General features: G+C 40.4%; 2 protein-coding genes and 1 long non-coding RNA gene across 6 annotated transcripts; 1 reads left to right on the top strand and 2 right to left on the bottom strand.

Annotated features, from left to right (window-relative positions):
• Window positions 1–4661: 4661 nt before the first annotated feature.
• On the bottom strand, window positions 4662–45986 carry fam133b (family with sequence similarity 133 member B). The gene is made up of 11 exons (XM_087987045.1): window positions 45858–45986; window positions 41596–41693; window positions 28352–28430; window positions 27284–27358; window positions 23858–23887; window positions 23653–23721; window positions 18234–18332; window positions 18096–18149; window positions 17490–17564; window positions 9907–9954; window positions 4662–5367 (listed from the first exon to the last, which is right to left on the bottom strand). Exons 1-11 carry the CDS (start codon window positions 45879–45881, stop codon window positions 5275–5277), a joined length of 744 nt encoding a protein of 247 aa, XP_087843171.1. The 5' UTR covers window positions 45882–45986; the 3' UTR covers window positions 4662–5274.
• Window positions 45987–46063: 77 nt separating this feature from the next.
• Window positions 46064–143652, top strand: LOC122549750 (uncharacterized). The gene is made up of 3 exons (XR_006311653.2): window positions 46064–46147; window positions 132652–132748; window positions 143546–143652. It is a non-coding gene; the product is annotated as an uncharacterized LOC122549750 (long non-coding RNA).
• Window positions 59751–300620, bottom strand: cdk6 (cyclin dependent kinase 6). 4 transcript variants are annotated; one of them, XM_043689700.2, is made up of 9 exons: window positions 300540–300620; window positions 298065–298378; window positions 265078–265107; window positions 236575–236710; window positions 180252–180419; window positions 91423–91532; window positions 69040–69090; window positions 62042–62177; window positions 59751–61714 (listed from the first exon to the last, which is right to left on the bottom strand). In XM_043689700.2, the coding sequence occupies exons 2-9, from the start codon at window positions 298331–298333 to the stop codon at window positions 61568–61570; spliced, it is 1047 nt and encodes a 348-aa protein (XP_043545635.2). In that variant the 5' UTR covers window positions 298334–298378; window positions 300540–300620; the 3' UTR covers window positions 59751–61567. The 4 variants fall into 4 exon arrangements, with proteins under 4 accessions (XP_043545635.2, XP_043545632.2, XP_043545634.2 ...); XM_043689697.2 differs by lacking the exon at window positions 300540–300620 and adding an exon at window positions 299493–299602; XM_043689699.2 differs by lacking the exon at window positions 300540–300620 and adding an exon at window positions 298638–298918.
• Window positions 300621–487587: the final 186967 nt, after the last annotated feature.

Below are 487587 nucleotides of genomic sequence, written 5' to 3'. Positions count from 1 at the left end.
TGGCCCCCAATGACATTCTATCAAGTCTTGAAGATGGTTCCAGCATAGCTACATGACAATACAACACAAAAAGAGCAGGACAAATCCAACTTGGATAATTACCACTCATCAACATACTTATGATCATCAGTGATCTCAGTTCCAGGGCACCACTCAGGAATTCCACAGAGTAGTGTCTGAGGTTCAAACATCTTCAGGTGCTTCATTAATGACCTTACCTCCATCATTAGGTCAGATGTGGTGATGGTCACTGATAATTGCACAATGTTTAGCACCTTCTGTGACCCCTCAGATCCTGAAGTAACCTATGTTTAAATGCATCAAGACCTGGACACTATCTGGGTTTGGGTTGAAAAATGGCAAACAACACTTGTGTCACACAAATGCCAGATAATAGACATTTCCAATGTAGATAATGGACATCTCCAATAAGAGACAATCATTATCATCCCTTGACATTCAATGTCAGTTTTGCCATCATTGAATCCCCACAAACAACATTCTGGGGGGGGGGGGGGGGTTACTATTAACCAGAGATTCAACTGGACTAGGCACATAAATGAAGTGGCCACAATATCAGGGTAGAGGTTGGAATACTGCAGTGAGTAACAAACCTCCCAAAGCCTGTCCACCACCTACAAGCAGGAGTGTGATGGAATACTCCCACTCGCATGGATGAGTGCAGCTCCACTACAATACACAAGATGATTGACACAAACCAGGGCAATGATATGCACTTGATTTTGCATCACATTCCACAGGCAACCACTCCCTCCACCACCGATGCTCAGTAGCAACAGTGTATCCATGTAGAAATTTAGCAAGTCTTCCTGGCTATTACCTTTCAATCCCATCCAAAAGGATAATAGCAGCAGATACATGAAGTTACCCTTCAAGCAAGTCTCCATCCTGACCGAGATATTGTGGTCCTTACTGGGTCAAAATTCTGAAACTCCCTTACTAACAGCATGGAGAGTATACCCACACCAAATGGGTGGAAGCAATTCAAGGAGTGCAGCTCACAATCACCTGCTCAATGGCAATAAGGGATCAGCATTAAATACTAATTCAGCTAATGTCACCCCATCCCATAAACAAATTTTAAAAATGTCCTTGAATTGAGTGGCTTACTTAGCCATTTCTGAAAGTAGTTAGGAGTCAATTAAATCGCTGTCTGGAACCATGTGGGCTGGAATGGACGAGGATGGCAGATTTGATTCCTTAGAGGACATTAACCAACCAGTTTTTATGACAGTGTTCACCATTAAGATAGCTTTTTAATCCAGATTATTATTGAACTCAAATTTCACTACCTTTCCATGGTGAGATTCAAACGGATGTCCTCAGAACATTAGCCTGTGGCTGTAGATTAATGGAGGTTACCATTACACCACCACCTTCCCCTAGCATCATTCAGCAGTGTGATTACTACTTCTTCATTCCTCAATTCAACCCATATATCTTCATTTGATGCTCACAGGAACATAGGTGCAGGTGGTGGTCATTCTGCCCCTCAGGCTTATTTTGTCATTCTAAATCATGGCTGATTGCCTACATCAAACCATTTTCTCCAAAGTATTGGAACATGACTGACTAGGACAGTATTAGAGTCATGCAGCACAGAAACAGACCCTTCAGTCTAAGCAAACCATAATCCCAAACTAAACTAGTCCAACTATCTGGTTTAGGTCCATACCCTTCAAACATTTCATTCATGTACTTACCTCTGTTTTTTAAACTGTAACTGTACCTGCATTCAACAACTCCTCTGGAAGTTCATTCCATACATTAACCCTGTGTAAACAAAATTGCCCGTGTCTTTTTTAAATCTGCTCCTCTCTCCATAAAAATATGCCCTCTAGTCTTGAAATCCTCCATCCCAGAGAATTAACACATCATTCACCTCACCTATGCTCATAATTTTATAAACCTCTAAAGGTCACCTCTCAGCTTCCTACATTCCAGTGAAAAAAGTCCCAGCTTATCCAGCCTCTTCTTGTAACTCAAACCCTCCATTTCTGACAATATCCTAGTAAATCTCTTCGGAACCCTCTCCAACTTAATAATATTCTTCATATAACAGGGAGACCAGAACTGGACAGTACTGAAGAACAGACCTCACCAACAGCCTGTACAACCTCAACATGGCATCTCAACTCCTATGTTCAAAGGTCTGAGCAACAAAGATGAGCATGCCTTCTTAACCACCCAACTTGTAAGTGATGCAAACTTCAAAGTATTATGCAGCTGAATCCTATAGCCTTTGTTCTACAACACTATCCACGGCCCTACTTTTAATTGTATAGGTCCTGCCTTTGCTTGCTTTACCAAAATGCAGTAGCTCGCATTTATCCAAATTAAACTCCATCTGCCACTCTTCAGCCCATTGATCCAATTATCAACATCTCTTTGTAATTTTAGGTAACCTTCTTCATTGATCACTATACCACCAATCTTGCTGTCATCTGGGAAGTTACTAACCATGCTTTCTATATTCTCACCTGAACCAGTTATATAAATGGTAAACAAAAGTGGATCAAGCACCAATCTCTGTGGAACATTACTGGTCACAACCATCCACTATCACTGTTGCCTTATGTTAAGCCAATTTTGTATCCAATTGGCAAGCTCACCCTGAATCCTACATGATCTAAATATAAAATAGTTTATCATGCAGAACCTTATCAAAAGCTTTACTAAAGTCCAAGTAAACAATGTCTAGCGCTCTGCCCTCAATCTTTCTGGTTACTTCTTCAAAAACACTTAAATCAAATTTGAGGCACATAATTTCACTTGCACAAAACCAAGTTGAGTATCCCTAATCATTCCTTACCTCTTCAAATGCTTACAAATCCTATCTTTCAGAAGCATTTCCAACAAGGTACTCACCACTGAAGTAGCAGATAGTGAAGGGGACTGTCAGAATACAGCAGAATATAGATAGATTGGAAAGTTGGGCAAAGAAATGGAAGATGGAATTCAATCTGGACAAATGCAAAGTGATGCATTTTGGAAGATCCAATTCAAGAGTGAACTATACAGTAAATGGAAAAGTCTTGGACAAAATTGATGGAGAGAGATTTGGGTGTTCAGGTTCATTGTTCCCCGAAGGTGGCAATGCAGGTCAGTAGAGTGGTCAAGAAGGCATATGACAGGCTTTCCTTCAACAGATGGGTATTGAGTACAACAGCTGGCAGGTCATGTTAGTTCTGAGACTTTGGTTCGGCCATATGTGGAATACTGCGTATAGTTCTGGTCACCACATTATCAAAAGGATGTGGATGCTTTGGAGAGGGTGTAGAGGAGGTTCACCAGGATGTTGTCTGGTATGGAGAGTGCTAGCTATGAGAAGAGGTTGAGTAGATTAGGATTATTTTCATTGGAAAGAAGGTGGTTGAGGTGGGACCCAAATGAGGCCTACAAAACCATGAGGTGTAGACAGGGTGGATAGCAAGAAACTTTTTCCCAGAGTTGGGAACTCAATTACTAGGGTCACAAGTTCAAAGTGAAAGGAGAGAAGTTTATAGGAAATAGGAGTGGAAAGTTCTTTACCCAGAGGGTGGTGGGTGCCTGGAATGCATTGCCAGCAGAGGTGGTAGGGGCAGGAACAACAACATAATTTAAGATGTATCTAAACAATACATGAATGGGCAAGGAGCAAGGGATACTGATCCTTAGAAAATAGGCAGATTTAGATAGAGAATATAGATCAGCACAAGCTTGGAGGGCTGAAGGGCCTGTTCCTGTGCTGTAATGTTCTTTGTTCACTGAAGTCAGACTCTCAGGTCTATATTTTGCAGACTTCTCCTCACATCTCTTCTTAACAAAGGCACAGCATGAGCCACTCGCCAGTCATTTGCATTTACGTATGATACAAAATATTTCTGCAAGGTGCCTGATACATGCCTCGTTAATTTCCCACAAAGTCCTGGAATATGCTAGATCAGGTCCCAGCGATTTATCCACCTTTATATTTTCTAAGACCTCCAAGCACTTCCTCTCCTGTAATGTGAATTGTATACAAACAAGTATTTATTTCCCCAAGTTCTCTAGCCTCCACTTCTTTCTCCACAGTAAAAACTGATGCAAAATATTAATTTAATATCTCTCCCATCTGCTGAGGTTTAACACAATGACCTCGTTGATCTTTAAGGGGGCCTAATCACACTCTAGTTGCTCTCGCTCTTAATGTATTTGCAGAATCTCCCTGAATTATCCTTAAGCTTATTTGCAAAGGTTATCTTATGTCTGCTGTTTGCCCTCTTAAGTAGGCCCCTACACTCTTTTCTTCAAGAGATTTATTTGAACCCAGTTGTTTAAATCTAATATATGATTATTTTTTATCCTTGACTAGAATCTCAATATCTTTATTCATCCATTGTTCTGAAATCCTACCAGGATCACCTTTTCCTCTATCATTTTTATAAGCATATAAAAGGTGTCCATGTTTCTACATGTTTTGAAAGGATAATTTAAGGTAAACTAAAAAAAACTAACCAGCAATAGTACAATATTTGTAGTCTGCAAACAGTTTAGTCAAGACAAATGAAGTTTCAAATTACCACCTTTAGGAATGCCACTATTATTACTATTAAAAGATGTCAATTATATCAATAGTGACTGATACTTTAAATATACACTGACCACTATGACAAACAGCAGACAATAGGACAGATATTTTATGACTGAATTTATATATTTTACAAAGTTATAAAACACAGGTCAATACTTTATTAGGAATGATACTATTTCCTGTTCAGAAACAAATTGCAAACTAAAACAACTGAAAATTTAGATACATTGAGCTGAAGGATCAAGAAATTATAGAAAAATAGCTTTCTAGTGTAGGCCAGACGGCAGCAAGCTAACAGGCATCACTTTCTGTAGAGTTAACCAGTAACACAGTAATAACGAACTGCTTAAATTTTCCAACTTAGCAGTCCTGTTTAGATTCATATGATATAGACAGATACAGTTGGATCATCTCACATTTAAACAAGTTATCAAGGGACTATGTTACTTATCAAAAATGTTCACAGTTGGTATACTTAAACCCTACAAAAAAGAAATCACAGAGGCTTATTTGTTGTTCATCACTTCAGATAAATAAAAGCAACTTGTGAAGTTACAAGTGTTTGCAAATGCAAGCAGAGTTCGGAAAATCATGCGTTTAGTGTTCAAGTCCTTTTCCATCTCAACTCTTCAGGTCTTTGCCATGCAGCTTGCAGAGTTCAATGAAGAACCTAAAGATGCACTTTTAAAAAATAATTTTATTCATTCTTTTTCATGCTGAATCAAAATCTGAACTATTGACCTTTTTTTCTTTTTTCCATGTTTCTTATGCTTCTTTTTCTTCTTCAATTTCTCCTGAGCAACATTTAAAAGAATTAGTATAAATACAGTATCAAGAGATCACAAAATGCAAATGGACGCCTTATTCTATAATACCATTTCAAATGGCCTGGGGGAAAAAAAAAAGAAAATTTGATCAAACTAAGCAATATGAAATAAGTTTACTTGTTCTGTTTGGCAGACAGAAATAATTATGTACTGGGACTCAGAACTCCTGAATTAGACTAAATTTTAAAAAGGATAAACACAGAAAATAGGAGTACGAGACCATTCGGTGCTTTGAGTCTGATCCACCATTCAATGTGATTGTGGCTGATCATCCAACTTGGTATCTTGTTCCTGCTTTCTCCCCTTACCCTTTGATCCCTTTAATCCTATGAATTATGTCAACTCCTACTTGAAAAGATTTATTCTTTTGGTCTGAACCCACTTTCTGTGGCAGAGAATCTCACTTTATACTCAGCGAGCCATGCATTTGCCCACTCACTCAACATCCAGATCACATTGAAGCATCTCTACATCCTCAGTACAGGTCACCCTTCCACCCAGCTTTGTGTCATCTACAAGCATTACAGTTCCATCATTAAATTATTAATATATATTGTGAATAGGTGGGGTCCAGCACTGATCCCTGAAGTATTCTACTAGTCACAGGATGCCACTAAGAAAAAGACCTATTTATTCCATTGTTTTGTGCCTGTTACAACCCTTCACAACTCTACTACTCAAATCCTTGAAAAATGCCAGTACATTTGTTAACTAGGATTCCCTATTTGTAAATCTAGGCTGACTCGGCCCGATCCTGTTAGCCAACAAATAGCCATTTAATTTGATGAAAAGGAAAGCTATTTTTCATTTTGGATAATATGCTGTACTAACTATTTAGAATCCCATTTTCCAAATTACGTATTATACAAAGAAATAATCCTGAAGAAGCTGGAGGAATGTGTCCGCTTTTTGGGAAAATGTTTGCTGAACTTTGGTAGACTATTTGCACATCATTCATAACAGAACTTTTCCTGATATTTGTTTCAGCTACATTTTAAAAATTACACTTTCAAAAAAAAATTACAGAAAATTATAGGGGCCCTGCAGTCATAACATCTTTCAGCCAGGATGAAGTCTTGGAGAGTTGGATTGCTGCCCATCACTGGAGCTGGCAGGACCAGAACTCTATAGTAAGGACTGCCAGGGCTGCAGGCAGGCCCATGGAGGAGGTTTGATAGACCAGAGTGAAGCAAGTCAGTGTACTCGCAAGTATTGACTGCCTAGGTGCGTCAATGACGCAAAACTAATTAAACATTTCATAAAATCATAGAAGTGTGGAAGTAGGCCGTTCAGCCTGTCAAGTCACACTGACCTTCTGAAGAGCATCCCACCTAGACCCACTCCCCCACAATATCCCTGTAACTGTGCATTTCCCATGACTAATCCACCTAACCTGCACATATCTGGACACTATTGGCAATTTAACATGGCCAATCCACCGAACCTGCACACCTCTGGACTATGGGAAGAAACTGGAACACCCAGCAGAAACCCAAACACGGGGAAAACAGTTGCCTGAGAGTGGAACTGAACCCGGGACCTGGAGCTATGAGGCAGCAGTGCTAACCACTGGGCCACTGTACTGCATTTGTAAAAATGGCATCCTAATCATCATGATTAGATATCTGTTAGTTAGAGATGAACAGCATGTTTATATGACCATGAGTTTTGGCGGATATAACATTTCCATGATTCAAAAAGTCTGGTTACTTATAAATGACTCGTCAATTTCAAATTTGAGTTTGAACTTAAACAGGCAACTGAACATAAAACACAGTGAGCAATACTTAGAGTCATGGAGAAGAACAATAAAGCAAAAAAATGTTAGGTGCAAGTTGTTCAGAAGAATCTTCTGAATGTTGAATGACGTGAACAAGTTTAGACTAGAGGAGTTATTTGAAGCAATTCAGTTGTTTTCTTGTCCTGCTGTCAGCAGCATTCACTAATTTGGGGCATAGGAGAAATTGTGATTGCAGGAAAGAAAGCTGTCTAGCAAAGCTGACAGATGGACAGTAAAATGCATGTGTTAAGTAATAATCAAGGCTAGAGAATGGAAATAAACTTTAGAAAGCAGCGTTTTAAATAGGAGTAAAGCTAGAGGGAATGCAGGCTCAAATACATGCACTGTTAAGCATGAGAATACAAAGATAGAAGGCCATAAAACTTGCAAACAAGATCCTTGTGTCCTATATATCCAAATGCAGACCAAGAGCAACTGGGCAGTAATGAACTTGCAGAAAAATTTAACCAGAAGACAGCTGAAAAGATTGCTCTGTGCACATTATTAGTCAGATATAAAAGGGATAGAAAGACGCAGTGAAATTTAGTAAGCTATTACGAGGATATTACTAAGATGAAGTGTTATGGGTTAAGTATAGAGAATTCATAAATTAGGGAATTTTCACCAGAGTTGACGAGGTTAAGATGACTCTGATGGAGGTCTTTAGGGTTAAGAGAAAATTAATTAATCAGACTATTTTCACTGGTCCACAAAGCATTAATGAAAGAAAAATTCTAAAATAAAAACAAGTAGTTAAGCAAAATTAGCAATAGCCTTTGTATGGAGATAGAATGAGCAATTCCTGCCAGAGTATGACTGAAGCAGACTTTACCTTTTAAGATAGTAATGAAAGAGCTGCCAACACAAATGTAATATTTAAGAATAAGGTACTAAGTTTAAATTAATCAACTTCCAAATTTTACAGAAACACTGGCCTCAACCAACTTATGTACATTCTTGACTCAGTGCATTACAAGTAATTTCCAAATATTTTCAAACTTTATTCCAAATATTCTTCATTGATTATCTAGTTCACTGAAATTTTAATCAAAATTCAGTACATTAAGATCAATTCCCAGAAATTTGCCACAGAGCCTAACAATACATGAATAATATTGCAGATAAAGGAGTAAGAGAATCTGTTCGTGTGTTAGTATTCAATCATAATCTTTATCTAATGCTTGCTGTTTAATATTTGTTCTCTATTAATTATTAGAAGTTACATAATTTCTCTAATATATCTTGAGAGCGGCACAAGTGGATAACTTGTTGCTTGCTTTCTGCATTTGCTGTCATAGAGTCAGAGAGATGTACAGCACAGAAACAGACCCTTCGGTCCAACTCATCCACGGCAACCAGATATCCCAAGCTAACCTGGTGCCACTTGCCAGCACCCAGCCCATATCCCTCCAAACCCTTCCTATATATATACTATCCAGGTGCCTTTTAAATTTGCATTTGTAGTAGCCTCCACCACTTCCTCTGACAGCTCATTCCATACATTCACCATCCTCTGCGTGAAAACATTGTCCTCTTTTATATCTTTCTCCTCTCACCCTAAACCCATGCCTGCTAGTTCCGCACTTACCCACCCCAGGAAAAAGATCTTGTCAATTTACCCTATTCATTCCTCTCATGCTTTTATAAACCTCTATAAGATCACCCCTCAGACTCTAGCGCTCCAGGGAAAACAGCCTATTCAATCTCTCCCTGTAGCTCAAATCCTTCAACCCTGGCAACATTCTTGTAAATCTTTTTCTGAACCTTTTCAAGTTTCATAACATCCTTCCGATAGGAAGGAGACCAGAACTGCACATAATATTCTCTTATTTTGGAACAAAATATATCACTTCCATGAAAGCATGAGATTTAATCATGTGCAGAGCTAGGTACCTGTGGTATTAACTGATGGAATGTTTGTACTGTTGAGTTTAGGACAGACAGATAAGACAGACCAGGGACCACTTGTTCAGTATTGGCTTCTGTTCAGAAGAATCAGGAATGCAGTTCGGACTTGCAAAAAGATCAAGTTCGCAGCTAACCCTCCGAAAAGAAATGTGTTGAGTTTCTAAAGTCTCTATGCTAAGTGTATTTATGTAGCAGTTTTCAAGCTGTCAGAAATGACAAGAGGCTCAAGCCATCAGAATGCAAAGGAGATTCTTGCTGGCAGATTGGAAAGAAGTAGTAAAACTGTGTCAGCAGTTCAAGACAAATGACTAGAAAAAGTCAGACAGGAAGGAAACTAAAGAGTTTAGACTGGAGTGATATTTCTCTGCATTTGAAGAATGACATTGCTGGGAAACAGGCCGAAACTTTGTTTTGTTGTTTATGTCTAGATCTTTCTGTGAAAATGTTTATGATTCACCAAGGTAACTAATGTAAAATTTATGATCTATCAAGTCAAGTTTCACTCCAGGATCTGAATTGTCCAGCAGAACATTTGTGCTTTTCCTTAATAGCACCAGAGTAAGATTTCAGGCATGTTCAACTGCCAAGTCCTTATAAGAAATAACTATATTCTGTGGGAAATGTAATCATACTCATGAGGTGTTTGAACGCAACTGTGCTTTATTCCTGTTCTTGGCATCGCCATAAATACATTTGCATGGTGGGGGGGGGGAAGAGAAGAGGTGAAGACAGCTATCATGAGCAATAAATCAAAGATTTGTAATAAAGAGTAATTTGCACTGTCAAATTTATTGCATTATAAGACTTTTAGCACTTACTGCAGTTTTCTCTCTCTCTTCATTACTTTTCTTTTTCCTTGACTGTACCTTGAAAACAAATTGTTGATTAATGAAATACAGTGGACAACCAATAAGAAATATAAACATGAAATCTGCACACTTCAAATGCAGGTCCTATTATCTCCCACAGCCTTAAAGCTTTAATTTTTAAAATTATTTACATACCTTGAATCATTTTTCAACTTCACATTTACTATAGCTATGGTTTAGACACTTGATAGTAAACGGGACAAGGAATAGGATGTCGTGAAGTTCAGTGCCATTTGGGTGATTCTTCTTTTTAAAGGAAGTTTGTGCTTTTACATCAACTTTTAAAGGACAAAACAATTTGCTAGGATTGAAATCAAAGTCCCGTCTGCCAGAAGATAAAATTCCATTTTTCTATGAATACTAGACCTGTAGTTTACTCTGTGCTTTTGTTTAGAGATGAAAACTCTAGGAGGTTGAAGGATAACCTTGAGATTATTAAAATCATGAGGGGCATCAATAAGGTGAATGACAAGGGTTTGTTTTTCCCCCCTAGAGTCGGGAGTTCAAAACTAGGGGCCATATTTTTAAGGTGAGAGAAGAAAGATTTTAAAAGGACATGAAGGGCAATGGTTTTATACAGAGTAGTTAGTGTTGTGGAATAAACTGCCAGAGAAAATGGTGAATGCAGGTACAGTTCCAATAAAAGACATTTGGATAAGTTCATGAACAGGAAAGGTTTGGAGGGATATGGGCCAAGCATTGTCAGGTGGGACTAGTTTAGTTTTGGAATATGGATGGCATGGTCTAGTTGGACCAAAGGGTCTGTTTCCATGCTGCATGACTGTCTCACAAATATTGAGTATACAATGTCATCTTTCACTCCTTGTGTAGTTAGTGGTCTATCCATCTGCTAAACATGCTCATTATCAAGTAACTTGAAAAAAGCAATCATCTTCAATCACAAGTCTGTGCATCTCTCGTATGAATCTTTGAAGCTAGGCCTGTGACTACTGGTGTGCCACAAGGATCGGTGCTGGGTCCACTGCTTTTTGTCATTTATATAAATGATTTGGATGTGAACATAGGAGGTATAGTTAATAAGTTTGCAGGTGACACCAAAATTGGTGGTGTAGTGGACAGCGAAGAAGGGTACCTCAGATTACACCAGGTACTCTGATCAGATGGGCCAATGGGCTGAGGAGTGGCAGAAGGAGTTTAATTGATATTAATGAGAGGTGTTGCATTTTTGGAAAAGCAAATCAGAGCAGGACTTATACACTTAATGGCAAGGTCCTGGGGAGTGTTGCTTGGAGTGCAGGTTCATAGTTCCTTGAAAGTAGAGTCACAGGTAGATAGGATAGTGAAGAAGGCTTTCCTTTATTGGTCAGAGCATTGTGTATTGGTGTTGGGAGGTCATGTTGCAGCTATACAGGACACTGGTTAGGCCACTTTTGGAATATTGCGTGCAATTCCTGTCTCCTTCCTATTGGAAGGAGATGAAACTTGAAAGGGTTCAGAAAAAGATTTACAAGGATGTTGCCAGGGTTTGAGGATTTGAGCTATGGGGAGAGGTTGAATAGGCTGGGGCTTTTTTCCCAGAGGAACAGAGGCTGAGGGGTGAACTTATAGAGGCTTATAAAATCATGAGGGACATGGATAGGATAAACAGACAAAGTCCTTACCCTGGGGTAGAGGAAGTCGAGAACTAGAAGACACTGGTTTAGGGCGAGAGGAGAAAGATATAAAAGGGATCTAACAGGCAACCTTTTCACACAGATGGTGGCGCATGTGTGGAATGAGCTGCCAGAGAAAGTGGTGGAGACTGGTACAATTACAACCTTTAAAAGCTGGGTATATGAATAGGAAGGGTTTAGAGGGATTTGGGCCAAGTGCTGGCAGATTGGACTAGATTTGGTTGGGATAACTGGTCGACATGGACTGGTTGGACCCAAGTGTCTGTATCCATGCTGTACATCTCTATGACTATTCCTATTATTTTTCTGTGTCACAGATTGGTCTATTTACCAAAGTGTCATCAACTTCTGGGTCATGGATTGATTTGGTCTTAACAAATCCATCAAGTCTTTGGTCTCTGGGTATCAACCTTAAGGCTTCAGGCTTTTGATTTATTATAAATAATTAGTACCTTGGTAGCTTTTAAGCTCGTAAATATGCAATTGAATGCAATACATGTAAATATAAAAATATGAAACATCTTATCCTAGTGCACATTTTGTAATACAATATCATGAAAAGACTTCCTAAAAAAAAGTCTGAAAGAAATTAGATCAACAGCACACTTCATACAGCAGGATATTAGAGCATAAAATAAGTTTTAAAGTCAGATATCAAACGCTAATATAAATACATCAACAGTAATCAAAGTGTATCACAGCAAGTAATTATGCTAGGAAAAAAAGCCTCAGTTCACATCTAATCTGGATTACATCGACGAATGCAAGCTTGTTTGTTTACTCCTTTTGCCCTTAATTATATGACTTTGATTTTTCTTTGTCCTCAATCAGAAATATCCAGTTCTGGACATTTCACAAGTACATCTGAGATATAGAAGTAAATGGTCACAAACTGCAGCAAAAAGTGGTTTTGCTTCAGGCTTTGAACTAAATTAACAGCTTGAAGGATTCTTCAACAGCCCAGAAATCTAGGGTAGATTAGTCCTGCCATCTTGCATTCCTCCTCTTGATGGGAGCCAACTTACCCTCTTTACAAATAGTAAAAAAACCTAAACCACCTCCTGCAAGCCAAGAACATTTATCCCAGAGTTTCCTGACACAGGTATTTACTTCTCCCCAGCACTCCACAACGCTGGAACAATCCTATCCCTCTATTTGGTACTCCCAGATCCCTGCCTCATTTTGCTCAAGGGAACCCCTTGTGGGGAATGTTGAACTCAGCTTAACAATTTTAGGTCTACTATTCAAGACTGATTTCTTTTTTCTTGAGTTAATCTGCAGAATTCTTATCCCCAGAAATCAGTGGAGGCTGAGTCATTGAATAAATTCAATGCTGAATTAGAAAGATGTTTGGTTGACAGAGCAGTCACGAGTTATGGGACATGCACAGGAATTAGGAGTTGAGAAGAGTCTGACTTGAAATCTATGAAACTGCCCAAGAAGCAATTTACTCTGAATGACTGTCAGTCAACTGCAAGATCCAGTATTAAATGGTCACCCAGGAAGCTTCTCTCAGTAACTGTGAATAAAAAAAAAACACATAAAAAGTGAAACTGACCAGTTCGAGCTATCACAAGCTCAACTGCTGCCTCTTCCCCCAATCAAAATTTGTGGTTGATACCTGGAGAAGTAAACCCCTCAGAGGAACAAGATCCTCAAAATGCATTATTTACTTTCTGTTCCCTCAAGACTCTAGATCAAACAAAAAGTTAACGTTCTATATGTTTGAAGTGGTCTAGATGCATATGCATCTGTAATAAGACTCAGGACACTAACTTTTTAGACCTTTTCAGTCTTTGGTCATGCTCATCCCTAACAGGGCATGCAATTATCAATCCTTCATAGACATTGCATAAAATTTTGGAATTTCCTTTTTAACATTATGGGACTTTTACTGTCGCAGGAATTAAAGCAGTTCGGAAAGACAATCTGTCAATAGGTTAGAGCAATGGAGAAGAAAAATTAAATGTAGTCATAACCCAAGCATAAATCTCCCTACATCCCCTACCAACAAATACAAGTAATTAGACAGATTATGATGCAAGATCTACAAATTGATTATAAGTAAAAAAAAAACTGGTAAAGCAGGGTGCACTTGAGAGTTACAGATCCCTATGAATGGCTAAACGTTGGTACTAAAGTCAGGCATGGGTTGGTGGAAAGCAGAGCCAGCTGACAGCATTTGATAGAAATGAATACTTTAAATTATGATGTTTTAAAAACCTACTGAAATAGACCAGAGCATGTTCGCTCAAATTAAGAGCGAACATGCTCTGGGGACCAAGACTAAGAGTGCAACACAATATTTAATGTCAATCTCCTCAGTTCAGCTCTTTTACTTTGAATTAATCAAAATTAAAAAGTGTGACAAGTTTAAAGAAAAACACTAAACTCAAGGTCAAAAATTTCAATAAAGGATCAGCTGTCCACTGTAGGTCAGAGGATTAATGCATTGCTTAACTTTGTGTGTTGCACTTTTGCTCATTTCCTTTTAATTTCTCTGGTTTCTTTAAATTTTTTTTGGGAAGTAACTGATGTAATCTGATTTATGAACGAGGTCACTGAGGTTGATAGCATTTCTTTAAAGAGGTAAATGTGAGGCAAGATGTGGACTAATGTGCTTGTTCTCTTTGTATAGTCTAACCTAGTTCAGGATGGTGCTATACTGCTCTGTATGCTTTTGTATTTGAGCTACGGATATTTCTGTCTTTGCTGAATGGCATGTGACAAAATGCTGCAGCTGTTAAAGCCATTTCCTCTTTATTGGCTGCCGCTCTTTTTGCTTTGAAAACATTTGTATATTTTGTCCTGCCCATCTTGCTACTTGTTGGCCAAAGCATATTTGACTTCATATATTAACTTTTTGTCTTCTCATCTGGTTCTTTGTTTAATCTCCATTTTCACCGTGCTATTCAAAGCTGTTTCCTCCCCCGGCAAGTTTTTTGTTTTAATGAAGAGAGAAGTCAGAGCTAATCTGGGGAGGCCTTAACTGTAGGATCTCTTGTTTCAATGCCACATCAGATCACCCGTTTCTCAATGTTAAGCTAAAAGGAGGCAACAGAATGACTGTGGGCAACAGAAAGTCTGGGAGATGGAAGGCTCTCATTACATTTGTGGGGTCTGAAGCATTAGTCGGTGAAGTTACAGAAAGGAAAGCTTCTGTCTCCCCACCTATTCTTGGAAAATGGGTGACAATATCAAACCTGTGTTTATGCTCCAGCCGCAAAAAGAGCGAGAAAACTGTTGGAGGTGGTGGGTTGGTTGGAGGTTAGGGGGACACATGAAGCAGTGGATGAGGATGTCAGAAGGCACTAGCAATCAATCATGTACTGTAGGACTCAAGTCATACTGTGACTGGAAAATTTTCTTTCAAGATGAGAAAAATTTGTTTCAACAATGTTATCACTGCTTGATAAATTTTCTGTGCTAGTCCACAAATGAGCAGACTTACTGAATTCATCTCCATAATTTGTCAGGCAAGGTGAAAAACAGGCAGCTGGTGGTTGCTAGTTCAGTGCCAGGACTATAATCTTATTATACTCTTGTTCAAATAATGAACCAGTATAAATAGAAGAATTTTAATATTCCATACATAATTATGTTTAATAATAATTAACTTCTGAATAGCCTCTCACGTCAATGTAAAATTGTTACTGTCTTTGAACTCAAAAACAGGGCCTGCTGTTTCTAATTCTGGCAGTGCCGAGATTGTCCACTCAAGTGCATTGTATGCATGCAACATTAATAAATGATTTCCGATAGCAATCTTTTGAGTTTCCTTGGGCAGAATAAAAAAAGTAGGGAAGGAAGAGGTAAATTTTGAAGTTTTTAGGATACGTTGCTGAAATGTCTTTAGTTTAAAATTATTCTGGAGAAAATACTGTTTTCTTCTTCTCAGATCTATTTTTAAAATTGTAAGAGATTTGCTACACACAAGCAAGCGTTGTAATTGGGCATCTGCATGTGCAACATATAATACCAGAGTGTTAAAACTAAAACATTACCTTAATTGCACTTGTCAGCTATGCCAACTCTATTTTATCACTCACAGGATGTGGGTGTCATTGGCTAGGTTAGCATTTGCTGGCCATCGGTAATTGCCCAGAGGCAAAAGAAAAACTGATCAAATTCATAAAATGCAAAACTGGTTCAGTGTAATTTGGAATGAAAAGATTGCATGTTCATAAGCAAAGCATATAGGGAGTCGGTTAGTTCAGTTGGCTAATACGTGATACTAAAGCATGGGTTGAATTCCTGTACTGACTGAGATTACTATGAATGTTTCTCCACTTAAATCCTTCACCTTACCTGGGCATGGTGACCCTCAGCCTAAACCACTACTGTCACCTCTCTCATGACAGCGCTGGCCTCTGGTCTGACGACAACTTTGCTTATTAAATATTGACAATAAAAAAAGTCCCAAAATAGATAAAGGAAACCAACAGACAGAAATATTTTCTGGAAGAGATATTTTGTTGGAAAGGTTTATTAATAATATTAGAAAAGGTATTGAATGGAGTTAAGAGAGAGCGCTGCCAGGAATGTCAAAAATGGTGAAGACCACCTCAGTAATCAAGAGGAACAAGAAAAAGCCATTTGTGAACTCTGCTGAATGTTTCTTATGCTACCCGAGGAATCTCTCAATTTTCCACAATGTAGTATACAGCAGTGTTAATCTCTTTGTGTTTACTGCGGTCATAGCTCATTATCCATTCGTATCCAATTGGTGACCTTGCTCTAAAGGAAACTCGAAGTAAACTTACCTGATAGCTTTTGCACTATTCTGATTCAAGAGGAGGAGGTGCCATGATGAAATTACCAGAGAACCTCAGCAATATTGATGAAATCTGTATAGAACTCATCACATAGGAAAAATAAAGTGCGCACATCAGATTAGTTGAAAATGTTATACGCGTGATAGTGGAGCACTGCCTTGGTGCTGCATTAGAAATTCAACTGAAATTATGGTCCTGGATTGGGGCTTGAAAATATAAATTTCTTACTCAGAATGCAAGAGATAGTAGAAATGAACCATATCTTTATCATTCAGATGAAAAATTTTTAAATGTCATTTAGATGCACCAGAAAATTTAGTATTCCAAATAAGTCCAAACCAATGTTCAATAAATAGCAACAAGTCATAGAGTCATGGAGATGTACAGCATGGAAACAAACCCTTCGGTCCAACTTGTCTGTGCTGACCAGATATCCCAACCTAATCTAGCACCACCTACCAACACCCAGCCCATATCCCTCCAAACCCTTCCTATTCGTTCCATATATTTACCACGTTCTGTGTGAAAACATTACCCCATAGGTCTCTTTTATATCTTTTCCCTCTTACCCTAAACCTAAGCCCTCTAGTTCTGGACTCCCCCATCCCAGGGAAAAGACCTCGTCTATTCACCCTATCTGTGCCCCTCATGATTTTATAAACCTCTAAGGTCACCCCTCAGCCTATGATGCTCCAGGGAAAACAGCCCCAGCCTATTTAACTTCTTCCTTTTGCTCAAATCTTCCAGCAAATCTTATATAGCATAATCAGTATCCAGATACTCTCGCATGTCAACAACCTTATAATTAAGATGCTTTATTAATTGTTAAACAGAATCTCTCTTCTCAGTTAGAGAAAAAACAATTACAAATAAAATGCTGTTATACTTTGGGTGAAAACAATGATTAGAGCTGAAAATGTGTTGCTGGAAAAGCGCAGCAGGTCAGGTAGCATCCAAGGAACAGGAGAATCGACGTTTCGGGCATAAGCCCTTCTTCAAGAATGAGGAAAGTGTGCCCAGCAGGCTAAGATAAAAGGTAGGGAGGAGGGACTTGGGGGAGGGGCGTTGAAAATGCGATAGGAAACAATGATTAGCCATGTAAATAAAACACCTCTCCACAAACCTTATTTTCTTCAGCTGAGTCAGATTTTTCCTCTGAGGACCTTCTCTGTGCATGATCACGCTTCTTCTTCTTATCCTAATTGAATGGGTAATTTAAAAATACAATGAACCCACATTGTTTAGTCAGCTGCCTGGCAATAAACGTTAAGTAATACTTGGAGGCACATGCTAAGTTCAGTTAAAGTTCACTTTCAGAGCTGCTTTGTTCCCACCCCCTAAACTGCTGATAACTTTTGGTTTTAAATGTTGACTTCTAACATTGTTGTAAGTGTTCATATGAAAGAATTATTGGAATGCTGAGGGACAAGGTTGAGAACTGGAATGACATCTTTAGCAGCTGTATCTGGAATGCAAATCCTGACCTGACGCCATGTCAATATAAGTTGCAATTTAAAACAAAAAGATAAGCAGCTGAGTGATTTTATTTTCATCCCATCCATTTGAATGAATATACAATCTAAGGCTCTCAAAGTCTATATACAGAAATGTGATTATGATGTCAGAGTTCTTGGCTTGGGAATCATAAGCTATTTCCATGGATAGTCTGTGCAACACAAAGTCTAATCAGGCAATTTTTCAATTGTGTTACAATTGAACGATTACTCACCTGTTCTTTTTCAGTTTCTTCCTTGATTTTTCTCTTTTTATTTTTTGTACTTTCCTTAAAACAAATATACCAATGCTTTTAAATTAATTTTAATAAACTGATGTTTATTAAAATAAAGCATATGGTTAATTGCTCTACCTTAGTATTCATGTCACAATCAACTTGAGAATCATCTGAGGACTTTCTCACAGTACTATGCTTTCTCTTGCGTTTCTTCTTAACATGTTTCTTTTCATCCTGTAATACACACATTAATTTCTGTGTTTTATTAACAGATCCATTTATTTAAAAATATTTACTTGTAATGATAATTGCACTATGCAACATTAGTGTTGATCCAAAAGCTTTAGTTAGTATAGTTCGAACATGAACTAATTGCACAAAATTGTTAAATTGATATCCAAAAAAACTATATTTCAGTTCAAAGTCAATAATGCTCTGTTATTTTATTTCAAAAGCCATTTGGAAATTAGATCTGACCATTTATAAAAATCATTATCTATTTTGTTCTGAAAATGATCCATGTAATGGACTGAAGTTTCCCTGAAAATAGTTTGGTTACGGCATCAGAAAAAAATCCAAGTGTCTCTTAACAGTCAAATTCAATAGTGAAATTTTCACAGAAACATTAATTCAAATATTTTTAAAAATCTTAATATAAATTAAGGAATGTATTCAAGGTTCAGCTAAGTGTTCAGCTGATGGAAATTTGCTCTTCACACCACAACCCCTCTAATGAAGCTTTTGGTTCTTTCCCAGATATCTATTTAGGAACTGCACTTCATCAGTTTATCTGTATCAATTATACAAAGTAAAAAGCAGCTTCAGTAGTAAACAGCAGTTTTTGTTTTAAATAGAAGAAACCCTAAGCACTGAAATTCACACTGCTTGTAACTAGATCTGTGTCAATTTCATTCCAATCACAGAAAAATGTATATAAATCATTACAGAGATCACTTTATCCCATGGTAAACAAAAACCACTCTGACTCAACAGCAAAACAGAACAAGAACTCACTATAGATGGAATTACTACTGCAAACTGCAGTTCACAAACTGATAACCATATGCATGCATTGCAACAACACCAAACTTCGAAAAGTTGAGTAATGTAAATACAAGATCCAAACCAACTCCAAAACAATGTTTTTTAAAAATCATTCATGGGATGTGGGATTCACAACTGGGTCAGTATTTATTGCCCTTTCCTAATTCCCCTTGAGAAGGTGATGGTGAACTGCCTTATGAACTGGAGTCCATTTGTTATAGATGGATCCACACTGCTGTTAGGGAGGGAGGATTTTGACCAAGTGACACTGAAGGAATGACGATACATTTTCAAATCAGGGTGGGATTGGCATTAAGGGGACGTTTGGTGGTGGTGTTTCCATGTACTGCTGCCCTTATCCTTCCTGATGAGGGGGGTCCTGGTTATCCAAGGTACTATCTAAGGAGCCTTAGCGAATTCTACAATACATCTTGTAGAAGGTACACATAGCTGCTACTGGGTGAGGTGTTGAGGGTGTAAATTCTTGTGACTATGGTACCAATTAAGCTGATTGTCCTATCCTGGATGGTGTCAAGCTTGGAGCTGCAATCACCTAGGCAAGAGGATAATATTTAATCACACTTCTGATTTGTGCGCTGCAGATGGGAGTCAAGAGGGATTATTCACTATAGGATTTCAAACCACTTGTAGTCATTGCATTTATATGGCTAGACCAGTTTAATTTCTGGTTAATTGTAACACTCAGGATATTGATAGTGAGATATTCAGTGTTGGTAAGATGTTGAATGTCAAGGGGCGATGATTAGATTCTCTCTTAAGATGGTCATTGACTGGGTGTAATGTAGCAAAATACTGCTTCAGTGTCTGAGCAGTCACTGAATGATGCTAATCATTGTGCAATCGTAGTGAACACCCCCAATTCAGATCTTCTGAAGCAGCTGAACATGCTCCAGCTTAAGACTATCCTTAAGGAACCCCTGCAGAGTTGGCCTGGAGCTGAGAGAGTCACAGATCTGTATGGTATGGGAACAGATCCTTTGGTTCAACTCGTCCATGCCAACCAGATATCCTAACCTAATCTAGTCCCATTTGCCAGCATTTTGCCAATATCCTTCTAAACCCTTCTTATTCATATACCCATCCAGATGCCTTTCAAATGTTGTAATTGTACCAGCTGCCGCCACCTCCTCTGACAGCACATCCCATACATGCACCATCTTCTGCAGGAAAACGTTGCCCCTTAGGTCCCTTTTAAATCTTTCCCCTCTCACCTTAAACCTATACCCTCTCCCACTGTGGGCAAAAGACCTTAGCTATTCAACCTATCCATGCCCCTCATGATTTTATAAACTTCAATAAGGTCACCCCTCAGCCTCTGATGCTCCAGGGAAAACAGCCCCAGCCGATTCAGCCTCTCTTAATAGCTCAAATCCTCCAACTCTGGCATAATCCTTGTAAACCTTTTCTGAACTCTTTAAAGTTTCACAACATCTTTCCGATAGGAAGGAGACCAGAATTGCACGCAATATTTCAAAAGAGGCCAATCCAATGTCGTGTATAGCCGTAACATGCCCTCCCAACTCTATACTAATGCACTAACCAATAAAGGAAAGCATACCAAACACCTTCTTCACTATCTTGTCTATCTGGGACTCCACCTTCAAGTAAATATGAACCTGCACTCCAAGGTCTCTTTGTTCAGTTACATTCCCCAGGACCTTACAATTAAGTGTATAAGTCCTGCTCTGATTTACTTTTCCAAAGTGCAACACCTCACATTTATCTAAATTAAACTCCATCTGCCACTCCTCGGCCCTTTGGCCTATCTGATCAAGGTCCCATTGTGTGCTGAGGTAACCTTCTTTGCTGTCCACGACATCTCCAGTTTTGGTGTCATTTACAAACTTACTAATTATATCTCTGATGTTCATATCCAAATCATTTATATAAATGACAAAAAGCAGTGGATGCACTGCTGAGTCATAGGCCTCCAGTCTGATTCCCATTGACTGTAGATTTGCTAGAGTTCCTTAATTTCACACACAGTCTGATGCAGCCTTGATGTCCAGGTCAATCACTACCACCCCCCCCAACCCCACCGAAAGTCAGCTCTTTTGTTGATGTTTGAACCAAAGCTGTAATGAGGCCAGTAGCTGAGTGGCCCTGGCAGAGCCCAAACTGAGCATCAGGGAGCAGGGGCTGTTTGGTAGCACTGTTGATGACACCTTCCATCACTTTACTGACGACTAAGAGTAGGCTGATGGCTGGGTTGGATTTGTCCTGCTTTTTTGTGCATAGGACATGCCTGGACAAGTTGCTACATTGTTGGGAGATGTCCATGTTGTAGTTGTACTGGAACAGCTTGGCTGGGAGCTCTGCAAGTTCTGGATCTCTCACCTTCAGCACCACTGATGTGTTCAGCTACATCATCCTTGAAGATGAAGACATTAGTGGAGCTTTCTCCCCCAGTCAGTTTTTTTAATGGTTCACCACCATTCACAAATGCACGTGGCCTGACTGCAAAGCTTAAATCTGATCTGTTCTTTGTGGAATTAATTAGCCCTGTTTATTTCTTGCTGCTTATGCAGTTTGGCACATAAATAATCCTATTTTGTAGTTTCACGAAGGTGATAACTTCATTTTTAAGGTATGTCTAATGCTATTCCTGGCATGCCTTTCTGAACTCTTCATTGAGCGAGTGTTGGTCCCTTGGCTTGATTGTGATAACAGAGTGGTAGATATGCTGGGCCTTAAGGTTGCACATTGCGTTGAATACAATTCTGCTGTTGTCGATGGCCAACAGGGCTTTGTGAATGCCCAGTTCTGAGTCGTTAGATTTGAGATTTCAAAATGGCCAAGCACCAGCAAGTGTCAAGGGGTGAAGTAAATGTGTGGAATGTTGCATCTACACCTGGCAGAACATGAATTCCACTGCTTCTTACTCATTATTAATTAAATCTGAAACAAAACAATAATCAAATTAACTCTGCCAGAGAGTTTCACATTACTTCATTCCAGGCTTAGGTATTCAAATCTGGATTCACGCTGCATTCAACAACCATGGTGCAGAACCCTATTGCTTCACCCTATTAGCGAATGCAGCAGGGTAAATTCAAAGTTTAAGCTAAGACTAGAATAACTTATTAAAAAAAACCCTTAAATATCATTTTATATGATGACTTATTTCCATGAAAGTAATCTTGCAGAGATCAAAAATTGAACGAAAAAGGTAGTGGTGCTGTAATTTAATAAAAATTGCAAGGGTCAATTAATTATTGTTCAAAACACTGCAATGGGAATAAAATTTAAACTAAACCACTCAATTAATTTTATATTCAATCCCCTAAACATTAAAGTTCTATTATCTCTAAAGTATTTTTAAAATGGTTAGCACATAAATGCAACTGCTATTTGTGGAGGATTAAAAGAGCTGTGCTGTTTAAGATGGAATATTTACCCAATTTTATTCAGAAAGCAACTATACACTAAAAATTTGAGCCCGATTTTTTTTTAAATGAAAAGGCATCAGGTACTGAGTCTTCCATGATACTCACTGGAATGTAGTATAGTGGTAATCATGACAATAGGCTCAAAAGCTGGTGGCAACCTAACCTGGCAGATTTTGGAACCTTTAAATGCTTTTTCTGGCTGTGCTGCAACTAATTATCAGTTCTCAGGGCCCCTACCCCCTAGAAAACACGAGACCCTGTATTAAAGAGCTAGCAGTCAAATGGAGGACCAACAGCTCAGCAGCGCTACAATGAACGGTGGTTACTATTGGTACTGCACCTAACAGAGAGGATGATATGGGAGTAGGTCACCCAATCTGGTGCGATTGGCAGAGCCAGAAAATGTTATGAGAGGTATAAAGATTGCAAAGGATGAAGGGGCAGTGGAGCATTGTCACAAGGGTGTCATAATGTAGACGAAAGAATGGTCCATTAAGAGGGACACTCCCCGCCCCTCCCTTGAAGCCTAAAGTCAGACTATCAATGGTTCACTAAATGTTTCCCTAAAAGTAAAATATCAGCTGTGATGTGAAGAGTTCTTTCATTTGATTGGACTCTGGCCAGGAAGGCTGTTCTCCACCTTTCCTGTTATTCGTAAAATAGCATGATAGCGTGAAGGCATAATCATTATACATGTCCATTCTTCTGTTCTACTACCATCCTCCATTTCTCCCAAACTATCTTTGGGTGGCTGATAAAATCCAGCCTTGGTTCCTGAAGTGATATCAAGTGCAGATAGCTTTCCTATGCTTTTAAGGATACCTTTACAGTTAACAGAAAAACTATTTATATCAGCTCACTGCAGGATGTTTGGAAACTACACCTCAGCCAAAGTAGTTCCAGAGTTTTAATCCTATTTTCGTGTCCCCGCCAATAAAAATACAAATGCAATTCCCAACTCAAATTTCAACAAAACAACCTGGGCACATGCAAGTTTAAAACAAAGAGTTCAATAAAATCAAATAGAATTATCTTAAGTGTTCTTATTAAATTTTAGGCTTAAATTTAATGAACGTGTTGCGGCAGATTCATATACTCACCTTACTGTCAGTGTCCGAAGAGCTGCTGGAAGAATCAGAGCTTGATGATGAGGAGGAAGATGAAGACGGCTTGACCAAACACAACAAAAGTACAGCTTGAGAGATTTATCATCCATTTTGTAACTTAGCAATTAAAAGCAAACTGAAATGAATTAAATCAAATGATAAGAATTTGAAGAAAAACTTTCTTTGAAAATTTGCTCACCCTACTTTTCTTCTTTTCTTTTCGTTTTTTCTAAGTAGGAATAACAACAAAGAATTATCGATTGTGGTCTAAAAGATTACCTGTATTGAAGGACTGTACACTCATTTCTTATTTAAACAAAAATGAAAATTCAGCAAGAAACAGAAGCACAGGTCTATGCTTCTACATGTCATGCCTAATTCACCGCACAATAACCCAGCAGCATCCTGTTCATTCCCAGGATGAAAGAAATGCCTATGATCCAAGATTAAATTGATTGGAGTTCAGAAGAACAAGTTATGATCTCATAGAAAGAGGATGGGTGGAATTCTCTCCATCAATGAGGTGGCAAGGGAAAACAATTAGGTAAGTTGACAGAGGTGAGATACTTGTCCCATTTCTTGTGACGTCATCAATTAAGTTTTGGGTGAGAAAGTCCATTGGAAATTTCCTTGACTGATCACCAATTAAAGTGGCTACTTTAAAGGTTTCAGATCACCACCTCTCCAATTACCTACCTGCAAGGCTGTGGGGTTGGGCAACTGCCCAACATCCATGCCTCTGGCTGGGAGGAAGGGTGGTCTCAAAGCTCCCCTGCCACCAATCCCCTTTCCCCATAAATCCTGCCCCACAAGAAAACACACACCGTTTTTTGCTACTGGATCTACAAAAAATGTGTCTCGGAACCCAGAAGCTGCTGACCTTTGATTCATTTGCAGCTTCTGGTGACCTGGTGTGCCAGGATCAATGTCTGCAATATGCCGAGAAAGTTGTGTGAACTCTGCCCGTCAGCACGAAATGGGCTGATTGGTGCCCGATAAATTGAGTTACCGCCACAGTAGGGGTGGTTTGTTAGTCACCAAACATATCTATCCCCATACTCGGTCAGAGAAAATGGAAACTGCGCCTGATGCTTCCTTTGGCTTGGTGTGGTGGGGCTGGGCAAGGTGTTCGAGAAGGGATTCAAAATAAAGGGACTAAGAAATGAAGTAATTTCTTCACTAAGACAATGGTGAATCTTGGAAGTCCTCTGCCCTAAAGGATTACGCAGATACTCAGTGACTGAATCTTCAAGACTGAGTTTGATAGGTATCTACATTAGAAAAAGAATCAAAGAATATGGAAATGGTGCTGAAAGGGAATGTTTAAGTAGACATGGGTAAGAGGGGAAAGTTTAAAGGAGATGTGTAAAGCAAGTTTTTTTTTTACACAGATGGTGGTAGGTGCCTGGAACGCACTCCGGGGGAGGTGGTAGAAGCAGAAGTGTCAGTAAAGTTTATCAGTAAAGTTTATCCCTACAGGATATTTGGTCAGGAAGTCCATACCAACCCTATGAAGAGTAACCCACTCAGTCCCATTCCCCATTACTCTATGTGCACCCCTAAACTGATGTACCTAACCTACACATCCCTGAACACAATGGGCAATTTAGCATGGCCTGCACATCTTTGGATTGTGGGAGGAAACTACAGCACCCAGAGGAAACCCACACAGACATGGGGAGAATGTGCAAACTCCACACAATCGAACCCAGATCCCTGGTGCTGTGAGGCAGCATTGTAACTAGAGCTACCGTGCCACCTTAAGCAGCATTTAGACAGACACATCAGTAGGCAGAGAACAGAGGGATACAGACCACATCCAGGCGACGGGATTAGCTTAGAATAGCATCGTGGTTGGCACAGACATGGTGTGTTTAAAGGCTTGCTCCTGTGCTGTACTGTTCTATGACAAATAAGCACTCAAACTCATTAACATCTGCGGACTTGTGCAAAAGTTGGACAGCTATCCCACACACTATTCATGATATAGCTAGATCATCACACTCAATCATTTCTATCAACCAGTATATGAGCTAATAAGTAACAAATAACTTATCTCTGCTTGATATTCAATGACATTACCATCACTGAATCCTCACCACAAGAATTCTGGGAGGTATATAATTTACTAGAAACGTAACTGAGCCAGCCATATACAGAGAAACCTCCATTATCTGGCATTCGATTATCTGGATCTTGGATTATCCAGCAAGATCGCAAGGACACAATGCTTGGCTAAACTGTTATGCGGCATTCGATTAACTGATCGAAATACTCCCCGCCCATGTCCTTTGGATAATCAAGGTTCCTCTGTAAATACTGCTGCTGCAACAGGACCTCAGAGGGAAATACTCACCTTCTGACTCACTGACATTTGTCTACCAAAGACTAATTGAAGGGTGTGACGGAATACTTCCCACGTGCCTTGACGTGTGTAGCTGCAGCAACACTCGAAAAAGTTCAACACCATTCAAGACAAAATAGCTTGGTCGAGTTTGCACCCCAACCACCTTGGCTTGCACTGATGCATAGTGGCAACAGTGTGTACCAAAGTGCATTGCATTAACTCAGCACGACCCCTCCAACAGCACCTTCCAAACTTTCGACTGCTGCCCTTTCCTTTTAGGTATCACAGGAAGTCAACACCTGGAAGTTCCCCTTCAAGACACACACACCATGACAATTTGGAACTGTATCATTATTCCTGCAATGTTCCGAGTGAAAATCATGGGACTCCCCTCTAACAACATCGTGGATATACCTACATCAAGTGGACTTCAGCCATTCAAGATGAAAATTTATCGCCATCTTAAGGATAGGCAAGAAATGATGGCCTTGTAGTAATGTTCACAATCTAAAAATATCTGTAGAAAATACCCAAAAGGAAGGATAATTCTACTCAAGAAAATAACAGGAAGATAGCTAGACTTCTGGTAGAGTCCAGCAATATCCCTGCACACCTTCAAAGTTCTCTCATTTTAATTGTCAACCTGTCAAAGTTGCTAGGAGGGCAAAGAATATGCATGCTCCATCAATAAGAAATTTTAGTTATTCAGAAATCTGCTTAAGTAAGTTGAAAAATCTAAACCAGCTAATTGGACTCTGTATATTATGTAACTGGTACAGACAAAAAAAAAGATGACTTTGGCTTGATGTGGAGAGCATGGAAGCAGAAGAAAGCACCCAGAACAAAATGAATTCTGATGGGCAACTCTGAAGAAAACTTGTGGTAAGCAGATTTAAGGCACTGTCTAATGCAGAGAAGTTCAACAACCTAACATCTTCAAGTTGAATATAACATGATAAGTCTCATTGTAAAGTTTTAAAGCATCTTAATTATGCACCTCAGCCCAACTTTGAAAGAAATCTCACTATCAAATAATCACTAAGAACAGTTATTCTTACGCAGAAGCTCTTTCTTCACTCACTCTCAGTTTAGTCCTTCCTTTTGAACGGTTGGTAATAAGCAAATATGCCATTTAGGAATTTAATTGAGATTGTAGATTCATTTTCATTAGAACCTTGCAGAAGACAGAATTTAATTCTCAGCTTTGAATGCAAGCACAAAGCATAATGACTAAGCCCACCCATTATTTAGATATTTACAGATTTAAGTAAGCTTTACCTCTCTCTTTTTAGATGAACTTTCACTTCCACCAAGCTTCTTTTCTCTGTTTTTCTCAAGCTCTCTCCTCCATTTCTGAAGATAGTAAAACAAATAATTAGGTCAAAAAATTAGACAACTGTCACATTCTATTAAAATATAAACTATTATTCAGAACTGCTATATTACCAACAATTTTAATAGATCTCTGACAGTATTTGCATTACCTACCTATTGCACTGACATCACTGCCATGACTTTATTTTAGATTTACGGTATTGAAAGTGTGGGCACCTGCTGCAACTATTTGAACACAAATAGCATAAATTTTTCAAACAACATATTTTAATTGTAATTCATTGAGATCTGTGCTCTTATATTTTTATTATCTTATTGAAGCAGTATGCATGGTGATGAAAATCACACAAAGTTGAATTTCTCATAATAATGGAGCAATACATTAAGGCAGAAACTGTACATGTTAATGCCTGCTTTTGAAGCGATTAGAGCTCACTAATTTAAAAAGTAAATCAGTTGACAGCTTCTGGTGACTCCAAACGTGGAACTTAGGAAGCTGATGTTAGAGCTATCCTGCTGCTCCTGAAGCTTCATTTTAACCGTATCTTGCTGAGGGACTGGGCACTGAACATAATATTGAAATGAGACTAAAGTAAAAGGTCCTTACACGACACATCTATGACATTAGTTAGAAAAATTAGGATTTATCTTTTCTAGTAGTCAAGCTTTTTTTAAATTGTGCGGACAAACTTAATTTCTGATAAACAATTTTTTTGGCATTGAAAATTAACAACATTCAACTACCACCAAACAAAATCTAAGCAACATGTTGAAGCTACTTAGGAGAAATGAACTGCATCACCAAGAATCATTCTTACTCTACACAACACATTTGATTTATTCAGAATAATAAATTCTCTACAACATTACTTGTCAGGGAAAGTAAAACTTGTGATAATCTGAAATTAGAAAAAATGAATGCATTTAAAATTTTGCAAACAAAACTGCTTAATTACCAACAAGCTAGTTGATGGTATTTTTCATATAGTCATGCTATAAAGTGTAACAAACCTCATTCATTTTCTCTTCAAAATCTGCAAGAGCTTTTGAACCTTTCTTTTTTTTCTCAAGCTGCTCTTTTAATTCTTCCCTGGAAGGATACAAAACAGATACTTTCAAAAGCAATGCTAACAAATATTTATATTAAATAATGAGAATCAGAGCACTCTCTTTAGATTTAACATCTTCTTTGAAAGCAGGCCACATTATGCACTGGTTTATTGAAATCCAAATGGAGAACCAGAAGTACAACTATCCTAACTAAAGCACGCAAACTCCAATTATTGCCACCCCAGGAATATGTTGGGTAAGTTTATAATTTGAGGAGAAAGTGAGGTCTGCAGATGCTGGAGATCAGAGATGGAAATGTGTTGCAGGTTCCTGAAGAAGGGCTAATGCCCGAAACGTCGATTCTCCTGTTCCCTAGATGCTGCCTGACCTGCTGCGCTTTTCCAGCAACACATTTCCATCTAAGTTTATAATTTGACTGCAATAAACATGAAAATTGTTATACAATTTATTTTATCCAATTCTGCAGCAATACAGCTACTCAGTACTCGATAAAAGAGCACATCTGAATTAGGTATTTTCTACACAAATACCAAAGATTAACCAACAATTGAACACATGAATTAGGCATAGATCCTTGAAGTTACTTTGCCATTTAATAGGATTACAGCGGATCTGAATACTCTACATTCCCACCCACCCTGACAGTCTCTCATTCCTGTTTATCAAGAATTTAAGTTTGCCTTAGAAATGTTCAAAGATTCTGCTGTTACTGCCTTTTGTGTTCTAAAGACTGAGAGAAAAAAAAATCATGTCTTAAATGGGCAACCCTTTAATTTAAAACAGTGATCCTAGCCTTAGGTTTTCCCACAAGAGGAAACATCTTTTCCAATCCACCCTATCACAGGACAGAAGATATAAAAGCTTATATAGAATCAATAAAATATGGAGCTGGAAAAAGCACAGCAGGCCAAGCAGCAGAGGAGCAGGAGAGTCGACGTTTCGGGCAAGACCTTTTAACAGGAGCCTGCTTAACCTGCTGTGCTTTTTCTAGCTCCACATTTTATCGACACTGACTTTCCTGCATCTGCCGTCCTCAATATTTCCATAGAAGTTTGCATACACATACAAACAGATTCAAGAACAGCTTCTTCCTCGCTGTTATCATACTTTTGAATGGATCTCTTTAATGTTAATGTTGATACCTCTGCACCTTCTTGGCAGTTGTAACATTGTATCCTGCACTCTGTTGTTACCCTGGTGCACTTGCATAGTACGATCTGCCTGTAAAGCACAGAAGACCACTTTTCACTGTACCTCAGTACACATTTCATTGGAGGCAGTTCTGTGTAGGTAAATGAGGATGATTCCTGGTAATGGAGGGATTGTCTTATGAACAAAGGTGTGACTCTACTCACTGGAGTTTAGAAGATAGAGAGACAATTTTATTGAAACATATAGGATTCTTAAGGTGCTTGACAGGGTCAATGCTGAGAGGATGCTTCCTCTCATTGGAGTTTCTAGGACGAGAGAGCATAGTCTCAGAACGAAGAGGTGCCAATTTAAGACCGAGACAGAGTCACAGAGTCATACAGCACAGAAACAGACCCTTTAGTCCAATTCATCCATGCTGACCAAGTTTTCCAAAGTAAATGAAGCTTCTCTGATATAGACTCAGTGGGCCGAATGGCCTACTCCTGCTCATGCTCGTATTTTCAATTTTCCTAAGTGTTCTTACATAGAAAGACCGCTCCTGAGCAAATCCAACATTGAACTTATTCGAGGTCACTTACTTGTAATCAAGGGAAATAATCTAAAATATATCTTCCCACTACCCAAAATAAAACTAAGAGAAGGAAGGAACAGAAACAGGCTACAACAGTGGGTCTGCCAGGGTGGTCCTGTTTATGGATTTTAGCAAGGATGTGGAATCGGGCTGTGCAATTAGGGGATTATGATGTGGGAAGCTGTAGAGGGGCCACCAAATCTCTTTAGACACCAGCACTTCCCCACCCTCTCACCATTCAAGAAACATTACATATTTCAGATTTTTCTATTGAGAACGATATCCTCAGCGTTATTCATATTACATTCCATCTACCATGTTCTTGTCTGGCCACTTAGCCTGTCCTAAATCACTTGAAGTCTCCTTGCACTCTCCTAATTCACATTCCAACCTTGCTTTGCATCATCAGCAAAGTTGAAAATAATATATTTAGGAAACATATTACTTCATTGGAGACAGCATGGGTCCCTGGCGCTGTGAGGCAGCAGTACTAACCACTGAGCCACTATGCTACCCATGAATTCTTAAGGGCTAAACAGGGCCAGTGCTGAGAGGATGTTCCCCCTCATGGGAATTTCTAGGACCAGAGATCATAGTCTCAGAATGAAGAGGTGCCAATTTAAGACTGAGAGGAAGTGCAATTTCTTCTCTCTGAGGGCGGAGTATCTTTGGAACTCTTTACCTCAGACAGCTGCAGAGGCAGAGTCTGTGTGTAAATCTGAAGCTGACATAGATAGATTTTTGATCAAAAGGGAAATCAAGAGATATGGGGAAAGGGCAGGAAAGTGGATGCATGCAATGTCTGATAAACCATGATGCTTTTGAATAGTGGAGCAGGATGGAGGGGCCTAATGGCCTATTTCTGTACCCATTTCTTACAGTCTTTACCACAAGCGCGCGCAGGTGCCCACATCCAAATAATTTCTATAGATTATGGAACAGCTGTGGCCAAGCACTGACCCTTGCACTAGTAACAGTCTACCATCCAAATAATGATTCATTTACTTCTACTCTCAATCCACCATATCTATATCCTCTCCCATCCCACACACTCTAATTTTATTTACTAACCTCCTGTTTGGGACCTCATTGAGCGCCTTCTGAAATCCAGTTACATCAAAGGCATTGGTTCTCCTTTATCTAAGCTACAAGTAGCACCTTCAAGTGCAACAGGTTTGCCAAACATGATTTCTCTTCCGAAAATCCATAATGACTCTCCCCAAACATACTTTTTTTTGTCCATTTACATTTTTTTTACAATAGATACCAAAGTTTCACATCAAAAGATTGGAAAATTAACAGATTTTTAGTTCTGTTTAGTTTCGGTATCACTTCTTAAAAAGTGGGGGATGTATTTGCTATTTTCCAATCTGCAGGAACATTTGTAGAATCTAAAGAGACTTGAATACTGTGGACTACCAATGCATCCACTATCCCTACAGCCACCTCATTCAATTCTCTGAGATATAGCTCAACTGTTCAAGAAATTTAACAACATTCATGTAATTAATTTTGAGTACTTCCTCTTAAATTATACTAATTTCTTTCAAATTCTCATTTTCACATCATTGCTGATTAGTTTGGTTAGAAAACAGATTGAATTAGAATTTTCTGTGCCAACTGAAAAACACAGTTTCTGGATATGTAAATAAAAGCAAAGTACTGCACACTCTGAAGATCTGAAATAATAAAGTAGTGGAGAAACTTCGCGGTATGGCAGTGTATGTGGAGAGAGAAACAAAGTGAAAGCTCCAAATCCAATATGACTCTTGTTTGGAACCCTGGGAACTTTGTGTTCCAAAGAAGTCATTTTCGACTCAAAATGTTAAAGCAAATCTCTCTCCACAGACAGTGCCATACCTGCCGTGTTCCTCCAACGCTTTGTTTTTTATGTTGGATGTGCACACATGGGAGCAAAGTCATGCTAATCTAAGAGATGGCAAATGCCAAAATTATCTGCAAATTAAAAACGCTTTCAGTTCATTAAATGAAGGTTCAACAAGGCAGCTCACTACCACCTTCTCAAGAGCAACGAGGGTCAGGTAATAAATTACAGCCATTTAGCGATTCCCATATCCCTTGGGTGATTAAAAAATTGCCTGAAATCTGAAAAACAGGAAGTGTCATTTATAATTGCAGTGTAGGTGACACAAGGCAATGACATATCAGAGCACAGTGACTATTCCTGTTGGCACACGAATATTTCTTCAGAGTTAATATTCCAAAATTGACTTCATTGTATCATAAAAACAATGCTTTGCTGATGGCTTAGCAATTTCAAGAATTGAATAACCTAGGCACAGAGACAGGAAGCCTTCTTGTCTAAATCAGCTGATAACTGATAGGTGTATTAAAGTTGGCTTGCGTGCTCAAAAAGAGGGTGAACAAAATAGTCAGAATCCTGATTGTTATCCAGTTATCCCTACAGAAGGAGCATGCCATAAGGCCAGCTGTTGATGTGGTTGGCATGTATCTCTTGCAGTCTAGATTAGAGTGGTGCTAGAAAAGCACAGCAGGTCAGACAGCATCCGAGGAACAGGAAAATCGATGCTTCGGGCAAAAGCCCTTCATCAGGAATAGAGCTCTATTTTCCTGCTCCTCGGATGCTGCCTGACCTGCTGTGCTTTTCCAGCACCACTCTAATCTAGACTCTAGTTTCCAGCATCTGCAGTCCTTGTTTTTATCATGTATCTCTTGCATATCTTGATACATAATGTTAAGAATCCAAAATAAAAAATAAGGTGCTTGAGGGGAAAAGTTGCAGGGAAATACTCTATAAAGACAAAATTAAAAGCACTAAAATTGCATGCTCGTGGAAGTGGAGAAATAAATCTTGTGGCATAGATGCAGATCAATTTTAGGTGGGCTAATTTAGAAAGCGGTGATTTGAAAACAATGAACAAAATCAGGAGTCACAATGCGTAACTGTTCAATATAGCAAGCCTGAATAAGAACATTAGAACTAGGATAAGTGATTCAGCCCTTTGAGACTACTCTGCCATTTGATACGATCATGACTGATCTCACCTTGGCCTCACCTCCAATTTCCTGCCCAATCCCCACAACCCTTTAACAAATAACTAATTAAACATCTCTCCACCCGCCCTTGGAGCACTGGGGAACAGACAATACTGGATTTACTGTTGTACAATGAGGCAGACCTAATAAGGGAACTTAAGGTGAAGGAATCCTTAGGAGGTGGTGATCACAATATGCTTGCAGAGTAAATTCAATTTGAGAGTGAGAAGATAGAATCAGAGGTAATGGTATTACAGCTGAATAAAGGCATGAGGGAGGAGCTGGGTAAAATTGACGGAGAGAAGCCTAGCAGGAGTTTCTGGAAGTAATTCAGGTGATATAGCAGAGATTCATCCCAAGAAAATTTAACATGGTACAGGGACGATGAGACAATCATAGCTGACGAGGGAAGTCAGGGATAGCAAAAAGCAAAAGCATATAATGTGGCAAAGGGCAGTGGGAAACCAGAGGATTGGGAAGCTTACAAAGACCAACAGAGGACAACAAAAAAAGGAGGAAGATTAAATATGAGGGTAAACTATATCCAGTAATATAAAGGAAGACTGTAAGAGTTTCTTTAGATATATAAAGGGCAAAGAGAAAGGCAAAAGTGGACATTGGGCCACTGGAAAATGACACTGGATAGATAGTAATGGGAACAAGGAAATGACTGAGAGACTGAATAATTACTTTACGTCAATCTTCACAGTGGAAGACATGAGTAATATCCTAAAAATTCAAGAGCAATGAGGCAGAGCCAAGTATGGTGGTCATCACCAAGGCAAAGGTGCTAGAAAAACTGAATGGCCTGAAGGTGGATAAATCACCCGGACCAGATGGACCACACCCCAGTGTTCTAAGGGAGATAGCTGAAGAGATAGTAGAGGCATTAGTGGTGAACTTTCAGGAATTGCTAGAATTAGGGAGGGTCCCAGAAGACTGGAAAATTGCTAACGTGACACCCCTGTATAAAAAGGGAACAAGGCAAAAGATGAAAAATTATAGACCAATTAGCCTAACCTCGGTCATGGGTAAGATCCTGGAATCCATTCTGAAGGATGAGATTTCTGAATACTTGCAAGTGTATGATAAAATAGGGCAAAGGCAGCATGGTTTCATCAAGGGGAGGTCATGCCTGACGAATCTGATAGAATTCTTTGAGGAAGTAACAAGCAGGTTAGGGGGATCCAAGATGGCGGCGACCCAGTAAGTCCAAGTTTATAGTGCTCCTCGCAAGACTTGGGCAAAGTGAGCCTCCACCACACTACCAAATCATTTAAAATAGTTTTTAATTAACGTAATTAGTTGCTCAGTACTGAATTTAAACAATCTAATCTCCTGTAAAAATGACTAAAGGGAAGGGAGCCCGCAGTTCTCAGCAGGCAGGAACCCCTCCCGCACCCTCCCCAGCTGCAGCAGAGGCATCCTCAGCCACCTCTATGATGGCGAGTCTCATGGAAATAATTTCCAAACTTGAAGCGAAGATCGACGCCTTCATCGAAGAGTCCCGGAGCAGATGGAATTCGCTCTCGGCCACGCTACAAAAGCATGACCGAGACGTCGAGGAAATCAAACACCGAGTCGGAGCTAAAGGCCACGATCTCAGAGACTATAGCAGAATCAGACCAGGAAGGGGTGGAATGGGCCTACTGGGTTGCAAAACATGGGCCCGGCTCGAACCAGCACCCCTGCCCGGTCCTGTTCCGGCTGCAGAGCTACAAGGAGACGCAGATACTCCTTGTAGCCAAGGAATTTTTGGACTCTCTTAGATAAATTGTAAAAGTTAATTGATGTTGTTTTGCCCTCCCCCCACCCCCCTTTTTTTAAATTATGAATTCCTTTCATTACCTTACTGTTTAATATTATCTCCGGGGGGTGGGGAGAGGTGTTTATTTGTTCTCTACTTAGCGATTTTCTCCTCCCCCCTCCGTTTTTTTTATATATATAGGCCGGGGGGGGGGGGCTAGTTAGTGTTGGTGGGGGGATGTGGTTACCTTATGCTATTTTATCTCTGGCTTTAGGAGTGGGGTTGTTTTCCCATTATTTTATATTATATATTTAATTATTACTTGTTGAGACTGTAATTTTATAGTTATACATGTTTATACATGGTATTAACATTCCCAAATATATGCAGGTGTTGGTGTGGGGGGGGGGGGGGGTGTAGGGTGCTCACTGTTAACTCTAGCTCTGTAGTATATTTGAATTTTCTTCATCCTATCATGGGGTGCCTGAGTCAAGGGTGGGACACTGGTTGGGAGAGGATATGATGGGCTTTTGGAAAGGAAGTGATGCCCCCTGGGAACAAGGGGGAAAATCTCCATTTGAATACATTTTATATTTTTTTATTTAGAAATAGTTTTTTATTATATTGATGTGAGTGTATTAAAGAGCCTTTATTTTTGTGAATTTATTATGCACTGTGCTCCGGATGTTTTGGATAGGGTTTCTTCTCCCGAGGGGTCTCGGACTTACCCGGACAATTATGGTTAATTAGTCGGTTAAATGGTGCACCTGGAACGTCAAGGGGAGTAATTCACCAGTCAAAAGGAAGAAAATATTATCAAACCTCAAGAAAGGGTTGATATAGCTCTCCTACAGGAGACAGACTTATTGGATAAAGAACACTTGAAATTATGACAGGGTGGATTTGATCAGGCCTTCTTTTCTTCCTTCAGCTCAAAAAGTAGGGGAGTTGTTATCCTTATTCGGAAGAATCTCCCTTTCAAAATCCTAAATCAGATAAAAGATGAATCTGGATGATATATTCTGATTAAAGCCCTTATAAATGGAGAGGAATATGGGATCTTAAATCTGTATTGTCCCCTGGCACATCCTTTTAAATTTATAACAGAAGCCTTCTCAAAATTGATGGCTCTCGGTGCTCGTCATACAATTATAGGGGGAGATTTTAATTGTATTATGGATCCGGAAATACATAGGATTCCCAAGAGTACTGCAGGAGTATTCCCCAGATCCAGACAATTGGTGGATTTGAACAAAGAATTAGGACTAGATGATGTATGGAGATGCCTTCACCCATAGGGCAGAAATTTTTCTTTTCACTCCAATCCACATAAATGTCATACCAGAATTGATATGTATTTTGCCTCCTCGATTTTTAAATATTCTATATCATCCTGTAAAATAGGCAGTATAACAATTTCTGATCATGCTGCTGTATATATGGAAATCAAGGCGAGGAACAATGAGACATCCCTCCCGCATTGGCGTATGGATCCCTTCCTGATGAAAAAGATAGTAAATTTGTAAAGCACTTCTTTCAAGAATTTAAAACTTTTTTAGAAATTAATTCAGGTACGGCGAGCAACCCATCAATGATGTGGGAGACCTTCAAAGCTTACGCGCAAGGTTTGATCATTTCATACGCAGCGACCCAGAAAAAATTAAAGGGAGAACAACAGCGTCAGCTCGAAGCTCGCTTAAAAGCGGCTGAAACAGCACACGCTGACAGACCTTCAATTATCAAATTACAAAGGATTACGGCCCTTAGGGCAGCTTTAAAACACCATGCTTACCCAAACAGCTGAGGGGGAAATATTATTTGCAAAACAAAGGTTATATGAATTCAGGGCCCCCCTGAACTTTCGAATTGGCACAGAATAATCATGGAATTCCTTACAAATATGGTGCACCAAAAAACCGAATTATTCCTTAAAATATGGCAGCCCTTCTTGAATTATACAAACACAGATATTTTGGCCATCTTAACAAGGGCTTTTATTTAATTGAGATGGCGAACCTGGCTGGTCCGGGGCCCTTTGGGAGAGGAATCCCGTATGAATATGGGTTTTGTTATGATTTGATGTTAACACATTCCGAGCATGTATCTCACTACTCAATTTCTGTGTTATCCGTCGGTTTTTTTTCCCTGAATAATTTAAGAGATTTAATCATACACTCTGGTTAGTTGTAGGTTAGATTAGTAGTTAGTTGAGTTTTGTTTTTTTTCTCTCGGTATCTCTTTTTTTCTGTTTGATAGATTTTGGTTTTTAGTTATTTAAGATTTAATTGTATATCAATGTTTATACTTGGATTTTTTTTTTATTTGCAAACTTGCAAAAATATGTTAAATTTTCAATAAAAATATCTATAAAAAAAAAGCAGGTTAGACCAAGGAGACCCAGTGGATGTTATCTTCAAGAAGGCCTTTGACAAGGTCCCACATAGAAGCTAATGAGTAAGATAAGGGCCCATAGTGCCAGAGGCAACGTGGATAGAAGCTTGACTGTCTGACAGAAAGCAGAGAATGGGGATAAAAGGGTCCTTCTCAGGACACAGCCGGTGACAAGTGGTGTTCTGCAAGGCTCAGTGTTGGGACCACAACTTTTCGCCTTATACATTAACGATCTAACTAACATTACACGTGGGGACATCACCCACCATGTATGTGGCAGGTACTCATGTGACTCGGCCAACATTGTCTATCTCATATGCTGCAGGCAAGAATGCTCTGAGGCATAATAGCTTCTGCTTGGTCTCGCCAAGGTATGACAAAGAATGAATGGACTCCACACAATAATTGCCAGAGAGGAATGTTCCCTCCTAGTCAGGGGACACTTCAGTGATCAGGGACATTTGGCCTTGGATCTTCAGGTGACCATTCTCCAAGGTGGACTTTGGGATACGCCACAACGCAGAGTGGCCGAGCAGAGGTTGTTAGCCAAGTTCAATACCCATGATGATGGCCTCAACCAGGACCTTGGGTTCATGTCATACTACAGGTGACCCCACTACATCATACACACATGCATACACTCTTACACACACACACACAAAGTCTATGGGGTGAATTTGCATTTGCAGATTTGTAATTGCGGATACATTCTATTTTGTTCAAAAAGCACACAATCTGTAGGCAGTCAATCCATGTAACATTTTATAAATTCCTACTCTGGAAACAGAACCTGTCTGACTCAAAATTGGGAAAAGACAGACTCTAACCTCACATCTTTAATGCATTGTCTGATCTGCTACGTGACTTTTTTTATGTAAAACCTTAAGTTATCTCAAAAGTGTGATTTGAAAGAAGTTCTTGGTTTTACATATTAATAAAGTGAAACCTGCAACCCATTGTAAAAGATGAAAGATTTAACAGCAATCTAGGCTTGTTCAACATATCGTATCAGCTGCATGCATGACACTGTCATCATTTGCTATAAGTTGTGTCTTATGATCCTGCTCTATAGCTACCTTAAGGAGCAGTGCCCAAATAAACCTGTTGGGAGTATAACCTGGTGTTGTGTGATTTTTAACCTTGATATAGATGAAGGTAATGAAGGCAATAAAGGCATTCTGTATCATCTGCAGACTTAGCCAAAGATTGCTACTTATCCCTTTACCTTTGAGGCGGTGGGGAGGCTACAGAATGATTTGCACAGCTTAGGAGAGTGGGCAAAGAAGTGATAGATGGAGTACAATTTGGGAAAGAGTGAGGTCATGCACTTTGATAGGAAAGAGACATGGGCTATTTTCTATATGGGGATAAAATTCAGAAGCCTGAAGTGCAAAGAGACTTGGGAGTTCTAGTCCAGGATTCTCTCAAGGTAAACTTGCAGGTTGTGTCAGTAGTTAAGAAGACAAATGCAATGATGGTATTTAGTTTGAGAGGAGTTGAATATAAAAGTAGGCATGTGCTTCTGATTCTCCATAAGGCTCTAGTCAGATCACATTTGGAGTACAGCACACAGTTTTGGGGCCCATATCTCAGGAAGGATGTATTGGCCCTGGAGCATGTTCAGAGATGGTTCACAAGAATGGTCCCAGGAATGAAACACTTAACATATGAGAAACGTTACTGATCTCATAGTTTATGCTCAATGGAGTTTAAAAGTATGAGGGAGGATCTAATTGAAACATACAGAATACTGAATGGCCTGGACAGAGTTGGTGTTGGGAAGAGGTTTCCATTGGTAGGAGAGACTAGGACCCAAGGGCTTAGCCTTAGAGTAAAAGGAAGGCCTTTTAGAACGAAGATAAGGAGAAACTTCAGCCAGACAAGTTATGGTGAATCTATGGAATTCATTTCCACAGAAGGCTGGGGAGGCCAGGTCATTGAGTATGTTTAAGACTGAGATAGATAGGTTCTTGAATATCAAGGGGATCAAAGGTTACAGGAAGAAAGTGGGGTTGAGAAACTTATCAGCCATGATTGAATGGCGGAGCAGACTCAATGGGCGGAATAGCCAAATTTCTGCTCCTATGTCTTATGATCTTAAGTTTATTCTTTATTCCTGCATCTACTACACTCTGGGGCAGCAAATTCCACTGATTCACAATCCTTCAAGAATGTGATTCCTCCCCATCGGTTTTAAATCTGCCGTCCTTTAGCCTAAAATAAATGGAATCTCATTCAAGATTGCCCCACAAGGGGAAACATCTATGTTACATCTACCTTGTCAATTCCCTTGAGCATCTTGCATACCTCAATTAGATTTCCTTTCATCTTTTGAAAGACAAGTATAAGCCTAAACTACTCAATCTCACCTCATAAGATACGCCTCTCATCGTGAATTAATCTTGCAAATTTTCTCTGAATGGTGTCCAAAGCAATTACATCCTTAGTCAAGTAAGGGGATCAAAACTGCAAGTTGCACTCCAGGTGCAATCTCGCCATTGCCTTGTACAAATGAAAGACATATCTCACATGGTGAGATCGAGTAGTTTAGGTATATATTTGAAGAGTATAAATTGCTATTAGAAAAAAAAAGTCTACATCATTATTTAAAATATTGCATCTCTTTACAGATGATGCAATGCTGATGATACTTTTAAAAAAGTTAAAGAATGGGATCCTTTCCAGCACAAAGACCCTGAAAGGACTCAGTCTCTGCACAGTACTAAGCCCTGATAGTTATGGCGAGATGGTTTTTGCACTCCAAGGGCTAAATTACAAAGCATGATTACACAAATTCTGGTTGTATTCCCTGGAAGTTAGAAGGTGAAGAAATAATATGAGTGAAGGTTTCAAGATAATAAAAGAAACAGGTCAAGATAGAGAAACTACATTGTTGGAGTAATGTAGTTACTATACATTATAAACTAAAAAATAAAGATAGAAATTTCAAGAGTGGAATCAGGGAACATTTTTCCACACTGTATAATAAAACGTTGGAACTATCTTCTATAAACAGCAATTGATATCAAAAAAATCCAAGATCAATTGTGTAGTTGAATAAACACATTAAGGGATGTGGGGAAGAGATGACAGAGCTGGGTCTCAGGACAGGTGTGATCACTTTGAATGGCTTGAGGGATTGAATGGTTTGTTTTGTCCTTGTGCTGTAAATCTTTCCCTTCTCAGTCAGTTCCACAGCAAATGAATATGATAAATTCATTTTCAGACCATCAAGAACTGTTAAACCTGGGAATCAGGACACAAGAAAGTTTGCAGTTGCAAATATTATAAAAAATGTATAACCTAGTTGTAAATAGCCCATTATATTTTTCAGATCAACCTCTGCTTTCAATAAAGGATGCACTTTGAATAAAGTGTCATTTGGATTTTAATTCTGGACGACAAACATTTCACAATCTTTCACAGATTGGATAAAAAAAACTTGTTAAAATGTTGGTGGGTATGATGACTAGACAAGAAATCATGGAATTCAAACTTGACACCTCCCTCAACTCTCCAATTTATAATGCTATCTTTATGCCTCATTCTTTGACTGTCTTCAGGATTTGGCATGGATCCTGGTAAGAGTCTTCATGCTACATGCACTCTCCACCAATGAAGACATATCACAATCGTTATCCCAAATAAAAACCCAATTATTAGCCCCAATTCTTTCCTCTCTGCACTGTAGCAGGTACATCAGCTAAATGACAATACACATCACTGCCTTTAAAACCAAGGATGCTTACCAAAAAATGAATATGGTTCATTGAAACAGCAAATGGCTGATGTAAATCAGTTAATGTTTTCACATATTTAACAACACAAGTTGTAATGGAACAAATGAACAATTCTAGCAGCAGATCTGAATGTGCACAGTGTTCCCATGTGGTATGACGTGGAATTCAAATTGAAATGGCTTAGCATTACTAGATGAAAGTCAATGCACTCAGCTGTAAAGACCAAGTATCCATTTTAGAAAGTCAGAACAACTGCAAGAAAGGTTAAGCCAGAATCAATTTTGTTTTCTTATTGCAAATAATTAATGAATCAAAAATAATTTAAAACTTTTAGGACTATATTTCAAGTCAGTTGGTAAGTTACAATATAATCTTTAGTAATAAAAAGTACATTCTAAACTAACAGTTTGTCATGTTTTTGGACAAATTGCTATGATTTTATTATTTGCATTGATATTCATTTGATATTGAAGCATCACAATCTCATCACTCCTCACAACAACAAAGAAATGTAAGACATCAAATTCAAATAAGGAAAAAGTGGAATAATTCCTATCCTTCTTACCAAGTAGGTCTTGGTCGACTCAAGTAATCTTGTATAGAAGGTCCTGAAGAAGGTGCAGGGCCTCGAGCTCTTGCAAGAGCCACTGGATTAATAAAGGCCTAAAAATGTGAGGAAGACTTAGACAACTGCACCAGGAATTTGTAAATACTAAACAGTAAAACAAAGCTATTGCCAAGCCATTTGGTTATGCAAAGCAAGATGCCTCTACCACTAATAACTTATGCCGATGACTTAGTATTTAGAAAGACTTTTTTATAATTCACTTACCTTTTAAGTTTGCCTCTCATAGTAAAAATGTTATCGAAGCAAGATTCAACAAAGATGACAAATTTCATTGGAAACATTAAAACCTTTGGAAGAGGTTTACCCATCTTGTCTGATGGATGACAGTCACCAGTGCTAGTAATAGCTCTGGGATACATCGGCAGCTAGAATGGCAAGATTCACAAGTACCTGCTTGGCTTTAAATTTGTTTCTTGCAATTTCAGAAAAAAATGTATTCTCGTGATCTCAATTACAACTAACTTCTGTTACTCATCTTTCCTGCAATATTAATGCAGCAGTGAGCTGTAGGGCATCCTTTACTCCATAGCTGTGGACCAAAATTTGACATTTGTTACTATAATGTGGTGGGATCATTAGTGGTGTATATATCTCTGTAATATACAACATGTAATATACAACATAAGAACATTAGGATGAATAAAGCTGCTGTATAAAAATGAGCAGCAGATGCAATAGTTGAAAGAAGAGCCAAATCACCAAAGGATGGTTACTGGTATATGTCTTTGGATGCAGTCAGCAACCACAAATTTGTTCCTGGTTGCCACAGTTGTTTTCCATGTCCACAGCACATCAGATTTGCAGTGGTTGGCCACAACGGTCCACTTACATGATGTACCAGTAAATAAAGGAGAAATTAAAGATTTGTAGAGATGAGTGAGTGTTGAAGATAAGGGATAATGATGCAGTCAGATACTGTCACAGGCCAGCATTCAGGTCATTCAGAATACAAGTTATTCAATAATGGACATGAAACAGGAATATTGCCTTTTCTTTATTTTTTTTCTTTGGATAGAGGGTGCTGGCAGGACCAGCATTTACTGACCATTCTTAAATTACCCTCGAGAAGGTGGTAATGGCTTACAGAATTGCTAGATGTGATGTGAAGAGGGATACCACGAGGTGGTCCACGATCTTGACCCAAAAACAATGAACGAACAATAGTTTCAAGTCAGGGTAATGTGAATTGGGTAATTGGAGGGGGGGGGGGGGGGGGGGGGGTAATCTTGGTTCCCATCTACCTGTAGCCTTTGTTAAAATGGGTGAGGGGCTTTGGGTTAAGAAAATACTGTTGAAAGAAGTTTCCCAAGTTGTTTTATATTAGGGTGTACACATTGCTGCCACGAGATGCTGGTGAAAGAAATGAATGCTCATTTGGCGAATAGGATATTAATCAAGGACATATTGAGACACCAAAACACTCATATTAGTTAATTTTATACAGTCAGTGATTAAGAAGCCTCTTCTGGAGTTTTATGTCTAGCTCTGGTTGCCTTGTTACAGGAAGGATATTATTAAGCTATAGAGGGTTCAGAAAGAATTTATCAGGATGTTGCTGAGAATGGACGGCTTGAGTTATAAAGTAGAGGATGGATAGGCTGGGACTTTTTTTTTACTGAAGTGCAAGATGTTGAGGGGTGACCTTATAGATGTTTATAAATTCATGAAGGGCATAAGGAGGTGAATGACAGGTGCCTTTTCCTCCAGCGAGGGGGTATTTTGAGGCTAGAGGGCATATTTTAAGGTGACAGGAGAAAGACTTTAAAAAGACATGGGGGCAATTTTTTTGTTTATTACACAGAGTGATTTGTATGTGGAAAGAACTTCCAGAGGAAGCGATGGAGGAGAGTACAGTTACAACTTTTAAAAGATATTTAGATAAGTATCTGAATAAGAAATGTTTGGGGGATAAGGATCATGCGGAGGCAAGTGGGACTAGTTTAGTTTGGGATTATGGTTGACTGTATGACTATGTCTTAGATATGGTAAAGAACTCAGCCAGGAAAGCAGAAAGTACAATAAACTCTCATATCAGGCACACATAGGGAGGTTGACTGCGTCAGCTCTGGCCAGGACTGCTCGTAATTACTATCAGCAAGGTTTGATCCAAAGGTGGTGGTGATGCTGGGGTGGAGGTGGTGGTGTCAGTGGCATGGGGGTGGTGGGGGCAGCAAGACAGACAGAGGCACTCCGGGTCAATATCTGGCTGCATGAGAATTGCGGTTAGCAAACTACTGGTTAATAGTTACTATAATCCTTCACACACCTGAATTATATCTTGAAGATGTGGCATTTGCTCTGGGGAGTCAGAAGTGAGTAACTTTCTACAGGATTATCTTCAGACCTTCTGTTGGACCCAGAACATTAATGAGTGGGTGCCTCTGTTAGGATTATGGCCAGTGGTAATCCCCAGAATATCAAAGGTTGGGTAATTCAGCAATGGCAACATTTTTGAATCTCGAACAGAGATGATTAGCAATGTTTGAGAAGAATTGTAGCTCAGGTTGAGGTTCAGGTTGTAAGTTTGCTTTCACACATTTTGTCACCATGCTAGGTAACATCATCAGTGAGCCTCCAGTGAAGTAACACCAGCACTTCATCAGAGGCTCACTGATTACATTACGTAGCATGGTGATTAAATGTCTGTAAGCAAACCTTCCACCTCAGCAATCAAATGTGCAAACTAGAGATGATTAGATTCTCTCGGTGAGCATAGTTGCTATCTAGCACTTGAGGCACATTAATGTCATTCACCACTTACCAATCCAAGCCTGAATGACCTAATCGGTTTTATAACAGCATAATTCCCCTGCTTTTGTACTTAATATCTCTATTTATGAAGGCCAAGGTACCATATTCTTTGCCAACTATTCTCACAAAGTAGTTCTACTATTATGCAATATTTATGTTCTTGTGTGACCCTGTGTAATACAAAAACCACACAATACAAATACACAGTGTTGGTGATGTAATGGCATTACATGCAACACACACTTTAGAAGTTCGCGTTTTAGAAAAAGGTCTCCTTATTCACCCAATTGTGTTACAGTCAATTCACATTAGTGAAAGATGCGTTATAACTGAACTGCCTGTATGGCCCGCTATCTTCAAAGATCCTCCCATCCTGCACACCACTTAGAACTATGCCATTAGGTATATATTTCCTCTCCATATGTTGTTACTACTTCACTTTTCAAATTCCACCGGCCACTTATCTGCCTATTTGAGAAGCTAGCTCTGCTTTGCTTCAGTCAATTGTCACACCTCCGTTTACTAACATTGGATAAATTTTAGAATATTACTATGTACTTCACTGCATGCGATTTATTTATATATAAAAATATATCAAAGTCATCACGGGTCATAGCATTGAGTCTTGAGATATACCACGTTCATATCTTTCGCTAGACCAAAAAACAATTTACTACAATATTACAGTTCTGAGGAAGGGTCACCAGAAACAAAATCCTTAACTCTAATTTCTCTCCAAAGACGCTGCCAAACCTGAACTTTTCCAGCAATTTGTTTTTGTTTGTAATTTACTGCTTCTGTACTAATATCCAGATTAGCGCTATTATTAGGCGAATCTGAGTATCATCGATCAGTTCATTTTATCCAGTCCTTTGTCAAACATATTCTTCAAGTCCATACTGACAACATCTAATTCTTCTCTTTCAAACTTTTCTGTTAACCAGAAAATTCGATTCAATCAAAATATGACTTTTATAAGCTCGTGCTGGCTCTTCTAAATTAACAAAATCTCTCTAAGTACCTGTTGATTTTTAATTCTCTTAATTATGATGTCAAAAAACTTCACCACCACCTGGTGTCAAACTGACAAGCAATATATGACCAGCAATATATTTAGGTCTCTTATTGGGTAAAGCTATCACAATTGCCATTTTCCAGGTTTCCGACATCTCCAACCACCCTCCTCCCACTGACTCCCCTATTCTGGGGGAAGATTATGGAAAGCCCTTCCGTTATCAACACCCTCACTTCCTTTAGCAACCTGGGATGTGGATCAGAGAGCAGCTCACCAGCCCCCAGCTCATCATTTCCTGCGCTGCGTTACAAACATCAGCCGCCGAATGTGCTTAAAGGGCCCCTATCTCCCATGGAGGGGCGTCAGGGGCTGTCACGGAGCCGGATAGCTGGAGACCCGGAAACAAGTTTAGGCCGCAGAGCTAACCACTCACCACTCGGTTATCCCGCTTGCCCATGTTTCCCGGACCACGGTCCGCAAATGCACAAGCCGAGCCCGACACCGTTCTCAACTGAAACCGGCAGCTGTCACGCCTGCGCAGCGCGGCCCAAGGACGCCGGAAGTGATGGCGACGGGAAACAGGACATGCACAGTGCAGGGCCGGCCGTTGGTATCGCCACTTCCGGTTTCTCAACGGTCCTTTTCGGCTCGTGCCGGGCTCGGAACGAAACTCCTTAATCCGTGTTAACGAACTTAAATAGTCTTTTTGGTGCTTGGATTCGGGTAAAAAAAACAATAACTGTTCTGAATAATTAGCGGTCGTTTGTTGTTTTGTTATAAAATTCACTCAAAGTATAGCTTGAACAAATACTTTCGGAGTGTGATGCTGCTGTTCCTCCAAATGAACTTGTAGCATCCCATGTCCGAACAAACGCTTGATACCCATTGGATTGCTTTTGAAATACTGTAAATCTTCATGTAATTCCAAGTTTCAAAAAAAAAGTTATTGGATAAGTGGCCGGAGAAGGTTCAATGAGACGTGAAGGTTCAATTGGGGCGATTGAGAGTTATAGGGTAGCCAGGAAGGACCTGAAGAGAGAGCTAAAAGCAGCAAGGAGGGGACATGAAAGGTCCTTAGTAGATAGGATTAGGGAAAACCCTAAGGCTTTCTATAGGTATGTTAGGAATAAAAGAATGACTAGGGTAGGAATAGGTCCAGTCAAGGATAGTAGGGGGAAGTTGCGTGTGGAGGCGGAAGAGATTGGGGAGACACTGAATGAATACTTTTCTTCAGTATTCACTCAGGAACAGGGCATTGTTGTCGATGAGAATACTGAGGCACAAATAAGTAGAATGGATGGCTTTGAGGTATGTAGAGAAGAGGTGTTGGAAATCCTGGAAAAGGTGAAAATAGATAAGTCCCCTGGGCCTGATGGCATTTATCCTAGGATTCTCTGGGAAGCAAGGGAGGAGATTGCAGAGCCATTGGCCTTGATTTTTATGTCCTCTTTGTCTACAGGAGTAGTCCCAGAAGACTGGAGGATAGCAAATGTGGTTCCCTTGTTCAAAAAGGGGAGTAGGGATAGCCCTAGTAACTATAGGCCGGTGAGTCTCACTTCTGTTGTGGGCAAAGTCTTAGAGAGAATTGTAAGGGATAGGATTTATGCACATCTAGATAGGAATAATGTGATCAAGGATAGTCAGCATGGTTTTGTGAAGGGCAAGTCGTGCCTCACAAACCTTATTGAATTCTTTGAAAAGGTGACGAAGGAGGTTGATGAGGGGAAAGCGGTAGATGTGGTATATATGGATTTTAGTAAGGCGTTTGATAAGGTTCCCCATGGTAGGCTACTGCAGAAAATACGGAGATATGGCATTGAGGGTGAGTTAGAGGTTTGGATTAGGAATTGGCTGGATGGAAGAAGACAGAGGGTAGTAGTTGATGGCAAAGTTTCTTCATGGAGTGCTGTCACTAGCGGTGTTCCGCAAGGATCTGTTTTGGGACCATTGCTGTTTGTCATTTTTATAAATGACCTGGAAGAGGGGTTAGAAGGTTGGGTGAGCAAGTTTGCGGATGATACGAAAGTCGGAGGAGTTGTTGACAGTGAGGAAGCATGTGGCAGGTTACAGCAGGATATAGAGAAGCTGCAGAGCTGGGCAGAAAGGTGGCAGATGGAATTCAATGTAGCTAAGTGCGAGGTGATTCACTTTGGGAAGAATAACAAAAAGATGGGGTACTGGGCTAATGGTTGGATACTTGGTAGTGTGGATGAGCAGAGGGATCTTGGTGTCTATGTACACAGATCTCTGAAAGTTGCCACCCAGGTAAATAGTGCGGTGAGGAAGGCATATGGCGTACTGGCTTTTATTGGTAGAGGAATTGAGTTCCGGAGTCCTGAGGTCATGATGCAGTTGTATAAGACTCTGGTACGGCCGCATCTGGAATATTGTGTGCAGTTTTGGTCGCCATACTATAGGAAGGATGTGGAGGCATTGGAACGGGTGCAGAGGAGGTTTACCAGGATGTTGCCTGGTATGGAAGGAAAATCGTATGAGGAAAGACTGAGGCACTTGGGGCTGTTTTCACTAGAGAAAAGAAGGTTTAGGGGTGACTTGATTGAGGTGTACAAGATGATTAGGGGGTTAGATAGGGTCGACAGTATGAACCTTTTCCCGCGTATTGAGTCGGGTATTACAAGGGGGCATAGCTTTAAATTAAGGGGGGGTAGATATAGGACTGATGTTAGGGGTAGGTTCTTCACTCAGCGAGTCGTTAGTTCATGGAATGCCCTGCCAGTAACAGTGGTGGACTCTCCCTCTTTATGGGCATTTAAGAGGGCATTGGATAGGTATATGGAGGATAGTGGGTTAGTGTAGTTTAGGTGGGCTTGGATCGGCGCAACATCGAGGGCCCAAGGGCCTGTACTGCGCTGTATTCTTCTATGTTCTATGTTCTATGTAGAATGCATCATTTTGATGCTGATGCTGTGTTTGATGGCGGCCAAGACGTTAAACTCACTTTAAACTATTGTGCCCGTGGATGTTTAGTGTCCATCTCCAGGCAATACAAGGTCGGTTTAGATTGTGCGCCGAGTGTTACTGAATCTACCACCAGTGCACAAATTTCACGTGATAAAACGCAAATGATGAAAACATTCAGGTCTGTTTTGGTTCATTCGTCCAGAATGAAGACTGTAACTGTCTTAATTGGAGCATCTGATGTTTAACAATTCCAGCATTTGAGTCACCAGTTTGTTTACTTTAGAGATGCTCAGTTACTTTGAAATTTTCAGTGAATGTGTGTTAGTCTATAAACCAAAACCAAACTGATAAAGGTGTTCAACGTGATTGAGTGCTTAGATATCCAGGCACCATCTAATTGAAACAAAAGCTATCTGGAAAGACCATAATTAACAGTACTGTTCAAAATGATAGAGTAAGTTAACATTCTGTCTATTACATTAGAAAACACCTTAATGTTTATTCTCATCTGCAAAATATGATCCAAACTGTTGTATGAGACAAACTTATCACCTAAACTGTCACTATACTAATATTTGTTGCTCATAGACAAAATGCATTGTTGCAAAACAATTTTATGCTCCATCTGCATTTACACTATTGTGGGATCTATCTTTTCTTATTCTTTCTATGGATAGTAGTATTATTGAATGGGCAAGGATTTATTACCCATCACTAACTGCAACGTGAGGTGGTGGTCTTCTCATGTTGAACTGCAGCATTTATGTACTAGTACACACAGTCTGTTAGGATTACCAGGATTTTAAGCCACAGATATAATTCCATTTCAGGATGGTGTGTAGATTGAAGGGGAACTTGCACATGTTGTTATCATGCATCTGCTAAATTTCTTCTTTAGGTACTGAAGTCCGAGGTTGCTTCAGAGCATTTTATCTCACTGTGCATCTACTGTTGAGGGAGTGAATGACCAAAGTGGCAGATGTGGTGCCAAAAAAGCAAGCCGCTTCTTGGATGCTGTCAAACTTTTTAGTCTTAGAGCTGCAATTAGCATGGTGTGGAGTTTCCCCAATTGCCTTCACTCATCTGTGACTCAAAGTTGCTCTTTGATCCTGGGCTTTCAGTTGGTGCAGTGCCACCAGTAGCTGGCAGCAATGATGAACATAACATCATGGCTGATCTTTTAGTGCACTCCACTTACTGCCTAGGAGAAAGTGAGGACTTCAGATCAAAGTCAAAATGTGTGGCACTGGAAAAGCTCAGGCAGCATTCAAGGAGCAAGAGAGTTGACCTTTTGAGCATAAGCTCTTCAGAAATGTCGACTCTTCTCCTCTGATGCTGCCTGACTGGCTATGTGTTTCCAGTGCTACACCTTTTGACTCCACTTGCCTGTCTGCTCATCATAACCCTTAATTCCCTTTACTGTTCAAAAATCTATTATCTTTGCCTTCAAAACATTCAGTGAGATATCCTCAACAGCTATTCATTGGGCAGGGAATTCCACAGATTCACAACCCTTTGGATGAAGAAGTTTGTCCTCAACTCAGCTCCTGTTTATTTTGAGGCACTGCCCCTTAGTTCTAGTTTCACCCACCAATGGAAACTGCTTCTATCTTGTCTATTCCCTCCATAGCTTTATGTTTCTAAGATCCCCTCTCATTCTTCCAAATTTCAATAAATATTGTCCCAGACTACTCAATCTCTCCTCATAAACCAACCATCTCAACTTTAGAATCGACCCTAGTGAACCTCCTCTACACCCTTTTTCAGTGCTAGTGCATCCTCTCTCAATAAGGAGACAAAAACTATACACATTTCTGTAGGTGTGCCCTCACCAGCATGCTGTACAATTGCAGTATAACCTCCCTATTTTTAAACTCCATCCCTGTACCAATCAAGGACAATATTCCATGTGCCTTCATAATTGCCTGCTGCAGCTACAAGTCAACTTGTTGTGATTCACCACAAAGACACTCGGGTCCCTATGCACAGCAGCATGCTGTAATTTTTCATCACTTAAAAAATTGTCCATTTTGTGGTTATTCCTACTAACATTTACCAACATTGTACTCCATCTGTCATACCCTTGCCCACTCACTCAACCTATCTATATCCCTCTGCAGATTTTCAGTTTCCTCTGCACTTTGCTTTACCACTCCTCTAGTCTAAATCATTTATGTAAGTTGTAAACAATTGCGGTTCAAACACTATTAACCGTTGATCGCCAACCAGAAAAACACCTTTGCTTTCTGTTAGGTAACCAATCTTCTATCTATGCTAATACATTATCTGTAACAATGTTTACCTTTATGTGGCAGCCTTTTGTGTGGCACCTTGTCAAATGTCTTCTGGAAAGCCAGATACACCACATCCCCTCGTTCTCTGTTGTCCACTGTGCTTGTAATGTCCTCGAAGAATTTCAGTAAATTAGTTAAACATGACCTGTCTTTCATGAACTTATGCTGCTTTTGCCTGATGGGACAATTTATATCCAGATGTCTTGGTATTTCTTCCTTGATTATAGATTCAAGCATTTTCCCCACTACAGAAATTAAGCTAATAGACCTATAGTTACCCACTTTTTGTCTATCTCCTTTTTTAAACTGGTGTCACATTTGCTGTTTTCCAATCTGCCAGAACCATCCCAGAGTCCAGCGAATTTTGGTAAACTACCACAAGCACATTTGCTATTCTTCACCATCTCTTTAGTACCCTGGGATGCATTCCATCAGGGCCATGAGACTTGTCTATCTTTAGCCCCATTAGCTTGCCCAACACTACCTCTTTTGTGATGATGATCATTTCTAGATCATTAACTCCTTGTCATCAAATGCTGCTATGTCATTTGTGTCATCCACTGTGAAGACTGACACTAAATACCTGTTTAACACCTCAGCCATTTCTTCATCTGCAATTATTAAATCTCCCTTGTCGTCCTCTAAAGGACCAATGTTTACTTTAAATTTTTTCGTTTTATATATTTGTAGAAGCTTTTGTTATCTGTTCTGTTCTGAGCTAGTTTACTCTCATAATCCATTTTACCTTTCTTTATAGCTTTTATTGTGAGTGTTGACCTTTAAAGATTTCCCAATCCCTTAGTTTCCCCAATAATCATTGCCACTTTGTATGCATTAGCTTTCAATTTGATATCCTAACTTCCTTAGTTATCCATAGCTGATTAATCACTTTTTTTTAAAAACAGTCCTTCCTTTTCACTGGTATATACTTTTGCTGAGCACTGAAAACGCACTTTGAAAGTCCTCCACTATTCTTTGCTTCCAGTGTACCTTAGACATCTCCCTCATCCCCAAGTATGAGATCATTAATACTTTGTTTTGTTGCATAGGACCAGATCTAGGATAGCTTGCTCCCTTGTGGGTTCCTAAACATACTGTTTGAGAAAAACTATCACAGATACATTCTATGAACTTCCCCCTCAAGACTTCCTTGACTGACTTGATTTTTGACCAATCAATATGGAGATTAACATCCCCAATGGTAATTACCATACTGTTTTTACATTCATCGATTTCTTCTTTGTTTATTGTCCACTCTACTGCGCTATTATTTGATGGCTTACAGACTATACCTATCAGTACCTTTTTCACCTTACCATTTCAAATTTCCACTGACATTAATTCAACCTTTTCCATCATAGAAATATAATTTCTCACTACTACCCTGATGTCATCCTTAAATATCAGAGCTACAACATTTTCCTTTCCTTTTTGTCTGTCTAGCTGATGAGCAGCTAACGTCTAATTTGCAGTTCTGAGCAGGCCAGAATTCCACCACTGGAAGTCTCAGTTGTAGAGAAGGTGTGTGGATAACCAATTCATTGTCTCAAGAACACAAGTTTTTCTCGTGCATTTCCTATGGAGCTGATGGGAAGTACTCAGTTAGTTCTCTGATCAGCGGTAAAACCATTGGCAACGTGACAAAATTCTGGCCTCTGTGTCTGCTACCAAAATAGTAAATTTTTGAAATGTATTTAGCTGATTCTACATTTTAAAGAAGATGGGCTATCACTTTCCTTTGACTACCGCTGCCAATTCCAAACCCCAACCCTCATTTACCACCTGGATTGAGAAATGTGGTATTCCCATGGCATTCTGCCATTGAAATGGCATATTATTAATATCCCATTTACAGAATTATAAAAAGATTCTTTTGAAGTCAAACACATTTCCACAGTATAGTACACACTACAATATTTATTTATTTCCAAAATATGATTTAGCAGCTAAGAACAGTTCAAGCTAAAGTAAAACATAAAATAGAGACAGCAAAAGTCCACCAAACACAAGCAGCATTAACATTGGTGTATTTTGCAAATGCAATCTTGTTCCCTATTTAACACATTCTAAATTGTAGACCCAGGCAAGGCATAAATTTAGCAGCAAACATGAATCAGGAATGCTCTAAGTACAAAGCTATTACAAAAAAACCTATAAATATTTAATCATATTTGTTCCATTATACATATTTGGTGTCCATACTAATCTAACCACCTGCTTTGCAAGCTTGACCAGTCATACAAGATACTTGAACATATAAATATAATTTGATTCAACACAAGATTGTTTAATCAAAAATAAGTTTTACAAAGTAATTCAATTTAACTTGTAGGTTGAAGATTTATCTGTCATGTAAGTCTATACAGACAAGGTCCTTGCTAAAGGGCATAGGAAAGTGACAAAATTACCAATGTTATGAACATCCATACATTGGTAAAATACCTTTTGGACTCAAAGGGAACACGGTCTAGAAAGTATGTTTGAAATATCACAGATATTTTGCTAGTCTCCTGCCATAACTCCAGGAAGAACCAGGGAATTGGTGGAGATCAAATTGGTAGATCTTCACTGTTCCCCAGAATAAGGGGTGGAACTTCTATCTGTTCTGGATGAGACAAATAGCAGTGGGAACGAATATGTTAAGCTACAAGTATGTACTCATTATGGAATTGTTCCAACTGGCAATCAGCATTTATGTGGTGTGCAGTATTTTGAATGAAGGCATATTCGCCTCCATATGAACCCTGAAAATTCAAGGCATTTTTGAAAAATACTCCTATTTTCACAGGGCTGACAGGAATGTCAGGCAGATCAAGGATACAAAGAATGTGGGAGTTTCTGTGGGCATGTAGAAAAGAGAGTTAAGGGATGAATTTTACTGAAACAAGGTGTTCTCCCATTAACCCTGCAAAGTTTTCAGGTTTTATGGCTGGTGGGATCTATTGGATGTGATCCAACCACACCTACTGGAATTATATCTGTGGGAATGTCGAGGCATCAGAACATAAAAATGTGTTGGTGTGGCTAAGTAATTAAATGCGAGCAACTTGTTTTAGGGATTGACAGAGTAGGTGTAAAAAATGTTTTCTCATGTGAGTTAATCTAGAACAAGAGGTCATAGCTTTAGGATAAAGGGAGCAGGTAAAAAATGGAGGAGGAGAAATTACCTCTCTCAAGTGCCATAGATCTGGAATTTACTACTCATTCTAGGACATTGAGTAAATTTAAGATAGATGGGCAGATTTTAAATTAGTAAAAAGTTGAGCGGTTATGGAGAGCAGGCAGAGAAGTGGAATTAAGTCAGAGATGAGTACAGTCATAATCATATGAAATAGCAGAACAGGCTCAAGGGGCTGAATTGCCAGCCCACTCCTTGTTCTTACATTTATAAAGCATTTTAGAAATCAAAATTTAGTTATATCAAATATGTATTGGAATTCATTTTTGCAAAGTCAACTTGAGGAAATTGAGTGCACACAAGCTAGTTTATTTCTTTTTCTGTAAAACACTGGAATTCTGACTTAATTCAGTGTAAAACAGAAAAAAAACTTAAATGACATTTGATAAGCAATATTGATCGTAGCCGATGGGACATCTTAAAATGTATTTATGCTAAAATACACGAATATGCATTAATTAGCAAAGTGGTTCACTCACTAAGTTGCAAATTAAACTCGCAGTATGATGTGAATTTTGTTAATACCTGATGTCCATAGTAAATTATGGTGTTTTAATTGAAAATAGATCAGCTTCTGATTTAGACATTGGATACCTTCAATTATACTTCAGATATAAAACATATATCATCGTCTTAAGTGTCAGCTCACAGAAGTAACAGCCTATCTGCTGCAATATATCAATGCTGAATGCATGGTAAACTGTAGAGTATAATACAATTCATAATCTTATGACTGATACAGGCACAGCCAAAAGTATAAAGTGCCATGATGTGTTGAATCAAATAAGCGTTTGTTACAACTGCAGCTTAAATTCACAAATAAAGATTGCAGTGTGTCTTATGTGTTTTGCAACATTTCACTTTGTAGCAGTTTTATGATGACACAGTCAATATTCTAAACTGACCAGATATTGTTCAAATGTCAAATATTCTAAGTATAATTTAGCTTTAAGGATTAAAACCACTGTTCATTGTAAAATGAATTTCTGATTTAAACAATATTGCTGCTTTATGTGACATATATTCTTGAATAAATAACAAAAAATGCAATTTAGAAGTATTTTGTCAAGATTGTGCTTTGTTGAACTTTTTTATTACTTTGACATGATGTATTATATACAGGAGTACAGTACCAGCAGAACTCTATCTTTAATATTGTGTTGAAGAGAGTTTCTCCTTTGGGCACAATTAGGAAATAAGCTTCAGACTGCACAGGTTAGGTTACAGTTCAAGTTTTGTCTAAAAAGTGAATTTGCATAATAAAACTTAAAATCATCCCATGAATCAGTGCCATTAGTCAGCATAACAGAATACAACTGTTGACTTTTTTTCTTTTGCATTTAAAAGACACTAACTGACATACTTAGCAGCTACAAATGGGTGCAAGGTAAAATTATCACCCTTGGTATTTCAATCTGGGGTCTCAGCCAGTTTTGTGGACCGGACAGGTTTGGAAAAAATATTTTCAGATGAGCTTTAATGATTGTGGAATTTCAATATATGCAAAGTTTAATTTATTCTTGATTTTCTGGACTGATATTGGAAACTTTTTCCCATCATTTAGTTTTAAATATTAGTGACATCTCTTTAGGAGTTATTTTATTCCTTAAAGCTGCTTCTTGGAAAATGCCATTTCTGTGTTACTGTTTTTTTTAATAATTGAGGATTCATTTATTCTCCCTCTCATGAAGATGTGAGGTTTTACCTTTGTAACTATAGCTACACTGGAAAAAAATGTATTTTTAGCAATAGGACAACATATAAAGGTAAAATCTGACAGAATGCATGCCCCATCACCATACTTAAAAACCAAAATGAAATTGCAGGACAAGTGCCATTTTTCCATTCAATTTTTGGCTAAAATTAGAATGTTCTGAAATCCCAATCTTTGGATGTAAGATCTGTGGAAGAAACGTCTGATGGAACTGCCAACCTTCAATGTGAATACTATATGCTTTCATCACAAAACACAGTACTGTTTCACCTGCCAATCACAGACTAACATTTCGTTTTAGAGTTGTTGGATATTGGTCAGAAATAGGAACCTCGGTTGATTTTCTCTTTGCTAACCATGGATACTCAACGTAAATGTAGTGTCTCATACTTCTACCCAGTTGTGATTGTACACAGTGGAAATTGAATTTGGGGCCTTCCTTGTCCAGCTTTTCATTATACTAAAACTATTCAGCATATCTAACAATTTAAAAATTGTTTTAAAATTGCATATATACCATAAGAACAATTAATGCATAATGTTGAAATCGTACATAGTCCACAACTGTCCAAACTAAAGCAGCACTTTGTACCAAACCTCCTCCATGATTTTACACTGCAGCCTACTTAACATTGCAAACCTTTTAAACTCTGACAGCAATCAGTTACATGCAGAGCCATAGTGCTCTACTGAAAAGCAAGGTCACATTATTAACCCACTATTACATGGTCATGCTCTCTGGTGTGACATATTTCTCAATAAGACACTTTTGTTCTATATTTTTTTCTATTCACTAACAATGAGCCTGTTTAACACCATACAAATGCTTATTACATTCATATCAAATTTCTCATTTCTATTTTAATTTTGAGATATTACGCCCATTCTGTGAAAGGGTATAATACTTGCCTAATGTTTTCTGTTTTTTATAATTCTATTGTTGGCAGTTATCAGTGCTTAGACCATTGGGTAATGAATGTGCCAATCATTTTTCTGAAACACCTTAACCTCTGTGGTTCCTGCAATGTTATTTACTTTAACTTATTTGTTTCCAATTGTTATCCACTCCCAAAATTCCTTTACCTTTCCAATGCTCACTCAATACTTGTTTAACACCCATTCTCAATTCTCTTTTATCACATTCTTTGTCTGTCTTCCTCTCAATACAAAATAATGACTATGGAGGAGGAGTATACAGTATTTCTGGAACATTGATTAATTTGAAAATTGGATAACTGATAATACATTACATATTTAACATGATTATCTTGCTCATTGTTACAAAAGTTACAAGAAAACAAACTGACATTTCTAGCTGTAATCAAAAGCTTCAACAGTTTATTCCTCATCTTGAAGAGTCTGGATGACTACATTTGTTTTACTGAGCAATAGCTGCTTGACTAAATCTTCTTTGCTATATTTTTCCCAGAACTCCATTAAAACACAATGTTTGATACAGAAATACTTCGAAAGTTATTATTTTAAATGGTTATATTGGATTGAGATCATTAGTGGAAATGCGCTTTCTGACTGCAGTATTTTCATTAAAAATGTGAATATACTGACTGTCATTTATGTGCTATTTCTTGCTGTTGAAACATTAGAAATATCATCACAGCCACAAATGGAAAAAAATATCACCAACAGTCTATTAGCATTTATATCAATATTAGCAACTAGCTATGGCTAATGTTTCAGTGAACTCAACAGCCTAATTAAAAACTGCACATCATATTAGTGTTGTGAAATTAGTTGAGACATTTGACAGCCACTATTTTGCTCTATATACAAGTAAACTTTCACTAATTAGATGCAAGTATTATAAATCAATGGTTAAAGAATCATAATTTCCATGAAAAGTTGTTTTTAAAATTCTTTGACAATGGTTAATGAAATCAAATCAATGCAAATTTGCATTGCTAAACCTTTTCATTTAGGACAAGTTTCTTTAATTTTTTTTTAGAAATGAAATTGTAAGGAACTGTATCATTATTAGATATATTTCATTGTAGCTGTGGCAACACCTCTTGGTTTGCAGTTTTATTTGCTATGTACAGCACAGTGCTTAGTACATTACTTGGAATGGTTTTAACTGAAATATCAATCTAATCCACTGATTAAGCTAGAGTTTGAAGTCAGTACAGAAAACTTCCATGTTGATGGATGCTACAGCCACAGGTGCATCACATAGTTTTACCTGTTCTTAATGAGGATGCAACATACAATAGTCTCAAGGCAGACAATTAATATGTAAATTATTATTATACACTATAATGATAGTCATTGGTTTATAGCCTGAACTATGGCTGATTGACAATAGAGTCATGGGATATTGAAAATCATATCTGGGTTACCTAGATTCTGTAGTGATATTCACCAGGTACATAAACTTCACTGGCTTTGTTTAATCCATGAAATCAACTAGGACTGCAGATGTTGGACATCAGATTTGAGATGAAAATGTGTTGCTGGAAAAGCGCAGCAGGTCAGGCAGCATCCAAGGGACGGGAGAATCGACGTTTCGGGCATAAGCCCTCTCCTGTTCCTTGGATGCTGCCTGACCTGCTGTGCTTTTCCAGCACCACACTCGACAGCAATCCATGAAATCCCTAACTGAACATTTTGCACAGAAACTTGGGAATTTGAAATATATATGAACCTGTGTACAGAAGTAAAGCTTTATTTTTAATACATACTGCAAAAAGAAACAAGGTTTTCTGATTTTATGAGCTATGAAATGTGGGAGCTCCAATGCTATCAGTTTCTTTGCAATTTATTTGGAAATACAACAGGCTACATTCTAATTATTAAGCAAATGGTTAAACTATATAATATACCTATTGCTTACGATTTTATTTTCAATTTAAGACTTAAAGTTTACTATGTAGAATAGAACTTGAGGCAGCCTCTTTAAAACTCTGTTCCATGGCTTGTAGGAAACCAAACAGCACTGTAAATGGCATGTGCATTGGACTGTTTCATTATTGTTTATTTCTTAAAATTAAAACAAAACTGACATCCAACTGTCCACTAATGGCATTAAGATTTTTTTTCCACAACTGGGACTTTGATAATATGCTGAGAGTAGGGCAGGAATGAGACATGGTAGTGAGAATCACAGTTTGGAGGATGGGACAATGGCATTGCAATATCTGAAAGAACGTATAGCAACCTATAAAACATGTTTTGTTTTGCAATACTGTATGTCACTTATTGCCCTGAAATAAAAAAGGTGCTGTTAAAATAACTCAGATTTAGGTTATCAGGATGGTTCTGCCTTCTCAAACTCTCTCCTTGCCTGAGGCATGGTAACCCCCAGGTTAAATGTACCACCTGTCATCTCTTTCTATGACAGAGCAGCCCTCTGGTCACCTCGGACAATGGTGACATTATCTTTACTTCATACATAAACTAAACTGCAATGATTGTTCCTTAAACAGGAAATGTTTCCTATACTATTTACTGTTTCTTTTGCATTTTACTTTTTTCCTCTTTGCTGACCCATTCATCTACTTCTGCTTTTCATGGCCATTTTTGTTGGAGACAGTGGTCTAATACTACAATGGCAGTATGTTTAACAATGATTATGATTTCAACTGAAGACAAAAGAAACACTTTATTACAATAGGATGGAAGATGTTTGCTACAAATCCACCTCACCTATTTTAGAAAGTGCAGCCCTAGAGCTCTCCTGAAAGATAAAAATATTATCTAGAAGCACCATAGTCAAATTAGTTGCTGAATGTTGGTATCATGTAGATACATTTCAAAAATACTATTAATTCCCCTGAAATTGACATGTTAGAAAGTTTATAGCTTCAGTTTAATATAAATGTCTTGTTAAAATATACGTTAAAATTATCCCCTTTATTTTATGCCTTTTAAACAATATTTACAAATCATGTTGATGCATAAGATTCATCTGTACTGACATTAGGCTGAACACATGCATTTCCTAGTTGTCGAGATCAAAGATATACCTCATCAACACCAAAGTCTATTGTAATCAATATTTTGTTTGCTTTTCATCAGTCACTGAAACAAAGACTGGTTGCACAACTTGTTATATGTAAAGTTAAAAATCACAACACCAGGTTATAGTCCAACAGGTTTAATTGGAAACACACTAGCTTTCGGAGCGACGCTCCTTCATCACAATCACCTGATGAAGGAGTGTCACTCCGAAAGCTAGTGTGTTTCCAATTAAACCTGTTGGACTATAACCTGGTGTTGTGTGATTTTTAACTTTGTACACCCCAGTCCAACACCGGCATCTCCAAATCATGTTATATATAAAAGTCCCTTGCAATATTATGCTACTTTAACATGTTAAACCCTCTTTATTCATAGTCCATCAAAGTAAATATGCCTTTCTCACTCACCATGCTTTAATTTTTGTAAACTGCAGTTTTTTAATACGTGATTGATGTACTTACTTGTTTTCACCTTTACACATACAGTCCTAAAAGCCATCCAGCAATGATTTCTTACCAAAGCAAGTCTATCTCAAAGAAAAAATATAAATATTAGCTATTATATGAAGCAAATTGTTTCTTGAGGCTGATTTAACATTAATCCAGATTTATATGTTAAATACAAGCACTTTATGATTACCAATCTGTATTGTCAGAGTTATTTGAAGCTGATGGCTTTCTACTTGAACACAACTGATACAGTGCAGTTTATAAGATAGATACTAATATGCATTGGATTCGATCATAGTCAGTGCTGTATTGCACTACAATGATTTAACTACCATGGGATACATATCCATTCATCTGTAACATTGCAGTTTGACTGGGATGCCATCCATCCAGTTTGCCTCAGCCAGTCTGCTTTATCTGGCAATTTCCAAAACGTAAACTTGTGACAAGTCATTTTTTTAAACACAGAAACTTAATTTTTAATATATTTCTGTATTTTTATCTGCACGGATCAGTTATTGATCCTATACCATGTCCCTAAGATGTGACTATCCAGTTTTAAGTTCAGCAAATGGTGACAACCCCAAGTTGAACATACATTACCTCTTCATAACATTCTGTAAGTACTAGGCATGGAGGAGTGTTTCTGTGAAATTTGAAGATCATCATAAATTGAAAATGTAAATGATTCATTCACTAGCTTTTTCATTTTGCATTTAAACATACTGATATGTGTTAAGCATCTTAAGATAAAGATATATTTTTCCAAATTCACTGCTTTGTCTCTTGTTACAGTATATATAAAAATACCATCTAAAACAAGCATCTTGTATAAATGCAAAAAAGTAGTCATGATTTTTTTAAAAACAATGTTCCTTCATATTGGCAAAATATGAAGCAGTTCTTTAAAATCCAACTGTTCTGTTAAAATCTTTTGTTCCAGCTAATGCCACAGCAATCACTTCTGAAATGTTTTCAATATTTGTTGATATAAAACACTGTTGATACCCAAATGTTCACAGCACCTTGGGCAATGGTTGAAGAAAAATGTTTCACTTTTAATGGTTTATTATTCAAAGATCATTTAAAAAATTACATTCTTTCTTCAGTGAGGACATTTAGTATGTCTTTTCTTTTAACGTAACAAATTGTGGCCTTAGCAGCTGGAGAACAAACTCTGGCAGGATTGGCAGTGACTGTACTTGGTAGTTTGGCAGTGACTTTATCCCATTTTTCCAAATACTTCACATTTGCAGCACGCCACATTCAGGTAACAGGATTTTGCAGCATTTGTGAATAGACAGCAGCTAATTGAGTCCAGAAATTTCCTGGGGCAGGATGGATAGGGAGGAGATGGCGGAGGAGCCGCAACAGTTTTTGCATTGTTTCATTATATAACCGATTGGTGGTTTACTGTTAATCAAGAAAGCACAAATAAGAGACATATTTTAAAAGCAGCATACTGATAAGATTGTGTCATACTGTAAAATATTTGAGTTGTCAAGTAATCTTTGCAAGAGTATAATGTCTGACCAAAAATTCAATGCTCGACAAATGAAATCGTACTACGAAATCAGCACATCTTGCGGCTTTGTATACTTCGGGTGGATGTTAAGCTGTGTTCCCCTCTGAAGAAGACTGGTTTGAAGATAGACACAAGTTCTGATTCTCAGTGTATTTCTCATGGTCCTTAAAATATTGATGGGACAGTGCACTGAAAGCAGATATTCTCTTCTCTGGGTTAAAGGTTAGAAATTTCTGTTTTTTAAAAAAGAAACAAACAGAATAAAAATAAAATACTGAGTTACAATTAGCACAAGATTAGCCAAAAGCATATTTTTGTCAAAGCTCGATTAATAGCAGCAAAACAATAATAGCTCTGGAGAAATTCCTAGTCATGATCTTTCAACAAAGGAGTGCAGAGTTTAAGTAAAATCTATAAATTCATAGATATCCACTATTTGAGAAAAATCATATAAGTTGGTAAATTTTCATGTTGATTTGCCAGTTTTCAATAATAAAAATTGCATTTGCTCACAAAAATTAATTGTACTGTTAATGAATAATGTATGAACACAAGCATACCAGCAGCAGGTCTTTCCCTGGTTCATTTATCTCTGGTACTAAGTCCTGTATTGGTTGTGGAGATCTTGTTGAAAATGCATCTCTTGGTAGTGCCACATCTAGAGGCCAGTCATCCTCACTTGGAAGACCAAGTACACTGTATGAATAGACAATACTTTAACTTGTGTGCAAAAGCAATTTAAGAACAAAATCACATTCACAACAATTAATTGGTTTGAAGTTATATTTTATAATGGAACATATTTAACTCTAATTTCTCCATTTTGTTTTTTTCCCCTCACGTAACATTTAATTTCACCTCAAAGAGTGGACAGGCTGCTTTATGTCAAATATGAATCAATATTATCCTATAGTTATCTTTCAGAGAAACCTTAAGTTGATTGAGCAAGTTTTTTGAACTTCTCTCCCTTGCTGAGAGAAGTGACCAGTCATTCTTTAATCTGTCAGGTAACAGATGAGAAATTCCTCTTTATGAAAAGCTGTATTTTTCTCTGTTACTATCAACCTGCTTTAAAAAATTCAGTTTCAGGAATCACAGGTTTCACATCTGGTTTTTGTGACTGTAGCTATTTGAATATAAGACCATAAGACATAGGAATGGCCCATCGAGTCCTCTCTGCCATTTAATCATGGCTGATGGGCATTCCAACTGATTTCTCAAATGTTAATTTTGATCTCTCTGTACTTTCTCTGCAGCTCTAAGACCGTATTCTGCATTGTGTTCTATTACCTTGATGTACTTTGTATAGTACAATCTGCCTGTACAGCATACTGAACAGCACCATTCACTGTATTTTGGTACCATGCGACAACAGTAAATCAATCACCCCATATTGATGGATACGATTATTAATGTTCAAATAACCATATTGTTGCAACTTTAAAATTTTTTGATACTTTTCTCAAGGTCAGTGGGATCTGAAACACCCCTCTTCCTTTACTGTGGAAGGCAACTTTACTGGCATTGTGCAATTATTGTTTTGACAGTTAAATGTTAGAGTTATAAATGTTTATTGTTATAAATGATGTGGAGGAGCCAGTGTTGGACTGAGGTAGACAAAGTTAAAATTCCCATAACACCAGGTTACAGTCCAACGGGTTTATTCGGAAGTACTAGCTTTCGGATCACTGCTATCTGAAGCAGCAGCACTCTGAAAGCTAGTGCTTCTAAATAAACCTGTTCAACTATAACCTGGTGTTGTGTGATTTTTTTAAGCTATTGTTACAAAATAATACCTGACAGCAAGGTTATATTGGCAACATGAGTAAACTTGACATTTTCACTTGTTACCCTGAACCCTCAGAGTTGTCTCTGACAAAATGTTGTACGTGTATTATTAGTGAGAATTTGGAGGAACGGTCAAGTCTAACAGAATTATATTTAGTTACTTAAATGTGCCACCGGAGGGCAGTGTTTACCCCATTTGCTAAACTATACGAACAGGAACATATTTGTCAATGCCATTGGAAAAGTAACACATCTGTCACTCCCTTAGCTAAAATCAAATATGCTGTAGAAATGACCTTAAATATTTTAATAAATTGATGTTACTGTAATGAGAATAAATACATGAAACGTGTGTATTTGTGCCAAGAATCAGTCATTATAATAAGACCATTAGATATAGGAACAGAACCTTGAGGCAGCTCTGCCTTTCAACAGGATCATGGCTGATCCAACACTCCTCATATCCTCTAACAGAACAAAACATTTAAATAATTTTATTATCCTGTTTGAAAGAATAAGAAACAATTAGTGAATGTTTGCCTGGCAATTCTTTTGATCTGGAAATATGGTTTCAGGATGTTCTGGTGAGTGGTGGAGGAATTAGCGGCAAATATTGGATATGTTTTGTGTCTATCTGAAATTCCAGTGAAAACCTCTCTGTTTTCACATTTCAACTGCTTCCCCCACTCTTGCCCCCTCCATGCCAGCCTTTAATGTCTTCAAAGCTAAAAATGTCCGTCATGTCAGCATACATAACATGATAGGTTCCGATCCAAATACAACTGGTGTTTGCAGGTTTTAAAATATACTTTTTGTTCAGAGACTTATAGTGGGTACAGTGCCCTTTCCTGTGTTCCCATGTTAGTGACCATGACACCTTGGACAGATTCAGGGTGCATTTGCCAATTAAGGAATAAGTTCCACTTCAAATCTGATCTGCCTGCAGAATGTCGCTCCAACAATTTACACCTTGTTTTTTACTCCGATCCAATATTTGTACTGTCAATGTTGGGGAAGATCTATGCTGCCTGTTCTTATGCACTCACTGGCACATTAGTGCCATAATGTGTGGCAGGACAGATAGGCAAAGTAATGATATATCGACCATATGCATGTCAGTGAGGTGGAGTAAAGTGGCTGGTAGAACTTTTTGAGCAGTGCTCCCAAGTATCCACATCATTTGCTGGCCTCCTATATCACTAGTCTATTATCTCTGGACTGAGAATTGTGGATGGTAAACCCTCTCATTTTGAACTGATAGAAACAGGAACAGGAGTAGACCATTCAAGCCCTTCAAATTTGCTCCACCATTCAATATGATTATGGCTCATCATCCAACTCAGTACTCTGTCCCCAATTTCATCCCATAGCCTTTGATCTATTTTGGCTGTACAAACTATATCTAACTCCTCCTTGAATATATTAAATGCTTTGCGCCTCAACTGCTGTCTGTGACAAAGAATTCCACAGACTCACCACTCTTTGGGTGAAGAATTTTCTCCGCATCTTAGTCCTAAATAGCATACCCTATATCCTTGAACTGTGAACCCTGGTTCTGGACTCCCCAGTCATTGGGAAGGTCCTTCCTGCATTTATCCGTCTCGTCCTATTACAATTTTAAAGGTTTTTTTTAAAGGAGATCTCCTTCGCTAAATGAGTAGATGATTCGATCCTGTAATGTCATTCTACTTCTTTCTCGAGACTGAGCTCAAACAGAGAATTATAGGTTAGTAATCATCCGCCGGCATTTCCACCGCCTCCAAACGGACCCCACCACCAGGGATATATTTCCCTCCCCACCCCTTTCCACCTTCTGCAAAGACCGTTCCCTCCGTGACTACCTGGTCAGGTCCACGCCCCCCCCAACAACCCACCCTCCTGTCCTGGCACCTTCCCCTACCACCGCAGGAATTGCAAAACCTGCACCCACACCTCCTCCCTCATCTCCATCCAAGGCACTAAAGGAGCCTTCCACATCCAAAGTTTTACCTGCACATCCACAAATATCATTTATTGTATCCGTTGCTCCCGATGCGGTGGTCTCTACATTGGGGAGACTGGACGCCTCCTAGCAGAGCGCTTTAGGGAACATCACTGGCACACCCGCACCAATCAAGCACACTGCCCTATGGCCAAACATTTCAACTCCCCCTCCCACTCAGCCGAGGACATGGAGGTCCTGGGCCTCCTTCACCGCAGCTCCCTCACCACCCGACACCTGGAGGAAGAACGCCTCATCTTCCACCTCAGAACACTACAACCCCAGGGCATCAATGTGGACCAACAGTTTCCTCATTTCCCCTTCCCCTACCTCACCCCAGTACCAAACTTCCCAGCTTAGCACTGTCCCCATGACTTGTTCCTACCTGCCTATCATCTTTTCCAACTATCCACTCCACCCTCCTTCCTGACCTATCACCTTCATCCCCACCCCCATTCACCTATTGTATTCTATGCTACTTTCTCCCCACCCCCACCCTCCTCTCACTTATCTCTCCACCCTTCAGGCACTCTGCTCTATTCTTGATGAAGGGCTTTTGCCCGAAACGTCGATTTTTCTGCTCCTCGGATGCTGCCTGAACTGCTGTGCTTTTCCAGCACCACTCTAATCCAGAATTATGTTGTGGTACATCAAACACTAACTAATGACCATAAGAACTTAACAGTTTATGAATTTGCACTTTCCACAAAACTTAATGTAAGGTATATGTGGCATGACTCCTTGACCACTGCATTTGAAGTTGCAACAGAGAGAGTCAGGTCTGCACACTGTTTAAAGGACTGAGATTTATTGCTGCATTTCCTAAAGAAGTCTTCAGTTTATGACAGCACTGAAACAGAAAGTCAGTTTATCTCTCCAGAAATGCTGCATGTACACTGATTATTTCCAGAACTTTCTGCTTTCAGTTCAGACATCCAGAATCTGCAGTTATTTTGCCTCTACAAATCATGTTGCCCAAAATCTTCCATTTTGAATTTTTTTACCTAATTTTACCTATCCTTCACAAAGTATTTCTTTAGGAATTAAATCAGAGATTTCATCACATTCTATGAAGATGTGTTATTTGATATATTAATATTTATCATTGGCTGGAGATACATATAACTTGAAAACTTTAGGAAAAAAAAACTTCAAACAAAGGACACTAGTTACAATAGCAGAGGTCTTGCATTTGCATAGAACACAAGCTGTTTACAACACTGGAAGGCAATCAATTCAGTCTGTGGGTGCAAAACATATTGGTTTTGAACAGATGGCCAGAGAAAACTTGTTGCAGGAGAAACAGCCTTTGCCCTCTCTCTTTATCTGATACCATTTCCATCAAAGCTTGACAGCTGAAAATCCATTGGAAGATCTAATCATTGTTGAACGAGAAGGCTGAACATTCAAAACACTTTCTCTAAGAAAAGTAAATTCAATCAGCCATAACTGATCTAGAAAGAAACCCATTCCAGTGCTAACAATTTGTGGGAAGTGACAGTGGATGCAAATAAGGATTTGTAATTATTTGTGAATAATTAATTTTTCTGAAGTTAACTTACTTGTCCAAAGTACTTGCAAGATTACACTACTCAGTTTTATATTTTTCTCCAGGCTTTAAAAGAGGAAGTGTGTGTTATTTTTAAAGAACAGTAGCTTGACACATCTATACAATTTAAACATTTGTTAATAACTTTTGCATCTTGGCTTCAGTAGGTGTTTTGTAAAATACTTGTTCTTTATTTGTCAATTGAAGGAATTTGACTTACTTGCTTCCGAGCTGAGCTCGAGTCAATTTAATATATATAACTGACTAACACCATCCTCCCTTTCAAAATTCAAGGTTTGTTGAAGCCAGTAGCAGAGTCATACAAGGAATGGAATCCATTCACCCATCTTAACTTATTCCAACTTCATTTTGTGGCTGCATTCTTATGTATTAATCTTATATTAATTATAGTATTCATCATTATGATTTAGTAATAACATCTAGTAGACTGGAAGTCTTCGCTTATCAAACAAGATCTGAACTCGGACATGTGAAACGCAATAATAGATTCGACATTAATAGAACAAACATAGAAAGGACAGGTAGAATTAAGAGAGAAATAAAGAAGGCAAAGAAAAATGAAGCTTTTTCAAATTTTAAATCTTGACCAATAATTAAAATATTGAAGAAATAAAACTTTACAATGGCCTCTTCAACAAGCAGTGACATTCAAAAGGATCACAGTTGATTTGATTTTGGCCTCAACTCCACTTCCCTGCTTGTTTTCCATTATCATTAACTCCACTACAGTTCAATAATCTGTCTAGCTCAACTTGCATACATAAGTCAGCCTCCAAAGTGGTGGGATAGAAAATTTCACAGAATCATAAATAGGTGACCCTTTATTAGAAACTATACTTTTTTGTTCTAGGTTTTTCATCAATGGGAAACAACCTCTCAGCATCAACTCAGTCTAGTCCTCTAAAATCCCATACATTTCAATAAAATCAACTCTCATTTTTCCAAACAGTATTGGGCAAACCATTCTTCATCCTAGTGCAACCTAGTGATTCTCTGACCTGCTTCCTCACATAAGAACAAAGTTATATGCTAGACGTGGCTTTCCAATGTCCCGGAGAGTTGTAGCAAGATTTCCCAAATATTATGCTCTGTCGCTCTTACAAAAATGGTCACAATATCAAGACCTTTATCCAAATGAACACCAAGATGCTATTGCAAGGTTTCTGGAGCAGCAAGCCAACTTGTACAGCAACTTCCTGATTTCAGTGTTGAGCTGAGCATATTCAGTTAGCAAAATTATGTCCAATTCACCCCTTAATATTGGTGAGCACTGATGTCTTCACTCTTTTTATTACAAATTCTCAGCCAAAGAGTAATGGCATAAATTACACTGGAATTGTACTTCACACAACATTGCTCCTCTGACTTGTGCAGGAGCATCACAGAACATACACAAACCATCACAGACAGAAAATTTGAAATAGTGCATCACAACTAACATGGAATGAGGAAATACAAATAAATATTCAAGATAAGTATTTATTAATGTTAAATTAGTGGTCCCATCTTAAGCATTTTGTGCATTGCTGAAAAAGGATATGTGCACTCATCAGCACAGTTCACAAGAAATACTGTAAAAAGGGTTGTCGGTTTGTTTATTTATTTTATGGCAAGGACTGTCACTCTCACCTCAGTTCTTGAGTTCATCTCTTTTGTCCATGTATGGACCAGGCTACAATGAGGTCAGGAACTGAGCAGCCCTTGCAGAATCCAAACACAGAGTGTTAGTGAGGAAGTTATTGCTAATCAAGTTCAAGGTAATTGAGAGAAATAAGCATTGCTTTGTCAGAGGGATATTATGATTAATTTGTTACACTTCTCTGGAGCAGTAACTTGCACTTTGAATAAAGGAAAGATTGTACACATAATATACTTGGGATTTATAGAAGACATTTGATGAGATGAGACATGTCTGTTGGTGTAATTACTCTAAGGAGGACTAGGGGAAGAATAATCTAAAAAAAATGGAAAAGCACTTGGTAGATTCACTGTGGCTGTGAAACCTGGCAGCTCTTTAAGAAAGCTGGTAACCATAACCTGTTAATGCCAGGTCACTTTTAAAGTATGACTTTGTTTGCACAATTAAAGAAATGCAGCTGGCCAAAGCCAAGCAAAATATTTTGATAAACAGTAAAGCAGTTAAATCCCATTTCACCTTAATTCCATTAATTTAATCTACAATCACTACATAACCACAATGTAAAAGTCAGATAACTTACTCAAAAATTTTTCCTAATTGATCAACATCTGAATTACCACGGAAAAGGGCACTGGAAAAAAAAGAAACAAATTATTAGTCAAAATATTAATTTAGTCATTGATGTAATGATGTGCACTCAAACAGTTGATTGAATTTCTCAATAATTTAGTTCTGAGTGATGAAACAGCTTGCCAAGTCAACCTTCTTTGTAGTTCTGTATTGGCTCGTGTCCCTATGCAAATTCAAGATCCGTATGAACTAAATATATACAGTCTGATGACCCTAACCTGGTAGAAATACAGAGAGAGAAAAAAAATCAGAGATTGTGGCTTCATCCAATGACCAAAAACCCCCTCTTAAATCTGTTTGTAGTTTCACAATAGATTTTTTACATAGTGCTTATTTTATGATATCTTGAAGTAAAACAAGTTGCATCAAGCTAAAGATGGACTTAGAAGGCTGACTGCAAATGTAACTGACCCCACAGCTGAAGAGTAAAAACAAATGATGAAAGATTTAACTATGACCATTAGGTATAAACGGAGCAGCAGTGGCCTGAAGATCATCTCTGGACACTTCCCATTCTGTTTCCGCTGGTATCCTAGCCATCACTATTCAGGTAAAGGTCTTTAGGTGAACAGGTTGACTGGTGCAGGCATGAGGGCATTTTTGATGAGTTTTCGAGTATGTTTGCTGTACTCTGCAACCACGTAGGTTAGGTGTTGAGCTGCCTGATTTCTTATTAGTTTTAATTTGTTTTTTTAAAGGCACTGTTGGAGGCTACTCAAAGAACAACACACAATATTTTCATTTTTATTTTTGTGATGCTCAAAGGAGAAAGTGAGGACTGCAGATGCTGGAGCCCCAAGACAAGAGTGTAGTGCTGGAGAAGCACAGCAGGTCAGGCAGCATCCAAGAAGCAGGAGAATAGACATTTCGGGCATAAGCCCTTCACCAGGAATTCTGTTGAAGGGCTTATGCCTGAAACGTCGATTCTCTTGCTCCTCGAATGCTGTCTGACCTGCTGTGCTTTTCCAGCACTGCACTCGATGACGATGCTCAGAGGAATACAAGTAAAAATCCCTCCCCTTCTTACTCTGGAAGTATTATTTGCTGGGCATGAATATGGCATATGCTTGCACCATGTAACTCCAGCTCTAAATAGGCGAAATTCTCCCTCACAACATTACAAACCCATACGCTTCCAACTTACAATTTGGATACAGCAAAAGTTCTGGGCCCGACAACATCCCAGCTTGGGTGGTGAAGAGATGTGCTCCAGAACTAGACAAGATACAAGCCAAGCTGTTCCAGAATAGCTACAATACTGGCATCAGCCTGACAAGGTCAGAAAGAAAGGATTCCAGATGATTGCACAATATTCAGGTTCCATTCGTGTCCCTTCAGATACTGAAGGTGTCTAAAGCCTTCAGTAACTTTGAGAACGGATAGTAAAATTCGTGCCACACAAGTACCTGGCCCACCTGAAGGAAGAGAGAATCTAACCATCTTCCCTTGATATGAAGTTGCATTCAGTTTCTCACTATTAACATCCTGGAACTCATGACTGACCAGTACTTAATTGAGCCAGCTACAAAAACACTGACTACACCTGCAGGTTACAGGTTGAAAATTCCAAGGTGAATACATCGCCTTATAATTCCCTAAATATATTCAAGCCATGAGTCAGGTGTGTGCTGCTTCAACAGCATTCAAACAGTTTGACACTATTCAGAAAAATGCAACACGTTTAACTTGCTGCATGCAAGTTAATAGTCAGCTTGCTGCATACTTGCATATTAGGACCCAAAAAATATGTAGGCATAATACAACACGTTTCTTAATTCTTTTAAAGGGTATAAGATAGGTTTTACAAACACTTGCACAACTGATGAAGCTTGTAGAATTTAAATCCTAAGCTACCTATGCATTCATATTCACAGTTCTTTTGGAATTTTCTCGACTCATCAAAATGAGGAATTAACTTTTTATAAAACTTTATAGACAACCTATATCAGCTTTGAGTAAGCTTACTTTAGATAAAGATGTACAGCAAAGCTCACTTCACTCTGCTCCAATATTATGCTTTAGTCCAAGTTAATATGAGCACCTGTTACTATATTTTTTTAATTTTATATACCAGTTGTTTTTTTTTGAGTAATAAAATGTAAAACTAGTCAGCAGCAAAACAGGGACAATATAAATCCATGGACTACGTCTCTAGCTTTTTGCTGGCAGTGTGCACTAAACTGCCTATAAACTGTTCTCATGCTAACCCATGGAGCAGAACTGTATCTCATTTTCTGTGATGGATTATGATTTGATTGTTACTGCAATTTTGTTGTGGTGTTTGGTAGAATGATACAGAACACAATAATGCAATTTAGTTCATCATAGTTATACAGGCTCCTTTAAAGAGCTAACCAATTGTCACATTTTCCTGCTCTTAATGACAGCTCAGCAAAAGTTTCTTTTTGTGAGTACACACCAAATTTCTTTTTTAACATTACTCAATGTATACAACTCAACATTTAAAAAAACTTCTACACCTTTTCCAATCATTTTTACTATGGTAATTTTAGTTAGCTAGTGGGCTATAAGACTCAAAGTTGTAGAAAGTTACATTATTTTCCTGTGGCCTCGCAGCAACAGTGCAAAACTACCCAGGGCTTCATTCAATCTGTGCAATGGCGGAAGCTCCATTGTAAACATAGTAGCAAACTCTGAAGGAAATCCAGGAATTAGTGTATCCTGGTGCTGGCTTAGATTGTGGCTCAGATATAATAAGAATGAGGTGAGAAATCCATACAAAATGTTCAGGATGAATTGAATATTGTGCAAATATACTGATGCACCTTTTCGTGCTTGTTTCAGGTACTGTATCAAATGTAGAATTTCAAGTGACATCTTGAAAGAAATTCTCATATTTCTCAATGATCAATTAACTCAAAGTAATAAAGAAGTAAAAATAAGAGGTACATGTGTAAACCATGATGAAAAGGCATGATGTGACAAAGAATATTTATATAATTGGCTTATCAGATAAAACTGAACAAGTGTCCAAGGAACTGAATCGTGGCCAGAAATAGAAAGTGATAACAAATAGGACAACTGTAGACTTCAACGGTCCTACACACATGCCAATATCAAGGGAAAAACAGTTTATTCTTAACTAAGTACAATGTTGGAGATTCTGAAGGAATTTTCCCACCACTGCTATGTAGATTTCAAATAGGAACTTGCTTCGAATTATATTATTACAGTGCAAAACCAAACTATAATTATCCACTGTATTCTGTCAAAACCAAATAACTACATGATGACTACATAATTTAATCCTTACAAAATCAATCCGCAGTGCGTGTTGCTTATGAAGTTCAGTTTGTTGTGTGCATGACCTACGATTATAGTTTGCATGGATGAAGAAGATGGGCCATAGTAATCCAAAGTATTTTGGCCAGGACAAATTAAAAATGCGTAAGAATGCATTGCTTGTGATCTCTCATTACATAACGTTACAAATCTTATTGCCTTTTGCCTTTAGGAACGTTGGCTGTTTTGAATTAACATGTTGCTGTTTAATGGACAGAACCAGTAGTGTTACAAAATGTCAAAGAAAGGTTCACCATTACCAGGATTCACAAAGACCTGGCACTGGTAACTGTTAATAATAAATATGCTCAGAATTCCTTAAGCATATTATTCTGACTTCACATACACAGTGAAGCAGCTTACAGCCAAATCTCTTCAAAACCTTTGCATTTAGTTATGCTCATCTGGCGTAAAATATTGTATTCAGTTTCTTCACATACAAACACAGAGATCATTGTGGTATTTTCCCAGATAACCATGACTGGTAGCTTAAAGCAGCGGGAGAGTAGGCTTGTCCACTCCAACTGCTTTTCTTCTTTGTCGTCTTTTCTCATTTTTCTTTTTTTCAGTTTTAGCTTGTGTGTTGCTTTTCTACTTACTGACCTTCCAGCGAGAGCTCGGTGATGGAGGCAGTGGCGGTGACACATTGTGTCTTCTTTAGTTCCAATGCATGGTAGCATCTGGTGGCCCGGGAGCAGCATTTTGACAGCTGGAGATTGAACCCATCGCAGGAAGAGCAAGCCTAACGGGGTGGTGTGGGAGGTTCCCTTGGCAACTGCGGCAGCGGCATCAGCAGACAGCCTGCAGTCTCCTGGACTACAGGCCAAAATGGAAGAGATCGAGCCCTCGTAGGAGTGTGAGCCTAGCATAGCTGAGCACTTAAAAAAAAACTGTTAAACTTGTAACTTTATTTCTTTCTTTTCTACTTTATACTAAAAAGGACTTGTTAGCTAAATTTTTAACATTTTATTTTTCTTCATAGTTACAAAGATACTTAGATACAAGATTTTCTAAGATGGTGCTGGGAATGGTGACATTGTACACTTTTCACTATACTGTACTTGAGTACACGTGACAATAAAATCTAATTCTATTGTCGTTACCATCTTGATCAATCAGGAAAAGTTACAGGCGTTTAAGGATAGACTCAGTAGTTATCTACAATTTTGCAAAAAGATTTATAAAGGATGCAACCCAACAGCTTTATTTAAGCTGCCTTGGGCAGAAGAAGATGCTTTGTGTTTTAGACCATGAAAGGCAGGAAAATGTTCCTTTTAGCAGGAAAATTCCATCTTGGTAGCAAATTGATTAAGCAGTATAGAAACACAGAAGCAGACCTAAAAATTTTGAACTCAGTAGATCACCAAGGAACAACAGGTAGATATAATTTACAAGACTATAATTAAAGCAAAGCAGAGTTTAAAAATCTAAATGACACATATGTGGCATAGACTCTGGCAAGCTCTACAGACATTCAGTTTAAAATAGCATGAGTTAGTACAAAGTGAAATACAAAGTGAAAGAACAGATGTAAAGCAATATTGAAACTTCACAGATTTAGAATATCTTTACAAGATCAATCAGCACTTTGAGAAGAAATGGAAAACAATATAAAACTTCCTAAAAGATTCAAGGTCAGAGAAAGACAATGCAGAATATAGCATTGGACTTAATGGACTTGACAATTCTTAAGATAAGCCTCAATATTAAACTTCAAGAGTGATGTGAGCAAGTGAACAGACTGTAATATTCAGTGTCCCTAACTGCAGATGATATTATTTAACAAAAAAATGCTGAGGTTGTCCAAAATGCTTTCAATAATTACTTCAATGTAAGAAATAGAATTCCTGAATATGCAGGAATTAACAGAACAGTTCTGTTTCTAGAGGAGTGGTTATATAATTTCATTAATAACCTCTCCAGATTAATGGGAAACTGTCAATAGGGCACTTTGAAATTAAAATTCAAAAGAGACAGAATTGTTTTTGGAATTCCTTATGAAATTTTGTCAGATTCCTTGGAGTCCAAAGAATATTCAACTTTGGAAAAAGTGATTCAAATTGTCCTGGAAGCAGAAACCTTAAAGATTCAGAAAAATCCTGAAGCAGAACACAAACACTACCTCAAGAGGGCAACACAGTCTATTAATTTTATAAGTTGTGGACAGTCTAGAGAGGCATGTAACAAGTCCACACAGCCTGTAATAAGCCCAACAACTGATACTAAAAACCAGTGTTAATGCTGCTGGGCAACAATCACTGGCGCAGACAATGTCAAGCCAGCACTAAGGATACTACATTTAAACAATAGGTCAGTTCCAGACTAGCAGCTATGTTCTTTCAGACTGTGACCAGTTTGTTTAGTAATGATGCTGTCAAGGCACTCTTGGTGATGGACATCAAAGTTCTACATCCAGAGTACATTCTATACACCTTCACGGATTCCTCCAGTTCCTCCAAATTCCTTTCAGACTATTCAGCAGTTTGAGGCAAGTGAGGGCTTGCCAGGCCACTTCAGAAATTAAGATTCAATCACGTTGCTGTGGTTTTGGACTTACACTGGGCAAGGACAGTAGACTACCTTCCCTAAAAGATATTAGTGTACCAGAAGGGTTTTATAACTATTGACAATGATTTAATTGCTTCTTTTGATTTTTAGTTTCCCAATATAAGCATTGGAGAGCTATTTAATGTAGTCAATGTAGAAAGAACCAAAGATTTCACTGGACTGGTAAACATGTTCAATCCTTAGTCTTCCAAAATAGATCAGGTAATGCTAGGAACAGAGATAGTGAGCAGGAATCTTTCAGTGACATGACTAACCCTGAAAGAGTTTACTTCACCAGTTAAACAATGGGTCAATGAAGAGATCCAACCTGAGCAATGACTCCAGGGAGATAATTTGCACATGACTCCATGTGAGCCAGACGAACGATCACAAATGCAGGACATGGTCAAGAAGATTACAATACAAGAAATAAAATACCGATTTCAATAGAGCAGCTGTCTTTCAGGAAAGAAATTTAGGAGTGCTCCAGATATGTTAATGGGTGAACACCACCTGCATAGGATATGTGAGAAATAAGAGGTCCTCTAGTAGAGAAATTATCTACAGATTGGAACCAGGGTTAACAGACCACAAGTGAAAGACATACAATTCCTCAAAGTTCAAACAAGTGTGCATTCTGAGAGAATTGAGAAACATGCAGGTCATCTGAATTTGTAAAGTTAAAGAATTGGGAAGACATGAGTATTGGTAAATGAGATATAGATATAGACATAATCTTATAATGATTAACTGTAGGAAAAATACTTGGTGGGTAGATGCTGTATAAAGTATGATTCTAAAGAAGGTTGGTGTCCATTTTTTGTTGGCTCCATCCATTCAAATGATTTTACCAGTTCCCTAGTAACTATGCCTGACCAAATGCAACTATTTATTGGTATCGTTGCAGCAAACGTTATGAAAAACAGTTCCTCTTTTATAGATACTTTATGGCGATGTATTCTCTACCATTAATCACTAGATTGGCCAAAGACAAAGCAGGATTAGTGGAAGCCAACTGCTTCAAATAACTCTTACCCTGTACCGCATAATGGCAGAGGTGGCAAATACTACAAGATAGCAGCAGTGGTCATCTGAGAAATGACCAAGTGAGGTTAACCTGGCTGGAAGGTCAGCTAAGAGGTAGTACTGAGGCCCACTGCAGTCCAAGGAGGCCCTTTATAATACACTGTGAATGTGTCTGGGAGTTTCTTAGTCAGCTCTCTTGTGAAAGAAAGATCCATCATTTTAGCTGCAGTTCCTCCTGGTAGTGGGTTATTAATGGGGCCACTCGTGACTGTAATTTATACCAGGTGATACATTTCCTATCGTCTTCTTTAGGCTGTTGCACAGATTGTGCCCATTGTGTAAACACCCATCTGTGTTATAAAAATGAGGCAATGTTCATCAGATCCTGGGTACAATGGTTGATTTGACCATAGAGGTCACTATTGTTTACTGCATAGTGTTTTAGAAATGGAAAGGACATACATATTTCTACAGTGATTAGTGAAGCAATGCAGCAAAGCATTCTCTGCTCTTTGACATATTTAACATACCACTTAATGGCTCTATAGAAATCGTAGATGCACGAGTCACATTCAGTCAGTTTTTTGTAGGTGCTCAATGCAAACGTGTCCAAGGTTGAAGTGGTCAGTCTCTGTATCTAAGGGCTACAAATTATTTCTGCATTGGATCAGAACTGCAGAGACAATTACTTTTACATTAAAGCTTTTATGACTTCCGTCTGGAAGGTCATTTATGGTTTGCAATTTTTGGGTTTTGATCATTGCCTAGATGGTAAGTGGGGTTAAACATGACAAAGTCCTTTGTGTTATTGTAAAGGTTCTAATTAGGCAGTGTGCTACTAGTTATCACTGGGTGTATGGACAAGCCCTCGTCAAGGGGGGAGGGGTGGAGGAGGGTTCCCAATAGACAGAATCTGTCGAGGATCTTCCAAGATAATTTCTCTCACGTCCATCTAACTCAGGGCAGCATGTGTGATTTATGAAGGAGATACTCATAACTGTCCTATGTGCAGTTTCAGAACAGGGCAAAGATTGTGTAGCCAGTGGCTGTGAGGTTGGCTCTAGAGTCCTGAATTTCTTTGCCTCAGACTCTATCTAGAGCAAGCAACCTAGTGAGCATCTGTGTGTTTAAGATCACTGCTCTTTATGCCATGAGATGGGAGTTCATCACATTCTATCCAACGAAAAGGAAGCAGCTGGAGCATGCATGGGATTTCACTAGGATAACAAGCTGTGCATGCACATGGTGTTGGGGGTGTTGTGTCTAAACACAGAGATACAAAACAGTGCAAGATAACAAATGCAGAATAGGCAATTAGTAACTGATCACAATCAAAACATCATACTTACGAACATTCACTGGACTGGCAGCCACCATGATACTTTTGTTCTTCTAGAGTCTGCTGTTTCTCAGCCTCCATGCGAAAACAGTGAGGCGCCACAATACTGACTGCACTATCTGTGGCTCATGAAGAGGAGAGCCATACCACTATACAATCTAATAATAGAGAAGATTGTTGGGGTAATGAAACAATTGTTCAGTTATCTGGACCACTGTGGAAGAGCCCTGCACTATTCCTCCAAACGCTTGTATTGATTTCTTGTGAAATGTTTGATTGTCTACAACTGAGTCACAGCTTTTGGCTCTAAGGATACAGTGGTCAGCTGAGGAGAAGGGACTCTGTCTATAACTACCTCATTTGACTATGGTTCCCATTATTGCAATCCCAAAGCCCATTTAATAACAGTCTCATATTATTCTAATGAGACCCATCATACATCTCCCTTCGTCACAATGTTTAAATCAACACTACACTAAACAGTCATTTTGAACCATATTTATCCATGAGAAAAAAAACATTGCTTGCAAAATAGAATGAAATGACCCTTATACATTCCCTTAGTAGCTGTCTTATGTGTGTCCTTGCTAAACCTAGCATTTGATACAGTGCTACCTTAGTGGCTGCAGCACACAGACCTTCGATGGGGGAGACTGGCCTAAGCTATGGCCGTAACAGGCCTGGCTTTAGACTGCACCACCTCAGTACTGGCAAAACTGGGTCTGGCTGGCTAATAGGCAATAGCAGGTGTACTAGAAAAGTGGCTGTATTGGGGCACAAATGCTGTCATCCAGAGAGAGGGGGGGAAAGAGAGATCAACAGGTTCATAATCCACAGGGCACTCTGACCACAAACCGGGTTGATATCTCTGCAATACTATAAGCTGCTGCAGCACAAATTGTCAGGACTGCTGCGAGTTCCCAAAAGCTCCTCTGAGCACTGTTATATGTAGCCATAATACCAGCAGTCCGTGTCAACTTGGCAACAAACTGAGATTTCATGCTTCCCATTTGAACCTCCCGCTCCAACTCTTGGATGGTGAATGGTTTCCGCTCATGCTGCAATGGAAGGTGAGTCATCGGTCATCAGGTACATGCCATGGTTGGGTCCACAAGTGATCTCAATGTTACTGATCATTTGAAGGCTGCAAAAACACACTCTAAACTCTGTATAATGCCTTGTGCCAGGTTTCAACAGGACCTCTCCATTCTCCTGGACAATGACACAAGCTTTGTACTTTTCTGCAGCTTTGTATCCTCACCTCATTGATGGCATGGGCCATCATCTCCCACCACCTTATTAGTGCCAGTCTGTTTGAGTGACAATTTAATGATGAGACAATGCAGTGGCAGAGAAGGTAGGAAAAAGAAGTAACATCTACATTCTGGATCCCACGTGTTTGTGGGAATCCTGTTCTATGTGCTCAAAGATTTGTGGGCTGAGAATCAACTTGTTTGTTCACTGAAAGATTCATGGTAGAAACTCAACCCTGAGTAAATGTCATCACCGAGCTGAAGAATATTTAGCACTTGTGCTGCCAATGTCTGAGTGGACAGCCTCATGGTCATTAACGGAGAAAGTACTCTCTCCTCCTGCCCATTTCCTGACAGATTGCAGAACCTTGAGGTAAGCTCTTTCACCTATCACACTTCATACAATCTTCCAGAACCTGCTCCAGCCAGAATGAATCCCACCGTAAAACTAGGGTGGCTTTAAATAATAAAGGCAAATTTTAAACAGTGCTAACCTCGTATATAACTGGACCCTTGTGAAGGTTTATAAATATTCAGAACTGCACTTGAATTGTGCTGCACACTTCTACCACTATAATTAACAGACAGAAAAATTATTTTGTTCTGCCTACATTGCTTTGAATCAGTGCAGATTAATTATATCCCAATTCCAGACTTTGTCGGGGACAATTTATTTTTAACAAACTTAGTTGATGTTTCAGTGGAGCCACTGTTTTGTGAGGTGCTGAAAATATATTAAGTAACATACATGTGTAGATGTAAATCAGAAGTAGGATATTTAGCTATCACACACTAGACCTGATTGTAACTTCAAATCCACATGTCCAGCTACCCTGGATAACCTTTCAACCTCCTTCCTTAACAAGAATCTACCTAACTCTGCCTTAAAAATATTTAAGGACTCCACTTCCACCATCTTTTCAGGAAGAGAATTCCAATGACTTATGATCTTCTGAGAAAAGAAACCTTGTTACATCAAAAACAGTGATCTTAATTCTAGATTTTCCTGGAAGAGGAAGCATTCTGTCAAAAACTCTCAATATGTAATATGTTTCAATCAAATCACCTCTTACAATTCTAAACTCCAGTGGATACAAGCCTAGCCTTTCTTCATAAGGCAACCTGCCATTTCAGTTATTAGTCAAGTACACCTTCTCTCAACTGCCTTGAATGCATTTATATCCTTCGATAAAAGGGCGGTTTGGGACAAGTGAAATGTAGGCTTGCAAAGCAAGATGATATGGCAGTATTACAGGACTGCTATTTGGATAACAATACAGTATATTCAGTACACTTTCCTACAACAATGTGTTGTGGATCCAAACTGTTTTGAATTAGGCTATTTTGGATCTGATGTGTGATGAGGCAGGTCTAATAAATGATGTCTGAGTAAATGAACCCCTGGAAACACTGACCACAACATGGTAGAATTTAGCATTCAGCTTAACAGGACAGCTCCACAAGCTCGTAGGAGAATTACTCATTACTTTTCATCTGCCTGGAAAGAGTAATACATTCTTTCCACATACTGGGCACAGTCTTTGACATGAGGATCAAATGAGTCAAGGTTCCAAATAATGGTATGATACCAGAAATGGTTACCTCAGCTCAAAGACGAATGTCGTGTGTGACTTTCTTTAGGAGTGTGCTTCTCTCTTGTTGCCAATGAAATAATTCCAGAGGCCAGTATCCTATCACCAAGTCACCATTTATTTACATATGGAGATTTGTTGACACTGATTCAGCATCTCAAAGGCAGCTTTGAGTGTCAGGATATCTGACACTCCTGTTTTTATTTGTCCAATCAGGGAACTCATGATCTAGGAAGTCCTCCTGGCTGACCTTGCTACAATCATTACAAGCATATCTGAAAATCTTCCACATTGTTGATGAAATGCTGGTATTGTAGCTGTGAACAGCTTGGCTTGAGGCACAACTACTGAGTATAGGCATTCTGCACTACAACCAGGATATCATTGATACATGCAGTCTCTTATGTCTAGCGCACTCAATAACTTCTTGATAGTGCACAGATTGTATCAAATTGGAGTGTACTTTAGTCACTGGCATACTGGAATGTCCAATGCAATTATACATTGTCTGAATGGTTGAGGAATCTGCAGAAAATGGCTCATCTTTAAATGTTGATAAATTAAGAGAAATAAATTACTGAACTAAAACATCGAAACATATTTGTAGCCACAGCAGCTCTTCTGTTTCTCGATTCTTGGAATTATTAGATGGCAAGAAATTTCAGACTTGGTGTTATTTCTAGGTTTGTCAATTTAAATAAATCAAGACATCAACAATGTAGGTGAATTAGCAATTCCTTTTATTACACTAACAAACTGAATTAACTGGCAGCCAATATATTTAAGATCAAGCAAGTTGTATAAGGTGGATTAAAATTTGATTGACATATTGGCAGTTATGTTAAACTGTAAACTAAAAGTGTAAACATCTACACAGTGAAGACTTCTTCTCAACTTTTCTTTATATGCCAACAGATGTGACTTTGTTCTATAGGGAGCAGAAAAGTTTAAGGTTCGAGTCCAGGGGTTAAAATTTGTTTTCTGCAACATGAACTAAGGCTGGTTCTGTTTACAGATCCTGAAGTACCACGGAAACTCTGCCTAGATATGGAGAAGTCAATGAGTTCCTTGTACTTGAACTCTTCTTCCTGCATTCTGAAAGATTTGAGGCAATTTTGTAGGTAACAAGAACAACAGTCTTCCAGATTATAGTTTTAAGCTTTCATAGTTGCCAAACCACAATTGTAAGAATTGAACAAAAGGCTTAAATTTCCTCTAACATTCTGTCTGTACAAAAATAATATGTTTAAGTGCCAGCAGGAGCTAATACTAAAGGACAGGAATAAATCAAAGATTCAAACTGGGGCTCTCTGGTTAGCCTGGGCAGTAAATAGGTCATGTTAGGTTACAGATCGGAATATTGTTATGTTCTATTCGGTGTCAAATGTGTTGCAGTAAAACGTTTCATAATCCAACAGAGATTATCTAAACAGTGCATCCCAACGTTTTTCTGCTCTAACCCCGTTTTAAGGAGTGTCTGTGTATCTGTCTGTGGGTGTGTGTATGCTGCTTTTTTTTTTACAGCTGCAAGTGGCCTCAAAGAACAGTCCATGCCCACCAACAGAGAAAAGGGTTGAGCATTTAAAGGGACTATGCAGCAATCAGCCCATACTCCACAGTATCTTCTGTGGCCTCAGCATTCATGACCACAAAATCCTGTCTTGTGATCCCACTGGTGGATGCAACCAACAACCTGGGGGGCACCGCTTCAAATACTTTGCTAAACCAAGTGTAATCCATGAACTCTGTTGCTTGTAATATATCAATTTTCCATTCAAAACTATGGTGGACATTAGTAGAAAATTGCAAGAGAATAAATCTGATAGTAGGCCAGTAATGTCCTATTTCCCTGGATTTTATGTGTGGCCATATTCATGCATTTACTCTCAAAGTCTATTGAATCCTAGACAAAAGTGAGGACTGCAGAAATCAGAGTCCAGATTAGCGTGGTGCTGGAAAAACACAGCAGCCAGGCAGCATTTGAGGAGCAGGAAAATCGATGTTTCAGGCAAAAACCCTTCATCACGAATGAAGGCAGGGAGCCTCCGGGGTGGAGAGATAAATGGGAGGGGGTGTGTGTGTGGTTAGGGTGGGGCTGGGGAGAAGATAGCAATGAGTACAATAGGTGGATGGAGGTGGGGATGAAGGTGATAGGTCAGAGAGGAGGGTGGAGTGGACAGATGGGAAGGAAGATTGGCAGGTAGGACAGGTCATGAGGATGGTGCTGAGCTGGAAGGTTGGAACTGGGGTGAGGTGGGGGGGAGGGGAAATGAGGAAACTGGTGAAGTCCACGTTGATGTCCTGGCATTGATGTGTTCCGAGGCGGAAGATGAGGCGTTCTTCCTCCAGGTGTCGGGTGGTGAGGTAGTGGTGGTGAAGGAGGCCCAGAACCTCCATGTCCTCGGCAGAGTGGGAGAGGGAGTTGAAATGTTTGGCCACAGGGCGGTGTGGGTGTCCCGGAGGTGTTCCCTAAAGTGCTCTGCGAGAAGGCGTCCAGTCTCCCCAATGTAGAGGAGACCGCATCAGGAGCAACGGATACAATAAATGATATTGGTGGATGTGCAGGTAAAACTTTGATGGATGTGGAAGGCTCATATGGGGCCTTGGATGCAGATGAGGGGAGAGGTGTGGGCGCAGGTTTTGCAATTCCCGCAGTGGTAGGGGAAGGTGCCAGGAGGGGAGGGTGGGTTGTTGGGGGGCATGGCCCTGACCAGGTAGTCACGGAGGGAACGGTCTTTGCAGAAAGCGGAAAGGGGTGGGGAGGGAAATATATCCCTGGTGGTGGGGTCCATTTGGAGGTGGCGGAACTGACATTTTTTTTTTTTACAAACCCACCGACTCCCAGAGCTACCTGGATTACACCTCTTCCCACCCCACCTCCTACAAAATTGCAATCCCTTTTTCCCAATTCCTCCGGTTCCGCTGTATTTCCTCCCTGGAGGACCAGTTCCACCACAGAACACACCAGATGGCCTCCTTCTTTAGGGACCGCAATTTCCCCTCCCACATGGTCGAAGATGCCCTCCAACGCATCTCATCCACATCCCGCACCTCTACTCTCAAACCCCACCCCTCCAACAATAACAAGGACAGAACCGTTCCCCCCCCCCCCCCCCCCACCCTACCAACCTTCGCATAAACCACATCATCCACCGACATTTCCGCCACCTCCAATCGGACCCCACCACCAGGGATATATTTCCTTACCCACCCCTTTCCGCTTTCTGCAAAGACCGTTCCCTCCGTGGCTACCTGGTCAGGTCCACGCCCCCCAACAACCCACTCTCCCCTCCTGACAGTTTCGTCATTTCCCCTCCCCGCACCTTACCCCAGTTCCAACCTTCCAGCTCAGCACCATCCTCATGACCTGTCCTACCTGCTAATCTTCCTTCCCACCTATTCGCTCCACTCTCCTCTCTGACCTATCACCTTCATCCCTAACCTCATCCAACTATTGTACTCTTTGCTACCTTCTCCCCAGCCTCTCCCATTTATCTCTCCACCCGAGGCTCCCTGTCTTCATTCCCGATGAAGGGTTTGTGCCCGAAATGTCAATTTTCCTGCTCCTCTGCTGCTGCCTGACCTGCTGCACTTTTCCAGCACCACGCTAATCTAGTCTATTGAATCCTGTCCAGGCTATATAGGACATTTGAAAGGACACGAGGTGCTGGAGATGCAGGGCAGAATTAACAATGGAAATTCTACCTGATTCACTTTGTGAAAGAGGGTGTTCACTCAAGTGAAACACTGGTAATGTTAACAATTTTCATATAATAATCACCCTTTCAAAGCAAAATGATACTAGAGATCGTTTAAAACAGGGTTCTTCTGAAAATATATCACGAGAAAGCAAAATGTCTTCAGCTATCAACAGACAATATAATTAAGCTGTAAGAGACAAAATGCTGAAAGGTCGCGAGTTGGATACCGGTGGTAGACAGACGATACCCTTAAGTGGCCACTTAAGAGCCTCAAATGGCCTCCAGACAGGAAGACAATTGAAGAGAGGCAGCAAGACAATGGAATCTCCACCCTCCTGCCTAATCAGACTGTGCTCCTTGCAACCCCCAACCTCCAGATAGTGAAGGAGGGTGGACATGTGGATTGTAATCAAAATTGGGATTAGCCTGAAAAGCAGAATATGGACAAAAATAGCATCTGATTATTAATATTTCCCAAGCCATCAAACATTTTATAGTGAGCTGTAGTCCCTGTCATCATGTAAATATCTTGAGCATTTACATATTCCTTTAGTTAACTTTAGTCATCAGAAATTATCGGTCTCATAATTCTTTTTTCTTTGAAAGGCTGGAGAAGAACCCATTAATGATCCTAAAAACTTTGTGTAAGAAGAGTTTGTAAACAATGTTAAAATCACCACTAACATCTTTTGCTGGAAAGGAGTTTATGATGGGACCTGATGGGCATACTGATCGTTCTTGGCCCGTCTGACAGAGATCCATCTGTATGGCAGGGCCTAGAGATACAGATGCAGCAGCCTCTGAGAATGACCCCAAGTTCACATGCAACATGAGGATGACCATCAAAAGCATCTCAGTCCAAGAGCCCCAGTTGTAAGCAGGCAACCTTTGCATTCTCTGAAGACTGCCTAGGAGTGGACAAGCACAGAGGCCACAGTGCCATACAAACTGCCAAATGGGTCAGTGGTGTGTTTTCATGCTGTCAAGGTTTATGGTTTTCTTTTCTTTGCATTGTACAAATAGCACTGGAAAAGGACCATGAGGTAATGAAGGAGATTATGCATATCTCCCTCACGAGGACAAAACCCTGGGCATACATGCATCCTTCATCCTCGGTGATAAGAACTTAAAGGCTCAGTGCATAACTTTGATAGATGTGTTCGCACTAAATTCTCAGATTGAATTCCTTGTCATGACCTTTCCTGACCCTAGGTTAGAGTCATAGCCATAGAGTCAAACAGCACCGAAATAGACTGTTTGGTCCAAACAGTCCATGCTGAACTTAATCCCAAACTAAACTATTCCACCTGCCTACTCCTGGCCTATATCCCTCCAAACTTTTCCTATTCATATACTTATCTAAGTTATATTTAAAATCAAAATGATCCCTGCTATGAAATGATATTCATGGCTTCCTGAACAATAGATGTTTTAGGGAGGTGGCAGCATTAGATATATTGCCTCTGCACTTATCTCTCCATGAGGCATCAAGAAAGAAGTTAGTATTTCTTCAAGAGATATCCCTTGACGATCATTCCACAGACATGGTGAGTTGAAATGAACTGCTGAGGCAGTCAGAAAGATGAAGAGTGTTGGCAGCTGTTCAGAGGACATACTTGCAAGAATCGCTTGTGGTTCTCGACTAGTTGAATGCTGATGGACTGAAAACCATTCTTACTGAGTAACCACAGAGGGCCATCTCTGGGCACCTTGATGTCAGTATAAGTACAATTGGTGATGTCCTGCAACAGGGTAAATCCAGCAGTGGCAGTGAACTCCACTTCCCTCTGTCCCTCGGGGACTGGGTCTATAATGAAATGAACGTGCTGTCTAGCTCTGGCAAAGACAGCATCAGCAACTTGCATGAAGTGCAGCTGTTGAGAGTTAACTGTTATGGTTAGAAAATTCAGAACTGTTCCTTGGAAGAAGCCAGAGCAAAGGGACTTCAGCCCATGTTGATTCTACAACTAGCAAGGCATGGCATGCAAAGGTCCAACATGTGAGACCTTTGTGTTAAGGGCACAGATGTTAGTCACTATCTACTTGGAAAATTACAGTCTTCTGTGACACTGGACTTGTAGGTTTGTCATCGGTGGTTGAGGCTTTTTTTGAGGCTTTGACCTTCTTTGCCTTCCTATCCTTGTCTTCTTTGTCCTGCTGCTTGGGTTTTTACCCCTCCTGCGGGGGTATCATCATTGGTGCTAAAATTGGACAGTCCTGCTCCCATTGCTAATTGCACCCCTAGCATGGTTGTCCCATTCTCTATGATCACATTGTTTCCCCAGATCCTTCCATCTCCGTGATTCCTGGAAGCTGATGATTCTCTGCACCGGTTGTATCCTTGCTGCGCCATCTGTGCAGCACAAGGGGCAGGTGTGTACCAAAGATGACGCCTCCCTTTGCACAATTAATCCTTGTATGGGATTCTCCACTCTATGTCCATCTGTCTTCAGGAGGTTAGCTCCAGACAATGCACGCTCAAGTAGCCTTGTGCAAACTTCAAGAGAATGTCTGCTAACATTTATAGTACACTGGCACTATCCCTGATGTCATTCTGTCCCATTCATTCATATTTATTGCGTTTATTTGGGTGTCACTACGCTTTTTACTGGAAGGGCATGAAAGTGCACAATCTTCTGCATGCACAATGAGACCCTTTTGGGAGTGTCAGGAGACACAATGAGATTTCAACAACCCCTTAACAAAGGCTTGCAACTCCTACAACTTACCCGATTCATACAGCAGGCAGAATTGCTGTCCCAGTCTCCCCTTGCTGAGAATGAACATTGCCAGTGTAACGATTAGCATTGCAAAACTAGCACACTGGCCAGGACCCCAGCCTTTGGATTTTTATGTCAAATTATAATTGGCACTTGCCATTTCTTTTAAAATGAAAACTCCAGTAACTTACTATTTAAAAGAAATTCTTGGAGAAAAATGCAAGAGTTAAGAGGTGCATGCTAAGGAATTGTTCTTGTGGCTTTATCAGGATGACTTCATGGTTCAGACAACAGAAGTACAGGCAAAGATAACATAAGGGAAAACCACAGAACTATAAATCATTCAAAATCTTAACATTCTAATATTAGAGTTTAACCACAGGTAACGAAGATAACGGTCTTAACTACCTTCTCTTCAGTAACACACAGCTGAGGAACCATCTCAGCCAAACGAATTATATCTATTACCACCTGGGGAAGCAGATGTGGAGAGAACTATTCCTGGTTTCTTGACTTTGAGAAGAGGGAGAGTAATACTGAAACATTATTGTAATGATTAAGCATTAAATTTCTGGATGGCACAGTGGCTAGCACTTCTGCCTCACAGCGCCAGGGACCTGGGCTCAATTCCAGTCCCGGGTGACTGTGTGTGGAGTTTACACATTCTCCCCATCTCTGTGTGGGTTTTCTCTATATAGTCTGGTTTCCTCCCACAGTCGATTGGCCATGCTAAATTGCTCATATTGTCCAGGGGTGTGCAGGTTAGGTGAATTAGCCATGGGAAATGCAGGGTTACAGGAATAGGGTGGGTCTGGGTGGATGTGATGGTTCAAATGGCCTGTTTCCACACTGTAGGGATTTTATGACTTCAAAATCAATTGCTTACTATGGTACTTAACTGTGTGAGAGCGCTAGAAGATTGAGAATAATTCAGGATCCTGGATGATTTAGTGATTATACCTAATTATTACTATGTTTCAGTATTATTCTCCCTCTTCTCAAAAACATGAAGTCCTCTGGGTAAGCCTAGAAATAGACAGCATCTTTAGCATTGCTTTTAGTAGTATTACCAATCCAGTTGCTGCTGAGGGAAAATAGTTATGTAGAGCAGAAATTGGATGTATTTCAGGATTATAATCGGACATGTAATACAACATCCAGTAATCATAAAAATGCGTACTACAAAAACTGGGAAACTATAAGTGCAGGATACAATTTAAATAAATGATGTTTAAAGTGTAGAATGACCAGTTGGCACTGAGTTGCAGGCAGAAGGTCATTGGTCCATCTTGTTGTCCAGTCCACAATATGTGGGCAGCACGGTGGCACGTGGTTAGCACAGCTGCCTCACAGCGCCGGAGACCGGGGTTCAATTCCCGCCTCAGGCAACTGACTGTGTGGAGTTTGCACGTTCTCCCCGTGTCTGCGTGGGTTTCCTCCGGGTGCTCCGGTTTCCTCCCACAGTCCAAAGGTGAATTGGCCATGCTAAATTGCCCGTAGTGTTAGGTAAGGGGAATATGTAGGGGTATGGGTGGGTTGCGCTTCGGCGGGTCGGTGTGGACTTGTTGGGCTGAAGGGCCTGTTTCCACACTGTAATGTAATGTAATGTAATCTAATCTAATCCCCTTGGTGCATTTCTAATAACACTGAATTTCACTTGTTGATTACACCCTAGCACTTTCTCAAACAATTTGATTTCTTATTTCACTATCCATGCTAGTAATCCAATCCAATTAACACTGTTAAGTAAGGTACCTTTGTACCTTGGGTCACAGCGATCCTCATTGAAAAGGAACTCTGGAAAACTATACAACCAAAAACCAATAATACCCTGGTTTACTGTTTGGCTCATAATGGTTAAACAATCAGACCGTTACTTCCGAAGAATTGTGTATTAGTATTACGTGTTGCTCTATTTGTAGCTTTGAATAAAGCTTACAATTCCAGGCTTGATGAAGAATTGTGTGCACAAGGGAAAGATGAAAGTCTGGAAAGCAGTGCACTTGAGTAGCATTAAGAAATAGTATTTTGGAAACTTTCATGTTAACCAGAGATGGAAAACAGGGAAATAACAGTAGCTCTGACAGTGTATTGTACTGTAGTAAGGCTATCAGTCTGGACTTTGTGCACAAGTCATTGGACCAGTGCAACTGATCAATTCTCCACACTTGTGTTTCTGCACTGTTGCCCTTCAAGTGTTCAACGATGTCTGTATTTAAATTGTTCATCTTGATGTTATCCAATGCTTAAAATACTTTATTCATTTCTCATTTTTAACAATACAAGGGGTAATTCCTTAAATCTAAATGGGGCAAATTTGGAATTTGCATGATAAGTGTTGACCAGATGACTGTGAATCAGCAACGCATATTACATCTCACCCATTTTTAATTTCCACTATAATGACTTACCCTCAATATATTTAAGGCTTAATCTGAATAGGTGGAGAAATGTCCAGCCTGGGGCACTCCCAGCTTAATTTGCTTGGGCAACTACAGCTGAAGAGTGAGAGATTGTGCTTACTTTGGAAATCTCTATAATTTCCAGCTGATATTTCTGATCATCAGCCTTCACGTTTTCTGTTTATGAGAAATGAATTCTGGTGTGGAGATGAAGGATAATCAGGTTTGCTCTCACAGGCTGAAAATTCCAGCACCAATACCTGCATGAGGTTGCATCAGTCAACGTGTCTCAGCAGTTTGGTTGCCACTATGAACGACATGTTTAATTCATCGCACATTCAAAATTCTGCAGCATTTAATTTGTAAATTATTTCAAGAACCTCAAAGTGCTGTATGCTTTTCAGTTTTAAACAAATGATTGTTCACATTCAAGTTGAAAAGCAAACATAGAAGTTTTCACCAAAGTTTTAGGAGCTCCCAGTGCTTTAGAATTATCATCCTCAACAGATGACAAAGATTCCAAGTTCTGCAAAAAAAATTCCTTCTTTCAGGTTTACTTCATGCAGATATGCATGACAATGCTTTACTGTATAACAGCTGATAACAATACATTTGATATGTTTCAGCAACTGGCCTGTGATAAAGAGCTGGGCAGTGTGTAGGTTGCTTCACAGTGTGTAGGTGTGGCACAAAGTGAAGATATCCTCAAGAACTGCAGCAGGATTCTTAGAAAACTTAATGAAGTCACACACAGAAAGCTGATGATTAACCTTAAAGTTGGATAAGTTGGAAAAGAGATCGAACCAGAGATTCAGACCTGTCATTTTTGGGTGTATGGGGTAGGGTGATGAGTATGTTTCCTGTGGATGAATAATGAGGCTGAAGACTCCCCAGTGCAAAATTGAGCTGCTGCTGTGCACTCATGGCTATTTCTAAACACATCTGGGGACGGCATTGAGTAAATGATATTTTGTCCTTATCTACATTAGCAGACAGTGACGTACGGTCAGAAATGTTGTGCACTTTTCGTCTGCTGTATTGAGACTTTAGTTGACAGAGTGGGCACAGGCTCAACCAATTTCTAGGCCATTTTCTCTTTATTGCTATTACCTTCACCACTCCTAATGCAATTAATATGTTGGACAGAGGGAAACCAAACCATAGCATTAAAACTATTATTAGGTGTTAGGTAATTATTAGGTAACAATAATTATCAGGAACAAATCAGAAGTCTGTGTCAGAAAGCAAACCAAAAAGAATGCTTACATTCGCTAGCAAGTTAGGGATATAAGAGGAAGCCATTTTACCCCTCAAATATACTCAAGCATCCGAGTAGACCATAGTTGATCTATACCTCAATTCAATATCCTTTGATACCTTTATCCAAAAAAATTTAACCATGTCAATCTTGAAAGTGCTTTCGGACACAATAACCAGATCTTTTTTGGGAGTGAGTTCTAGATTTCCATTATCATTGTACACTAAAACTTTTTTGTTTTTTGATGAATAAATCAGCTCGAACTCTACTGCTACACCTGCTTGTTCGTGAATCTTTCACTTAGCATAATGTTTCTCCAGATGTACTCAACCAAATCCTTTTAACATTTTAAGCACCTCAAACAGAACTCAAACTTGCATGCTCAGTTATTTGATATTATACACAGAATTGCACAAACCCTTAAATCAATGATATAGGTTCATCATTAATAACAAGGTTTGCTAGTATGAACAGAATTGGAAGCTCTTTCCAAATGAATTACTAGTTTCAGTAGAAATAGTGAAGAGAGCATGGCGGAATCTAAGTCCATCTGTTTTACTGAATTGGGACCATAGCAGAATTAAATCAAGATGGTTGACTTACAGTTCCATTCCTGTTTCACTGTTATTTCAGCACTGGCCTTCTATTAGTTGGCCCTAAATAACTGGGTCTCAGATTAATCCATGCAGATCAGTCTTAAGTTAAGAATATTGGACCCTGAAGTAGTTTTGAGGGCACACTGAGCAAACTGTGCTCAGTTTTCTCTGAGCAGGCTTTTCTATCTCCAATGTTAAGAGGATAATAATAGTCATACATGACAAATAGGAGTAAGTGTTTGCTTCTGAGCTTTACAAGAGTAGTGCAGACTGCAGCATCCTCAGCCTTCCCACCCTAGGACTATTCTCCAGCCAGATCGCCTGTTCCACAGTTCGGCCAGCCTCTGGGCCGCACAATCTAGCAGGAATCTAAAGTCAGTGGGATATGGCAGGACATCCATTCAGAGCACAGATCTGACAAGCAGCTTGTTCGTCAGACCCCATTGTCAAACAGAACTGACCCAGTAGCCACTTAGCTTAAAAAAAGTCCTAAAGTATTCACATAATACTATTATAGATAGAGCTTAGAGGAATACTTACCCCATCCTGATTTCCTTAAATAATTGTAATATACTTGCACCAATAAAGAGCTTTACCTTCGACGGAACATTTCTGCAAATATGCAGCCAACACTCCATAGGTCAACAGGTGTTGCATAACTAGACTGCAGCAGAACTTCTGGTGCCCGGTACCACAAAGTGACAACCTGCAAAGTAAAGATGTCTGATTTAGTCCTCATCGCATTTCAAATGGCACATATTAATCTGTAGTTTTTGTGACATGTACTGACAGAATAGCTTTATGTACAAAAAGTCAGCACTGCATGCCTTCTCTGACTATTTAAATGGCATATGGTAATAATGCAGTGACAAAAGTACGCTACAAATTTTTAAGAGAAGTACTTTCCACCCCTTCAATTCCCAAATAAGAATATCAGAGGGGTATGGTGGCTCTCTGGAATATATTCACTTGAAGAAAAATGTTTCTGTGTCACAAAGATTCCAGCCCTATTTATGTAACCATCTATTCAAGAGAGGACTTTTTAATGCTAGAATGGTCACAATAAACCGGACAGTTCCCTGAATCCACATTCAGGTTTATGTGACATTGTATTTAAGTACTCAATATTTCAAACTTGACATCCCATTGCTTCAAACCTTAGGATTCCCCACCTCGTACCTCAAATTAAACAACCATTTTTGTAGCTATTAATCCCTATAGCATGCCAAGATTTACAAAGTATGTTGTAACAAGCTGCCCTCTGTTGCCTTTCTTTTGTTGATGGTTGCTTTCAGAGAGTCAACGTGAGAGAACCTTATCTCAATGCAATACACAACAGAAAAAAAAGTGACGTAGAGGGGATGGATTATCTTTTTAAATTTCCTTTTGAGAAATTAAGGACTGAAAACAATTACTGCACACTTTCTGGAACACCCAACGTTGACTATGAATAAGTATAAGTAGTTCAAAAGATTGGCTAGATGCAGATGGCATATTCATGAACAACTCATTGAGTCAACATGGTATGCAATTGGATGAAAAAGAAATCAGGTAATTTTGGGGAAATTGAACCCCAGCAAAGAACACTGGTGCCATTAAGGTGAGAGACATTTTGGCAAAAGCCTCTAAAATAGAAGACGGGGATAAGGCAAGTGTTTTTCTTATCGTGGGAGGCTCATAGTCTAACCACTGTTTCCCATAACAGACCAAACTTATGAATGATGCTGAAGTTAATTAAATTCTGGACTCTTATTATAGCACGATTAAGAATGAAATTACACTGAGTTATATTCTGTCAAAGGTAATAGTTACTTAGTGATATTGGGGTAGTGTACTGACAAGGTAGAGACTTGATTAGCAGAAAAGATTTAAAAAAAGTAGAAATAAATGGAACTTCTTCCAAGTGGTTGCCAGTGCTTAGTGGGGCACAGGAGTCAGTGCTTCGACTTCAGCTACTCACAACACATGTTAACAGTTTGGATGAGGGAATTAATGTAACATCTCCATGTTTGCAGATGACAAAAAGCTGGGTAGGAGGGTGAGGTGGGAGGAGGATGCAGAGATGCTTCAGTCAGTTTTGGCCAAATTCAGTGAATGGGTAAATGCATAACCTCACATTTATCCACCTACTTCATCTGTTATCCACTTTGGTAGCAAAAACAGAAAGGCACGTTATTATCTGAATGGTGATAGATAGGAAAATGGGGAGGTTGAATGAGGTCTAGTTGTCCTTATACATTAGTCTGTGAAGGTAAGAATTCAAGTACCGCACATAATGAAGGCAGCAAAGGGTATGCTGGCCCTCATTATTAGACTATTTGAGTACAGGGCAGGGTTATCTTGCTGTAGTGATACAGAGTGTTTGTGAGACCACACTTGGAGTATTGTGTATAGTTGTGGTTTCCTGATCTGAGGAAAGATGTTCTGGCTATAGAAGTAATGCAACAAAGGTTTATCAGACTGTTTTCTGGGATGACAGGAATTTAGCAGAATGAGAAACCTATAAAATTCTCAAAGGACTAGACAATGTAAATACAGGAGCCATGTTTCCAATGTCCAGGGAGTCTAGAAGCAGGGGTCACTGTCTAAGGGTATAGAGTCAGCCATTTAGGACTGAGATGAGGAGAAATTTCTTCACCCAGAGGGTGGTGAGCCTGTGGAATTCTCTGACACACAGAGGAATCGAGAATAAAACGTTGTGTTTTCATGAAAGAATTAGATCTAGTTCTTAAGGCTAAAGGGACCAAATGGTATAAGGAGAAAGCAGAAACAAGGTACTGAGTTGGATGTTAGATTTGAATGGCAGAGCAGGCTCGAAAGGCTGAATGGCTTACACTTGCTTGCAGTTTCTGTGAAACTGTTGCAGATTACAGTTGGTTCTGATATAACAACAGTTCCGTTCTTGTGCGATCTTGTGTTATAAGAAAATTGTGCAATAACTGCACCATTTAAACCAATGGGACTAGAATCGTGTTATAGCCAATACAGGTAAGGAAAGTTCACATTCTACAAATAGCAGTCTAAATTCTTCAAATGCGTTAAAGCCATTTTGAGTTGAAGAAACATGCATTATAGCAGAACCAACTGTCCATTCTTGAGTTTAAAAAAAATCTCACCATTGTGAATGTAGAGAATACAAATAAATCTTTTTGTAGGAAGCCTACAGAACAATAATATCCAGGTCAGACTTTTGGCTATAGTAAATAAACTGTTATTGAGGAGGCCTGTAATGGGGCCACATCCATGTAAATGGAAGAAAGAGAAAGGAAAACTTGTATTAGGAAACTAAGGCAGCAGAGGAAGTTCACTGGATTTCAGTGAGGTCGACAGTAGCCATGTTCAGAGTCTCAGAGACAGAAATTTAGACATTACCATTGCCACAGTAGCCATTACCTATCTAAATTGCCCTATTTCCATTCAAAGTGTTATACCTGTTATTTTATGAAAAACATGAAACAGATGTTACCAAACAAAATCAAGAGTTGCACTCCGTTAAAAACAGGTAAAACAATAAATGGGAGGTGAGAGTACTATAGCTGAGAATATAAATTCAACAACTCACAGTAGAAAGGAAAGTCAGAGATTCAGAATTCGTTCTCATCACTGAGACAGCTCCACCAGTATCTGCTCTAGAAGGAGAGTACAAGAAATTCCTAAGTCACATTCCCCTCTGCACAAACTGACTTGTTGTTCCAATAACAGTATTATAGAGTTATTGAGTCAAACAGCATGGAAACAGCCCTTCAGCCCAACTTGTCCATGCTGACCAGGTTTCCTAAACTGAACTAGTCCCAGTTGCCTGCGTTTGGCCCATATCCCCCTTAACCTTTCCTGTCCATGAACCTGTTCAAGTGTATTTTAAACGTCGTAATTGTACCCGCCTCCACCACTTCCTCTATTCCACCACTTGTCAAATTAGTGATAGGGTAGAATATGTTCTTTTGTTTGCCCATTGGTCATAGACTCCTGATAGGAAAGAATTAGTGTATGAAACTTCATTAAAATCATACAGGCATGCCCACATCAAAGTTGCAGTAAAAAGTTATTTTTGCATTCTATTAGAGACAGGGATATTGAAGAATGAGTGAAAACCCGTGAAGTGTGTTTTGATGAGAAATTATCTCCCAAAAATTCCTTTAATTCCATGGTTAACATACAGACCAATGTGAATGAGTACCTGTTGATTTCTATGAAGTGGAATGGCTATGAACCCATAGCCAACTCCACAAATGCTAAAATAAATTAGGTTTTGATAAGTTAGTTCACAATTCGTAAGTTGTCAGAGGTGTTGCCAGACAATGGTCTGTAGCTTATGTCAGAATTGCTTGAAATATTTTGGAGTAACAATTAAATCAAACACACTTCTGCACCACTACATCACCCAACATTGAATAGTGATACTTGTGCACAGGTTATGAAATGATCTTCGAGATGACACTGTGTGTGTGTGTGTGTGTGTTTGAGCAGAAGTATATTATATATATTTTGTGTTCGTGGATATGTGCATGGATGTAGTGTGTATCTTTGTGTGTGGATGTATTTGTGTGCTGTTTGCATTCATGTGGATGCATGTCATGTGTGGATACATGATGTGTGCACATCTGAATGTACATGTGGCAATGCGTTTGTGTGCATGTTTCTGCATCATGCGAGTGCATGCACATGGTCTGTGCACGTCATGCATGGTGCATGTGTGCTACATGTGTGGATGACTTCATATGTATATGCATATACATGCGCACAATGTGTTTGTGTGTTGTGAGAAAGAATAGGATGATTATATGAGAGCGCACAGATGTCTGGTGTCACTGACTGGCCACCATTTATTGCCTGACCCTAGTTGCCCCTCAGAAGGTGGTGGCGAGCTGCCTTCTTGAACTGTCCACCTGCTGCAGGTTGACCCTCAATGCTCTTTGGGTCAAAATCCAGAATTCCCTCCCTATGACAATGAAGGAACAATGAGATATTTCCAAGTCTGGATGGCGAGAGGCTGGAGGGGAACTTGTAGATGGTGGCGTTCCCATGTATCAGCTACCCTTGTCCTTCTTGATAGGAGTGGTTGGGGTTTGGAAGGTGCTGTCTGAGGGTCTTTGGTGAATTCCTGCAGTGCATCTTGTAGATAGTACATACTGCTGCTACTGAACATTGGTGGTGGAGGAAGTGGATGTTTGTTCATGTGGTGCCAATCAAGCGAGCCGCTTTATCCTGGATAATGTCAAGCTTCTTGAGTGTTGTTGGAGCGGCGTCCATTCAGGCAAGTGGGACTTGTCTCTTGTAGATCATGACAGGATTTGGGGTGAGGGGAGTTTCTTGCCACAGTATTAGATTAGATTAGATTACTTACAGTGTGGAAACAGGCCCTTCGGCCCAACAAGTCCACACCGACTTGCCGAAGCGCAACCCACCCAGACCCATTTCCCTACATTTAGTCCTTCCCTTAACACTACGGGCAATTTAGCATGGCCACTTCATCTAACTTGCACATTTTTTGGATTTTAGGAGGAAACCAGAGCACCCGGAGGAAACCCAAGCAGACACAGGGAGAATGTGCAAACTCCACTCAGAGTCGCCTGAGGCAGGAATTGAACCCAGGTCTCTGGCGCTGAGGCAGTAGTGCTAGCCACTGTGCCACCGTGCCGCCCACTAATCTCTAGCCTCTGACCTGCTCTTGTAGCCACTACGTTTATGTGGTGAGTTGAGTTGAGTTTCTGGTCAGTGATAACTCCCATGATGTTGATAGTGGGGGATTCAGTGATGGTAACACCATTGAATGTCAAGGGCAGTGGTTAGATTGTGTCTTATTGGAGATTGTCATAGACTGGCATTTGTCTGGTGCGAATGTTATTTGTCACTTGTCAACACAAGCCTGATATTGTCCAGATAATGTTGCATTTGAACATGAACTGCTTCCATATCTGAAGAGCCGTAAATGGTGCTAAACAGTGTGCAGTTAGCGAACATCCCCATTTCTGACCTTACGATGGAGGGAAGGTACTTGGTGAAGCAGCTGAAGATGGTTGGGCCTGGGACACTATCCTGAGGAACTCCTGCAGAGATGTCCTGGAGCTGAGATGAGTGACCTCCAACAACCACAACCATCTTCCTATGTACAAGGTATGACTCTAACCAGTGGAGCGTTTGCCCCAATACCCATTGATTCCAGTTCGCCGGGGTTCTTTGATGCAGTTAAGTGCAGCCTTGATGTCAAGTGCTGTCACTCTCACTTCACCTCTGGAATTCAGCTCTTTTGTCCACATTTGAACCAAGGCTGTAATGAGGTCAGGAGCTAAGTGGCATCAGTGAGCAGGGTATTGCTGAGTAGGTGCTGCTTGATAACTCTGTAGATGACACTTTGAATCATGCTACTAATGACCAAGAGTTGACTGATGGGTGAGTGTCTGTGAGAGAAAGAGTGAGGTGTGATTTGTATGTGTGGATAATATGAGTGACAGTGTGTATATGTGTGTGTGAGAGAGAGAGGGAGAGGGGGAGGTCATGTAATTTCTCAGAATGAGGTTGATGCTTGCTTATAGTGACAGCCTGCACGTAAAGTCTTTTACCATGCGTGGACGCAGCTATTAGAGTGTTCAGGATGACCAGGAGTTGGTTCCATTTTATTGCCATAACTATTTGGAGGAATTTATATATTGGCAGCAGTACAACACACTTTTCATGACTATCAAGTTTTGAAGTGGAACTGTTGATCTAGAAGTAGAAATGTTAACACTTTGCAACAAAATCTCCTTGCAAAAGTATTTGCTTGTGTAACTTGTTTCTTTTCGACACAAGCTAAACAATTTTCTGTTCTCTTCAGGAGTAATACCAGAGTCTAACTGATTAGGTGTGAAGCCTGTTACTCTATTTAAACATTAACTGAGAACAAGCCTTAGTTTGCTTAGGATTGATGTCAGTAGCAAAGTTGGGAACAGTAAGGCTTAGGGAAAATTATTACTGATACAGCAGGGATGAAACTCAAGTTCAGTACTGGTCAGAAGGCCATGATGGGAAAAAAAACACCAATAAAGATTTTTTTTTCTTTCATGAAATGTGAGCATCACTGGAAAGGCCAGCATTTGTCGCCTGTTCCTAACTGCCTTAGAGCTGAGTAGCTTGCTAAGGAATTTCAGAGGGAGTAAAGAATCAGCTACAGTGTTGTGCGTTTTGAGTTACATGTGGGTCAGACCAATAAGGTTGGCAATTTCCTTGTATGATTGGAGTGGTTTTACAGAGATCAGGATTCACAAATCTAGTGAATACTGGAGCTAGACTTGATTGGCATGAGCTAGATCATTTGATTGAAAGAGGAAATCAGATAAAAGAAGCGTATGATAAATTTCTTAGAAACCAACCACCTTATAGTTTAAAGTGAAAGCCAGAAAGAAAGCGAAAATAACAAAGATACTGAAAGTTTTCAGGTATCACAATGCAAATTGAGTTAGGGTCGATTCATGTCTCAGTCCCAAACATCGAATGGAATAGGTAGTCAAAGTAAAAATGTCGAAACAAAATAATGGAAGTGAAAGATATCCAGACAAATAAAAAAGGTGGGTTATTTGATGGGGAGTAGCAAGAAAGAGAAAATCATTGTTCTTTATTTATCAAATTATATATTTTTTTACCATGGTCTAGTTTTAAAGGAAACCTTTTATGATAAGTGTTATTGTAAATATCAGTCATGTGGGTTTTGATTGCGATTTCACTAACAATAAGAAACCAAACAAATATTGTTATTATTTTAGTTATATTGCATTCTGAGAAATTATATTTTAAATGTAGAAATAATTATTTTTTGAGTGCCAGAGGAGTGTAATATATTTTAAGAGCTGCCCGCTCTGTTGGGGAGGTGTAATTAATTCAACTTAGCTGTTTGCAGTGAGTGCAGATGATGAAAGTCTTTGCTCAGTTTAGTTGTTGACAAAAAAGACACATTTATTTCTTTGCCTAATTTTCAATAGAGTGTTCCAAAATAAATGTTTTTAAGAGCTATCATTTAGGTGCTGACAGCAGGTGACATTCTTCTGTACTCACGCTTAGCTAAAGCTACTTGAAAAGACAAAGAGTTAATGTAACAGCAGTGACGTGACTAGTTTTAGAGTGTTACCTAAAACGTCTGATTGTGGGCATCTTTCTCATTTCATGGAAATGCTTTCAAGCATTAACCACATAAACCAAAATAACCCTAGCTTCCTCATTTGAGAGTTTCCTCTTCATTTCTGGTTATCCAGGATGAGGCAAGTTTTTTTTCCACATTCTTTTATACTTTTGTTTTGCTTCACTACTTATTTTTGAATAAGAACTCAGCAAGACGACAGACTAGAAACAAACAAAAGTGATTCATGTAATACATGAAACCAACAAATTTAAAATTGTATCAGCAGTATTTCTTTGATTAGTGGGTATTATTATGATGCTGGACGAGACAGTCAAATTTGTTACAATGTGGTTAGAACCATTTGACATTTTCTGTGAAGTAGATAAAATGGGAGATTTTGAGACTTAGTAAGAGAATAAAGACCCAAGGTTCCATTGATTTGACGAAACAGCAATAAACTTGGCTTTTCCACTTTAGAATAGTTACACAATCTACCACATATAACTTATTTCTGATATCCATACTTTTTTTCATAGTCATACAGCACGGAAGCAGACATTTTAGTCCAATAGTCCATACTGAACATAATTCCAAACTAAACTAGTCCCACCTGCCTGCTCCTGGCCCATTTCCCTCCAAACTTTTCCTAGTCATATACTTATCTAAGTGTCTTTTAAATGTTGTAACTGTGCCCATGTCCACCACTTCCTCAGGAAGTTCATTCCACATGAGAACCACTTTCTGTGTACAAAAGAAAATTTGCCCTCCATGTCTCTATTAAATCTTGCCTCACTTACTATTGTCATGAACTCACATTTTGCTAAGACTGCTACAGCACCTCCTCTCTTTCTTTCTGCATAGTCCTCCTATTTGCCAAATATTAATTTTGATCATTCTGTAGCCATACCTCTGTAATGGCAAACAAATCATACCCATTTCACTCAATTTGTGTATCCAGATTATCAACCATTCTGCAAAAGATGTGAACTCAGGCTGAATGCCTTGAATTCTATTTTTAAAATATTATTTCCAATTTTGATACTATTTCACGCTCATTGGTGATTGCTCTGCCTTCTATTTTTGCCATCTACTCTTCAACTTCCTTTTCTTAGTTCCTGTTTCCTGGAATCTATGCTCCTTCTCACTTTCCCATTTCCCTGCCAATCTAGTTTAACTCCTTCACAACAGTACTAGTGCAGTCTCCCTGATAGGATGTTAATCCTGGTCCTGCTCATACCCATTGTTTTGAGGTCCCTTCTACCCCAGAAGTGCCTCAGAGATCTGATGCCTTTCCTCCTACACACGTTCTCTAGTCATATGTTCAATCACGTAATTCTCCGATTACTAAGCTCATTACCTCACAATTGGAAGTAATCCTGAGGTTACCATTTTAAACATCTTTCTTGACAACCTCCTTTCGTGTTTTCTTAAATATGCAGGGCTTAATTCCCATGCTTACCTAGGTAATTGGTATAAACATGGACAACAACCTCAGTGTTCTAAACCTAAATAAAAGAAACTACACACGTATGATATGTCTGCCATACATTGGTAAAATCATTAAAAGGTATGATTTGGAGATTTGCAGTGCTCCGAAGGCTAGTGCTTCCAAATAAACCTGTTGGATTATAACCTGGTGTTGTGATTTTTAACATTAAAAGGCATGATAGTGGCTATGTAATGGTTAATATTAAAGGAATTGGAGAAAGGCCAATTTTGACAGTATTAGGCAAGAACTTTCGAAAGCTGATTGGAGGCAGATGTTCGCAGCTAAAGGAACGGCTGGAAAATGGGAAGCCTTCAAAAATGAGAACGAGAATCCAGAGAAAGTATATTCCTGTCAGGATGAAAGGGAAGGCTGGTAGGTATAGGGAATGCTGGATGACTAAAGAAATTGAGGGTTTGGTTAAGAAAAAGAAGGAAGCATATGTCAGGTATAGACAGGATAGATCGTGTGAATCCTTAGAAGAGCATAAAGGAAGTAGGAGTATACTTAAGAGGGAAATCAGGGACATGAGATAGCTTTGGCAAATAGAATTAAGGAGAATCCAAAGGGCTTTTACAAATATATTAAGGACAAAAGGGTAACTAGGGAGAGAATAGGGCCCCTCAAAGATCAGCAAGACGGCCTTTGTGTGGAGCCACAGAAAATGGGGGAGAAACTCTGTGGGAAGCGAGAGAAGTGATTGCTGGGCCTCTTGCTGAGATATTTGTATCATCGATAGTCACAGGTGAGGTGCCGGAAGACTGGAGGTTGGCAAACATGGTGCCACTGTTTAAGAAGGGCGGTAAAGACAAGCCAGGGAACTATAGACTGTTGAGCCTGACCTCAGTGGTGGGCTCAGTGGAGGGAATCCTGAGGGACAGGATATACATGTATTTGGAAAGGCAAGGACTGATTCGGGAAAGGCAAGGACTGATTTGGGATAGTCAACATGGCTTTGTGCGTGGGAAATCATGTCTCACAAAGTTGATTGAGTTTTTGAAGAAGTAACAAAGAAGATTGATGAGGGCAGAGCAGTAGATGTGACCTATATGGATTTCAGTAAGGTGTTTGACAAGGTTCCCCATGGGAGATTGATTAGCAAGGTTAGATCTCGCGGAATACATGGAGAACTAGCCATTTGGATACAGAACTGGCTCAAGGGTAGAAGACAGAGGGTGGTGGTGGAGGGTTGTTTTTCAGACTGGAGGCCTGTGACCAGTGGAGTGCTACCAAGATCGGTGCTGGGCCCTCTACTTTTTGTCATTTATATAAATGATTTGGATGCGAGCATAAGTGGTACAGTTAGTAAGTTTGCAAATGACACCAAAATTGGAGGTGTAGTGGGCAGTGAAGAGGGTTACCTCAGATTACAACAGGATCTTGACCAGATGGGTCAATGGGCTGAGAAGTGGCAGATGGAGTTTAATTCAGATAAATACGACGTACTGCATTTTGGGAAAGCAAATCTTAGCAGGATTTATAGACTTAATGGTAAGGTCGTAGGGAGTGTTGCTGAACAAAGAGACCTTGGAGTGCAGGTTCATAGCTCCTTGAAAGTGGAGTCGCAGGTAGATCGGATAGTGAAAAAGGCGTTTGGTATGCTTTCCTTTATTGGTCAGAGTACTGAGTACAGGAGTTGGGAGGTCATGTTGCGGCTGTATAGGACATTGGTTAGGCCACTGTTGGAATATTGCGTGCAATTCTGGTCTCCTTCCTGCTGGAAAGATGATGTGAAACTTGAAAGAGTTCAGAAAAGACTTACAAGGTTGTTGCCAGGGTTGGAGGATTTGAGCTAGAGGGAGAGGCTGAACAGGCTGGGGCTGTTTTCCCTGGAGCGTTGGAGGCTGAGGGGTGACCTTATAGAGGTTTACAAAATTATGAGGGGCATGGATAGGATAAATAGACAAAGTCTTTTCCCTGGGGTCGGGGAGTCCAGAACTAGAGGGCATAGGTTTAGGGTGAGAGGGGAAAGACTTAAGAGATCTAAGGGGCAACTTTTTCACACAGAGGGTGGTACGTGTATGGAATGAGCTGCCAGAGGAAGTGGTGGAGGCTAGTACAATTGCAACTTTTAAGAGGCATTTGAATGGGTATATGAATAGGAAGGATTCGGAGGGATACGGGCCAGGTGCTGGCAGATGGGACTAGATTGGGTTGGGATATCTGGTCGGCATGGACAGGTTGGACCAAAGGGTCTGTTTCCATGCTGTACATTTCTATGAGTCTAAGTTGAAAGTGTTTCCCCTGGCAGTGGAATTGATGACTGGAGGTCATAGATTTAAGAGAAAAATCTACTTTTATATAGATTACTGGTATGATCTAGAAGTTATTGTTTGAAAGGAGGTTGAAAATAAATTCCATATGAACTTTCAAAAATACAAGTTAACATGTGTGATGAGAATTAATTTGTAGAATTATGGGGGGGATGAAAAGGCTGAGGTGCATTACCCTTCATTGGACTAGAACACTGGAAATCAACTCCCACTATTCCCAGTATTATCACAAAAGTTAAAGATTTTGAAAAGTACACAGTATTTCCCAATTTACTTGTTTTTTTTAAATCCAGATTGACAGAAAGCATAGATCAAGTTTATATATTAAATATGAAATGCTATTAATTGTAAATAAATAGACTCTTGCTACAAGTAAGCATTACAAAATGTTGGCATAGAATTTGAACCCCATATAAATTTCTCCTCTACACACACATGCATACATTCACAACAAAGAATAAAAGGATGAGTGGAGGGAAAGACTGGGAAGACAGTACAGTTGTTTCTGTCTGTAAGGATTGTTGAGTTGATCCTTTCACTTGATCTTCCTTCTCCAGATACATTCACTTGTTGACATGAGGCACAGGGTGACAGGTACACACTCGTAAAGGTATTCGACTTAACAATCAAACTCTCAGTTTACAGCAACTGTACAAGGGGAAGCAAACTGGCTATCTTCAGGCTCGCACAAAAAACTCGTTCACCTCCAGAGGTGCGATGGTTTCTTCTGAAACATTCAAAACTATAAGCTGTTCAGCTACCTGAGAGTTAATCACATTGTTGTTGATAGGCAAGAGGTCTTTGTCAATGATGAGTAGTTACCAGCCATTGATGAGTAGTTACTAGCCCACAGCCAAAACCTAAATTTGTACACGACTACTGGCTTTAGTTTGTTTACAAACTCGGCTTCCCCTGCTGCTTAAACAAGTAGCTGTGTGAATAGCACTTAGCATGCATGTCAGGTTAGATCTCAGGTTACTCACAGTCATCAAATCATAGAGCTGTACAGTATGGAAACAGACTCTTTGGTCCAACTTGTCCATGCTGACCAGATTAATCTATTCCCATTTGCCAGCATTTGGCCATATCCCTCTATACCCTTCCTATTCATATACCCATCCAAATGCCTTTCAAAAAGTTCTAATTGTACAAGCCTCTACCATTTCCTCTGGCAGCTCGTTCCACACACGCACCACCCTCTGTCCTTAGATCGCTTTTAAATCTTTCCCTCTCGCTCTATGCCCTCTAGTTCTGGTCTACCCCACCCAGGGAAAAAGACCTTGTCCATTTACCTATCCATGCCCTCATGATTTTATAAACCTCTATTAGGTCACCCCTCAGCAGCCAATGCTCCAGAGAAAATAGCCTCAACCTATACAGCCTCCCCCCTGTAGCTCAAATCCTCTGACCCTGGCAACATCCTTGTAAATCTTTTCTGAACCCTTCGGCTTTTAAAACAGTACAGCAAGCCTTCAACAATCTTTGGACTGTAAAACTGTTCTTTTCCCATTTCAGTTTACAATCAAAAACACAAAGATAAAAAGATACAATCTTTACAGGTATTGCACTTCCAAAAAGCCAGCATGGATTTGAGGATTTAAATGACCTCCTGTGTTCTGAGGTTTTATAATTCCTGAACTGTGATATTACATTCATATGCCTATCAAGTCAAATCAGGAGAATCTATTTCCTCTAAATTGATTCGAAGTAAAATGTGAAGAGAGAATTAATAACCATTTTTCGCAAAACACATTTTTCATTATTATACATGATTCCAAAGTAGAGATGTTACTTAAGCATTTGGGGATTTCTTTAACACAAAGACTCTGCTCACGTTATAACATCTGTCTAGATACATGGCAATTTTCCTTCTAACTTTCTTGCTGCTGTAGGTTCTACCTTCTACTTTTACAGCAAGATAGTCAGCTGTGTAAGCTGCTCCCATAATAATAACAAAGACTGGTAAGAGGGGAGTTTCATTGAAGCTGAGGGAAGTACAAAACTGATAAGTGCCTTTCAAGCAGGTAGCAATCAGCAGTGAAGCAGTAACAGCATTCTGATGGGCTTTAGTCAACAGTCTGGAAATGGTCAGGGCTTGAGCTCTTCAAAATAACTTTTCAAGTTTTGGTGAGTTGCTAACAGTTCTGAACACGGTTAAAAGGCTGGGAAATGGAAAATGAGTAGCTTCACCTTCAATCCCACCCTGTAGAAACTTGGGAGAGGGCAGGGTAGATGTGGAATTAGATTTTCAGAAGACATTCAATCACACAAGAGGCTGTTATGCAAGATTAGGGTTCATGTGATTGGCACTAATCTTCAGCATGAAATGAGGACTGATTAAAGAACAAAAAAAAAGTTAAGAATAAAAGGGGCAATTCCAAGATAGCTGGGTGTACCTAGAGATATTTCATGATGATTAGTATTTCAGCCTCAGCTATTTATTTTTTATTTCAATAAGGTAAATGTAGTATATACACGAATGTTGACAATATAAAGCTAGATGGAAAAGTAAACTGTAAGGAGGATTCACAGATGCTACAATGGGACATGGATAGTTCAGTTTGTGGGCAAGTGGTGACACTTTGGGTTAAATGCGAGGAAGTGTAAAGTTATTCATTCTGGTATGAAGAATGGAGAAGCAGACGTTTTTAAAATAAGTGAGATAGCAGTGAATGCTTGTATTCCGAAGTATTAGGTGAGCTTGTAAACTCATCACATAAAATTAACAAAAACCGAAAGAACTCCCGATACTAGAAATTCAAGACCAAGTTTGATATAAAATTCCTGGGTAGTAAATTAATCAAGGGATGTGGCCTTCTGTGAATATATGATGTTATGTAGTAGATAAGCCACAATCTTGCTGAATATTTCTGCTCTGATTTCTTATGTTCTTAAGACACTCTGGGTGAGATGGTCATGATTCATGAGAAAGCTGTGTTTAATCCTGTGGAACCAGGTAGTTTGCAAACTTTACTTTGCTTTGCTTCTTCAGTTGAATATGACAACATGTAGTCCAATACCAAACCAGGTGGCTGCCTGTTATGTTCAACAGGGATCAAACAGCATGCACAGTTAGCAAGTTTCACTCTGCCTATATGTTTTAAGAGCTGTCTTCACCTCCCAATTGGAGTTTCACTCATTTGCATAATCACAGCAGATTCTGCACATGTTGCTACAAAGAAAAACCCATCAAACAGAACACCAGGAGAAAGGGCTCCCAGGTTTTGATACATAGGAGGTAGAAATGAAGAGGGAAGCAATGTTCTCCAGGGGGCCAGGAAGCCCTCATGATGCTTCCTGGGCAAAAATGGAAGTTGGTCAGGGAGACCAATCCTCCAAATCTGGCATTAAAGACATCACTGCTGTGCTGAGAAATGTTCAATGGCCTCACGTGGATGGTCAAGATCAGTGAACATATCTTCAAAAGATATACTGTACCTATTAAACACAAACCTCTTGTGTCACTCAAAGCACTTCACCTGTAACGTACATTCATCAGCATATAGAACTTCGACCTAACATTTAAGTACTGTACCTCATCTTCACAAATCCTTCCATGCTGCCAGCCTCACCACCTCCATTTTGCAGGTGGCAGTTGAGACGCTGGATGTGCTAAAAATTGATTAAGAGGAAGTTTTCGATTGGCTGTCTGTACTTCAAGTTAATAATTCACAAGAATGAGAAATGCATCCAAAAATACAATGTGTTGGGTGGAAATTCCATAATCTTTTAATCCTCCTCAGATACAGGGGTGGCGCCAGAGGACTGCAGAAATGTAAGTGCTACACATCTGTTTCTGAAAATCAAGTAGCCGCAAGTGAAATTGTGTGCAAGAACTTTTGGAAATGATATTTCACGATGAAATTAGCAGCCATTGAGAAAAATATAGATTAACTAAGGAAAGTCAGTACAAATTGAAGAACAACATTTGTTAGGTTGATTGAGTTTTTTTAAAAATGAGATAGCGGAGAGGATGATGAACGTAATGCTGATGATATGGAATGCATAGTCTTCCAAAAATCATTTAATGAAGAATAAAAAAAAAAAAAAAATCGACTGGCCAACAAACCTATAACCTTTAGAATAAATAGGACAACAGCACGATAGGTGAGAAATTGGCTGAATGACAGGAAAGAGTGGTGATGAATTGTTGCTTTTTTCACTGGATTAGGGTATAGTGTGAGGTGTTTCTAAGTGTCGACATTCAGATGCAGTTTCTCTTAATACCTATTTGCAGATGACAAAACTTAGTTAAGGCAGAGAAGTATGAAATGATTTATTTTACTTGGAAAACCAAGGAAAACCAATTCAAAATAAAGGCTATAATTCTTAAGGAGTGGAGGAACAGAACATTTGGGGGTATATGTGCATGATTTATTGTCGGTGACAGTGCAGGTGAATAAGGCACATGGCATTCTGGGCTTTATAAATAGACATGAAGTGGAGGAGCTGGTGTTGGACTGGGGTGGGCAAAGCGAAAAATCATAACTCGAGGTTACAGTCCAACAGGTTTATTTAGAAGCACTGGCTTTCTGAGCACTGCTCCTTCATCAGGTAGTTGTGAAGTAGGAATACAAGACAGAATTTAGAGCAAAAGATTACATAGTTATGAAACTGAAATGATATGTTAAACAAACTTTGATTGTTGTTAAGTCTTTCATCTTTTAGGATGGGATGCAGGTTTCAGTTCATTAATATGTAAATCCCAGAACTTCTTTTAAGACACATTCTCAAGATAACTTAAAGTTTTATATATAAAAAAGTGACAGCTCAGCTCAGACTGCATTAAAGGTGTGATGTTACAGTATGTTTGTATCCCAATCTTGAATCAGACTGGTTCTATTTCCAAAGTGGAATTTCAAAATATCACATGGATTCACTGCCTGCAGGGTGTGCATTTTTTCAGCAAAATAGAATGTATCTGCAAATACAAATTCACCCCACGGACTTATTTGTGCGCGTGTTGGGGGGGGTGGGGAGTGGGATGTGTGTGTGTGTGTGTGTGTGTGGGAGAGTACATGCGCATGTATGTGTGGCCATCTGTAGTGTGACATGAATCCAAATTCCGGTTGAGACCATCCTCTTGAGTATTGAATATGGCTATGCTCTCTCTAACCACCTGATGAAGCAGCAGCGCTTCAAAAACTAGTGCTTCCAAAAGGAAGTTATAGTGAACTTGTATAAAATATTGGTTCAGCCTCAGCTGGGTACTATTTCCATTTCTGGTCATTATACCGTAGGAAGGATGTGAATTAGCACGGAAACAAGCCTTTTGGTCCAACTCATCCAAGCTGACCACGTTTTCCAAACTAAACTAGTGCCACTTGCCTTTCTTTAGCCACTTCACCTGACAAAGGAGCAGCACTTTGAAAACTAGTGATTACAAATAAACCTGTTGGACTATAACCGGATATTACATGACTTCTGACTTTGTCCACCCTAGTCCAACACTGGCACTTCCACATCATGACTTTTCTTTAGCAAAGGTGCAGAAAAGATTCATGAGAATGTTTCAGAGAAAAATAAACTTTAGCTCCATGAGTACACTGGATAAAATGGTGCTGTTCTCCTCAAAGAAGAGAAAATTAATAGGAGATTTGATGGAGATATTCAAAATTATGAAGGACCTGGATAGATTAGGTAGGGAGAATCTGTTCACTTTGGCAGAAGGAAAGAAAACGTGAGGTTACTAATTTAAGGTGATTGGCAAAATAAACACCAATAGAGTTGAGAACACCTTTTTTTTTAGAAAGTGGTGAGTGATTAGGATTTGGAATGCAATGCCTGAGAGTACATCAAGGTCTTCAAAAGAGAATGTAATAATTACTTGCACAGAAAATATTTACAGTACAGGTGTATGGGCAGGAAACGGGCAAGTGGGAATGTGTGAATTACTTTCTCAGACAGCTTGTGTGGATATGATGAGTTGATGGGTTTCCTTCTGTGATTCTATGCATCTAAATACTGATTATTTTTGGTGGGAAAGGCTTTCTGCTCAGAATCCATGTCTTTCTTGTATGCACATGATGTTCCCTCTGCAACCTGTGTTCTATACCTTTGTCATGTTGCGGTTCAAGGATTGCAACTAAAGTCTCCACAACTCGACAGACCCTCGACTATCATGGCTTCTCAATTACATCCTCCTCGGTATTCTGCAACATTCCCTTCAAAATCTGGCAGATCACCAAAACCCCTTTGGAGAACAACCACCTTACCACTACACATTTTTCAAAATCAAAGTTGAATCAAAAGCAATTCACTTGTAGGTTTGCTGGCTGTCCATTCAACTAATACTAGTGGGGTTGGAGACGTTCAACCATGACTGATTTTGAGAAGGCATTAACCATGGCCCCAGAATATACACCAAGTCAGCCTTAAAGGCAGTTTGACATTACAACTGCCATCTCTGTGTGCTGCCCAGTACATGCAAAGCAAGGTTGTACCACCACCCATGTATCTGCCACTTTCAGTTTTTTGGAAACTGGTGATGTGGTGTTGCATTTTCAGCTATTATCTACATCAATAAAGAGAAAGTAGCCACAGCAGCAGTTCTTTATGTTCTGTTCAACAATGACATATGGATTCCCCTACATTGTTAATCTAAAGCAACAACATGCATTGATGCGACAGTATTGTTTAGTTTCAATGCTGATGCAAAGATCTGCCAAACTGTTTTAGATGAAGAAATCGGCTCTTTAATACTTTCTTGGATAGCAAAATTTTATACCTCTGTTAAATTATTTAACATAATTATGAAGCTGAAGGAACTCGATTCAAAATAATAAATCAAGCCTCAAAATCAAGAGGGAATTTTTCATTAAATGCAGCTCTGTGCTTCTCAAATGAACTGTATGGAATCTAATAAATTGCTAAGAATCATAGAGTCATTAGCCCCTAAAGCAAAAAGACAGGCCCTTTAGCCCAATCAAAATGTCAGTCCACACTAACACCATTTCCCTGCACTTAGCCCATATTCTTCTAATTATTTCCTAGCTATGTAGTTGCTCTAATGTCTAAGATCCCTCTGTTCCACTACACTCCTTAAAGTCCTACCATTAACCATGAAACTGCTGCCTTGATTTTACTTTTCAGAATGCAAGACCTCACACTTGTCTATATTAAATACCATTTGCCATTTCTTGACCCACTTCACAGCTGATCAAGGTGCTGCTGCAATTTCTGATAACCTTCCTCACTGTCCATGATACTGATTATCATGTCATCTGCAAACTTACTGATCATGCCTTGTACATTCTCATCCAAATCATCGATACAAATAATAAACAGTAATGGGCCCAGCAACAACCTCTCAGACACTCCACTAGTCACAGGCCTCCAATCGGAGGAGCATCCTTCCACTATTACCCTGTTTCTTACCATCAAGCCAATTTTGTATCCAATTTGCTAACTCACCCTGGATTCCTTGCGACTTAACTTTCCAGAGCAGCCTATGTGGAACTTTACTGAAATCCATATAGAATAGGTCTACCACCCTACCCTTGTCAATCATCCTAGTCACCTCAAAGAAATCTAACAACTTTTTAAGGCATGATCTCCCATTCTCAAAGCCATGCTGACTACTCCTAATCAACCCTGCCTTTCCAAATGCATGCATGTCTTACCCCTCAGAATCTTCTCAAGTAACTTACCCACCACAGTGGTTAAGCTTACTGGTCTATAGTTCCCAGGCTTTTCTTTGCAGCCCTTCTTGAATAATGGCACAACATTCACTACTCTCCAGTGTTCAAGGATCTCACTCTTGGCTAACAATGATACAAAAATATCAATTAGGGTCCCCACAATTTTTTTCTCGAGCCTCTTGCAAAGTTCTTGGACATATCTGGTCAGGACCAGGAGGTTTATCCACCTTCATACATTCTAATACATTCAACACCTCCTCTACTGTGATATGGTCTATCCACAAGATATCACCATTAACTTCCCCAAGTCTTCATGTCTCTCTCCATGCTAAACACAGAGGAGAAATATTAATTGGGAACCTTACCCATCTCCTGCGGTTCTACACATACATGTCGACTTTGAGAAGTCCTATTCTCTCTCTAGTTATTCTTTGGTCCTTGAAATATACTTAAAGAACCGCTTTGTATTCACCCTAATCTTCTCAGCCAAGGCAAACTCATGCCTCCTTTTCGCCCTCTTGATGTCCTTCTTCAGTAAACTTCTGTATCCACTATATACCTTCAGGGATTCCCTTAATCCCAGCTGCTCCTACATGAGCCGCGCCTCCTTTTTTCTGATCAAAGTCTCAATATCTCTTGTCATCCAGGGTTTCCTATTCCTGCCACCAACACAGATTCTTCAGTCCAACTCGTCAAGGCCAACCAGATATCCTAACCTAATTTAATCCAATTTGCCAGCACTTGGCCCATATCTCTCTCAACCCTTCTTATTCAATGTACCCATCCAGATGCCTTTTAAATGTTGTAATTGTATCAGCCTTCACCACTTCCTCGGGCAGCTCATTCCATAGACATACCACCCTCTGTGTGAAAATGTTGCCCCTTAAGTCCCTTTTAAATGTTTCCCCTCTCACTCTAACTCTATGCCCTCTAGTTCTGGATTCCCCCACCCCAGGGAAAATATCTTGTCTATTTATCCTATTCATGCTTATCATGATTTTATAAACCTCTATAAGGTCACCCCTCAGCCTCAGATCCTCCAGGGAAACAGCCCCAGCCTGTTCAGCCTTTCCCTGTAGCTCAAATCCTCCAACTCTGGCAACATCCTTGTAAATCTTTTCTGAACGCTTTCAAGTTCACAGCATCCTTCCTAGAGGAGGGAGACCAGAATTGCACACAATATTCCAAAAGCAGCCTAACCAATATCTTGTACAACTGCAACATGACCTCCCAACTCCTGTACTCAATGTTCATACTAATAAAGGAAAGTATACCAAACACCTTCTTCACTATCTTATCTACTTGAGACTCCACTTTCAAAGAGGTATGAACCTGCACTCCAAAGTTTCTTTGTTCAGCAAGTCTCAATTTCTCAGCATAATTGTTCCTCTAATTCCTGTTGACTATTTAGGGCCCTATAATCTAACCCTGATTACGTCACCATCCCCTTATTTCTTAGCTCCACTCACAAAGCCTCACTGGATGATCCTCCAGTTATTTCATCTCTGACTACTGCTGAGATACTCAACTTATTCAAAAATGCAACTCCCCCACCCCTCCTTCCACCACCTCTGTGTCACTTAAAGCACCTGTATCGTGTCCCTCCCTTAGCCGTGTTTCTGTAATGGTTATAATATCCCAGTTTCACATAGCAATCCATGCTCTGAGTTCATTAATCTTACCAGTCAGTCCTCTTACATCGAACTAAATGCAATGTAATCCAATAGACATTCCTCATTCCCCGTCATGTTCCAGCCTGACCGGTCTCTTCAACTTCCTATTTCTGACTATTGTATCTCCTTTGAGCCTTGTTTCCCTGCTGTTGAGGATCCCACGCCCCCTCCGGCCAATCTAGTTTAAACCCTCCCTTAACTTCTTCTACGACTTTAAAGTCTGACAGTATTATGTAAACAATAGAACACAAATTTAATATTCACCAGTGATGTCACCACAAACAGGCTTAACAAAGAAAACAAAATATAATATAATTAGGTAAGTATACAAAATGAAATATATGGCAATACATGCTTCAGCTGAATGTTTGTCATGAATAGGAACACAATTATAAACAAAACTACACTCATAGTTAAAATCATGCATTTATATTTGGCCTCCTCAGGCCTTTCAATTAAGTATTTACTGTCAACTTCATTTCTAGGTAGAACCACATATTGAAATAGGCCAACTATGCTGTGCTTCTAGGTACATCCGTTGCCTATGTATAAAAACCACTGGAAGCCACCACAAATATAAAGATAGAGGTGGCAACTTCACAACATCTGTGATTCAATGTTTCTTCATAAAATTACAGCTCTTCACCACTTAAAAGGAAAGGGAGTGTCTTTTTGTGTCAAATACATTTGACATTTTTCTGCCTCACAGCGCCAGAGACCTGGGTTCAATTCCCGCCTCAGGTGACTGTGTGGAGTTTGCACGTTCTCCCCGTGTCTGCGTGGGTTTCCTCTGGGTGCTCCGGTTTCCTCCTACAGTCCAAAAATGTGCAGGTCAGGTGAATTGGCCATGCTAAATTGCCCGTAGTATTAGGTAAGGGGTAAATGGGTGGGTTACGCTTCGGTGGGTCGGTGTGGACTTGTTGGGCCGAAGGGCCTGTTTCCACACTGTAATGTAATCTAAATCTAATCTAAAAATCTAATCTAATCTAAAAAGATTAAATTTTATGTAGACAACTGTTCTTACAACTTAGCAGTTTGTTCTTTGCATCAGTCTCTGCAACATACATTGTGAATAGTCTTTAAATCATGCCAGTCTCTTAAGGGTATGAGTACACATAGTCATTGGCCATTCATCTGGATGATGTTTATTCTCCAGGGAGTGCTGTTTCCATGTCAGTTGTTGTTACTATGTAAACTATCGTTGCTCAATTTACATTATTGGGATGTTGAGAGTCTCTGATACTGATAGTTGATCTGCAATCTGTGCAGACGGTGAGTTCGTATCATCCTGACTGGTTGCCTACCTGCCATGAAGGAACGGCTTCTCTGCTTGTACAGTTGTTTTGATAAACCTGGTCATTCACTTCCAAACTGTACTACCAAGGTGACAACTGCTCTTCTCAGATCATACAAACATACCAAATAGGAGCACATACAGAAAGTCTGCTCCTTGAGCATCTCGGATCATGGCTGACCAATTTCTGCTTCAAATTCCACATTTTTATCCAACTCTGAATTCCCATAGTTCCTTTCCAAAAAAAAATTTATCCACGTCTGTCTTTTAAAAAAAAATTGACCTTGCCTCCACTGTCTCCTGAGGCAGAGAATTCCATACTTGTCCAAGAATTTTCATCTCTGTCCTGAAAAGGTGACCCATAATTTTAAAACAGTGCTCCCTAATTCTGGGCAAAATTAGGGAGTTTAGATCAGAGTGGTGCTGGAAAAGCACAGCAGGTCAGGCAGCATCCGAGGAGCAGGAAAATCGCCATTTCGGGCAACAGCTCTTCATCAGAAATTCCAGAAATTCAGTGGAAACAAGGCCATCCTTTCCAAGCACCCAAACGAAATACTGTGCTCAGTTCAGATATCAATCTAGTGAACCTACTCTGAACCGCCTCCAATGCAGTTACATTCTTGTATTAATGAGGAGACCAAAACTAAAAACAGTATTTAAAATGTTGTCTCTCAAATGCCCTGTATAACTAAAACATAACTTTATTTTATTTTTAATTCCTTTCAAAGAATAGCATCTCATTAACCTTCTTCATTTTGTGCTGTACCCACATACCAATTGTTTCTGGCTCATGCTCCAGAATATACAAAATTAGTCTGCATTTCAGAATACTACAGACATTCTCCATTTCAGTAATACTCTCCATTTTTATTCTTCCTGCCAAAGGGAATAACTGCAAGTTTTCCCACATTGGACGCTATCTGCCAGACTTTCTGCCTACTCACAGTACCTACCTATATCCGTCTGAAATCTCCTATGAGTTCTTCTCAACATACTTCCCCACCTATCTTCGTATCACATGTGAACTTAGGCCTCATGCCTTCACTTTTCTCTAAATCATTGATGTAAATTGTAATATGTTGAGGCCCCACCATAGATTCCTGCAGACTCCATTCATCACTTCCTGCTAATCAAATAAAGACCCATTTATGGATACCATCTGTTTTCTGCCAGCCTTCTATCCATGCTAACATGTTGCCCTGTCACCATGAGATTTATTTTCCACAGTAACCTGAGATGTGACACCTTATTAAGTGCCTTCTGGAAATCTAAGCATTATATATCTACTAGATCATCTTCATCCACATTGCTCGTTAGATCTCCAGTTGCCACTTGAATTGGCTCTTGTTGATTGAATGTTTAAGTCTTGCGATAGTTTGCAGTTTTATCAAAAAAAAAGTTTTACTTCCTGCTGTTGGTTTTGTCACACATGCTTGTTTCTGGTTTGAGTGACTTTTCTGCTACAGAAAGATCAGAGTGTGGACTGGACTTCTTTCCATGCCTTCAATAGGTGTGTTTTGCAACTTGAGGATTGCCTTGCATACATCTGTGTAGTACTTTCTTGATTTTCTTTGGTGTTTTTCACTGCTAGCTCAGTCTTTCCATTTTGTTAGGGATAGCGTGATGCTGCTGTACGGTGTCAAGTTTACCAATCTGTTATGAAGAGCTGACTTCTTTACTCACAAACGGAGGACAGTCACTCTTCATCATAATGTCAGGAACTGAAGTGTGCTCTCAGGCATTCAAGAATTTCAATCATTCAATGTACTTGCAGTTGACAGAACAGTAATCTAGTGTGACAAGATAATCAACTGTGAGAATGAAGAGGTCTACTCCCAGTTTCATCCATGGTCTGAAATGCCATGTGTTATTAGCCTCTCATTAGCTTGTTTAGCTTGGTACACATTACACACTGTGCATTGGCTAATATGGTACTTGATTCCATTGGTAATGTTTGGCCAGTATCTCTTGCCTTCCTCAAACTCAACTCAATTCCCTGGTGGCTTGCATAGATCTACTATAGTACTTCTGCTTAGGGATAATGCCTTTATTTTCTGTGCCAACATGCTACCTTGGACTGTCAATTCATTTTTGTTTGCACGATATGTTCTTGTGACTCTTTTAGGTGATCCTTTTGTCGCTATTTCTTGCCACATGGAGTTGTACCTTGTTGAAGAGTTTGGTTGAATTCAGCAAGGTGCTTGTCTGTCAGATTCAAACTTTCTGTAAGGTTTATGATTTCCAGAGCACATTGAACTGCAGCTTCATATGGGACTAGGAAGATTTCACATTCAGATGCAGCATGTTACAGGGAGGAGTTGTTTTTGTCAGGAGGTCAGCAATGTACACCTATGTCTCTTAAGTTCACTTGGGATTCAAAATGTGACTTTGAGGCACTGTAAAATTTCTGCTGTCCATTATTTTATTCTTGGGTAATTTAGAATGGAATAGACCTTCAAACAATCTCTTCTTAACAATGATAAGAGTTGGTCTGGGTTGTTAAATAGGTCTGTTGTTATTTTGCCATTTAACAAAAATTGCCACATGTCACCTTTCATTTTGACCAGCGCTGGGACTAGAAAAATTTGCAACCATTGTGGTGACCCACCTCAGTGCTTCAAGTGCAGTCTGCTTCTTTGTTTCTTTTCTTTAAAATTGCTTTTATGGCTGTTAGGCACTAAACACTTCGGTGTTCCTCTTTAAGTAGACATACTGTGCTTATATGCAGTTCTTCATAACTCATTCTCAGTCCACTCCTGACACAATTTTGCAAATTCAATGGAGTACGGTGGTGTCTGCTCCCTGTCATTATTGAACTGATTGGAAGATAGATCCAGCAGTGAATATATTGATCACATCAGACCAGGAGACACATGAGTACAACATTGTACTTCTACCTCAAACAAAAATTTCCAATAATTGTTTTTAAAGGCCCAGATATGTAATTGATTTGCAAGATTTTATTGTTTGGTAAATTAGAACTATGCCCAAAATATTATTTCATTATTGAGGACTTTGGAATTGAGTGCTAAGTTTTTGAAGAATACAAAATAATCTGCCTCGCATTAAGAGAGCTATATGTCTTTCTATTTTTCTATTAACTGGATGCTTGAGACTCAAATTTCTGGGCTGAATTCTTAAGAACAAGAAGCAGGAACAGGTGATTTAGCCGCTTGAGCATATGATCACAGCTAATCTTATCTTGACCTGAACTCCACTTTCCTGCCCATTCCCCATAATCCTTTAACCCATTAAAAATTTCAGGAAGAGAAATTTCAAACCCAGTCTGTGGTGGGTCCTATGAAAGCAAATAGCTGGTCTTGCCTTGGGTAGGCCCAAGGTGCAACACCTCAACCAATATTTCAGAGTTTCAATTTAAATATGTGAATATTTGACAGAGGTACTGGCCAAACCCAGACCATCTTTGGCACAGAGGTACGGGAAGTCCATAAAATATAAAAAAAGGTAAAAAGCCTGTCAATGTAATTTGTTATATGCATTTAATTTACATGAGATCATATGAAACCAAACCATCAATTCCAAATTTATCACTGTATTTTGTTCCCAGACGTTAAGTTACAAATATATAATAGAGGCAGGAAAATTTGCTTTCTTAAAACATTTATATAGGAACATCAGCTGTTCAACCACTGACCTCAACCTTGACTGATCTGAATTTTAGTTCAATTTTGATACCGTATATACTAGTGTATAGGCTGAATTTTGAAGATTTTTTTTAAAGCTGAAATTAAGGGGTGGACTAATACATGAGGTATTGTTTTCGAGAGGATGAAATTCATGCTTGGCATGAGTCAAGAAATGGACAAACAAGAGCCAAATCTTTACATAAAATAATAAACAACAAAAGGAAAAAGAATTATGGCCATTATTGAATATTTATCTATAAAATAACTGTCGCCATTCTGCCTGCTATGGTAGAATGGTACAGTAGATCCCCCCTTACCTGTGGGGGATATGTTCCAAGACCTACCGTAGAAGCCCGAAATTGCAGATAGGTGCGAACCCATTCACTTAAATGGGAAATTTACCTGCCTGGCAGCCCCCTGGTCCTGGAATGTTCCCTGTAATATGTTTGGGCTGCAGTAAAATGCAGGTAACTGAAATCACGGAAACAGACTCCATGGATACAGCAGTCACCCTGTACTGTCGCACCATTACAGTAGTTCTGAAAACCTGGAGTGGACAGTGATGGCTGGCGGACCGGAAAACCCAGAATGGAGTTGTATGGCTAGCATTGTAAATGTTGATCTATAACTGTAAAGAACTAGGGTCGATTTATACACGAGATAGATGGAAAATTCAAGATTTGTTGGCTGGAAATAAGGAGTTTCTTATACATGCGATCAACTTATACATAAGTAAATACGGTACATTATGAATTATTCGTCTAAACCTGCAGCTAACAAAAATCTATCAATCTCAGTTTTAAAAACCTTTGGCAAGTATGAGTTGCAGTTTCCAGAAACCTTTGGTGAGAAAATGTTTCTTTATTTGAATCCCTTATGGGCTATATCTATATATCCTATATCTGCTTTTCTTACCTGAGGATATAATTTTGAGTTATCAATCCTATTCAATCTATTACTTAATCCATATTGATTAGATCTTACCTCAACTATCTAACAGTGAAGGAGTGCCTCCTTGCTATTGCTGCAAACTCCCATCAGGTTCAAATAATCTTGAATTCTGCAGTTTGTTCCTATTCAAATTATCCCTCACACTTATCTTCTACAAGTTCCACAAATCGTGCACCATTAGGGTAGGGTTCAAATTCTCTCCTTTTCTTTTCACATCATTTATTTTAACGACTTTAGCCATTTTAATTGTCAAACACTGGACTTTACAACTTTGGCTCTCTTCATTCCAAATTTGATTTGACCATGTGATCTTTGGAATTCATTACCAAGGCATTTCTGCCCCACCCACCCCTCTGTTTTTTTTTAAGAACACTCTTCTTTGACCGTACCTTTGGCTTCCCACAATATCATGTTTATTCCCTCCTTCAGATGTTGAGTCTGATTTGCCTTGTTGCACATTCCCATTCCAACAGTCCAAATAAGACTGGGAGTTCTGAAATTAATCTGTGGTCTCATTAAAAATCTGTATGTGATTTAATTGAAAATTATTTGAATTATGGAAATCTAATATCACTGCCATTCAAACTGTTGTCGCATAGAATCTACCAAAAAAAAGTCATTAAAGAACGTTTTACTCGGTTCAATCATGATTATAATTCAACTGCTTGCGTAAATGTACCTTATATTTTTTTTTACATTTGAATTCCTTATTTTCATGTAAATATCATGAGAGAAATGGTATCTTTTGTAGATTGAGATATATAATAAAGGAAGATAGATTTTCATTTGTATCCTTTCATTACCCAAAAGTCCCTAAGTACTCTACATCCAAAGTAGTATCTTTTGAAGCATTATCACTGTTGTAATGGAAAAAATGCTACAGCTACAGGACAGCAGCAATGTGCTTTAGGTGAGGGATATACATTCACCAGGATACTAGAAAGAATTCCCACACTCTTATTTAAAATAGGTTATGGGGTGTTTTCCATATGAGAGGGAAGATGAAAGCTCAGATTAAAATCTCATCAGAAAGATATATCACTCTCAATACTGCACTGGAGGATCAGCCTTAACTGTTCAGCTTGACTTCTGAAGTGAGATTTGAACTCTCAGCCTCCTTCATTCGTGTGTACAGGATGAGTTGTGTACAGAAAATGCTTACGTGCACATATTTTTGGCTACACCATCAGCAGGGGGTGCAAAAATGTAACTTATTGTACTAAGTAAAGTTTAATGTGGTTTAAACAGGTGCTAGAATCATTCAGGATATGACTGAACTGAGAAACAATGGGAGTGGCAAAGCACTGGACAGAGTTTTCTCCAAGGTGTTTTGGAAGTTGCACTGAAGGAGATGTACAGGAAGAACATCTGTATTTGCAGACAGGAGACACTCTGGATACACACAGTCAAAAGCAGCTGGAGAATACAGCTCTGACAATCAATGCTAGAAACCAGAGTTCATCCATATGTTGAATGAGGCAGTGAATGACTTTCACAGATTTACAAGCGATTTCATGTATATTTATCATTTAGCACAAATACAAATTTCTACCCTTTCTTGTTCAGAAACTAAATCCCTGTTGGGGAAGAACACAGCTTTTTAAAAATTCTATCACTTCTGTTACTATATACATCGTTTGCTTTAATCAACCCATTCAGCCATGCTATGACATACATCTGGGGTAGGTGAACCAAGATCTATTGGCCCAGAGGTAGGGACACTACCACTTCAAACTCAGCTCTTAAATTATTTTTTGACCAAATTACTCACTCTACTGCTTAAATAAAAGTCTGACCCCTCTTCAACAACACGTCATAACAACTTCGGACGAAAAGATGGTGACGACAAGGGAGGGAACAAACTCGGCACTTTTTATCTTTTATTTTTAAAGACAACCAATTAACTAATAAAACAAAAAACAATTGTCAAGCTCTCAATCAACTCTTGGAGCTATTTTGTTTGAGGAACATTAATGAAAGCTGTAGTTTCAGCAGTTAATATGCTATCAACACTCTTCCAATCTATTTCCTCCTATGCCAAGGGTTACTTTATTCATTTTCTTCCGCAAGGAATATCACAAATCCTCCTGTACTGAAAAAATTCATTTTCAATATTTGTATCAAAAGCTGAGAACTTCAGAGTACACTTTTTTTTAAGAAGTCATATATTTGCTTTTAAGATGCCCTCCACTTTGGATTTTTCATTCCTAAACTTAGCTCCACCACGTCAAAACTTCCATTTAGTCTGGTCTGAGTCTAATAGGTTGAGTTGCCTGATGAGGCTCCCCAGCTGTTCCATCTCACCCTTGCAGCTGGCTCGCCTTCCTGCCTGTATCTGGTATGACTGACTGCACTAAGACTGACCTTTTCCAAAGACTCAGAGTCAGACTACACAGCATAGAAACATGCCCTTCAGTCCAACTCATCTCTACCAACCATACGTCCTAAACTGACCTAGTCCAGTTTGTCACCATTTGGCCCATTTGAACCCTTCCTATTCCTATACCTATCCAGATGATCTTTAAATGTTCTAATTGTACCCACCTCCTCCGGCAGTTTGTTCCATACACACACCACTCTTTGCATGAAAAAGTTACTCCTCAGGTCCTTTTTAAACCTTTTCCCTCTCACCTTAAATTGTGCCCTCTAGATTTGGACACCCCCACCCTAGGTAAAATACCTTGGCCATTCACCTATTCATGCCCCTCATGACTTTATAAACCTCTATAAGGTAGCCCTTAGCTTCTAATGCTGCACAGAAAAAAGCCCCAGCCTATTCCACTGCTCCTTATAACTCAAATCCTCCAGTCTTGCAGCATCCTTGTAAATCTACTCTGCACTCTCTCAACACGATGTCCCAACTCCTATACTCAATATTCTGACAATTGACGGCGAGTGTGTCAAACGCCTTCTTCACTATCCTATCTGTCTGCGACTCTACTTTCAAGGAGCTATGAACCTGCACTCCAAGGTCTCTTTGTTCAGCAACACTCCCTAGGACCTTACCATTAAGAGTGTAAGTGATGCCCAGATTTGCTTTCCCAAAATGCAGCACCTCACATTTATCTGAATTAAACTCCATCTGCCACTTCTCAGCCCATTGACCCATCTGATCAAGATTCCATTGTACTCACTGCACCTCCAATTTTGGTGTCATCTGCAAACTTGTGAACCATACACCCAAATCATTTATATAAATGATGAAAAGCAATGCACTCAGCACTGATCTTTGACCATCCTGCTTAATTTCCAAGCCCACATATTTTAAAGCTGTAATAACATGACTTCCAATTTTGAATTCCTTCCTAATTGGAATTATAATATTTTATTATTGGTGTTCCTCACAAAAATTAACATGCATTATAAAGATTCTTAATGGTTTTTATTATTATGCCAGTTGTTCTGCCTTCAGTTGTGAACACCCTGATGTTAACAGAACTGTGTAACTGAAAAAAATACCACACCTGAGAAGCATACTTTAACTGGAACACATTTGTGCAATTTCCAGAGTTTCCTCACAATTTCTGGTGCTTCCTTTGGGGCTGTGAGAATACTTCCCTTTCCAGCAGTTGAAGAAATGCTGCTTTGATATTCACACAGTTACACTTCTCATAAAAGCTGGTCAAAATAGCTAGTAAGATTTTCAAAACTATCGTCCCATTGTAGAATAGTTTACCCTAATTTGCTTTTCCCCCAAACATTCCTCAAAGCTCTAGCTATCTACCTAGCCTTGGTCTTAATAATTCCCAAGTAGTCCATTCAGATTCATCTATGTGATAAAGCAGGATGACATCTGTCCTCAACTTCTGAATATTATTCAAATTCTTTCCAGTTCCGTAGCACACTTACTTTAGCCGTTTCTATTACTCTATCTTCCATCCAATTAGTAGCCACAAATAACTCCTGATCATGGGGATTTCTACTTTTGTCCATGGTTCGAGAAGATACCTTATCTATTACCCATGCTATCTTTTTGCCATATCTGGTTGCGGCTCTTTTGCACAGATTGAACTACTCCCATCAGGATGTCTGCTAAAAATCCTCTCCATTCTACATAACATTTACTTCCTAAATCTATCTTCTGACTCAGTATTGTAATGGTGTTTTCTAGTTGTCCACTCTCGTACTCCCTGCTGCCAACGATGGCCTTCACGTCTTGTTCCTTATCTTAAATGTTTAGCTCGTGATATATTTTTCCCATTGACTTGACTGCACATGCCATTACTATATCCCTACTCCAGTCATCTGAAGCCGCTGTCTGGTAAACTATCCATGAATTATTTTGAGTAAACAATCCTGCTAGATTATGTTTTCAGGTTCTGTGTGTTTTGTATATGTATCGGCATGTATTTCCTGAGCTCTAACTCCTGTCTCTCTGGTTCCGAATTGTAGAACTCATGGGTATGCAAAGGACCCGGTGCTTCATCATCACACCTTCTCCCACATTCTCTGGGTTCAAAAATGCATAGCTCATCCCAGTTTCTTTCAGGAATATGTCTTTACTGTCTGATTCCTATGTTGTATTATGTAATTTTTCCTGTCATTTCCAATAACTTTTGCTGCCCCTTTCAAATCCTTCTGTCGTTTCTTATGGTAGATCTGAACTCTCTCGTGGACAGTGTCAAGCGATGTTTCAATGCTGTGCTAATTTTTGCTGATGTCTCAGCTTTAATGAAGGTTATTCTTCTGTAATTTAGATGTATGCAAGATAGTGTTCCTTCTAGCACTGAGGACTGTCATGTAGCACTGAACGCAACTTTGGAGCTCCAATTTTATACTAATTGTTATGGGCTATACCACCAAAGCATCTTCAAAGAATTTTTTGCATCTCTTGCCCATGTCTGTGCCACTTGTGGCTTACAGCTGATCGGTCAATATTTTTCGTAACATCTCATTGATTGTTGCATGGCTTCTTTTACACAAACCATTGCTGAATGGACTTTCTACTGCAGTATTCTTTACTAGAGTTGAAGTTCTCAAATGTGTTCCAAAATATATGTCATTTGCAATTTGTTCAGAATTTTGTTGGTGAACCAAGGCCTGTGCCAATTCACTCTTCTACGGTTTTGTCTGTTCTTACTGTTCATCACTGTGGGTGTATTAAGCCCAGTCACCATGTCTACAAAATGTAATTGATAGACTTTCCGATTCTCATCCCCTACCTTTAAATTTACAGCTATTATTTCATTAAAATTCCTAGGCTAAATGAAGATTATATCGAGCATTGGTAGGACTGTACGTGGATTAGTGTACACAATATTGGTCACTGTATATATGCAAAGATAGAGATGCAGATCAGAGAAGGTTTACTAAACTAATACCTGCAATGAGCAGAGCCTTGTGAGAAAAAGTTACACAGGTTACTAGAACTGTATCGTCTTGAATTTTGAAGAGTTGGAGGCTCGACAGTGATCTATTGATTGTGAAGCAAGCTTAAAGGGCCAAATAGCCTACTCTTGTTCCTTTGTATGTTTGTGCTTGCAAACAGTCTTTCCAATGTTTAATATATACGCAACGTGATCTGTTCTTGAAGGAATTTGTATTTTTCAAAGCCAGCTCTTCCATCATTAACAGATTTAATTTCTTTTATCAGGAGGGAGGAACAATGGGTTTATGCAATTTTCCTCTTCCTTGCTGATAAACTTCTATATGCAGAGGTCGATTACACTTCTTGGACCACTTGACAAGAAACTCCTGGTTTCCTTAATTGAATAACAATAATATCCAGATCTTGAGAATTGCAAGTTCACTGCTTTACAAACGCTTTCTCTTTCTGTGTCCAAACGCAGTTTCTTCTTTTCTCATTGAAGGATTACTTAGCTATAATGGTATGCCATTTTAAATTATATTATTGCTTCTGAATTGACTCAGTCCTGTAATTTCACAGCTGAGAATTGCTCTCTTTGAAGATGGCAATGAATTACCATGAATTGAAAGATACAGTTTTCATATTGTTTGATTTTATTTTTGTCTGCCTTGTCCAGGGTCTCCAAATAATAGTTCAGCCAATCAATGCCACACACTGTTGAAGAACAGCTGCTATCTCAAATGGCACAACTGAATGAATCAGCAACTAAGATACTAATGGGTTGACTCAAGTCTTCAGCTGCTAATCCTTGTCATATTCGCCCTCAAGACCATCTGTTTCATGAGTTGCTTCAAATACTTGACTTCAGATTCTTGGACAGTTGCTGACATGGCAAAATTTAGAGTCACATTGTAAATATCAATCAGTTATTTCCAGTGGATTTCTGAAGTTAATTTGTTGCCAGCTGTCACTGTAATCTTACATTCTCCTTTGATTCATAAATCTATTTCAGGTATGACTCTCTAAAACATCCTTCAACAATACCATTCTTATACATGCACCTGAAACTGGGCCCCTTCAACCTTGAGTTCAGTAATCATTGTGTTCCATTCTCTGCACCAGCACAGAATTTCCAATTTGTCCTGAGATGATATACAAAGAACAAAGCAGCTGCCACTTATTCAAAAAGAGAGACATTATCACAAAACTGAAACCTCGTCAAGTCCAAAAGTTTACCCCTGTACAATATTTGTGCGCAATCTAATAATTTACAATACAGACTCAAATTTCGAGATTGAATTTCTTTACTCTTTTATACAAGCTCTCAAACTCCATGATCTGATTTTCCATGGACTGATTGTTCATTATCAGATATTGACCACAATCTGTAGGCTTCTTACAAGTTATTTTTAAATAAATGTTGTCCACAAATCGTATTAGAATCTCTGTGTTATCCAGGTCTGTTACATCCAGTTCTGAAAATGCTTCAACTATATTTTACTACTTTCCGGTAAGGAGAAAGCCAAAGCAAAATACTTTGCTGCTTCTTGGTGAGAAAAGTGATCAGAGTCAATATTAGCATTTCATTCTCTGACTGTTCTTATGGCTCCAATTCTAAAAACATTGGTGGATAATCATAACTCATGATTCTGCAGCGTGAATCAACTATTTCCCTGAGAACTTTGCTTTTGTCAGAAACAGGGATTCCCGGCTTTTGTTATCTTCCCACTTGTTTTCAGTTAATACGGGGCTTATACAGTTAATGGTCAGACCCTGGGTATTGTTGCAGAACAGAGAGATCTAGGGGTTCAGGTACATATTATGCATCACAGGTAGACAGGGTGGTTGAGAAGGTGTTTAGCATACTTGTCTTCATTGCTCAGACCTTTGAGTGTAGGAGTTGGGACATCGTGTTGAGATTGTACAAGAAGTTGGCAAGGCCTCTTCTGGAGTATTCTGTGCAGTTCTGGTCGTCCTGTTATTAGAAAGATATTATTAAACTGGAGAGGGTTCAGAAAAGATTTACCAGGATGTTGCTTGGAATAGAGGGTTTGAGTTGTAATTGGCTGGATAAACTGCAACTTTTTTCACCAGAGAGTGTTAGAAGGTTGAGGGCTGACTTTATAGAGATTTATAAAATCATGAGAAGCATAGATTAGGTGAATAGCAAAGACCTTTTCCTTAAGGTGGATGAGTTCAAAACTAGGGGGCATATTTTAAAAGGTGAGAGGAAAAAGACATAAGTGGTAACATTTTTAGACAGAGTGGTTAGTGTGGGAATGAACTGCCAGAGGAAGTAGTGGATACCGATATAGTTACATCGTTTAAAAGACATTTGGCTAAGTACACAAATAAGAAAGATTTGGATGGATATGGACCAAACACAGGCAGGTGGGACTAACTTTGTTTAAGAACATGGTAATCATTGACTGGTTGGACCGAAGGGTCTGTGTCCATGCTGTATGACTCTGCAGCTGCATTTCTTAACACTCAGACTCTAGTGGCACAATGGTAGTGTCTCTGCCTCGAAGACAGAATGCCCGAGTGTCAAGTCCCACCTGCTCCACAGACGTTCACAACATCACTAAATAGGTTGATGAGAAAATTCATTTCTAACACTTTGTAGTACTGTCCCACCTGTTCTAGAGGTTTTAATAATAGTTTTTAAACATTGACCATCAAGCCCTGAGGACCTGCATGCAATGCCACAATTAGTTTGATGGTTCCATACATTTGGTTAAGAGCTATGAATGCTGTCTTCAGAGGTGATATTTTCCAAGTTCACCATGAGCTTCTGCCACAGCTAAATCACCACACCTCCATTACTCACCTACCAACAGTCTCTATTAAACAGGATATGTATCTAATATTCCATGTTTCACCTTAGCCTCATAAAACAGCTACCCATGTGTCACAAAATATATACACGGTCATCTTTCAACCATGACAAGCACATTTGCCAAACACAATGAATGACTCACTGGCAAAGAAGAGACCCACCTTAGCCTACCAAGTCCAGGCCATTCTCTCTACAACAACCTGATCAGTCACATTTACCTGCTATATGCCCAAGTTTAAATTTACCCTGCAAGTTTATTTCTCTTAAATGCCTATCCAATTTTCTTTTGCATATTCATATCGTTGCTCCCACTACCCCTTGGAGGTGATAAATTTTAGGCTCTTATTATTGCTTGCCTTTAAAAAGATCATCTTCGAATCCTCCATGATTTTTTTATACAAAAGCCTTAAATTCATGTTCCATTGTTCTTGCATCATTAACTTATCTAAACATGTTAAAATCTTATACTCTATCAGATCTCCCCTTACTCTTTGTTCCCAGTAGCATTATTACAGCCTTTTCAACCTAATCTAGTAGTTAAAATCCTTACATTTAGAACCATTTTGGTAAATCTCTTATAATCCTCCCATAGAATCATAAAACCCTTACAGTGCAAAAGAGGCATTCGGCCAAGGGGTCCACACCGATCCTCCAAACAGCATCCCACTCATACCGCAGAGCCAACCTCCCACCCTATCCAGGTAACCCCACATTTAGCACTGCCAATCCACATAACTTGCACATCGTTGGATTGTGGTAGGAAACCACAGCACCTGGAGGAAACCCACGCAGATACGGGGAGAATGTGCAAACTCCACACAGTCACCTAAGACTGGAATCGAGCCCAAATCCCTGGCACTGTGAAGCAGCAGTGCTAACCACTGAACCATGTTGCCCTCTCTTGGTGCTCACATGTTTGCTAAAGTGTGGTGACAAGAACTCGTCACAATACTTCAGTTGTGGTCTAACTAAAGCTTTAAATGTTCAACACAAACTTCCCTTGTACACAATTATTCAAGTAGCCCAAGATCTAAAATGCTTTGTCATTTGCTCAATATGACCTGCCACAATAAAAGGTATATGCGCATGAATGCCAAAGTCATTATCACTCTCCAGAACTGTGTATATAGTCTACATTGTCTCCCTCTAAGGCTTCTGCCAAAATCATTGCACTTTTCAGTCACAGCTGACAATGTCAGACTTTTGATGCAAGTAGTTCCGGTCCTGGCAAAACTGAAACAGCTGGTGGTAATGGGGGAAATCGAGCAGCTGTCACAACCATAAATGAAACGTTTTTTGGACCCGAAGAGAGACCAGATCACAGTAGGACACGGCATAATATTATGGGGAGCAAGAGTGATTGTTCAAACAAAGGTTGCTGCCAGATATTGGCTGAACTCCACCAGGATCATCCAGAGTTTTCAAAATGAAGATGTTGGTGAGAAGTTATGTCTGGTAGCCAGGAATGGATGCAGATTGGTGCATAGCCACATTGGTGGCGCAGTGCCCAGAATGTCAACAAGGACAAAAATTATCACCAGTAGCTCCCACACATTTGTGGAATGGCTGATTAAACCCTGGACGCAGTTACACATTGAGTATACAGGTCATTTCATGGGAGCAATGTTTTTCATCATTGTGGTCACCCACGCAAAATGGCTGGACGTGCATAGAGTTCATTTGTCAAATCACAGGGATGATGATAGAAAAACTGTATGCATCGTTGCAATAAATGGATTCCAAGAAGTGTTGATCACGGATAATGGGCCATCATTTACGAGCAGGGAATTTGAGTTTTCCCTAAAGTTGAATGGTATTCGTCATATAAAGACAGCTCCATATCATCTAATGGTTTGGCAGAAGGAGCAGGTGAAAAGACACAGCCTACAACTTGACTAAATGCCAAAGTGTCCTAGTTCCTACTTCATTATAGGACTGCCCTTTATGCAATTACAGGGATAGCACCAGCAGAGTTGCTGATGGGGAGAAGACTCCGCATGAGGTTAAATCTAATCTTCCTGGGCCTGCTGGGGTGGTGGGCAGGGGTTGAAGTGTGTGAAACGGCATCAGGAACGACAATGCCAGACACAAGACACTGCTAAGCGACAGACAGTGTACTTCAGGGAACGAAGTTTCATATAGGAACTATGAGAATGGCCCTGCATGGGTAACTGGCATGGTCAACGCATGATCAGGTCCAGTCAAAAATAAAATTAAGGTAGGTGCAACAGTCCTGAACAAGCACATGGACCACATGAAAGCCGCAAACTCGAAAACTGTGCAGGAACAAAACATGCCTGGCTTGTTGATAGCCTTCTGGAATGTTCCAGAACCCATGGGTTTTCTCTTTGTCAAGCATTGAAGATTCCTCAGAATCGGAGATGGATATGGTGGATGTCATGCCTTGATGCTTTTGCAGCTTGAAGAGGAAAATGAATTTCTTCTGAGCCGCTCTGGGCACAAGAGGAAAGCTACTGCATGTTACGCATTGCCCTTATCAGAGGCAAAGTTGGAGGAACCTAACCCAGTGCTAAAGCGCCCCAGGAAAAGCTACCACAACAAAGAAAGAACTGGCCTGTGTCCTTTGACTCTGGGGGGATGTAATAATTGTAACGGGGTCACTCAGATGGACCTCAGGATATGAGTTTTCTGATTGGGACCGTTAATCTGGTCCAATGAGGGAGCCCTGGCAGACAGATAAGAACAAGAGGGTCAGACATCCTGTGCACTCAGAGCTGGCTCTGATAGAGCTGGATCAGTGCCAAGGATTGTCCACAGGTAAATAAAATGGTGATTTGGTGATGGGATCATGGCCTCTGAGGAGTTATTTCAGGTCCTTGACAGGAATCTGTAGCTCCCATACTGCAGATGCTGCACAACCCAATTTTGCAACTAAGGACTCATTCTGCTTGTTAGACTTTCAAACTTACTTGGAAGGAAAAACTAACCCTAACCCAATAGTGTACAAACAACTCACACATCTTTTATCATTTCTACTTTATAGTTTATGATTCAGCTTATCAGCCTATTTAAAATTTACAAGCTGCATCTTCTTTTAAAAACAAAAGGTGCAATCTGTTCATTCAAAGGTGAGCTGATAACATTTCAGGAAACCCAGGGTGGCAAAGCACTAAATACGCTATTTTTTTCCTGCCAAAATTAGTACCTTTGTGCATTGCTTTGCCTAAAGGTTTTAAATATTGACATTTGAAACCCTGAGAAAATGCTTCCTGTATCCAAGACCATTGTGTAACTATTGAAAGTAATTAACTCCATGAGAACATGCGATCTTCTAGCTGCCAGAACTTATAGAGTAGCCTGGGAAAATCCCACAGGGAATGGAAAGCTGCAAATTTTCTAAGAATTATATTTATATCCCTTAACAACATGTCCTAAAAGTATTCCATTTTTTACATAACCTCTTTTATGCACACCATATTTGTTCAAGCCATTCATCACCTATGACTTTTTTTTGCTTGCCTGTGTTTTTACGTAGTTCTGTTATAGTGTGTGTTTTTTTAAAATTCCACAATCTGGGCTTGCTGACATGTATTGCTCATTCCTAGTTGTCCTTGACTGGAGCCAATAACAATCCAATGAAAATGAAAAAACAAAAGGAAATAAATTATCTCACAGTGGCGAACAGCCTCCGTTTCAATTCACCTGACTAATGAGCAAACTTTTCCGACTAATGAGCAAACTTTGACTTGATCCTGGTGTGCCATGGGTGTCTTTCTGTAAAATTGTGAATACATTGCCTATGCTTTTTATCCCATTGAAATCAATGAAGAATAATTACTGGGGGAGAAAAACGCATATGATTTTGTTCTAACGTGTGTGTGTGTGGCACCCTGTTAATAGCAGAGAGACTCAAAAGGCTCTGCCTAACTTGGCTATATAAGACTAGTGACAGACTTTAAGTCTGTGCTTCTGCTGATAGCAGAAGTGTTGCTTTTTGTTCATACCTCTGGTTTCTGGGAACTTTGAGTGCAAGGGCCAACCCAAATAAACAAAGTAACATTCTTAAGCTGCAGAAAGAAGTTCAGCATGGATTGGCCACTCCTGATCTTATGGACTTAGTATTGAGAGATAAACACCTGCACCTCAGATACACTTTGCATATTGAACAAGTGAATAGTGGCATTCCAGTGCACGACACAGAAAAAGACAGTGACTGTGAACACTGCAATACATTTTCCATGATCGAAGGATGAAACAACAAACACACGGAAGTCACTGTTAATAATGTCACCACCCAAATGATTAAGGTTTCATTTACAGTACATTAATATAAACTTGAATTTGATAACTGTTGGTGTCTATTATATGGAAACAGAATACAGTTCATTGCATGGACACACAACTACCATGACATTTCCCCATTTCAAGAACTGATGGCAAAGAGGAATTTTTCAAATTAATGCGACAGCCTACTGGCTTGATCCAAAGCACTGCCACAGGGTAACTTGAAAGACAAAATAACTTAATGGTGGAGAGAGTGGTAATTCTGATGACACACCAAACATCATGTTAATCCAAAAAAGTAAGATTAGATTAGATTGGATTACTTAGAGTGGAAACAGGCTCTTTGGCCCAACAAGTCCACACCGACCCTCCAAAGTGCAACCCACCCAGACCCATTCCCCTACATTTACCCCTTCACCTAACACTACGGGCAATTTAGCATGGCCAATTCACCTGACCTGCACATTTTTGGATTGTGGGGGGAAACCGGAGCACCCGAAGGAAACCCACGCAGACATGGGGAGAATGTGCAAACTCTACACGGAACACTTATGAAGTTCACTCTTTCATGTTTTTCTTTTTGGTTAATTATAAGACCAGGTTAAACAATACAATACAAATATGCAAATATTGCTTAGCAATAACAGGGTCTTTTCACTTTATAAGTTCCCATGTCTGAAGGCAGTGAAGCAGCTTGAATGACAGACAGATAAGAACAATAATGCTGGCCAGTAATGAATGGCAGATAAAAGAGCCCAAGTTGGATATGATTAAATGACAACATTTTACACATTCTTTTCTGGTGAGAAAGTTGTCCCATTAGCTCAAGACAGGCAGCTACAGTACAGCAGACATTTAGTACCATAGAGAATGCAAAGTTTTGCACGCTGAACTACTGACTGGAGACCTCAAATGCACTTTTATCAATACAATGTTTCCTCCTCTCCCACTCCACGCGCTATAAAAATAAATGTATGTTTTATGCTCTTCAGTTTTCCTTAATTAAAAACAGGAGAGTGGTGTTCAATGCACATAAAGCTTCTGCAGGACTCTCAGCAATGTGCCAATGTTTACAATCCCCCCCGGGTGGGAAATACAGGGTGAAAGGCCTTTGATGGCATGCCTTTGAATTCTCAATTGTAGCTGCCGTGACCCCTCTACTCTCATACTTTAAGAGGAATTCTCCATTTAACTGTTCAAATGCTGCTCCAAACAATTTTTACAAAAAATCAGAGCCCTGTTGAAGTACTTGTCCCAGCAAATAAAACACTTCGCGCGCGTGTCCACCCCACCCCCCCCCCGAAAAGTAAATCCTAAATCCAATGACACCAATGAAAGAAAATCATTTCATGCTGCAAACCAAAGTTTAAAAGAAAACTGGAAAATAACAAGGAAACACATTAAACATTACTGGAGCCACCAGGCAAAAGCAGCAACAGGGGAAAAAAAAACTGACATAGAAAATATGCTCTATTCAAAAATCTCAACATTTAATAAGCAGAGCTCAAAAGGAATGTTAGGGGGCCCCAGCTTGTGAACAAAGAAAGCTCAGTTTAGCTCTTCCTGCACACCACTCCCCCCCCTCCCCACTGTTCCCCCCACCTCCTCCGCCACCCAGCCCCCTCAGTGCTACCACATCCGCATATCGTTAGTGGAAAATTCCTGAGATATGTTGTAATTTTTGCTTTTTTTCCCCCAGTACAGTCAAAACTTTAATGTCCAGATGACATTTTCCCAATTTATCCTCACTGAATTGGCTTTTTGCCCATCTTGGTGAATAATTAATCCACCAGGAAAAAAAAAGTACACTCCCAGGCAACTGGCATTCTGACAGGAAATACCAAATACAAAGTATGATGCGTTGTTTAGCTATTTTGCTTGCCCATAGGCCACCCTGTTCTACGTGTAATCTATCTATTGGCACACTCCATTTTTGACATTGAGCAGAGATTTGTCATTCCCAGAATATGTCACGCAAAGGCATTTGTCCGAATTTTCGCCTGTGAATGTGATAGTGGTGAAGTTCCAAATGTTTGGTACATTATGTAGTAGATCAGTGATGCCAAGTACAGTATGTTGTTCTAGAGATGGATATTCAAAAGTGTACAGAGGTGAAATTTACACAATAATACTTCAAAAGCATTTTCACTTTATATTACATATAACTGTTTCCTTTGCAGCTGACCAGCATGGCTGTTGGATACACTGTTCTGAACAGTCATACATCATCTCTTTAAGCGAGATTGATGAGCTTTTACATATGGAATTCTGCCAACTTAGTGCTCACGATTACTCTGAAAATGAATGTTAAACTTGAGGTATAATTGCATGTGTGGGGACCAAAAAGTAACTTCACATTTAACTTCTGATTTTTCAGTTTGCACTGGGAAATATGGAAAGTTACTCAGGAACATGGTCCTTTTCCTGTGACAAAGACCTAGTCACCAAAATGTACCTGCTATAAAACATCACAGGTAAAAATGGGTTCTTATATCAAACCCTCTATCATTGCGGTTTAAAAGTGAAAGACTTGGGGCACATCCACAATCCATTGAGAACACTGCATTTATTTAAAGTGGCAGTTTTAAAGTGTTTAAACATCTCAGTGGAGAGGCAGACTACACCACTGGGAGTTGGCCATCCTCTGTTAGTCATGGCCACTCTCTCCATCTTCCTGCCACCTCTGGCCTCCTTGCTCCCGCAAGTTGACCCTATCACCAATTGCCATTTTCAGAAACTGTTTCTTGGTTTTAACATCCATTTTGGATTGCTACAATGCAGAGAATAGAAGAAAATCACTTTGCTCAGCTATTAGCGACATACAATGAATTCTTCTTGCCTCTCTGCGAGGTCATGATCTCTGCTTTTGTCCTGTTAGAATAGTGGATGCATAGGTTAACTGTTAGCAAGGAATATACAATGTTCAAATATTTAGTACACTGATGCCTTACCTCTTTTTTTCTAATCCAGAGAATGAGAGTTCAAAACTATAGCAGTTTGAGGTTTGAATTTTGTTTAAAAAAAGTTCAAAATGTAAAAAAGGACAGTAATCAAGAAGTAGCTGGGTTGTTATTTTAAAAAAAATCTAGTGTACTAATGTTGAGCGGCACTGTGGCTCAGTGGTTAGCACTGCTGCCTCACAGCACCAAGGTCCCAGGTTCAATTCCTGCCTCGGGTGACTGTCTGTGTGGAGTTTGCACATTCTCCCCGTGTCTGCGTGGGTTTCCTCCCTCAGTCCAAAGATGTGCAGGTCGGGTGAACTGACCATGCTAAATTGCCCATAGTGTTAGGTGCATTAGTCAGGGGAAACGGGTCTGGGTGGGTTACTCTTCGGAGGGTCGGTGTGGATTTGTTGGGCCGAAGGGTCTGTTTCCAAACTGTAGGGAATCTAATCTAATCTAATTTAAAGAAGTGAATCTGCTATTTTTGCCTACTCTGGCCTACATATAACTCCAACCATACATTGTTAGCAAGAACTTCCCCCATTCCCAGAACTGATCGGGTGGAGGCAGAAAGGATCCTGTTATCTTCAAGTCTCTGCTGGGGGACAATTAATTCCACCTGTAATTTCTACTTTTATATCTCATTCCTCTTATGATTACTGGGATTTCATTTTTTGTGTTTCGGTCCTTGTCTGCAACCACAGTTTTTAATTATAGATCTAAAAAAATTAGCTGGAGGATTGCGTAGTAAAACTGGTTAAATATAGCCTTTTCACTTCTGAGACTTGGATTTGCATCTATCCCAGACAAATGGGATGAACATTTCCTCTCTCTGCCAGCTATAAGTATCCTCTGCAAAATGAATTTGAGCAGGCTTAATCCAGAACCTAATGGATGTTGACTATTACAAAGCTAGCCATGAGACATTAGGGATGGCAGATGTGGAAAAGTGTACGAGGAAGAGTTTTTCTCAGGCCAGAGGTCTATGTATAAACATACTAACATATTCTGTATTTCTTACCTTTGTTTTCAGATTTGTCCATAACTTCCATTCTCTCCTACATAACAAATTCTTCCAGCCCTTTAACCTTCAGAGTTGAATGGGTTGAAATTTAATAGGCAGGACATTCCGAAACATTAACAATATTGAGAGCTGATAGATCACATCTGATTGTTGTGCATCGCCGATTGCTAAAATGTGTGGCATGTATGTAAGGAAATAGCTTGCCATGATTTTCCAATATTTCTGAGATATGGAAGTGCAGAAAAATTGGCAAGTGGAAAATGTGATACAATTATTCAAGAAAAGGTATAAAGCCAGTCATAATAACTACACACGCGATAGTTTAACTTCAGTGGTGGGTAAAGTATTAGAAACAATAATTGGGGAAAAAAAAGTCAATAGGTAATTGGAGATGTTTGAATTAGTTAAGGGAGCCAGCACAGATTTGTCATAGGCAGACAGTGCTTATTAAGCAAGATGAATTTTTGATGAAGTAACCCAGCAGGTTGCTGAAGGAAAACAACGTATGTTATATGAACATCCAATTAAAAAAAAACTTGACAAAATACCACACAAAAAGATTCAGAAAACTAATCATGAAATGGGAGAGACAGTGGAAAGAAATTTGGTAATAACAGCAAGTCATGGTACATAGTTGTTTTCCAGACTGGGAGATGTAGACAGAAGTGTTACGAGGGTCAGTGCTAGGATCCATGTGGTTTGTTTCTCTCTATATGTAATATCACTTGAATAATGTATTATAGAATAGAATTTCAAAATTTGCTGATGGTACCCAAGTTCTAGGTATGGTAAAGAGTGAAGATGTAAGCAATCAATTGTAACAGACTACAGATAAGCTAACAGAATGACCGGACAAGGAGAGATGAAACTGAATACAGAAAGTAAATGAAGAATTTTTCTCCTTGGAAAAAAGGAGATTGACAGAACATCTGATACGAACATAGAAGAGATAGATGTTCTATGCTTGGGGTGGCACGGTGGCTCAGTGGTTAGGCTGTTGCCTTACAACGCCAGGGACCAGGGTTCAATTCCTGCCTTGGGTGACTTCCTATGTGGAGTTTGCACATTCTCCCTGCGTCTGTGTGGGTTTTCTCCAGGTGCTCCAGTTTCCTCCCACAATCCAAAGATATGCAGGTTACGTGAATCGGCCCTATTAAAATTGCCCATAGTGTTCAGGGATGTGTAGGTTAGGTGTATTAGTCTGGGGTAAATGTAGGGCAGTGGGGGAATTGGGTCTGGGTGGGTTACCCTTCGAAGGTCGATGTGGATTTGTTGGTCTGAACTGCCTGTTTCTATATATTGTGTTCCTACCCTGCTACTCGAGTAGGCTATTCGAACCCTCAAGACTGCTCCGCCATTTAATAGGATTGTGGCCGATCATCAAACACAAAACCTTAATCCCCATACCCCTTGATCCCTTTCGCCACAAAAGTTATTTCCACCTCTCCCCTGAAAACACAATGCTTTGACCTCAATCACTTCCTGCGGCAGTGAATTCCAAAGGCTCACCACTTTCTGGATGAAGAAATTTCTCCTCATCCCAGTCATCAAAGGTTTACCCCTTACCCTTCAACTATGAACCTGCTTCTGGTCTTCCCCACCAGCATGAACATCCTTCCTGCATCTAACCTGTCTAGTCCTGTCAGAATTTTATTGGTTTCTATGAAATCCCCTTCATTCTTCTCAATTTCAGTGAATATAATCCTAACCAACTCAATTTCTCTGTATGTATCAGTCCTGCCAGCCCAGGAATGAATTTGGTAAACCTTTGCTACACTCCCACTATAGCAAGAGCATTCTTCCTCAGATAAAAAATAAATTATAGGAGGACCCAAACCTGCAATCATCTGCTAGCACCAAAGTTAAACACTGAAGTCAGACATCTTATCTATTAGGCTATGTCAAAAGCCGTAAGAGATTGTTACACACTTATATAAAAGTGAACAAAGAAAAACTATTCTCATTAACTGATGACACAAGGACACAGATTTAAGGTCTTGGGAAAGAGTTGCAAGGGTGTTGTCAGCAACAATTTTTTCACATGAATTGGTAACAGCCTGCAATCTGGTGTTTATGACGGTAGTGGAAGCAGTAACTATAAATAATTTCAAAACAAAAAAATGGATGGGCACTTGAGGGAAATAAACTTGTAGGGCTATGTAAACAGAGCAGGAAATGCATTTAACTGGATTGTTCTATGGAGTGTCAGCAAAGACTCGATAGGCTCGAAAAGCACGGCACTGCAAAATGCACAGCAGATTAGGCAGCAACGTCGACTCTCCTGTTCCTCAGATGCTGCCTGACATACTGTGCTTTTTCCAGAGCCACGCTGTTCGACAGACTCTCCAGCATCTGCTTCCTCCCTTCACGGCAGTAATTACACTATCTCCGAGCTTCTTCAATTTTTCACAGATCATTTCTAATTTGAATTGCTAATTATTGGTAGCTGTATCTTCAGCTGCGGACCTCAGCTCCAGTCTTCCCTTGCAATCTGATTCTTTGGTTAAGCATCTATTGTACTATCCCTATGTGATTCAGCATTAAATTTTTATTGAGAATGCTTCTTTGAAGTATCTCGAAATGTTTTGCTACAATGAACACATCTTTTAATTGCAAACTGTTGTTACGTGATACGATCCTGTTAAGCACTTGTTATATTTATGAAATTGGAGCACCTAGCAATTAAGCAATTATTCAACACTTTTAAACAAAAATAAACTTTATTAAAAATCAAAAAGAAATAATGTAATTCCATTCCACACTTGGATGAATTGACAGAAATTATGTTAAGTCAGAGGGGAGTGATGCTGCATCTTTGAAAGGAGTTGTGCACTTCAGGTAGGTCTCAGACTACAGCTTCCAGTTAAGGGAATATTAATGAAACTTCATGCAGACTGCATTATGATACTGGATTAGTAATCCAGAGACCCAGAAAATGATCTGGGACCTAAATTCAGATCCTATCACAGTAGATGGTGGAGGTGAATTCAAACAAATCTGAAATTAAAGCTTTAATGATGACTATGAATCTATTGTTGATTGGTATAAAAACCCATCTGGTTCATGCAGGTCCTTCAGGGAAGGAAATCTATCATCCTTACATGGCCTACACGTGACTACAAATCCACAGCAACTAAATTAACTGCCCTCTGAAATGCCTGAGCAACTAAACAGTTGTATCTAATGATTAAAATGTCTTAAAAAAAGGGAACCAAAGTGGATTGACCACCCAGCACTGAACTAGACACTGGAATGGACAATTATCAACCTTACAAAGCCCACCTTCCTAACATTTGGGGCTAGTACCAAGATTGGGAGAGCTGATTCTCAGAATAGTCAAGCAACAGCCTGATATAAATCATAGTCATGGCACCTTATAGAGAATGTCACACAACATCATTACATTCCTGGACATGTGTGGTGCCACCAGAAGGACAGATCCAGCTGAGTCTCAGCATTCTCCCATGAATTATGCATAGATTTGCCTTTTTTGACCTTTTCAAATCCATCAGCTCACACTTCTTCAGGTTGAATTCTATCTGCTTTTGTCTTCTGTTATCTGGCAACTTGCTACACATGGGACAGGGAACAATGTCATGTAGCATATTACAATATAAAGCAGCATCAAGCATACCTAACAACAAGGTGTCAACCTCTTAATTGTCCAGATATGTTCTGTCCGCAAAACAAAAGCAGAATCAAACCAGTCCATTTACTTCCATGTAAGTCTACTCTCCATCAAAGTAATGAGTCATGAACAGTGCAACAAGCAATGTTTTATCAGTGATAACTCACTCATGGGCGATCCGTTTGGATTCCTCCAAAGTCACCCAACTCCTGGGCTCATTACAGCTTTCACCCAAACACAGTCAAACAGGACTGGAGTCCAGCGGGTAGGTCAGAGTGATTGCCCTAGATATCAAGGCAGCACTTGACAAAGTATGATATCAAGCAGCGAACAAAACTGGAGTTAATAGAAATTAGGAGAAAACTTACCCATTGGTTAGCACAAAGGAAAATGGTTGCAGTTGTTGGAGATCAAACATTTCAGCTCCAAGATATCATTACAGGCGTTTCTCAGATTAGTGTCCTAGACCCAATTGTCTTCAGCTGCTTCATCAATGGCATGCCCTCCATCATAAGGTCAGAATTGGGGATGTTCACTGATCATTGCACAATGTTGCCCACATTAACTTTCAGAAAAAGCATAAAAATCTACTTCAATCAATAGAACTATGCACGAGATTTCATGCTTCCTTTAAATCACCCATACGAGGGAACAAATTGCAACATTTCCAAGTTGGCTGATGATATAAAACTGGGCAGGATTGAGAATTATGAAGAGGATGTAAAGAGGTTGAAAGTAATATAGTATAGACAAGTTATGAATGGGCAACACAAACATTACAACGTGGCTAAATGTGATGTTATTCATTTTGGTGGGAAAAACAGAAAGGAAGAGTATTATTTAAATTGTCATCCATTGAGGAGTGAGTGTATACCAGTTAGCCAATGAAAGGTGGTCAGGCAGGTGCAGCAAGCAATTAGAAAGGCAAATGGTACACTGGCCTTCATTCCAAGAGATTTGAGTTGAGAAGTAGGGACATCACACTGCAGTTATATACGGTTTTGGTGAGAGCACGCCTGGAGTATTATAAGAATGGATATACTTGCCATGAGGGAGCTCACTGGAATTTCATTCAGCTCATACTGGTGACAGTAGCACCATCCAATGAGGAGAGCCTGATTTGACTGGGCTAACATTCGTTAGATATTGGAAGGTTTAAAATTCTAACAGGACTGAACAGACTCGATGCAGACTGAGGAGTCTACAAGCAGGGGGCATAGTCCCAGGATAGAGTGTAGACCAGTGAAGAGAGTGAGGTAAAGAAAAGTTTCTTCATTTAAAGCGTCGTGATCCTGTGAAATTCTCTTCACAGAAGGCTGGATGAATAGGTCACCAAAAACATTCAAGAAAGAGACAAAACATTTTTAGACTTTAAAGGCATCAAGGGGTAGAGGGATAAAGCAGGAATATGGCATTGAGATAAAGAATCAGTCTTGATCATACAGGATGGCGGAGCAGAGTTGAAGGGCCAAATGGCCTAATCTGCTCCTAATTTGTATGTTTTTAAATAAAACACAAACTTGATGACATTTAGAATGAATTAAAGAAAACAAATTCAATTATCTTAAGAGAAGAAATGGGGTTAAGTAAGGAGCAAATTTAAAGGCCTAACATATGTGGGAATAAGTTATAGTGTTGTTAAGGTGCCTTAATGTTATTTATTTCTGCAGGGATCAATGGCAGGTAGGTCATAATCCTCTGGAGATTAGATTAGTTTTAAAAAAAATTCTCAACTACAGCTATTTTCAGAAGGAAAACTTCAATTTACAGTCTCTTGACTGTGGATCTTTCAATCTATTGTTTTAATTACTTTTTCAACACTTCCAAATTACCTCTGCTGGTTGCTTTACTGTGAGAACCATTATGGATTTTTCCATTAGTTTCAAAATAGGGTATTTTCAATTTTCTGTTCCATCAGAAAACTCAAACTGAGGTTAAACCTCACCTATATTCCACATAGCAATTGAAGAAGTTAGGCTTTTCACACGGTTGCACTGCAGATCCCTCTGTCATTTATTTTGCTTTCTTTGTGTATTGAAGTGCAAACTGCATGTAGCTAACTTTCTCAATGATCAGCTAGATAAATTGAAACCAAGGGAGCCTTCTAAACTTGAGGACATAACCTGGTCCTGGATATCCTAAAATTGACTTTTAGGTTAACCATCCGACATTTATAATATTGCCTTAGCTCTGATGAAACTAATTCAGCAGGGGAATGGGAACCGAAGATGCAATTCGAGCATACAGGAAGTTGAGAGTAGTGAGGTCAGAATTAAGTTTCAAGGTTGCAAGGCGGCACCGACAAGCAAGAGGTTGGTTTGAAGTGTGTCGACTTCAACGCTAGGAGCATCTGGAATAAGGTGGGTGAACTTGCAGCATGGGTTGGTACCTGGGATTTCGATATTGTGGCCATTTCAGAGATGTGTAGAGCAGGTTCCGGGATTTAGATGTTTCAGTAAGAACAGAGAAAATGGTAAAAGAGGGAGAGGTGTAGCATTGTTAGTCAAGGACAATATTACGGTTTCAGAAAGGATGCTCGAGGACTCATCTACTGAGGTAGTGTGGGCTGAGATTGGAAACAGGAAAGGTTACCCTGTTGGAAGTTTTCTATAGGCCTCCGAATAGTTCCAGAGATGTAGAGGATAGGATAGTAAAGATAATCCTCGATAGGAGAGAGAGTGACAGAGTAGTTGTTATGGGGGACTTTAACTTTTCAAATATTGACTGGGAATACTATAGTTCAAGTTCTTTAGGTGGGTCAGTTTTTGTTCAATGTGTGCAGGAGGGTTTCCTAACAGTACGTAGACAGTCCAACAAGGCAAGGCCACATTAGATTTGGTACTGAGTAATGAACCCGGTCAGGTGTTAGATTTGGAAGTAGGTGAGCACTTTGGTGATAGTGACCACAATTTGCTTATGTTTACTTTAGTGATGGAAAGGGATCGGAATATACCACAGGGCAAGAGTTAGCTGGAGGGAAAAGGAAATTACGATGCAATTAGGCAAGATTTATGATGCATAAGGAAACTGTAGGGTATGGGCACAATTGAAAAGTGGAGCTTATTCAAGGACCAGCTACTGTGTGTCCTTGACAAGTATGTACCTGTCAGGTAAGGAGGAAATTGTCAAGCGTGGAAGCTGTGCTTTACTAAAGAAGTTGAATCTCTTGTCAAGAGGAAGAAGGAGCTTAGGTTAGGATGAGATGCGATGGCTAAGTTATGGTGCTTGAGAGTTACAAGTTAGCCAAGAAAGACCTAAAGAGAGACGCAAGAAGAGCCAGGAGGGGACATGAGAAGTTGTCGACAAATAAGACCAAGGAAAACCCTCAGGCTTTTTATAGGTATATCAGGAATAAAAGAATGACTACAGTAACATTAGGACCAATCAAGGATAATAGTGGGAAGTGAGCTGGTGTCAGAACAGATAGGGGAAACGCTAAATGAATACTTTTCCTCAGTATTCACACTAGAAAAAGACAATGTTGTCGAGGAGAATGCGGAGATACAAGCTACTAGACTAGATGGGATTGAGGTTCACAAGGAGGTGTTAGCAATTCTGGAAAGTGTAAAAATAGATAAATCCCCTGGGCCAATTGGGATTTATCCTGGGATTCTCTGGGAAGCCAGGGAGGAGATTGCAGAGCCTTTGACTTTGATCTTAATGTCGCCATTGTCTACAGAAATAGTACAAGATGACTGGAAGGTAGCAAATGTTAATGTTCAAGAAGGGGAGTAGACACAATCCTGGAAATTGTAGACTAGTGAGTCTTACTTCAGTTGTGGGTAAAGTGTTGGAAAAGGTTATAAGAGATAGGATTTATAATCATCTCGATAGGAATAAATTGATTAGGGATAGTCAACGTAGTTTTGTGAAGGGTAGGTCGTGCCTCACAAATCTTATTGAGTTCTTTGAGAAGGTGACCAAACAGGTGGATGAGGGTAAAGTGGTTGATGTGGTGTACATGGATTCCAGTAAGGCAGTTGAGAAGGTTCCCCATGTTAATCCACTGCAAAAAATACAGAGGCATGGGATTGAGGGTGATTTAGCAGTTTGGATCAGAACTTGGCTAGCTGAAAGAAGACAGAGGGTGATGGTTGATGAGAAATATTCATCATGGAATTCAGTTACTAGTGGTTACCGCAAAGATTTGTTTTGGGTCCACTGCTGTTTGTCATTCTTATAAATGACCTGGATGAGGGCACAGAAGGATGGGTTAGTAAATTTGTGGATGACACTAAGGTTGGTAGTGTTGCGGATAGTGACAAAGGATGTTGTAGGTTACAGAAGGACATAAATAAGCTCAGAGCTGGGCTGAGAGGTAGCAAATGGAATTTAATGTGGAAAAGTGTATGGCCATTCACTTTGGAAGGAGTAACAGGAATGCAGAGTACTGGGCTAATGGTTAGATTCTTGGTAGTGTAGATGAGCAGAGAGGTCGTGATGGTACAAAGATCCTTGAAAGTTGCCACCCAGGTTGATAGGTTGTTAAGGAGGCACGGGGTGCATTAGCTTTTATTGGTAGAGGGATTGAGTTTTGGAATCATGAGGTTGTGCTGCAGCTGTACAAAATTCTGGTTTTGTATACACTTAGGAGTATTTTGTACACTTCTGTTCACCCCATTATAGGAAGGATGTGGAAGCTTTGGAAGACGGTCAGAGGAGATTCACTAGGATGTTGCCTGATATGGAGGGAAGGTCTTATGAGGAAAGACTAAGGGACTTCAGGCTGTTTTCGTTAGAGAGGAGAAGGTTGAGAGGTGACTTAATTGAGACATAGAAGGTAATCAGTGGGTTAGATAGGGTGGACAGTGAGAGCCTTTTTCCTCAGACGGCAAAAGCTTGCATGAGGGGACACAGCTTTAAATGAAGTGGTAATGGATATAGGACAGATGTCAGAGGTAGTATGGCTGTGGAATGCACTGCCTGTAACAGTAGTAGACTCGCCAACTTTAAGGGTATTTAAATGGTCATTGGATATGCATATGGATGAGAATGGACTAGTGTAGGTTAGATGGGCTTCAGATTGATTTCACAGATCAGTGCATTATCATCGAGGGCTGAATGGTCTCTACTGCACTGTAAAGTTCTATGTTCTAAACAAATGGATTATACAAATCAGGGTTCACTAAATGCTTTTAAACTAATTTAGCTTGACCTCCCAAAACAGAAAAATCTCTCTGGACTGCCACTATTGTAAGAATGCAGAGATCATTTCTCCAGCTTCCCAGCTGAGTAACCTAAATGATATTTAATGATCTTACTATAAACAATGTCAAAATGGCCCCTGCACTTTCAGGATAATAGATCACAAGTTTGCTTTAGTTCATTTATCCGATTTACTATAATTCCTAAAACTAAAAATTGTGCAGCCAAACAAATGAACCAGATGTTCCTAATTCTGCGTACAGGAGGAAAGCCTGACCTTTCCATCTTCGCAAGAGGTAAAGCATTACCTTATAATGGACATTTACAATGAGTTGCTTCAGGTGGTATTGCAAGCCAAAGTTGATGATGGTAATCAAGAGGTGGAAATACCTGGAGGAGAAGGTGAATAGATATTGAATTCTGTACAAGAGAAAGGAGTACATTCCTCTGGCAGCATGTCATAGTCTCAGTTTTACAGAGTTTCTCTGCTCAGAAGCAAGGTTTCACTGTCTCCTACATATGTCATCTACAGATACAGTCATGGAAAACTCATTCCATTGCAACAGCATCACTCAGGCTTGCTGATGAAACCCAACTATCACTGGCTCAGACTGCAGGATCCTGGGCCAAGAAGGCAAAGCTGATCTTTACTGCTGATTTTTAATTCAATAATTATTTCTGAAACCTACTGGTATGTGAATATAAGATGAGAAAATACTTTGTTTGTGATGCCCTTCTTGTTGACTAGTTCACTGACAGTCATTGTCTACTCTCCAATGAAGTTTAAAGAAGTCATACTGGCCTTGAAGAATCAACTCTGCTTCTCTGTCCACAGATGCTGCCTGATCTGCTCAGTTTCCAAACATCCTCTGTGGTTGTTTCAGATTTCCAAAGTCCACAATATTTTGCCATTATTCAAATGAAGTAACCATTTAAGAAGGCTACCACAGAGTTACTAGTGAACACGTACTCACCAAACCAATATAGGTTAACATCTCTAGAAAGAATGTTAAAGATCAGTTGGTGATTTGCTTCCATTTTATATGCAAAGAGACAGAAAGAAGAAGTTTGTCAGGGGAGTGAAGACAGTATTCCAGTCTCTGGGTTCATCCAATGAGTATATAGCTTGAACTTTGCTCCAGTATTTTCTTTCATCTTCACAGTTATATTACCTTGTAATACACAAGCAGCCAAATAGCATCCTGTTTTCTGCATCAGTGAAGCAACTCATTGTAAAAATAGAAGCAGGAATAGTTTTTTTTTAAAACTAATTTTAGTTTTATATTCACATTACATTCAGTTTAAAGGGTCGGCAGGATTAGTAACAGGAGAGAATAAAATTGATGGTGACAGTAGAAAGAAAACAAAATAGTTTTAAGAAGCTGAGAGGAATGGTTATGGACAAAATATCCTGGCACATAACAGGATAAAACAGTCTGCTATAGGATAGCTATGAATTTGTTTGTGATGATTTGTTTGATCTAGGAGTTTAAGGATCAGAAACTGGTAAATTAAATGAAATTGGAAAGCAACATCATTGGGATTAAAAAAATGAATGCATACCAGAATTGAATGGAACTGTGACCAAAAATGCCAGTTGGCAGGAACAAGGTAAGCAAAAGACCATAATGAATAGAACTGATTAAATTTAAAAACAAACACTTTAATCAAAAGGTAGGATTTAGTAGGAATGTGAACAGGGAAGGAAGGGCGTATAAATTAATTTTAAAACATGATGGAATTAGAAAATTGAACAGTTAATCAAGATTGCCTTTTGATCCTTGATCTTTCTGCAGCAGAGTTCTACTAAGCCTAGTACATTGTGATGTAATAGACTGTGACTAGATCAAAGTATCATTACCAAAGAAGTATTCCCTTCTGTTGTTCCTCAATAACCTATTATTTATTCACTAACTGTCCATTTTAGGTTGTACATTAGGACTTTTTGTTTTACTGATAATTGTGTGAATCAGTAACTGAGAGAGTACACACCTTCTGACTTCCTTTTGATATTTTAATAATTATGCTTTCCCAAAACCAAGCATCATGATAAAATTAACAAAGTGGTGAGTATGCCAGTAATTGCAAGAAGTACATAAAATAGATTGATATTTGAAAAGCCATTGCTTATATCCATACTGTACCAATGGAACTCACCCAGTTTCTGTCAAATTAATATATTGTTAGAAGACAGTCTTCTTGTAGCAAGCTTATTGAGACCTGCTATGTCACATAGGCAACAACTCAGTTGTTTTAGGCATTTCATATAAATGTGCTTAAATGTTCATTCCTAAAATTGCAAAATGGAAAACTGACCTCCAACACTGAACCAAAAGCCTACCCCAATGTCATCCTCCTCAGATTTAGAGGTGAAGTGTTAATTAATGGACACTTAGGAACAGGGCTGAAGAATTCACTTATTCTAATTGGTAGGGCCCTCCAACATATCTACTGCCTTCTCATTACTTCCTTTCTTTCTCTCAGAACAATGAAAAGGTTCCTCTTCGCCGTCAGCAGACACCCCACCAGCATCCATATTCATTGGATCATCCTATGCAACATTTACCAATCTATTACGATTCCACCATAAAACATATCTTCCCTGGCCTGCTCCTTCAGTATTTTGAAAGGACCATTTCCTCCATGACATTCGTCCATTCTTCAGTTACCTCTAACACCATCACCCTTCCCTGAAGTACGTTTCTCTCCTAATGCAGAGGATGGAATACTTGAATTTCTGCCTCTTCCTTTTTCACCATCCTGTTTTCCAAGTTGAACAATAAGTTGGACCAAAAGGTCTGTTTCCATGCTGTACATCTCTATGACTCTATAATATTCACCTGTTTGATTGTACTTCAGAGTTTCACCTGTACGTCTTTATATTGTGTTCAATGTTCATGATGTGGCCTCTTCTATATTAGAGACCAAATGTTGAAAGGGTGGCTGCTTTGTGGGCTTAATGTATTCATAGGTGCCCTTCAGTCTGCAAGTATGCCCTTGACCTTCCTGCTGCTTGTGATTTTAATTCTCTGTTTCTGTCCATGGCCTGCAAGGAGTCCACTTTGGTTCAATGCAAGCTCAAAGTGCAGCATCACATCTTTTGTCTTTGCATTTGGCAGCCTTCTGTACTCAGTAGGGGGTTCAATAATTTTAGATCATTATATCTGGCTCCATCCTGTTCAAAGATCTTTTGTTTTTATTTGCTAGCTTGATTCTTTCCTTCGTGATGCATTCAAGTGGCTCCTAAAGAGCTATTAATAGTTCAGCTGGATATGAGCTTGGTTTTGTTACAGTCCCATGGCCACTCCTTCTAGCTTTCGCAGCATGAAATCTTGTTAGTTCATACCTCGTGTACTCTCACTTTCCCTTTTAATGTGCTTAACTCCTCCCTTTCTACCATCATAAGAAACTCTCATATTTCTACCTTTCTTCCGTTGTGATGAGAGGTAATTGTTCTGAAACACTGGATTTTCCATTTTGCAGCAATTTCATGCAGATTGCCATTCCGCTCTTTCCTTTCTTTTAAGGAAAGGGGAGAGCTCGGTATCTCCGACAGATGATTCTGATCAGGGTTCCTTCAGAGATGCAGAGCTGTAGTTTCTACTCTGGCAGATCTCTCCTGGATCAGGCCTGTCTGAGGAAAGCAAATCATACTCCCTTTCCACAGCATTCAGCTGAAACTTGAAGTCCGGAATCATACTTAGCCACATTGACAGCTAATGTCAAGCGATAAGCATATAAGCCAAGTGAAAGATTAGGGTGCTAGAAAGATAAGATGCCGGATGGGTTGGGTGTCAGGTTGAATAGTGTGGGAAGTGGGTAAGGGGGGGGGGGGGGGAGAATTGGGTGCAATTGGGCAAGGTGCCAAATGGGTAGAATGCTACATGGGTAAAGAATTAAACTTTTATGTTTTTCTAAATGTTAATAGTCCCTAACTAAATCATAACAGCTAATTTTACTTCAGCGCTTCCCAAATCCTTTCCTGAAACCTGATTTTACTGTCTCAGACTTGATGTGATGTGGGGTGAAAATTTGAAGATTACAAGCATTCTTGAGTGGAGGGGAGTAAACAGACGTGTGCCTACCACTTGTACCTTCAGCTCTATTAGCTTCTCCTGCACCTCCCAACTCCTTCATGACTTCACCTCTCCCTCCTTCGCCTCCCATTTTTCTTCTATTTCACCACTCCCATTTCTCTTCCTTCATTACTCCCTCTCTGCCTGCTCATTCCCCTACCTCCTAAAACTTGATCCCTCTTTCTTTCTTCCCCAACTCTCTCAAGAGTTAACGTTTTGAGTTGGACTCAAAATATAAACCGGTTTCCTTCCCACAGATTATATCAGACCTGCTAAACTTCTCCAGCAATTTGGTTTTGTTTCAGATCTTGTTTTATTTTAGCTTCAGTTTGTAGGATATTTGATGATCAGTGATATTTAGAATGTATATGGTTTTCTGTTTTAAGTACAAATTTCCAATTTTTTTGCACTGATTGACAAACTATTGCATCTCCTAACAGGTGAGCTATATAGTTACAAAAACAGAAACTGCTGGAAAAGCTCAGCAGGTCTGGCAGCATCTGTGGAGAGATACCAGTTAAAGTTTAGGGTCCAGTGACCCTTCCTCAGAACTGTCAGTAAATCATCATTCAATCATTGTTACTGAGGCAAAATCCTGAAACTATATAGATTACAGCATTGCTGGGTCACCTTCGCCACATGAACTGCAATGGTTTAATATAACCATTTCAAGGGCAGCTAGAGGCTATAAATGCCACCTTTGCTTGTGATGCTAACATCCGAAGGATGAATACACCGGCAAACAAGTGTGATTTTTATCATTATTGTTTTTAAAAAAAAGATCGGCCACAGGATTTAGGCATCGCTAGCTAGGCCAGTATTTATTGGAGATAGTGAGGATTGCACATACTGGAAAGTCAGAATCAATAAATTGTGGAACTGGAAAAAGCACAGTAGGTCAAGCAATATCAGGAGTAGGAGAGTTGACATTTCAGGTTAGAACCTTTCATTAGTACAGTATATATTACCATCGCTAATTGCCCTTGAGAAGGTGGTAGTGAGCTGCCTGCTGCAGTCCATTTGGTGTAGGTACTGTCATAGTGTTGTTATAAGAGTGTCTTCCAGACTTTTGACCCAGCAACAGTAAAGGAATGGTGATAAACGTCCAAGTCAGCATGGTGAATGACTTAGAGGAGAACTTGCAGATGGTGATACTTTAATGCATCTACTGTCGTGTTCTTCTAGGTAATAGAGGTTGCAGCTTTAGAAGGTGCTGTTTAAGGAGACTGGCTAAGTTGTTGCAATGCATCTTACAGATGGTACATGCTACTACTACTGTGCTTCATTAGTGGAGGGAGCTAATATTGAAAGTGTTAGATGAATTGCCAATGAAGTGAGCTGCTTTGTTCTGAATTGGGCTCCTAGACTGTTATTGGAACTGCACTCACTGAGGCAAATGGACACAATTCTATCAAACTCTTGAAGTGAACCTTGTTAAGGGGAGTCAGGAAGTGAGTTATTAATCAGAGGGATGTAAAAGATTGTCTTTTTCCACTGAGTTGCTGGGCTTCTCCATCACTAAGGATGGGGGTATTTGTAGAGCCTCCTTCGCCAGCTTAATCACCCATTACTATTCATGATTGGATGTGGCAGGACTGCAGAGCTTTGATCCGATCTATCATTGCCCATTGTATGCTGCTTGGTCCATTTTATTGAAGTGTCTCAAAGCCAGTTGTCTCTAGCCATCTTATGCAAGATCTGACAGAATTTGGGTTTTAATAAAAATAGATAATTAATTGATTTAAAGGTTAATCTGCAACAATGGAATAAATGCAGACGGTGACAGCATTTTGATATAATGATTAGGCAGATTCATCAGGGCGTCTGATTCAGACTACCATTCCAATCCCTCTCCTAAAAACATTGATATTGTAATGAGGATAGAATCAGGCTAAGCTGAGAAATACACATGGCTGAATAATCTTCCGACATTGACTGTCCAAATTAATATGTAAAAAATAACCATTTGTGGAAGAACTCCACGTCTCTAATGTCCGAACAATCATAATTTACTAGAAGTCTGTGTTCAGGAATAAAGAAATAAGGAAAGCAATTTAAAAGCATACTGATGAAATATAGCTAAGATTAAAGATTAGCTAAAAGGAACCATAATGTAATATTCCCATGGGCCTCACCATTAGCATTTAAATTCCAGATCTAGGTGGGGAAGCCAACAGGCATCTCTGTCCCATTCTAACACTTACATCAGTTTGTTAGCCTTGTTAAAGGTCAACGTAAAAAGTTTATCCATCATTTCTCTTTCCAGGTGTTGGTGGAAGTGCACCTCCAGAATTTCTAGTGTAACTCTTAATAACCTCCAGAATTTTCTGCATTTTTTTTTACATTGCGAATCAATGACTTCCTGTTTTATACCTACAACTTTAATGTGATTCAGGGTTCAAATGAGCCCAGCTTTTTTATGGCACAATTCTTATGCACCTTTAGGATGCAAAATTACCTGACAGAACTCCTCTATCTCTACCCATCATTCACTCAGATGAAATTTATATAAGAATACAAAAAAATGGAAAACAAGAAAAAGCAGGTAAGCTATTGGAACATTGTTAGGATTAGAGGGAGGAACACAAGGCACACCAACTCTTCATCACTGTCCAGCAACCACAGGTAGAATTACGCATGTTGCAGACTGGACACACAAGGAGGACGGTTTGTGTGAAGCAGTTAAGATCACTTAGTAAACTACTGTTTTCTGGAGAGAGGGAGGGTTCAGTTGATGTGTGTAGAAAAATTCTATATTAGATTACATAGTGCATGGAGGGATAAAATTTGTGCAACATGTTAGTTGGCTCTTCGTTTTCTGAGGCAGAACACAGTAGATTAAATATAAAAACCCTTCCAGCTGGTTTTGATAGGATATCACACGATCATACCTTTTTGGTAGATCTATTGATTTTGCAGTTTTTTTTTTAGACACACTTGTCAAAATGTGCTTTGTCTGAGTCACTTTTGAAATAGAATTTTTACGTTTTATTAAGAGTGAGTAATCAACTGTCTGCCATCAGAGACTGATTCAGAAGCCCAAAGACAGAGACAGACTTAATATTCAGCAATAATGACTAAACTACATAAAAGGTTATTACATAACAATGGAGTCCAACTTACAGCACAGTTTAAAGCATCTATCAGTTCACAGAATTGTTATGTTGATGGATAGGCCAAGTGGTCTTCAGCAAGTATCGTGGAAGGTTTTCTGGTCATGAGACAAATAACTAAGAGAACAAAGAACATTTACAGCCCAGGAACAGGCCCTTCGGCCCTCCAAGCCTGAGCCGATCCAAATCTATTGTCTAAACCTGTCGCCCAATTCCTAAGTATCTGTATCCTTCTGCTCCCCATCTACTCATGCATCTGTCCAGACGCATCTTAAATGAATCTATCATGCCTGCCTCTACCACCTCTGCTGGTAACGCATTCCAGGCACCTACCACCCTCTGTGTAAAATACTTGCCGCGTGTATCCCCCTTGAACTTTTCACCTCTCACCTTGAAAGCGTGACCTCTCGTAATTGAATCCTTCATCCTGGGAAAAAGCTCATCTCTGTCTACCCTGTCTATACCCTTCATGATTTTGTAGACTTCAATCAGGAGTCCCCACAATCTCCTTTTTTCTAATGAAAATGAACCTAACCTACACAACCTCTTTTCATAGCTAGCACCTTCCATACCAGGCAACATCCTCGTAAACCTTCTCTGAATAAAACTGCAGATTATACGAATTGAATTTGAATTCTGCCAGCTGCCATGGTGGGATTTGAGCCTGCATTCCCATCGTATTAACCTGGGCCTTTGGATTACAAGCCCAATGATACCACCATTCTGCCACTACATCCCTATAGACCTATTGAGTTTCCTCATTACATCTTAACAAGTTTGCCTTATTAACTACCTACCCCGCCCTTAGGACTCTTTTGATTCTAGCCCCATTTTACTGCTTGCCATACCCAGAACAGCTCATCATTGCTGGGATATCCTGGAATGGAGCAGCATACCTAGCACCAGCACTGCCTTTAAAGGGTTATTGTGCATCCAGATGAGTAATGTTAGACTGGAGTCTGTTTGGTTCCTGATATTTGCCTTGAACATTGCAGACAAGGAAAACTTGGCGCCCCAGTTTGTGGGCAAGGATCTCAACATCCTCTTGGACAGGGTAGTGCAGAGCTAAACAGTGAAGGCCATGACACCAGACATGCCAACCTGTGTCACTGTAATCTCAGTGGAACGCAGAGCACGGTAGGAAGACTGTCAAAACGTCTCCACTCCACCAACATATGTGACATCATCATCTCACTATTTCTGTCACTGTATTTACTCCCACCAAGGCTTATGCTCCAACACTCCCAGTATTGTCCGCAACATCTTCCCTCATTCTTTGTTACCTACCCTCAATAGCCTTCTGCCTTTGCCCCATATCCTTGAACAATGTTTCCATTTAAATGATCATCAAATGCACTCCTGAAAGCCTCAACTGAACCTGTTTCCAGGCAGTACATTCCAGACACAAGTTTTTTTTTCCCCACATTACATTTGCTAACTTCCTATCACTTTGTGGTATGCTAAAGCTTATGTTAATCTTCACCCAATAAGGAACAGGTCAAGGCAAAAATGGCCTTGACATCTTAACTATGTCATTTGATCCAGACTTCCATCTATGTGCAAACCTCTGCCACCTATTTCCAACAGAAGCTCTGGCTTCAAGCATGGAAATCTGCCCCCCAAAAATGGCATAGGTAACGGTATATCAACATGACAATCAACCAACCTTGCCATGTTTAGAACTGCAAACAGGTAGCTGTGACATGAAAATTGCTTACCTTATTTCTACTTGATGTTTTCACATTGGGAACTCAAGATTTTATTCTCCTTTATTTTTCAAATATTTGTGTAAATATTTGTTTTGCTTTTATCTGATTTGAATTTAATTTCATGAGCCAGTTCAAAGATGTTGTGTTGTACTGTAGTTTACAGTTAATCCAACTGGCAGATGAACAGAAATAAAGATAAAGATTAAGCTTCAGGATATTGTAATTCTCCAGGACAGATTATTGGTAAGAATAGAGTTTAAGTTATTAGGAAAATGTAATACATCTTTTGAATGGGTTTTCTGATTAATGGACGTAAAGTGGATAGGATTTGTCTGACCTCCATAGATTTGACCTCATCCAAACCTCGACCTGTAACTTACCTTGTGCTTATTTTCAAAATCCTCCAACACCTCAGCCCATCTCTGTAATCTGCTACAGTGCTACATAGCCCTCCAATTTATCTACCTACATCCCAACTGACCTCAAGCATTTCTAGCTCTAATCACTCAACCATCGTCTGCCAAGCCTTAATCTACCGTAACCCTAAGATCTGAAATGCCCTCCTAAATCACTCAGCCTCACTTTCTAATCTTAAGACGCTCCTTAAAATCTAACTCACTGCCCAAAGTTTTGATCATCTGCCGTAATATCTCCTTATGTGGTTCTGTGCCAAATTCTCCTCTGTAACTCTTCTGTAATCACCTTGGAACATCTTGTTGCGTTAAAAGCATTGCATAAATACAAAGTTGTTGTTTCTGAAAGGGAGTGGGGTTTCCACAGAAAGCAAATTATGAAAATGTAACTTTGCCACTTTGTAAACAATTTCTTCAACGATCGCTATTTCAGTTGCTAACAATTAAAACTAATTCAGGAGCGCGTGCTGTGCAATCTCCATATCTTTGATCACGGTCATAATAAGCATTAAAGTCTTGATTTGTTATGCAAAGCACCAACCACCTGAAATTATATTAAGAGCAGAAGATTGCTTTTGCCATAGTATTAACAAAAGAAGGTTATTATTCATGATAAAATGGTCATGCATTTACTTATGGATTGCATTGAGATATCCATGATGCAGTTTCACAATACAATTAAGCAAAATACAAATGCCTATATTTTTGAAAAAGGGACTGGGGACAACACTGGACAAGGGTCAATGGAAGCCTATTCTAAAGTACACATTTCTTTCAGTGTTGACTTTCCAGTGATGAAGGGATCAGAGAAGATCATTTTGTTTTCATGTTGGTGAAGCAGTTTTTGCTATGCTAATCTTGACAGTCCCCCTGTGAGTGGTGAATCAACTGGCTGTTTCCAACTTCAAATTGCACCCTGCCATGCAATGATGGCCAATGTACATCCTTAAGTTATACTGAAATCCTGATAATATTACTAATTATTAAAATGTTTCAGAAACATGGCATTATTTGCTAAAATTGGTTAAACCATCTTTGGAAATTTTTATGAGTAACTGAAAATTCATCAGTTAAAATGTCAGGACTTTTGATGTTCTAGTTTCTATTGCCTGTTTGTCCCCAAAATGCAAAAAATGACTAGATTTAACCAGAACTGTATCTGGTTGAGTCATTATGAACCTTTTATCAGTTACTGTAGATATTATTGCTTTTACACAGTTATTACTTACAGTTAGACTTATTTTTAGGTTTTACATTTTTGTCACAGCGTCTTTCTCCACTGGAGATATAAAATCCATTAGAAGGGTCATTAATTCTTGTGCAAGAAACATGTTGATCATTGAACATTCTTTTTCTTGTTAATCTCTGCACTCCTCAAGTTTCTTACTCTTAAGTGAATACTCTTACTCTCAGCTTATTGTTTCAACTTCACCCCAAACTTCTTAATTGGTCTTCCTTTAGTTCTGTATGATCCTTGGTTCTACATTTCCTTCAAATGCTATTGCAGGCTGTACTGGTATGACCGCACTTATGGGCTTTTCTCAGATGGCCTGAGAAGAGATGCCATTGTGTGTCAACCAAATAGCGTGATCTCGGGTCACAAGTAAGCCAAACCATATATAGGTAGCACATTCCTTTTCGTGAAGAGGAACAATTGTTGCCTTTATAATAATCTGATAATCTACTCAGTCATTTTCAATGCCAGCCAAAAAATTACTAAATTTACTGATATCAAATCACCTGCATTGCGATTAGCATTTCAAACCTGGGGCAGAATTTTACCCTCAGTGTAAGATGATAAAGGATGCAAGTGGGTGCATAATTTCACAGAGTTGGCCACCATTCCAGCATCATGCCACACTTGAGCCAAATTCCCAGATTTGGGATTGGAAGGGCTACCCAAAGCCAGACCCAAACTATCCAATAGCGGGTAGATTATTAAGGTAGGTTTTAAAAAACAATTATCGGAAGTTGACTGGAATTTTCCAACCAATGTGTCTCCACATCAGAGCTGGGAAGGTCAGCTGCCTGAAGATAACCTCCCTGCAAAAGACTCCATGGGCTAATGCCCTTTGGCATCTTTGAAATCTTCCCCGTTTAACCAGACACAGCTGCAGCAGCAGACCAGCCAGTGAAAGGGTTCGCCTACACAGCAGCACTACTAGATTGAGCTGGTTGGGTCCTAAACAAGAGTGGCATGGTGACTCAGTGGTTAGCACCACTGTCTCGCAGCATCAGGGACCAGGGTTAGATTCCAGCCTCGGGCAAACGTGTGGAGCTTGCACATACTCCCAGTGTCTGCATGGGTTTCCTCTGAATGCTCTGGTTTCCTCCCACAGTCCAAAGATGTGCAGGTCAGATGAACTGGCCATGCTAAATTGCCCATAGTGTTCAGGGATGTGTAGTTTAGGTGCATTAGTCAGGGGCAAATATAGGGTAGGGGAAATGGATCTGGGTGAGGTACTCTTCAGAGGGGTGGTGTGGACTTGCTGGAGCTGAAGGGCTTGTTTGCACACTGTAGGGATTCTTTGATTCTATAAACAACATAGTTGCTAGATTCTGTCTGCGACAGGTGGTGAGGGAACCAACAAGAAGGAAGAATATACGTAACCTCATCCTTACTAATCTGCCAGCTGCAAATGCATCTGTCCATGACAGTATCAGTAAAAGCAACTACCGCACAGTTCTTGTGGAGATGAAGTCCTGCCTTCACATTGAGAATAACCTCCATTGTCTTGTATGGCACTTCAATTGTGCTAAATGGGACAGACTTCACTCAGCTCCTGACCTCATTACCGCCTTGGTTCAAATGTGGAAAAAAGAGCTAAATTCCAGAGGTGAGGTGAGTGTGACAGCTTTTGACATCAAGGCTGCATTTGACAGAGTGTGGCATCATGGAGCCTTAGCAAAGCTGGAATCACCGGGTATCGGGGAAAACTCGGTAGTTACAATCATACTTGACACATAGGAAGATGGTTATTGGAGTACAGTCATCTCAGCTCCAGGATATCTCTGCAGGAGTTCCCTCAGGGTAGTGTCCTATCCCCAACCATCTTCAGTTGCATCATCAATGACTTTCCCTCCATTACAAGGTCAGAAGTGGACATGTTCACCGATGATTGTGCAATGTTCAGTACCATTTGTGACTCCTTAGATACTGAAGCAGTCAGTGTCCAAATGCAACAAGATCTGGACAATATCCAGGCTTGGGCTGACAAGTGGCAAGTAACATTTGCGCTATACAAATGCCAGGCTTTGAGACATTACCAATAAGAGACAATCTAACCACCACTCCTTGAGCTTCAATGATGTTATCTTCACCGAATACCCCACTATCAATACCCTGGGAGTTTTCATTGATTAGGAACTCAGCTGGACTCACTACATACGTGCAGTGGCTACAAGAGCAGATTACAGTCAGGTGAGTAAGTCACCTGACTCCCCAAAACCTGTCCACCAACTATAAGGCACAAGTCAGAAGTGTGATGGAATATTCCTCACTTGCCTGGGTGAGTGCAGCCCCAATAACACTTAAAGAGCTTGATACCATCTAGGACAAAGCAACCTGTTTGATCGGTACTACATCCAGAACCATCCACTCCCTCCATCACCGATGCTTATTAGCAGCAGTGTGTACTCTCCACAAAATATACTGCAGAAATTCACCAAAGATCCTCAGACAGCACCTTCCAAACCCACGGCCAGTTCCATCTAGAAGGACAAGGGCAGCAGATATGTGGGAACACCACCACCTTCAGGTTCCCCTCCAAGCCACTCACCTGACTTGGAAATATATCACTTTACCTTCACTGTTGCTGGGTCAATATCCTGGAACTCCTTCCCTAATGGCATTGTGGGTCAACCCACAACAGGTGGACTGCAGCGGTTCAAGGTAGGTCACCACCACCTTCTCAAGGGCAACTAGGGATAGACAATAAATGCTGGTCAAGCAGCGACACCCATATCCCACAAAAATGATTAAATTAAAAAAAAACACAATGATGATGATAATGGAGACAATTTTATTCAAATTTGGAGACCATTTATTCAAAGCTGTGAGGAAGCGCTTCTTGGGCAGATCCTCTCTCTTTTATGACTGCAATAAGCAGGGATTGCAACTCGTTTGGTGTCTTCTAGTGGGTCTCCAGCTTTGAAAGCTCACCCATTGCCCATAACTCAAGGCTACATGTCCTCTGGGGCACTAATCAGTCAATTCACAGAATCAACATCTGTACCTGTTATAGTGGAGAGGCTAGGACACCTGACCCAAAACAAAATCCTGTCACTGGAGAAACTCAGCTGGTGTGGCAGCATCTGCAGGGAGAAAGAGTTAATATCTTGACTCTTCTTCATAACTGGTGGCAGCTATGAAAATGGGGGTATGGGAGTATAAGGGAGAGTGAGTAGATAGGTAGAGACAGAGCGCAGAGTTAGAGAAGTTATGAAAGGGATAAGCAGAAAGAGGGATTATTGTTAGTAAACCAGGTCATAATAAAAGCTGACCAAGTGATTGGGTTGGCTGCACTGAAAGGATTACGTGTTGGTTTCATCTGGATGTTCTGGTTTCTCCCAAAGACATGCAGCTTAGGTGGACTGGCTATGCTAAATTTCCCATAACATCCAGGGATGTGCAGGCCAGGTGGGTTAGCCATTGTGTGGATGCCCGGGGTCGAATGGCCTGCTTCTGCACTGTAGGGATTTTCCGCATGTAAGACGAAGAGCGGATGAGAATGGGTTGGTTGTGCTGAAGGCAACTCATGTCATGATGGGACCAGGGTGTGAGTAAAAAATATGGAAGAATATAATCAGGCTTCAAAGTTATTGAATTCAATGTTGAGTCCCAGAGGCTGCAGGTGATAGATGAAGTGCTGTTCTTCAACTTTACGCTGAGGTTTACTGGAACACAGCAGCAGGCCGGAGACCAAAACTTTGGCGTGGGAACATTGTTGTGCATTTAAGTAGCAGGGACTAGAAGTTTAGGGTCATTCTTCGGACAGAACATAGGAGTTCTTGAAGTGGTTACCCATTCTGTGTTTCATCTCCCGAATGTAGAGCTAATCACATTGAGGTTCCAGTAAGACTCAGAACAAGCTTAAAGAACAGCATCTATCTTTCGCTTGGGAAATCTGCAGCCTCTAGCACTCACCATCAGTTTAATTACTTTGATGCCTGAAGCTTTTTACCCATCTGCACACCTGGTGCTGTCATGATATGGGGTACTCTCGGCACAGCTGACTTATTCTCACCCACTCTCTGCCCTTTCCCTCCAAATCTCAGTTCTCATTATCACTTATTTGGCTTCTGTTCTGGCTTATTACCTATAATCCCCTTATCTACTTACCTCTTTCATACATCTCTCTTTCTGGGCTCTGTCTCCACCTAACTGCTCACTACCCCCACATCTTCACCAGATTCTCCGAGCTGCTATCAGTTCTGGTGAAGAATCATCAGGCTTAAAACATTAAGTCTGCTTTCTCCCTACAGATGCTGTCAGGCCTGCTGAGTTTTCCCAGCAATTTCGGTTTTTGCTTCAGATCACCAGCATCTGCATCATTTGTTTCATAATTAAATCCTGTTGTCTAGGTAATTATGTTAATTGAACACAGTTTAAAATGTCCTGAGTTATTGAGAGTTGCACTATTTTTGAGGCTCACTACAGTGGTACCCACAGTCTGCAGGGCTGAAATCTTCAAGTACAGAAACCACGGTTACAGCTGAACTTAGATCACTTTAGAGATAATAGAGAATTCAAAAACAAAAAAAAAAACTTTCCTGAGTTTTCGCACAGCTTTTACAGAACAGTAGGTGCTCATCATTGCAAAGACGTGTTTTGATGTAAGGCCCATTGTGAAAATACCTAAATCATTCATAGAGCCTGAAATTAGATTGTGGGACACAAAAGATACTTAGATCTTGTCTTCAATGTCTTTGCCATATTCGTAAAAATAGTAACTTGTTTATTTGATTTTAAAAAAAGAGGCAAAACACAAGCAGTTATTTCCATTATGTTATAACTCTCTGTGATAGCACATGGAAACCAATCAACCTTATTCACAGCATTATCACAAAAGTTAAAGGCTTTTAAAAATATGCAAGAGTTCCTCAACTTATCAGACTTTCATGTTGCTTTCTTTCAGGAAAGCACAGACTGGGTTTCTGTACTGAACATGAATGACTATATATTAAAAAATTACGCACCAGCTACAGGTAAGCATTTACAAACTGTTGGCATGTACCACTACTACTTAAAATTTTAATCCTCTTACAAAATCTTCCTTACACACAGACAAACAGAATAAAATAGGTTATAGAAACAGGGGAAACTGGAAAGACAGTTCAATAGTCTTTGTTCCTAGGTTCTTTGAGATGCTCCTTATAACTTCAGTTGCCCTTCTCTGGATACTTCTGGTTGGTACCAATGGCTGGTTCACTCAAACAAAAATTGTGGGTTCATCAGTTAAAAGCATATATCAACTATTGCAGGAAAAATAATTAGGTTTATAGTGAGTTGACTGCAGAGAATAGAAAGACTGCTTCTGAGCTGGGAAGAACTGAATACTTCTCTGTCTCTAATTTGTTCTCAGTTCCATGCTGTTCAATTATATGAGAACTGATCACTCAGTTATTGGTAGGTGAAACGATCTCTGCCATTGATAAGTGATCACTAAGTCATAGATTAATCAACTTCTTCTTGCCAGCAATATTTGCAGCTAAACACCTTCTCAGCTCCAAATCATCTGCAAGTCAAGCTTCAATTATGTCCTACTTAAACAGTTCTTCACATGATGCCTGGCATGAGTGTCAAGTTACTTGCTTTTAAAGCTGTAGCCACCCTTCCAAACACTGGTTTTAAAACAGCTCTTTCTTATTTCAGCCCCCAGTTTTCAAGAATACAAAACAAAAAGGCACAGTTAAAATGGATAAACATTTTACAAACCTTGCTAAAATTGGTTATAACCTGATATCCATATACTTCTGAACTTTGTATTAATTTAAGTTCAAAAACTTGGCAAGGATGAACACGGAATAGAATCTTTTGTTTCACAAACTAAGGTACTGGTGGGCAGGAGAGTATTCATGATGAATGACAGGATATTTTGGAATGAACTGGCTGTATAATCCTGTCACTGGAGAAACTCAGCAGGTCTGGCAGTATCTGCAGGGAGAAAGCAGAGTTAATGTCTCGAGTCTGGTGATTTCTCTTCATGACTAGTGGCAGCTAGGATAATGTGGCTTATATGTTGAAGATGGGGGTGTGGGAGTAGAAGGGAGAGGGAGTAGATAGCTGAGTAGATATATTTTCATTTGTAATTGTTTTATTTCTTGGTCAAACAACACAATCAGTTACATCTACTTTAAGTTCGAATCTATCTTTCCATTGAGTGCTCAGTCCTATGGGGAATCCCAGGAGGACAACACAAATGTCTTCAAAGAATCCCTGAAGAGGTCAAACATCCTGTCAACGCATTGAATTCCCTGGCTTGTAACTGACTAAAATGAAAACGGCTCACTTGGAAAGGCAAGCGATCACATTGAGATACTTTGGGAACAGGAAGAGTTTGAATTCAGGTATCAGGAAGACACCTGAATACCTTCAAAGGACTTATCTGCCCAGCTCCCACGCACCATCTGCACTGCATGTGGACATATCAGCCATTTCGGAACACATGAGAGCACGTTATCCTCAATTCTGAATGATTTTTTAAGAAGGTGGTGAAGCTGTATTTGAACACCACCAAGAAATGGGGCTAGAAGGCTCCTCCTTTTCTGTTGTCCTTAGCTGAACAAGCAGTGATGTTTAGCTGGGCCTTTTTACCAGACACACCAACTGAGAAAACCAGAAAAAAGGTTAAAATTAATTGCAAATCGGAAATATTGCTTGAAGTAAACTTTCGATGTGCAGTTTTTCTATGAGCCAAATGGGACTGGTTCAGTTGGAAACTTGGTTAGCATGGGCTAAAGGGTCTGTTTCCATGCTGAATGGCTCTAATAAAATGGGCCAAATGATGTTCATTACTTTTTTCATTACGGTCTCATTCTTACCTTAATTTAAAGAAACACTTCCTCCTTGGCCACACAGGTCCTGACCTTGCAACAGTACCCGCACAGATTTAGTTTACTCTGTTGAAGCTTTAACAAGTGGTAGACGTATAAGTTAGGTATTGGGGGGAATCAGGTAAACTGATTCCCATCTCAAATGCAGAAAAAATAACACTGCTCTAAAAATGCTTTGTACCAAAGCAAATGGATAACAAGAGTATCAGATCAGCATTCAACCGTTGTTATTTTATAATGTGCATTTATAACATACTAATGGCATAGCCCATCTAGTTTTTTTGTCATTTTATATTTAGCGGTAAGAAATTCTGATACCACACATTATTGCAGCTTTTCTTAGCAAGACTGTAAATTTGGCACTGATTAGGATCAATTTAAAATTGTTATTAACGCCTGCAATCTAGTTCAAACTGACTATACTTGGGACTCTTGCGCACAGCAGAGAAACGAGATACTTAACCCCATCAGTCTGGACTAGATCCGAAAGGGAAGTTGGAGAAATGAAAAGAGAGTGTGCCATCCATTGTACTTTTAATAATCCTAAATGGATTAAGAATTCCCTTCATCTGCTTTATAGAGATTATTACATTTAGTGACTTAAAACTAGATTTAAAATGTAGGGGCTTGAGGTGTTGTAAATGCTTCTGCGTTAACATGACCTGATTCCACTCCTGCCTCAGCCCATCAGCTGCTGAAACTTTCTACCAACAGAAGGCTTCAGCATATCATCTATAGTCTCTCAGTGGGCACTACAACAGAACCATCACACTCTTATAAATAATGATTAGGGCATTTTACATGAGTACCTCCATGACTGGGATAAAGGAACTAGGTCTCCATCTGATTGCAATCAGGGGCTCACCCAATGTGAGGCTGGGCCACTTAAACAACACAAAGAAGTGTTTTTAAGAACAGAAGCAGGAAGTCTCTAGTTGTAGACTACGTAGCAGAGTTCTGACAGCATTACTTGTCAGCCCATAAGTACAGGTCATTCTGCTACAAAGTGACAGTTGTGTTCCTCTGTGACCTTGCGCGATGGAAATCTGCAATAGAAAGTCACGCTGTCGAAGATCACTAATAGAAAAATCGCTATATATCTGTTTAGTTGAAAGTTCACATTATCTAACAATGTCTGGAATTCATCAATCGCGTTACAGCCAACTCACACTGACGAAGAATGAAGAACAGCAAAATGACCTGCAGTTCAAGAACACTTGAAGATCTCCCAGTGATAAGATAGGCAAACATGGCTGAACCTAAACCTTTCAGCCAGCAAACTGAGCTCTTCTCAATATCGTGTGTACCTTTAAAGGCCTGACTCAGTGCCTTGTTTAGAGGCTTGGAGAAGCTTGGGGGAAAAGCATTATTTGGCTGAGACCTCAGATCAGGTTGGAGGTTGGGTAATCAAAGGCATGTCAACATAGTAAAGCAACACCACCACCAAGGAGGGATTAGGCAGATGATCTTTCCCATTGCCTGCAATCTGGAAGACTTTGAGCAGTGGGTTGAATTGGAGGGAAAAGAACGAGTTCCACAATCACCACCACCCCCAATTATCTGTCTAACCAATACAGAAATACTACCACATATAGATTTTTTGTTCACTTATCTAAGTACAGAACAGCAAGCAAATTAAACAAGGCTGCTCACTGTGTTCAAGGGCTTTTGTCGAGACAAGCCTGTGTGCACCGGTCTTCACCTACATTATGTGGACATGAGCGAGAAAGAAGCCCAGAAAATCTGGCCTTGGGTCAGATGGAGAACAATTACGTGGAGCAGCAACTAATACAGCCTAGCAGAAGTTGGAGCTTCCCATTTGTGCTAGAGACTAAGCAAGACAGTTCTGCATTAACTACAGAAAAGTACAGCCAAGTTCTACCTGATGCTCCAAGAATTTCTTCCTCTCGAGGACAGTAAATCTCTTGGTTTCTTTACCACAGAAGTCTATTGAGGCTGGGGTTACTTAGTATATTTCATACAGTCAGGTTTTTAATCAATAAGGGAATCAAGGGTTACAGGGAAAGATAGGTAAGGAGTTGAGGACTATGAAATCAGTTATGACCTCATTGAATGATGGAGCAGACTCAATGTGCTGAATGGCCTACCTCTGCTCCTACATTTTATGTCCTCCCTTGACTGCCTACCAAAGGAAATCTCCACCTTTGTAACACTGGGCAAGTTATACCAGTGCTGAGTCATGATATTTTGGACTCTGAAATGTCCCAACCATCTTTCATGGCCTGATGAACCAGATAGTGTCAGGTGTAATTAGATGGCCTCGTAGTGAGAATTGCAATTGCAGCAATTAGAAGGCCTTTTCCAGAAAAGACAGTCAGCTGACCTAGTGGTCAACCTGAGTCACGAGTGTGGTGTTGGAAAAGCACAGCAGGTCAGGCAGCATCCAAGGAACAGGAGAATCGACGTTTTGGGCATAAGCCCTTCACCAGGATTTTCACAGAAAGCGAGTTTGGTAAGACCCAAGTGACCTACCTAAGATTTATAGCGGGTCAAAGATAAAAACTGCAAATGTAGAAGCAGTAGCCATTTCCCATTCCCATTAAATGGGAAATTATGGATTTCTAAGGAAGGTATTGGTTCTATTATAAGTTTGTCAAAACTGTGGTACAGTAGCTGCGCTGTTGACAGCCCTACCATTGATAAAAAACAAGATTGTTTGGACTCTGAAAAACTGAAAGCCATTTTAACAAGTGAACCTGTGCTTGCTTAAACAGCATTTAAAAAGTAGCCTTCAATGTGACATCAAAGTAAGGGCTGTCCTCCTTCAGGAAAACAAATGCAGAACTGGTATAATTTGGTATTTCTCAAAGAAAAAAACTAAACATACATCAGAAACAAAACTCCATAGCAGGGAAGGAAACTGTCGGTTTATTGTTGGCTCTCAAACATTTTGAAAGACATGTCCGGAATAGGTAATGAGAGACAGTTTATAGTAACCCCAACTGATCAAATGTCTGGTTATTTCTTTGGAACTTGTTCCTTCAACCATTTCACTTAACAATAATTTACATTACTGAAAATTGAATGCGATTGCAGACACAATGTTCAGAACTTAGAGAGACCTGGTCAGAATTGAAAAGTTAATTGACCAAGACCAGAAGAGTGAGTGATGAGAGAGAGTGAACATATAAATGAGTGAGTGCTGTTTCATGTTTAGTTTTAAAATATTTCTCCTTTGAATGAGAATAGATCTGATTTCATTCATGCCATGGGAAAGGGTTATGAAGACAAATCATAACCTCCAAGTATTCATTCACTTTTAATTCCAAAGAATGCTTTTTTCAAAAAAAAAGAGCAGAATGACAGGAAGGGAAACTGTAGATGTAAATGTAGTGTCTGGCAAAGTCTGGTGTGAGGTCAATGGAATGTCATACCTGAAAAGATTCAGGGAAACTTCAAAACAGGAAGAGACTTAACAAGACGATAAAAAAAATCAACAAACAAAAAACTGAGAGGGCTGTCTGTACCCCTTTTAAGTGGAAAGCTACATCTTGCAGACATGTCTGTTTTAGCCTCCAGGAACATGCAACAAAAAGGAGTAAAAGAAGTTGAGTGCAACACTAGTCTGCTTACATTATTGGCTGGACTTTCTACAGTATGGACTAGATTACTATTCAGGGCACAATTTTAGGAACAGCCATTGAAACATCCTTGAAGTGTAGGTAAAATAAAATGAGAAGGATCTTTCTCGTTTTGTGTATGGTTAGCCAGTTCAAAAAGAATCAGCGTAAAGGGATTTTAGAAACCCCACAAAATCAAGAATATCAAAATTGAATGTTTAATGGCCAACAATCAAAACTACCAGTGACATCAAATGAAGAATCGCAGGGAGAGGACAATCAGGTCAGTTGAAGACAAGGGCAGGTAGTGACTTACAAAGGTTAATTCCTCGGCCCTAGATTGTGACAAATACAGCCTGACCTCAAAGTCAGTGGGTTGGTTGCAGCAGTGTCCCAGTCACTTTTCTTACCTGCGAGAAGGCACGTAATCAGGCTTGAGAGTTGAGGCCCTTACGTGGTCATTAATTGACCTTTATGGCAAATGGCTAATTGCTGAGGTAGTCAGAAGTGGTGATCATCTCTGCAGGGCCAACAACACACAATTATTTGCCCTTCTCATCATGTTCCACCAGGAAGAGAAAGTTGCACTCCATATGTTATTTGAGGTTTGTAAATCACTTTAAACTTAAATTTTCACTCCAATTAAGTTTTGGGTCCCTTTGATATGACGCCACTTTACAACATCAAAAAAACTAAATGCAATTCTTTATTATGAGCAACATTTTTGCAAAGGTTTCAAACACAGTTTAGATCAGAATGGAGTGGAGTGTGTTTTGGTTTGAAAGGGAGTCTGTTCATCTGGATCCTTCTTATAAACTCAGCTGCAAAGAATTATGATTAAATTTTCTCAGCTTTCCACTTTATTTCTCCAGCTAATATTTTAATAATTTTTTTTGTTACGTGGCTGACATATTTATCTGTGATGATCATTGATGATACAGTACTTAAACTAAGCAAGGTGAATGTGAGGACTGCAGATGCTGGAGATCAGAGTCAAAAGTGTGTGCTGGAAAAGCACAACAGCTCAGGCAGCATCCCAGCAGCAGGAGAATCGACGTTTTGGATATCAGGAATGAGGGCTTTTGCCTAAAACATCGATTTCCCTGCTCCTCGGATGCTGTCTGACCTGCTGTGCTTTTCCAGCACCAAAATCTCGATTTAAACTAAGCTGTCATTTTCAATTGCTTATCAAACTTGCGGCTCAGCACAAATTAGCAACTCACCCAATTCACTGCCACAAAGTCATCAGCCTTCACAGGGTCAAAACACTGAAGAAACAAATCAATTGAAATAGCATGGATGTTAATGTTTGGAGCAGTTTGATTTATGTTTGGAAATGATATCAATGTTGAAGTTCTTTATAAGCTAAAATGCATCAAACTTCTTAAATACAGTGTGGGAACATGGATTAGGGAATGAGGTGTCTGCTTTAGATGGAAGAGTTCTTTAGAAGTCTTTATATTTTAAGTTGTTGGCATAAAAACTGTTCTTGGACAACACACAAATCCTTTGAAGTGTTTCCACTTTTTCCATTAGTTATGCGATTAAAAAGTGAACACTTTTGTGTGCTATCCTTGGATAACCTTTATCTGATATGTCCTCAGAAATATTCGACAGCAAAGCAGAGAAAGGATTCACTGTCCAATATAAAACATCTGTAATAATTCAAAAATTATTTAATCTTGAAACTTCTTAAATTAATATTGATTTAATGTCAGTGCATAAGCAGCAAAATCAGCAATGAAATTCTTTACTTAAATGATAATGCTTTGAAGATCATCATCCAATGAAATCCAATTCACTGTTACAAAAGAAAGAATTCTGAAGTCATTCCTCACCATTATGGTCAAAGTAATTATCAAGAGGCCACTTTGACTTTTACATTTTACTTTGGCAACTGACCTGCTCTGTGCTCTGAATGTTCACAAACCACATGACAGTAATCACACTTAAAATCTGAGTCTTGGCCTGAAAAGACCTTACATACAATAAAAGACCATTGCAGTGAACACTTTAATGTTGTCACACCAGCCATGTCACCATTCTCAACCCCAAACAGCAAACAATAAAATGTGATATGTCATACTATTATGTCATGCAGAAATCAGGAGTACAAACGACACAGTTTTACTTCACTGCAAATTGCACATTCTCTCGGTGTCTGAGTGGGTTTCCTCCGAGTGCTCCGGTTTCCTTCCACAGTCCAAAGATGCGCAGGTCAGGTGAATTGCCCATATAGTGTTAGGTGCATCAGTCAGAGGGAAATGGGACTGGGTGGGTTACTCTTCAGAGGGTCGGTGTGGACTGGTTGGGCTGAAGGGTCTGTTTCCACACTGTAGGGAATCTAATCTAATCAAATATTAACCATGCTTCTCTGTGAATGTAATGACAAAGATTGCACAGAACCATAAATCCGTAAAACTCACTATATATTACAGCATTCAACTGGTAATTTTATTGATATTTTAGCTCCTTTATTATACAAATGTTTTTCCCCCATTTCCAAATCTTCCTCACTTCTTTTCTCAGTCTTCCCAATTGCCAGTATTAATCGTTTGCAGAAAAAAAAAGGATAGATAACCTACTACTTCCAAGTCCACCCGGTCACCCATCACTGCAATGCACTGGAGCAATCAGACAAGATTCTTAGACAGCAATTCTGCATTTTGCCTTGGGTGGTCTGGCTGAGATTTGGAACTTTTCACATGAGGAAACAAAGACAAATTTGTAAGCAACCACATGGTGGCACAATACAATTGTGAACTTACAAGATCTCAAAGGGATGCCTGCTGCAGAACATAGAGGGTCTGCAAAACTAGCTAAGAATTTATATAGATGCAATAGCTATTCAGGTTCTACCTAAAAAATGATAACAATGTTACAGACTTGTAAGTGTTGTAAAAGGCACAATTTTATTTTTTGCTGACTTTAATTAATAACATTAGTTGATGAAAAAATGGTGGAGTAGCAGTAATATCACTGGACTAGTAACCCAGAAACCTAGCCTGATGTTATGAGGCATTGGTTTGAGTCCCACAATGGCAGAATCAGAACTCAATTTTTAAAAAAATCTAAAATAAAAAGATAGTCTAATGGTTACACGTAACTCCTGTCGATTGTCGTAAAAATCCATTTGGTTCATTATTGTCCTTTAGGGAAAGAAATCTGTCATTCTTACCAGGTTTGGCCTATACACAACATGAGACCCTCAGCAACATGGTTGAAACTGAACTGCCTCTGGGCAATTAAGGATGGGTAATACATATTGGTCTAGCTAGTGGTGCTCACATCCCATAAATATAAAAGAAAGTTATATACTGTAATCGAGAAGAATGGGCTAGATCTATGATCATTCTAAATGCATTGGTCAACTTGAATACATCCAAGAAAGGGAATGCTTTACTAAGTCCTACTGATACACTGCATTGGTTGTTCTTCACTTCAGATCTTAGGTGAGACCAAGCCCGGAGATGGGACTCATACCAAAAGATACTTTTATGGTTTGATTGTGGTTGATGAAAAAGAAATGTGTGTGTTACTAAACAAATGTCAATAATCAAAATTCAAGGCAAATCTGGACCCCTGGAGTAGGTTCACTTCAAACAATACATAAAATGCCAACATGAATCACAAACTATACAGAATCTAAAGGAAATAATTCCAAAACTGCTGCTAAGTCCAAATCTCTTCTCAAACAAGGATCACAAATACTTGTCGAAACATAAGACCCAAGAATGCAGGTTTATTATTGTTCTTTGCTGTGAGTTATAGAAAACCAGTATGCACATGCTATACAGCCAGTTCTGTGTTGAAATTTATCCAGACAAAACAGAGCTCTGTGCAGATATGCTTAGAAGTACTGCTCAATAGTACCCCAACAGCAGTTACATTTTAATACCAATGAAATCTGTCAGCTTTTCACAAATATTAAACAGGTTAATAACAATATTCAAAATGTTTTCAGGTTGCCATGGGATTTTGTTGAATTTCATAATGCTTGCTGAACACCATTTTCAATTTTATTGCATTTGATTCAAAGTTATTTCTTTGGACCAGGCCTACTATTATCACATAAATATCTGACCATAATTAGGCCCTTATCAAAGTCACAAGTGACATTTCATGTGACTGTGACTAATGTAAACTATTCCTCCCTGTCTTCTTGTCCTCCCTGCAGCCTTTGACACACCATTCTCCACCAATGCCTCTCCACCATCCACCAGTGGGATTACTGGGACTAGGTTCTGTTCTTTGTAGCAGACTTGTCATCAGTTACAATGGTTTTTTTGTTCCTTCAGGCCCTGAATCATTGCCTTTAGTGAGCACCAAGAATCTACCTTTGTCCCTTTTCTATGTCTCATCTAAATGCTGTCCCTTGGCAACATCATCTAAAACATCAGTGTTGATTTTCACATGTACATAAGACACTTAACTCTCCCTCACTACCACTTCTCAGAGTCATTGAGATGTACAATACAGAAACAGACCCTTTGATCCAACCCGTCCATGCTGACCCGATATTCTAACTTAATCTAGTCCCATTTGCTAGCATTTGCCCTATGTTCCTCCAAACCGTTCCTATTCACGTACCCACCCAGATGACTTTTATTTGCTGTACTCGTACTAGCCTCCATCACTTCCTCTGGCACCACCCTCTGTGTGAAAATGTTGTCCCTTTGGTCCCTTTTATATCTTTCCCCACTCACCCTAAACCTATGCCCTCTAGTTCTGGACTCCCCCACCCTAGGGAAAAGACCTTGTCTGCTTATTCTATCCATGCCCCTCATGATTTTATAAACCTCTATAAGGTGACACCTCAGCCTCCAATGCTCCAGGGAAAACAGCCCCAGCCTGTTCAGCCTCTTATAGCTCAAATCCTCCAATCCTGGCAACATCCTTGTAATTCTTTTCTGAAGCCTTTCAAGTATCATAACATCCTTCCGATAGACCTGCACGCAATATTCCAAGTGACCTAACCAATGTCCTGTACAGCTGCAACATGATCTCCCAACTCCTATACTCAATGCTCTGACCAATAAGGAAAAGCATTCCAAACGCCTTCTTCACTATCCTATCTACCTGTGACTCTACTTTCAAGGAGCTACGAACCTGCACTCCAAGGTCTCTTTGTTCAGTAACACTCCCTAGAATCTTACTATTAAGTGTATAAGTCCTGCTAAGATTTGCTTTTCCAAAATGCAGCACCTCACATTTATCCAAATTAAACTCCATCTACCACTCTTTAGCCCATTGGCCCATCTGATTTAGATCTCATTGTAACCTTCTTCGCTGACAACCATATCTCCAATTTTGGTGTTATCCACAAACTTACTAACTATATCTCCTATATTCAATTTCAAATAATTTATATAAATGACAAAAAGCAGTGCAACCAGCACCGATCCTTGTGGTACACCACTGGTCTCAAGCCTCCAGCCTGAAAAGCAACCCTCCACCACCACCGTCTGTCTCTTAACAATTCCACTCTTACAAAATTACGAGACTGCTTATCCAAGAGACCGCTTGAAAAATTACCTGTTTGGCCAAGATTTTAGTCAGGTTTTATAATGCTTCAATGGAATTCCTTGGAAATGCTGCATTATATTAAAAGGTGCCATGCCAAGTTGTTAATATTGTATAATTTGCTAACATCATTCCCCTTTAGTCAGGTTTGTTCTTGCATGTTTAGGCTTTTCAATGTGGCAATTTGCTGAAATATACGAATTGCATTGATGTAGCAAGGGAAACATGAGGCTGTATTTTCCCATGGATATTAGCTGCCTGACATCAAGACCATATGCAGATCATGAGCATGCAGATGATCTCAGTACACACACTGCAGCAACTACATGAGTTAAGATAAATAATCCAAAAAGATGAGAGCAGGAATTGACCATCTGGCCTGTTGAATCATGGGCTTAAACTTCACCTTCCTGACTACTCCCAATATCCTTTGATTCTCTGAGAATAAACATCTGTATATCTTCGCTTTAAAAGGTATTTAACAAAGAAGTATCCATAATCCTCTGTGGTAGAAAATTTCAAGGATTCACAACTTTGAGTGAAGTAACTTCTCCTTATCCCAGTCCTAAATAATCCTTCTAATTGACCACCTTCATGCTTACCATCCATTTAAGACAGTGGGTGGACCAGGGAAGTGGGAGGCCTAGTAGATGGGGGCAATTATGTCAGACAAATTCTCGGATAGATGAAAGCACCGCTGGAGTGAGCGAGGGAAATACAATTTTCCTAAAGGCTTCTGTTGAAAATAAATGTATTGTGAAGACTTGCACTCCCGCCAACTCCCAACCAAAAGGAAGTATTTTTGGTTGCTCATGGACCCTTGTGTATTGTTGCTTATGACGACAATTAATTCAGCCATCAAATTATATACTGACCTTATTGATGAGGAGCTGCCTTCAAAATGTTTCCAAGCACCTGATACAAAATGGGGGCTGAGCAATGCTGAGAAGTTATACAGCTGCAGAAAATAACCCTTTATTATACAATTTGTTGGCTTCATTACCTGCCTGCCTCAATGGAGTGGGATATAAATTCCCATGACAGCCAGACACTGAAAATCACAGGAACACCAACATCAGGAAGCTGTCCTGATCTGGGCTCAAAACCTGCCACCAGTACAACAGAAAAATTAAGGCCAAGTACCAGATAATCTGTTTGCCAGTTCTCAGCTAATCAGAGAAGTTACAGTGAAAGGACTGAGTAAGTGTAATATCGAGTAGATGAGTTTGACAGAAGCGAAATAAAGACAGGGGTGGGGGCAGGGATAAAGTGCTCTAAGATTGGGAGAAAGACGTAAAGGGAAAAATACACACAAAATACGCACTTTGCATTTTAAAAATCTCCTAAAAGGCTTAAAACCACTTTGTTTAAAAGGTATTTTTAGTGCCAGAGAGGTTGTTGTAGTTATTAATATCACATTACTAAATGGATGCAATTCTGTGGCAAGTCTCGTTTACTGCGACTTTGCAAACACAGCACCTTCAGTGCTTTTTTTCTAGCGATGAGGCGGCCCAGCAACACCACAATTATGTTGTTAATAGTGGTATCCTGCACATCAACTTGTTTATTGCAACATTTAACTATTTTCACCTGAAGGCTAAAAATAAATACATGTGTGGGGGCCCATGTGATGTAGTGGTAGTGTCCCTACCTCTGGACCAGAAGACCCATACTCAAGTCCCTTGAGTATCGGTCTTCTGGTCCAGAGGTAGGGACACTACCACTACATCACATGGGCCCCCACACATGTATTTATTTTTGAACAGATTGCTGAGTGGCATTTAGATATTTTAAATCAATGTTAGCTGTGTCCATACTGTGACTGTGTCTTATGGTCAAAACTGATATATTATGTAAAAAAGCCCCAAAAGAACAGCAGATGCTAGAAATCAGAATCAAAAACAAACGGCTGGAAAAACTCAGCAGGTCTGGAAACATCTGTGGACAGAAATCAGAGTTAATGTTTCGGGTTCAGTGATCCTTCTTTAGAATTGTCTGTTGGTAGACCAAAATGTTAATGCTGACGTCTCTCCACAGATGCTGCCAGACCTGCTGAGTTTTCCAACCATTACTATTTTTGTTTCTGATACAACATACTTTGTAGGAGAAAGCAAAGACTGCAGATGCTGGAGATCAGAATCGAGAGTGTGGAGCTGGAAAAGCACAGCAGGTCAGCCAGCATCTGAGAAGCAGGAGAATCGACGTTTCAGGCTTAAGCCCTTCATCAGGAATAACATTTTGTGCCAATATAATAATTCAATTGCATTTCTTCAGCACAAAGCATGAGACATAACTAATACTGTTGCACCCTTGACAAAACTAACGATGGATAAACTGAGACACTTTAAAATGAAATCATGGGATTTGTCCAGACATTATAACATCCTCTATAATTGTGGAAAGCACTATCAGAAAAAAAAACGAAATTTGTGACAAGCTATTATGTTTTATGGTTTTTTGAATATTAAAGTAGCCACTTAAAAAAAGAAAAATGGAATCAGCTCCTCAAATTAGAATGATCAAATAAGGATATAAAATTAAAAGTGCAGTAAAGAAGTACCTAAATGACATTTATTTAACAGATGTTGTATAGCAATTAATTTATTGCATGTATAGTAAAAGTGAAAAAGCATACAGTTGTGAGTTTACTGTTAACTATTTGACTTGACCATTCCTTTTAAAATCAGTACAATGCCTACTCATATCTAAGTAGACAAAAGCACACGCAGAACACCCCAACTTTTAAATAAACTGAAAAGCACCACCATCTTCCTGTCAGTGATAAAGGTCTGACTCAAATCAACTATTTCAGTTGCAAAACGATGACAATAGTTCTTGCTGCAGCTGCTATGTTACTCTCACTTTACAGATGCACCATTTGATCACATCCCACATGAATACCATGGAAGGGCTCTCGGCTTTCCCAAAAGACAAGCTCTTTCACACAGCTGAAATTGTCGTACTTGCCAGCAGGAATTCTTCAGCATTCAGAATTTTGCAGAAATCATTTTCCGCCAAGAAGCTTTTGCTTTGATAATCCTTGCAACATCTAGTGGACGAGATCGGATTTTTCAGCAGAAGGCTCTCTGGCAAAGCTCATTGTCTCAATGAACAGCCCCTTTGTCAGCAGAGAATGTGGGTGCAGTAACATGTGAATAAGGAAAGTAAGAAGATTCTTTCAACAGATCTAGTGATAGGGACCTTTTTTCTCAGACTGGGTGCTTAGTATCTGCCTTTAGCATCAAGTACATAATGAAGTGTGTCTTCAAGTTGCTTTTGCTTTTGACTAGCCAGCTAAATTTGCTATTGGTTGCCAATTATTAGTTTAACAATTTTAAAAATACATTTGCAATACTCAAGTAATAACTTGTGAAAAAGAGGTGTGTTTTTTGTGACTATTTGCAAGGATGTAGCAAACTTAATTCACAATTTTAATATTAATTGTACTATCACTAAACATACAAAGTCAAAATGAAACAATGCTGTTAATAATTGTCACCAGAATGTCCTCAATGTATTCTTGGCTCGAACCAACTTTGACCTGTTGAAATGATATGAAGTGGAGTCTGTACTTTCAGGCTCTAATTCTTTCAACAGACACAAATGAGAGTTTTTCAGCTTTTATTGACTTTTTTTTGTTTTTTTTCATGCAAGATTGGCATTGCTGGCAAGATGAAAATTTACTGCCTATCTCTTACTAACCTTAACTGATTGGCTTGCGAGACCCACTTTGGAAGGTAGTTGAGAGTCAATTGCATCGACATGTGCCAGGAGTCACATATAAGCCAGACCGGATAAGCTTGGCAGAGTCAAAAGGACACAAGTGAACTAATTTTTTTAAAAGGACAAGCTGTAAGTTGCATTGTCACTTAAAATACCAGCTTTTCATTCCAGACTTAATAAACCAAATTTAAATTTCCCAGCTTCTCTGATGAAATATAAATATATATTTTTGGATTATTAGTGTTGGATTTTACTTTATCAGTCCAACAACAGCATTAATATAGAAACTTCTTTTCATGAAGGAGAATAAACTACAGGAATGGCATATGTTCAAACTCCTTCCTTTTTACATGTACAGGGCAACCTCGATTATCTGAATGACACAAGCAGGGAGCATTTTATTTGGATAATCAAATATTCGGATAACACAGTTTACCCAAGCATTGGGACCTTGAGAACTTATTCGGATAATCGATGTTCAGATAATCGAGGTTGTACTGCAATGCACAAAATAATTAGATATTTTACATTTATTAAAATTAAAGCTATTTTTCGGGCCTCATGAACATCAGCCATTTTGGAATTGGTTCCTTTTGCAATTAAATGGTAAATCAAAGAGGATGCAGTGGTAGTTTGGCGCACTGACCTCTACACCACTGAAGACAGGCACAAACTTGAAGACACCTCCACGTACCGCCCCCTCGACAATGACCTCATCCCCCGTCTCCAAACCATCATTTCCCAGACCATACACAACCTCATCACCTCAGGGGGATCTCCCAACCACAGCTTCCAACCTTGTAGTTCGGAAACCCCGCACCACCAGATTCTTCCTCCTACCCAAGATCCACAAGCCCGACTACCCCAGCCGACCGATCATCTCAGCCTGCTCCTGCCCCACCGAATTCATCTCCATCTACCTCGATACTGTCCTATCCCCCTCTGGTCCAGGAACTCCCCACATACGTTCGGGACACTACCCATGCCCTCCCCCCTCCTCAAAGACTTCAGTTTCCCTGGCACCCAATGCCTCATTTTCACCATGGACATCCAGTCCCTCTACGCCTCCACCATGACCAAGGCCTCCAAGCCCTCAGTTTCTTCCTTTCCCGATGATACACATTCATTTGGCTGAACTGGTCCTCACCCTTAATTTCTTCTTTGAATCCTCCCACTTCCTCCAGACGAAAGGGCATCTGCTTGGCCCCTAGCTATGCTGGTCTCTGTCAGCTACGTAGAACAGTCCATCTTCCGTAGTTACACCGGCACCACTCACCATCTTTTCCTCCGCTACATTGATGACTGCATCAGTGCCACCTCATGCTCCCACGAGGTGGCTGAACAGTTCATCAACTTCACCAACACATTCTACCCCAACCTTAAATTTACCTAGAACCATCTCTGACACCTCCCTCCCCTTCCTGGACCTCTCCATCACCATCAATGATGACCGACTCAACACTTTTTTTTACAACCACCGACTCCCACAGCTACCTGGATTACACCTCCTACCATCCTACCTCCTGCAAAAATGCTATCCTGTATTCCCAATTCCTCCACCTCATCGGCTCCCAAGATCATCAGTTCCACCACAGAACAAAACAGATGGCCTCCTTCTTTAAAGACTGAAATTTCCCCTCCCACTTGTTGATGATGCCCTCCAATGCATCTCATCCATGTCCTGCACCTCTGCCCTTGAACCCCACCCCTCCAACTGCGAGGACAGAACCCCCCTGATCCTCACCTTCCATCCCCCCCCACCTACGCATAAATCGCATCATCCGCTGATATTTCTGCCACATATAAATGGGCCCCACCACCAGGGATGTATTTCCCTTCCCATCCCTTTCCGCTCTCTGCAAAGATTCCGTCCGCGACTACCTGGTCAGGTCCATGCCCTCTAACAATCCAGCCTCCCCCTCCTGGTACCTTCCCCTGCCATCATAGGAATTGCAAAACCTGCACCCACACCTCCCCCCTCACCTCTGTCGAAGGCCCCAAAGGAGGCTTCCACAGCCAAAGATTCACCTGCACTTCCACAAATATCATGTATTGTATCCGTTGTGCCCAAGGCAGTCTCCTCTACACTGGGGAGACTGGACGCCTCCTTACAGAGTACTTTAGGGAACATCTCCAGGACACCCGCACCAATCAACCCCACTGCCCCGTCGAATATGTCAACTCCCCCTCCCACTCTGCTGAGGACATGCAGGTCCTGGGCCTCCTCCATTGCCACTCCCTCACCACCTGACGCCTGGAGGAAGAACGCCTTATCTTCCGCCTCGGGACCCTTCACCCCATGGCATCAATGTGGACTTCACCAGTTTCCTCATTTCCCCTCCCCCCACCTCAGCACCGTCCACATGACATGAGCCACCTGTCCATAAGACCATAAGACATAGGAGTGGAAGGAAGGCCATTCGGCCCATCGAGTCCACTCCGCCATTCAATCATGGCTGATGCGCATTTCAGCTCCACTTACCAGCGTTCTCCCCGTAGCCCTTAATTCCTCTAGACAACAAGAATCTATCAATCTCAGCCTTGAAGACATTTAGCGTCCCGGCTTCCACTGCACTCCGTGGCAATGAATTCCACAGGCCCACCACTCTCTGGCTGAAGAAATGTCTCCGCATTTCTGTTCTGAAATGACCCCCTCTAATTCTAAGGCTGTGTCCACGGGTCCTAGTCTCCTCGTTTAACGGAAACAATTTCCTAGCATCCACCCTTTCCAAGCCATGTATTATTTTGTACATCTCTATTAAGTCACCCCTTAATCTTCTAAACTCCAACGAATACAATCCCAGTATCCTCAGCCGTTCCTCATATGTTAGACCTGTCATTCCAGGGATCATCCGTGTGAATCTCCGCTGGACACGTTCCAGTGCCAGTATGTCCTTCCTGAGGTGTGGGGACCAAAACTGGACACAGTACTCCAAATGGGGCCTAACCAGAGCTTTATAAAGTCTTAGTAGTACATCTCTGCTTTTATATTCCAACCCTCTTGAGATAAGAGACAACATTGCATTCGCTTTCTTAATTACGGACTCAACCTGCATGTTTAACTTTAGAGAATCCTCGACTAGCACTCCCAGATCCCTTTCTGCTTTGGCTTTATTAATTTTCTCACCATTTAGAAAGTAGTTTATGCTTTTATTCTTTTTGCCAAAATGCAAGACCTCGCACTTGCTCACGTTAAATTCCATCAGCCATTTCCTGGACCACTCTCCCAACCTGTCTAGATCCTTCTGTAGCCTCCCCACTTCCTCAGTACTACCTGCCTGTCCACCTAACTTCGTATCATTGGCAAACTTCGCTAGAATGCCCCCGGTTCCCTCATCCAAATCATTAATATATAATGCGAACAGCTGTGACCCCAGCACCGAACCCTGCGGGACACCGCTCGTCACCGGCTACCATTCTGAAAAAGAACCTTTTATCCCAACTCTCTGCCTTCTGTTAGACAGCCAATCCTCAATCCATCCCAGCAGCTCACCTCGAACACCATGGGCCCTCACCTTGCTCAGCAGCCTCCCGTGTGGCACCTTATCAAAGGCCTTTTGAAAGTCTAGATAGACCACATCCACTGGGTTTCCCTGGTCTAACCTACTTGTTACCTCTTCAAAAAATTCCAACAGGTTTGTCAGGCATGACCTCCCTTTACTAAATCCATGTTGACTTGTTCTAATCAGACTCTGCTCTTCCAAGAATTTAGAAACCTCATCCTTAATGATGGATTCTAGAATTTTACCAACAACCGATTTGTCAATCTTCCTTCCCACCTATCTGCTTCACCCTCCGTCCAAACTATCACCTTTACCCCCACCTCCATCCACCTGTTGCACTCTCAGCTACCTTCTCCCCAGCCCCACCCCCTTCCCATTTATCTCTCTAGCTCCGCAGCTCCCAGCCTCATTCCTGGTGAAGGGTTCCTGCCCGGAACGTTGATTTTCCTGCTCCTCGGATGCTGCATGACATGCTGTGCTTTACCAGCAGCACACACTCTCGACTCTGATCTCCAGCATCTGCAGTCCTCACTTTCTCCTAGTAAATCATGTCTACACCCAGGAATGAATCCTTTGCTTTAAAAGGGACTTGTAACTTTGAAAGATCTGGAAGTTTAGATTACTAAAGATTAGATTACATTACAATGTGGAAACAGGCCCTTCGGCCCAACAAGTCCACACTGACCCACCGAAGCGCAAACCACCCATACCCCTACATTTACCCCTTACCTAACACTACGGGCAATTTAGCATGGCCAATTCACCTGACCCTGCACATCTTTGGACTGTGGGAGGAAACCGGAGCACCCGGAGGAAACCCACGCAGACACGGGGAGAACGTGCAAACTCCACACAGTCAGTCGCCTGAGTCGGGAATTGAACCCGGGTCTCTGGCGCTGTGAAGCAACAGTGCTAACCACTGTGCCACCGTGCCGCCCACAAAATGATGTTGAGCTTCTTCAGTGTTTTTGGAGCCTATCTTATCCAAGCAAGTGTGGAATAGCACATCACACTCTTGATTTGTGCCTTGTAGATAGTGAACATGCAGAGTCAGGATGTGTGTTGGTCACTTTAGAATACCCAACTTGAAAATCATTGGCCCTCGGACGCAATTATGAGGGCCCAGTTATTTGGGATCAGAAAAAAAAACAACTTTGGCCCATGGTTCTAGCTGTAATTGGAATTACTTGATCTATTATAGAACATAAAAAGTTTCTCTCCATAACTATTAGACATTTAAGTCGGATATCTCCATTAAAATCAGTAAATTAATTTGCGATATTAAGATTAAAATTTGTTCTTTTCTCAGCAGTGATTCCTGTTTGGTCAACATGCAGTCTTTTATGGAGCAAGTCACAGGAAAACAATGAATTTCATAGTTTTTTTTTAGATTAGATTAAATTACTTTACAGTGTGGAAACAGGCCCTTCGGCCCAACAAGTCCACACCGACCCACCGAAGCGCAAACCACCCATACCCCTACATTTACCCCTTACCTAACACTACGGACAATTTAACATGGCCAATTCACCTAACCTGCACATCTTTGGACTGTGGGAGGAAACCCACAGGTCAATAAGACCCAAGGTTTATTAAATGCTCTAATTTTTGCAATACACCACCGCAAGGAGTTCCTCATAATTGCGTCCGAGGGCCAATGATTTTCAAATTGGGTATTCTAAAGTGACCAACACACATCCTGACTCTGCATGTTCACTATCTACAAGGCACAAATCAAGAGTGTGATGTGCTATTCCACACTTGCTTGGATAAGATAGGCTCCAAAAACACTGAAGAAGCTCAACACCATTTTAAACAGAACAGCCTGCTTGACTGATATCTAACAAAAGGATGACTGTTGTGATTGTCTACAGGACATCTCTACAGGAATCCAAGGTAGTGCTCCATACCCAACCATCTTCAGCTGCTTCATCAGTATGACCATATCTTCTTCAATAAGATGGTTGCACAATGATCTGCATTATGCACCACTCCTCAGATTCTGAAAGCGTCCACATCCAAATGCAGCAAGACCTAGAAAACAACCGGGTTTGAACTGACGTGTGGCAAGTAATAGATATCAGATAACTGGAAGGCAATGACTGTCTCCAATAAGTACGAATCAAACTATTGCCCCTTGACATTCAACATCATTGAAAATAATTCAAGGATTTATATCACTGAATTCCCCGCTATCAAAATCCTGCAGGCTTACCATTGACTAAAACCTGAATTGGACCAGCCATGTAAATGCTGTGGCTACAAGGGCGAGTCAGAATCTAGGAATCCTGCAGCAGGTAACTCTACTGCTGACTCTCCAAAGCCTGTCCAGCACCTACAATGCTCAAATCAAGAGTATGATGAAATATTCCCACTTGCCTGGATGAATGCAGCTCCAATACCACTTAAGAAACTTGACACCATCTAGGACAAAGCAACCTGGTTGACTGGCACCCCACATACACAAACATTCACTGCCTCCATGACTGACACTCGGTAGCCACAGTGTGTACCACAAACAAGATGCAAAGCACTTTATATATTTTTACACAGCACCTTTCAAACATATGACAATTAGCATCTAGAAGGACAAGGACAGCAGATACATGGCAACATCACCACCTGCACGTTTGTTTTCAAGCCACTCACCATCATGACTTGGAAATACATTGACATTGACCCACTGACACAAACAAAGTCATTGACTTTCCTCCCTAATAGCATTGTGTATCTATGTCCTTTTTACGGGCTGTAGTATTTAATAAAGGCAAACAACTTTCACCTTTCCATGACAATTAGGGATCAGCTATAAATCTTGCACTAGCCAGTGATGTCCACAACCCCTCAATGAGCTAATAAAAGAAAATTAGTGAGGAGTCACAAATGCTACCTTAACTGGCAGCGCATATATCCTGCATAAGTGAGTAAGTGTTTCCAATTTTGTTTAAAAAATTAATCTAAAAAGCATTTGATAGAATGCACTAAACTGGTGATAACATCATCCACAGTGTTCATAAGTAGTATTTACCAGTGAAGCAATACAGTGAATGAAATACTAAACACAGGGAACTAATGTTGGACAAAACATTTTCATGTTGTTTCAAAGAATAAGAAATATCACTGAATAGTTGAAATATTCACAATTTCATAAGAAACTTTTAGCAGTGAACATTACAAATTGTGCTCAACATTACATGTCAACTTGGCCTTGGAACTGTTCATCTGTTAGGAATTATAGTTACTTATCCATCAAATTAAGTACAGCCAATCAAGAATAATTGAAAGCCGAGTTGTCTGATGTGAAGACATGGAAATAGTTACAAACAAACTACACTACTTAAAGGGACAAAAATATATAATTACTTTAAAAGCTATGTATGGAGTTTAGTCCCTTTTACTACCTGTTCCAAAAAAGGCCAGTTTGGTCGATCAGAAGGAACAGCACCTTTGTTTCCACTAAAGCCTACTTTCAAGTCATAACATTAACACATTCCATTGGTTGCAAGGTTATATATTCTCATATAAATCATTCAGAAACTTACCACTGAGGTAAGTGCCATCTGAAAACTATAGATGCGTGCCAAGCCAAAATCAGCCAGCTTGATTTGGCCATTGCTGGTTACAAGTATGTTTTGGGGCTTCAAGTCTCGATGAACCACACGATGTGAATGAAGAAAGTCTAGTCCACGAAGCAGCTGGAACATCATATCCTATGTAAAAGGAAAGGAAAAATGGGACATTAGAATTTTTAACAAATCCTACCCATGGCACAGGTTTGATTTAGAAAATTCAAATAATGTATAGTTTAAATATGTTGAATGTTGTTCTTTCTCGCTGTAAAAGATAAATCTCACTTTTGGTACTCACTTTCAGTAACTTGAGAGTTCTTCACTTCAGCAAAGTGCACTTTACTGCATTGTAATGAGTGTGATAAAAGTCAATGTATGCCTCAAATTATGAATATTTATGTCATAATTGATATGCGTCCAAACTGGCGAGTGGTATCCCCTCAGGGATTTGTTCTGTGGCCTCAGTCTTTCACTATATTTCTAAATTACTTGGAATAGGGAATAGTGAGTCATGTATCTACTGACAACACAAGGATAATACAGGAAATAGTGGTGAAGGGAGTGAAAAATTGCAAAGGATTAGTGATGCATTAAGTGAGTGGGCAAATTGTGCTGATGATGATCAATGTGAGAAAATATGAAAATCCATTTTGGCTCTAAGATAGACAGGTCACACTGGTTATTCAGCATTGAGAAGCTAGTAACTGCAGATCAGCAGGATTTCAGGATCCTGCTTGGAAAAGAATGGCAGGGGCTTTGGTAGTTGAGGATTCAATTGTAAGGGGAACAGAAAGATGTTGCTGTGGCTGTAAATAAGACTCAAGGATGGTATGCTGCCTCCCTGGTGCCAGGGTCAAGGAGGTCACTAAACAGCAGCAGCAGGGCATAGGTAGAAAAAGAAATGAGGTCCTGCGGGCAGAAATTAGGGAGCTTGGAAGTAGATTAAAGAACAGGAGCCATGCGTAATCTTTGAATTATTTGTGGCATCATGTGAGAGTGAGTACAGAAATAGGAGGTTAGTCCAATGAATGTGTGGATGGAGAGATAGTGCAGGAGGGAGATCTTTAGATTTCTGCGACATTTGGAACCATTTGGGGGGGGGGGGGGGGGGGGGGGGGGGGGTGATGGGACTCATACAAAGTGAATTGGTTCCACCTGAACCTGAAATGGGACAAGCATCCTTGTGGGGAGGTTTGCTGTGCTGTTGGGGAGAATTTCAACTAAATTGTCAGAAGGTTGGGAACTAGCGAGAGGTTCAGCAGGGAGAATAAACAGCTGAAATTAGAAGAGACAACACAGAAGACAGGTATTATAGGCCAGTTAAGGGACAGGGGGGTTTGGCAAGGTTGGGTGGTATTTATTTCAATGCAAGGACTCTGGTGAACAAGGCAGAATGAGGTGAGGGCACAAAGTAAGCTGCAATGAAGAAATAGGAAATTTACAAATGGATGTGGATTAGGTGAGGTGAATGGGCTAAGATTTGACAGATGAAATTTACTATGTTCAAGTGTGAGGTTCTGTGTTTTGGTCGGATGATTAGAGAGGCAAATTATTGCTTAAATGGTGAGAAGCTTTCTGGTGCTTTGGTGCAGAAGGATTTGAGTGTCCTTGTGTATGAATCACTGAAAACTAGTATGCAGGTATAGAAGTTAACTAAGGAGGACGTGTACATTTTGACATTTATTGCTGAAGGGATCGAGTATAAAGATAAGGAGGTATTGTCTCCTGTCTGTTTTAAATCTGCCACTCCTTACACTAAAACTATGACCTCTCACTCTAGAATTCCCCACATGAGGAAGCGTCCTTCCTATATCTACTCCAATACATCTCCAAAACAATTATATCCTTTCTCAAGTAAGGAAACCAAAACCATATGCAATACTTTCGCTCCAGTCTCACTAATGCTTTATACAACTACACAAGTTGACTACAATTATAGGCAAATTTCAGGGAGGTGTAAAAGTAGTAGGGGATTTCAACTTCTCCAACATTAACTGGGTTAGCTATAGTGTGAAAGGCTTAGAGGGAATGGAATTCTTAAGATGCAGCCAGGAGAGCTTTCAAGCTATGGTGTAGAAGGCTCTACAAAAACAGAGTGGCGACAATGGACATAATTTCAGGCAATGAAGCTGAGCAAGTGGGTGAAGTATCAGTGGAGAAGCATTTTGCAGACAGCAATCACAACCCCATTAGATTCAAAATTGTTATGAGAAAAAAAACAAGAATGGGCTGAAATTAAAGTTGCAAACTAGGGTAAGGCAAATTTTAATAAAATCAGATATGATTTGGCCAGAGTGAACTGGAAGTAGACATACTCGGATAAATCTCTCTCAGAACAGTGGGATATATTTAAGATGGAAATAAGGAGAGGACAGGGCCAACATGTTCCAACAAAGAAAAAGAATGGGACCAACACATCCTGTGAACCCTGCATGTCCAGGGATGTACAACATTGGATTGAGAAAAAGGGAGGCTTCTGCCAGATACTGAGGGCTCAAAAAGTAGAAGCAAGAGAGGTGTACAGAATGTGCAATTGGGAACTTAAAAAGGATATTGGAGAGTTAAAATGGGTCATGAAAGGATACTGACAGATAAAATGGAGGAAAATCTTAAGTTGTTCTACAAGTACATTAAGGGTAAAAGGGAGAGTTGGGTCCAGTAAGGACCACAGCAGTAATTTGTGCGTGAAGCCAGAGGACATAGATAAGGTTCTAAATGAATACTTTATGTTGGTGTTCACTAGTGACAGGGACAATAAGGATATAGAAATTATGAAGAATTATAAAGAAATTAGCATAGACAGAGATAAGGTTCTTGAGTAATCTGACAGGCTTAAAGTACATAAAGCTCCAGGGTCAGATAAAACATATCTCAGATTGAGTGAAGCAAGGGAGGGAATTATAGGGGTACTTGCAAATATCTTTAATTTGTTTCTGGTCATGGGAGACATGGAGGGTTGGGGGACAGCCAATATGGCCACTATTCAAGAAGGGAGCAAAGAATAAACCAGGAAACTACAAGCCAGTCTATCAGCCTCAGCGAGGGGATAACGAGTGGAAGCATAGTGAGGGGCAGAATGAATCTGCATTTGGAGAGGCAGGGATTGATCAAGAACAGATAGCGTTGTTTTATTAAGTGTAGGTTATGTTTGACTAACTTGATTGAAGTTTTCGAAGATGTTACCCTGTGCGCAGATAAGGGCAATGCTTTTGATGAAGTCTACTTGGACTTCAGTAAGACATTTGTGAAGGTCCTGCATGAGTGAAGATAAGAGCCATAGGTCTAAAACAAATTGGCAAACTAGATGCATAAATGGCTGAACGGCAGGAAGCAGGTGGTGATGGTTCAGAGCTGTTTTCTTGACTAAAAGACTGTGTCCAGAGGCGCTTACTGTTTGTGGTTTATATAAACTATTTAGATTCAAACTTGGAAAAGTTGCTCATTAAGTTTGTAGATGATACAAAAATTGTGCTAAATTGTGAGGAGGATAGCCCTACAATAATAGGATATAGTTGGGCTGATCAGTGACAAATGGAATTCAATCTGGAGAGATGTCAGGAGATGCATTTGGGCAGGACAAAAGGCAAGGGAAGAAATGAAGAATGATAGATCCTGGAAAGCATCGAGGATCAGAAGGATCATTGTATGCATGCTCACTGGTTCCTTAAGGTATCAAGACAAATAGATAAAGTGGTTAAGAACTCATATGGTGTATTTGCCTTTTATTTGCCAAGACATGGAGTTTAAGGACAGGGAAGTTCTGCTGGAACAGTGTAAAATGTTGATTTGTCCACAGCCTAGAGTATTGTGTGTAGTTCTGAAATCCACATTATAGGAGGAATGTGACTGCATTGCAGAAGGCACAGAGGATAACTATCACGCATGGAGAGATTGGGCAGACTGGGGTTGGTTTTCATGGAGCAGAAGAAACTGAGCAAGGATATGACTGAGGTGTACAAAATTAATAGGGGCATAGATCGGGTAGACAGGAAGAGACTTTTCCCTTGATGGACAGATCAATGACTGGGAGCACAGATTTAAGGGTCAGAAGGTTTAGAGATGTGAAGAAAAACCTTTTCACCCAGAGGGCGGTGGGAATCTGGAACTCACGACCTCCAGGAGTGACAAACCAAAACCCTCATATTCAAGCCTCAAGTAGTCCTACAAGGTGCACTTGCAATACCAAGACATGCAATGCTTTGGGGCAAATACTGGAAGTTGAGATTATAATAGGTGATCATTTTTGATTGGCATGGATGTGATGGGCCAAAAGGCTTTTATTCTATGCTATTGGCCTCCACAATTCTATGCACATTACTTCATATCTCTTCATTCTATAAGTACAAAAATGTATAAATTGAAGTCTTGCATATGTTTAGCAACTGAGCATCCAAAATTGCTTGTTGTACCTGCAAGCTAATTTCCAATGTTCCTAATAGAACACAAAAAGTCCCTCTCAAAATCAACATTTAAATGTTCCATGTCTTTTAAAAAATATTTTTGCTTCACCTCACTTCACCTGTCCACATCTTTTTGCAGCCTCTTTGCATTTTCCTCACAACTTACATTTCCACTTAACTTTGTATCATCAGCAAACTTCGATCCATTACTCTATTTATTTGCCAAGTCATTGATATAGATTACAAACGGAGGCCCCAGCATTCACCTTTGTGGGACTCCACTACTTAGTCATATCCTGCCAACATGAAATACCTCAAAGCCCTACTGTTGCCTGTTCTTTAAATCAATCTCCACCCATACTCATTTCTTTCCCTCAACCTCTAAGAGTCCTCATCATGCACATCAAACATTTTCGTTATGGCCTATCAATCAGTACAAAAGTAATTCAAAAGCTACATGGAATGTTGGTGAGAGGTCTGAATTATAGTTGAGTCTGATTACAGATGAGTGGAAGTTCTGATCAGCCCTATGAATTCTCTTCTTGGAAGAGTGTTCAGTTCTGGGCACCATAAATCAAAAAAGATACAGTGACCTTGGAGGAGTGTAGTGAACATCCAACAGAATACAGTTTGGTCCTGTCATTCATACAGGACATTTCATTCCAGGAAAAAAACTCAATTGGTGACTTCTACAAATGAGCAACCATAGTGGACTGCAATGTGTCATATGGACGATGTGCACTTCCTACTTTAGGAAGCTTTTCTCCTTTAATACCAATGATAATTGATGTTTGTGTTTATAATGGTTGTAGGGCAGACAGCAAGATAAGAGAATTCACAAACAGCATAGAGGAATAGGAGACTGGATTGTAATACTAGGGTCAAAAGGGTTCATTTCGAGAAATGACATAGACCAAGTTTGAATCTCTTAATCAGGTTAAGGTGTTTAAGATGGAGTTGATAAGACAGGTATATTTGTAAAGTCCAGGATAAGGGGTGTAACCATAAAATTAGATCCAGGCCATTCAAGGCTTCAATTGGAAAACACTTCAGTGTCTGAGGATATCACAAGTAATACATTGTGTAATCATAAGCAAACACCCCTCCTTTTAATCTTATGATGGAGGGAAGGTCATTAATGAACAGCTGAAGACGGTTGGGCTTAAGACACTACACTGAGGAACACTCGCAGCTATGTCCTGTGGCTCAGATGACCGATCTCCAACATCTATCTTTGTTTGTACTAGAAAAAACTCCAGCCAGAGGAAAGTCTTCTCCATGATTTGCACAGATGCCATTTTATGAGGGGTCCTTGAAGCCACACAACTGTCAAATGCTGTTAAGGGCATTCATTTGCATCTTGAGAATTCAGTTCTTTTATCTATGTTGGGAGCAAGGTTGTAAGGAAATATAAATCTCAGTGCGTCTGGCAGAACCCATAATGAGCATCGGCAAGGCAGTTATTTTTGAGTTAAGTGCTGCTGATTGCTGATTTGGATTTACCCTGCATTTTCTGCACAACATAGGCAGTTTTCCACATTATTAGGTAGATGCCAGTGTTGTAAATGTACTGAAACAGCTTACTTCTGTCATGGCTAGTTTTGGAGCAGAAGTCTTCAGTACTGTTTTTGGAATGTTGACAGAGTCCATTCAGTTTTCAGTATCCAGTGCCTTCACTGGATATCACGCAGAGTAAATCAAATTGAATGGAAGAGATAGATAATCCACTCAGCACATCAGGCTGAAGATGACTATAAAAAGATAAGGCTAAAGAATTTGTAAAGTTGGACATTCCCAACCATTGATGATGGCAACATTTGTGAAACTTCCTCCTCCAGTGAGTTGTTTCATTATTCATCACCTTCACAACTGGATGTGGCAGAACTCCACAGCTCAGATCTGATCCATTGGGGTTGTTGAATCTCTTAGCTCTGTCCATCACTTGCTTATTTTGTTTGGCACATTAATCCTATTTTGGTTGATACTATAGCTTTTACCACCCACTTTGGGCTGCATTCACAAGCAAACTGACTGCGAGAAGACACCGTCCTGATAAGCCGTGGGCCACCACTGGCTTCACACAGTCTCTGGGTTAAGCCTCGATCAGGAGGACTTGGCTCTATGGCATTGTCAGAGATCAGTCTTCTATATGCCACATCTTCTGCGCCCATCAGGTGAGCAGGGATTTGGCATTGGCTTTTCCCTCTTCACTCAGTTAGTAGGGGAATCTTAGTTTCTTTTCCTCCACTTAGTAATGTGCTTAAATTCAGCAGGTTGTCACGTCTGATCGGAGGTTGTAGGCAGAAAAGGGTAGTGAGGCTGCACCATTGACACACCCCACTCACTTGATCGGTTACAGTATCTCAAGGCTGATGGACTACAGCATCCAATATTGCATGCCTCATGTCAATCTCATGCACCTCACCCTCATAAATGATTAACCTCTGCTCACTCAAGGACCTCCCCACCTCTTCTGCTTGGGTATTACCACTAATTGCTAAATGGCAGACTTCGAATTTTCATTATGAGGAAAATACTTGACTTGGCTGGAGGAGGAGCATGGATTGGGAAGACTTCTATGTTCTACATGGCGAAAGTGAGGACTGCAGATGCTGGAAATTAGAGTCGAGAGTGGTGCAGGAAAAGCACAATGGGTCAGGCAGCATCCGAGGTGCAGGAGAATCGATGATTCGGGCAAAAGCCCATCAGGAAAAGCCCTGAAATGTCGATTCTCCTGCTTCTTGGATGCTGCCTGACCTGCTGTGCTTTTCCAGAATCACACTCTCGATTCTATGTCCTATATACCCAGTAAGCTTTATTAAACTGTGCTGCGCTGCTAATGTGTTACCACCAGTGGTTGCTCATTATTCATCAGCAGAACGTTTTATCCCTCTAAGACTACTAATTCCTTCTCTTCTGTTATGCAGGCACTTGCAGCACCCAGAAAATCCCCTTAAAGAGGCCACGGCTAGGGACCCGCAGTTCCACCTCCTCCTGTGAGATGGAAGCCATTGAACATGGAGGATGCACTGGAAAGCCTTTCACCTGCACCCTCCCCAGCTCAGAGCTTTTCACTTCAGTGGTTTCTCTTTCTAGACCCAGGAGCACAATCTGGTGAACACATCAGTTGTTTAAGGAAGAAACATCTCAGGTCTCTGGCACACAAACGGCAGCTGGGCATCATTCAGAAGATGATACCATCATCTCATTTCATCAAAATGCACAGATTGGCACAGAACATCAAACTGGTTTGATAGAGGCATTCAGTAAAATGAATGAAAGGATGGAGATCTTCTTTAATTTATCAGTACAGGGTAGCACTGGCATGATCTATCTGGTTATCTCTATGGACAAATTGGCAACTGCAACAGAGACCCAGGACCAGCACACTGGGTGCCCATCAAATATACACATGTGCATGGATTTCATCACTCTAATCATTAATGTTCAGCATCAATGGCAAGGACATTGTGGGACGGGGGAGCTGGATCTCACTTCAGGTTCTTCCTCTCAGGGAGAGGGGATGGTGCCAGCTTATACAGAAAAGATACAGGAGTCAGACCAGGACCGACAGAAGATGCTTCTTGGGTAACACAGAAGTTACTGGCTCTTCCATCTTCCACCTGCCTGTGATCTCTCAGTCTGAAGAAGTTCAAGCTGGGAGGGTGAGCTTGCATCTGGGTAGAGGGGCTCTTAAGAGGTAAGAGCATTCTAGGCACAAAGGCACCAGGAGATGGCCACTCAAGTCTTTCAAGCCAACAGGGCTAACTAGAGAGCAGACTAGCTCAATTCCAGCTGTAGTTATCGTGGGAGGCAAAGAAAGAAACTAACTTACTGACGGCCCAGAGATGGTATGGGTGAAACTTAATTGTACCAAAAATGTCACTGTATGTTCACCTGCATTTTTAAAACGTATGCTGTAGTATAATTTTCAGTATTCAGACCTGGTTAGGTTATACACGAGAAATGAGCAGCCCTTTCAGAACAAGCTGAGGATGAAAGAAGCTGTAATTTCCATGCATTGCTCATCTCTCATAAGCAACCACCTGTAAATAGTCTCAGACATCAGGAATTCTTGAACCATGATTGCAGTCAAATGTTAGGTCATAAGACAAATGAGCAGAGGTAGGCCATTCAGCCCACTGAGTCTGCTTTGTCAGTCAATGTGATTATGGCTGATCTGTTAATTCTCAACTCCACTTTCTTGCCTTTTTCCTATAACCCTTGATTCCCTTACTGTTTGGAAATCTATTTCACCTTTGAATATATTAATAACCCAGCTTCTGTGGTAAGAAATTTCACAGTTTACCACCCTTTGAGAGTAGAAATTCCCCCTCAACTCTATTTTAAATGTGAAACCCCTTATTCTGAGATTATGTCCTCTAGTCCTCGGCTCTCCCACAAGGGGAGACAATCTTTCTGCATCTAACCCAAAAGGTCCCCTAAGAATTTAGTACGTTCCAATAAGGTCACTTTTCTAAACGCCAATGAGCCCAGGCCCAAACTCCTCACCTTTCTCCTGTTAAGGCTGTCCCTCCACGTCCAGGATCAATCTTTTGAACGTTCTCTGGACTGCCTCCAATGCCAACATAACTTTCCTGAGATAACAGTTCCAGAACTGTTCACAGAATTCCAGCTGTTGTCTGACTAGTGTGTTGCACTTTAATGTGAATAACATTGAGTCTACACGTCCATGTGAATGGATTGCACCAAACGCTGGCCTGTGCACGTCATCGCACAGTTTGGGGGTGAGAGCATGGAATCAGTGATGATTCCACTTATCTCTGCTGGGAAAGCATATGAACATTTCGCAGGAAGGCATTGCGAATCAAAGCTGGAGATACACAATGGGTAGGTCACATACCCACATTGACTCATAGTAACTGATCTGCCAAGAAAAGCCACTCAAAGCCCTGCCTCTCCCAGGATCAACGCTGACCCACTTGATGTCAAAGATTTCAAGACAACTTAACAATTTTAGTGAATTCTGCAACATTTAAGGGTATCAACGATAGAGAGATCAAAAAGAAATTCCTGTTAACCTGCCAACTAAGAGTCATCAATGCAGAGCAATCTGGCATATCATGACAGAAGCCTTCAAATCTACCTAACCTTAAGAGTCATGTATTGTTAGTGCACTCTCTCACAGACTACTGCTTTATCCAAATTGGATGGAGTAAGTTACTGTTTTCTATTTGGGTTCTTCCAAGAGACATTTATTGAGCAACACGAAAGGTCAAGGACTGCAAAAGTAGTGAGAGTTGCCTGCTGAATTATAACAGAATCTTAAACAATTAAACAAAATCTAAACCCTGCTCATCCACTAAGTAAGTGGATTTTACTTAGCTTCATCTTCAGAGGTTGCAGCCCATTCTCCATTTTCATTTGCATACAGGACATTCCTCGTTGTCGCCACAATGATGCAGTACACCCTTTTGGGGCGACATGGCAATATCCCATTGGAGAACCTTATGGTAAGGAGGCCTGTGGTTTAATCCACAAGACATGGGTTGTGAATTGGCACCTGCACTGTCTTTCAGCTCAATGAAGAAAATGACATTGCAGTCTGTAGACGTGCCGTCCAATCGTTCTCCTTTACATCCTGATCCTTCTGCATTTGGGAGATTGTGCAGCAGCTAATAGAGGGTAATTTGTAGCAGCTAATTTGTGCTGGGCTTGCAGAAGTACTACTAAACACTGTCTCCTTTTACACTATCTTTGTAGTGGCAGCAAAATCACCAGGACTCCAGTCATGGTGATTTCCATGCAAGATCTGTGAGCAGATAATCTGTGGGGAATGTCCAAAAGATAACACCATTTAATTGAAGGAACTCGCATCCATAATAATGAAGCCTCATGATCTGCCCTCAGTGTGGGAAGTTGTCATACCTCAGCAACTGATCGAAGCATGTTACCTTATTCAAACGCACACTGCATAGCCAAAACATTTCCGTGTTACACAGAGGGAGTAAAATTCTGATAGTAAGCTACTGTGATAGCTTCTCCAAAAGAAAATATACTCTTCTACATCACAGATCGTATCCAAATATATTTAAAGTACAGTGCGCAAATGTAGCAGTTATGTAGCATTGCCTTCCAATGCTAGCTCTAGAATATGCTGCTTAGGAAATGGAAACTTCAGGCACCTCTTAAGTACCTTGTCTGATTACATTTGCTTAGCTGACATAATGAGGAGGCAACTAATGCACATACTACAGTGATCACAATTGCTCAAGACCATATATTTAATGTGCATTCTTGGACAATGCATGACCTACTGATAAAGTGCAATCTGAAGCCAAATGGGTAGCAATACTTAACCAGCAGTGCCATGATTACTGCAACTGTTCCTAGCAGGGTCTTAAATTCCACAAGTTTTACTGCTCCCTGAAGAAACAGAAAACAGTAATTTACTGCATCCACTCTGGACGCAGCATCAGCCAATTGTGTAGTTATTGTGCAGTTCATTGTGTAAACTGCTGAGACATGCTGCAGTGCAAAGACAAAGCAGCACGGTGCCACAGAGACACACATCCATCTCATGGTCTGTTCAGTGCTCCCCGACACGACAAGCTATCTTCCGCTCCTTCTGAGCTAAAATGCAACACTACAGCATAATAGTCTGCAACAGAGCACTGAAGACCCTGTGCACTAAGAAAGCAACTCAAGCCACATACAGACCAACAGCCCCTAAGTCAGTGAGTTTGACCTAAGAAAGCTATATGAAGTAGCTCAAATAAGCTCAAAGGGACTGAATGCTAAGAGAGCAAACTTGGAGCCACAAGGTGCATCCTGTTCTGATGCACAAGCAACCTTACAGAACCATAGTATCCTTGAGATTCAATGTAAAGTGTTTAAGGCTAAAGTGGTGAGAAAGTTGCTCTGAGAGCAGACGTGGTGAGGATGGCTGTTTGCCGATGTTGGCTTGCATGAATGAGGGGTTAAGCAGGATTGCAGCAGAGATGTTGTTGCTTAGAAACCATTGCATAATAGCCAGGACAGCATTCAGTGAGCTGCAGCTGCCCATACCCACTCTGATTTACAGGTTGAAAATTTTGCACTGTTTAGTTTCTCTGGGAAGGAGAGGAGAATTAGAAGTGGTAGGTAAATAAGGCAAATTGGGCTTCAATAAGATGCACTGGAAATAAGAGTCATGCCTAGATGGCAAGATTCTGACCATTTAAAGCACAAGAGATAACTTGCAAAACTATTTCTCAGTGTCACAATTCTGATTTCTTAGTCGTCTCCATATTTTTCAGCTTTCTTGCCATTGCTCACACCACAACTGCCAAAGATGATTTCACATACAGTTTCAATTCAGAAGGGTATCTGACACAGAGGGGTAATTGCCTACTGCCTTCATACTTCTAGATGTTAGAGACTGCAAATTTGTAAGTACTGTTGAAGAAGCCTTACTGAATTGTTGCAGTGCCTCTTGTAGATGGTACAAGCTACTACCATGACACAAACATTCATTCCCTCTGAGGATTAACATACTAGATGGGAGCCAATCAAGCAAGCTATTGGTTTTGAATGCTCTTGTAGAACATCTTCAGTATTGTTAGCAAGCCAATTACTATTACAATTCTAAACGGTAAACAGAATTTCAGGAGTCAAGAATGAGCTACTCACCACAGAATAGTTAGCCTCTGACCAGCATTTATTGCTGTTGCTTTAATATGACAAACGCAGTGATAATCTCCAGGATGTTGATGGTGAGGTATCAGTGAATGCACTTGCTTTGAATACCAAGGACAGATGGCTATTCCTCCTCTCACTGGAGATGGCGATTGCCTGACAACTTGTGCGACGCATATGTTACTTGCCAGTTACCAGTCCTAGGCTGAATATTGACCTTGTCTTGATGAATCACAGGCACAGACCGCTTCCACATGTGTGGAGTTAAAAATTGTACTTGAACACCTGTAATTATTAGCAAACATCCCCACTTCTGACCTTATGACTGAAAGAAGGTAATTGATGAAGTAGCTGAGGATGGTGAGTCTAGGACATTATCCAAGGGACATTAAGGGTTAAAGAAACAAGATAGTTGCAAAATATTGAGCAACCATGACTTAACTGAATGATGTAACAGGTTCTAGATGCTGAATTGTCTATCCATCTTTCACTATTTTTCAGATGAGATGCTAAACCAAGGCCCAAATGTTATCTCAGATGAACTTCAGAAATCCATTAGTAAATGTTGAGGAGAAAGGGAATTATTTCTGGTCTTGTGATCAATATTTATGAAATGTGCTCATCTCCACAACAACATTTATATCAATCACCATCACTACAAACATTATTAAGTCACCATTACATTGAAACCAAAGTTCTGTAAAGAAGGGTCACTGGAAGAGAAACACTAACTCTGATTTCTTTCCACAGATGCTGCCACACATGCTGAGTTTTTCCAGCAATTTCGGTTATGCACCATTACATTGATCTTTGTGGGAGCTTACTTACTACAACTTGTTCAAGGTGTTTTCCATATTCCACGAGCTACTACACATCGGAAGTACTTCACTGACTGTAAAGTGCTTCGCGGCCAGTAAAACTGATATCGAAAGTATGTCTTTCAAATGCAAGTCTTCTGAGGTTTCAACAGTTTTGTTTGCACAAACTCTGTATTAAAATAACCATCACAGAATTCCTGCAGTGTGGGAATAGGCCATTCAGCCCAACAAGTCCAAAATGACAAACCAAAGAGCATCCCACCCAGACCCACCTCCCCTATCTCTGTAACCTTGCATCGCCCATGGCTAACCCACCTAAGCCTGCACATCCCTAAACTTTATGGGCAATTTAACATGACCTGTTCACCTAACCTGCACTTTTTTGGACTGTCGGAGCAAAACTAGAGCACCCAGAGGAATCCCACTCAGCCCCAGGAAGAACATGCAAACCCCCCACCCCACACACACAGACAGATAGACAGACAGACAATCACCCGAAGCTGGAATCGAACCCAGGTCCCTGGTGCTGTGAGACAGCGGTGCTAACCACTGAGCCACCCCATATTTAAACTGTTGGTGGACTTCGTGTTTTTTTTTATGTTTGAGATGTATTATTGTGGTTTTAATGAACTCTTTTTAAATCATGATTTTGAAGGACAACTTCAAAAAAAAATCAGTCATGTTGCAACTAAGAACACTATACATGCAATATGAATGTATAAAATAGGACATTTGTTCAGTAGGATATATTTGAACATTTTGAAGCTAAATTATAGCGGCTCAGTGCAGAAAGATACTGGATTCACAATACCACAAAAAACAATCACTGAAGTGCCCGAATAACCAGAAACCAAATTGCTTCACATATTAATTGCAGTGATCTTTTAGAATTAAAATGGGAAAAAGTTTCTAACTGAAGACATTCTTGTTCACAGTTCATGTTTATCATCAAACGTTAACAGATGCGTTGCTGAAATATGACACTGACAAGAAAAGATATGAGATTTATCCAGAGCCAATATTGGGATCAAATAGCAAGCATCAGGATGGAACAGGGACAATCAGATATGTTTCGAGTGAAGAGAGGAGTGTGACAGGGCTGTGTATTGTCAACAGAATTATTCACTATGTAGAGAGAGCAAAAATTCAGAATTATATACATTTAAAGGTAAAACCTGGAAGCAAGAATATAAACTTATGGTACACTGATACTGCAAGGAGAGTTGTGTTATCAGTAGAGGTCCTATATATATCCTGGATCAAGTGAAATCAAGAATTCTGCAATATGAATTGTGTGTGGTTACCCAAAATGTCAAAACAAAAGTAGTTAGAAAGGATATACTAGAATTAACTTGAATGAAGATTGTAGTTGATTGCGTTGCACAGGAGCCAGTAGATAAGATTAAAATAAAAGCAGTCACTGAAATCAAAATTGTATTTGCAGGAAGCTGTTATGGTAGTTGGCCTTCATTGCAAGATGATTTAAGTACAGGCTAAAAATGTCTTGCCGCAGCTATGCGGGGCCTTGATGACAACATCCAGTGTGGTGTGCAGTTTGAACTCCTTACCCAAGGAAAGATAGATTTGCCTTCGGGAGAGTGCAGTGAAGGTTCGCCAGACCTGGGATGGCAGGTATATGCGATAAGGAGAGGCAGAGTTGATGAGACCAGTATTCACTGACGTTTGGAAGGATGAGAGGAGGTCACGTTGAAAGCTATAAAATTCTGATTCTGAATATAATTTTCTGAATAATTGCTCTGTGTACACAGCGAGTAAGTTTGGCAACATCACAGCTTTCTCATACTCCTCTTTTCACTTGAATCATACTAGATTGTCCCTAAATGCAGGGTGCTGTCCCCCTGGCAGAGGATCCTATAACAAGGTCACAGTCTTCCTAAGATATTACACTATATTCACTTTCTTGTATGAGTCAGAAACCTGGACTATATTAAAAAGGTCTGTGAAAGCAATTTGAGGCTTTGAAATTTTGATGCGAAGATGTATGCTAAAAAATCTATGTGTACACCATTTTAAACATATATGAAATTACAACAGCAAAAAGAACTCTTAGAAAAGTGACATCCAGAAAAGAAAATGCAAGAATTTCAGCCATTTGTTCAGAAGTGAAAAGCTACATCTCTTCAAATGGCAAAATGGAGGACGGCAGAGTCAGAGACTGATTGAGGTGTAGGTGATTAGCTGGATGATGGATGTCACAGAATATTTCACTAGCTGCAGCCAAGGGGATGTGTGAGGGTGGTACAAGACAGTGAGTACAGCACACACATGAGTGCAGATCTGGTAGGAATAGCCACAAGAACCAGCTACTGCAGCACATCCATAGGTGCAGTTTTTAACAGTCATGTAGTTTCAGGTGGTAGATAGATTTATTTCTCTTAGAACTTAGAATCCCTACAGTGTGGAAACTTTCAGCCTAGCAAGTCCACACCGACCCTCCGAAGAATAACCCACCCCGACCCACTCTCTTATATATCTATGTTCCCCCTGACAATGCACCTAACATTACAGGCAATTTAGCATGGCCAATCCACCTAACCTGCACATCTTTGGATTGTGGGAGGAAACCAGAGCACCTGGAGGAAACCCATGCAGACACTGGGAGACATGCAAACTCCACACAGTCACCCGAGGCTGGAGTCGAACCTGGGTCCCAGTGTGGTGAGGCTGCAGTGCTAACCACTGAGCCAATGTCTTTAATGCATTGGAAACAGCAGCAATACTTCAAAATAACATCTAACGAGTCTAGTACTTTGCTTACTTGAATATTATACTTGAAAAATGTTCCATACGCTTAGTTTTGGTGGCTTCACAGAGTCACAGAATTGCTATGATACTGAAGATCATTTGTTTCATCACATCTGCAACAACTCTCTGAATGAGCATCATGACTAAATGCCAGCCTCCTACCCTTCTCCTGTATCCTGCACATTAAATAGAAATAATCATCTAATACCCTCTTGAATGCCTTGACTGAACCCATTTCCATCACTCTTCCAAAGCAGTGCATTCTACACTTGAACCACTCGCTGTGTGAAAGAAAGTTCTTCAAGCATCACATTTACTTTTGCACATCATTCTGACATTTCGTTCTTGATCAGCTTATGAGCAGGAATAGTCTCTCCAGGCCTCTTTTGATTTGGAGAGCTTCCATCAAATTTCCTCTTTTCCTCTCCAAGATAAATAATCCAAAATCCTCCAATTTATTTTTCTAACTAAAATTTTGCATCCTTGGAAACATCCTTTTAAAGCTCTTCTGTACTCTCTCCAATGTGTTCATATACTTTCTAAATGGTGGTACCCAGAACTGTAGACAATACCCCAGGTGAGGTTTAGTAAACATATTATACATAACCTCCATGCCTATGTACTCTATACCACTCTTTAATGAATCGTAAGATACTATGTGCTTTATTAATTACTCTCTCCACCCATCCTGCCACCTTTAATGACTAATGCAAGTCTTATTAAGATTTAGATCTTTGTGTAACATGGAATATTATACCAGAAATAGTTTTTAGTTTGTGAACATTAATTCCATTGCAGCTTATCAATCAGCATTGAACACGGATCATAGCATTGTGCTTATCGTTTTATTGACTTAAGTAAAAAAAAGCCATGATTAGCTAAATTGGCAATTTATAATCAGAGAGGAAAGCAATTGTGAGAAGAAAACTAAAATTCAGGATTAAATTAAAAATGTGAAAATGTTTAAAACAAATTAATTGAAAAAGGTGTAAATACAGTAAGCGTTATTTGCCTTTTTAGGGGAGAACATTAATATGGTTGAGCTTTGAGTTTGGAGGATACATAGGAAGTGGGATGTAAAAGTAGAAACAAAATTCCAGATGCATTGGGAAACCACCTGCAACATTTGCTGACTTCTGGGTGTCACCTACATGAGCAGTCAACCTGGAGGCAAGTTGGCAGTTAAGTATCTTAAAAAGGATAGCAACATACAATAAACTGTTTCTGCATTTTTACCATGGGCAGACAAGCTTCCAAGGTCTTGGGGTTCTGGGCACTTGCAGCACTTCTTGTTGGTTAGAAGGAGCAGGAGTGCTTCTCTTCTCAGGCTAAATCCCATTGAATAACTCCCTCCACCCTGTATGAAGGCCCCAAGATCAGGGATCTGTGCCTCCTTCCAGAATCTGGAATTTGAACTCTCCCAGGCCATCTCCTCATCCAACGCTGCTCCAGAACACTTCCTCCTCAACTGGAAGCTGAGTCACTCAATCAAGCTGACATTTTAGTGAGCTTGTCAGGAACTAAATCTTCACAACATGGAGGAAAATTCAGACATTTCGATTTCCTGTCTGAAATTCTGTACCCCACTCTACTGCAGGCTCTCTGTATTTCCTCATTCCCACTCGCTCCAGAAAATATCCAGGCCTTAACCTCTAACACAAAAGGCACCATAAACTATTACTTCCCTTTTTTAATAACAGGTGTACAGGACCAACTGCTCCTGTTTCAAATCCAGCTTCAACTCACTAAAGCATTTCTAGTGCCAGAAGGTCAGAAAGGTGGCTAGTGTGGACATCTATTATTGAACACAATGGATTGGATTTTCATCAAGGAATGGGGAATTGAGAATTCGCCTGACCTCTCAATTTCATCTCAACTTTTGCAAATCTAGCTGTCCTACCTATGTATTGGGGAGGTAAGCCTAGGTTACAGGATAACCCAACACCTCAAGAGGCAGCACGGAGACAACAACAGATGCAGGTAAACAGCAAGGTTAGCAGCTCAGAAACCCACTTCCATTTACTGGGGAATTGATCCAGTTATAATAATGAATGTTAGGCCCTCGAACCCACAATTTCTCACTTTCCAACCACCTCCTACGTTATCCATGTTCAAGCCCAAAACATCCCACCATGCGCACTCACTGTGCACAAAGTACACTACAAATGAGCAATTCACTCAGGTTAGCAAGACTTTAAAATGTTTACGAGGGAATAAAAGCCATTCAACATTAGCTCTGAAAAACATTATACCTCTTCTCACAGAGCTGTCAACAAAATACAAGCTGGGAAGGTCTCATAAAGGTAATCTTCAACCCACTAGATACTTCTTAATCTTGTATTAAAAAAATTCAAATAAAAAAATCAGATAACAAAGATACAATTCCCACAAACATAGCACTCCCCTTTGCAAATCAGTAATCAGACCCTGGTTGAGTCATTCTCAGACTGTAGCCAAGCATTTTTAATGCAGCCACCTGGCAACTGCATCAACAATAATACATTGAACAACTGGCCAAACATTTATTTATACCCACTTGGCTTCATTACCCTTTCACCGCCATTCCATCTCAGACATTCTGACATTAATATCCCACTCAGGTCAAAACACAATTTTATTGCTGAAGTGCAGAATGAGCTGTTAGCTAATTAGATATTGGCCAGTTTGGGCACCCCCTTAAACAAGTGGCCAGCAGAATCCAAACCACAAACCCAAGTTACTTTTGAAACTTGTGAAAACAAATATTTTCATAAGATGTACCTTGCCTTTGTGAGAAGTTAATGTAACAATAAGTAGCATCTTTAAAGAGACAGCAGCAATTCATCCATTTTTCTCAGCACTGAGGCAAATTGAGGAAAAAAGGTCCCATTCCTAAACACTAAGCAGTCACTGTCTCAACATTCACAAATGAGGACTTGGCGAAATTCTGCACCCCAGCCTCAAGTGGTAGGTCAGATTTGTGTGTTCCCTTCTTCCCTCACGTGAGACAAGAGCAGCATACTCAACATTCCAGTTCAGGGTTAGGATTCAAAGTATTTTCTCCTCGGGCATTCAGAAACAAAGAGCCATCCAAAAGAGTCCTGGCTTCTGTTCTCACTGCCATCATTAAATCAGTTAGATTACATTGGTTCACTGTGCCCCAGACAACTTTCCTCCTTGATCATGCTTTCCCTCTTCCAAATACCTCTTCACTTTTCATGCTTGGGCCTATTCATCATTTGCTGCTTTGCAAAACAGACTGGATTTTTTTAATGAACATGATAAGCATTATACACATGTAAATTGTTGTTATTTCAAATGCTGTCCTGTTTCAACATTTTGGGTAAATTGCGGGAGGACCTAGTTTTCCTTAATTCAGGGCTACACAATCTACTGATAATCTGACATTATGAATCAGTCATTCAGTGAAAAGAACTGCTGGAAAGCCTTTATTCTACCTAACCTTTGTTATAGACATTTAAAATCAAACCTTGTAAAGACACAGATCATAGATTTAAGCAATTACAAAAATGCCTAAAAGAATGCAAACCTTCTTCTCAGCAGTGATCAAACTTACCCTGGCCGGATGCAAGCTGCTCATGCTGCCATTTGAGTTTGATTTAGTGGTTTCAGAAGGGTAATTAGGGAGAAGTTTAAATATATTTGCTTTGATAATTAAGAATGTGCGTTCAATTTAGTGATTTCTTTAATTATCTAATAATTTAACTTTTAAATGATTATAAACAATATATATCCATTTATATGCAAACCGACAGACAAAGCTATAAAATCCAACTCTAGCTACATAAACCATCGATAAATATCTGGGAAGCAAAGGTTGGAGTGTACACTCCCAAGTGGTTTGTTGCAATCAACATTTTTGAAGGCTTTTCTGAGAAAAGAAAGCAAACCATTATTCACACTTCTTCTCTTCTTTCAAAAGTAATTAATGCAAATATAATGACTGTGACCTCCAGGACCCACGAACTTACTAAACAGAACAAACAATATCATCCAGGCAAGACAAGAATACAAAATGTTTTTTCCTCTCGAAGGCCCTGTCATTGGATCTCAATGGTACAATTCACTACACTACTGAACACTTTTGTGAAAAGTATGCACCAAATAATAAAATTATCTGTTGGCTCTATCAATTCACAATTCATTAACAGAAATTACTACAAATGGTGGTGACAGTACCTACTTCTGCTTTAATCCTTTAGAAATGGCCAAGCATTAAATTTGCTTTTAAAAAGTATTATTATAAAGCAAATGAAAAATCATTTATGCAAAAGAATATTATTGGACATTTTAAGATATAATGAATCAAAGTTTCATAATAAAATGAATATTTTTCAAGGTGGGAATTTGCTTTGATCTTGAAATTACACCGAAATTATAAATCTTGAAATTATAAATATTCATTGTAATTACCTGATATGCATTGTGCTGTTACTTTAGAATTACTTTAATGAGTACCCTGACGGAGGGAGAATGCCTTTAGAGAGTGGTGAGCAGGAGGTGAAGCGCTTTATGTCCCCTTCCCACTCTACTTTGGTTTAGTCCCCCTCCCCCTCTCCCTTGATGGTTTGCATTGCCATCAATGGGCTTTGCATGTATATTATCAACTGGAAAACATGAGTGATTTACTGGTGGTGGCTAATAGATGAAAAAAGTACCATAATTGATTTGGTGAGGAGGAAGAAAACAAACAAACATTCAGTTGTAAGCGCACTTCTTAATGTTTAAAAAACTGTATTATGGTTAACTTATTCACAGTCAGATGATGGCTCCAAACCATGATACCCGGAGAATAGTCTGGGAACCCAGGTTCAAATCCCACTGAGGCAGATGGTGGAAGTTGAATTTTTAAAAATCAGGAATTAAAGGTCTAATGACGACCAGGAAAGTATTCTTGATCAATGTAAAAACACATCAGGTTTACTAATGCCCTTTAGGAAAGAGGTGGAGGTGCTGGTGTTGGACTGAGGTGGACAAAGTCAGAAGTCACATGTAACATATTTAATTCTTAACTGCTCTTGAAATGGCCTTGAAAACCAATCAGCTGTATCAAGCTGCTACATGGACAAAAAGAAAGGAACCAGGATGGACCACCTGGCATCAACTTAGGCATTAGAAAAGAAAATTGCAAGCACTCTCCTTACTAACATCTGGAGGTTTGTCCCAAAATTGGAAGGGCTGTCTCACAGACAGCCTAACATTGTTATTTTCACTGAATCATATCTTACAGACCATGCCCCTGACAATACCAATCATTGACTCTGGATATGTCCTATCCCACCAACTCAGCAGAGGCTGTGATATATTAGTATATAGTCAGAAAGGAGCTGTCCTGGCTGCCCTCAAAATTCCCTCCGGGTCCCAAATGCAGGCACTAGGTCAAATATGTTTAAGGAAACCTTCTGCTGATTACTGCACCTAACACCTGATGAAGCAATGACCCTCCATATTGAACACTATTTGAGGGCAACACTGACTGTTGCAAGGACACAAAATGTACTCTAGGTGTGGGACTTCAAAGACTATCACAGCAGCTCAGCAGCATCAGTACTGGTGGAGCTGATCAAATTCTAAATGTCAATGCTGCTAGACTGGGTATGCATCATGTGGTGAGGGGACCAAAGAAAAGAAAAACAGAGATTTGGAACAGATCTAGGAACTCAAAACTGGGCATCCACAAGGCACTAAAGGCCATCAGCAGCAGAACTGTACTCAAATCTAATGGCCTAGCATATCCCCACTCTACAGGTACAATAAAGCCAACCACAATTCAATGAACAGTTAAGGAAGAAATGCCAGGAGAAACACTAGATACATCTAAAAATTAGCTGTCAATTTGGTGAAACAACAGGACTACATACTGCCTGAAAAACAGCATTAGCAGCAAATAATGGACAGAGCTAAACAATTCCATAACCAACACATCATACCTAAGCTCTGCAGTCATGCCACATCCAGTTTTGAATGGTGATGGACAATGAAATAACTCACTAGAGGAGATGGCTCTGCAAATATCCCCAGTCTCAATGATAGAGAGCCCAGTACGTCAATGAAAGGCTCAAGCATTTTCAAAAACCTTCATCGAGATACGCTGAGAGAAAAATCCATTGCAGCCTCTGTGGAGATCCCCAGCATCACAGATGCTAGTCTTCAACCGATTCAATGCACTCCACATAATATCAAGAAACAGCTGAAGGAATTGGATACTGCAAAGCCGAAGGGCCCTGAAATTATTCCTGCATTAGCACTGAAGGTTCATTCTTCAAAGCTTAATGCACCCCAAGCAAACTGTTTCAGTATAGTTACAACACCAATGTCTACAGATTATGTAGAAAGTTTTCTAAGTACAACCTGTACACAAGGAAGCTGAACAAATCCAACCGACAATTACTGCTGCATCAACCCACACTCAAACAAAATGATGGCAATGGTTGCTTAACCATAACCTCTTTACCAATGCACAGTTTGGATTCCTCATGACAGCTTTGAATAAAAAAAGGATAAAAGAACAGAATTCCAAAGAGGAAACAGCAATGGCCTAGTGGTATTATTGTTATACTGTTAGTCCAGAGACCCAGGTAATGTTCTGGGGACTCTGTTCAAATTTCGCCATGGCAGATGGTGGAAGTTGGCTTCAATAAATATGTGGAATTAATGGTCTAATGATGACCATGAATCCATTGTTGATTGTCAGAAAAACCCATTTGGTTCACTAATGTCCTTTAGGGAAGGAAACTGCCATCCATACCTCGTCAAGCCTACATGTGACTCTAGCAATGTGGGTCATAACTGCCACACTCCAAGTATGGGCTTTGTTTTTCATTCATGGGATGTAGGCAATAAATGCTGGCTGAGCCAGCAACGCATTCCTTCTCAACGATGGACAGCCCAAGCAAACTGGAGTTGATGGGAATCAGGGCAAAGTGGTCTGCTGGTTAAAGTCATACCTGACACAAAGGAAGATACTGCTGTGGTTGGAGGTCATTCTTTTCAGGTCATCAGTTTAGAACTCCCTCAGGGTAGTGTCCTCAGCACAACATACCTTCTGCTGATTCATCAATGACCTTCCCTCCATCATGAATTAGAATTACAATTAGGAATTATCGTCATGTGTACTCAAGTACTGGGGTATAGGAGTACAATGAAAAGTGTACAAAGTCAGCATTCCCGGCGCCATCTCAGGTACAAAAGGTACCTAGTTACAAATTCTTAGTACAAAGTAGAAAAATAAGTTTAAAGTTAAACTTTACAGTCATTCTTAGCATAAAGTAAAAAGAAATGAAGTTAATCATTTAGTATTATAGTCCTTCTTTAGCAGTTGGCCTGCAGACTCTCCACACTTGACTTTCACCATGAGGGCATGAATATCTCCCGCACTGCCATCTCACCGCTGACTGCTATCCAGCTGCCTCACCGCTGAATGCTCTGGACTCAACTACAAGACCATAAGACATAGGAGCGGAAGTAAGGCCATTCGGCCCATCGAGTACACTCCGCCATTCAATCATGGCTGATGGGCATTTCAACTCCACTTATCCACATTCTCCCCGTAGCCCTTAATTCCTTGTGACATCAAGAATTTATCATCTCTGCCTTGAAGACATTTAGCGTCCCAGCCTCCACTGCACTCTGCGGCAATGAATTCCACAGGCCCACCACTCTCTGGCTGAAGAAATGTCTCCGCATTTCTGTTCTGAATTTACCCCCTCTAATTCTAAGACTGTGTCCACGGGTCCTAGTCTCCTCGCCTAACGGAAACAATTTCCTAGCGTCCACCCTTTCCAAGCCATGTATTATCTTGTAAGTTTCTATTAGATCTCCCCTTAATCTTCTAAACTCCAATGAATACAATCCCAGGATCCTCAGCCGTTCCTCGTATGTTAGACCTACCATTCCAGGGATCATCTGTGTGAATCTCCGCTGGACACGCTCCAGTGCCAGTATGTCCTTCCTGAGGTGTGGGGACCAAAACTGGATACAGTACTCCAAATGGGGCCTAACCAGAGCTTTATAAAGTCTCAGTAGCACAACGGTGCTTTTATATTCCAACCCTCTTGAGATAATTGACAACATTGCATTTGCTTTCTTAATCACGGACTCAACCTGCATGTTTACCTTTAGAGAATCCTCAACTAGCACTCCCAGATCCCTTTGTACTTTGGCTTTATGAATTTTCTCATCAATTAGAAAGTAGTCCATGCTTGTATTCTTTTTTCCAAAGTGCAAGACCTCGCATTTGCTCACATTGAAATCCATCAGCCATTTCCTGGACCACTCTCCCAAACTGTCTAGATCCTTCTGCAGCCTCCCCACTTCTTCAGTACTACCTGCCTGTCCACCTAACTTTGTATCATTGGCAAACTTTGCTAGAATGCCCCCAGTCCCTTCATCCAGATCATTAATATATAATGTGAACAGCTGCGGCCCCAAAACTGAACCCTGCGACACACTTTTGTCACCGGCTTCCATTCTGAAAAAGAACCTTTTATCCCAACTCTCTGCCTTCTGTCAGACAACCAATCCTCAATCCATACCAGTAGCTTACCTCGAACACCATGGGCCCTCACCTTGCTCAGCAGCCTCCCGTGTGGCACCTTATCAAAGGCCTTTTGGAAGTCTAGGTAAACCACATCCACTGGGTTTCCCTGGTCTAACCTACTTGTCACCTCTTCAAAGAATGCCAACAGGTTTGTCAGGCACGACCTCCCCTTACTAAATTCCATGTTGACTTGTTCAAATCCGACCCTGCTCTTCCAAGAATTTAGAAACCTCATCCTTAATGATGGATTCTAGAATTTTACCAACAACTGAGGTTAGGCTAATTGGCCTATAACTTTCCATCTTTTGTCTTGATCCTTTCTTGAACAAGGGGGTTACAACAGTGATCTTCCAATCATCCGGGACTTTCCCTGACTCCAGTGACTTTTGAAAGATCTCAAACAACACCTCCGCTATTTCCTCAGCCACCTCCCTCAAAACTCTAGGATGTAGCCCATCGGGGCCAGAAGATTTATCAATGCCACAATGCTACCTGGTTGGAGTTAGACAATAGATGCAGGAGTAGGCCATTCTGCCCTTCGAGCCTGCACTACCATTCAATATGATCAGGCTGATCATCCTTAATCAGTATCCTGTTCCTGCCTTATCTCCATAACCCTTGATTCCACTATCCTCGAGAACTCTATCCAACTCTTTCTTAAATGAATCCAGAGACTGGGCCTCCACTGCCCTCTGGGGCAGAGCATTCCACACAGCCACCACTCTCTGGGTGAAGAAGTTTCTCCTCATCTCTGTCCTAAATGGTCTACCCCGTATTTGTAAGCTGTGTCCTCTGGTTCGGCACACACCCATCAGCGGAAACATGTTTCCTGCCTCCAGAGTGTCCAATCCTTTAATAATCTTATATGTCTCAATCAGATCCCCTCTCAGTCTTCTAAACTCAAGGGTATACAAGCCCAGTCGCTCCAGTCTTTCAGTGTAAGTTCCACCTGGATCACCAGGCACCTTGTCACTGATTGCCAAAATCCCACTCTAGGCCAGCCTGCCCACTGCTATGCTCCAGACCCTGATGCTACCACCTCTAATGACCAAGTTCTCTCTGGAAGCCAAGTTAAAATAAAACACAAACTAGAAAACGAAAAAGAGAAATGGATAGTTTGAACGAGGCCTGGGCTTACAGCCTGAAAGCTGAAGACAGAGTGGGATATTTGCTGATGATTACATAATGTTCAGTAGCATTAATTATTTCTCAGATATTGAAGCAGTCGATGTCCAATGCAGAAAGCTTTGGGCTGACAAATGGTGAGCATCATTCACGTCCCACAAGCAATGACCATCTCTAACCAGAGAGCATCTGACCATAACCATTGATATTCAATGGTATTACCATCATGGAATAAATTTGTTAAGAAGCTTATAGTTTTTAATTTCAGAGTTGGGTTTTGGCATTTATCCATGGCAGAAATGGAGAGAGATGTCATTGTCAGTGTAACTGAGAAGTGTAGTGGGGTACATGGGTTGGCACAGAACATATGAGGAGTTGTGAATTGAGTGGAGTCATGGGGTGTAAGGCTGACCGGTGTTGGGTGATGAGAAGGTGTGAGGGCTGTGAACTGGAAGCATGTTTTTGACTTTATTCTGTCCTTTTAAATTTTGGACACAATGCTGGAACCCTGATGTAGGTCATCTGCTCAGCCTCACCCAGAATCCTCCTCACGCCTTTTGGGGTTACTCCACCCACATTCCAGTGAACCTTGCCCCATCCCAGAACACAAATTCCAATTTTGACACATTTTCTCTCTGACTGAGTTGTGAAGTCAGGAAATATTCACTCTTTACAGTCTACTCTAGGAAAGTAAATGCAACCCCTGATCTCTTTATAAAAAGCTGAGGCCCCAATAATGCTCTGTGCAGTACTCCACCAATCACAACCTACCAACTTGAAAATGGCCCTTCATCCCTCCTGTCTACTTCCTGTCCAGTAACCAGTAATCCATCCATGTGAATATATCACTCCAAATCCTTATCTTGTATATTACCCCTTTTATGTGCTTCTTAATAAATGCCTTCTGTTAACCCTAGCAGATTGTGTGTACTGGTTCAGCTATGTCTATTAGTTATTTTCTCAAAAATTAAAGATATTTGTCAAAATATTATTTCCTTTTTATAAAACAACATTGACTGCTTGACTACTAAATGGCTTTCTAAGTGAATTATTAGGACTTTCTTCATAATGGATTCCAACATTTTCCTAGGTTAACTTGTCCAGTTGTTAAGTACCAGAGGTAAATGTTGGTTAGTGAGTGTCTAGCATATACTTCCTAGTCAAAGTTTTATTTCCATTCTTACACCATAAGCTCCAACACTGATGCTGTGTTCTCTTATATGAATACCCAGTTATCTCTTAATCAACACCAAACCAGCACCAGTTTCTGAGATCCATTTGGTCTGAAATAATAATCACTGCCAGATATAATATTGTTATCTTTTCCTGGCACACATTTGCTAACTTCCAATCCATTAAAATTGTTTTAGAATCTGGAAAGCTATGGGAAATCATAACCAGTGTATTTACTATAGCTCCAAGTATCCATTACAAACTTAGGATATAGACCATGTCTGCTATAGAATAACATCAAAGCAAAAGAAAACATACTAGAACTTTATAAATTACTGGTCAATCCCACAGCTGGAGTACTATGGCCATTTCTGTGCCATAGAAAACATGTGATGATGATGATGATAAAATGATCGGGGTGGGGAGAGGTTTCCTGTGGCACAGTGGTACTCTACCTCTGCACCAGGAAGCCTGAAGTCAAGTCCCACTTTCTCCAGAAGTGCGTGCTAACATTTCTAAAGAGGTAGATTGGAAAATAGCTATTATAGACAGCTAAGGTGCTGATATTCATTTTGCATCCTTGCCAATGTTAAATTTCATCACCATCATGATTGTCTTCATGGAGTATGAAATGGTGTAATTTTTAAAAATCAACATTTTACTCAAGGCTTTTATTTTATTTTCATGTATAGGCAAATTGAGTTCTTTCATTTGTGTGTTGAGCATGCTTAAACACGTTTATGATATTTTGGCTGCTATTTTAGTTTTTGGCCTAAATTAACAAAAACGCCATCACACACCTCATGCCTGCAGCAATATGATGTAAAACAAATATCATCGCTGCAATAATGTAAAAGGTCCTAATGTCAGGAATATTAACCCCAATTAAAATTAACTTACTTTTCATTATTTATTCCAATTGTTCAAGTGCCAAGCAAATGCAATACAGAAATATCAGCTTTATAAACTTTAAGAATGAAAGACACCTAGAAATCTTACATATTTAATATTCAAAGGGTTTAATCGTACTTTTTTGGCTAAGTACCATTTTCAGAAAAGGTCTTGAGCTTTTACCATGAGATCTAGTGGGATTCCTAGCTATATCTTACAAAACTTACTTCACTAAACATCCATCTCATCACATGGCATCCATCTTGAACAATTCTATTCCCGTCTTATCACATACCATTTGAGGAAAAACTCGCCCACCGAACAGATATCCGCTAAAAGACTGGCACTCCAGGCTCTGTGCCACATTTCAAAGGCTGCTGTACATCCAGATGACCACTGGTATTCTGGAGCTTCTCTGCACGTTGAGGGCAGATCCTGAACTTGTCAGAGTAGGAGATGATAGTGTTGGAGATCCCTGAAGTGGGTGCTGTAGAGGAAGTGTACCCTCTTCTCTGCTTGCGTGACTGCACTAATTGGCATAGGAAAGCAACACAAGGTGAAGCAGGGATGCTGTGCGCATCCAGCTAGGCACTAAGTCAATGAGCACTACGAAAACAAGCGAACAGCCCTCAAATACAGCTTGGTCCAATCTGTGAGCTGAACGTTTGTCCCTGCACGCAAAGTGTCCTTACAATAGTCTTTAAACGTTAGTTGTCTATCCAACCAACAGTGCACATCCATGCTTTCTGAGCATCCTTGAAGTAGATGCTAACGTCCATGGATAAGGGCTATATGCAGCTCGTTCCCTGAGCTGCTGTGTAACAGAGACTTCTCGTAACCCGCAGTAAACTGAAGTCACCAGATACGTATTCTGATTTCCACACTGAGAATTCTCGATGTATAGTTTATTCTGGACATTTGGCAAGATGGGAAGCTGGATATTAATGATCGCAATTTTGGCATTAATAATGTTTTGAACAAACTATTACCCCCTCATTTTGGCAACTTACTGCTGTCTAGCAACAATCATGCCTCGCCATTTGGAAGATGCAGTGCGTTGCTCCTAACTGTTATTCTGGGCTTCCCACCATAGCCATATTGTTCAGGCCCCTATAAGACTCTGACCCATACGTCCAACCAGCTTACAATGTGCAAAAGGCCACTGATCATGACACGGCCAGAAGTTTTTCAGCCTGAGTCAATGTTTCTTAGTTTACATTTTGTAAACCTATCAATTTGTATATCTTTATCCAAAATTGTCAAATACAAGTCAGATGTTGTGATCAAGATCTACAGCTATGGACAGGTCACAAATGGAACTTATTTCTGAGAAACGACAAGTTATTTCCAGCCTGGAAAGGAAAGAGCAATTTTACACAGACATATGGCAATAAAAGGGTGTGGAAAAGGTTAATCTAGAATATGACTTCAAACAGTGGGAGTGGAACAAGATGCAGGTTCAAACTGGTAAAGGGTAACTTCATACTGATATTAGAAGCTTCTTGTTAATTTATAGAATGACGGTCATTTGAAATAAATATCCAGCCATAAAACTGTCTTTTGTTACATACTTACATGAGTTAAACTGGAGACCCTAGGTCCATTCACAAAGAGATAATTAGTGATAGAAGGAGTGTGGAGTCTAGTTGGATGAATTAAGACGTGCCAAGTGGCCTTCATCAAGCATACGTTAATTTTCGTCATTGTCATATTCAATAGAATGGATTAGTTCGTTGAACATTTAAGTCTTGAAAAACAAATTAACTTTTCCTTCTCATCTACATGTTGGCAAGCCATCCTATAGCCAACTTTGATATACTGTTGTACATTCCTGAGAAGGTCAAGTCACATTCCTCTTTGTTTCAAAGCAGGTGGCATTAAGGTGTTCTTATTATATTCAAGGAATTCTGATAATGATCTGTCTAGGTTAACAGATGTAAGGAGAGCTTTAAGCCATTGCTAGTCAGCATCAGTAAATGCCGATGCTTATCAAGTAAATACAAAATGTGTAATTTATTTAGTCTAATTTTGAAGCAACAATGAAAACCGAATAAAAACCAAACAAAACCAACAACAGTCAAGGCTATCTTAATAGTTGTTGGAGATCTTTTATATGTGACAATGAGCATTCAGAGACAATATGCTCCGGTCAGTGCGAAGGGAATGCCTGGAAGGTATGTGGAATGCTAATGACTAGAAAAATTGAGACTCTGGTCAAGAAAAAGGAGACAGCATATGTCAGGTATGGACAGTTCAGATTAAGTGAATCCCTACAGTACAAGAACAGTGGGAGTATATTTAAGAGGTAAATCAGAAGGGCAATAAGGGGACATAAGATAGCTCTGGCAAATAGGTTAAGGAAACGCCAAAGAGATTTTACGAATACATTAAGGAAAAAGAATGAGTAGGGAGAGAATAGGGCTTCTTAAAGATCAACAAGGCCATCTGTGTGTGGAACCACAGGAGATGGATGAGGTACTAAACAAATATTTTGCACCAGTATTTATGATGGAGAAGGACATGGAAGCTAGGGATCTTGCAGAAATCAATAGGGATGTATTGAAAAGTGCTCACATCACAGAAGAGCTGATGCTGGAGGTTGTAAAACACAAAGGTATGTAGATCAAGCACAACTTTGTGGGAAGAGGTTGCTGGGCCTCTTGCCGAGATGTTTGTATCATCGACAGCCACAGAGGAAGATGGCTAATGTGGTGCCATATGAAGACTGATGAAGGCAAAGTTGTAGATGGTGCCTGTATGGATTTCAGCAAGCGTTCGACAAAGTTTCACATGACAAACTGATTAGGCAAAGTTCGATCACATGGAATTCAGGGGGAGCTAGCCAATTGGATATAAAATTGGCTTCGAAGGTAGGAGACAGAAGGTGGTGGTACAGGGTTATTTTTTGGACTGGAGGCCTGTGACTGATGGTGTGCCAAAAGGATCAGTGGTGGGTCCACTATTTCTCATCATTTTTATAAAATGATGTCATAAAATCAGTATAGTTTGAAAACGGCCACTCAGCTCATTGAGTCTATGGTGACTCTCCAAAGAGCATCCCACCATACCAAGTCCCCGTAACCCTGCATTTCCCATGGCTAACCCATCTAGCCTGCACATCTTTGGACGGTGGAAGAAACTGCAGCACTTGGAGGAAACCTACACAGTCACAGGGAGAATGTGCAAATTCCACACAGTCACCTGGAACCGAACCTGGGACCCTGACATGCGAGTCAGGAGTTCTAACCACTGAGTCAGTGTGCTACATGGATGGCATTCCGATGTGAATATAGGAGGCATGGTTAGCAAGTTTGCAGATGACATCAAAATGGGTGTTTTAATGAACACAGACAAAGATTATCTCAGAACACAATGGGACCTTGAACAGATGTGCCAATGCACACAGGAGTGGTAGATGGAATTTAATTTAGATAAACATGAGGTAAGGCAAACCAGGGCAGCATTTATACAATTACTGGTAGAGCCCTGCAGAGTTTTGCTGAACAAAGAGAGCTAGGGATGTAGATGCATAGTTCCTTGAAAGCAGAATCACAGGTCGACAGGATGGCGAAGGAGGCATTTGGCACTCTTGCCTTCATAGGTCAGTGCAGAGTTTTGGAGTTGGGACAAAATGTTGCAGCTGAACAGGACATTGTTTAGGCCACTTTTAGAATACTGCAGTCAATTTTAGCTCCCCTGCTACAGGAAACTTGCTGTGAAACTTGAAAGGATTCAGAAAAGGGTTTGAGCTATAGGGAGAGGCTGAATAGGTTGGGACATGGATTGAAGAGGGGAAGGATTTAAAAAGGGACCTGAGGGACAACTAATTCATGGTGGTGTGTATGGAATGAGCTACAAGAGGTGGTGGTGGAGGCAGGTACAAGCACAACATTTAAAAGACATCTAGATGAGTATATGAATAGGAAGGGTTGAGAGAGATATGGGCCAAGTGCTGGCAAATGGGACTAGATCAGCTTAGGGTAACTGGTTGGCGCAGATGCGTTGGACCAAAGGGTCTGTTTTCATTCTGTATAACTCTATGACTCTCATTTCACAAAAAAAAAATGGATTTCATTGATCCCAATAAATGGCCGCCAAAATTTAGGAAGAGGAAGGGAGGACCGGGGAACACATATCAGAGGCCAGCCAATTTAACAACAGACCGTAACGGAATGTTGTTTTACAAACTGAAAGGCTGGCTAGCTGCCAGATAGGAAAGGTCCCTGTAAGCAAGAAGATTGGTGTAGGGTGTGGAGACGGGGTGAGGAAGCGGAGGTCATGTCTCACAATTCAGCAGGAAGGACACATTGTGGGAAGGGGAGAGCCACTGCAGAGTATTGAAATGCAGGGTGGGAGCTGGGTCTAGGTTTGTCAGAAGAGATCACAGCTGAAAGTTCACTTTAGACACATTTGTACTTTCAAGTATTGTCATTATTTACATTCATGTAGAAATTTGTCATGTCAGAATATCTCAAACTGCATCACAAATTAAATGACCTTGACATATCGTGACTATTGTGTAGCCAAACCAAAATGGGAAGGACTTGTACAATAGTTGATCAAAGTTTGATTCAACTCTAAAAGCTATTGCTTAGTTGGGGTTTTGAACCAGTTGTTTTATGATCTAACCAATAACCAGAATCCTGTTGTGAGATCACCACTGTCAGGTGACTCCTAACAATTGACAGGTTGAAGGCATTCTTCTTACCCTTACTGAAGGTTGAAACTCAGTAAGAATAACACTAACTGAAGAACACTTGTGACTCAGAGAAACTGTGATAATGTCACAGATGTCTTGAGCTCAAGTTAAAACTTGAGGGTTGTCTCTACAGCCAGTCTATAAAATGGCTCGCAAATCCTGTCCTTCCACCTACAAGGCATGAGTAAGGAGTGTGATGGAAGACTCCAATTGCCTGGATGGGTGCAGCTCCATAAACATTCAATCAATCAGTTTTACACCACCCAGAACAAGCAGTCTGCTTCACTGGCACCACATATGCAAGCATCCATTCCGTTCACCACTGATGTTCAGTAGTATCACTGTGTACTACCAATAAGATGCACTGCAGAAATGTGCCAGAGATCCTTAGGCAGCACCATACAAACCTTTGACCCCTTCCATCTCGAAGATATGTGGGATCACTACCACCTGAAAGTTCCCCTCCAAACTACACATCATCCAGATTTGACCTTTCCTTCACTGTCATAGAGTCAAAATCCTGGAACTCTACCTACAGCACATGGAGTGGTTCAAGAAGGCAACAGGTGCTGTCCAGCCAGTAATGCCCAAATGAATAAAAAATGATGGAAATTGGCACCAATATGAGAAATTGAAAACTTGAACAGTAAATTAGAGAATGTCCTATACACTAAGCTAGGACCCACATATCTTTGCTCCTGAACTAGCATGTTGCCCTCCATATGCCTTTCATGGGAATGCATCTTAACTATAATCAAATCATTTCTCCTTCAAATGCAGCCTATTGTTCAATTAAAATTTTGCCTGCCAAACTTTGATTACAATTGACCTAGGCCAAACTTAATCTAATCCCACTGAAATCAGCCCCTCTCCACTTGAGTAGCTTTATTCTAGATTGCTCCTTGTTCTTTTCCATATGTCATAAATGCCATATTTTATTTTGAAAAAGACTAATTACTTACTGAACTGAAACCATTGGCTAAGTTACAAAAGATCAGTAACAGCATTTTAATTGCTTAAAACAGCAGTTTCTAACATATACAAAGATTTCTAAGACTAGACATCGCAAATGCCAAAAACATGAAAAATGAAGTTAGACTTACTAGACGAACAAATCAAGGACAATCATGTCAGAGAAAAGTTAATGATCCCCACTATCTGACCCATTATACAAAGCATCCAGCATATTTAACTAGGTGAACAAGCTGTTGGGTGTGATCACTTCAGATGAGAAAGTAACTCTTCCAGCCATTGTCTAATAATTTCTAAAACACAGACCTAAAATCAACTTGCTATGACCATGTTGAAGTAGGATTGTGTGATGATCAAACTAATGCTCTTTTGTTTGTTTTAAGTAACTGTATTTCTCCTAGCCAGGCAGAAGAAGAAATAATACCAAAAGAAGAAATAATACCCTGACTGGGTACTCACAACAATCCATTTATCCTGCAAGTCGGGTCCTGCCTGTTGTTCGATGTGACACAGGCTATAGGCAGAATTTCAAGAATCAGCCCAACTGCAGACTGCAGAAATTGATAAAACATCAGTCAACATCTTTAAACGTCTTGATGCATAATCCAGAAAGAACCATGTGTCTATATTATAAAAACAATCCAAGGCATTAATCTACTGAACCCAAGAAAAACTTTTAAAGAACTTTTAAAATCTAATTCATTTAGCCTTCCACATCCTAATTTACTTGTGTGTGCAGGTGTGAATTCTTGAATGCTTTAGTGTTAGATTTGAAGCATTGTATTTGAGATTAGCCATTAAGTATACCAAATACTTCTTTCCCTTTAAATAACTTAAATGAAAATCTGAGTTATTTTTACAATCACAGCACTTCAACAGGTAAACACTCACTGAATTATTAACAACTACTACTATCTTAAACTCTAAATTCCGTCCTTGACTCCGCTTGGATATCCTTTGTCTCCACCATTAAAATATTTTCCTTCACCAATACTTCAAATCTCTTCTTTTCTTTCCTTCCCTCTCGCTTTTCTGAATAACTTGTTTTCAGGGATATTTAATACTTAATCCTGCGCCTATTTGAGTCTTGGTCATTATCAGAACATCGCAATGTCATGTAATTATCTGTGCCAGCAGTTCATCAGTCTTGTTTAGCATATTTTGTGCATTAACATATATAAAAATGTAAAATTAATTTAAACATTTTTGCTTTTCCTCATACAATGACTCAACCTAGTACCTTACTATTTCTTACAACAGTGCTATTTATCTCTCAAAATCCTTTGGGAATGCTACATCCTGGTTCCCATCCCCATACCAAGTTACTTTAAACCATCTGCAATGGCACAAGCAAACTATTTTCAAGAAAGCATTTCTGAGGCGTGAACCTTCAGTCCGCATAAGATTATAATAGAGCTTATAAGGCTCTTATGTCATCAAGCAGTCAATAGTATATTGTGGATGGAAACTTATGTTTGACTAATTAGGGAGTCCTTTGGGAAGTAACAAGTAACATTAATATAGTGAAACTTTTGAATTATATTATTTTCGAATTTCCAAAATAAGTGCTCATGTTGTAGGGGGATAGCAATTTATGAATAGAGGATTGATCGGCTAATGGGAAACTGAGTAAGCACAAATGGGTTGTTTTCAAAGTGGCAATTTGCAACCTGTTGAGTGTCACAGGGTGGGGCATCAACTACTTACACCAGCTGTAAATGATTTAGATGAAAGGGCCGAGTATACAGTTGTTAAATTTGCTGAAGACACAAAGGTAAGTGGGAAAGTATAGACCCTTTATGCCCATCCACATTTTAATGTGTATTAGATAGGATAAGTGAGTCAGCAAAATAATGGCCAATGGAATATAACCTGAAAAATTGTGCACTTAGAACTTTGGCAATAAACTAGAAAAGCAATATATTGTTTAAATGGAGAAAGATTATAAAGCTCTGCAGCACAGAAGGAGCAGGTCTCCTGGTATATGAATCATATAATGCTTTTACATAGGTACAGAGAGTGATTAGGAAAACAAATTGAATGTTGCCATTTACGACAAAGGGGACAGAATGTAAATGCAGGTTAGTTTTGCTATAACCGTATAGGATATTGGTAGAAATACAGCCGGAGCGCTGTGTTCAGTTTTAGTCCCCTTGAACTGCAGGCATTTCAGAAAAAGTTCACTCAACTGATTTCTGCAATAACAAGGTTTTGTTGCGAGGAAAAGGCGAGTACATGGGACCTGTATGAGTTGGCATTTAGAAAAATAAGGAATGATCTTATTGAAACATACAAGATCCGGAGGGAAGCTGGAAAACTGGATGCTGAGAGAAGGTTTCCCACTGGAAAGAGATTCGAACCAAGGGACTTGCGTTAAAAATGAGGGATTAACATTTATGGCAGATGTGTGAAGATCTCTCGGTGTCATTAATCTGTGGAATTCGCTTCCCAGTAAAGCAGTAGAGGCAAGGTCATTGAATATTTTTAAGCCTCAGTTAAGTAGATTCTTGATTAATAATGGAGTCAAAGGCTTTTGGGGTAGACAGCAACAGTGGAGTTGAGACCACAATCATATCAACTGTAATCTTAGCAAATGGCAAAGCAGATTCTAGCGACCAAGTAACCTACTCCTGCTCTTAACACTATGTTCCTACATTCAATCTAGTCACAATAAGTTGAATTCAGGGAGTCACCAATAAAATTCATATTAAGCAGAGCTTTGAGATAGCCCCTCATTAGACCAGATTCATATGCAAGACTGTTTTTGTTTTTGACATAACCCGTCATGCAGAAAAATGTAGAAAACATCCTTATTTCTCAATTTGTTCACAACTTGCTGTGAATTGAACTTGTATAGTAAAAGGCGGTACAAAACAGTAGGAGCCAGCTCTGGAAAAACCCTAACTTTTTTTTCTAATTAGCTTGCTGTCTTCAGATGAGTGTGCTATATCATTAGTGAAATCAAACATGTTTCCCTTGTTTCGGTGTTGCTGTGTGGAATCCTGGTGCTTTTTTTCCCCATCATGGGATATGGGTATTTCCAACAAGGCCAACATTGGTTGCCCCCACATAACTGGGCTCAAACTCAATTACTTGCTGTCCTTTCAGAGGACAGTTAAGAGTCAGCCACGTTGTTGTGGGTTCAAAGTTCTCATGCAGGCCATACCAAGAGACAATCACAAATTTCCTTCCCTAAAGAACACTGGTGAATCAACAATGGCTTGCTAATTACCATCAGGTTGGCTTTTTCTCCCCAAAATTCCAAGTTTAGTAATTGAAGTCAAACTTTGCCCTCGGTCATAGTGGGATTCAGCCCATATCCCCAGAATATTATCCTGGGTCTCTAAATTACTAGTCCATTGACAATATCATTATGTTTCTGCCTCCCATTTGCAGTTTCTAGGAAAACAGGTGAGTGAGGCAAAATTTCTCATGTTCTCGTGGAGTTCGCTTTTATTTTTTGGACTCGACTTAAAAACGGGATAAGGAACTGCATTAAACCAAGGTACCGTGGAAGATGATGTCACAGGTTTATTTAATTTTTTTTGTACCAGAAATCATTATGTATTGTATCTACATGATGTCCTTATTCAAACAGTTGGAGAGGGTACCAAGTAAATTGGCTCTATAAGTGTATGCTTAGGGACACTTTTGCCAAGTAACAGAATGTGATTGGCTTTTCTTTTTGGACCAGTTGCGCGTTTACTGAAATGCTCAGCATAGTGATGCTGTCTTGATTGTGTCACTTACCCAGGAACCAGTTGGCATTTGAACAATACAGAAGAAACATCTAGCTTGTGGAGGAGAAAACACCACTCTCCCTTCTGTGAATGGAGAAATAAAAACATTTCAAGCAACTAGGTACTTTTTCTCCCTGAAAATTCCTTTCTTGAAAGGGAAGAGGGAAAATCTCCTAAGACAGGAAGGGCAAACTCTCAATTACTGAATGAAAGGTTGTGAATTGGTGCAGTTTAAAAAGATGTCAAGTGCTGATCCAAGTCATAACCTGAAGTCCAGTTATGGAAATGTTTAAAATTGTATCAGCCCTAATGGAGACTGAGGAAATATGCTTTGTCATTTTAGAAAATTGCACTTCAAATGAATTTGGACAAAGGAAGACTGGACATTACTTGTTAACTTGCTCTACATGGACAAAGCACAGAAAATTTATGCTTCACTGTCAGCCAGCATTTCTATGCATGATGATGATGACGACGATGATGATACATAATAAAAAAAAGACTAGGCCAGAGTCACTTCCGGAGCATTTAAGTGAAAGTTTTAGAAATTAAGGAAATAGCCTGGACAAACTGATCTTGAATTTGAAAGGATTAAGTGAAGTAATTTTGGCAGGTCACAGAGTCATAGAGGATAAGAACATGAGAAATTGAAGCTGCATATGAAGTTCTCAGAGAGACCATTCGCTTCGAAGAATTCAAGAACTCACTGTTGTAATAAGAACTATTGTTGAGACCAAGGGTTGCAAATACCAGATAGGCAGCAAGAATAGTATCACAAAGTCTGAATGAGGTTAAAAAGTCAAACAGTTACAGGAACACGTTTCAGGTATCTTTCTATTGTGTGCAGCAATGGCTAAACAAAGTTTATCATCAGAGGTCAAAGTAATACTACAAGCAGATGTTACAGTAGCTGAAGCTTTATTCAAAGAAAGTATTTGGCATGTCTTCATTAATTGAAGCTCAGAAAGCAAGTTTGGAGTTAAATAAATAAATTCAGGCAACTCGGATTGAAACTGATAGAGTTCCAGTGTTATTAAAATGGAGAACTGATGAAGAATTGGAAACACCCTATAGACTTGTGGATGAGGTATGGAAGATTGTTCATCGGATAGGAGCACTGCCTAAATATCGTAAGAAAATAAGGTAACACATGGGGGCCCTATGGCAGGACGGGAAAGAATAAGGAAAACTCAAATATGGACAAACAGGCATTTTACATGACCAAGACCTCAAAGACACATTTTACAGAATTACACAATATCATACATGTCAGGTAAACCACAACATGTAATTAAACTGGCACCGCTAATATCATTGTCAATCTTTGAAAACTATTTAGTCAGTATTAGTAGACTGAAATGAAAACAGGTTATCAGCATAGTCGTGAAATTACTGATACAACAACCCTATTTCCAGAAGCTGCTCCTTTAAGGACAATTACAGCACAAGTAGTAGTGGAAAAACTGACTCAATCATTTAATCACAATGGACTACTAAATTTAAATTCTGGCCAGGTTTTTAACTTTATATCTAAATTTTTCCATGAACATCATCAGCAATTTGGATATAAAAGAGTTGAAATCTGCTACCTATTACCCACAAACAAGGAGAGATTCCATCAGCCTCTCAAAACAATGACTGAAGCCTATTGTCATGAATATGCACAGTATTGGGACAAATGGATGATATTTATTGCTACCAGAGAATCCCCAAATGAATTTACAGGGGTCAGTGCATTCACATTGATCTATGGTCATCAGATAAGAGGTCCATTAAAACTGATTAAAGTTCTTCAGACAAAAGCACGCAAATTCAATGTTAAATTATGTGCCCATGTTTCTAGACAGTAGCAAGAGCATGTAAAGTCACGGAAGAGCATTTGAAAAACTTCACAAGCAAAAGTGAAAGCAAAAGGGCAAACAAAGAGGGTGGCACAGTAGCTCAGCAGTTGGCACTGTTGCCTCAAAGCACAAGGGACCCAGGTTTGATTCTTGGTGACTTTTGTGTGGAGTTTCTACTTTCTGTCTGTGTGGGTATCTGCTGGGTGTCCTGGTTTCCTCTCACAGTCCAAAGGTGTGCAGGATCAGTGGATTGGTCATCCTAAAATTGCCCTGTAGTATCTAGGGATGTGCAGGGTATGTGAATTAGCCATGGTAAATGTAAGGTTATGAAGATAGGGTGGGATGTTCTTGGGAGGTTTGTGCAGACATGATGGGCCCAATGGCCTCTTTCCACACTATAAAGATTCAGTGATTCTCCAAAATGTTTTAAAATTAGAACATTTCAAGCATTACACTAAGTATCGATAAATGAACCTCTGAAGGAAAAATCCACTAGCTGCTACTAAGTGTCCTAATTGCCTTATAAAGTGAACTTTTTGATTAATATTCCTGATCGCAGGGAGAAAAATAAAAATTGACTCTCACACAAACATGTTGACATGATATCTTTGCAGGGTAGGAGATATGAATAAACAATTGTTTCCAATGACGAGAGTCACGGAGGACGACCGACAGCAACAGTGAGGGAGAAGGAAAAGTAGACAGTTCATAAACCGAAGCTCCTATAATTCAACTAGCCAATACGGAAATATCAAGTCAATAAGATACTGTGCCCTCTTATTTAGAGGAAAGGCAACAGTAAGATCTGGTAAGGTTACTTAGGGATTATAAAGAAATCTGTAGCAATACACCTAGATGTACAACATGAGCAGTTTTGAAATAGAGATTAATTTCTATGAACAAAGTATTTTTTGGACTCTGGACCTCAAAATGGAAAAAGATAATGCATTAAAACAAGGGACTGTCAAAGATGATGTTGCAATTTTAAACCAAAATGAGTTACTGGAACTCATTGTGAGTTATATCCATAATGTTGCCTTATTAAAAGATGTAGGGGAGGATCTTAGACACCCTGGCTACATGATGTGTGTTCAGGGTAAGTTTGCCTCATAACAGACTTTTGACTGGATTTTCAAAAAGTACCAGTTGTGTGTTCAGAAGCATTCACCATACTAACACCGTCAGTTTTGCTATAATGCAGCAGTTCTGTTCTCGTGAAATCCTATGTTATAGTGTTAAAGCATCACCATTTAAACTAATTGGGCCAGAATCACATTATAACCAATATATGCTTAAAAACTTCACACTTTAGAAACTGTCCCCAATTCATCAATCAAGTTACAGCGAATTTGAGTTAACAAAATGCACGTTATAACAGAATGACTTGCACTTGATTAGTTCCTGAGTGAGTGATTACAGCTTTTTGTTTGGACATTATAGCAGAAACATCTAGTTTATGAAAAAATATCTTTCTCCCTTTTGAGTGGAGAAGGGAATGAACCTGCCAAGCACTCAACAGGTCTGACAGAAACTGTGGAGAGGCAAACAGAGTTAACACAGAGTCAGATATGATTCTTCTTCAAAGCTCTCACGCTCAACAAATTCCCTTCTCGAAAGGAATAAAGGAACCCCAAGTTTAGAGATACTGGGTAAACCCAGGGTGAATTCTCAACTGGTGAATGAAAGTTTGAGATTCGGTGTGTCTATGACATTGAATTTTACTCAACTAGCCAAAAGGGAACTGATGGAAAACATCATCTGGGCTAGTAATCTGGACTGGTGCCACAGCTGTACTTCACTTTTTTTTAAAATTCCTCCCTAATATTTGTGATTTGTCTTCTTGGTTTGTATATCTGTTTGTGTACTTTTTTTTTGTTAAAAGGAGTTGCGTTATGGAGAGTTAGGAGTCAGTAAATCATGTTTCGCTCAGGCTATCAGCTAAGTAACCATCTGTATGCAATGAACAGCTATTTTCTTATTATGCACAAAGAATATTTTCTTTTAACGTTAGTTAGTCAATTAGGAATATTCCGGACATTGAATAGTTTAATTAAATCTTTTCCTATTTGTGACAACTTCAGGAATAGAAGGGGTTGATTTCCAATGCACTACAGCAACGCATAATGATATTTTTCAGTGTCATCAAGGTGATAATACTTCATTGATATATTTTGTCCATTTTCACACCTCAAACATGCTGAAGGTCATTCAGGCAGTTTTGCTAACCTCGTATCATATGGGTGATGTCTTAACATTCTTAAAGCAAAGTCGCTCTTTGGACTTAAAATGTCAGAATAAGAAACAGGTTTTTGCTGCCATCCATATTGCCACAAACTACAGCAGTGTTACATTCTTTGCTTTGCACCATTACTTATTTCAACTTTAAACAGTAAAGAACGAAATATGACAAAACAGTCTGCTTTCATCCTCATTTAAAATGTCTTTGTTGCATATTGGTAGAGGATGGACTGCAACAATTGTGTGTCCATTACTGCAGTCTTGCCCATGATTTTATATTTTAGAATGGCCTACCTGTTTTTTTTTGGGGTGGTCATATGACAAGCATGCATGAACTCAAGTAATCAAGAGTCATCAGGCTGAACCTTTCGATTATCACGGACTTGTTGTATTAGATATTATATTCCCATGGAGAGAATGGCTGATAACTTCATCATAACTGGAATTCTGGGTTGTCTGGATTTGGCTCTTCCCAATTTCAGTGTAAATCGATTTCAGTCACAACGTCCTCCCAATGCCTGCCTTCCTGGTGAAGGATGTTGGTCCTTCCAATTAGAGGATTATTTTAGCCTGATAGTCAGAAAACATCTATGGATGACTACAGAGTTCCAAGGACATGGCCTTCACCAAAAATGAGACATCGGTAGAACCTCTTCAACTGTTTGCAATGGCCCGAATGGTACAGAGCTACCATTATTATCTTCAAATAACAGAAACAATTGCAGAAACTGAATTTTTGGAATTCCTCAGCTTCTGGATCTGGTCTCCATTCACTTTGTCCTCCAGAGATTGGAATCATTACCTGATCTTTAATGCTGGTTTCAACTTTTTTCCTCTGAGGTTTTGGTTTCCAATCTCAGTTTCCGCCTGCATTTCCTTTGAAACTTAAAGGTTCAGTTTCCTTCCTCAGTTTCTCTTTTCAATTAGGAGTGGTCTTAAAAACCATAAAATCTTTTTGTTTCAAAGTTATCATGGTATCAAATCCAGGTGGAATGTTTAACTCAAATTACAGGTTAATCAAGTAAGGCAGGTTGAAATAGGGCACAAATCAGTTTTGAAAGCATTGCCATCATAAATATTCAAATTATTTGATAAGCTTAATGCTTTGTCAGGCTTATTTAAGTTTCTATGTGTATTCATTCATTGTGCTATAATTTTTTTTGCTATATACATGCACTTTGGTGAAGAAAGAAATTTGATTCAAAATTCTTTGATATAATTGATCAATACTGTGGGTACCTGCGGGTTTGTGTATGGTAACTTTGAAAGAATCAGAGTTCAAATATTTAATTTGCAACCGGCCACTTGTTTTTTTTTTTTAAACATTTGACTTTCTCACATAATAAAAACTAACTTTTATCCAGCGGCTATATGACTATTTGAGGAGATGACCCCGAGATGCATTGCCATAACATACAAAATTCTATCCTCCCACCAAATCTGCTTCCTCAATTCTTGTGTTATATTAGATTGTAAAACTTAAACTGGAAATAGTAATTTTCAAAGGTTTGACTTTACGACTTTCTAGTGGGACTAAACTACACCTACATGTGTTTATCCATTTTTTCCTCTAAGTTCACCTGAAAAACATGCTTTCTCTTGATTCTCCATGTACATTGCCACCAGCGATCAGCCAGCATTATTCAGAATCTCAAAGGCTTACAGCACAGGAGTCAAGTTTTTCTTATCATTGCTTCTTTTGCCAATTACCTTAAATCTGTGCTTTCTTGTTCTTGATTACTCCATGAATGGGAATAGTTTCTCTCTATCTACTCTACTAGCAACCTCATGATTTGAAATAACTTTGTCAAGGCTTCCCCCAGGTTCTTTTCATGTAAAACAAGCCCAACTTCTGCAATCTACATACATCCCTTTCATGTGAAATATACCTGGTCTCTCTTTAATGCCTTCACATCTTTGCAGAAGTATAGCACCTAGAATTGGACAAAATAACTCCAGCTAAGGCCTAGGTAAGTGTTTTCTACAAATTAACATAACCTTCTTGCTTGTTATCCATGGCCCTATTGTTAAAACCTAGGATACTATCTACTGTACGGTGTTCCCTCAACTGTCCTGCCACCTTCAATGACTAATGGACATATATTGGCAGATTCCTCTGCTCCTGCACCTCTACATAGATCAAAGAGAAATATGCTCCTGCTCCTGTTATCAGAATTTAGTGAACTAAGTATGAAATTATTAAACAAGACTCCAAAAACACCAATCTGTGCCTTGTAGCAAGTTAGTATAGACATTGCAGGGTAATGTATGCAAGTGCATTCCTGGAAATATGGTGAAAGAAAAAGGGCTTTAGATTCTTGCACCATTCAGACCATGCTTGGGGGAAGTGGGACCAATAAGGGTTGGGCAGGTTGCACCCATGGACTAATTTACATTCAAACCTTCTTTCTCATTGGACTGGTAACATCCTGCCATCAAATTTTCTCCGATCATACTCCTGGAACTCTTGACCCTCTCTACCCTTTACACTACTATTATTATTGAGATCTATATTCGTATGCTTAAAGTCACTCATTATGGATTTTTTAGGGAGAGTCTAAACTAAATTTAAAGGGTCTAGGAACTGTGAGGGTAATATTAGAGGTGCACAGAATATCAAGAGTCAGAGAGCACTCGAGTAAGGCAAACAATAAAGTTTGAATAAGGGTTACTATGCTTTTACGGGCCTAAACTGAGTGCGGAAATTAAGATTGGCCAGTTACAGATGCATATAGCCCCTTGAAATTATGGTGTTTTCTGTATTACAGGGATCTGATTCAAAGGAGGACTGGACTGTGTATTCAATATTGTTCACTATGGAGTCTTCAGGAGAGACAAGACAGAGGAGAGTGGTAGCACTGATTAAGGAGTACATTGCAAAGAGACGACAGGGAGGTGAAACAGGATGGGTGTCAGACATAAATCCTCTATTTAGGAAACAAATTCAGCACAGAATTTGAACTCATTGCAGAGTTCAAAAAGACCCAGTTTTGTTGGAGTGTGGGCCTTATCATGCAGTGTCAGTTATAAATTTTTCGAATAGAGATAAATGCTCTTGAAGTATGGGTAAGGTGTGTAGAACTGCAAAGTCATTTAAACAGACTGCCCTTTAATTACTGGAAAGGAAAGAGTCTGTTGTAGATTGACAGTTGACAAAAATCTGTTCCAGTAGTTCCATTAGATGTTTGTTTGCATAACTCCAGATGCTATCATTAATGTTTGATTGCTTTATCACAGTTTGGGCTTGCACATTCACAGCTTGATACACAATTCAATGAAGTTATTAAATGATTAACTGTCCTTGCTGCAAGGTTATAAATTTTGTTTTAAATAACGGATTAAGAGCTTGAAGAGATTTAAATATATTGAATAAGCTTTCATAAGTAGAGGTTTTTTTTAAAAATAAGGAGAAGCCTGTAAAAGATACTTAGAGTTTTATTTCATTTAATCTCAGCATGGCTCCTGAGATTTGCTAATGGTAGATATTGGGTGATGGGCATATAGACAACAATGGCAAAGGAATTGGGCAGGAGGCATATGTTGGCATTAGATTTGTATATGGAAATGGTTGGTGGTGGTTGGGTTGGCATAGACATGGCTGATGTGTATGGGAGAATGAGGAGTGAGGACTAGACGGCCTAATGTTTGATAAAAAGAACTGGAATGAAGTCCTTGTGAACCAAGGCATTCTTCCATGCCGACCCTCGACAGCCTCTGGTATTATCCAAACTGCATCTGGGAATGATGGGTGCAAATCTATCCCATATCTCATCTCCAGCTGAGAAGAAAACAGATCGGGACACCGGTTCAAGAGTCAGCTGCGGCATTCTGGAAAATTTGCCAGTTTGCAAGACATTACTCAAGAGTGATAAAATTATCATTTGTCTTAAATGGCAACCCTTTATTTTTATAAAATTATGTCTAGCTTCAATTTGCCCAGAAGCAAAAACAGCTTTTCTACATTCACCTTGTCGGGATCACTCAGGAACTTGTATATTTTAATCAAGCTGCCTCTTACTTTTTTAAACACCAACAAATAGAAGCCTGTCCAACATTTCCTTGTAAGACAACCCACCCATTCCAGGTATTAGCACAGTAAGTAAAAACAGCAAATGCTGGAGAAATCTGCAGGTCTGGCACCATTTGTGGAGCGAGAAACAGTGTTAATATTGGAGTCCAAAGGCTGTTCTTTGGAATAGGATTGCCACTGGTCAGCCCACATTTAATGCCCATCCCTGGTTAGCCTTGAGAAGATGATGGAGAGCTATCTTCTTGAACAGCTGCACTTCGTTTCATTTAGGCACCACCTCAATGCTGTTACTGAGCAAGTTTCAGGATTCTAATCTAGCAACACTGAAGGAACAGAGATAAGTTTCCAAATGAGGATGGTGTGTGGCTTGAACAGGAATTTGTAGTTGATGTTCCCATGAATTTGATGCCTTTGCACCTCCAGCTGGTAGCGATCATGGTAGTAGAAGGTACTATCTAATAAGCCTTAGTGCATTTCTGCAGAGAAATTTACAGATATCATATACTGCTATTTCAGAGGTGGTGGAGGGAGAGAACATTTGCAGATGTGGTACCAATCAAATTGGCTGCTTTTCCTAGATGGTGTCAAGCTTCTTTAGTGTTGGTGGATTGCACCCTTCCAGGCAAGTGGGGAATATTCTATCACACAGCTGACCTGTGCCTTGTAGATGACAGACAGGCTTTGGAGAGTCAGAAATAGAGTCACTTGCTTGAGAAGTCTTAGCCTCTGAGCTGCTTTGCTAGCCCCAGTCTTTATATGGTTAGTCTAATTAAATTTCTTGTCAATGGTAGCCTCCAAGAAATTGACAGTAGGGCGATTCAGTGATAGTAATACCATTGAATATCAAGGGGTAATAGTTAGATTATTTCTGCTGAAATATAATCATTACCTGCCACTTATGTGGCACAAAGGTTAGTGGCCACGTGTCAGCACAAGCCTGCATACTGCCTGGGTCTTACTGTATTTAGACAGACTGCTTCAGTATCCGAGGACTCACGTTGAACATTATGCAATCATCAGTGAAAGCCCCAGTTCTGATCTTATGATGGAGGGAAGGTCACTGATGAAGCAGCTGATGATAATTAGCTGTGGCTTGGGGAACTCTTGCAGAGATGTTCCAGTTCAGTTCAGGAAAGATTGTGAAGATAAACCTCATGCTTAAAAAAGAAACTATGGGCATTAAAAGGTATAAGATTAAGCAGATCAGCTTTGGATCTTTATTCAGATATATTTCTTCAGGGGATCATTGAGCAGCAAGATTAGGTGAAGAGCTGATTAGAGGAAGAGTCATCTGAGATGTAAGAAGCCTACAAAGAAACCACATAGTTGGTCTCAAATTCAATGAGGTCACTACTTAAATATTGAAAAAATAAAATGTTTCAAAAGGAAAAATATTCTACATAAATAAAACAAGATTGATCTTTGGCAGTAAGTTTATCTGGTCTTTACAGAATCCATCCAATTTTATTATTCATTCAAGATATGAGCTTCACTGGTTCAGTTAGCATATACTGCTGACAAAATTTTATTTTCAGACACAGGTATTTATGTTTCTGTGAGAAGATCATGTTGTTCACACCCTAGAAACGAGATAAATTTTAAACAATTTTGATTGAGTGCCACAGAGTAACCAATAGGCAGGGTATGATAACAGAGCTATGGTTAATAAATCACTGTTAAAAATGAAACATCCTTCAGTAAAACCCCTTTCTTCTCAGCTGATACATTAAGACTCTAGTCTTATTATTTACAAAAGAGAGTAATATTCATTTAGAGAGGCTTGCAGTGTCCCTGCTCACTCCACTCTGCACTGAATGGTCAGATTTCTGTACCTGCTTAAATACATGTGCAGAGCTCCACTCACTGGCATCCAAGTGCTGGTGAAGCATCTATCATTATTAATGGTTGATCTACTTTTGTAGAGTTGTATTAATATTAACTTTAAATGTGGGCCAACAAATCACCTGGTTTTAATTTTAGCACTTAAAATTTTGGTTCTGTACCAATCAGTTATTCTCCAGCTGATGTGAGGCTGAAGTAATGAAAGATGACCCCCTTGAGGTGGACTCTGAACATTTCCAATAAAATCAGTCTGGGCTCAAGTCAGTCGACTTTAAACTCAAGTTATTTGACAGACTGCATAGTTTGACAAGAAAACAGTATTAACTCTAGACACATTTCAAAGACAGTAATCTGTGTAAGAGTGATCTATGATGTAAAAAGAAAGCATAATCTTTAGGAAGATGGCCTTGAAGTATTGTCTAGAATATTTGTATGCCACTGCTTATATTTATCACACCATCCAAATTTCTTGACTTTTTTTAAACAAACGACAGCATCACATGCTCACAAGCATTGCTTATGCTTTAGAGTTACTCTGAGAACTCTCCCTCTTAAAAAAAAGAAATCATTCATAAAGAAAGCCTAGCTAGACACTCAGGAAATAATTGTTCTGTCAGCAAGCACAGAAAAAAAAATTAATACCCAGGAGGGCAATGTTAAATAAAGTCCAACTTCAGGTCATCTGCTCTTCTGTGTTTATTACTATTTGAAACACAAGACTTTAAACAGGAAGGGTTTATTAATATGATTATTCTTATAAGCTTAAAGCCTCAGGCACTATTGTGTTTTGATCATCTGGCAGGTTATATCAAAGATAAAAGACATGAAAACTAAGTGACCTTCAGTGAAACACTAAAACATGGAATTAACTATCGTAATGCTCAGGCTGCTTCATGTGAACAATAGGCAGCTTCATAACAACAGGTCTCAGGTCAGGACATTTATGTTTTGGCAGTAAAAAGCTGTCCGATTTAATAACGTTGATCATCAGAAGAAAGAATATGGTAATAAATGGTCTGGGAAGATAGCTGAAAGCATGGTCAAACAGAAAATGTTTATGCGGAAGCTACTGATGGGTGAATAAAGTGTTGCGAGGGTTTAAAGGAGTGCTTTGCTGTATAAGGCCAAGGCAGCTGATGACTGCCACCAAGAATGGAGCAGATGAGAATGACAAATAAAACCAGAATCAGAAGAAGAGGCTATGTTTTGGCTGCCTGGTAGGGCTGACAATTCTCTTGGGGATACAACTGCTACACGACCAGAAATTACTTTTAGGAGAATTGAGGAGGAAGACATAGGGCTCAAAACCCAATCACTTAGAAGTTAGAAGTGGTATCTCAGTGTAGGATACGATGCAAGGAGTGGAGGTTTGGAAAAGATTATTTACACAGTGTGGAAACAGGCCCTTCGGCCCAACAAGTCCACACCGACCCTCCGAAGAGCAACCCACCCAGACCCATTCCCCTACATTTACCCCTTCACCTAACACTACGGGCAATTTAGCACGGCCAATTCACCTAACCTGCACATTTTTTGGACTGTGGGAAGAAACCCACGCAGACACGGGGAGAATGTGCAAACTCCACACAGACATAGTTGCCTGAGGCAGGAATTGAACCCGGGTCTCTGGCGATGTGAGGCAACAGTGCTAACCACAGTGCCACCAAAGTTGTAAGTTAACCACAAGTATTCAGTAGACCAACAGAAGAACCTACTTTAAAAAAAGCACAATTACTATCCCCATGGCAAAAAGATACCAGTGAGATCCTATAACTTTTACTTACCATTACAACTAGTGTATACAAGGGGCTATACAAGGGGATATAACTATCTGCTGAATAGTTATATGTTGGTAATTCATCATTTTGTATGCCTTTGATTTATAGTTATTTCTTGGCAGTATAACAGTTCCTTCTAAAGTAATCTGGTCAGTATTTTCTGTTAACTTGAGTCTACCAGATAGGTAAATTGAGGACTTTTATGATTTAATCAAATTACCCACTTTTGCACTGACACTGCATTTGCACTGATACTTAAGGTCCACTATTAGCAAGAAGGCACACAAAACGATGAATTATCATGATATAACTATCAGCTGAAACTCCAGCCCCCTGTATACACATACAGGCAAATGTGGGTGTTAGAGTGCAAAAAAGATAATGAAGAACAGTTCAATATCATGACTCCACAGGCCGCCATGAGGCATTCCTTTTCTTATCAGGCCCTTCTGATCAGAGGGAGCGCGAGCGCGAGGGCGGGGGGGGAAGCGCGAGGGCGGGGGGGGAAGCGCGAGGGCGGGGGGGGAAGCGCGAGGGCGGGGGGGGGAAGCGCGAGGGCGGGGGGGAAGCGCGAGGGCGGGGGGGGAAGCGCGAGGGCGGGGGGGGAAGCGCGAGGGCGGGGGGGGAAGCGCGAGGGCGGGGGGGGAAGCGCGAGGGCGGGGGGGGAAGCGCGAGGGCGAGGGGGGAAGCGCGAGGGCGAGGGGGGAAGCGCGAGGGCGAGGGGGGAAGCGCGAGGGCGAGGGGGGAAGCGCGAGGGCGAGGGGGGAAGCGCGAGGGCGAGGGGGGAAGCGCGAGGGCGAGGGGGGAAGCGCGAGGGCGAGGGGGGAAGCGCGAGGGCGAGGGGGGAAGCGCGAGGGCGAGGGGGGAAGCGCGAGGGCGAGGGGGGAAGCGCGAGGGCGAGGGGGGAAGCGCGAGGGCGAGGGGGGACGCGCGAGGGCGAGGGGGGACGCGCGAGGGCGAGGGGGGACGCGCGAGGGCGAGGGGGGACGCGCGAGGGCGAGGGGGGACGCGCGAGGGCGAGGGGGGACGCGCGAGGGCGAGGGGGGACGCGCGAGGGCGAGGGGGGACGCGCGAGGGCGAGGGGGGACGCGCGAGGGCGAGGGGGGACGCGCGAGGGCGAGGGGGGACGCGCGAGGGCGAGGGGGGACGCGCGAGGGCGAGGGGGGACGCGCGAGGGCGAGGGGGGACGCGCGAGGGCGAGGGGGGACGCGCGAGGGCGAGGGGGGACGCGCGAGGGCGAGGGGGGACGCGCGAGGGCGAGGGGGGAAGCGCGAGCGCGAGGGCGAGGGCGGACAGACAGACAGACAGTAAAACAAAGGAGAAAGACAGACAGAGAGCATTGTTCACAAACTCTGTTCACCTGCCCAGGAGCAAATTAGAAAGTTGCCAAGTTGATGATTCCTGGCCTCCACAACTTGTCCTGATGGCACAAACCAAACCAATCAGCAGTCTGTCTCTGTGCGAAGTTTGCTCTACAAACTCACCCACGATGCCATGGCATCTTTGACACCTTTCCCCACTGTTTGAACAAAGCAACAGTGTGAACAGGATTCTTAGTGACTTCCAGTAACTTGTTTTATAAAATGCAACAGTTCTTCTATAGTTCTTGGTTTAAAGCAGTCCTTTGCCCATTTTGATCCATAAAGGAAAAAATATTGTTTAAAAATGTGATCTTTATACAGGCAACATTCTTGACATTTATATAAAAATTCCCATGAATTGAGATTATTCAATGCAAGGTTGACATTAAAAATGAATATGAATGCAATTTTACACATACTTAAATAACAGCTTGATAATAAATAATGATAAAATATCAGAAGTATTTCATACATTTGTTCATGATGCACTTCATGACTTCAAGACATTGGCATGCTGTACGCAGTACTTCCAGTGCACTGTACCATAAACAGTACACGTAGTCAAAGCTTACTGATAAGTTGGATACTTTTTCAGACTATACCAGAATAGAAACATATTTAACTTATAGGCTACATTCATCATGACATTTATTTCTGTTTTCTACACTGGAATTTTAAAACAAAATCACTCTCAAATGGTCCTTTGGTGAATAGACTTACCTGTAAATCTAATTTAGAAAAATTCAGATTTGGATTTTTTAGTAACAGCTGTTCAGCAGCCTGATGCAGAAGTTTTAGGTTGATTCATTTCAGCTCTTAATTCTAAGCCCATTGGGCAAAGCATCCATAACTCAGCAGTGATTGCGAATTGTCACTCAGACTATATAGTTGCTAACATTGGAAATATAAATCACCCCACTTTTATAAAACCTGGGTTCTGAAAGGTGGCACTTTCTCGGAATAGAGAAAAGATTTATTAATATTGAAGACTAGAAGTCAGGAGAAGCAACCCTGAGAGAAATGTCAAAGCTGCTGTGGACAGAAGGGAGCTGACTGCAAGACTTACTTTGATGATCTGACATGGAGATAGTGAGGACTGTAGGTGCTGGAGATCAGAGTCAAAAAGTGTGGTGTTGGAAATAACTCCACTGCCCTGTGGCTGAACACTAACTCCCCCCTCCCAACGCCAAGGACATGCAAGTTCTGGGCCTCCTCCACTACCAAACATTAACCACCCAATGCCTGGAGGAAGAACCTTGGAACCCTCCAACCACACAGGATCAATGTGGATTTCACCAGTTTCCACATTTCTCCTCCCCCCAACCTTAATCAAGATCCAACTTTCCAACTGAGCACCGCCCTCTTGAACTGTTCTACCTGTCCATCTTTCTTCCCACCCAAATACCTCACCCTCCTCTCCGACCTATCAGCTTCATCCCCAACTTCATCTACCTATCGCATTCTCAGCTACCTCCACCCTCTTCTCCCTCCCCACCCACCCTACATTCTCCCCACCCACCCGCCCAAACGCTTGGATTCGTAGTCTCACAAAAGAATCTGAAGTAGTTCATTAGTTGCTAATCAAACTACAAAATGGTAGTCACCCCACTGCGGTAATCAATGGTTGTGAAACCAGTCATGCAGCAATAATCCAGTAATGGAAACCTTCCAGTACACAGTCACAAATGGCACTGAACAATCAGGGAACATCCCCTCTTCTGAACATGATCGGAGGAAAGGTCATTGATAAAGCAGCGAAAGATGGTTGGGTCTAAAACAATAATCTGAGGAACTCTTGTCATGATAGTCTGGACTGACATGAAAGACCTCCAACTACCACAACCCATCTTCCTTTGTGCTAGTTATAACATCAATCAACAATGAATGTTCCCTCTATTCTCATTGGCTTCATTATAATTAGGGCTGTTTGATTTAAAAATGAAGTTAAGGGCAGTCACTCTGACATCACTGTTGGAATTCAGCCTTTTCGTTTATGTTCGGACCAAAACGGCAATGACTCAAGAGCTGAACAGCCTCTGAGTAGGTTATTACTGATTAAGTGCTGCTTAACACCGCTGGTGACAACCCCTTCCATCACTTTGCTGATGGAGAGGAGACTGATAGGACAGTAATCACCCACATTGGGTTTGCCCTGCTTTGAAGACAAGACATATCTGGGCAAGTTTTCACACTTCCAGGTAATGGCCAGTTTGTAGCTGTACGGAAAGAGGCAGTGCTAGTGGACAGCTAATTCTGGAGCTCATTTCTTCTGTACCAATGCAAGACTTTTGTCAGAATCCATGACCTTTGTAGTATCCAGAGCCTTCAGCTATATCTTGATATCATGTGGAATGAACTGAACTGAAAAAAATGACATTTACAATGCTGAGGACTTCAGAAGGAGACAGAGATTATGCACTCAGCATTTCTCACTGAAGATGGATACAAAATAATACTCAATTCTATAAACTCACTTAATGGAGTTGAGAGATGCTGTCTCTGATTGGTCTTTTATTAGGAAGTTAAATTCATTTCTTTTTGCCATTTGAAATCATTAACATAACTCTTTAACTCATCAATGAGCAAAATATTGTTTTTGTTTGGTTTCTAGGAAACAAAACTGTTTCTCATCTGGGTAACTTTATCAGGTTATATTACTCCAAGGCGATAGAATTGGAGAAAAGAAAAAGTTTATTTAGGTGGAATATTTAGCCAGAGCCACATTTTTTTTTCCCCCAGCCTTAACAGTTAAACAATGGAAAATTTCATATCCTAAACTGCTGCTAGCAGGCCAAATGCATTTAAACTTCAGCTTTAGCCTTACAAAGCCCCAGCAACAGCCCCTTTTTTGCCTGAAGCAGTTTGTGGATAACAGCTAATTGCATCCACTTGTTTAACTGAAGGGCAAATGTCTGGAGGAGAGGGGAGGGGGGGGGGGTACCCAAGTGTTGAAACCATACATCTTAACGGTCATTTCCTCTGGTGTAACTTGGAATGACAGCATATGACATGCAGAAATTAACAGGGACGCTGTGCTGCCAATTCTTTTTAAGTGGCTTTGACACTGGTTGCAAAAGGACTGTTGTTTGGATGCCCTGCCAAGACCCCACATTGAAGTTCTGAGAGGCCCATTACTTCATTCTGCAAATGGTTTGGAAGTGACTGGAAAGTTGAAATAAGGTTACAAATATTTATCCAGATGAACTGAGTGAAAGCAAAAGGTAGTGCATTATACAAGCAAGGACTTTGCTTACATTTGGAGGAGTGTAATAAAGTCAACAATAAAAACTACCACATGGTAAAATGAAGGAGCATTTGCTGTTTTGAAAGTGCTCTATTGTTGTTTAAACTCTGCTCTCAGCAACTATATTGTTTTCTTTGGCCAGGCACAAATCAACAGCAGATGTCTACCCATTATATGTCATTTTGTTATTGCTCCTTATGCTTCATTAAAGCATTATTAACTTGACTAATAGAAATCTGTCTGGTCAGACAAAAGCTCATTGTCACATACCTCCCAGGCAAGAAAAACAGCAGTTGATAGTTTAACAGATGAGTTCACCTGTTAGCACCTACAAACATTCTACTTAATGTAGGTTATTTCCATCTTTCATTTGTTTCAAATTACAATTAAAAATTGGTTGGCAAGGTGGTTCTCTAGGCATGGAGCAGGTGTGGCTATAATATGGTGCAGATGCTTGGTGTGTCAACTCAGGTAAACACCTCAATGTCTGACATTTTGTCTAACCGTCTGATTTTTAGAAGTTGCAAACGACTGCTCACGTGGAAATGGCTGAGATTCTAGTACTTAACGTAGAGCAGTGTGTGTAGGACTATTGTCCACAGACACTCCACTTCTAAAATGATGTTAAAAGTCACTAAATCTACTTCTGTTAGCATGTGACTCATCGTTAATAAACTAATGCATGAAATTGTAGGAGGAGCCCTTTGCCCCTTGAGCTTGCCTTGCTATTCAATAAGATCTTGGCTGATCTGTTTGTTTTGAATTCCACATTCCATTTCCTTTAACCCTCTATTCCCCTGCCTAAAAAGAATCTATCCATCTGGGTCTTAAAAATATTCAATGATACTGCCTTCATCATCTTTGGAGACAAGTTCCAGAGTTCACACAAACCTCAAAGAAAAATTTCTCATCTAAGTCGTGAAAGTGACATCCCTAATTTTAAAACCAAACCCACCAGTTCTGCCCTAACCACAAGAGGAAACATCCTTTATAAGTTCACCTCGTCAAGATTATTTAGGTTCTGATATACTTCAATCAAGTCAGCCGTTAGTTTTCTAAACTCCAGTGGAAACAAGCCGAGCCTGTCCAACATATCCTTACAACATATCCACCTATTAATCTTGTAAACCACCTATAAATTGCCTCCAATGCATTTATATTGTTCCTTAAAGAAGGAGGCCAGAACTGCACACAGTATTTGAGATGCAGTCTCATCGATGCCCTGTACAACTGAAACATAGCATTCTTATTTATATTTTCAATAACTCTTGAAATAAAGGATCACATCCCTAAAACCAACTTGATTATGCAACGTATCTGCATGAGCACTTTCGGTGACTACTGTACCAAAACAACCAAATCTCTCTGCACCTTGGAATTCCAGAGATGTTTTCCAATTAAATAATACTCTGCTTTTTCATTCTCCCTGCCAAAGAGAATAACTTTATCAAGGATATCAAGACAACTGGATCACAATGTTATTTTATGCTAGTGCCCAAGGACAAAATTTACCTCCATTGTTCAGAACATGTTTAAGAAGAAAGTTTGATCTTGCTGCCTCACTCACACAGCAACTACTAAAATAACGATAATTTGTATTTTTATGGCATCTTTAACATTGTAATACATTAAAGGTGCTTTTCCCATTTCATGGGTACACAGTATAGTCAAAGAGATACAGAGCTTATGACCAACAGTAAGATCAAAGAAAAAACATTTTCAGGAGTACCTTAAGAAAGCAAAATGAGGTAGGGAGGAGAAGTTTAAGGACAAATTCCTGAACTCACAGCCTGAATAGCCATGAATGGTGGAGAATTAAAATTAAGGATAGTTAAGAGGCCAGAATTAGAGGAATGCAAATATATTTTGAGGGTACAGGCTAGGAGAGATTACAGGGGTTGAGAGAGGTGATTGAGACAACTTCCAACCAAAGAAGAGAATTTTAAAACCTTACTCTTGTTTAACAGAGAGCCAATGAAAGTCAGTGAGCACAGAAGTGATGACCATTGACCTTTCTTTTTAATTTAAACTTATCAAAAAACCTCTTTTGTGCCTATTCTTAAAATTTATGTCAAAGGGTTACTAGGACACTCCATTTCAAAAATGTCAAGAGGTGAGGGAAAAAAGGAATAATTATCACACATCTCTCACCTGATTGAACAACATATTAACATATTGTCACAGTACCAGGACAATTTAAGAATATGGCTTAAAAAATATCTAGGGGTGTGTTATTAGGGGAATAGAGTACATAAGGAAGGAAGGGTTAAGGTTAGGGAGTTTTGTTAAATCTCAGCTGCAGATTGTATCAAAATCTGGGCATGACACTTTCAGAAAGATGTGATGATATTGGAGCAAATGTGACAGATTGGATAGAAGTATTTAAAACAGAGGGGTCTGGGTAGAGTTAGTTTCCAAGAATCAGAGAATGCTGTTTTTAGGTAATTGACAAAGAAGCAACAGAGCATAAAGATAAACCTTTTTACCCAGTGAGTGGTTAGGATCTGGAATGTACTGCCTGACAGTGTGGCGGAGGTTGACTCAATCAAGGTCTTAAGATAATTATCCAGTTGTCTTTTAAGAGAAAATGACTACAGGGTAGAATGGGGGACCAGCTGAGTGACTCTTAACACAAGCCAGCACAAATGAAAAGATCAGAGTGAGCTTAAAGGGTCCAGTTTTGATGGGATGGTGATGGGAGTATGTACTAAGGAAAAAGGATCAGTAGTAGGAGGACAAATAGGGAAGAACAGTAGAGGTGAGACGGGATGGAATCAAAGGGCTTGGTGTTATCTACTATAATGGCAAGAAGAGCATATCCTTCAGTTCATTGTACAATGTCACTAAAAAAGCGCTCCTTGTGCGCTTTGTACTCAAGAATGATCTCTCCTTCAGTTCTTGGGGATTATTCTCAATTTGAGTGAGACAAAAAAATGGACAATGAGATCAAAACATATCACGTGTCTCTCCTGATCTTCAATGCCAGTGAAGACAAGTATAAAACAATGCTGATCAATTACTGCTGCCGATTATTAATGTGACCAAGTCAAAAAGAAATCCCTTATTGCGGAAAAATACACAAGACAAAATAAAATAACAACAGAAATAAGAATTAATGTATCAAAAATTGTTGCCAACTTTTCAGACAGTGTGTGAATGAGCTAAAATATAAGCTATTGTATTAAATATCACTCCATATACCTTAATTGTTTCGGGAGGAACTCCTGGTGCAGGGGCTTTCTCCAAATAGGTAGTCAAATCTTGATCAACGTGTTCAAAAACTAGAGTCAATTTTGTCTCTCTGTCTGTTCGAGACACTGTGCATACATCAAACAACCTAGGAACACAAGAAAATAAAGTTTCAATATTGGAAACATGAATGTGATTGTTAGTAACCTCTCAAATCAAAACCCTTCACCACTATGTATTTCTGATAAAATTAAACATGACAAAAAATGTAAAACATTGTACCAAACAACTAGATTTAAATTTTCTTCTTGAAATACTTCAGCCCAGGTAGTGTCAGTATGTGTTGGTTACTCTGCAACTGTAGGCCTGATTATTCTCAACCCTACTCACAAAAATTTACAGGAAAATTTTAAACAGGATTTTTGTGTGTATGATAATTTTCTGAAAGAACCAGCCATTTATTCCTAATAGTCCTACCCTTTTCCATACTCAATTTTTCTTAAAAGCCAAAATGGATTCTGCATTGCTGTGCCCAAACAACCATCCAACAAATCTCTTCTTTTCTATGATTATCTTACCAATTCCATTAAGCAAAGTGACCAACCCCAGTTCAATGAGTACAGAAGAGAATCCCAGAAGCAGCATAGATGCCAAATGACTAAAATAAAACTCAGGATTACGTGGGCAAAATTGCAATAGCATGGAACAGATGTAACAAAGTGAACCATCAATCAAGAGATCACGGTGGCACAGTGGTTAGCACTGCTGCCTCACAGCACCAGAGACCCGAGTTCAATTCCCGACTCAGGTGACTGACTGTGTGGAGTTTGCACATTCTCCCAGTGTCTGCGTGGGTTTCCTCCGGGTGCTCCGGTTTCCTCCCACAGTCCAAAGATGTGCAGGTCAGGTGAATTGACCTGTAGTGTGAGGTAAAGGGGTAAATGTAGGGGAATGGGTGGGTTGCGCTTCAGTGGGTCGGTGTGGACTTGTTGGGCCGAAGGGCCTGTTTCCACACTGTCAGTAATCTAATCTAAGATCAGTTCAAAGCTGTCCAGTACAATCCCATCCAATTGTGACTGGTGGATGACAATTAACCAACTTTAACTGGAGGAGTGGACTCCATAACAAGCTCATTCTCAATGATGGAGGAGCCCAGCACATCGCTACCAAAGTCAAGGCTGGCACACGGTCAACATCTTCAGCCAGATCGATGTGGGACTACTCCTGAGGTCCCTAGCATCACAGATGTCAGTCTTCAGCTTTTCACTTCAGCCGAAAATAGGTAGGAGAGTAAGGTGCGATGAGGATATAAATGGTCTCCAAAATGACTAAGGAAGTTTGACTGATAGGACATATATTTGGCAGATTGAATTATTCAGGACAACGCAAACTAATGCATTTGTAAGGGAGTGTAGAAAAACAGTATTACTTTAAATGGAGAGACAATTTAGAATTCTGCAGAACACCGGGATTCTGGGTGTCCTGGTATTTGAGTTACAAATGTTAATATGTAGGCATAACAAGTGAATGGAATGCTGTTGTTTATTGCAACTGAAATTAAATATAAAGATTAGGAAGTTTTGCTACAGTTATACAGGTTGTTGCTGAAGTCATAACTGAAGTACTGCATGCAGTTTTGGTTTTGTAATTTAAAAATATATTCAACAAACCTTTTATTAACTGGGATTCACAGGACCAGGAGTGTGACGGTTGATCAAATATTCTGGATAATCAAAATGTCCACATAATTGTTGTAAAAGAAAATGTAATAAAGGGGATATACAGTCACTACTGCACATTACTTATAGCGTAAAATCACTGAAATAATAATGCAACTTTGCCTTAAAATAAAAACTTACCGACACAGAGCTTTCTCACTTACACCCTCGACTGACTACTGAGACATTGCGGTATTTTGAGGAGAAATTGAATCAACCGTTGATATTTCGTGTGGTCATTCGATTGAACAACACGTTTTTTACATTGAGATAAATTAAAAGTGACAACAATTGGACAGAATAATACAGTAAATATTGCAGTATTTGAGGTATATAATTTTTCCCAGTTTAATTGGAGAGTGTTGGTTCATAAAGTTACAGTTAAAACAAAGCTTGCAGTATTGCTTTAGAAGCAGTTCAGAGAAGGATCACTTGACTGACTTCTGGGTTACAATATTTAAGTTATAAAGAAAAGGCTGAACAGTCAGGACTGTTAAATTGGAACTTAGAAGAGTGACTAGTGATCTTACTGAATGCATAAGATCTGAAGGAAACTTGACAGTAAATGCTGAGAGGATGTTTCCCCTTCTAGGAGAGACAAGAACTGAGGGGACTCCTATACAAAATGGAGATGAAAACAATTTTTTTTCCTCAACAGAGGCAGTAACTCTTTGGAATTCTCTTTTCCAGACAGGAGAAGAGATTGGGTTATTGAATATTTTAAGGCTGAGTTAAAGAATGTGTTTTTAATTACAAGGGAGGCAATGTTATAGCAGCATAGATACAGGAACACTAAACGTCAAAGCAGGAGTAGGCCATTCAACATGATTATAGCTGATCATCCAACTCAGTACCCTGTTCCCGTTTTCTCCCCATATTCTTTGGTTCCTTTAATCTTAAGAACGATATCTACATCTTGCTTCAAAATCTTCAATGTCACGGCCTGAACAGTTTCATGTGGTAGAGAATTCCACAAGCTCACCAATCTCTCAAGGATTTCTCCTCATTTCTGTCCCTATCCCTTACCTTTACACTGTAACCCCGACTTCTGGACTCCCGGATAATTGAGAACATTCTTCTTGCATCTACCCTGTCTACCTGCAACCGCAAGAAATGCAAAACTTGCGCCCACACCTCCCCCCTTACTTCCCTCCAAGGCCCCAAGCGATACTTCCTTATCTGCCACAAATTCACCTGCACCTCCACACACATCATTTATTGCACCCGCTGCACCCGATGTGGCCTCCTCTATATTGGGGAGACAGGCCGCCTACTTGCGGAACGTTTCAGAGAACACCTCTGGGACACCCGGACCAACCAACCCAACCACCCCGTGGCTCAACACTTCCACTCCCCCTCCCACTCCACCAAGGACATGCAGGTCCTTGGATTCCTCCATCGCCAGACCATAGCAACACGACAGTTGGAGGAAGAACGCCTAGGAACCCTCCAACCACAAGGGATGAACTCAGATTTCTCCAGTTTTCTCATTTCCCCTCCCCCCACCTTGTCTCAGTCAAATCCCTCGAACTCAGAACCGCTTTCCTAACCTGCAATCTTCTTCCTGACCTCTCCGCCCCCACCCCAGTCTGACCTATCACCCTCACCTTGACCTCCTTCCACCTATCGCATTTCCAACGCCCCTCCCCCAAGTCCCTCCTTCCTACCTTTCATCTGAGCCTGCTGGACACACTTTCCTCATTCCTGAAGAAGGGCTCATGCCCGAAACGTCGATTCTCCTGTTCCTTGGATGCTGCTTGACCTGCTGCGCTTTTCCAGCAACACATTTTCAGCTCTGATCTCCAGCATCTGCAGTCCTCACTTTCTCCTCTACCCTGTCTAGTCCGGTTAGAATTTTATAGCATTGAGATTTTCCCATTCCTCCAGTGAATATAGTTCTAACCAATCCAGTCTTTCTCCGTATATCAGTCCCACAATCCCAGGAATCAGTCTGGTAAACTTTGCACTCCCACAATAGCCAGAACCAGTTTTGAGCACGATCGAGTTAGTCAGAGCAGAAAAGTTACACATTTGCTTCCCATTCAAGTGTTTGATTACCTTTTGGTAGGATAATATCAAATATTTCCCTTTTCTCCTTTATCTCTCTGTCGAAGGAGGCGGATGAGGAAACTGAATGAGCGCTAAATTTGTGGATAATGCCAGGCTGGTTAAGAAAGATGTCCAGAAGAGGCTAAGTGAGTGAGCAACATTTTGCCGGATTGAGTATGACACTGATAAATGTGAACCTGTCCACATTGCCAGGAAGAATAGAAATACTATACGTGGAAAGAGGTTGCAGGGTTTAGTGTACAGAGGGATGTAGGTGTCCTGGTACACGGCATGTTATAAGTTAATATGCAGGTACTGGAAGTACAGGTAAAGTGAAAGGAATGTTGAAGATTCCTAGAAAGAACTTGCACCAGCTCTTTAAATGTACATCCTGACTCAATGAAATCTCCTACCTATGCACACTACTTCCACCCAAAGCCAAATCAGGTTGCATCAATTGAACCTGCCCCCTCCACATTTCCAGACTGCGTATTCTAGATCGTAATATATCCCAAAGACTTGGCTAAATAATGATATAAAACCCAAGAGGAGACCCACATTGAGAGCAATGGACAATGTAGATGGGGTGTTTGGACATGCAGGAAAATCTGCCACTGGTGGAAGGGTCCTTTACAGGCTTGGATGGAGGTTAGTGGGGAGGTGTGGGCGCAGGCTTTACACCTCTTGTGGCAGCAAGGGAAGGTGCCAGGAGTGGAGGGTGGGTTGGTGAAGGATATGGACCAAACAAGGGAACCAAAGAGGGAATATGGATGGTTACATAATATAGATGGTTGTGCTGGCACCATTCCCCACCTTTTCCTCCACTACGTCGATGGTCACATTGGTGCTACCTCTTGCTCCCACGAGGAGGTTGAACAGTTCATCAACTTCACAAACACCTTCCACCCTGACCTCAAGTTCACCTGGACCATCTTGGACATCTCCCTTCCCTTCCTGGACCTCTTCATCTCCGGTGATCAACCCAACACTAACATCTACTTCAAACACACTGACTCGCACAGCTACCTGGACTACGCCGCCTCCCAACCACCTCCTATAAAAATGCTACCCTTTATCACAAATTCCTCCACCTCTGCCGTATCTGCTCCCAGGCAGAACAATTCCACTGCAGAACATCCCAGATTGCCTCCTATTTCAAGGATTGCAATTCCCTCTCCCCCTCATCTCCTTCATGTCCACCACCTTTATCCTTGAACCCCACGCTTCCAACCGCAACAAGGACAGAACCCCCCCACTTTGGTCCTAACGTTCCACATCAATCTCCAGACACTGCACATTATCCTCCACCATTTCCATCACCTACAATCAGACCACACCAGAAATACATTTCCCTCTCCACCCCTATCGGCATTCTGCTGAGACCGTTCCCTCTGCAACTTCCTCTTTAGGTCCACGCCCTCCACCAACTCCCCCTCAACCCCAAGCATCTTCTCTCGCTTCTGCAAGAGATGTAAAACTTCCGCCCATGCAAGACCCCAAATGATCCTTCCACATCCAGGAGAGATTTTCCTGCACATCCAAACATCTCAGCTACAGTGTCTGTTGCTCTCGATGTCGTCTCCTCTATACTAGGGATATAGGACATCAAACTCGCAGAACGTTTTAGGGAACATCTCTGGGGCACACGCACCAAACAGTTCCACTGCCTTGTGGCAGATCACTTCAACTCCTCTTCCCACTCCACCACAGTCAGTCATTCAAATCCTGGGCTTCCTCCATTGCCAATACTAACCACCCAATGCCTGGAGGAAGAATGCCTCATCTTCTGCCTTGGGAAACTCTATCCTCATGGCATTAATGTTGATTTCACCAGTTTCCTCATCTCCTCTCCCCCCATCTCCTCCCAGATCCAACCCTCCAAATCTGCACCACCCTCTTGAAAATGTCTTATCTGTCCATCTTCCTTCCTACCTATCCACTCCACCCTCCCTCCAACCTTTCACTATCACCCCCCACCTGCATCTACCTATTGCCTTCCCAGCTACCTCATCCCCATACTTATCTCTCAGCATTTTCCCCCCCCTCCAAACACCCACATTCCTGATGAAGGGCTTATGCCCTAAACACAGATTCTCCTGCTCCTCGGATGCTGCCTGACCTGCTGTGCTTTTCCATGCAACACTTTGATCTTCAGTCCTTACTATCGCCAAGGTAAATTTCCAGTAATATAGAACACATGTAGAAAGAAGTGTTAATGAAGTCGAAGACATTAAAAAAAAAAATTAAATAAGCTGTCCCAAATGAAATGAAATTGTTTGCTTAGCTTATTTTTTTGTGTTTGAAGTGATTTGGTTTGATATACTCAAAGAGACAATGTGTGGGATTGTCATCAATATAGTAGGAATAATTGGGTTAGTTACAATGTGAATAACAGGAAAGAAAACACTTATTTGGTGGTGAATTGGACTGCTTAATTAACTTCACTGTTAAGAACAGAACTGAAAACTGCAATCACAAGCAAAGATCTCCACTTCCAATTTCATGAATTCTCATTCAATGCTGATCAGGAGAATGGACCACGATTTGGAGGAACAGAATAGGCAGAGTGCTTCTGAAATAGCTTTGAAATTTAATAGATGGAGTGAACGGTGGTTGTATCTGGAGCTGCACTGGTTTTGGGAGAGCTAATAAGTAGATTACCTCAGGCATTAGTGTTTTACTGACTGTTTTACAAAGCACTTAAGTGATTTGCAACTGAAAACAGAAACAAAACTATCCAAGATTGGAGATAGTATACTTCAGATAAAGTGGGAAGTTGGACTAATGATTTTCATTCATCATTGACTGCGGGCAGTGCAAACTAATGAAATTAAGGATCATAAACAGTGGTAATGTGAACAAAATATTATGGAACAGCAAAGGGACTACCAGTAGATAAATACAGAGGCTATTAGTGCTGAATGTGACAGAAGTACTTAACTTAAATATAAAGATCTTGAACTATACACAAAGAACTGACAGGTGATTCAGAGTTCTTGCAGAGTGTTGTTCTTACCCAGCTGGAATACTAAATGCAGTTCTGATCACCCCATTAAGGGGAAGGTAAAAACAATGACTGCAGATGCTGGAAACCAGATTCTGGATTAGTGGTGCTGGAAAAGCACAGCAGTTCAGGCAGCATCTAAGGAGCAGTAAAATCGACGTTTCTGGCAAAAGCCCTTCATCAGGAATACAGGAGGAGTGTCTGAAGGGTGGAGAGATAAATGAGAGGAGGGGAGGTGGGGAGAAAGTAGCATAGAGTACAATAGGTGAATGGGGGAGGGGATGAAGGTGATAGGTCAGGGAGGAGGGTGGAGTGGATAGGTGGAAGAGCTTCAGGGCAGAGGAAATGACCTGGGAGTTGCAGTGGAGGGGGACTCCCTGAGATTCTTGTAGAGAGAAGAGGAAGAAAACTTCTATGCTATTTTCTCCCCACCCCCACCCTCCTCTCATTTATCTCTCGACCCTTCAGACACTCTGCCTGTATACCTGAAGGGCCTTTGCCTGAAACGTTGATTTTACTGCTCCTCGGATGCTGCCTGAACTGTTGTGCTTTTCCAGCACCTCTAACCCATTGATGGGAAGGTCAAAGATTGAAAGGCTTGCAGTATAGGACAACTAAATATATAACTGGGATGAAGCAGGTGTCACTAAAGAGGTTGCAGAATCTGGGTAAGCTCATACTGTCAAAGAGCAGGTTGAGTGATCTTAATTGTGGGGACCTGATTGAGGTCTACAAAATCATAAAGGATATAGACAGGGTAGATAGAGATAAGCTTTTTAACCCCAAGGTGGAGGATTCAATACAGAGAGGTCACACTTTCAAGGTGGGAGGTGAATAGTTTAAGGGGGATACACGCGGCAAGTACTTTACACAGAGGTTGTAGGTGCCTGGAACGCGTTGCCAGCAGAGGTAGTAGAGGCGGATACAGTAAATTCATTTAAAATGAGTCTGGACAGATACACGAGTAGGTGGGAAGCAGAGGGATACAGATGATTAGCAATTGGGCGACAGGTTTAGACAGTAGATTTGGATCAGTTCATGCTTGGAGGACTGAAGGGCCTGTTCCTGGGCTGTAAAAATTCTTTGTTTAACATTACAGTAAGGACAGATAAATACATTCTAATATACTGGAAACATCGATCTATTTTAGGACAGGCAATGGAACAATCTGAGCATAGAGTGTACAATTTGCAGCAGATCCAATTTCTGCCTGGAATCTGCTGATTTCTAGCCATTTTATGATTTTTGTTTTGCATTCATTCTAGGGACTTGGGCACCATTGCCAAGACCAAAATTTACAACTAAATTTGAATGACCTTAGTGGTGGTGCTAAACCTCTGGTATGCTCATAGTGCTACAATGCAAGGAATTCCAAGAATTTGACCTATGGATGATGAAGGAATAGTGAATTATTTCCACGTTGGATGCTACATGATTTGGAGGAGAATATGCAGCAGCAGTGTTTTCTCATAACTGCTGCCCTGTTCTTCCAGGGAATAAAGTTCACAAGTTTGCAAATTGTTTGCAAAGAAGCCTGGGTAATTTGCTGTGGATTATCAATTTGAGTGTGTGACCTGCAATCTTGTGGACAAATGGAGAGTGTACTCTTTCAGACTCCTGACTCCACATTTGTAGCTGCAGTATTTATGTAGTTGGTACATTAAGGTTTCTAGTCATCAGTGACACACTGGAAGAATTAGCAATGGCAATGTCTTTGAATGTGAAGGGAGAATGGTTGGATATTACATTTTAGGGAATGATCATTGCTACACACACATTGATGGCATGAATGGTACGTGTCACTCAGCTGCTGAAACCCAAATGTTGTCAAGGTTTGGTGAAAGTAGGTAATGAAGCTGTCCTTGTCTCAGTGTTGCGAATGGAACTAAAATCATTGCAATCATAAACAAAGATTTGCATTTCTGACCTCATGCTGGACGTCATTGAAGGAGGAACAGAAGATGGTGATCCTCAGGACACCAGGAATTCCTGGCATCCAAACAAACAACTACAATTTGTGTGTCATATTATTGTATTTTATAGTTACCAACCATTTATTATACTCAGTCTAAAGGCCTATCGTCAAGACCATTAAAGAGCCTTGAAGTAAGAAGGCACTTATCTTACATAACAGTGCAGTTTATTGCATGATAGCAATAGGTACAATAATCATTAACTGGTTAGACAGAATTACAACCATCAAAAGGCAACTAGGAATGTCCATATCCATCAGGATCTCATCAGCATCTAATTATATTCAACACAAAGACTATGTGATATAATCTGGTTGGTAAAGCACCTTCAACACTATACAATCAAAATTATTAGCTTACACAACAGCTACGAGTCCAGCAAGTGGAAGGCCTCACTTTCCATTTCCCTCCCTTTTGTGAGAATCACGTTTTCATGTCACGGTCAGTCAAACCTTGCTTGATATTAAGGGCAATCACTTTCCCCTCATCTCGGATATGCATGTTTGGATTAAGGCTGTAATTAAATCTAGAGGTGAAAGGACCTGGCAGAACTCAAACTGGACATTAATGAGCAAATACTGCTTCAAGATGGTTGTTTTTCTCCCGTGCCCCCCCCCCAGCAGATTTACAGGGCAATAATTGGGAGGATTAGATTTGTCCTGCTTTGTGTGCAACAAGTCATATTTGGGTAACATTTTACAATGTCAGCATGTACAATGCTAGTTCCCCAAAGTAGATTGATCAGTGAGGTTGCAGTTAAGAAAATGGAATCAATGAATGAAGCAAATCACTGTTCATTATTATTGGTATGGCCTCTGAAACACTGGCAGTTGCAAGTTCCAATATTCACAACACTCAAAATCCAGTACACCTGGGCATGAACCTTGCACCATCCCACATGCACTATTCTTTTGCAAAAAAGACAGATCTATACCCCTTCAAGGAATTAAAGCTAAAGGGCAAGAAATATGATATAATAATTGTTTAATTATTATATCATATTGCATCAAGTGCTATACTGTTGATTTAAAACGACAAAACTATTTCAAATATCATACATCTCTCCTAGTTTCCATGGACTTCAAGAGATTTCATGTTTTAATTAAAAAGCCTCTGATTTATGTTTGATGACATGAAAAGAAGAGTCAGACGAGCGATTCTACACACCTTATCTGAAATTTCTGACATCATTCAACATCGTTCGCTCAACTCCTTTCATTTATTTTAAATAGAATTTTTCAGGTATCACTTAATCTCGCACCATTGCTGCAATTTCTCTGTCCTCCCAGTACAGCTGCTCCAATCTCTTCCCCTTACAGTTCTGAAAATGGGTCACCGGACTCAAAATGTTCACCCGGCTTTCTCTCCAGAGATGCTGCCAGACCTGCTGAGTTTCTCCAGTAATTTCTCCCTGCTTCCCCAGATTCTGTGCCTCCAAAGATTCTTTTTCTTCCCACCTCCCCAAGTCGCATACATCATACCTGAATTTTCCCTCTTGTCCCAATGCCCTTTTATGCCTGGTGTGAATCCAGAAGTAACATCAAATGTATATACATTAAAATATAAACAGGAGGGAAGAGAGGGGTGGGGAGTGGTCAGTGCTTTTTTGTAGAATACCACAATGAAGTCAGGCAGATACAGTGGCTTTAAAGTAAGGCTAGTGAATATGTTTGGTGATCTGTGAAAGAAATATAGACCATCTTGTACGGCTGTGCATTTTGTAAGTGACAAGTAATGGAGTTGACCTACTGAACATTGTTTGAAGTGCATGATCTATGTCCTCAACTGCATAGGTGTGGCACTAGCAATGATTATCCCAATAACGAACAATAGAATAAAAAAAGTAAATTGAAAATACTTGTGGTAAGCATGGCATGGAACAAATCTTAGCAAGCAAAATCTTGTACTCTGATTTATTCATACATGTCTTTTCCCCTCCAAAGTCCAGGAAGGAAATCATAGTTGCACAGTTGACATCCCAACCGTCGCCCGCTGCTGAAATTGCCTGCACAGCTGTGGGCTCTCCAGAAGCTAAGAAAGTAAAAGCCAGCAGCAATGCGAAGCTACAGAAGAAAGTACTAAGAAAGGGCAAAAAGGTTTGCATAATCACAATCAAAAGTAGGAAGCAACCTGGATGATGTGTGCGGAAATCCTGTGCAAATTTCCATCCAGGAAGCAACGGAGTCACCACTTCCACCTTTAGGCCAAGAAGCCTGAATAACAGGCAACATTGAGAGTACTAAGCACACCTTAGGCATCAGCAGACAGAAGGGAAACGGTCACATGCCCACAGCTGGATTGAAAAGGATGTAGCAGCCAATGATGTTCAGAGGCCCTCTGGCACCTCTTCCCAAGGCCACATGCTGACTTGTTTCCAGGTGAACCATTAAAGGTGGCACAGTACCAACCCAGTTCCCAAGCCAATGTATTTGGAGTTATCATGCTGGGTCATGGGCAAAATTAATACAACTCTTCATGTAGGCTGAAACACACCCGCCCTCAACAAATTCATAATACATTAGAGACACTAAAACTGAAGATGAGTGTCTGTGGAATTCGAGAAACTTTGTAATGAAAAGGAACTGTACAGCCAGGATAGGGAAACAAGGTAAACAACTGTATTCCATGCTATATCCAACTCGTTCCTGCAGCCCTAAACTTCCTGAAAGCAGCCCAATAAAGTCATACGATTTTCTCTTCCCATTATAATAATCACTTCTTTGAAAGTACAACTTATGCAAAAGATTGTCACTGACTTCGAGGTCAATGTTTGTAAAGATGGTAGAAAGTGCACATTTGGTAGGTACTTGGGTACAGGAGCAGGAAAATCCACCCACTGTACTCTTTGCAACCTTCCCCCAACCCTCCTCTCTGACCCATCACCTCCACCCCACCACCCATTCACCTATTGTACTCTGTTACCTTCTTCCCAGCCACACCGTCTCTTCTCCACCTCCAACCCCCCCAATCTCTCTCCACACTGGAAGCTCCCTGCCTCTATTCCTGATGAAGGGCTTTTGCCTGAAATGTCAAATTTTCTGCTCCCCGGAAGCTGCCTGACCTGCTGTGCTTTTCCAGCACCAGTTTAATCTAGACTCTGGGTTCCAGCATCTGCAGTCCTCACTTTTGCCTGCTTGGGTACAGGATATCAGTGGTGTTCAGGAGTTATTCTTAAGAAAATAGCCATAGCTAGGACAGGCAGTTTGACACCCCCCAGAACCTGTATACAAAGGCCAGCCATCCAAGATACAAATTGAATCAGCAAAGGAGTTTTGACACAGGCACAAATCATGGAACAAATAAAAAGATTTGTCTGAATTCTTGCCTGACCCACAAGCAATTGGCACACCACAATGACATGTAGAAGTCATAATTTGTATTGAGAACTCTGTAGTGTAAACTCTGAGTGGACCTCTTGATTAATTGATGTAGCAGGACTTGGCACTGCAGCAGTTGGCTATTCAAGCTTTTATGGGTGATTACCAATAAGCAGCTATTTAGAAGCACCCACACTTAGTATATAGGAAGACGTACAGGCATGGCACATGCACACAGAATTCTGGATCACGCACTAAAGTATAATTTCAAACAGAACTAACTAAAAAAGGTAAAGCAAAGCGCATGCAACACATTTTCAAAAGTCTTTGGAAATGATCAGTTGTAGGTTATGACCAGGTGCTCTTCCAGTGAAATGTTACACTTGAAGGGCAGCCAATTTCAGCAACCTATTTTCACATAATTGCAGCTTGCACTAAAATACTTCCAATATCCCTTGACTTGCTTATATTCAAAGATGAACTGGAATTTCATGTTAGTTAACCAAACAATAATAAATGATCTTTCCAGATTTCATCAGCTAACACCACAATTGAGTGTATAAGGGAGTCAGAACTCAATTGCATAATCAGTAATAGCTGCGCAACTGCAAGACAGCTGCCCACCAAGCAGAGTCAATTTTAGTCATAACTAGAGGTATACAATTATTTAACAGATATTGATCTCCACTCATTTTTCTTCTGGTTCTCATCATTTTTATTGATTTTGTTATATGGATGTAGGTTTGCTCGCTGAGCTGAAAGGTTCATTTCCAGACGCTTTGTTACCTTATTAGGTAATGTCTTCAGTGGACCTCAGGCGAAGCAATACCAAAACTTCCTGCTTTCTATTTATATGTTTTGGTTTCTTTGGGTTGGTGATGTTATTTCCTGTGGTGAAGTCACTTTCTGTTCCTTTACTCAGGGGGTGGTAGATGGGGTCTAACTCAATGGGGTACATTGTTGATAGAGTTGCTATGCTTCTAGGAATTCTCGTGCGTGTCTTTGTTTGGCTTGTCCTAGGATGGATGTATTGTCCCAGTTGAAGTGGTGTCCTTCCTCCTCCGTATGTGAGGATACTAGTGAGAGAGGGTCATACCTTTTTGTGACTAATTGGTGTTCATGTATCCTGGTGGCTAGTTTTCTGCCTGTTTGTCCAATGTAGTGTTTGTTACAGTCAATGCACAGTATTTTGTAAATGATTTTAGTTTTGCTCATTGTCTGTATACGGTCTTTCAAGTTCATGAGCTGCTGTTTTAGTGTTGGTGGGTTTGTGGGCTACCATGATGCCAAGGGGTCCGAGTAGTCTGGCAGTCATTTTTGAGAGGTCTTTGATGTAGGGAAGAGTGGCTAGGGTTTCTGGACGTGTTTTGTCTGCTCGTTTGGGTTTGTTGCTGAGAAAAATTGGCAGATTGTGTTCATTGGGTACCCATTCGTTTTTGAATACATTGTATAGGTGATTTTCCTCTGCTCTGCATAGTTCCTCTGTGCTGCAGTGTGTGTTGGCTTGTTGAAATAATGTTTTGATGCAGCTTTGTTTGAGTGTGTTGGGATAATTGCTTCTGTAATTCAATATTTGGTCCGTATGTGTTATTTTTCTGTAGACGCTTGTTTGAAGTTCTCCATTGGCTGTTCGCTCTACTGTGACATCTAGGAATGGCATTTTGTCGTTGTTTTCCTCCTCTTTAGTGAATTTTATGCCAGTAAGGGTACTATTGATGGTCTTGAAGGTTTCCTCTAACTTGTTTCGTTTAGTGGTGACAAAGGTGTTATCCACATAGCGGACCCAGAACATATGGAAGTTATCCGCCACCGATTCACCTGCACCTCCACACATATCATCTATTGCATCCTCTGCACCCGATGTGGCCTCCTCTATATTGGGGAGACAGGCCGGCTACTTGCGGACCGTTTCAGAGAACACCTCTACGGACCAACCAACCCAACCACCCTGTAGCTCAACATTTCAATTCCCCCTCCCACTCCACCAAGGATATGCAGGTCTTTGGACTCCTCCATCGTCAGACCACAACAAAACGACGGTTGGAGGAAGAACGCCTCATCTTCCGGCTAGGAACCCTCCAACCACAAGGGATGAACTCGGATTTCACCAGTTTCCTCATTTCCCCTCCCCCCACCCTGTCTCAGTCAAATCCATCAAATTCAGCACCGCCTTCCTAACCTGAGATCTTCTTCCCGACCTCTCCGCCCCCACCCCAGTCTGACCTATCACCCTCACCTTGACCTCTTTCCACCTATCACATTTCCGACACCCCTCCCCCAAGTCCCTCCTCCCTACCTTTTATCTTAGCCTGCTGGACAAACTTTCCCCATTCCTGAAGAAGGGCTCATGCCCGAAACGACGATTCTCCTGTTCCCTGGATGCTGCCTGACCTGCTGTGCTTTTCCAGCAACACATTTCCAGCTCTGATCTCCAGCATCTGCAGACCTCACTTTCTCCTCAATGACTCAATAAGTCCATTCACCACCAGTTTTACAAACACAATGAGGGATGGGCAAAAAATGATGGCCCAACTAGGGATGCTGACATTCTGTGAATGGATAAACAAAAATTAATTCAAAGTGAGAACATTGTTTAGGCTATTTTTGGAATACTGTATGCAATTCGGGTCTCCCTCCTATCAGGAGGGTGTTGTGAAACTTGAAAGAATTCAGAAAAAGGACTTACAAGGATGTTGCCAGGGTTGGAGGATTAGAATTATAGGGAGAGGTTGAATAGGCTGGGACTGTTTTCCCTGCAGCAGAGACTGAGGGGTGACCTTATAGCGGATTTATAAAATCATGAGGGCACGGATAGGATAAATAGACAGGGTCTTTTCCCTGGGGTGGTGGGGAAATCCAGAACTAGAGGGCATAGGTTTCAGGTGAGAGAGAGGAAAGATATAAAAGTGACCTAAGGGGCAACCTTTTCACGCAGAGGGTGGTACATGAGCTGCCAGAGGAAGTGGTGGAGGCTAGTACAATTGCAATATTTAAAAGGTATCTGGATGGGTATATGAATAGAAAGGGTTTGGAGGGGTATGGGCCAGATACTGGCAGGTAGGGCTAGATTAGGTTGGGATATATGGTTGGCATGGATAAGTTGGACTGAAAGCACTGTTTCTATGCTGTACATCTCTATGACTCTATATGATAGTTCTGCTTTTTGTATGAGCAATGATAGCAAAATTCACATTGAAATTTTCTGGTAGAACAGATGAATGCTCAGAAACTGCAATATCTTCTACCTTTCAGTTACTGAAAGTACAAAAGAATGCATAAAAATTTGCTAGTTATTTGATAAAGTCAAAAGGAAACTGCCGCATGAAGTAAAACGGATGTATTATGTTAGTAATTTCTCAGAATGTTGCACGCTGTATTATCTTGACAAAGATCAAACAGACTCCAACATAAGGACATAACACTCAGAAGCATGTGTCGGCCATATGGCCCCTCAAGTCTGTCCCACTCCTGAATAAGCCCATACCTGGTCTTTCGACTGCCTTAACTCTTTATTGCCAGATCCCAACAGCCCTCAACTGAGGAGGTAGATACGATCACTGATCTGACCTCACGACTCTCCGGAGAATTACAGACATAAGCTAAACTCTGGGAAAAGAAATTGCTTTGTATCTCCTTGTTATATGTGTTCCCCTTTATTCTGTAACTCTGTCCCATTTTCAAGATTCCCCCACAGTGGAAAAGAGTTCTCAACATTTACGTTATCAAGCCTACATGCTTCAATAAGATCATCCCTTACTCTTCATAACTCTAATGAATAAAAGCCTAACCTATTTAGCTGTTCCTAATCCGCCAACTTCTTCATTCCAGGAATCACCCTATAAAATCTCTTTCAAACTGCCACTAATGCCAGAACATACGCTTTTAAATATGGGAACAAATGGTACACTATGTACCAAATGTGGCCTCACCAGCACGATGTACAGTTAGACAAGACTTACCTATTTTTAAATTAATTCCCCAGCAATAAAGACCAAAAATCCATTGCCTTCTTAATTATTTACTTCACCTGCATGCCAAAATATGTTAGATGCATGGGAACATCCAGATCCTTCTGCACTGAACGGTTTCAGTGTTTCTCTCTCTCTGAAATAATAGTCTGTCTTTTGATTCTTTCCATCAAAATGCATGATCTCACTTTCCTAAATTTAACGCTATCTGCCAATTTTTGCCCATTCCTTCATCCTCTCTATATCCCCTTGCAGATTCCTTACGTGCATATCACAACACGTCCTCCCACCTATTTTGGCATCTTGAACAATTTTAGACACTTTACACTCATCCCCCTCCTCCAGGCAATTAACATAGTTCATCAATAACTGACTAGGTCTGATCCTGGTGGCACTCTACTAGTCACATTTTCACAACCTGAAATACAGCCAATAATCTTGACTCCATTTTCTCACTGTTAACCAAGCCTCAACCCATACTAATACACTACATCTGATATTATAAGCTCCTATCTTGTGCGCTCTGTGCCTTTTCAAATGTCTTCTGCAAGTCAAAATATACCAATCTACTAGTTCTTCTTTTTCAACTCTACTCGTTAAAGGAACTCCACCAAATTCAATCAGAATTACCCTTTCAGAAAACCATGTTGACGCTGTTTGACTACACTAAGCCTTTCTAACTGCCCTGATATTTCTTCCATTATTATAGACTCTGGCATTTTCCCAGTGACAGGTTCTCAGTTAAAATGGCCTATAGTATTCCCTTTCTGTTTCCTGCCCTGTTTGCAGAGAATCACCACATTAGCAGTTTCCAATTTGCTGGAACACTCCCAGAATCCAATTAGTTCTGGAATATGTCAACCAGTGCCTCCAGTATCTTTGCAGTCACTTCCTTTAAAACCCTTGGGAGTAGACCATCAGGTCCTAGTAAGCGCCAGTCTTTAGTCTCATTAGCTTGTACCGTGTTCCTCATAATATAGACTGCTGCAAGATCTTTTCTCCCATGAGCACCTTGCTTATCTCTTACCTTTGAGAGGTTGGTTGGTGTCCTTAATAATTAAAATTATCCTTAAATAATTAAAATTGTCCTTAATAAAATATTGGTTTAAGTTACCCAACATTTCCTTTCTCCCCATTAATTTCCTAGTTGCATCCTTGAAGGTTTCCACATTTATTTCAGCTACCCTCTTTTTTACTTAAAAAAAAACAAACAGCAACAGCTTTTGTGTTAATATATTTCTGGTTAATTTACTTCCACAATCAAATATTTTCTCTTTTATTAGCTTTTTAGCCATCAGTGCTGGTTCCTAAAAAAAATTCCCAATCGTTTGACCTATCAATAACTTTCACCCTTCGTATACCTTAGTTTTAAACTGGATGCCCTCCTTAACCCCCTTTGTTAGGTACAGGTGGTTCGTCCTTCTCAGAGTTCTTATTTTCAATAGCAATAGAGTTTTGCTGATGCTGTAAAATATCTGCTACTACCATCCACTGACCTTCCTCTTAGTAAATATTCCCTGCCCACTTTAGACAACTCTTTTTCATGCCTCCTTGATTGCATTTATTTCAGTTGAGGACTCCAGTTCGACACCCAAGTTGCTCCTGCAGACTATTGAAATTTGCAATTGCTACCCCTCTCAGAATCCTTCACTACGAGAATGCTTATCAATTCTACCTCATTATATAGCATCAGATCTAAAATAGCCTGGGGTGTGCTACTCTCACGCTCAAAGGAATAATTCCTGATGCACTCTACAAATTTGTCTTCCATGTCATCCCTGCCTATCCGAGTTCATTCCCGATGAAGGGCTTTTGGCTGAAACGTTGATTTTCCTGCTCCACAGATGCTGCCTGACCTGCTGGGCTTTTCCAGCACCACCCTAACCTATACTCTGATCTGCAGTCCTCACTTTTGCCCATCTGATTTGTCCACTCAGTGTGCAGATTAAAATCACTCACAACAAAAGGTACTACCCATTGTACACACCAAAATTATTTCCCGATTTCTACATTTTCCTGCAGGAGGCAATTCTTTGGCAATCAATAAAGGACCTCAGCTGTCACTTTTTACTCTTGCTAGTCCTTATTTCCCCTGAAAATGCTTCCATATCAGAATCTATTGCATCTAGATACTGCTCACCAAAGCACCGATACCTTCTTTGCTGTGACATTTCTTTGGAATCTGTTGACTTAATGGCAATGATAAAGTGGCGAATATGTTAGGCCATGCGCTGAAGAAGCCAAACCGGTCTTCAAATATGAGCTCTTTTTCTCCCCACACATGCTGCCAGACTAGAGTTTCTCCAGCATTCTCCTGTGTTGTTTCAGATTTCCAGCATCCATAGTATGTTACCTTTATTTGAGCGATCTGATTTAAGCTCTTCAGTCCTGCAACATCCAATTGTTACTGGTGGCGGACAATTAAACAACTCACTAGAGGATGCTTTCATCCTCAATGATGAGACAACTCAGTACTTCAAAGCAAGAGAGAAGATTGAAGCATTCACAACAATCTTCAGTTAAAATTGCCAAGTGCATGATCATTTCTGCCTCCACTTGAGATCTCCTGCATGACAGATATTGGTCTTCTGCCAATTTGATTCACTCCATGTTACAAAGAAATGGTTAGAGGCACTGGATACTACAAAGGCGATGGGTCCTGACAACATTCAGGCACATGTACTGAAGACTTTGGGGCGGCACGGTGGCATAGTGGTTAGCACTGCTGCCTCACAGCGCCAGCGACCCGGGTTCAATTCCCACCTCAGGTGACTGTCTGTGAGGAGTTTGCACGTTCTCCCCGTGTCGGCGTGGGTTTCCTCCGGGTGCTCCGGTTTCCTCCCACAGTCCAAAAATGTGCAGGTCAGGTGAATTGGCCATGCTAAATTGCCCGTAGTGTTAGGTAAGGGGTAAATGTAGGGGTATGGGTGGGTTGCGCTTCGGTGGGTCGGTGTGGACTTGTTGGGCCGAAGGGCCTGTATCCACACTAAGTAATCTAAACTTGTATTCCAGAAATTGCTACTCCCCTAGGCAAGTTGTTCCAATACAGCTACAATATTGGCATCTATCCAGAAAACTGCACAGGTACGACTGATGCATAAAAACTGGGCAAATCCAAACCCAGTTACTACTTCAGCCAGTCTACTCTCGATCATCAGTAAAGAGATAGAGAATATCATCAGCATTACTATTAAACATCTACCTCAGCAAAAACCTGCTCAGTGATACCAAGTTGGGATTCTGCCAGGGCCAGACTCAGACCTCATTACAGTCTTGGTCCAAATTTAGACCAAAAAAAAGTTGAATTCCAGATGTAACCATCTACCGCTGCTTCATCACCTACCTTCCTTATGTCATAAGGTTAGATGTGGGGATGTTTTCAATGGGTGCACAATGTTCAGCACCATTTGTAACTCTTCAAGTACTGAAATTGTCCACGCCCAAATTCAACAGGACCTGAACAATATCCAGACTTTGGTTGAAAAGTGGCAAGTAACATTCACCCCACAAAACACCAAGCAATGACCATCTTCAATAACAGACAATAGCATTACCATCACTGAATCCCACACTTTCAATTGACCCACCATATAAATACAGCAGGTACAAGAATAGTTCAGAAACTCAGTGGTGAGCAACTCATCTCCTGACTCCCCGAAGCTTGTCCACCATCTAGACAGCACAAGGCAGGAGAGTAATAGGAAGTCCACACTTGCCTGGATGAATGCAGCTCCAACAACATCCAAGAAGCTGGAGACCAGTCAGGACTAAACAACCCACCTGAATGGCATTAATCTACAAACATCCACTCTCTTCAACACAGATACTCAGTATTAGCCATGTATACCATCTACAAGATGTACTGCAGAAATTCACCAAAAGCTCATTAGATAGCAGCTTCTAAATCCATAACCACTTGCATCATAGACAGGAGAAAGTGAGGATTGCAAATGCTGGAGGTCAGAGTTGAGTGTGGTGCTGGAAAAGCACAACAGGTCAGGCAGCATCTGAGGAGCAGGAGAATCAACATTCTGGGCACGAGCCCTTCGTCAGGAAACAAGATACACAAGAACACTACCACATGCAAGCTCCCCTCCAAAACCATTCACCATTCAGACTTGGAAATACATTGTGATCCTCCAATGTTGTTAGGTCAAAATCCTGGCATTCCCTTCCCAACGTCACTGTGGATCAACCTACAGCACATGGACTCCAGCAATTCAAGAAGGTAACTCACCACAACCTTCTCAAGAGCAATTGGTATGGGCAAAACTGGCCTAGACAGCAACACCCATCCTGTGGGTGATTAAAAAAAAAAATTGGAAGCAATCTCCCGTTTACAGACACTACAAAATGAACTGTAAATGTTAATTTCCTATCAGAATTACAAAGCTTTCTTGTAATTATACCTTTAATCTACTCTCAAAAGAATAACTAAAGCAAGACTGCATTCATTAGACTGCAGTAATTGATAATTTATTAGTCATTAAAAGGTTCATAACTAGCCAAGAACTAATGATGTAGTGTTCACTATCATGCCTGCAAAATGTTCTAGCTTTATTATTACAACAAAGGAGCTAATAACATCTATGACTTAAGCTATTTTCTCAGTGAGACAAGCTTATTTTCTTCCCTGATTTACTTACTTTATGACACAATCACCTGATGAAGGAGCGTCACTCCGAAAGCTAGTGTGCTTCCAATTAAACCTGTTGGACTATAACCTGGTGTTGTGTGATTTTTAACTTAATAAACTGGCAGGCATCTCTACTGAAAAGATTGGGGAAATTTGTGATTTTTTTATTAATGTGGAATGATTGACATGACCAATTTCCCAGAATTACTTGGATATGCACAAACATGGGAAAAATAGACATGATAAATGATTTGTTCTACTTAAGCCAACCAGTTAATGTGAAAAATGATCTGTCATAACTGTACTTTAGCAGACTGCACAAAGCATCATTAAAGCACCAGCATTTCTCAGGCTTCACTTGAAAAGTAGCCCAGCAGCTAATGCTGTTATTCTCTTGATAAAAAAATCTCAGATTAACTTTTGTTTTCTCTCTTAATGGTACTTTGTTGATTTTTTAAAAGACCATTTCATTGATGAGGGTTAAAATATTTGATTGGTTGAGCTAGAAGTATTAGTGCGCTGAGGGAACAGATATCCTCCTCCTCAGCCTTGACCCACTGTCCCTGCTTCCAAGGCAGCATATTAAACAGAGACAGGGAGGATATGCTCACTATTGCATTCAATAGCCAATCTAAATTATCACTGAGACATTAAGATCTACTACAGTAAATGGTCTACTATCATAGCAAATCATTTCCTTTTTTATATCTACGTTTTTCAATACAATCAAATCATGGGTGTGTGCAAGTTACAGTTTTGTGAAAATGAATTAAGTGGAGGACACTCCATAAGATTTTGACTTTAATGGGAATTTAGGTATCATCAGCAATCACTTGCTAAGGAGTATGGTTGTCTACCTATTAAATTCTGTGTCACTGGTCCTGCGTTCTGGGCCCTTGCGTGGGTGCTGTGTCCGATTCTAGAGCCACATCCTAACCATACATTTGGCAGGTGTTTCTGGAAGGTAGATTGTTCCTTGACCTCGAGATCGTTGGCAATCCCTTCTCCGGTTCCTTTTCCATACCTCCGCTGGCAAAGGGTATTCTCAATAAAAATCATGTCCCTTTATAAAGGGGGCTCTTCCAAGACTGTTTCTTCTGAACGAAAGTCTCCCATGCATTGACATGTATACTGCATTTCTTGAGGGGAAACCTTCAGGGAGTACTTGAAATGTTTCCTTTATCCTCCTCTCGTTTAAGTACCTTCCTTTGGCTGGTGAGGAAGATTTGCATTGGTAGGTGGAAATCTGGCATCCTAGGCATGTGGCCAACCCAGAGTTGGTTTCAGATGTTCATCACCTCAATGCTTGCACTGTTAACTGCCACAAGGAAGCTGATGTTAGTATGTCTGTCCTGTCTGATACGGACAATCTGTCTCAATTAGCTTCGATGGTACTTCTCAAGGATCTAGTCTAAGTTTCTGAACCATATTGAAGAGACTGTCTTAGTATCTGCACAGTGTCACAGTCAAAAGACTCATTATTAGGAGTCCAAAGATGGGACTTAAAGATTTGATGCAATGTTCAATCTCCACATATCAACCTTAGATGTGAGGTAGCTTCCTAGGAAGGGAAATGTTCCACATTTGGAAAGATTTCTCTGTTGATCTTAATGGAGAGATGGACCAAAACTTGACCTGGGATGGGTTGGTAAAGGATTAGAGTCTTCTGGAGGTTGAGGCGGAGACCAATTCTTTAGTATGCTTCCACTAACGCATTGAGGCTTGAAGATTCTCTTCCAAGAAGCAGAGATAACATTGTTATCTGCGTAATGAAGCTTCACGAGCAAGGTATCACTTTTGGTATCTCTACTTCAAAAGGGGCCTGTTGTATAATACCTCAATATCCTTAGGGGTACTTGTATCAAATTAGTCACAATATATTTGTCTGATCATTTTCATTTTTTTCATTTTAATCAATAAAATCACAGGCTTAATTTCCATTAGATGTTCCTGAAAGACAAGGCTCTGCAATGGCAAATGATCAAGAAAAATATCTTGTATGCAACTGTAATGACCTCTGGGGTAGTTTCGCAAAACACAAGGGGCAATCAGGGATGGGTATCAAACCAACAACTGTGGCACTTAACGTTTTCCTTAAAATTATTCTAGCTCTTAATGAGTTAAAATATATTCAGAAATTATCCTTTAAATATCAGTTCATCTAATTTGAATCTTTATGTTGCAGTGTTATGGAGCGAGAAGACAAGTTACATACAACATTGCATTTAACAGTAATCTATCTTCTTAGAAATAGATCTACAATATCACGACACAAAGAGAGTGTGAGATAAACCAAAGTACTTGGACTGTATACAAACTAGATAAAGGTCAAGATCTGTGCTAACATTTATCAGAGAATTGGTTGGACATTGTAACCTAGAGTCTGGTGTTAGGAAAGCAGCATGCAAACATACACTAATCATCCACACTACTGATTGAGAAAATTTGACAACAAAATATTTTTATACTGGAAATTCCTCAATACTTTGCAATATAAACATGAAACCACAAGCAATGCTCTCTCTAACCAATTAACACCAATCTGGGGCGGAGGCTTCCCATTTTAAGTTAAAGTTGTTTATCTAATAAGATGCACAGAGCCCAGTCTGCCAAGGCTCAGCAATGTTTCTCCCAAATCTTCCATTCTTCACTTCATTACTAATCAACAGACTCTTAGATGGCCATCTCAAGCAATCATACAACCAGAAATGACAGAGGTGCTCTCTACCGTTGGGACTTTCTGGTGTTCATGCCAGAGACACTATATTTAAAGGCTAGCTGCCCCATTTTGTTTCACAGATAGGAACCTGTAGATACTGGTCAATGCGACAAAGGAGGGGACATACCACCACAAATACTATGTCAACAGGATTCAAACTGCTATGCAGTAGGAAACATGCCTCAGATGAAGCAGGATGCCCAGCAATGAAGGAAGCAGGTCAATGATCATCTTCATTCTGAAAACTATCACTGTCTTCTGTCTGCAACCACTCACTCAAGTCCACTACTCACACTAACTCTGCCATATTTCACAATGGCTCACGGACTACAAGTCTCATTATTGCATGTATCATGTTTACTCTCACGCACCACATACTCCCAAACTATTTCTGCCCTCTGCACTTCCTACTCACTCACTGGGGAGGCATACCACCTTCCTTGCTGGTGTTATCCTTGGACATATGCCCTCACACCATCAGTGACCCACCAGCTGAGAGGGGCCTACAGGACCAAACAATCTCTGGACTATATGGACACAGATGGACCGAGAGCCTGATAAACTGAGGCCAACCTTCTGGATTGAAATCAGATGAGCCCCTTTACTCACTTTGTTGTTACCTGTGACTGATGGGTGGCATGGTGGCTCAGTGGTTAACACTGTTGTCTCAGTTAGCGACAGGGACCTGGGCACGATTCCAGCCTCAGGCAGCTGTCTGTTTGGAATTTGCACATTCTCCCAGTGTCCACGTGGGTTTCCTCTGGGTACTCTGGTTTCCACCCACAGTCTAAAGATGTGGAGGTTAGGTGGACTGGCCATGCTAAATTGCCTCTAGTGTCCAGGGATATGCAAGCTAGATGGATTAGCCAGGGTCTAGATTAGAGTGGTGCTGAAAAAGCCCTTCATCAGAAATACAGAGAGAGCCTGAAGGGTGGAGAGATAAGTGAGAGGAGGGTGGGGGTGGGGAGACAGTAGCATAGAGTACAATAGGTGAGTGGGGGAGGGAATGAAGGTGATAGGTTGGGGGGGGGGGGGTGGGGGGAGGAGAGGGGAGAGGAGGAGGGTGGAGTTAATAAGTGGAACAGCTTCAGGGCAGAGGGCGGTGTGGTTGATTGGTGCGGGTGTATACGATAAATGGTAATGGTGGATGTGGAAGGCTCCTTTAGGGCCTTGGATGGAGGTGAGGGAGGTGGTGTGGGCGCAGGTTTTGCAATTCCTGCAGTGGCAGGGGAAGGTGTCAGGATGGGAGGGTGGGTTGTAGGGAGGCATGGACCTGACCAGGTAGTCACGGAGGTAACGATCTTTGCGGAAGGCGGAAAGGGGTGGGGAGGGAAATATATCCCTGGTGGTGGGGTCCGTTTGAAGGTGGCGGAAATGTCGGTGGATGATTTGGTTTATGCGAAGGTTGGTAGGGTGCAAGGTGAGCACCAGGGGCGTTCTGTCCTTGTTACAGTCAGAGGGGTGGGGTCTGAGGGCAGAGGTGCAGGATGTGGACGAGACACGTTGGAGGGCATCTTTAACCATGTGGGAAGGGAAATTGCGGTCTCTAAAGAAGGAGGCCGTCTGGTGTGTTCTGTGCAAGGGAAAATGCAGGGTTACAGGGATAGATTACGAGGTGGGTCTGGGTGGGATTGCTCTTTAGAGGGTCAGTGTGGATTCAAAAAGCTTGCTTCCACACTGTAGAGATTCTATGATCCCCTGTCACCTCACTAAGAATTAGTCCTATTTGATTTTCACACATGGACATATGAAGCACGTGTAGTCTGTTTACATGTAAACTGCTAACCCATGTTGGAGGTGTGTAGGAGTATAGTGGTGCACGGGTACACATCCACTCCCTTAAATCCTATCTTGAGAAGATGCTTGCATTTCCTTCCGTACTAAACAAAAATGAAAACCTCAGACAGGTAGTCTGTAACTAAGCACTGGAAGACTCAGTGTGGTAAGAAAACAAAGTCACAGAGGCTGATAAACTGCAAGTCAGTGCAAAACAAGTGGACACAAAGAAAGCAGGCATAAGAGCCATAAGACTTATCCTGTGCCTGAGCACGAAATGACTGTCTCCCTGCAAGCAAATGATCCTGGTAAAACACGAAAGTCATCTGTGTTCCTGAATTCGAGGGGATGGTGATCATGGAGCATACAGGGACACAGTAGTGAAGTAGTAATTGGACAGCCACCTGACAAAGTGGATGTAAAAGTGATGCATCCTTGTGTAGGAGAATCAAGAATGAAGCATCACTGATATGGCAACACAGTCACTTTTCTGACATTGAAACGGTTTTGAGTACAAGTCTAAAATGTGTCCACCTGAGAGATTTTCTGGTTGTTCGCCCATTGCGGGTACACTTGGTGATTGACAACACTGACAGCAAAATACTAAAAAGCAAAATTTTTAACCTCTAGATTGCTGATAAATTATCAAAATGTAATTTTTATATGCTTCAGAACTGAATAAAAGTAGAGCTGAACTTTGTCCATAAATATACTTTATTGTTGTTCTTTTCAAGTTCTGTGATTAAGGTGCCTTATTTTTGCCACTTCGAAGTATATGGTCGTGTTAATAAGCTGGCCCACAGTCACAAAAAACTCAGCGATTATTAAATAGTTAAAGAAATGGAGAACTGCAGATGCTGGAGATTAGAGTCAAAAGCATGGTGCTGGAAAAGCACAGCAGGTCAGGCAGCATCAGAGGAACAGGAGAATCGACATTTCAGGCATAATTAAATATTGCTCTCTAGAAATGCTTAAAAATATTATCAGTGTCCAAGCACATTTGGTTTTCTGTTCTTCATTGTATAAATAATAAAAAGATATCCAGCTCCCCATGGTTCACTGATGACATAAGTAATCTGGCATGCAACTCAGATATAGGCCAAGGAAGATCTCAAAGTGAATGCCAACAATAATGGAGATGCAACCACTATCTGGAAGAAGGGCAGCAAATGCATTGGAACACCATCACCTGCAAGTTCCCCTTGATGTTATACCATTCCTTCATTATTACCAGATTACATTCTTGAAATCCCTCCCTAAGAATAGTTTGTCCATCTGCATCACATTGGATTATAGCAGTTTAAGAAGCTCACCACCATCCAGAATCAGTCTCGAGCAATAAATACTGGCATTTCTGCTGACATACAGATCCCAAGAACGAGCAACAAATATGCCAATTGCATCACAGCTGAGTCAAGACAATAAAAGGCACTGGTCTTAGAATCCAGGTTAGAAGTATAAAAATAAATTAGAGTGAAGGATAAAAATTGGATTTGCAGAGATGTTGGGAAATGGAAACACCCCACCCAAGACTGTGGGAGGAAATCAGAGCACCAGAGACCCACACATAGGGAAAATGTGCAAACTCCACACAGAGCCAGACAGACAGTCAGCCACAGCTAGAATTGAACCTGGGTCCTTCATGCTGACGCAGCAATGCTAACCATTGAGCCACCATACCACCCAATGCTGCAAATACAAAGACTATTCAATTTTGCCGTACAAGTAGATAAATCTATAAAATGAATGTAAAAGATCAATTTGCATGACTGCATCAATGTGCAGTGAAAACCAAAATTTAAAGCACAGAATACAAAAGCAAAATGGCTATATTAACCTTTTCACAATCTCAGGTTAGGCCCCATGATTTCATGCATTTTAGGAACTCTATTAGGTGAATGGTATGAAATAATCAAAAAAGGGGTCATCTAGATTCATTGACAGTCAGTTCTGTTTCTTCAACACCAATTGGCTTTAATGCAATTGAAGAATTTAGACCATTATTTGTAGAACACAAACTTTCCTTACCTGTATTGGCTATAAAGCAATTCTGGCCCCATTCATTTAAATGGCGCAGTTATTGCGGGATTTTCTTACAACACAAGATCACACGAAAACAGAACTATCACATTTTATCAGAAGCAACTGTACGGCCATGCCATTGACAAACAGTTAGTGCTTAAGACAATTGAGAATTGTATATCATTTCCAGTAGTGGAGAAGGTTTAAATAGTAGGGGAAAGGAAAGCTCTCCAGGTACATAGATTACATCGAAATAAGGACTAAAACACAAGACAAAAATGGAAAATAAGAAAGCCAATAGGTAAAGAATTCAAGAGCTAGAATTGAGCAGGGCCACAGTGAACAGGGCCAAGAATGTGAAAAAGTTAAGTCTTAATGTGCAGAGCATTCACAATAAAATGGATGTCATGCAAATAGACTTAAGTGGGCATGATATATTGGGGATTACAGAGACGTGGCTGCAGGGTGACCAGGAATTGGAATTGAATGTCCAGGGATTTTCTGTTTATACGAAGGACAGACAAAAACAAAAAAGGAGGAGGCAGCACTGCTGATTGAAAAGAAAATTAATGTGATTACGAGGAACCATATTGGCTCTGGTGAAATAGAATCTGTACAGGGTAAGCTGACAAACACCATGGGGCAGAAAATTATAGTAGGGGGTTGCATACAGACCCCCTAAAATTGTAGTAGCAATACTGGGGGAAGGCATTAAAAAGCAAATTACAGATGCAAGTAATAAAGGCTTTTGTGGGCAACTTTAACTTCATATACATTACACAAATCAAATCAGTAGCAATAACAGAGAAGGAAATTGTAAAACATATACAGGATAGTTTTATGGATGCATATGTTGAGGAATCAATTAGAGAAAAAGGCCTTCCTTTAGTGGGTACTATGTAATGAGGAAGAAATAATGGACAAATTAGCTACGTGTGGGCCCTTAGGAAACAGTGACCAAAACAGGATAGATCTCTTTATTAATATGGAGAGAGATGCATTTCTTTCCGAGACAAGGGTCCTGAATATAAATTAAGGAAATTACAATGGAATGAGGCATGAGCTAGCTATGATAAACTGGGGATCATTTCTTAAAAGATAATAGTGGGCAACAGCAAACATTTAGAGTGCGTAGACGAACTGTAAAAAGTATTCATTCCAGTCTGGCATAAAAATAAAGTGTTTAATAAGGGAAATTAAAGAACAGTACTAAATCCAAGGAAGCATATGAATTGGGCCAAAAATAAAGCAATATAACTGAGGATTAGGCAGGCTAATTTCCAACAAATGAAGATAAATAGACCAATTGAGGAGGAAAAGATAATAAACTTACAGGTAATATGCACACCGATAGAAGGAGTTTCTATAAGTAGATGAAGAGAAAAAGATTAGTAAAAACTGAACGCAAGTCTCCACAGTGAGGAGCAGGTGAATTTATAATGGAGAACAAAGAGAAGATCAATTAAATACATACTTTAGCTTTGTTTCTACAAAAGAAAACAAAAAAACAACATCCCCAAAATACTAAAGGAACACAGGGAGGAAAGAGTAACAAAGTAATTAGTAATAGCAGGAAAATGGTACTGGGGAAATGAAGGTAATTAAGGCATATAAATACCCTGGGCCTAATAATTTTTATCTAGACTATTTAAGGAAGTAGTCCTTGAAACCGAAGATTCACTAGTGGTCATCTTCCACAATTCTATAGATTCAGGAACAATTCCTATGGATTGGAGGAATAAATGAATGTTTTTCTGAGTAGGAGGCAATGACCACTGGAGTACTACAGAGATCACGATTTGGATGCCAGCTATTCACAATATAGATTAGCAATTTAGAGGAGGAAATAGTGTGTCATATCTCCAGGTTTGCAATGACAAAAAGTGGGATGGGAGGTCATGTTTGAAGAGGATGCAGAGAAGCTTCAGTGTGATTTGCACAAGTTAAATAACTGGACAAATATGTGCCAGATGCAGCATCAGTTGGTAAATGTGCGGTTATCCACTTTAACAGGCAGATTGTCTAAACAGCAATGAATTGGGAAGGGTGTGGTACAAGACGACCTGGTGTCCCCGTACACCTGTTGCTGCAAGTATGGATACTATGCAGCAAGTGGTGAAGGTGACAAAGGCTATGTTGGCCTTCATGAGAGGATTCAAGAACAGGAGCAGGGATTTCTTGATGCAAATGTACAAGGCATTTGTAATACGATACTTGGACCTTTTTTGCATTTTTGGTCTCCTTAGCTGAGGAAGCGTGGTTTGGCTGTTGTGGGATTGCAAAGGTTAACCAGACGGATTTCTGGGATGGCAGGATTGACGTAATTGGAGAGACTGCATAGTTTAGGATTGTATTCTCTAGAATTTAAAATCCAATTATGGATTATAGAGTCAGAGTCATACAGCATGGAAACAGACCCTTCAGTCCAACCAGTCCAAGCTGAATTAAATCTCAAACTAAAACTAGTCCAACCTGCCTGCTCCTGGTCCATATTCCCCCAAACCTTTCCTATTCATATACATATTCAAATATCTATTAAATGTTATAATTGTGCCCACATCCGCTCTTCCTTAGGAAGTTCATTCTACAAGCGAACCACCTTGTGGTAAAAAAAATTTCCTCTAATTTTTAAAATCTTTTTCCTGTCACCTTAATGTGCTCCCCCGGTCTTGAAATCCCAAATCCTAGTGAAAAGATAACCATTACATCTATCTACACTTCTCATTATTTTATAAATTTCTATCAGGTCACCTCTCAACCTCCTATGCTCCAGTGAAAAATGTTCCAGCCTTTCTTTGTAACACAAACCTTTTAAACCTGGCAACATCCTGGTAAATCTCTTCAGACCCATCTCCAGCTTAATAATATCATTCCTATAACTGGGCAACCAATGTCCTGAACAGGCAGAACAAGACTTCCCAACTCTTATACTCAAAGGATTAAGCAACAAAGGCAAGTGTGCCAAATGCCTTTTTTAGCCACCCTATCAATATGTGACACAAACTTCAAGAATTATGTACATGCATCTCTAGGTCCCTGTTCTACAAGGCGAAAGTGATTCATGCAGATGCTGGAGATTCGAGTCAGGAGTGAGGTACTGGAAAAGCACAGCAGGATGCTGCCTGATCTGCTGTGCTTTTCCAGCACCACACTCTCTACTCTAATCTCCAGCATCTGCAGTACTCACTTTCACCCTGTTCTACAACACGATCCAAGGCCCTAGCATTAACTGTATAAGCCCTACTAGTGTTTGTTGTACCAAAATGCAATACCTCACATTTATCCAGATTGAACTTTGACTCATTCAATCAAGATCCCATCATAACCTTAGTAAACAGTGAAGAAGGTTTTCTATGTTACCCTCCACCACGAATTTTGTATCCAAAATGGCAAGCTCAGCCTAAATCCCATGTGACCTAACTTTACTAATTAGTCTACCATGTGAAACCTTGTCAAAGCCCTCAGTAAAGTCCAAATAAACAACTACTGCTCTGTCCTCAATCTTTTTGGTAACTTACTCAAAAAAAATCAAGCAAGTTTGAGAGATGTGATTTTTCTCACACAAAACCGTGCTAACTATCCCTAATCAATGTTTGCCTCTCTAAATATCCACAAATCTTATCACCTCTCTCCACAACCAAAGTCAGACACACAGGTCTACAGTTCCCTGGTCTCTCCTTATAACCTTACTTAAACAAAAAGTACAACATTAACCACCCTCCAGTCATCAGGCAGCCCATCCGTTGTTATAGATGATGCAAATATTTCTGCAAAGGGTCTTGCAATTTCGTTACCTCCCACAATGGTCTGGGATACAGTAGATCAGGTCTTGGAGATTTATCCACCCTTATATTCTCTAAAATGGTTTTCAAAACATCATTTATTTCTCTGCATTCTTTAGACTCTATTTCTTCCTCCAAAGTAAAAACGGATGCAAAATATTCATTATCGCTCCCATCTCCTGGGCTTCAACACAAAGACAACCTTCTTGATATTTTAGAGGTCCTACCTTCTCTCTAGATACCTTCTTGCTCTTAATGTATTTGTAGAATCTCTTTGGATTATCCCTAACCTTATTTGCCAATACTATTTCATATCCCCTCTTTGCCTTCCTGATTTCTTTCTTAAGAATGCCCCTACACTCTTTATATTGATTAAGAGATTCAATTCAACCAAGTTGTCTGTATCAAAAATAAGATTCTTTTATTCTGGACTAGAACCTCAACATTTCTATTCATCCATTCTTCCCTTAAATTTTACCAGCCTTACTCTTTACTCTAACAGGAACAGAATGCCTCTCAAGTCTTGTCATCAAACTTTTGAAAACCTCCCACTTGTCAGTCATCGCTTTACCGGTGAACAGTTTACTCCAGTCAACTTTTGAAAGTTCTTGTCTAATACCATTAAAATTTGCCTTACTCCAATTAAAAACTTTAGCTTTTGAGGAAGGCTTATCTTTTTCCATTACCATTGTGAAACGAGATCCAAAGTTAATCCCATATTTACTTCAGTCACCTGCCCCGCTTGATTACCCAAAAGGTTCAGTGTTGCTCCGTCTCTAGCAGGAGCATCCACATATGAATAAAGAAAATTTTCTTGACCATATTTAACAAATTCTTCACCATCCAAACCTTTGACATTATCGTAGCACAAGTCAATTTTTGGAAATTTATAATTCCCCATTATTCTCCACTGGGACAGCACGGTGGCTCAGAGGTCAGCACTGCTGCCTCACAGCACCAGAGACCGGGGTTCAATTGCAGCCTCAGGTGACTGTGTGGAGTTTGTACATTCTCCCCTTGTCTGTGAGAGTCTCCTCCCACAGTCTAAAGATGTGCAGGTTAGGGTGAATTGGCCAAGCTAAACTGCCCATAGTGTTAGGTGGATTAGTCAGAGGGAAATAGGTCTGGTTGGGTTACTCTTCAGAGGGTCAGTGTGGACTTGTTGGGCCGAAGGGACTGTAGGCAATCTAATCTAATTACCTACAGTGGTAGGTAATTATGCTTACCTATATCTTATTCTGCTTACATATATCAGAGATCTTCCTACCTATTTATTGCTCAATTTCCCTATTACTACTGGGGACCTATAGTACAATCCATTAAGGTGATCTTTCCTTTCTTATTTATGATTTCTACCCATATATTTTCACTGGACAATTATTCAGAAGTATCTTCTCTAGGTACAAAATGCCACCCTCTCCCACCTTTCTTGCCCCCTTTCCTATAGCATCTAAACAGAAATCTCAGAGACATTTAACATTCCAATAGGATTGGACAGGGTCAATGCAGGAAGAATATTTGCGATGACTGGCAAGTCCAGAACCAGTGGTCACAATAAGGGATAGGGGATAGACCTTTTAGGAGAGAGATGAGGAGAAATGACTTCACCCAGAGTGGTGAGCCTGTTAAATGTTTTGCCACAGGAAACTGTTGATGCCAAATACATTGAAAACTTTCATGAAATAATAAAATGTAACTCTTGGAACTAAAAGAATCAAAGGATATGGGAGAAAATGGAAACAAGTCAGATGATCAGCCCTGATCATACTAAATGGCTGAACAGGCCTGAAGTGCTGAATAGCCTACATCTGCTTTTGTATTCTGTATTTCTAAGGTTAGGGATTGACAATAAAAGATCTTTGAGATAATGAAGGGGTAACAAAGACAACGAGATTGTTCACTCATCTGCATTTGGTGATGAGGGGACACATATTTGTAGCAATTCTGAAAATAATTGAAGAGACGTTTAGAATATAGATTCTCTGCCATGGACTATTGTTGAGGTGGAGTCCATCAATCTTTGAACAGTGAATTAGAGACTTGCATGAAAAAAAAAAGTGGCGTCTTGTAAAAATACATTTTAGTCCATTTTATTGTGCTGTTACACATGTAGAGTTAGACTCAAAGGTCATCTCCAAGGGCAGCAGGGTTAGAGGACTGGCCACATATTAGAGCAGGGTATGGAGAAATGATTAAGTCAACATTTTAATGTTACATAGTATGCCCCTACTTTTATATACTATTCAATTTTCATACTATTTTTAACAAAATGACAACACGTATAGCAATGTAGGAAGCAGAGAAAGAGCTGCTTGAATAATAGAAGGTTCTCTGTAACACGGAGTTGTACAAATGAGGTCCTGCAGCACCAATACAAGTGGGAGGCTGAAAGTACAGCACCAATACAAGTGGGAGGCTGAAAGTACAGCACGACAGGTTTACACAGGTGCAGTTTCCCCAAATGTCAGAACAAAAGACATTCATAATCAATAGACATTAAAATATGACCAACAGGGATTTCTCAATTGCCTTAGTACACTGCATCTTTTTATGGCCCCACATGTCAAAGCTCTTTCTGTCCTTATCCAATTGCTGCCTTGAACATACCTCTCCCAGTAAACCTCCCTCATTCATCATTCTCATGTGACTCTGCTGTTTTTCTGTGCATTTCATCTCCGGCATCTCCTTCCCATTGCAACTTTGCTTTACATTCTGATCTGGGACAAAGACAGATACAGGAACTCAAAAGATTTATTAGGCAGTATCATAGAAATAACTGGAAGACATACTCTGTATGACGTGACACCTTATCTGGAGATGGAAAAAGGCAGATTGCATAGGGTAGAGATTCTGATCTAGAGTGAAATAAAGAGGTTGGGTGGGTAAGCTACTCAGCAATAGATTAGGAGTGAAACTGAACTGAGAAGTAGAGAACAGGATATTCAAGACTGCAGAACAACTATGAAATTAGCAAAGGTAAAGTTGCCAGTTTTACCAGACCATGACACAGCTCCCACATTAGACAGGCGCGATTGGAGGTGGTTTAACCTGAGGGTCATACTTCAGGCAAGGGGGGCAGTTGAGAACCATGAGATCCTTTGTGGTAATCTCAACCAGTGCAGGAATTGAACCCACACTGTTGGTATCATTCTGCATAACAAACTAGCCATTTAGCCAACTAAGCTAACCAACCCCTATGCAATTAGACACCTTTTAGAATCAAGAATTATTCAGGTATTCCATGGGTGTAAATCAAAACTAAAAATTGAAAGGCACTCAAAAATAGAAAGTTGCAAAACATTTAATTTGGGTCTGTCACACACTTCCTGTGGAATACTTATTTATGCGTAATCTTAAAGTAAACTTAATAAACTGACTGACTCGATTATCAAAAGGATTTATTGGGGTCAGGTGCCTATCAATGATCATTAGAGTAACAACACCAGGTAATCAAAATTAAGGAAATAGTACAAAAGATATTCAAGATCAAATAGCAATTATTCCAAAATAGGATGGCTCGTACTGTTGAAGGGAAGCAGAATGTTTTTTTTAAAAAAGGTTTAAAGTCATTTAGAAGGCCAAATTACCATCAAGGAGAGTGAACATTTTCAGCACTGTTTCTTGAAAAGGAAATCATGTTTGACAAATGTATTAGAGTTCTTTGAGGATATACAAAGAGTGGATAATGAGAAACCTAAGTAGATGTAATCAATTTCGATTTCCAAAAGGACATTTGGTAAGATACCATAAAAAAAGTTACTAAACAAGGTAATTGATTATGATGTTGGGGTAACATATTAACATTAGCGTATTAGGACTAAAAGGTAAAGGGAGGTTTTCAGGATGGTCAACTAAACTCGTGGCTGCCTCAGGGATTAGTGCTAGGGTTTCAATATTTACAAACTTTAATCAATGATTGAATAATATTAATAATGAGCAGAATGATTATTGCAGCCAAATTTGAAAATGATCTAAACAAAGGAAAGAAGTATGCTGCGAGGAGGATTCAGAGAGTTGGCAAAGGGATAAAGCAAGTGGGTAACAATTTGGCAGATAATAACATGGGAAAATAGGAGGTTGCCTTCTTTGAGAAAAACAACAAAAAAAACTTTATCTAAATAGAGGGAGATTACAGAATGCTGTAGTAAAAGGCTATTTGGGTATCTTTGTACATGAATCACAAATCCAGCAAACAGGTGGAGCCTGCAATGAAGAAAGCAAACAGAACTTTGGCCTCATTGTTAAGGGGATGGAGTACAAAAAGTAGCAAAGCCTTGGTACAACTGCAGAAGACATTACTGAGACCACATCTAATGTGCACTGCAGTTTTGGGACCTTCATTAAGGAGGCATACACTTGTACAGAAATGAATTCAGAGAAGTTTCACTGGATTTGATTACTGGGATTAGGGGTTTGTCTTTCAGGAAAGGTTTAGCAGGCTGGGCCGATATTCCTTGGAACTTAATAAAGGTAAAGTTATTGAGAGAGAGACACACAATTTCAAGAGGATTTGACAGAATAGATGCTAAAAACATATTCCTTCTCATGAGAAAGGATACAATTAGGGTGCACATAAGATACGTACAGGCCATTTAGTCCCTTAAGCCTCCATACACACACAAAATCTGTAGTCTCCTAGCCTGCCTCAATCCCCTACAATTTGCCTATCAATGCAACAAGTCACATCAGACACTATTTCCTTAGCTCTGCACTCAGCCCTGGAACATCTGCACAAGGACAACTACGTCAAACTCCCGCTCATTGACTACAGCTCTGCCTTCAATTCCATTATCCCTCTAGACTGATCTCAAAACGTCAAGACCTTGGTCTCAGCACTGCCCTTTGCAACTGAATCTTCAGCTTTCAGACCCACAGACCACAATCAGTGAAAATAGACAACTGCACCTCCATGATAACACAACACTGGAACCACCCCCTCCCCCCACCAGGATGGGACCTCTGTCTCAGACTGTACTCCCTGTACACCCATGACCGTGATGCCAAATTCCAAACAAATGCCCCAACGCCCCCCCACCTCCATGGACTCTATTTACATGGCTCATTGCCATGGAAAGGCTGCCAACAACAAAGACCCATTGCACCCTGGTAATGCTCTCCTACAGCCTATTACGTCAGGCAGAAGATAAAAGAAGATTGAACACACGCATCAGCAGATTCAGGAACACCTTCTTCCCGGCTATTATTAGACTGATGAATGGACTCTAACTTTAAATAATGCCGACCTTGCCTAGCGCACGCTCTGTGCATCATAACTTATATGCCTAAGTTTTTCTTCCTCACCCTACGATCTGTATATCATTGCTTACTATGATTTGTCCTTACTGCTCATAAGGAAAGTTTTTCACTATACTTAGGTACATGTGACAATAAACAAATCTGATCATGGCTGATGATATACCTCAGTACCACATTCCCATGCTATCCATTGATAATTAGAAATTAGTTCCTAACTTCAACTTAGAAGCTCAGTCATTAAGTCCCCTGGGGTATAAAAATTCCAAAGGCTTATCATTCTCTAAGAAACAAAGTTCCTCCCCAAAATTTTAAATAGTATGTTTTTTATTCTGAGACTATATTTCCTAGTTCTTGACTCCACAGCAACATGAAATATCCTTTCTGCATCTACTTTATCATGAAGACTTTCCTTAGTCTGCATGAGATCACTTCTCAATCGTTTAAAATTCCAGAAAATACAGGCTCAGTCTCCAGAATCCCACCTCTCGGGACAGTTCCACCATACCAAGATTTGGTCTGGTGAATTTCTGTTGTACTCCCTCTATGGCAAATATATCCTTCCTTAAGCAAAGAGACCAGGTCTGCACATAATACTCCAGATGCAGTCTCACGGATGCCCTATACAATTCAAATAAGACCTCTTTACGTCTGCACTCAAATCCTCTTGTGATTATAAAGTACCTTTTGCATTTCAAATTCCTTGCTACACCTGTATGCTAGCTCTCAGAGGCTTAGGCACACCTATACCCTTTAAATAATTACATTTGCCAATCTCTCATCATCAATCACAAATAACTGTTCACTCATGTTCTTCTAACCTCAAATTTAGCCACATTAATTGCATCTGCTAATGCTCTTGCCCACTTGAAGTTTAAATTCCCATGTAGCCACTTCTTATCCTCCTCACAACTCACATTCCCATTAAGTTCTCAACCCCAAGCACTTTAATTTTATAAAAGGTTTTTGAATTTAAAATAGAAAGGAGAAGGAATTTCTTCTCTCAGGACTGTCATTAGACTAAGTGCCAATAAGGGAAGAGCTATTGTACAGAGGAGACAGCCACAGTCAACTTAGGCAGTAAATGGTCAGCCTGACCTGAGAAAAGCAACTGTTCACAATATTACAATTTTATTTTGTAAAACAATTACTAAGGATTATTTGGATGAACACAAAATATCATAAGTGAGAAATGCCAGGATGCAGTATTTATACACCCATCTGTCAGCTTCCAACAGCAGTTTGGCGCAACAAAAATGTCGAACATTCCCACACCATAGATTTATAAATAAAGCATGTTATCACCAGCTTCAAAAATAAGACAACTATCCAGTTGGCAAATCTAGACAGAAGGTCTGATATCTCTATACACAACACACAACAAATTGCAACCCCATTTATTAAAGAACAGGTCTACAATTTTATCAAACAAATCTCAATAACATCTATAAAATAATTCAATACTTTAAAAGATTTAAATCCCAAGAAATTCTATAAGCATGAGTAATTACCACAAAAGGCTATATCACTATCTGCTATTCAAGTACTACAAGTTAGATAAGGCAAGTTAAATACTACATTATGCTTTCCATCGCGTCACTTCTGTTTATTTATGTAACATGTGCAGATGATGTGAGGGCTACTTCAAAAACCACAGGCCCAGCAATTCTCATGCTCTTCATCACAAGAATGCACATTTCATTGAAAACTCAAATATCTTAAGCAGTATCTGTTACACATGTAGGTGGCAGTGTAACAAGGCTTTTCAATGTTAAAGGCTTCTTGCTTGTCTGATACATCTTTTGAGATAAGTGCTATTTTATACAAAGCACAGCAATCAGCCACTAGGTTTTTGAAGGTGTAGGGGTGTTGGGGGGGTGTTGGGGGGGGGGGGGGGGGGGAGAAATGGGGGAAAAGTACACCAAACAGACAACTGATTTTTGGGGCTATGATTTCAATCCATCAAGAATGAAGACTAAGAACATGCAATCAGTATTTCTGATAAAAGTTGCATAAATAGTATGAAGCTTACTTTTTTTGGCTAAGTGTGAGTTGTGTCAAGTTTTGGAAGACTCCTTTGCCAGGCTCAACAAGCTGTTGCTCAGTTACCATACCAAATGTGCCTCATTAACTACTTAACTCTTCTCTACGGCTTTGTCAGATCACATTCCAGCTCAATCTTACCACATGCTGTTCCCAGGACAACTTACCACTCAGCGAATATCTGCTAAAAGACTGGCACCCATTATGCCTGCACCATCTTTAAAAGGTGCCATACATCCTAAGAGAGCACTGGCATTCTGAAGCCGCCCTGCTCAGTCGAGGACAGTCCCAGAAGATACCAAAGAGGGGATAGGGACACTACAATTCTCCAACAAGGACTTGGAGATTCTGATCAAGAGTGTGTCGCAAAGGACAGACATCTTCCCAGAAAACAGGCAGCAGGCCATGCCACCAGACCCAGGCAGCCTGTTTCGATACATGGGTCAGCAGTGCTGCAAGAAGGTCAACCACCTCCATTTATATTTTACAGTAACCTGCCATTGCGACCCCTTTCACAACTGTCATCTACCCTTCTGGCTTAAGGAGAGCATTCTAGATTGTGGAGGGAAGACAACTAAAAGTGGCCAAGGTTGGAAGATCAAAACTTTTCCAAGCTGGGGATAGCTTGAGAGAGAGAAACCACATTGGCCAAGAATTCTCCGATAATTTTTGAAGGTACTGAGATAATCTAAAGTGAACTATAGGTAGCAGTAATTAGTGCAGGAAAGCATGTGAACTGTAAAGTTTTAAATCAAATTTAGTCTCTACAGTTTTGGCAGTCAAACGTTGGCAAAAGTCTTGGTAAAAATTAGCTCAGAAATGATGTTTAATAATAAAAGTCTGAAGTAATCAGGTGTTCAAGTGTGAATAAGGAACAGAGGAGGAAGTTTAAGCAACCAGACGGCTAGTGTTGACCAAAGTGAAAAAGAGAGAATTCCAGTTATCAAATGTACATAACCACAACTCTCAAAGCACTGTAAATACCAAATGAAAAAAATTTAAAAGACCTTTGATACAAAAGGAAGAATTATTTAATGTGTTTTAATGATATGTTGTTCTATTTCCCAGGTGGATGTACTCCAAAACAGTTGGCATGTATTGACAACTGTTGTGTGTTAACTACTTCCAATTCTTGGAGTAATTCAGTGGTTATTCATTTATTGCCAATTGTTCAACAAGTTATCGGAAGCATTCCAAAGGTCTCTTATGGTAGTCCAAGTTCAAGATCTACCTACTCCAGAGCAATGTAACATCCTTCGCAGTTTGATAGATAAAATATCAACAATGGTTATAGCACAGAGAAGGCTGGGTGTAATTCTCCACAGGTACAGTTCAATTGGTCCTACTCCCTTGGGCTTTCCATGGTAACCTTGCAAATTCATCTTCGGGTGTTTATCCAATTCCTTTCTGAAACCATAATTGAAGCTGCCTCCATCACAATCATCAGTTGTGCACAGATCCAAATTGCTCGCAGCATAAGAAACTTTTCTCAGTGTGTTACTTCTGGCTCGCAGATTCTCAATCAAAGTAAAAAGTTTCAGTTACTCAATCTGCATCCCTCATGACTTGGAACAGTTCTATTATATCTGCTCTCATTCTTCTTCTCCAAGGAGAACAACCTCAACTTCTGAAGTTCTGAAAATGGGTCACTGAACCAGAAACTTTAACTCTGCTTTCTCCTTACAGATGCCACCCAACCTGCAAAGATTTTCCAATACTTCTGTCTTGTTTTTCATTTCCAGCATCCAGAGTTGTTTTGGTTTTTTCTTTAATGTTCAACTTCTCCATAAACGATTGAGGAACTGACAAAATGTTTCAGTTTCACATCTAATCAGGATCTCATGATAGATTGGGGTTCTTCACACACATGCTGGAGAATTCAATCTACAATCAGAAAATCTGCAGGCTCACCATGAATTAGCTTCTACAGTTATTTATACAATGGCAGAAATATGTTGCATTTTAATGCTTTCCCAATTAAAATTTTCAGAAGATTTTTGCATTTTAAACTCCTTTCTAGACAAACATGCTAACTTTACTCTCGTCTAACTCCAGGTATCTTGGCAGACAAGAGGTCACTTGGTATCTCAATCCAAATGTGTTGCAAAGCAGATCTTCCATTTTGTTTTAAAGAGTGTACATTTTCCATAAATCTATACATGTATCTGACGTTACCTTCATCAACCTTCTATGTTTAGCCAAAGAGCTAAATCAAATTAGTTACACATGAATTGCCATCAAAAATCCATGGCAGCTTTCTTTAATCAACCCAGCCTTATTCAAGTAATTGTTAATTTTGTCTTCAGTTTTGGATGGGTTACTGAAAAGGAGAGGAACAATCAGATGGCGACGACAGTGATATTACGCTATGGGACAGCTATTCCAGAGACCTAGGCTTCTGGTCTTGGGGACAAGGGTTTGAATCCTGCTGCAGATAATGGTGCAATTTTAATTCAATTAGTAAGTCTGGAATCAAAAGCAAGTCCAATGTTGACTATAAAACCACTGACATTTTTTTTCTGCTGCAATGACAATGTTCCTGTCTCTGAGCCCGGAGGTCTGGTTTCAAGTCCCACCTACTCTAGAGGCATGTAATAACATCTGAGCAGGTTGATTAGAATATATCTAGGAGTGACCACTGCACAGTTCTTGGAGATTATATCTCACCTTCACATGGAGTATACACTTCATTGTGTTGGGTAGCACGGCCACCATGCCAAATGCAATTGATTTCAGCATATCCAACAACTCGAGCCTGGATATCCAAAGTTCTGTGAGCCATTGGCAGTAGGAGTACAATATGCAACCTCAATCTGTCACCTCAGAGTCCAGCATAACCCACTCTACTGGTTCAAAGTAGTGTGTCAACTTGATGAAGCACACAAGTTCCAAGCAGCATAAGCAAATGAGGGAGCTAAGAAACTCAACAATTAACAGATTAGTTCTAAATTCTGAACACCCAGTTACATGCAGTCATGAAAGTCAGTGGACAATGAAACAACTCATTGGTGGCTCCTCAAATATACCCATCCTTGACAGTGTGGAAGTCTAGCAAATCAGCATAAAGAACAAAAAGTAAAGGTTCTGTATCCATCTTTAGCTAGAATTGCCAAGTAGATAATCCAACTCAGCACAAGGTCCCCAGCATCACAGATGTTATTCTTCAGTCAATTTGATTCAATCCACGTTACAGCAACAAACGGCATAAGTCAAAGGAACAATCCAGCAATATTAGTGAATACTCATGTTCCAGAACCAGCCATGCACCTTGCCTTTTCCACTGTGGTTAAAACACTGGCATTTACCTGGAAATGTGCAAAATTATCCAGATATGACTTGCTCACAAAGTAAAACAGGACAAATCGAACCCAGCTAATTACCACCCCAGTATATCCACAATCATCAGAAAATTTATGCAAGGTGTCATTGATATTGCCACACAATCCACTTTCTCCACAATAACTTGTTTAATAATGATTTGGACCTGGTGTTGTGAGATTTTTAACTTTGTTTAATAATGTTCACTTTGTGGTACACCAAACCAATTCAACCCCTGACAAAACTCAAACTCAAGAAGGGAAGTGAGGGTAACTGCCTTTGACATCAGGACAGTATATCAACCAGAGAGTGGTGAGCCTATAGAATTCATTGCCACGGAGTGCAGTGGAGGCCGGGACGTTAAACGCCTTCAAGGCAGAGATTGATACATTCTTCATCTCGCAAGGAATTAAGGGATATGGGGAGTGTGTAGGTAAGTGGTGTTGCAATGCCCATCAGCCATGTTGAATGGCAGAGTGGAGTCGATGGGCTGAATGGCCTTTCTTCTACTCCTATGTCTTATGTTCTTGTTTCAACTTCCTTGGAGAGATCACATTTTGGGTCCAAATTAGCTTCCCTTTCCCATTCCTTTTGCTAACAATTTCCTATTTACCTATTAGCAAAATACTTTATTATCAGTCTTTTCCCATACTCTTTTAGTTAGACATCACTATCAAAAAACAAAGCTAAACATCACACAATACCAGGTTATAGTCTAACAGGTTTAGTTGGAAGCTCTAGTTTTCAGAGCACTGCTCCTTCATCAGATGGTAAGGAGCAGCACTCTGAAAACTAGTCATAGAGATGTACAGCACGGAAATAGACCCTGCAGTCCAACCCGTCCATGCTGACCAGATATCCCAACCCAATCTAGTCCCACCTGCCAGCACCCAGCCCATATCCCTCAAAGCCCTTCCTAATCATAAACCCATCCAAATGTTGCAATTGTACTAACCTCCACCACTTCCTCTGGCAGCTCATTCCATACGCATACCAACCACCATGAAAAAGTTGCCCATTAGGTCTCTTTCATATCTTTCCCCTCTCACCCTAAACCTATGCCTTCTAATTCTAGACTCCCCCAGGCCAGGGAAAAGACTTTGCCTATTTATCAAATCCATGCCCCTCATGATTTTGTACACATCTATAAGGTCACCCCTCAGCCTCCGACGCTCCAAGGAAAACAGCCCCAGCCTATTCAACCTCTCCCTATAGTTCAAATCCTCCAACCCTGGCAACATCCTTGTAAGTCTTTTCTGAACTCTTTCAAGTTTCACATCATCTTTCCAGCAGGAAGGAGACCAGAATTGCACGCAATATTCCAACAGTGGCCTAATCAATGTCTTTTATAGCCGCAACATGACCTCCCAACTCTTGTATACAATACTCTGACCAATCAAGGAAAGCATACCAAATGCCTTCTTCACTATCCTATCTACCTGCGATTCTACTTTCAAGGAGCTATGAACCTGCACTCCAAGGTCTCTTTGTTCAGCAACATTCCCTAGGACCTTACCATTAAGTGTATAAGTCCTGCTAAGATTTGCTTTCCCAAAATGCTGTACCTCGCATTTATCTGAATTAAACTCCATCTGCTACTTCTCAGCCCATTGGCCCATCTGGTCCAGATCCAGTGTAATCCCAGGTAATTTTCTTCGCTGTCCACTACACTTCCAATTTTGGTGTCAACTGCAAACTTACTAACTATACGTCAGTTAAACCTGTTGGACTATTGTGTTAAACCTGGTATTGTGTGATTTTTAAACTTTGTACACCCCAGTCCAACACTGGCATCTCCAAATCGTTAAATAGCAACTTATACTTCTGGTGATAATTGAAAGAACAGCAAATCAATGAAATGTTCAAAAAGCATCCATAAACAAATCAAGAGTTAAGATTATGTATGACAAGGTACTTTCATAATTCATATGTTTAAGGCATATCCAACATTTAATTTAAGGGTTGAGTTCTTAAAAATTAAAAAATGAATACTCATAGGTTGCTAAAAAACTGGACTACATGCAACTCGATTAATCTTTACTTAAAACAGATTAGAATTATATATTTTCATCAGCCTGTTCAGATATGTTATGACACAAATCTGGAACAGATGGGACTTGAACACTGACCTCCAGGCTCAGAAATAGAGACATAACCACCTCAACACAGCAGCCCTTTAAGGGGTTAGAGTCAACGCCGCAAAAACAATAAACAAGCTTACTTAGCTTTGTAGCTGATCCAATTGGTCCAATAGGATTGCAGTTTTCCCCAATAGAGATAAAAAGTATTCTTGAATTTTTTCCTGATCAAAAAGCTTTGGAGCCAACTGATCAACAAGGAAACTTCAAGTATCCACATACTTTGCAGGTCAAAGGTCAGGTTTGGAAAAGGCAGGTGATCTTGGATTTGATTTTTATTTGAGACATCACATTGCTGTGGGGCTACATTGCAAGGTTTATCTCCTCCTCTGGGTTTACCTATGTTTTCTCTCATGGAACCATGCAGTTGAAGCCTGGAAGTAGATTTGAGACAATAAGGGAGAGAAACCGAATCTGCCCAAGGCTGGTGATCAGTAGCCGACGGCCATTAGACACCAGAAGCTTCTCATTTTGGAGTCACGTAGCAAGAAAATGGCGATGTCCATACCCAAGGGTTTCACAATTGTGAGAAGCTTAAAAGAACGTATGAGGCTCTCTGAGCCTTATGCTGGTGGTGGGCCTCCCCAAACAAACCCTTCCTTCAAGGATAATTAGAACATTGAAAAGAATTAAAAGTGAATTTCTGAAGTGGCACATCTTGGTTTGGTCCAAAGGGACGTGAAGGGAACACTCAATCCAAAGTTCTAAAGTTTAGGGCAACTCTGGCATTGAAATAAAAATAGAACAGCAAGTTTTAAACAGAAAGTGTTTATGAAATATAATGCTGTTAATAACGCTTACTTTGTTCAACTCTTTACACAAAAGGTTTTTGCTAAAAATGTGAAGTATTTATTTGCAATTCTTGCAGTTCACTACTGGTGATTAAATATTTAAAGGGTGACTAGTCTCAACTGAGATCCTAACAGGAGATAACATAAAACTAAAAGGAAAAGCACATTTTTTAAAAAAAAGAAAAGCATAGATGCTGGTAAATAGGAAAGATGCAAGGAGCAGGAATAGGAAACAAAGCAGATTGTCTTAGTGACAGAAAGGGAGTATTGTAAGAAACTTGCAAGGGCTACAAAATCAATGCAAAAAGTATGTTTACAATTAAATTAGAGAAAAAAGGTCAGACACAATGTAGGGCCCTCAAAAACTGATGGTAATACTGTCAATAAAAATAAAGAAATGATGACTACTTTGCATCTGAACTCTCAGTTCAGGAAGAGGTCAGTATGCCAGACATCCCAAGGAAACAATTACTAAATCAAGGGTAGACTCAACAAAATTACTGTAACAAAGTTACCACTTATAGAAAAAAGGAATGAAGCTAAAATGCAACATATTAGATAGTTTCTTGATAGAGTTTGAAGGCAAACAGGTGAATACTGCAGGTGCCTAAAATGTAATTTTGAAATCTCTCTCATTTCCAGAAGTGAGAAACTTGTGATTGTCTTGGTTGAAAGCTAATGGAGGAAAATTGCAAAGAGGCCAAAATTAAGAGGAGGATAATTGAACACTGACAATTTTCATCTGAGCTGAGAGTCAGCCTTATGTATTTGGTTGAATATTTTGAATAGATGGCTGACATATTGGACAGAGAAATGTCAACTGTTACTTATATGGATTTCCAGAAAACATTTAATAAAGATAGTCAAATTATGGTAGTTAAACTTTAAACTAATATTATTCAAATCAAATTATTGATCCAGTTAGGAAACTGGTTAAACAGAATGAGGCAAGGGATAGGGATAATGAGCACGTACTCTGGTTGCCAGAATGCGAAATTCCAAAGTATTTGTGGTCTGAAGGTGGGTCACCGGACCTGAAATGTTAACTCACTTCTCTCCACAGATGCTGCCAGACCTGCTGCGTTTTTCCAGCCATTTCTGTTTTTGTTTCCAAAGCATTGGTGCTGCGCTTTCAATTATTTACTGACTTAATGGAATAGAAACTTACATATCCAAATCTGACAATGATTCAAAGATAGCTAGTATTGTGAGTAATATACACAAAGTTAAGAGACATGGATTAAGTAAATTAAAAAGAAATGGTCTGGAAACTGAGCAAATATAAGGACTAAAGTCGACAGATCAAGGTACATTCTGAATGGTGAAAAATTAGAAATGGTGGAAGTTCAAAGAAACTTGGGGTTTGAGGTATACGATTAAAAAAAGTGTTCTGGGAAAGGTATGCGAGAATGATCAAAACAGCTAATGAACACTGTTGTATCTAGAAAAATACAATACAGAAGGAAAGATTCATGCTTCAGCTGTACAAAAACCTGGATAAACCACACCTGGAGTACAACAGTTCTTTGTACCATACACAAAAGAGGACGCCTTGAGCATAGTGTAACCCTATTAGGATAAAACTTGGACTCAAAAGAAATCTAATCTAAAACTGCAAGAAATTGCGCAAACTGTTGCTGTATTTTCTAGACTCCAGAAAGTTAAGGGGAGATTTGATTGATGTTTTCAGGACTTTAAAAGGAGACCAAACTGAGCAGATTGGAACAAAGTAATTCCATTGATTAGGAAATGGTCGGAACTAGAAAGCATAGCTAGAGTTTCAGGAGTCAAAACTGCAAAAAGGTTGATAGTTTCTCCACATGGCAAATGAAGCTGAATTAATTGTTAGCTCCAAAATGGAGATGCATGATTTTCTGTTAGACAAAACTATTAAAGAATATAGGACAACAAGGGTATAAGGAGTTCGGTAAACAGTGGCATGACAGGTTCAAGGAGTTAACTGATCCACCCCTGTTCTTGTATTATTTAACTCTTGATTTCCAACTGATCTCTGCCAAGTGCAGTGAAGCTCCTAATGCATATAATTACTTTCAGGGAACATGGCCATGATTAGGTTTCCTCTCTCGATCATCATGCCCTGATCCCTACAGTAACACATACGTGAATGCCAGATGAAAACATGACAAGGTTTTTGATATATTATCTAGAGTTACATACGAGAAAATCCCACCTCAGGCGACTTTCTGTGGAGTTTGCACATTCTCCCAGTGACAGCGTTTCCTCTGGGTGCTCCGGTTTCCTCCCACATTCCAAAGATGTGCAGGTTAGGTGAAATGGCCATGCTAAATTGTCCGTAGTGTTAGGTGAAAGGGTGAATGTAGGGGAATGGGTCTGGGTGGGTTGCGTTTCGGCGGGTCGCGCTTCGGCGGGTCGGTGTGGACTTGTTGGGCCGAAGAGCTTGTTTACACGCTGTAAGTAATCTAATCTAAAATTGAACTCCAACTGTACCCCAATAAGAAGCAATACTTGAAAACGGAGTACATTCAAATGTGAATAGAATCATACAATGCATCTCTTTCACAAAGCACTGATCTTTTAAATATTAAAATTATATCTTTCAATCCCTTCCTTATTGCTAACTTGGATGTTCTGTTGACTCTCTCCACAGATGCTGCCAGATCTGCTCAGCTTTTCCAGAAATCTATTTTTCTGATTTGTAGCATCTGCAGTTCTTTTCATTTTGATAATGACAAGGATGTTATGTTTCAATTAATCAGGACACTGGTGGCCCCACATCTTGAAGACTGTACGCAGCTTTGGTCTCATTAAGGAAAAATATAAAAGCATTTGAGGTGGTTCAGAGGAGGTTTGCTAAGTTAATACCTAGAATGAGTAGATTGTCTTATGAGGATAGGTTGGACAGCTAGATGTATTTCCATTGGAGTTCAAAAAAAAAAGGCAGGATTGACATGACTGAAATGTCCAAGAGCTTGAATGGTTTTAATGAGTTGGATCTGGATGTGGAAAGAATGTTTCCTCCTGTGGGTGAGTCCAGAACTACGGGACACTTTTTTTTTTAAAAAGAAAAAAGGGGGGGGGGGGGGAGGTGGGGGAATGAATATATGTGAAACTTTGGAAGTCTCTGCCTCAGAAAATCCAGTGATTTCGCTTCTAAGACAGATGGAAAGATTCTTCAAAGGAATCAATGAATATTGCGGAAAGATTGGAATGTAGAATTCAAAATGTAAACAGTTCAGCATGGGAAATCATGTCTAACAAACTTGATTGAGTTTTTGAGAAAGTAGCAAAGAGGATTGATGAGGGCAGAGTGGTTGATGTGACCTATATGGATTTCAGTAAGGTGTTTGACAAGGTTCCCCATGGGAGATTGATTAGCAAGGTTAGATCTCACGGAATACAGGGAGAACTAGCCATTTGGATACAGAACTGGCTCAAAGGTAGAAGTCAGAGGGTGGTGGTGGAGGATTGTTTTTCAGACTGGAGGCCTGTGACCAGTGGAGTGCCACAAGGATTGGTGCTGGGCCCTCTACTTTTTGTCATTAACATAAATGATTTGGATGCGAGCATAAGAGGTACAGTTAGTAAGTTTGCAGATTATACCAAAATTGGAAGTGTAGTGGACAACAAAAAGGGTTACCTCAGATAATAACAGTATCGTGACCAGATGGGCCAATGGGCTGAGAAATGGCAGATGGAGTTTAATTCAGAAATGCGAGGTGTTGCATTTTGGGAAAGCAAATCTTAGCAGGACGTATACACGTTATGGCAAGGTCCTAGGAGTGTTGATGAACAAAGAGACCTTGGACTGCAGGTTCATAGCTCCTTGAAAGTGGAACCGCAGGTAGACAGGATAGTGAAGGCAGCGTTTGGCATGCTTTCCTTTATTGGTCAGAGTATTGAGCACAGGAGTTGGGAAGTCATATTGCGGCTGTACAGGACATTGGTTAGGCCACTGTTGGAATATTGCGTGCAATTCTGGTCTTCTTTCTATCGGAAGGATGTTGTGAAACTTGAAAGGGTTCAGAAAAGATTTACAAGGATGTTGCCAGGGTTGGAGGATCTGAGCTATGGGGAGAGGCTAAACAGGCTGGGGCTATTTTCCCTGGAGCGTTGGAGGCTGAGGGGTGACCTTATAGGGGTTTACAAAATTATGAGGTGCATGTAGCGGGTAAATAGACAAAATCTTTTCCCTGGGGTCAGGGAGTCCAGAACTAGAAGGCATAGGTTTATGGTGAGAGGGGAAAGATATAAGAGACCTAAGGGGCAACTTTTTCCACACAGAGGGTGGTACGGGTATGGAATGAGCTGCCAGAGGAAGTGTTGGAGGCTGGTACAATTGCAACATTTAAGAGGCATTTGGATGGGTATGTGAATAGGAGTTTGGAGGGATATGGGCCAGGTGCTGACAGGTGGGACTAGATTGGGTTGGGATATCTGGTCGGCATGGACAGGTTGGACCGAAGGGTCTGTTTCCATGCTGTACATCTCAATGACTATGATCTTACTGAATGGCACAGCAGGTTTGAGGGGTTAAATGGTCGAATTCTGCTCTTCTTTTGGTGTGCTCATTTGTAAACGAATACATGGAACTGGTTTGACTGTTATAGAAATAATTTCTGATATTAGTTGAAAGCTTTAATAAGATTGCAGTTTTCTTATCAATTGTAGATTAACTATGATTCGGTACATAATTATTTGTGTTTTTCAGGAGTTCAAAATCACTTTGCTTTCATCTTGCAAGGATAAATACAATCCAAAATAACTCAAGTAACTTTAAGAAAAAAAATAACTTATGCATAAAAGATTGGTTTCTAGGGATGTTTTTAACAGTTACATAATGTGTTTAAATAAAATACATGGGTATTTTTGTACACTACCTTTATTGCTCTGACCTAATAACAAAACAAACGTAAAGTAACTTGTTCCCATCAAAATAACCTCCCTTTATTTATTTTCACCTGATCCATCCAGCAACTAAAGTTCATAAAACAATCTAATCTCAGGCATTCACCAACAATTCTTTACCTATGATGCAAGAGTACAGTCTGGACTATTGTTTGTATCTCCTTGGTGGCACACAATGTATTGAAAGTCAAATTTGCATCTCAACTCTGTCTATGCACCAAACTGGAAACATTCTAATGTGTTACAATAACAGGGTTTTGGTTTGCTTAAAAAGACCAAAGAAAACACTAAAATTATTAACTTCCATCAGTACCAATAGATGAAAAAAAGAGAGCTACAGAAAAGGATGCTGATAATGAAGTGGTGTTAAAAAGGGAAAATGCTAGAAATACTCAGCAGGTCAGGCAACATCTGTGGCAAGAGAACTAGAGTTTTTGGTAAAGGGTCTTTCTTCAAAACTTTGTTGTTTGCTTGCATTGACTGATTTTCTTGCCATTAGGAAGACAATATGGTATCCATGTTCCAAAAAGATTCATGGTGTCATTTTTTTTTTTCAAATGTTGGATCAAACATTTTTGTTAAGCCAGGCATTCTTTACATGCAACTAGGTAGTTGCTAAAATACTTGCTGAACATTAAAATCATTTACAGCTGGTACATAAATATTAGGATAACAAAATAGTTTGTTGTAAAACAGTAACAAAGCAATAACAGCAAAGTTAATAAAGCACAAAGGGTGTTTAACAGTATAGCCTAAAGCCATGATTTATTAAATGCTTGATGCACCATTTGGCTTGTGCCATGCTTCAGAAGCTACACTGAGCTGTTCAGTTTTCAATGCAATTCACTTGTACTTGAAACAAGTATCATGATAGAAAATTCAATCTTGTGTTACAAGATTGGTGATAAGAACTTGTCTTATTTCATTTAATTCATTGTGTTTTACAAGGGAAAGTACTTTGCAAAAATGAGGTTTAAAATTTGTATAGCTAAGTCTTAGTCTTTCTTCACAGAGAGTGGCATTGCTAATCAGGGATAGTATCACAGCTGCATAAAGGGAGGTTGTCAAGGAGTGTTTGTTTACTGAGTCAGTATGGGTGCAAGCCAGAAACAGCAAAGAAGCAGTCGCTTTATTGGGAGTTTTCTACAGACTCACCCAACAGCAACAGAGACACTGAGAAGCAGATTGGGAGGCAGATTTTGGATTGGTGTGGAAGTAACAGGGTTGTTGTCCTGGGTGACTTTAACTTCCCTAATATTGATTGAAACCTCCTTAGTTCAAATAGTTTGGATGGAGCAATTTTTGTCAGGTGTGTCCAGGAAGGATTCCTCACTCAAATATGTAGATATGCTGACTAGAGGGGAGGCCATATTGGATTTGGTGCTTGGCAACGAACCAGGCCAGGTGTCAGATCTCTCGATGGGAAGGCATTTCAGTAATAGTGATCACAACTCCCTGACCTTTACTATAGTCATGGACAGTGATAGGAGCAGACGCTATCAGAAAGTATATAATTGGGGAAGGGGGAATTACAATGCTAGGAGGCAGCAACTGGGGCGCCTACATTGAGAACGGATGTTGTCAGGAAAAAGCACAACAGAAATGTGGAGGTTCTTTTGGGAGCACTTGCTGAGAGTGCTGGATAGCTTTGTCCCACTGGAAGCAAGAAAGAGATAGTAGGATGAAGGAACCTTGGGTAACAAGGGATGTGGAATATCGTCAAGAAGAAGAAGGAAGCTTACTTAAGGTTGAGGGCTCTAGAGGGTTAAAAGGTAGCCAGGAAGGAACTGAAGAATGGACTTAGGAGAGCTAGAAGGCAGCATGAAAAAGCTTTAATGGGTAGGATTAAGGAAAACCCTAAAGCATTCTACACTTACGTGAGGAACAAGAGGATGGCCAGAGTGATACAAGAGGGAACTTGTGCCTGGAATCAGACAAGGTAGGGGAGATTCTTAAATGAATACTTTAATTCAGTATTCACTACTGAGAGGGACCTTGTTGTTTGTGAGGACAGCATGAAACAAGCTGACATGCTGGAACAGATTGATGTTAAGGAGGAGGATATACCCAAGGTTACTACAGGAAGAAATTGCCATGTCTTTAGCGAAGATCTTTGCATCCTCACTGTCCACTTGAGTTGTGCGGGATGATTGGAGGGTAGTAAATGTTATCCCCTTGTTCAGGAAACAGTATAGGGATAATCCTGGGAATTACAGACCAGTCAGTCTTATGTCTGCAGTGGGTAAGTTATTGGAGAGGATTCTGAGAGACAGGATTTATGATTACTTGGAAAACTACAGTCTGATTAGAAATAATCAGCATGGCTTTGTGAGGGGCAGGTCATGGTGTACATGGATTTTAGGAAGGAATTTGAGAAGGTTTCCCAAGGTAGGGTCATTCAGAACGTAAGGAGGCAAAGGATACAGGGAAATTTGGCTGTCTGGAAACAGAATTGGCTGGCCAATAGAAGACAGAGGGGGTAGTAGACGGAAAGTATTCAACCTGGAGCTCAGTGACCAGTGGTGTTCCTCAGGGATCTGTTCTGGGCTTTCTGCTCTGTGATTTTTATAAATGATTTGGATGAGGAGCTGGAAGGTTTATTAGTAAGTTTGCTTATGACAAAGGTTGGTGGAGCGGTGGATAGTGCGGGATGTTGACAGGATACAGAGCTGGGCTGATAAGTGGCAGATGGAGTTTAACTAGGAAAAGTGTGAAGTGATTCATTTTGGAAGGTTGAATTTGAATGCAGAATACAGGGTCAAAGGCAGGATTCCTGGCAGTGGAGAGGCACAGACGGATGTTGGGGTCCACGTCCATAGATCCCACCAAGTTGATAGGGTTGTTAAAAAGGCGAATGGTGTGTTGGCTTTCATTAGCCGGGGGATTGAGTTTAAAAGCTGCAAGGTTATGCTGCAGTGTATAGAGCCTCGTTAGACCACACTTGGAATATCGTCTTCAGTTCTGGTTGCCTCGTTATAGGATGTGAAAGCTTTAGAGAGGGTGCAGAGGAGATTTACCAGGATGCTGCCTGGACTGGAGGGCATGTCTTATGAAGAAAGGTTGAGGGAGATCAGGCTTTTCCCACTGGAGAGAAGGAGGATGAGAGGTGACTTGATAGAGGCAAATAAGATAAAAGGCATAGACAGAGTGAATAGTCAGAGACATCACAAGGGGGCGTAATTTTAAGGTGACTGGAGAAAGGTTTAGGGGAGATGTCATAGGCATGTTCTTTACATGGCAAGTGCTTGGTGCGTGGAATGCACTACCAGCAGCGATAGCACAGTCAGATACATTAGGTTCATTTAAGCAACTCTTGAATAGGCACATGGATGATAGTAAAATGAAGTATACCTCGGTTAGTTTGATCGTAGAGGTGCATAAAAGGTCAGCACAACATCAAAGGCTCAAGGGCCTGTGCTGTGCTGTTCTATGTTCTTTTAAATTAGAGAATCAACTATCTTACAAGAACAGAAGTATTTATCATGTAATTAACAAAGTAGTAGAGCTCTGCTACAGTGCAGCTATATTCAACATGATGTAGTTGAGTTCCTCTTTTTGTTGCTGGTAAACATCTTTTGAAGGGACTGCTTTATATTTAAGAAATGGGCATTTATAAAAATTAGATCAACTTAAACAGGGAATTTGAGAGAGAGTCACAAACAGAAACTGCAGATATCCACTTATTAATTAAAAAAAAACGAAATAAGGAGGGGGAGTTGAAAATCTAGCATCATGTGCTCACTTAGCGTCACAAGACCTAGTTGGTTTATCTTTCTGTAACAAGTTAGAGACTAATTTCAAGGTGTCCCAAAGAAACTGGAAAATGCAACAAAATGCTTTTCCAAAACATGCTGGTTCATTTGAATTCCAAGATAAATTTACATCCCTGAAACACAATGATTGGAGCAATAATATAAAATGGATGAATCAGCAGCTCATTTCACATCTCTCAACTTTCATTTCCATTGCTGTCAATATTTTCTGTTTTGTTTTACAACTGTGACATCATCTGAACATGCAACAAAACATGAAACATACTCGTCTCAAATCTTTACAGCAGTACTATTATTACATTAATATTTATACAGCATTCTTTTGGATGCACCCTTTATCACTGCACCGTAAGTCTTAAGATACTTTTAGAGAAATGCATTATGCAACATTGTAAACTGCATACAAGCTGTTAATGACAAATTTTATGATCATTTTAACAATAACAATTTCACTCTGCTTCACTCACATTGAGCCATCACACTATGCAGAACAGAGAAACAAATCAAAAATTATAATGGACAGTAATATTGGAAATAATCGAAAGAAAAATGAACTCCCTTTACGTTTTTTAAGAAATGATTTGGATAATATGTCACAGAGCTGTAAAATAATTTTGCAATTCAAATTAAATAGCCTTATAGAAACGTGAAAGCTAATTCAGGACACAGTTTTAATTTTCATTTGTACTGTAGATAAAGATTCAGCTATATGTGCTTGTTATCTTAGCATTGCACCCAGCATAAAAAAAACACATTTTTTTAAAAAAACTAATTAAATACAAACTAGGTCAACAATGATTTATGGGAGACAACAAGCACTGCAGATGTTGGAGATCAGAGTTGAAGAGTGTGGTGCTGGAAGAGCACAGCCGGTCAGGGGGCATCAGAGGAGCAGGCGAATTAACATTTTGAGCATAGGCTCTTCATCAGGAATTCATCAACATGGCAGTGCTTTTCCAGCACCATACTCTTCGACTACAACAACTTATGCTTAATGCAAATAGCACTGCTGCCAGTACTGTAAGTTATGGACACAATGAACAATATTTAGAGTGGTATATAACTTCACAATTTCTCTCGACTTCAAATACCCAAGAATGCAATGTTAAACATCAGTGCCACATTACCCGAGATGCTTTAACAAGTTCTAACCTTAAAACAGTCTCTTTTTCTACATTTATATCACTTCCATTTTTAAACAACGTACTGCTAACAATCCTCTTTAAAGATCCTGTAAATTCAGTTAATTTGACAAATTCAACAAGTGCAAGTTGCCCTATGTTTCACTTCTGAGCAGTAAGTATTGAAATATAATACCAAACTGCAATAATGTTGATATTGTATATAGAAATGTGACTAAGCCAGTTAGTCCCATGAGCCTGTTCTACAGTTCATCGAGACAATGGTTGATTTGGTATTTCAGGATTCAACTTCAGGTAGCCACCCACTTTTGTCCCACATTCTTTAACAATTCTGGATGTCAAAAGTTAATTAATTGTCTTGAAACTGAACAACTGACAGCATCAAGTGCCGCTTTTGGAGAAGAATTCCAAACTTTGCCACATTTTGCATTACACTGTTATAGTATTCAGCTAGGAAATAACTTATGTAAACATATATCCTGGGGAGCCACACTGACTGCTGCACTATAGTTATTGCAACTTATAACAGTACGGTCACCAGCCACATGGAGAACTAAAAGAAATACATGTCAGAATTTCCAGAATTTTGATTCCATAGTGTGATTATTTCTAACTTATAACTTGGGAGATATGACACCTTGTGTGTCAAAGAGTTTCCTAATTTTACTGTTGAAAGGTCGGGCTCTAACTTTTAGGCCATGTCCCCAATCCTAGGCTTTGTAACCAGCAAAAATAATTTCACTCCATCAACCTCATCAATTCCCCTTAACATCATGAAAAATTAATCAAAATCATCTTTTAAACAAGAAGAATCTCTGGATTTATCCGTGTTCGTGTAACCTCTCCTCAAATGTTAGTCCAATGTTTTTCAAACTTATTTCATTTAAGAATGCCTTTTAAATGAAATAGTGATCATTGACCTCTATCCGACTATAAGAGATAATCATGATAATAAAACTATGAAGTGCTTATGCCCGAAATGTCGATTTCTCTGCTCCTCGGATGCTGCCTAATCTGGTGTGCTTTCCCAGCAACACACTCTCGACCCACGAAAAAGAAAAAGATGCACAAGTTATTTACATAATGGCTTTGGGAAAATTTATATTTTTTGGGAAAATTGATATTAATGAGGTAGGTATGCCTCCCAAGTGTAAAAGTGGTCTGTTTCTGAAAATAATGTGTAAGGGATTGAGTTACTTTATCCAATCAGCACTCTACACTATTGGTGTCTAACCAATCAAAACTGTTAGTAGGATTATTTGATGGATCTTTTAAAAACATTAATAACGTGATATGAATTTAAAAAATAATAATTAAAGGATAATTATAGACAAATGTTCTCCAGACTGGTTTCCACTGGGTAAAATTCAAGCCTAGAAACGTAACAGATAGGAGCAGGAATAGACCATTTGCATTCAAGCCTGCTCTGTCATTCAATATGATTATGGCTGATCATTGAGCTCAATATCCTAATCCCGCTTTCCCCCATATTCCTTGATCTCTTAAGCTACAAATGCTACACCTATCACTGCCCATACATACTTTAAAAACAAGTTATTCCTCCGGGTGCTCCGGTTTCCTCCCACAGTCACAAAGATGTGCGGGTCAGGTGAATTGGCCATGCTAAATTGCCCGTAGTGTTAAGTTAAAAGGGGTAAATGTAGGGGTATGGGTGGGTTGCGCTTCGGCGGGTCGGTGTGGACTTGTTGGGCCGAAGGGCCTGTTTCCACACTAAGTAATCTAATCTAAAAAAAAATTAGCATACCATATGATTGATACAAAGAGCTATTAAATAGTGAATCTTTATTCCTGTCTAGAGCTTTGCAAACATTAGTCGTGGTGCTTAGAATTAGAATGGTTCAAAGTGCTGGGGAAGTTATTAATGTGTTGATAGCATTCAATTTATTTCTATTAAGTTTCAATTTAAGACCTTATTAAGTCACTTATAAAACTTGATGAAGACAGTTTAGGTCTGCAGATTTCCAGAACATTTCAATGGGTATCAATTTACCATTCTAGCAAATCTATGTAGTGTACCAATCAACTCCAAACTTCCTAAGTTGTGGTATCGAGAGCTTCTCATTATACACCAGATGTGGCATAATCAGGGGTAAAATAACACGACTTGAAGCATAATAAGTCGATCCCCTCGTGTCATAGTCCTCTAGATATAAAGGTTAGCATTCCGGGAGCCTTTTGACTACATACTTAAGTTGCAGACATTTTAATCATCTATGTAGCTGGTCATTCCAAAACATGCTCACCCCTCTCCACCCTCAACCATTCCCTCACTGTAACCCCATGCCTTCGGATTTTCATTATTTCTAGATTTTCACCACTTAGAAAATAGCCAGGTCTAATTTTTAAGATTCAAATTGGATAATCTCACATGCCAATAGGTTGAAATGCATTTACTACATTGTGCCCATTCACAATCTATTAATATTGTTGTAATTTTGTGTCTTTATCTTAACTGTATACAATGTCAATCTTTGTATCAAAAGACTTGGTTATGTGACTTTCTCAGTTATGTCATTAATAAATGCAATGAGATCCCAACATGCATCCTTGCAGAACACCACCGGTCACATGCTATCAGAGTACCTGCCAACTGTCCTCACACCCTATGTCTTGCTGCTCAATTTCCTAACCAGATCAATAACTTTAATAAGATTCACCCTTAGTTAACAGTCTCTGCTGAGGGTTTTTAATAAAATACTTCCTAGAACCCATACAAATGACATTCGTAGACTGTCCCCGTAAGGGATCTTATGATACAATGGTAGTTCCCTACCTTTCAGCCAAGAGGCCCAGGTTCAAGTCCCACCTGTTTCAGGGGTGCATAACAGCATCTCTGAACAAATTGATTAGAAAATAAGCTAAAATAAAATTAGAATTTCTCTGTCTGCTATGTCAGTTAATTTTCTCATTTAAAACAAAAATTAAACAGGTTCATCAGACATGGCTTTCCCATCAGAAATCCCTGATGGCTATTTCTGGTCAGCTAAAAATTTACAAAGGGTTCTGTTGCTCTGTCCAGAATGCTAGATGTTCGGATAATTGGTTTATAATTCTCTAGCTTTCCTCATTTTTCGTAGCCATATTACACAATTTAAAGGATCAGTTCTCAAGATTAGAGCAGATCTGATTTTCAACTAAAATACATTAACCTTTATCAACTAGTTTAAACATTAGGTAGAAGGTATTTATCAATTGGAGACTCAATCTCTTTTTAAATACAATGCACACTGAAAGCTAAATGAACAAGTTGGCTTCACATTTCTTCAATGAATTTACAAACATAAAAGTAACTAGAATTTGCTCATTAAATTAATAAGAAAATGCATTTACTTTATTAAATCTACATTGTATATTGTGATAGTGGTTAAATGTAATTGTCAAAGCTAATACAAGTTAAATTTTATTTTCCTCTGATCTTAAATGATCTGCAGATGTCATGTTCATTCAGTAATGTCAGCTGTTCTGAATTGTAATTTTTGAGTAAAAGAACAATAATAAGTTACTGACAAATGCATTACTGCAAGACATCCAATGGTACAATGAATTTGACAAAAATATTTTGCTAAAACAAGTTGTTGAGAGAGCTAGCTGAACATTTGTGTACACTATCTTAGAAAAATAACATAATTGAAATATCTGCATGAAGTATCACAAATATAGTGTAGGTTGCCAAGTGTCGGGTCATATCCAGAGGAGAAGCCTACCAAACATAGAAGCATTCAATCAGGTGTGTGTCTAAGATCACAGAAATGGTTTTTGCTCAATTATGAAGAGTTACCAATTTTTCTCTCATGGCATTACTTGTATACAATCTCTTTACAAAACAGTGCCTCTTCATGCCTACATTATATCTCTAACACTCTTTCTCGATGCTTATTTCCACTCTTCATGTCTTCAAGTTTTTCTTTTGGCTGTCAAAGTATGCTTCCTTTCTTTACAACTCTTTAAGCACTCCATTTATCTTTCAAATACCCTGTGGGCTTTTTTCATTCATTTCCTATCTCTCACTAACTTTGCATTCCTCATATTTTCTTGCTCTATTGCATTTACACAAGTCTTAACATTCTATATCTGACAGACTCTTAATGCTGTAACCTCAACCTGAATGGTTAAAAGATATAAAGAGCATTCAGGGCTGCTGATTTTAGCCCTGGTGAACTTGCTTGTCCTTTCCCAATATTTGCATCTCTCTCCCACTCGCCTCCTATTTGTTCAGGCCAAATACAGATCAACATTCCATGTAATTTAACCAAATAGAATAAACAACAGTCTAAAGTGAACTCCTCCTACACCATGTAGTATAATTTTAACTTTCAATTCATTTTTCTTTGTAAACCAGTAAGATTGTTTGGGTGGGATGCTCTTCAGAGGATTGGTGTGGACTCGATAGGCTGAATGGCCTGTTTCCACACCATGGGAATTCTATGATTCGATATAACCACAAATCCAATTACCTCCAGAACTGAACTCTGAAATTACTTGGGAGCTCTGAGATCAAGGAGGAAGTCAACCCAGATCCAAAAAATGTGTCAGCCATGGTTCAGTTGGTAGCATATCCCCTGTTGACTCAGAAGGTTGGAGTGTCGATTACATCAACTGGATGACAACTGAGCACTATAAGATTCTTGCACCCTCGGAAGCGTTACATCAATGTCCCATCTTTGTTAAGTTGGACATAAAATCCTACCACACTTGAAAAATAGCAGGAGACATGACCCCATTGTTCAATGTTTATTCTTCAACCAACATCACTAAACCAGATTATTTGATCATTACCTTATGGCTGTTTTTCGATCCATGCAACAAATTATTGCCCTGTTTCCTATATTACATTAGTGCCTATACTTTATGTTTAAGTGGCTGTAGATCCAAAGATCATGAAAGTTGCAACGTAAGTGCGCATTCTTCTTTCTTTTAGAATGAAAACTAAGCATGCTATTTCCTCAGAACTGCTGGAAATACAATATGATTTCCTATATTCACTATTAATACAGAGATAAAATAAATTAGGTGTACATTTTTGCTCCAAGCAAGCAGAATACTTGTGCATAATTCCACAGGTATACTGTATATTGTAATCAATTTTGCATATAAAGTAATTCTGTACGTTTCAAAAGACTTCTTTCCCTTCGACTGGGCTCTTCCCTTTCATTTTGAAAGAGTAACTATTTTGCCAGGAAGATATATCAACTCCTATTATAATAAGATGAAGGCGAAGACTGAATGAGACCCATTTACTATGACTTAATGTTTAAGTGATGACTGTCCTCAATATGATTTGCATCAAATCCCATATTTCCAGACAAATAAAAATTGGTTCATCATGCACTTAACGAAAATTTTGTCTCTTTAAATTTGCAGAAAATAACTTCTGCTTAGATTATGTAAAGACAAAAGTGAAAATTTAAGAATTAACACTTTTTTCAGCAAATAAAAATAAATGGTGAAAGGAAGTGAAGTACATTTTTCAATTTAGAATAGATGATGAGTCAATAGAAGGTTATGTCATTTGCAATGAAATGAGCCATTACAAAATAGGCATTTCACAAGGAGAGCCAAAAACTGTTTTATGCACTCTCCACCCCCCAAAAAAATCTCTTGGCAGTAGGAGTTTCCAACTTCTGGCTGCAAGTGAAAATGAAAACGTCTATTCTAGAAGTGACTTAAGGTGGTTTCTATAATTAAATTAAAATCCAAATGTGCATTCAAAAGGTAACAACTACTCTGCAGCTGAATGCAAATGACATGAAATGAGGAAAACCGCCAACAAAAGAAGCTTTGGTGCTTCTGCCTTACAGTAAGAATTGAAGGGAGACTGAAACAAAGAAATGTTAACAATCATCCCATACGTACACAAAACGTTTCCAAAAAAAGGCCTTTCTAAACTAAAATACTCAGTACGAGTCCCTAAAATTAGGACTTTTGGGGAAATTCCCTAAATAGCTATGTCAGCTAAAATTAATCTTATCTTTGGCAATTACTCATTTACGTATTTTTTTGTGCATGCTGCGTTACAGGACGATAAAAGGTGGCACTTTGTCCTGCTGGAAATTCTTGTGAATAGGAGGCCAGATTGACAGTAAGGCTAGGTATGAAAGCAGACGGGATGGAAGCAGCCCTCCCCAAAGCGGACGGGAAAGGGAGAAGCGGCGCCTTCCCGCTCACTTCTCGCGCTTAATTACGCGAGACCTTCAGCAGCCCCCGGTTTCCGAATGCCCTTTAAATTAGCACCACGCGTCCATCCCTCCTGCAATTATTATTCCGGAGTTCTGAAGTAAATTAAACTTCGGAAAAAGACCGCCGACCCCCCGAGAGTCACCAAGAGTTCTTGTGTGACGGAGAATCAGAAACTTGTTGCATTTTCACCTAATTTGCACAAAACGTTCTCCATGTCACAGCATTAACTTTGTGTTTTCTGGACTCGTGCACTGCCTGAAATGATGCGGGCAGGCACTTTTAAATTGTTGGCCTTTAGGTATTTTGAATGGGGGGGGGGGGGTTGCAATAAACGTCCTTTGTAAAAAAAATATAGAAATTACATCCAAGTACTTATACCCCGAATATCAAATAGCGCGCGTGCAAATGATCTGAATTAGTGAAGCATGAAATTTAAATTATGACATTTTAAATTAGAACTCGAATGGGCAAATCACCCATACTCTCCCAAGATATTTCTAAAATGTTTAAACCAGTGCATCTTACAGAGCAGGTTGGAATAACTCTTCCGTACTTGACCAGGATGCTTATTTTATTGGTGCTTTTTCAATAAATGCCTGCTAGAGGAAGCGCAGCGTTTCTGTGGGTGGGACTGATTAACATTTTTGATGCTTTCGCACCTGACTGACCACACGACACGGTTTGACTTTTCCACCAGTGAATGAATATATGTGTGTGTGTGTGTGTGTGTGCGTGCATTCAAATACAAATCTCACACAACTCGAGGTCCTTTCACAAACAAATCCCAGGTTTGCTCCAGGCTGGGAAGTGATACATGTTGAAGGTGTGACTTTAAACTCTATTCCGCACCCCCCCCCCCCCCCTCACGGGTTGTGGAGATTGAGTTTCCCCAGTACCATTAGGGGTGGTGGGTGAGGGGAGGGTGCAGCATTAAAGAAGGTGGTGAAGTTACCCCACCCCAAGTTTAGTTGTCAGTGTCTCCCTCTCGTCCTCACCTGACCACGTTGGGATGCTCGAAGGACTCGAGTTGCCTCAGTACAGCCACCTCCCGGATGGTGGAGAGGGGCATCCCTTCCTCGCCGGTCTGAACTCGCACTTTCTTCAGAGCCACGAAGCGACCTTCGTTGTTCCTGTCTCTGGCCTTGTAGACCTTGCCGTACGCCCCCTCCCCGATCTCGGCCACCGGCTCGTAGCGGTCGGAGAAACTCGCCTCTTTCCCCTCCATGGCGCCGGCTCCGGATCCCCGCGCTGCCCCTTCACACATCAGACGGAAACAAGTTTGGGGACAGGAGAGTCGGGCCAATCACATCTGGAAAGCGAAGAGAATGAGCGGCTGATGAATGATTGTTTTCTACTCACCCCCCCAAAAAAACCCCACAAAACGATTAAAGAAAAAGCGGGGAGTTGAGATGAAAATGCATGGTCAGCTAGTGGGTTTTTTTTTTAAGAAAAGAAAAAAATCTCTTCCACCCCCCTCCCTCCTTCCTTCCTTTCTGGTTTTAAGCAACACTTGAGTTAGTCGAGTTGACAGAAAGTTAATGGGTCCAGTCATGAGGGCGACGCTCTACCATTGAGAGTTTCGCAGAGATGCCTCGAAAGCTCGGTTCCCAGCGAGGCGACATGGGTTAATGGGGCGAAGCAGCTGCAGCCCTCCCCCGGGTATGCACAGAGACACACACACACTCTGTCTCCCGCTCACTGCAGCCGCCGACCGGGATCCCAACTTTCCAAAGCATGCGCACAGCGACCACCTTCAACACGTGCTGCTGGCTAAAGATTGTGTACAAAACAAATATTGCAGTTCAAACTAACATCCCCAGCCAGACAGCCGCCAGCTTAAACAAACCAGCTCCCCGGCGCAGCTTTGAGCACCTCAACTCCCACCCTTTACTTCTCCCCATTCTGGAGTTTATTTTCAATCAATCACTCTGCCTTTAGTTTTAATCGTCCGGGGGTGGACTTAGCGTCTGAATTCCTCCTACCCCCCCCCCCCCCCCCTCCCCTCCCCAACAAAATGAAAAATTCCTGCAGGATTTTATCCGCCACGGGACTGGGGAAAACGGACAGCCTTTCCGCTGCCCCTCTATAAATAAAAACAGGTACAAAGAAAGAAAGGCTTTCGTTTCCCCCGTCACCGAGACTTGACAGCCGGCTCTCCAGTGCCGACGGTTCCTGGGATTTTTGGCAGTGCTGTGTGTGGGGGGGGGGACTGTGTGGTACAGGACAAACGCTGAAATCAGGGGAACAATACATTTATCAGCAAGCATGGGCTGTCTCACCCATTGCATTTGTCACCCAGAATATTTATGAGAGTCAAGGTCCCACGTTGAAAACACCACGCCGCTTTAAATATATTTTACACTACATATGTATATTTAATACGCTGTCGAAAATCCAAGAGTTATTGAATTAAAACAATATACCTGATTCTGAGCATGCATTGAGATCACCCACTGAGACGCAGCTTCGGTTATTACAGCTATGGCCAAGCTCAAGCCCTGCCCTTTTATATAAAAATAGTTTAAAAAAAACCCACAGTCGAGTGTACAATGTGACAGACAGCCCTGATCCCAACAGACTGGGCCACACAGGTAGATGCACACTTTATAGCGTGTGAACGGGGAAATCCATGGTGGGGGGGGGAGCGGTTGGAGTGGAGGAGAGATTGCAATTCGCGCAAAAGTTTTTTTAAAAATCGGCGCAGACCATGTAATCTGCAGAACTTGTCGAGTAAATATACCTTTCTTTGCCGAACAGAACAGTATATATACATGTGTGTGTAGAAATCCTGAAAGGAAAGTGTCTGTCTCCACCACCCCCCGCCTCTTTCTTTTTTTATCCCGAGGATTTCGTTCCCCTCTAGCCCTTGTCAGAGAAAGAGAGAGCAGCGGTGCTGCTTTTTCTTTCCCATGACGCCTGAATGTGACCCCCCTTCAGCAGTTGACACAGAGCATCAACATTTCCGCATTCCTCAAACAACAAAGGCGAAACGCCGCCTGCCCTTTTTCTCTTCCCAACTCACTCATTCACTTTCTCTCTCTCTCTCTTGCACTCTCCGCTCAATGAACCTTTCGTTTCTCACTGTCAAGTTCCAACAGCCCCGAAAGGAAAAGAAACATGCATAAGTCTACACAACGCAAAATAATCTTCCTCTCCCCTCCCACCCCCTCGCCTCTCCTCGCCACCAACCACCAACACACTTTCTCCTCATTAAAAAAGAAAAAAAAACACTCCAATCCTGTTTCCTGGATCACAACATGCTAACGGTTCAGCTCAGTTAACTTTTGGAAAAGTTAAGCCAGTTAAATCCTTGGCTAATGTCCCGCTGGATTCCGACCCTTTTGTTCCATTTGCTAACAAAAAGTATTGGAATCGAACGATATATTAGCAGTCACGATCGTGAACTTGCAAAGTTCAGAATAATGCCAACAACAATCAAAAGTGATATAAAGTTCACGATGTATACGTACCGCATATCCTGTTACTTCCAATTCATTTGCCCTTGTCAATGTTGCCAGCTACGAACCTGAAAAGTGTAGTTTTTTTTTTCCCTTGCCCCCGAAAGTGATGTGAAAGTAACCAGTTTAAACGCTACGCGGATAGTCAGTAAACAGGGGCAGAACTAAACTTACAACACAACGTTTACTTTCTTCAAACCATACGTCCAAAGGGTCTATCATAAAGCAACTCTTTTACCCACAATACTTAAAGGATTATGTTTCAGAACATCAGCGGTAAACTGCACACATATAATGTAAATTTAGCTTACTCTGGAAGAAAGATTGAGCATTTTTCTAAGTTCAAACACTGCAGTTCATTACTCAATTTACATGAACACTCAAATCTTTAAGATTATTGAGGCCAAACTGCACTAATCAAGTGGGGCCACAGCGGGGTAAAACATCAATACCTGCATTGAAAATCTAGAACTTGTTTAAAAGTTGCTCCATTCCAGGAAATATGAATCGGTTTATTTCTCCTAAAAAAAACCCCCTTTGAAGATTGCTCATTTGTGTGTCATGATGATTTATATGTGTATATAGTCAGAAACAAGATTCCAGCCTGACCCTACTGTTGCAGTAATTCAAAATAATCAACAGTTTAGAGATCAGCTGAATCTACGCCTTTTTGAAAGATGCATTGGTAACTGGCACGATGCAACAGTCCTGTGGCAAAAGGTTTTTTGTTTTGGTAAGTCTTTCTCTAGATTTCTCTTTTACAGTTTACAACAATGTTAAAATGAAAAGTGAGAGGAGGAAAATGAATTGTCCAAGGCTGTAGCAATGTGCAGAAAAAAACCTAATTTGTAAAACACAAAAGAAAAGTTAGTAATGATTTTAAATTCCTGAAATCGTAGCAAACAGTTTTGGTATGTTATTTTAGCAATTTGTAAGTAACTGTGAAAAATTAATCAATTTAAAATCCAATGCATGTATCCAATGGTTGAATTATTGACATTAGTTGAAACTAGTATTTATACAAAAACAATGTACTGTTTTTCAAAACAACTTTCAGGGGCATAATTATTTCCTTAGAATGTAGCTTTCTCTTCCATTGATTTCTCTTCCATTATGGTCGCTGGCCCCAAAGTGCTCCCCCACTGACACCTCAGTCACCTGCCCTGCCCCTTATTTCCCAAGAATAGACCAATTTGCACCTTCTCTAGTAGGTACAACTCTATGAGTTGAAGATTTACTAAATAAGATTTAGTCTGATACAAATACAACATTAATATGTATTACAAACTAACACGTTTCTGTTCATGTTTATATTAACATAATTATTGCATTCAAACATTAAGTATAACTGATCTTCTCATTATTAGGTTAGTTATACCTGCTGATTCAGTATAGTTCCTGCTTATTCCCCCACACCTCCTTTTACCCCACAAAGATCCTGGCAGATTCCCAAAGGCAAAGAGCAGAGTCAAAGACAATTGTACACAAATTTCATATAATTGATATTAACACATAGAGCAAATATATTTTAAAACTGATCCAACTTGGAAAGCAATTTTTCATCAGTAGAGATGATAATGTTTACATAAAGTTGCAGCATTAAAATTTATGTAATGTTTCATCCTTTTTGTAAAATAGAATAGCAAATAGATATTAAATTGCTTTAATAACTGATTATTGTTGGAAGTTGTTAATATCATTTGGTTTTGAAAGATTTCGAAAAACAATGTCACTTCTTTTCAATTAGAAGACTTTCTAATGAGCAAGTACTAATTAACTAATCAAATTTGAAAATAAGAAAAGCTCAGCAAATAACCTGAAAAATGATGCTTGAAAGCACATAATGAGAAATATAATACTTAACTGTTCATAAAATAAGTACATCTGTTCAATAAAATCTGGACATATTCAACATGTAATAAAATTATGAAGCTATATTCCATCATAGACTTTATTGTGTCATGTATAATCCAAACATTTTATTTGTTTGGCATTTCAAAACATAGCCTCCAGTTTATCCACATTATTGAACATTTAATTGACCTTTCATTTGAAAACCAACAACAAGGCAATTGATTTTTGAGCAAGGTCAATACTGTTCTTAAATTCAGGGCAAGAGATGTCATACATCTCATATACAAGAGGAATAGTTCTGAAATTAATGAAACATGAAAAAGGAATGCTACCTTCATGCACATTACATTAAAAATGTGATATGTGTACTATTTATGACTAAGTATGAAAGAAAGCATTGACGTGTATACTTATTACAGAATTGAATTAACTAGATGCTTAATCTTGTTTAGAGTAATTACAGAAACATTTGCAGAATTGTTTAGAATAGAAAATAGCAAACATAGAAAGTGACAGTGACATTGCAACTGAACACTCTTATAGGATTAATGACTCTTTGTAGTCTGAAATATGCTGATAACATTGTTTGATTTATTGATTTGGAACTTTCAAAATGCTGTAATTATTTGTTACTATTAGAATGCTTTACAATTTTCAAAGAAAGCAGAATGTTCACTCTGATACCATTTGAAATCAAAATCTATGCATTTAAAAGTAACAATCTGGTTGTCGGCTGAAATTAAACAACAAATAGTGTTCAATATGCTTTCTAACATTAAACCTTAGTGATGTGCTTTCTACCTTCTATACGTTGGAAAGTTGCAGCTACATAGCATGATTAACATAAAGAGTCGAGGTGCCAAAACTGCATAAGTATTATTTATAAATCTTAAAATATCTTCACAGCATACATAGTGGATGTAAATTTACTATTGCTTTTCACTGTGTTAAAAAAGACATTTACAATATCTACTTCGTTTTAACATTCTTATGGAATGATCAGATTGAAATTAATTCCATTAGAATTGCTATCAAGAGTTTATAATATTTCTAACCATGGCTGTAAATGTTTTAGATGATGTTGTTACTTTATTGCCGAGACCAAAGATCCAGGATGTAAATAAGTGCTTATTTGAAAAAATAGAGAATTTTAATCCATTGTGCAGTGAGGATAAACAATTTAATAGTGAAACAAACCTTGAATGCACTTAGCAATTTGAATTGTTTTATTTATATTCTTAACAATTAGGTAAAGAAAATCAAATTTAAAAATATGTTAGATCCAATAGGATGGCGAAATTGCTATAATGATGTGTTTAGTTTTCAACTTCATTGTTAAGGAGTTTGAGTACAAATCATTTGCTTCCCTGTTAATTGTTCACTCAGCAGATTTCACTGCTGACTGTATTCAGCAGATTTCATTGATGACTGTACTCAACAGATTTCATTGCTGACTGTACTCAACAGATTTCACTGCTGACTGTACTCAGCAGATTTCACTGCTGATTGTTCTCTCAGCAGATATCAGAAAACTCTTTCTCCTTAAAGTTTTAAATCAGATTTCTATAATTAATATTTTGTTATGTCATAATTATGATTACAAATGGAAATATTATGTCATGAAAGATGCCTTTTGTGTAACTAATTTATGAAAGCCTATTATTTCTTTATTAAAAAATTGTAGTATATGTATATTTGAGTATACTTGAGATGTACAACACTATCAATGATTTTAGTATTACAGCCATGTTAAATAGCGAAGGGGTCCAATAATTCCATTCTGTACAGTATTTCCTGTAATATACCCATAAAATATAAACATACATTGATGTCACAATATAAAAATAATCCATAGCACAAAGAATAATGAAATAAGCCATTAATATTTTATTAACATTTTAAAATACATAATGTAGAATATATAATTTAAATTTACAATTTTGGTATTGAAAGCACCAAATAAAGTTTCTAATAATGAATAATTATATTAGTCAATTAAACTTACATAAATTCATCAGTATAAAGACACATTTTAATGCATTGTATTATCTGTGCTTTGGCACTTATGATCCCTATATAATCTAATAGAGACAATTTACTTTAATCCTGTTCATTTTTTCTATGCTTAGTAAGTTTTCAAAACTATTTGGATGTATAGTGAAAAACGTATATGTTACAGATCAATATTATAGGTTTTCGTTTAAGATCATGTTTTTGGACCTGCCCCGCCTCTGATCTCCCTCCCCAACCCCAGTCCACCTTGATAAACTCATTCAAAATAATTAGGAACTCAGTTTATTTATTGACAAAGAAAGTGTTTTGTAAATGCAGGCTAAAGAGTCAAAGATGCCATGTCCAATTCTTTATTCTTGCAAAATCCTTTGATTTTGAAATATTTCCTGTTGAAAAAATATTTGGCCTGAATCAGATTCTATCTATAAATGGATGAAAGGCAATTAGTGTTTTAAACATCCTTAATCATAGACAGCATTTTAGAGAACTTACTAAACACCATGAATTGTGTAGGAGAATTTTCTTCTCTAAGTTTGCCGTAGTGTCAATGAGTAGTGTTTGTATAGTGTGTAATTAAATAAGGAATTTTCGAATATGGAGACATATAGAATGAATCATAGAATCATAGTATCCCTACAGTGTGGAACAGGCCATTAATATCTTTCACTATTTATGACATTAGTTTCTTCATGTATGTTTGTAATCCCAGAATAAAATCTATTAAATTGTACAGTAATTAGTTATTTAATAACTGAATAATGTTTAGTATTATGTTTTCTGCTCAACATTTTCTCAAAATTCTGTTCTTATCAACTTGGGAACAAACTAGCCAGTACAATTTAGTTTCTTATTGGTGTGTGTATAATTTTAAGAACCTTTGCAATATTATATATCTAAGGCTCTTCAATTCTAATAATTTTAACATTGAAAATGTATCTAATATTTTAAATCTCTAATATACCATATCACTTAAACCTAAAGAAATGGTACAATGAAATCTCACTGTCAAGTAACTTTCTTGGACAGATAAAATTTTGTTTGAAATTATTTGAAAGCATTAACATGTATTAGTAAGAGTCAACTTATTGTTTAATGAAATTAAGGCTGAAATGTTAGGTCAGGGATAGACAAGCTTGATTAATTTGGACAAACTGAAAATTATTTCCTTTTTATTGTTTTGTATAGTACACCCTTTGTTTTATACCTTGTCATTTGTTTTGTCATTTTATTTTGGCTGAATCCAGCTAAAGTGCCTAATAGCATTTATATCACTATCTATTCTACCATCTTTTGAATTTAATTTTTAATTTGTGTCTTATTTCTTAATCTCTCTGCAAATAAATGTCTGTAAAACTTGACCTTCACATGGGATATGGAAAGAAGCTCTGGGATTTACATAATCAAAGAACAGAAACCAGAATATCCCATTATAAAAGATGAAAGTTTTAATCTAAGATTGTTTACTATATCACGTCTCCATGACACTGGACTCCTGTAGTTATAAATTCTGTGAGCATGATCTTATTCTCCACAACCACCTAATGAAGGAGCGGCGCTATGAAAGCTAGTGCTTCCAAATAAACCTGGTGTTGTGTGATTTTTAACTTCACATGGGATGGTTAACTAAATTATTTAAATTCTTATGTTTGCCAAAATCTTATTTATTGGAATCTAATACTTCCTCAGTTAAATCACTTTAATTGTTCAAACTGCTTAACACTTAGTAGACGAGACTAAGAGAGCAATGTTTTGGATGTGGATCATTTGTCAAAACATGTTAGCTGAAAGGTAAACTCAAGACAGTATAAGTTCATTGTTCTCTCCATTGATGTGGACTGACCAGCTGAACAGTTTAAGAATGTCTTCCTCCTCCGTTGATATCTCCAATTGTTTACTTCTTGTTGTGATTGTTATTTTTCTTCTTTTTAAGAAGTGTTGAGTTTCAAACCTAAGAATATCATGAATAAATACTGTTTATTTACAATCAGTCAGTGATCTTGCTGCTTTATTTACAATTGCACAGCTTCCTAAATTGTTTAAAATTTTGCCTTTCAGCAAGTATTTTTAAAATAATTTAAAATTTTATCTGGAGAATATTGACAATGATTGCGAGAAAAATGAAATATAATATTTGGAGAAAAATGTTGAAAAATAAATTATCCTTGAATTAATGCAATAAATGGTATGCATATCCCTTTAACCTGTTGATCTTAAATCAGATCTGTCTATATGAAGATGTTAATTGGTGAATATGGATTTGCAGCAAAACAAATAAAATGTTCATTAACTTCAGTAAACTCAATCTTAAACTGAGATTCCTGTAACTTGCGAGAAACAACTACTTCATTGTGATATCACAGACACCACATTATTTACAAACAAAAATGGAAATTACTGGAAAAACTCAGAAGTTCTGGCTCCAACTGTAGAGAGAAAGCACTGGATCTGAAATGCTAAGTCTGCATTCTCTCCACGGATGCTACCAGAACTGTTGATTGTTTCCAGTGATTTCTGTTTTTAATTGTAATTTCCAGCATCTGCAATTCTTTGATTTTCCATGTTAATTACTAAATTTATTAAATGCAGTTATTTTCATTAGATTACTTTAAACATTAAATCACAATATTACCATTTAAGTGGAGAGAAGTCTAGAATGCTTTGGTACAGTAGGATCTAAGTGTCCTTGTACATTAATCATAATAAGTCAAGATGCAGGTACATTGAATAATTAGGAAGGCAAATGGGATGATGGTATTTAGTGCAGGGTGTAGAATGCAAATGTAGGAAATTCTTCCTATAAGTTTGTGGAGTATTGGAGAGAGCAGACTTATAATACTGCATCCAGTTTTGGTCAACTTACTTAACGTGGGACACATAGCATAGGAAACAGTTCAGGGAAGGCTCACTAGCCTGATTGCTGAGATGAAGTAATTGGCTTATGAGGAAATTGGACCTATAGCCATTGGAATTTAGAAAGGTGAGAGGTAGAACACACAAGGTTCTGAAAGATTTGACAACATAGGAGGATATTTTTGTTCCTGGTGGAATCTAGAACTGAGGGCACAGTAAACATAGGGTCAAAATAAAGGGTCTCCTGTTTAATACGGAAATAAGAAATTTCTTCTCTCACTGGATTATTAGTCGTTGTAATTCACTTCTCCAGTGAACAATCAAGGTTGAGTTTTTTTCTACAAGGGAGTAAAGGCTTATGTGGGTAATGCAAGAAAGGGGAGTTAAGATGACAACTGCATCAACTATGGTTTTATTGAATAGTAGAGTAAGTCTGAGAAGTTGAATAACATATTCCTGCTTCTATTTCATCCATTCTTTAGTAAAGAAGATAGCAACTATAATTATGATGTATGAATTCCAGTGTTAAATGTTAAATATATTATTCTTCTCTCCATGAAAGTAATTTTTAAAAACACTTTCTAGCAGCAAAATATATCATTGGTCAATCGATATAAATTCATTTCAAAATGTTTGGTGAGCTTCATAAAGTATGAAGTAGGCAATCATGAAGTATTACAATCAACTACCAATTGTTGAAATATGTTTTAGTTAAAAGTTGTAAGATTATTTTGTTATAATCTTGAGGGTAATACAATTACTTTAATAGTTAATTTATTTGTCACTGAAAAACGACTAAAATCGTTTGTTTAAACACTTGAAAACATTTTCTTCCCTTACAATTATTTGACATTTTGAAGATTTAAAGCTGCATACCAAATAAATCCTGTGCCTAATCATCAGTTATGAACAAAATTATGCTGAAATAATTGTAAATCTCAATGTTTACACAAAACTTAGCGAGTCCATGAAAATTCAGAGTATGTGATGAGAAAAAGTAACTGATGTAGTTAAATTAGGACAATTGGGGAAAGAAATAGCAGAAGGTTAATTTATTTTTTGTTGTACATTTAACTAAAATGATATTTAGATTTTAAAAATTGAAATTTTGGATGGCTGCATCAGTGAATTTCCATGATGTTTCTACTGCTTATCCATGATAATTTTGGCAAAAGAGGCACAGAAGCCCTAGTAAGATAACATACGAACATGCTCAATTTTTCCAGATTTCCACGTTCTTTTGTTAAGTTTATAGCTGCCAACTGAAAGAACCTTCATAAAGTCTCTTCCCAAAAGTATTTAGTTAAGTGAGGGAATGATGTCCACAGTTTTATTTTGGTTCTTATTTGTTTTAAATGCATTATTGACAAGTTAAGATTTCTGTTTTGTATGGTGCTGTAGAGATTTGTAAAATTAAAGTAAGTACTGTGAAACTTGAAAGGGTTCAGAAAAGATTTACAAGGATGTTGCCAGGGTTGGAGGATTTGAGGTATAGGGAGAGACTGAACAGGCTGGGGCTGTTTTCCCTGGAGCGTCGGAGGTTGAGAGGTGACCGTACGGAGGTTTACAAAATCATGAGGGCATGGATAGGATAAATAGGCAAAGTCTTTTCCCTGGGATCAGGGAGTCCAGAACTTGAGGGCATAGGTTTAGAGTAAGAGGGGAAAGATATATAAGAGACCTAGGGGCCAACCTTTTCACACAGAGGGTGGTACGTGTATGGAATGAGTTGCTAGAGGAAGTGGTGGAGGCTGGTACAATTGCAACATTTAAAAGGCATTTGGATGGGTATATGATTAGGAAGGGTTTGGAGAGAATACGGGCTGGGTGCTGGCAGGTGGGACTAGATTGGGTTGGGATATCTGGTAGGCATGAACGGGTTGGAGCTAAGGGTCTGTTTCCATGCTGTACATCTCTATGACTCTACTGCAGATGCTGGACGCTTGTAATAAAAGTGTGGAGAAACTCATTTGCTTATGAAGTTATCTGTGGAAGAAGATACATTCTACTCTCTCTCTTCACAGTTGCTACCAGATCTGGTGCATTGCTCCAATAACTACTGATTTGTAAAATTGATCTGCATCTTTGGAGAACATTGCATTTAGGTAACAAAATTCCACAATGTAAAATGGTAATTCTATCAGCCTCAGGTCTGAGATGCCTGAGTTATAATAATGACGAACAAAGGAATTTCAGTAAATGAAGTGTTGTAAAGCGTGTAAACTGGTTTCTAAAGCTTTGTTATTAGAACATGATCAGAGAGCTTGATCTAGTTGTAATTTCACACAGTAGTTCACCAAATATCAATCTCCATTATGACATGTACAATTAAAATCTTTTAATTGTCTAGTTAATTTTACCATTTAAAGGAAACTAGTAGCAATGCTTCTACTTTAAAATCATCTTCACATCCTTTAGATCCAAGTTGGAAGCATATAGATTGTCAGCCTACATTGGTAATTGAGAATTTCATTCCTTACATGTTAAAGTCATTCTATTGGATTTTTTCTATCCTTCATAAAGATGGCAACCTCACTTCTGTAACATAGTCCACCTCTTCTCCTGCCATGTTCCACCTGCTGCTGAAACTCTCCATGCATTAGATATGATTCCTGAAGAAGGGCTCATGCCCGAAATGTTGATTCTCCTGCTCCTTGGATACTGCCTGACCTGCTGCGCTTTTCCAGCAACACATTTTCAGTTCTGATCTCCAGCATCTGCAGTCCTCACTTTCTCCTCCATGCATTAGATATCTCCAGGACCAACTACTCTAAGATTCCCCTGGAATTCTCCTCCCTACATAAACTTTAGCTCATGCAAGACTCTTGAGAAGTGTGAGATAATGCATTTGGGGGTATCAACTAAGGTAAAGGAACACACAGTAACTGGAAAGATACTGAGAGGTATAGGGGAAGTGAGGATCTTGGAATGATTGTTGATTCCTGAATATAGCAGGATAGATTGATAAGGTGTTTAAGAAGCCTGTGGAACATTTTCCTAGCTGAAGCATTAAATACATGAGTTGGGAAGATAAGCTGGCCCAATATAAAACACAATTTTAGGCTATATGTCAAGCAGAGGGGAGGCAATAGCCTTGTGGCACCATTGCTAGACTATTAATCCAAAGAATGTGCTAGGGACTCAGGTTTGAATCCTGCCATGGCAGATGGTGGAATTTGAATTCAATAAATATCTGGAATTAGGAGTCTAATGATGACTGTGAAACCATTGCTGATTGTCTGGGGAAGACTAATATGGTTGACTAATGTTCTTTAGGAAAGGAAACTGCCAGCCTGACCCAGTCTGGCCTCCATGTGACTCCAGACCCACAGCAATGTGGTTAACACTTAATTGCCTTCTTGGCAATTAGAGAGGGTACTAAAAGTTGGCCCATCCAGTGATGCCCACGTCCCTTGAGTGAATAAAAAAAAGAGGACTACAGACAGGATGTAATTGCACTAGATAGAGTGCAGAAAGGAATTACAAGGGTGTTGCCATGACTGGAAAATTGTAGCACCGAGGGAAGGTCAGATAGGCTGGAATTGTTTTCCTTGGAACAGAAAAGGCTGAAGGGAGATTTGATTTGATCGAGATGTACAAGGTGTGATGAGCCTGTTTAAAGTGGATTTGCAGGACCAATTTCCTTTAGCAGTGGGGTCAGTTATGAAACAGCATAATTTTTAAAGTGATTTTTAGAAAGGTTAGATGCTTTTCAGTTAGAAGGAGATTGGATTCTAGGTCTCATTTCCTGAAAGGATGGTAGAGACAGAACTCCTTAAAAAGGGTTTTGATATGTACCTGAAGGCTCATAAACTCCGAGGAGATGGATCAAGTATTGGAACATGAGATTAGATTGGGTCATTTAGTTTTGTAGGAAGAGACATTATGGGTAGTGGGGCTCCTTCTATGCCATATTTTTTCTATGCTTTCTAAATATTCTACATATCCAATGAGGAGAATTGTGCAGGGACATAGGGAGTAACAATAAATTAATTGCTCCTATGGATGGCCAACCTGTCAAATAATGAACACTTAAAGGTCTCAGTGCAACACCTCCCCAGTTACCTACCTTCCCAGATGATGGGAAAGGTATCTAGCTTCCTAACTGTTACAATCTCAACAACCACAACATTTCTTTATGAAAGGGCAAAAGGAGAAAGCAACCTCTGTTGGCTAAGTATCTGGAAACAAAATATAGAATGTGATTTTATCCCACAGTCCACTGGGTTTCCTGTCAACAATATCAAATCGCTGACAGCTGTAGTCCGATGGTAAGACTTCATTTCTGACTACAATAAACCTGGATCCAAGGTTTTGGAATGAGGTCCCAGTCTAACTATTCAAATTTTACAAGGTAGTCAGGAATGCTGGTATTTGGGAACTTCATTAGGTTCCCAGGAACTATTGCTGAAAAAAATTTCAGGAGAGAGACTTATAACACCTGACTGACCACTTAAGTCTGTAAAGCAGAAAAGTAAGTCCAGAAAGATTTCCAGGCTACAATTAGCAGAGGCCTACATCCTTCAAAACCAGATTTCCAAGTAATTAAAGGCAACAAGCTATATCTCATATCTATTGAAAACTTCTCTTGGCTTTTCTCCAAATTCATTTGATTTTTCTGTAAACAGCAGACGGTTTACAGAGCACATCACACTGTTGACTTCAATCTTTGATAAAACCACACAATATAAACTCTTTATCATCGAGAATATGTCCAAACTGTTTCATAAGTTTATTTTTTTATCACATTGTCTTTAACTATAAATATGTATAACCTCCAGCCTTGGACAATACCACTTCCAAATGCATTTTGATCTAAAAATGAAAGCATATAAAACATGAAAGCCCAAAAGAGTAAACTTACATTCATTCATCTATATTCATTTGCTATATGAAATTTACATAAGACTGAATTTTACCAAAAATTGTCAAAGTGTCAATCTCAGGGAGTTTCATGGAGCATTTCTCGCCACAGGCTCTAACAAGCTATCTCACTTAATTTTCTCCACTGCTCATGTTATTAGCTATGCACCATACCTTCGTGGTGCTGCTTTTGCACCTAGCAATGGCAAAATGCTTGATGGATCTTCTGCTACCCACACAACAGATGCCATCTCAATGCTGACAGTCTAGTCTGATACAGCCAGATAGATCAGTACAGTAGAGTGATGCTGGAAAAGCACCGCAGGTCAGGCAGCGTCCGAGGAGCAGGAAAATCAACGTTTCAGGCAAAAGCAGTGAAATGATCAGTCTCCATTCCTGATGAAGGGTGGATGCTGCCTGACCTGCTGTGCTTTTCCAGCACCACTCTAATGTAGACTCTGATTTCCAGCATCTGCAGTCCTCATGTTTGCCTCGATCAGTACAGTATTCATGGTCTGGGGGAGTGTACAGGAATGGCACAAGAAGGTTAGTGGCCTTCTACACTTCAAAAGGGTACATGTCACCATCTTCTCTCTGATACCTTACACTCACTGTTACTGTGCCATTGTACCCAGCTTCCACCAAGGCTTTGGCTGATCATTCTTAATACTGCATGCAACATCTTCCTTCAATGATTAGATTAGATTAGATTAGATTACTTACAGATTAGATTACTTACAGTGTGGAAACAGGCCCTTCGGCCCAACAAGTCCACACCGACCCGCCGAAGCGCAACCCACCCATTCCCCTACATTTACCCCTTTTACCTAACACTACGGGCAATTTAGCATGGCCAATTCACCTGACCTGCACATCTTTGGACTGTGGGAGGAAACCGGAGCACCCGGAGGAAACCCACGCAGACATGGGGAGAATGTGCAAACTCCACACAGTTAGTCGCCTGAGTCGGGAATTGAACCCGGGTCTCTGGCGCTGTGAGGTAGCAGTGCTAACCACTGTGCCACCGTGCCGCCCAATGGCTCTCATCCACTCCATCCCTGTAAATGACTCAACCTTCCTGCCCTCTTAACCCACTTAATCACCTTTCCTTACTGATGAATGACTTGCCCATTGACTGACCATCGTGATCCTTTACTGTTTATTGCTGGCAAAATTGAAATGTTACCTGGTTATCTTTTTGTGGTAAAAGGCAGAGACACTATGATCATCCAAGTAAGTGCAAAGTGAGTGAGAAAGTCAGCTCAGAGCCCTGAGATACATCCTATTCAGATGCATGAGATAGATGCCTGACCTACCCACAATGCAGCCTACTAGTAGCATTGCAATGTAAGTTCAAATTGCAAAATTGAAGTGCTGAACTGCATTAAACGTGAGTCCCAAATGTGTGCTGATGGTGTGCTGAGGGTGGTGCTTTGCTGATACCAACTCCTGTGGACAAAGGATGCCAATGGAGGTGTTGGGCAATGCTGGCCAAGATGGATACCCACACAAGGCACCAACAAATTTAAATACCCCCCCAGGAAGTGGTAGCAGTAATCACATGAACATTAATCAAACAGATCCCTTTCAATGTGATGAATTCCACAGCATTGTGATATGGCCCTCTCAGTGTAAAAGGGGCAGTGTCACGTGTGTGTCTAAGATGGCATGCGACACCTTGAGGAGCCCAGTTATGTTCCTGAATTCTACTGCCCAAGCTCCGGCCCTGATTTCATGATGATGAAATAAAATGAACTGGTGTGGCCTTGCTCAGATTGCATCAGTCACTGCGCTGATGGATTAGTGAGAGCACAACTGAGCGATCTCATGCAGGGCACACATCACTCCCTGGAAGGAACCAATCTTCTGATGGTCCTTCAGGACTGACCATTACCCACTCCTTGGAGCATAGTCTGACATTTCCATTGACCGTGTCAGGCCCAAGCGGATGATAGACAGTGGCCAAGCTCCTGGACTGTGTGCAGACTGTGCCCAAGACTGTTGGTACCAGAGCTTTCAGGACTTCCCGATTGAGCACACCCCCTCCCTTCGACTACACCCCTCCGCCTTCAGTTGAATAAACATGCAATGGGTTTGCCGCACAGGCAGTGGGCACATGCTGTTGATGTTAGATTAACATTTCATTATACCCCGTCCCCTGACAGATTGCTACTGACACATTTGACCGGCAGTCTGTCTCTATGTCTGCAGAAAAGAACAGGTTCATATGGCAGTAATGATACCCTTTAGATTGAAGTGCAAACATGTCACCAGACATAGCATGGCAAAGCATTGTTGCTGTTAGCATGCAGGTAGGCAGTAAGTGCAGGAGTGTGGACAGAACCCTGAGGTGGAGCCTGTCCTGTGCATAAAGTGTCCTTGCAGCAGATTTTCTATGCTAGTCACTGATGCACCCTCTGATGCTGGTCTCAACTTCCTGAGTGTCCTGGAGTGCATGTGGCTGATGCTCATGTTTTGTCCCCTAAGATGTTGTTGCATGGTGACTAACATGAAGGCAAGCTGAAGCCGTCAGGTACCTGTTCTGATTTCCACTTCAAGAATTCTTTGTGTCTAGTTTGCTTGCAGTGGGTGATAGAATAGGAGATTAGGAAATGTGTAGTTAATCAGGTCATTAACAAGCAAAAATCTTCCTAATAAACACCTCACTGCTGCCTAGGTGGTCAGTACTTGCTAAAGGTATAGCGGGTGTTTCCAACATTGAGTTGTGTTGTCATTGAGATAGGCCTCGAAGGGCTTCTTGCATGATTCTGCCAGATGTTTTGCCATAGCTCATGTTGTTCAGACCCTGATAAGATTTGGCCCTATGTAATGGCAAAATGGTAATCCATGCAAATAGATTCCTCACTGTTCAGAAATGAGGTTCTGATCTCATCATTAAAACTTTGGGTGGATAATTGGACTTTTTCTTCTTTATAAATTATCCTGTATGCTGATGATGTTCTTCTATTCCTCAGTAATCCTCTGATGTCCGTACCTCGCTTAATCCAAGTTATTAATACATTTAGCGCATTCTCAGGCTATAAAATTAATTTCTCAAAATCGGAGGCTATGCCAATGGGTGGCCTTGCTATGATACCCCACTTAGTGGACAGATCCCATTTTCCCTTTCGTTGGTCCCTGGAGGGTTTCTTATATTTAGGCATTTTTATTACTCCAGTATTTGGTCAGTTATACAAGGCTAACTTTGTGCATTTACTGGAAAGGATAAGGCAGGACCTCCAGCGATGGGGAGACCTTCCAATTTCCTGGCTGGGTAGAATAGCACTAATTAAAATGAATATCCTGCCCCGTCTCCTATACCCTATGAGAATGCTTCCGGTGATGCTGCCGAGGCTGGCACTACGTAAATTATATGTCTGGTTGGTTTCCTTTATCTGGAATCATAGACGGCCCCTCATTAAGCTGCAGAAGCTACAGCTTCCACAGGCAAGGGGAGGATTGGACTTCCCAGATTTTAGGAAATATCAGTTAAGTTCCTTATTAAGTTACATAGCTGATTGGGTCTTGTCTGATCCACAATCAATCTGGCTGGACATCAAAGCTTCTCAAGTAAAATGCCACTTATTAACCTTTTATTTTCAGACAAGAGGAAAATCATTACGGATCACTGTAAAAACCCTATAATACTAAACACAATTAAAACTTGGAATACAATGCGGCAAAATGAGGGCAACTCACATAAAACATCCCCCTAACCGCCGATAGTGGGAGCATGGGGATTCCAACCGGGGTTTACAGATGCCACTTTTAAACTCTGGAGATCCAGGGGTATCTCATGTCTAGGGGATCTATTTGAAGATGGGGTCCTGATGTCTTTTGAACAGCTGCGTCAGAAATTCGGATTACCTAATGTAGACCTCTATCGATACTTCCAAATTCGAGACTATATACAGAAGAAGACTACGATATTAGATAGTCTTTATAAATCAGATAGAGAATGTAGAGTACTACAACCAATGGGGGTATCCTCCATCAGTACTATTTATCATTTACTACATGATGAAGTATCGGGAGACATGGATAATCTGCTTAAAACATGGGATCAGGAATTGGGACTAGAAATCTCTGTAGAAACGTGGAATGACATTTGGGAAAATGCCAGAAGAATCACCATTTATAACAGAACTCAAGCTATCCAGCTGAAGATACTTCATAGGGCCCATCTTGCACCGGATCGATTGGCAAAATTTAAGGCAGGGGCATCCCCAATGTGTCCCAAATATAAAATAGAGGTGGGCACTCTTGTACATTGTCTATGGACCTGTCATAAGATCCGTAGATACTGGACTAAAGTAGCAAGTGCCCTGACAGAAATTTTAGGAACGGAAATTAAAGTGGACCCCGTATCTCTCCTTTTGGGCTTTTCGAACTTATCCTCCCTGGACATGCATGGGAAGAGACTATTTTCAATTGTCTCTTTCTGTGCAAGGAAAAATATTTTGGTAAACTGGGTGGCTGAGGGCCCCCCTGGACTTTCAAATTGGCACAGATTAATTATTCCCCTTGACTTCCTTACAAATATGGTGCACCGAAAGACCAAATTATTTTATAAAATATGGCAGCCCTTCTTGATTTATATGAATACAGATATTTCGGCTATCCTAACAAGGGCTTTTATTTAATTGAGATTACGAACCTGGCTGGTCCGGGGCCCCTTGGGAGAGGAATCCCGTACAAATACGGGTTTTGTTACATTTGATGTTAACACATTCCGAGCATGTATCTCACTACCCAATTTCTGTGTTATCCGCTGTTTTTTTTTCTCTTTCTCTTCTTTGAATAATTTAAGAGACTTAAATATACACTCTGGTTAGTTGTAGGTTAGATTAGTAGTTAGTTGAGTTTTGGTTTTTTTTCTCTCGGTATTTTTCTTTTGTTAAATATTGGTTATTATATATTTAAGATTTAAATGTATATCAATGTTTGTACTTGAGAGTTTTGTTTATTTTTGTAAACTTGTTAAAATGTTAAATTTCTAATAAAAATATCTATTAAAAAAAAATCTAATTTTTCCGATCTCACCATTGTTTGCCAACTGATTTCCCATTGCTCATGTCATTCAGGGGTTGGAAAGATTCCACCCACAGTTTCTCGTCACCTTCCTAATCCCCAACTATTCCTATCTAATTACATTCTTGACTGTGCATGACAGATGAAGTTTTCCTTTTAAACAATATTAACAATCTTTATCTTATAAAGCTGAATGAGCAAGTTCCACTGAAATAGTCTACAATTTTGATTCTAAAATTTTCCTACAAAGTTGAAGGGATTATGGTCATTATAGATATCAACATTTCTTTGTGGTCATGATGGATATAAATTTTGAAATGATTAAGAACTAGGAACAGTCCCAAAGTTTTCTCTTGTATTATAGAAAATTTATTTTGTTGCTGATTTTTTTTTTCAAAAGTACCTAATGGCTTCTCTATACCTGATTCAACTTCTTGTAATAAGACTGCACCACTGACATGAATCAATATTTTGATTTGTTTCATGAAGTCTATAAGGCGCTTGACAAGGTTCCTCATGGTAGACTGGTGAGCAAGGTTAGATCACATGGAATAGAGGGAGAACGAGCCATTTGGATACAGAACTGGCTCAAAGGTAAAAGACAGAGGATGGGGGTGGAGGGTTGCTTTACTTTTGCTGTCCTTGACAACACTTGCTCTTGAACTACAACGTGTCATCAGCAAGTTACCCATGTTTTCATAAAATCACTTTTGGTAAAATTTTCACGGGATCAGTTAATTGTAGCTGTTTAATTAAAGCTTCTGGTTGCATTACCTAAATGCTGCTGTATACCAACTCATCATTCAAGTGCACCACACAATTAGAACACAATGACTTGGTCTTTGGAAAACATCTGGATCTGTTTTAGAAACCTGAATATCATAACTCTATATTCATACATCCATTTTGTGTAATAAAAGCAGGTATCTCCTTAGTTTTAAAGGGAATGGTACTTAAGGAATGAGGCATTGCCAGCCCTATCAAAACAATCTTAAATACTAAGGAATTGAGTTTGAATCTGTTTTGTTACTTCATTTCTTTTCTTATAGTCTATTCAGAATCTAGTTGACCCATCAGGTTTAGGCACGAATACCACTGGAGAATTCTAATTACTTTAGCTTGGACTGGCCAAGTGATTTTCTAACATTTCCTAAATTACTTTTTTTCACCTAAACTTATTTTTTGGAGGTAAACAATAAGGATGTTGTTTTACTTGTGCAGTTTCCCCTACATCCACATCATATCTGGCTAATATTGTACTTCTTGAATTATCTACAATTTTCCTTAATTTCAATTCATAACCTCATTAGATCTAACCCTTGGCCTACCTGTAAATGTGAGAATAGGGTGTTCAATGGTCGTAGTATTTCAGAATAAAAACCTAAAAAATGGCGGATGCTGTAAATCAGAAACAAAAACAGAAATTGCTAGAAAAGCTCATCAGCATCTATGGGGAGAAATCCTCTGGCCCACATTTCTGTCTCAGGCTTGCTGCAGTGCTCCAGTGAAGGTTAATGCAAGTTGAAGGATAGCCCCTCATTTTCTGCTTGGGAACCCTGCAGCCTTCTGGACTCAATATCGAGTTCTACAACCTTAAGGCCTGAGCTCTCCCATGTCCCGACCCAACTCCACAGACAAGGCCTTGTTATCTTCGGAGGGTCGGTATGGACTTGTTGGGCCGAAGGGCCTGCTTCCACACTGTAAGTAATCTAATCTAATCTAATCTAATTACACAGCCTGCTATTACACACAGTCCATTGTCAGCCACTAACAGTCCTCATTGAAGACTCTTCTGGCTGGATCATTATCCACTCCTTTGTCCAATTGGTCTTCTCTTTCTTTGGGCTCTATCCCCCTACCATTTACTCTTACACCCTCTCCCACCCTGTTTTCTGCATATAAGCCAACATTCGTCTAGCATCCTTCAGTTCTGAGGAAGGGTCACTTGCCCCAAAAGGTTAATTCTGATTTCTCTCCACAGATGCTGCTAGACACGCTGAACTTTTCCAGCAATTTCTGATTTTGGTCCTAGTATTTCAGTATTTGGTTAACTGGATAGTAAAAAGTCCAATTTGTGAATTGTCTTTGTCTCCTTCTACCTCACTCTCACTGTCTCTGTCATTCTCTACTGTTCTTAATAAATATCATGCTCCTTCTTATCTTCCTGTCTATACTGATATCATTTCAATAACTTAATATGACACAACCAATTCTTCTTCCTGCAATCTGGAATATCCAGCAGATAATTCACATTACAAACCTTCTTAATTACCTTGTATGGATCACTGAACCTTTCTTTCAAAGGTTTCGCATCTGTAAGCAACATACCAACATTTTATCTCCTGTTTGAATGTTCTGCTTTCAGCAATCTTAGCTTCCCAATCCTTCACCTTTCACTGTGTGATGTTGCATGCTCCTCAGAGTCTCTCCAAGAACATGGACACATAAAACAATATGGAGGGTTCATCTTTCTGTCCTAAAAGGTTTGACTTGATCACTTTAAATGGACCTGTTATCTCAAGACCATAGATTAATTCAAATGAAACATCAACCTGGGAGCAAGTCACTGCTAGCAAATAACAGAAAGACCTTTGTACAATTATGGGGATAGATGATAAAATATGTTTTAATCATTATCTGGAGTCTTTCTAAAGTTCTTTGTATTTGATAGAATCCCTATAGTGTGGAATCAGGCCATTCAGCCCATCAGGTCCACACAGACCTTCTGAAAAGCACCAACCCAAACCCTACCTTCTCAGCTAATCTACCTAGCCTGCACATTAAGAGCAAGGTAGCATGGCCAATTGACCACATCTTTGGACTGTAGGAGGAAATATGCACAGACCTAGGGAGAATGTGCAAATTCTACACAGACAGTCACTAAGGGTGGAATTGAACCTAGGTCCTTGGTGCTGTGAGGCAGCAGTGCTAAACCACTGAGCCACCATGGCATATTTTAAAAGTGTTCTCAATTTAAAGCAATTGAAACAACTACTGGGCTTTGGGCTACGAATTGCTGATCCTGGATGTATTCATGACAATCTGGTCCCACAAAACCCAGTGTTGCTTTCTGAATATAATATTGAACATATTTTATAAAGCCTGGATTTTCTGGAGTTAAGTAACTTTTGTCACAGTTTCCTCAATTAGTGACAATTTTTGGTGGTGACGGAACCAGACACACAGCATGAAAGATATGACTAAAAGCAAATTGGGTAGTCCTTTGAACACCAAAGTGGCAGTTTGTACGGTGTTGGCCGGGAATTAAGAACCAAGGCCGCAGCTTGCCAGCATACGTTTATTGCCGATACATGTTGCTGATAACTTCCTATTCTTCCTATGTTTATGTCGTTTTTTTCCCAACACTGCAAATATTTGGGCAGATTTCCTCCAACTCACTGAATGCTGACAAGTTGGATGCAAACAATCAGCACTGTGCAGTTAATTGGGCCAGTTTTGCTTTCAGTATAATGATGAGGCTAATCACATTTTCCATCATCGACTTGTAAATTAACTTGTGACTTCTGACATGTCAAATATGAACATCCTACAGTTGCTTTCTGAGATGCACTGTGAATTCTATCTACAGTCATTGAATCTCATGATTTGCTCGGTAAATACAAACAAACTCAACTACAGAAAGTCAAAGGCTTGCATTTCCGGCATACTTTTAACAATATATTTTTTAATTACTGCCAATCAACCATTCTGATACTGAAAGTCAATTTACCACAAATATAGTCAGTCCTTCTTTCTTCCTCCCTTCCTTTCCTCTCTTCCTTTTCTTCTTTACTTCTTTTCCTTTCCATTTTCCTTTTGTTTCTTTCTTCTTTTTCTTTATTCTTTCCTTCTTTCTCTTCCTTGCTTTCCTTCCTTCCCCGGTTCTAACTTCTACTTACTGCTGTTTATTTCTAAACTTTATTTTTAAACTTTATTTCTAAAGTCATTAAGATGTACGTAGTTGGATGCCTTTATCATTGAAAGCCTACATTATACAGCTCAGATACTCTGAGGTGTGGCAACCACAGTCTGATTGTCACACTGCCCATAGAAGTAGAGTTACTTTTGAGAGTCCAGTATGACTCTTCTTTAGGTGTTCTTCAGTGTTCTGAAGAAGAAGCATACTGGAATTGAAATGATAACTCTAATGCCAGTGTTGTAGCTGCACTACAACCACCTGATGAAGGAGCAGCGCTCTGAAAGCTAGTGCTTGCAATTAAACATGTTGGACTGTAACCTGGTGTTGTATGCTTTTTAACTTTGTAACCCCAGTCCAACACCGGCATCTCCAAATCAAGGAACAACTTGGGGTATGGCAAGTTTCGGAGCACAAATCTTCAGTACAATTGCTGGATTATTGTCCAGGTCCTTGGCTTTTGCAGTAGTCAGTATCATCAGCCATTTCGTGATCTCACATAGTTTGTGTATGATATACCGTGGATGTCAACTGTTTTGCTCCTGTTATGTCTTGAATAATTTTACACAAAAACTTGGAACTTTTGTCCAACTATATTTTGATTGATAGTCTATATTGAGTAAAAACTCAACCTAATGTTTACACCACTAATTTGGCTGTGATTATTCTCCAAATAGTGGTCCCTGGGAATCAAGTTATATTCGTAATAGTGAAGATACTCTGGTTTTCCATTTTTGCTTTTGGGTAATGGTCCTACATAGTCAACTAGCATTCTGTTGAATGGTTCCTCAAAATGTGGTGTGTACATTAAAGGTGCCAGTTTGATTGTACATTGAGGTGTTCCCAATACATGGCATGTTTTATAGAATTACACCATGTCCTTATGAAGACTCAACCAATAAAAATGCCTATTTATTGATACTCCACATCCAATTTTCCATTTCTATATCCAAATCCCAGTCTAAGCCCCAAACAGTGTCATGACAGTGATGGGAGGAATGCACAATAAGCCCCACTGCTTCACCAGTCACTTTTGTATAAATATGCTGATTTGATCACCTGAAATAGAATTGCACTTCTCTTATACTACTATCCAGAAAAAAAAGAAATGCTCACAAAGTTTATTTTATGAACCCAAAATAATTAATTTACCATAAACAAAACTTATTCTTAAACTAAGTAGCAAACAGTGGTTAACATCCAAACAATGATCCTGAATGAGAATTATCTTTCCTTAATCTCAAGCACAGATACAGTCACATGACACACACACACACAAAATTATCTGCAGAGAGATTTTTAAACTAAAGGGAAAAAGGGAAACACAACAAATATTAGAAGGCAATAGCTTCTCATGGTACACTAGGTTTCTTGGCAACAAAGTTGAATCTTTGACAGTTATAGACTTTTGAAAAAACGTTGATGGGATATTGACATTATTGGCTGGGCCAACATTTATTTATTAATCCTTAGTTGTGGTGGTGAACTATCTTCTTGAACCACTGCAATCCGTTTAGTGTAGGTGCACCCAAAGCTGGTAGGGAGGCTGCTCCCGGGTGGTAGAACATCACTTCTGATTTTCAGGTTTTACAAGGTAGTCAGAACTATTGGTATTTGATAACTCCTACTGAGAAAAAAAATTCAGGAAGGGGATTTGCAGCATCCATGCTGTCTTTCTTACTAACTGCTTAGGTATGTAAAATTGACTACTAAGTTGGAAAGGATTCCCAGACAAATATTAGCACATAGACACAAAGTCTTTTTAAAATCAAGTTTTAAACTAATTAAAGACCATAAACCCCATCTCTTATTTCCTTAGAAACTTGGCTTAGCTTTTCATAAAACTCACTTGATTTTTCAGTAAACAGCATGCGCTTGTAGTACATATCAAACTGTTGACTTCATTCCTTGATGAAACCACATGGTAAACCCTTTTCAATCCAGAAAGTGTCCAACAATTTAATATCTTCTAATCATTCACATAATTCTTTAAATGTAAATAGGCATTCCCAACAATTGTAAAACTTCTGTGTTATAAGAGATGAGCATATATCTCACAAGAAAGCTGTTTAAGCTTTGATGCCTCTTCTAGAATGTGTTTAAAATCACTAATGGAAATACCTTGCATTATATGGAAAGCCGGGCAAAAAATAATTAGAGTCATAGAGATGTACAGCATAGAAACTGACCTTACGGTCCAACTCGACCAGATATCCTAAATTAATCTAGTCCCATTTGCCAGCACTTGGCCTATATCCCTCTAAACCCTTCCTATTCATATACCCATCCAGATGCCTTTAAAATTTGTATTTGTACCAGCCTCCACCACTTCCTCTGGCAGCTTATTCCATACACGCACCACCCTCTGTGTGAAAAAACTGCCCCTTAGGTCCTTTTTAAATCTTTCCTCTCTCACCCTAAACCTATGACCTTTAGTTCTGGATGCTGCTTCCCTCCCCCCCCCCCCGTAAAAGAAAAGCCTTTGTCTGTTTACCCTATTTACCCTATCCATGCCCCTTATGACTTTATAAATCTCTATAAGTGCACCCCTCAGGCTCCAATGCTCCAGGAAAAACAGCCCCAGCCTATTCAACCTCTCCCTATCACTCAAACCCTCCAACCCTGGCAACATCCTTGTAAATCTTTTCTGAAACTTTTCAAGTTTCACAACATCCCTCCTATTGCAGGAAGACCAGAATTGCACGCAATATTCCAAATGTGACTTAACAAATGTCCTGTACAACCACAACATGACCTCCCAACTCCTGTGCTCAATACTCCGATCAATAAAAGAAAGTATCCCAAATGCCTTCTTCACTATCCTAACTACCTGCAATTCTATTTTCAAGGAACCATGAACCTGCAATCCAAGGTCTCTTTGTTCAGCAACACTTACCATTAAGTGTATAAGTCTTGCCCTGATTTGCCTTTCCAAAATGCAGCACCTCACATTTATCTAAATTAAACTCCATCTGCCACTCCTCGGCCCAATGGTCCATTTGGTCAAGATCCCATTGCACGGTGAGGTAACCTTCTTCGCTGTCCTCTACACCTCCAAGTTTGGTGCCATCTGCAACCTTACTAACTGTAACTCCTATGTTTATATCCAAATCATTTATATAAATGATGAAAAGCAGTGGAAAGCATTGATCCTTGTGGCACCCCACTTGTCAAAGGCCTCCAGTCTGAGAAGCAACCTATCACCATCACCCTCTGTCTCCTACCTCTCAGTCAGTTCTGTATCCAAATAGCTAGTTCTCCCTATATTCCTTGATTTTTCAGTAAAAAGCATGTGCTTGTGGTAAATATCAAGCTGTTGACTTCATTCCTTGATGAAACCACATGGTAAACCCTTTTCAATCCAGAAAGTGTCCAACAATTTAATATCTCCTCATTGTTCACATAATTCTTTAAATATACATACGCTAACCAGTCTACCATGAGAAACCTTGTCAAACACCTTACTGAAGTCCACATAGATCACTTCTTCCACTCTTGCTTCATCAATCCTCTTCGTTATTCAAAGAAAACTCAATCAAGTTAGTGAGTCATGATTTCCCATGCACAAAGCCATGTTGACTATTCCTAATCAGTCCTTGCCTTTTCAAATAGATGTATTCCTGTACAACAATAAATTTAAGAGCTTATTATTGTGTTTTCATATCTGAGAGTGGCTTTTAAAGTGGATTACCACACAGAATAATCACATTCCATAGACAATGTAATATGAAAAGGCAATGGTTCAGTTATATTCTCGTCAGATTAGTAAATCAGATACCCAGATAATATTCTGGATTTCAATCCCAGTACAGAGTAAAATAAATAATCTTAAATGAAAATCTGAAATTAAAAGTCTCATGATTGTCAACTGTTATAAAAATCCCTTTTGATTTACTGATGTCCTTTATCTGAACTTGTGATTAACTCTGACATGGTCTGTCAAGCAACTCAGTTGTTTCTAATTGCTAAAGAACCCAACAGTCACTAAAGAACTGGAAACGACAACAGTAGATCTAAGCCCTGTTGAACCTGCATGGTCTTCCTCACACATGTCTGGCAGCTTGTGTCAAAGTTGGGAGAGCTATCTCATAGACTAGCGAAACCGCAGCTTGACACATTCATTCTCATGGAATCAATGTCCAGACAACACCAACCCCATCCCCAACCAATTCCTATGGTTGCAGAGCGGTTTTATAAACTCGTGAAGAAGTTCTTCTGGAAATCCTCAACATTGACTCTGGATTCCACAAAGTCTGATGACATTAGTTCAAGCATAGGCAAGGAAACATCCCGCAGATTACTAATAGCAATCCTCCCTATTTCAGTTCTCCTCCATGTTAAACACCACATGGAGGAAGGATTGAAGATGGCAAGGGCACAGAATATACTCTGGGTGGGGTACTTCAATGTTAATTCCGAGACTGAGTTAGTTGATTCCTGAAAGACATAGCTGCTAGACTGTGTCCTTGGCAGCTGGTGAACAACTAACAAGATGGAAAAACATACTTGACCTCATCCTCACCAATCTGCCTGCAGCTGATATAACTGTCATTGACTGTCCTGATGGAATGGCCACCACCACTGGAATGACATCGAGTTCTGTTTTCACAGTGAAAGTACATGGCAGACCCATTATACTAAATGGAATAGATTTGGAACAGATTTAGCAAGTGAAAACTGGGCATCTATGAGGTGCTGTGGGTTGTCAGCAGCAGCAGAATTGTACTTCAACAAAATCTGCAACCTTGTGATTTGGCAGATCTTCCATTACCATCAAAACAGTAGCTTGAACCTGGTTCAATGGAAAGTGCAGAACGGCCTATCAGGAACAGCATTAAGCATACCTAAAAATGAGTGATCAACTTGGTGAAGCTACAACACATCTTGCGTGCTAAACAGCATAAGCAGCAAGTGATAGATGGGAGTAAATTATTCCACAACTAATGGATCAGACCTAAGCTTTGCAGTCCTGTCATATCCAATAGTGAATGGTGGTGGATAATAAAACAACTCGCTGAACAAGGAGGAGGCTCCATAAACATCAGGATACTCAATCATGAGGCAGCCCAGCACATCAGTGCAAAAGATAAAGTTGAAGCACTTGCAACTATCTTCAGCCAGAAATGTCATAGAACCCCTATGGTGTGAAAACAGACCAATCGGCCCAACACCAACCCTCCAAAGAGCATCTCATACTATCCCTATCTCACCCTACACCTCCCATGGCTAATCCACCTTGCCTACACATCCCTGGGCACTGTGGGCAATTTAGCATGGCCAATCCACCTAACCTGCACATCTTTAGCCTGTAGGAGGAGCCTGGAGCACCCGGAGGAAACCCTGTAGATATACAGGGAGAATGTGCAAGCTCCACACAGTTAGTCACCTGAGGGTGGAATTGAACCCCAGGTCCTTGGCAACATGAGGCAGCAGTGCTGACCACCGAGCCACTGTGCTACCCCATTCTGCCTAGACCACTCAGTTTCTGAAATAAAAACAGAAAGCGCTAGTGAAACTCAGCATGTCTGGCAGCATCTGTGGAGCGAGAAAGAGAATTGATATTTCAAGACAAAAGTGAGTACTGGAGATGCTGGAGATTAGCGTCAAGAGTGTGGTGCTGGAAAAACACAGCAGGTCAGGCAGCATCCAAGGAGCAGGAAGATCGATGCTTCGGGCAAAAGCCCTTCATCAGGAATGAGGATGGGAGTCCGGGGGGGTGGGGCTTGGGGGAAAGTTAGCTGAGAGTGCGAAATTGACATTTTGAATCCACTGACTTTTCTTCTTCACGCTCAACTCCTGACCTCATTACAGCCATGCTTGAAACATAGAAAAATGAACTGAACTGCAGAGGAAAGGCAAGAGTGACTGCCTTTGACATCAAGACTGCGTTTGACTGAATGTGGCAACAAACATAAAGTCAATGGGAATCCACCAGAACACTCTTTGCTGGTTGCAATCATAGCTAGCACAAAGAAAGATAGTTGTCGTTATTGAATTACCAACACTTCACAGCAGGAGCTTTTCAAGATTATGTCCTTGGTGCAGTAATCTTCAGCAACTTCATCAATGACCTTCCCTCCATCATGAGGTCAGAAGTGGGGATTTTTGCTGATGATTACATAATAGTCAGCACCATTCATGACTCCTAAGATGTGTGCACCACACACATGATGAAATGCATGACCACTACCACCTAGAAGGAGAAGGGTAGCAGGTACTGGTTCCCCTCCAAGCCACTCACCATTCTGACTTGGAAATGTATGATCACTCCTTCAGTGCCACTCAGTAAAATTCCTGGAACTCCCTCTTTAATGGTGTTACGGGTGAATGTACACCAAATTGACTGCAGTGGTTCAAGAAGGAAACTCACCACCAACTTCTTAAGGGCCACTATTGATGGACAATAAATACTGGCCGAGCCAGTGACACTGAATGTGAGTATAGCATATGAGCTAATTTACCATGTCTGTGTTAAGATGAATATGAAAACTTTAACATATGATTTTCAGGATTATTTTCTACTTGAGCCATGTGTTATGTTCCCATTGAGCTAGACATTTCAATCGACTGTTTCAGCTTTAAGTCATCACTAAACTCATTTCAAATGGTTTTTCCATGAAATTTTGCATAAAAATCACCACTGAAGCACTGGAAACTACAACATTGTAAATTATTACTTTGGGTGGCAAATCCGCTATGTGGAAATTCCAGGCAATTATAATTGGGCTAAATATTATAGTATACATCACAAAATGTATCCTGTACTATTCAGTGCACTGAATACTCCATCCTTCTGGTCCCATTACAAGCTTAGAGATGAATCATTTATTATTCACGTTTTTATCAGGGTTAACTCTGACCTTACAGGATAAACATGGGTTAATTAAACCTCGTCTTGTTTGGTTTGACTTAACATTTGTTTTTCAAGTCAATTTGTGAGCCAAGTGCCCCCGTTTATTCTCATTAAAATTTAATTTAATGAAACTGAAAGTAGATTCTCAAACTTAGGAATAATGAGTTAGCTATTCACAACACTCTCTTGGTTTCTCAACTATCTCTAAATTGCTTATTGCTTATCTGACACTGGATGAGCAGAAGTTTCCTTCAATTAAAAATTGTGAAGACCAAGGCCATAGAGTTCAGTTCCTGCCACAATCATGCGTCTATGGCAAATGATAAAACTGCATTAGTGAGATATGTAATGGGAGGTGCTTTATGTGTCCGCTCTTAGAGACACAGTAAAGTTTCAGCTAAAATTAAGTTATGAGATCAGTAAAAATTAATTAAAACTGAAGTAAAAGCAGAAAATGCTGAAAATGCTTAGCAGCTCGTATTGGAAGCAAAAGGTTAGAAGTTCAGTTCAGTGATCTTACATCAGAGCTTAAAATCAAACATCTTTACACGTTTAGAAAGTCAATCTTGGCATATGATTGCATAATACTTTTATTACAAGTGTTTTAACATGTTATTTATGTTGAAAAGTTATTATTTGGATATGATTGTTTTGTGAATTATGTTTATATAATTCAAATGATTGCTAATATAATCCATTACAGGAAAATAAAAATTGTTTGTTTTAATGTTTTTAAATAAAACTTATAAATTTACACCAAAATGCGTAAATTCTTTAGGTTATACCCACGTGGTGTACAATAAAGTATTTATTTACAATTAACTTTTGAAAAGTTTCATAGATGGAATAATGTGGTCATGAGACTGATTCAAATATAGTGTATTAGTTAAAAGTTAGAATAACATCATAACCAATTAGAAAAATACTGAAGAAGGGTCACTGGACCCAAAACATTAACTCTGCATTCGCTTTCCACAAATACTGCCAGACCTGCTGAGTTTTTTCCAGCAAATTCTATTTTTGTTTCTGATTCCAGCATCTTTGCTTTTTTGTTTCAAACAAAATTCAATCAGTTTCTACTTATCTTTTGATTACCACTTTGAAGTTATTCAGAAGTATCTACTTTTCATAATATATTTAACCAACCTTAGGGGACTGTTTTATTGCGTTCTTGGTTAGTTTTTTCTCTTATGATTTATATGTGCTATTCTACTCTGTTAAAACTGTTCACTATTGCAAAATTATCTTTGAATGCAATGGTGAACTCTAGCTTCTTTTCTCTTCTGAAAACTGTCCTCTTAAGTCCCCTCCCTATGTCCTCCAACCTCACCTCCAACAACAAGCGCAAGAAATTCATTGATTTCTTTGTCAATAAGATTGAGGCCATCTGATCAGTTCCATCTGTTACTTCCCTCCACTTCTCTAGCTATTGGTCTAACCTTCCTCTGAGGCTCAATGGATGAGGAGTTTCCACAAATAGCCTCATCCTCAATAATAGAGGAGCCTAGACTGAAGCATTTACAAAAATTTGCAGCTAGAAATGCCAAGTGGATGATTTATCTCAGCCTCCTCCAGTGGTCCCCAGCATCACAGATACCAGTTTGCAGCCAATTCGATTCATTTTGCATGATGACAAAAAATGGGTGGAGGTACTGGATGCTGCAAAGGCAATGGGCCCTGACAACATTCTGTCAATAGTACTGAAGACTTGTGCTCCAGAACTTGCTGCACCTCTAACCAAGCTCTTCCAGTACAGTTGCAATATTCTAACATCTACCCAAGAATATGGAAAATTGACCAGTTATGTCTACCCATAACATAAAAGGACAAATTTAACCCAATTAACTATCACCCTCATCAGTCCACTCTCAATCATCAATGCTGTCATCAGCAGTGCTTTCAAGCATGTGCTCAGCAATATCCTGCTCAGTGCTGCCCAGTTTGGGTTCTGCCAAAGCCATTTAGCTCCTGACCTCATTACAGCCTTGGTTCAAAAATGGGCAAAAGACCTAAATTCCAGAGGTGAGGTGAGAGTGAAATTGCATAGCTGCTTTCTTGCGTTGGTAAAGGATTTGTGCTAACAAGGTAACTTCTGAATGTATTTTAATATCTTTACAAGAGATTTTAATTTTGTTTTTGGAAGTCATTTCCCATATCTTAAAATTTGTCAGCCTTGATCTGAACTTCCCAGCTGCCAGCTTTCGCTGCAGCATGGGACAAATGTGTACAGCTTTCACCTGGACCTCTGCCAAGGAACAAGAGGAGCAGCACTGGTAACATCAACAGCATCAGGAACTGCTTCACCACAGCCAGTGGGCACTGGAGCTGGAATCAGAGTTTTAGCTTGAAGGAAGTGTAACCCACAGACCAGAGTTTATAGCAAAGGATCAACTTTCTCAACATGAAGTACATTGGCTCTGGTGATTCAGGTTTTCATTGTTAGGGATACATCTTCATGACATATTTTTCCTACCTATCTTGGAAGTGTCTGTAAATGTAGTGATCATGACTTTCTTCCCATATCTAAGTAATTGATGTAAATTGTAAAATGTTGAGACCCCAGCACAGACATGTGCAGAATTCCACTTACTACTTCCTGCCCATCAATGATGTATACATGAACTTTTATTTTCCACAAATAATTTTTCATTGGTTTAAAATCCTGCAATTCCCTCTGTTATGGCATTTCAGGTCTACCTACAGCACATAGACTGTAGTGTTTTAAGAAGGGAGCTCATCAAATGAAAGCCAGCGCAGACTACTCCTTGAATATCACCCAGCCTCCAGCTGGGCACCACTGTTTCTGATGTGCATCACATTCTGTTGCAAGACTGATGTAAGTATGCCAGTAAATGGATGCAATGTCTTTGACCAGTGCAGTTGTCATGGTTAAGAAATAGAAATATATGTAAGTTGTGACATGTGAGTGTGAGGTTTGTAGCAGAGCTAAATGTGCAAGATTAATATGAAGCAAATGAATAATGAATATGTATCCTGATTAGTAGAAGTTGTAGGTAGGTGACTGTGAGGTGTGATATATCGAGCAGTGTCTGAAGCTAGTTGTACAATTGGTAGGAAATGGCATTTGAAGATAGATTCATTAACTTCAACCTCCCAGTTAGATCAAACTCTTGTGTGGTATTTCATGCCACTTCTCTGGTCTTGAGATCTAGCAGTGACCTCTACAGCTATCCACTGTCTTTTTACTCTGTATCTGGACAGCCTCCTGGCCCCTGTGGATATAAGAACATCTCTCCTACTTTCTATCTCCTGCACTGATGCCTTCAATGTCTTGGCTCCCGTTGTTTCCCATGTTGTACCATTCTCCACTATGTCTTGGGTTAGATTCATTTCTTACATGAATCCCAGCAATTGCTCCAGCCGCAATGAGCCTCTCTTTTACGAAGTCTAGGTTAACTCTAACTGGTGCTAACTAACAATTTACGATTTTGTGCCCCTCTAATGAATTCAGGCAATAAACAGTTAGGACTGGTTACACACAGAAATCATTCAAATAAGCTGGTGATAAGAAGTTGGCATGATGCCTGCATCACATTGAATGAGCAGGGGTTAATCATGCATTGCAATCTCGACACCTGTTTTCAGAGGTTATACAGTTTAATCCCTATAAATCTAATGTGCATATATTTCCTATTATTGTAATTCTTCATTATAATTTGTTATTTTATTTTGACACCTTCTAATTGTAACTTTTGTTCACCTTTTTCTTGCTCAATTAATATGTCAAGAATCATATCTTTAATTTTACCAGTTGACCTCTTGACTTTCTCACTATTTTAAAAAAAGTTGTTAAAAGATATTTCTCTTTTAAGATTTTAGCATTTATAGGCACTGGAACTCAGATTAGAATGGATGAAATAAAAAAAAGTCTTGCCAACATGTGTTGAAGAAGCAGTTGTTTTCATAGACAGGTGACAGGAAATTTGAAGTAGACAGTTGCAGCTTTGGCTGTGTAGATTCTACACTGGTTACAGGATGTTGGTTATTATATCGAGACAAGGACTGTCACTCGGTTGAAATGACAGCTAACAGATTTTGTTTACTGTAGATATAAGGAGTAAAATAAACCTGTTATCCATTTTCTATCTGACCTCCTAAGACATTAATCATTTCATTGTTTCAGAAAAAAAACCACATGAACTTAAGTATTTAATAGTAATTTACGATGACTGGATTGAAAGACTGAGTTTTGAAAGGCTGGCTGTTTAGTATCTGCACAGCTGTAATGAATGTGGTAACTGTTAAAATAAGGGACAGATAACCTGTTAGTGCTCTGGTATCAACCACAGCACAAAGAGGTCAGCAATTTCACTGTAAGGAATAGAGAGTTGTGATGTAACGTAACGCTACAATATTTGAAAAAAAAAGACAGGGATAAGCAATGGCCCAGCACATGTGGGAGTAGAAGATTGTGGGCCATCTAAAACAAAGTCAGTATGGCTTGACTGAGGGTGAAGATAAATAAAAGTGAAATTACAGATGTAGATTCAGTTATTTTAATGGATCGAATTAGCCAGAACCAGCCATAAGATGCACGGATAATTATTAATATTGTATAAGCATGTAAGAGTCCGAAAGATTTCATTCTGAGGAAAGCACTGCTTAGCAGGCTAATATCTTGTGGACTTGTAGGCACAGCTGAGGATCTCAAAGGAGTAAGATCTAACATCTAAATCCTGCTTGTAACCTCTGTAACAATACCTATGATATCAATGAAATCTGTGACTAGTTGCTAATTTGCAATAAATCACTTCTTGTTCAGTACAAGAGTCTCTTCCAGTTCGACCTGCAAGTGGCTTTCCTCTACTGCAGTGGACCAAGCAGGTCCTATAGATCACTAAATGGAAAGAAGATGGTGACAGAAAATCTACCACATGCTGAGGTGTAAGCTTAGTTTTACTGCATTTACAAGAAAAGATTCAGATCCAGGTGATTATGGGACATCCATGCCATCAAGATTGTGGTGAACAGAGCTGAGAAGGTTCTGCAAATGTGCATAATTTTTGAAAAAAACATATCTGTGGAATCCATATTGATTGGGTATTTCTATTGCTTAAAGGCTGAAGACTAAAATCTTGAGGAAAGGAGCTGGAATTCCATCAGAGAAAGTTTGTGGCTTTGAAAGCCACATATGTTAAGCAGACTGCATGTAAGTGCATGAAGTCTATGTTGCATTCTATGTAATGTGTTATTTATAGTTTATATTGACTATAACTTGCCTGGTAATTCAGTTTTTTAATATCAATCTTGGTTTGATTGGTAAGGTGAAAGTGAGGACTGCAGATGCTGGAGATCAGAGCCGAAAATGTGTTGCTGGAAAAGCGCAGCAGGTCAGGCAGCATCCAAGGAGCAGGAGAATTGACGTTTCGGGAGGGCTCATGCCTGAAACGTCGATTCTCCTGCTCCTTGATTGGTAAGGTGAAAGCCATAAAATTAAAACCATGATTTTCTTGTTGGAGTTTGTTGTCAATTAGTTCCTTTCCATTTGTTGGTTTCTCTGGGGATCAATACACGGTTGACATTAAAACTAGAAGTTGACAGGGAATTTTAAATTGAAACAAAAGGCAATTGCATATAACTGTGTGAGATTGGCCTCAATTGTAAGCCACTTATCAGCTGCCCACCTGAAATGTCAGAAGACATCAGCGAGTTGGCAGTTGGTTACTTTGGGTGGCAGAAAGTCATTGAGAATTGTTAAAGGCAGACCTCTCCTGGACCACTTGTATCAAAGACACATTGCTGGAGAATGACTTTCATATAGGAGAAAGGGAGGACTACAGATCCTGGAGATCAGAGCCGAGAGTGTGCTGCTGGAAAAGCATAGCCAGTCAGGCAGCATCCTAGGAGCAGGAGAATTGACGTTTCAGGCAAAAGCCCTTCATCAGGAAAGAGGTTTGTGAGCCGAGGGGGTGGAGAAATAAAGGGGAGGGGGTTTGAGCTGGGGGAAGGTAGCCGAGAGTGCTTTAGGTAAATGAAGGTGGGGGTAATGCTGACAGGTCAGAGAGGAGAGTGGAGCGGATAGGTGGGAAGGAAGATGGAGAGGTAGGACAGGTCATGAGGGTGTTGCCAAGTTGGAAAGTTGGATCTGCCTTCCATCTGCCAGTCACTTACAAACTTGAGTTCATGGAGCCAGTTAAATAACCATTGGCATTTTAATTGCTCAACTGAATGTAATGTATGAGTATCAAGCTGTGGATGGGCTTGGAATGCAATGTAGCAGAGGTATAAGAGATTAGATGGATAAAGACTGCAGCAGTAGGTAACAACTGAATATAATAGGATTGAGTAACAGTCAAGTACAGGTCATAAAGGTCTCATGTATGGTTTTGCTGTAACTTTCAGGTGAAGTTTCAAATGAAGGACCTGAGAGAGTCACAAAAGCAGGAAACAGGATATTCAAAGGAGGCAGAAAGGAAGACTTAACATATAGTGAGATTTAAATGAGATATTCCAGACTGAAACACAGTAAAGAAGGACAACTGGGTGCCAATTGAATGGAGCTTCAGTGGAAAAAAAGTCTCAAGCCCCATCTGGAGGGAAACTTGAGCATCACCTGGAACAGGAGAGAAATGCTGAAAATAAAGTAAATAATGAAACAAGGGCAAGTGAGGTAGTAGCTGAAAATGTGTTGCTGGAAAAGCACAGCAGGTCAGGCAGCATCCAAGGAACAGGAGAATCGACGTTTCGGGCATAAGCTCGATTCTCCTGTTCCTTGGATGCTGCCTGACCTGCTGCGCTTTTCTAGCAACACATTTTCAGCTCTGATCTCCAGCATCTGCAGTTCTCACTTTCTCCAAGTGAGGTAGTAGATCCCTTTCTTTGGCCATGATGGTTACCAAGACCCTTGATCTGTAAATATTGATCAGAGATTCTGATCAGGCCTGGTTTAGATGATTTCTAATCTGGAAGGTCCTGGTCAGGAGCCTCATGTTACAAAGCAGGGGAGACCTGTCCAGGAACCCTTGCAGCCAATGGTTTGGTCGGAGTTTGGGGAGGGGGGAGATGGTGATGAACTGTTGGAGCAATGGAGGAGCATTGGATGGTGTTGGTTTGGTTGGTGATCTTCCACAGTCTCAAATCTTGCATGGTGGGGTGACTTAGTTTTAACCTGACCATCCAGGAGTTTCATTATTGTTCAAGATACAACCTCAGGTTCAAGAGTATGCAGCAGTTCTCACATCATCTACTGAACAACCATCCTTCCTAAGGATCCAGTAGTGTTCATGTCTCCTTCAGCTGATAAATGCCCAAAAATTCTTACCTTTGCCCTGATATTCAGAAATTCCCATTCTGGATCTCGAGAAATCATCCTCCACTTTAAAGCAGTTTCAAACTTCTCAATATGGAAATCTGTCCCATTACTTGCAATAATAATGCATACACCATGACAGTCCCAAGGGCTTGTCCACCTGAGAGTCCTCCCTTATCTGACCATCATCCTTCTTGTCCTCAGAGATGAAGATCAGTACTTCCTCCATGATTATTCTCATAAGGCAGATAGTAGGAGCTTCAGACAGTCTTTTGCCCAAAGCTGGTTGATATTTGCTGTAGATGGCAGACAGACTAAGACTATAACAGAATCATTGCAGCAATGAAGGAGGCATTTGGCTATTGTGTCTGCAGCTCTTGAAATATGCATCTCACCTCATGTCATGTTCCTGCCTGCTCCCTCAGAACCCTGCACATTGTTCCTTTGTAAATAACTGTCGAATTCCCTTTTGAATGCTCTGATTGAACCTACCTCCAACAAGCAGTACATTTCAGACACTAATCCATTATTGCATGAAAAGATTTTTCTCACATTAACTTTGTTTCTTTTGGTAAGTACTTTGAATGTGTGACCTGCCATTCGTGTCATTGCATAGATTCCAGGGCCAGGCAGTGTACAATTAACACAGTTACATGACATGTGTCATTCTGATGTTCTGGCGTTTAGTCAAATGCTCAGTGTAATGAAATCAGTGTAGTGTGTTCTATCAGTTGGCTATGTATATGTAAGAAGGGCTCATTCCTGAAGAAGGGCTCATGCCCGAAACGTCGATTCTCCTGCTCCTTGGATGCTGCCTGACCTGCTGCGCTTTTCCAGCAACACATTTTCAGCTCTGATCTCCAGCATCTGCAGTCCTCACTTTCTCCTATGTATATGTAATGTACAGTTACATCAGTAAATAGAAAATTTCTAAGCCTGAGATACTATCGCAATGTGAGATAGTTAATGTTAAATGAACTTCAGGAGATCTGTCTCAACAAGAATCCAGTTTTTGTGATATGAGCTAACGTACAGGGTAGGATTCAGACCATGTAATATTGGCACTGATGTTGATCCAAGAAGCCATGTCATGGTGGCAGTCAGTGAACATTAAAAGCTAATTGTGTCTATTGGTTAATGGTAGCTAGTCTTACTATCGAATTGAATTGAATTTATTGTCACGTGTACCGAGGCACAGTGAAAAGCTTTGTATTGTGAGCAGTACAGGCAGATCACAGAGTTAAGTAGCATAGATAAGTAAATAATAGGTAAATAGCGGTAAAAACAAAAACACAGGTACAGGCAAATATTAAGAGTTTGTGAGTCCATTCAGTATTCTAACAACAGTAGGGTAAAAACTGTTGTGAAACTGGCTGGTGCATGTGTTCAGGCTTCTGTACCTTCTCCCTGATGGTAGAGGTTGTAGAAAAGCATTGCCAGGGTGGGATGGATCTTTAAGAATGTTGGTGGCTTTTCCTTGATAGCGGGCTTGGTAGGTGGATTGTATAGATGGGAGGTTGGTCGTTGTGATTGCTCAGACCAAGTTCACCACTCTCTGTAACCGTCTCCGATCTTGAATGGTACAGTTGCCATACCAGGTAGTGATACATCCAGACAGAATGCTCTTGATGGTGCACCTATAAAAGTTGACAAGGGTATTCGCCATCATGCCAAATTTCCTCAGCTGCCTGAGGAAGAAGAGACATTGTTGGGCCTTTGTAACCAGTGGGTCCACATGAAGAGTCCAAGAAAGCTTGTTGTGGAAGACCACTCCCAGGATCTTGATACTCTCCACTTGTTTCACCTCTGTGCTGTTAATTTGTAGGGGAGCATGAGTTCCTGCCGAAAGTCAATAATGAGTTCCTTGGTCTTGCCAGCATTGAGAACTAGGTTGTTCTCAGTGCACCATTTTTCCAGGTCTTCCACCTCCCGTCTGTTGTCTGTTTCATCGCCATTTGAGATTCGAACGACTGTAGTGGTGTCATCAGCAAACTTGTAAATGACAGTCTGGTGACAATGGCAGTTGTGAAAAGTTTGTTTCCCTAATAACTATTCCTCCTCATCTATCAGAGTTCAGAATTAAAGGTTACAACTGAGATTTTAGTTCTTCAGTGAAACTAACTTAGCTGAAACGCCTCATGGTACTGGTCATTGCCTCTCCATCCATTAAATCCTTCAGAAAGACACTTCCAGTCATATCAAAAGAATATATGATTGATGCACTTCTGAGGGAAGGATGCCAATTCAAAGCAGTTGTAGCCAACCAGCAACATCTTCAAATGCCTGACTCAATGACAACCATTGTAGAAATCAACAATTCAGTTTGAAGTGTGGCTTGTCTCACTCACCAACACAGTGTCCAGCATTTTGAGACATACACAAGCTATGTTTTACAAGAGAACACAAGGCTCAAGCATAAAAAAAACAACTACCCAGGGAGTACAAAAGTGCAATACAATGCTCACAGCAGCACATGAAGAAGAGTGAACCAAGCAACAATATCACACATTTTCCCAAACCTCTATGCATGGCAAGCCAGCTTGTCAATGAAGTCCAAGAATTCTGTGTAAGGTCACTGCTTTCAGAAACCGCTCATGTGTTCAATTTGTCAAAGCACGTGAACGCCATTCAGAAAAGCACCTTCCATCCTTGTGATAACCGCCAAAAGGAATAGATAGCACTGCACAAAATGCCAAGATTGATATAGGCACGGTTGTGAACACCATCCACTACATCTTACATTAGATGTATTCAGGAAACAGGTGCAATGTGGTGACATTCATGCATGATAAGCTAACTGCTTACAACAGGTCTGAAATCCTGGACTTATCCATTTAAAATATCAGGATGTAGGTTTGCTTGCTGAGCTGGGAGGTTCGTTTTCAGACATTCGTCACCATTTTAGGTAACATCTTCTGTGAGCCTCCGAATGAAGCTTTTGGAGCCTCCATTTGGAGGGTCACTGAAGATGTTACCTAGTTTGGTGACGAAATGTCTGAAAACAAACCTTCCAGCTCAGCGAGAAAACCTACATCCAGAATGTCAACCTGAGCTACAAATCGTCTCAAAAGGAAAATTTGAAATATCAATATGGCTTATCAGAGTGGACATCTGAAACCTTCATCTTCTCCCCTTGCCTGCATCCTACTACAAGCAGTGTTTTTCATTTAAGGTCCTAATTCATGGACCTATCTTTGTCTCATCCATAACTTCATGGATTGTTATCTATTGTCTAATCCAGATCATTGTTAAAAAATTGCTAGGACTATTACTTCGCAATGTGCCCTGTTTATAAGAATAAATATTAATCTAAACTGTAGTTCTTTATGTAGTTCTTTAATTTGTAAACTTAATTTTGAACAAAAGATGTTTCAATTTTTGAAACAAAATGCCACACAAAAACTCCTCAGATTTCAGGTCTTGATATGTAAAATACAACAAAGCTATTATTGCTTTTTAACATCTAATACTGCATATATTTTATATATGAATGTTATTAATCATTGATAGTTTTAATGTACACTTGTTAGGCTATAATTTATTGGCTACAGTATACGAATGGTGCCTGATGTTTGTTAGACTTGCACTTGTACATTTCATTTCCACAAACATTTTCATAATACAATTTGAAGATTGAAATGGCATTGAGTTCAATACAAAGACATTTTGAGACCAGGGCAAACAACTGTGTCCCTCCTTAACCAATGAGACTGAAATATTGTAAAATGATGCGCAGTCTGACCTAAAAAATACATTAGAATTATGAACTCAATGGCAAATTTAGTACAGAAGGCAAATTAAAGAGAGGAGAGAAAGAAATATCAGGTTAAGAGAGATGGGAAAAATGAAATTTATGTTTAATTTAACCTTAAATATCCAATAACATAATAAAACCAAGGAATGATAATTCACAACTGGAATAGTTAATATTCAATGACAGAGAGATTGTTTGTAAGCAATAAAGGCTTATCATACAACTTCAAAGGAAGCATGGTGTGGAATGGACAAGCCCCAACACTCTTTGGCAAGTTTATATTCAATGTACCATGAAAGTACAGGATCTTTATTGCATTTGATGTATTAGAATAGCGAGTCAGACTGGGTGAAATTGTTCTGAAAACAAAAAATGCTGGAAATTGCAATGAGTCAGGCAGTATTATTGGACAAAGAGCAAGCTAACGTTCTGTCTCTAGATGACTCTTCATCAGACAGCAATTTCTAAATGTTTGTGTTTTATCATATGCTTATATTTACTGGTTTCTGGCAATTTGTGTATGAATGAGAAGGGGTAATACTGCCTTGTCAATTTATAATACCACAATGAGCTACTTAGTAATGCTGTCTTTTCAAAATCACTCAAAGCGGCTTTTCAAAAATTTCTCAATGCCATTCTTTTCCTCAGTATCTGATATTTCTAATGTGCAAAATAGAGGTTCAACTAAATATATGAAATCAAAATTATTGCATAGATAATTATAATAATATAATTATTTATTAAATTGTGCATCTATCAAATTTTCCTCTGTGTCTTTAAAGATGAGGTGAGAGTTACTGCCCTTGAGTTCCGCAGAAGACTCATATTGGACTCAAAACATTAACTGTCTTTCTCTCTCCATACATGTCACTGGGCCTGTTGAGTTTGTACAGGACTTTTTGTTTTTATTTCAACATTTGATTGAATATGGCATCAAGGGGTCCTCATGAAACTGGAGTCAATGTGAGTAAGGGGAAAAGTCCTCGTTGGTTGGAGTCATGGTAAGCAGAAAGGAAGATGGTTGTGGTTTTTGGAGGTCAGTCATCTCAACTCCAGGACATCCCTGCAGGAGTTGCTTAGGGTGGTATCCTAAATCCAACCATCTTCAGCTGCTTCACCAATGACCTTGCTTTCATTGTGAGGTCAGAGATGGGGATGTTCACTGATGATTGCAGATGTGCCATTTGCAACCAAATTCCCACTAGCTAAATGGCTGCATATGCGCTCAGCTGCTGTGATGATCTACACATGACAATCGACGTTGGTACACTAATTACGACATTGACTTGTGGATTCAGAAATCACTGCCACACATGGGCCTTGGAAGCAGCCGGAAAGGAAATAGCAGGAATGCTGCTCAAATATTGAAGCAAATCCTGTACATATGCAGCCAGGCCTGAAAAGGTCCAGCCTCAGACTGATAAGTAATATTTGTACCACACAAGTGGCAGGCATTGACCATCTCCAACAAGAGAGAATCGAACCATTGCTGCTTGACGTTCAATAGTGTTACCATTACTGCATTCCCCACAAAAAAAAATCCTGGGAGTTATTGTTGACCAGAAACTGAACTGGACTAGCCATATAAATACTGTGGTTATTAGAGCAAGTCAGAGACTGGGAATTCTGCAGCAACTAACACATCTCAGGTATCCCCAGAATTTGTCTATCATCTTCAAGCCAGGGTTGATGGATTATTCTCCACTTCCCTGAATGGGAGAAGCTCCAACAACATTCAAGAAGTTTGACATCGTCCAGGGCAAGGTAACACATTGGCAATCCATATGCGTCCATAAATATCCACACCCTTTGTTACTGTTGCACAGTAGCAACAGTGTGTATCAACTCAAAGATGCACTAGCTCTTTTGATAAACCTCCGAAACTTCCCAACTCTACCAGTTAGAAAGAAAGGCCAATGGATGCATGGGAAAAACACCATCTATAAGTTCACCTCTAAGCCACACACCATCTTGATTTGGAACCGTATCAACATTTGTTCACTGTCACTGTCACTGGGTCAAAAACCTGGAACACCCTGAAACATTGTGGATATTGCTTACCACCATCTTCTGCAGAATAATAAGGGATGGAGCAATAAGTGCTGCCCTCACCAGGATGCCCACATCACTGTTCATTATTAAAGGTTTCATTCTGTCTCAAAGATGAGGGCTCAGATTTGACACGTGTATCTGAATTGTAAATCTCTTTAGATGCTGAAGTCTGATCTTGTGCATTGTGCATAATTTCTCTAGTAGCAATAGTACATTTAGGTCTTCTGTACTGCTGAATTCTTTCCAGCAGTTTCCTTCCAATTTTCAGAGTAATTGAAGGAATGCTCAAAACCAGATCTGAAAACTTTGTTCAGTTATGGTGTTTAAAGAATCTGGATATTTTGAATAAAACACTAACTATTAAAGGCCTGATGTGATTTTTATTTGACAAGATAAAAAAAATTCAGATTCTGACAAAGAAATGCTTAATCTATTTTTAATTTGAGCTCATATTTTAAAGGAAGCTGGAACTTCAAGCAAATAACACATAATTATCCCTGACTGTCATCTGTGCATTGTCAACATCTACAATGTATTGCTTTGCTAATTAATATCAGTAGTGGGACAGAAGAAATCTTTCATTCTTTCAATGTGTGTTCATTTAGTCATATAAATAAATGAGTTGAATTTTGAGATATTTATTCTATACATTTTATTTGTAATTCAGTAATTAGAATCCCTGTAGTGTGAACCAGGCCATTCAATCTCCACACAGGCTCTTCAAAGAGCATTTCACCCAATCCCTGCACTTTGCATGGCTCATCTACCAGTCTGCACATCCCTGGACACTATGGATAATTTAATATGGCCAATCCCCCTCACCTGTACATCTTTGGACCTGTGTGAAACTGGAGCACACCCACACAGAGGTGGGGAAAACATACAAACTCCACACAGACAGTTGCTCGAGGCTTGTCTCGAACCTGAGTCCCTGTTGCAGTTAGGCAGCAGTGCGCAAACCACTGAGCCACCATGCTACCCTTTAAACAATTAGATTTTCTTATAGCTGTGTGAAAGACAGACTGAAACTGCAGAAAATGAAAAGAATCAGACAAAACATTAACCCATTCAGGAAGCAAACACAATATGAATCTTCGTCGTTATAATATTGTAATTTCTTATGGTTGTGTAAGAGAGAAACATCAAGGGTGAAATCTTCTGGAGTGCAAGTTCGACAGTGGATGTGAAAGCAAGCATAACCTTTCTTGTGAGAACACCTTTCTACTTCTCAACTCATTGCCCCTGCATGTGTGAGTAGCTTGGAGAATCCTGGAGTGGGGCATCCCCTTTGTCACCGAACTTATTTAAAGGCTGACAAGATATGCATTCATTCCCTAGAGTGGAGTGGACATCTGCTAAGTATTCAGGTTCTTCTTTGCTCAGCCTGCTTCCCTTTCCCAGACAGATGTCCACCCTTTTCCAGAGTTCCACTGTTTGCCAGCCTCCTTGACTTATCCCCACTATTCTCCAGCCTCCTTCGCTTGGCGTTCCTCCATTACTAAGACAATCAGCACTCAATGTCAGTCGTGACATGGCAGAGACAAATTCTCCTCAAAGAGGACAAAGCAGCAGCCAGTCATTACAAAGTCCAGCAAATATATTACCTTGCCTGCTGTGTGCCTCTGAAATACAGTTAAGAATCAGAAAGCACATATTTCTCATTTCACTGAGAGCATCTTCATTCCGATGAGCTAGCCTTTTAATGAGCATGCATAACACAAAAATGCATGCAAAAGGAATTCCTAACACTTGCTACCAGGACGCTCAACCTGCCTTTTGAGTTCTGAGAAATTAATTGTAAACTTTCATCCATTCATTCGGAACTTGATTGGTTGGTCTCTTGCAAAATTAAGTCCTCCCATCTGGCTTGCTTCCCACTCCCAAGAGCAGCATAAGGTATTATCCTGTCACAAGTTTGTATTTTTAACCCATTTCTACGGAAAGGGTTAGATAATTTATTATAAAGAAGTGATTATATTTAAACTAAAGTAATTTTGGAACAAATGAAGTTATGCCTGCAGCTAAATTCAGAAGGAACAGAGTGCTGCAATCAAATTAGATTGATGAAGACCACTGCATAATGACCTTATCGTCTGGAAGAGCGTAATGGTTATTATTTCATCGCAGAGCTTCCAGCAAATATCCACAGACATTAGAATGAGGATGACTGCATTAATTTGATCATGATGGGGCTCAGTTATCCCAGCATTTTAAGAGAAAAGGAAAGAAAGGCATGCATTTATATAACACCTTTCACAACCAATGGACATTGTAAATACGGTACTTTATAGCCAATGAAGTGCTTCTTAACATGTAATCACTGTTGTAATGTAGGAAACATGGATGCAAATATGCACACAGCAAACACCCACCAAGAGGAATGCAATAGTAATCTGTTTTTGTAGTGTAGACTGAGGGTTAAATATTGGCATGGTCATCCTGGACAACTCCCCTGCACTTCTTTGAAAGGGCACCCTGGGATTCATCCAAGGAGGCTGCTGTAATTTCAGTTTAATGTCTCAACCAAAAGACAGCACCTGTAGAAATACACAAGACAGGGTTGATTTTAACATTCATGTCCTGGAATGGAATTGAGTGCAGAAATCTGTAAAACAGCAGTCACTGAGACACCGCTGACGTTTCTGGTGAGAATTAACTGCTGATATGATGGAAGATTTCACTGGTGGTTCTGCTGGCCAAACAATGGATGGTGAATGAGAAATCAGTGAAGGGTGAATGAGAAATCAGTCTGCCTTTTTTGTAGCGAGAAAGAACAAGGAAATAATACAGATGGACAGCCAGTTCCAGCAGCTGTTTCATAAGTTAGGCTTTGGCTTGTATTGTCTGCATTTATCTAATTCGGACCTCCTGAGAATTCCTAATCGTAATCACATCATCATTGATGGCCTTGGAATACCCTCCCTCTACATCTCCATCTCCCTTTCACTTTTTCCTTTAAAATAATCCTAAAAATATATATCTTATATCTCTTTGTGTGCCTTGGTGTCACGTTTTGATTTGTGTTATTCCTTGAAATGCCTTGGGAAAAGTTTCAAACCCTATATAAATATTAATTGTTCTTGTTAAAACGTAAGATTTCTGGGGGAATATTACAACTAGGGGTTGATTGGAACAAAAGGAAAATTCAAAATCAGCTTTCTTGACCTGGTTTTGGGAAAGTGAGTTAAAGATTTGATGTCTAGTATATTTCTAGAAATTTATCACAAAAATGCCTAGCAACATTATCCCACACAATAAGATATTTCCTCAGACCTGCGATGATGGTGTTGGAGTTCATGGTGTGACTGGTAATATAGAGATGAGCTATTTTGGAACATCTCCCAAAACATTTTTCAACTGGATGACATTTCTGGAGAGCACAGGAACTAAGAAGGTTTCCAGTTCCAAGTAGGAAGGGAACCAATTAGTCCAGATAATGCACCTAATATTCACCTCTCTACCCATAGTTCATTCTGACTCTCTCTCCCTGAACTTAAATGGTTCACTCCAGAAAAAAAACGTAACTATTATGAAATATCTTGATGAAGTCTGTAATATCAAACAAAATTAGACTAATTTCTACTCATGATTTTTCATTGGTATGACAAACAAAGATGCATTGCCACATGCCAGAGATTAGACCTTTATTGGCCATTGTGATTTAACTCCAGATATGCATTGTCTTTGTATTTACCAGTTTTTGACTTTGTAAGGAACTTTTGTGCTCATTGAGTATAGTGGTTTGTGATTGGTTCAGGTTAACCCTGTCCTACAAAGAGTGCTATCTAATGAAATGGAATATCACTTAATCAGTCACTGTGAATACATGTCCTGATGTTATTCCTTCCATGACATAAATATCTCTATCATAATACAAGTTCTCTGATTCATTATTTGCAGTGCCCCAAAAAATATTTTAGCATCTTATGAAAAATTCTTTGCCATTAATTTCATTCTGATTGTCCTGATCAATGGCTGCAACTTTGGTGGAAAATATAATGGAACCTCGGAGAAAAATCAAGAATGGCATTTGCACTCTGTCTCTGGTATTGCCATGGCCAATCACAAGAAATTTAGAAATCTTGCTGCATATCTCTGTCCTCATTATCTACATTCTGCATCTTATTTCTTTGTTGTGATTTCCTTGACTTGTCATTGAATCAATCTTTTCCCATTAGGAATTCCTATTTCCATTTTTATAATGAAATTTCTAAATCAAACACATCTTGCTACAGTGGTACAACTCATCACTGGTTAATGCTGTGTCATTCTCGCTCCTAAAATCACTCAAAATATTTTATGAAATTTTGCTTCTGCTTTTTTTCCTTCAGTCACTTACATTTGTAATGTCTAAAGTAAAAGCTTTAAAGTATTTAAAAATAATGCATGATATCATGATTAACTATTTCCGTTGGAATTCTCATGAAATATTTCTAGCTGTTCTTGTTCCTTTTCAAATTATTTGAAAGGAAAATTTCAGGACAAATTAATTTTTTTCCAGATAAATGTAATTCAGCTGCTTTTTGAAAACTATGGGTGTAATGTAATGTACTTACAATGGTAAGTTTGGAAAGGGAGGGCAGTGAGGGGTGGGTTATTTAATAGGCAGAGGGTAGAAACCCTGTCTTCACCTGATTAAATCAGGGGCAGGTTGGTTTGAAAGGCCTTCCTGTCCAGGCATTAATTGAGGCCCTTAAATGGTTAAAGGGCCAGTTAATGCACATGTAAGCCAATAATCACATGTCAGGTCCTCATCCCACTGGCATTTTTATGATTTCTTGTTGTTCTAGCAATGTCACTTGTGGTTTATGATTGTTTTATTCTATCATCCTCACCTAGTGAGACCATCTGCAAACCTTGTACATCCCCATGTAACAGTCAATGTTTCTTTGTCAACTCGAGCTCCATTCAGTTTATATTAATGCTCTGCTGTTTGTTTGTTCTGCACCTGAATGAGAACATAATCCCGTTGACAATGCATCTGTGACTACTATGGGAGATAAGACTGGGTTAAAGAGAAATGGTCTATCTGAGGAAAGGAGCTTCTCTTTAATCCAGTGAAATGCTGTAGTCTGTTCTTGACTTGCATATTATTGTTGGCCTTTTTACAAAACCTATCTTAATTGTTGAGTAAGACTATGAATAAACCTTCCTAATTGATTCACCAAGAAGTGCTATATGTTGCTTTCACACTTTGGTTGTAGACATTCACCTGTGGCTCTCAACTTGCTGAGATCCTTTCTGATGTCTTGCTCTTGTATTATGTGTCACAGAAAAACGATTATTGTCTTTGAGAATTGACACTTCATGTTCTGTAGACCCTGAACTTGGAAAACTGTTAAAACTTCTCTGAGTCTGCAGTTATTTTATTTTATGGCCTGGCTATGTACCAGGGACAAATGATCTCTTGCTTGCTGACAACAATCCCTGACATTGCTGTCTGTAAAATATATTAGATTAGATTAGATTTGATTAGATTATTTACAGTGTGGAAACAGGCCCTTCGGCCCAACAAGTCCACACTGCCCCGCCGAAGCGCAATCCACCCATATCCTTACATTTACCCCTTACCTAACACTACGGGCAATTTAGCATGGCCAATTCACCTGGCCTGCACATCTTTGGACTGTGGGAGGAAACTATGGACTGTGGGAGGAAACCATATATAATATGGATGAACGTGCAAAAGTAGATGATTGAAACAGAATCGTGATGGATAAAATGATAACTGACAAAATTTGTGGTTTGTGTCTAATTTATTCAAAAGAAATGCTTCTGTTTGATTTGGCTGAGCTGCCAGCAACTGATGAAACTGGATGAACCTCTCTTTGAACCTCTTGGATGTGTTGGGTAAGATCGATGTATAATGGTGGTTCTCCATCGGATGTGGGAACCTTTACCAGTCTTGACTACCATTGTGCTGATTCTGTCAATGGTGATATGACCTCACTTTTTAACATGCTGTCTAATGAGCCTTCACTTTTTCTAATAGTGGGTGAAGTACTTTTCTTGGAGTAGGAAGACATACTATCTTTTCGTTGAGTAGTGTGGTAGTCCTGTTTTGGTTAGCTCAAGCCTCTGAATAACTTTGGAAATTCTCAATGAAATTCTCTTTCATTTCCTCTTGCAGCACTGGATCCACTCACGCTTACAGGCCTAACTGAATGCATGCATTTGCACTTAGTAACAGTCAGTAAAATGTTCCACTAAGCCCTTGACCTTTATGACTGGGTTTAAAGGTAAACTGAAGACCTGTGTTCCCAGGACCTTGCAGTTTGATGTTTGCAGGTTAAACGTTCACTGATTTTTAATCATGACAAGCTATTAGCCATCATTGAAATAACTGCTCCCCCTCCCTCTTCTGCATTGTTTCACTTGTGAGATAATAGCCCAGAAACACTGCAGGTCCTCTGTGACTTCACCTAGGAATGTTGGCTTGCTCTGTTGATTTTCATCCTTGATTTCTTCAACATTTTCCCTTATAAATGATTTCTCTTTTTCAGGAATGTTTGCCTAGTTGAGATTTCTCAGTTTCCATGGTGATGTAGGTACTGCTGACCTATGGTGTTGCTTGAATTATCTTAGCCATCCACATTAACAGGACTCTGTTCCAACTGTTGAGCACTGGTTGCACTTGTGATGTTACCTTGAATATTGTGAACATCCTAATGGGAAATATGTTATTTCTTGTTCCTTTGGCATTTGACAACACCATTCTTGCGACCTACCCATTATATGATAAAATTAGAAGCACCCTTAGTGTTTCCTATACAAACAGACCAATATCGTGCCCTGATTTCAGCTTAAGTAGCAAATTGAATTGCTTTAGCATCAGCTCCTTTTTTGACTGAAGAAAATCAGATAACATTTCATCCCTAATGCCTGCAACATCAAAATGTCTTGTTAGCAAAACTTTTAATGCTTCATATCCACAGCTCCCTGTGGATCTGTGTAAACATATCCCCTTGATCTGAGGACCATTGAATAAACCTCACTCATTCTTTGACAAAATTTTGCTTTAGAAGTAAATTACACAATGAATGTCTTGCTTACAATTTAAAAGTCAGTAATACTTTCTGCTATATACTTCCTCACGAGGAGATCACTGTCAATAGGCTCAACAGCTTACAGAAATGCACTGACTGGAGCATGCGGTTCCTACTGTGGTGCTGTATGTGTACAACTGCTGCCTGCAGAGCTTTCACTTCTCGTCTCATTGTGGCCCTTAGCATTTTGAAATGACTATGGCAATGGCAATGCTGAATTTGAGTCTCCACCCTAATTGTTTACCGTATCGCGTTGACCTGGATAAGATTTTTTTTTTAGATTACTTTACAGTGTGGAAACAGGCCCTTCGGCCCAACAAGTCCACACCGCCCCGCCGAAGCACAAACCACCCATACCCCTAACCCTACATTTACCCCTTACCTAACACTATGGGCAATTTAGCATGGCCAATTCACCTGACCTGCACATCTTTGGCCTGTGGGAGGAAACCGGAGCACCCGGAGGAAACCCACGCAGACACGGGGAGAATGTGCAAACTCCACACAGTCAGTCGCCTGAGGCGGGAATTGAACCCGGATCTCTGGCGCTGCGAGGCAGCAGTGCTAACCACTGTGCCACCGTGCCGCCCACTGTAAGTATTGGAACTTTTCCTTCCTTTGCTTAAATTCTTCTGAATAACTCCACTCATTCTCCATTATGCTACTTTGTCGGCAAAGGTTCTTTTCTGTCTTTCAGAAGCTTCTCTTTTGTGTTCCATCAACTATGATCTGACTTCAATTCAATGATGTTGAGGGCTTCCTCTCTGTCACCATGGTGTAAGATGATTATTATCTTCCTTGGACTTCAAGAGCACACTGCATTATTGTTTGGGTGTTGAATGTCCACACATCTATTCCTTGATCCTGCTCCCTCATTACTAGACTGCTACCATTCTTGTTTATAGCATTTCTAATTCATGCTTATTTTGAAATAAGGCTCTCTAACTCTCTTCTGCACCGAATAGTCTTTATTTGCATTTGTGTACATAAGTGGTACTGAGTGTAGCTCTCTAGTGTTTCTTACTCCTGTTCCATATCATACTTCTCTCTGGTTTGTTCTTCTGCTCTACTCTGTTAATATCAGAGTTATATCAACAGTAACATCATCATGGACATATTCATACCCCATTATTCAATTATACCACAATAAGTATGTCTCTACACCAGCTTGGATTCAAAAATGCCTCTGAACTGAGAATGCTGTGGCAGTTGCAATTTAAGCAAATGAAAAATATCCAAAGAAGCCATAATAAATAAATCAGACATTAAAATTGATAATGCCCTATATTGTCAAGTAAACATTGATCTAAAGTTAACATCACAATTTTTAGCCGAAACATTAGTATTTTTTCATATATCTCATTTAAAAGTTAATCAACAAGTTTTTCAGGGATCAGAGTCTCAAACTTTCGGAACCAACCTATAATCTTAAAGATGTTAGTGAATCCATTTCATACTGTATAAATACTGATGAAATAGAGTATTGTTAAATAAGTACTTACAGTGTTTATGTGTTTGAGTTTTGTTTTTCTTTGTTTAAATGAAGGTTCAGATGACGAATTATATTTAATATGAATTCTTTAAGACATAAGATGTAGGAGCAGAAGTAAGCCTCTGGCCCATTGAGACTGTTTTACCATTCGATGAGATCATGGATGATCTGATAATATTCAATTTTCTTGTTATTTCCCCATAATCCTTGATTTGCTTATTGCTTAAAAATCTATTCATCTCAAACCTTGAATATACTCAATGATCAAGCCTTGACAGCCCTCTGTGGTAACGAATAAATTTACTACCCTCTGAAGGAAAAACATTCTCCTCATTTCCATCTTAAACGTGCAATCCTTACTCAGAGATTTTACATTAGACTCGCCTCTGAGGGGAAACGACCTCTCCCCACCTACTCTATCAAGCTCAACAAGAATCTTACTTGTTTTAATAAGGTGTCCTCTGATTCTTCCAAACTCCAATAAGTATAGGCCCAAACTACTTAACCCTTCTCATAATGAAATCTTGCCATTCCTGGAATCAACATAACGAACCTTCTCTGGACTCCTTCCAATGCTGGTATACCTTCCCTGGAAAAGGGGACTAAAACTGCTCACATTATTCCAGTTGCAGTTTGACCAGTGCCAAGTATAGTTTTTGCAAAACCTCCATATTTTTATACTCCATTCCCTTTGAAATAAATGCCACCAGTTCATTTGGCTTCCCTACTCCCTGCTGAATTTAGATGCTAGCTTTTTGTAATTTGTGCACAATGACACCAAATTCCTCGATGCTGCAGCTTTCTATTGTCCATTTAAATGATATTCAGCCCTCCAAAGTACATAACCTCACATTTTTCCACATTATAGTCCATCTACTGAGTTTTCACCCAGTCACTTAACGCGTCTGTATTCCTCTGTAGTATCTATTTGAGCCACCTTTGCTATTTGTCTTCCAACCTATGTTTGAGTCATCTGCAAACTTGGTTATAGTACTTTATCATTCCTCATCCAAATCATTAATGTATGTTGTGAATAATTGTGGTCCCAGCACTGATCCCTGTGATACTCCATTAGTTAGAGTTTGCCATCCTGAAAATTCTTCCTTTATCCCAAAACACTGTCTTCTATGTATTACCTCCAACACCCTGTGCTCCTATATTGCCTTATCAAACCCATTTAATGTTGTTAGTTTTTATTTCATGGTATTGCAACAGTGTTTCTGAATATAATTTAGGTCCAAATCAAGCATGCCTACTTTCTGAAAACATTACTAGGGAATAAGTCAACCCAATGATGTCTGGCTTAACAATTGGTCTAAAAAATTTGACATTTACAAGGGCATGTAAGGTCATTATCTGACTGTAAGCAGTGTATTGAAAGTGACAATTATTCTTTAAATGATATTAAGTAAGTACAACATTGATAGGCGTTTTTCCGAACAGACATCTAGCATATAAGTCATTGTAGCTACAAACAAAAAATTGCCAGCTACTTTACAGCAAATACACCTGTTTCTCAGAAATTAAATAATTACATTTAAAAACCAAAGTGCTGTGGAGATTCATTATCTACTCAGAGCGCTCCCATTCTGTGTGACGTTTGCTGAAATTTAAGAACACCAGCTGCCTGTGATTTAATAGATGCGTGCATTTTGCAATAAGCATTTAAGAGAGGGGTTAACTGGATTTTATGCTTTGTCACCATTTAGTTATTGGAATAACCACAGCAGGTGTGCACTATATAAAACCTAATTGTTGAAGAATTATTAAAATGTATGCACTTTTAACATTCAGAGGACTATGAAAACATTTCGTTTTTAGATAATAAACTTTTTTTTTACATCAAGACTGTTGAGCAATAACTTCCATTCGTCAGGACTGCATTAGGTAATAAATGTCTCTATGGCTGATTTGTTGACAGGTCTGCAAGCCAAACCGATTAATCAAAGCACAGAAGCCGTTTATTGCCAAAGACATTTCTTAGAAACAGAGGTTATCGGTTGTCACTGTTGTACTCTATTTTAAGCAAAGAGATTTAACTTCGTAATGGCTATGTCGAAAGAGTTTAAGTTCAGTCTGTATCTATGGTCAAACGATATTGTTTAGAATTTCAATCAAGATTATTGAGTGCATTTGCAGAAAACAGAGTTTTCCCAAGGATTAAGAAAAAGATAATGTAAGGCTGAAGGTGCAAATTATTACATAGACTGTAAATAGTAGAATGATTTATTAACATAAGACCTTCATTATTTTCTGTAATAGAACACAACATTCTGTAGAAGGAATTCAACTCATGCAGATTTCCAGTGTGAAATGGGAAACGGTGTGTAGAAGTACACCTTTTGAAGACAACAGCCCAAATCCAATTCAAAAACAGGCTTTGGGCCTCGTTACATGAAACCAATGAGCTGCTGATGAAAGCCATTCTCATGCAGTTTGCCAGTCAGGTAAAGCAGAGGGGGAGGGGTGATGCCAAGCTAGCAACTGCCTACATGATTTTTCAGGAGTATGGAGAAATATTCCTGATTTGTGTGAAGGCAGATAGATAAGTGTTCAGTTGTCTGTTTTCAGAATGTTGAAATTTCAACCTGGAGACATAAACTTTAAAATACATCTGAATTGCTGCTTCCACCCATGTCTCTCTTTTGGGAGAGTTTCTCAATTTCTGCTTCTTGAATAAAAACTCCCAAGTTTTCTGACTCTATTTTTTCACTTTGTTGGTGTTCTTTACTGTAAGCCTTGACCTTCAGCAGAACCACTATATGTATAAGAAGTCTGGAAGATGGGAGTTAAAAGCCCTCGACAAACAAGTGCCCTACTTAGTCACTTACCTTTAATATTTCAACCAGGAGTTTAATCTTTTAATCCACTCTGGAGATATCTTTTTGCTAAATAAGCAAGCCCTTTTAATCAATAGGGACACAAAGATGCAAAGCAACCAAACTTGCAAGCTAGAAGAAATTAGAAAAAAATACATAAAATGAAAGCGAAATAAAGTTTGCTAATATTTAACTACAGATTTTATAGATCAAAGGGAAATGTTATCTGAAGCACAGCAGCCCTGGGCCAGTTGGATCTTTGACCCTATTTAGACAAAAAACATTGAACATGTGCCACAAAGAGTATTTTTATTCTTTTGTCAGTATTGTTGCGGTATGGGTTGGACTATTATTCTGCAAATAAAGTGAGATACGCTACAGCACGAGGTGCTAGCTGATTTTATCACTTACTTTAAAGTGACAATTGATGGTTTGAATTTTTGACTTGCTGTGATCGCACACATAGGCTGGAATTTCATGCCATGCCCAAAGATAGGATGGTGGGTGTGTGGTGGATGATGGAACAATTGCTGGCATCCAACCACTCTGTCTGCCCTTGCTGCACTTTTCCTTGTGGTGGAGGGGTTAGGAAGATGCCCAGTGGTCTACTTGTGCTTGGATCAATTGAAGCTTTTATGTGTTCAATTACCACCACTGGGCTTTCAGCCCATGCAGAGGGTTCTGATGCCAATAATCCAGTCCGGAAGATGAAACCATGTAGCTGATAGTCAGTCCAGGGCAGAGGAAATCTCTTTTTGCAGCCCTCTGTACCTATTAGAGAACTCCAACAGTGTATTCTCCCTATTGCTTCTCCCCTCCCTTTCTCATGTACACCTCATGCCCATACCATCTTCACTAGAACCAGCCAGCTTCGGCCTGGTGACACTGCAGTGTCACCTTCTTGCCATATCCAGCACAGCACAATTCCTTCAGGAATTTCCTACAGCTCACCTGCTCCCAATGGTACATCAGGGAATCAGAGACAAATGTTCTTAGAGGCAGAGCCTCCTCCTTGAGAGGGTAAGACAGCCCACCTCAAGCATTATGCAGTTACAAAAGCAGTTGACCAAGTGGAAGTTGGTTCACCCTGAAGTTTACATTAAAGTTGCACTCTCCACCACCAGTGTAAATTTCAGCCCATGGAATAAACAACTAAATATTACATACAAGTCACAAAATTGTTTCTACAATCATCAGCTGGAGAGATGACACTGTTGAAGGAAGGGATATCACTCCATTGTGACTTCTAAGGACTGGTTTCACACTTTTTGTGTTGGATATTTGGGCGTGATATAGGCATTAGTGAATTTTTTGTCTAATTCTTTCAATAAATTCATGAAACAATCTAATTAAAAAAAATCATAAAACCTACCATCTCATGTCAACATCAAACATTTCAAGTAAATCATAACTGGGACTTTTTTAATAACTTGTCTTAAGAGGATTTCCTATTTATTGTTACATTTTGTGGAATAATACCCTTCCACTTTTACTTCTAATAAGTGCCCATGGATTTCTTTGAGCATGAGACAATCTGCCTCTGCGCCTGAATCCTGTAATTCACCACTTCCCACTGACACTCAATTCCTGACCCAATTATCCTTCTAGTTTCTTTCTCAAACTTTGCTTTAACTGTGTTTTCTAAGATCACTCGACTAATATCCAGTCTCAGATGAACTGCATCACCCTCCATAGGAACACAGGAATAGGAGTAGGCCATTAGTCTATTGATCTGTCATGCCATTCAATATGATCATGGTTGATCATATTCTTCAATGCCTTTTACCCACCACATGCCCATAACCGTGTACGCACTGGTCATAAGAAATGTATCAAATTCTACCTTAAACATATTCAAAGACATGGCTGTAAATTCAAATGGGGGGATTGGGTGCAGAGAGGGGAAGTCCAATTTCTGAGGCATGGGACCAGTCCCTCGGGAAGCTGGGGCCTGTACGAGGTGGAGGGGTTGCACCTTGGCAGGATCGGCACTAACATTCTTACAGCAAGATTTGCTAGTGCAGTTGGGAGGGGGTTTAGATGAGATTGGTGGCGTGATTGAAGCCTAAAAGGGAGCTCAGATTCAAGGGAAACAAATCCAGTTAAAGTAAGTAAAAAAGTGCACCACAAAAATCTCACTACATTTAATATGTATAATGATAAACAGTTCAAACATACAGGACTCTGTGCCGAGTGGAGGAAAATGAGATTAGAAAAGAAATGTGCTTGGTAACTGGCAGGGACATAATGGGCATCTTTCATGTGCCAGTTGCTGACATGTAGCTGACAGCACTCAACTGAATGGCAATGTCTCAAAGTCGGAGGGGAGTCATGCACCAGTATTTCAAAAGAAACAGTCTCCAGTCAGCGGTCCTGACACAGTCAGTCAAAGACAGACTCTGACATCAGTCCAGGGCTACGGATATGGTCAATAGGCTGCCTGAGGTGGTCAGGGTCAGGATGCCCTCCACTGAGGGGTTGAGCTGAATGTCAGGCATCACACCACCCATCCGGAACTTTTCTAGTTTTGTGGGCCATTTTCTCCGGAATGAGAGAAAGGGTGGGATTGAGTGAGATTCAGGTGGGTGGCACAGCTACTAGTGCTGGTGCAGGTTGGGGAAAGGTGGTGATACCTCCTAAGTGAGCGACTAGGCAGCTCAGAGACCATAGAGGGTTAGTCAGATGTGGGGATAGGGAGGGTGAGAGTTAGTGAAAGATATTACATGAGCTAGTTACAGTGGGAAAGCCTTGGTGGCAGATGGGTGCAGTAGCAGAGATAGAGAATGTGGTAGAGAGAAGATAATGGCTGTTACCCTGGTTGAGCAGCTAAAGTGATTGACCTTCTTCCTACATTGCTGCGTGTTCCTCCAGATGGCTGATACCACACTGTCCTAAGTAGGAATGTTGGGCCAGGCTGACAGGGGTGCTGTCAGGGCCTCCTAGGGGACGTGGACGTTGTCACTTTACAGTGCACTATCGACCAGGATCTTGAGGCCCCGTCTCCAATGGCCCTTCTCTGCCACGCCTGAGGCAAATATCATGAACAGTAGAGGGCAGCTCGAGACCAACACACATATCTGAGTATGTAACAGTCTTTTAAATACGACACAAGGTATGACATGATATTTCAGGATACCTGAACATTAGTTCTGCCTAATGGCAAGTGTGAGAATTGGGCAACCATCAGACTTGTTAGGGAATTAATGAGGCAGCTTTGGGACAATAGCATAAGAAAACTTGACTCGCCCTTGAAGAGGGAAACTCTCCAAGAATCTCAGTGAAGGTGAGACCTTTGCCTGATTCAGCCCAATGGCATATTAAAAATAGAAGGCAGATGAAACAATGGTAAGCACCAAATAGGATCAATATGTACAATAATGTTGAAAAAAGGCTGGATTAAAGTCACACAATCTGCATACACGCAGCACTTGAAAGAAGTTTGATAAGATGAATTCACAAATTGAGTTAAATGGATATGGTTTAATGGACTTTACAGAGCCATGGTCTATAGGACTGCTTTGCAGAGCCATTAAGACAGCCAAGGACCAATACCGATCCAAACTACAGACCTAGACAGACACCCGGCGACTATGGCAAGGACTGAATGCCATCACAGGTTCTAAAAAGACACAGTGCAAGATAGCAGATGATGACATTGCCCTCCCAGATCACCTCAAAGCCTTCTATGCTGGCTTTGAGCAGAATTTTGGCAGAGAGGTAGCACCTATTCTGACAAGTCCTGATGAACCTATCTCAACAATCAATACATCAGCGGTCAGATCAGTTTTCCTTCGTGTGAATCCAAGGAAAATGATGGGACCAGATGGAGTACCAGGCTGTGCACTCAGAGCATGCATAGATCAACTGGCAGAGGTCTTTTCGGACATCTTCAACCTCTTCCTGCAGCAGGCCACTGTCTCTGCCTGTTTCAAGAGGGCCAACATCATCCCTGTGCCTAAGAAGGCTCATACAGCATGTGTCAATGACTACCACCCAGTGGCCCTAACTTCAGTGGTCATGAAGCACTTTGAAAGGCTGGTTGTGGCATTAATCAACTCCAGCCTCCCCACTACTCTTGACCCACTCCAATTTGCGTATTGGACCAACTGATCCATGTCAGGTTCTGTATCACTTGCCTTTCACACCTCCCTAGAACATCTTGACACCAAGAACAGCTATGTAAGAATCCTACTAATAGACTACAGCTCAGCCTTCAACACTATTATCCCCTCAAGACTGATTACTAAACTTATTGATTTCAGACTAAGCCCCACTCTCTGCAACTGGATCCTCAGTTTCCTGACCCACAGGCCACAATCAGTGAATATTGGGGACAATATTTCATCCTCACTAACATTCAACACTGGAGACCCTCTGGGGTGTGTACTCAGCCCCCTACAGTTCTCACTGTATACCCATGACTGCATCACCAAATACCAGACTAATGCCATTTGCAAGTTCGCTGATGACACCACCATAGCCAGTCGAATCTCAGATGGCGGCAAAACAGACTACAGACGGGAAGTGGAAGACCTGGAAAAATGGTGCACTGAGAATAACCTAGCTCTCAATGCTGGCAAAACCAAGGAATTCATTATTGACTTTTGATGAGATGTTACTCATGCCCCCCTACACATTAACAGTACAGAGGTGGAATGAGTGGAGAGTGTCAAGCTCCTGGGAGTGGTCATCCACAATCAGCTTTCTTGGACTCTTCATGTGGATGCACTGGTTACAAAGGCCCAACAACATCTCTTCTTCCTCAGGCAGCTGAGCAAATTTGGCATGACAGCAAATACCCTTGCCAACTTTTGTAGGTGCACCATCGAAAGCATTCTGTCTGGATGTATCACTACCTGGTATGGCAACTGTACCATTCAAGATTGGTTACAGAGAGTGGTGAACTCGGATCGGACAATCACAAAAGCCAACCTCCCATCTATAGAATCCATCTACTAGTCCCGCTGTCGAGGAAAAGCTGCCAGCATTCTTAAAGATCCATCCCAGCCTTGCAATGTTTTTCTACAACCTTTACCATTGGGGAGAAGGTACAGAAGGCTGAACACAGCTGGTTTCAAAACAGTTTCTACCCTACTGTTGTTAGAATACTGAATGGACTCACCAACTCTTAACATTCGCCTGTACCTGTGTTTTTGTTTTTGCTGCTATTTATCTATTATTTACTTATCTTTGCTACTTAACTCTGTGATCCAACTGTATTGCTCGCAAGACAAAGCTTTTCACTGTGCCTCGGTACACGTGACAATAAATTCAATTCAATTCAATTCAACAAAAAAGGAAAAGGAGGAGAGGTAGCACTCCTAATAAAGGGTGACATCAGTACATTAGAGAAAGAGGATCTTTGGTTAAAGAATAAACATGTAAAACCAGTTTGGGTAGAGCAAGGGGAGTAAACATTGGTTGGATTATCTTATAAAATTGTAAACTATTGACACTAATGTTGGAAGTGCTATGATCAGCAAATTAGAAATGTATGCAATATTGATAATCTAGTAATAATGGGTGACTTCAATTTCCATATAGACTGGATTAACCAAGTCAGAATCATGGTGATAATGGAAAAGATTCTCGAATATGTATGAGTTAGGTTTCTTGAACAGTGTGCTCGTGAGCTAACTAGGAATTAGATTTTCTTTTGAATTTGTTGTCATCTAATGAGAAAAGATTCATTAATAAAGGAACCTTTGGGCAATAGTGATCATAATAGAATTTTACATAAATGTTGAATATGACAACCTTCATTCTGGAATTAGGGTTTTATATGTGAGTACATATCAAAAGACTTGATGGTAGCCTAGCATAAAATATAGCACATAGAACATTACAGCACAATACAGGCCCTTTGGCCCTCAATGCTGCGCCAACTTCTGGAACTGATCTGAAGCCCATTTAACCTACACTATTCCATTTTCATCCATATGATTATCTAATGACCATTTGAATGCCTTTAATGACTTAGCAAGTCTACTACTGTCAAAATTAGAGTGGTGCTGGAAATGCACAGCAGGTCAGGCAGCATCCGAGGAGCAGGAAAATTGACATTTCAGGCAGGAGCCCTTTATTAGGACACTCCTACTCCTCGGATGCTGTCTGACCTGTTGTGCGTTTCCAGCACTGCTCTAATCTTGACTCCAATCTCCAGCATCTGCAGTCCTCACTTTCGCTGAGTCTACTACTGTTGGCAGACAGTGCGTTCCAAACCCCTACTACTCTCTGAGCAATGATTACTTTTAAAGAAATACAAATTATTACAATAAATTCACAAACTTTCATCATGTGTTACAGACCCACTTTTTATTTGTCCGTGTGGTTAAGTCAGTGTCTGTGACAGTAGATATGTGAATGTTTGCAAATGTATGTGTACATTTGGTGTGTTTGGCTACTATTGAAGAAATACTAAAAGGTCCACAACAATTATATGTTTCTCTAAGACATAAGCACCCAAAGGGGCAGATGAATCAACTGTGGTTACCAAAATAAATTAAATATTACATTAAATCAATTGAAGTGACTTATCAGAGTGTTAAAAAAAAAGTAAAGGCTGTGGGAACAGTTTAGGACACAACAAAGGAATGGATAAGGAGATGGAAAAGAGAATATGAATGCAAGCTGGAGAGGGTAATGAAGGTAGACCAGAGTATTTTCTGTAGGGGCGTAGAAAGGAAAGGACAAGCAAGGACAAATAAGAGAATTTATTGTGGAAAATAGGGAAGTAGAAGAGAAACTAAACAATTACTTTCTATCTGTCTTCATGGAAGAATGTACAAAAAATATGCTGCCAATATTACCCAGTCTAGGATGTGGCCCAGTGCAGGATGTAGTCTAGTGATGAAGGGACCTTTGAAAATGAAAAGCTAAAAGAAATGGTATCAGTAAAGCGATAACATTTGAAAGGTTAGCTGGATTGAGAGTTAAAATCACCTGGAACAGATGTGCTTCAACAGACTGTACAAGTAACAAGAGAGATGGTGGATTCAGTGGTGATTTTCTTTTATACTTCTATAGATTCTGGAAAGATTCCTGCTGACTGACTGGAAGGTAGCAAATATAACCTCACAATTTATGAAGGAAGGACAAGGATGGAGAAGGACAGACTTGCTATATTAATATTGTAGTAAGGAAAATGTTAGGATCTATATAATAAGACACGATAACTGAAGATTTCATAAAGAATGGCAAAATTGACAGAACCATGATGGATTTATGAAAAGAAAATCATGTTTAACAGATCCTTGACAATGTTACTTGTGGCACAGACAAAGGAGAACCAGTGGATGTTTTGCACTTAGATTTCAGAATATTTTGGATAAAGACCCACATTGGAGCATAGGGGATTAGAGTGAAGATACTGGTATGGATTGAAAATTGCTTAATAAAGAGAAAAGAGTTTGGGAAAAAAAAGGTTATTCTCACGAATGCAGGATATTATGAAATGCAGATTATTAAGTGCACAGCTTTTCACAATCCAAATAAATGATTTGCATGTGAGGAGCAATTTGAATATTTCCAGATTTGCACATAACACCAAACTGGGTGGGGAAGTAAGTTGTGAGGAGGGTGCAGGATGCTTTAAAATGATGTGGGCAGGCTAAGTGAATGAATGAGAAAGTGGCAGATTAGCTATAACGTGAATAAGTATGAAGTTATTTACTTTGTTAAAAAAATTGAGAAAGGCAGAATATTTCTTGAATAGTCAGAGGTGAGGAAATGTGAGTGTCCATAAGTATCTGGGTATCCTTGTCCGCAAGTCAGTAAAAATGAGCATGCAGGTGCAGAAAACAATTTTTTTTATTCACTGTGGTATGTGGGCGATGCTGGCTGGCCAGCATTTATTGTCCTTTCCTAGTGATATTTGAGAAGCGTTTTTGAAACGCGTCACCTACTGTAGGTTGACTCACAATGCCATCAGAGAGGGAAATTCAGGATTTTTACCAACAACAATGAAGGAAAACAGTGTTATATTCCCAAGTCAGGATGGTGAGATGCTTGGAGGGTAACTTACAGATGGTCATATTCCATATCTCTACTACACTTGCCCTTCTAGAGGGAAGTGACCATGAGTTTGGAATGTGCTATCTCAGGATCTTTGTTGAATTTCTGGGGTGCATCTTGCAGATAATTCAAACTGCTGCTCATGAGCATTGGCTGTGGAGGTGATGGATGCTTGTGGATGCAATGGCAATCAAGTGAGATGCTTTGCCTTGGATGGTGTCAAGCTTCTTGAGTGTTGTGGGAGCTACACCCACCCAGGCAAGTGGGGAGTATTCAATCACATTCCTGACGTGTGCCTGTAGAAGGTGGACAGTCTCTGGGGAGTCAGAAGGTGAGTTACCCGTCACAATATTCCTAGCCGCTGACGTTTTTTTGTAGCATTTGTATTTATATGGCAAGTCCAGTTGAGTTTGTGGTCAGCATCTCACATTTATCTAAATTAAGCTTACTACCTATACTTCCTATGTTCATATCCAAATCATTTATACAAATAATGAAAAACAGTGGACCCAGCATCAATCCTTGCGGCTCACCATTGGTCACAGGCCTCCAGTCGGAAAGGCCACCCACCACCACCCTCTATCTTCTACCTTCGAAATCAGGGCAGGATTTATATATTTAGTGGTAGGGTCCAGGGGAGCGCTGAACAAAGAGACCTTGGATTGCAAGTTCATAGTTACTTGAAAGTGGAGTCGCAGGTAGATAGGATAATGAAGAAGGTGTTTAGCATACTTTCCTTTATTGGTCAGAGCATTGGGAGGTCATGTTGTGGATGTACAGGACATTGGTTAGGCCACTTTTGGAATAAAGTGGAAACTCGATTATCTGAACGAGATGGGTGGGCACTATTTCATTCGGATAATCGATTATTTGGAAAATCGATTAAATGCCTTTCCTCTTGGGCTCCGAGTTTTAAAGGCTGCTCCCAGTTCAGGAAACTAACAGCACACAACGCGCGAGACCCCGCCCCCGCCGTCTAACACTGCCCCCTGCCCCCCGCCCTCAACACTAGCCCCCAGCCTGCCTACCCCTGTCCAACAACTCCCCCCCCCCCCACCCCCGACACCCCCCTGTTCAGCATCACCCTTCCAACCCGGACCAACAACGCTCCCCCTGAAAATTCCCCCATCCAGCACTGCCCCCCAACCCGGTCCAAAACCACCCCTGCCCCCCAGCAGAACCCGCATGAGCCCCTGCCCACAACACCGCCCTCTGCCCGCCCCCAGAACGCCCTCCAACCCTGGCCCCCTCACCCAACCCCATTCCCCCACCCCCAACCCAGTCCAAACCCGCCCCCCTCCCCCAACACGATCCAACCCTGCCTCGCCCGCCCCCCCCCCCCAGCACAATGCATGCGAGCCTCCGCCCCAATACAGCCCCCTACCACCCTCAGCCCCTCTGCGGGGCATCCGGACTGTACACCAACAACAAGACTGCTGCTGCTGCCTTTGTGGGGGTAAGTCTCCAAATACACGCACGCGCGGGCGCACACACACACACAACTTTTGCCCTGCACAGGACAATGTTGGAGAGATTATTCCTGGAAGCGGGGAGTTTAGGGTACACCCCTCTGTAGAACTCCAGGGAAAGTGTGGGAGAGAGGGAAGGAGGTCAGTCAGTTGGGGACAATGCCTGTTTAATCATTGTAACAAAAGACATGATCAGTGTAGGGAACACATCTTTGATGTAATGTTTCTATCGGGACCTCTAGATCTCCTTGGATAATCCGATTTTCGGATAATTGGTATTTGGATAATTGAGGTTCCCCTGTATTGTGTGCAGTTCTGGTCTCCCTGCTATAGGAAGGACATTGTGAAACTTGAAAGGGTTCAGGAAAGATTTACAAGGATACTGCCACGGTTGGAGTATTTGCGCTAGAGGGAGAGGCTGAACAGACTGGGGCAGTTTTCCCTGGAACGTTGCAGGCTGAGGGGTGATCTTACAGAGATTTATAAAATCATGAGGGGCATGGATAGTATAAATAGACAAGGTCTTTTTGGGGGAGATCCAGAAGAAGTGGGGGAGTCCAGAACTAGAGGGCATAGGTTTAGGGTGAGATGGAAAGATTTAAAAGGGACCTAAGGAACAACTTTCTCATGCAAAGGATGGTGTGTCTGGAATTAACTGCCAGAGGAAGTGGTGGAGGCTGGTACAATTACAACATTTAAAAGGCATCTGGGTGGGTACATGAACAGGAAGGATTTAGAAAGATATTGACTAAGTGGGCGGCACGGTGGCACAGTGGTTAGCACTGCTGCCTCGCAGCGCCAGAGACCCGGGTTCAATTCCCGCCTCAGGCGACTGACTGTGTGGAGTTTGCACGTTCTCCCCGTGTCTGCGTGGGTTTCCTCCGGGTGCTCCGGTTTCCTTCCACAGTCCAAAGATGTGCAGGTCAGGTGAATTGGCCATGCTAATTTGCCCGTAGTGTTAGGTAAGGGGTAAATGTAGAGGCATGGGTGGATTGCGCTTCAGCGGGGCAGTGTCGACTTGTTGGGCCGAAGGGCCTGTTTCCACGCTGTAAGTAATCTAATCTAAAGTGCTGGCAAATGGGACTAAGTTAATTTAGGATATCTGGTCGGCATGGATGAGTTGGACTGAAGGGTCTGTTTCCGTGCTGTACACCTCTATGACTCTATGACTCGGATTGTAACCCCAAGGATGTTTATAGTGGGGGAATTCAGTAATGGTAACACCATTGAATGTCAAAGGGGAGTTGTTGGATTGTTTGGTGATGGTCATAGCCTGGCATTTGTGGGGCGTGAAAGGTAAACAGATGCTGGCAGTCATTTGGGGGGATTTGAGAGCAGAAATCACGATTTCTTGCTGAAATTGTGTAGAACCTTAATAAGACTTCACCTGGAATATTACGTACAGTTTTGATCTCCTTATCTAAGGAAGATTGCATTTGCCATACAGGAAGTGCAACAAAGGTTCACTAAGTTAATCTATAGGATGGTGGGATTGCCTGATGCGGAGAGATTGAGGAAACTGGCTCTATATTCTCTGGAGTTTTGAAGAATGAGAGGTGATCGCATTGAACCACACAAAACTCTGAGTGAAATAACTCCACAGAGACACTTATCCCATCACCAAGTCACCTTTTATTTACACATGAACAGTCCTTGATGATAGCTCTGCCTCATACAGAGTCAGGCACCAGACTGTTAGCATCCCTGACACTCTTTTTATGTCAACCAGGGATTCCTGATTGGACCAGATTAACAGCCCCATTGAGCGAACTCATATTCCAGGAGCTCCACCTGGCTGACCTCATTACAATCACTAGAGTTACAGGGCGTGACAGGGTGGAGATAGACAGAATGCTTCCCTGGGTTTGTGACTCCAGAACCAGTGGATGTCAGCCCAGGATAAGGGGAAGGTTATTTAAGACTGAGATAATTCTCTACCCCAGAGGGCTATGGGAGTTTCATCATTGACCAGGTTTAAGACAGTAGGTTTCTGGAGACTAGTGACATTAAGGTATGTGGAAAGTATGTGGCACTGAACAGGTGATCGGCCATGACATAGTAATGTGGAGCAAACTTGGTAGAATGAATAGCCTACTAATGTTTCTATGTTCCTGCATCCACCCCTCACCAACAGAAAGTTCCATCTCGGAGAGTTGCTAGTCAGTCAGTCAGATGGTTGGTAGCATTGCATGTCCCAAAGATACCACCAGGGGAATAGCTCACTGCTGGGACTACAGCAAGTCCATAAGGGAAGGATGCTATCATGGAGCTGGACTGTGAGCTAAGTCTGGGATATCACTGGCACCATGCTGGTAAGCCCCCAAGAGAATATAAGGGGAGTTGGGGGGGCTTGGTTAGAAAGAGCAGGGAGAATATGTGCTGGTGATCTTCCCTTGGGGAGCCTCTAGTTGAGCTGGGATTCATAACAATGGGGAGCAATAGCATAAGAGTTCTTAAGCTGTCAATGTGCAATTCGTATATGTGAATTCAATAAGAAACCTGGAACCTTCCAGCTCAGTGAGCAAACCTACATCCAGAACCTCAACCTGAGCTACAAATCTTCTGAAAACTCGCTAACACCTATGGGCGCAATACAATAGGAAACCTGATTTGACTCGTTACTGAAGCAAAGTTATCACTTGGAGAAATCTTTGCAATACACAGTCAAGAAGCTCTTACAGTTTTGTGCTTTGCGATGCACCCTCAATAATCTGGCAGCGATGGGAGCCCTACAACTAACCGCAATCCCACTTCTGAAGGAAGGAGAGAAGAAGCAAGAAGAAGCAAGAGTGAACTGAGATCATGAGCACCAAGAAGGAACAAGTAAAGCTGCATTGTGAGGCTTTGCTTCAGTTGAAAAAAAGCTTCACTTCAAAATGGAAGAAGGTTCCCTTATAGTACATCAATTCACCTGTGTTGCAGTGAAGACTGAGGTTTTGACCAGCAGACGCTGGAGGTACCCACCACTTCAAAGGTGGCAAGGATGGACTCCAAATTCTGTATGATGCCCTGTGTCAAAATGGATGCTCCTAGCCAGAGACTGTCATTTCTTTATAGGTCTGTTAATGAAGCCACAATCTTGATGTGCATTGTAATCAGCATTTTCCACTAATCTGCCCAAATAAGGTCCTTACCTGAAACCACTGCAACTAAACTGGCCTATGATCTGATCTTACTGCGAATGGAGACTGTCCAATCCCCTGATTCACTAGTGCCTGTTTACACACCATGTGCAGAACTCAACTCTGCACTAGCTTCTGATATTCGTGCAGTGCCGGTGTTTAAGCTGATGGCTATGAGATTTGGGTTGAGAGTTGATGCTCTCCCTCAGGGTTATCTTCCTGCTCTTAACTTTCCACATGATACTGAAGAGGTTGAGCTTTTTGTGGTATCTGAAAGAATAAAACAAATTAAGTGAGGGGAGAACAATGTGTTATGGGAGGAAATCAGAAGATCTATGGTTACTCCATTGGCAGTTTCCATTGGAAGTAGGATGAGGATGAGAAGAAATTGGGGAGGATGCTTAAGGCACAGCTGGCCATCATCCATAGTAGCCTTGGCAGTGCCTGTGGCGCTGATTCTATGAGGTGTCTATGATACTCAGCACCATCTGTCTGAGAGTACAGTGGGTCTGGACCCTATAGTGATCCTCCACTCCTCATCTCCCTCCTATGTGTGTTGTAGATCACTTTCTTCTACAAGGGAGAGAGCAGAATCCAGTGACTGTTTAAGTGAGGTCAGGTGATATTCCTGCCATAACTGAGTATTTGTACTGTTATAACTATCTGTTCATTCTAACATTTCCCTCTATAAGTAACTTTGAACATTAATTTCAAATATTTATCAGAAAAGACTGGGATTCACGATTCAGAGAGGGCACCTGCTGGGAATTAACCTTGGAGAGAAAGCAGAAATCAGGACAGACCAGAATTCGCCATAGATTGGACACTGCAGCACCACCCCCCCCCCCCCCCCCCCCCAACAACCACCAACATTGCTGAAAACTAACCAAAGCTAAGATGGTGTTTAAGCCTTTGACCCTTCCAATAAAGGAGGGAACTTGTGCTTGGAGGCACAGAATGTGGGTGAAATCCTAAATGAGGACTTTGCATCAGTATTCACCCAGGAGAAGGATATGGAGGATTGTGGGATTAGTGTTGAACATGCTAATATGCTCTGGCATTTTGAAATCAAGAAAGAAGTGGTGCTGGGTCTCTTGAAGAGCATTAAGGTAGGTAAGTCCCCAGGGTCTGATAGTATCTGCCCCAAGTTATTGAGAGAGGCCACAGAGGAGATTGCTGGGGCATTGACCAAGACCTTTGTTTCATCGTTAGCCACTAGATAGGTCCTGGAGGACTGGTGAGTAACTAAAGTTGTTCCTTTGTTCAAGGAGGGAAATAGGGATATTCCAGGAAACTATAAACTGATGATGCTCAATGGGTGCTTAGAAAGCTATTAGAGAAAATTCATAGGCAGAGGATTTACACGCATTTCAAAAAGCATGGCCTAATTAGGGACAGTCAGCATGGCTTTGTGCAGGGCAGGTCATGTCTTATTAACTTGATTGAATTTTTCAAGAAGGGGATGGTGATTGATGAGGGTAGAGCAGTGGGTATTGCCAACTTAGATTTTAGTAAGTCTTTCGACAAGGTCCTCATGTAGGCTGATCCAAAAGATTAAGATGCATGGAATCCACAGTGACTTGGCCAAGTGGAATCAGAATTGGCTTGCCTATACAAGGCAGAGGGTAATGGTGGAGGAGTGTTTTTCAGGCTGGAGGTCTGTGACTAGTCGTGTTCCGCAGGGATCTGTACTGGGACCTCTGCTGTTTGTGATGTATATAAATGACTTGGATGAAAATTTAGATGGGTGAATTAGTAAATTTACAGATGATACAAATGTCAGTGGAGTTGTGGTTAGTTTAGAAGTTTGTCAAAGGATACAGTTCGTATATAAATCAGTTGCAAATATGGCAGAGAAATGACAGATGGAGTTTAATCTGAGTAAGTATGAGGTGCTATACTTTGGGAGATTAAATGTTAAATTAATTGCAGGACCCTGAACAGCATTGATGTACAGAGGGATCTTGGGGTTCAAGTCCATGGCTCCCTGAAAGTGGCCATGCAAATAGATGTGGTGGTAAAGAAGGTGTATGGCATGCTGGCCTTTATTGGTTGGGGAGTTGAATGCAAAAGTCAGGATATCATGTTGCAGTTTTATAAGACTTTGGTTAGGCCACCCTTAGAGTATTGCGTTCAGTTCTGGTTGTGGAGAATTTGGAAAAGGGTGCAGAGGAGGTTTATCAGGATACTGCCTGGATTACAGGGTATGAGCTATAAGTTGAGGCTAGAAAAACTCAGGTTGTTTTCTCTGGAGTGGCAGAGGCTGAGGGGGGACTTGGTAGAAGAGTATAAAATTATGAGATTGTAGATAGGGTTTATGGTCAGGATCTTTTTCCCAGAGTTGAAATATATAATACCAGGGGGCACACATTTAAGGTGAGAGGGGGAAAATTTAAAGGAGATGTGAGGAGCATTTTGTTTTTACACAGAATAGTAGGAATCTAGAATGTGCTGCCAGGTATAATGGAGGCAAATATGACAGGAAGGTTTCAGGGACTTTTAGATAAACACATGAATGTGCAAGGAATGGAGGGATATGGACCAATGGCAGGCAGAAAGTATGAGTGTACTTTGGCTGAAGTGCCCGCTTCTGTGCTGTACTGTTCTATATATCTCACAACAGGTATAAAAATGACTAGTAAGAATGTACAAATGGGGAGAGAAACAAGGGGCCCAGGTCATGAAGCCAAATGCTGCAGCCCTGTATTAGGAGTCGATGACTAGAGCTTGAGCAGTAAGGCCTGAGAAAGGATTAGTCCTGGATAGGAAACACACCATGAGTGCCTGCTGGGTACGGAACCATAGAGATACTTCTTGAAGCACTGAGCAGAAATCAAACTGGAGCAGGAAAGGTGGATCTGAAAAACCATTTTTGGCAAGCAGATATATCGTGACTGTCCCACTGGTAGGGTACCATGTGGACATTCCCAGTAGAAGGCAGCAACCCAACTCAGTAATTGATTCAAAGGCTTAAGCTCTTTCCTCACCAAACTGTTCGAGCTGCTCAGGGGGGTTTAGCACATTCGGAGTTCTAAACTGTTAGACTGAGATTCAAATACTCCGAATTCAACCACCTTTCCCTCTTTCTATCTTTCACCCAATATCTAACCTCCAATACTAAACTTTTGTCTTGTCTGTCATGTTTAAGAGTTGACTTGGGGGAGAAAGGGGATTTTGGGAAAACACTCCAAGTAATTAGTTAGCAGTTTTATGAGTTTCTAACATTGTAATTTCTAGAATTTTGTAAAGTAGTTTTCATGAGTAATAAATTGTTCCCATTTTAAGTAAAACAAACTGTCAGAAGTCTTCATGGCAAGTATAGCTCAGAGGGTGCAAATTGAGGGATAGGTCAACTGGGAAAAGTCAATGCGATAACTTCACAAAACTTTCATTCATGTGTTAAAGATCTATGGTTCTTCATTTTGTCCGTGTGGTAATTCAGTGTCCATGACAGTAAATATGTAATGTTTGCAGATATATGTACGCAGCTGATGTGTTTGGAAGGTGTGTGTACACTGTAAGGCTGTTGGATGAGTTCTATCTGTCAGTTAGTGATACTGATGGAACTGTGATGCATTAGCAGTATGGATTGGAACTGTTCTAGACCATGAGTAATGTCTTGTGCAGGCAAATTAGATCATCAGCACTGCTGCCATGTGAATGGTGCTCCATTCTAGGCATTCACTACTCTTGCTACCTGTTGCCACCCTCTCTACAAGATTAGTCTGGAGAATTTCCTGTTCCCTTGGCGGAAAAATGACATCTTTTGGCATGGGTTTCTCGACAAAGTGAGTACAAGGGAGCGTCACAGAACCTGTGAGTTCTCTCCTCTTGCTGTAGCATTACTTTTCGCTGAATAGTGTAAAGAATGTATCCAGCATGTGTTATTGAAACTTTGCCTTACATAAAGAGGATGCCTTTAAGAAGGGGAGGTTGCCTAGGACAATGTGATACTTGGCAGACTGGAGTGTGCAGAGCACACCTGCATGGAAATCGAGATTGGGTCTAGTCCAGCTCTGCACAGGATCACTCTACAATCACAGATGGGTTGAAGAGCAAAATGCCTCATTTCCAATTGATATGTGAGCTGTGAGTTGAGGTTCTCATGAATAAATAATGGGGCAATTGATTTTGTGCCCTCTGTTCTTCATCTTCTGGCTGTTTTTGCACACGCTCCTCCTTTTACATCTTTCAGTGATAGCAATGCCATCAATCACTTTGAGATCAAATCCTCCCTGAGCAGTTCAGTGTCTCTATGTGCCTGTCTTAATCCAAGGCCTTCTTTAAACCCCACTACTCATCCCATCTATTAACTTCTCCGAGAGCTCAATGTCCATCCATTTGGTGACTCCTTTCTAAAGTGCCTTGAGATTTTTTCTTTGTTGGAGGAGCTTTATAAATCAACATTGATTTTGGTGTGCTTAGAGAACAGAGAAAATACTTGCAAAATTACTTTAAGTATTTCATGAGCAAAACTTCAGAACAATATTTGATTTGGTTCTCATTCTGTACTTTTCACTAATGAAATCCATACATATATTATCCTCTGCCAATGCTAACAAAAAAATTCAGCATGAGTCAAGGGTGTAAAGTTTTCATTAACATTAATGCATGGAGGTAAATGGATCACTTGAGAATCCAGAATTACTATGTACATGTCAGTGAATAACTATTACTGAGGCTGTTTCTACTGCATTATATCATTATTAGAACTAAATAAGACATTTGCCAGAAGAACTGAACTTTATGCTATTACTGTTTATTACTGGAAAATGGAATAACAGAAGGGATGGAAAGGCGAGACAAAGTGTTTGAAATAGTTTAAAGCACACTTTTAAAATTATTGCCAATCGGAGAGCAACAACATATAAAGAACAAGTTTGTACACTTTTTTTTTGTCTTGAGAATCATGTTCAGAAATCCAGTATAACTTGCTTTGGTAGAAATCCAAGACATACTTTCCCATGCAATAAACTAGCCACTACTTGTAAGGAATTCACTCAACTGTGCCACTCCAGTTTGATATGATAAAGACCTCTATTGACAGTGATATCAGTTGCTCTTTGTTTCAGATCAGTGTTTCTCAATGGGTATAACTTCCTCTACTCGATAATATTCTTCAGAAAAGATGATTTTAGTATAAGATGGGAAAACACATTTTATACTTTGGGCTAAACAGTCTTTAAGATTCTATTCATACTAATCCATGAACAGTTCAGACTTAAAATGCATGAATTGCAAAATAGTAAATAAATCTGAATGAAACTTGTTGAGTAGCTAACATTGTCACTTGAATCGCAGCAGTGCTTTGGTTTATTCTCTAAGCTTTATTGGAACCTAAGACAGTTTTTCTTTTGCAAGTGCCATTATAGAGTTTACAAGTTACTGCTATAGATTTCAGATCTGCCCACAACTGATTGGGAAGGATGCCTGGGAACTGTTGCAGAGGTACCCATTTGGAACAGGGTATTTTGTTTCACAGAGTGCTGTAAACTAAGAATGATATCAAGTGATTGACATAATTGGTTGTTAAGAACATAACATCTAGTGGAGAAGCAAATATTCTAGCCTTAGTCCTACAAAGCTATGTCATAATTGTAGCATTTTAATAGATTGTGTTATTAGGTATTTGTTCTCTGTGAAATAATTGATGATATTTGATCAGTTTATTATTCATAAAACATGTTTATCCAGGATCTTATTGTATGAGACGTATAAATGACTGGGGCTCAAACTCAGGTTTATTAAAACACTTGAAAGTTAAAGAAAACACAAATGACCTTTTCTCAAACTAAGCTGACTGCCTGAAAAACACATTTTTAGCCACTCTAGTGCACTTGATTGGGCAGCAGGACCAAATTTACTGAGCTCCTTCGACAGGTTGCTCTTGATCTTCTCAGTATGAAGGTGGATCTCGCAGAGTCTTCATTGGCTGAGTCTTCACTGAGGGAATAGCCACCAGGTGTTTCTTCTTATCACTCCTTTCTGAGTCCTTCTGGAATGTTCTCTGACTTCATCCAATGGACTCTCAGGGCAAATTCACAGGAGCCAATTCATCCTAGGAGAATCCATCCCTTTCCAAGATATGATTACTCCATAGTGCCAAGAAATCTGGTCAAGACTAGGGAATACACAAACGTGATATCTCTCCCTATGGTCCTGGCTGAGTACCATGTAATGAGTTTCAGATCATAATGACTACTAATTGTTAATGTTGACTATCTCTGTTCAATATTCAATACAGGCCTGAGCTGATCCTTGTCTGCTTTTGACCTGTGGTAACCTTAGCCTCTTTGCATTCCATCAGGCTTTGCTTGCAGAAACTGTTAAGCTAATTTGATGTTTGGCCTAATTGCTTAGATTGTTGGCCACTTGGCCACAGATTTCACTTTAGTTCCTTGAGTCATTTAAGCTCAGAAATTCTCCCTCTACATCACTTCACATTACCACTCTTCCCTTCAAGTTGCCTGCCTTTTTGTTACCTGTCGTAATGTCTTTTGCTTAGATTTGATGCCTGATTACACTCTAGTAAAAGAAGCTATAGTCATTTAAATTATTCTGGTAAAAATTCAATACAATGTTTTGCCCATTTGAAAAGTTAGTCCAATGATAATAGTGATAACATCATTTTATTTATATCTTGACATAGTTCTGTTTCAGTTCAGTTCAAAATTATAGAAGAGCTGTTCTAGATGGGAGTGAAGGTATTCTTGTTCCTCAAATAATTTTTGATATTGTTATGATGTTCAGAGGAAGTAAAATTCATCAATTAATTTCAAGCTAACAAGCACTGACAAAATCATCTTCTCAGAATTATTTGCACTCTACAAAGCGGTATATTGCTCTGGATTGAGTTGTGGATCGTTAATTGCAAAAATAAGAGGAAATATGTTATTTTTCATTCAAAGAGCAATTAGCATAAGCCTTTTTCTTTTAAATAATTTTAGTCAGTGTTACTCATAAACAAGATCACAGAATTAAAGTTATCATTACTATTCTGGGCACAGATAATTCAATGGATAATTCTGAGTTTGAAGAATAATAGATAGGAAGTGATCTTGCGAGATAGTTAACAAAATTACTATGGTGTAGTTTTGCTGAGGTTTAGTTTTGCTGTGGTTTGTTGTAGTGTAGTTTCTCTATGATTGCAAATAACTAGAAATGTGTTCGCCTTTCTCTGCATTCAATATTCACTGCACATCCGCTGCATGGAAAACTCATAGGGACAATTTTTCCACCTGTTTTCATCGTAGATTGATTTGGTGTCAACTCTTTGAAATTCTAAGAGCTACCTTTTGCCATTTACAATCATGCCTAAAATCTTTGCCCAATGTTCTCTGCCAGAACATGTAGCTATAGTAAATAAGGTCCCATACCAGCTACCAGACTTAGGGTGTACTTTATGGGGTCTGTACGAGCAGGAATTGTGTTGGGTAGGGGTATCTGAACTAGATGGAAGCTAACATTTTGGGTTTCCTGAAGGCAAGCTGAGATGCAGAGGTTAAATAATTGGCATGGGAGTGGCGGACTGGGCCTCATGCCATTCCTTGATGTGCTCCTACTTTTCATATATTTGCATGTTACTAATACTCACAATTTTATAATAGTTTGTAATTAACTCCCACTTTTAAGATTTAGTCAGCATTGTATGGGAACCTCTTGGCACCTGGCTCACCTTTATTTAAAAGTGGCACACAATGGTTAGATTGGTGCAATTATTTCTGAGCTCAGTGGATTTCTCTTTTAAGTGCAATGCTTTTTGCCCATTTGAAAAGTTAATCCATTTGTAATGGTGATAACATCATTTTATTTATGTGGAGCGGTAACCAGTAGAGATATCGGTTGACCCAGGTTTAGGTTTGCTGTACATCAGCATTCCCAACTTTCAGAATCTCAAGAGCTATCTCCAGCATTTCCCCATGGTACCGCAGAACACCACTGCCCATTGGATCAATGTCCATTCCTTGTCTACAGGTCTGTGAGGGGGTTCTCTATTTCCTCAGCAACACCTCCATTTTATTATAATAGCATTCAGGGACTGTTTCTGCCTAAGCTTCAGTGTGAGCAGTTTGAGCTAATGATTTTAATACTGAGTCAGCTTGAGAGGCTGCGACCGAGGAAGTTCTGTTTATTACTGCTGAGATTTTCTCGACTCCAAGAAGGGTTTCTGATTACCAGACAGTATGGTCTTCTGTTCGCCACCCCAGCCTCCACTGACTGGGCTTGTTCTGTTATGGACTGCCTGATCACACCGTCAGGGAAAATACCAGGAACTTTCTCCTATAAATGTTCAGTCTCCCTGACGTCACCAGGTTTCTCAAAAACTACTGAAGGTGATATTACCTTTGATCCCATCAGGTCATTTCAGAGGAGCAGGCTGATCCCATCAGGGTGAGGACGACTCTCATGATCACTGGGTCCTGTCACAGTATCACACTCCAGATGCACATAGCACAAGGGAATGGGCACATAGCCTCCTTCAATCCTTTTTACCAGTACCTGGGCAGTTACTACACTCATTGCTGGGAGAATCATGTCTTTTCCAATAGTGGTGTTTGGCTGGTCTTGGTGTCCTTTAGTATTACTACAGGCTTGCATGCTTCAGACAGAGAAATAGAGCCACCTTACCCTTAACTCAAAAATATTGGTATATCCCAGAGTTTCATTTAACCTTATCTGCATTCTCCCGAAAGTAGAATTTGCAGTTAGTTAGATCCATTGTTGGGTCTACAATGCTGCCTGACTGACTTCCATTGTCTGTCCATATTGGCTGGTCAAAGTTAAACTGATTAAGATTTTCAAATTCTAAATACATCTGGTCAGGTAATTTCAAAGACAGAATTTTTGACAGTGTTACGACATGGGATAAACCTTCCTGCTTAATTTAAACCAACAACACAGAAATGATTTATCCCGTGCCAAAATCGGTGAAAATTTGAGAGACCAAGAACTATTTCAAGTAAAAATCAACAATTTTATATCTTAAAGTATAACAGAGAATAACTAACTAACAACTATTTACAATTCCTTCCTCCAATCAATCTTTTACTTTCCCCTCTACAATACTGGTCCGATAAAAATCCCGATTAAGATTTACAAAACAAAACTTCTTATCTCAAAACCAGGCAGCTTTCAGTTCTTCTCTGTATTCCTGTCTTCTTTTCTTCTTCTTGGGGATTCTGCTTTACAGGTTATTGGTCGATAAAGGTACCTTTAAGAGAGCTTGTTTTTGGCATCTTTCCATATGGGTGGCTTGGCAGTTCTCATCCCAACTGTTCAATTTTCCCTGGTCTTATACCCCGAAAGCACCGGATTGTGACATTGGCTTTTAAGATTGTCAGTATGCTAAATTCAAACTGGATTGGAGTTTGCTTTATTTAAACTGTTTGGTCTAATTCAAATCTGTTTTTGTCTCCAGCCAACCTAGCTAATCTAGCTGTTGACCAAGTGTTACATTGTTACCTTATTGAGAACAGCTAGTGCTGTGGTTTTGCTCACTTTTAACTCTCTTAAAGGTGCAGTACATCCACATTTTCATAACAAGTCTCCCGTTAAGAAAAAAATGAATATCATAATGAAAAGATGGTTTCATTTTTTAAACACATTACTTTAACATACAGGTAACTTTAATATAAGTTCACCTTAACCTCTATTTACATATGTATAAAACATTAAATAAATACAAATCCCATCCAAACTTTATCTGTTAAATCCACGATAATGCATCTGCGATTACATTCTTATGACCTGCAAATTGTATGATTTTTAAAATTAAATGTCTGTAACTTAAGACTTCAACAAGATAGTCTCATATTCTAGTCTTTAAAGCGTTCTAAGAATGTAAGAGGATTGCAATCCGTGTACACGACTGTCTCCGACACACTGTTCGTGACATACACATTAAAATGTTGTAAGGCCAGAACCAAACTCAATCGTTCCTTTTCGATTGTGGAGTAACGAACCGGCAGTTCAATCCCATCCTCATTTTCCTGTAGCAGTACAGCTCCAACTCCTCTATCACTAACACCGATGGCGACTTTAAAAGGTTTTGAAAAGTTCGGTGTAGCTAAAACTGGTTAACATTGATTTTAAGTGGTCGAATGCTCCTGGCATTGCTCTGTCCACTGAAACTTTGTGTTCTTCTTCAGCAAGTTGGTTAATGGTGCCACTGCATTGCTAAGGTTTGGAACAAACTTCCGATAGAATCCGCTGAATCGTAAGAATGAAAGCAACTGTTCGAGGTGGGTTGTGGAAATTCCTCGATGGCCTTCATCTTTGTGTTCCATGGGGTCAAGCTTCTATGACCAATGTTATGTCCCAAGAATGTCACCTCTGTTTTCACGAATTCAGTTTTATTGAAGTTTATCACCAGTTTTGCTTCTTGTAGTTGTTCAAAGAGCTCTGCCAACTGTACCATGTGATCTTTCCAGGACTTATTAAAGATCACTACATCATCCAAATAGACTGCACAGTTTGTTAACCCAGCCACAACTCTGTTCATGAGTCTTTAGAATGTGGCGGGTGCATTCTTCATTCCAAAGGGCATCACTTTAAACTGATATATCCTATTTGGGGTTACAAAGGCAGAAATTTCTTTTGCCGACTCTGATAAAGGTACCTGCTAGCAACCATGCATTAAGTCCAACTTGGTGATGTAACTGGCTTGACCAACTTTCTCAATACAGTCCTCCAATTTCGGCATTGGATATGAGTCCAATTTTGTAATGGCGTTGACCTTCCGATAATCCAAGCAGAATCATTGAATCTGTCGGTTTGGGAATAAATACCATTGGCGAACTCCACTGGCTCTGGTTTGGTTTGATGATGTCCTTGTCGACCATACCCTCCACCTTCATCTGGACCTGGCTTTGAAAGGATTAAACCGATAGGGATGTTGTTTTATCAGAGCAGTATTCCCTACATCTACTTCATGTACAATAGCATTAGTCCTCCCCTTCTGATTCTTACATATGTCCTTATACTACAATAATAAATCTTTCAACTACATTCAGTGCTCCTGAGACAGATAGCTTACTAACCTATCCCACTCCTCAAGGAATTCTTCATTTTCTAATCTATTTTGAGGCACATCAAAATCCATATCATCTGGATTTGTTTCTTCACTCTGCGGGGCAGTAACTAACACTGTTTCTCCAGTTCTTTCTCTCTAGTATAATGCGGTTTCACCATGTTCACATGACATACTCGATACCTTTCTTTTCTATCTGGCATCTTTACTAGATAGTTCACCCGGCTAAACTTTTTCTCAATTTGATAGGGACCACTAAACCTGGCTTTGAAGGGATCTCCTATCACTGGTAACAGTACTAAAACATTATCCCTTTGAGAAAATATCTGAGTCTCAGAGCTTTTATCTGCCACCTGCTTCATTCTACACTGTGTCCTCTTTAGGTGCTGTTTAGCTAACTCACCTATTCTGTTTAACCTCTCTCTCACCTAAGTGTGAGATCTCCGACTTTGGTCCTGTCAATTTTTCTTTAATTAATTTCAAAGGGCCTCTCACTTCATGACCAAATACTAACTCAAAGAGAGTGAACTGAATAGATTTGTTTGAGGCATCTCTAATGGCAAACAATACGAATGAATTCCTTTATCCCAATCATTTGGGTAATCCTGACAGTGTGTTCTCAATATGGTCTTCAAGGTCTGATGCCACCTCTCTAAAGCTCCTTGTGATTCAGGATGATACACACTGGATTTAAAGTGCTGTATACCTAAGCTATCCATAACCTCCTTAAACAGCCTAGCAGTAAAGTTTGACCCTTGACCCGACTGAATCTCTCTGGGTAGCCCATACCGTGTGAAGAAAGCTACTAACTCCTCAACCACCTTTTTTGCCTTGATACTCTGTAATGGAATTGCCTCCGGAAATCTGATAGATACATCCATTATGGTTAACAAATGCTGGTTCCCACTTCTAGTTCTTGGGAGCGTACCTACGTAATCAATTATAAGCCACGTGAAAGGTTTTTCAAATGTAGGAATTGGCAACAAATGTGCTGGTTTTATTACCGCCTGTGGCTTACCTACCCTTTGGCATGTATGACACATTCGGCAAAAGTTAACCTCATCCTTGTGCATTCCGGGCCAATAAGAATGTTCTTGTACCTTAGCCTGAGTTTGTTGTACCCCTAGGTGACCTCCTACAGGTAGTTCATGTGTTACCTGTAACACCTCCTGTCTGTATGCTACCAGCAACACAATCTGGTGCACTTCGGCCCATTTCTCCTCTGCACTAACCTGCCGTGGTCTCCATTTTCATCTGAGGATTCTATCTTTCAGTTAATAACCCTCCGGAATATTTGTTGCCTCCTTTTCGGTGTACGCATCCACATATATATCTTTTCTTGATTTGTCTTGCTTTTGCAAGACCTTTAGCCTTTCAGGACTAAACATTTCTGTCTGACCCTCTGCCCGTTCAGGTTTTTCCTGCACTATTACATCAAACAGAGTATCCACTAACTGACTCTTGACTCCTTCATCTTTCTCTTTACTTTTCACTTCATGCTGTGACATATGATAATGGGATCTATTTACCACACAGTCTGAGAAAATACCAGGATATTTCTGTCTTAACTCCTCAGTTTCTTGATCTTCCTCGGGCTTCTCCACAACAAGGGGTGTCACTCCCACCTTGGACCCTGCTAAATCATTCCCAAGAACAAACTGAATTCCTGGAACTGACACTCTGTCAATCACTCCCACTGTTACTTTCCCAGTCTTGCGTCGACACTCCAATCTGATCTTACTTAGGGCAACACGAAATTTTTGTCCATCTATCCCACAAATTACCACACTCTTAGGTAACAGATCAGAAAGAGTGAATATTTGCTTGTCCCTTACTATCAGCGACTGGTTAGGTCCTGTATCTCTCAAAATTATAACTACTTCTCCTTCTCCCCCTGTTCTTTCTGAGTAAACGTTACCCACAGAGGTGAATTCTTTATGGAGATCAGGTACTAACTCCATGCCCAGCCCCTGCCTAGACTGTGTACTCTCCTGTAGCTCCTCGGCTCTTATTGGGGTCTCCTTTACTGCCTTCACTAATGCCACTGGTTTAGCTTCTTTTACCACGTCTTTCTTTAACGACCAGTACTGTGTCTTTTCGTGTCCCACTTTACCACAGTGGAAACACCTGAGGCTTTTCACCTCCTTTCCATCCTCTTGGGCTTCTTTTTGATCCTGTGGTAAACTCTTACCAATGCTCTCTACTTTTGGTTTTGCAGTGTAGGATCTCACCTTCTCCCTACTTCTATCCCTCACAGGATGAAATTCTGGCTGGAAGCTTTGTCTTATGCACCAACACGTACTCAGCTGCTAATTCTGCAGCCCTTTTCACTTCCTGAACTTTCTGTTTCCCCATGTGAATTTTTACCATCTCTGGAAGTGAGTTTTTAAACTCCTCCAGCAGGATAATCCCTCTTAGAGCGTTAGAGGTCCTATCTATTTTCAAAGCACGCACCCATCTATCAAATGACTATGTTTAATTCTTTCAAACTCAACATGAGTCTGATCTGGTTCCTTCTTTGAGTTTCTGAACCGCTGTCTATATGCTTCTAGTACCAATTCATAACCACTTAAAATAGCCTGTTTAACCTCTTCATAATCTCTTGACCCCTCATCTGACAGTGCGACAAATGCCTCACTATCTCTGCCTACCAGTTTAGTCTGAACTAGCGTTACCCATAAATCCTCGGACCACTCCATCTGTGTAGCCAATTTTTCAAATGAAATAAAGTAGGCTTCAACATCTTTCTCATCAAAATGTGGCAGAGTTTTGAGATATTAGTATACATCACTACCTTGTCTTTTAATCTCCATCCTGTTAACTTGCCTTTGCCAAGTCACAACTTCTCAAGTTCAAATGCTCTCTCTTTTTGTCTCTCCCCTTCTTCTCTGTCTTTGCTCAGCTAAGAACCTTCTCTCTCTCTTTTCTTTCTCTCTCTCTCTTTTTCCTGTCTCTCTCTCTCTCATTCTCTTTCCCTCTCCCTTTGTTTATCTTCTAACTCCATTTTCCTCAATTGGAGTTTTTCTGCCTCTACTGCACTTGTCTGTTTCTCTGACACACCTAAGTGTTTGAGTAATTCCCTTACAATATCAGCTTCACTTTTGTCCTTAGTTAAACCCAAATCTAACTTATTTGTTCAATCTAAAAGTATGGCCTTTGTCGTTCCTTCTCAACTTTCTTGGCAAATTTGAGAATCATCTTCAAACTCTTTAGCAATTTCAAGAGCCATTTCTCTCACTTTTAATTTAATCAACCATAAGTCACCAAAAGTAAACAAATTGCCTCAAATACATTTTATTTAAAGATCTAGGACATTAACCTGCAGGTGTTCAAATCTGCTGGGATTTTTCATACCCCCAAATCTATTCAAATCTGTCTAAACCAGTTCAAATCCCAACGATGTGCCCCCACACTGTTACGACTCGGGATAAACCCGCAACACAGAAAAGATTTATCCCATACCGTAATCTGTGAAAATTCGAGAGGCCAAGAACTATTTAAGGTAAAAACTAACAACTTTATTTCTTAAAGTATTACAGAGAATAATTAACTAACAACTATTTACAACTCATTCCTCTAACCTATCTTTTACTTTCCCCTCTACAACACTGATCCGATAAAAATCCCAATTATGATTTCCAAAGAAAACTTCTTATCTCAAAACCCGACAGCTCTCTTAAAGGTACAGTATACCCACATCTTTATAACAACAGTACACCTCTGATGCTGACTGGTACATACTTAAGATGGCCCTATTTACTATGTTGTACTCAGCAGCCTTTCCCTCAGCCAAGAGTGAATAAACTTTGTGTGCTTTCCCTGAACGTTTACTCTGCAGTAATAGGAGCGAGTGTTGGACTAGCCACTTTAATTGCTCCAAATTAAAAAAGAAAGACTTCCAACTCTGTTTCCTCAAATTTAGGAATTAAATGATCAAACTGAGCTGCCAACTCTCTTCATTCTGAGCAGTGGAATCTTCATGGAACATTGTAAAACTTCTGCTTCTCAGCGTTAGCTGTCTTATTCAAACTCTCTTTCCTGCCATTTTCCTGAAATTCTCTTGTTTCTTCCTCTTTCCTGTTTTTCTTTCTTGGTTTTCTTTCTGTTTCTCTCTTTCTCTCTTCCTCTGCATGCTCTCTCCCTTTCATTTGTTTTTCTTGAAATTCTAATTCCTGCTGCTCCAATATTAATCACTCTAGTGCTACTCTTTCCGTTTTTCTATTCTCAATTTTTACCTGTAAATCTTTGGCCAGTCCTGTTAAAGTTGTGGGCTTTTGTACTTTTAGGGAATATGGTTACCTATATTTTATAACCGTTCAAAGATCAGAACTTTAAAATCCTCAAAAGTAATTTCCCTTATTCTGCTGGGAATGCACACTCAAAAAGTCTTCGGTAGTTTTAAAATAAATAGTTTCAAAGCGACAGTTTAACCACTCAGATTCCTTTATTTCATCCGTCAGTTCAAATTGCAGCCATGTGTGCCCAATTTGTTACAATCAGACCCCAGACTTTCTCCATCCCCATGAAAATTCAGGTCCAGTGTGCTTTTCTATTTGCTTAGAAGGAGATATTTGTCCACTTAGAGGGATCCTATGAGAAATGTCATAATTCAAGGAATTTTTAGAAATTAGATTACTTTCATTGTGGGAACAGGCCCTTTGGCCCAACAATCCACACCGACCCTCCGAAGAGCAACACTACAGGCAATTTAGCATGTCCAATTCACCTGACCTGCACATCTTTTGACTGTGGGAGGAAACCGGAGCACCTGGAGGAAATCCACACAGACATTGGGAGAATGTGCAAACTTGACACAGACAGTTGCCCGAGAAGGGAATTAAACACGGGTCTCTGGTGCTGTGAGGCAGCAGTGCTAACCACTGTGCTACCGTGCCACCCCACCCCCTTGTAGGAGGTTTAAACTATTTGGATAATGATACCCAGAGTGGTGGGAAGGGACAGAGTTTTTTTTAAATAAATAGCAAAACAGCAAAAAATAGATACAAAAGGTGAAAAAACCGTAAAAAAAAAGGAAACATAGTGGCTGTTTACTTGAATATACAGTATTTGGAACAAAATATAAGAATTAACTGCCAATTACAGGTTACTTGGTGTGCTCGTATTTGCATATGACATGCTTACAAGGAGATGAAAGCTGGGATCTAAATATACAGGAGTGTGTGATTTTGCTTTAGTTCAGGCAGCAAGGATGGGGTGCTGGGGGAGCATTGTTGGTATGGAACGGAATGATTTTGAATTGGAAGAGGTAGAATCCAGATGGGTGGAGGCAAGAAATTAAAAGGAAAGAAGGCTATGATCAAAGTAATCTATAGACCCCCTAACAATGACCTAAACCTTGGGACAGAGAATAAGTCAGGACATAATGAGGGCAGATAAGGGTGATGTCAATCTTCATGCTGGTTGGGTATTTCAGATTGCCAGAGGCAGCCATGAAGACAAACTCATAGAGTGTATTCAACATAGTTTCCTAGAATGATATGTTTTGGATTCAACCAGGGTTCAGGCTATTTGGGATCTGGTGATGCATTATGAGGCAGGTTTAATAATTGATATCTGAGTAAAAGATCTCGTTGGAAACAGTGACCATAATGTAGTGGAAATTAGCAATCAGTTTGAGAGGGATGAATGTGGGTTGGAAACAACTGTGCTACACTTATATAATAGTAACAACAGTAGAGTGATGGAAGAGCTGTCTGGAGTGGACTGGGGAAGGACTTTACCAGCAAAGACATGAGAATCAATGACAGATATTTTAGAAAATAACTCATGGCATGCAGCAAAGATGCATTCCAGTGAGGAAGAAGAATTCTTGGAAGGGGACAGTTAACCATAGTTAACCAGGGAAGTTAAGGATAGCATCAGATTGAAAAGAAGAAAAACATACAATGTAACAAAGATTAGTTGGAAGGAAGAGGATCAGGAAGGTTTTAAAAAGGCAGCAAAAGACAATCAAAATAAAAGGGAGAAAATAAACTTGAAAGTAAACCTGCAAGTAATGTCAAGATGGACAGTAAGAACTTCTTTAAATATTTAAAAAGGAAGAGAGAAGCCAAAGAGAACATAGATCCCTTAGAGAATGAGGGTAGGCAGACAATAATGGTAAACAAGGAAATGGCAGAGGAGTTGAATAAATGCTTTGCATTAGTTTTCATAGTAGAAAACACTAATAACTTGCCAAAGTCACAGATTATTCAAAGCGCAAAAGAAGAAAATGAAATAAGTACAATAGTTATCACTAGAGAAAGTGTGATAGAGAAACTAAAAGTGCTAAACACCAATGGGCCCCTGACCTGATGGAGTGCATGTTTGGATATTAAATGAAGTAGTTACAGAGAGAGTGGATGCCCTGTTGGTAATCTTTCTGGAATCATTATATTCTGCAAAAAGGTCTCAGTGGATTGGAAAACTGTCAATATTATATTCATTTCAAAAGGCAAGGAGTCAAAAAGCAGGTAATCATAGGCTAGTTAGCTTAATGTCTATTATTGGGAAACATTTATTATAAAAGATGCAACAGCACAATATTTAAAACTTCTAAAAGTGGAAATTCTACCTGACAAATTTACTAAAATTCTTTGAGCTGGTACCAGCAAGGCTAGATAAAGGGGAAGCAGTGGATATAATATATTTGGATTTTCAGAAGGCATTTGATAACGTTCCACACATCAGGCTACTTAATAAGGTAATACCTCATGGTGTTAAACCTAATATATTGTCATGGATAGAAAATTAGCCAATTAATAGAGGGTGGAGAGTTGGGGTAAGGGAGGCATTTTCAGGATGACAAGGTGGTGTCCCACAGGAAACAGTGCTAGTGCCACAATTATATACTGTGTACAGTAATGACTTGTTTAAGGAAAGTGAATATACTATCACCAAGTTTGTGGATAATGCAAAAGTAAGTGGGAATGTTGAGGATCATAACAAGAATTATGCAGATGGACATAGATGGCTTAAACAGGTGGACAAAAGCTTGACAGATGTAATGTAATGTGGGGAAATGTCAGGTTATGCAGTTTGGCAAGGAGAATAGAGAAGCCAGCCAATATTTAAATGGATAAAATGCAGAAAGCTATGGATTAGACAGTTTTAGGCATCTTCGTATATATATTTAAAAAGATGGCATCAAGGTCTGTGGGTAATAGGGAAGGTAATTGGAATGCTGGCCTTTATTTCATAGGGAATGGAATATAAAAGAAGGGAAGCTTTGCTCAAACTATACAATACACTAATCAGACCACAGCTGGGCTACTGTGAATACTTTTGGGTCTTATCTAAAAATTGAGAAACTGCCATTGGAGGCAGTTGTGAGAAGGCTCAGTAGATTAATACAAGGTATGGGAGGGCTTTTTTTTTGAGGAGACATTGAGTAACTTAGACCTGTATTTATTGGAGTATAGAAGAATAAGAGCGGACAATATTGAAATATGCAAAATACTTGACATGATAGAAGTGAAATGGTTGTTTCCCCCTGTGGGAGAGTCTAGGACCAGGGGGCATAATCTCAAAATAAAGGATTACACGTTTAAAATGTAAGTTGGGAGGACTCCTTCTTTCAGATGGTAATCATCAGTAGAGCACTTTACCAGAGCATGCTGTTAAGTGTACTGAAGGTTGAGATAGACAGATTTTTAATTAGTAAGGGAATCAAGGGTTATTGAGATAAGGCTAGAAAGTGGAGTTGAGGATCATCATTTCAGCCATGATCTGGTTGAATGGTGGAGCGGACTTGATGGACTGAACGGGCTGCTTCAGCTCTTGTGTCTTAGGGTCTCAACGTTTATTAGCCTTCTTATCTTGCAACTTTATAGCACATTGCTGGCGGCGCAGGCTTCTGTTGATTTGTCTTATATTTGCATTAAAAATGTTTCTTCCTTCAAACAGGAAATGTTTCTGAGAAGAGTCAAATAGTAGTAGATTGATAATAAAATGGAAAGCTAACTGTAAGTGAAGTACTTTAACAAAATTGCAAGAACTGAAGAAGAGGAGATATGTAAAAGGGACTCTTAAAATCCAAAGCATCACAGGCATTTGTAACAATAAGACACTTAAATGTATGGTCAGTTGTGAGTTAACATTAATGGTGGGGAGTAATTTTGAAGTACCATAAGTAAATGATTTAGGATCTTTGCAGTTCAGGATGGAAGAAGATATGTAAAGTAGGTCATCAGGCATCAGAACTGGACTGTTCTTTGATGCCACTAGTTTATCAGCCATCCTTGACACGCCGACCTGAAGTCTCTGCACAGAAGTGGTTCCTAAGGTTCAACACTAGCTGGGCAGAGATCTGTGGATCCATTATAAAAATAACAACTGATAGTATCAAGATGGTGTTGTTACTAGCAATTAATTTCACCTTCTCCCTTAACTTTCTTATCTCCATTTCTCTCTAGGTTAGCATATGGATCGCCCTTTCATGAATGTGTCAACCAAGCATTTGCTGCACTGCCAGTATTTCACACTCCTTTCTCACAGAATAATAGTAGCAGTCTAGTCCACCATATTGGAGTAATGTACCGGCAACCAAGCCCCAGTATTCCCAGAGTCATCCCAAAAGTTAATGTTTGTTTTTAAAGTACACATAATTCCCAAGTTGTCAGACTTTCAGACACAATTTGACAGAAAACACAGAGCAGATTTCTTTACTTACCAAGAAAGACTGTTTATTAGAAATAAATAGACTTTAGTCACAGGTAAACAATTATTAACTGTTGGCATAGAACACTACCAGTTAAAAGTCTAACCCTGTTATAAACTACCCTTCTGTGCACACATCCAGAGATAGACATAGTACCACCTTTGGGTGTTTTGTGTGGAGGATTAGTCTGAGAAGGCAGTTCAGTGATCACTGTCCATAATCTTTGCTGAGATGATCCTTTTGTGGGTCAGAATGTTGCTTCTTAAACTTCCTTCCCCAGTTTCTTTCACTTGTTTGTAGGAGACACAAATACAAGTGTGGTTCACATATATAAATGTCCTTATTAATTAAAAGTTACAGCAGCTGGAAAGTAGAAATAATCAGGTTAACTTGAGATACATTTACTGCAGAGCAAAATCAGTGCCTTCTCCTCCAGAGGTCTAATGGTTTCTGCCAAAACTTCCACAGTCCCAAGCTGGGAACCAATCTTTTTAATGTTGGCAGGCAGAAGGTCTTTGTCATTGATAACTGGTCACCAGTCCATAGAACTATCAGCTTATTGTCGCCAGCTTAATCTCCATTTGTACACAGCCCTTGGATCCAGATCATCTGCAAACCATCTGCTACTGCTTGAACAAGCAGGTGTGTGAACAGTACTTACAATGAGTGTCAGGCCAGCGTTAGGTTTAAGATTACTTGCTTTTAACAAGTGTGATGATCCTTCAAGTCTTATTCCATTTCAGCCCACAATCAAAAATCCAGAAAAATAAAAAGGCATGATTTTATATTGTTGCTTCAGTGCTGCATTTCTTAAAGTAGATGATTTACTTATGAAAGGCATTTGATCTTTGATAGCTCATCCCACATATTAACGAGTGGCCAATTTGAATAAGGATGCAAGTATACAAAATTACTAGTAATAAATTGCTCTTAGTGCATGTCACACTGCAGTATAACATTGGTGAGTGAAGTTGCAAAAGCCATATGAGAACAAGAGCAAGTCAGGGACTAGAAATCCTGCAGCAAGTAACTCACTTCCTGACCTTCAAAAGTCTGTTCACCACCTACAAGGCACAAGTCAAGAGTGTGATGGAAAACTCTCCACTTGCCTAGATGGATCCAGCTACAAGAACACTCAAGAAGCTTGATACCATCCAGGATTGTTTGGCCTCACATTCAGAAACATCTATTTCCTCTATCACTGACCTGAGTAGCAGCAATGTAGACCGCCTGCAAAAGCCCTGTAGAAATTGACCAAGGATCCTTAGTCAGTACCTTCCAAACCCATGACCATGACTATTTAGAAGGGCAGGGGCAGCAGATACCTGGGAACACCACCACATGCAGGTTCTCTCCAAACCACTTACCATCCTGAATTGGAAATATATTGCCGTTTCTCCAGTTTTGCTTGATCAAAATCATAAAAATCCCTCCCAAACAATATTATGGGTCTCCCTATAGCAAATGGATTGCAATGGTTCAAGAAGGCAGTTCAACACCACCTTCTCAAAGGCAATTAGGGATGGACAATAAATGCAAAATGAGCCAGTGACACTTACCTCCCATGAAAGAATAAAAATACTGTTCCCAGTTTTCAGCCCCATATCTATTCCTGTCAGTTAGCATTGGGATTTTTTCTGCTGATAATTTGCACTGTTCTGCTAGGTACAGGGGTGTTAAATACGGCTCTTCTTACATTCAGGGCCATTTTGTACTATTATCCATTTAGACTGCACATATTTTAAGAATCCATCTCTTGCCTTTTCAACAATTTGATTCCAGGTAACCTTGAAAAAGGTAGACTATCAACATTTCATTTTTTGTAGCCTTGGATAAGGTTGTAACAATGTTAATTCTCCAGAATGCCACGTACCTTGAAGCGCTTTTCTTCCATTTCATAAGAGACATGCATTACATTTTAATTACTTGACCAGATTTATTCAAAATTTCTTCAAAAGCTATTGCCAGTTTCTGCATCTGAAGTGAATGTTCTTCATTAAATGAAAACAGAAACAATACGATATATGGCAAGTGGAATAGCTTTAGTGCCTCATTTGTTGACCACGGATACATTGACTGTCAGGATGGGGAATGAGGGTGGGATGCGGCTGGGGTGGGAGGGAGGTCGCAACTGACAAAGAATTGAATTCTTGTTTTGCCACAATTGATAGGCAAATGATGCAAGCACCTTCATTTGCTCAGTGTCGGCTTTTCATTGGCTGCAAAGCCATCTTTGAAAACTGGTTCTCAGGCAGTGAAAAGCTGTTTTTTGTTAAAAGGTAGGTTTATTGCACCTCTAAAATGTAGAATGGGAGGGGAATGGCTGTTTATAAATTTTAAAGTTAACAGGGTTATAAGAGAAGATCATGTTTAGTTTTGAGGCTAACTCTCAGTCGAGCATTTTTACAGGTGTCTGTCTAGCTAACAATATCACACAATATTTTTAAAATGTTTACAATGTTTCAATTAAATAAACGACATGAATTCCTGTTGATGGGTAGCAGTAGGCTATGGATTTTGAGGAATGTCACTTTGGCAAGCATGTTACTGATCATCAAGGCATTCTTTGAAATCCATAACCTACAGTAATTACTACCAGTAAACAGGGATTTCTTTATTCAATTTAAACCACATGTCAAACAGAAATTCCCACAGAGCTCACAATGCAACTGCAATTAGGTCATTCTCCATTAACAACTGACTAGTTCTGCTGCCCTAGCTACATTCAGAAAAAGACGTTTTTCTTTGTGAAATAAAACCTGTTTGCATTGAAACTTATTTTCTTTTCTTGTAAGGTAAACACTTGGCAGGTTTGTAGTGAACCATTTTAAAATGTTTATCGTTAATAAGTAACACTTGAGTCTCAGCCTCAAACTTACCCAGAAAGACGGTTGCTGGATTGTTCAAAACATCGGTGGATTTGAAATTATGTCTGTACAATTTAGCAGCTCTTTCTGGCACACAAAATTCATTAATACATTGATTGACGACCTTGCCAAGCTTCTGAAATGATATTTATTTAATTTTGTAATCATACTTCCTGGGATGGAGATCATAGTATCATGTTACTGATAAATGCAGAGCTGCAGATGCTGGTCGGAGACTTGCCCTGGATGGAAGCTGAAAGCAGGACAAGCCTTCATTCTGCAGCACATCTGTTACAGTTTTTAGTGATTGGTTTCCAGGAATTAACCAAGAATCTTTTTGCTGGGTCAGAATTCTGTAGCTGGGCGGTTAAATGGTGTTTAAGGTTTTGTTACTTGTTACCATCACTGTCTAATAACCAGCCACAATTTATTTAGCAATGCAAGCTTATAACATTTAATACTTGAGATTTGTTTCTGATAGCATCTCCATTGCTGGTGATGAACTGAACAAAGCAGCACTCCTCCCACTGAAGGGGAACACACTATCAATACCAATGATTTTCAGCCAATTCCTCAGGCACAAATATAAGTTCTGATGTTGGAAGCAAAGACAGCAAAGTAATTTGGGTCTTGGCTGATTGGATGGCTGAGGTACCCTTCCGGTGGGACATTCAGAAGCTACACCATGAAGTTACTGGCAGGTACCAGAGCTTTTCAGATGGTGAGGAAAATGCTGGTCCACTGATTTTACATGCACAATAGCTTTAAAAATAGAACAAACCACTGCAGGAATTGTTTTATGACATGAAAGATCAACATTCACCACCAATACTAGAGAAGCTCTGCACAAAATGATCGTATAATATACATAGAAATAAATTACATTAATTTAGCAACTTCCCCATCCTCAGGTTGTCTCAAGCACTTTGCAGAAAATTAATACAAATCCTGTCATGTTTCTGAGGGAGCAGATTCCAGTGGATTGATTAAGTTGTGGTTAGCAGCAGGAAAACGACAATAAAAACAGTAAACTATCTTAAAAACATAACCAATGCACTTATGAACCTGCCACTCTGATCTGACAGGACCTCTGAATTACTTCACTTCCACAGTAATGCAATGGCCTCAGGGCAGTGAGGACTGGCTGTAAATACTACCCTGTCAGTGTCATCCACATTTCAAGAACAAGTACAAACAATTCTTTTGAAGTTGTCACTAGAGTCTATGCCTACATCTGTCCAGCAGCTGGCACAACTCTGTAACTCGTATCTCTTGAAGGAATTACAGCTTTTATCAGCATTGCCAAAGGGTCACAGTGAAGTAATCTTGCTTAGATCTATAGAGACGGCGGCCTGGGTGCTGGCATCAGGGACCACCTATTCAGTCCAGCTTGCTCCTTCTTTATTCAAAACCATGGTAGGAAAGTTTGGGGAGGTGAAAGGGAAGTCCATTGCTTCCCAAAACCCAGTCTTCAAAAGTTAATATGAAATGGAGCAACTCATTGACCTGCAACTTCTGAAGTTGAAACATAAATTTTCCACATTAAACTAGGCCGAAAGCTTAACAGGCAAGTATTCAAGGAGGTAATTGGTACAATACCAAACTCTTACAAGCCTCTATAAGACAGAAGTTCCATCATGTAGCTAAGCAATCCTGATCAGTTTCGACATTAAAGACAGCATCAAGTTAAAAGGAAAGCTTAATACAAATGTAAGAAAAATGCAAAGTGCTATGGATTTTGAGGATATAAGCATGGATTCAAATCTCCTGTGCAGCAGCAATGACAAATAACAGCTGTGCTCTTCAATTTCCATAAACAAAAAACAAACAATTGTGGATGGTGGAAATCTGAAACAAAAAACAGAAATTGCTGGAAAAACTCAGCAGGCCCATCAGTATCTGTGGAGAGAAAGTGGAGTTAATATTTTGGGTCCAGTGACCCTTCTTCAGAACTGATCGTAGTTAGGAAAAGGATGGTAAAGGTGCTGAAGATGATGGGGGAAGGGAACGATAAACAATAGATGGAACTGGAGCCCAGAGAGAAAGAACAGCAGTCGGGCAGAAAGAGGATTGGATAATGGTCAGCCGGGGAGAAAGAAAAGCTGCAGTGGGGACCATTGATCATTGGCTGTGGGGAAAGCAACCTAACTGATGATAAGGTCTGTTGTGTTGGGGTGAGGGAAGGACATGAAAGAAGGTGCTCAGGCCTTAAAACTATTAAACGTGATATTGAGTCCTAAAGGTCACAGGGTGTTCCAAGTGGAAAATGAGATGCTGATCACCAGTAGCAGCTCTTCTTTCTCCCTGACTCACCATTATGTATTCTTTGTCTGCCCAATTGCCATTCTTTTTCTCCATCTATCATTTATTCCTTCCCTTCATCACCCTCTTCAACACCTATATCAACCTTTTCCTATTTACAATCAGTTCTGAAGAAGATCACTGGACCCAAAACATTAACTCTACTTTCGCTCTGCAGGTGCCACCAAACCTGCTGAGTTTCTTCAGCAATTTCTCTTTCTCTTTCTTGATGCTGTTGCATGTTTCTTTTGAGATCAGATAAGAAAGTGACAATGTCCCCATTCACTGCTCTTCCATCTGATTAAATGTCCAAATGTGCCAGAATTAGGCCATTTGGCCCATTGAGTTTGCTCTACCATTTGGTCGCGGCTGATAAATTTCTCAACCCCATTCTTCTGCCTTCTCGCTATAACACATAAGCCCCTTACTAATAAAGAAGCTGCAGTCATCCAACATTCTCCTGTACAACATGTCCCAGGGTCAATGTAGCTTGCAACTTTATACATTCCTCCCCCTGCAAGCTGCTAACACTGCCATCTGAATGACCAACATTTGCCCCCAAATCATTGCCCTCATGTGCCTCTGCCTCACAATCACTGTCCACAAATGGTCACCTTCATTCCTTTGTCCACAAGTCATTTAAACTGCTCACAGCTCCCTGCTTTCTCTCCTCTTAGGAGAAGAGAGAAGTCATCTTGGTGAGAGGCAGAGATGGAATGGTTGACATTTATTGACAGGTATTTTGTTGGCCACTAGGGCAATGCAGCTCACCTGAACCACCGGGAAGGAGACTCCAGATGTCTGCAGTGACCTTCCAAGGGGCATGAACTCTTGAGACACTGGTACTCACTTACATGAAGCGAACTGTATTCACAGCTTCACTGGGGTGTTCTGATCTACTTCCTGTTGTATCCTAGTGGTCATCTCTTCCACTCTTTGGAGAAGGCAACTGCTGTTGCTATTTCCCCATTGGCCTTGTGTTATCGTGAGTGAATAGGTGAATGCCTGTTTGGTAGGGTGGGTGAGGTAAGTGGATAATGGAGGGCAGTGCATCAGCTGGGTGGGTTGGTATGGAGACAGGACTGCAACATGGTAGTTAAGTCGAGGGTAGGACTGCAGTGTTGCCGTGTGTTAGGATGGTGAGGTGGCAGAGTTGTAGAGCAGTGGGGGAACAGAGTGGCAGGGTGACAGTGTGTCATTTGGGTAGGATGTTAAAGTGATAGGTTGGGTATGGTGGTGACAGTGGTAAGGTCAGGGCAAGTCAAGTGTGCGGACATCAGGAGGATTAGGGGTTTGTTGTACAGGAGTTATCCAGTTATACAGTTATCCAGGAGTTACAACTGGTTGTTATCCATTTAATATTTGCTGAGTAGCTATTCAGGAAAGTGAGTCAAAACCTTCTGAAGGCTCTGACTAATTCAGTATTGGAGACTTTTTTGGAGACTTCCTTCTTCAGCGTAATTGCTTATTGGAATTTTAATTTCCAGCAATTTCCTGGTGACCATTGTGTTGGGAAATCCGTGGAGTACCAATGTGCATTTTCTGGGGTATGCCTGTTCCCTGTCTATCTAGAGACTGGAAACTGTGGGCCAATATCTTCTTCTCACTGAGAACCTGCCAACTGGAAAGGAACTATAAAGAAATTTGGTTGTTCATGTACATAAATAACAGAAAAAACAAATCAATGTTACAAAAGAATGGAACATTGGCCTTTATCTTTGAAATACAAAGTGAAAGAGTCTGAACTTCAGTCACATAAAATCTCACCGGGTGAATTGCATTCACTTCCAGGCACTGCATCTTCGGGAGGATAATTTGGCCCTGGGGTGGACATGGTGTAGATTCAATTGATTTAAACTTGGACTTAAAGTGTAAAATTAACACATGCAGTTAAACTTGTCTTGTAATCCCTTACCTTCTTAAGATTGAGGACACTATTTTGTCCAGGCCTGATCATGTTTAGCAAATAAGTACATTTTTGTTCATTTGATTATTTTTAAACTATCTTGGAATGTTATGGTTACATAAATTGTTGTAATTTCAAAACATTCCCTGCTTCCAAGAAAGTGATCTTAGAATTCTTTGAATTAATCAAGTTTAACAATTGTATGATCATTCAGAAAGAAGCTGATAGCAATTCCAAAGCATTTTCCTTTACCCCACATGGGAAAAAAAGATTATTCTTCTAAATTCTTCTTCAAACATTAAAAGTTACATTTAACTTATTTGGCAACAGTTAAAAAAAGTAGAAATATGACCTGAAGCATATTTGAAATTGCCCTAAATATTTTCCTTGACCATAATTGGTTTCCCTTATCCACAAAGGCTGTGTCTCTGATACATATATATGAGAAAAAGTGAAATGGCAGGCTGTAATTCAATAAAGTGGAGCTGGTGACACCTTAAGCTAGGGAAACAAAGCTTAAGTCATTGATATACATAGATAGAATCCATAGACTCCCAGAATTACTACCAGAACTTCACACCACTCTTCATAGAGATAAGTACAGGCCAGGGAGGTCGTGTAGCCCATATTTCCATTGCTCAAATTTCCATTGAAACATATAATCATCATATTGCATTAATTAGAATTAGAGAGCTTATACTTAGTTTCTTCCAATTATAGGCTACTATGTCGCAGGAGAGAAGACTTAGCTGTGCAGTTAGCAATGTGACTGCTGTTCCTTTTCACTGGCTGTGATTTAGCATGGAGGCAATAGCCCCACTCACTGGCAGAAAAGTTAGGCATAAAACTGCCTCCTTTGGACCTGGAGGCCATGACCGGACTTACTTCCCGAAATCATGGCTTGCCTCCATGAAGGAGGACCTCCTCTCCCCACAACCTGCCTGCTAATCAGATTCCAGACTGCTTTACAGTCCCAGCATCACCAGCAGGGCTGTAGGCCGATGATGGGACTCCTGAAAAAATGCCCTCAATGACACAAAGCGACCCTTACATGGCTCCTCATCATCCCACCCAATTCTGCAGCCCACCCCCCCTCTCCTGCCTTCCAGCCCCATTGCTAGATTGCGGGATGTTGGTAGTGGTGTAAAACCTTGACCCATGCCTGTACAAGCATTAAAATTATTTAAAATTCAAAGTTTTACCAGCATCAAATGCATGGATATAATAGACAAATTCCATGGAGTTCTAATCTGCCTCACAAAGTATCTATTTGGGATTAAGGGAAACTAGCATAAGCCCTTGGGAAAGGAAGCAAATTGCACTAAATTGCCCCTTTCTGAGAGATCTCAACTTGCCTTGATAGGATTGTAACCTTATCGGGCAGATAACATCAAGCTTCCAGAAAGAAGGAAGAGCCCTGGGTCTGGAAGATATCTCATGTTCCATCTTAACATGATGTAGTGGTGTCGGTGTTGGACCTGGGTGGACAAGGTCAGAAGTCACACAACACCAGGTTATAGTCCAACAGGTTTATTTGTAATCACAAGCTTTCAGAGGGCTGCTCCTTCACCGAGTGAAGTGCCTTTACATGACAAAGGAGAACGCTTGTGATTTCAAATAACTCTGTTGGGCCATAACCTGGTGGGCTGCAAGTGGCTGGCACCAAGGGAGTCTGCCCTGATGGGTTGGTGCCCTGTGTCTAATGTGGATGTTGTTTGGACCAAGTGACAAACTCAACCTACTAAGGACATCTGTGATTTTGATGATGGATTTTCCCAATGTCTAGCTTGTTTGGCAAGCTCATCGCACCCGGAAAGTTAATGAGGCAAGTTAAGCTGTCAACAAGGATCTTAGCAAGTGTAATCAAGATCAATTTGCAATTTACCACTGTGCAGTAATAATTTGACATGCTGCTTTTGAAAGGTACATGAAACTTAGGGTGAGATGATCTTGATGGACCTTGTGAGACCTTTCAACTGATTCTGCCACACATCGCCCTATAACCCATGTTGCTCAGACTCCAATAATGTTATAGAATCCCTATAGTACAGAACTAGACTGTTCAGTTCATCATGCCTATACTGACCCTCCAAAGAGTATCCCATGGAAACCAGGCCCCCTACCCTATCCCCGTAACCCTGCATTTTCCATGGCTAATCCATCTAACCTTGCAATTTTAGCATTGCCAATCCACCTAACTTGCAAACTTTTGGACTGTGGGAGGAAGCTGGAGCACCCAAAGGAAAGCCACACAGACACAGGGAGAATGGACAAACACAGAGAAAGTTGCCTGAGGCTGGAATTGAACCTGAGTACTCAGTGCTGTGAGGCAGCAGTGCTAACCACTGAGCCATCGTACCGCCTCAAATGTCCTACAAGTCTTTTTCCAGTAAACAATTATATGGATGCATATACATATGCTATCTCTACATATTAAAATTACACCTTGATGGATGTAGAACATGACTGGGCATGGTTCTTACACAGTTATCACATCTTGGCCGTTCAATTTCACTCTATCAGCTGCTGTTTACCATTGTAGATGGATCTGTATCATTTGTCATTGATGCGTTCCTGTTGTTTGGCACTAACATAATAGTTTTAGTGTCTGATTCATTAGTCTGTGTGATGCGTGATTGATGATATTTATCTATCGCATGGCGTCACTATTGCTCATTGCAATGTCATATAACCTCGGCTGGACACAGCATTGTGATATCCTTCCATGAATCATATGATGATCTCAAACTCTTAGAAATTGTTCTGGTATAAGTTGGGATACCCGCCTCCATGCTCATCCATTATGGTCTTGTACTTTCTCTGTTCTTTACATAGAGCACACGTGTTTGGGTAGTGAGAGTACGGGAGGAACTGTGTGAATCTATCTTCCAGACATAAGGGTTGCCAGAAAAGGTAAACTGTTGTCCTGAAGATAAGCATGATGATTTAACATAGCCATCCAAAAACCTTGGAAAAATGTGGTGTACTTGAGTTACATGGATTTTATGAGATAGCCACAGCATTCTGGAGAACATTAGCATGAGGGTGGTGAAAAGAGGAGGTAATAGTTGAATTCTTGGAAAGGTGCAGTGGTGCACTGCAAACTGCTGTCAAACACGATTTGTTGAGAGACTCTGAACTTTTAGTGAATGCAGGGCTCAAAGTGTCAACAGCTGTTGATTTAGTGGTATCATTGAGTTGCTGAAACAATGGATTTCAGTGAAGTTGTCGTTGAGCAGTAGGTTATTACGTTCTTGGACATTGAAAATATCAATCGCAATCTTGCACCATGGCTTGGAAGGAATTTTGTGTGAAATGAGAGGTCCTCATGATTGCTGAAGTTGATGGAATTGATGTTTCATTCAATGTGATCAGCTGTTCATTGTCCTTAATGATGCTGGGCCAATAGGTGGATTCATGTGCAAATCTCTTGATTTGCTTTGCACCCATGTGACCTATGTGTGTGTGGTCTGGCATGGTTTGATGCAGAGCATGCAGAATTATCACTTTAAAAATTACACGTATGAAGAGTCCCAGTTTACTGCTAAGGTCAAAAAAGGGGCCTCCCTTGAATGTGTTTGGGGCAACCACTGAAGATGGTTGTTTTGAGCAATTGGAAGTGGACATTATATATATCTTCTTGAACCTGCTCTGCTTGGTTATGACCAAATGTTTGAAATTGATCTTCAGATTAATTTCAATAAATTTTGCCTCTTTGGAAATTGGTCATAGAATCTCTACAGTGTGGAAACAGGCCATTTGGCCCAACAAGTACACACTGACCCTCCAAAGAGTAACCCACCCAGAGCCATTCCCATACTACTCTATATTTACCCCTGACTAATGTACCTAACCAACACATCCCTGAACAGTATGGACAATTTAGCATGGCCAGTTCATCTAACCTGCACATCTTTGGATTGTGGAAGGAAACCGGAGCACCTGGAAGAAACCCATGCAGACATGGGGAGAATGTGCAAACTCCACACAGACAGTCACCTGAGGTTGGAATCGAATCCAGGTCTCTGGTGCTATGAGACAGCAATGCTGACCACTGAGCCACCATGCCCCCCATAAGAGCATTGGAATGGTATTTTAGGAACGTGATTTGCATTTGACTTCAAAACTGGACTTCCAAAGTGGTGAAGGTGGTGGATTAATATTGAAGTCCACAATTACTGGAAGATAAAGTGGTTTTTAGAACTTTAGATTAAATAGTGGTAGAGATAAGGGAGGGTGTAGGGTTCTGTTGCATTAAAAACTATGGAAAAACTCAAAGGTGGGGAGAGCTCAGCAGAAGTTATTAAAGTTTCCAGAACAAGTAATAAGACAGGGAGTATGGCAAGAGTCAGGAATCTAACATTAGGCACAACAGAAAGAGGAATAATCATGAGAAGGGTTCACTCAAGGGAGGACTGATGGTGTTGCACTTAAATCCACGCAGTATAAAAAACAAGGAAAATGAGCTTGTAGTGCAGTTTGAAATTGAGAGGTATAATGTTATGGGTATCACAGAGATGTAGCTGCAAGGGGATCAGAGTTGGGCACTAAATATCCAAGGATACATAGGCCGATGGACAGAGGTGTTAGGATTGCCTTGATAGTAATGAATGAAATTAGATCGATATCAAGCAGTGATATAGAGTCAGAAGGTATAGAATCTGTGTGGGTGGAGATGAGGAACTGCAAAAGTAAAAAGACCCTGGTGGAAGTTATGTACTGGCCGCCTTGTAGTAGTCAGGATGTGCGGAAGAAAATAAATCAGGAGATAGAAAAGTCGATTAAGAAAGGTACTATGACAATAATCATCAGGGATTTCAATATGCAGGTGGACTGGGAAAATCAAGTTGGTAATAGATCTCAAGAAAAGGAATTTTTGTGGAACACAAGATGTTTTTGGGATCAACTTGTGGTAGAGGCGAATACGGAACAGACAATTCCAGATTTGGTGATGTGTAATGAAACAGATTTGATTAGGGAGCTGAAAGTGAAGGAACACCGAGGGAACATTGACCAAATTATGATAGAATTCGCCATGCAGTATGAAAAGGAGAAGTTGGGATCAGATGTAATGTTACTATATTATAAATGAGTAAAGGTAACTACAAAGACATGAGGGAGCAACTGGCCAGTGTTGATTGGAAAGGGAGCCAAATAGAGAAGATGGTGGGGCAGCAGTGGCGGAGTTTGTGGGGCTAATTCAGGAGGCACAGCAGGAATTTATCCCAAGGAAGAAGAACCATACTAAGGCGATATAAAGCAATCATGCCTGAACAAGGAAAGTTACAGACAGCATAAAAGACAACATGCATTGTGATGAAGATTAGTGGGAGGCCAGAGGCTTGAGAAGCCTTGGCATTTGACAAGGTTCGAGGAGAAAGTGAGGACTGCAGATGCTGGAGATCAGAGCTGAAAATGTGTTGCTGGAAAAGCACAGCAGGTCAGGCAGCATCCAAGGAGCAGGAGAATCGATGTTTTGGGCATGAGCCCTTCTTCAGGAAATGACAAGGTTCTCCTTGGGAGACTGGTGAGCAAAGTTAGATCTCATGGAGTACAGGGAGAACTCACCATTTGGTTACAGAACTGGCTCAAAGGTAGAAGAGAGAGGATGGTGGTGGAGGGTAGTTTTTCAGACTGGAGGCCTGTGGCCAGTGAAGTGCCACAAGGATCAGTGTTGGGTCCTCTACTTTTTGTCATTTATATAAATGATTTGGATGCGAGCATAAGAGGTACAGTTAGTAAGTTTGCAGATGACACCAAAATTGGAGGTGTAGTGGACAGTGAAGAGGGTTACCTCAGATTCCAACAGAATCTGGACCAGATGGGCCAATGGGCTGAGAAGTGGCAGATGGAGTTTAATTCAGATAAATGCGAGGTGCTGCATTTTGGGAAAGCAAATCTTAGCAGAACTTATACACTTAATGGTAAGATCCTAGGGAGTGTTGCTGAACAAAGATACATTGGAGTGCAGGTTCATAGCTCCTGAAAGTGGAGTCGCAGGTAGATAGGATAGTGAAGAAGACGTTTGGTATGCTTTCCTTTATTGGTCAGAGTATTGAGTACAGGAGTTGGGAGATCATGTTGAGCTGTACAGGACATGGGTAAGGTCACTGTTGGAATATTGTGTGCAATTCTGGTCTCCATCCTATTGGAAAGATGTTGTGAAACTTGAAAGGGTTCAGAAAAGATTTACAAGGATGTTGCCAAGGTTGGAGCATTTGAGCTATAGGGAGAGGCTGAACAGACTGGGGTTATTTTCCCTGGAGCGTCAGAGGCTGAGGGGTGACCTTATAGAGGTTTATAAAATCATGAGGGGCATGAATAGGATAAATAGACAAAATCTTTACCCTGGGATGGGGGAGTCTAGAACTAGAGGGCACGGGTTTATGGTGAGAGGGAAAGATATAAAAGAGAGACCTAAGAGACAACTTTTTCATGCAGAGGGTGGTACATGTATGGAATGAGCTGCCAGAGTAAGTGGTGGAGGCTAGTACAATTGCAACATTTAAAAGACACCTGAATGGCTGACAGGTTTGGAGAGATATGGGCTGGGTGCTGAAAGGTTGGGACTAGATTGGGTTGGGATATCTGGTTGGATGGACAGGTTGAACTGAAGGGCCTGTTTCCATGCTGTACATCTCTATGACTCTATGACTCTATGGAGAATAACTAAAAAGACAATAACAAGGAAGAAGATGAAACATGAGGGTAAACTAGCTAGAGATATAAAAGAAGTTTGCAAGGGTTTTTTTTTAAATATAGAAAAGGTATGAGAGAGGCAAGAGTGGACATTGGATTGGTGGAAATTGAGACTGGAGAAGTAATAATGGGAAACAAAGAAATAACTGAGGAACTGATGAGGTATTTTGCATTAGTCTTCACAAGTGAAAAACACCAGCAGCATACCAGAACTTCACGGGAGTCAGGGCAGAGGCAAGTGTTGTGGCCCATCACTAAGGAGAAGCTGCTGAGGAAACTGAAAGGTCTGGAGGTGGATAAATCACCCAAACCAGATGGACTACACCTCAGAGTTCTGAGGGAGATAGCTGAGGTGATTGTGGAGGCAACGGTGGTGATGTTTCGGGAATCACTGGAGTTGGGGAGGGTCCCGGAGGACTGGAAAATGGATAATGCAACACCCTTGTTTCAGAAGGGTGAGTGGCAGAAGACAGGAAAGTACAGACCAGTTAGTTTAACCTCACTTGTTGATGAGATATTCAAGTCCATTATTAAGAATGAGATTGTAGAATACTTGGAAGTGCCATAGAATCTCTACAGTGTGGAAAGAGACCAATAGCCCCAATAAGTTCACACCAACTCACTGAATAGCATCCCACCCAGACTCACCACCACCTTCCAACCCTATAACCCTGCATTTCCCATGGCTAATCCACCTAACTTATATGTCCCTGAACACTACAGGAAATTTAGCATGGGAAATCCATTTAACCTGCACATCTTTGGACAGTGGGAGGAAACCGGAGCACCTGAGGAAACTCACACAGACACGGGGAGAATATGTAAACCCCACACAGACAGTCAGCTGAGGCAGTTGTCCCTAGTGCTGTGAGGCAGCAGTGCTAACCACTGAGCCATCGAGCTACCCAAAGTGCATGGTAAAATCAGAGTGACTCAGCACGGCTTCATCAAGGGGAGGTCATGCCTGATAAATCTGTTACAATTCTTTGAGGTGGTAATGAGCAGGTTAGATGAAGGAGAGCCAGTGGATGTGATCTATTTTGGATTTCCAGAAGGCCTATGACAAAATGCAGCACAAGACACAGATAAATAAGACAAGAGTCCACGGTGTTAGGAGCAAGGTACTGACATGGATAGAAGATTGGCTGACTGGCAGAAGGCAGAGAGTGAGGACACAGAGATCTTTTTCAGGATGGCAGCCGGTGACTAGTGGAGTTCCATAGAGGTCAGTGTTGGGGACACAACTATTCATGCATTACATTAACAATCTGGATGAAGGAACTGAGGGCATTGTTGCTAAATGTGCAGATACACAAAGATAGGTGAAGGGACAGGTAGTGCTGATGAAGTGGGGAGGGTACAAAAGGGCTGGGAGAGTAGGCAAAGAAGTGGTAGATGGAATACAATGTGGGAAAGTGTGAGGTTGTACAGTTTATACTTGGGAGTCCTAGTTCAGGACTTTCATAAGTTGAACATACAGGTTCAGTTGACAGTTAGGAAGGCAAATGCAATGCTGGCATTCATTTCATGAGGGCTCGAATACAAGAGCAGAAGCATACTGCTGAGGCCAAATAAGGCTCTGATCAGTTCGCTTTTGGAAATTTGTGAGCAGTTTTGGGACCTGTGTCTCAGGAATGGTGTGCTGGCATTGGAGGAGGTCCAGGGGATGAAGGGCTTGTCATATGAGGAGTGGTTGGGACTATGAGTCTCTCCTCAATGGAGTTTAGAAGGATGAGGGGAGGTCTCATTGAAATTTACAGAATACTGAGAGACCTGAATAGAAAGGCTGTGGAGAAGATGTTTCCACTGGTAGGAGTCACTAGGACTCGAGCACATTGCCTTAGAATGAAGGGTCGACCCTTTAGAAATGAAATGAGGAAAATTTTCTTCAATCAGAGGTAGATAAATTCTTGATTAATAAGGGGATCAAGGGTTTCAGGGAGAAGGCAGTGGAATGGGTTTGAGAAACATAGCAGCCATGATATGGTTGACACAGTAGCTCAGTAGTTAGCATTTCTGCCTCATTGAGCTGGAGATCTGGGTTTGATTTCACCCATGGACGACTGTGTAGTGTTTGCACATTCTCCCCGTGTCTGAATGGTTTCCTCCATAGTCCTGAGATGTGCAGGTTAGGTAGCTTAGCTATGGTAAATGCAGAGTTATAGGGTAGGGGGGTCTGGGTGGATTGGTCTTCAGAAGGTTGGTGTGAACTCAATGGCTTGCTTCCACACTTTAGGGGCTCTATGATCGAAAAGCAGAGCAGGTTTGATGAGTTGAATGGCCTCAAGTTGCTCTCATATTTTATAGCTGTATGGTTTTTGAAAGATTAAAAAGTATGTTGGTGACCTTCCTGCCATATAAGGAATGTATTCTCATGGAGAAAATCTTAAAGAGAAGAAACCTTGGTTGCAAAAAACAGAATATATGTGAATAAAAAATAGATGAAATCTTTTTAAATCATCTTTGTCTTGTGGGGTTACAGCTTCTGAACACCTTCTATTTTGCTAAGAGCAGGTCTAACAATTTCTGCATCATCTTTCAAATGGAACACTGCATTACTTTTAAAGTTGCCAATAGCATCAAAGCTACCTGGGTGGACTGTAGTCAAGCTATGGGTGGTGTTGATGTTGCAATCTGGAAACTGTGGTGTTTTCAAACTGATGGGTTTGTTACCACATGGATATTAATAGAAACAAAGTAATATTGGAGTAAGAGTAGTCTATTCTGTCCCTTCCAGTTGTGCCTTACAAAACCAATATGCAATGGTGGCAATTCTTGTCTCGAAGAGGTGAGAATTCCCTTTTTTGCTCCCTCACTTTCCCTACCTGGACTTTGTACATTTTCATGGAGGTGTTTCGAAACTCCTTCAGAGATCTTTATCTTTACCCCCTAAACCTTTGTTCCTCCCTCCTTGCTAAGTTCCCTCAGTGTGGTTCAGTGATTTCTCTTCCAGTAGCTCACACTATTGTTTCTGCGCCCCATACTGGATTCTTGGTAATGGCTGTGGCTGGATTAGTGAGTTCACTCTGTTCCTGCTCCAATGGCTGCTGCTGCCTGTTGGTTTATGCATTTCAGCTGCTGACAGTTTGTTTTTTCTTAAAGAAGTAAAACTTGAAAAGTGGTAAATTTGCTTCACTGCAAATGACTTTTTTTTCTTTCTCAGTTTCAAAAGGATTCCATCTGCTCACCACTGGCACCATATTGCATTATCAGATTGTGCACTATAAGCATGCAGTATTCTGCTTTGCGTACTTTGCTGACACCAATCCATCTTACTTTATGGTGAGTCCATGGCTTCTCTAATTTTCAGTGGTAAGGATAGACCACTGGTGAGTCTAAACAGAACATGTTTTACAGAACAAGGTGGTTTGTAGCAATAGTAGACTGGTAACATCTGCTTCTGTGTAAATCTATAGTAGAACAGTGGGGAGTGTTCAAGTAGACTTGGCGAGAGTACAAGCCCAACATATTCAGTTTCAGGGGAAATGCTGGAGCATCAAGCCCAGAGAATCCCAGCTGTCAGGAATGGAGAAGAAGGAAAAGAGAAGCTGTTAACCGATACAAAAGGAGAAAATTGTGGATTGTTTTCATGAGAGTGCTGGAGACTGAAAGAAGTTGGGGCTTAAGACAATAATTAGGAGAGCAAAGAGAGGACATAAAAATCTCTGGGGGGTGAGGTTAGAGAACCCCAAAACATTGTATAAATACATCAATGGGAAGAGAATAACCAGAGAATAAGTAAGGACTATTAGGCACTGAGGGAGAAATCGGTGCATGGAGCCAGAGGACATTGGTCAATTGTTAAATGAGCATTTCACATCTTTGGAGAAGGAGCATATAGGTACAAAATCTGGAAGAGGGACTTTGAGGTCCTTGAGCAGTCTGACCTAGGGAGTGAGGAGGTGTTGAAGGTTTTGGATGCATTACAAGTGAATTAATGGCCATGTCAGGGATGTGTTGTATCCCAATCTGCTGTGGGAGGTGAGGGACGAAATTACAGGGGCTCTGATCGAAATTTTAACTTCTGTCTGGCCAGGGGAAAGGAGGTCAGCTAACATGGCTGCACGCATGGAGAAAGGATGTAGACAAGGAAAGTAAAGGTCAACAAGTCTCACATCTACAGTAGGGAAACTGTTGGAGAAAATTCTGAAGAAGACAATTAATTATCACTTGGAGAGTTAAGGGTTGATCAGGGATAGACAGCATGGCTTTATCAGAGGAAGTCATGCCTAACAAATTTGATAGAATTTTTTAAGGAGGTCACCAGATGTATAGATGAGGGTAGTGCAGTTGATGTAGTTTGTATGGATATCAGTAAGACCTTTAACAAGAGCTCACATGTGAGACTAAGAAAGAGGGGAAAAGCACATGGGATCCAAGGTAACTTGGCAAGTTGGATCCAAAGTTAGCTTAACGATAGAAGACATAGGGTGAAGTTCGATGACTTTCTTTGTAACTGGAGGTTGGTATCCGATGGTGTATCACAGGGGTCATCGCTGGGTCCCCCATTGTTTGTGATACATATAAGCAATATAGAAATGAATGTGAAGTGTGTGATAAGTATGTTTGAAGATGACACAAAGATTGGATGGGTGGTTGACAGTGAGAGCGAAGGTCTTAGGTTACAGAAGGTCATAGATGGATTGGTCAGATGGGCAGATCAGAGGTGGTTGGAATTCAATCCTGCAGACTGAGGTGATGCACTTTGGAAGAATTAACAAGACAAGGGTGAACACAATGAATTGTAGGCTAGTGGAGGCTAAGAGGAACACAGGTATTTTGGGCTGTTTATACACAGTTCCTGGAGGGCAGTTTGATGGGATAGTTCAGAAAGCATATAAGACACTGCCTTATTCAGCGATGGCATAGCTTATAAAAGCAGGGGTTTTCTTTTTGTCCAAATTCTCCAAGTGCTCTTTATTTCCTCATGCACAGTACACTGGCTGTGGCCAGCCTGCTTGGAGCCGGTACTCAACTGAGGAGCTTCTAATCTCCTGGTTATAATTTTCCCCCTACACTACTGCTTATATTCCCCAGTACCCATGTTGTGTGTGTGTAGGTGCAAGACACAGTGAGAAAATCAAACATAAATAACTTCATTAATATTCCACCACCAGAAACAAAACATCCATACGGCCAAGGAATGAGTGACAAGGAAAACCCAGAGCAAGCAATGCTTACAGGAAACCAAAGGTGAAGAGGAAGGCAGGGATTAAATCAAAAAACTATGAATCAAAAAGCAAAAATTGAAAAGTAGGGAGATTATCTTGGAGCTGTACAAAACATTGCTTAGGTCACAGCTGGAGTACTGTGTACACTTCTAAACAACCACATAATGGGAGACAATAGACAATAGACAATAGGTGCAGGAGTGGGCCATTCTGCCCTTCGAGCCTGCACTACCATTCAATATGATCATGGCTGATCATCCTTAATCAGTATCCTGTTCCTGCCTTATCTCTATAACCCTTGATTCCACTATCCTTGAGAGCTCTGTCCAACTCTTTCTTAAATGAATCCAGAGACTGGGCCTCCACTGCCCTCTGGGGCAGAGCATTCCACACAGCCACCACTCTCTGGGTGAAGACGTTTCTCCTCATCTCTGTCCTAAATGGTCTACCCCGTATTTTTAAGCTGTGTCCTCTGGTTCAACACTCACCCATCAGTGGAAACATGTTTCCTGCCTCCAGAGTGTCCAATCCTTTAATAATCTTATATATCTCAATCAGATCCCCTCTCAGTCTTCTAAACTCAAGGGTATACAAGCCCAGTCACTCCAGTCTTTCAGCGTAAGGTAGTCCAGCCATTCCAGGAATTGACCTCGTGAACCTACGCTGCACTCCCTCAATAGCCAGAATGTCTTTCCTTAAATTTGGAGACCAGAACTGCACACAATACTCCAGGTGTGGTCTCACCAGGGCCCTGTACAGCTGCAGAAGAACCTCTTTGTTTCTATACTCAATCCCTCTTGCTATGAAGGCCAGCATGCTATTAGCCTTCTTCACTACCTGCTGTACCTGCATGCTTACCTTCATTGACTGGTGTACAAGAACATCCAGATCTCTTTGTACTGCACCTTTACCTAACTTGACTCCATTTAGGTAGTAATCTGCCTTCCTGTTCTTGCAACCAAAGTGGATAACCATACATTTATCCACATTAAACTGCATCTGCCATGCATCTGACCACTCACCTAACCTGTCCAGATCAACCTGTAATCTCCTAACATCCTCCTCACATTTCACCCTGCCACCCAGCTTAGTATCATCAGCAAATTTGCTAATGTTATTACTAATACCATCTTCTATATCATTAATATATATTGTAAAAAGCTGTGGTCCCAGCACTGATCCCTGCGGTACCCCACTGGTCACTGCCTGCCATTCCGAAATGGAGCCATTTATCACTATTCTTTGTTTCCTGTCAGCCAACCAACTTTCAATCCAAATTAGTACTTTGCCCCCAATACCATGCACCCTCATTTTACTCACTAACCTCCTATATGGGACTTTATCAAAAGCTTTCTGAAAGTCCAGGGATGTGATTACACTAGAGGGGTTGCAGAGGAGATTCACCAGGCTATTGCCTTGAAAGGAGCAGATTAGTTATGAAGAGAGGCTGGATAAGCTTGGGGTTACTTAGAGCAGGGAAGACTGAGAGGGCACCTGAGTGAGGTGTGTAAGATTATGAAGAACATGGACACGATGGATAGAAAGTAGCTGTTCCCTTTAGTTGAAGGGTTAATGAGGGGGTGTAATTTTAAAGTGAAATGCAAGAGCTTTAGCGGGGACTGAGGGAAAGTTTTTTTTTCACCCAGAGAATGTGGTGCGAATCTGAAATACACTGCCTGGCAAGGTAGATGAGGCAAGAAACTTCACAACCTTTAAAAAGTACTTGGATGAGCACTTGAAATCCATAACATTCAAGGCTACGGGCAACGTGCTGGAAAGTGGGATTAATGTAGATTTCTGTTGGTGTAGATTTGATGGACTGAAGGGCCTCTTCTGTCTGATTCTATGAGCAACATATACATTAACTTGATAGGCAATTACTAAGGACTGTCAGGAACTGTGCAGAATAGATCCACTCTCTTTGTTTATTCTCAGAACATTACTGTCTCCACCCAAAGAACTGTATGACATCATCAAATTGGGTGGATCTCAATATAACATGACCATTAACTCCTTCAGAATCATTATCTTCTGCAATAGTAGAGGATTGAGCTTGGTAATGTTCTTTCAACAAAGTATTGGCAAGCAGCTGAAGTGCATCTTATATATGACACACACTGCCCCAGTTGTGGTGTGAAGAATTAACCATAACTTACTTTAAGAGTACCTACTGAGCATGTAAAAAAGGAGCAATATCATGGGGAAATCAGATCACTTGGTACTAAAGTCTGCAGAAGTTGATCTCTCATGTTATGTTTAATAAAATCTGTTACTGTTCACTTACAACAGCGTAGACTTGATCTTACTGCACCAATGGTGAAGGGAATGTAGGTTGAGGGTGGTGAATAAGAAACCAATCAAGTAGACTGCTTTGTCCTGGATGGTGTTAAGCTTCTTGACTGTTGTTGGAATTGTATGCATTTGGGTAAGTGAGAGTGTTCCATCGCTACTGACTTGGGCATTGGAGACATTAGAAAGAATTTGGAAAGTCAGGAGGTGAGTTGATCATCCCTAATTCTAGTCTGTGACTGCCCTTGTAACCATTGTGTTTAGGTGGTTCATCCAATACAGCTTTTGGTCAATAATAGCCTTCAGGACTTTGATGGTTGGTGAATCAGTGACATTAATGCTCATAAATGTCAAGACGAGATGATTAGATCATGATTATCTGGCATTTGTGTATCTTAGATGTTATTTGCCACTTATTAGCCGAAGTCTAGTTATTAATGAGGTAAAAACAATGACTGCAGATGCTGGAAACCAGATTCTGGATTAGTGGTGCTGGAAGAGCACAGCAGTTCAGGCAGCATCCAAGGAGCTTCGAATTCGATGTTTCGGGCTTTTGCTCCAGTATCTGACAAGTCACTAAAGGTGCTGAACATTGTGCAATCACAAGCAAATACCCCACTTCTGACCTTCTTGTAGAGGGAAGGTTATTGACAAAGCAGTTAAAATGGTTTACTGCCCTGAGGAACTTCTGCAGTGATGCTGGAGCTGATATTATTAGTCTCAAGAATCACCTTTCTTGTGCTGGTTATGATTTTAGCCAGTACTAAGCATTTCCTCTGATTCCCAGTGTCCTGCAGGGTAGCTTCACTGCCCTCATTGCTGAGATTCAGCTCCTTTGTTCATATCTGTAACAAGCCTGGGGTTGAGTGTTTCTGGCAGAACTACTATTCTGTTGGAGCTGTTGGCTTGTGTTCAGCACATTTGTACCATCCTTCAGTACTTTATTGCTGACCATGCATACCCATAGGGCACATATTGCAACAGTAAATTATAATTGAAAGTTTTGGCACACTTCAAAAAGCCTTCATGTTCAACACATGTCTACGACCCTGCATATGCTTCGTTCTTTCAGACATGCCAAAATTGCTTCACTGTTTGCATGTGTACAAGAATGAATGTGAACTTGAAGGCAATTAAGGTTGAACAACTAATGATGGCCTTGCTGTTGGCGCTCACATCTCATGAAAGAATAGAAATAAAAGTGCAGAAGGCTTTGGTAACTTTATGTTGTTGATTTACTTGTAGTTTAAGCTACCCTGAGCAAGCTGATCTTTGCAAACGACGGAAAAGTAAGAAAATGTGCAACTGCACGTATCCCCAAATAGACTTGCCTCACATTACTCTTTGCAATGAAGATGTATAGCGAGCATATAACCTGCTTAAAAACTAAATGGGAAATCAGCATTCAGGGGAACAGGCTGGCATTCTGCAGCCTTAGAAATGTTCCCTCTCTGTTGCCAGAGTCAAAGATGTCACTAAGCAGCTGCAGGATATTCTGAGGGAGGAGGGTGAATAGTTTGGGGTTTCTTGTCTATTTCTGTATCGAACTTATGGGTTTAAAGAAAAGCAGAAAAGTCAGCCTGGCATGGTTGGTTACAGGGCGTCCCAATGAGATGTATAGTGCTCAAAAAAGGAATGGTAGATGACCGATGATACTTGGTGAAAAAAACATTCACAGCCGTGAGGATATAGGACAAGCCCTTCGGTCCCTGATGTTGCGCCAAACCTTGAAACCAATCTGAAGCCCATCTCACCTACACTATTCCATTCTCATCCATATGCCTATCCAAATGACCATTTAAATACCCTTAATGTTGGCGAGTCTACTACTGTTGCAGGCAGGACAGGAGGGATGGTTTGTTACAGGAATCATCAGATGAGGCCAGATGAGCTAAACTGGGGAACAACAAAGGGACAATCGCTCGACTGGGAGAGTCTGACCGACATTCAAACAGCCAGAGGGAGATAAAACAGCAAACAGGTAGCAAAATGACTAAAGTGCAAAAATGATACATAATAGCAAGGGATTTCAATTACTGGTTTGTAACCAATGAAAATGGAACGGCGAGTGAAGCAATTTTAAAGTACATTTACAAGATCTTTTATTTAGTCAGTATGTAACAAGTCTAATGAAAGGAGGGTCATAAGACCAGAAGGCATAGGAGCAGAAATTAGGCCATTCAGCCCATCGAGTCTGCTCCACCATTCAATCAGGGCTGATAATTTCTCAACCTCCACTCTCCTGCTTTCTGCCCTTGATCCCCTTGATACTCAAGAACATATCTGTCTCAGTCTTAACTATACTCAATGAGCTGGCCTCCACAGCATTCTGTGGCAATGAATTCCACAGATTCACCACTGTCTGGTGAACACGTTTCTCCTTATCTAAAAGGTCTGGCTTTGTCTGAATGTTCCAACTGGAAACCATGGATGAACTGAAAGTTCTATTCCTTTCTGAAGTCCATGTCTGAGGCTTTCAAGTTGGGCAATCCTGACCAATACAAGAAATCCAGGTATGACCTTTGCAAGGCCACCTGGGACACCAAGAAGTGTTACCAAACTAAGCTTGAGATCCAGACCAATCACAAGGCTTACATGACATAACAGCATACAAAGGGAAGTCAAACAGAAGAGTGGGCAATGGTAGATCCCTACCCAATGAACTCAATGCATTCTACACTCACTTTTAACAGAAGGTTAGTGAAAGAATATCACTTATCCCAACAGCCTCGGACACGTGTGTACTCACGGTCACTGTCGCAGATGTCAGATTGCCTTCTTAAGGGGGAAGCCATCGAAAGTGATTGGTCTGGATAGATGGAGTCCCTGGCTCTGCATTCAGACCCTGTGCAGGATTTGCAGACATCTTCCTCTGATCTGAAATCCCTACCTGCTTCAAGAAGACCACCATTATCCCAGTGCCAAAGAAAAAACATGCAACCTGCCTCATTGATTATTACACGGTGGTTCTGATCTCTATAATAATGAAGTGCTTTGAGAGGTTAGTCATGGTTCACGTCAAGTCCAGCCTCCCAAATTGCCTTGATCCTTTGCAAATCAGTGCAACAGGCAGACGTCGTTTCCCTGGCCCTATACCTATCCCTGGAACATCTGGATAATAAGGATATCTACCTCAGGCTCCTACTTATTGATTACAGTTCCACCTTCAACACCATACTTCCAAATAAACTCATCTCTAACCTCCAAGACCAAGGTCTCATCTCCCCCCCCCCCGTAACTGGATCCTCGATTTCCTGACCCATAGACTGCAATCAGTAAGAATAAGTGACAACCCTCCTCCACCATAATCCTCAACAGTGGTGCCCCTCATGGCTGTGTACTCAGCACCCACTACACTCCTTATACATTCACAACTGAGTGGCTAAATACCACCTCAACTCCATTTACAAGTTTGCTGACAACACCACCACTGTAGGTAAGATCTCAAACAATGAAGAGACAGAATACAGGTAAGAGATTAGGTGCTTGGTGTAAAGACAACAATCTCTCCATCAATATCAGCAAAACGAAGGAGCTGGTCATTGACTTTGGGAAGTGGAATGGAGGACACATCCCTGTCTGCATCAATGGTGCTGAGGTGGAGATGGTCGAGAGCATCAAGTTCCTGGGAGTGATGATCACCAACAATCTGCCCTGGTCCACCCAAGTTTATGTGTCGGTCAAGAATGCACAACAACATCTCTACTTCCTCAGGAGGCTAAGGAAATCACGTCCACAAAGACTTTTCCCAATTTTTATAAATGCACCATAGAAAACATCCTATATGGATGCATCACAGTGTGGTTTGGCGACTGTTTTTCCCAAGACTGAAAGAAACTACAGAGTGTCATGAACACTGCTCTATCTGTCACAGAAACCAGCCTTCCATCCATTGACTCCATCCACACTTCCCACTGCATTGGGAAAGCAACCAGCGTAATCAAAGATGCCTCTCACCCTGGTTATGTTCTCTTCCACCCTCTTCAATCTGGCAGAAGATATAAAAGTTTGAATGCATGTACAAACAGACTCAAGAACAGCTTCTTCTCCACTGTTATCAGACTTTTGAACAGACCTCTCAAATGTTAATTCTGATCATTCTCTCTGCATCTTCTCTGCACTGTAACACTGTATTCTGCACTCTGCTCTGCTACCCTGATGCACTTTATGTGATATAATTTGCCTGTATAGCATGCAAAATAACACTTTTCACTGTACCTCGGTACATGTGGCAACAGTAAATCAATCAATCGTTTTTAGAAATAAAGCTGGGCAGGTGGAAGGGGTATCAGTCGATCAGCATTTTGGTAGCAATGCTCATTATTCAGTTATATTTAGTGTAGTAATGGAAAAGGAAACAAATAAAACAACTTAAATGTTAAAAACCGGGAAAAAGCCAATTTTACGAATGTGCGAAATGATTTACCAAAAATGTGGGACCAGCTACTTGAATGTAAGTCAATGTTGGGGGAGTCTATCCAAAAAGGAGGTGGAGACTGTTTGGGAAAATAAAATGTCACAAAGAGAAAGAATTGGGCTCAAATCCAGAACCCTGTGGATACCAACCAGGTAAAGCAAACAGGAAACCTCATGGCTGATATTGAGAGCTCAATACTGCACATATATCATTGGTAGGTATAGAAAGAACAGAGATAAAATTAAAAGGGATATTATGAAAGCAAATAGAAGGCATGAAAATAATTGAAAAGTAAAATTAAGGAAAATCTAAAGATGGTGTCTAAATAAATAGAGCAAAAGGTAGAATAAAGGATGAGTAGTGTAGATGAGAGTCCAAGCAGTAATGGGTGTGAAGGCAGAAGTTGTGGCATAGTTCTTAATGAATATACAAAACAGGGAAGCAATGTAGACCATTTAGTTAAAAGAAGGGCACAGAATAGTGTATGGAATCGTGTAAAAAGAAATATTAAGGGACTTAGGCATCTTTGAACGTGAATAAATTGCCAGGCCTGAATGAAATATATCTCAGGAGAAAAATGTAAAGGCTCCGACCAGCATTTCCAATCTTCTCTGGTTACTGGGCAGTGCTGCACAACTGATTCACTACAAGTTAAACTATCTTAGAAGCATTCTAGGCATGGGCTTTCTAGTTAGATTTTTATTTCAACCAACCACAAACTCAGCCATCTTCTGATTGACATTCTTTAATATATAAATGAATGAAATTATCAAATTAGTTCACAGCACCTATTTACCTTTAACCACTATGTATTTACTATCCTGTTAATGGAATTAGATACTAACAGCAGACTGCAAACATTATATTCTGGATCAGTGGTGCTGGAAGAGCACAGCAATTCAGGCAGCATCCGAGGACAGGGCTTTTGCCCGAAACGTCGATTTTGCCTGTCCTCGGATGCTGCCTGAATTGCTGTGCTCTTCCAGCACCACTGATCCAGAATCTGGTTTCCAGCATCTGCAGTCATTGTTTTTACCTTGCAAACATTATATCCATGGTTTAAAAGGAAGGGATGGAAAGAATATTTTTTTAAAAAGTCTAATCTTGGCATTGGGTTAATTATTAAAAACATTTTAAGAGACAGTATAAGTAGTCATTGAAAAAAACCTAGATTATTCTGGACAACCAGAATGGAATTGTTGAGGAGAGGTAGTATCTGACGATCTTGATGAACCTCTCTAGTGAGCTAACAATGAGAGGGATTCATTTAATGGATAGACTTTAACATGTCTTTTGACAAGGTAAGCAAATAAGACTAAAAGAAGAGCCAACTGCACCTAACAAAAGATATCAAGCTGATTCCAAAATCGTTTTGTGGCAACAAACAAAGGGTATTGTTTGAAGATATTTCTAAGATTAGAGAGTTATTTCCAATAGAATTCTGCAGGGCACAGTTCTAAGTCCCTTGCTTTTTTGGTATGTGTCAATAATTTTGACTTAAATGTCAAGGGCATAATTAAGGAGTTCGAAATTGATGCAAAACTTGACTATTGATTGACAGTGAAGGAGGAAGCTGTAGACTCCAGGAAAATATTAATGAATATGTCAGCCAGGCAGAAAGTGACATGGAGTGTGTGACTTTAGGTAGAACACACAAGAAAAGGGCATAGGCAATAAATGGTAAGATGATGAGGAGCAGCGGAAGGACATTGGAGAGTGTGTTCAAAAATCTCAGAGGTGGGTATGGTCGTTGGACACATTCCTGTTTGTCCAGGCTTAATGTTAGAAAAGAGAAGCTGTGCTGGAGCAGTATAATAGACAAGACCACAGCTAGAGCAGTGCATACATTGCAGGAAGGATGTGATCACACTGGACATATTAAAGAGGAGATTTACAAAGATGTTGCAAGAATGGAGACTATTAGCTGAGACAGGATTGTCTGTGCTGAGGTTTCTCCAGTGTTCAGTTCACTGTCCACCAATATCATTGCTTCCTCCCCATCATGCTTAGCTTTCTGTCAATTGGTTTTGCCGAAGTTCTCTTTCAGTCAGTGTGCAGCTCAGCCTTGTGGCTAAATCTTATATTTTTGTTGGTAAATACCAGTTGTGTCAAGCTCTTTGGAAGGCTGTCAGGCTTAGAGTGATTTCTCACCATAACTTAGCAAACTGCCGTCCGTTAAATATTACTCTCCCCTCTGATACCGCGCTCGTCTGATTCCAGTCCTACCTTGCCACGTGCTGTTCCTGGAACAACTGTGGGTTGCAAGGTTGCTCAGTGGTTAGCGCTGCTGCCTCACAGTGCCAGGGACCTAGGTTTGATTCCAGCCTCGGGTGACTATCTGTGTGGAGTTTGCAAATTCTTCTTGCATCAGTTTTCTGGGTGCTCTGGTTTCCTCCCACAATCCAAAGATGTGCAGGTCAGGTGAATTGGCAATGCTAAATTGCCCATAGTCTTCAGGAATGGGTAGATTAGGTGCATTAGTCTGGGGGAAATATAGAGTAATAGAATGGGAGAATGGGTCTGGGGGGGGGTTATTCTTTGGAAGGTTGGTGTGGACTTGTTGGGCCAAAGGACCTGTTTCCATATTGTAGGGATTCTATGATAACTTGTTACTCAGATAACCACCAATAGGCTGGCATCCCCAGTGTCTGTGCCATATTTAAAAGGCTGCTGTGCACCCGGTGAGCACTGGCATTCTGGAGCTGCCCTGCATGGTGATGGACTGTCTCTCAGAAGATGCTGTGGAAAGGCAAGATGGTGATGTGATTTTCCAGTTTGGATCTGTAGATCCTAGTAGCTGGAGTGGTACAGAGGAGGGGGTGACCATTTTCCAGAGGATAGCAGAGGAGGCCACCATACCAAGCCCTGGTCAGCAGTGCCATATGAATGCCACGTCTTTCTTGGCTGCACCAAGGTAGGCGACTCACTCTTCTCTCTGTTACCGCACACTCTCTGCTGAATGGACTGTGATGGTTCAAGAAGCCATTCTCACCATCACCTTGTCTTGCACAAATATGGATGATGAATAAATGCCGACCAGCCAATGATGGCCATGTCACATTAATGAAATTTTTAAAATGGCAACCATCTCCCACCAGGACTCATGCTCTGCCATTCTCACTCCTGCCTGCAACAACTTCCTCCATTGCTGTCACATTCACCCTCTCCCTTCACTTCCCATCTCCTGCCCCACCCTTGTTAGCCTCCCATAGCACTAACCCCGCATGGCTTCTGTACCACCTACTACTCACTCACCCGGAACACTTCACCACTTTTCAACCCATGCCAGCACTAACTGCTGCCACACCCACTTCCATCTCACTCCATCCCTCCCTTCCTCACATTCGGGGACAAGACAGCCCACAATAAGCCAGGAAAAGCCTGGGCAGGTGGAGAGGGGCCGGACATCAGACTCCTCTTCTCGGGGGAGGAAAGAATCCCATCCCCTGCAGGAGATGACAGGGACAGCTCCTGAGGGAATGCCAAGGCACCCGTGTTCTGCCAAATGAGTAAATACCATTCTTCATTCCACAGAAACTCTCATGCACTTTCAAATGAAAGCAAGATACTGCAGAGGCTGGAAACCCAGAAAAGATATAGACAATGCTGGCAAAACTCAGCAGGTCTGGCCGCATCTGTGGAGAGAGAAACAGAGTTAATGTTTTAAACCTGGCATAATTCTTCTTTAGAATGTGAAAGGGATTGAAAAATAATGGTTCAGTACTTCTCAATGAAGCGGAGCAGGAATGAGTCCACAAATGTTGTAGAGCCCCAGTACAAAGACGAATTGTTACTAATTGTGGTGTGGGAGAAATAGAGATATAAAATGAATGCAAGTTGAGGTGTGAAATAGAGAAAATGGGTCCTCTCAATGGAAAATGGATAAACAACCTAAACAAGCCTAAGCAGTGAGGGCAGTTGAGAGGAGGAATATAAGAAAGGTGGAGGATAGATATCATGCAGCCAGGCTGTAGAATACAGTACTGAGGCCTAGAGGCTGGGAAATGCCAGTGTTTATCTCGGTGTACAGCAGCCTTTTAAAGTTGGTGAGGGTACCAGAAATGATGGTCTTTCTAAGAATGTTGTGAGGGGTGAGTTTTCCTGGGAGTGATGGGTAGTAGAATAGAGCTAGAATCAGGTGACAAGGCAACATAGGGATAGAGTAGCTAGTCACCAAATCGCCCAGTGGCTCAACATTTCAACTCCCCCTCCCACTCTGCCGAGGATATGGAGGTGCTGGGCCTCCTCCACCGCCGCTCCCTCACCACCAGACGACTGGAGGAAGAACGCCTCATCTTCCGCCTCGGAACACTTCAACCCCAGGGCATCAATGTGGATTTCAACAGTTTCCTCATTTCCCCTTCCCCCACCTCATCCTAGGTTCTAACCTCCAGCAACTCGATCCCCTGACCTGTCCGGACTTGTCCGAGCTGCCCAGCTCCTTTTCCACCTATCCACTCCACCCTCTCCTCCCTGACCTATCAGCTTCATCTCCTTCCCCACTGACCTATTGTACTCTATGCCACTCTCTCCCCACCCCCACCCTCCTCTAGCTTATCTCTCCACGCTTCAGGCTCTCTGCCTTTATTCCTGATTAAAGGCTTTTGCCCGAAACGTCGATTTTGCTGCTCATCGGATGCTTTCTGAATTGCTGTGCTCTTCCAGCACCACTGATCCAGAATCTGGTTTCCAGCATCTGCAGTCATTGTTTTTACCTCCTAGAGTAGCTAGTTAATGAGCCGGGTTTGGTAAGGTGCAGCAAGACAATTCCCTCGCCCTCGAGGAGTGAAACCCTTCATGAAACTCAATGAACTTCACTCTTAGTCAAAAAGATGTCTGATTTAGCTGAGGGGTTCAGTGGAGAACCCAAGTTATCCTGTTGCTCAATTTGCTCAGGTTGTCCTTCTTGACGGTGATCAAAATTATTGGCTTCATCAACAAATTTACAAATAAGGAAAAGGTTTGTGTGTGTCGGGGGGGAGCAACAGGGCAGATATATTTTGTTCTGTTATGCCACTGGCAATCGACACCATGCTATACCATCAATTATTCTCCACAATGATACTCCAGATTCAGCTGAATATTGAAGAAACACAAATTCTGTAAAGAAAAACTGGCACTCATGTCAAAAAGATTTATTAAAAGTGTCTTTTACATTATCTGGATTATTAATTCTCTGAATAAAACACATTTGTTTCAACAATTGTACAGAAATCAGCTCCAAATAGGAAGAATTTCAACAATAGTTTGATCTAACTTATGCGTTATAGAACACAGTGAAATTTGAATAGGATCTCCACTAGACAAAAGCGAGTAAATAGGTCACACAGCCCAGAGAAAATACTTAACATTCCAATGTTATATGATTTCCTTCACTTATAATCAAAGGACTGGTAAGTGGAGATGCCTTGAGCAAGGTTTTAATCCCTGGGCCCCCTCAATTAGCACCCGGGATGGGGCAGAGACTCGAATACGTAATGATGGAATTATAAAAACAATCTCTCAACAGTCTATAACATGATCTACTCAGTAACTTGAGGAAATCTGTGTTCTATCACATACCTGGTACACTGACCATTCAGGAAGTGGTTGTAGTTGCTGCATATTTAAATACTTAGTTAAAAATCACACAACACCAGGTTATAGTCCAACAGGTTTAATTGGAGCACACTAGCTTTCAGAGCGACGCTCCTTCATCAGGTGATGTACACCCCAGTCCAGCACCAGCATCTCCAAATCATATTTAAATACTGTCTATGTTATACAGCAAGAGAACACAAGAAGAAAATCATCTTTAAGAAAACAGACAGGATTAGATTAGATTATTTACAGTGTGGAAACAGGCCCTTCGGCCCAACAAGTCCACACCAATCTGCCGAAGCGCAACCCACCCAGACCCATTCCCCTACATTTACCCCTTCACCTAACACTACTGGCAATTTAGCATGGCCAATTCACCTAACCTGCACACTTTTGGACTGTGGGAGGAAACCAGAGCACCCGGAGGAAACCCATGCAGACACAGGGAGAATGTGCAGACTCCACACAGTCAGTCGCCTAAGGCGGGAATTGAACCCAGGTCTCTGGTGCTGTGAGGCAGCAGTGCTAACCATGGTATCACGAGTAAGATTTTTTTTAAAAAAGAGGTACCTTCTACACAGAGTACTGAAATTATTCTATAATTCCATTTTGCAATCCCATCCCATAATCATGCTTTCCTTTAGCATTTAATTGTTAACTATATTGTTATATTGTAATATTTTCCAGTTCTCTTATGTTGTAGCAAGGGCCAACCAATCCATTGGTAACTTTCTCACAGGACCATTCTTTATTAGTGAGTCAGCAGAGTGAGTTGTGGCTATCTATTCAACTTGGGTAGACAATAGACAATAGGTGCAGGAGTAGGCCATTCGGCCCTTCGAGCCAACACCACCATTCATTATGATCATGGCTGATCATCCACAATCAGTATCCTGCTCCTGCCTTATCCCCATAACCCTTGATTCCACTATCTTTAAGAGCTCTATCCATCTCTTCCTTGAAAGGGTAGGTATTATATAGCAGATATTTGCACTAACCACAAAAGGGCAGTTACCACTGAGGACTACAAATAACAATAAAATCCAGGAATGCTAGAACAGTTATTTTTCCACTTTCTATTGAGTATACATTTAAATGGAGAAAGTGAGGTCTGCAGATGCTGGAGATCAGAGCTGAAAATGTGTTGCTGGAAAAGCGCAGCAGGTCAGGCAGCATCCAGGGAACAGGAGAATCGACGTTTCGGGCATAAGCCCTTCTTCAGGAATGAGGAAAGTTTGTCCAGCAGGCTAAGATAAAAGGTAGGGAGGAGGGACTTGGGGGAGGGGCGTCGGAAATGTGATAGGTGGAAAGAGGTCAAGGTGAGGGTGATAGGTCAGACTGGGTGGGGGCGGAGAGATCAGGAAGAAGATTGCAGGTTAGGAAGGCGGTGCTGAATTCGATGGATTTGACTGAGACAAGGTGGGGGGAGGGGAAATGAGGAAACTGGTGAAATCCGAGTTCATCCCTTGTGGTTGGGGGGTTCCTAGGCGGAAGATGAGGCGCTCTTCCTCCAACCGTCGTTTTGTTGTAGTCTGGCGATGGAGGAGTCCAAAGACCTGCATATCCTTGGTGGAGTGGGAGGGGGAGTTGAAGTGTTGAGCCACAGGGTGGTTGGGTTGGTTGGTCCGGGTGTCCCAGAGGTGTTCTCTGAAACGCTCCGCAAGTAGGCGGCCTGTCTCCCCAATATAGAGGAGGCCACATCGGGTGCAGAGGATGCAATAGATGATGTGTGTGGAGGTGCAGGTGAATCTGTGGCGGATATGGAAGTTTCCCCCCTCACCTCCCTCCAAGGCCCCAAATTCCCCCTCACCTCCCTCCAAGGCCCCAAATCCCCCCTCACCTCCCTCCAAGGCCCCAAAGGACCACTCCCTCCGTGACTCCCTCGTCAGATCCACACCCCCCACCAACCCAACCTCCATTCCCGGCACCTTTCCCTGCAACCGCAGGAGGTGCAAGACTTGCGCCCACACCTCCCCCCTCACCTCCCTCCAAGGCCCCAAAGGAAACTTCCATATCCGCCACAGATTCACCTGCACCTCCACACACATCATCTATTGCATCCTCTGCACCCGATGTGGCCTCCTCTATATTGGGGAGACAGGCCGGCTACTTGCGGAGCGTTTCAGAGAACACCTCTGGGACACCCGGACCAACCAACCCAACCACCCTGTGGCTCAACACTTCAACTCCCCCCTCCCACTCCACCAAGGATATGCAGGTCTTTGGACTCCTCCATCGCCAGACCACAACAAAATGACGGTTGGAGGAAGAGCGCCTCATCTTCCGCCTAGGAACCCTCCAACCACAAGGGATGAACTCGGATTTCACCAGTTTCCTCATTTCCCCTCCCCCCACCTTGTCTCAGTCAAATCCATCAAATTCAGCACCGCCTTCCTAACCTGCAATCTTCTTCCTGACCTCTCCGCCCCCACCCCAGTCTGACCTATCACCCTCACCTTGACCTCTTTCCACCTATCACATTTCCGACGCCCCTCCCCCAAGTCCCTCCTCCTTACCTTTTATCTTAGCCTGCTGGACAAACTTTCCTCATTCCTGAAGAAGGGCTTATGCCCGAAACGTCGATTCTCCTGTTCCCTGGATGCTGCCTGACCTGCTGCGCTTTTCCAGCAACACATTTTCAGCTATACATTTAAATCACCATTGACTAAAACCAAAGCCTGTAAAAGAGCGGATATATAAGATACCTCAGTTTTGGGGTAGAGTGCCTCATTCAGTTGATTCCATATTTTGTAAGTTTTCTGACTTAAAAAATTGTTTTTAGTGTTTTTACAACTGGCTGTGTTGAAAGTGTGTTGTTGTATATATGATACTATTCCAGTGAGCTTTTTCAGAACTATCGCTGGAATTTCACACAGTCAGGAAGGAGAGATCATACCCAGAATGAGCCGTAACCTGTGTGAGTAAATAGTTTGGGAAATTTGGAGGTAGCACGGGAAATCAGTGCAGAGGTGCTTTTCGTTTGCTTTTTTGGCTAATAGTTTGGAAGATTTATTCGAACAGGATAAATTGGAGCTCACAGGTTCAGCACAAAAGAGTGACATCACATGAAATCTGTAAATTCATTAGCTGGTAATAGCTACTAACTTGACTATCGTTTATAGGTTCATAGAATCAATACAGTGTGGGAGTAGGCCATTCAGCCCATCAAGTCCACACTGACACTCTGAAGATCAGCCCACCCAGACCCACCCGCTACCCTATCACCCTACATTTCCACAGCTAATCCACCTAACCTACACATGTCTTTGTCGAACAGGTTCAAGAGTTTTGCTCCCTGTGTGGACGGGAATGAGAACTGCAGAGAGAATGAGCCGACTGAGTGCAGCACTGTGGTGCAGGGAGCCATTCAAGTGGGGGGAGAGAAGAGTTAGTAATTGGGGATAGTATATTTAGAGATATCATCTTGTTCTCTGTGACCAGGATCGAGAGTCCTGAAGGTTGCATCGCCTGCCTGGTGCTCAGGTTCAGGATCTCTCATCTGGGCTGCACAAGATCTTGGAGTGGGAGAGTAAAGATCCAACGGTTGTGGTCCATGTAGGTACCAACGACATATATAAAACTAGGGCAGAGGTTCTGCTAAGGCAGTATGAACAGCTCGGAACTAAGTTAAGGAGCAGGACCAGAAAGGTAATAATCTCTGGATTACTACCCGAGCCACAAGCTAATTGGCACAGGATCAATAAGAGTAAGCAGGTAAATGTGTGGCTGAAACATTGGTGTGGGAAAAATGGGTTTGAATTCATGGGACATTGACACTAGTACTGGGGAAGAAGGGAGTTGTTCCACTGGGAGGGTTTTCATCTGAACCATGCTGTGACAAGAGTCTTACTGAACCGTATAGCTAGGGCTGTAGACAGGGGCTTTAAACTAAAATGTGGAGGGGGTGGCGGACTCAGTTATAGGGGAAGTTAGAAAATCTGAATTACAGGAGGAGGTAAGAGTGCAGAACTCAGGAGAAGTTATTAAAATCTCCAGCACAGACACAAACAGGACAGAGTTTATGGATAAGGTTAGCAATCAAACTTCAAGCGCACTGGACAAACTAAATCACAATGAGAAGAGGGATGATTAATACAAGACTGAAGGTGTTATACCTGAATGCACACAGTATAAGGAATAAGGTAAATGAGCTTGTGGTGCTGATCGAAATTGGCAGGGATGATGTAATGGGCAACATGGAGATGTGGCTGAAAGGGGATCAGGCTTGAGAGCTGAATATTTAAGGACACACATCCTATCATAAACCTCGGCAGCTGGGCAGAAGGAGTGGTGTTGCCTTATTAGTAAGAAATGAAATTAAATCAATAGTAAGAAAAAAAGTAGGGTCAGATGGTATAAATCTATGTGGGTAGAGTTGAGAAACCACAAAGGTAAAAATAAATATTTGGAATTATGTACAGACCTCCAAATAGTTGCCAGGAGCTGGAGCGCAAGGTACACCAGGAGATAGAAAAGATGTGTAGGAAAGGCAAAGTTAGTGGATCATGGGGGATTTTAATATGCAGGTGGATTGGGAAAATCAGGTTGGTAGTGAATTGCAAGAAAAGGAATTTGTGAAATGTCTTTAAGATGGCTTTTTGGAGCAGCTTGTGGTGGACTTCACAAGGGAACAGGCAATCCTGGATTTAGTTTTGTACAATGAGGCAGGCTTGATAATGGAGTTTAAGGTCAAGGAACCCTTAAGAGGCAATGACCGTAATATGATTGACTTTACTCTGCAATTTGAGAGGGAGAAGATAGAATCAGAGGTAATGGTATTATAGCTGAATAAAGGCAACTACAGAGACATGAGGGAGGAGTTGGGTAGAATTGACTGAGAGAGGAGCCTAGCAGTAAAGACAGTGGAACAGCAATGGCAGGGGTTCTGGGAGTAATTCAGGAGACACAGCAGAGATTCATCCCAAGGGAGAAAGAAGCATGGCACAGGGAGGATGATGCAAGCAAGGCTGACTTGGGAAGTCAGGGATAACATAAAAGCAAAAGAGAGAGCATATAATGTGATGAAGGGCAGTGGGAAATCAGAGGATTGGGAAGCTTACAAAGACCAACAGAGGGCAACAAAAAAAGAAATAAGGAGGGAGAAGATTAAATATGGGAGTAAGCTAGCCAGTAATATAAAGGAAGTCTGTAAGAGTTTCTTTAGATTAATAAAGGGGAAAAAGTGGACATTGGGCCACTGAATAATGATGTTGGAGAGATAGTAGTGCAGGACAAGGAAAACGCTGAGGAACTGAATAATTACTTCCCCTCAGTCTTCATGGTGGAAGACACAAGTAATATCCCAAAAGTTCAAGAGAATGAGGGTGCAGAGCTAAGTATGGCAGCCATCACCAAGGAGAAGGTGCTAGAAAAACTGAATGGCCTGAAGGTGGATAAATCACCTGGACCAGATGGACCACACCCCAGAGTTCTAAGGGAGATAGCTGAAGCGATAGTAAAGACATTAGTGGTGATCTTTCAGGAATCGCTAGAATTAGGGAGGGTCCCAGAAGACTGAAAAATCGCTAATGTGACACCCCTGTATAAAAAAGGAGCAAAGCAAATGATGAAAAATTACAGACCAATTAGCTTAACCTTGGTCCTGGAATCCATTGTGAAGGTTGAGATTTCTGAATACTTGCAAGTGTATGATAAAATAGAGCAAAGGCAGCATGGTTTCATCAAAGGGAGGTCATGCCTGACGAATCTGCTAGGACTCTTTGAGGAAGTAATGAGCAGGTTAGACCAAGGAGAGCCAGTGGATATTATCTAGTTGGATTTCAAGAAGGCCTTTGACAAGGTGCCACACAGGAGGCTACTGAGTAAGATACAGGCATGTGATGTCAGAGGCAAGGGGCTAGCATGATAGAAGCCTAGCTGTCTGACAGGAAGCAGAGACTGGGGATAAAAGGGTCCTTCTCGGGATGGCAGTGATGACAAGTGGTGTTCCACAAGGCTCAGTGTTGGGAGCACAATTTTTCACTTTATACATTAACGATCTAGATGAAGGAACTGAGGGCATTCTGGCCAAGTTTACAGATGATACAAAGATAGCTAGAGGGACAAGGTAGTATTGAGGAGACAGGGAGGCTGCAGGAGGATTTGGACAAGTTGGGAGAGTGGGCAATGAAATGGCAGATGGAGTACAACATGGGAAAGTGTGAGGTCATGCACTTTGGTAGGAAGAATAGAGGCATGGACTATTTTCTAAATGGGGAGAAAATTCAGAAGTCTGAAGTACAAAGAGACTTGAAAGTTCTAGTCCAAGATTCTCTCAAAGTAAACTTGCAGGTTGAGTCAGTACTTAGGAAAGCAAATGCAATGATGGCATGTATTTTGAGAGGACTTGAATATAAAAGCAGGGATACACTTCTAAGGCCCTATAAGTCTCTAGTCAGACCACATTTGGAGTATTGTGCACAGGTTTGGGCCCATATCTCAGGAAGGATATACTGGCCCTGGAGAATGTTCAGAAGAGGTTCATGAGAATGGTTCCAGAAATGAAAAGCTTAACATTTGAGGAACGTTTGAGGACTTTGGGTCTATATATGATGGAGTTTAGAAGGATGAAGGGGGATCTAATTGAAAATACAGAATACTGAATGGCCTGGACAGAGTGGATGTTGGGAAGATTTTTCAATTGGTAGGAGAGACTAGGACCCGAGTGCACAGCCTTAGAGTAAAGGGAAGACCTTTTAGAATGGAGATAAGGAGAAACTTCTTCAGCCAGAGAGTGGTAAATCTATGGAATTCATTGCCACAGAAGGCTGTGGTGGCCAGGTCACTGAGTATATTTAGGACTGAGACAGATAGGTTCTTGAGAATCAAGAGTTCTGAGGAGAAAACAGGAGAATGGGGTTGAGAAACATATCAGCCATGATTGAGTGGTGGAGCAGACTCAATGGGCTGAATGGCCTAATTTCTGCTCCTATGTCTTATGGTCTTATCTCTGGACATTATGGGAAATTTACTTTGGCTAATCCACCTGACTCATCTTCGGACCATGGGAGGAAACCCACGCAGGCATGAAGAGAATGTGCAAACTCCACGCAGTCACTTGAGGCTGGAATTGAACCAAGGTTCCTGGTTCTGTGAGACAACAATATTAACCACTGAGCCACTGTGCCGCCCCAGGCCTGTAAAGGTTACTTCCAGATTGAAGGCAAATGGGGAAATTAAGGACTAAGTGAATAAAATAGCAATGCCGGGCCAGGCAATGTGTTGTAACTGCGTGATGTAGGAGCTGGTGGACCCCATTGTGGTTCATAGTAACCATATCTTCAACAAGTGGTGTTTGCTTGGCTCAGAGTTGATGAGCTGGAGTCTGAGCTTCAACCATTGCAACACATCAGGGAGAGGGAGAGTTACCTGGACCCTGTGTTTTAGGAGGAAAACATGCCCCTTAGTTTAAATACCTCAAATTTGGTCAGTGTTCAGGGACAGGAGGACGTGACAACCAGAAAAACAGGTAGAAGGATCCAGAAGGTAGTGCTGAAGGAGCCTCAGCCCTGGAGCTCGTCCAACAGGTTTGAGATTCTTTCTCCCTATGTGAAGGAGAGGGGAGTGTTGGGAAGATGAGCAAACATAGGCACCAATGATAGACATAGAAAGTAGAAAAGGTTCTGCTGAGGGAATATGAGTAGCTAGGGGCTACATTTAAAGCAGAGTCAAACAGGTAATAATCTCTGGATTACTACCTGAAACCATGAGCCAATTGGTGCACGGTCAGCAAAATTTAAAAGGCTAATGCGTAGCTCAAAGGTTGGTGTGGCAGAAATGGGTTTCAAATTCATTGGCATCAAGGAGGGAACTGTTTGAATGGGATGGACTCCATCTGAATCATGCTGGGGCCAGAGTTCTGGGGAACTGCAGATGGGCAGAGGGAGCCGGGGCTGCTTTGTTAGCAAGAAATGAAATTAAATCGATAGCAAGAAGTGATATAAAGTCAGAAGACATAGAATCTGTATGGGTAGAATTGAGGAAATGCAAAGGAAAAGGTGACCTTAATGGGGTTATGTACAGGCCTCCTAACAAAAGTCGGAAGATAGAAAAGGAAGAAAGAAAGACACTATTGCAATACCGATGGGAAACTTTATTAAGCAGATGGACTGGGAAAGTCAAGTTGGTCGTGAATCTCAAGAAAATAAATTTGTGGAGTGTCTGCGAGATTTGTTTTGGAACCGTTTGTGGTGGAATCCACTAGGGAATAGGCAATTCTGGATTTGGAGATGTGTGTTGAGGCAGACTTGATTCGGGAGCTTAAGGTTAAGGAACCCCTAGGATTAATAACTACAATATATAATAAAATTCACCCTGCAGTTTGAGAGGGAGAAGTGGGAATCAGATGTAACAGTATTACAATTGAGTCAAGGTAACTACAAAGACATGAGGTAGGAGTTGGCCAGCGTTGATTGGAAAGAAAGCCTAGCAGGGAAGATGATGGAGCAGCAATGGCAGGTGTTTCTGGGGGCAATTTGGAAGGCATAGCAGAAATTTAACCCAAGGAAGAAGAAACATATCAAGGGGAGGACAGGGCAACCATGGTTGACAAGGTGAATCAGGATAGCATAAAAGCAAAGGAAAAGTATACAATGTGAAAATGTTTACTGGGAATCAGAGGATTAGGAAGCCTTAAAACTCAATAGAGGAAACTAACAAAAGCAATAACAGGGGAGAAGATGTAATATGAGGGTAGGTTAGTCATGTAAAAGAAGATTGCAAGGGATTTTTTCGATATCTAAAAGATGAGAGAGGCAGGAATAGGCATTGAAGCATTGGAAAATGGGGCTGAAAAAGTAGCAGTGGGGAACAAAAAATGGTAGAGGAATTGAATAGGTACTTTGCATAGTTTTCACAGTGGAAGACGCCAGCAGCATACCAAAACCTCAGGATAGTCAGGGGGCACAGGTGAGCATAGGACTCCACTAAGGAGAAGGTGCTGGGAAGCTGAAAGGTCTGAAGGTGGATTAGTCACCTGGATCAGATGGACTACACCCCAGAGTTCTCAAGGTGATAGCTGAGGACATTATAAAGGCATCAGTGGTGATCTTTCAGGAATCCCTGGAGTCGGGGGAGGGGCCCAGAGAACTGAAAAATAGCCAATATAACACCATTGTTTAAGAATGGAGGGAGGAAGAAGACAGGAAATTGTCGGCCAATTATTTGAGGAAGTAACAAGCAAGTTAGACAAAGGAGAGCCAGTGGATGTAATTTATTTGGATTTCCCGAAGGCCTTTGACCAAGTGCTGCATAGGAGGCTGCTAAATAAGAAGAGAGTGCAGGGTGTTAGAGGCAAGGTACTGACATGAATAGAGGATTGGTTGACTGGCAGAAGGCAGAGAGTGGGGATAAAGAGGTCTTTTTCAGGATAGCAAGTGGTGACTGGCACGGTTCTGAGGGGTCAATGTTGGGACATCAGCTATTCATTAATAACCTGAATGAAAGAACTGAGGGCATTTTTGCTAAGTTTGCAGATGACAGAAAGATAGGTGAAGGGATGGATATTGTTGAGAAAGCAGGAAGTTGCAAAAGGTCTTGGATAGAATAGGAGAGTGGGCAAAGATGTGACAGTTGGAAAACAATGTGGGAAAGTGTGAGGTTATGCACTTTGATAGGAATAATAGATGTAGACTATTTTCTACTGGGGAAAGACTTTGAAAATCTGAAGTGCAAACAGACTTGGGAGTTTTAGTTCAGGATTTGCTTAAGGTGAACATGCAGCTTCAGTGGGCAGTTAGGAAGGCAAATACAATGCTGGCATTCATTTCAAGAGGTCTAGAATACAACATCAGAGATGTACTGCTGAGGCTGTATAAGGCTCTAGTCATACCACATACCACACTTAGAGCATTGTAAGCAGTTTTGGGCCCTGTGTCTATTGAAGAATGTGTGGGCCTTGGAGGGGGTCCAGAGGAGGTTGGTGCTAGAAAAGCACAAGCTGGACAGAAAGCATCCGAGGAGCAGGAGAACCGATGTTTCGAGCATAAGCTCTTCATGAAGAGCTTATGCTCGAAACGTCGATTCTCTTGCTCCTTGGATGCTGTCTGACTGGCTGTGCTTTTCCAGCACCATGCGCTTCGACTCTGATCTCCAGCATCTGCAGTCCTCACTTTCTCTCAGTCTAGAGGAGGACACAATAATGATCTTGGGGATGAAGAGCTTGTCATACGAACAGCAGCTGAGAACTCAATCTATACCCGATGGAGTTTAGATAGATGAGGGGAGATCCCATTGAAATGGACAGAATACTGAGGGGCCTGGATAGAGTGGACATGGAGAAGGTGTTTCCACTAATAGGAGACATTAGGTCCTGAAGGCACAGTCTCAGAGTAAAGGGATAACGCTTTAGAACTGAGATAAGGAGGAGTTTTTTCAGTTAGATGGTGGTGAATCTGTGGAACTCATTGCCACAGAAGACTGTGGAGGCCTGGTCATCAAGTGTACTTAAGACAGAGACAGATAGTTTCTGGATTAATAAAGGGATCAAAGGTTACAGGGAGAAGGCAGGAAAATGGGAGATAAACTAATCAGCCATGATCAAATAGCGTAGCTGCCTCAATGGGCTGAATGGCCTTGTTCTACTACTGTATTTTATGGTGTCATGGATCAACACAATGTTTACATTTCATATTCATATTAGATTAGATTCCCTACAATGTGGAAACACGCCCTTCAGCCCAACAAGTCCACACCGACCCTCCGAAGAATAACCCACCTAGACCCATTTCCGTCTGATTAATGCACCAAACACTATGGGCAATTTAGCATGGCCAATTCATATAACCTGCACATCTTTGGATTGTGGGGGGAAATCGCAGCACCCGGAGGAAATCCTCGCAGACACGGGGAAAATGTGCAAACTCCACACAGACAGTTGCCCAAGGCTGGAATCCAACCTGGGTCCCTGGTGCTATGAGGCAGCAGTGCTAACCATTGTGCCACCGTGCCGCCGCCCCTTGACAGAAGTCATTGAAAGTGTAAATATTCCAAACCTATGCCATACAGCAACAACTTTGTGTTCACATTACATTAAGCTGCAGAGACTGAGACACCCAGATTTCTGGCAGGATATGGCAAAGGTGGTAGTAGTAGGTGAAAGTCACAAGTTCTGTCTGAACAATGAACTCTCCATTTTCCCGGTGGCAGGAATGAAGTTGGTTTGGGAGAGGTCAGGTGACCTATGGGACTGTTCAAAGTAGTCATGCTAGTGACTATAAATCGCATTAATTCATTGGAATTGTCGAGCTTCCAAATAACATTCAAGATGCCAAAGATCTGTCAAAGCTTAAAGGACTGTCAAAGCTGTAAAAAAAAATGCTGTCAGGTTGTCAAAGGGAATTGTAAAAGTGTCAAGAGAACCTGTTGAGGCTACCAAACGAACCTTTCAGGACTGTCAAGACATTTAAAACATAAAGCTTTTCACGTCTAGAGAATTAAAACTAAATGGTTTTCTATTACACCCTGTCTGTTAACATAAGGCAGAAGATTTCCATTACTTGATTAGTCCTGAATGATTAATATTATAAGGATTCATTATTACAGTGGTGTGCCTTCCATTCCAAAGTTTGATTGAGTGTTGTAAGTGGCTTTGGACTCTGATATGGGTCTACGAATTGCAATGTTTGTTACCCTTGAATGTAATGTTTGTTTATTATAATAACTTATTCAAGTGATGGAATATAAATATAATTCATGTTTTTACAAACTATAATGTTTTTCTTAATTATGGCAAAGTTCACAATAAAGGTAGACTTACCACAGTCCCTCTTGAGAAGCCATGATGGGGAGGTGCTGGTGTTGGACAGGTGGACAAAGTCAGAAGCCACAAGGCATCAGCTCATAGTCCAACAGGTTTATTTGAAATCATAAGCTTTCGGAGGTGAAGTCATTTCACCTGACAAAGGAATAGCGTCTCCAAAAGCTTATGATTTGAAATAAACCTGTTGCACTATAACCTGGTGTCATGTGACTTCTGACCCTCTTGAGAAAGATAACCAGTGATGGTTTAACCTGAGCTTCACCAGATCGTAGACAAACACCAAGATTGAAAGGAGAGGCCTTCTTTAATATCATCAGCTATTGAATCCACATTGGTGTACTATGAATTGAAAGATTAGAGTGGTGCTGGGAAAACACAGCAGGTCAGGCAGCATCCGAGGAGCAGGAACATCGACGTTTCGGGCAAAAGCCCTTCATCAGGAATGAATTGCAAACCTGCTGTCCAGCTAACTGACCCCCTATGCTGAAGTCTGAAATTATTTAATAGAACTTTATTTTCTTATAGTAGCTGATGCTTGATCACTAGCAGGGATAATATGTGTGAACCATTTGTATCTAATCATTGAGACTACAAGCAGAACACCATTTACCATCCCCACTACCCCTACTCCCACCCCCGACCCCAATTTCAGAAGTGCAATTTCCAGGCTTTCAAGAGAAAGGCTTGTTAAGCATTGTTTCCCATTTGTTTGCATTAAAATGAAAAAAAATATACAAAAGACTTTCATAGACAGTTCTTGTAATATGACTTCTGCCATGGGGAATGCTCATAGCAGGCAGCCATCTTATCAAGCAATCTAATAAAGAGATGTCACAATATGTCCAGAAGTGGAGTTCTGATTGAGTTTTGAAGAACTATACAGAAACACAGACTCTAAAGAAGGAACACAACATTTTCAGAGGTGTTGAAAGCTGCTAAAAGCTTGTTTTTTGGGCCTAGTCAAAAGGTAAGAGAAATGAAACAGAACTGGCAGTTTTATCACTCACAATGGAAAAATATGAGATTAGCATGCTGGTGCAGCTATGAGTAGCTAGACTTTGATCACTATTGGGGAAAGACTGTTACGAAGTGTAAACTTTATTTGAAAAGTGTCAGATACTGACTGCAGAAATTTTGAAGGTACACTTTGATCACCAAGTAAAAGTACTTTATGAATGATATGTATTTGAAATTAGAGTTCAAGGTAAAAAAAGAGCACAATTTCGGATATGTGACTGCATGAATATAGCTCATTGAATTCTGTCAATTTTGACACCCAAAGATGACCTCATCAAAGATAAACTGATCTTAGACATGAGACTTTGCCCTCTAGTTTTGAACTTCCCTACACCAGGGAAAGGGCCTTTGCTAATCACCCTATCCATGTCCCACATGATTTTGTAAACCTCTATAAGGTCACCCCTCAACCTCCAGGGGAAAAAAACCTGGGCTATCCAGTCTCTCCTTTTAACTCAAACCTTCCAGTCCTGCTAACCTCCTGGTAAATCTTTTCTGCACCCTTTTCCAGTTTAATATGCTAACTTTTAAAATTACTTTTGTAGAGCATTTTTTGAGTCTCAGTTTAAAACACAAAATTCTGCTCTGTGAAAATATCAATGTTTTAAACATATGCAGAAGCTCTGAGCTTATAACTTGACAGCTACATGGAAGAATTGGTGAGTTTGTCCATAATGTGGAGAAGCAGCTCAGGTCTGTCCACTGCCCTGATAAGCAGCTCCAACTTGATCACCATGCTAACAGACAGCCTAGACCCTCACAAGGGCAACATTGTGGGGAAAAGATGCAAAAACCACAGAAGAACCAACAGAAGGATCAATATCAAAGGGCAGATTGTGAATACTGTGGAGGCCATAAGAACACAGGAAATAGAAGCCTTTCAGCCCCCAAGCTTGTCCATCCCATTTAACAAGATCATGGCTGATATTCCCCAGGCCTCAACTCCTCTTTTGTGTCAGCTCAGCATAGTGTCCACTCCCTGATATTTCAAAAATCTATCCATCTACTCTTTAATTACTTTCGGCAATCTAGCTCCCACAACTCTATGGGGCTGAGAATTCCAGGTATTCACTATCTTTTGGAAGAAGAAATTATTTTGATTCTCTGTTTTAAATGACTGCTCCCCATCTGTAACTAAGTGCCCTGATTTAAAACCCCTTCCTCTAGTGGAAACATGTTCTCATTATCCACCCTGTCAAACTCCCTTAGATCTTGTATTTTCAATATGATCACCTCTCATTCTTTTAATCTCTCATGAACAAAGGCCTAACCTGTTTAACTGCTCTTCATAAGTCTACCCCTTTTCATTCCAGGAATCAGCCCAGTGAATCTCTTTTGAACTGTCTTCAATACCAGTATATCCTTTCTTAAATACCACGACCAAACTATACACAGTACTCCAGGTGCAGCCCCACCAACGCCTTGTGAAGCTGTAAGAAAACTTCCCTCTTTTAAAACTGCAGCTCCTTAGCAATACTCCATTTGTCTTTTTAATTACTTTGTGCACCTACATGCAAGATTTTGTGTTTCATGCACAAGGACACACAGATCCCTCTGCACTGCTTTCTTCTGGAGTTAATCTCCATTCAAATAATAGTCTGCCTTTTAATTCCTCCTAATAAGGGCGCATACATGAGGATCAGTGGTCGGCACAACATTGTGGGCTGAAGGGCCTGTTCTGTGCTGTACTGTTCTATGTTCTATGTTCTATAACATATGTGACACACATTCTTGCATTAAATCCCATCTTATTCCATCATCTCTATCACATAAAGCAAAAGAAAGCGCATCCAGCATGGGAAAAGAGATGTTGTAATTGAAAGAAGCTAAACCACAAGGGCTAAACACTTTAAAGGTCATCCCTTCCAAGCCTCTATAAAAAGTGACAAGAATGGGATTGACTAGAGTGCACAAGCCACTGTAGTCCCAGTGAGCAAGAAACAATAGGTGGTGATTGAACTTGCAGGTCACCACATCTCAGATAAGGGCTGAGGTTGAGAAAGCGTTATAGTAGCCTCAGCTAGTACAGGAATTGAGCCCATACTGTTAACATCACTCTGCATTGCAGAGCAGTCATCATGCTGACCAAATTAACCAACAAGAATAACAAACAGCTATTCATACATGTTAACCATTGGTTGAATAGTGCTTCATTTGGATAATTTCCAGTTACAAATAATTGTGCGCATAAATATGTTTTCTCTTTGCTATTAAAAGGTTGATGTTTGGATTAAAACGCGAATGTTGGCCCAGATAAAGCATTGAAGGTGTGAGGTACCCTGCGTGAAATTGTCTCTGCCCCAGTGTTCAGAACACAGGGCACCTCACACCTTCAGTGCATTATCTGGGCCGACATGGCACCTGTTAAAAATCACACAACACCAGGTTGTAGTCCAACAGGTTTATTTGGAAGCACTAGCTTTCGGAGTGCTGCTCCTTCATTAGGTGGTTGTGGACTATAAGATCATAGGACACTGAATTTATCGCAACAGTTTACAGTGCGATGTAACTGAAATTATATATTGAAAAAGACCTGGATTGTTTGTTAAGTCTCTCATCTTTTAGAATGAACATGTTGGTTTCAGTTCTTTCGTATGTAAGTCACAAAACTTTTTTTAAAAAGTTACATTCTCAAGTTACATTCTCACTTTTTCAATATATAATTTCAGTTACATCGCGCTGTAAACGTTTGCTATAAATTCTGTGTCCAATGATCTTATACTCCACAACCACCTGATGAGGGAGCAGTGCTCTGAAAGCTAGTGCTTCCAGATAAACCTGTTGGACTATAACCTGGTGTTGTGTGATTTTTAACTTTGTACACTCCAGTCCAACACCGGCATCTCCAAATCACACATATAACAAGCATTCACAAAAACGTCCTTTCCTCCATCGATGATGAAACAGATTGTAAGATAAACCAGAGAAAAAGGGGTATATCAGATATCAGATTGATAATACGAGTTAGAACAAGGCTGAAGGTAAAAAGTTCAGAAGTGAAATGAAAAGAGAAGTAAACAGAAACCAATAAAAGAGATTGGTGGCTGACAAAAAATAAAGCCATGTCTGTAGATATAAAAATAGTAGAAGGGCATTAAGAGGAGGAGGCTGATTAGGAACCAAAAAGGGGATTTATGATAGAGGACATGACTGATGTATCAAGTCAGTACTTTGCATCTTGGCAGTACTTTGCATCTAGGATTCTTGGCAGTGTGGAGGAACAGAGGGATCTTGGTGTGCAGGTACATAGATCCCTTAAAATGGTCGCCCAAGTGGACAGGGTTGTTAAGAAAGCATATGGTGTTTTGGCTTTCATTAACAGGGGGATTGAGTTTAAGAGTCGTGAGATCTTGTTGCAGCTCTGTAAAACTTTGGTTAGACTGCACTTGGAATATTGCGTCCAGTTCTGGTCGCCCTATTATAGGAAAGATGTGGATGCTTTGGAGAGGGTTCAGAGGAGGTTTACCAGGATGCTGCCTGGACTGGAGGGCTTATGAAGAGAGGTTGACTGAGCTCAGCCTTTTTTCAATGGAGAAAAGGAGGAGGAGAGGGGACCTAATTGAGGTATACAAGATAATGATAGGCATAGATAGAGTCGATAGCCAGAGACTATTTCCCAGGGTAGAAATGGCTAACATGAGGAGTCATAGTTATAAGCTGGTTGGAGGAAAGTATAGAGGAGATGTCAGAGGCGGGCTCTTTACACAGAAAGTTGTGAGAGCATGGAATGCGTTGCCAGCAGCAGTTGTGGAAGCAAGGTCATTGGGGACATTTAAGAGACTGCTGGACATGCATATGGTCACAGAAATTTGAGGGTGCATACTTGAGGATCAATGGTCGGCACAACATCATGGGCTGAAGGGCCTGTTCTGTGCTGTACTGTTCTATGTTCTAAGTCCATAGAGGGGATAGTCAAGACAATGGATGGGCTAGAATTTGAGAGGGGCCATTAGAAAACCTGGGTACATTTTAGGTGATGGAACCATTCAGGATACTTGGGGAAATCAGTATCAAAATTGTGGAGGGACTGACAATCCTCCTTAGATATGGGAGTGGTTCCGGAGAACTGGAAAATTACAAATGTTACACCATTGTTCAAAAAAGGGTGTAGGGATAAGCTCATTAAATACAGGCCAGTCAGTTTAATTTTTGTGGTAGAAACTTTTTAGAAACAACAATGTGGAAGAAGAGTAAGTTACTTGGGCAAACATGGATCAATTAAGACAAGCCATTGCAGATTTGATAAAACAGGCTGTGTTTAAATACTTGATGGGATTTATGATGATTCACGAGAGGGTTGATGTGGGTAATACCATTGATGGAATTCCAGAAGATGTTTGGTAAAATGATAATAGGCATGTCTGAAACATTGAAGCTCCATGGAGTACCAGAGAAAGTGGCACATTGTTCCCTGACCAAAGAAAAACAGAGTCATGGCAAACAATTGTATTTTTTTCAGATTGGAACAAGGTACGTTGTGATAATCCTTAGCAGTCCACATTAGGACCACTGCTTTCTATGATGTACCTAATAAAATCTGCAGATGATACAAAACTTGGAGGTATTGTGATGCTATGATGCATTTTTGCAGGACGAACAAAGATGGGCTAGCCAGAGCTCCTCTGCTCTGCCTGGTCTCTTCTTTCCTTATTTTTCTTTCTTCCTTTTCTCCCCCACCTTAAGCATTTCAGGAATGGAGGAGCTGGCAAGCCCCGGAGATGAATTCTGGAGCTGCAGCTGGCACAGGGAAGGCATTCCTGAAGCAGCGGCTAACACGGGGAAAGAGTTTTAGAGCAGCGGCTAACACAGGGAAAGAGTCTCGGAGAAGCGGCTAACACAGGGAAAGAGTCTCGGAGAAGCGGCTAACATGGGGAAAGAGTCTCGGAGCAATGGCTGACATGAGGAAGCAACCCTGGAGCAGCAGCTAACATGGGGAAAGAGTCTCGGAGCAGCGTCTAGTATGAGGAAGTGATCGCAGAGCAGCGGCTAACACTGGGAAAGAGTCTCGGAGCAGCGGCTGGCATGAGGAGTCAGTCCCGAATGGAGGCCAGTGTGAGGAGGCAGTCCCAGAGCAGCAGCCACCGTGAGGAACGAGTCCCAGAGCAGTGGCTAACATGGGGAAAGAGTCTCGGAGCAGCGGCTAACACGGGGAAAGAGTCTCGGAGCAGCGACTAACACAGGGAAAGAGTCTCGGAGCAGCGGCTAACACGGGGAAAGAGTCTCAGAGCAGCGACTAACACGGGGAAAGAGTCTCAGAGCAGCGACTAACACAGGGAAAGAGTCTCGGAGCAGCGACTAACACGGGGAAAGAGTATCGGAGCAGCGACTAACACGGGGAAAGAGTCTCGGAGCAGCGACTAACACGGGGAAAGAGTCTCGGAGCAGCGACTAACACAGGGAAAGAGTCTTGGAGCAGCGACTAACACAGGGAAAGAGTCTCAGAGCAGTGGCTGGCATGAGGAAGTGGTCGCAGAGGAGCAGCTAACATGGTGAAAGAGTCTCGGAGCAGCGGCTGGCATGAGGAAGCATCACCAGAGCAACAGCTAGCATGAGGAAAGAGTCTCGGAGCAGCAGCTAACACTGGGAAAGAGTCTCAGAGCAGTGGCTGGCATGAGGAAGTGGTCGCAGAGCAGCAGCTAACACTGGGAAAGAGTCTCGGAGCCACAGCTGGCGTGAGGGGTGGGTCCTGGGTGAAAGCTGGTGTGGGGGAGGCAGTCCTGGAACTTACCTCGGAGCAGCTAAGAGCCAGTGCGGAGCTGTCTGGAGGCTTGGAGTGGAGCAGGGACAGTTGGTGGACTGGAGCTTGGCATGGGCACTCAGACCACATGTAGAAACCCCTGCACTGAGCTGCTGCAATGGAATGTTTATTTGAAATCTTTTTATCTGACTGTAATGTCAATCCTTTGACTATGTCTTATTTCTGATTTATTCTTTAAACATTATAAAGTAATGTAGTACTTTTCTTTTTATTCCTCTTTTATATCTAAGATTTGTATTTGTTCCTGAGATGGCGACTTTGTAAAACCTTTCACGGTACTCCTGTACTTCTGTACTTGAGTACATGTGACAATAAACAATATTCCATCCTATTCTAATATAGATCAGGTGGTTTCACGTTTTTGTGCACGGGTCATTGTAGGTAGCAGAGTAGGTGGAGAGAGAGCAGTATTCTGAGCTTTAATACAGACATAGAGTGAAAAGAAAGCAGTGATGCTGAACATATACAAGACCTCATCTGGGTACTGGGTGTCACATAATGAAGGAAATCTATGCATCGAGGAGGGTGCAGAACAGAAATTTACAAAAGTGATTCCAGCGATAAGAAATTTTAGTTGTGAGGATAGATTGAAGAGGTTCAGACTGTTCTCTTTGGAGAGAAGAAGGCAAAGAAGAGATCTGATAGTAGGTTTCAAAATCATAAGGGTGCTGGATAATGTAGATAGGGAGAAACTGTTCCCATCTGGAAAAGTACCAAGACGGCACAGATTTAAAGTAATTTCCAAATGTAGCAAATGTGATGTGAGACTTTTTTGTAAATGCGATACATGGTTCCAGTCTAGAATACACAGTTTGGAATTATTGGGGAGGTATGTTCAAATGAGGCTTTTAACTGGGAATTAGATGACTCTTTAAATAGAAACAATGGCTGAGTCTTACAGGGGTCTGAGCAACATGGCTATGGTGAGATAGGTGTCAGAATCAGGCTAGAGTTTTAGGAGGTCTATCTCAATGTCAAGATCACCTCGCTCCATCTTTTGTGCTTTTCCCAAATGGTAAGGTGAGATTCTTGCTCGGCAGCAATGAGTTGCCATACACCAGGGATTAATGCTTGTTAAACACCTTGTTAATGGTACCACTCACCTTGTTAATATTTAGCCTCCTATCTTTCCAAACTCACCAAATGAACACAGTGTCAGGGAAACTTGACCAGGAAACTCGGATGACTACCTGACAGGTTCAGTTGGTTGCTTGCTCCGAACAACCTCCATATTGCCTATGACCACATCAAAGCCTCGGGCATGATCCATGGACATTGGCATGTGCCAACACCTCGCAACTATCTTAGCACTTCTCTCATCCATTGGCAGTGCACTCTGGAAGTACAGACATATATTGCAGAGCGCACTGGCATCTAACATTGAAAGGCTGCAGCTGGGACACTATACACAGGGAGAGGCGCTGAGCGTGCAGACTGGATTAGTTGCTGCTCAGGGCTACTTGTTTGCTCTCTTAGCACTTGCTCACTTATCACCTACCTGCATGCTCGCAGCATCTCTGCCTCGCCTTGCTGTGGCAACAGCGCAGGAACAAACAGGCATTTTACTTTGCTGCTAACCAGTCCTCAGTCTGGGGGTTGGGGTACTCATCTGGTTGTACTGCAGTATGTTGTCAATCTCACACATGTATCCTATACCAGCAGCTTATGTGACAAGCACACTGCAAGTAGCAGTGTCTTAGTTGACTGGTCCTCACTGAAGTCTATGGAGGCACCCATTAGTCACGGGATCATTGTATAGTAAGTTAGGGGCAGCTCACACACCAATCTAGAAATTGTCCATAGTTACACATTAGGTCAGGGTGATCTTGATTAGCTGCTCTGTGTCTGCAGTCCAGGGAGTCAGTCACAGTCAGTCCAGTTCCTCCATAGTGGCCAGTGCTGGGGAGAAGGCCAACTCTATTGGAGAGATGTCTAGGCATTAGATAGGTGTCTGAATGCATCCTGTTAAATTTTGTAAATAACTTTTAAATAAGGAAGCATTTCCTTTCTTTCAATTTACTTCCGTCATTGGAGCCTACTCAATCAAATTGAATTTTTTGCATTTCAGCAGTGTCAAACTGATTAATTCTTTTCAGTTCTGTTCTTCCAATGAAAGCAGCTGAAAATGTGGTTTTCGTTTTTTTTTTGAGCGGGGCTGGTGGCTATTTGTGATCTCTTGGCTGCACCCATGCATATTGAGTTGAAGGCATTGACCCAAGACAGTTCCAGAGTGACATCCTCTTTGCCTAAGCTGCCTGTGGGCTCTGCACACATCAGGGAGGCTGATGGAGTCCTGAATGTTCAAAAGCTGTCTCTAACACCATGAATAATCATGTTCCACTTGAAAACTTACACCATGTTTTATGTCGTTGATATTAAGAAATATATTTTTAAGAGTCCGACAGTTTGGCCCGAAGGTAAGAGAGCTACAAATGTCAGGAAGAGCCGTGATATCAATGATTTATTTACAGCTTAATAACAACAAAAAAGAAATTAGAAACATTACTTTTAAAATGTAGCATGATTCTTATTGCTGATGAAATGTGCTGTCACTGGTGTTCCTGTCAGGTGTTCTCCTTGGAGAGGGAAATTATAATGCCATATCTCGGAGGTACATTGAATCTGGGCAGTAGCTCCATTTCAGATTTGAGCCATTCCTGTTGACGTGTTGATATAGCTGCCTCTATCAACTTATCATTTAAATTAATCAAAACCAAGTGCAAAGGTAAGTGTATAGGCTCAGTTCTTCAGATAATGCAACATATCACTTCTGCATTTTTTTTATTTTCCATTCATAATATTTAAACATTGGGTGGTCGATGCATTAACTTAATGAATGCGCTTTGATTTGATGCCAGTACTTTGATAGCATCTTCATGATCTGACAGCACAGAGAAAATGACTTTCCTGATTGTACTAATAATAATATTAGATGGATTGTTATTTAATGTTCAAAATTAGTCTACCAGAGAATTTCAGTAACTTGCTGTCAAGCTCATACGTATGGTGAGTTTAAAAATAAATCAGGTAGGGTGAAAAATGGTGTATATCTGATCTTTAAAGTCAGAGGGGAAGAAACATTAGTGCACAATTTTAAGGCAAAGTGGTGTTTTAAGATACAAAATGATGGACAAGGAGCACATGCTCACCTCAAGCTAGAAATGTTCCATCTTCTCTCATGAAGTATCCTCTATACATATCTGAGGCAAATGATTGAAGTTTGCAAATAGAGACCTTGCTTCAAATTTCTTCCTAGATAACGAAAGAAAGTACTTGTTACCTTTAGGAAGCTAACTGTATATGCCATGTAAATAATCAAAGTACTAACATAATCACTATCATTCCCTGTTAGATTCATAGAGTCCTAGAGATGTATAGCACAGAAACAGATCCTTCAGTTCAACTCATCCACGCTGACCAGATATCCAATATAAATCTTGTCCCATTTGCCAGCATTTGGCCTCTATCCCTCTAAACCCTTCCTATTCTTATACCCATCCAGGTGCCTCTTAAATGTTGTAATTGTACCAGCTTCCACCACTTTCTCAGGCAGTTTATTCCATACATGCATCACCCTCTGGGTGGATTGTCAGCTCACTGCACCTTAGGTCCCTGTTATATCTTTCCCTTCCTCTCTGATCTTTCCCTTGCAATCATGGCCTCCAAAATCTTGTTTAATTTCCATCCACTCAGATGCAAACTGCTCACTGCTCCTATTTGTCTTTAAAGACCTAACAATATTTCTGAGGCCTACAATCTTCCAAGCTATTTCCCACCAACCTTCCTCATTTCAATCTCCATTGAAGACTGACCATGCTATCTGAGGCCCTTCCTTTCCTCCTTCAGATTCCTAGGATCCAACCTACTCACTCAGCTGGGAGGTTGAGCAGTAACCTGCAGTACAGGCTGCAGTACCATTCACATTTTAATGAGGCTTGGGGCGTAAACCCAGAAGCTCCTTGGACTTCTCCATTTCTGGGTGGATTGTCAGCTCACTGCAACTAGCTGCACAGAGCAATCATGCTGTTGGTACAGTAAAAGCTGCGAGTTGACACCAACATAAAAATGCCCTAACGTTATCGAGCAATATGTCCAATAATGCATTAATGAAAACCCTGTAAAACCATAAGAAGTAGGAGCAGAGGCATCTTATTCATCCGATTGAGTCTGCTCCATTTTTCAATGAGATTATAGCTGATCTGATAATCCATATCTCCACTTTTTTGCCTCTTCCCTTTAACCCTTGATTCCATTACTGATTGAAAATCTATCTACCTCAAGCTTGAATTTGGTTAATGACTCAGCCTCAACAGCCTTTAGAGTAAAGAATTTCACAGATAAACCACTGTCTTTAAAAGTGCAACCCCTTATTCTGAGATGACACTCTCTGGTCCTAGACTGTCCCCCTAGGAAAAACAACCTTTCCACATCTACCCTGCCAGATGCCCTAAGAATTTTATGTGTTTCAATAAGGTCACCTCTCATTCTTCTAGATTGTAATGAGTACAGGCCCAACCTCCTCAACTTCTCCTTCCATACCTGGAATCAATCTAGTGAACATTCTCTGGACTGCCTCCATTGCCAACTTATCTTTCCTTAAATAAAGGATCCAAAACTGCTCATGATATTTCTGCTGTAGTTTGGCTAGTGCCTTGTAGAATTTTAGTGAGACTTCCCTATAGAATTCCCATTGAAATAAGGTAAACATTCCATCTTCCTTTCTTATATCTTACTAAATTTATATGCTAGTCTTTTGTGTTTTGAATGAAGGCTCTCAAATCTCTTGATGCTTCAAATCAAACTATTGACCTTTGTATTCCCTTAATGCCTGTTCAATGAGTTCCTCTGACTGTTCAATGCTCCCAGCTGGTGGAAGGCTGATCACCATCACTGTGGAAGATTGCAGTTCTCAGCTCTGTTTGGATAGTATGACTTGAACATGAATGGCAATAATATGAGTTGGCTGATTGAGAGCGAGCAGCAGGAACACAGGCAGGGTAGTGTCAGGAATATGAGTGCTGTCATCCTGAGTTAGGATGGCAGGTTTGTGCTCCAATAGAACAACAAGCACATTCCTGAAATGAAACATAGCAATTTTTGTAAATCATTGAAGGTAGATTTATTGATTGCTTAGGGACTAGGACCCCATTTACTGCAATAGTCTTGTTATTGCTAAACTAATATGAAATAGACAACAGGTTTGGAGAGCATATGAACCAGGATCTTTGCTGGAACCCATCATTACTGCTCTAACTTATACAAGGTTGAACGAGAGGCCAAAACATATGATGTTGCCTCACTTATTCTGATAGTGTACACAGCATACAAATTAGACCAACACAATATCCAATGTAACCGAGTGTACTACACTTACCCCATTGAACACAAGTCTCCACAGCTATGGCAGCAGCAGTCAGAGCCTCTACATGACAACAAGCATGGCCCTCATAGCTTCAGTTTGAGCTTCCACTGTGATACTGGGATGTTGGATGGTTCAATTTGATTTGATTTGATTTATTGTAGTCACATGCACCTAAGTACAGTGAAAAGCTTTGTTTTGTGAGCAGCACTCTCAAATCATACTAAGCAAGGACATACAGAGCATTAGGTTCTTAGACATAGTGGGGCATACAGGTTATGCTGCACAGGAGGTGCATGAAGCAAGATCAACAATAACATGATCAACATTATTTGAAGTTAGATAATCCATTCATCAGTCTAATAACAGCAGGGAAGAAGCTGTTCTTGAACCTGTTGGTGCGTATATTCAAGCTTCTGTATCTTCTGCCTGATGGAAGGGGTTGTAGGAGTGTTTTACCGTGGTGGGAAATGTCTTTGATGATGTTGGCAGCCTTTCCACAGCAGTGTGAAGTGTAAATGGAGTCAATCGATGGGAGACTGGCTTCCATGATGGTCTGGGTGGAGCATAGTTTCTTAAGTCCTGGACAGAGCAGTTGCTGTATCAGGCTGTTATACACACAAATAGTATGCACCTTCAATGTGCATCTGTAGAAGTTGGTGATGGTCTTTATGGAAATGCCAAATTTCCTGAGGTGCCTGAGGAAGGAGAGGCATTACTGTGCCTTTTTGACTATAGCATCTACGTGGGAAGTCTAGAACAAGTTGTTGGTTATCATCACTCTTAGGAACTTCCACATCACTCTATAGATTTTACATCATGGGGGCATCCACAAATATTTTCATGGGGTTTGCCACCACTTCTACACTGGAAAAGATGAGATTCAAGTGAAGCAAAGTATCCTTATTTCTTGATGGTGAACAAATTTACCTGTCAATGCACCAAACATTTTAATATATAAAGATTCTTGATGAGTAAGGGTGATGGGGTGAAAGCAGGAGAATGGAGTAGTGAAACTTATCAGCCATGATCAAACGATGTAGCAGACTCAAATTATCAGACTAATTCTGATCCTGTACCTTATAGTTTTATGGTATGTGACCTCCTGCACTCTCCTACAGGCCACCCCATTGAAAGGTTCATCTGAGTCCAATGTAGCAGAATTTTTTGGTGACCCTGGTGGGTGAACGGATAACATGCCCTTCCTCCCTTCCTAACTGTGTACAGTAACTCAACATGCATGGATCCTGACTCTGTACAACACACTCAAGTTGGGGAACATTTTGGGACTAGTGAGCATAATTCTACTAGTTTGAAAATAGCCATGGAAAAGGATATGCCTTCTATAAAAGTTAAAGTTCTTAACTGGAGTAAGGCTAATTTTAATGGTGCGAGACAAGAATTTTCAATTATTTGGAGTAGATTGTTTGCAGGTAAAGGGACAAGTGACAAGTAGGAGGGTTTTAAAAGTGTGATAAGCAGTCTGTTGCTGTTAGAGTGAAAGGTAAGGCTGGTATGCTGAGAAAATAATGAATGAATAAAGATATTGAGGTTCTAGTCAAGAATGAAAAGGAATCACTTATTATATATAGACAAATGAATCAAATGAATCTCTTGAACAGTATAAAGAATGTAAGGGCATTCTTAAAAGGGAAATCAGGAAGGCAAAGAGGTGAAATGAGGTAGCCTTGGCAGATAAGGTTAAGGATAATCCAAAGAGATTCTACAAATATGTTAAGAACAACTAGAGAGAGAGTAGGGTCCCTTAAAGATCAATGAGGTCATCTTCGTGTTAAACCTTAGGAAATGGGAGAGATATTAAATGAATATTTTGCATCAGTTCTTATTGTGGAGAAAAAAATGGAGGCTAGAGAAGTCAGGGAAATAAATATTGACGTTTTGAAACAGTTCACATTACAGAAGAGAAAGTGCTAGAGGTCTTAGAAAACATAAAGGTGGATAAACACCTGGCATATTTTTAAGGTGAGAGGAGAAAGATTTAAAAAGGACATGAGAGACAATGCTTTCACACAGAGATTGGTTACTGTGTGGAATAAACTGGCAGAGGAAGTGGTGGATGCAGGTACAGTTATAACGTTTAAAAGACATTGGATAAGTACGTGAATAGGAAAGGTTTGGAGGGATACAGGTCAAGTACGGGCAGGTGGGAATAGTTTAGTTTGGGAACATGGTCGGCGTAGACTAGTTTCACCGAAGAGTCTGTCTCCACGTGGTATGACACTTTGACTCTAATTCTGTGTTCAATGACTGTCAGGCATAACTGTTGCATTTCATCATAAAACTGGACAGCACCAATTGGCTGGGTGGCAGGTCTTGGAAATTTGACAGAATGAATGCCAAGGATGGATGTGGGTGTCAGGTTTTGGGTGAGGGAAGGTGAATTGGTTGGAAAGCTTGGGTTCCCTGGTGACACTATCTGCTGTTTGGACTTTATGTTAGATGGAGAGATAATAGTGGACTGAGATTTGAGAAGGGGCAGAATGTAGGAACATGCCTTTATCCTGAACATTCCTGGCAGTGTGTGGCCTCAGTGACCATCACCACAGCAAAGTATCCAGAAAGAGCATGGGAATACAGATAGGCTCATATCCTGATGCTCACTGTGATTAATGGACAGGCTCTTATGTAAGAAAGATAAATAAATATTACTGAGTGTGTTATAATATTCTGGGGGATGAGCTTGCTCTTGCTGACTAGCTGGAAGCATGTGAATTTTGCAGTATTGGTATTTGTGTGTGAGGTGAGAGGGACTACCTGACTGTTAGGTGTCAATCCTTATTTCTGATGGATTAGTGATGGCATTGCTGTGCATTGAACAGTGTGCCAGGATGAGTGAGATGACTAAGGTGATAGACTCATTGAGGTCTACATCACAGAAATCTGTGCTGGCCAGAAACAACCACCGAACTATTCTAATCCATTTTCCAGCACTTACCCATGCCTTGTATGCCTTGGCATCTCAAGTATACATCAAAATGTTCTGAGGGTTACTTCCTCTACCACCCTTGCAGGTAGTGAATTCCAGATTCCCACCAGCCTCTGGTGAAACATATTTCCTGACATCCCTTCTAAAGCTCCTGCCCCGACCTTAGATTCAGCCCCCTAGTCAGTGATCCCTCCATCAAGAGGAAAATATTTATAAACTTTTGCATGCTGCCTGCCTCAACAGGCCCAGACCTGGGACGATCCTTTTTCAGCCCAAAAATTGGTCTTTGTGATATTTTACCCTGTGTCTCTATCTTCACTGCTGTCCACAAGTCATGGAGTAATAAGCCTTTTTTAAAATTATTACTTTTGTTCAGTAACAGAGATGGTCTCATAAGGCCAGCTCATTGCTGCCCAGTGTAATATCAAAGAAATGAAATTCCAGTGAGCGTGCCATTGGGGCATGGGCCAAATCCTAGGGCAGGAACCTTGTCCTTAATTTCCTTGCAAAAATCACTGCCCAGGATTTTCCACTGAGAGAACTGAGGGCTTATGCTGCTTCATAATATTTCAACGATGACAACACCAACAGCTGGTATTTATTAACAAAAAAATCTGCAAATAAAAAGGTGACATCAGTATAAGGGAACACAGTGATGTTGGCTTGCTGCAGGGAGCTCAGTTGGTTCGTTCATTTCCCGTAAAGAAGGAAACTTGCTGTCCCTTTCCAGTCTGGCCCATTTGTGCCTCTAGTCCAACATTAATATGCAATTAAAATAAAACAAAACACATAGGTCTTTTAATAATAGATAGCAACAAGAGGATATCCGAGGAAAGAATAATGGTCTGTTAGATATCAAAAATGTAGTCTTTATGGAAGTGCAAGAAGTGGGCCTGATTCTTAATTAATACGAGGAGTCAAATTTCCGAATGATCAGATACTGGCTATGTGACTGAGATGCACATCGAGACCCTGCAGACGTCCTGATACGCCGACCTATGTGGAAACTGTTCAGAAAGTTTCAACTTCTGAAGGACAATTTCCCTGCTCCTCATGCAAATGTCTTCAACTCTGACTTTCAACATGCTTACTTATTCTCAATTATTCACAAAGCCTCGTGGACAGGCTACTGATAGCAATGTCAACCGACAACCCTTCCCTGTATTTTGAAGATGAGTTTGGGGGTGGTTGGGAAGGTGGTGGGCTGGGTGCCTGCTCCAGCATATGTGCCACCGAATCAAACAGACAACCCTGGAAGGGGCACATGAAGTCCAGCCCTTTATCAGGCTGTTCCCTAATGTGTCTGGGACAGCACCGGCATTTCAAAATAAATCCCCAGATATTAGCCCTTTCAGCTTGGCTGAGATAAGTGTGCCTTCTTCATATCAAAGCCGAATTCAGTACTGGGGATGTCCAAACAAGCTTTATTCTTACCAACCTTTCCATAGTGGTACAATTTGACACAATTGAGGGTCTGTTAGATCATTTCAGAGGGCAGTCTAAAAAGTGAGGGCCCTAACCATATCAACATCCTAGCCCAGCAGAGACAGCAATTACTTGGTAATCATCTCTGCCTAGGCTGCAGTGGTGCTAACCTTCTCTGGAAAATGGACTTAGCTCTCTACAAATCAAAAGCTTACGGGTAGTACCTTATAGGGCCCAGAGCAATGCGGTGATGAGATTTGTGACAGAATTGCATGAGGAGTTGGGCAAGGCTATCTTGACGTCAAGAGCATCTCTTTGTGTTTTTTATGTGTCTGCCATCAAACACCTTATTAAAAGCACAGCTTACTTCATTGATATTCAGCTTCTTATCTGACCTTAGCTTGTGTTCCAAACAAGCTGGATGTCGAGAAATTGCGACATGACAAGTTGGGGCAGGCGGCTGGCAACTTCAACTCACTGCGGCCTGCAAGGAACTTCCATGGTACTCAGCATCATAGAAGACCAACAGTGGGCACCAGCTGCAGTCAGATCATGCCCATGGACATTGGCATCCACCATTTTCCGAGCTTCTCGATCCGCATGGCATCCCTGTGTAGACACTTGCAGGGTACTGGCAGAGATTGATTTGATGAATTAACATTCCTCTGTCAGGGCTTTGTTGCAGATGTTGGAGCACCCTGCACAATGTCCGATTCACTCAAGTACTTCACAAAATTAATTCTGAACTTTTTGAATTGCCGCATATTTTTTCCAGACACTCTGACTTTTTTACTGGGCTGGATTGTCAGTATATGGCAGTAGCCTTTGGTAGTAACATTGGGAGGAATAAATTTCAATTGCTGACAGTCCACACAAAAAAAACTCTTTATACCCGGGAGATCTATTTTGAGGGTTTACAATGTATTCACATTGGGATAAGAATAAGGACTAATGTTCTCGTAGTTATTTCCTTAGCTTCTGTGGGATTTGTATCCTGATTACTAAGATTAAGGTTTCACTTTCTTATGGAATGTATGTGGTCAGTATTGTTTGTTATTCTGCATTATGTGCTCCAGTTTATTAGCTGCATTACCTGTTCTGTACAATTGGCCAGTGCAAGTGCCGTTGTTCTGCATTTACATGCAAGGGTTGCCTAAACACCACACGTTTCTTCCTTTTGATTTGAATGAATATTGGATTGCCTTAGGTGGTTGACCTGGCTGAATGAAACCATGAGAAAAATGCAACACCGAGGAGATTTCAGTAAACACTAGAACCATTTTGCCTTAATCTGGAGTGAAATGTTAGGAATGTGAGGGCCAGTGATGATGTCTGTATGTCTGACTAAATCTATTTTCTCAGGGTAAGGCAGTGGCTGGGAATTAAGCCAATTGCTTGACATTAACCTTAAAATGATCAGCCAAACAGAGATTATAGCCACTGGGAACCTTGCATTTACTGTTTGGCACTATGGAAACAAGGCAGCCTTCATCGTCAAATCAAACAAATACCTCTGATTGCTTTAAAGCTACCTTTTCCACTTTTTCAGTTTATATGGCTAATGTATTTTTTTGCATTGCACTACACAGTCTGAGAGGCCCATTATTACAGCAACTTGGCAGGAAAAAACATATCGTTCACATTTATTATTGCTCCAAGTTAGTACAAGTAACTTCAAAGATGCAAATTACTTCCGTTGAAGATGAGGAAAAAAACTGTCATCAGGGGCCGGAATTGTGGAGGCAAGAAATTGGACTTAATTGTGGCCATCATGTAGATGTAGAGTGTGGTGAATCAAGATGAAGATCAGTTTGTTGACTTGGATGGGGTTAGATCAGGTTGGATCCAGGAAGTGGGAGCAAGGTGTAGGTGCCGGGGGTGTGTCTGATGGTGGGCAGGGATGGCCAGAGGTCAGTTTGGGTGGGGGGGAGCAATCAGGTCTGGGGTATTGGATGGTGAGGGAGGGCTTTCATACCTGTTGGGGTGTGGGCAGAACCAGGGAAGATGGATGGGAAATGGGTCCATTAGGGAAGGGAGAGGGAGGTGGGTCAGTTTGGCATCAGGAAGGAGGGGTGTAGCTAAGGGTCTAGGAGGTGGATAATAGTTGGTTTGGGTCTGACTGTGAGAGTGGTTGGGTCCAGCTGGAGGATGGGGCAGGAATGGCTCTCAGGTCTGGGGGAGATGTCAGCTCAATGTCCCGTGGGAGGATGTGCATTAGGGTCGGGTCTTTGGGGTATAAGCGATCTGGGAGAGTTACAGCTAAGAATGGGGTCTCCTTGACAGTTACTCTGGAGTTAGACCATGTAATAAACAGTCTAACTTTTCTTGAGGAGCTCTTCACTTATTTTCATCAAAACCTCTGATTTAAATGGAGACTTTCAGAGGGTTCCAGGCACAGAGGAATCATCCAGTAGAAAATTCAAATTCTCAGGCAATTCCTTTGGGGTCTGCTATGAAGGGAGTTCTGCAGGGTCCTCATGCACACCCCCCAACTACACAGGAAGAATGAGTGTCTATCTGGTCAGTGGAAAATCAGTCCTTATGAACCAATAAGAATCAGACAGAAAAGATGTGAGAGCCATAAAGGATCGAAGCAGGTTTAAAATAGATGGTTATGATTAATATTCTGAAAACTTCCTTCAACTGTGATCTCTGTTTGATTTCCAATCAGGAGATTGCAGCAGAACATATCTGATGAATATGTCCATTCCCTTCAAACCTTGACACTGACTGAATTCTTCTCAAAGTCCATTGATCTTCTTGGGATGGTATGGGAGACTAATGTGTAACAAAATATCCAAGCAATTCACCAACATCTGAAGGTAGCACTCAAAGGATAGTCTTATGGTGAACTGAGTAAGCTGCAAGCCTCATTGGGAGGGAGAGAGATTATACAATTAATTGTAGAGTGTTGCGTAGTGTTGTAGAACAGAGGGATCTAGGGGCGCAGGTACATAATTCTTTGAAGTTTGCGTCACATACAGACAGGGTGATTGAAAAGGCATTTGGCACACTTGCCTTCATGGCTCAGTTCTTTGAATATAGGAGCTGGGAAGTTATGTTGAGGTTGTACTGGAAATTGGTCAAGTTTTTTCTGAAATACTGGTCCAGTTCTGGTTGCCCAGTTATAGAAAGGGTATTATCAAAAGGTATTCTGGAGAAGGTTCAGAAGAGGTTTACCAAGATGCTGCCGAATATGGAAGGTTTGAACTGTAAAGAAAGGTTAGAAGTTTATAAAATAATGAGGGGTATAGATAGAGTTGATGGTAGTTGTCTTTTCTCTAGAATGGGGGATTTCAAGACTGGGAAGAGATGAGTGGAGAGAGATTTAAAAAAGACATGGGGACAAAATTTTATACAGAGAGTGATTCACTTGCGGAATGAATTTCCTGAGGAAGTGGGGGATGTGGGTACAATTACAATGTTTAAAATACATTTGGATAGATGCATGAATAGGAAAGGTTTGGAGGGATATGGGCCAGGAGCAGGCAGGTGGAACTAGTTCAGTTTGAGATTATTGGTCGACATGAGCTGGTTGGACAGTAAGGTCTGTTTCCGTGCTGTATGACTCTATGACTCTGTGTTCCTCACTTCACCAAACACTGGATGGAACATAGCTCTTTCAAATGGAGTGGTACAGTTGCCCAATTTCACATCTATTGAGAGGTTGCAGTATCTGCATTTAGTTATCTCCAGTAGCTATCGAAACTGCTGAATAAAAGTAATGGTGAGGGTGAGGTCCTGCTCCCAGCACCAGAGTTTGATGGTGTGGTAACTCATCTCTGGCTGCTACCTATCCCTGTCTTAACCTGCTGGTGTTAAGGATACAACAATAGACATTACTTAGCATAGGTCTGCTGTCACATAGGTTCATCAGTTTATGAGCTTGTGGGAAAGTCTAGAGCCAGAGGGTATAATCTCTGTTCTAGCAAAAATGTCTTAAATTTATATTGCACCTTTAATGTAATGGTATGGAGTAATGTAAGGAAAAACCAGGTCACATAATCAAAGGTCTGATGATAGAGTTAGGTTTTAAAGCTTATCTAAAAAAGAGGAAAATGAGGGAGAGATGGAAAGAGTTGTAAATGAAGTGGTAATGGAACTAAAACAAAAAAAGAGAGATGAGTCTAGAATAGGTGAATGACAGAATGGTAAACAGCCACCATGAGAAAGCAGAAGCAAGAAAGAAAATGAGTGTAATTTCTGAACATAGGACCTTATATGATGTAGGAGCTGAAGTAACCATTCATCCCATTGAGTTTGCTCTACCATTCAATGAGATCATGGATAATTTGGTAATCCTTGATGTCAGTTGCCTACCTTTTCTCCATAACCTTTGATTCCTTTACTGATTAAAAATCTGTCTACCTCAGCCCTGAATATACTTAACAACCCAACTCAACAGCCCTCTGTGATACAGAATTCCACTGATTCAGTAGCCTCTAAGAGAAGAAATTTCTCCATATTCCTGTCCAAAATGGCTGATTCTGGGATTACACCCTCTAGTCCTAGACTTTACCACAAGATAAACAGCCTTTTCCGCCTTGTATGTTGTAGGAATCTTGTATGTTTCAATAAGGTTGCCTCTAAATCTTCTAAATTGCAATGAGAATAAGTCCAAACTAATCAATCTTTTTTTCTAAGACAGACCCTCCATCCGCAGCATTAAACTAATGAGCCTTCTCTGTACTGCCTCAAATGCCAAACTATCTTTCCTTAGATATTGGGAACAAACTATTCACAGTATCCCAGCTGTGGTCTGACTAGCAGCCATAAAGTTTTCACTATTTTTATAGGCGAAAGTGAGGACTGCAGATTCTGGAAATTAGAGTCGGGAGTGTGGTGCTGGAAAAGCACAGCAGGTCAGGCAGCATCTGCGGAGCAGGAGAAGCAATGTTTCAGGAAAAAGCCCTTCATTAGGAATGCTGCCTGACCTGCTGTGCTTTCCCTATTTTTATACCCCACATCCTTTGAAAAAAGGTCAACATTTCATTTGCTTTCCTATTACCTGCTTAACTTGTACTCTTGTTTTTTTTTGTGATTTATGCACAAGGACTTCCAAATGTCTGTGCTGCAGCTTTCTGCAGTCTTTCTGCATCTAAATAATATTCAGTTCCTCTATTCTTCCTGCTAAAATGCATAGCCTCACATTTTCCCACGTTATATTTCATCTGCCAATTTTTCTCTCTCAACAGTATATAGAACATAGAACATTACAGTGCAGTACAGGCCCTTCAGCCCTCGATGTTGCGCCAACCTGTCATGCCGATCTGAAGCCCATCTAACCTACACTATTCCATGTACGTCCATATGCTTGTCTAGTGACGACTTAAATGTACTTAAAGTTGGCGAATCTACTACCGTTGCAGGCAAAGCATTCCATACCCTTACTACTCTCTGAGTAAAGAAACTACCTCTGACATCTGTCCTATATCTATCACCCCTCAATTTAAAGCTATGCCCCCTCGTGCTCGTCGTCACCATACTTGGAAAAAGGCTCTCCCTGTCCACCCTATCTAACCCTCTGATTATCTTATATGTCTCTATTAAGTCACCTTTCAACCTTCTTCTCTCCAACGAAAACAGCCACAAGTTCCTCAGCCTTTCCTCGTAAGACCTTCCCTCCATACCAGGCAACATCCTAGTAAATCTCCTCTACACCCTTTCCAAAGTTCCCACATCCTTCTTATAATGCGGTGACTAGAACTGTACACAATACTCCAAGTGTGGCCGCACCAGAGTTTTGTACAGCTGTAGCATAACCTCAAGGTTCTGGAACTCAATCCCTCTATTAATAAAAGCTAAAACACTGTATGCCTTCTTAACAACCCTGTCAACCTGGGTGGCAACTTTCAAGAATCTGTGTACCTGGATACTGAGATCTCTCTGCTCGTCTACACTACCAAGAATCTTACCATTAGCCCAGTACTTTGCATTCCGGTTACTCTGACCAAAGTGAATCACCTCACACTTGTCCGCATTAAACTCCATTTGCCACCTCTCAGCCCAGCTCTGCAGCTTATCTATGTCTCTCTGTAACCTACAACATCCTTTGTCACTATCCACAGCTCCACCGACCTTAGTGCCATCTGCAAATTTACTAACCCACCCTTCCACGCCCTCATCCAGGTCGTTTATAAAAATGACGAACAGCAGTGGACCCAACACCGACCGTTGCAGTACACCACTGGTAACTGGACTCCAGGATGAACATTTCCCATCAACCACCACCCTCTGTCTTCTTTCAGCAAGCCAATTACTGATCCAAACTGCTATATCTCCCACAATCCCATTCCTCCACATTTTGTACAATAGCCTACTGTGGGGAACCTTATCGAATGCCTTGCTGAAATCCATATACGCCACATCAACCAGTTTACTCTCATTTACCTGTTTGGTCACCTTCTCAAAGAACTCAATAAGGTTTGTGAGGCATGACCTACCCTTCACAAAACCATGCTGACTATCCCTAATCAAATTATTCTTTTCTAGATGATTATAAATCCTATCTCTTATAACCTTTTCCAACAACTGAAGTAAGGCTCACTGGTCTATAATTACTAGGGTTGTCGCTACTCCCCTTCTTGAACAGGGGAACCACATTTGCTATCCTCCAGTCTTCTGGCACTATTCCTGTAGACAATAACGATTTAAAGATCAATGACAAATGCTCTGCAATCTCCTCCCTGGCTTCCCAGAGGAGCCTAGGATAAATCCCATCTGGCCCAGGGGACTTATCTATTTTCACACTCTGCAGGATTTCTAATACCTCTTCTTTGTGAACCTCAATCCCACCTAGTCTCGTAGCCTGTATATTCACAATCCTTATCCAAATCTTTAATATATTTTGTAAATAACTATAGTCCCAATATTGATCCCTAAGACATTCTACTAGTTACAGGTTGCCATCCAGAAAGTGCACCCAGTTATTCCAACTTTCTGTCTTCTATTAGTAAGCCATCATCTATCCATGCTTTCTTCTACCTCCAACACTATAGGTTCTTATCGTATAAAGTAGCCTAAAGTGTGGTACCTTATTAAGTGCCTTCTGGAAAACCAAATACATTACATTCACTCCTTCCTTTTTAATCTAGCCTGCATGTTACCTCTTCCTCATAAACTTGTTAGGCATGTTTTAATTTTCTTGAAGCCATGCTGACTCTGTTTGATTATATTACATATTTCTAATTGTTCTGCTTTTACATTATTTACAACAGACTCGAATATATTGCCAATAAAACTAGTCGAGAGTTTTTGGCCTGTCATTTGTCTCCCCTTTTTGAATAAAGTACTCTTTCTCCAGTGAAAGTTATTGTATTTATTTCCTCTCCCCTTTTGACTCCTTGATTATTTAGTAATTTTGGAATGTTATTCGTATCTTCTAATGAGAAGACTGATGTGAAGTATTTATTGAACTCCTCTGCCATTTCCTGGTTCTTCATTATTGTGTCCCCAGCCTCATTCTCCAAAAGGCTATGTTGACTTTGCCATTTATTTTCCTTTTTATATATTTAAAGAAGTTCTTGTTGCCCATTTTGATATTACTTATGATTTGGAGATGCCGGTGTTGGACTGGGGTGTACAAAGTTAAAAATCACACAACACCAGGTTATAGTCCAACAGGTTTAATTGCAAGCACTAGCTTTCGGAGCGCTGCTCCTTCATCAGGTGGCTGTGGAGTACACAATTGTAAGGCACAGAATTTACAGCAAAAATTTACAGTGTGATGTAACTGAAATTATACATTGAAAAATACCTTGATTGTCTGTTGAGTCTTTCATCTGTTCGAATACCATGATAGTTTCACTTCTTTCATGTGTAAATCACAAAGCCTTTTTTTAAAAGTTGCATTCTCAGGTTAACTGTAACAATTGGTGTTAGCTAGACAATATGTTGAAGGTGTTAGCCCCCTGTGTTCTCTGTCTATGCCATGATGTTTAGATTGATTCCTGTAATATTTGAAACCTGTAATATTTCTGAAAAGATCAGTGTTGAAGATTGCATTTAATTCCACTCAATGGTGTCATAGGAACTGAGTTGAGAAAAGATAGAGCATGTTAGGATTTTGAAGGGGACAGACCATAAATATTATCAGCGGCAAGATTTCAGAGATGACCCAAATAAAACACAGAATTGGAAACCTTGGAGAAAATGGTTCTAACGTATGGAATTGCATCAAAGCTAGATGCTAAATCAGAAGCTGAACAAGTATGCATGCTTTTATTGCCAATTGAGATATAACTAGTGTCATTATAGCTCACAAAACTGTTAAAAGAAGTCAGATACTTTTGATTAAGTTCTACAAATTGTTGACAATTATTTTTTACTTGAGACCAAATAAAATTCTTGAAAGAAATCACTGTCATTGGTGTGGTGGCTGAGGATGTCAAACAAAACTTGTAGCTGACTGCTAAGTTTGGGCTATTTGCAGTCCTGAATGGTGAGAGCTGTTGATACATCTAACTTTCCCTATCAGAATGTGGGAAATGGGTGGGAACAGACCTATTTCTGTTTGATAGACAATCTAACTTTATTGCTGATGAATAGATTGAGCTTAAGAAAGCCAAACACCATTATCATCGATACAGTTATCAGGGTCTTGCATGAAATATTCATTACACAATTGTCAGATAAGGCTAGGGTTTCCATGAACACTACCTCTAGGTGGTGTAAAGAGTAAAAATCAAAACTGGCATCATTCTCAAGTGAAGGGAAACATCTGTCAATTTAAAGATGATGCTGTTAGGGTAAAGTAAAGAAGCCTGCAGGACAGAATAGAAAGAGTTTATTTCATCGCACTAGCCTTCCTCTCTCTGCCACTCCCATTGTGGCTTCCTGACCTTCCCCCAGCTTCCCCATCACTCCCAGAAAAGGAAACTAGCTCCTGACCCAGGGCTTTCAGCCACTTTGGTTTTGAAGATATAACAAGTTCACGGAACTAACTAGTCAAAGGAGGAAGCCAAGCATGAGGTCCAGACAGTCAACGTTGAAGCAAAATGTTGACTTTTATACAGTGCTGTAAATGCTCTAACCCACTCCACTTCTGTGGCTTCTCACCATCAGAATTGCTAATGGGTAGAGAACTGAAGACTCAATTTTATACCGTTCTCAAGAGGTTAACTCCACAGTTAAATCACTGGGCTCTAATGACGTACGTAAGAAAAACCAGTCTCACCAGGAAGCCAATCAATCAAAAATATTAATGTTTGCATCAAAACATGGAAAATAGGGGCAGGAGTGGTCCATTTGGCCCTTTGAGCTCACTCCTCTATTCAACATGATCATGACTGTTCCTTTATCTCAACACCTTACTCCCACACTCTCCCAATACCCCCTGACACTCTTAGCTTCTAGAAATCTATTTCTGTCTTATTCATATTCAGTGATTTGATCTCCATTGCGTTCTGCGGTAGAGATTTGTACAAGTTTGCCACTATCTGGCTGAAGAGGTTTCTCTTCATCTTATTCTGAAATGGTCTACCAAACCTGAGACTATGACCCAATGTTCTTGACTCCTCAGCTAAGCATCATTCCAGCTTGATCTGAATGGTTATGTCTCAACAAGCCCACTGTCATTCTTCTGGATTCCAGTGAAGACAGATCTAATCGGTCCTTTGTCATTTCAGGAATCAGCCTGGTGAACCTTTGCTGTATTCCATTTATGGACAGCTCTACACTTATCCACATCATAATCCTTCCACCATGCATTTATCCACTTAATCAACTTGTCTAATTCAACCTGAAGCCTCTTTACATTTTCCTCAGCATTCACAATTTTACCTAGTGTTGTGCCATCAGCAAACTTGGAAATATCATATTTGATTCCCCGATCCAAATTATTGGTCTATGTTGTGCTTGGCTGGGACCCAAGCACTGATCCTTGTGATATTCCTTAGTGACTGCCTTCCACTTCAAAAATGACCCACTTATTCCAACTTGGCCTCCTGTCTGCTAACCATTTCTCAGTCCATGCCAGTATGTTACCATCAATCCTCTGTACTTTGATTTTGCACACTAACCTCTTACATGAGACTCCTGAAATGCTTTCTGAAAATCCAAATACCTAACACCCACTACTTTGTCATCTATTTTACCAATTGCAGCCTCAAAATATTCCAGTAGGTTTATCAAACATGATTTCCTTTTCATAAATCCATGTTCAGAAGTCACATGACACCAGGGTTATAGTCCAACAGGTTTATTTGAGATCACAAGCTTTTGGAGCACTGTTGGTGTCGTGTGACTTCTGACCTTGTCCACCCCAATCCAACAGTGGCACCTTCATATCATGCATCCATGTCGACTTTGTTTAATCCCATTGGTATGTACCAAGTGCCCTGCTGTCATATTGTTTATAATCTATTCTAGCATTTTCCCTACTATTGATGTTAGGCCAGCTAGTCTACAATTCCCTGTTTTCTCCTTCTCTCCTTTTTAAAATTGTGTGTTTCACATTTTCCACTCAGAACAGTTGGGATTGTTTCAAAATCTACAGGATTTTGGAAAATAACAACTGACATATCTACAATTTCAGGGCAAGTAGTTAGCACCCTAGATGTGGATTATCAAACTCTGGGATTTACCAACTTTCAGTCGCAGTTAGGACCCACATTTTGAATTGGACTACTTCACTTTCTATCTCGACGAAGAATTCTAACTTGTTATAGTCACTTTTTCTGAGAGTACCTCTCACTACAAAGTTATTAATCATCATTTTTTCATTGCATAATTCCAAATTTAGGATAATCTGTTTCCAAGTTGGTTTCTCATGTCCTGGTCTAAAAAGACATTTTGTGTATACCCCGGGAATTATTACAAATCTGGTTAGCCCGGTTTATGTGCAATTTAAAGTTATTCATGATTACTGGAGCACCCTTAATGCATACATCTTTAATTTCCTTCTTCACACCAGACCACTACATGAGGTGGAATTTTACAGGGTCCTAAATGACATGGGCTTTACAACTTCCTATCATACTAAATGCACTGAGCAAACTAAACATTAAGAATTCTTAACATGGAAGTCAGAGCAAGTATCTGACTTTAGCTCATTGCTGGCTCTGGGGATCTTCCATGTTACTAACACCAAGCTGTACCTCAGGGCACCATCAATGGGTATCAGCTACATGCACCCGTTGTCCATAGACATTGACATCCATTATTTGCCAATGCCTCAGGATCCTCATCTCTCCAATCTATTTGCAAGATGCCAAGGATGCATAGGTCTTCATTCTATTGCTCACCAGTACCAAATACTGAAAGACTTTGGCCACTTAGGTAGGCAGTCAGCTCATGGATTGGATTGGCTGCATTCAGGCTGCTCATTTGCATTCTTAGAGCCTAACTCAATGCTAACAGAATCCTAACTTTATTTTTGTGTACTAATTGGTGCAGTCACAGGACCAGGCAGCTTGTCGTGCTGCTCAGCAGTCCTCAGTGATGGGATTGGACGGTATGTCAATCTCATTCTATATGCTGTGCCAGCAGCATATGCAGCAAACACACTTCACGTATAACAAACATGCAGCCCTGACTCAAAGTCTTTAAGAAGTAATCCTCTTTAATGGCCATGGAGGCACCGATCAGAGGGTCAGTCACAGGGTCTCAGCTTCGTAACGCAAGGGCAGTCTCTGTCAACAGAAACTAAGAGAAAAGTGAGTGGTAGTGGCCTGAGGGTGGGGGAGAGGGGCTAACGGCCATGGTGCAGAGACTCAGGAACCAATTTGAGATTGGGCCTGCAGGCAGTAGGAGGGCAGTGGGGGAGAGATGACAATTGTGAAGATGGTCAAATGCATTTGTAAAGGGTGGGGGGGGGTTGTGTGAATCGATATTTGTGGGTGACAGGACTATATAGGAAGGGGGTTCATTCACAATCAGAAGCACCCTGGCTTCAAGGGGGTGGGGAATATATGACCACACCGGATGTGGTCACCACATATTCCGGGGATTGAAGGATGGGGAGTGATGGGGGTCAGCAATGAAGCCTCTGGGATTCAAGGGAACAGCCACCTGGATTCAGATCTGGATGTTCAGGACTTCACTGACACGTAGAAGTGCAGTATTGGAATCTGAAGAATGCTCACTGTCGCCTTCCATCACAAGAAAGAAAATGGCTGTGACCACTTCTGGGGTTGTGGGGGCGGTGGATTAAATGTCTCGAGCTGTGAGGGACGGTATTTCAGGGCCCTCTGTGGTGAGGCCCTTTACGGGCCCTCAATATTGGACCCAGACCCACTGACTGCCTGAGGCACAACCTTGAGGGTGCCTGGGATTCACTGAGTGCTGCTCACCTCCCTGCCCCAGATGCCCAATCCCATTGATACAAGTGCAATACTCTACATCAGGGCGCTGTCATTCATGCTCCCAAAGGGAGTTTTCCTCTTTCTCTCCCATTGTGTCTCAGTGTTATTCTAGCCACCTGGAATGTGTGCCAGGTTCCCCTGTCGACCCGTCTCCATATGTTCAGTCCTGAGGACCAATTGGACAATGGACCACAGGTTGTGCATGTATTCAGCAGACCGTCTAGGTCTAGGGTCTTCTGGCTCTCTAATGGCAGCTGGGGGGCAGCCAGGCGATCGCATGTCTGAGGTGGCTGCGCCACTGAACAATGTTGTTCATCACCTCCCACACCCCTGCCCATTGCTCCTGTTCCTCTCTGCGCATATGGGCCAAGTCCCTGACTGCTGACACCATGGGATCCTCTCCTGCCTGGGACTGGGTGGGATAGGTGGGTAACGGGTGCCCAGTATCGGGCAGCTCTCTGAGTGCCAGCGGCCTGGCATACCTGTGCCTTGGCCATCTGTGGGGGCGCCCCCACCAGCCACTACTCCTGAATGTCCTCATACTGAAGTTCCCCGGGATAATCTTGACCTCCGAGATGGCACAGGCGTCTTCAGGGGGATCAGGCTATTTCTCCATCGGAGTTGGGACATCCTGCTGGTGCCTGTAACAAACAACGGAGAGAGGGCACAGCAGCCAAGAAGTGATGTGCAATGGCTGACAATGGAAGCGGGGTTAATGTTGGAGTTTCAGTGGGATGAAGAGTGATACACTCTTCAGTTGGATTTGAGTATCCCAGCAGGAGTCATCCCGGTCTTCCCCTGCAAGAACGAGAATTTCCTCCTCCTGGGTCACTACCTGGGAGGAGTGAATCCTTGCTCTTGCTGGCATGCCTCCACCCATCTGGGCACCTTCTGCCCTTTTCTGGGCTGTCTTCTGGAAGAGGGAATGAGTGAGATGAAATTTGGTGGCATAGCTGTGGAAGTGGTCAAAAGATGGTGAGGTGCATCCAGGTGAGTGAGTAGGCAGCACAGAGGCCGTGGTGTGGCAGTTTGGAGGTGGTTTGGTGTGAGACTGTGTGGGGGAAGACGTTGCAGACAGCAGTGGAGGTCATTGACCTCTTGTGACATTACTGGCTGTTCGCCCACACTAGGGAGACTGCATTGATTAGCGGGAATCAAATTTCACAGCATGCATGTGTATAATGAAGGGTCCACTTCTGCAAATATCCAAAAGTGTTTTTCTTAATTGCTCTCAGGCTCACTGAGCCCATGGTTCTCCAAACATGTTCTATATATCTTGCACTACTACCTTCATAAGGAGATTACTCACTGCCTATAAAACCCCTTAATAATAAGCTTTGCACCACCTCCTGTTTCAGCTCTCGCAGGCTCTTAGAAGAATAAAGTACAGTCATTAGTTTATATTGCTATTTCTATCTCCTTTATCATTCAGCAACTTCATTGGTGCTTGACACATCTGAAACTATCCCAGCTTTAAGTATGAGCATCTTCTTGTAAACTAAGCTGCCTGGATCCAAATTTGCACTTGGCAGGCCATTAAATTGTAGGCCTGATACTGTGCACCTATTTTAAATGCACATTCTGCGTCTAGTATTTCCAAGTCTGGTGCACCCCACTCCCATACTATAAGTGCCAGAATTACATCGCTACAGGCATTCAAACACATAGACTTCATTGTGGTTGTGGAACCAGTTCCATTTCGCCTCTCATAGTTCAAAATAACTTATGCTGTAAACAGCCCAACCCATCACACCACCACCACTACTGTTAAAATCTTGAATTTATTTAGCTCATTAGTGGATTTTCTGTCAACCTCCCCCATAGCCCCCATCTTTACTTATGCCAATGCTCTTGAGGATGTTAGTTTTACGTGGACTTCCATAATTGACTTTATCCGAACTCTCCTGACTCAAGGTGTTTTAAATATGTTTGGAAAATGCTACCTGACCAGTGTCTGAGAATGGTCAGTCACTCCATAATATGGCAGGGCAGTCATGTGTTTCTCAAATGTCTGTAGCAGCACGATTGACAAGGATGGCCTGCTATCTCCTTTCAGTAATAGTAACTGAATTGACCGTAACCTTTAAGTGCGCCCACACTGTGCTGAGGCCCCAGGAGATTAGTGACTTCTCTTTTAGCGATCTCTGGTTTAAGGGTTATTCCACAACCTGTCAGTTTCTGTATTTTACCAGAAATTGGCTACACAGCAGTTTGATAGGTTTCATTGAGGGGGAGGGTACTCCCAATGAGCACAGCTGAGTTTCCTTCCATTATTCTCTGAAAACTCACCTCATTAGTTGTGCACTGTATGGTGCTCCCCTCACCCTATCTTCTCTCTTGCAGGAGGCAGATGCACTCACCACCGCTGGGATCCCCCCTGGATTAGTCAGTATCGACATTATATTTCAAACCCAGCTGTACCCACTGGCCGAGTGCTGTTAGCCAGGAGTTGCTGTTCCCTGTGCATGTAGTGGGAAGGCACCTAAAAAGAAATACTCCTCAGGGCAGAAAGGTAATATGGCTGACACTTCATTGTAAATATAAGTGGACATTCAGAAATTTATTGCTATTTGTGAACCAAGCTATACAGGTTACCTGTCCTTGACATCATTACACCTTTGAATGCTGTTTAATGATAGAGCTACTCTTTCCCCAGTGTGCAATGCAGCTGGACATCTTATTGTTCAACTTTCAAGCTTTACATACAGGAATGTCTTCACATTGTTCAAAACCTTCACTTTTATTCAACAACAATAAATGTCAAGAAAAAGAACATTTCAAATTAGCTTCATCTGCTTCTGGGACAACTTTGGAGCAGCAACAGATTTACAGTCAATGAGTGATCACTGCACCCTGCTCTCATCTCCAGGAACTGGGTGTCTGGTTTGTTGCAGTCGAAACTGCATCACTGTTTCGGGTGATATTCCTCCTGCTCAATGTATTAATGTTTCTTCTCAGAACACCACTGCTGCTCTCTCAGCTCTCCAGCATCCTTCACATCCCCTCTTTGTCTGCTCCAGTTGTGCAGACTACAGAATGTAAGGATTATGTGGATTATGTCTGAACTATACGACAAGGACCTGCCTTCAGTAAACATATCGTCTGCTCTATGATAGCCCTGATGAAAGAATGGGTTGTATTGTACCTATGTTCAGCCTCAGTCACAGCGTTGTGGAAGCCATTGCTGTTGAGGGTAGCACTTGTCTCGCAGTGACCATCGTTTTCAAGCATTGGGCCGTCGGCTATTTAGCATTCTCCTCTGTACAGTGGACCATAGAGAGCTCTGACAAGGAGAGGCATGGAATACTCTTGCAATGACAGTAGTACGGACCTTCACACACAAATACATCAGCAGCTGCAAGTACTGAATGATTACTTACACTTGGTCACCCCTATGTCACCCAAGACAGGCAACTTTGCAAATGTTGTCAAATACTTACAGTTTAAGATGAGAGAAAATCCACTCCAGGCCCTCGTGAATAGTGACCCACAAGTGAAATGCTTGGCATTGCCAGTGATTACTTCAGCTTCATGGACTATGATTGATCTGCAATTTCCAAAGGCATAGTCAAGATTGCTTGCGACCAGGATTTGTTTCCCAACAGTTGGGCACTGCATGTATTTCACATGGGGGCTACAATGTTTCCAGATGTGCCTTATTAATGCAATTGCCCCATGATCATAAGTGTAACCCAATGGCTCTTATTGAAAAGAAACACTGACTCCATCCACTCCACAACCAGTTTTCATTTCCATTGAGCATTTATGATTCATGAGCACAGAAAACAATGCAGGTTGCTCTTTGCACAGGGAGGGGCAGGCTTAGCTGGAAAATCCAAGGACTCCCATAAGATTCTATGTTCCTTTCTTCCTTGCATTCCCTGTCAAGCCCCTCGGCACTGTGCCTCCACGCATTCCCATACAGGGCTTTGACCTCACAACTTCGTTTCTAGACATTATGCCTTGAGCACCAGCTCTACAGCTTGGTCATGCCAACCAGCATGCTGCACTGCCCCCCATCGAGGCCAAGATGGATGTGACTGGCAAAGACCATGCCTCTGGCGTACAGTAACCCATGTTCTTCAATCTAATATTGTCTCCCCTGTTATATGTTGAGTTTCCCCCATTTTAATTACTGTCCTGTCTGCATGCCTGAACACTGGCTCCAATGCCCAGAACCAACTTCCTGAACTTCCTGAGCTTCCTGAACGCTGCAATGGTCCTTGATAATCCATTTGACTTTCATTGAATTGACCCCAGGACTGATTGTGGCTCACCCCCTCTGATTAGCTTGGTCAGATAGTCCTGACTGATAACTAAGCATGCCCCTGCCTGACTCCTGGCCAGCTCCCTGGACTTGTTGCACTGGACCTAAAGGAGCAACTGTAGTTTACTCCCCGGACTGTAGTGATATGGAACCCCTGACCCTGACTGTCCCAAGGGTCTGAATGTCTGCATCCTGGCCCCTGAACTGATATCAGATGATGCCCTTGATTCACTGTCCCTGAATTAGTACTGTCTCCCTTGTCCTGAGTGAGGACCATTGCCTTAGACTGTGAGCATTGACTGTTTACTGGAAGCATGTGCAACGTGTTTATGGCATACGGTGCTCTCACATGATTCAGGTATAGCACGGTACCATACAGCAACATGTCCACACCTTTGATTGATGACTGCTGCCTGGCATTGTGCCTGCACTGAAAGGCAAGGCAGGACAGAAGTACTGTGAGCCTTAAGTTCTGGCTGAGGAAGCAAAGTTCAAAAAGGCCTGGGTGGAGATGCTCTGCACTGAGTAAGTGCAGAGTGAGTGAGCATGAAGAGAACAAGCAAGGAGTCTTCAGGTACAGCTGGTCCAATCCTTATGACTGGCCAGTGTCTCTGTGATAAATGTGTCCTCGTAGAAGAATTGCAGTTCAAGTGGCTACTGTGCTCCAAAGTGTAGCATCGAAGTGCAGAACTGAACTGTAAGTGAGTCACGATATGTGGAGATGTTGCTAAATGTCAGATGCCAACCTCTGTGGTTGGTGAATATAGGTGGACCCTTTCCCAGGCCATACCCTGAAACATTGGGGACTGCTGCCTAAGATGGAGGCCCAGAGGAGCAAGTAGTGAGCTGGAGTCACCAGGTACCAGCTCTGACTTTCATCTTGTCGCCAAGTTTGTATCCGGCAGTTGTGGACTAGGAAGCTCCAGATCAGTGAGTACAGATTAGGTACTAATGGCATGTTAATGCATGCAAATGGATGCAAATAAGCTTTTCATTGCTCACTAGTGAAATTCTTGCTTCACTCTTCAAAATTTAGTTGCAGAATGGATGTTTTTTTTCTCAACATCAAAAACATAATTTCTATCGATTTCACCCCACTTCACCAATGGCCAAATTGTTTTGGAGTTGGGAAGATTCCATCGTGTGTGTGTTTGGCAGAGCTGTAGGAAAGTGATGGGGGTAGTGTTAAGGCATGACTCCAATTCAGTGTCAACTTCACCACTTTTAAATGTTTTAGTTATGGATTTCCCTAGAAATAAAGATCTCATGCAAAGAGGTTTTCACTCCTGTTACTTTTGCTGAGTGATTTGAAAATAGTCACATCTAGCATATTGGAATAAGAAAATGTTTGTTCCCATATTTTGTAACAGTTTTATTCCTATATTGGATTTCGTTTATCGCAATTGTACCATTTTTGCAATCTCTTTGAAAGACAATTTTAATCCTGTCCACCCACAGAAAATTGGACAGTCGAGCATTTAAAATCTCCTGTGAGATTTATCTGCTGAGGTTCTGCTCCCTTTCTATGGGTCATGAGCTCAACCCAATCTCACTGAGCAGGTCGGGAGTATGTATGTCAGTTGTATTTCACCAAGCAATGGCTTCATTTACATAATCCTTTTAACACAAAACTTCCCGAACAATTTCAGTGAGACCTCAGCCTTGTTCTTGGTTAATTCTCACATAAATAGAAGAAGAACATAAAGTAAATGCTGGTTGAAATATGATCTGAAAAATGTTTTTTAGCCTGTGCGCTATAAATAAATTTTCTGTATGTGACTTGGTCAAAAATAGTCTAAGCATTGAGCTTGAGGAGGTTCTCAGCATCACTCTTCCTATGTTCTCCAAACCTATGATTTTAAGAGTAATGTTTTCAAAGAGATTGAAGTGATTAGCATTGCTAGATGCTACCCCCATTTGGGTATGCAAAATTCTTTACACAATACTTTGTTCAATAAACAGAAGACAGCACTGAGGTGCTGGAAGTTTGATAAACACAGACAATAGCTCCCAAATATGCATCAGTGCAGCATGTACATAAGTTTTTCTGGCAGGTTGTCTGAGAGGTTTGCTGCATGGATTTATAGGGAACACATGCACCACATTTTAGTCACAGTACAACAATATATCATGTTGCAATGGGGGCATGTATGTGACGTTACAGAAGAGCCACTCTAACCTGTTTGCTTATGAAGGAGCTAAAGTTTAATAGGTTATGAGGAAACATTGTTTATGCCTAACTACTTCTCTTACAAATGGCGTAAATCTGAATTTAATTTGTGGTCCATTTTAATTGTTAAACTGGTCTCTTGTTTGTTTGTACAGGAACTGTTACTGATTGAATAGATCCTTTCTGTTTTCGTATTCTATCTCTCTGGTACATATGTGAGAGTGCAAAGTGATCCCCCATATCGAAAGGTGAAATAAACCCTAATTCTGCTTTAATGTCACCACAGCATTACTGCATTCCTCACAGAGTTGGGGCTTGCAAACAAAGGAAATTACCCCCATTGTTTAAAAGTGAAAAGTTTAAATCACAATTTTCTTACAGATGGGTGGTGAGAATAGGTGGAGAGATTTAGTTTAAAACTGCCATCTGTCTGTGACAACTTGTAACAGGGTAATGTTAGGCCATCTAATGTCGGCATTGTTTCCAGACTGGCAAATCTATTTCTCACTTCTATCACGATTCCTAAATTTTGATCAGAACATTCACTATTTTTTGCCACATTTCTCCAAATTGTTTGTCTCGCATCCTTACAGGAAGTATTTTATCCCAATCGGAGAACCCTCCTTTTATCAGTTTTCTGAAACAAGAGCTCCATAAGCGTACCTAATCCTGTCTGTCACTGTGTCATTCATGGTATTTCCTGAATCATATCATTTTGGCTAGAAAAGGAGTGCTTCCCTTTAGATGGCTGCTCTCGTCCCTTTAAGAGTGACAGTAGTTCCCAAAAGCTCATGCTATTACTTCGACCCACTCCACCACGCCAATGGGAAACTGAATACTGATCAAGGGCGCAGCGTGAGTATTCAATTTGGACTCCCTCCAGAGATTCAGTGGGGCCAGCCATGACCTGGCTTAAGCATTCTGGCATTAAAAAAAAGAAGTCAGCAACAGAAAACCTGCCCTACTAATCTCTTTCCATGCTGACGTTGATCTTCTACAAGGCTTCATACAGTTTAGATTGGCAGAATTGAATAAATATGTGGCTGGATTGAGCCAGTGTGTCGCCACTTGTGTTGACATGGTGTCTCAGAAGTGGGCCACACATTGTGCTACCTCTGCCCACGATGCTTTTTTTTAAATTGCCAAACCTCGCCAGAGGACCTTCAGGTAATGCAGTAGTGGAGAAATCATCCAGTCAGTTTGGACCTGTTCCTGCGCTGTTGGCCATACCAAGCTCCCAGACGGTAAGTGTTGCCAACTAACAGTCTTCATACAGTCACAGCTTAGCTGCAGGCTCAGTGACTAAGTCTGAGGTTGAGCCAGGGGCTAAGATTGATAGTAAAGGAAAACAATATCATGGCATAGACAAGTATTTTCTGCTGGCATTTATATTTCATTTTGAGGGACTATAAAGTAGTATTACATTCTTGGAGGGAACATTTTTCCAAAATCACACAGTTCCTGAGAAACCCGCAGAATTTCACAGCCTAATGATTCCCACTACAACATTGTATTCAGTATTCGTGGAATAGTACTTAATAATATTTACATCTATTTAATGGCTTGATTGGATTTGTTTAATTTGTAGCTTGTGCCAGCCTTTCCTCCCTATTCTCTGGCTAACCGTAAATGATTTCCTGAAAGAGGCCCTTTCAAACTTTATATAACACTTTCCTCCCTCTCCTGTGGCATTTTAGAAACACGAAAGTACTATTTAAAGTGTAGTCACTGTTGGAATGCAGAAATAAAGCAAAGCCAGTGGGCAGTTTCACCTGCTCCCCAGACAAGCGACCTGATGAGAAATGGGTGCATGGAAAGTCAATGCTCAGTACAATACAGGGTTTTACTCGACAATTCAATAAAGCTTATTCAATTCAATGGATCCTTAGTAACATGAAATAAACCAGAAGAATCTTTCATTGTATCTGCGAGTAAAGAAGTTTTCGCTGTGAGCTGGAGTAAAAGTGGAAATTCATTCTTTCTGATCACAAATACAATTTTGCTACACTTTATACACAGGAAATCTTCACATGCCTATGTTCGTGAAATCTATTTACACTTTATACTTGCCCATCAAAAGAAAATGAAGGTTATAAATAGTACTTGTATATATATATATATATATATATATATATCACGTGATATCAGGTGACAAGAGTTGGAAGGTCCACCTTAATGTCCTTTTCAGCTTTTCACCAGTGGTGTGGCGAGATTCTCCCTAGGCAGTGGCGAGTTGCGAATCGATGGGGATTATTGTTTGTTAAACACCTTGTCGGTTCACTTCATCAATATTCAGCTCCCCATCTTACCAAACCTGACATAGAAAAAGCTCAACAAGGAAAGCAGAGTGTGTACCTTGCAGATTCAGCCCTCTCCTTACTTCAACTGACTTCCCATGTTGTACCAGTATCCAGTCTCCCAGGGCACAACCTATGGGCATTGCATTCCACATCCATGGACATTGGCATTCGACATGTGCAAGCCTCTTAGAATCTTCTTGGCACTTCTCCAGCCTATTATGGTTCGCTTGTGCATTTCAAAACTGCCTCACAGGTTGCACGGGAGCTATCATTGTCATGCTGCGGCAAGGATACTGTGCACTCAGGGACATACACCCAGCTCACGGCCTAGGCAAGGCTACATTTCCAGCTTGGTCACTCACTCTGAGCCCATCCTTGCCTTGCATTGTCTTGCCTTGCTTCTTAGAGCTTTGTTACCCCAGCCAAAGGTATGATGCTTACATTGCTGCTGTCTTGCCATAGCACAGACAAAAAGCCAGAAAAGCCCATCATAGTTGTCAGCAGGCCTCAGTCAAATCAATGGGATAGCTTTTGCTCAGAGTTCTTGACACTGTAAGACCGGGGCAGCTTCCGATACAAGAGCAGGCTCTGCTTGGGGTGGCTAGAGTCAGAATGCCCTCTACATAAGGGGTGAGGAGCCACATGTTCTACCCTATTATGGGTAGAAATATGTATTAAAGGAGATGAAAGTGCCTGGCACAGCTATTAAAGTCGGGTGGTATCCCGATGATCATAGAGAGGAGTCCTTGTTGTATTAACCTTTACTTAGATTAGGTTATAAGCAAGGAACAACAGTAGGCAACTCAGCCCTTCAAGCCTGCTAGGCCTGCATTCAGCCGATCTGATTTTCACCTCAACTCCACATTACTGCATATCCCTGATAATCTTTCCACGCCTTAGTCATCAAAGAATTTTTGCCTTAAAAATATTAAAGATTCTGCATTCCCTGCTTTGTGCGGAAGGGAATTTGAAAGACTCTCAACCCTCTGAGAGAAAAAGAATGCTTCCTCATCTCTATTTTAAATGGTCGATCCCTTATTTTTAAACGATGACGGCCTAATTCTGAATTCCAGATCCAGATTCTGGATGACAAGAGGAGTCATACTTTTGACATGCACCTGTCAATTCCCCTCAGGATCTAATATATTTCAATCCCGTCACACTTGATTCTTCTAAACTCTGAAAGACACAGGCCTAGTCACTCTTGCCTTTCCTCTGGTTGCCGCTGGCATTCCTTCCATGACTCGAGCATCCACGAAAGGTTGTCTGGACTCCTCCTCAAGGTCCAACTTTTCTTCCTCATCTGAAGAGAGCTGATCTTTCTTGTTCCCTTGAAACATTTGACTGTGTTGTAGCACGTATATTGCAGAGTGCCTCAATGCTAATCAAGACTGTGGAAACACATTTTAAGAAGTGTAATAGTATGCTCAAAGATGCCTCTGGCAGACACAAGAGTCTGATTGTAACACTCATCTGCTTCCTTCAAAGGATGCCTTGCTGGTACCATCAGCCACATACCTGGGGGATAATCCACATCATCAAGGCACCATATATCGATCTGGGTGGCTGTTACCTGAAGCCCTTGGAGCTGAGATTTTGCAATATATGTGTGTCATGTCAATTCCCTGCTGTGGTCACTCACTAGTTACACTACCACGGAGTGAAACCCCTTATGACTTACAAATGCAACTGGCTGTTCCCAGGGAGCCATTGTTGTCACGTAAATGCAGTCAATGACATGATACAGTGGAGGAAACTTATCGATGACACCGATTGCAGCTGTCCTTGCAGCCTGGTGCTCCTGTTCGGTGGCAAAGTGAATAAATCACTGGTTTGACTAAATAGGCCATTGGGCGCCTCATTTATACACCTGTGTGTGGCAGCCACAACTTAGAACCTACCAACTCCTGGAAACCACTGATGGTATAGAAATTGAGTGCTACTGTAGCCTTGAGGGCCACTGGTCCCAACAATTCCACGCAGCTGTATGTCCTGATGTGACCTATCTCGATAATAATTTCCTAGGGCATCACCAGACATTGGTAGCACAGCCTTCTCTGACATGTTAGAAGTTGCTTGTTCCTGGTCCTCGAGTTATTGCGTTGGTGCCTACTGTCATTCAATGCCATCCCTACTGATGTTGTTGGTTTTGCATCCTGTGTTGTTTCTTGTTTTGCACTGTCTCTGGCTCTTCCTCGGGTTTTAGGCAGCACATATGAATAAGACCAATGACTAGAAACTACAGTGTGCGCAGAGGGAAGATATACATGTAAAAGCAACATTGTCCATGGCTCCCATCTATTTAACAAATTATGAGGTCGTCCCCTTTAAGTATTGAAGTATGCATGACATAAAGTCCACCCACCTAAAATGTACCATCTCCTGCATTAGAGTCATAGAGACATAGAGATGTACAGCATGGAAACAGACCCTTCGGTCCAACCCATCCATGCCGACCAGATATCCCAACCCAATCTAGTTCCACCATTAATCGAGCTTATATGCAGAAAATCCACACTTGAAAAGCAATGATAAAATTATATTGTGTGTTACATTCCAAATCTGATCCTGTGTGTTCTACCCTCCCTGCCACTCTCAGACCTGCCCCAATCATCTTTGATCCATCCAACATAACCTTTCCTCTTTCTTCCCCTACCCTTGAACCCTTCCTCATTACCCTGACTTCTATTACTATTACCCTGCGCATGCCATCTCTTCCATGACCATTCCATTGCCCACTTTGACTCTGAACTCTCCCAATTATCCTTCTCCATGCTTTTGCTGGCTTCTATGACCATCCCATGTGATCTCCTGGTACCCGAACCTGACTCTTGACCTGTACCACAAATCCCTTTGAAAATTATTCTTTCCTCTGTTATCCAGAGCCATCAATTTGATGCTCAGGTCCACATCCTTTAGCCCTTCATCCATCTTTCAATCCCTGTTTGACTCACCACCCCCGTTGCAGAAAAGAATGGTGCTGAAGGGGTTAATGGTCATGTGACATTGCCTCAACCCATTCCATTGATGTCACACACAGTCCGTTCGTGCAGACAAGGACTTCGACTCCAGCAGATGTATCTGAACCAGCTCCGCGCAATTGTGTCTCACCAAATATAGTTGTTCTTATTGCTATCATGCAATAAATTTTCTTGTTATCTAAGAAACCTCTTCTGCAGACACTGTACACTGGTGTAACCTCCAACACAAATCATTAGATAGGCCCAGGATACGGCAAATACAGACGAGGATTGGTAACAGTGGACAATTTCAAACAATCCTTACCAAGTACCACGTACTGGTGAAGGTATCAACAGTGGTATTAGAGCAAATACCACTTGCTTCTTTACAGAACAAACATACCCTGGCACCAGACCCTTTCTTCCACTGCACCGTCCTGCATCCTAGCACCACATTCTATCCACCGTTCCTTGTCCCCCTGACATCTCAGCACGTGAACACCAATCTTTCAACGTCCATTGGTTTGTGCCAGAGTTGCCCATGGAAAGCTGGCTGTTCACAGCTGCACGGAGCCCACTGGCACTTGCCTCCTTTCAACAATCATGAATCTGATGATATGAACTACTCATGAGCTGCTATCTTTAGCCAGACAGTTGGAGCTTGTTGAAAACAGTTGGACATTAATCAGTGCATATGACATGTAATGTGTTGGAAGCATAAACCTGCTACAAGCTAGTGTTATATTTGGTGCACCACAGGCAAGTTGCTGACTCTACCTCGATTTCTCAACCCACTGTCAGGAAATCAAGATTTTGCATCCAGTCTGATGAAGTAATACCGCAGGCTATGTTTTGCACCCTGGTGGGATTAATTAAATCCACCCTCCCCATCACCACCAGTGTGGTCAGGCTCTGTAATGCTGGATATTGCAAACTGATGAGAGAAATACAATTCTATAAAGATATTAACAAAAATAAACTATCCAATGAATGGATTTCATAGATACTAGATTCATGTTAGGTTAGCCAAATAATCAAGCAGAATATTACTCATAACTCAGTCATTAAGGATCTGTCAATTTGCCATTAAATGTTGTACAAAATGAAACACTCAAAATACACTTAAACTGTGGCTAACAGAATTTCTTCAGTACTTTGATGTATGAAGGGATTGTTCAATGTATATTTTAAACCTATCTAACTGGAAGAGTTTGTTGAAGTCAACTGGGTGTACTAGAAAGAGATTAACTCGCACTTGTGTGGGTGTGAGGACATGCTTGGGTAAAGCTGTGAGAAAGTTTGCCAATGCTCCAGGAATGTTTGTGAGTCTCCAAGAAATAACGATGAATCTCCAGTACACTTCTGCAAGAAATCCCAGGGAAAAATCATTAAGGAGAAATGATGTGTCTTTTTTTGAAAAATGTTGTTGAATAGCTTTGTTGTCCTGTTATTGAAATATCAAAATGAAGGCAAAAGGCTGTTTGATGGACAGTCAAGCAATCATCCAGGCAGGTGTTGAAGAATCCATTGACTTTGTGACTGGCATATGAAGACAAGGTACAGTGAGGCTGGCCCTATTTGTGCAGCCAGTAGGAGGAGCATGCAGTTGGATGATTAGAGGCAGTAGGTCATATGGTGACAACTTCAGGAATATGCCCAGAGTTGGCAGACATTGCTGCTATACTTCATAAATTTTGCTGACTGTGTAAACTTATGTGAAGAGTAGTTGTTCAGGTAAAGCTACTGGCACCAAGGGAATTGCATTGTAACAGGAATCAACCATTAGGATCAGGAAAAAGATGAGCAAATACTTAACACAGTGACTTCGAAACTGTAAGGAAGGACAGTATGAGATTGAGATGTCTCCCATGAGAAAGTTGCAAATGAAAATACGCTGTTATTATTGCAAGTAGTAAAGGAAACTTTTACTTCCTCTGTACTGCAAACCAAACAGTTCAAGCCTATTCATTTTTTTATAATCCTTCTGCATAGGAGGCGATTACCTTTGCTTGATTGCTCTCTTTATTATTGAGCACAGTTGAAGGTTACTCTGTGGTGAATGGTTTGACTGCAGAATTCAGTTCCTTTAAGATGAGCTGTCAATGACACAGGGAGAGATCTCAAATTGTGCAGCAACCAAGCAGAACTAAGCTGGACTCCAGACCATGGAATACACTAAGCAGAAAGAAAAATGGTGCAAGGGCAAAGTAAGAGTTTTTTTTAACTAAAAAGAAGTGAATTTTGCAGAATTTCTAAGAGTTGAACCTTAAGAATTGAGTTCCATATTTTCACCTGCTGGGATGGAGAGATTGGTTGACAATCATTATCAGTATCTGTTGTTAGAAAAAAACCCAGTAATACTGTTGTTACCAGATTTAACATTCTATAGCGAGTTCAATGGACAACTATTTTTATTCATTCATAGGATATTGGTGTCGCTAGTCAGTTTAGCATTTATATCCATCCCATTACCCTGGAGATGGATATAATACCCTGGATGGCCTTTTACAATTCCTACCGTCCTTGTGGTGTATTAGGAAGCTAATTAGGAGGGGAGTTCCAGGATTTTGACGCAGTGACAGTGAAGGAAAAATTATATAGTCCTAATTTCAGAATAATATATGGCTTGGGAAAGAACTTGTAAGTTGTTCTATTCTCATGCGTCTGCCAATCTCCTTCTACTTGGTGGAGGGTGTGGTTTGAAGAGCAGACTTGGTGAGTTACTGCAGTGCATCTTGTAGATGTTACACACTGCTGCCAATGTCATTGGTGGTGAAGGCAATGAATGTTGAAGGCAGTTGCTTGGGTGCCAGTCAAACAGGCTGCTTTATCTTGGATCTTGTGAAGCTTCTGAAGTATTATTGGAGCTGCATTCATCCAAGCAAGTGGTGAGTGTTCCATCACAATCCCAACTTGTGCCTTGTAAATGGTGGATAGGGTTTAGGTAGACAGGAGGTGATTTGCTTTCTGCAGAATCCCTGCCTCTGACCCACTCTTATTGCCACAGGGTCCATGGCCAGATGTTAATGTAAAATCCCCAAGATGCTGATATGCTGATTAATATGCAAATGTAGCAACATTATGAGACTTAAAAAGAAGTTAATGGTGAATTGCTATTTTTTGAAGTTAACAGCAGAACTGTGTAAGTAATTCTAAATTCACAGAGTATCTAGGTTCGAGCTGATGGCTGATTTGCACATTTAAAAAGCTGTGTATTATTCACATGTCATTATTTTGTCAGAGAGTTTGAGGCTGCTATTTCTTTTTCAGGAACAAATGAATCCAGAAAGACAGCAGGTTCTTGTTGGTGAGACTGTTGTTTCTAGATGTTTCTAGAAGCTCCACCATTTGCTTTACACTTGGAAAAAAAAACCTATCTTTCCACTATTTACATTATGCAAACTTATCTGTGATTTTGCTCAGCACACAGAATTACCAAGAAATGCGCAGTGTTTGTATGTGGTAGTTTGTCTACAAACTTGGAAAGAACTGTGCAGACAGGAGGTTTTACTTTCTACCCACTGCTGTCCAGCTTGTATGTGTTTACTATTGCTGAAGAAATAAACATGCTGAAACACCTATTTACAATGTTAATGTAACTGCTACTACTGCTGCAATGATAATATCTTGTTTTACCAGAAGCTGCTTTATGTTCTGCTCTCACTTCGATATTTTTGGACCAAGGCACACATTGAGGTAATTTCCCATTCTGTCTGATTCGAGTTGGTTCAGACAGTACCAGTTATATTTCCAGTCCAGAATCTGTCGAGAGTCTATACTGCACCAAATCTCTTCACTGATTTTCAATAAGAGCATACCCAAACTCATTTCCTCCCCTGTCGGCTCATGTCGAGATAGAGTTCCAATACCTTGGCAACTCTCTGTGACTATTCTACGTTTAACTGTGAATATTTGTTCACTTCTTGAGCAAACCTTTTGTTTCTTGAATAGATTGATTTTCCAGGACAGTAAGATTGGGTGGGATGCCAATGTGTTGGCAGGGATACGCTTGCCAGGTATCAAACAAAATCAAGAGTTCCAATTAATTTTCTACCCCATGCATTTCAGGGACAATAATGGTGACTTGGAGAGGCTTTGCTATTAGAATAGGAAAAGGCTATTCAGCCCCTCAACTATGTTCTACCCTTCCATTTGATCATCACTGTCTGATAGCCAACTTCCACTGACCCATCTTGGTTTCCTATCTCCCAATACCAACAAAAATAGATCAACATCACATGTGAAGTTTTCAAATGACTCAGCTTCAAGAACATTTTATGATACATTTCCAGATTTTCATGACCATTTATATGACAAAATGCTTCTTAATATCACCTCTGAATGAGTAACTCTCTACTTTTAAGGTTAAAGCTCCTTGTCTCTGTTGATGTCCAGATATTTGGAATAAATAAGGTCTGAAACTGGACCTTCATGGTTCATGTTACTTGGTTTTACAGCAGATGGAGTGTTTGGCCACTGAACTCTTGCATATGCATCCAACTTTTGAAAACTAGGAAGAGCTAATAACAGACTTCAAAAGTGGACAGGCCACCTAAAAGAGGGTCAACTCAAAAACAGGTTACATCACATGGCACATGAAATGAAGATGTTAGACTGAAAATTCAATAGGCTATCAGTTTTCCATAACTCATATTTCAGGTTTGTTTCATTTCTATCTCCTATTTCTATTTTCTAAAGGCATGAAAGTATTTGTGGGAGCGGTATATAGGCCAGTCACATGTGAAGCATAGGAAAAGAAAATAGGAGTTTGTCAGAAATGCGTAGCAATAATCACAAGACATGTTAACCGAGGTAACGACTCAAAGCCAGATGGACAAAGGTAGCCTACACTAGGAATGTTTTTGGGATAGTTTCTTAGAAGAGCATGGCTGGAGATGATCAGAGAGAAAGGCCATACTAGACCTTGTGTTGTGCAAAGAAGCAGGATTCAGAAATGATTTCATAGTGAAAATTTCCCTCTGTAGCAGTGACCATAGTATGATTGCATTTTACATTCACTTTGAGGGAGACAGGAGTGGGTCTGAGACTATTTTTAAAAGCTTAAATAAGGACTATTATGAAGACCTGAAAACTGAGATGCCAAATTGAATTTTCAACTTACGTGAAAGGATAGTTCAATGGAGATTATTTGACAGATGTTTAAAGGGATTGTTCAGAACACCCATATCAGAGACATTTCAAAGGGAAAGGAAAATTCCAAGGGACATCCCCAGTGGAGCTGAGGTGGAGAGGGTGGAGACCATCAAGTTCCTAGGAGTGACGATCACCAGCAACCTGTCCTGGACTTGACATGTAGATGCAGCAGTCAAGGAGGCACAGTTATGCCTCTTCTTCCTCAGGCAGCTCAGGAAATTTAGCATGTCCATAAGGACCCTCACCAACTTCTACAAATGCACCATAGAAAGCATACTGTCCGGGTGCATAACACCTTGGTATGGCACAGCCCAGACCATCATGGAAGCCAATCTCCTATCCATGGACTCCATTCACATGGCTTGCTGCTGTGGAAAGGCTGCCAACATCATCAAAGACCAATCCCACCATGGTAACGCTCTCTTCCAACCTCTTCCATCAGGCAGAAGATACAGAAGATTGAACACACGTACCAAGGGTTCAAGAACAGCTTATTCCCTGCTGTTATTAGACTGATGAATGGACTCTTTAACTTCAAATAATGTTGATCATGTTAATGTTGATCTTGCTTCATGCACCTCCTTTACAGTGTAACTTATAGGCCCCAGTCTGTCTAAGAACCTTATGCTCTGTGTGTCCTTGCTTGTTTTGATCTGCCTGCTCACAAAACAAACTTTTTCACTGTACTTAGGTATGTGTGACTACAATAAATCAAATCGCCATCTACGGCTAATTAGAAATTTTAAGGATAGCATCAAATTTAAAGTAAATCTAAAATCCATTTAGATACCCTACAGTGTGGAAACAGGCCCTTTGGCCCAACAAGTCAACACTGACCCTCTGAAGAGTACCCCACACAGTCCCATTCCCTCTACTCTATATTTACCCCTGACTAATAGACCTAATGTACAAATCCCTGAACACTATGGGAAATTTAGCACAGCCAATTCACCTAACCTGCACATAGAGTCATAGAGATGTACAGCATGGAAACAGACCCTTAGGTCCACCCGTCCATGCCGACCACATATCCCAACCCAATCTAGTCCCACCTGCCTGCACCCGGCCTATAGGAAGGATACCAGAATTGCACACAATATTCCAACAGTGGCCTAACCAATGTCCTGTACAGCGGCAAAATGACCTCCCAACTCCTGTACTCAATACTTTGACCAATAAAGGAGAGCATACCAAACGCCTTCCTCACTATCCTATCTACCTGCAACTTCACTTTCAAGGAGGTATGAAGCTGCACTCCAAAGTCTCTTTGTTCAGCAACACTCCCTAGGACCTTACCATTAAGTGCATAAGTCCTGCTAAGATTTGCTTTCCCAAAATGCAGTACCTTGCAATTATCTGAATTAAACTCCGTCTGCCACTTCTCAGCCCATTGGCCCATCTGATCAAGATCCTGTTGTAATCTGTGGTAACCTTCTTCGCTGTCCACTACACCTCCAATTTTGGTGTCATCTGCAAACTTACCAACTGTATCTCTTATGCTCGCATCAAAATCATTTATATAAATGACAAAAAATAAAGGACCCAGCACCGATCCTTGTGGCACTCCACTAGTCACAGGCCTCCAGTCTGAAAAACAATCTTCCACCACCACCCTCTGTCTTCTAACTTTGAGCCAGTTCTGTATCCAAATGGCTTGTTCTCCCTGTATTCCATGAGATCTATCCTTGCTAATCAGTCTCCCATGGAGAACCTTGCCGAACACCTTACTGAAGTCCATATAGATCACATCTACCACTCCGCCCTCATCAATCCTCATCTTTGAACTGTGGGCAGAAACCAGAGCACCCGGAGGAAACCCACACAGACACGAGGAGAATGCACAAACTCCACACAGACAGTCACCTGAGGCTGGAATCGAACCCAGGTCCCTGGCATTGCAAGGCAGTAGTGCTATCCACTGAGCCATCATGTCTCCTTAAAACAATATCATTGTGAAAAGGAAGGTGCAGGTCAGAAGATTGGACAGAACATAATTTGTTCTGGACAAGGGAAAAGATGGCCTGTAAAAGACAGCTTTGGATTAGGGGAAGGCAGATTTTATTAAAATAAAGCTGGCCCACAGTAGACTGGGAACAGCTCCTTGCAGGTTAGTCTACAGCAGAGAAATGATCTGCATTCAAAAAGGAGCTGGGAAGAGTATTGGGTGATTACTCATTAGGGGGAAATGTAGGGGCAATAAGTTCAGAGACCCCTGGGTGTCAAGGACAATTCAGAACTGGATGAGGAGGAGGAGTATGGCTTTTAGCAAGTCCAAAAGGAGAAATTCATCTGTAGCCTCAATGAACACGAAAAGTGCAGGAGGGAACTTAAAGCAATTAGAAAAGCAAAAAGGGGGCATGAGACACGACTCATCAACAGGATTAGGGAGAATCCTAAAATATTTTACAAATACATTAAAGGGAAGAGATTAACCAGGGAAAGACTAGGGGCCTTTAGAGACCCAGGGGATAAACTGTGTGTGAAGCTGCAGTTTATTGAAAGGGCGTTGAATGAATGTGTCTCTTCAGTTTTCATCTGGAGAGGGAGAATGTAGGTATAGAATTCAGGAAAAGGGACTGTGAGGAACTTGCACACTTTGACATAGGAAATGGAAAGATAGTGGAAGCACTGTTGGCTTAAAAACAGAACAATCCTCTCGTGCAGATTAACTGCACCCAGGCTGCTGCGGGGAGCAACGCCAGAAATTGCTGGGGCTCTGACAGAAATCTTTAATTCCTCTTTGGCCATGAGGGAAGTGCCAAAGGACTGGAGGATAGCAGGTATGTTCCCGCTTTTTAAGAAGCTTGGTAGAGATGAACAAGGAAATTAGACTGGATGAGTTTTACATCAGTGATCGGGAAACTACTGGAGAAAAAACTGAAGGAGCGATTGAATACCCACCTGGAAATGCGTGGGTTAATTAGGAATAGTCAGCATGACTTTGTCAAAGGGAGGTCATGCCTAACAAATTTGTTAACATTTTTTTGAAAATGTGATCAAGTGTGTGGATGAGGGAAGTTCAGTTGATGTAGTTATATGGATTTTAGCAAAGCTTTTGATATGGCCCCACATGGGACACTGACTGAGAGGTTTAAAGCCCATGGAATTAAGGAAAACTTGGTGAGATGGATCAGAAACTGGATTAGTAATAGGACAGAAAGGGTAGAATGCTGTTTGAGTGAGTAGAGGCTGGTAGCCCACAGTGTACCATAAGGATCTATACTGGGACCCCTATTGTTCGTTATAAACAGAAATGATCTGGATGAAAATGTAGGGGGAGTGTTAAGCAAATTTGGAGATGACAACAAGATTGGCAGAGTGGTTAACAGCAAAGAAGATAGTTGGAGGTTACAGGAAGATAAAGATGGCTTGGTCAGAGCAGCAAATCAGATGGTGTTTAAACCTGATAAGTGCGAGGTGATGCTATTTGGAAGACGAAACAAGATGAGGGAGTATTTCATGAATTGCAAGACACTGGGTAGTTTAGAGGAACAGAGGGATTTTGAGGTAATTATTCACAGATCATTGAAGTCATCAAAGCACATGAATAGGATAGTTACGACGGAATATGGGACACTTGGTTTCATCAGTTGTGGCATTGAGTATAAGAGCAAGGAGGTAATGTTGAAGTTGAAAAGAGCATTGGTCAGGCAACAACTGGAGTACGGTGTGCAATTCTGGTCACCTCACTACAGGAAGGAAATGATAGAACTGGAGGGGGTGTAGAGGAGGTTCATCAGGATGTTCCTGGGTTGGAGAAATTGAGCTATAAGGATAGACTAGAGAGACTTGGATTGTGTTCTTTAGAACAGAGAATACTGAGGGGTGACATGATTGAAATGTATAAGATTATGAGGGTTATGGGCAGGGTGAATGGACAGCAGCTGTTTCCCTCAGTTGAGGGGTCAATCATGAGGGGCATAGTTTTAGAGAAAGGGGCAGGAGATTCAGAGGGGATTTGGGAAGAAGCCTTTTCACTCAGTGGGTTGTGGGAATCTGGAATGCACTACCTGGAAAGTAGTAGAGGCCGGAAACCTTACAACTTTTAAAAAATATTTGGATGACCACTTCAAATATCATAATATTCAAGCATATGGGATAAGTGCAGGAAATTGGGATTGGCACATCTTAGTGGTAATTATATTGGTGCAGACTCAATGGGTCAAAGGACCTTTTTTGCACTATATGAAGAACAGCAAATAATGACAGAAACATTGATAAAGAGGGGAAGATTAGGGTGTGACAGAAAGGTAATCAGAAATATAACAAATACATAGTAAAATTTTCTATAAATATCTAAAAGAGTTGGTTGGCGAGCGATTAGCTCTTTCCTCTTATGCAGTACAAATGTTGATTCTCACCTTGAATTTTATTCTTGCAGTGGAATGCAAGATGAAAAATTTCAACAAAATGTGTATTTTTCCAGCAATACTCTCATTCTGAACGATAAGAGCCAGTTGACCAATCTATTCGAGTTGTAGAAGAATTAACATGTACTATGGATAAAGGGGAACCAGTAGAGGTATTCTACTTATATTTTGAGAAGGTATTTAAAGGTGCCACATTGAAAGACATTTGTAGAAAATAGAAGTTGATAGCGGAGCTGCATGAATAGAAGATTGGCTAGCTAAGTAGAAACAGGAACTAATCATAAATGAGTCTTTGTCATGTTGGCAAAATGTAATGTGTACTGTGTCACAGAGACTGCACCTTTTTACAATTTACAGTAGATAAAGGGACGGAAATTATGTTTGCCAAATTTGCTAACAACACAATGATAGGTTGGAAGGTACGTTCTGCAGAAGTCATATTAGGATGAAAAATATATTGATAGGTTAATTAAGTGAGCAAATGGAGCATAATGTGGGAAAATGTGAAATCATCCATTTTGGCAATAAGAATAATAAGTATATTATCTAAATGGTAAGTGATTGAAGAGTATTGGGCATGCAGATGGATCTGGGTGTTCTAGTGTATGAATCACAGAGGAACAAGTACAGCAAGTACAGGAAAGTTAATAGATGTTTGCTGTTTATTGTGAGGGGAATTGAGTACAAAAGTCGGGAAGCTAAGCTTCAGTTATACAGGATGCTGTGAGATAACATCTGCAGTATTGTGCACAGTTCTGATCACCTTGTTAAAGGAAGGATGTGAATGAATTGGAAGCAATTCAGAGCAGGTTTACCAGATGAACATCTGGAATGAGTAAGCTGGTTTATAGATTGGACAAACTGGGCTTCTACCCGGTGGAGTTCTGAAAAGTAAGAAGCAACTTGAACAAAGCATACAACATCCTGAGGGATCTTCACAGAGCGGAAGTGGAAAGGATATGGAAGAATCTAGAACTAGGGGTCACTGCCTAAAAATCAGGAGTTACCCATTTAAAACAGAGATTATAAGTATTTTTTTTCTCTAAGTGCGTCAGGAAACTCTTTTCCTGGAAAGGTGGTGAATACAGAGTCCTTGAGTATTTTTAAGGCAGAGTTAGTAATTCTTGTTTAGTAAGGGAGAAAAAAAGGCACAAGTGTGGATTTCCAGCTACAATCAGGTCAGCCATGACCTTATTAAATTATGGACCAGGCTCAAGGACTGTATGGCCTACACTTAGTTAGTATGCTTTTAATGTTGGAGAAACCCATAGCTTGTAGAAATAGTGAATTCACAAATTGGTGATAAATGGAGGTGTATGATAATGATTTACATGGGCCTGGTTTCCCTGGAAGCCTTTCATATAGAACAAAGCAATAATCACAATATTAACACCGCAGCAGAAGTTCATATTTTTCCTCAGATCAACTATTTTTTGCATTTACTCTACCTCCTCTTCTGACCGAGTTAACTCTGTGCTGGCTTAAAGCTTTCTGGACACTAACTACCCACCAATACCTACAAAACTATCTATTGACAAGAAATACTCAAATACTAACCCAGTACCTGGGATTTGGAGCAAAACCGAGGAGTAAGTGGATAATAATCAGGAGCAGGAATCCTGATTACCTTTCACCTTTCTGATCTAGGAGTGCTGAGGCCATTTGCAGCTTTACATTTGCCCCTCAACCTAAAACCCATGAGTTCAATGTGGACTGGCATCAAACGTGGAAAGTAGCCAGCCTGTATAGCTCAGGCACTGTCTGGTAAATTTACTGAGCCACGGGGGAAGTCTATGCACTGCAGCAATTTGCAGGACAGTTATTAGATGCCAGCAAGACTGAAATGTTTCAATTAGAGCTTTGTGTTCTTCAGTCAATTTAGTCCTGCTAACACCTTGAATTACATTGATATATGTGGGCAAAGCAGAAATAAACAAAGGACATGGATTATAGTCAGCATTTTAAGTTAAGTCTGTTATTTTGGCCACGTCAGTTGCTTTGTCGCCTGCCAACATATCGGGGTTTTGGCCACCCTTTTTCAGCAGCATTCTAGTTATTCCCTAGTTAGGCTTTCATGTTTTGATGCATAATAGCAGACATCTGTTGTGTGACCAGGTGCTTCCCTACTATAGTTTTACTAACTGCACCAGTGAAACTTTGCCAAACAATACACTGACTTTCTATTATTAATATTTTGGCATTTAAATAAACTGAAACACAAATGGGCCACGTGACACAACATCTAATGATGTCAGAGTCTCAATTTTAACCCACTACAACTGAATCAAAACCACTATAAAAATAATATCTTGAATTACAATACTTTGTAGAGGCACCTGTATTGCATATTGGTGCTGATTACATGGAAATTGCAGGTCAGAAACACACTGTTGAGGGCTAACTCATCAATACCAATGTTTATATACCAGTCAAGGGGAGGTGATGACTTATTGGTAATCTTGTTGGACGAGTAATCCCGAGACCCAAGTAATGCTCTGGGTTCACAACCCTACCATGGTAAAGTTTGAATTCAACAACAGAGCATTTTGGAAATAAAATTCTAATGATGACCATCGAGTGATTGTCATTAAAAACCCATCTGTTTCACAAATGCACTTTAGGGAAGGAAACTATTGACATACGTGTGACTCCAGACCCATAGCAATGTGGTTGACTGCTAACTGCCCTTTGTAATGGCCTTTTGTTTTCAGTTGTATCAACTGCTCCAAAGCTTAAAGAACTGAGTGAAACCAGATGGACCACCTATAATGGCTAAGGAAACATCAATAGCAAGCACAGCTCTACTGACAGTGTAAAGTCTTCCTTACTAATATTAGGCAAATAACAAATTGGGAGAGCGGTTTCAAGATGAGGCAAGCAATAACCTGACATAGTCATACTGACAGAATCATACCTTACAATAGGCAGCCCAGATAACACAATCACCATTCCTCAATATGTCTATCCCACCAGCAGGATAGGCCCAGCAGAGATGGCGGCACAAGGAAATACAGTTGGGAGTCCTCAACAAGAAGGAGAAAGTGAGGGCTGCTGATGCTGGAAATCAGAGATTAAAAATGTGTTGCTGGAAAAGCACAGCAGGTCTGGCAGCATCAAAGGAGCAGGAGAATCAACGTTGGCTTATGCTCGAACGTCGATTCTCCTGCTCCTTTGATGCTGCCTGACCTGCTGCGTTTTTCCAGCAACACATTGTTAAGTCCTCAACAAGACTCCATGAAGTCACGTGAAATCAAGTTCAATATGGGCAAGGGAACCTCCTGCTGTTTATCACGATTGTCTCTGCTCCCTTCAGCTGGTGATTCATTGCTCTGCCATATTGAACACCATGTGGAGAAAGCACTGAGAATGGCAAGGATGCAAAATATATTTTAGGCAAGAGATTTCAATGTCCACCAACAAGAATGGTTCAGCAGCAGTACTACTGATTGCGCTCCTCAGGTACTGAAGGACAGAGCAACCAGACTGGGTCTGTGAAAGATGGTGAGGGAACCAACAGAAGGGAAAAACATACTTGACCTCATTCTAATCAATCTGCCGGCTGCAGTCACATCTGTCCATGACAGTATTGGTAAGAGTGACCACCACACAGTCCTTGTCCAGGTAAAATCCCATCTTCATGCTGAGAATATCCTATGCTGTGTGGCACTAAGGTAGATGGGATAGACACAATCAAATCCAGTAATTCAAGGCTCGGGTCCATAAGGCACCATGGGCCATCAGTAACAGCAGAATCATACTCCTAGACAATCTGAAAATGCATGGTTCAATATATCCCTCACTCGACCATTAGCGTCGAATCAGGATCAACCTTAGTTCAATAGAAAGTGTAGGAAGGTATGCTAGGAGCTGCACCAGACGTGCCTAAAAAGGAGGTGTCAACCTGGTGTAGTTACAACGCTCGTGGACCAAGCAACCCAAACAGCAAGTGACGAGACAGAGCTAAGTGATTTTGGAACAAACAGGTCATATCTAAGCTCTGCAGTCTTGTCACATCCAGCCAGGAATGGTGGTGGACAATGAAAGAACTCACTGGAGGAGGAGGTTTCAAAAAACATCCCCGTCCTCAATAATGGAGGAGGCCAACACATTGTGTAAAAGATAAGGCTGAAGAGCCAAGTGGGAGATCCATCCCAGTGTCCTCCTGTGGTCCCCAGCAGTACGATTCTGGTCTTCAGCCAATTCAATTCACTCTACATGATATCAAGAAACAGTTGGAGGCATTGGATACTGGACCTTGACAAAATTCCGACAATAGCACTGAAGATGCGTGCTCCAGAATCGGCTGCACCCCTAGCCAAGTTGTTACAACATTGGAATCTATCCAACAGTAAGGAAAATTATCCAGGGATGTCATGTTCACAAAAAGCAGGACAAATCCAACCCAGTTATGGTTTCATCATCAGTAAAGTGATGGAAGGTGTCACCCACAGTGCTCTCAAGCAGCACCTACTCAGCAATAACCAGCTCAATCATGCCAAGTTTGAGTTCTGTCAGGGCCACTCAGCTCCTCATCTTATTCTAGCCTTGGTTCAACATGACAAAAGAGCTAAATTCCAAAGCTGAGGTGAGAGTGACAGCCCTTGGCATCAAGGCCGTATTCGATAAGGTGTGGCGTCAAGGAGCCCTAGTGAATCTGGAGTCAGTGGGTATCTGGGGTCAAGCTCTCTGTTCTTATATAGAGGGAGCTTTGGAAACATTCAAGTGAATGAACGTCAACAAAACTGTGTAGTGCTGGAAAAACATAGCCGGTCAGGCAGCATCCAAGGAGCAGGAGAATCGACGTTTTGGGCATAAGCCCTTCATCAGGAATGAGGCTTGTGGACTGGGCGGGGGGGAGAGGGGGGGTTGGGGAGCTGAGAGAGATAAATGGGAGGGGTTGGGGCTGGGGGTAAGGTAGCTAAGAGTACGATAGGTAGATGAAGGTGGGGGTGAAGGTGATAGGTCGGAGAGGAGGGTGGAGTGGATAGATGGGAAAGATGATGGACAGGTCAAGAGGGCAGTGCTGAGTTGGAGGCTTGAGACTGGGGTAAGGTGGGGCAGGAAGGGAAATGAGGAAACTGGTGAAATCCACATTGATCCAGTGTGGTTGCAGGGTCCCAAAACTGGAAACATTCCAATATCTCCTTGGGTTTTGCATTTTCTATTGTGTTGATTATTTATTTTTTCCTGTCATACATTGGTTACAGTGTAGGAAAAAGTTATTCCACAATCTCTGTTTTAAGAGATGTCTTGTTGTCAGAATTGTAGAACCTGTTCTTTCACTGTTTCTCTGGGCAACAAGGAGGGAGATGGGGCAGAATATGCTGTCAATTGAACATTCCGCATGACCCAGATCAATCTACATAGCATGCAGCATCATACATAAATACACTAGCTCTATAGCTAATGAATTACAGACACTGAAGAAAACACTGAACAAATTTAAAAGGGGGTGAGTCCAGGCCAAATTGCAGATTCCCATCTGCCACTGGCTCAGGGTCCTGCTTGGAGTCTGCATAATTAGCAGAAAATTGGACCTCCAAGACTCAACTTGCAAGAAAAACACAGTGGCTGAGCATCAACATTTCACAGAGCTTTATTAAGATTGCCAAGAAACCTTTGGATTTTAGAAAACGGCAGATAACATAAAATTTCAACAATCCTATTGCTGCTCAGCAGCCTGAAGTGACACGGATCCTTGGCCATGCTGAATGATTGCCCAGCAACAACACGCATGATGTAGCTACTGCAGGATAATTTCACCTTAGAACCTGCTCATCTCACTATAATCACGATTAATCTGCCACACAGTGTGTCGGTACAGGCACAAACAATACAATCCATGTGGCATCTGTAGCTGCAGGGCCATACAGTGCAAGGATGTATAAGGACCACCTTAAATGTTAGACACAGAAAGTAATTCACAACAGATAATTGCTTCATCAAATTCCCAGATGGAAAAATGTAAAAGAAACTCATGTTACAAAGTGGTAGGTACACACAGTATGTTCTTACTAAGGGGGCAGGGTCAAGGGAAAATACATACGACACAACTGCATTGTAAAGGCTATTAATGCCAATTTATAAACCAGGACAGCTGACAATTCATAAATCAATGTGCAATTGTAAAACCATGCTGGAAGAATATCCAAGGCTATTGCTGAAAGGGAACTGAATAATATAAATTATTTTTAGTTTATTGCATTGCAGAACTTTTTTAGGTTTTTTTGGATCAGATTCCAAAAGAGAATTTAATAATCTGACAGGACAAAAATGGCTTTAATGTGATGAATTCCTCTCGATTGATTAGCACAATCAATTGGACTGGTCTGTTTTGAGTCAGGTAACAGAAGCAGGTGATATCGCAATAAAATCATATTGAACATAACAGACCTGTGAAACGCAAGGTGATATCTTTCTCATTCCCCATTATGCAAACAAATTCAAACAAGCAAACTCAAGCAGGTCACACAATGAGATCAATTTGCAATATTTAGAAATACTGTACTTTTAAGCTCTGCACATTTAAGTCACCTCTTTAACAATCTGTATAACAGTAGAAGTTTCTTGTTAACTTTTATGCCATAATGGAGCATTATACAATAAGCATAGGATTTGGACAAAAGGAATGGTGCAAGTTGAACACAATTCCAGCTGTGGTTTCTGAGACATGAGCAGTGGCCCCATGGAATTCATGTTCTTAAACGTGCACTGCAGTGCTAAAATCCTGCAATGCTTAAGATGGATATTAAATACAGTCAGGATGGTAGAGGGAAGACTTTGCTACAATTGACCACAGCTCTGTTTTAGTATTTTTATGGTTTCCTGTGACGGCAGGTCAGTAACCCATTACAATCTGATAAAGCAACATGTTTTAGCTTGATGGTTGGAATCTCATTAGGAAATCTACTGTACGTAAGTAACCTGATCCAGTGTTAAGCCACAGTTGGAGGAGCAGGCAGAAGTTTCAGTGTCACAAGGAGAGAAATCCTACAACTGACCTTTTGTAGATTTCATGCCTTGTTTTATAGATTGTGTACAGGATATCAAGTTAACTGATGAGATCCTCTTAGCCCTATTGTATTAATTAGAAGCAGCAACTCACCATAACCCTACCAGTTTAAGAAATATGGAACAGAAGCAGCAGGCTAAAGCAATAAGGAAGAAGTCCAGTGGCAAGGCAATTGATGGGAATCCTTTTCTATTGCTTGCAGGTTTGACTTTCATGGGAATGGAAACTTAAAACAGCTTACCAATTTTATTAGAGAGAGACAACTGGTGGCCATTTAACCTGCTGGCCACCACACTTCAGGCCAGGAGAGAGGTTGAGAAGGAGAGTCCTTCATGCTTACCTTAGCCGGTGCAGCAATTGAGCTCACACTGTTGGCATCATTAACTAACTGTCTAGCCAACTGAGCTAACCAGCCCCCTATGTATCAGGTACAAATGAGAGAATTTGCAATTCTGTTTTCCGGGCTAGAACCTCCAACATGATCAGTTTCACCATCAGGTTGGATAAATATACTTTCTTGGTCAACCTTCCATTCTGCCCACAAAGGTTCTACTCAGTACAGCCATATTGAGTCCACCGTTATCGTCCACATCACCTCTGTCACGACTGGATTGTTTCTGGTGTTTGGAGGTTAAAATTTGGCACATCGACATTGATGGTGTCTAAAATACCTAGTTATTGTCAGAAAAGAGTAGAAGTGGTGAAGGGACTGAAAAATTTGAAGAGTCTTATTACTCACATTGTATTAATTGCATATTAAGTTTTTCAAGTAGCTTTGCAATGAACATAAAAGTGTGTCACACATTTCAGCACTTCAAACAAAAAAGAACTTCTTGATCCCTATAAGTAAGAAAGGATGAATTTAATGACTGCACCCAGAGGGTCATCAAGGTGATAAAAACATTCAGTGACAATTCCATCATGGACATTCTTTGGGGCAATCTGATGGGATAAGTCCCAGTTGGAAAGTTATTTGCCCACCATCAGGCAAAACCGACGTGTAAAGGGAATGTGGGGTGCTGGTTACATGAGTCCACCAGCTGCATGGGATATACTAATGGAGGCAGGGAAAACATAACTTGCCGCTGCTGCAAGATGAATGTGTGTTTTAACAACAAGTGGCCAGGATTTCTCATTAATGGGTTTAGTGAGGTTTTGTTTAAAGTAGGCAAGAGAGCCAACAAAACACTTAGTTCAGAGTAAGGGAACCTACACCTGCTCCAAAACGTCAGTTGATGTGCCTTTGTAAAGACTTCAGGAGGTTACAATTCTGAATTTGCCTTTTGAGTTTCAGACAATTGCATGGTGGGGGAACTACCACATGCAGCAGAGAGGCATTGTTCCAATTGTTGGTTGTGTAATAATTCTGGATCTTTGGGTGCTGGATAACAGGGCATTCACAGTATCAATAACAGGAAGCTCTTTGCCTGCCAACAACTGTAAGAATGATTCTCTGAAAATTGAGTAGCTTGGAGCTAGAAGCAAAATATGGAGAGAGAGAGAGAAGTATTCAATTTGTCCCCAACTCAAAAACAGTCTCTCGGTGCTCTGCAGTCAAAACTCATGGTAAACCTGAAGAAACCAATTTAGCTTTCCTGTAACAGTTGTTGCAAGTTGTAACCTTTAACTAATAATTCAGAGAATTAGCAGGACAGAACAGGACTAATATTGAATACGTTATACCTGAGGTTTTTTTTTAATCTTTAGAAATATTTTTAAGTGCACAGTAGTCCTGCCAATCAGAAACGAGGAAAAGAAAAACAGTTTAAGAAATATGGAACAGAAGCAGCAGGCTAAAGCAATAAGGAAGAGGTCCAGTGGCAAGGCAATTGATGGGAGTTCTTTTCTATTGCTTGCAGGTTTGACTTTCATGGGAATGGAAACTTAAAACAGTTTACCAATTTTTCAGGCTTCACCAGTTGCCTAAGCTGTTGGGTAGAGATGACCTGCAATACAGGTTTTTTTTTAAGGAGACCAGCTACCTTGTTTCTCTTGCCAAACAGGGGAAGCATCCAGAAAAAAAGGTGACTGAAGCCACAGGCTAGCCAGCAGAAAAGCCAATCAGATCATTTGAACAGCAGCTTCTCAGAACAAAAACTACCAAACTATCCTCCCAGTGTGTCTCCTCTGTCCATAACCTATTGACTATAATTTGTGAATTTATCTGTCTATGTCTGTTTAAGGGGGAGTTGTAATCGGGATTACAATTTTAATTTGTAGTGTTGTATAGAGTCATAGAATCATCCAGCATGAAAACAGACCCTTTGGTCCAGCTAGTCCACACCGACCAAGTTCCCAAACTAACTTCGTCCTACCTGCCTGCGCTTGGCCAATATCCCTCCAAACCTTTTCTATTCATGAACTTATCCAAATATCTTTTAATCGTTGCAACTGTACCTGCATCCATCACTTTCTCTGCCAGTTCATTCCATACACTAACCACTCGCTATGTAAAAACGTTGATCTTCGTGTCCATATTAAATCTTTGCCTTCTTTCCGTAAAATATGCCTCCAAGTTTTGAACTCCCCCACCTTAGGGAAAAGATGCAGTATTGATACTTAAAGGGTTAAATAAAAATGGGCTTGATTAATTAAATTCTGAGTCTATGTTGTAGTTTATAGCTGTGTACCTGTAGCTGTGGTCTAATTACATATAACTAATAATTTCATTCAGTACAGTAATTTTATCCATGCTTTCCATCAATCTGGGTCTGAACATCGGGTAAATTATGAAATTTTAAGTACTTTATAAAATCTTCCACTTTTGTGATGACTCTTGGAAGAGCAGGGCTCCATTGAAAGCATGTGACTCTAGTGAGTTGTAGCATTTTTTACATTAATAAACTTCAGAAATCTGTAACTACTTTCCAAATGGTAAGTGCATTAAGTCAAGTACGTTTTGTTGGAACTTTGCCCCATAATTGTC

This window comes from Chiloscyllium plagiosum, unplaced genomic scaffold (assembly GCF_037043375.1).
Source record: "Chiloscyllium plagiosum isolate Xiang-an unplaced genomic scaffold, Cpla_swu_hap1 HiC_scaffold_5, whole genome shotgun sequence".
In the NCBI taxonomy this organism is placed as follows: domain Eukaryota; kingdom Metazoa; phylum Chordata; class Chondrichthyes; order Orectolobiformes; family Hemiscylliidae; genus Chiloscyllium; species Chiloscyllium plagiosum.
Note: the sequence above shows the minus strand (reverse complement) of the source record. Positions and strands in the feature narration are given on the sequence as shown.

Coding starts and splice junctions, on each gene's coding strand:
- fam133b (XM_087987045.1), bottom strand. CDS start 45,881: ATGGGCAAGCGGGATAACCGAGTG. Junction 9,955..17,489: donor ACTCAGCTGAAGAAAATAAG/GTTTGTGGAGAG, acceptor TTTGTTTTCAAG/GTACAGTCAAGGAAAAAGAA. Junction 5,368..9,906: donor AAGAGAGAGAGAAAACTGCA/GTAAGTGCTAAA, acceptor AATGTTGCTCAG/GAGAAATTGAAGAAGAAAAA.
- cdk6 (XM_043689700.2), bottom strand. CDS start 298,333: ATGTGTGAAGGGGCAGCGCGGGGATCCGGAGCCGGCGCCATGGAGGGG. Junction 236,711..265,077: donor TATCGGTGTGCATATTACCT/GTAAGTTTATTA, acceptor TTGTGTTCCTAG/GTTGTTTGATGTATGCACAG. Junction 91,533..180,251: donor AGATGGCACTTACCTCAGTG/GTAAGTTTCTGA, acceptor TTTACTTTGCAG/GTTGTCACTTTGTGGTACCG.